The sequence below is a fragment of the Oryctolagus cuniculus genome, chromosome 4 (genome assembly GCF_051225735.1).
Source record: "Oryctolagus cuniculus isolate XC-2025 breed Fujian yellow rabbit chromosome 4, ASM5122573v1, whole genome shotgun sequence".
Lineage (NCBI taxonomy): Eukaryota > Metazoa > Chordata > Mammalia > Lagomorpha > Leporidae > Oryctolagus > Oryctolagus cuniculus.
The window spans coordinates 13,277,135-13,853,850 of NC_142870.1; the positions used below are offsets into that span (position 1 = coordinate 13,277,135).

A 576,716-nucleotide genomic window follows, 5' to 3' on the forward strand; every position below is an offset into this window, starting at 1 on the left:
CCTCATACAGTACACACTAGGCAGAGAAATAAGCCTGCCAAGAGGTTGAATGCAGCAGCTCTGTGTGTGGAGTTATGTGTGTCAGGTGTGGGGCACCAGCATTGTTCCCCGTGTGCTCTTGTTACTGCTATTCTTCATTTGTAGGCTGACCGGTGTGCAGAACATTAAACAAATCACCTCTAAGAAGCTTCCAGGAGGCTGCTGGGATGATCACTCTGTGACATGTAGGATCATTCACTTTGGCTTTCCAAGGACAGAAAGGACAGGTCAGTCCTGGGGAATTCTAGGGCCCAAGAAACTGCATGACTAAGACCCATTGCCGCTGCCCGTGGGCTGGTTTTGTTGCTCATAATGAACGGTAAGTAACTCTGTGGATTGTCTCCTTTTGCAGGCGTGCGTTTGTCGCCGGGGAATATCCTTCAGCTCTGAGCATTGTTCAACCGCGTGTTGCTATGAGACTGCAGCTACGCATTCCCCTGCTGTGTTTTCCTAACAAACTCTTGCATGGCTCCCATGGCAGAGTGTATTTTTATAGCTACGCAATCTCTCTCCCTATCTCGTGTTTAAAAAGGAAGAAAAGATCCTTGCCGTTTATGTAACATCTATGAATACATTAAGATATTAAGGAGGAGGGGCGGAGAGCAGAGGTCTTGGGAGAGGGGAGGCTCTTGCAACTGTTTGATTTCTATTTTCATTTGATGATGTCATAGAAAGTAGATTGGCCTTGAAGAACCAGTGATCCCCAAGATCTCATGGAAAACTCAGTAATGATCATAGTTACAAAGGGTATGCCTTGAGTAATAGATACATGCGTTTGACAGTCAATATGATCTCAACACCCTCACCAGTCAGTACCTTGGTGCAAGTCTCGCTCACAACAGAAGGTGTGTAGAGAACAGGGGTCGGTCTTACCGACCTACAACCCTTCTTTTTCAGCTGTAACTACTCAGGTTTCCTTGGGGGACCCACCCCTCTCTGGTGACAGTTAAAATATGTGACAACCAGAAGACATGACACCCCCATGCCCAACCATCAGAATGGAGCTGGAGCAGTTGCTGAATCTAGCCTTCCTCATCAGATACACTTCTACTCATCTGGAAGTCAAAATGTCCTGTCATTCCTTATCCAAAGGCGAGGAGTAAGCCAAGCTGGACAACATACTCTCTGTCCCCAGAATGTCAAGACTGAACCAACAGGTGTCCCAAAGCCCTTGGTCTGGAAACACCAACCCCTTGTACCTTTCAGGACCCCATGCTGGCTGAGACTTCATTGTTCAGCTTTTAACTTTATTCTATAAGCTACCATCATGACCCACCTAACACATTTCATTTGTTTATTTTTCACATCAAAGTCCCAGAACCCTTTTCTGTTGCAGCCAGAACTCTGGCACGCTCTAGAAAATGAGCAAGTTTTCTGTAACAGGAATCTTGTTTTCCTGTCATTTCATTATGACCTTGTGGAAATGTTCCTGTGGGAGGAAAAAGTCTTCTTCGCCAGAACAAGTAGGAAGTGGGAGACAGAGGAAGCAGGAGGACTGTGGGGGAGGGGCAGCCTCAGTTTACACATCTGTGCAAAAGGGCTCGAAGCAGAACCAGAAGGGCTCACCTGCTGAGTTGTTAGCCCTTCCTGCCATTGACACTGGCTCCAAGGCAGGTAAGAACCATGTGAAGGAACTGACTGAAATGCAGGGCACTGGGGCTGGCGCAGTGGCATTGTAGCTAAGCCAATGCTGGCAGTGCCGGCATCCCATAGGGGCGCTGGTTCGTGTCCCGGCTGCACCTCTTCCAATTCAGCTCTCTGCTATGGCCTGGGAAAACAGTGGGAGATGGCCAAAGGCATTGGGCCCTTGCATCCACATGGGAGACCCAAAAGAAACTCCTGGCTCCTGGCTTCAGATTGGCCCAGCTCTGGCCATTCTGCCCATGTAGGGAGTGAACCAGCAGATGGAAGACCTTTCTGTCTGTCTCTCCCTCTCTCCGCCTGAACTTCTGCCTCTTAAATAACTAAAAATATCTTTTAAAAGTGCAGAATGCTTCCTGATTTTCAACAAGTTCCCATGAGACCAGTGCTGCTGGCCTGAAGACCACGCACCAGCAGTGCAGCAGTTTCCCCATTCTCTGGGCCCAAACCACTGCTCTTTGTCTAGAGCATGCTTGTCATACCACGCCTAGCCAACAGAGGCCAGCAGCGCACTCTGAGAGCCCAGCAGGACTGGGTCTCACCACCGCCTGGTCCACAAGCATTCCTGTAAAGGGAACTCAAGACTCTCCAAAGTTAGCTTTGAATTTCCAACCAAGATCATCAAGAGGGAGACTTCTAAGTATATGGAGAATCTTTTTTTCTCCATAAAAGTAGAAAGACGGAGCAGGGAGGTGCAGTTGCAAGTGTCCCATCCTGGAGTGTGTGGTTTGAGTCCCAGCTCTGCTTTCAATCCCAACTTCCTGCTCATGGGTACCCTGGGAGGCAGCAGAAGATGGCCCAAGTAATTTGGTCTCTGCCATCCATGTGGGAGACCTGAATGGAGTTCTGCGCTCCTGGCTTCAGCTTGGCCTAGCCCCAGTTCCATCCACTGGATGGAAGATCTCTCTCTCTCTCTCTCTCTCCCACTTTAAAATAAAATGAAAATAAAAATATAAGTAAACATTTTAAATCAACTGCATTTGGCACAACAGCTAAGCTATCACTTATGATGCCAGCATCTCCCATATCAGGCTGTCTGGGTTCTGATCCAGCTTCCTGCTAATGCGCATCCTGAGAGGCCACAGATGATGGTTCAAGTACTTGGGTTCCTGCCACCCACGTTTGGAGACCTGGATGGAATTCTGGCTTCTGGCTTTGGCCTGATCCAGACCTGGCTGTTGCAGGCATCTGGGGAGTGAATCAGCAGGTAGAAGAGTTCGCTTTGTCTGTCTCTCTGCCTTTCAAATAAAAATAAACAAATGAATGAAAATTTTTAAAAGAAAAACTATCTCATTACTACTTAAAAATAAACATCTGTTCGTGCCTCACTGTGGAAATTTGACATTTGTACTTGATAAGAAGCACTTTGGCGGGTCTGGTGCTGAGGTGCAGCAAGTTAAAGCCCTGGTCTGCAGTGCCAGCATCCCATATGGGCACTGGTTCAAGTCGCAGCTACTCCACTTCCTATCCAGCTCCCTGCTAATTTGCCTGGGAAAGTAGTAGAAGATGGCCCAAATTCTTGGGCCGCTGAATGTTGCTCCCCCTCTTCGCGGAGGAACGACACAGGACCCTGCACTGTTCTTTTGTCTGCTCGGCCTTCCCTGGGTTTGCTGCTGGTTCTTCCCGGGTTGGCTGCTGTCCCTCCACCTCCGTGGAGGGGCGGGCCCCCCTGCCACTTTCCCCACTTCCGTGGGGGAGCGGCATACCGCCGGCCGGCTCTCTCGGGGGCTGCTCAGATGTTCCTCAGGTGTTCCCTTTAGATGTTCCTGGTGCATGTTGTCTCTCTCCTCCTTTATAGTCCTCTTCCACCAATCCCAACTCGGCTGCCCACACGCCGAGTACGCTGCTCTCCTCCAATCAGGAGCAGGATCAGCTCCTGCAGGTTACTGGTCAAACTGGAGGCAGCTGTGTAAAAGTTGTTTACTCCTCTCCCAGCGCCATATTGTGGGAGAGCAGATGCATAGAATAAGTCTTAATTCCAGTAACTTAGTCTAGTCCGAGTTGCTCCCCACAGCTGAACCCATGTGGGAGACCTGGAGGAGCCTCCTGGCTCCTGGTTTCGGATCAGCTCAGCTCCAGCCATTGTGGCCATTTGGGGAGTGAACCAGTGGATGGAAGACTTCTCTCTCTGTGTCTCTACCTCTCTCTGTAACTCTGTCTTTCAAATAAATGAAATAAATGTTTTATTTTTAAAGAAGCACTTTAGCAATGTTTCCTAAAACTCCATTTTAGACCTTTTTTTTCTTGCTTTATCTTATTGTTAGAGGAACTGTTATTCTTCCCACTTTACAGATGACAAAACAAAGGCACAGAGAAGATGTAGCCTTGTGTCCAGTGCCACAAAGTCAGTGAGGGGTCAAGATGAGGTTCGTCCTGGATGCCCCTCTCTTAGTCTATGGAGAAGGAGGGAAATTTCACCTGTGTTTTGTTTTGCATTAAACTTTGTTCTTCTGAATAAGATTGAAAGGGAATTAGTCCTTACCCAGGACAATGGTTTCCACTTGAAGGGACTCCTGGTTCCAGATCAAAGCGGCTGGAGCGCTCATGGTGCTGGGTGTTAAGTCCTCCTCCTGTGGAGTTACACACTGTGGATACAGTTATCCCAGATGCAAGACTTCTACCAACATTGTATTTATTCACCACTCTCAGGGAGTCCCTGTCCTACCTGTGGTATCAAAGCTCCCCTTGAAGATGTACAATTTAATGAAGAAGTAACCTGTTGAGATTAAAACAAAGGGCTTTGTACATGTGTGGGCAGAGCTGATGTGTCCTGTTTGAGAACCTCCTATGGGTTTTGCAACTACAGGAACCTCCTGCCCTCCACCCCCCAGCTCCCACTCCCGTCAAATATGGCACAAAGAGCTTGCTGTCACCATCAGGACGAGGCACATCGGATTCTTGACTGCCTCCCTTGACTGCAGCGGGGAGAGCTGCTTGGGATCAAGTACAAAGGTGCCTTCCAGCTCCAGGATCCTCCACTCACACATTTTGCAAAATGGGTTCCGTGGGGACGCTGATGTGAGAATTAGGGGGACGATGTCGCTGTGGCCAAGCACATTTGAGAAACGCTGCCTTCAGGGAAGTGAAGTACCTTTCTTTCTTTCCTGCCGGGCTTCTTGGAGCTGTTCACATGCACTGTTGATCTGCAGGGCAGGCAGCGGGGACGCGGGTCCCAGCTGTGAGATTAAGGATTCTTTCATGCTAGGAAGCTTCACAGCTTACCGAATAGCCCTGGAAAATCCTGAGCCAGTTCATCTTCCCTCCAGACAGGCCCAGCTTCCCAGACATGCAATCGTGATAGGTGGGGCTGCCAACCTGGGTTGAAGGCTACACTGTTGCCATCTCAAAATTCTGAACAGGGGGTCCACATTATGAGTTTATCCTGGGCCCTGAGAACAGTGTAGCTGGCCCTGTCTGTGGATACCCCAGAAGAGGAAATGAGGGGGCTCTCCCTGGTCTCCTTTTTCTCTGGGCTCTGAGTCTTCTCTCTTACTGCTCACTTTCTTCTCCATCGCCTCCTGCTGCTCCTCTTCTCCTGGCCACTTCCTGTTCTTCTCCCTTCCCTTGCCCACTTTCTCTTCCACTTCCCGGCACAGGAGCTCTTTTCCAGCTGGGTTTTATAAACTCAAGGGGCAATAGTCTCCCTGCTTCCTTATTCCCTTTGGGGGCTTTTAATTATGGGAAGAGTCCACGTACAGGGATCTTCAAAAAGGTTGTGGAAAGTGGGTATTATAAAAAAAAAGTGTGACTCCATCTTTTTTTTTTTTTTAACTTGACAGAGTTAGACAGGGAGAGAGAAGACAGAGAGAAAGGTTTTCCTTCCGTTGGTTCACCCCCTAAATGGCAGCTATAGGCCGCTACAGCCGGAGCTAAGTTGATCCGAAGCCAGGAGTCAGGCGCTTCCTCCTGGTCTCTCATGCAGGTGCAGGGGCCCAAGCACTTGGGCCATCCTCCACTGCCTTCCCAGGCCACAGCAGAGAGCTGGATTGGAAAAGGAGCAACCGGGCCTAGAACCCGGCACCCATATGGGATGCCGGCTCTGCAGGCAGAGGATTAACCAAGTGAGCCACGGCGCCGGCCCGTGACTCCATCTTTAAAAATTTATTTTCGAGGCTAGAGCTGTGGAGCAGCAAGTTAAAGCCTCTGCCTGCAGTGCTGGCATCCCATATGGGCAGTGGTTCAAGTCCTGGCAGCTCCACTTCTGATCCAGCTCTCTACTATGGCCTGAGAAAGCATTAGAAGATAGCCCAAGTCCTTGGGCCCCTGCACCCACGTGGAGACCTGGAAGAAGCTCCTGGCTCCTGGCTTTGGATCAGCACAGCTCCGGCCATTGCAGCCATGTGGGGAGTGAACCAGTGGTTGGAAGACCTCTCTCTCTCTCTTCTCTCTCTCTCTTTTTCTGCCTCTGCCTCTCTGTAACTCTGCCTTTCAACTAAATAAACAAATCTTAAAAAATAATAAATAAAATAAAAATTCATTTTCATGGGGCTGGCACTGTGGCATAGTGGGCTAAGCCTCTATCTGTGTTGCCAGAATCCCATATGGGCGCCGGTTCTAGTCCCAGCTGCTCCTCTTTCAATCCAGCTCTCTGCTATGGCCTGGAAGATGGCCCAAGTCCTTGGGCCCCTGCACCCATGTAGGAGACCTGGAAGAAGTTCCTAGCTCCTGGCTCCTAGCTCCTGGCTTCTGATCTGCCGAGCTCTTGAACCAGCAGATAGAAGACATTTATCTCTATCTGTATCTCTATTTCTCCCTCTCTGTCTGTAACTCTACCTCTCAAATAAATAAGTAAAAAGAAAGTACACTTTCATTTTATTTAGAGGCAGAGAGAGAGAGAGAGAGAGAGAGAGAGAGAGAGGTTTTCTACCTGTTGGTTCAGTCCTCAAATACCTGCAATGGCTAAGATTGAGAAAGGCTGAAGCCTGGAGCCAGGAACTCACCCTGGTCTCCCATGTGGATGGCAGGAATCCAACTGCTTGAGCCATCACTACTACCTCCCTGGGTGGGCATTAACAGGAAGCTAAAATCAGAAGCAAAGCCAGGACTCAAACCCCCACCCTTTGATGTGTCCCAAACAGCTATGCCAAATGCCCATCCTTCCCCCACCCCCAACATTTTTTTGCCTCAGAATAAACTTATTTTTAAAATTTTTTTAAAATTTTATAGAAAGCTTTGGGGTTGGCACCGTGGCACAGTAGGTTAATCCTCCGCCTGTGGCGCCTGCATCCCATATGGGTGCCAGTTCTAGTCCTGGCTGCCCCTCTTCCAATCCAGCTCTCTGCTAGGGCCTGGGAAGGCAGTGGAAGGTGGCCTGAGTGCTTGGGCCCCTGCACTTGCATGGGAGACCAGGAAGAATTTCCAGGCTCCTGGCTTCAGATTGGCGCAGCTCCAGCCGTTGTGGCCATCTGGGGAGTGAACCAACGGAAGGAAGACCTTTCTCTATTTCCCTCTTGCTGGCTGTAACTCTACCTCTCAAATAAATAAAATCTTTAAAAAAAGAAAGCCTTTATCCAATAAATATAAATTTCATAGGTACAACTTTTAGATTATAGCGGTTCTCGCTCCCATACCTGCCCTCCCACCCCAAACCATCCCACCTCCTACTCCCTCTCCCATCCCATTCTTCATTAAGATTTGTTTTTAGTTATCTTTATATACAGAAGATCAACTCTAAGTAAAGATTTTGACAGTTTGCACCCACATGACACACAACATAAAAGGTACTGTGTGAAGACTGTAAACGTACTTTTAATTCCTCTTTCCCACGAACTTTTTCCTGGTGCTTTATCAAAGGTTCACAGTTTGGAGGGACGGTCATGGACGCTGAGTCATGCTGTGGAAACAGTGCTGGATGTGAGCACTCTGCTCCGAGCGCGGCTGCCTTCTCTCGTGTCCGGGTGTTAGGGAGGGAAGCCTGGGACATAGTGGAAAGCAGTCAGACTGTGCATTTCCCTGGTGACTCAAGCAGCACTTTCTGGGACTAACAATCTGCTGTCTAGACAGGGTAAAACAACATGCTGCTGTACCCTCTTCTGACAGCTAAAAGAAGGCATCGGCTTAGTGACCTCCAGGAACCGCAAGGAAAGAACCAGAACTGGAGGGGGCCCCAGGCTCCCTGAGGTCACAAGGAGGCAAACTTCAGGGCCCCAGAGCCCTCACAGACCGCCCCCATCCCCATCTCATTCACCTTTCTCCTTTACCTTCTGTCTTTGTCAAGGCCTCTTTCATTGCAAGTGACATAAACTCAGCTCAACCCACTGGAAGGAAAAAAGGAAATACCTTAGTTCCTCCTAACCGCGCAATGTAAGTAAGGTAGAGTTGAATTCAGGGGCCCACGCGAGGCCATGTGGGCCTGTTTCCTGGCGCTCCTTCTCTGTGACCCCTGCTTGCCTCTGGGTCATGCTCTCACTCACAGGCAACATCATCCCTGACATCTCTCAGCTGTCACTTGCTTCACGCTTATGCTCTTTCACCTGTCAATCCACCAAGACCCCCCACAGCAAACCTGGAGGGCAGCAGGGAATGGCCCTGCCAGAGGATGACTCACACCTTACAAAGTCACCGCCCCTCCTCGCCACCCCCACCCCAGCAACCACAGGCACCTGGAGAAGGCAGTGGCCTCTGATGGGCCTGGGGTGGGTCCTGAGCCCACCACATGTAGCGCTGGAAGGGACTCCGGCACCCTCATGCAGCATGGGTACTTTGAGAGAGGGGTTCCTAATACTCAAAGAGGGGGGCCCTCTGTGACTGTACCTTCTCAGTCTTGTTCATCGACCCCGTCATCCCCTGCTCTGCTGACATCTGCCTCTGGGCCTTTGTCCTTCTCTCCCTTTCCCCAGTATACTCTGGCCTCGTGGGTGCTCAGATAGTGCTTTAGGGGCTCTGTGGGAGGGGCGATGGGACCCAGGTGACCTTCCATGGGGCAGGCAGATGGAGTGTGGAATTGTGACGAGTTGGCGCTATGCTAGCCACTTGCAGTCAGCACTTTTAGGGGGCACTGCGCTGAGTGGCAGGTGAGTTAGCACAAACCTGGGGCTAGAGGGCAAGGACTGGAGGACATCTCAGAGAGCCAAAAGCAGCTAAGCCTGTCTGCTCACTCCTCCAGCTCCACAGCAGGCTGCTGTCCTCTGATGGCGCTCCCCGCTCTGAGGAAAGATGACCATCCAGCCTGTGTGGACGCTGGGTAGCTTCCATGCCCTCCATTATGCTACACCCTTGGTGTCTCCTTGCCCAGTTTTTCAGAAAGAGAGAATGCCTCTGGTCCCTGGCCAGGAAGTGCGTTGGTTCTCCCATTGGACCAGTGATGAGTCCATCAGGGTCTGGCCACTCAGGCCATGGGTGGGGAGCAGGTCTGAGAGGAGGGGTTGTAGGCAGCTGTCTTACAGGTTAATGAATTAAAGCTCAGAGAAGTTTAATGACTCATGAAGGCCTCCCAGCCAGCGAGAGGTGAAGGTTGGCTTCCAAGTCAGTGGCTTGGCCACTGCTTCCTCCTATTTGTGATGAAAGAGCCATGTCCTCAGCCCTAAGTGTGACCAGGAAAGAGGCTGGGTTCTGGTGGACCTGTATGCTTTGGTTTCAATAGAATTTGTCTCCTCTGCACTCATGTTGGAGCTTAATCCCCATGGTGATGTATCTAGTGGGTGCAAACAATGCAACTGTGGGGTTTGGGGGCCATGATTAGGATTAGAGGAGGTCCTCAGGGTAGAACCCCCAAGACTGAAACCTGGTGGTTTTGTAAGAAGAAGGAGAGAGACCAAAAGAGACACACACATGCGTGCTCCCCATCTGTCTCCATGGGATGCCCCACTCTGCCAGCAAGGACGCCGAGGCAACCCCTTGCTCTTCAATGAGAACTGTGAGCCTAGAAAAAGCTCTTTATTTGCAACTTATCCAGTCTGTGCTTATGTTCTTAGCAACCAGAAAATGGACCAAGATACCGTGGTAAGCATTGAATGTCTACACTCAAGTGGAGAGAACCTAAAGCCTTTGGGTTATACTGGCCTGGCCTCACTGACCATCAGGGACACAGGGGTGGAAACTGATGGCAGGGTAAGGGGGCGGGTCCAGAAAGGATGGAAAGAAATGGAATAAAATGGAGAAAAGGGGCCGGCACCTTTGCTCAATAGGCTAATCCTCCGCCTGCAGCACTGGCACACCGGGTTCTAGTCCCAGTCAGGGTGCCGGATTCTATCCCGGCTGCTCCTCTTCCAGGCCAGCTCTCTGCTGTGGCCCAGGAGTGTAGTGGAGGATGGCCCAGGTCCTTGGGCCCTGCACCTGCATGGGAGACCAGGAGAAGCACCTGGCTCCTGGCATCGGATCAGCGCGGTGTGCCAGCCGTGGCGGCCATTGGGGGTGAACCAACGGCAAAGGAAGACCTTTCCCTCTCTCTCTCTCTCTCTCTCTCTCACTGTCCATTCTGCCTGTCAAAAAAAAAAAAAAAATGGAGAAAAGGATGCTCAGAAATAGCCAGTCAGGGAAGACTTGGTCCACATGTTGACATTATGGACTGTGCTTCCTGCTCTACTATGTTGTAAGAAATTCCGGAACAGTGCACTGTCTAGGCATTACATTGAAAATGAATGGAAGGAAGTCCTCCACTTGCTGCCTAAGTAAACATTAAGTCCAAAGACTCTGTTATACTCAGAGACATTAGGAAATATGCTACATACGACTTGGATTGAACAGCCACACTTAATTGACAAGTTCAAAACCAGCTGATGGCTCTGTTGAAAATTATTACATAAGAAAGTTCTTTTCCAAATTGTAGATAAGCATCTTATTTTTTGTTGTATGAAATTGATTCTGCTTCCCAAAACTCTTTATCAATTAGGACTTTTGGACTGTTCTTAGCTATTCACGGTAGAATATCTCATCAAGGGGCTGGTGCTGTGGTGTAGAACATTAGGCCACCACCTGCAATGCCAGCATCCCATTTGGGCACTAGTTCAAGTCTCAGGGGCTCCATTTCTAATCCAGCTCCTTGATAATGCACCTGGGAAAGTAGAGGAAGATGGTTCAAGTGCTTGAGCCCCTGCCACCCACATGGGAGACCTGGAAGAAGCTCTTGGTCCTGGCTTCGGCCTGGCCCAGCCCTGGCCACGGGCCATTTGGGGAGTTAACCAGCAGATGGAAAATTCTTTCTCTTTCTCTCTCCCTCTCTCTCTCTCTCTCTCAACCTTTCACACAAATAAATAAATCTTTTTTAAAAAAGACTGCCTCATCAAAATCAGTTCAGAGGGGCTGGCTTTGTTAAGGTTAAACCACTATCTGTGACACTATCATCAGTTATTGGAGCACTGGGAGCCCTGGTTGCTGAAATTCCCATCCAGCTCCCTGCTAATGCACCTGGGAAACTAGTGGAAGACGGCCTGGGTGCTTGGGCCCCTGCCATCCATGTAGGAGAGCCAGATGGAGCTCTTGGCTACTGGCTTCGGCATGGACCATTCCAGGCATGGCAGCCATGTGGGGAGTGAACCACCAGATGGAAGATTCTCTGTATCTAGTGCTTCCTCTGTCTCTCTTCCACAATCTCTCAGTAAAAGGCTGGAGGATGGGGCCAGCGCTGTGGTATAGCAGTAAAGCTGCCACCTGCAAGTGCCAGCATACCATATGGGCGCTGGTTTGAGTCCCCGCTGCTCCACTTCTGATCCAGCTCTCTGCATGGCCTGGGAAAGCAGTAGAAGATGGCCCACGTCCTTGGGCCCCTGCACCTGTGCATGGGAGAGCTGGAAGAAGCTCCTGGCTCCTGGTTAAGGATCGCGCAGCTCTGGCCGTTGCGGCCAACTGGGGAGTGAACCAGCGGAGGGAAGACCCCCCCCCCCCTCCGGCCTCCTCTCCTCTCTCTGTGTAACTCTGACTTTCAAATAAATAAAGATTTTTTTTTTTTTTTAAAAAAAAGGCTGGAGGTGTGCCGTTCCAGGGATGGTCCTGATGATCCATTGTGTCATCCAGCATCCAGGTTCTATTTTTCAGTTCACTCTTAGAGGTTTGTTTTTTCCTTTTGGAAATGTTACCTCCAGCTCCAAGATGGCTGCCCAGCTCCAGAAGAGAGGGGAAGAGTGGGGCCAGCATCCTAGTGTGCTCTGGGTTGCTGTGACAGAACACTTGTGCCTGCATAATGTATAAAGGAAACATTTTAATTTGGCTTACGATTGTGGTGGCTGGTGGGTCCTAACAGCACAGGCTGGCATTTGGTGGCAGCTTCTGGCTGCAGAGAGTGAGAGGGAAGTTTCAGACTCACCTGATAATGATCCATTCTGACTGTTGCCTATCCAGTCCTAGGAGAGCAAGAACTTGCTCCCATGAGCAAAGCATCCATCCATTTAAAGGCCCCAGTACCTATCATAGTCCCCACCAGCCAACACTTCCCCCTGGGACCCAGCCTCAGTAGGAGTTATGCTGGGGACAAATCACATTCACACCACAACCACTAAGCTCTGTTTTTGCAGCTATTCGTTTTTATCAGTTTTTTAAAAGCCATTTCCTAGAAGCATCTGGCAGATTGGCCCCATCTTGATAATGAGGCTGGGGTACTTGATGAGTAGCTTCAAGGGAAGCCAGGCTGGATCTGTCTAGCTGTCCATCAAACTGGAAGAGGGAGCTCTTTAGCCCAGCCGTGCATTGTCCCTTGGGGAGAGGCCTGGATTTTGAGCATGCTACCACTTGAGCACCATTCCTCTGCCATTACCGTGGTGAGAAGAGAGCAGCCACTTGGAATGTATTTCACCCTCACTCACCTGTATTAAGGATACTGTTTTAATAGTGCACCTCTTCCTAGTGGGGACAGACAATGCTGCAGGCTTTGCTCCAGTGATTGGCTCATGTGCCTGAACAGTCCTAACTGACTTGGTTAAGATTTAGAGTAATGGGCACATGTTGTGGCCCAATGGGTTAAGCTGCCTCCTGTGATGCTAACATCCCATATTGGAGTGTCAGCTCAAGTCCTGGCTGTTCTGTTTCTGATCCAACTCCCTGCAAATGCACCTGGGAAAGTAGTTGGAGAATGGCTCAAGTACTTGGACCCCTGCCACCCATGTGGAACCCCTGGATGGGATTCTAGGCTCCCGATTTCAGCCTGGCCAGCCCTAGCTATTGCAGCCATTTGGGGACTAAACCAGCGGGTGGAAGATCTCCTTATCTCTCCTTCTCTCTGTCACTCTGCCTTTCAAATAAATAAAAATATATCTTTTAAAAAAGAGATTTGGAATAAGTCACATTTCAACAGGAATCACCAGGGAATACATGAAAGCTACTATTCGAACCAGCCACTTAACTTGAATAGCTTGGGTCTGTGGAAATAATCTTTAGCATAAAGAGCAATTATTTTTAAATGACATTTCTCATGGTGGGTTCACATTAAAGACCCTGATCCCTAACAAACATGTAATTACTCTGTAACGTGTCACCAATGTCACTGAGGTTGGTTTCTTTATGAATGAAGGTGCTGCTCACATCCACCAGCACCAATTACATGGTGGCTGGGCTGGCAGGGGCATACTGCATTGAGTTTGATTTTTTTCTATTCACTTTCAAATTCACATTTGCTACATGTCAAAGTGTGTATAATTGAGATATTAGTTTATTTTGGGTCAAATAGCAGGTTCTCTGATTTGTTGATATTGAAACCAAAGGGGAATAACTTTGAAATCAAGCTCACGGTGCTGTTATTCAGAGCCTAGTGGCTGAAAGCTGAGTGAGGATCTTGCACCTTGTCTGGGGACTGATCCCTTGAAGGGATCTAGGCTTAGTATGTCCAAATGTCTGATGACTGATCCCTTGAAGGGATCTAGGCTTAGTATGTCCAAATGTTCTGATCATTCCAGAGAAACCAGAAATCTGGAGTTTTATGGGGAGATTTTTATGATTATTACTAACAATAAAGTATCAACATTCTTAGCACTGAGAGTCAAATCAGGACAGAATTATGGGCCTGGCTCAGAGAAAGCCTGAACTGATGTACCTTGTTTGAGAGGTGAGGTCAGGGAGGATCAGAAATGAAGGCACAAGTCCAAAAGGACAAACATTTGCTGGGCCGCCCAGGGTCCATATGGGCACTCGTTGAAGGAGGGTGGCCTAAGAACAGCTGGTCACCTGGATCCTGACTCCCTCCTGAGTACTGGAGAATTGACTTCTCTCAGTCATCAGCCTGCCTTGGGAACAGGTGCCACTCAAGAAACTGCCCCATCCAGCTTTGAGCTCCCTGTGGTGGTGTCCAAAGAGGCCTCTGCGAGAACAAATTGCAGTCCGACTTCTCCCTTGGCCCTCTTCCCTCGCTTCTCTTCCCCGGCTGCTGTGGCTTGGATATGACTTGGATATGACTTGGGTGTGTCCTTTGAAGATTCCTGTGCTGGAAGCTTGGACCCCAGTGTGGTGGCCCTGGGAGGTGGTGAGGCCATTGGTGACACCTCCCTCAAGAGGGATTGTTGATCCTGGGGGGGGGACTCTGGTCATTTCTCCCAAGAGAGGGCTCGTAGAAAGTCAGGCCACCCCTGGAACATTGGCCCCTTTTGCATTTGGCTGTTGCTCCTTTTGTCTCTCTGCTATGTTGTTACATAGCCAGAGGGCCCACACCAGCAGCCAGACAGAGAGGGGGGCTGCCCAATTTTGGACTTTCAGCCTCTAACTCTGTGAGCTAACTGCATCTCCTTTCTTCCCACATCATCCTGCTGTGGGTACCTTGTCCCAGCAGCAGCAGCAGATGACTGCTATACCTCCCTTATCCTTCCCTGCATGCTAACATTCTGTTCAGTTTCTGCCTCTCTTGGAACAGGAACTGGGACACTTGCCTCCTTTCTTGGCCTTTTTCCATGTCCTAATGTAAATATATTTTAATGAGCAAGCCCAACCTACTAGCAATATTTGACAGGGACATTTTCCCAACTACGCTGAAGAATTTTTTTTTTTTTGACAGGCAGAGTTAGACAGTGAGAGAGAGAGACAGAAAGGTCTTTCTTCCGTTGGTTCACCCCCCAAATGGCCGCTATGACTGGTGCACTGCACTGATCCAAAGCCAGGAACCAGGTGCTTCCTCCTGGTCTCCCATGTGGGTGCAGGGCCCAAGCACTTGGGCCATTCTCCACTGCCTTCCCAGGCCACAGCAGAGAGCTGGACTGGAAGAGGAGCAACCGGGACAGAACTGGCGCCCCAACTGGGACTAGAGCCCGGAGTATAGGCGCCGCAGGTGGAAGATTAACCAAGTGAGCCACAGCACTAGCCTAAAGAAGATTTTCTTTAAAAGATACAATTAGAGGGCTGGTGTTGTAGCTTAGCAGGTTAAGGTGCTACCTGCGATGCTGGCTTCCCACAGGCACAGCAGTTGGAGTCCTGGCTGCTCCGCTTCCAATCCAGCTCCCTGCTAATGTACCTGGGAAAGCAGCAGAAGATGGCCCAAATACCTGGACTCCTGCACCCATGTGGGAGACCTGGATGAAACTCCTGACTTCAGCCTGGCCCAGCCTTGGCCATTGTGGCCACTGGGGGAGTGACCCAGGAGATGGAAGAGTCTCTCTCTTTCTCTCCTTCTCTCTCTGTGACTCTGCCTTTTAAATAAATAAATAAATCTTTAAAAAAAAGTGTTTCACTGCCTACTAGGAGTTATCCTGGAATGATAAATGAAAGGAGAAAAAAATAACAGCTAACCTTTTATATTTCCATTAGTTGGCCAACGAAATTCCACAGGCGTGACAGGTAAACGCAGGGGAAATGCCTGGGTGGCTATGGTTTATCATTTCTTAGCTACCGGTTTGTATGTTAGAAAACCGAGGTTTAACCAATCACAGGAAGTCGTTTGCAGTACTGGAGCCTGGAATGCTGCTGCTCGCATTCTGTGAGTTTTGAGAGGATAAAAGCAACACTTGTGGGGGGCGGGGAGGAAAAAGAAACAAACTAGTGCTGAAAGGAGTGAATAATACAGCTCTTGAAGGGCACCTATGGGTGGGAGCAGAGTCACAGATGAGGAATAGTGGGGGGATATGTGGATGCAGTGAGAAAGAGGTCTATTCCCAAACCCAGGAAGCCTCCCCCCCGGCCCCGTTTCCTGCCCTGCTCTTTCTTGACATTAAAGCTCTAGAATCATCATCCCTCTTCTTGCTCAGGCTTTAAAAATTTCTTTTTTGGAAAGATTCATTTATTTCTTTGAAAGGCAGACTGAGAGAGACAGATCTTCCATCTGCTGGTTCACTTCCCAAATAATCATATTGACCAGGGATAGGCCAGGCCAAAGCCAGGAAGCAGGAGCCACATCCAGGTCTCCTACATGGGCCATCCTCTCATTAGCAGGGAGGGAGCCGAATCAGAAGCAGAGCAGCATGTAGGATGCGGGCATCTCTGTATTGAGATTTCTAAGTGTTGCTTTTAAAAGCCTGAGAGTGGGGCTGGCGCAGTGGGTTAAGCCACCGCCTGCAATGCCAGCTCAAGTCCTGGCTGCTCCACTTCTGATCAAGTCCCAGCTGCTCTACTGCTAATGCACCTGGGAAAGCAGCAGAAGATGACCCAAGACCTTGGGTCCCTGCCACTCATGTTGGAGACACAGAGAAGGTTCCAGGCTCCTGGCTTTGGCATGTCCTGGCCTAGTTCTGGTGTTGTGACCATCTGAGGAGTGAACCAGCAGAGGGAAGATCTATTTCTATCTCCCCTTTTCTCTAACTCTGCCTTTCAAATAAATAAAGACATCTTGAAAGAAGGAAGGAAAGGAAAGGAAAGGAAAGGAAAGGAAAGGAAAGGAAAGGAAAGGAAAGGAAAGGAAAGGAAAGGAAAGGAAAGGAAAGGAAAGACAAAAACTTTGGGAATGAGGTTCCAAATATTCAGCTGCGATGTGTGTACCACTGATGCCATGTGGGAGATGTCATGAGATCTGGTGGACTCTCAGGGGAGGGATTGTGTCCCCCCACCCACATCCATGTGTTGAAGGTCTTGGGGGCATAGTAGGTTAAGCCTCTGCCTGAGGCACTGGCATCCCGTTTGGACACCTGTTTGAGTCCCAGCTGCTCCCAGTGAATGACCTGGAAAATCAGTGGAAGATGGCCCAAGGGCTCGGGTTCCTGCTTCCATGATGGAGACCAGGAAGAAGCTCCTGGCTCCTGGCTTTGGATCAGTCAAGCTCCTGCCATTGCAGCCATTTGTAGAGTAAACCAGTGGATGAAAGACTATTTTAGGCTGGTTGGTGCCGCAGCTCACTAGGCTAATCCTCCACCTTGCGGCGCCGGCACCCAGGGTTCTAGTCCCAGTCGGGGTGCCGGATTCTGTCCTGGTTGCTCCTCTTCCAGTCCAGCTCTTTGCTGTGGCCCGGGAGTACAGTGGAGGATGGCCCAAGTGCTTGGGCCCTGCACCTGCATGGAAGACCAGGAGAAGCACCTGGCTCCTGGTTTTGGATCAGCTCCGCAGCGCTCCCGCTGCAGCGGCCACTGGAGGGTGAACCAAAGGAAGGAAGACCTTTCCCTCTTTCTCTCTCTCTCACTGTCCACTCTGCCTGTCAAAAAATTTTTTTAAAATATTAATAAAAAAAAGGACTCTTTCTGTCTCTGCCTCTCTCCGTCTATAACTCTGGCTCTCAGATAAATACATAAATCTTTAAGAAAAAAAAAAGAACAAGGCCTAACATCAGCCCCTTAGAGTAAGAGTAAGGTGTATTTTTTTTTGACAGGCAGTGAGAGAGAGACAGAGAGAAAGGTCTTCCTTTGCCGTTGGTTCACCCTCTAATGGCCGCTGCGGCCGGTGCACCGTGCTGATCCGATGGCAGGAGCCAGGTACTTCTCCTGGTCTCCCATGGGGTGCAGGGCCCAAGCACTTGGGCCATCCTCCACTGCACTTCCTGGCCACAGCAGAGAGCTGGCCTGGAAGAGGGGCAACCGGGACTAGAACCTGGTGTGCTGGCACCGCAAGGCGGAGGATTAGCCTAGTGAGCCGTGGCGCCAGCAAGAGTAAGGTGTATTTGGAGACAGGACCTTTCAAGAGGTGTATGAATGAAAATAAGACTGTTAGCATGGGTCATCATTCAACCTGACGGTGTCCCTAACAAGAAGAGGAAGTTTGGACACACACAGAGATGCCAGACCATGTGAGAACACAGTGAGAAGCTAGCTGTTTCCTTGAAGGAGCGAGGACTTTGGAGTGGGGACCCTTTTTTCTGGCAAGGGCCATTGGATAGTTATAACATCATTCAGGGACCGTACAAAACCATCAAGTTAAAAATTAGCCTGCTACGGATTTACTGAATTTTGAGTCCCACCTGCAGTATTTCATGAGCCTTATGTGGCGCACGTACCCAGTGTTCGCCATCTTGGCCTTAGGAGCAGCCAAACATGCTGACAGCTTGATCTTGGACTGCCAGCCTCCAGAACTATGGGGAAATGAATTTCTGCTATTTAAAGCACCCAGTCTAAGGTGTTTTTGTTATGGCTTTCCTAGGAAAGAAATAGAGTGCTTAAAAATTCAAACCCAAGGGGTCTGGCGCCCTGGAACACTAGGTTAATCCTCCGCCTGTGGCACTGGCATTCCATGTGGGCGCCAGTTCTAGTCCCGGTTGCTCCTCTTCCAGTCCAGCTCTCTGCTGTGGCCTATGAAAGCAGTGGAGGATGGCCCAAGTGCTTGGGCCCCTGCACCCGCATGGGAGACCAGGAGGAAGCACCTGGCTCCTGCCTTTGGATTGGCACAGCTCTGGCCATTGCAGCCACTTGGGGAGTGAAGCAGTGGAAGACCTTTCTTTCTGTCTCTCCCTCCTCACTGTCTGTAACTCTGCCTGTCAAATAAATAAATAAAATCTTAAAAAAAATTTAAACTCAAGGTCTGCATCTTGGCTAGGGGTTAAAATGTTGCTTAAACTGCCCGCATCCCATGTGGGAGTGCCTGTGTTTGGTTCTCAGTTCTGATTCCTGACTCCAGCTTTCAGCTAATGTGCACTCTGAGAGGCAGCAAGTGATGGCTCAAGTAGTTAGGTGCCTCCCAACCATTTGGGAGACCTGGACTGAGTTCTGGCTTTAGCCCCAGTTGGGGGCTGTTGCAAGCATTTGAGGAGTGAAGGAACTAGCGGATTAGAGTTCAGGGGCTGGTGTTTTGTGCAACAGTCAAGTTGCCACTTGAGATGCTTACATCCCATGTAGCAGTGCTTTGTTTGAGTCCTGGCTCCTTCTCTTCCAGTCCAGCTTCTTGCTAACGTACCCTGGGAGGCAGCGGGTGGCAGCTCAATTATTTGGGTCCCTGCTATCTATGTGGAAGACCCAGAATGAATTCCAGGATCCTGGCTGGCTTGTCTGGCCCAGCCCTGGTGGCTGTGGGCACCTGTGAGTGAATCAATGGATAGAAGATCTCCGTTTGTATTTCAATCTCTCTCTCTGCCTTGCTAATAAGATGAAAATAAGTGAAAAATGTATTTTAAAAACATAACAGAAGAAATTCATACTCAAATGTCCTCTGGAAAATTGCTCTTGCAATTTTAGCATGCTATTGTTAAGGGATGGATGTTATGATACCATGGGTTAAGTTGCCACTTGAGACACCTGCATTCCATATTGGAGTGCCTGGGATTGAGCCCTGCCTCTGCCTCTGCCTCTGATCCAGCTTCCTGCTAACATGTATCTAGGGAAGCAGCAGATGATGTCTCAAGTACTTGGATCCCCTGCCATGCACATGGGAGACCTGGATGGAGTTTCTGGATCCTCTTGGCTTTGGCCCTGGCCTGGTCCCAGCTGTGAATCAGTGGATAGACCTCTCTCTCTCTCTCTCTCTCTCTCTCCTTCTTTTTCTCTGTTGTTCTGCCTTTAAAGTAAATAAAAATAAATAAAATTTACAAAATACAGTGCCATCTGACTTGGAAACCTGAGCTGCCTCCTGACGAGTGGGCCGAGCTCAGCCCTGCACCTGCTGGCCTGGCTCCGGTGTCTCGGCTCCTGCTCTTCCCATTGCCCTTTCTCTACAACTCTATGTATTTCTGGAGCCTGGAGAAGTAGGGACTTCTCTGTCTTTGCACTCCTCCCTTTCTTCCAGTCCCAGCTGGGTTGAGTTGCAGGGAGCAGGCTGCTCGAAGTGTTTGTAAAATCAGCACGACTCATCAGTGTGCATCCCTGCTTTCTAAAAAGAGAGCTGAGGACAACTGTGTGGCCCTGTGGGAGAGGGCAGACACGCCCTCGGGGAAGCCAGGAAGGTGGGGTCAGGACAAGCAATGAGGCAGTTCTTGTGTCTGTGCCTCCTAAATTCTCCCAATCCTGCATTTTATTCCTCCAAAGTTGAGTCATTTTCTGCCTACGGGCAGGTCTAGGCCATAAAAACTCAAAGACACAGTCAAGGGCAGATCCTAAAGAGCTTTCTCAAGGGCAGAGCTGTCCCCAGCTCCCTCCAGCACAGTGTAGTAGGTGTCATAGACAAGTTGTGAGTGCCGGCTCTGAACACAGATTCTGATTGGGAAACTGAGGAAGAAAGGGCTAGGAGAAAACACCAGAGACCCATTCTTGGAGAATTTCTCATTACTCTTTTTGACCTTGGACAAGTCACTCGGTTTCTCTCTCGCGCTCTCTCTTTTTTAAAGATTTATTTATTTACTTATTTATTTGAGAGAGAGAGAGAATCTTCCATCTGCTGGTTCACTCCCCAGATGGCTGCAACAGGGCTGGGAAAAGCTTAAGCCAGGAGCCAGGAGCTTCTTCCAGGTCACCTATGTGAGTGTCAGGCCCCAAACACTTGAGTCATGTTCTGCTGCTTTCCCCAGACCATCAGCAGGGAGCTAGATCTGAAGTGGAAGAGTCAGGACACAAACCCGCACCCATCTGGGTTGCTTGCATTGCAGACAGCAGCTTCACTGGCTATAGAATCTATATTGGAAAGCTGATGAGACTATGGAATGGAACATGGGAGCAGAAAGTGCATACTGTAATACCACACATGTTGCTGGTGACCAGTGAAGGAAGCAGAGGCTCCTCTGAGGAGGTGGCAACCTGAACTGGCCTTGAAGGGTAAGCAGAGTCACCCACACTGGGCAAAGAAGAACCCAGGTGGAAGGAGGTACTGTGGGCAGGGGCTTGGGGAGGAGGCCTGGGTCATTCTCTGCAGATGAGCAAGTGGTGAGTTTGGGAGCCTTTTGGGAAATCAGGTACATGGATTGGGTCAATGACAGGAACAATAAATTGGCCTCACGCCCTATCTTGTGGAGACTTTTCAGAGAGTGAGGGGGGTAGAAAGAGGAAGTGGAAGGACTAGTTAGAAAGCTGTTGAAATTCCCCGAAGATGGGTGGAGCTTGGGCAGGAGCCAGCGCAGGGGGGGCTCCACAGTCCTCCTGAAGGTAGTTCTAGTCACAGCTGGGGCATTCACTAGATGAGGGGTAAGGGGAGTTAGGGAAACACTTGCCTCCTGTTTTTGCAGCCTGGGTAATTCCTGTAGATGGTGAGGCCAGGAACTACCTGGGAAACAGGAGACCAGTGAGACTTGTTTAGGGAATGTGGTGGAGCAGATACAAAGAGCTTACAGATATGCTGAGTTCAGGAGACTTTTTTTTTTTTCTTTAACATTTATCTATGGGGTCAAGCAGCTCTTCCTGTAGTTCCACTTCAAGATAGGGAAACCTCCCGCCCCACCCAGCCTCCCTGCTGGGCCTCCCTAGGTGAAGCAGTCCCGACAGCTGATGATTGGTTTGCCCCCTCTACCATCACTGCCAGAGTCTCTGTCCCCACCCCTGCCAGGAGGCCTGCCCCTGCCCCCCATGCCCCCATGAGACCTGCGTCCTCAGGGCCTCCCCAGTTGCCCCGTTGGGCTCCAGGGGTCCACCCCCCTGCACCAGTGGTCCATCCCCCCCTCCCCCCAATCTGGGGTCCATTCTCCAGCACCTGCCGTTCACCCCCAGACCCCAGGGGTCCACCTCCAGCTCCCTGGAATTCATCCTGCAGCTGCTGGGATCCACTCCCAACCCCCTGGTGTACACCCCTCAAATTCCTGGTGCTGAGGCCCCCACTCCCCTCCTAAGGCCCTAGGAACACTCCTCCTCCTCCCCTAGCTAACTGAAAAGTGGTCCAACCACCAAGCATGGTCTTCTGTCCTCTCTTCCTCCCTGCCCCACTCCATGTTTGCACTGCTCTAGAGCTCATTAAATGTCTCCTGGTGCTTGAAAAGAACATTTTTATTTATGGGGCCAGCGCTGTGGCATAATGGATTAAGCTGCCACCTGCAAAGCTGGCATCCCATTTGGGTGGTGGTTTGTGTCCTAGCTGATCCACTTCCCATCTAGCTCTCTGCTAATGTGCCTGGGAAAGCAGCAGCAGATGGCCCAAGTCCTTTGGCTCCTACACCCATGTGGGAGACCCAGAAGAAGTTCTTGCCTCCTGGCTTTGGCCTGGCCCAGCCCCAAGCTGTTGCAGCCATTTGGGGAGTAAACCAAGGGATGGAAGTTTTCTCTCTCACTCTTCCTCTGTCTCTGGAACTCTGCCTTTCAAATAAATAAATAAATATTCCTTAAAAAAACCCATGTATTTGATTTATTTATTGGAAAAGCAGAGTTACAGAAATATCTTCCATCTGCTGGTTTACTCTCCAAATGGCCACAACAGCCTGGGGGTTGGGTCAGGCTGAAGCCAGGAGCCAGTAACTCCCTCGGAGTCTCCCATGTTGGTGTGGGGGTCCAAGCACTGGGACCACATTTTGATGCTTTCCCAGGCACATTAGTAGGGAGCTGGATAGGAACTGGAGCAGCCAAGACTCAAACTGACACCCATATGGGATGCTGGCATTGCAGGTGATGGCTTAACCTGCTGCACTAATACATCGGCCCCCACAAGACTGTTGAGGTCTTAAGGAGAGATGCCTGGTAAATCTTTTGGAAATGATTCTGGCCTTGTGAGGAGAACCAGTGTCTCAGGGATGCACAGTATCTGTAGCATGGGCCAGGGGTTGTTTTCAAAGTTCTTTATTGCATGAACACTACCAGTGTTTTAACATCCCCAGAAGAACACTCTTTTTTTTTTTTTTCCAATAGTTATTTATTTATTTGAAAGGCAGATTTACAGAGAGGCAGAGACAGAGGCAAAGACAGAGAGAGGTCTTCCATTTGCTGGTTCACTCCCTAAATGGCCGCAATGGCCGGAGTTGCGCTGATCCCAAGCCAGGAGCCAGGAGCTGCTTCTGTGTCTCCCATGCGGGTGCAGGGGCCCAAGCACTTGGGCCACCTTTTACTGCTTTCCCAGGCCATAGCAGGGAGCTGCATTGGAAGTGGAGCAGCTGGGACTCGAACTGGTGCCCACACAGGTTGCCGGCACTGCAGGCAGTGGCTTTACCCACTATGTCACAGTGTGGGCCTCCAGAAAGGCACTCTTAATGAGCCTCCCTTCACAGATGAAGGCAATGAAGTACAGAGACATTAAGTAGCGTGCCCAAGGTCACACAGCTGGTAAGGGGCAGAGGAAAAGTTGACTCAGGGAAGTCTTTGCCTTTAGCAACTGCCTCTCTTGGTCTGTGTGCACACGTTTGTGTGTGTGTGTAGGGGCAGGAACTCCCTATGGGTGTCACTGATTTTGGTGGCCGCATAGTACCATTTGCTTCTCCGGGAAGCAGCTTCCCAAAGCCTTTGCATGTGCTCTGGAACAGTCTCTGTATCAGCCTTCCCTGGGTGCTGGATGAGGTGGAAAAGGAGGAAGCTTGCACTTGCTGTCACCTCACTGTGCTGGCAAGGATACTGAACATTGTGCACAGGGGAAGAGAAAGTCCCTGAAGCTGAGACCAGCTCAATCATCCCAGAAGCTCCCCACAGGCAGTAGTTATGGTTAGCCTTAAGAGGAGCCTATGCTTGTTCCCATGTAGAAGCATTGATAAACGGAGTGCACTGAACAGAAGCAGAAGAACTGAATTCAGATTGGTTTTCACTTGGAGACCTGTTGATATGTTCCCAGGCATTGCTTCTGATTCCCAACTCTTTCATCATAAATACATTTCCTTTTGGTTGGTTGTTTGTCCCTTTGCCTTGAAGTTTCTGAAATATTCCATAGCGCTGGCCCTGCCAACTCTGCAGAAGTGTTGCTGCTGCTCAGGGCCTGTTCACAGCCAAGTGGCAGAGTTTCTCCACAAACTGCCATTTCAGTGAAAACAGAAAATAGAATGCAATAAAGCAAATTATGAAGAGGAGGCACTGCTAAGGTCCGTGAATGTGACATGGCTGGATTTGTCTGCACTCTGCCTGGAGTGTTTTTGGTAGTCATCAGATAGATTGCATTGAGGCTTCTCTGGTCTTTGCTCCCTAATCGAAGGCTCACCATGGCTGGATAATTTCTTGGCCTCTTAACTCCTTTCCTGGGCCTTCTTTTAGGGCGTTCCCAATGTCTTTCCTCAGGCAAGAAGTACTAGGTTAAACTAATGCCTTGACTTAGTACTTTTTTTTTTTTTTCCTTTAAAGATTTTATCTATTTATTTGAGAGGTAGAGTTACAGAGAGAGGGAGAGACAGAGAGGTCTTCCATTCGCTGGTTCATTCCCCAGATGGCTGCAACAGCTGGAGCTGAGCCAATCCAAAGCCAGGAGTCAGAAGCCAGGAGCTTCTTCTGGGTCTCCAACACAGGTGCTGGGGCCCAAGCACTTGAGCCATCTTCTGCTGCTTTCCCAGGCCACAGGAAAGAGCTGGATCAGAAGAGGAGCAGCTGGGACATGAATCAGTGCCCATATAGGATTCTGGCACCACAGGTAGAGGCCTAGCCCATCACACCACAGTGCCGGCCCCAGCACTTGTTTTGAATATTGTTATTCTTCCCAGGTGGTTTTGCAAAGAGGTGGCAGTGTGTCTCAGAGGGTCTTGTTAAGGTGTAGATTCACATTCGGCATGTCTGGGCTGGGGGACTGAGATTGTGCAGTTCTGATACTTGCCATTGCTGTTGGTCTGCAGACCATGTGGAGTTGCAAGACTACAGAGGAGAACTACTGGGACATGTGTTCGCCAGCGTTCCCCAGAATTGACAAGGTGTACATACATCTAGGAAGAGATTTACCTACCCTATGGTATTGGCTTGCACGGTTGTGGAGGCTAAGAAGTCCCAGGATCTACATTTGGCAAGCTGTGGAGTCAGGTGATCTGATGGTATAGGCTCTGGTTTGAAGGCCTGGGGACCAGAAGAACCAGGGTATAAATTCCGGTCTGAGAGCTGGCAGGCTCAAGACCCAACAGCCTAGATTTCGTTTCAAGTCCAAAACAAGAAGAGAAAGAAAACCAACATCCCAGCCTAGTAACTGCTAGGCAGGAGGCGTTTCCTATTCCTTGCAGGGGAACATGTGTTTGTTCTATGGAGACCCTCAAGAGTGTGAGCTCACCCACACTGGGTAGGGCCATCAGCTCCACTCAGTCACCAGTTCCATGTGGAATCTCAACCACAGGTACACCAGGAATAATGTTTGACCAAATGTCAGGTATACCCAGAATAATGTTTGACCAAATGTCTGGGCACTCTGTGAACCAATCAAGTTGACATATAAAACAAACCACCACAGGACAAGCACAGGTGTGCTTGTCTTCTCCTGGGGCCTTCATGGCTCCTGGGTTGTCCCTGCTTGTCTATCTGTAGTCCACTCTGGGGCTGAATGTTTGTTGCTGCCCTGGACCTCTAACCTCTCAAGGGCATCTCTTCATATAAATGTTTGAGTGTGCATCAGTTCTGGCATATAAACGATGTATTTATGTTAAACCTCTAATGTACACACATCACATGCCATGGAGGGCAGGGTACAAACTGGATGTCAACGAGGATCAAGGATGAAATAAGTACCTTGGACCAGAAGCCATATAGGCAGGACAAGGGATATAATCTACAGAACCCAGAACAAAATGAAACCCCTAGTTCAAAAGTTAAGGTTTTTTCTTTTTTTTTTTTTGAAGGTTTATTGATTTATTTGAAAATCAGAGTTACACAGACAAAGGGAGAGACAGAGATTTTTCATCTACTGGTTCATACCCCAGATGGCCTCAATGGCCAGGGCTGAGCTAGGCCAAAGCCAGGAACCAAGAGCTTCATCTGAGTCTCCCATGTGGGTGCAGGGGCCCAAGCACTTGTGCCATCTTTTGCTTTTTCCCAGGTCATTAGCAGGGAGCTGCATAGGAAGTGGACACAAACTGGTGCCCATATGGGATGCAGGTATCACAGATGGTAGCTTTAACTGTTATGTCACAATGCAAGCCCCCAGACATGAGGTTTTTCAGGACAGGGAAAACAGGGCCTTTGATCAAGTATGGAGTCCATCTGACTTGCAGCTGTGTGGATTTGCAAAAGCCACATCCATGCAGCTGGTCCTGGGTGTGGGGGAGGGGAGAGAGAAAAAGTGCACAGTTGGAAACAATATGGCGGAAGGAAAGGGCAGACTCAAGGGGACTGAGAAAATACTGCAGTATTGACTCACAGCTCTTTTCATTTTACTCTTTCTTTTCTCTTTCCCAGAGGGTAGTTTTAAAACACCATTTAAAAAAGCATACCATGTTCAGTGAAACAATATCTGGGTAAGAGAATCAGAGCAAACTCATCAACAGTTGCTTTGGGAAACCAAAGTTCCACCTGTGTCCTGATGGAATTCTAAGTCAATGAAAACTCAAGTAGGAAGAGCTTTTGCAACAGACAGTCACTGAACACACACAGTATGCAGGTGAGGGATGCACACCCCTAACATCCACTGGACACATACAATATGGCTTCAGGAGAGAAAGCCATGCTCTCAAGAAGCATCAAGTCAGCTGGAGACCCTCTTGGTCGCTTTCTATTGCTGTAACAGAATGCTCAAGACTGGGTGGTTTATAAAACATAGAGGTTTTTTTTTTTTTTCTCTCGTGTGAGAGACTGGAAGTCCAAGATCTGGAAGCCACATTTGATGAGGGTTTTGTGGTTGCATCACAACATGGTAGAAAGCAGAAGGGCAAGTACGCATCTGCAGAAGACACAGAACAGTAGGGGCAGCCTTGCTGTACTTAACTCACTCTTGAATAATGAATCCAGTCCCTGGAGAGTGAGAACTCCCTCAAGAATAACAGTCCTAGAGAGCAGCATTTTCCAGCCTGAGAATGTGCCCCCCCCCCATCACTTCTTCAAGGTGCAATACTGTTACATGGAGAATTAAATTTCAACATGCTTAGAATGGGACAAACCACAGCAGAGACAAAACTACACTATAGTGCTGCTCTATCACTTATGAAGTTCTGCTAAAGAGAGATTTAAAAAAAAATACTTATTACTTGAGATATGAGAGAGAGAGAGAGAGAATGAGAGAAATAGAGAAGGCACTCCTATTTGCTGGTTCACTCCCCAAATGCCCACATACCCATAATGGCAAAGCTGCAACCAAGAGTGCAATCCAGGTTTCCATGTGGGAGGCAGGAACCTTATCATCTGAGTTATCACCCTGCCTCTCAGGGTCTGCATAAGGTGGAAGCTGCAGTCAGGAACTGGCACCAGCAATCAAACTCAGGTATATCTAAGTGAGATATAGGCATCAACTGCTAAACTAAAATTCTGCTTCCTGAGTGTTTTTTTTTTTTAATAAATAAGCTGCCTCATATATTTTCTTCAAAGAGGGTATCCAAAGATAAATGATGTAAAAGAAAATAATTAAGTCCCAAAATTCTTGTAGGGAGTACATGAAGTTAAACTTCATCCATGCCATAGATATTTATTGAGCACTATTTGCCAGGCACTGTCCTAGACACTTGGATATAGCAGTGACCCAGAGACCAGATACCCAGAAGGGCATGTGCTAGCATGGAAGTCCTGCTCAGGAGCAGAGGAAAAGCAGGGTTAACTTCTGGGGCTCATATTTGTGGTGCCACAGAACTAGGGATGACCATTTGTTGTGACTTAGCTATAGTAGGAGAGGAAAATGTTGACTTTTAAGTTGGGGTCATGAACTAGAAACATAATTTCTGTTCATTTTCCTGCCCTAAACCCTTAATTCTACCTTCGACCACTCCATGTTTTCTTTAATGCCAATTCTATGTTCTCTTTAGATGTCAACAGTACCCTCAGGAGACAAGATGCCAGAATACTCTGCCAGATGGCATTTGTCTGTGTTTTAATCAAAATGCCCCATTCTCTGTGCCAGTGTGAAGCAGCAACATACTTTCTGGAGCAGAGACAAGAGCACAGAAGCCTGCTGTAGCTGTTGAGGTTTGTGAGGTCAAGAAATGTACCCAGGGGGCTGCAACGGCTTAATTCTGTCAAGCTCCATGGCAGTGCCACGGTTACGGGAACAAAGCCATCCACAGTCAGCTGTGAGCAGATTTGGAGAGGCAAAGTCCTGATATGGGGCTCAGGGAGACAGTGAACGAGGGCAAGAACCCAAATGGTGGTTTCCTATGTATCCATCTCCCCTTGACGGGCAGGGGGCCAGGCACTTCTCTTACATCACCTCATTTAACTATTGAATGAAATATTATCATCCCCTCTCAAAGAGTTTAACTGAATCGGCTAGACCCAATATCAATCTGTATGCCTTTTGTGCTATTTGCTGGGAATGATCTTTTTTTCTTTTAATTCTCTCAACATCTTTTTAGATCAGGTGCACTACCCCTATTTCAGAGAATGAGAAGTGGAGGCTGAGGCTGCATATCTGGTTGATGGTAGAACCTAGCCAGCCCTATTCCAGGGTTCTGTATCTCAGCTGCTTTTGGGATTTTTTAGGAGCAAGGCAATCAGATGAGGGCTCTGAGGATTCACCCGAAGCTCACCCTGCAGCACTGTTACCATCAACAGGATGGCCCTGAGGCTGCAGCCCTCAAAGGCAGGGAAGAGATCACTTCCAGGAGAGCCTCTAGTAGTGACCAGCCAGAGGATTTATTTACTTAGCAAACGTGATGTGATGCTATGATATGCCAGGCACTTGCCTATCCACAGTGCTAATATTAACTCATCCATCCTCATACCAACCCCATGTGGTAGGAGCTCATCTTCTCCATTACAAGGATGGGGAGTCTGAAGGAACTTGCCCTAAATCACAGCCAGGCTGCCTGGCTCCAGAGTCTCCACTTTAAGCAGAGCCAGATGGACTTTTTTTAATTTTTTTATTTTTGACAGGCAGAGTGGACAGTGAAAGAGAGAGACAGAGAGAAAGGTCTTTCTTTTGCCGTTGGTTCACCCTCCAGTGGCCACTGCGGCCGGTGCGCTGCGGCCGGCGCACCGCGCTGATCCGATGGCAGGAGCCAGGAGCCAGGTGCTTTTCCTGGTCTCCCATGGGGTGCAGGGCCCGAGCACCTGGGCCATCCTCCACTGCACTCCCTGGCCACAGCAGAGGGCTGGCCTAGAAGAGGGGCAACCGGGACAGAATCTGGCACCCCAACCGGGACTAGAACCCGGTGTGCCGGCGCCGCTAGGCGGAGGATTAGCCTAGTGAGCAGCGGCGCCGGCCCAGATGGACTTCTGAACACCCTTAGGGAAAAGTCCTCCACTCATTTCCAAATATGCATGTTCTTTAATATGCACATACATATGTGTTTGTGGGTATACACACACACACACACACACACACACACACACACATTTCCTCCTGTGATGAAAATCTTCACGGGGCTGGTGTTGCAGCACAGTGGGTTAAGCTGCTGCCTGTGATACCAGCATCCCCTATGGATACTGGCTTGTAGCTGCTCTGCTTCTGATCCAGCTAATCTGCCTGGGAAAGCAGCGGAAGATGGCCCAAGTGTTTGGATCCCTGCCCAAACACGTGGGAGGCCAGGATGGAGTTCTAGGCTTCTGGATTCAGCCTGGCCCAGTCCCAGCTTCTGTTGCAGTCATTTAGGGAGTGAACCAGAGGATGAGAGATCTCTTTTTTTTTTTTCTGTCTCTCCCTCTTTCTCTAACTCTGCCTTTCAAATAAACAAATCTTTAAAAAAATATCTTCACAAGGAAGCGATTCTCTAAAGAAGGTTGAATAAGGTATTGGCTGAGACTAAGCTGGTTTTGGAAAGAGTATATTTTGGAAAAGCTCCTAAGCTTGGTTCCTTTTGTTTATTTGTTAAAAAAAGATTTATTTATTTAAAAGAGCAATAGAGAGGGAAAGACAGAGAGAGATCTTCCATTTGTTTTTTCACTCTAAAAATGACTGCGCTAGGCCAGGCTGAAGCAAGGAGCCAGGAACTCCATCCCAGTTTCCCATATGGATGGCAGGGTCCAGAGTACCTGGACTGTCATCTGCTGCCGTTCTAGGAGCATTAGCAGGAAGCTAGATTGGAAGTGAAGCAGCCAGGACTCGAATTTGCCCTCTGATATAAGATGCCTGTGTGGAGCAGTGGCTTAATTCTGCTGCACCACAATGCTAGCTCCTTGGCTCCTTTTAATGTCTATCACACAACTTGGTAGACACATCACTTTGAGATGTACTATCCTATCTCAGATTGATGTTCCAGAAGCAATTTTTTTTCAAATTAATTTATTTGAAAGGTAGAGTTAAAGAGAAGGAGAGAGAGAGAGGGAGAGGGAGAGACAGAGAGATGGAGGGTGGTTGAGAGAGAGAGAATCTTCCATTTGCTGGTTCATGCCTCAAATGGCTTCAATGGCTGGGGCTGGGCCAGGCCAAAACTAGGAGCCTGAAGCTTCTTCCCATGTGGGTGCAGGGACCTGAGCACTTGGACCATCTTCTGCTGCTTTCCTAGGCACATTAACAGGGAGCTGGATTGGAAGTGGAGCAGCCTGGACTAGAATTGGACCCATGTGGGATGCAGGCGTTGCAGGTGACAGTTTTATCTGCTATGCCAGCCAAGCATTTCATTTTTAAATATCTTATTTATTATTCATTTTCATTTTATCAAAGAAGGAGAGAGGGAGAGAGATCTTCTATCCATTTGTTCACTCTCCAAACAACTGCAACCATTGGGGCTGAGCCAGGATGAAGCCAGGAGCCAGGAACTTTATCTGGGTCTCCCAAATAGGTGGCAGTGAACCAAGGACTTGGGCCACCACCTGCTGCCTCCCAAGGTGTGCATTAACAGGAAGCTGAGCCAGGACTCAAACCCAGGTATTCTGATAAGGAATGCAGCAGCCATCTTGACTGTTGTCTCAAATGCTTCCTGTGGAAGCATTTCACATCTTTAGAGCTCCGACCTATCGTTATAGCTCTTCTATCATTCATTGGTTAAATATTTCTGAGCACCCTAAACATACCAAGTACTGTGCTAGGTATTGGGATACAGCAGTGAAGACAGCTAAGATTCTGGCTCACATGGAGGGCTGTGGCTGGTGGTGGGGAACACGATTAACCTGCACATTCAGCACCAAGTAAGGCAGAACAGGAGGGAGGCGCAGGCTACAGGTACCTAACCCTGACGGGGAGCCAAAGGCTTCCCAGTGTCTCTAAGACACTCAGCAGGGATTCAGCAAACGCCCACTGGACGTCTGGACGCCAACCTGGCACCTGCAGAATGGGTGAGGATTAGTCAAGGGAAGGAGGGCTTGGTGGATGAGCGTGCATCTAGGGAAGAGAAAAGGCCTAGAGAGTGCCAAAGTGATTTTCTGACTTGTTTACAGGGATCGTTGTGCAGCGTGGAGAATCCATGTCAGAGGCAGGGCCTGGCGCAGAACGACGAGGATGGTAGAAGGGGATGGATTTGGGAGGTTAACAGCAATAGAAAGGAGCGGGATGAGGCTGCGTATGGAATCAGGGGGCGATTAGCAATTTCCCGGTTTAGGCTAACCTTCTTACTTTTTTCTAATTTAATTTTCTTAAGGTGAACACATTTCCTATCTAGATTTAGGAGCACGCTATAGGCTAACCTTAGGCAAGGGCATTCCGTTTTGTTTTCAGTAGGGGTACAGAGCCACCTTCCCCACGCCTGGGCGCTTACGTGGCCCGGGCCGGGGGCGGTTTCGCTCGAGGCTCTGCCGCCGGCGTCTGGGGTTCGAAGCCCCTCACAACCTCCGGAGAGGTGGCCTGCGACCGAGGAGGCCAGGAGGTCACGTTCTCCGCCTGAGGTGCGGCCCAGGCCCCACGCTGCGACCCCACGCTCCGCGGCGGGGCCAGGTGAGCGTCCCGGAGAGAACCGGGCTCTCCCGGGCTCCGCGGGGGCCACCGTGCTCGACCTGGAGCCCGGTTAGCGTCCCCATCCTCCCGCACCCACGGGAAGGGGCTGAAGGATTTTTTTTTTTCTTTTTTTCCTCTCGTAAAAAAGTTCCTGTCTCCCCCTAGAGCCCGGAACACGCCTCCCAGGCCAGACCACGTGTCGCAGGTACAGCGGTTTTTGGCTCTTCGCCTCCCCCTTCCCCTTCGCTCGAGGTGGCAGGAAAATCCTTTACCTCAGACCAATCCCACGGACGCCGAGCCGCGCGCGCGCGCGCCAACTGGAGCCCCTTCTGCGCACGTCATTGGTCACCTCTACCTAGGCAGGCTGACAGGCAGCTGAGCGGGCCTATTGCAGGAGGAGGCGGAGGCCACTCGGCCCTCCCAAAGCTGCTTTGTTTAGGGGCTCCCTCGCCGGTCCCCGGGCCGCCGCGCCTCCGACGCCTTCCCGCGGTCTCTGCAGGCCGCGCAGCCGGAGCCTCGAGGGGCGGCATCGCCAGAGTGCGCGATGCCGCAGCCCTGCCGGCCGCGCGCCGGGGCCGGGACGCAGCGCAGGTAGCCAGCGTGCGCCTGTTGTCACTCTGCTGCCCAACTCCGAACGCCCCGCTCCTGTATCCGCCGCCTCTGATTGGCTGGTCCGAGGAGGAGCGATTGTCAGGAAGCCCAATCGGAGCTCGGTTTCCCACGGGCTCCCGCGGCCCCGCCCCCGAGGCCGCCGGCTGAGGCGCCCTGACAGCTCCCATTGGCAGACGGCGAGTGGGGCCCGAGCGCGGCCGGCAGAGCAGCGCCGCCGCCGTCGGGCGCGCAGCTCTGCAGCGCCGCGACCACCTCGGCGTCCGCAGCCCCAGGGGCCCGGCGGCCCCGCATTGTGCCCGGCGCCGTCGCGGAGGTCCCGGACGCACGTCACGGGTGAGTACCTCAGGCTCCGGGAGGGCTCGGGCCGGCAGATCAGAGCCGCCCCGAGGGACAGCGGCGAGGAGGATGCCCGCAGCCCCTGCGCCCGCGGCGGGCGAGTCCTGACTCGGTCTCCCGCACACGGGGGGCTCCCGGCGGGTCCTAGCTCCCCCCGGTCGGGCTTTCCTCGTATTGTTTCCGCGTGCACCGCTCGGGCGGCGCGGCCGGTCTGGGGAGGCGGAGGCCGGAGGAGGCGTCCGTACGCGAGCGCGGCCGGGAGCCCGCAGAGAGCGCGGAGCCCGGGCGGCGGCGCCGGCTCTCGGGCTTCCCCGCCGCGGGGTGGGCGCGGATCGCTGCGCGCCGCCGAGCTCCGTAGCTGCCCGCGGATTATGTCAACTTCGTGTGCGTGGCGTGTCCCCTGCGTGCGTCTTCGGCCCCGGACTTGGGCATCTCCGGGCCTGGCTTCTCGGCCACGCTGCCTAGGCGCTCACCTTGGCGATCGGTGCGGCGCTTGGGGCCGGACACGCGGGGCGCAGGGCCCTGGAGCTGGCGCGCAGGGCGCGGGGACCGCTGTGGGGGGGGGGCATGGGAGGGGGCGTTCGAGGCGAGATCCTGCGGGTGCGCAGACAATGCCTCAGTCCCGGCGGAGGGGGTCCCGCGGGCTGTGCGTTGGGTCTCCGCCTCGCGGTCAGCTCTGCCGCCGTGGTGCGGCTGCACGGTGCAGCTCGCCACCCGGCTGCAGACCCGCGTGGGGCCCGCTTTTGTTTACAGACCTCGCCATTGGGCGAGAGCTGAGCCGCGCTCCCCCGGCCCTGGCCGCTGCCGCGTGTCCCCTGCGCGCAGAGAGAAGTTGGTGCACGCTGTCAGGTGACGCCCCCTCCCCCGGCTCCTGGAGCGATGCTGTGGGGAGAAGGCGCCGACTCAGCCTGCGCGGCGCTCGGCGTCCCCGGGCCGGGTCTCTCCGCACCTGGAGCCCTCGGGTTGACAGCCGTCGGGGCGCTGACCTGGCCACCCTCGCCACTTTCCATTCGCCTTCTTCGGGCTTGCCCCGGGCTCAGGCCAGGGAGACGCACAGCCTGCTTTTTTCCTGCGTGTGGGCAGGATCTCCGTGGAAGGGCGCGCACGAGCCCTTGGGGACGCGGTGCCCCCGCGGAGCAGTGGTGGGGCGACCCGGAGCCAGGGCAGTCGGATGGCTTGGCGCGCGCTCGGAGCCACCGCAGAGGCTGGAGAGCCTGGGCGCCGAGGCCACAACCAAACCCAGGCTCCAGTGCCCGCTCCGTGTCCCTCGCGAACGGGGTGACCCTGGCCGAACTGCGCGGCCCGGCGCGTCTCAGTTTGCGCGTGTGTGAAGTGGGCGTGCTGAGGATCTCTGCCTGTGCTAGGGGGCTGCTCAAGGACAGAGTACATCCATTGCAGGGCGCACGCGAATCTCTGCGGCGATTTTGTCGGAGGAACTCTGAGACCGGCTGGCCCGAGTGGCTTCCCTTCTCTGCCCTCTCCGCTCCTCCAGCCCCGTTCTCAGCTTCTGACACGGCTTGTTTTTACGTGGCCCTGTGCAGAATCGTACTCATCCCTTGCAGCGCCGCCTCATGCGTTTGAATTTCCACGAGGTTTTCCGTTGTTTCTTCTTCCTCAAGACTATGCTGAGGCCCAGGACCTGGCTTTGGGGAAGGTGGGAAGTGGTTGCCGGTGGACCAATGGCTGCTGCGCAAAGTGCTGTACGCCGGGATGGAGGGCGGTTTGAACGCAGAGCTGGCTGGGGATACCTGGCAGGCGGGAGGGCACACTTCCTGCGAGAGCTGTAATCGAAGCTCTCTGTCTTGCCCCAGAAGCTGTGGAAATTGCTCTGTTGTGCCTCATAACCAGTCACTCCACCAGGAAGCGTGCCTTCGAGTGGCAAACAGCAAAGTTGCTAAGTAATTATGTTGCAATGGAGGGGAAGTAAACTTGGGGGGGCGGGCGAAGGCTGTTGGCTGAGCCAGGAAGGTAGAGGAAGAGAATTGATTTCATTGAATGTCTTCAGAATGCTGTCAGGGTGTTTGCCTCCTATTTCCCGTGCTCTCCTAGCTCTGCACTGCTAATTTCCTTCAGGCAAACAGAGAAGCCGGTATTCCATAGAAAAGAACAAAACAAAACAAAACACCAAAAAAAAAAAAAAAAAAAGCTACCCACAATCAGATAAATAGGCCAGAAAGATGATCTTAGGCTCCTCGGCAAAGATTTTATTGAAAAAATACCTCCTGTTTTAACACGCTGTTGCCCGTTGGGACAAATTATTGAGCTGAGTCTAACAGCACATCCTTTGAATGTAGACCTCAGGGGCCTTTGCCAGCCAACACAAGCAAATAAACAAACAGGAGGGAGCGTCCAGCAGTCCGTGCAGTGGTTGCATAGGCCCACGGGGACTGCTCCCTGTCCCCTCCGTCCCCTTGGGCCTCCCTCTGTCACCCCCAGTGGAGGCTGACTCCTCCAAGCCCCTCACAGGATGCTTCCGTGGAAGGGGCCTGTGGCATTCTGCTGGATAAATAGAAGAAGCTTTTAAAGTGGCCCTCGCAGCAATGACTCCAGTCCTCCCTGGGCTGGTTCTGGGAATCCCCTGGTCCTCAGGGATGCTGAGGGCCTCTTTGCCCCCTGCTGCTGTCTGAGGAGCAAATCAGTTGGGGGCCTAGACTTAAAAGGGAGCACGTGGTTAGGAAATCTCATTAGCTGACAATTTAACTCCACTCTAATGCTCATCCAAAGAGCTGGGACAAAGACTTCCTCCCTGGTCCCTCTCCATTTCTTTCTCCCTGGTCTCCTCCCCTCTCCTCCTCTCCCCTCCCCCTTGGAGCCAGAAAGGAAACATAGTCCTGGTCCACCCCCCTCCCCCCCAGATTCCAGCTGTTCTGGTGAGTCAGGTGAACCCCAGGACCGCAGGCATTCTGAGGCCTCCCTGGGAATTCTCTGGAAGCTTTGCTGTGGGCCTCCTGGGGGTGCGTGTTCACACTTGGCACGTTCCTTTCTCCAAGGCACTGTCTGAAGGATCAACAGCTTCTGTGCGACATTTTAATAGTTGTGCAGTAGGATCTTATGATTTCCTAAATGAGGGATTTGCGTGAGAGCATAGGAATCACTCCAAGCCTTGCAGAGGGGGCTTTGCCTGTGTGCAAAGGGCAGAGGGGCAGGGGTGAGGAGCCCTAAGCTGAATGTGGTTTCCATGGGCTGTGCTTAGATTCCTTGCGGGTTCCTCAACACCGCAGATTCACCCTTGCGGCGGAGAAAGATTCTTATTTGCATGGTCTCCAGGGCTTTGGTCTCCTGAGTCAAAAGCAGTTTCGGGGACCAGCGCTGTGGTATAGCGGGCCAAGCTGCCACCTGCAGTGCCAGCATCCCATACCAGTTAGAGTCCCAGCTGCTCCACTTCCGATCCAGCTCTCTGCTATGGCCTGGGAAACCAGTAGAAGATGACGCAAGTCTTGGGTCCCTGCACCTGTATGGAGATCCGGAAGAAGCTCCTGGCTCCTGACTTTGGATCTGCTCAGCTCCGGCTGTTGTGGCCATCTGGGGAGTGAACCAGAGGATGGAAGACGTCTCTCTCTCTCTCCCTGCGACTGCCTCTCTGTAATTCTGCCTTTCAAATAAATAAATAAATCTTAAAAAAAAAGAAAAAGTGCAGTGTCTTCACTGGAGGGGTGTGTGTGAATGCGTGTCTGCACACATACACATGTTTACATGTGTGTGTATATCCATAAAACTGCATACATACACATACATTTCCCTTTCTAAATTAAGCAAATGGGTAGAGGGTGTGTTTATGAGTGAATTTCTCTGTCCCCCCCCTTTTTTTTTTCTTAAAAAATTTTATTGGAAAGGCAGAGTGACAGGGAGGGAGAGAGAGACAGACAGAAAGAGATCTTCTTTCTGCTGGTTCATTCCCCAAATTCTTGCTAGTGCCAGGGCTAGGGCAAGCTGACGCCAAGGAGCCAGGTACTCTATCTGTGTCTCCCATGTGAGTGGCTAAGTACTTGGGCCATCACTGCCTCTCAAGTGCATTAGCAAGAAGCTGGGTCAGAAGTATGCGGTTGAGGCATAGCCATTTAAGCAGTTAAGCCAGCATCTGCAATGCTGGCATCCCACGTGGGCACTGATTGACATTCTGGCTGCTCTACTTCCTATCCACCTCCCTGCTAATGCACCTGGGAAAACAGCAGAAGATACCCAAATATTTGGGCCCCCTGCACTCATGAGGGACACCAGGAAGAAACTCCTGGCTCCTGATTTTGTCCTGGTTCAGCCCTGGCCATTGTAGTCATCTGAAGAGTGAACCAGCAGGTGGAAGATATCTCTCCCCTCCCTATCTTTTCCCCTCTCTCTCTAACTCTGCCTTTCAAATACATACATAAATCTTAAAAAAAAAAAAAAAAAAGAAGTGTGCGGCAGTTGTTACTGGAACTAGCACTTCATTATGGATTTAACCTGCTGCACAACAGTGCCTGCCCTCTTTGCCCTTTTGTTTTTATTTTTTTCCTCAATACAGGATCAGAAAAATCAGATTTAGGAGGGCTTGGCAAGCTTTCTCTGTTTCTCACAGTCCCCCACTTCATATCTTTCTACCCCCCCCCCCCCTTGAAGTGCAGGGTTAGAGAGAGAGAGAGAGAGAGAGAGAGAGAGGCAGGCAGACAGACAGGAAGATCTTCCTATCCGCTTGTTCACTCCCCAGATGGATGCAATGGCCAGGGCTGGGCCAGGCTGAAGCCAGAAGCTTCATCCGGGCCTCCTACATCTTCCACTGTTTTTCCAGGTGTGTTAGCAGTCAGCTGGATTGGAGGAGGAGCAGCTGGTACTCGAACCGGCGCCCACATGGGATGCCGGGGATGTAGGCAGCAACTTTACCTGCTATGGCACCATGCTGGCCCCTAAATATTCTATTCTATATGTATATATAACTTACGTTTGAAAAAGGAAAACATTGGGGCTGGTATTTTGGTGCAGCTGGTTAAGCTGCTGCCGGTGATACAGGCATGTTGTATGAGTACCAGTTCAAGTCCTGGATGTTCCACTTAGATCCTGCTCCCTGCTAATGTGCCTGGGAAAGCAGTGGAAGATGGCTCAAGAGCTTGGGCTCCTGCTACCCATAGGGGAGACCTGAATGAAGTTCCAGGCTCCTAGGCTTTGCCTGGGCTAGGCCATGTGGCCATCTGGGGAGTGAACCAGCAGATGGAAGATCTCTTTCTCTATAACTCTGCCTTTCAAATAAATAAATACATCTTAAAAAAACATTATCATCATTGTAGGCCATGTCACTTATTTAAAAAGAATTACACCAAAAAATAAAGGAGGCACTCAGAAGAAAATAGGGAGGGGAGTGTTTTAAGAACACAGTGTTCCAGTGTAAAAGGGTATGAGACGTTAGCAGTGAGGTGGAGTTTTGCCTCCATCCCCTGCCCCACACCTCTCCAACAACAAGCCTTTTCCTTTTCCTGTGGTCTCTGGGGCCTCATTAAGACATTCATGAGGGCCTGGGCTTGGGGGCGGGGAAGCCGGAGAGATTCCTCCAGTGTTGGTGTGAGATTCTTCTTAAAGATCTTGTAGCTCTTTTGCTTGATGCGGAGATTTTTCGTGCAGCTGGGCTGAGAGGCCTTGCATTGCATTGTGCTGGTGGGGTGGGGCTTGGGGTCACTGAAACAGTAGCAGAAAGGCAGGGAGTGTGGGCACAGCCCTGGCATGATCTGTGAGCCCATCAATTGTCTGCATTCAAAGGATGTGAAACAAAGAGAGATGATTCACTGAAAAACTGTGGGAGGAAGTTCCTTTCAGAGGAGCCCAACCTCACTTTCAGAATGGGCCAAGGTCCTCCTTGGCTTGGGCTTGTCAGAAACTCTGCCCTCAGGGGCCACTGGGTTGTAGTTGTTGTTGGTGGTGGGGTACCCTAGCATTGAGGATGCCTGACAAAACCTTGGTTTCTTCTGAAAAGCACCTTGTGTTTTCTCTCTGGGACCACTTGGATTTCATGAAGGTGAAAGAAAAGGGAGGAGGAGTGAGTTTGGTTTTATAAATATAACACGAGTTATTTATTCCAGTTTCTGCCCTCATGGAATATGATTTTATTAAAGACTGAAGAATTAGTAGGGTAGCTCCCCCTCATCCGTAGTTTGGCTTTCCGCGGTTTCTGTTACCTGAGGTAAAACATCTGAAAGTATTAGGTGTCAGCACTGTTGCGTAGCAGGTTAAGCTGCCACCTACCCGCCAGCTTCCCCTACGGGTGCCGATTTGAACCCCCACTGCTCCACTTCTGATCCAGCTCCCTACGAATGTGCCTGAGAAAGCAGTGGAAGATGGCCCAAGTCCTTGGGCCCCTACACCCACATGGGAGACCCGGAAGAAACTCCAGGCTCCTGACTTCAGCTTTGTACAGGCCTGGCAGTTGTGGCCATTTGGGGAGTGAACCAACAGATGGAAGATCTCTCTGTCTCTTCCTTCTCTCTTTGTAACTCTGCGTTTCAAATAAATAAAAAATAAATATTAATAAAGCCCTGAAAACATTAAATGGAAAATTATGGAAATAAGCAGTTCATAGATTTTAGAGACCTTTTATTCCACTCTATTGTTATACGTGTTCTATTTGGTTACTTGTTTTTCTTAATCTCTTACTGTGCTCAATTTATAAATTTAGCGCCTATGATAGGTAGGTATATACAGGAAAAAACCGTGTAGAGGGGTTGGTACTATGCATGGTTTTGTGCACGCACTGGGGGTCGTGGCTAAGGCAGGAGGTGCAGAATACAGGTGTGTATGTAAGATAGTGTGGAATTTCTGGGGCGGGGCTGGTAGATTAGGCTATGGCAATTCAGTTGTTTTTCCTTAAAAATTAAAGCACAGTTCTCTGGCTTGGGAAGAACAGGGAATTATGCAGAAAAACCCGCCTTTGCCAAGCTTGCCTCCAGTGAGACCTCTCCAATGATATCTCCTGCCTACCTTCCACCTTCACGCCCTCCTTCCTCTCCAAGACCTGCTGACCTTGTAAACATAGATCAGCTGGACTTCCTGCTCCTGGTTTCCTGCTCTTTCCGAAGAGGTGATAATGAGCCCCAGAGAGTCAGTAGAGCAGCCCAGGGCAGGAGAGGTCAGGATGCCGAAGGGGTTTGGGGATTCTCCCTGTGGAGGTGTCAGGAGCATGCATGGAAGCAGACTTCAGAGGGGCTGGGAGGTGGGCTGATGGCAGTGGTGGGGTGTGCCTGAGGTCTGCAGGGTGTCTGAGGGGCCCTTTCCCCAGCCCTGTCAGGGGTCCTCAGGCTATTCACAGTGGGGAGGCATTGAAGCCCAAGGCTTGACCTTCCCAGGGCTTCTTCAGCTCTGGGGGCAGAATCTCTTTTGACCCAGCCCCACCACCTGGGCAGAGTGGAGAGTCCCGAGTTGTGCCCCTGGCAAATGGCGCTTTGCAATCTGGATGAGTTGGAGACTCCTGACCAAGTTCTGTGTATTCTTTTGGCAATGTTCCCAGAGGTTCACAACCATGGGGTTTATTCTTGACGTGACCTTATGAGGGTTTTGCTTTGTTTGGGAATTAATTAGGAGCCTGGCCCAATGAATTCAAGAAAATTTTTTTTCTCCTTTGCAGGAGCTACATGTCCATCCCTTCCTAGGACACAAGGATGTCCTCGGAAAGTGATAACTAGGAGGGCAAGTTTTTTTGCATTGTGTGAACTCCCTGAGTTCTGATAACTACAAGGACCCATTCTTACCTGTAAGGCCCTGAGCTCTCTGGGGTACCTCAGGGCACTCCTGGTTTTGTTGTTTCCTGGTGTGTTTATGAATTCTGCTATCAGACATTCTCAGAAGTGCTTCTCTTTTGTTATCCTGAGTCCTAAGTGCTCCAGTTGTAATCCTGTTCTATGTAATTGTTATAGTCATTCCCTGTTGGCAAATTCTGCTGTGTTTCGGGGGTGAGCAGTCTTTCCCTTCACCTTTTGGGTTTCTGAGTGTGTCCAAGTGTCTGCTACGTGGGGAGTGCCACATGCACTTTCTTTTACCTAAGATGTTCTTTGAATCTCAACGATTTTATACAGATTTTTTTTTTAAGAATACGTGTATGAAGTTACTTCAAAAAATTCATGGACTAAAGATATTAAAACATAAGTTTACTTTGCTTCAAAAATATTTAAAATACAGGCATACGTTTAAGTTAGTTTTTATTTATTTGAAGGCAGAGAGACAGAGAGTGTTTATTTGTCACAGAAAGCAAGATCCATATCTCTGGTCTGCTGGTTCATTCCCCAAATGTTCATCGCAACCAGGGCTGTGCCAGACCAAAGCTGCAAGCTAGGAACTCAATCTGTGTGTCCCATGTAGATGGCAGAAACCCAACTGCTTGAGCCATCATCTGCCTCCCAAGGTACATGGTTAGCAGAGTGCTAGAATTTGGAGTTCAGGTAGGACTCAAACTTGGGTACTCTGAGGTGGGTCTCGAGCATCACTTTTTCATAATCCACATTTTCACAAACTTTTTGAGGGCCCTCATCCGTTTTCAAGCTGCCTTCTTAGAAGGGATGCCGTCTTTGGCTGTTAACCTGGAATCACTTTTGCTCGAATTTTGACATTTAAATCATGATTTCACTCAGCAAAGATGGTCCAGTTTAATGTTTTTCAGACATAAAGTATATTCTTATTTCATGCAAGTTTTTCAACTCAGGTAATGCCAAGCTTGATTTGATTCCTAAAGCAATGTGCAGAGTAATCATTCTGGGAAGTGGAACAGATGTGCTTACCAGAAAATTAAGTCTCCTGGCCCCACTCTGCTTCATTCCCACCCTGTCCCGTGCGCTGCAGAATTAATTGCTTTTGTTCAGTTTTGCTTTGAGTTCTTCTAGTTGTCATCTTTATATCTCTAAATACTATGAATTTTCCACTTTGATTTCTCAACTTCTTGTTATGATGAACAGTTTAACTTACTTATTGCAATCTTTGTTTTCCACATTTGTGATCATTGTATGTATCACTCTTGGTCTGATTTCTGTTGCTTTTGCAAAATACCTGAGCCTGGTTAAATTTTAAAGGAAAGATATTGATTGAGCTCACGAGTTCTTAAGGCTGAGAAGTCTAAGAGTGAGGAGCCAGAAGCTGCTGGGGACGCTCTTTTCTTTTCTTTCTTCTTAAGATTTATTTATAGGCCAGCGCCACGGCTCAACAGGCTAATCCTCCGCCTAGCGGCGCCGGCACACTGGGTTCTAGTCCCGGTCGGGGCGCCGGATTCTTTCCCGGTTGCCCCTCTTCCAGGCCAGCTCTCTGCTGTGGCCAGGGAGTGCAGTGGAGGATGGCCCAAGTGCTTGGGCCCTGCACCCCATGGGAGACCAGGAGAAGCACCTGCCTCCTGCCATCGGATCAGCGCAGTGCGCCGGCCGCAGCACACTGGCCGTGGCGGCCATTGGAGGGTGAACCAATGGCGAAGGAAGACCTTTCTCTCTGTCTCTCTCTCTCTCTTTCTCTCTCACTGTCCACTCTGTCTGTAAAAAAAAAAAAAGAAAAAAAAGATTTATTTATTTATTTGAAAACAAAGTTACACACAACACACAGAGAAAAACACACACACAGAGGAAAAGATGACTTTGGTGGCTGGGACTTGGCCCTACAAAGCCAAGAGCCAGGAACTCCACCTGGTTCTCCTACATGGGTGGCAGGTACTTGGGCCATCTTCTGCTGCTTTCCCAGGCATGTTAGCAAGGGGCTGAGCAGCCAGGACTTGACTTTATGTTCCTCATTAGGATGCTGGCATTATAGGTTGGGGGCTTAACCCACTGCACCACAATGTTGACCCCTACTGGGGGCCTTCTTGCTACAACAAGACATGGCCAGGACTTCCGGTGGAGAGACAGAGCAGTTATGCCAACTCAGGTCTCCCTCTGGCTTCATAAAGCCACTAACGCTATCCTGGGGGCCCCATCTGCATGATCTCACCATAACTTCACCTAACCTTATTGATCTCCCACAAGCATCACTTTCTTTTTTCTTTTTTTGACAGGCAGAGTGGATAGTGAGAGAGAGAGAGACAGAGAGAAAGGTCTTCCTTTTGCCATTGGTTCACCCTCCAATGGCCGCCACGGCTGGCGCGCTGTGGCCGGCGCACTGCGCTGATCCGAAGGCAGGAGCCAGGTGCTTCTTCTGGTCTCCCATGAGGTGCAGGGCCCAAGCACTTGGGCCATCCTCCACTAGGCAGAGAGCTGGCCTGGAAGAAGGGCAACCGGGAAAGAATCCGGCACCCTGACCGGGACTAGAACCCGGTGTGCCGGCGCCGCTTAGTGGAGGATTAGCCTATTGAGCCGCTGCGCCGGCCAAGCATCACTTTCAAATACCATTAACATATAAATTTGAAGGTTAAGTTTCCAATACATGAACTTTTGGAGGATACAACCCATGGCAGGTGCTTATATTGATAATACTTCGATCTTTATGTTACTTGCATGGACCTTTAATTTAGTTCTATCAATCACTGTTGAGACTTTTTTTTTTTTTTTAAAGATTTGTTTTATTTATTTGAAAGGCAGAGTTATAGAAGAGGGAGAGAAAGAGAGAGAGAGAGAGAGAGAGAGAAAGAGGTCTTCCATCCACTGTCTCACTCCCCAAATGGCCACAGTGGTTGGGGTTGGGTCAAGCTGAAGCCAGGAGCCAGGAGCTTCTTCTGAATCTCACCCATGGGTGCAGGGGCCCAAGGACTTGGACCATTTTCTGCTGTGTTCCTAGGTGCATTAGCAGGAAGCTGGATTAGAAGTAGAGCAACCGGGACTTGAACCAACACCCATATGGGATGCTGGCACCACAGACCATGGCTTTAACCTGCTGTGCCACAGTGCTAGCCCAGGACAGAGACTTTTTTTTTTTGGAGAGGCAGAGTGGACAGTGAGAGAGAGAGATAGAGAGAAAGGTCTTCCTTTGCCATTGGTTCACCCCGCAGTGGCTTCTGTGGCCGGTATGCTGTGGCCGGCCCACCGCGCTGATCCGAAGGCAGGAGCCAGGTGCTTCTCCTGGTCTCCCATGCAGGTGCAGGGCCCAAGGACCTGGGCCATCCTCCACTACACTCCTGGGCCATAGCAGAGAGCTGGACTGGAAGAGGAGCAACCGGGATAGAATCCGGCACCCTGACTGGGACTAGAACCCGGTGTGCCAGTGCTGCAGGCGGAGGATTAGCCTATTGAGCCACGGTGCTGGCCCCAGGACAGAGACTTTTAACTACTCCCTTTTTAAACATGAAAATGTTGTCCTGATCTTCCTTTCTCAGCAACTTTCCTCTCTCTTAGATCCCAGGCTTTGTCAGTTGTCAGGATTGGTTACAATGGTTAGATGGTGTTGTTACATTTTTTTTCTGTAATTGTGGTTGAATTTTCTATGCACGTCTACAGGAAGCTTTGGTTTTTGTTACAGCTTTAAGATAGTCACATACAGGACATTTTGTCTCTTTTTAGTATGCAATTCAGTGATTTTTTTGGTATGTACCACAGTCACAGTCAGTTTGAGGACATTTCTGTCATTCCCAAAAGGAAGACTTGTACCCATTAGCGGTCATTTCCCTTCCCTGCTCCTTCCACCAGCATCTGATGACCACTAGTCCACTTTCTGCCTCCACAGATTTGCCTATTTGGGACATTGCCTAGAAATGGAATCATATATTATATAGCCTTTGGTGAATGGCTTCTTTCATTTAGTGTACTGTTTTCAGGAATCATGCATGTTGTAGCATATATCAGCATTCTGTACTTTTTTGGGGCTGAATAATATTCCACTGCATGGATAGACCACATTTTGTTTATCTATATATCAGTTAATGGATGTTGAGTTTTTCCCCCACGTTTTGGTCTAAATATGTGTTTGAATATCTGTTTTTCAATAAAAAGGTTGATTTTCTTATATGAGAGGCAGAATAACAGAGAGAGAGAGAGAGAGATTCTATTCATTGGTTCACTTCCCAAATGGCCACGATGGCCAGGGTTGAGCCTGGCTGGTTGGGCCAGGCTGAAGCCAGGAGCTGGGAACTCCACTGGAGTCTTCCACGTGGGTGGCAGTATCCAAGCACTTGTGCCATCTTCTGGTTTCCCAGGCATATTAGCAGGGAGTTGAGTTGGAGCAGCTGGGACTTGAACCAGTGCTCTGATATGGGATACTGCTGTTGCAGGCAGTGGCTTAACCTGTTGTGCCACAACACTGCTGGCCCTGTTTTGTGTCTTTTTGATTATTACCATTCTAGTGGGTGAGAGGTGGTGTCTCCTGTGCCTTTGATTTGAATTCTCTGATTGTACGTTTTCTTTGGGAAAGTCTATTCAGATCCTTTGCCTGTTTTTCAGTGGGGTTTTGTCTCTTTGTAAGTTAGAATTCTTTGTATATTCTAGATGCAAGTCTCCAAACGGATACGAAAGGGCTTCAGAAAGTTAATGGAAATTAAAATTAAATTTAAAATTTAATTAAAAATTAAAAATTAAAAATTAAAAATTAAAATTAAAAAGTTAATGGAATTAAAAGGTAACTTTAGTTTGGTGCAAAAATTTGAAATGCATACATATTTTTTATGATATATATTTTCCGTGAGCTTTTTGAAGACCCGTTGTATGATTTGTGGGCATTTTCTCTGTGTTGTGGGTTGTCATTTTTCCCTTCTCGATGATGTCCTTTGCATGCCATTTGCTTTTGAAAGCAGATCAGTAGAGAGCGTTTCCTTCGTTAGGATTCTGTCAATCTTTTCTGCTCCATGGCTAGGTGATGGATTAGCTTTACCTTCTCTTTTGAACAGTGCACCAGTTATCCCAGCACAACTAAGTTACAGATTGAGGAAAGGAGCACAGGAAATGCTGTGTTTTCAAACCCCGATTTCACACTTTTCAAAGGGGGGAATACTTCATTTACTTAAAGAACTCTGTGAATGACTTCATTGTTTTATTTATTTTCCAAAGCGTAGTTGAAGGAAATATTTGCAGTGTGGTGTTCATGTGAACTCTCTTTGGACATCAGCTTTTGGATGTAAATGCTTAATGGGTGATAGGTTTTTTTTGTTGTGTTGTATGAGGACGGAGGTTCTCAGTTAGGGGCAGTTTTGCCTTCCTAGGGACAGTGTGTTTTTTGGTTGTCAGGATCAGGAGTTTCTAGTGAAATCTGTAGCATAAAGGCCAAGGATGTTCCCAGGCAGTGCACAGAGAAGTCCCCTGGGACAAAGAATTCTCTGGTCCTGCATCCACACAACATAGTGCTGAGAAACCTGCATTTGAAGGGCACAAATATTATTAAATATTGCAAATTGAAATTTTCTTGCCCCAGAAAGCAGCTCATGTTTTCTAGCTGTTTGAATTGGAGCTATTTTGAGGCATCACCTTTTGGTTATTTTTCTTTAGTTGGAATTAAATTAATAAATAATTTTATTTAGAATAGAAAATTCTTTTATTAAAATTTTTTATTTTAATTATTTTATTTATTTGAAAGGCAGAGTTACAGAGCGAATGAGAGAGAGACACAGAGAGTCTTTCATCTTTGGTTCACTTCCCAAATGGCTGCAATGGCCAGGGCTGGGCCAGACCGAAGCCAGGGAGCCAGGAGCTTTTTCCCAGCCTCCTATATGGGTGCAGGGGCCCAAGCACTTGGGCCATCCTCTGCTACTTTCCCAGGTGATTAGCAGGGAGCTGGATTGAAAGTGGAGCAGCTGGACTCGAACTGGTGCTCATATAGGATGCTGGCGTCGCAGGTGGTGGCTTTACCTGTTATGCCACAATGCCGGCCCCTGGATAGAAATTCTTAGGGGCTGGTGCTGTGGCATAGCCGGTATCCCATATGGATGCTGATTCAAGACCTGGCTGCTTCACTTCCCATCCAGCTCTCTGCTATGGCCTGGGAAAGCAGTGGAAGATGGCCCTGGTCCTTGGGCCCCTGCACACGTGTGGGAGACCTGGAAGAAGCTCTTGTTTCCTGGCTTCAGATAGATGCAGTTCTAGCTGTTACAGCCATCTGGGGAGTAAAACATCGGATAGAAAACTTCTCTCTCTCTCTCTCTGCCTCTCCTCTCTCTCTGTGTAACTCTTTCAAATAAATAAATAAATAAATAAATAAATCTTAAAAAAAAAAAGAAAATTCTTAAATTTAAGGCATTTAGGGCTTCTCCATGCATACTTGCAGGATATTGCCAATGAGTGTATCACTTAAAATTTTTATCTATTTGAAAAGCAGAGATCTTCTACCTGTTGGCTTACCAACAGTGCACATAGCAGCTGACTTTGGGCCAGGCTGAAACCAGGAGCTTGGTGATCCATCCAGGTCTCCCACCTGAGTATCAGGGACCCAAGTGCTGAGCCTTCATTTGCTGCCTCCCAGGGTAGCATTAGCAGGAAGCTGGAATCAGAAGCGGAGGCAGTACTTGAACCCAGCCACTCTAGCTGGGGATGTGGGCGCCTCAAGCATTTTAACAACTACACCAAATGCCCGCCCCCTAACAACTATATCATGAAAGGCCTCTCCTCATCCTCAGATCTGCTGTGGTCATCGTTATGGAGAAGTGCCGCTGGACGACCTCCTGTGTTTTCTCCTCCTCAGTCCGTTATGGAACATTGAAAACATTTCCAGTGCAAGGTCTCCTCTGACATTTTGGGAAAGGTTTATCCATGTTAGAATAATTAATGATCTCTTCTTGAAATCTGTGATTAGAAAGTATAATTTCAGTTCTGCAATTATACCAATTGAATTTTAGCATTTTGTTGTAATGTAAGAAATTAAAACCTCATAACTATAGTTTTTACTTACTAAACAATTTTACAAACTAATTATTTAAAAATAGATTTTGTAAATTCCCCTGCCCCCAACAATTAATTGGTTTAATTTGGGGGTTGACTCTGCCTGCAACCTTGGCCTTCCTCACCACTTATATCAAACCAAATGACCTTGAAGGTGTGGGAACTGTTGCCACAATTGTGACTTCCTTAGTTCATGTTGCTGGGTTATATTAGCAACCTGGAGGCTTCATGCTACCACCCTTAAAGATCCCAGTTAGCTGCCCATTCTTTATACCAGGACTAGTGAGTGTAGCTTACTGGAGTGGGGAGAGCTGGAGTCATTCCTCGTGGACAGCCTCTGAATTTTAATTGCCATAATTCTTGCCTTCTCAGCCTGTGATGCAGCAATTTCTAATCCCATCTGTGTCAAGAAAAGCAAATTTATGGGCCTCACAGTAACCAGCATCTTGCCTTCTGGAGCGCTGGACCTAATCTTTATAACAGCCCCTGGAGACATCCCCAACTCCCCCCTCCTCTGCCCCACTCCCATTCTGGGACGTAGCCCCAAAGTTGAGACAGCTCAGCGTTCCAGTGCTTTGGGGAGACTGGCTCCCAGGGCCTGGTTGCTATGTTATGGTTGCTAGGAAACTTTAATTTGGGCAAAAAAAAAAAAAAAAAAAAAAAAGAAGTCTCTCAAGGAAATAAGAAGGTATGGCTTTTCCAGCTTGGAAAAGTGACTTTGTGGCATTCCATCAGAGAGCTTCATCAGGACTGTGTTCAGTTCCGCAGCTTAACGAAGTGACCTAGGATTACTTCGAGATGCATGCCTTTGAATTTCCTCCTTTGACATGGATACAGTTTTTGACTTGTAGCAGTGTTAAAAAGAAGGTTAATGGGGGCGGGCATTGTGTGTGGCACAGTGGGTTAAGCTGCTGCCTGCGATGGCAGCATCCTGTGTCAGAGTGCTGATTTGAGTCCCAGATGATCCACCTCGGATCCAGCTCCCTTCTAAAGTGTCTGGTAAGGCAGTGGAAGACATCCCAAGTGGTTGGGCCCTTGCCACCCATGTGGGAGACCTGGATGCAGTTCCTGGCTGCTGACTTTGACCTGCTTGACTATTGCAGCCATCTGGGGAATGAAGTAATGGATGGAAGGTCTCTCTCTGTGTTTCCCTGGACTCTGTAACTCTGCCTTTAAACTAAATCAATAAATTTTAAAAAAGGTTAATCAGGGGGGGCCGGTACAGTGGGTTAACGCCCTGGCCTGAAGTGCCAGCATCCCATATGGGTGCCAGTTCGAGACCCGGCTGCTCCACTTCACATCCAGCTCTCTGCTATAGCCTGGGAAAGCAGAAGAAGATGGGCCCAAGTCCTTGGGCCCCTGCGCCCTTGTGGGAGAAGCTTTTTGTGTCCAAAAGAAGCTCCTGGCTCCTGGCTTCTGATCAATGCAGCTCCGGCTGTTGCAGCCAACTGGGGAGTGAACCATCGGATGGAAGACCCCTCTCTCTCTCTCTCTCTCTCGCTCTCGCTCTCGCTCTCCCTCTCCTCACTCTGTGTAACTCTGACTTTCAAATAAATGAATAAATCTTTAAACAAACAAACAAACAAACAAAAAGGTTAATCAGGGTCCTTGTTGTATCATAGTGGATGGAGCCACTGCCTGTAATGCTGGCATCACATGTTGGTGCAGCTTGGAGGTCCAGCTGCTCAACTTCCAATTCATTTCCTTGCTAATGCACCTGGGAAGAGCAGTGGAGGATGGCCCAAATGCTTGGGCCTCTATCACCCATGAGGGAGATCTGAAGGACGCTCCTGGCTCCTGGTTTTGGCCTGGCCCAGCCCGGGTCATTGCGGACATTTGGGATATGAACCAGTGGATGGAAGATCTCTCCTTCTCTGTAATTCCAACTTTCAAATAAATAAACACATCTTAAAAATAAAAAAGGTTAATGACCTTTAATTTCCTGGGGCCACCCTTCTCCATTTTCCCCAGGTATGTTTTGGAGTTGTTTCTGCCTCCCACCCCTTCCTCATTTTCTTACTCTGTCTGGGTGATTCTTCAGGAAAATTCTGGCAAAGTTTTTTTTCTTTTCTTTTTTTTTTTTTTACACATGATTCTTTTTGTTGCATTAGATACTCAAAATACCCAGGGTAAGTATTTTCTGAGTTGAGATTAGGGGTCATCCTTTTTACTTTAGGATAATTTTCTCTGTGAAATGTTTTACAATAAGTAGGGGTTACTTTTACAACCAGAAAACTCGCATTCCTGTATGTGTGCATTCGTTTTTGGGTAGGTAGTGCCTGGTGGAACGACGTGGCTCCCATGTCACATTTTCTTGTTTTGTAATCCACTTACACACGGGAATTGATCGCAAAGTGCTTCTCTCAACTGGGGCTTTGGGAAGAATAAAGACTGTGTGGACCCCGGCAGGAATGAACAAAGCCCCTGTGGCAGCCCAGGCGCCCAGTGATTAGATCTCAATGGGGGATTAAGCCGATGGATGGACCCATTCAGACTCGGATTGAACCCAGGCCCTGGGTCATGTTGTTGGCACTGGAGGCTTGGCTGCCTTCTGCCTTTTTCTCCCTTTCTGCTTCCATGCTGCTCTATCCATAGCTGCAGTCCTGCCTGTGTTTTCTCTAGTCGCCTCCCATGTCCGCGGACTGTTCTGTCTTCCCTGAAGAACATTTTCCAGTAAAACCCAATTCATGTCTACTTTAGTTTCCTGGAGCTCCTGCAATGTGGTACCGTAAACTGGATGCTTCACAATGGCAGGGATTTATTCCTTCACAATTCTAGAGTCTAGAAGTCACTCATCAAGGTGCTGGCAGGGGCAGCTCCCTCCAAAAGCTCTAGGGAAAATGCTTCCTTACCCCTTGCAGTGTCTGGTGGCCCCTGGAGTCCCCTGGCTTGTGATACTGTCACCCTCATCTCTGCTGCCTTCACCCATTTGTGTGTCTATTTCCAGTCTCCTGCTTTGTCTTATGAGATTTCCGGTCATTGGAAGGAGGGGGCCTACCTTCTTTCAGTGTGACCTCCTCTTACGTTGGTCACATCTACAAAGACCCAGTTTCCCAAGAAGCTCGTGTTTGCAGGCCCCAGGGGTTGGGATTTGGCAGGGAACACAGTTCAACACACAGCCATGCTTGGCCCCTGTGTTAGAGTGCCTGTTGACATCAGTTATGGACATGTCCTTAATGCCAGGAAACCTGGTTTTTCCTGGAGCTGGGATCTGCTCTGTCATCTTGTATTATCACCTGTCAGTGACTGTCCCTCTGGTCCCAGCTATACTTCTCAGTCTTATGTGCCAGGACTCCTTCTTCAGATGTTTTGAGCTCATGAAGAGGAGTCATTTTGCTCTGGGGTATAAACTGTTCTCTTTCTTATTCTCCTGCTCACATTGTCTCTAGATCTGGAACCTTCCATTTCTGCTTGTCAAAATCAACCTCTTCTCCCAGGGCTGGTGAAATCAGCCGTCTACTCCAGTTTTCTTGGATGTTCTGTATTCCCCATGACTGAAGTCATTGCCCCCTTGTTGTGGCCTGTATGTGTCCCTGAAATTCATGTGTTGGAAACTTAATCCCCAGTGTAGCACTGTTGAGGGGTGGGGCTTAATGGGAAGTGTTGGTGATGTAACTCTGACACTTACAGGTTGATGCCAATATGAAGGGCATGGCTCAGGAGTTTGTGCTCTTGCTCTCTTGTCCTGCCTTCTACATGTGAAGGCTTAGCAAGAAAGCCCTTGCCACCTGCTGGTGCTTGGATATTGGACCTGTCAGTCTTTGGAATTGTGGGAAAACATTTTTATTCCTTATAAATTAAGAAAAAATTGTTTAGGGAATGATGTTGTGGCATAGCAGGTAAAGCTGCTGCCTGTGACACTGGCATCCCATATGGGTGCCGGTTCATGTCTTGGCTGCTCTGCTTCTGATCCAGCTTCCTGCTAATGGCCTGGGAAAGCAGTGGAAGATGGCCCAAGTATGTGGGCCCCTGCTACCCACGTGAGAGAGCCTGAGGAAGTTCCTGGCTCTTGGCTTCAGCCTGGCTTAGCCCTGGGCATTGCGGCTACTTGGGGAGTGAAACAGCAGATGGAAGATCTCTGTCTTTCTGTATCTCCCTCTCTCTGTCTCTTTCAAATAAATAAAAAAACTTTGAAAAATTATTTATTTGAGATGGAGAGAGAGAGAGAGAAACAAATAGAAAGAAAAAGCATTCACATCCTCTGGTTTACTCCCCAGTTGTTTGCAATGGCCTGGGCTAGGACAGGCTTAAACCGGGAGTAAGGAATGCAATCCAGGACTCCCATATCAGTGACAGAAACGTGGTTACTTGAGCCATTATCTCCTGCTGCCTGATAGAGTCTGCATTGGCAGGAAGCTGGAGTCAGGAGTCAGAGCCAGGGGTTGAACCCAGCTACTCCCCTGTGGTATGTAGGTGTTTTAACTTCTAGGTTAAATGCTGATTCCCTATTCTTTTTTTTTTGGACAGGCAGAATTAGCCAGTGAGAGAGGGAGACAGAGAGAAAGGTCTTCCTTCCATTGGTTCACCCCCAAAGTGGCCGCTGTGGCCAGTGTGTTGCGGCCGGTGTGCTGCACTGATCCGAAGCCAGGAGCCAGGTACTTCCTCCTGGTCTCCCATGCAGGTATAGGGCCCAAGCACTTGGGCCATCCTCCACTGCGCTCCTGGGCCACAGCAGAGAGCTGGACTGGAAGAGAAGCAACTGGGACAGAATCCGGCGCCCCGACCGGGACTAGAATCTGGGGTTCTGGCGCCGGCCATTCCCTATTCTTTAATTAGACAAAGACACCTCTTTTCTTAATTGTTACCATGTTCAGTGGCTCTTTTAGGTGGGTCATCAAAATCTCAATGTGTCTCACTGAATTCTTTTGGCAAAGTGCAAACTCTTAGATTGGTAGGGTCTCAGCCAAATTTATCTTGGTCTTGCCCATTGTACTACTGTGGAGGAGCCTGACGTATATCTGGATGAACTTTCCCCCAGTTTGAAACATCAGCAGGTCTTATGCCTCCATGGTGCACAGGTCATTGGTAATAGCATGAACTGTGAATGGTGGTGGCTATGGGATAAGCAGTCCGAAGTAGAAAAGGGCTTGACCCTGGAGAGGCTAGAGACCAGCACAGTGGCCAGAGGACAGTTTCTCTTAGTTGCTGGTGAGCAGTCGCCAGCAATGCTGAATCCAGTGTTCTAGCAGAAGCCATAGTTGGGCACAGTGCAGCTCTGAGGGGGAAGACAGGTGGGTGGGCCAGCAGCTTGGAGCCAGGAGATAAACAGAAGCCAGAAAAACAAGTCAGTATGAGGGGTGTGTGGGTATGTGAGTGGGAAATCCAGGGGCATTGCCCCAATATGTTTTTGATTTCAAGGTGAGCCCTTCTGGACCTAAGCTTTCTTAAGGGCTGCAGGGCCCTGCAGCTGAGCAGCCTGGGACATCACCTGCAGATGTTGGCGGAAAATTCTGTACCTGGAAACTGAATGCCTATGGATGGGTTGAAAAGAGCATTGAAAAAGATCCTGAGGGTGGTAGTAAGGTTTGCAGGACAGGTCGAAACAGGGAAGGGCTGAGATCCCTAAGCTCAAGGAGACTTCACCTTGGCTATGAGCTCAACCATCCTGCAGTGCCAGTTTCCAACCGCAGGGAAGGAGGTTGAGGGAGAGCTCCAGGGATGGAGGCCGGCCTGAAAGCACCTGGCTGGTTAGAGGTTTACCTGAGTAGCATCTGTGGAGTGAGGCAGTGGAGGCAGGACAAAGGGAAAGTGAGCAAAGTGCTAATTGAGATCTGATAAGAGTTCAGGCCTCTGATCCACATCCCAACCTTTTTTTTTTTTTTTCCCCTTCTGGGAAGGGAACAAAATTACTCTTTAAAAATGTTTTATTGACTGCATGGTTTTGTAAGAATGAAAATGTACGTTGAAAAGGACACATTCTTCTGCATTCCTACTGTAGGGACACACTGATTGCTTTTGGTCTTCTCTGTTCTTTCTTATCTATATTTTTCTGGGTCTTTTTACATATTTGTAACTCTTATGTAGATACCGCTTTGGACTTTGTTTCTTTTCACAAAGCATTGCAGGACTCACATGTATAATGTAGCAACTTTGTTTTCATACTCATCATTTATAATGGTCATAATTCTAGGGAGTTTACTTAACCAACCATTCTTTTGTAATTGAATATTTATGGTGTATTCTTTGTATCACTATCTTATACTTCTTGTCATTTTCTTTACGTATATACTGCTTTCTTTTTAAAACATATTTCTCTCAGCATACATTCCTACCATGTGTTACCTGTAATAAATCTGACTTAAATTAAAAAAACAATTGTAGAATTGAGAGACAGAGAGACAGAGATGGGGTTGGGCTAGGCTGAAGCTGGGAGCCTGGAATTCATTCTGAGTCTCCTGTGCGGGGACAGAGACCGAATTATTTGAGCTATTGCATGCTGTCTCCCAGGGTGTGCATTAGCAGGAAGCTGGAATCAGGAGTTGAGCTGGGACTTGTACCCAGGTGTTCCCAGATAGAACTTGGGTATCCCAGCCAGAGTCTTAATTGCTACACTGAACACCTGCCTTTTTTTAAAAATGACTCTTCACTTGAATTGCCAAAGTGCCTTCCCAAAATTTTCATCACTTCCTATAAACGAGTAAATCAGTACGTGAGTTTCTCAATATGAGTATGTTGGATTTATCACAGCTTAACCAGCAACTGGGTTTTAGTCATTTTATTTTGTTGATGTTACTTTGCTCTCTGAATCTCTCCCCATTTCTTTACTTTTTTAGGTAGACTAAACTCTTTGTGTTTATCAGTTTGAGCTTTGTTTTAAGCTTTTACAAATCACTGTTATTATCTTATCTCTTGAATCCTTACTTAACATAGCCCAAATGAAAACAAACAACAGAAAACTGGAAGCTACTGCCTTTGGGTCCTCATCTGAAGGTGAAGTGTCCCAGAATTCCTTGTCTGTGGTTTATGAGCCACATGTTTCAGTGGTGAACAGGACACAGCAGTCAGAGCTCACTGGGTGCTCCTCTGATGCTTGGAGGGTGGGCAAAGTGGTCCCAGGTGGCTGGTTTTGGAGCGGGGGACATCACCTTCAGAGTTTTCCCTCACCTTTCCCTGTCTATCTGCAGTGATTGGCTTTAGAGTGGGTTTTAGGAGCAGCATGATAATGCTCCCCTGCACCCCAGGAATCTTCCCTGTGACCTCTGAGAAATTTGAGGCTTCATGGTGGTTTCCATTGTGGTACAGAGGAGGGAACAGAGACTTGAGAGGCAGAGGGTCTGGCTTGCAGTGCCCACATGCCCTCCCATGAGCTGACTGAGTTTGGTGTGACCTCCTGCCCTTTCTGGGGCTCATGCTCTGTAGCCCCTCTGGAGTGACGTGGGAAGGAGCCATCCCTGTGTCAGGTTGTGGGGGTGCCTTGCAGTCCCCGTGGGCTTTGCCTTTGCAGATCTAAAAGGAGGATAGGAAAGTCCCTCTTAAGGGTCTGGAGGGCCTTGATCTTTGATGAACCATTGAATTATTAGAAAGTTGTTCAAGGGCCAGTGTTGTGGTGCAGTGGATTAGGCCTCTGCTTGATGCTGGCATCCCCTATGGGTGCTGGTTCTAGTCCTGGCTGCTTTGCTTCCAATCTGCCTCCCTGCTAATGTGTCTGGGAAAGCAGCGGAAGATGGCCCAAGTGCTTGGGCCCCTGTCGCCCACATGGGCGACCTGGATGAAATTCCAGGCTCCTGGCTTCAGCCTGGACTAGCTATTTGGGGAGTGAACCAGTGAAGGGAAGATTTCTCTCTTTCTCTGTCACTGTACCTTTCCAATAAATAATACAAATCTTAAAAAAAAAAAAAAAAAAGAAAAAGAAAAAAAAAGGAAAGTTGCTCCACGGTGAGACTAGAGGGCTGCTTTCCTGAGTCCTGTTCCTGCCTAGGGCTGAGTGTCTATGGAGTGACCTAGAAGTCAGTTTGTTGCCTCATTGCCCTGTGCTGCAGACTGTCATGGCTCTCTCCTGCCTCCCCTAGGAGCACTTTGTAAGTAACACTCCACTTCTTGGGAGGTTTTCTTCATTTCCCAGCTCACCATTTCTAGTTTTGGTGTAGGAAGGTGGTTGTTAGAGGGTGAATGTGCCCCTCCAAATGGAAGCCCTAAACCCCAGTCGTTCAGAAAGAGGTAATGGAGGTGTCATGAAGGCATTAGGTCAGGGGCTCAGTTCAGTGTGACTGCTGTCATTCTAACAAGAGGAAGGTCACGGCCAGAGAGAGACCTTGTGAGGACTCAGGAGGAGGTGGCCGTCTGGCAGCCAGGCAGAGAGGCCTCAGAAGAAAGCAGTGCTGTGCACAGTTTGGTCTTCGACTTCTGCCTGCAGACCTGCCAGGAAGTCAACCTCTGTCATTTACACCCTCTGGTCTGCGGTATCTCAAGCTGATGTGGGAAGATTCCATTTTGTCTCCATCTTTCCCATCTGTGCTCAGTTTCCTTATCTTATTGGAGCCCCCTTTTTTTTTTTTTTTACAGGCAGAGTGGACAGTAAGAGAGACAGAGAGAAAGGTCTTCCTTTGCCATTGGTTCACCCTCCAATGGTTGCCGCGGCCAGCGTGCTGCAGCCAGCGCATCACGCTGATTTGAAGCCAGGAGCCAGGTGCTTCTCCTGGTCTCCCATGTGGGTGCAGGGTCCAAGGACTTGGGCCATCCTCCACTGCACTCCTGGGCCATACAGAGAGCTGGCCTGGAAGAGGGCAATCGAGACTAGAACCCAGTGTGCCGGTGCCGCAGGCGGAGGATTAGCCTATTGAGCCATGGCGCCGGCCGTCCTCTTTTCTTATTGAACTTTTTTGAGGACTTTCATTCAAATGCTGTCATTCATTTTGTATTTTGTTGTGGTGAAAGCATGGCAATGGTTTTCCCGAGACTTTTATGAGTGGTGTTTGTGGCTGTGACCCTTACACTGGCCACCTTCTAGTGATCCCGTTCATTGTACTTACATACGTGATCATTGAAAAAATCCTTGCACAGTAGGCGTTGTTATCCCATTTTGCAGACGAGAGTGGGGAAGCAGAGAGATTCGGTGGCATGACCCTTGCATGTGATAGTCCATGCCTATCAGCCCCTAAGGCCCTCTGTCCAGGACGCTGCCTCCCTCCCCCTCTTCTCACTTCCTGTCCCCTGGCTTATGTCTGCATGGTCCAGTGTGCCCATGTGACAGCTAAGTGCAGCAGCCTGTTGATCCTGGAATAACTAACCCCTTTCTTTCTGCCCCTCATTTAGCACAGTCCTGTAGCACAGAGTATGCTGTCCAGGAATTTTATGTAGGCGAGACCATTTAAGAATGAAGCTATTTCCTGTTGAGAGGTTTTATATATGTGGTGTGTGTGTGCTCATGGGGGCAAATGGATGTTGAAGTGTGTGTGAGGTGAAGTATGGCAGACTCCGGAAGTCTGAGGACCACTCAGCTCTGTAACCCTGCCTCTCACACCAGCTGTCTGGCTCCGCCGGGGCCCCTTAACTGTTACGACACCTGTTGAACTTTGCTGTTTCTGTCGCAGGTGGCTGGACCCAGCAGCCGCGCAGGGATAGTGTGTGCAGGCTGCCGCTCTAAGACAGGCTGCTCCTTCTTGTGGGAAATTCATTCTTGGTGTTTTGTGTCAGTAATAAATGTGTAAAAATGTTTTAAAGTAAACCCTCCTCTCACCCTTGTTTTCAGCTAAAATTTCCACCCTTGCCAACAGGGCCAGGTGTCTTTGAAACCAAACAGGTGATTATGAAAACATTGTTCTATCCACCTTTCTCTGGGAAAAAAAAAAAAATCCTTGAAAGTGTGTCATGTGGACTTTGTAACCTTGAAACCGAATGACATTGAACTTGCCTGGTGACAGTCTTCTGTGTCATTTGCCTTAGAATCATCAGGGATTTGGTCGCAGGATACCTTTGCTGTGAACAGTGTGATATTATCTCCATTGTATAGATAGAAAGCTAAGTGGATTTTCAGAGTCCTGATCTGTGAGGAGTCATTTTTTTTGCTTTTACTCCACTTGTGTGGTGGGCATTTATTATGGTGACCCCAGGAACTAACACCTGCTTCCGGCACTGTCTCCTGAAATCAGCTTCCTGCTCCCTGCCTTCTGGCCCCTACTCTTTGTGCGTCTTCCTTTGGGAGGCAGCTCAGCTGTCCCTCTAGGACCTGTCTGGTTGTGTCAGGCCTTGGTGAAAATTTGTCGGTTGTTGGGTGGCTGTTGTGGCATGGTGGGTTAAGCTGCCTGCTTGGAATCCTATATCACAGTACCTGGTTCCAGTCCTGGCGACTCTGCTTCCAATTCAGCTTCCTGCTAATGTACCCTGGAGGCAGCAGATCATGGCCTAAGTACTTGGATTCCTGCCACCCATGTGGAGACTTGGATGGAGTTCAGGGCTCCTGGTTTTGGTGTGGCCCAGCCCTGGTTGGTGTAGGCATTTGGGGAGTGAACCAGCAGGTAGAAGATCTCTCTGTCTCTTTTATTTATTTATTTATTTATTTATTTATTTATTTATTTATTTATTTATTTTTGACAGGCAGAGTGGACAGTGAGAGAGAGAGACAGAGAAAGGTCTTCCTTTTGCCGTTGGTTCACCCTCCAATGGCCGCCGCTGCCGGCGCACCGCGCTGATCCGATGGCAGGAGCCAGGTACTTATCCTGGTCTCCCATGGGGTGCAGGGCCCAAGTACTTGGGCCATCCTCCACTGCACTCCCTGGCCACAGCAGAGAGCTGGCCTGGAAGAGGGGCAACCGGGACAGAATCTGGCTCCCCGACCGGGACTAGAACCTGGTGTGCCGGTGCCGTAAGGCGGAGGATTAGCCTAGTGAGCCGCGGCGCCGGCTCTCTCTGTCTCTTTCCCTCTCTCTGTCACTCTGCCTTTCAAAAACAGTGAGCAGAAAACCTTGTCAGTTGCCTCATTGTTTATGGGGCAGAACTGAAGCTCATTGGCTTGGCATACACTCCTCTCTGCCCCATCCACCTCAGCTTTGCTCATCCCAGCCTTGAATACTCACCCCTGAGGTGGACACACCCTGGCAGCTGCCTCCAGGGCGGCTGTGTGCAGACAGACGAGCATTGGGTAAGAGTTTGATCGTGGGCTCCCTTAATTCAAGCTTCTTGGATTTAGGTTAGTTTCCTCCCTCCAGGGTGGTCCTGGTGGCACTGCTTGGTTGCAGTTCCCAACCACAACCCGCTCAGGCAGTACAGGCGCAGCGGTGTGCAGGCGTCTGCCAGACTAAAGGACACACTTGAGCTTTCAGTCAGACTGCCTGGGTTTGTACCGCTGGGCAGCTCAAAGTCGTGTTCCTGTAGCCACAGTTTTCCTTCCCTGGTTTCAGTTGCCTGCTGTCAACCTCATATTTTTCTTGGCTATCCTAAGGAGAAAGACTACATTTACAGGATGTTTCTTAAAGTGTGTTGTTATAATTGTTCTATTTTATTATTAGTTATTGTGGTTAATATTTTACTATGCCTGATTTATAAATGCAACTTTATCATAGCTGTGTATGTATGGGAAAATATAGTGTATCTAGGGCTGGGCACTGATGGAGGTCTCTGGACTCTGCTGCAGATCTTGGGGTGTGCTCCTCAGTGGATGAGGAAGGTGACTGTGAGCAGAATGGACTTGAACAATTTATCACCTGGCTCCGTGCCTCTGTTTCTTCATCTGTCAAATGGGGATACTGGTGGTGCCTATTGGGAGGAGGAAATGAGTGAATTCCCACAGATGCTTCCCACAGGCCTGGCACGCAGGGCTCAGGAATCCTTATCCCTCAGTTTCTCTGCCTGTGCTGTGTTTTCTCTCCTTCTGGGCCATTCTTGCTTATTTTTTCAGGCCTAGCATAGACCTGACCATCTTTAGCAGGCCTGCCAGGCCCTTCTCCTCCGGCATTGTATTCCACTCATCTGTTTGAGCGCCTCTCCCTGGCTAGGCTCTTCTTGAGGAAAGCCTCATTTTATGTCTGGATTGTCCCTGTTCTTGGCATGGGGTGGGCAGCCTGTAGGCACTCTGTTTGGTTCTTTCTTGGAAAAGAATGATTAATGAGTCAGTTCAGTGTGGTCCTGGGTGTTGCATGGTGTGTAATGGGGCTGGAGTTAAAAACTCCTATGTTAGCTAACAACATGGGTTGGTGGGGTTCTCTGTTTCCCAGGGGAGGTGTAGAGAGGTCTGAGCTCCAAGGGAGATGTGGGCAATGGGAAGGAGAAAATGACCAGAACAGAGAACCCATTGGAGGGGCCTGGTCCCAAAGCTCCTTGCAGGTGGGCCAAGCTCATTTGCACACCTCACGTACTTCACAGAGTCAGTCCATGAAGCTCCTTACAGCGCGGCAAACATCTTTCATGAATTTTATTTTTTCAAAGATTTATCTAAAGGCAGAGAGAGAGGGAAAAAGAGAGAGATATCTTTCATGTTCTGGTTCACTCCCCAGGTGGTTGCAATGATATCACCCATGTGGGTGGCAGGAGCCCAAGTACTTGTAACTGCCTTCCCAGGTACATGAGCAAGAAGCTGGATTGGAAGCAGAGCAGCCAGGACTCCAGCTGGACTCCCATACAGGATGCTGGCATTGCAAGAAGTGGCTTAATCTGCTGTGCTGCAATAACAGCCCCTTTTTGTAAATTTTAAAGAAGCAGAACACATGTATGTGGGATTTTTTTTTTTTTTTTTTAGTTTTTAGTTTTTAAGGTGATAAGAGGAAAAATTGGGAGGAACAAGAACTTTCTGGATCAGTTGATAACCACAAGGACACGGAGAAAAGCACATCAAATGTGGCAAATGCCCTATCAGGATTCTCAGTGACTTGGTGATGGGCAGCAGTCTTGACTGGGCAGGCAAAGGTACAGATTCATAAGTGCTGATACTGGAGACTTCTTTGATTTGTCCAGAACTTGGACACCTGGGGAGCTCAGTGTCTTGTTGCTAAGTGTTGTTGCTCTCCTTGTGTGAGCACTGGGTTTAATGACTTTTTAGTAAGGCATAGAGGCCACTGTGTTAGTTTAGATGTTCATAGTAAGTTTGAACATGTTTGGTGTCTACCCCTAGCACTCTCTGTATACAAGGGTACTTCAGAAAGTTCATGGAAAAGTGGAAATAAATGATAATGTAAGGGGCCGGCGCCGCGGCTCACTAGGCTAATCCTCCGCCTAGCGGCGCCGGCACACCGGGTTCTAGTCCCGGTCGGGGCGCCGGATTCTGTCCCGGTTGCCCCTCTTCCAGGCCAGCCCTCTGCTGTGGCCAGGGAGTGCAGTGGAGGATGGCCCAGGTGCTTGGGCCCTGCACCCCATGGGAGACCAGGAAAAGCACCTGGCTCCTGGCTCCTGCCATCGGATCAGCGCGGTGCGCCGGCCGCAGCGCGCCGGCCGCGGCGGCCATTGGAGGGTGAACCAACGGCAAAAGGAAGACCTTTCTCTCTGTCTCTCTCTCTCACTGTCCACTCTGCCTGTCAAAAAAAAAAAAAAAAAAAAAAAAAGATAATGTAAGGGACTGGCGCTGTGACGTAATAGGGTAAGACTTTGGCTGCGGCACTGGCATCAAGTATGGGCACCAGTTCATGTCCTGGCTGCTCCTCTTCCAATCCAGCTCTCTGTTATGGCCTGGGAAAGCAGTAGAAGATGGCCCAAGTGCTTGGGCTCCTGCACCCACATGGGAGACCTGGAAGAAGCTCCTGGCTCCTGGCTTCAGATCAGTCCAGCTCTAGCTGTTGGCAGCCATTTGGAGAGTGAGCCAGTGGATGGAAGACCTTTCTCTCTGTCTCCTTCTCTCTGTCTGTAACTCTACCTCTAAAATAAATAAATAAATAAAATCTAAAAAGCAGATAATCTAGGGGTGGGGATTTGGCACCGTGGTAAGAATGCCTGCATCCCCTCTTGGAGTACCTAGGTTCATTGTCCTGATTCCACTTTGTGCTAATGTGCACCCTGGAGGCAACAGGTGATGGCTCAAGTAGTTGGGTTCGAGCCAGCTACATGGGTCCCTGGATTGAGTTCCTGACTCTGAGGCATTTGGGAAGTGAACCAGTAGATGGGAGTTCTCTTTTCTTAACCCCTCTCCCTCTTCCTCTCCACCCAGTTTCTCAGTCTCTTTCAGCCTCTCAAATAAAATAAATTAAGAAAAAGAAAAAGAAAACTCGAGTGGGTGTTTAGCCTACTGGTTAAGACACTTGCATCGGATATCCAAGTGCCCTCATTTTGTGTATTGCCTCTCTTGTATATTGTTTTCCATTACACTGAGTGCTATGCATTTGCATCTGAAACTCAGTGTCCTGGAGAGGATCTCCTGCTTCCCAAGGGGCTCTGTGAGAGGAGGCTCCCCACATCCTGGGAGGGGACACTCAGGAGACCTGCAGCCCCTTGTCCTGCGGAGAGTCCTTTTCTGCTTTCCTTTCCTCCTGGCCACACATGAGGGCCAGAGGGTCTGTGGCTGTACTGTCTACTCTGGGGCCACCTGGGGCTAATCTAAACTGACACGTGCTGTCAGCGTATGTTACAGACTTGATCCCAGAGACTTAGAGAAGAAAAGGAGACAGCTCACCAGCACCTCTTTATATGGATTTTATGTTGAAATGATAATATTTGTGATTTACTGGGTTGAATAAAGTAGGTTATTATGTTCCATTTGACCTTTTAACTTTTTTTTTTTAATGTGGGCTACTGCAATACTTTATATTTTTATTGGACAACTCTGGCCTACAGAAAAGCTGTCCTGGGATAGCCTGTGAAGGTGGGTGAATTTCTCTTATTTCAGGAATCTTTTGGTTCTCCTGGCCTCCCCCGAAAGTGTGTTTGAAGCCAGGGTGTGGGGAGATAAATACATGGAGGGTAAGCGATTTCCAGCAATGAGTTTTCGTAATGAGCCTGTTGGAAAGAGAGGCATTTTCTCTGCAGAGAAGATGAGAATCTTCTGTGCTGCGAAATGACTATGGGCAAATTTAGAGGCCAGGTAGACAGGATATTGCCTATTGTGAGCAATAACAGCACCACAGATTTAGTCGCTTGGCTTCCCTTCAAAGCTTACGAATAAAGAAAGAGTCACTATAAAGCCCTGAAACAGTTTAGGAAGAGTTACTCAAGGGCGTCAAAGCGAGAGCAGAGCCAAGCAGAGAGGTCCATCACCTCAAGAACAGATCTCGTGTGTTGGTTTGTCTTCTCCATCACCGTGCGTCCACCTCACACGCCGTGTGTGCAGCTGCTTCAGCTGGGCCAGGCCATGCTGCCCTGTCACCTGCATTCCCGCTCCGTTGCCAGGATCAGCCGCCAGCCCTGGCAGCGTGGACCGGCCCTGGGCAAGAGTGACCTCCGCCCCTGCTTGCCTCGCTGGCTGTGGGCTTCCCCTTTGTTTTTTGTGCTGTTGGTTGCTGAGTTGCTTCCTCTGATGGGTGCCAGAAGTCTGGTGGTGAGAGATCTCATCTTTCGTCAGCTCCTGCCTTGTTGAACATAAAATGGATGTTCATTCAATGTTTTTTAGCTGAATAGTGAGTGGTTGATTAAAAAAAATAAAAAAGCAGAGTATTCTCAGTCATCCTGTCCCTCCTCTATTGTATTCTACTCTTTCTACAGTATTCTACTGTTTCTTCCTCTTTGTCTTCCAAGGTGTGGGTCACAGGGAGAAGCCCTGAAAAATGTGTCCACTGCCTCTCCCAGTGCCTTCTCTTTAACCAGTGCAGCCTGGCCCTACCCATGTGTTGTCGCCCATGTGGCGCCCAGTGCCTGGCTCTTGGTGCAGCCCTGCCTTGGCTCAGGGCCAGCCTCTGGCTGGGAGCTGGGGCAAGCGCTGTTTTGCCCTGGGGAGCTGACTGCACAGAGGCCTGGGGTGGGGGACCTGGCGGCTGCGTGGAGGCCTGGTTTTATTTAAGGCCTCCTGCAGGGAAGGGGGGAAGCAGCCTGCTCATGACATCTGTAGAGGGCATTGCCAAGCCCTCTGTGCACAGAGGACGCTGGGCAAACACAAGGCACCGTGGGAAGGTGGGGCAAGGCGTGGGGGGACAAGAGTCGGCCTGGAAAAGTACAAGTCGCCATCTGGAGAGAAATTAGCCGTGGCCGCTGCCCTGTGGGGTGTGAGTCAGTGTCGCTGTGATGGACGTGGAGCCAGAACTGCGGAGTCCTGCTTCTTGTTCTGGAGACTCGGTGGGAAGCATTTATTTTTTTAACCCCTAAATTGATTACTTGGGAATAAAGCCAGGCAGCTCTCTTGCACTGGAGGTTTGTAAGGCTTGGCTTTGCAGGTGAGCAGGGAGGAAGGTGACCTCCTCCTGGAACATTTGCTGGTCAGCCAGGGGTCCAGCATCTTGGAGATGGTTCCAGGGATGGAAAGAGCAGCTGACCAGCTGGTGGGGACAGCTGACTGCTCAGTGTGGATCCAAAGACTGCTTCCAGTGAGTGTCCAACAGGGGGCTCCTGCAGTCCACTGGCCTCAGGGGCTTTATTTATTTATTAGATTTACTTATTTATTAGAAAGGCAGAGGTAAGGAGAGAGAGAGAGAGAGGGAGGGAGAGAGAGAGAGAGAATCTTCTATCTTCCATGCACGGCTTCATTTCTCAAATGGCTACAATGACTAGGGCAGGACCAGGCCAATGTCAGAAGCCTGAAACTCCATTCGGGTCTCCTATGTAGGTGACTGGGCTCAAGCACTATGTCACCTTCCACTGCTTTACATTAGCAGGTACATTAGCAGGGAGCTAGATCAGAAGTGGAGCAATGGGGATTCTTAACCGGCTGATATAGGATGCTGGTGTCTGTCTCAGCCAAGGCTTAATTAACCCACTGTGCCACAGTGCTGGCCCCAATCTGTGACCTTATAGATCTCCACTGGCCTTTGTGGTCCTCATTCTTCCTGGGATGTACAGTTAGGCAGGTGTGCCTTGGTCAGTATAGTCCCTTGAGAAGGCTTCCATTTGTCAGATTGAAAACTACTCTCTTCAGCATTGGTATTGTGGCATAGCCAGTTAAGCCACTGCCCGTGATGCTGGCATCCCATATGGGTGCCTGTTGGAGTCTCGACTGCTCCACTTCCAATTCAGCTCCCTGTAAGGCGCCTGGAAGAGCAGTGGAAGATGGCCCAAGTGTTTGGGCCCCTGTACCATGTGGGAGACCCAGATGAAGCTCCTGGCTCCTGGTTTTAGCCTGGCCTAGTCCTGCCTTTTACAGCCATTTGGGAAGTGAACCAGTGGATGAAAGCTCTCTTTCCCTCTCTCTGTGTCTCTCCTTTATTTTTATTTATTTATTTTTAAAAAAAGATTTCTTTATTTCTTTGAATAGCAGAGTTTACCGAGAAAGGAGAGATAGAGAGAGAGAGAGAGAGAGGGAGAGAGATCTTCCATCTGCTAGTTCACTCTCCAATGGCTGCAACAGCCAGGGCTGGATCAAACGAAGCCAGGAACAGGGAGCTTCATCTGGGTGTCCACATAGGTGCAGGGTTTCAAGGACTTGAACCGTCTTCCATTGCTTTCCTAGGCACATTAGTGGGGAGCTGGATTAGAAATAGAGCATCTGGGATGCCAGCTGGAGCTCATATGGGATGCTTGGCATTGCAGTGGTGGCTTAAGTTTGTTATGCCACAACGCTGGCTCCTAAATAAATCTTAAAAAAAAAAAAAAAAGAAAGAAAGAAAAACTACAGGAACTACACTGTCATGACCAGAGATGGAATAGCACTGAGGGTGAAGAGCAGGTGCTTTGGAGTTGGGTTTCTGTTCAGGCCTGTGTGCAGTCTTGGATCATTTCTCAACCTCAGTTTGTTTAACTGTAAAATGGCAGCAAAGGGTTAAGGAGATAGTGTATACAGAGGACTTTGCTCAGTACAGAACTTTAGCCCAATGATTATGAGATTTCCTTGAAACGTGCACAGGTCCTATTCAGATCCTTTTAAATGAGAGTTCAGAGGCGATCTTACCAGTTGAGGTTGCCCTGGGAGATGGCATTGACCGTGGGTGGGAATTGCAAGAGTAATGGTGACACAGGCTCTCCATGAGAAGTCAGGGTCACAATGGAGGTTTGTTTTCTTTTTAACTTGAAAGGCAGAATTAGAGAGAGAGGAGGAGGGAGAGACAGAGAGAAAGAGATCTTCCATCCACCGGTTTACCCTCAAATGGCCATGATGGTAGGGGCTGGGTCAGGCCAAAGCCAGGAAGCTGAAACTCCATCTGGGTCTTCCACATGGGTGCCAGGGAACCAAACACTTGGGCCGTCTTTTTGGCTTTCCCAGGCTTTTAGCAGGGAGCTGGATCAGAAGTAGAGAAGCCGGACTCGAACCAGCACTCATGGCATGCCAGCGTTGCAGGTGGCTTAACCTGCTGTGCTACAATGGTAGTCCCACTGTGGAGGTTTTTGATACAGTTGTTTGAATGGGAGCTTAACTTCTCCCCTTCTGACATAGCTGCAGAAACCAGCATTTGCAAACTGATGATGGGTCCCTGTTTAAGCTCAGGAGGTGACAGGTAAGTGATGTCATGCCCCTGATAATTCCCTGGAGGACAGGGACGCTGACAGGGGCCAGAGAAGGGGTGGGATCTTCCTGGTGAGAGCTCTTCCAAGCTCCCCTGTGCCCATTCCCCCAGGAGGGAGGGGGCAGGCGAGAACTTCTCCCTGGAGTGGAAGGAGGCTGTGGACTTGCAGTTTCTAAACAGTGTCTGCTCAGTTGGCCTTGTGGTGTCAGTCGTGCTGTGCACTTGAGGAGGAACTGTTTGTGCTGGGCGAGTGACCTAATTTCTTCCTTTTGTTTCCTTTTGGTCTGAGCTGGGCAGGTAGCTCTGATCCACAAGGTCTTACACTCCCTGAAAGGAAACCCACTTCCTGATAAAGAAGATACACAAGGAAGATAGAGAAGACAATGGCTTTTTTTTTCTTTCCTTCTTTGACCAAGAGTTAGTTTAGGTATTAATGGGCTGGCGGCTGGACCCTACACCCCAAGTCTGGAATCTTATCCTAGGAACTCAAAGCAGGTGGTAGTTGCACCCCTTATCCTTTCCCAGCAGTTTTATCTGCATTCCTTGCCTCTCCCCACCCAACAGGACCAAGGACTTTTTTGAGGATGAGTTTTGTGACTCTGCACTTTCCACCATGATTACAGTCAAGGGTCTATTGGAAAGATTCAAGAGGGGTTTACTTTCCATTCTTCTTGATTCCTAAAAGGACAGGATGAATATCCCTGAATTTTTGTCTTGAGAAATTTTAAGTGGAGGTCACATGCTTTGTGCGTTGATGTTGCTGGTTCCCCAATGGAAGAAATAATTTACCTGGATCAATAGTCTCTGCCCCCTGCAGTCCTTACTCTCTTTGGTTACTCATTTCTCTCTGAATGAGTGTTGATTTTTTTTTCTTTCTTTGAGAGGCAGAGACATAGAGAGAAACAGACACAGATATACAGGCAGAGCTCCAGCCTTCTAGTTCATTCCCCAAATGCCCACGTGAATCAGGGATTCAATCTCTGTATCCCATGTTGGTGGTGGGGACCCAACTACTTGTGCTTTCTTTCCTTCTTTTTAAATTTATTTTTACTTATTTGAAAGAGTTATAGAGAGAGGTAGAGACACAGAGAGGTCTTCCATCCGCTGGTTCACTCCTAAAATGGCTGCAATGGCCAGAGCTGAGCCGATTCAAAGTCGGGAGCCGGGAGCTTCTTCCGGGTCTCCCACGTGGGTGCAGGGGCCCAAAGACTTGGGCCATCTTCTACTGCTTTCCAAGGTCATAGCAGAGAACTGAATTGGAAGTAGAGCAGCTGGGACCAGAACCGGTGCCCATGTGGGATGTCAGGCTGGGGCTTTAACCTGCTGCGCTTGTGCTTTCAGCCTGCTGTCTCCCAGGGGCTATGTTAGCAGGAAGCTGGAATCTGGAGTGGAGCCAGGGCTCAAAAACCAAAGCACTCAGATATTTGATGTGCTTGTTCCAGCCAGAGGCCTAATGGCCAGGCCAGATGCCTGTCCTGCATGTTGGTGTTTAAATATTGAGGTTTCATCCACCCCACTGTGTACTGGGAAGTCATCAGTTTGGGGCTTCCCATCCCAGATGTAGTATCGGGAACACGGACAGCAGCAGAACAGGTGCTCCCACTCTTGTTCCTGTTTGTGTAGGGCTCAGGACACATTTCCTTGGGAGAAAATTGATGTGTGTAGGGGGGTGATGGGCTTGGTCAAGGGACTTGATATTGACTGTTGACCAAAGTGCTCAGGAGGGTGGAGACTGGGAGATGGGAGATGTTGAGGAGATTCCAGGGTTGGATTAAATCTGGTGATCTTTAGGGCTCTCTCTCTAGCTTAGGATTCCATGATAAGGGCAGTCCTGGATGGGATGGAGGCAGGTGCTGGTTAATGAGTGGTCAGTGGTGGTTAATGGGTGGTTTTAGCCTGGTCTTCCCTCTGGAAGTGTCTCAGCACTTGTCCAGAGGTAGACAGTTATCTGGAGAGTCGCCCCATCAGAGCATGTGAAGAGGTGGCAATGCCAACAATGCCTCGGTGCTGGGTTGCCTTTTGCCTGTCTTCCTTATCTTTGTCTTGGTCCTAGTAGGTAATCAATGATGTTTGCTATTTGAATAATAGACTGTAGCCTCCATCTCTTCTGCCTGAAGTCTAGATCGTTTTGTTTTGAACTTTCTAGTCACTGTCCGACCTTTTGGCAGCTCAGGCTCTGCACATTCAAGAGGCTCGTAAATGTTCTTCCAGTGTCTCTGGGCTTCCTCCCCCCTCCCTCTCCTGAAACTTGCTTTCTAGAAAATGCCTGAGCACGGTGTGAATCAGCCCCAGCGAGTGTGATAAGCAGTCTCACTGTGAGGTGAGGGCACGGAGCCCGGCTGCTGGACAAACAGAGGCGCGAGGGGTGGCATGGGGGTGTTGAGCTTCTGGACTCCAGCTGCTGCCCGGCTGCCTGCACTCCAGTGGGAGTGTGTAAAATTGATTCTCTGCGTTGGAGTTCTGCTTCTCAGGTGTCTGCCCCTGAGTGGGTGGCCCGGACATCTCTGGAGGGTCTTGGAAGCTTGACAGATGATCACGAAGCGGTCTACAAGCCACTCCCGCACACTTGCTGTGGTGATCTCTGTGACTCCACACTCATGGGAAGGGCTCTCCCATGGCCCCGGGGGCCCTATGAGAATTGGGAAGGCTTTATCATTTTGTCTTAGCACCAGCAGAGCTTCCCTGCGGAGCTTCCTCTTCAGGTGACTTGCTCAAACGCTGACTCTGTAGGTTCAGAAGATACTGAATTTCCCAGAGGAACTTGGCTCAGGGAGCCCTTGACCACAGACAGGATAGTCATGGAAGTTTCCAGAAGTTTCTGCCATGCATGTATTCATAGGAATCAGCAGAAATGGGCGATTGGGACTTGCCCACTGTTGGTCATACTGTCTATTCTCCCCTGCCTTCATCCTCCCTGGGCTCTTGCCTCTCCTCACCCCTCCTCAGTCCACTGCTGAGGACCTGGATCTGGGGGCAGGTGTTGTGGGTAAGCTGCTGCTTGTGATGCTGGCATTCCATATCAGAGTGCTGGTTTGAGTCCTGACTGCTTAGTTTCTGATCCAGCTCCCTGCTAATGCACCTGGGAAAGCAGTGGATGATGGCCCAAGTGCTTGGGCCCCTTGCCACCCATGTGGGAGAACAGGATGGAGTTCCAGGTTGCTGGCTCCTGGCTTTTGCAAGTATTTGAGGAGTGAGCCAGCAGTTAGAAGATCTGTCTCTTTCTCTGTCACTCTGCCTTTCAAATCAATCAATCATTAAAAAAAAAAAAAGAGGGCCTGGATCTGATCCTGATTCTGATCCTGGGGCCCAGTGCTGTTATGTAGGCAACACCTCTGCTAGCCAGGCCTAAAGAATAGCATGCTGGGGAGTGGCCAGGTGATGAGACCAACAGACCAGGGTTAAAGCAAGTATGTTATTTATATGATATTTCTTCATCCGGAAAGCGGGGATGATCAGCATCCCTGGCATAGCGATAAATAAGTAGCATGGACTCCATACCAAGCCTCCGGGGTTTGCATTCCATCTCCTGCAGGTCACATGACTATATGCCTTAGTTGTCCCATCTGTACAATGAATCTGTGGGTACAGGTTGAGTATCCCTTTTCCAAAATGTTCTGAATCAGAAGTGCTTCACATTTCAGCATTTCTGAAATGGTCCAGAATCTGCGCTCCAAGTGCTTCAGATTTTAAAGCATTTTTGATTTCATGTTAGGGATGCTTGGTCTGTGGTCCCTACCTCACTGAGATTTGGGAAGAGGAGAGAATTGGCTATGAATGGAAGCTGAGAATAGTGCAGGGCCCACACTGAACACTACATGAGTTTTTGCTCTAATTATCTAGCTAAACAAGTTCTCTGATAAAATGGGATGTGAAACAATTGGCATAGTGTAGGCTGAATACACCCAAGCTCTTTGGCTTATAACCTCGGCAGAGAGTAAACTCTGATTATTCTGCCTAATTTCCCATTAGATTTTAATTTTCATATTTGAAGGCTCCCAGGATTCAAACCATCACCAGCAAATGCTTGCTGCTTCTAGCAAGGCAATGGACGGTGGAGTCGTGGTTCTAGGATTTGCTGGCTACAGGGCTGGATCCTGAATCAGCTGTTTCTTCATAGTGATGTCCAGAGGGTAGGCAGAGTATGTACTATCTCATTTCACTGGTGAGCAACCTGAGATGCAGAGGTAAAGAGATTTGCCCGTGGTCACATAATGAAGAAAAGGCTACAGGGAACCTGGAAGCATGTTGGGCTGTGTCCAGGGGTCTTTTTGTTAGTCAGTGCTGCTGCTCTGAAGTCAGTGTCCTTCTCACCCTCGACATCCAGGCATCTTATTGTATTTATTTGAAAGGCAGAATTACTGAGATAGATAAGGAGAGGCACTGAGAGGTCTTCTATCTGCTGGTTCACTCCTCCAGTGGCCTCAATGGCTGGGGCTGGGCCAGGTGGAAATCAGGAGCCAGGAACCTCCTCCAGGTCTCCCATGTGAGTGCAAAGGTCCAAGGACTTGTGCCATCCTCTGTTGCTTTCCCAGGAGCATTAGCAGGGACCTGGATCAAAAGTGGAGCAACCGGAACTTGAAGTGGTACCCATACGGGATGCTGGCCCTGCAGGTGGCGGCTTAACCTGCTACGCCACGGGGCTGTCCCCTCCACCTTCCTTTTTTGGGAGATTTACTTATTGATTAGAAAGGCAGGGCAACAGGCAGAGGAGGAGGGAGACACACACACACACACACACACACACACACACACAATCTTCCATCTCCTGAATCACTTCTCAATGGCTGCAACCTGTCCAAGTCCATGAGCCTGGAACTCCATCCTGGTCTTCCCATGTGGGTGAAAGGAACCCAGATACTTGGGCTGTCTTCTGCTGCCTTCCCAGGTGCATTAGCAGGAAGCTGGATTGGAAGCAGAGCAACTGGGACTCAAACAGGTGCTCTGATATGGGAGGCTGGTATTGCAAGCTGTGGCTTAACCTGCTGAGCCATAACACTACCCCCTTTTATTCAAAGAGTTGTTAGTGTTGTTGTCAGTGCTTTTGTCTTTATTTATATGAGAAGCAGAAAGAGAAAAAGAGAGAAAGACACAGAGAGCTCTCATCTGCTGGTTCACTCCCCAGATGCCAGATATATTCCTGGGCTTGGAAAATCTAGGTTGCCTATGTGGGTGGGAGGAACCCACTCACATGGGCCATCATTGCTGCCTTCCAGGGTCTGTATTAGTAGGAAACTGGAGTCAGGAGCCAGTAAAACCAGAGATGGAGGAGCTGAGTCTTAAACTCAGGCACTCAGATAAGGGAATGTCTGTGTGTAAACTGGTGTCTTAAGGGCTGGGCCAACTGCCTGCCTCTAGGCCTCTTTCTTGAGCCTTTATTGGGTGACTCATATGATTTGCCCACAGTTGGGAAGATTTACTCTGCTTATGTAAAGGCATGCTGTTCTTTCAGATTTCTCTTAATTATGCTACTTGGGAGTTTTTCTGCCAAAGCGTTGAACTATTTGTTCAGTTCATTACCCTATATTTAGTGGGAGCTGTGCCTAGTAAAGTTTCAAGGAGTCCTTTTTATGTCTTGGGGCTGTGGCTGTGTCCTTTGATTCCTCTTGCAAAGGGAAAATAAAGAAACCATTCGTGTTTTGTTTGATTTACCTCTCTTTGCAGGTACGTTTGGTAGGGTGTGAAAAGTTGCAAAGAGAAATTTTGTTTTGCAAAGGAGTTACTGCTGCTTAAAAACCCAGTGTTAGGTGCCATGACAAAGCTATTTAAAGCCATGAATGATGATAGTTCATTCAGAATGACTGAGAATGTGCTAAAATTCATTTAACAGCTGGACGGTGAATTATGGCTATCACTCCTCAATTTAAATGACAGAATTTGTGGCTATGGCTTAAAAACTCCTTATGTTGAGGCACTGGCTAGTGTCTGTTAACAGAATGGGAAAGCAACATTTCAATTTGTTATTTAAGTTGGTTAAATCAAAAGAAACTTGTTCATTATCACAATGTTCAACTCCTGTGATTGCAGTGATCCTATTTGCAAAAGACTGAGTTTGAAAAGATGGGTCTTTCAAATGCTGTGAAACACTTGCTCAAAACATCTTTTTAGAGAACTGGGGCCCAGTCTGCTCACTAGTGATGTCTTGGAACCACACACTGGGGCTCTGTGTGTTTCACCATTTTGTGGTAGGGAGTGGGGCTGGCATTTAGCCTGTGGTTAAGACAGTGTATCACAGTGTAGTTTCCAGTTTCCCGCTAATGGAGGTCCTGTGAAGCAGCACGTGATGGCTCAAATAGTTGGGTCTCTGCTAAATTCCCATCTCTTGACTTTGCCTGGGCCAGTCCTGGCTGTTGTGTGCATTTTGGCAGTGAACCAGTGGATGGGGGAGTGTATGCTTGCCCTTCAGATAAATAATAAAGCAAAATTGCAGGAACATGATTAATTGCTAAATAACAATTAGAGTCCTTGCTTGCCTTTACTTCTTTTTCTTAAAGATTTATTTATTTGACAAGCAGAGTGATAGAGAGGGAGAGGTTGAGGGGGAGGGAGAGATAGAGACAGAGAGAAAGAGATCTTCCCTAAATACCCACAACAAAGCCAGAAGCCTGGAACAGGGTCTTCCACATGGTTGGCAGGAGCCCAAACACTTGGGCAATCATCTACTGTCTTCCCAGGCACGTTAGCAGGGAGCTGGATTGGAAGTGGAGCAGAGATTCCAACTTGCACTCCTGATATGGGATGCTGGTGTTGCAAGCAGTGGCTTACCCCAGTGTGCTACAACAATGGCCTGTGTCTTTCTTAAAGAGGCTCAACTGTATATCACTGTTCCACATCATCATTTGTGATATTAAAACCAAAATCCAGAGAGGGTAAGTAACTTGCCCAGTGTCACACAGCTGGTGTGTGCTGGAGCCTTATTCTAGAATATGATCTTTGAGAGAAACTCGAGAAGCTTTTCTTTTTCTTTGTTTCTTTCTTTCTTTTTTTTTTTTTTTTGATGTATTTTATTTATTTGAAAGAGTTAGAGAGAGAGAGAGAGAGAGAGAGAGGTCTTCCATCCACTGGTTCACTTTCCATATGGCTGCAACAGCCAGGGCTAGGTCAGACCAAGGCCAGGAGCTTCTTCCGGATCTCCCACGTGGGTGCAGGGACCCATTCTCTGTTGCTTTCCCAGGCACATTAGCAGGGAGCTGAATTGGAAGAGGAGTAACCGGGACTTGAACCAGCGCCCATATGGGATGCTGGCATATGCCATAGCACCAGCCCCTGGAAGCCTTTTTCTAATTTATTTTATTTTTTTAAAGATTTATTTTATTTATTTGAAAGAGTTATAGGGAGAAGTATATATAGAGAAAGATCTTCCATCTGCTGGTTTATGCCCCAAATAGCCGCGCTTGGATCATCCTGTGCTGCTTTCCCAGGCACGTTAGCAGAGAGCTGGATCAGAAGTGGAGCAGCTGGGACTCGAAACGGCGCCCATATGGTATGCCAGCACTGCAGGTCGGAGCCTTAACCCACTGTACCATTGTGCCGGCCCCAACCTTTTTCTAATTTAAACAGATTCTTCACTTTGCCAACTCTTCCGTCATTTTCAGTTATCTGACCACAAAGTGAAAACCAGCCTCATTAGGAATTTTTGAATAGGATTTGTGTTTTGGTACAGTGGGTTGAGCTGCTGCTTAGGCTGTCCATATCCCATACTGGAGTGTCTGGTTTGAGTTCCAGCTCCTCTCCTTCTCCCATCCAAGTATTGACCAGGCCCGACCTTGCTTAGCTTCCAAAATCAGATGAGATTGGGTGTGTTCATGGTGGCACGGCCGTAGACACAGCTCCTCTACTTCTGATCCAGCCTTTAGCTAAAGTGTCCTAGGAGGCAGTGGATGATGGGCCAAGTACTTGAGTCCTTGATACCCATGTGGGAGGCCTGGATGGATATCCTGGCTCCTAGCATCAGCTTGGTGCAGCCCTGGCTGTTCTGGGTATTTGGGGAATGAACCAACAGATGAAAGATCTCTCTCTCCTTGTCTTAGTCATTCTGTCTTTCGAATAATTAAAAATAAATAAGGGAACTTAAAAATTTTTAAAAATTTTAGGGTAAAAAGTTCTTTTTCGGGAAGGTGGCAGGGTTGAGGTAATTCAGAGTCCGTCCAGCAGCCTTTCCCTTCTTGAGCCGTGAAGTTATGTGGGTGTGTGTGTGTGAACAGAATGTAGGGAAGTGAACACCGATCACTTATTAGGCACGTGTTCCATGGCAGGCTGTGTTCCCTCACATGCGCTGTGTCGAACTCCTTGACACTTGGAAGGCATAGGTCCTTTTCAGGATTTATTGTTAACTTATGAAGCAGGTGTTCCTTCTCCTTACAGAAAAAAATGACAGAAACCCAGGGACTTCTTAATTGGTTCAGTGCCGGGAATGGGAAGCTGAGGCAAGTCTGGAATTCAGCTTCTGATCGCCAGTCTCCTGGCCCTCCGCTCTGTGACATAATGCGTCTTTATGTTTATGTGCAGTGTAAATCTCCAGTCACACGGCTGGGAAGTACTTTGGGCTGGCCTTGTTGCTTCAGCTGTCTGGAAGGAATGGCTTCCATAAACACGGAGAGGGGATTGGATTTTCACTTTGTGATAATTCATATTACAGAAGTGGCAGAGGTCATTACCATGGCAGTCCTATTAAGCCCGCAAGCAACGGGTCCTAAATGAGTTGGCCTGCCCCAGGATAGCCGTGTTTTTTCCTTTTGGTAATACTACAAATGCCCTTTTTTTCAAAGGGAAATTTTATAAGTAAAAATTTTTTAGAAAAGATTTATTTATTTGAAAGGAAGAGTTACAGAGAGAGGGAGAGACACAGTGAAAGATCTTCCATCCACTGGTTCACTTCCCAAATGCCTGGAGTGGCCAGAGCTGGGCTGATCTGAACCAGGAGCTTCTCCCAGGTCTCTCATACAGGAGCAGGGGTCCAAGCACTTGGGCCATTCTCCTCTGCCTTCCCAGGCACATTAGCAGGGAGCTGGATGGGAAGTAGAGCATATGAGACTTACACTGGTGCCCATATGGGATGCTGGCACTGCAGGTAGAGGCTTAACCTTCTACACCAAAGCACTCGCCCCATAAGTAAATATATAAGACTTCAAAGAAATGAAAAAGAAAAACTTTGGTGTATGCATGCTATTCTTAAATAGCTGTTGCTAGTAGTTCTGCTATCCTATTGCGGTAAAGTATTTATAACTTAAGATTTTTTTAAAAATGATTTATTTATTTTGAAAGTCAAAAGAGAGAGAGAGGGAGAGAGAGAGAATCTTCCATCTGCTGGCTTGCTCCCCAGATGGCTGCAATGGCCAACGCTGGGCAACGTTGAAGCCAGGAGCTGAGAGCTTTATCTGGATCTCCCACATGGGTGGCAGGGGCCCATGTACTTGAGCTGTCTTCTGCTGATTTCCCAGCCCATTAACAGGGAGCTGGATCAGAAGTGGAGCAGTTGGGACATGAACCATCACCCAGATGGGATGCAGACATCGCAAGCCGCGGCTTAACCTGCTACACCACAATGCCTGCCTCAACTTAATATTTTTTAAGTGTTTTTAGATGTCTGGTTCAATGGCATTCAGTATATTCTCTCTCTTTTTAAAAAGGATTTACTTACTCATTTGAAAGTCAGAGTTACAGGGAGAGGGGGAGAGACGGAGACATCTTCTACCCTCTGTGTCACTCCCTAGATGGCAGAAATGGCTGATGGTGGGCCAGACTGAAGCCAGGAGCCTGAACTCTATCCAGGTCTCCTATGTGTGTGGTAGGGACCCAAGCACTTGGGCCATCATCCAGTGACTTCCCAGGCCCATTAGGAGGGAGCAGAATTGGATGTGGAGCAGCCGAGGCTTGAACTGGCACTCTTATGGGATACTGGCTTTGCAGGTGGCAGCTTAAACTGCTGTGCCACAGTGCCAGCTTCTTCAGGACATTCTCCGTGCAACCACTGCTACCACCCATCTCTAGAACTTCCCATCTTTCCTAACTGGAACTCTGCACCCATCCAGCAATCACTTTCTGTCTCCTCCTCCACCCAGTTCTAGGCAACTGCCATTCTGCTTTTTGTCTCTAGGAATCTGATTATCTTGGGGGGCCTCACCTAAGACACTAGCACAGTATTTGTTCTTTTGCTCTTTCCACTTAGCGTAACATCCTCCATGTTCTAGCCTGTGTCAGAATTTCCTTAACTTTCCAAGGCTCACGAACCTTCCTCTGCAAGTGTATACCACATTTTGCTCACTTATTCATCCATCAGTAGATACTTGGAGCCCTTGCAACTTTTCGTGAAGAGCGCTGCTGTGTAAAATCGGGTGTGCAAATATTTGAGTTCTTTCTTTTACTTCTTTGGGGTATATACCCAGAAGTGGGATTTCAGGCTCCTACAGTGAATCTGTGTTTAATTTCTTGAGGAGCCACTGTGCTGTTTTCCACAGCGGGTGATGTGGGATTGATGATCTCAGTCAGCAGCAGTGGCACCAGAGTTCCAGTGTCTCCACATCCTTACCACATTTGTCACTTTCTGCGTTCTGCTAATAGCCATCCTAATGGGTGGGAAGTGATATCTAAGTGTGGTTTTGCTTTACATTTCTCTAATGCTTGGTGATGTTGACTATCTCTTCCTTTGCTTATTGTTAGTATTTTTAAAAAAGATTATTTATTTGAAAGGCAGAGAGAGAGAGGGAGAGAGATCTTTCATCTACTGGTTCACTCTGCAAATGGCTGCAACAGCCAGGGCTGGGCCTGGCTGAAGCTACGAATCAGGAACTCCTTCCTGGTCTACCACATGAGTGGCAGGGGCCCAAGTACTTGGACCATCGTCTGCTGCCTTCCCAGGTGTGTTGAGCAGGAAGCTGGATCAGAAGCAGTGTAGCTGGTACTCTCAATGATGTTCTAATATGGAGTGGTGGCATTGCATGTGGTGGCTTAACCCACTGTGCCACCACTCTGGTGGCCTTACTGTTAGTATTTTACAGGCTAGTGCTTCCTGAGTGTCATGCTACTGATGATGAGCTGTGCACAGATAGGGCCAGGCTTAGTCTTCTGCTGCGTTTTGCACCAGCCATCATCAGCAACAGGGTAGTGATACAGCAGAGAGGGAGGACACGTTGCAGACTCCCCTGCCTGGGGGTGCATTCCCTGATAATTCCCCACACTATGAATTCTCCATAGGAGCCCAGGGTGGTTGGGATGTTAGCAGCCCCTCTGCTGGGAACAGCATGGGGCTATCTGCAGAGTGAATGTTCTGGGTTACATAGGAGGCTCTGGGGTACAGAATGATAGGACCCTTTGTCCAGGGCACTTCTACATTTTCTCCAGTTGTTGACACCATCTGGTAGGGACAGCCTGGGTATGACATGGATGACTGTGTGACTTTGCCTGTACAGTGGGTGCCTTAATTGCATTGTTTCCATTTCCAAGTGGAAAAATGGTATTTGTGGGGTGGTCCCACAATCCTTCTCCTGAATGGTGTGCTCTTTACTTTCTTTTGTCTTTTATTTGGAATCCTGAAACCATGTTACCAGGGAAGAGTGTTTCCTGGGTTATCCTCTTGTGGAGTCCTGGGGGCCAGAAAGGGATGCTGGGAAATAACACTGTGATTTGCGCCCAGTTCTGCCCCATCCCTGTGATGGGAAGTGCTGCCCTGCCCACTGGAGTCTGTTTCATCATCTGTGCAATGGGGATAATCCTGCTAGTGTGCATTGTTGTGGAGAAAAGTAAGTGATATGATTAATGCAGGTATTAGTTTCCTAAATCATAAGTTTGTCAGCTAGAAATAACACTTATTTATTCTTGCCCAGTTTTGAGGCCAGAAGTCCAAAGTCAGTACCCGTGGCCCCAAGCTAAGGTGTGTCAGCACCATATCCTTCCCAAGGCTTTCAGGGAAAATCTCACCCTTGCCTCTGCCACTTTCACTGTAAGAGAAGCAGAGACCTTATTCCTCTGCCCATGTTAGGTTTTAGACCAACCCAAGACACATTAGCAAGGTAAAAGCATGCACATATTATTTAGAAAATTTTCCATGTACTTGGGAGCTCTCGTGAGCAAAATGGAGATTGAGAGAAGCAGTGAGGGCAGAAACCTTGTCCAGTGATTTGTCACTGAATGATGGAAACATGTCCTGAGACATGTTGTGCCCACATCGTTGAGTGTACCCACGAAGGCCCTGACGGTGTAGCCCAGCACACACCTAGGCTTGATGGCCATTCTATCGCTGCTGCAAACAGCTTGTCCCTGTGCCAATACCACAGCACCTGTAACACAGTGGTTAGTGTCTGTGTATCTAAACAAGACATAGGGAAAGTACAGTAGAAATATTAGGCAATGGGAGTTTTCCAGCTCTCTTACAGCCTTATGGGTCTGCCATCATATATGTGGTCCGTCATTGACTGACATTTTGTCTGTACCGGTTTGGATCAAGTATAGGCAGCTATGAGCAGATGACAAGACCGAGGTGTTTGGGCTGGGATAGTTAACTGCGGCGAGGTGACCTTTGATACCAGGGTTAGGGTAGCGAGGTTTGTTTCTGCAGATTTCTCTTGCCCTTGACTCCCCCTCCATGGTGGTAAGGATATGTCCTCTCTCCTGGTAGAGGAGGACCCCTTTTGCACGGGAGTTTTATTTCCTGCCTTCTGGAAGGAAAGGCAGATCAGAGAGCCTTTCCTACACCTGCTGTCTCCATCCCTAAATAACCGGCAGGCCGGTTTAGGCGTGGCATAGTCGGCCGCCCCACACCAGCGTTCCTGGGTGTGTGTCTGCTTTGCTGCAGCTTCTCCTCTCTTGATCCTGTCTTCTCTTGGACTCATAAGTAGTCTCCCTCTGCCGATCTCAGTAGGCGCTGGGGATGTCTTTGGAGGACAGTTTGTTTCCACAGTGAGGAAATGTTAGCGTGGTCTGCTGGTATTTGCATGCAGTAGGACTGTTTGGAAGTTCTTTACACAGGTTCCCCTGGCTTCATGGGTGAGGCAGCGGGCAGCAAGGGTCTGGTGTGGGAGTTCGGGCCTCCTGCTGTTCTGTGAGTAGTCAAGTCCCTGGAGGAGTGCTGGGCCAAGAGAGAAGCCTGGTCCTACTAACTTAACCAGATTTCTAAGAGTCAGGTGCTGTGCTGCCCTGACTTTCATCCAGTTTGGCTCTGATATACTTTCGTCTGTCTTTTTTGTTCTTCTATGGGCTTAGTTGCGTGGGCACCCGTGGTGTGCAGTGTTTTGCAGGGCTGGGAGTTTGGATGTGGCTGTGATGAGGTGGGAGGACTGCATGGCAGTTGTGGGTTAATTGCACATAGAGGATTCCCTTCTTTTGCACACATGTGTGGTTCTTCTTTACCATCCCACATGACTAGTGAAGGCCCTATCCGGAGATACAAGCTACTGCCATCCCCAGCATTTTTTTCAGGGGAGAGACTTTTACTTCTGGCAGTAGCTATGAATGAGAGCCATGCATTTGTTTTTCCTGAATCACTGGCTCTGTGGGTATTCTGACCACCCCCAGGACTCCTGGGTGTTGCTGCCATGCGTGCACCTGGTGCTGGAGCTTTGGTACCCTGCATTGTTGTGGATTTTGCACTGCTATGTCTGGTTCTGGAAGGGATTCCTCAGGTTAATCGAACAAGCATGTGTTTCTAGGGTGCCTTGCTTGTGCCTCGTTCTGAGGGGCTTGCAGTAACAGTGCTCCTAAGCCGAGTGGGCAGGGTCAAGGATTGCGCATGGCTGTTGCAGGGGACATCAAGCTTGAGCAAGCATTTGAATCACGTAGAGGGCTGGCTTCTTAAAGCCCAGATTGGTGCCCCCCCCCCACCTGCATTAGGTCTGGGATGGGGTGCAGAACTTTCTTATTCATGCTGCTGGTCCAGGGACCACACTTTGAGAACTGCTGTGCAGTGGGATCCCGGAGGACATAGTACCTGACTTCACTAGGTTGGAAAGGTGGGGCTCCCAGTGGGGCTTAAGAGGATGTGTGGGACTAAGGGGCCTCCCAGGCAAATGGGCTGTGGTGGAGTTGGTGGGTTCTGGTTGGGAGAGGTGGCCTGTGGCTAGATAGTGCAGGATAGGAAAAGGTGAGGAGGAGTCTATGGTCAAGGACATAGAGGGCTTGGGTTTCTGTGAAGGTGTAGTCACATCTGTGGAAAACTGTGGGTGTCCTTGGGCAAAGAGTCTCCAACCCAGGCAAGACCCCTGTTTTTGCTTCTGTCAGACCTTGATATGGGCCTGAACGCTGCCATGCACAGGTGTGGTGGAAATGAGGAAAGGTGGAGCCCAGGGAGAAAGGGGCTGCACCTGGGTTTCTGTCTCTCCCACCTTCCTCCAAAGTGGGCCTTGTGCTGTGGTTGCCCCCAGACGTGGGCTCCCACTGCTCTGTTTCTTGCAGAGAGGGCAGGGATGAGACTCCTGACTCTGGGTGGGAGCTCTGTGCTCAGAAGCTTGGAGGGTTTGAGGACCGAAGTTGTAGGCAAACTCAAGTCCAAACAAGTTTTCACTTTCCTCCTGCCTGTGACCTTTTAGGCAGCTGCATTCTTGGCGCTGAGGATTTGGTGGCTCACAACCCCAGAAGCAAGAACCAAGAATTTGCAAATTCTCTTGTTAAACCAGTTTGGTTGGATCATTGCCTTTTCGGTTGAAAAGAGTTTTTACTTTCTTTAGTCCCAGACTTGCAAACATCTTTGTACTGTCCGTGTCTGGGCTGGATTTCACCTTTTACATAATGAAGGGAACATTTCCCCCCAGGAATCTCCCTGTCCTGTACTCCTCTGGGTGACCTGTTGGAATCTTGTTTGTTTATTTATTGGAAAAGCAGAGTTACAGAGAGAGGGACACACACACACACACACACACACGAGCGCGCGAGAGAAATATCTTCCATCTGTCGTTTGCTCCCCATATGCCTGCAACAGCTAGGGGTTAAGCCTGGAGACAGGAACCTCATCAAAGTCTCCCACATGGATGGCAGGGGCCCAACTTGTGCCATCATCCATGGCCTCCCAGGCACATTAATAGGAAGCTAGATAAGAAGTGGAGTAGCCAATAAGGCACTCCATGTAGGATGTGGGTGTCCCAAGCAGCAGCCTAACCAAACTGCCTGTCATAGTAGGACTGGTTTGATTATAAACAACCAACAGGTGTTGGTTCTTTCGCTCTTTTTAATAAGTATTTATTTATTTATTTTTTGACAGGCAGAGTGGACAGTGAGAGAGAGAGACAGAGAGAAAGGTCTTCCTTTTGCCGTTGGTTCACCCTCCAATGGCCGCCGCGACCGGCGCGCTGCGGCCGGCGCACCGCGCTGATCCGATGGCAGGAGCCAGGAGCCAGGTACTTCTCCTGGTCTCCCATGGGGTGCAGGGCCCAAGCACTTGGGCCATCCTCCACTGCACTCCCTGGCCACAGCAGAGGACTGGCCTGGAAGAGGGGCAACCGGGACTAGAAAGAACCCGGTGTGCCGGCGCCGCTAGGCGGAGGATTAGCCTAGTGAGCCGCGGCGCCGGCCCTATTTATTTATTTTAAAGGTAGAGTTACAAAGAGAGGGGGAGAGACACAGAGAGGTCTTCCATCTGCTGGCTCACTCTTCAAATGCAAAAATGGCCAGTGCTGGGCCAGGCTGAAGCCAGGAGCCAGAAGCTTCACCTGGGTCTCCCACATGGGTAGCAGGGGCCCAAACTCCTGGGCCATTTTCTGCTGTTTTTCCCAGGCTGTTAGTAGGAAGCTAGATTGCAAGTGGAGCAGCTGAGACCTGAACTGGCACCCATATGGGATACTGGTGTTGCACGAGGTAGCTTTAGCTGCTATGACACAACACTGGCCTTGGTTCATTTTTTTAAGCTAAATTTTCTTTCTTTTTTATTTATTTGAAAAGCAGATAGAGGAGAGAAAGAGATATCTTCCATTTGCTGGTTCATTCCCCTGCGGTGTCCACCACAATCAGGGCTGGGGTCAGTTGGAAACCAGGAGTGAGGAGATCAATCCAGGTCCTCATGTGGCTGGCAGGGACCCAAGTACTTGAGCCACCATCTGCTGCTTCCACGGATATGCATTAGCATGAAGCTGGGTTGGAAATGGAGTCAGGTCACAAACCCAGGGACTCCGATGTGGGATGTGGTCATCCCACACATTGTCTTCACTGCTATATCAATGCCCACCCAGTGTTGAGTCTCTTTTTTAAACTTACTTTTCATTTTTATTTATTTATTTATTTATTTGATAGGCAGAGTTAGAGAGAGAGAGAGAGGGAGAGAGAGAGAGACAGACAGACAGAGACAGCGAGCTTCCATCCACTGGTTCAATCCCCTAATAGCCACAAAGGCCAGAGCTGGGTCAGGTCTTCTTCCGGGTCTCCCATGTGGGTGCAGGGGCCCAAGCACTTGGGCCATCTTCTGCTGCTTTCCCAGGTCACAAGCAGAGAGCCGGATAGGAAGTGGAGCAGCCGGGTCTCAAACCTGTGCCATGTGGGATGCCAGCATCGCATGTGGAGGCTTAATCAGTATACCACAACACCTGCCACTAGTGTTGATTCTGGTACATGAGATTCCTTTAAAACAAAATCATAAAGTTGGTATTTTGTTTTTGTGTTTTCTTTCTATTATTCAAGAGGCAAAGAGAGACAGAGTGGGGCTGGTGCTGTGGCATAAGGGGTAAAGCGGCCGCCTGTAGTGCCGGCATCCTATATGGGCACTGGTTTGAGTCCTGGCTGCTCCACTTTGGATCCAGCTATCTGCTATGGCCTGGGAAAGCAGTAGAAGATGGCCCAGACAATTGGGCCCCTGCACCCGTGTGGAAGACCCGGAAGAAGCTCCTAGCTCCTGGCTTCAGATTGATGTAGCTCCTGCCATTGTGGCCATCTGGGGAGTGACCCAGCAGATGGAAGACTCCTCTCTCCCTGTCTCTCTGCCTTTGCCTCTCTGTAGCTCTGCCTTTCAAACAAACAAATAAATAAATAGATTAAAAAAAAAGAGAGAGATCTATCTGCAGATTTACTCCTCAAGTACTTGCAAGGGCCAGGACTTGGCTAGTCCGAAACTGGGAGGTGGGAACTCAATCCACATCTCCCATGTTGGTGACAGGACTTAACTACTGCGGCATCACTTGCTACCTCCCAGTGCCTTCACTGACAAGAAGCTGGAATTGGGAATCCAGAACTGGGCATTTGTATCTAGGCACTTCAGTATGAGATGTGGGCATCATAGCTGGCTAAATGCCTGTCCCAGAAGTTCATTCTTCTAATAAAATTGTATTCTGGTTTCTGTGGAGCTATTTTTTTAAAGTTGCTTATTTGAAAGACAGAATGACAGAGAGAAAGAGGGAAGGAGAAGAGAGAGAGATTGTCCATCCTTTGGTTCACTCCCCTGATGCCCCCAACAGCTGGGGCTGGACCAGGCTAAAGCCAGGAACCACGAACTTCATCCCAGGCTCCTGTGTTGGTGGCAGGGACCTAAGCACCTGAGCCATCTTCTGCTACCTCCCAGGAATATTAGCAGGAAGATGTATTGGAAGCAGAGGAGGCCCTACATCCTAGGCACTCTGATAGAGGATGCTGGCACCAAGCAGGGGCTTAACCTGCTGTGCCGCAGTGGCTGCCTGCTAAGGAGCTAATTTTGCCCGTTGGATTCTACTGCTAAAGAACATGGAAGGAGGATGACTCCTGAGAGGAGGATGTGGGTCACCCTCCTGGGTGGCTGGGATTAAGAATTTTCATTTTGCAATATGGTAGAATTGAAAGGAAGTCTGTTTAAGAAATTGACCACGAGGCCAATTAAAGCAGCATAGACTTGAATCCCAGCTCTTACCTTTGGGCAAATGGTTTCTGTGGGCCTGTTTCCTCACCTGAGAGTGGACTCCATGTAGTTCATCTGTCTCATAAGGTCCTTGTGAGGATCAAGTGAGTCAATATTTGTGAAGTGTTTCAAGTAGTGCCTTGTGCAGGGTGTGTGTGTGTGTGTATAATAGATAGAACATATATGGTACATGTATAAATGTGTATTAAACTAAATAAATGGCTTTCTGGATGCTAAGAAATGTTGAAAAAGAGTAAACTTTTACTGCTTTTTTAGCACAAGCTGGCTTACAGTTGTCTGTTGCCTCATACACTTTGATGTTCAGGTTTATGGTATTCTAGAACATTCTAACTTTCCTGTTTAGAAAAGACTGCCTTAGACTTTGGACATGAAACTAAGGTCCCTGGGAGTTTTCCTCAGAATTTTGTCTCCGAAGGTAAATTTTTTGGAAAACAAAGCAGGAAAGCTCTTGCAGAGGTATGTGTCCCTGGTTTTCAGACTGTGAGTGATACCATTTGTTGGTCTATTTGGTGTTGTTGTGACAATATTAAAAAAAAAATCACAGTGGAATAAATCTATTTGGCGTCCCAATAATAGAGGTCAGCTCTCCTGCGTCACACCCTCGGTGCCTGTGCAGCAGCTGCTGTGAGCTGTTAGACCAGTCACCCTGAACCCCTGTCCCCCGTGTGTCCCCTAAGCTGGCAGAGGAACTTCCTTCTCAATATGTCAGTCTCAGATGAGTTTTCAAACAGATTCTCAAACTAGATTTTCTTAAAAAATGTTTTTCCCTTGCTCTGGCAACCAGGTGTAAGCTTGGGATTTGAAGTTTAAGACTGTTTCCTTGGTGTTGTTAACATTTCCCTTCCTGCTCTTCGCTCTCTGGGATTTTGGTGAATCGAGGGGGTGCATGTGATTCGTCCTGGCTCAGGGAGGCGTGGCCCCGGAGTGCCAGAGATGCTGTTTGCACCCGAGAGGAGCAGGCCCTGTCGCCAAACTCTTAGTTGGGTCCTGTGCCAGGCGTCAAGTGCCTTCTCACTACAGGGATTGCCCCGTGTGATTTTCACAGAGGTGTGGATTAGATGTTTAGTATAACCATGCCCTTTTCACAGATGAACAGAACTGAGATCCCAAGGGTGTGACTGGGTGGCTGTTGAGGGGCAGGGCAAGCATCTGGGCCCAGCCAGTTTGGCCACAGGACTGGGGCTGCTGCTGTCTGCTAGGTCACAAATCGTTTCTGAGTTTTATTAGAGGGTGACGTTGATTGAAGCTCTTTCTGTATTAGCAAGTGGCTTCAGGGTTATGAACCTTCAGTGCCCATCTATCCATTACATGGCTTCATTGCCTAAGGCTGCCCTGACAAGGGGCCACACACAGGTGGCTCAAAATGACAAGACTCTGGAGGATACAAGTCCAAAATCAGGGAGTTGTTAGGCCAGGTTCCTTCTGAGATTCCATGTAGAGTCCTCCTTTGCCTCTTCCTGTCTCCAGTGATACCAGGAGGCTTTGGGGCCCTGGGGCCTGTTGCTGCATCTTATCCTGGTATCCCTGTCCTCACATGGTCCTGCCCTTATCTTGTCCTGTCTCTATCTTCACGTGGCCACTCTCCCCCTTCCCCGTCTCTGTACTCAGGTGATCACCCTCCCTGTTCCCCATCTCTGTCCTTACATGGTCACCTTCCCTCTGCCTGTCTCTGTGGCTCCAGTCCTAGCATTAAGGTGCTATCCAGTCTGGTGCCTCGGCTCACTAGGCTAATCCTCCGCCTGCGGTGCTGGCACTCTGGGTTCTAGTCCCGGTTGGGGCGCCGGTTCTGTCCCAGTTGTTCCTCTTCCAGTCCAGCTCTCTGCTGTGGCCCGGGAGTGCAGTGGAAGATGGCCCAAGTGCTTGGGCCCTGCACCTGCATGGGAGACCAGAAGGAAGCACCTGGCCCTTGGCTTTGGATCAGCGCAGCGCGCCGGCCGTAGTGGCCATTTTGGGGGGTGAACCAATGGAAGGAAGACTTTTCTGTCTCTCTCTCTCACTGTCTAACTCTGCCTGTCCAAAAAAAAAAAAAAAACTACTGTCCTGCTCCACTGTGTCCTTAATTTTTTTAAATTTTATTTATGTATTCATTTGAAGAGAGAGAGATCTTCCATCCATTAGTTTACTCCATCTGGTTCTTTGCTTTAGGTGGCAAGGTCCCAATTACTTGAGCCATAACCTGCTTTCTCCCACAGTCTGCATCAGCTAGAATGGAGAGCAAGACCAGGACTCGAACCCTGGACTCTGATGTGGGATGCCAGCTCTTGAGTGTTTAGTTAACTCAGCTTGTCCTCTTTTCAGCTTAACCAATGACGTCTTCAGGGCCCAACAGAAAAAGGTGAAAACTTTCCAGGTGAGGTCACTGTTAGGGACCGAAAGGGGTCCCTCCCCAAGTTCACATGTTGAATCCCTAACCACCACCAGCACTTCAGAATGGGACTGGACCTGGGGACAGGGCCTTTATTCATTAAGGTAGAACGAGGCCGTGAGGTGCACCCTGAAACCCATTCTGCTGTGTCCTTCAGAGAGGAGGACCTTTGGACTCAGAGGCACCAGGGGTGCACAGCCATAGAGAAAGGACCAGGGGAGGACGTCGCAGGTAGGCTGCCTCCTGCTGGCCGGGGAGGGAGGCCTCAGCCCGGCCAATGCCTTGACCTCGGTCTCCCTACCTCCAGCCCTGTGAGAGAAGAATGTCTGTGGTTCAAGCCCTGGGTCTGTGGCACTTTCTTGTGACAGCCCTAGCAGACAGACACTGAGGCAGCCGGGTAGCAGGGGTTAGGATTCGGGGGCACACGTTCGTCCATAGCACCAGGGCTCAGTTTTACCCTCCACACCAGGAGCGCCTTGGATAGCCCTTCTCATACGGCTGCTGGGGCTGGTGGTGGTGGTGGTGGTGGTGGATCGCAGGGGTTGTGTTTCCCATCTTCCCTGCCTGGTGCTAAATATCTAAACAGTCCTGTAGGCTGGGTAGGGGCCTGGAGGTAGCTGTCAAGATGATTTGTTACTGACTCACCCTGGAAGTTCCTTTGGGCTCTACAGCCCCTGCAAGGGCAGGGCCTCTGACTCCTGCCCTTGGAAAGGTGACCTCTGTCTGACAGTGCAGACAGTGCACAGGGGATCCACCCAACCCGTCTCACTCCTGGGCCCTGTCTACCCCTGCTCCCCTTGACTCCCTGGCGTCTCTAGGGGGGTGGGAGGGGCTCGCCTGGGGAAGGGCGTGTGGCGTGTGGCGTGAGGCATGCTGTGAAACGCCTGGTTATTTTTACTTTCTGCCTGCCTGTGGGTGTTTGTGTTGACAGTGGCGGGGGAGGTGCAGTGATGGGTGCGAGAACACTCCAGTGCCTGTGGAACGGGTGGGAGGTGGCACCTGTGCCAAACAGGTGACTTGGCACTCACATGGCCCTTGGATGGGCCCGAGGGGCTTTGCAAGACTCTGGGAAAACTGAGTTCCTTTGGCCAGGGGCCGTCTGCTTTGGCCCTTCTTCTAGGAGGTGGGGGGCTTCCCCAGTGCACCCTTGGGGGTGAGGCACGGCTAGCTGCTTCGTAAGTACATGATTCTGTGCAGGGTGTCTGCTGCCCATGTCAGCCTGTAGGTTGCAGAGGCAGTGCTGACCGGGGGTGCTGTCCATCCCCCGAGTCCCCAGCACAGAGTGCATATCTTGCTCTGAATGTATCCAGACAGACATCTCAAGGAAATCAACATGCTTGCTCGGTGACTCCTCCTCTTCTGGGATCTTGGCTCATTGGCTCCGCTGGGGATGTGTGTGAAGCAGGCTTTGGTGTTCATGACCATGTTGGGGCGGAGGCTGGGTAGGTTTCCTAGAGTTTTCACACTTTGCTAAGCATCCTGAAATATGCTACATCTCAAATGCCCAAATGCCAGTGGTGTCCCCATTACCTTCCTGTAGGGTCGGTTGAGGACTGTGCCTGGTGTGTTGGTTTTGAGAAAGACTCCCTGGGACTGCCGAGACTGACCCCCCCCGCCCCCTTAGCCCTGGGACTGCATGGTCAGAAGGACCTGCTTGTACCATGCCTTATACCATGCCAGGATCATGAGTGATCTGTTGGTTAGAAATTACAGGATGAAAACCTAGTTCTTCATTTCTGTCTCTCCCCTCACCACTGCAAGAAAAAAAAAAAAAACCAAAAAAACCAAAACTCCATCTAGGCCTTTTTCCACCGTGCACCCTGGATCGTGTCCTATGGCTATGGTCACCATGTGTCAGGGATAGGGCGGCCGCAAGCAGCAGAAGTTTGTTCTCTCTCAGTCCAGGAGGCTAGGTGTCCATGATCCCACTGTTGGTGGAGGCAGGTCTCTCAGGAGACCTTAGAGGTTATGCTCTCCCAGCCGGCAGGGTAGAGGTGCCCTGATGGTGGAGGACCCTCTGAAGGCTCAGGGGCAGAATCCCTCCTCGCGTTTGCCTGCGGCTTAACGCTGCCTCTGCTTGTACCTGCATCCTGTGTCTCTGCTTCCCCCTTCACATGGCCCTCGTCCCTGTGCTCCAACTCCCCTCTTTTTATCAGGACATCAGTCTTTGCTTGTTTGTTTTTTTAAAGATTTATTTATTTGCTTGAAAGTCACAGTTACACAGAGAGAGAAGGAGAGGCAGAGAGAGAGAGAGAGAGAGAGAGAGCGAGGTCTTCCATCTGTTGGTTCACTTCCCAGATGGCTGCAACGGCCGGAGCTGAGCCAATCTGAAGCCAGGAGCCAGAAGCTTCTTCCGGGTCTCTCATGTGGGTACAGGGGCCCAAGGACTTGGGCCATCCTCCATTGCTTTCCCAGGCCATGGCAGAGAGCAGGATTGGAAGTGGAGCAGCCAGCCTCAAACCAGCTCCCATATGGGATGCCAGCACTGCAGGCGTCGGCTTTACCACAGCGCCGGCCCCCAAGGACATCAGTCTTTGGAATAGTACAGTATGCCTGCATCTTCAATATATCTGCAAAGACTTTTTCCAAATACAGTCACATTTATATGTTCTGGGAAAACTCTGGGAGCTAGGACTTCAGTATGCCTGTTGGGGACCCACAAATCAACCTGCAGCACAGTCCTAGCTCTGGACTGCCTTTCTTTCTTTCTTTCTTTCTTTCTTTCTTTCTTTCTTTCTTTCTTTCTTTCTTTCTTTCTTTCTTTCTTTCTTTCTTTCTTTCTTTCTTTCTATTAAAAAAAGATTTTCTTGCTTATTTGAAAAGAAGGGTTAGAGAGAGAGGGAGAGACACACTCACAGAAAGATCTTCATCCTCTGGTTTGCTCCCCAAATGGCTGCAGTGCCAAAGCCAGGAGCCCAGCATTCCCTCCGGGTCTCTGATATGGTGCAGAGGCTGAAGTACTTGAGCAGTCTCCCACTGCTTTCCTAGGAACATTAGCAGAAGTGGAGCAGCCTGGACTTCAATGGGTACCCATTTGGGATGCCGGCGTCCCAGGCAGAGGCCTAACCTGTTGTGCCACAATGCTGGCCCCCATGTCACCACAGTGAGTTACTGTGGCCTGCAAAAGTTTTGCTATTGTTGGTTTCAGATATTTGCCTGGAATCTGTTCCCGTCTGTCTGTCTCACTAGTCTGTCATCCCCAAGAAGATGGGGACTATGACTTTAGCTCATGATTGATATGCTCCTGGCCTGGCCCGAGGCCTAGCAAATAGTTGATGTTTAATAACCATTACATGGATAAGATAGAAAACTTACTTTTCTGTTAATTATGGTTTGTAGAAGTGTGATATAGTTTAAAAAGATACTTGTACCTCAAAAAAATCAGCAATAGAATTACCAGATCATCCAGCAGTTCCACTTCTAGATGTATATCCCAAAATATTGAAAGCAGGGACTATAGGAGATATTTGCGCAGCTGAAATGTGGAAGCAACCCAAGTGTCTATCATTGGATAAATGGATCATCAAAACATGGTCAGTGCTTAACAGTGGAAAAGTCTTCAGTCTTCAGAGGGAAGGAAATTCTGACAATGCTGCAGCATGGTTGAACTTCGAGGACATTATGTGAGATAAAGTAAACCAATCATAGAAGGAGAACTCTTAATTTCAATTGCATATGGTACCTTGAGTAGTCAAAGTCAAGGGAATTAATGGGAGTGGCAACAGTTTTGCAAGGAGAAAGGTGATGAGGATGGTTTGCACCACATAGTGGGTATACTCAGTGGCATTGAACTACCTCAAAAGATTGTATATTTTATGCTGTGTATATTTTGGCATAATTTTAAAAAAAGATATGGAAGGATGCTGTGGTAGTCAGCAACTCAGCACCATAATAAAATACCTGAGGAGGCCTACGTTTATGCATAAAAGAAAGAGGTTTTTTAAAGTGCGTGGTTTTGGAGGTGTCAGGTGGTGGTGGTGGAGCTCACACAAAGGAAGGGTCCTGGTGGAGCAGGAAGCAGTGATAAAGAGCTGGGCCCCATGCAGGCTGTCGTAACCAACCCTCTTAGGAAAACTGCCTTCTGAGGGCACACCCCAGGGACCCAAGTGTCTTCCACCAGGTCCACCTCTCAACACTGTACTTGGATTAACTTTCCATCCTCTTAACAGCATTGACTTATGACTTTGGGGTTTAAACATCTGCATGAACCCAAGGGTCAAATCATATCCAAGCTATAGCAGGTGTGCAAAGAAGAAGTGATGTACATGCAAGAGAGGAGGAATGAGGGAGATAGACATAAATGGATAGATGGAAGAAGAAAGGAAGGGCACTCTGAATGGGGAGGCAGCCAAGCAGCTGTCCACTGCCCACTGTGGAAAGGAGTGTCTGGAAGGGCAGGCAACCATGAGGACAGCCGTCAGTGCCTGGGTAGTCAGAGCTCTGTCTCCCACAGACTGTGGGATCTGGAACAAGTCAGTCATTTCCTGTTGTGGGCATCAGCTTTTAACTGGAGCCAGAATAGTAACCTTGAAGATCTCTCCAGTTCAAACAACTCCAGAGGGCGTAAACATCTAACAAGGTAATGCTGATTCACTGGTTTTTGCACAGTTCCCTACAGAGTCTACACTCAGCAGGTGCTGTCCTGATTCTGTGGGCCCTGGAGTCTGCCTGTTTGAAGCCATCATCTTTTTGGCCAGGAATTCCCAGTGAATGTGAATGGCACTACATAGTTTGACTTAAAAAGAGTAAATTTAATTTTTTTCTTGATCTCTCTTGACTCCTTAAGTCATCCAGCTGCCAGATCTTCTATTTTCAACATTTCCTTGGCCCTTCCAGTTTTTCTTTGAACATTCATGCTGCTTGGTCTTGTATTCTGATTATTCCTGCTGATAACCAGATCTCCTGTGTATAGCTAATTTTTTTCATTTTTTTAAAAGATTTATTTATTTATTTATTTATTTGAAAGAGTTACAGAGAGGCAGAGAGAGAGGTCTTCCATCCACTGGTTCACTCCCCAAATGGCCGCAATGGCTGGAGCTGTGATGATCTGAAGCCAGGAGCCAAGAGCCAGGAGCCTCTTCCAGGTTTCCCATGTGCATACAGGGGCCCAAGCACTTGGGCCATCTTGCACTGCTTTCCCAGGCTATAGTAGAGAGCTGTATCCTAGTGGAGCAGCCAGGACTGGAACCGGCACTCAAATGGGATACTGGCACTGCAGGCGGTGGCTTTACTTGCTATGCCACAGCACAAGCCCCTTATTTTTATTTTAACATGAGTTGTTTTGTACAGTTGGATCCTGAAGTCAACACTGTGAGGGAGATTCATGGTCTCTATTTTATGGACAAGGAAATCGAGTGGCTTACTTGACCATGAAGTCAACCAGCTAGGCAGTGGCTGGGCTGTGATCGAGCCTGGTGTGCTCTGTGCTAACCGCTGTGGGATGCTGCTCTGGGCCCGTGCATTACTTGTTCCTTCTGTATCCTACATCCCTTTGTGACAGGGATCATATCTTTTATTTTGGTACTTCTGAAGTCTCCTGGCCAAGGCTGTCAGAGATTAATAACAATTTTGTCTAAGGGGCCTGCTAATACCTTTAAAAGTGATCATTTACAGCTGACTGTCAGGAGAGAGAAATATCTATTGAGCTGAGGAGACCACAAGAGGCTAAGTTCTTAAATTCTGGGGAGAAAGGTTAGGTGCCTTGAAAATTTCCCTTTCAGGGGCCGGCGCTTTGGTATAATGGGTTGAGCTGCCACCTGTGACACCGGCATTCCATATGGGTGCCAATTCGAGCCCTGGCTGCTCTGCTTCGCTCCAACTCCCTGTCAGTGCCTGGGAAAGCAGCAGAGAATAGCCCAAGTGCTTGGGCTCCTGTACCCATGTGGGAGACCCTGGTGGAGCTCTTGGCTTTGGCTTGGTCTGGCCCAGCTCCAGCCATTTCCAGAGTGAACCAGCAGATAGAATCTCTCTCTCTCTCTAACTACCTCTCAAATAAATAATAAAATAAATCTTTTAAAAAATAAAAAAGTTCCCTTTCTGAACTGAAGTGGGAGTTGTTTATGAGTATCGGATCCTGAAAAAATGCAGGGTACCGAGCACCACAGGAGCATCTGAAGAAAGGGCTGACTCAGGGTCTGAGCATAGAGAAGCCAGTTGGGTCCCTGTGTCCTCCCCTCTGCTGCATGACTCATCAGCCCCCATGCATGAAGAGCTGATCCCATGGAGAGTAAGCCTTCGTCCCAATGCTGTCAGCAACCTGGGAAATAGGGGTCTCCAGTGTTGGATGTTTCATGTGCATTGTTCTCAAAATGAACAGAGGAGTGCCCTTGATCTCAGACACCAGCCAGTTTTGGGCCAGGGCCCAGGTTGATAGACCATAACTCAATCTGGGTCTCTCATGTAAGGGCAGGAGCCCAATTACTTGAGCTGTCTCCACTGCCTTCCTGGGTCTGCATTAACAGGCAACTGGGATTAGTAACTGGAGCCAGGAATCAAACTCAGACACTGTAAGGTGGAACATGGGTTGTCTTAACAAATGCCTGCTCTTAAACTGGTATTGAGGGTGGCTTTTGAAGTGGCCGGGTGGAGAATTTGTACCCCTCGGAGCCATCTTCTTTTTGACAAAGTGGTGACTCTAACTTGGAAAGTGTGAGGATGAGGTGCCCTGAGGGACCAGGTTCCTTGCTCTTCAGTGGACAGTGCCTACTCTTCTGAACGCATCCTTGGGCCACAGTGAGGATGAAATCAGACCTCCCTTTTGCCGGCAAGTATAGCTCATTGCAGGCTGTTTTTCACCATGGTCCTGAGTTGCCCTGTAGTGCATTTGTGGGGAAGCAGGAACATGTACTCCCCTAGAAAGTCAAGACAGACGACCCTCAGCTTGCTCATACCTAACTAAAAGGGGTAATGCTTCCTTTGGGAGATCCAGGTTCTTCACCCTAGCACTGGGCAGAGATTGAGAGAGTTAACCTTTTACCTACACGCAAGTGATTCCTTCCTCCCACCCTCCCTCTCTCCCCTCCTCCCTCCCTTTCTTCCTTCCTTCCTCCCTCCCTCCTTCCCTCCCTCCCTCCCTCCTTCCCTCCCTCCCTCCTTCCCTTCCTTCCTCCTCTCCCTTTCTTCCTCCCTTCCTCCCTCCTCTCCCTTTCTTCCTCCCTTCCTCCCTCCCTCTTTCCCTCCCTCCCTCCCTCCCTTCCCTCCTCCCTCCCTTCCTTCCTCCCTCCCTCCCTTCCTTCCTCCCTCCCTCCCTTCCTTCCTCCCTTCCTTCCTTCCTCCCTCCCTCCCTTCCTTCCTCCCTCCCTCCCTCCCTTCCTCCCTCCTCTCCCTTTCTTCCTCCCTTCCTCCCTCCCTCCTTCCCTCCCTCCCTCCCTCCCTTCCCTCCTTCCTCCCTTCCTTCCTCCCTCCCTCCCTCCCTTCCTCCCTTCCTTCCTCCTCTCCCTTTCTTCCTCCCTTCCTCCCTCCCTCTTTCCCTCCCTCCCTCCCTCCCTTCCCTCCTTCCTCCCTTCCTTCCTCCCTCCCTTCCTTCCTCCCTCCCTCCCTCCCTTCCTCCCTCCTCTCCCTTTCTTCCTCCCTTCCTCCCTCCCTCCTTCCCTCCCTCCCTCCCTCCCTTCCCTCCTTCCTCCCTTCCTTCCTCCCTCCCTCCCTCCCTTCCTCCCTTCCTTCCTCCTCTCCCTTCCTTCCTCCCTCCCTCCCTTCCTTCCTCCCTTCCTTCCTCCTCTCCCTTTCTTCCTCCCTTCCTCCCTCCCTTCCTTCCTCCCTTCCTCCTTTCCTTGCTCCTGCATCCCTCCCTCCCTCCCTCCCTCCCTCCCTTTATTTGATAGGTAGAGTTAGAGAGAGTGAGAGGGAGAGAGAGATCTTTCCCATCTGCTGGTTCACCCCCCAAATGGCCACAATGGCTAGGGCTGGGCAAAGCAGAAACCAGGAGCCTGGACCTCCATCTGGGTATCCATGTGGGTGGCAGGAGCCTAGGCACTTGGGCCATCTTCTGCTACTTTCTCAGGCACATTAGCAGTGAGCTGGATTGGAAGTCAAGCAGCTGGAACTCGAACCATTGCTTATATGGGATGCCACTGTTGCAAGCAGTAGCTTAACCTCCTGCACCACTGTGCTGGTCATCCCCCCCCCCACCCCCCCCCGTTGTGGAGTAGTAGGTTAAGCATCTGCCTGTGGCGCCGGCATCCCACATGGGTACCAGTTTGAGTCCTGGCTGCTCCATTTCCTATCCAGCTCCCTGCTAATAGCCTGGGAAAGCAATGGAATATGGCCCACATGCTTGGGCTCTTGCACCCACATGGGAGACCTGGAAGAAACTCCTGGCTCCTAGCTTTGGAATGGCCCAGCTCTGGCCACTGTGGCCATTTGGGAAGTGAACCAGTGAATGGAAGACCTCCCTCTCTGTGTCTGTAACTCTGCCTCTCAAATAAATAAATACATCTTTGAAAAAAAAATTTGTATTTGAGCAGTAGACACACACAGATACACACACGGGGAGTGGGGGGGAGGGAGAGAGAGAGTGAGAGAATGTGCTCTCATCTGTTGGTTCACTGCCTAAAAGTCTGCAGTGGACCCCACTGGGGTTGCAGCCAGGTGTGGGAACTCAGTTATTCAGGTCTCACACATAGATAGCAGGAACCCAATCACTTGGGCCATCACCTCTGCCTCCCAAGGTCTGCATTAGCAGGAGTCAGGAGCTGGAGCTAGGCACTGAACCTAGGTACTCTGATGTGGGATGCAGGTGTTTTAACCACTAGCTGCATGCCTGCTGGTTCTGCAAGTGATTGCTGATTGAAAATCTACATGGGAAGGTAGGTGGACTGGTCCCAACTCTCCATTGCAATGCTTGGAATAGTGTTGTTGTTTTGTTTTTGGAGGGACCACTTGGATTTGAACCTTAACTAACTCGTCTCTGTCCCGTCATTCTTGGAATTTTGCAGTTGGAAGGCCATGGTTCAGGCCTCACATTTGAGAACTGAGAGCACATCAGCTCTTTGGTATCTTGTTCTGGGTAAGGTCAGGCCAAGCTCGGCCTCTGGTACCCCAGAGCTACATGTCTTCTGTGCAGGGTTTCTACCTGTACTGTTGTGCAGCATCCTCAGAGGAGACAGAGAAGGAGAAGCAGCCCTCAAGACACTTGGTCGGAGTGGGTCAGGAATGAGCCACACACTTAGGATCCGAGTAGCAGGAACAGTGCCAAGTGGAAGTCCTCCCACTCAGAGACCCTCTTCATGCTGGCACATCTTGATTTCTCTTGTGCAGGGCTTGGAATCCATCCTTTTAGGGCAACACTTGGAGTTGCTCTTTCTGTGTGTGTTCCCATTAACCAGCCTCAGCCAAACAGACATGGGGCAGTCAGACAGGGCAGGGACACTTGCCTTCTGGTGCGAACACCAGGGACAGGAACCATCCTTCCGGGGGAAGGTGGGAAGTGCGTATGTTCCTCCTTGAAAGTTAATACTTAGCTGAGTTAGGTTTTTTGGTGCAATTGGCTTAATTGCCTCCTCCACCACTACAAAGATATGTAATAAAGACCTTACTATTATACTCAAAGTGAATCACTGCTAGCAAGGCTTCTTTCCATTTCATTTTTTTAAAAAAGATGTATTTCCTTGTTTGAAAGGCAGAGAGAGTGAGAGCAGGAAGGAGAAAGAGTGAGAGAGGGATAGTTTCCATCTGCTGGTTCACTCTCCTAAATGGCCACAATGGCCAGTGCAGGGCCAGACCAAAGCCACGAGCCTGGAACTTCATCTGGGTCTGCCCTGTGGGCCACTTTCTGCCACCTTCTCAGGTGCATTAGCAGGGAGCTGGATCGGAAGCCAAGAAGCTGGGAATCGAAACGATGCTCATATGGAATGCTGGTGTCGTCACAGGTGCCAGCTTAACCTGCAACACCACAATGCCTGCCGCTCGCCCTGTCGTTTTGTCTTTTGAAGACTCAGCATGCGTGGATTTGCTTCTGTCTTGTGAGCCAGCTACCAGCCATGCTTGTGTTTTCATGGAGGCCCGTGGGGTACTGCAGGGAGTGCCCAGCTGGGGACAGAAAGCCTGACCAGTCCACTAATGGTAACCCATTTCTGATTTTGGACCATACTTAGTGCCCATTTTCTTCCTTCCTTCCTTCCTTCCTTCCTTCCTTCCTTCCTTCCTTCCTTCCTTCCTTCCTTCCTTCCTTCCTTCCTTCCTTTCTCCAGCTGGGGACAGAAAGCCTGACCAGTCCACTAATGGTAACCCATTTCTGATTTTGGACCATACTTAGTGCCCATTTTCTTCTTTCCTTCCTTCCTTCCTTCCTTCCTTCCTTCCTTCCTTCCTTCCTTCCTTCCTTCCTTCCTTCCTTCCTTCCTTCCTTCCTTTTTTTTTTTTTGACAGGCAGAGTGAACAGTGAGAGAGAGAGACAGGAGAGAAAGGTCTTCCTTTTCCATTGGTTCACCCCCCAATGGCCGCTGCGGTTGGTGCGCTGCAGCCGGCACACTGCGCTGATCTGAAGCCAGGAGCCAGGTGCTTCTGGTCTCCCATGGAGTGCAGGGCCCAAGGACTTGGGCCATCCTCCACTACACTCCCGGGCCATAGCAGAGAGCTGGCCTGGAAGAGGAGCAACTGGGACAGAATTCGGTGCCCCGACCGGGACTAGAACCCAGTGTGCCGGCGCCGCAGGTAGAGGTTTAGCCTGTGGAGCCGCTGCACTGGCCAGTGCCCATTTTCTTATCTGTAACAAAAAATAGGGAGCTCAGGTGACCCCCAGCAATGAAATATTCTGAGATCCCTGCACTTCCTCCTCTCAATTCTACCCCCTCCCCCACTTTTATTTTGGAGTTGGCCTGGATTCCAGTCCCGTTCCCAGGTGACAGGTTTGAAGGAGATGGGTCCGTCCTTGACTGATTGCCTTTCTGAAACTCCCTTTGTGCTCCCTCCATGAAGAAGCTCTTGAGCAGGAACGGCAGGCAGCCAAGTGCTGCCACCCACACTAACAATCCTTGAGTAATTAGGTCCTGAGTGTACAAACTGTGAAACGCGCTAAAAAGGTGCAGTTCTGGAGCCGGCGCCGTGGCTCAATAGGCTAATCCTCCACCTTGCGGCGCCGGCACACCGGGTTCTAGTCCCGGTTGGGGCGCCGGATTCTGTCCCGGTTGCCCCTCTTCCAGGCCAGCTCTCTGCTATGGCCAGGGAGTGCAGTGGAGGATGGCCCAGGTGCTTGGGCCCTGCACCCCATGGGAGACCAGGAAAAGCACCTGGCTCCTGGCTCCTGCCAGGATCAGCGCGGTGCGCCGGCTGCAGCGGCGGCCATTGGAGGGTGAACCAACGGCAAAAGGAAGACCTTTCTCTCTCTGTCTCTCTCTCTCACTGTCCACTCTGCCTGTCAAAAAAAAAAAAAAAAAAAAAAAAAAAAAAAAAAAGGTGCAGTTCTGGATGAACCAGGCACCTGGAGACAGGTGATCCAGGCTAAACCGTCTTAGGCAGCTTTCTGAATGAAGCAGAGACTCCTCTCACCTTACCCACTGTCTGGGCATCATAGTGTCCTTTTTAGTGGCCACGCTATCCCCAGTTCTCTTTTCCTCATGGGTGGTACCGCCCCAGATCTGCGGGCAGGTGGATGGATAGTGGGGGTGGTGGTGGTGGTGCCCAAGGACATAGAAATTGGTGCCTTCTTAAAGTTGTTTTTTTTCTGAGGGTATTGTGGGCCCTACAAGCGTCCTCTCTGGCATGTCTCCCTTTCCTGTTTTCTAAGATCCGGCGCCTGGCAGACGGGTTGCTAACCCTCTTAGAACTGGGGCAATTGAGTCATTAATTCTGCAGTTGAATTCTTCGATACTGGAGCTTTCCCTTGAGCTCTCCACACTGCAAGGTGAAACCAGAACAGGTGCTGGAATGGGGCACGGGCCAGGGCAGTGCCCACTCAAAAGCTCTTTTACTTTGGTTGAATTCTCTAGTGGCTGGTGACTAGGCTTGTTGAACCCTCATAACCAAAAATGGCATTTTTTACTGGTAAAAACCATGATGTGGATTTGGTGGTTTCCAACAAGAATGCTAATTTTATGTGGATGGCATAGGTCAAAGAGATCGTTGGGTGTGGGTGAGTCAGGGTCCCAAGCATTACTTCTTTTTCTTCAAGCTATGTAGACATCTAGAAATGTGCTTTTCTGCTTTGGTTCGACTCTTTGCCCTTTTTCTTTCCATCTTGGTTGGCCTGCTGTTTGTTGATAGCAGCTCCTACTACCTACCGGGATTGCCACAAGTGTTCCTGAGAGACACGGGATGTGTGCAGGCTGAATCAGCCTCTGCGGTGGTGGGATGTGTGGTCCTGACCCTCTGGTCTATATTCAAGGTCATTCCATCACTGTCTTTATCCCTTTGGGGACCGTGAGTGATTCAAAATGGCAGCCATCCCCAAGAAAACACCCAGTTTTCCACATTTCTCTCTTCTGCAAAGGCTGATTACTGAGGGTCGCCTTTCCTGGGGTATCATGTATTATTTATGTTTGCACAAGTGTTTGGTTTCCTCAGGCAAGTTGGGGGGGTTCTTTAAAAGGGGAGGGGTTGGCCCACGCTGTGGCTCATCAGGCTAATCCTCCGCCTGGGGCACCGGTACCCCGGGTTCTAGTTCCGGTTGGGGTGCCCGGTTCTGTCCTGGTTGCTCCTCTTCCAGTCCAGCTCTCTGCTGTGGCCCGGGAAGGCAGTGGAGGATGGCCCAAGTGCTTGGGCCCTGCACCCACATGGGAGACCAGGAGGAAGCACCTGGCTCCTGGCTTCAGATTGGCACAGCACACCAGCCATAGAGGCCATTTGTGGGGTGAACCAACGGAAGGAAGACCTTTCTCTCTGTTTCTCTCTCTCAATAACTCTGCCTGTCAAAAAAAAAAAAAAAAAAAAAAAAAAAGGTGGGGTCTGGGGAGGGAAGCTGTGCTGTTTCTCCAGGCTGCTGTTAAACTGGATGATGAACTAGGAACTTAAAACAACAGGAATTTATTCTCTCCCAGTTCTGGGGGCTGGGAAGTCCAAAATCAAGGTGTTAGCCAGGTTGGTTCTTTCTGTGATTCTTCAGGACTTGCTTTTTCCAGCTTGATGTGGCTTTCCGGCAACCCTTGACGCTGCCTGGCCGGTAGCTCCGTCACTGCAGCTCTGTCTGCGTCATCATATGGCTGTCTTCTCCCTGTGCGTCTCGCTGTCTCTCCCACTTCCTCTTCCAAGGACATGAATCATATGGCCTAAGGGCCTGTTGAGCTCCAATATGACCTCATCTTAACCCGATCACATCTTCAAAGTCCTATTTCCAAATAAAATCTCTTCAAAGATTGAGGCTCAGACCTCAGTGTATCTTTTTGAGGGACACAATTCAACCCATCACAAAGGATTTGTGTACTGAACTTGATGGAAGTTGAGAAGGGACAGCTGTTGGCCAAGGCTCTGTTAGTATGGGGCTGTGTTGGCCACTTTCACCTTCACCCTTCTGAAGATAGGTGTGGTGATTTCCATTGTACAGGTGGAGGCTGAGTCTTAGAAGCTAAGTCAGCCCCAGTTGCCCACACTGGTCAGTGGAGAGCTAGGCTGGAACCCAGGACTCTGGCAGCTGGGTGTACTTTCCCTTCTTTTTCTGGGATGCCCATCTGTGCTGCCCCCTAATCCATATGTGTGTGTGTGTGTGTGTGTGTGCGCGCGCACGCCTTCTTTGAACCCCGGAGGAGCGCACTCGGGAGATGGGGTGAGTGTGTCCCTTCTTATGCTGGTTGATGTTGATGTTTGTCTCCCTCTGCTGGGCCAGGAGCTTCTCAGCTGTGTCTTTCCCAGCCACCCAGCAGGGCTCAATGTGTCTTTGCTGAATAAACAGACCCCGTTATCTTACAGTTCTGAGGGAGAAGGAGCCTCTGTCCTTAGCTCAAGTCCTGCCTTTCTCACCTCCCTTACCCTTTCTCAAATACAATCCATCAGTAGTATTTCTGATAACAACTCACGGGCCAGTTCTTGGGCAACCAAGATAACCACATAGTCCATCAAAGAGGAGTAGTAAGTGGGTGGTAAGTAAAGAGGCTGAGTAAGGGAGTGAGACTTGGGCCGAGAGCAGCCGTGGGTGTCCTTGAGCAAAAGAGAGAGTGGGACTGCAGGGTGCCTGCCTGTGAGAACTGGAAAGCCAATGGCTTCTGCAGACAGAGGTGTTTTCTCTTCCCATTGCTGTCTGAGCTTGCTTGGCTCCTGTGAAAGTTCACCGATTGGGGCCAGCGCTGTGGCGTAGTGGGTACATCTACCGCCTGCAGTGCTGACACCCCATATGGGCGCTGGTTCTTGTCCTGGCTGCTCCACTTGTGGTCCAGCTCTCTGCTATGGCCTGGGAAAGCAGAAGATGGCCCAAGTGCTTGGGCCCCTACAATCGCGTGGGAGACATGGAAAGATTTATCTCTCTCTGCCTCTTTGTCTCTGGAATTCTCCCTTTCAAATAAGTAAACAAATCTTTTAAAGAATAAAAAAGTTCATGGATGGTGGGTTAGGCCAGCAGGAAGATTCATTTCCCATTCATTCTGAATTGCCCATCTCTGACCATCCTGAGAAACCTTACAAATGTGACATAGATCCAAGAGTCTCTCACATTGGTAACACACAGTGGAGTGACTTCTTGCCATTCTTTTATTTTTTGAAGATTTTATTTATTTATTTGAAAGGCAGACTTAGAAAGAGAAAGAGATAGAGATTGCTGGTTTACTCCCCAAGTAGCCGTAATGACCAGGGCTGAGCCAGGCCAAAGCCAGGAGCCTGGAGTTTTATCTAAGTCTCCCATGTGGGTGGCAGGGCCAAAGCACTTGGGCTGTCTTCTGCTGTTTTTCTCAGGACATTAGCAGAGAGATGGATACAAAATGGAGCAGCTGAGACAGGAACTGGTGCCCATACGGGACGCTGGCATTGCAGGTGGTGGCTTTACTTGCTATGCTACAGTTGGGCCCCATGGTTATTTTCAAGGGAGGGTAGTGGCTGCCACTGTGGGTGGTCAGATGCGGTATATACATGGGCATGATGGACCAAGGTTCAGCCAGCTGGACAGATGTCTCAGTGTGTCGATTCCTGGAGTCTCAGAACCGGCAGTGGCAGCTTGAGGAATGGAACAATGGAGAATTTTCTTGCTGTAATTTTTTTTTTTTTAATGAGAAAATTCTCTTGAATTTAGGCTGAAACTTGATAGAACATGCTTTTCCGAATTTCCAGCTCTGCTTGTCTGGCATGAACCCCCTCCAAATAGGCATCCCTCCAAGCACAGTGGCCTGAGGGGTCGCATCTGGGCAGTGTCCTGCCAGGTGGCTTCTGTCCCATTTCTTGTTTCTCTGGTTTAAGCTACCCCAAACTGCCTGCTTGCACAATTTATTTTCCTTTAACATTTTTTCAGAGTGATTTTACTTTGTCTATATATGTCAAATGGGCAGTGCTTTCACATGATTTAAAATATATAAAAGAGGTTTTAATGAAAAATCTTCCTTCTCTCCTGTCATCTAACTACCCAATTCCTCTTTGCACAGAAAGTTAGCTAGCATTACCAGTTTCTTACGTGTTTTTGCAGATGCATTATATGCAAATAACTGCTTATCTATATCTATATATATCTTCCCCCTTCCCCTCTCCACTAGTTTTGCCAATTGTTAGATTCCATGCATCTCATTATTCATCTTTTTTCCCCCACAAAACAGCATAGTTTTAAAAATCTTATCTGTATATAAATTGCTATATAAATATATGGCATAATAAGAATTATATATAATAATGAATATAAATGGCTTCCTGATTCTTATAACTATTGTGATATTATTTCAAGTTTACAGAAAAGTTACAAGAATAGTATCAAAAAAACCTTCATATACTGCTGTCGTCTGAATGGCCAAATCGATGGTATTGAGAAGTGGGGTCTTGGGTCTAGCATTGTAGCACAGTGGGTTGTTAACCATTTGTGTTGCTGGTGTCCTATATGGGCACTGGTTTGAGTCCTCGCTGCTCCACTTCCAATCCAACTGCCTGCTAATGTACCAGGGAAAGCAGTGGAAGATGGCTCCAGTGATTGTGCCCCTCTGCCTGTATGGGAGACCTGAATGAAGCTTCTGGATAAATAAAATTAGAAAGATTTGGGGTCCTTGTATTCATTTTTTTTTAATTAATTTGAAAGGCAGAGTTACAAGGAGAGAGAGGGAGAGATAGAGAGATCTTCCATATGCTGGTTCACTTCCCAAATGGCTGTAACACTCAGGGCTGGGCTGGGCTGAAGCTAGAATGCAGGAGCTTCTTCTGTGTCTCTCACATGGGTGCAGAGGCCCAAATACTTGGGCCATCTTTTGCTGCTTTCCCAGGCACATTAGCCGGGAGATGGATCTGAAGTGGAGCAGCTGGAACATGAACTGGTGCCCATATGGGATGCTGGCATCTCAGGTGGAGGATTAATCTATTATGCCACAGTGCTTTCCCCAGAGGTGGGGTCTTTAAGAGATATTGGAGCAGTGAGTATTCCTCCCTCAAAATGGGATTAAGGGCCTTATAAAAGAGGCTTGTATAACCTGTGACTCTTGCTTGTGTGCCTTCTGCCATGTGAAGTCTCAGCACTGCCCCCTGCTGGAGAACATAGCACCAGGGCGCCATCTTGGAAACAGAGCTGCCTTTGATGGAAGGCAACACCTGCTAGCTTCAAAGCCCCCAGAATGATGGGTAAACAACTTTCTGTGACGATGAATTTTCTAGCTGCAGATATTTTGTTGTAGCAGCACAAGTGGACTAAGACATGACCCCTTTACCCAAACTTGCCAGTTGTTTGCATTTTATCCCACTTGCTTTGTAATCCCCTTGCCATGCATACAGATGTAAATGCACACATACATGCATGTAACATGCTGATCCTCACACAGACACTCTTACTCTGGCATATGTTGGAGTGCATTGGAAGCATCATGTCCCTCTCTGGGGCCCTAAGAACAAGGGCATTTTTGCACAACTCAGAGAACCTTTCATTGTGTTACACTTTACCTGCATCCTTCTCTGTCTTACTTTAGGTAGGGTATGCGGATACGTACTTTTGTTCACTTTTTTTGAGTGATCTGCAGTGGATCTTTTAGGACTGCAGAGCTGGAGAGCATCTTAGCTTTTTTGCATTAAGTCTATGACAAGGTGTCCTTTCCCGGACCCATAGCCCTTCTGCCACTCCGGCCTCCTCTGTAGTGTTTGCCGAGCCTCTGTACTTTCCTCGTATTGGCTTTGGGAGAAAGCATCAGAAGAGGGAGATTTTTAATTCACATTCTGTTTCTAATAACAGAATAACTTTTAGGAAAGAGGCTTATTTTGGCCCACAGTTCTTGAGGTGCGAGGTCCAGGGGGCTTTTTATGTTAGCTGGCACAGTCCTGGGGTGGCACAGCATATTGTCACATGGTAGGAGACAGGGAGTGCATGTGTGTCTGTGTCTCTGCCAGTCTTGCTCCCTGTTCTTATGAACTCACAGGATTTAGTCCTGGGGGTTCCACCTTGGTAACTGTACCCAGTCACCTTCCAAAGGCCCTACCTGTAACCTCCAAAGTCAGGCTATGTCTTCACCTTCTTTGTACTTTACAGTGGGGATTGCATTTCAGTAGGTGAAGGCTTGGGGGAGACCTTCAGGCCATGCCCAGACCTTGGCAGAGAATGTTGTCTTGATCCTTGGGCCTTCTGTATCTTGGACTGGATCCCTTGGGGGAGGAGAAAGGGAGATGGGGAAGGGGAGCCAGCATCTTCAGTGCCTGATGTACATTTAGAGCCTGTAGAGGTGACAGAAAAGAATCAGATCCAATTCCTGCCCACCAGAGACGCACTTCAGTTTAACAAGCATGTGTGGCTCTGCCTACGCTGTGCTGGCTGCTGCCAGCCCTGGGATACACATTCTGTACTTCTGCCCTGAGTGAGCACATGGGCCTCTGGCTGGTCTGTTTGCTGGCTGGCTCCTGATCCTGTCACCTGCTGCTGTGGAAAGCATTTTCTATTTTGGAAAAAAAGTTCTTTTTCATTAAAATTTGAGAGAGAGAGAGAGAGACAGAGAGAGACAGAGAGAGAGAGAGAAAAATGATGCTCCCATCTTATGGCTTACTTTCTAAATGCCTATAACACCTGGGGCTAGGCTGGGCTGGGCTGAAGCCAAGAGCACATTAGCAGAAATTGGGAGTTGGGATTGGAAGCAGAGCTGGAACCCAGACCCAGGTATTCCAGTGTGGATGGAATGCAGTGTCTGAACCATCATTTTAACTGCTAGGCCAAATATCTGCTCCTTAAAAAAATATTTAACTGATATATAGAAATTGTACACATTTATGAGATACCCTATGATATTTCAGAACATGTATTGTGTAATATTCAAATCAGGGTAAATACATCTATCTTTTCAAATATTCAAAGTCCTTTCTTCTACGTTTGTATTTATTTTATTTATACACCTTACGTTATTAGCTCCAGTCACTCTACGGTGCAGTACAACACCGGAGCATCTTACTCCTGTCCATCTATAACTTAGTTCCTATTAATCAGCTTTTTGGTATTAATTTTCCTAAAGCTCCACTCCTGACCAGGTAGGAACTTCAGCCTTGTGTTCAGTCCTGCCAGGTCTTTCCCTCTGTTTTATTTTGTTTTTAAACGCATGGTTTGTTTCTGTATCCCCTGTGTTCCACCCAACTGGATACTATGCAGTTTCAGAATTTGCCCTCAAGTTTTCTGTTTTTTTTTTTTTTCTTTTAAATTTGACAGAGTTAGACAGTGAGAGAGAGAGAGACAGAGAGAAAGGTCTTCTTTCCGTTGGTTCACCCCCCAAAATGGCTGCTACAGCAGGCGCTGCGCCGATCTGAAGCCAAGAGCCAGGTGCTTCTTCCTGGTCTCCCATGTGGGTGCAGGGCCCAAGGAATTGAGCCATCCTCCACTGCCTTCCCAGGCCACAGTAGAGAGCTGTACTGGAAGAGGAGCAACCGGGACTAGAACCCAACGCCCATATGGGATGCCAGCGCCTCAGGAGGAGGATTAACCAAGTAAGTCATGGTGCTGGCCCCCTTTTTTTTTTTTTAAAGATTTATTTATTTATTTGAAAGGCAGAGTTACAAAGAGGAAGAGACAGAGAGAGATATAGAGATCTTCCATTCACTGGTTCACTCACCAAATGGCTACAAGAGCCAGAGCTGGGCTGATCTGAAGCCAGGAGTCACTTCCGGGTCTCCCAGGAGGATGCAGGGGCCCAAGGACTTGGGCCATCTTCTAATGCTTTCCCAGACCATAGCGGAGAGCTGGATCAGAAGTGGAGCTGCCGGGACTTGAACTGGAACCCACATGCTGATACTGCTGGTGGTGGCTTTACCTGCTACACCACAGCTCTGGCAAGTTTTCTGTTCTTTGCCTTTGAAAATGCCAATCCACTTCATTTTTCTATCATTAAGGATCTGTTTCATTTGCCTCCTCTCTCATGAAGGCTTTCCCTGGGATTTTCAGCTTTGTAAGATTTCTTCCTAATTGAAAGCCCTGTGGCGTCTTGTATTGCCTTTCCACTGTTGATGGCCTATGTGCCTTATGTTGTGTATATGGGCAGTTAACTTTCACAGCCACTTTTCTCCTAACCAGGTGACACATGCGTGAAAGGCAAATTCATACTCCTCCTTGCTTTCTCTCCTAAGTTCTAGAAAGAATACAAGTCCCCTGGATGGTTTTTGAACTGGAATTACATTCTCTTTGAAGTCCATACTGTACCTGGCATATCGTTGGCCCTTAGGTATCGTCAGGACTGAAGTTAATAAAGGTGAGTAGATCACTGAATGGTTTTGGTGAATTTCGAATACTGCAGATATCTGGGTATGTTCTTATATTTATCAAATGAAACAACTTCATTAAAAATATACATTAAAGCATTATTTTTAAAATTTGAGAGGCAGGCCGGCGCCGCGGCTCACTAGGCTAATCCTCCGCCTAGCGGCGCCGGCACACCGGGTTCTAGTCCCGGTCAGGGCGCCGGATTCTGTCCCGGTTGCCCCTCTTCCAGGCCAGCTCTCTGCTGTGGCCAGGGAGTGCAGTGGAGGATGGCCCAGGTGCTTGGGCCCTGCACCCCATGGGAGACCAGGAAAAGCACCTGGCTCCTGGCTCCTGCCATCAGATCAGCGCGGTGCGCTGGCCGCAGTGCGCCGGCCGCGGCGGCCATTGGAGGGTGAACCAACGGCAAAAGGAAGACCTTTCTCTCTGTCTCTCTCTCTCACTGTCCACTCTGCCTGTCCAAAAAAAAAAAAAAAAAAAAAAAAAAAAAATTTGAGAGGCAGACAGAGACAGAATGACAGAGTTCCCATCTGCTAGCTAGTTCCTCAAATGTCCACCATGGCTATGGGGCATGGACGAAACTGGGAGCCAGGAAATTAATCCAAGTCTCCTACATGGGTGGCAGGAACCCGGCTGTTTGAACTGTCATTGCTGTCTCCTAGGTCTGCAATAGCAGGAGCCTAAGATCAAGAGCCAGAGCTGGGAATTGAACCCAAGTACTCTGATGTGGGACTTGGGCCTCCAAACCAGCATGTTAACCACTGGGCTGGACGCTTGCCCCCAGCTTTATTAAATGCAGCTGTTGAGCACGCGTGTGCTTTTTAAGAGAATGAGGATATATATAATGTGATAGGTAGATTTTTCAAAATTTAGCATTTTCCTGTGTGTATATGTATAAAAGTAGTCATTTTTTTGGTTTGTTTGTTTGACAGGCAGAGTGGACAGTGAGAGAGAGAGACAGAGAGAAAGGTCTTTCTTTGCCGTTGGTTCACCCTCCAATGGCCACCGCGGCCCACGCGCTGCGGCCGGTGCACCGTGCTGATCCGATGGCAGGAGCCAGGTGCTTCTCCTGGTCTCCCATGGGGTGCAGGGCCCAAGCACCTGGGCCATCCTCCACTGCACTCCCTGGCCACAGCAGAGAGCTGGCCTGGAAGAGGGGCAACCGGGACAGAATCTGGTGCCCCGACCGGGACTAGAACCCGGTGTGCCGGCGCCGCTAAGTGGAGGATTAGCCTAGTGAGCCGCGGCGCTGGCCAAAAGTAGTCATTTTTAAAGCTTACGTAGCCTCAAGAAATTAGTGTTTGAAGAAGAAACTTGCAGGCACAGAGCTGAGAGGCTTTTCTCTGCAGTCAGCTGGTGTTATCGTTTGCTTGTGTCTGTTTTTTGAGCATGGAGAGGCCTACATGAAATCCGTGCCCGTAACAAGATGGTTATGTACTGACAGTTGTCTGCCACTTGTGCTCCCCAGCAGCCTTCGCTTCTTGCAAAAATTGCTTGGGAGTTTTCCTTCTCCAAAGTCTGATAGATTTCACCCATTAGTTCTCAGAGTCTCAATTTGGCGATGACTTTCAGCAGCTGGCCATGTATGAGTTGCTGAAGTGAGGAGATCTCAGGAATTCTGGCTTTCCTTACTCCTAGGGTGGCCTCGAGAGATCCATTTTTTTCAGCTGCTTGAAGTCTGTTAGTCGCTTCACCTGCTAGAATGACTTGTAGTCGTGTGTGTGTGTGTGTGTGTGTGTGTGTGTACGCATGCGTGTATGGGGAGGGGAGCATTGGGAAGCAGGTTCGTGATTGACAGGAAGTCACCATGAAGGGTCTAGTTACCTGGCCCCTACCTGCTTTCCTGGGGTTCTGATCCAAATAGTCTGATAAATTCTCTTTTAGCCATCAGGTATCTGTACAATCTTAGTAATGAGCCTTGTTATAGGGGTCTACCAGTTCAAATGGTTTGGTCTACTGGAAACAAAAGATTCAAATACATAAATAAGGAATTCATGGAAAATAGAAGATATGTTTATTTTGGTGAAATTTATTTTGAGATTCATGCATCATTTTCCTCAATACACATTTTCCATGATTTTCTGTTTGTGTGTGTGAGAGAAAGCGAGTGAACAAGTATGCAGTAAGTTCTCTGATGTGTTGGTTCATTCTCCCAAATACTCATAACAGCTGGGGATGGACCAGGGCTGGAGCCAGCAGCTGGGAATGTAGTACAGGTCTTCCATGTACATGGCAGGAATCTGATCACTGGTGCTATCACTGGTGCACTGGTCCTGCCAGTGCAGCCTCCCAGGGTCTGCACTGGCAGGAAGCTGGAGGCAAGAGCCAGAGGTGGAGGCAGGAATTGAACCCAAGCACTCTGATGTGTGATGTAGGTGTCTTAATCCCTGGGCTACCTGGTCCACTTCAAAGTTTTAAAAGACCCCCTTAAATATTATGGAGTTTAGTATCTCACTTGATAGCTCCAGGGTTAATTGTACAAGTAAGTGATGGCCTCAGAGTCGTGAGTTCTGTCTGTTGTCCTGGTTCACTATCCTCGGGTGTTTACTTGACCTTTGGGTTTATTTCTGCCCAGTGGTGGCAAACATGGCAGTTTGACCTGCAGCACTAACAGTAATGACAACAACACTTGGCCAAAAAAGAGGCATTTCCACTAGATTGCCTCTTTTCATCTGGAAGGAAAATCTTTCTCAGGGCCAGCTGACTTTATGCCTTACTCCATTGGCTGCGGTGGAGTCACATGGCCAGCCCCATTCCAATCACAGGCACAGGGGACTGGACTGTTCCCATTGGTTTATCAGATCCATATTCAGGCAGATGTTAGGAGGAAGCTGTTCTCCGAGGCCATCACTGTCCAAGAATGTGAATTTGAAAATATGTGTTCTGTTAACAAAGAGTGAGGCACACAAGGATGGCTCTTGGAAAGGCAACTAGAGGTTTATTATTATTTTTTAAAGGATAAGTGCTAGTCTTTTGCCTACTGGTTGAGACACTTGTGTCCCATATAGGAATCCTAAGTTCTATACTTGGCTCAGCTTCTGATTTTAGTTTTCTGCCAATGGAGGCCCTGGGAGCGGAGGTGATAGCTCAAATACAAAGGTTGCTCAATGCCACCCACATGGAAGACTCATTGAATTCCCAGCTCGTGGATTCAGCCTGGCTCAGTTCCATACATTGCAGGCATTTGAGGAGAGAACCAGTGGATGGGATCTCTCTCTCCTTCTGTCTCTCTGCCTCTCAAATAAATAAACAAATAATAAATAATAAAAAACCTTTAAAGGATAGGTTTAGGCTTGTTTCAGCCAAAATTCATTTTATTCTTTGTCTTACTCAATGGTATTGTTTGGGTATCTTGAATTTCCACATTTTTGGGATTTGATACCTGAAACTTTAGAGATTCTTCCTGACACTTTAGGATACCTGCAAGAATTTGTTATGACTGTGAAGCCATGGAGTCATTTTATACAAAGTGGAGTTAGAGAGGGTCTCACCATGACCCCAAACATAGCCAGAAGGTAAAAACGACCTGCTTTCTATCAGTTAACAAAAATAACAACAGAAAAGACTCCCTCAATAATGAGTATCTCTGCAGAGTGTAAGGTTTTATGGTGGAAGGGACTGCAAATGGAGAGTGAAAAATAATGTGCATGTAGTTTTTTAAGGAAAAAAATTGGAAAACTCAACTTTTTTGTGAACTCTAGAATACTTCTCCTTGCTTTCTTAAAATAAACTTTCACATTAAGCCCTGGATCAGAAATTCTTTTTCCTCTCATTCCTAACCAGTAAATAAAACTGTTGGAAGAAAATTTTAATGATCTGGAAACTGTATTTTTCTGGAAATCATCTTTGAACATTCTCGGTGTGGAACAAGCAGCCAGGCAAGGCAGGGCTTTGACCTCGCATCTCCCTGGCTCTCTCTCTCTCTCTGGATCTTTCTGCCAGGAGATGGACGTGGGGCAGGTGAGCTGTCCCAGAGTCAGGACAGTGTCTTTACCGCAGGTGTGCAGTGAGCATGGCCCCCAGGGACTGGCTGCACTGTCATCGAGGCTGTCGTGACCCGTGCATCTCCTCCTGTCCACCTCTTTCCTCAGTACAGTGTTTATTATTACCTGATCGTTGCCTGGTGCTCAGGGCAGTCTGGGAGTGTAGGGTCAGCAGGTGTCCTGTTTGGTTCATTACTCCTTTTCTGATTATAAATGGCATTTTCAGTGGAGAGAAGGTAGAAACTACAGGAAGGCAGGGAGGAAAACCAGAGCTAACCAGCATCTCACCACTTGTAAGCAGCTGTTGTTTACACGAGAGTACTCTTTGCTATCTTTTTTCTCATACCTTAAAAAGTTGGAGGGAAAATGGGATAAAAGCTAAACTTATTTTGGTGCAAAACCTTTTGAAACTCACAGATAGTTTTTTTTTTTTTTTTTAGATTTTATTTATTTTTTATTTAAGAGTTAGAGTTACAGACAGTGAGAGGGAGAGACAGAGAAAAGTTTTCCTTCCGTTGGTTCACTCCCCAAAAGGCTGCAATGGTTGGAGCTGCACCAATCCAAAGCCAGGAGCCAGGAGCCAGGAGCTTCTTCCTGGTCTCCCACATGGGTGCAGGGGCCCAAGGACTTGGGCCATCTTCTACTGCTTTCCCAGGCCATAGCAGAGAGCTGGACTGGAAGAGGAGCAGCCAGGACTAAAGCAGGTGCCCATATGGGATGCTGGTGCCGCAGGTGGAGGATTAACTTACTGCGCCATGGTGCCGGCCTCGTAGTTTTTTAATAATACACATTTCCTTGAGCTTTTTAAGAGACCCTTGCATGCATGAATTTCAGTTTTTTTCCCCATCAAAATGAACTTTTAGTTCCATTTCTGTGAAATTTCTCAAGTCCCCTCTTGTACCTATGCCCTTCCCTCCCCCTCTCCCTTTTCTGCCCCTCCCCTGCCCTCCTCTTGTCCTTCCTTTTCCTGTTTCCTGTCCATCCATGATGCAGAACATGCATGTAATTTTGTATGAACATGTGGCAGTCAGGCTGCTGTATTCAATTCCAGCTCCTCTTCTAGGTAGCATGAGATCTTTCTGTGCCTCAGTTTCCCAGCCTGTGAAATGGGCATGGGTAGTTGTGAGGACCGACTGCAAAAATCTCTGGGGTGCAGTTCTCAGCCCGTGCCCAGCATTTAAACACATCTCAGCAACTGAACTCTGCTCCACACTCTCCCTATGCTGGGGACATGGGACTGAAAACCCTTGTTTTGGGCAAAGGAAAATCAGAGCTTACACATAGCTTAGCCCAGACTTGGCAGCCATGGTGCCACTGACCGAGTGCCTGGGTGACTCTTGGTTGCAGGGCACCATAGGGCTCTCCCACTGGACTCTGGCAGGCCCACAAGTGGTTTCAGACATCTCCAGGTGTCTTCCTGGGGCCAACATCTCCCTGGGTTTCTAACACCTGCCTGGGCTGGACCAATCAGGACTTACCACCTGGTTTGCCCATTGTCATCCTGATGAAAACCGATGGGCGGCCACTTAGCATGCATGAAGGTCAGGCATGTGTTCCAACAGCCCCCTTTCCAGACTCTGAGTGTCTGTCATGAGTCTGGTTTGAAGGCTCGAAGCTGCTGGACCCAGCTGTCCTTGCCTCCGAGGAAAGCCCTACCCATGGCTGTGGCGCCTGGTAGGCTATGGTTCGAGTGACCCCCAAACCTCATGTTGAATTTTAATTTTCAACGTGATGGTGAAAGATTAGGTTGGGGGATCCATCCTTGTGAATGGCTTAATTGTGGCCATCAGGGGAGTGGGTTGTTACCAAGGTGAGCTCCTCTGCTGTTTCCTGCCTTCTCACTGTGTGATGCCTTTTGCCGTGGGATGAAGTAGCCCCCAGGCTGTTACCAAACGCCTCACTTTGTACTGGACATCCAGTCTCTAGAACTGTGAGATGCATTCCCTTGCTTTATAAATTTCCCAGTCTGTGGTGTCCTGTTTCAGCAGGAGCCAAAAATGGACTAAGATGGTATCTCCACCAGGGCGACTGCCTGTCCTTTCCTGACTCAGGCTGGGGCTGCCATGGCCCTGGGGAGGAGTTGGGCCAAGGGGCCCCTTCAGCAGAGGGGTCTTAGTGCTGCCCCCTGGGACACCTGCTGAGCTGTGATGTGCGTCCTGTTAGGTCTCTGGCTGTGGACAAGGCAACCTGGCACAAAGTACTTCTGCCCTATGACTTCCCCAAATAAGAGACCACTGGGCTTTCTGGGCTTTCATGTCCTTGGGTGCCCCATCAGGAAAGGCAGCCCTTACTGCTCTCCTCTGAGCCAGAGTCGTGGGAGCAGGAAGTCCTGGGCCTGGCTGCTGAGCCCATTGCAATGGCTGATTGGGCAGTGGCTACCAAAGAGCAGTCAAGTGCAACGCTGGATGCTTAAGAAATGCAGCTGAGCCCAGAGCAGGGCCTCAGGACACAGAATATATGTCCAAGGTCAATGAAGCACTTAATTGATCTTGCTGCTCAAGGAGGCCCCAGCTGCCTGAGCTGCCACGCTCTGCTGGTGTCCTGTGATCTGACCCTGAAGGACAACCCAGAACAGTAGGGTGCTTACTTCTGCTGGTGGCTCTGAATGTCAGCCTTATTGGTGGCTAGGTGATGGGGCACAGCTGGTTTCAGAGGGACCTTGGGGAGTTTCTCAGGAGCCACTGGCCTGCTGTCAGAGGGTGAGGGTTTTTTTTTCCCAGAAATGATCCAGAGTGGAAGATGCTTTGGGTTCCTGCTGGATGGTGGAGGCTCCTGGTCTTCCAGAAGCCATGGCAGGTTAACAGGTGCCTAGAGCATCTCTCTCTGCAGTTCATGGTTGATTGTGGGTGAGCAAAGTATGGAATCGTGAACCAGCAGGTGGTGGTGGTGGGGTGGAGTGTGCTATGGATTCCCACTCATTGGTGTGCACCTTATTCCTGGACCTGTGTTGGGACCAGGTCATGTTCCCAAAGATGGTCCCTTGGAATCAGAGAACCTGGTGTTGTGAACCCATGCCTGGTTAGGCTGCAGTGCAGAGCTAAACTGAAGGGCTCAAGCCAGGTCACCTTGCCCTCCTTGTGCCTTGGTTTCCTCGTTTGCCAAGTGGGGATAACAGTAGCATCCACTTTTCAGGTACCTGTGTTCTGATCCACAAGGGTGCTTAGGTCAGCATTTGCCCCAGGGTTTGCACTCCATTAGCTGCTGGTGCTTTTGGAGTTGTTGGCACAGTGCCGTGTCCCTGGGACACAAACCGTGCAAATGCCTGTCACTTCAGAAGTATGCTGTCTGCATAGGCTAGGCTGTCTCTGGGGAAACAAGTGCTGCTTGTAGGTTCCTGATGCAATGGCTGCTACTGGAGTCCAGCTCAGCAGAGATAATCTGGTCTTGGGAAGTTTGAGATTCCAGGTCTCAATCTTAATTTTTCATCCCAGAGCTTGCCTTTGGGTTCTGTCTGTCTCCCATGAGTATCTTCACGCTCTCAGGCCAAAATGACATTAAATATTTCCAGTTCTTCTCTCCCTCCCTCCCTTCCTTCCTTTCTTAAGATTTATTTGGAAAGCAGAATGACTGGGGTGGGGGGAAGGGGGTAAGCAGAGAGGAAGAACCTTCTATCTGCTGGTTCATTCCCCAAATTGCCACAGCAGCCAGGGTTGGGCCAGGATGAAACCAGGAGCCAGAAACTCCATCTGAGTCTCCCACGTGGGTGGCAGAGGCCTAGGCACTTGGACTATCATCTGCTGCTTCCCAGAAGCATTAGCAGGAAGTTGGATTGGAACTGGAGGAGCGACTGAAACCGGTGCTCTGCTATGGGATGCCCATATCACAAATGGCAGCTTAGTCCACTGCACCAAACATTGGCCCCTGTTTGCATTTCTTTGTCTCAGGATTACCATCTGAATCTTACTGGCTCCTAGAAATGCTTGTGCTAGCTCATTTTCTGTTGCTAAAATGTAATACCACAGATGGGGTAATTTATAAGGAAGAGAGGCTTCTTTGGTTTATGGTTCTGGAGGCTGCAAGTCTAGAGCATGGCACCAGCATCTGCTCGGCCTCTGATGAGGGCCTCCTTGCTGTATCCTAACGTGGAGGTGGGCATCTCATGGAGAGACAGAGCAGGTGCACTATCTCAGGTCCCTCCTGCTCTTAGAAAGCCACTAAGGCCATGCTGATGGCTGCAGCCTCGTGGCCTCCTCTAATCCCCTAGTGCATTGAGGATTAAGTTTCCAGCATATCAACTTTTGGGGGACACTTTTGAACCCTAGCAGTGTAACAGTGACTTACAAGCACTCACCCACCCGTGTACTCTCTTGGCAACTGAGTGATTGCATATTCTGTGTCTTAATAGAACCGAGGATGGGCCGGCGCCATGGTCCACATGGCTAATCCTCCACCTGTGGTGCCGGCACCCTGGGTTCTAGTCCCGGTTGGGGCGCAGAGTACTAGACCTGGTTGCTCCTCTTCCAGTCCAGCTCTCTGCTGTGGCTTGGGAGGGCAGTGGAGGATGGCCCAAGTGCTTGGGTCCCTGCACCCACATGGGAGACCAGGAGGAAGTACCTTGTTCCTGGCTTCGAATCCGTGCAGTGCCGGCGGTAGCGGCCATTAGGGGTGTGAACCAATGGAAGGAAGACCTTTCTCTCTGTCTCTTTCTCACTGTCTGTAACTCTCTCTCTGTCTCTCTATCTCACTGTCTAACTCTGCCTGGCAAAAAAAAAAAAAAAAAAAAAAAGAACTGAGGATGAAAATGGCCAGTAACTGGGAAATGCCTGGGGGCTCCTTCCCTGGGACCACTTAGAATGTGCATGAGGAGTGGCTTGGCTTCTGGGACGGCCACCTGCCACTCTGGACTTGCTGTTAATTCTCTGTGGATTTATTGTCCCATGGTTGGTGCTATTCGCAAGATCAACCTTTGAAGTGCACACAATCTACTGACTCCTTGAGGTCTCTTTTCTGTCTACAGAAGCACTATCACCTGGTGGCTTTTGCCTTATGAGGGCACTGAACCCCTTTGTGAGTGCTGCACCCTTGTGACCTAATCACTCCCCAAGGCACACTTCCTAATACCATCACTTTGGAGGTGAGGATTTCAACATAGGTATTTTGTGTGTGTGTGGGTTAAGGGGGAGCAAAGGACACAAACATTCAGACCATAGCATCAGTCACATGTGAGGAGTCTTGGGATGAGAAAATGACAATGGCTGGGGTCGAGGTCCTGAACACTCTGTAGGGTCTCCTTCAGGGGTGAGCAGGAATCTGGGATGAGAGCCTGCACTTTGCTCTGGATGGGGGCGTTGATAGCTGAGCTCAATTGAGTACTTTACCCAGCAGGAAAGTGGTGGGTGAAGAGTTTGAAGCCCACATACTCTGCTTCTTTGCACTTCCTCAAATCCTGTCTTTTTATTCCTTTCTATGGTTTTCACTTTCCTTAAGAGCTGCTATTTTAGTGAGGTCCCTGGCCAGAGAGTGGGCTGGGTTTGGAGGCCACCCACAGAGCCGGCTCCCTGGCCTGAGTTCAGCCTGTAGGTGTGGATGTGTTGATGTGCTGAGCTCACACCTGTGGGTGTGTGCACTGTCTGCGTGCTGGCAGCCTCTTTATGTTGTGCAGTAGGGGACACAGAAAGTGACAAGTGGTTGGGACACGGTGTTCTTAGTAGATGTCTTAGTCTGTTTGGACTGCCGTAGCAGAACAGGGCTTAGCAACAGCACAGTTCTGGAGGCGGGGAAGCCCAAGATCAGGATGCCGGCAGGTTTGTGTCTGTCGAGGGCCTGCTTCCTGCTCATCAGTAACTAACTCTTGCTGTGCCCTGATGTGGTGGAAGGGCAGGGGAGTCCTGAAACCTTCATAAGGGAACTAATCCCATACCCAAGGATCCCAACCCTCATGGTCTAATAACCTCCCCAAGGTCCTACCTTTTCAAACCATCACATCGGGCATGGGGATTCAATATTCGAATTTTGGGGAGGGGAACACAAACATTCAGTCCCTGGCAGTGGGTTTCTGACTCCTTCTTCAGGACCGCCAGGGATCTGTAATGCCCTGGTTCACTCCCTTTCTCCAAGGCTGCGTTGATTTGCTTGGGAGTTCTCATGCTGAACTCTGCTTTCCCACCAGAAGGGGACAAGGGACATTGTCTCTGGTCCTACGTCCAGGTTTGCCAGGCTGCTGCTTTGCGGTATCCACTGGCTATACAACCATCTCTCCTCGTTTTTGATTTTGCAAACCTCCCTAGTGCATCTGTTAACCAGCTAATGCCCCAAACAGCTAAAAAGTCTTTGTTGTGACTCATTTCTGCTTCAATACTTGAAAGCCTCCCAAACACCTGATGTTCACCCAAGTTGTTCTTCAGGTTTTCAGTTGCATTCCAGGGAGAGATGCAATCCCCCGCCACCCTGAACTGGTCCAGACTTCATTGCCAGGGCAACACCTGCACAGATGATTCAAAAAGCATTTAGAGGTCATTCTTCACTTCATTTTAACACTAAGCTCTCTGACCCTGGAGGAGCTTAATCCTTATTACACTAGCCTGCCACCAATGTTGGCGCATGTGTCTGAACTGCACCAGTGGGAACTTGCACCTGCCTCTATAAGCGATGACAAGAACTTCCTCCTTGGGAAGCCACAGCTTTGGAAACGATTCTTAGTGTTCTACTTGTTTGCTGCAATTCAGTGACTTTGCATGGGGGCTGGTGTAGTGGCGCAGCAGGTTAAGCCGATGCTGGCATCCTACCTGGGTGCCAGTTCGAGTCTGGGGCAGCTCCACTTCCAATCCAGCTCCCTGCTAATACTCCTGGGAAAACAGCAGAAGATATCCCAAGTGCCTGATCCCCTACACCTATATGGAGACCAGGATGAAGCTTCTGGCACTTGACTTCAGCCTGGCCCAGCCCTGGCTATTGTGGCCATCTGGGGAGTGAATCAGCAGATGGAAGGTCTCTCTCTTTCTCTCCCTCTCTCCCTATAACTCTGCCTTTCAAGTAAGTAGAATAAATAAAAAGAAAAATGCTTTGCATGACAGCTACTTCTAGTGCCTTTCTTAGAATTCTTCAGGAAGCAGGCCCACAATTCTGGCCTCCTATTCTCCTGCTCTGGGTGTTACACTGGATCTCTGTTTCTTGGGAGCCTCTGGGTATCCCAAAATGAATGCAAGAGACCGTCAGCAGGAGCAGCTGCTTCTCCTCTTAGAAATCCTTATAGCGAGAAATGAGTCTCACCATGTTGAAACTGTGACATGTGTTTGAAAATAAAGTTTTAATTAGAAGGAGCATTTCTCAGTCTCAACCTGGTGCTGGCTGTCTTAACATTGAGACTAAAATAAACCGGCTCCAACTTCTTGGCATCAGACCCACTCTGCTTTTTACACACGGAATCTTCCGTGTTGAAGGGTGGGGTGCTACTGCCTTCGAGACCTCAGACTTCATCAGACAAAGGACAGGGAGGCTGTTTGGTCCCAGGGTTACTGGGACGATGGCACCCTTTGCTTCGGAGCCTGCTGGTTTTGGTCTGCTTATGTTCACTTATGTTTATAAAAAGCCTCCTGCTTTCTAAACATGAATCGGGAGACATCTTGGGAGGAGCGGGGGGGGGGGGGGAGGCATCGTGGTGTGGTGTGAGGTTGGGAGCCAGATGGACCTGGGTTCGTGTCTTCTTTTACCTGGGGCAGCGTACTTCGTGTCTGAGCATCTGTAAGACAGGTATAACTTCTTCATTACCAGTTAGACAGTGATGGTTACAGACGGTAGATGTGTAGTGTCTGGCACAGTACCCGCTCAAGAAGTGGTATCCATTATTGTTGTCATTCAGTAGTTAGTATGGTCTGGGAGTATTCTGACTCACTGCCAAAGCCTCTCAGTATGTTTTCAGCCTTAGGTTGGGGATGCTTCAGGTTTAGTTGAGGACTGGCAAGCCTGAGTTCACAGCACCAGATGCACATGGGTGGCAGGTGGGTGTGTCCCTGAATGTCAGCTTGCGGATTGCATCACCCTTCTGTTGTGCTTCTGCGCCCACGAGAAGCCATCAACACACAGAAACAAAACAAGGTGGCCTAGCCTGGTAACTGAAAAATAAGCACTTCCTGGTCATGCATGTAGCCTAGTGATAAAAATACCTGTCGCTTATCCATGTGCCTGGCTCCAGCTCCTGACCCCAGCTTTCTGTTAATGCATACCCTGGAAGGCGATGTGACAGTTTAAGCCATTTGGTCTCTGCCACTTAAATGAGAGACCTAGATTGTGTTGCTAGCTCCTGGGGTGGCTGGAACTCAGCCCCAGCCTTTTGTGGCACTTGGGGAGTGAACAATGTGTCTGTCTCTCCTCCTCCAGAGAGAGAGAGAGAGAGAGAGAGAGAGAGAGAGGTAGAGAAGGCCCTTTCTTGATTTCCTTGTGCCAGGCTGACTAGCTCAGGTGATGAGAAGTTGGATATTAGATTAGTGCAAGACAGAATTTTTTCATCCCATCTCCTGGGACAGGGTTCCTAACACTATTGGAATCTTAGGAGGGATTTATTTATTTATTTATTTATTTATTTTTTGGAACCAGAGCTGTTATAACCTTTTGCAGAAGGTAAATAATTAAATTCCTAGAATTGCCTAAAAGCAACTACTAGTAGGTTGTCCAACTGTCTTTCTTTTCTATGCTAATGGCTGGGAGCCCCTGGGTGGCTTTGGAGTGGGGGCTGGTCTCTAGAGGAACCAAACCAGGTCTTGGAAGGGTTGAACTTACTGCTCCAGCCGGCTGGCGCTGTGGTGCAGCGGGTTAAAGCCCTGGCCTGAAGCGCTGGCATCCCATATGGGCACCGGTTCTGGTTCTAGCCCTGGCTGCTCCTCTTCCGATCCAGCTCTTTGCTATGGCCTGGAAAACAGTAGAGGATGGCCCAAGGCCCTGCACCGACGTGGGAGATCTGGAAGAAGCTCCTGGCTCCTGGCTTCGGATTGACGCAGCTCTGGCCATTGTGGCCATCTGGGGAGTGAACCAGCGGATGGAGGACTCTCTCTGTCTCTACCTCTCTCTGTAACTCTGTCTTTAAAATAAATAAAATAAATCTTTTTTAAAAATAAAATAAAAGAAAGTTTCAGCTCTAGTCTTTCCTCCAGGGAGGGGGAGGGGCTGGGGCTGGAGATTGAGTTAATCACTCTTGGCCAGAGGTTTATCCAGCCTTGACTGTGTAATGGAACTTGACACAGGGCTTTGAAGAGCTCTCAGTTGATAGTAGGTGCTGAGGCTGGAAGAGCACATGCATGGATGCTTGGGACCCTCCCCTGTCCCTTGCCCTCTTCATCTCTGACATTTGGCTTTTCCTGAGTTGTATCCTTTATGATGCACCTGCAATAGGAAGTACATGTTTCCTGAGTTCTGTGAGCCATTCCAGCAAATGTTGACCCTGAAGAGAGTCATGGAGCCCTTGGATTTATAGTCAGCCAAGCAGAAGTGTGAGTGTCCTGGTTGTGGAACTGAGTCCCATAATCTGTGGGATCCGTGCTAATTCTTGGTAGTTAGTGTCAGCAGAGAGTTGGAGAATTGGTTGGTGTGAGGAGAAACCCCATCCATTTGGTGTCAGGAGTGGCATGAGTCAAGACATTAATCAAGGGATTAATGACATGTCCCCTTCAAGGAGCCATGGCTCCAGGAGGTACTGACTGCACCCTTGTGTCTGGGATAGATTTCATTGTTGAGCTGAGAAGGCCATGATGGTCCTGGCTGCATACTTTCTTCTTAAAGCAGGAACTGACTGATGGGTCTTTGTCTGGGCCTCCCCCCTTCATCTGGTGATGGAACTCTGTCCATTATTGAAAGCATCTCTGATTTTAGCTTAGATTGAGTTGAAATCCCTTTTCTAGTGAACTTCACCAGTTATCTTATGATCCTGCAAGTATCTGAGGATTACTGCCATGTCTTCCTGTGATGTGGGCATGGGGTAAATTAATTTCTACTCCAGACCCTTGCCTTGCACAGAGAGAAGCAGTCTAAGTGCAGACAAGGTGCAAAAAGTGGCAACAAATTTTATTCAAAAGGTGACAGAGTGAACACATATGCCCATGTGAGCAAGGGTTGCCCCGTACTGAGAAATACCCATCATGAGAGGGGAGAGCGCCTTGGGCCAGAAGATTGCCTGAAAGGAGGAGGGGAGAGAGGAAGTGCACCTGGCAGCACCTCCAGCCTTGATCTGTGGTAGAAGAGAGCCCCTCCTAGGTGTTGGCCTCTTTTATGAGGTAGGGGTGGTGATGCTACAGGCGTGAAGCCTCCTGGCAATTATATGGTATCTCCACAGGTTCCACGTGGAGCTCAGTATCTATGTTTTCATGGTATCCCTCTTAGGTCCTGGATGAAGCAGAGTATCTCTGGAAAGGTGGTGTTTTGATTGACAAGTAGGAGGGTACAATTACATATGGGGGCCTGCAACTTCCAGGTCAGCAGACCTGAACTCCCTCCCTCCCTCCCTCCCTCATCACCTGTGTCTCTATTTCCAGGTTAAACTTTGACATTTCCTCTGACTCATATTGTTGTTGTCCCCACCCCACCTCGACTTGTGACTTGTTCCAGGTTTTTGCCTCCACATGTGTAAGAATTCAAGGAGGAAATGTAGTTAAAGGCGTGCAGGAAATCAAGATTTATTTAAAGGGACAGTGCACACTCAGGCAAGAGTGCCAACAACCGCAAGAGAAAATGAGTATTGCAGTTTACAAGATTCAGGGTTGTCCTTTTTTTATTTTATTATTTTTTTTTGACAGGCAGAGTGGACAGTGAGAGAGAGACAGAGAGAAAGGTCTTCCTTCCATTGGTTCACCCCACAATGGCCACTGCGGCTGGCGCACCGCGCTGATCCAAAGCCAGGAGCCAGGTGCTTCTCCTGGTCTCCCATGCAGGTGCAGGGCAAAAGTACTCCTCCACTGCACTCCTGGCCCACAGCAGAGAGCTGGACAGGAAGAAGAGAGACCGGGACAGAATCCAGCGCCCCGACTGGGACTAGAACCCGGTGTGCCGGCGCCGCAGTTGGAGGATTAGCCTATTGAGCCGCGGCGCCTGCCAGGGTTGTCCTTTCATAGTATAGTGATGGTACCCAGGACAGGGCCTAATCGAATATTCAGTGGAGGAGGAGTTTGGGACAGGGCTGCCTTGCACATTGTGGTAATCTCTAGGAGAGTGTCTGAGTACATGTAACTGCAAAGCACATATTGGGATCTAAGAAGTATCATGGTGTCTGGTGCATGATGGGAAGTGAGACTCAGGTGCATGATGGGGAGTGGGTGTGCTGAGCCTGTAGCCATGTTGGATTGGCATGGAAGTAGGTGGTGTTTGGGCAGTTGAGTCCTCAGCCACTCCTTGTTACCACCTGTCCTATATCAATATTCCTTGGACTTTGTTTTTATATGCTACCAAAGATCCTTGTGGCTTGTTTTCTGGGTTGTACTTCAGATTGTCAAAGACCCCCATGAAGTGGGGTTGTTTTGCATAACTTATCTCAGTAGTCCTATTATGCTTTGACTACTACCCTTCGTTGTTCTAGATCCTTTCTGAGCTTTTAAAGCATGCATTTTCCCCTTTTCTTATTTTGTAGCTACGTGACACTGTTGTCCATTAGCTTTCAGTCCAATCACTTTTGTACCAGCCCCCCGCTCAACTGTTCTTGTGTTGTTGATTCTATTTAATTTATGTATAGAAGTTGGAATCAATCTCAATTAAATTTTACTACCAGTTTGTCTGGATCTTCCCATTACCCCTGTCAGGTAAGTTATTGACTCAAAAACAAATGGTGGTGTTCTCCATAGTTCAGACCTAGAAGAGTTTCTTTCTTTCTTTTTTTTTTTTAAAAAAATGATTTATTTATTTATTTGAAAGGTAGAGTTACAGAGAGGCAGAGGCAGAGAGAGAGGTCTTCCATCTGCTGGTTCACTTCCCAGATGGCAACAATAGCCAGAGATGAGCCGATCTGAAGCCAGGAGCCAGGAGCTTTTTCCAAGTCTCCCATGTGGGTTCAGGGGCCCAAGGACTTGGGCCATCTTCTACTGCTTTCCCAGGCCACAGCAGAGAGCTGGATCTGAAGTGGAGCAGCTGGCACTGCAGGAGGTGGCTTTACCTGCTTTTCCTGCGGTGGGGGGGGGGGGGGAGGCTAGGAGAGTTTCTTAAGAGGCCAGTGCATTTCAGAATCCTCCCACCTCTTTAACTGTGAAGTTACCAGAGCTGGGCTGCCATCAGCAAGAATAGACTATTGTCAGCTACAAAGAAGACAAGGGAGGGAGAGGAAAATGGGATGGGTCTATCGTGGGCAGTAGTTAATTGCCATGATATTATTCTAGTGATAGCTCATTGTAGTTTACAAGGCAATGAACATTGTCCAAGTCAAAATAGCTTCTAGCCTGATAGGATTGTACTTGAAACAGCCTCTTTAATAAGCCAAAAATATGCAGGACTTCTTCCAATATGGAAAAACTGCTTCTTGATTAGTATAATAGGTAGCTGAGCACTGTTTAGCTTGGAAGAGCCTAGGCCTACTTAGTTTGATTAGCTGTCTCTAGTAACTAACTGGATTTTCTCTTCTATTCCACTGCTATGGTTTGAATTTGGTTTGTCTTCCCCTATGCCCTCGACTCATATAGGAGTTTAAATCGCCAAAGTCCTATGTTAATGTTGTTGAGAGCTTGGAAATTTACTCCGACTATGGTGTTTGGAGATGAGGTCTGCCGCTCCCCCTCTTCGTGGAGGAGCAACACAGGACCCTGCGCTGTTCTTTCGTCTGCTCGGCCCTCCCCGGGTTTGCTGCTGGTTCTTCCCGGGTTGGCTATTATCCCTTCCACCTCCGTGGAAGGGCAGTTCCCCCTGGCCGCATTCCCCACTTCCGCAGGGGAGCGGCACACCGCCGGCCGGCTTTCTCGGGGGCTGCACGGGTGTTCCTTCAGCTAGATGTTCCCCATAGATGTTCCCCGTGCATGCCGTCTCTCTCCTCCTTTATAGTCCTCCTCCGCCAATCCCAACTCGGCTGCCCACACGCCGAGTACGCTGCTCTCCTCCAGTCAGGAGCAAGTCCTACAGTTTATTAGTTGAACTGGAGGCAGCTGTGCGGAAGCTGTTTACTTCTCTCCCATCGCCATATTGTGGGAGAGCAGATGCATAGAATAAGTCTTAATTCCAGTAACTCAGTCTAGTCCGGTTTGCTCCCCACAAGGTCTTTGGGAAATGATTAATGTTAGGTAAGGTCATTAAGGTGGAGCCTCCATGATTGAATCTTAGTGGCTTTATAAGGAGAGAACCAAACCAGACAGGTGCATAGAGACACACGCACTTCCTGTCTGTTGCCACGTCATGCTCCATATCACTTTGGTGGTCTGCCAGCAAGAATGCCATTACCAGATGAGTCCTCTAGCCCTGTACCTCCAGAACTGGGAGCCAGAGTGGAATTCTTTTCTTTAACAAGGTACTTTGCCTCTAGGATTTTGTTAGAGTAATGAAAAATGGATTTACGTATTTACTTAGGACTTTTATCAAAAAGCTGTCTCTCTCCTCTCCTTCTTGAATATTTGCCCTCCTGTAATAAATCAGAGCAGTGATTTTATTGGAAGAATGTAGGATCTGCTGTTAGGGGACCTGGGTTGGACTCTTGGCTTCCCCTATGATTAGGGCCAAATATTTCAGTTTATTTTCTGTTGCTATAAGAAAATGCCCAGGACTGGGTAATTTATAAAGGAAAGAAGTTCACTTAGCTCACTGTTCTGGAGGATGGGAAGGCCCAAAGCATAGTGCCAGCATCTGGTGAGGCTGTTCGTGCTGCATGATACCATGACGGAGGACATCCATAGTGCGTCAGGTCCCTTTTCCTCTTCTTACACAGTCACCTGTCCCATCCTGGGCCCTGCTCTACCAACCTTCTCTCATCCTAATGACCTCCGAAGGCATTGCCTCCAAATATCAGCATGTGAATTTGGGGATTAAGTTTCCAAGACCTGAAATTTAGGGACACATTCAGACCATGAGGCAAAAACCCTCAGGAGCCTCAGCTACTGTCTTTTGCACTGGACCGCAGTGGGGACATTGTAAGACTGTGGTGATGGGATTATATGAATAAAGGTCACTGTGGGGTTCTGCGGGGTGTTAATTAATCACCTCCTTCTCCTCCCAGAGTTTAGAGCCAACTGATGAATTTAACACAGAATTCAGACAGATGGGCATGAAAATATCAGTGTTATTACAGACACCTCGTGTTGGAGAACAGGCGTGGAAGTGGGGCCAGATGGATGTGCTCACCACCCCTCCCCACTGGTAAGCCCGGCTAGCCCAGAAATAGGCAGAGAAGGACTGGGTGAGTCCTGAGCGTGGTCAGCTTCCAAAAGAGAGAGTCCGGAAGGTTCTGGGCAGCATGTGTCCTCTCCCAACCTCAACAACTAGAAGGCATCTGCTTCCTCTCTGGGAGAAGCCAGTGAGGAGGCGTTGAGAGCGAGGTTGTATTGTTTGCTAGGACTAATTCTTTGTAACAAAGTATTATAGGCTCGGTGGCTTAAACAACAGCAATTTATGGTTCAGGAGGCTAGAACTGCAAGATCTGGGTGTCTGTGGGTCAGTGCTGGTTCCTGCTAAGGTCTCTTCCCCTGGCTTCAGGTGCTTTGCTGGAGATTCTTGGAGTTCCTTGGCTTGTGGACATGTCACCCCAATCTCTGCCTTCCATCTTCACCCTCCCTGTGTGTGTGCCTGTGTCTAACCATCTCCTTTTAAAGGACTGCAGTCATAATGGATTCAGGGCCTGTCTCACTCCAGTGTGACCCTAACGATGTCAGCCACAATCCTATTTCCAAATAAGGTCACATTCTGAAGTACTGGGGGTTATGACTTCAACATGAATTCTTTTTTTTTTTTTTAAGATTTATTTATTTATTTGAAAGTCAGAGTTACACACACACACAGAGAGAGAGAGAGAGAGAGAGAGAGAGACAGGTCTTCCATCCGATGGTTCACTCCCCAGTTGGCCACAACCGCTGAAGCTATGCTGATCTGAAGACAGGAGCCAGGAGCTTCCTCCAGGTCTCCCACATGGGTGCAGGGGCCCACGGACTTGAGCCATCCTCCACTGCTTTCCCAGGTCACAGCAGAGAGCTGGATCAGAAGTGGAGCAGCTGGGGCTTGAATTGGCACCCACATGGGACACTGGCTCTTCAGGCCAGGGCATTAACCTGCTGTGCCACAGCATAGGCCCTTCAATATGAATTCTTAGGGGACACAATTAAACCCATGACAGAGGCCTAACTTTTTTCCTTCTATACTTTTCCTTCCAGGATTGTAGAGAGCTTTCCTTCCTTAGTGGGAATGGGATTAGTAACCATGAGGTGCTCAGTGGTTTCCTTCTGTGATGGACTGAATTGTCTCCTCGGCTCAAACTAGTGTGTTGAAGTCCTAACCTCCAATGTGACTGTACTGAGATAGGGCATTTACAAAGATAGTTAAGGTTAAATAAGGTCATAGAAATAGGGCCCCAACCCAATAGGACTGGTGACATAAGAAGGGGAGGAGACACTAGATCCTGTCTCTGTCTCTCTATTTGGCTGTACACAAAGGAAAGGCCATGGAGGATAGAGAGAAAATATAGTTGTCTGTAAGTGAAGAAGAAAGGCAGCCCCAGACACCAGTGCTGGCTGCACCTTGGTCATGGGCTTCAGCCTCCAGGGTAATGAGAAAATAAATGTCTGTTGTTTAAGCTACCTTGTTATGGCAGCTTGAGGAGACTAAGCCCCCTCCTCCCCTTCTTGCCAAGGCTGGTAACTCTTGGTGTGGTGACATTGCCCTGCTGAGGTCTCGGCTGGTGTTCCTGCCTTGACTGGCACAGGGCAGGGTGGTGGCTTCCCAGGTGTGCTCTTCCTAGTCCTCTGTTGCATTTAATTGATTGGGTAACTGAGGAAAAGATCACTTAAGCAATTTGCTCACAGCCACTGGAGTGGATGAGGCGATGAAACCTGCGGGCGAATCCTGATGCTCTCAGAGCTCGCTTGGATAAATCCCAGACAAATATATTTAATTCCTTAGTTAAAAATGCAATTCATGGTGACATGTGGATGTCATTGACTAGCAAAGAAATGACACAAAGTGGGTCAGTGACACACTGCACTGTTTTGTGACAAATGTAGGTTACCTAATTTAATGGGAAACCACAGGCTAGAGGAAAGTGGACCTAAAAAGCTTAAGTCTTGGAAAGAAGAAAAAAGGTGCTACTGCCCAGTGATGACTGGGGTAGAATAAGTGCAACTCTTTGAGACTGAAGCTTTTAACAGCAAATGCTTTTGCTGTGCCCTGTAGGTAAAAGCTGCTGCTTTAATTCAAAATATATTGATTGCATGCTGACTGTGTGCCTGTCTTTGTGCTGGGTATTAAGCACTAAGAGCTAAAATGCACAGCTGCCTTCCTGGAAATAGCTGCAATTCAGTGGATCTGACCAAGTGGACAGTGGCCATGCTGTATTGTATGTGTGGCCAAAGAGGGTGCAGAGAGGTGAGAGCACTGGTAGGAGCATCTCAGAGATGGAAGACAGACATCAGGGGTGGTTTAGTTGGAAGAGGTGGAGTCCCTGTGGAGAATGGTGTTTCAGGGAGAGACTTTGGGGGATCTTGTCTTTAGAGGTACTGTCCTCTTGTCTCCTTTCTCTTCTTCTTTTCCTTCCTCTTTGTTAGTAAATCATTAGTAAATCGGCTTCCTAGGTTGAATACAGAAGTCTTGATTTGTACTGTTTGCTGATTTCTATAGTGTAAAATTTCTCATCGTGGCCAATCCCAGGCTATCATTATGATGTCAGTTGGTCTACAATCATCAGTTCTAACAATTAGCACAAGCCGTTGCAGTCCCACAACAGCAGACCATACTTCCCTTCCATCTGTCCATCTATCCACTTCCATATGTGTGTATCATCTACCCATCCATTCTTCTGACCATCCACCCATCCTTCCATCCATCCATCTATCATCCAATTGTCACTCATCCATTTATTACATTTATCAATCCATGAGTCTGTGTATCCATCCATCTGTCCACCCATCCATCCTTCCATCTGTCCGTCCATCATCCATCTGCTTCCATTCATCACATTTACTCATCATTTGTATCCATCCATCCATTCATCCATCCATCCACTCGTCTGTCCTGTCCATCCTTTTGTCCACCAGTCTCATCCAGTCTCATTAATCAAATTTATCCATCAGTATGTATATCCACCATCCACCCACCCATCCACTCACCCATTTATCCATCCAGGACATTTATCCATCATGCATATCTACCCATCCACCCATCCATCCATCCATCCATCTATCCATGTGTCCGTCCTTCTGTCCATCCTTTTGTCTGTCATCCATCCACTCAGTTTCATTCATCACATTTTCCATTTATGTGTATGTACACCATCCAATCATCTACCTACCCACCCATTTATCCATCTAAGACATTTATCCATCATGTGTATCCATCCATCCATCCATCCATCTTCTATCCATCTAATCCCTGTTCATCCACATAGTTCTAAACAAACATAATCACAGGGATAAATCATGTTATAGCTTAGTCAAGTTAAGTCTTCTCATTTTACGGACAAAAAACTGATGTCTGGAGAGGGAATGTGAATTTTAAAAGTCTATTTGTTGACTTTTAAACCATGATCTCCAGAATTCAGCTCTGCAGCTGCCCCCTTACGTGAAACACACACTCACCCCTCTAATATGGCCCAGTAGTTCCCAAGCTGGAGAAATGGGAATCCAACTTGTGCACTCCACACTTCTGGTCCTAATGCTGTGCTATGTCTCAACAGTTGCAGGCTCTTAGCAGACCCACAGTTTTCCTTGATAGGTGGCGAGGAATGTCCTCGTTGAAATAACATTCCTTTCCTAGTGCATAGCAGTGAATTTCAGACCTAATTTAGTAGTTGACTCTTGATTTTTATTTAGTCTTTGGTGTTTCTGGATATCATTTATCTTTTTTGTATGTGTGTGATATAGTCATTACTCTTTTGGACTCCAACTTAAGTCCTGTATTTGAGGTGCTAATGAGCTGCCTCTTGGGCACCCCATTTGTGTTGTACTGAATTTTTTGGCTAGACTTATGGGGTTGAAACATTTCCATACTCTTTCTTGGCTTTCTAGCTGTATACCTTGGAGTTTTTGGTGACATGAGTAAAATTGATCATGCTTATGGTAACCTTGACTCTTACTGTCTAAAAACTTTGTTTTGAAGCTGTGGACAAAATGACAGGTGGATATTGATTACTCCAGAGGACTCAATTCAAAGCTAGCTTCTGGGGGCCAGCACTGTGGCTCAGCAAGTGAAGCTGCTGCCTGCTATGCTGGCATCCCATATGAGCAACAGTTTGAGTCCTGGCTGCTCCTCCTCTTCTCCCTCTTTTTTTTTTTTTTTTTAATAAAGATTTATTTATTTATTTGAAAGGCAGAGTTACAGAGAGGCAGAGACAGAGGCAGGGGGAGAGAGAGAGAGAGAGAGAGAGAGAGAGAGAGAGATATCTTCCATCCACTGGGGTTTACTCCCCAAATGGTTGTAATGGCCGGAGCTGGGCCAATCAGAAGCCAGGAGCCAAGAGCTTCTTCTGGGTCTCCAATGTGGGTGCAGGGGCCCAGGGACTTGGGCTTTCCCTGGCCAATACAGAGAGCTGGATCAAGGGTGGAGCAACTGGGACTTGAACTGGCACCCAAATGGGATGCTGGCACTGCAGGTGCTTGCTTTACCCCCTATGCCACAGTGTTGGTCTCTGCTCTGCTTCTGATCCAGCTCTCTGCCAATGCACCTGTGAAAGCAGCAGAAGATGGCCCAAGTGCTTGGACCCTTGCCATTCACATGAGATACCAGGGTGGAGTTACTGACTTCTGGCTTTGGCCTGGTCCAGACTTGACTGTTGTAGCCATTTGCGGAGTACAGTAGTTGATGAAAGATCTCTTTGTCTTTCCATGTTTCTCTCTGTAATTCTGCCTTTCAAATAAACAAAACTAAACAAAGCAAAACAAGACAAAACACTAGCTTCTATTTGGTAACATTGAGTGAGAAAAACAAGGTGCTAAGATATGAATGTGACATATCCATATTTTATAAAAAGTAAGCAAATGAATTGATGGTTTTATCTGGGGAATACAATGAGTGGACTGAAGAGAGAACTTTCATTTTTAACTTTTTGTGTTTATGTATTGTTTGCTTTTAAAAAATGTCTTAATTACAAGCATGTAATAAAGTAAATCTAGACTAAACAGGAAGTCTGGTTATTTTTGAATAGAACATCTGAGAATAGGTGATAAATGATATTGTCTTCTTCCTTTTTTTTTTCCCTTAAAGGTGTATTTATTTATTTGGAAGTCAGTCAGAGAGAGAGAGAGAGAGAGAGAGAGAGAGAGACAGAGAGAGATCTTCTATTGACTGGTTCGCTCCCCAGATGTCTTCAACAACCAGGGGTGGGCCAGGAAGAAGCAGGAGCTTCATCGGGGTCTCCCATGATGGCACTTGGGCCATCCTCCACTGCTTTCCCAGGCCATTAGCAGAGAGCTGGTTCAGAAGTGGAACAGCCAGGGCACCAACTGGCACCCATATGAGATGCTGGAAGCAGCTTTACCTGCCATGCCACAATGCTGGCCCCCCAATATTATCTTCTTAAGACAATTTTCCACTTGTCCAATGTGAGGTGTTTATGTGTCTCATTTATAAATTGTGACTTAATAATCCCAATTACAGTGAATTTTGATCACTAGAAATTATAATTGCTTAAGTATTCATACCTGTTCCATAGAGCATAAATCTAACTTTTAATCTCGCAGTGAGTTCTCCTTTCACCTAATAATTTTTTTTAACTAATTCTTTCCCAGCGAAGTTAATCTATCTGAATGCACCGCCTGAGCTGGTCATCCCTGAGGGCTCCAAGCAGAGGTTCCGAAGCCCCTGTGGAGCTGTTCTGGGAGTGGACCCAGGGCTGCTCTGTGTCTCTTGCTCGTTTTGCCTGTGGACACGGAGGAGAATTAGATTTCCCTCGCTGCCCAGGAACAGCAGCACATTCCACAATTCCAGCCGCCCCGCCGGCCCTGCTCCTTTCTCCTAATGCACTTCTTTCATGCACTGGGCAGTTCCATCATCTGCTTAAAGATGTCCTCTGTTGTTCCTGATCTCAAATTAGCAGCGATACATTTCGCCCCGTTCCCTGTGGCTTGGAGCATTTGCAAAGCCAAGGAACATGTGGGTATTGTACAAACCATAGTCAAATCAGTTTGTAATACTCTAAAGTGGTAAAATAAATGTGACTTCTTATTCATTTGCAAAGAAATATGTGGACTCAGTAAATGAGATCTTATTGATGCAAAGCACAATTGTGATTATCCTAGTGGAAGAAAATAGTTTTTCTATTTTGTAGTCTGTGGAAACCTTTCTCTTTTAAGTTATTAGGTCAAATTATATGAATTGCCAAATTGAGCTCCCAAAAGGGCAATTTCCTGCAGTTCAAGCTAAGATAGCTTATTTGCTCAGTTGTAAGGCACGGGAAATGAGTGTCTACGTTAAGAAAGGACATGAGATGGACGTGCCGTAAGGATGCCGGGCATCCCTTATTTGTTTGAACCTGTCTCTCATGGTTAGTGTTTACTTACTTGACACTTGCTTGTTGCCTCCCTAGCTTTCAGAAAGTATCTAGAGCAAAATTGGTTGCTTAGCAACATGTTCCAGCCCAGGAGGGTTGGAGAATGGGTCAGTGATTAACAATTATGTACAATCAAGTTTAGAAATGCATAACAGTCCGCAGCATTCATGCTCTGACCACCGGAAAGCATCCGCATTCTGCTGCCCTGGGTTTATGGCTATCATCAGTGTCTTTATTGCAGTTGTGATCTTGACCTCCTGGTGGCAATTAAGAAGAACTTTGTACTGTACCAACGGAGGCTCATGATGCCCCCTCAGTGTATTGGTCCATTTTGCAAAAGCCTCTGACACCCGTCATCTGGTTCACTGCCTGTCTGGACGCTCATCCCCTTGGAAAATGAAAAGAGAAAATGAAGAATCGGGATATTTACCATTGTTGTCATCTCAACAAATTGTCCCCTGTTAGGGAATCTGTAATTTACTAAGGAACAAGCACACACAGAGTAAGTGACAGCAGCTCCCTCCTTCTACCCAGATCATTGTTGCAAGAATTACACGTGCAGTGTGGATACTCTTTCTGAAATGGCCCAAGCCCTTAGTCCTTTCTCTTCCTTCCATTCGAGCAAACAGAAGGCAAATTTTGCATAATCCAGTCCTTATTTAACCTTTCTGTCTGCACAACTATCCATGGAGTAAATCCTGAAAACGGCAGTAAAGCTGGGAGGCATTTTTATAACTCTGGCAAAGCTAATAATGCACATTTCCTTGTTGAGAATCATCGAGTTTAATTGACTAATCAATTTCTAGGCCCTTTCCATTTGTACTTTGTTTAATCAACAAAAATAAATTGCCCTGCCAACCTTGAAAGATCCAAGCCGGGGAACAGTGGCAAATACTTGGTTTGTCCTGCCAAAAGTGCTCTCCCGCAGAAATGTCTTAATTGAGAATGATTTATATTCAGAAGTGCTGATGTTTTATCATTTGTCTGGAGAAGGAAAAAGCTGGGTAAGCAAGCAGCGTGCAGCCGTTGGAGGCATTGTTTTTGACATGGACCTGCTCTTCATCCTTGAGATGTTTATAGAAAGATGACCTGCCCTGGCCCGGCTTGCTACTGGTGCTCATGCTCCCCGTGAAGTGGCTGTCAAATATTCCCCCCAACTTTTGGCTAGAGTCAGTCTTTGTTGAGAACTCTAAAATCGAGGGCTTGGCCCCCTTCTTTCTGCTGGGTTTGACTTACTGCGACTCCTGTTCTCAGGGCCTGTGGTGGAAAATCGGCTGACATCTAAGCAGTGAGAGGCCTGGGAGTGCTGTCCCAGTGAAGCAGGTGGGTGACCTGCCTGGTGGTAGGGAAGTCTCACTAGTCGTAGGTGGCCGTGGGCTCTCAGGGTGTCCTAGGGGCTGGGAGCTGGGTGGGTGACGTTCTTTCCCGAAAGTACATTTTTTGCACCCCCGTGAAGGGGAAAGGATGATGACATAGAATATTTATTTAGTGCTACCTGGTGTGTTCTCATTTCTCACAATCATCTTGTGAAGGAGCTAAACTTCAAGGAGCTGGCGAGGAAGATGAGATTCAGAGAACACTGCCACACCCCTTGTATGAGGGTACCTTAGGCAGTTTATGAAAGGTGCCAGTGTTGTTGTGCAGTAGGTCAAATCAGCACTTATGACACTTGCATCCCACATCAGAGTGGCAGGTCCAGTCTCGGCTCCTCTGCTTGTGAATCCAGCTTTCTGCTAATGTGTCCTGGGAGGCCATGGATGATGGCCCAAATGCTTGGGCCTATGTCATCCATGTGGGAGACCCGAATAGAGTTTCTGGCTCCTGGCTTCTGCCTGGCCCAGCCCTGGTCATTTGGGGAGTGAACCAAAGGATGGAAGATCTCTCTCTTTCTCTCTCTCTCTCACTCTGCCTTGCAAGTAGATGACAATAAATAAACAAACATAAAAAATTGTATGGAAAATAGAATTAGAAGGTAAGCTAATTCTGAAACAAAACTGTTTTGAAATCCATTCACATGAGGGTTCTTCAAAAAGGTCATGAAGTATGCATATTATGAAAAAAAAGGCTTCATGGATTTCCAAAATTTTGCACCAAATAAAATTGTTAATTATATTCTGCTAACTTTGGAGTGCCCGCGAATGTGGAGTGGCTGTGATGTGAATCTTGTTATTCTGCTGGTCGACAGTTGTCTTTCCATTTCCCTGGCTTGTGGTCGGCTAGTTCTCCTTGTTGCCATTGAGTTTCACAGAAGCAGGTTTCCCCTGCAGGGCTCCTGGGTTGCAGGTACTATATGGCTGAGGTTTGTGGGTGCTTGTTGGAGGTCTGCCACTTTCCTAAGACCTTGGGATGTATTCATTCATGTAATCCTCACTCACCTGTTAGCTACTGCTGTCCTATCTTACAGATGAGAAATCTGAGGCACAGAGTAGCTAATAGTTGAGGGAATCAAGATTTGAACGTGGTACTCTGACCCTGGAGCCCAGGTTCTTAAGATTACCTTCCAGGGGCCAGTGCTGTGGCATAGCTGGTAAAGCCACCTCCTACAGTGCCACCAACCTATATGGGCACCGGTTGGAGTCCCAACTCCTTCACTTCTGATCCAGCTCTCTGCTATGGCCTGGGAAAGCCAAGGATGATGGTCTATGTCCTTGGGCCCCTGCACTCACATGGGAGACCTGGAGGAAGCTCCTGGCTCCTAGCTTTGGACAGGCCCAGCTCCTGCCGTTGCTGCCATTTGGGGAGTGAACCAGCAGATGGAAGACTTTCTCTCTCTCTCTCTCTGCCTCTGCCTCTCTGTAACTCTGTCTTTCAAATAAGTAAAAAAATCTCTTTTTTAAAAAGAAGATTACTTTCCATTGAGTGCACTTTTGTTTTTTTTTTTTTTTTAATATTTTCCAAGTCACCAATGATGTGAGGAAGCAGCCAGGATGACTGAAGAAAGGAAAGTGGAGACTTTATAGACCTTCATTCACACCTTGTGTAGACATTGCCGGCCACTGATTTAGTTGTCGCTTCAGTTCTTGGCTCATTCATAGTTCTCAGGCTGTCCTGGGTTGTCTTTCCTGCTACTTTCTCTCCACTTCCAATTGCTTCCTCGTGTGTCCTTGCTAAAGGTTTACCATAGATTGATGGGAGCCAACCATTTTCCAGCACCTGCCAAGAAGTCATTGACCTACACATGATTCTATGGACAAAAAAATTAACGTTAAATAAACCTGAGACCCAATAGGGGGCTACTCAGTAAACAGTATTCTGTACGTAACCACTTCTTGGAAGCTGACAGAGTGGTAAAACTCCAGCAAATGCCTGAAACTCTCCAGCATTTTTCTTGCTTCCTAAGACCTTAGCCAGACCACAGCATCATTGATTCCAGGGTCCAGTGATGCAATGAAGGCTGCAGAAGAATCCTTGCATTTCTTTGGGGAGGGAATCGGATCAATTACCATCATGATGATGCAAACATGCTCAGAAAATGATGTCTGTTGAGTCCCCTAGGACAAGCCTTGCTTCTAGCACTTTGCATGTATTAATCCTTTGTCTCATTAGCTGGACACCATTATTATCCTTGTTAAACAGAGGAGAAAATCTCTGTTAAATGTGCATGTCTATTGGGATTTTAGGAGTTTAGAATTCTGTAACTTACCCCAGCTAGCCAGTCAGTCCAGGGCAAGACCAAGTGTCAGCTGAGCCTTCTGAGTCAGGCTTTCAACCACAGTGATCATCTGAGCTCTGAGGACCCTGGGACAGCTGGGAGAGGGACAGCAGCATGGGAGACAGACATGGTCATGGAACTCCATGTGGATTACAGACTCTGGCCACTTTCTGTACCATGACCCTGTTACTTGTCACTCTCTTTTGGCATCAGCTGTGGTATGGATTGGAGGTTGGTTCCATCTGTCTCTTGTCATCTTCTGTTTGTACTCCAGTGCCAAAGAAACAAGAGCTCTGGTGGATATCACATGCTTTACCTAGGCAGGCATTTACTGGGTCTTAGGGCTGGGCAAGGTACATTTTCTCAGTGACCGCACAACAGCCCTAGTAGGGTCAGCTTGAATTATCATCTCCGCGTTGCCAGAGGAGAAACCAGAGGCCTGTGAGTGAGGGTGAGCCACTTAGCCAGGGTCACACTGCAGGTGCAGGCAGATGTGGGCTCTGGAGCCATGTGCTTGTAAGGGCTGAATGTACCTGGGGTGAGATTATTGTGTGCCCACCTGGACACTTCCTGTATCATCAGCTCTGCCACACTGCTGTATCTGAAATATGTTTCCTCTCCCCATGTGCTGTCTTGATGTTCTCCTGTCTCAGCAGCCTGAAGGTTTTTAGAACAACAGGATGAGATTTTCCCCAGCCCCGGAACTGTTTTTTTGTGACTGCTTGTGCATCTGAACACCTGCTGAGCTGATGAGCTTTTCAAATATCATTTGGCTGTAGGGAGAGAGCTGTGAGTGATTCTCAGGAACACACCATCCTGCTGCCTCCTTGGGGTGGGTGGTGGTAGGTGGTGGGCGGGCTACGCATCCTCCTCCCTCCCAGCTTCCCCTGTGAGCATCTCTTTCCTGCTGGGGGGACAGTGGTCGTTTCTGTGCCGTGTTTCTCGGACAACATCGCCTCTGGTGAGCCTTTGAGAGTGCAAGAGAAATTCTCATCTTTTTCTTTCTGGATTTTGTTTTTCATAAAAATGCACATGTTTACAGAATCCTGTATGGAAATTCTGGGTTTCCATTGACATCAGAACTTTGCCCTGCCTCCATCCTGCCCCATACACCTGCCATGAAATCTGACCCACTAATTCTGGTTTCTGGTGTGTTCCCCACCCCAAGTATGGAAACTCAGAATTTGAAATAAATAGAATTTTGGATCCTCTGCTCCACTCCTCTTCCCAAGGTTGTTAGCCAGAGGCTTGGCAGGAAAATACAAGGCACACTCAGAGGCCAGGGAAGAGAATTGGGTGGAGAATTGTTATGTCATGAGCAGAAAGGGGTGGTGGGGTCTCTTGGGACTTGGGAGGGGGACAAATTGGAGGAGCAGGTAGTTGATTCCATCCAGGTGAACATGTGACCTGTGATGGAGACCCTAGGTGACCTAGCAGGGAGGAAGCTGGCGAGGAATGCTGCTACCTCCTTTACCCTCCACCTACTCCCATCACTTCTGTCACCTCCCAAGGAAGGGATCAGAGGGCCAGGAGGTCAGCCCAGGCACAGCACAGAATGCTGAGCACATCACCCTTCTAGATTTTTAAATAACTTCTCTCCAGTAAGTGGATGGTGCTTCTGAGAACACAGGAAGGCAGCCTGGTCATCCTGAAATGCTCTACCTGGGATTTCGACAGAGTGGGAAATTGCAGAGCCTGTGTGCGCGACGTTGAGTCCTGCCGGTGACTGAAGGCCTCCTGCTTTGTGTCAGATGCTTTCATATCCAGTCTTGTAGTTTTTTTCTTCTCCCCTCTCTTATTTGTGCTCTCTCATTTCAAGACCAGTGGGAAAGGCTCCTTTGTGCCTCTTGGAGATGAACCCGTTCTGCTGCAGTATCACAAGGAGTGGTTTGTAAATAGCTCTCGGGGCATGCATGTGTTCAAAGGTACTTTTGCCTTATCACGTGCAGCTTGATGTATAGAACTAGGTATTTCTTGATTCTGCAAAACAGGGAAATTGAATATGGAGAGGCAGTTGAGAAATGAGCAAGTGCTATGCTGCGTAAGACTCTGGGTTTAATTGACCCCGTTGAGCCTGGGGCTGGGAGGTCTCCTTTTGCTCCTGGCCCCAGCTTGCCCTTCTCTGTGACCTTGGACGACACCTCTACATACCAAGACCTCTGTTGACACTGGAGTTATTGTTACTGAGAAAGACTCTCTCTTGAGTCCTTCCCAAGCCTTTTTTACAAGTAGGCCTCATCCTCCCCAGCTCAGTTTTAGCAAGAATCCTGCTAAACCAGTTTAGAGGGAAACCCCCACCCACACTATCTGATCCAGTTACTCAACCCCTACCTTTCTCTTAAGTCCTTGATCTGCCTTCAGCAAGAATCCTGTTAAGTGGTTTAGCAAGAGTCCCTTGATGCCTCTTAGTAGTTTCCTCCACTCTTTGTCTTTAAATCAGATTCGCTCCTCCCCACCACTGCATTCAGAGGTTGAGCTTGATCTATCTATCTTTCTTTCTTTCTTTCTTTCTTTCTTTCTTTCTTTCTTTCTTTCTTTCTTTCTTTCTTTCTTTCTTGGCAGGTGTGTGTGGGGGGTGATACAAGAACTTTATTGAAAGAAAAGTGCAGTGAAATTTGTTGAAAACTTGAAAAAGAGAGGGAACTTAGACACCTCCCCTCAGGCAGGGAACAAGTGCAGAGTGGATTCTTTCTGGATGTTGTAGTCAGACAGGGTGTGTCCATCTTCCAAGCTGCTTCCTGGCAAAGATCAACCTCTGCTGGTCAGGGGGGATGCCTTCCTTGTCTTGGATCTCCTTGAATCTGTTTGTTGCAGTAATCCTGAATAAATTCTGTTTTACTGTTTTTAAAAAATATCCCAGGGCTGGGAATCTAGCCTAGTGGTTAAGACTCTGGCTAAGACACCTGCTTCTTGTACTGGAGTACCTGGGTTCAATTCCTGGCTCTGGTTCCTGACTTCAGCTTCCTGTTAACACTGACCCTGGGAGGCAGCAGTGATGGCTCAAGTAGTTGGGTTCCTGCTACCTCCTTCAGAGACTTGGATTGAGTTCCCAGCTCCTGGCTTTGCCTTCTGCATTTGGGGACTGAACCAGCAGGTGGGAACTCACTCTGACTGTAAATCAATAAATAAAAGTACTTGAATTTTGTCTTTAATATTATCCATCATAAAGCTGTAGAATTAATTGGGATCTTCTTGGACTTTTGATTCAACCTCATCCAATATTGAGAGCTCACTGGCCCCATGATACCCTGCCATGGGCTGGTTCTCATTGTTAAGAAGTCCTACCTTGATCTCAAGCCTGAAATCTGCCTTAACTTCTGCTCATTCCTCTTCATTCTGCCTTTCTTTGATGCTTGTTCCCTCCATGATGAAGGAGCTATGTTAGCTCTTGAGCCATCTTAATAAAAAAATGCATCCATGTTGCTTTTTCTTGCTTTCTTTCATAGGATTCTGAGCCCAGTTGGAAGTGAGTTGCCGACTTGGGGGAACTTTCTGTAGAAGGCTGTATTAGGGTGATGCTGCCAGGGCGGGCTGTGGTGGACTCCGTCTTTACTGTCTGGAGCACATTGCTCCTGCGTTGCATTCTCATTCCTGTGTTTCTTTACTCTTAGCTCTCACTGAGACCTCCTCTGTTATCCTTTAATAAATGATGTACCTTTATGGGGGGGGGGCTAGGGAGGTGGTCTATAGAGCACAACACATGGATTTGTCACTTAGGAGTCTTTTTTCTTTTTGGCTTCCAGGTTGATGGCTGTGTTCCAGATGGTACTGCAGTTGGAAGCCTGGCCTCCACATGGTGAGCCGTTTACTCCTCCATATCCCTGTCTTCCTGTGCTCTGATGCACTTTTTAGAGGCACTGCACATAGATCATAAAGGTTGCTTTTTAGCCCCAAATCTGTGCCTAATGTTTGTTGATTTTTACCCCTTATCCTTTTTGCATCACCACATTCATGTGTACTTTAAAAGTAGCTATTTCTGAAAGATCAAAACAACTGAAATCGTTTTTATATTTCTTCGAAGAAAAATTGTAGCATGAGAATTTAAGAAGAAAATCAGACTTGTTTGTAAATATTTCATGATAACTAGGTGAAAAAGATAAGGGTTTATAAAATTTGTTAAACATCAACGCAGTTTTTTTTTGTTTTAATAAAAGATTTATTTATTTATTTATTTGAAAATCAGAGTTACAGAGAGAGAGAGAGAGAGAGGAGAGACAGAGGGAGATTTTCCATCTGCTGGTTTACTCCCCAGATGGGTAGCATAATGACCTGGTGAAACCAATAGCCAGAAGCTTCTTCCAGGTCTCCCATGTGGGTGCAAGGGCCCAAGCACTTGGGCCATTTTTCTTTGCTTTTCCCAGGCCATTAGCAGGGAGCTGGATTACAAGTAGAGCAGTTGGGACATGAACAAGCACCTATATGGGATGCTGGTACACAATGCTGGCCCCAATACAATATTTTTATCACATATAAAAATAACTCACTTCTTAATATCACTGCACATTCATGTTCAGATTTCATTGATTATCACACAGATCGTATTTTACAATTGGTTAAAAATACTTAAGGGCGATCAAAGGATCTAAATAAAGTCCACAAACTGCATTTGATCAAGATGTCCCATGAGTTTCTTTTAATATGCAGGTGCCCTGTCCCCTCTTGCATTATATAGGTGTACTTCAAAATGCTTGTAAGAAATAGAAGTAAGGCTGGTGCCACAGCTCACTTGGCTAATCCTCCGCCTGTGGCACTGCCGGCACTCCTGGTTCTAGTCCCGGTTGGGGTGCCAGATTCTGTCCCAGTTGCCCCTCTTCCAGTCCAGCTCTCTGCTGTGGCCTGGGAAGGCAGTGGAGGATGGCCCAGGTGCTTGGGCCCCGCACCTGCATGGGAGACCAGGAGGAGGCGCCTGGCTCCTGGCTTCGGATTGGCGCGGCGCAGCGTGCCAGCCATAGCAACCATTTTGGGGGTGAACCAACGGAAAAAGGAAGACGTTTCTCTCTGTCTCTCTCTCACTGTCTAACTCTGCCTGTCAAAAAAAAAAAAAAAAAAAAAAGAAAGAAAGAAAGAAAGAAAGAAATAGAAGTAAAATATAAGTTTGTTTTGGTGCAAAAAGTTCTTAAATACATGCATAGTTTTTTCATAATATATATTTTCCATGATCATTTTGAAAGCCCCTCATATGCATGAATTTCAACACTTTTTATTTTGTTTATCACACAATAAACTTATGATTTAACTCCATTATCCATGAACTTTTTGAAGGCCCCTTATGTTTGGTCAAGAAGCTGGATCTTTTGTCCTGGGGAAAAGAGTTTGTATTTATGAAGATTTTGCTGCGAAGAATTCTGGGTTGTCATAATGTGTTTCATTGGCTCCCAGATTTCCCTCAATTTCATAGATGATGGGTAACTTCCATCTGCTGACACATCCTGTTTCCTTTAGAAGTGTTAAGATTGACAGCTGTTGTCAGTCTGACGCATCCAATCTGAAAGTCCCTTGACCTTCTTGGTGTTACAGCCATTGGTGATCCATAATGGCAGTCTGGGTCCTTCTTTCTTTACAAAAAGTTGATATTTTACTTTACTATTTTTTTTTGTGTTTATTAGCTGGAAGATTTCAGCAAAGAAGAAATTTAAAATTTACTGAGGGTGTGTTGGGATCTAGCAGGTTAAACTACCACTTGGGAACCCATATCCCATATCAGAGTGCTTTTTAAATTCTTGGCTGCTCTGCTTCCCATCCAGCTTCCTAGAGGCTGCTTCTATGAGAGAGAACCATGGTTGTTGAGAAATGATGCCTACCTGGTATGTCTAGACTTAGGGTGGGTCCTGAAAGACTACTCCTTGTATGATGGGTTGTGCTCAGTATCCTGGTGGGTGGGTTCAGATCAGCTGGACCCCTCTACTTCTTTCTTCTCCCCCTCCTCTCCCCACCTCCTCTCTTATCTATCTATCTATCTATCTATGAAACAGAGAGAGCTCGCTTCCTGTAGTTCACTTCTCAAATGACTGCAATGACCAGGTTCAGGCCAGGCCAAAGCTGTGAACCAGGAACTTAGCCCAGGTCTCCCATGAGGGTGGCAGGTACCCATCACTTGAGCCATCATCACTGCCTTCCAGGGTGTGCATTAACAGGAATCTTGAGTCAGGAGCTGGAGGAGTCACAGGCATCTTAACCACTAGGCCAACTGCCTGCCCCTCTTTATGTATTCCTACAAGAGGGTCCCAGCATGGTGGAGCTTTTTCTTTCTTTGAAGATTAATTAGTTAATTAATTAAGTTGAAAGGCAGAGTGACACACACAGAGGGAGGGGGAGAGAGAGAGAAAGAGTTGTCTTTCATCTACTGGTTCTCTCTTCCAAATGGTTACAACAGCCAGGGCTGGGCCAGGCCGAAGCCAGGAGCCAGGAGCCAGGGACTCGAGAGTAATTGGGACTTGAACAAATACTTGAATCTGGTAGGCTGGCATCACAAGCAGAGGTTAACCCACTGTGCTATATGGTGGCCTTTCAGTGTGCTTCTGCTTCACCCCTGTTTCCTAGTTTTCTGAGGACCAGAGCAGGGAATGGCACATTACAGGTCATGGGCATGGTTTGTCAATAAAGTTTTATTGGAACATGGCCACACTCATTTGTTTAGTACTATCTGTGGTTGCTTTCTTGGGACAAATCTGAAGTAGTTGCAACAGAACAGTTCTGTAAAGCCCACAGTATTTGCTGTTAGGCCCTGTACTAAAGAAAGGTTTGCTGACTTTTGGGCTAGAAGATAAGCAGAGGATGAAGAAAACTTTAAATACCCAGATCACCCAGAAGTACCCACATCGCTGGTACAACTTGGCCTCAGTGTGCAAAAGGGTAAAATTTGTTGCTCATCAACTGGGTTCTGAAGCTATTAAGGAGCTTAGTGTTGTGCAGCGCGTTAAGTCACTGCCTGCGATGCCAGCAGGCACTGGTTTGAGTCTTGGCTGCTCTGCTTCCAATCCAGCTCCCTGCTAATGCACCTGGGAAAGCAGTGGAAGATGGCCCAAGTGCTTGGGCCCCTGCGTCCCATGTGGGAGACCTGGATAAAGTTTCTGGCTCCTGGCTTTGGCTTTGTCCAGCCCTAGCCGTTGCAGCCATTTGGTGAGTGAACCAGCAGATGGAAGATTTGTTTCTACCTGTCTGCCATTCAAAGAAATCAATAACTAAAAACTATTAAAATAATTTAATTTCCCTTGTTCATTCTTTTACATGTTAGATGATGTCAGTTCTTAGGGGATTGTTGCTGGGACCTCCCAACAGATGCAGACTCCTCACATATCCAAGTCCTTGATATAAAATGGTGCGTTATTTGCAAACAATCTGTGCAATCCTCCTTTATATTTAAGTCATCTCTAGATTACTTATAATGCCTTATACATGCAAATAGTTGTTATATTGCATTTAGGAAATGATGAGGAGGTTAAAAAAAAGGTCTGTACATTTTCAGTACAGACTGAGCCATCATAGGATTAACTACATTTTTGATTGCTATTGGTTAAATCCACAGATACGGAAGGCCGACTGCACTTGAAGGAAAATGTAATTTGGCAAGGGTGGGTTTGCATTAAATCATGGTGTCATTTTACTTTGTGCATGGTTGAATGCTAGCAATCCTGAAATTCAGCATTTTGAGACACAATTTGCCATACCTTTTTCCTTAGTATAAAGCTTTTGCTTCCATATGAATGTGCCAGTAGATGGTTTATTTTGTCTTTGTTTGATCAGGAATTCTCCATCTTTTTAATGTCTCATGCTAAGGGTTTTCAAAATAAGTAGACTTGTGTTTTTTTTTTTCTCCCCAAATGGAACTCAGTTTTATTTAAGTTTTTTCTTCTTCTTTTTTTTTTTGGGCCGTAATGTGCATTACATTATTATGGATGACTGTGGAATCCCTTAAGTTAAAAAAAAAATTGAAATAGACTTAAAATGTAAAGGACTTTTCTTCCTTAATTGCATCTTAATGCAATAAAACCAGAGTGTAATTATTAAAAATGGTAGGAGAAAAGAATTAAAACAGTAAAATTGCTTAGCAAAGACTCCATTTCATAATGCATTCAAATATAATTGGTATCATAATGTATAATTAGCAATCTTTCTTTGAAGTGTGAAGCTTAAGTTTGGGTAGAGAGAGGACCTCCCAGGACAGGGTTGTCTGAGTTAGTTCTTAGAGTAGCACAGATTGTAGGCCTTGTAACTGCTTTGTGCTTTTGCAGTAGAGAGAGACAGTAGAAGAATGGCTAGGACCAAATGCCCTCCGGTACTTGGCTAGCCACCCACAGCTGGCCAAGGGTGTATTGGGTGGGAGGAGAGGACAAACTCCTTAAGGCAACCATGGCTCTGACTCCAGAGTCACTGGGGGGTTCCTTGGGAACTTAGATTAGACTGGATGGAGGCCCCTTTTTGCCCAGGTGTCAGGTTGACCTAAGGCTTGTTGCTTAAAACTGACTGAGGAGTCTTGTCTCATTTTCTGGATCTGTATCCTAATTGGGCCACGTGAATCCTGTGGCAGCCAGGAATCCTGAGGCCAAAGACAAGAACCACAAAGGGAAAGGGGAGCCTTAATGTTCCCATTTCCCACACTGGCTCCAGTTGGCTTCTTGAAGATTGGGAGATCCAAAAACACAAATAGAACTCCTGGGAGAACACTTGCCAGGCAGATCTCAGCACCTGTTCATTGTTGCTATGGTGGTGGTGGTGTGGGGTGCTCTTCATTGCTCTCTGATGATCAGATACCTCAGCCTTACCCTGTTGCAGGAATTGGCCCTGTGTGTTATGGAGGCTAATGACATCGTCACCATACCAGAGCTGTGTAGGGTGGGGTGGGGAGGCAGTACTGCCCAGTACCCTTATTAGCAATAACCTGCTACTATTTAAACATTTGGAGCCTCTTCTTTGAAAATAGCTTTGAGTATCTATAAATTGTTTGATATATCTGCATCAAGACAAATCTTTGACATTGTGGTCAAGTTATACTTTTAAGTGTGTGTATTGATTTATTTGATTTATTTTAGAGATAGAAGTTTATATAGAGTTGGAAAGAGAGAGACAAAGAGGTCTTCCATCTGCTGGCTTACTCCCCAAATTCCTGCATTAACTGGGCAGAGACCAGAGTCAGGAGCCAGGAACTCAATGCAGGTCTCCCATGTGGGTGACAGGAGCTAAACTACTTGTGCCATCACCACTGCTGTCCATGGTGCATATTATTAGGAAACTGGAATCAGGAATGGAGCTGGCATGCAAACCCTGGTGTCCTGGTATTTGATGTGGGCATTCCAAAAAGCATCTTAACCACTGTACCAAATGCCCACTTTGATTTTTAGTGAAACTCCAAATGCAGTTGCCTCTCAATTGGTTTTCTCCTTAATTTCTTTAAAAAAAAATTACCTATTTATTTATTTGAAAAGCAGAGCGACAGAGAGAGAGAGAGAGGGAGAGAGAGATCTTCCGTCTTTCAATTTATTCCTCAAATGGCTGCAAAAGCCAGATCTGGCCAGGCTGAAGCCAGGAGCCAGGGACTCCATCCTGGTCTCCCAAATCAGTGGCAGAGGCTCAAGTACTTGGGCCATCTTCCACTGCTTCCCCAGGCACATTAGCTGGAAGCTGAACTGACAGCAGAATAGCAGGCACTCCTGCTGCTGTTCCACACACTGCCTCCTCTGCTTCATTCTTGTTTGCCTGTCCATTCTTCACAGTGTAGCTAGAGGGATTTCTCTTTTCTTTTCTTTTCTTTTCTTTTCTCTTTTCTTTTCTTTTCTCCTTCTCTCTCTCTCTCTCTCTCTCTCTCTCTCTCTCTCTCTCTCTCTCTTTACTATATTTCTAAAGTTTCTTTTTATTTATTTGAAAGAAAGAGAGAGGAGAGGGGCTGGCACTGTGCGGTTAAGGCCCCAACCTGCAGTGCCAGCATCCCATATGGGCACTAGTTAGAGTCCCAGCTGTTCCACTTCTGATCCAGCTCCCTGCTAATGTGCCTGGGAAAGCAGCCATCCTTGCATCCCTGCATCCACGTGGGAGACCTGGAAGAAGCTCCAGGCTCCTGGCTTCATTCGGATCAGCTCAGCTCCAGCTGTTGTGGCCATTTGGGGAGTGAACCAGCAGATGGAAGTCCTCTCTCTGTGTCTACTTCTCCCTGCAACTCTGTCTTTCAAATAAATAAAATAAATATTAAAAAAAAAGAAAGAGAGAGGAAAATATCTCTTCTTCTGCTGGCTAACTCCTCAAATGCCAGGCTAAAGCCAGGAGCCAGGAACACCATCTGGGTCTCCTATGCTGGTAGCAGGGGGCTCAAAGTAGTTGGGCCATCATCTGCTGCCTCCCAGGCACCTTAGTAAGAAGCTGGATTAGAAGTGGAAACAGGACTTGATCCTAGACACTCTGACATGGGATGCAGATGGGCATACCGAGCAGTGGCTTAACCTGCTCTGCCCCGACACTGGCCCCTAGCTAGAGAGATTTTAAACAGCAATCACATCTCATAACTTCTCTGCTTGGAGCTTCCAGTAGCTTCCTATGACTGTTGGAAAATCAAACTTCCTGGGGCCAGAGCTGTGGCATAGTAGGTTAAGCCTCTGCCTGCAGCACTGGCATCCCACGTGGGCACCAGTTTGAGTCCTGAATGTTCCACTTAGGATCCAGCTCTCTGCTGATGGTCTGGGAAAGCGGTGGAAGATGGCCAAGTGTTTGGGCCCCTGCACCCATGTGGGAGACCTTGAAGAAGCTCCTGGCCCTTGGCTTTGGATTGGCCCACTTCTGACTGTTGCTGCCATTTGGGGAGTGAACCAGTGGATGGAAGAACTTTCTCTCTAGCTCTCTTTCTGTGTTTCTGTAACTCTGGCTCTTAAATTAATAAAATAAATCTTAAAAAAAAAAAATAAAGAAGGGGCGGTCGCTGTGGCTTAGTGGGTAAAGCTGCCGCCTGCAGTGCCAGCATCCCATATGGCCACTGGTTTGATTCCTGGCTGCTCCACTTATGATCCAGCTCTCTGGTATGGCCTGGGAAAGCAGTGGAAGATGGCCCAAGTCCTTGGGCTCCTGCATCTGCATGGGAGACCTATAAGAAGCTCCTGGCTCCTGGCTTTGGATTGGCTCAGTTCCGGTCATTGTGGCCATCTCAGGAGTGAACCAGTGAATGAAATACCTTTCTCTCTGCATTTGTCTCTCGTAACTCTGCTTCTCAAATAAACAAATAAATCTAAAAAAAAAAAAAAAAAGAAAAGAAAAGAAAAGAAAAGAAAATCAGACTTCCTGTTCAAGTAATTTTTTCCCATCTCTCTTTCACCTCAATTCCTAATTTAAGGCACTTCTGACTCCTTTTTTGTGTGTTCCTTAGGCCTTGCTACTGCAGGCCGTGAATACCTTCTCCAAGCTCTGCTTGGTCTGTCACCTTGTTCAGATCTCAACTTGAGTGTGGGCTCCCCAAACAAGCCTCCCTGAGAGTCTGGAGTAGTGGCCCCTCCACACACTCTGCCAGCTTGCTGTCATTCCCCTGTTAAACTGCTCTGGTCTTAGCATAGCACTCATAGCTGTGGATGTCTCTTTCTCCAGGGGTGTTCTTTGTGTGTCACTCCCATTAGAATCAAGGGCATCGCAGACTCCTCTCCTGAATCAGCACTCTTTCAGACACAGGTGTGCTCAGCCAAGTATATCCTTCAGCTGGAGTGTCTCCCAAGATGACGACACAGAAGGGCTAGTTCACATTCGGAAATATGTTTTGATCTTATCTTGGTAACCATGAACAGACCAGACCAAACGAAACCATGGCAAGACACGACAAGACAGTTTCCTTATCAGAGATTTACAGCACAAAAAAAAAAAAAAAAAAAAAAAAAAAGGTATCTGTCTTCCTGTGGTTTCAGGTCTCAGGAGCCTCCTGACACAGTACAGTTTAACTTGAGTGATGTGGATCTTGTCTTTGGCAGGGTCTTGCTGTCTCACAGCTGCTGGCATTTGGGGCTGGGTGATTCTTTCTGCTTCATGCTGTTCCGAATATTGCAGGCTGTGCAGCAACTTCCTTGGTCTCTCCTAACAGTCATGGACATGCCTCTGCTAACATTGCCAGATGACCTCTTCATTATTATTTTTTAAAATTTGTTTATTTGAAAAGCAGAGCGACAGAGTGAGTGGGTGAAGGAGAGGGAAATTGAGTTATCTTCCATCCTCTGATTCATTCCCCAAATGCCTGTAACAGCCAGGGTTGGGCCAGGCCAAAGCCAGGGGAGCTTGGAGCTTCATTTGGGTGTCCTGTATGGTTGCAGGGGTCCAAGTTCTTGGGCCATCTTCTGCTGCTTTCGAAGGCACATTATCAGGGAGCTGGATGAGAAGCAGAGAAGTCGACACTCTGATATGGGAGGCTGGCATTACAAGTGGTGACTCAACCTGCTCTGCCACAACAAGGGGATCCCACCAGATGTCCTCTTTGGAAGAGGGCAGGACTTGAACTTGTGCTGGTATAGAGAAATACTCACATACTCAACATTCTTCCAAGAATCTGTTGTGTCCTTCTTCATCATTTCTGTGTTAGTGTGGACAGCATTTGCTGATATGTAAGAAAGTACTTTGAAACCAGCCTGCTATTCATGTTTAGATATGTTGGTGACTGAAGTTTTGTTTTTTAATCTCTGTTTGTAGTCTCAGTTTCTAGATGGTTGTCCTCTAATTCTTCCTTTGTCATTTATAAAACATTGTCCCCCATGACCAGCAAGGATAGCGTTTGGTACTTAGAAATCACAGAGACAGTCTTAGCTGGCAGGATCTTTGGCAAATAGTAATGTCCTGTTCATTTGTCATCATTGTTGTCATCATCATGATCTTGTTGAAACCTCTTATTTAAAGATAAGGAAACAAAGGCCCAAAGAGGGACAGTTCAGGGTGAATGGGAGAGCGCTGACTATTTCTGGGATAGTTTTCTTGCACTTTTGTTTTCTGTGAAAATTGATACTGTGATTAGCAGTTCTCCATCTTGCCCATCAAGCTCCCTGCTGGAGCCTGAACATAATGCACCACTCTTCTGGGTTTATCCAGGATTTTCTAACAACAGAACTTTTAAAAGACTGGGGGAGTTGATGAAAAGGAGGGAGGGCAGAGTCCCTCAAACTACATAGACATCTAACTGGAAAAGGGAAAGTGTATCAAAAACATTACAAAAGGGGGAGGGGGGAAGGAAGGAGGAATCCATGGATGAAGGAACAGAAGAAGTGAACAACCAAGTATGACACTGGGTCTTGTTTGGCTCCTGACTTGAACAGATCGGAATGATTAATTGGTGGCATTGAGGATGTTTGAGGGAGACAAGGCTGTACAAATATAGTGTTGGGATTATATTTAATAAAGTAATCCTTCTCTTTTGGAAATAAATATGGATGTACTTCTGGTGATATAATATGATGCTTGAGTTACTTGTCAGAATAAATAGTCCAGTGTGGAGAGACCACCCTGAAACGGGGTTAAATACTTGAAGCTGGATTCTGAGTTTGTGTCCCCAGCATATACGATTTATGCAATTAAAAATTTTAAAAAGCTGAAAGCTGATCAACTGCAATAGATTTCAGACTTCTGCAATTTTAAATCAGTAAATAAACTCTGTGAGAAATAGACCAACTTTCGAATCTTAAAGAGAATATTCCAAGTCCAGCAGCCACATTACAGTCAGGGGAGAACCCACTGTGTCCCTGGAGAGTTGAAACATGAGGGTCTTCCTCCCTGGAAATTCTCTTTCCCTTCTACCCTCTCCAAGGAATGATCTGTGGATCCCCCTACCAATATGTTATTATTTAAATATCCAGGAAATACATGTACGTTGTAAAAGCCACGTGGAATAGAAGTGAAAGTCCTTCTCCTTCCATCCCCCTCCTCAATCAATTTCTTTTCTTTTTTTTATTTTACGATTTATTTTATTTACTTGGAAGACAGAGTGACAGAGAAGGAGATATAGGCATCTTCTATCCGGTGGCTCACTCCCTGAATGGCTGCGACTGACTGGGGCTGGACCGGTCTGGGAGCCAGGAACTCCATCTGTGTCTCCCATGTGGGTGCAGGGGGCCGGGCACTTCCCAAGCATCTGCTGCTGCTTTCCTGGGCCGCATTAAGAGGGAGCTGGATTGGAAGCGGAATGGCTGGGACTTGAAGCAGTGTTTCCGTATATGATGTATGTGATACCGGCATTTCAGGGGCTTACCTTGCTATGTCATAGTGCCCGCCCACTCATAGTGCCTGCCCACTCCTGTCAATTTTGTGACTCTCTCCAGAAGTAATGTTTTATTATAAATAGAGTGACAGGTTTTCTTTCAGATCTTATGCTGTTACTACCAACAAATAAAAACTCTTGTTTTTTAATTTTTATAATAAAAAAATTTTAAACAGTCACAGAGCGAGAATAGAATAAAGAAATTTCTTTTCCCAACCCTTTCTGGAACTGCTTGAAGGTAATTTTCCTACTGCTGCCCTGCTGCCCTGTAATTCTTAGTATATGTTTCCTGCAACCAGGATCATTCTCCTACATCATCATGAGATAACCATTGATATCAGGATATTAACCTTGATATGTTGCTACTGTCAAATCCTCAGACTGCAGTTAACTTTGTCCTGTAGTTCTTGTGATTTTTTTAAGCAGAGGTATCCAATGTAAAATCATGAATTAGGGGCAGGTATTTGTCCACATGGTTAAGACCCGTATTAAGACATCTGTGTCCTACATCACAGTCCTGGGTTCTACTCCTGACTCTCGATTCTAGCTTCCTACCAATGAACACTTTGGGAGGCAGTAGTAATGTTTTAAGTGATGGGATTCCTGCCACTCATTTAGGAAGCCTGCGCCATAGTGCAGCCCCAGGCCTTGCAGGTATTTATGGAGTGAATCAGTGCATAGGAATGCTATCTCTGTCTATCTCTCTTTCTATGTCTTTATCTATATCTCTATCTCTGTCTCTACCTCTGCCTCTACCCTGCAAATAAACAAATATATAATTTAATTTAAAAAGTTGTATTTTATTTAAAAAAAAAAAAGAAAGGAAAGGTATCACATGTAGATGTCAGGCTTCTTTAGTTTCCTTCACTTGGAAATAGTTCCTCAGTTTTTCTTGGCATGTCATGATCTGCCTTATCACTCTTAGAAGTTATAGGTCATTTTCTAGAAGGCTCCTGCACTTGAGTTTGCCTGACATTTCCTCACTTAGATTCAGGTTCTACAGCTCTAACCATGATGTCATAGGACTGTTGCTGTCCTCCCACCCTTCCTGTCTGGTGATCTAGATTTTGAACTCTCCTGTTGATCCACAGTTGACTATGTTTTCATGGAGCTGTATTCCATTACTGTCATACAATTGTGATGCTCATTTTCACTAATTTGGCGAGGGGAGCTTCTTCAAGGTGGTTTTTTTGTGCCATCATTGTTGAGTACTTGTTTAGTTTCTGCTGTAACAAAATGTTCAAGACTCGTCTTGGGGCCAGCACTGTGGCGTAGTGGGTAAAGCTGCCACCTGAAGTGCTGGCATCCCATATGGGTGCCGGTTTGAGTCCTGGCTGCTCCACTTGCCATCCAGCTCTCTGCTATGGCATGGGAAAGCAGTAGAAGATGGGCCCCTGCACCCACGTGGGAGACCCAGAGGAAGTTCCTGGCTCCTGGCTTCGGATGGGCGCAGCTCCAGCCATTGCAGCTAACTGGGGAGTGAACCAGCGGATGGAAGACCTCTCTCTCTCTGCCTCTCCTTCTCTCTCTGTGTAACTCTCAGTTTCAAATAAATAAATTAATAAATCTTTAAAAAAAAAAGACTCATCTTAAACTTGGCCTGCCCTAGCAAGGGAACTAGTCATTTCTTCAAGAAGTCCTGTTTCCTTTGAATAGAGATAGGGATGTAGAAGTCAAAATTTGGGCATCCGGTGTTTTCCTGGCTTATTGGGGAGCTGCTGTCCTGAGACTCTGACTTTGGACTCTCTGTGTATTTATATACATGATTTCACATCAGTGCTTTCAGTTCTGTTTTTTTTTTTTTTTTTTTGAAATAAGATTTATTTATTTATTTGAAAAGTAGAGTGGCAAAAAGCAAGAGATCTTTCATCTGTTGGTTGACTCCTGAAATGCCTACAACAGTCAGGTCTGGGTCAGGCCAAAGCCAGGAGCTAGGAACTCTGTCCTGGTCTTCCACTTGGGCCATCATCTGCTGCCTTCCCCTGGCATATTTGTAGGAAGCTGAGTTGGAAGTGGAGTAGCCAGGGTTTGAGCAGGCACATGTATGTGGGATGCTGGTGTTGAAAGCAGTGGCTGAACCCTCTGTGCCACAATCTGAATCTTCTGATTCAGCACCACAGGGTCCATTATAGTTTACTCTCTATATTTAAAGGTCTTCTCCAACAAGGAGAAATCTACTGTTTCTACAGATGGACCCTGGCTGCCAGTGGTTCGCCTTAATGTTTCCACTTTACGATGGTGCACAAGTGATAGGCATTCTGGAGAAACTGTGCTTCAGGTTTTGAATTTTGATCTTCTCGTAGGCTAGTGATATGTGTGGTACAGTATTTTTTCTGATGCCAGGCAGCAGCAGTGAGTCACAGTTCCCAGTCGGCTGCACCATCGTAAGGGTAAACAACCCATCCGCTATGATGTACTGTGTTGCTAAGCTACAATGTTTGGTAGATTAGGTGTGTTAAATGTGTTTTTGGCTTCTTAAATGTTCACCTGATGATGAACATTTGGGTAGGGAACCACACTGTCAGTCAGGGAGTGCCTGTTCTTATTTGACAGTATGTAGCCAGTCTCTTTCCTGGCTCTGCCTCCTTTCACGTGAATGCCCTTCTTGTCCTGCTGGGGCCGTGATGTCCCCTGCTGGGCTGCTATTCCAGGTGGTCCTATCCTTCCTCTGATGGGCAGGATCTGACTCTGGCCTCACCCTCCAGCATGAATGCCTGCTTTGTTCTGTTCCACCTAAGGATTTATAACTAGGTTGCTTTGGGGAGGAGGAGGATTTTTGTTTTCTATGTACATAAAAAGGATCATGCTACATGTGTTGTTTTCTGACATACTTTTTAAAAAAAAACTTGTGAGCATCTTACACTGGCAGTACTTGAAAACCTACTTGTCTCATTCCTAAATGATTGCCTTGAGCCAATCAATAAACAGGTTACTGAGCACCTGTTGTGTGCTATGTATTGCTCTAAACCCATGGAATTTGTCAGCCAATAAATGCAAACCAAAGCCTATTTTTTTTGTGGACGTTACATTACACCAGGGATAGACAGAAAAAACAATGGACATAATAACTAGTAAATTGTGTAGCTTGGTAGGAGGTGATAAATGCTGTAGATTAAAGTACAGCAGGGGTAGGCATTTGGTCTAGCGGTTAAGATACGTGGGACACTCGAATCCCATATCTGAATGCCTGGATTTGAGTTCTGACTCTACTCTGGATTCCAACTTCTTGGTAATGCACCCTGGGAGGCAGCAGGTGATGGCTGAAGAACTTGAGTGCCTGCCCCCCATATGTGAGACTCAGACTGAGTTCACAGCTCCTGGCTTTGACCTGGTCCAGCCCTGGCTGTAGGGGTCATCTGGGAAGTGAACTGCAGATGAGAACTCCATTTCTTTCTCTGTCTCTGTGCCGAATGAATGAATGAATGAATAAGAGGAATGGACACAATATATTAAAAGAAAGGTACAGCAGGATGCAAGATAACAGGAGTATAATTTAAAATATACCAGTGAGGGTAGATCTCTCATATAGCTTTCATTAATATAATGAAAGACTTGAGGGAGGCTACTTTATTAAGAATAGAGGTTTATTTAGCTCACAGCTATGGAGCTGGAAGTTATAACAACATAGCCAGGCTCTGCTCAGGGTCCCCTCTTAGTCCTCCCCACCCCCACCCCCACCCCCACCCCCACCCCTCACCCCCTGGCCCCGCCCCCAGCCCCTGCTGCTGCTCTTTATGGCAGGAGACAAGGAGCACTAGTACCTGTCTGTGTCCATCTGTCTCCATCTCTCCTCTTATAAAGTCACCAGAATTCAACCTTGAGGGCTCCCACTAATGATCTCATAGAAAGCTAACTACTTTCCAGAGGTTCTACCTCTGAACCCCATCATGCATTGAACTTCCACCCTCTTCATGCATATAACATGGACTCTGGGTTGGGGGGTAAGCTCCTTAGTGAGTTGAGTGGGAGGGGACAGACTCTCTTAAACCCCAGCAGGCTGCTTGAGAAGGGGCTGTGGCCAAACACTGGGAGAGAGTATGGGCAGCCAGGACCCTGGAGTGGGAGCCGCAGAGAAGAGGCCAGTGTGTCGGTACCCGGGTGAGCACTGGTTCGGTGAGGGAAAGCAGATGGGGCCATAGCGGTGTTTGTGGCACATTTACTTGTTTCCTCTTTTTTTGCACTGTTTCCTTTGTAACCCACGGAAATGTCTTCGTTCTGCTCTTTCCTCTGATGACTCTTCAGACTCCCCCTTTTCCTGATCGCTCCATTCCTCCACTGAAATTTTTTCTTGCCTTGGTGAGCGTGACCCTGGACTGATTGCCATCTCCTGGGCACCTGCTCTCGGCCTTCCCAATCTTTCATCATCAGCTGTTGGCTTTGTTCTTTGTCCTTTTCTCTCTCACTTTTCTTTGCTGCGCATTCTGACTTTGAGCACCTGACCCCTCTCAATCCCTCCGTGTTCGCTGCTTACTCTGGATCAGCTGTTGTTCAAGGTGCTAAACAGTCACTGATTTAATCACTGGTAAGCTGTGAGGTGGTAAGGTGTATTGTTTCTCCCACTGTATGAATGAAGAAATTGTGGTGCCACAGTCACACAGCTGGGGAGTGCTGGGGTTCAGTCCCAGGCGGGCAGGCTTCAGTGACTGCCCTATTAGTGACTCCCCCGTGAAGCTTCTATGTTTGTTCCTTTCTTGAACTCTAAGCTGTGGTCCACTTTGACTGTTGCTTTTCTTCAGCTTGGGATCACCAGGGTCACCTGAATTGGATTACTCAGCCATGTGTAGACTCTGCCAACTTCCCTATACATGGAATACACACACACACACACACACACACACACACAAAGTAGTGTTGGGTGAATTATCTGTATTTAAAAATTAATAGGGGTGCCGGATTCTGTCCCAGTTGCCCCTCTTCCAGGCCAGCTCTCTGCTGTGGCCAGGGAGTACAGTGGAGGATGGCCTAAGTGCTTGGGCCCTGCACCCCACGGGAGACCAGGATAAGCACCTGGCTCCTGCCTTCGGATCAGCATGGTGCGCTGGCCACAGCGCGCCGGCCGCGGCGGCCATTGGAGAGTGAACCAATGGCAAAGGAAGACCTTTCTCTCTGTCTCTCTCTCTCACTGTCCACTCTGCCTGTCAAAAAAAAAAAAAAAAATTAATGAGAAAAATATGCTGTCCTAAATTCGACATGCTGCTCTTCGGCCATCTGAGTCATTGGGTTCTTCTGTTCCTTGGGCCAGCCCCATGTGGGTCTGAGCATCCCAGATATCAGCTGGTGTGCGTGATGGGCAATGTCCAAGTGCCTGTGGCCCCCTTGACTGGCCGTACCTGCTGTGCTCAACTGATTTATGCTCACCTCAGAGCCACAGATCACCCTGTAGTAGGATGCAGATGAAGAACCTGTCCTAGCCTGTTGGACCTCCCACTGGATCCACCCTGAGTGAACTTTTACCTCTGACATTCTCAGTGTCACTTCTGAGCTTCACTGAATCAGGTGCTGTTTAAGGGTGTCTGGGGCCTGCCAGCCTTCCTGGTCCTCTGGATCAGCACTGCTCTTCCTCGGAGTCTTCTGTATCCCTCCGTGTCCCCTACAGATTCTCAGCCCCTGGAAAGTGCTACACAGCGAGAAAGTGGCGCAGATCTGTGGGGGAGGCGAGCACACAGGAGAGAGAGCAGTGTTTCTAACAGCTGAGCTCCAGGAGCAGAGGACCTGCTTGCTGCTCAGAGTCCAGGAGACATTTCCAAGGAGCATCCTGGACACGCTTCTCCCTGGAACAGTAAAGAGGCACCATTGTTTATGATAGAGCAGTGGGGAGGGGGGATGCATGGAAAGAGTTGATGTGTAGGGATTCCGGTTGTGATAGGCTGTGGAGCTGGCTTGTATATTTAGGGAAGGAGGGAAACTGAGTCCTGCCTTTGACTGATGACAGCAGGTGGGGATAAAGGGGAGCAGTGAACACTAGGGCTGGGAGGCCTGTTCTCTGCAGCTGCATTTTTCACCAGCAGCTCCATCCACACCATCCCCTGGGTTCCATGGGGAGGGAGAGACAAGGCCATGATGTGGTCGCTGCCAGATCCCAGCCCCCACCGGCCTTCCTTCCTCTCAGCCTACCACTCATTGGCTTTTCTGCCTGATTCAGCTCTGCCTGGGTGAGAGCCATCTTTTAGTATAGTGTTGTTCAGTCTTCAGGGAGTTATCCTGTACCTTACGTAGCAGATTGTCTGACTCCAAGACAAGTGCTACTTAAGAGAGAAAAGGGAGTTGTGATAATTGTCAGGCAGACTTTTCTGTGGAAGTAGCTGGTACTTTTTCTTTTCTTTCTTTTCTTTTTTTTTTTTTTTTTAATGGAAACTGTATGGTGGTAACTGGCAGCAGACTGAAAAATAGGACAAAACCAACAACTACTATGTTTTTGAGGACTTACTATGTGCCTTGGACATAGTATACTTGGACCATTCCTTTGTACATTCCTTCATTTTGTTCTCCCAGAATAATTCTAGTAGGTGTGTGCTGATACCATCTTTGCTTTTGCAAATGGGGAAACTGAGGCTGGAAGACTAAGTACCTCAATCATAGGGACCCTCAGGAGCAGAGGTCAGGAGGCTCAACATTGTAGAGCTGGACTTTAATCTCAAACCCATGCACAGAGTTTGGGGATTTTCTGGCCTGTCTTGTGGAGGTTGTGGGTGTCTGCTGAGAGCTCCCCTGATTCTGACTGGGGAGTGCAGAGTGACAGGGGTGTTGGAGCTGGAGGTCTGTGGTGGTCGGGAATGCAAGCTTGCAAGAGACTTCCATGTTTGGCTCCTTCTTTGGATTCTCCAAGTTATGCTTTTAACTTAGACCTTGTTTTTTTTTTTTTTTTTTTTTTTTTTTTTTTTTTTTAAGGTTTATTTATTTATTTAAAAGTCAGAGTCACAGAGAGAGAGGGAGAGACAGAGATTGAAAGGGAGAGGTCTTCCATTTGCTGGTTCATTCCTCAGATGGCCACAATGGCCATGGGAGGGCTGGACCAGGCTGAAGCCAGGCAGGGACCCAAGGACTTAGGCCATTTTCTGCTGTTTTTCCCAAGCCATTAGCAGGTAGCTGAATTGGAAGTGGAGCAGCTGAGACTTGAACCACTGCCCACATCAGATGCTGGGGTTGCAGGCAGTGGCTTTACCCACTGTACCACAATACCATCCCCCAGACTGTGTTTTATAGGCTTGGCTGGTGTAGATGCTTTAGAAGAACTAGATGTCTCATGTGTTTATGTTGGGATCTTGCTATGATTTGGATATGTCTATGTCTTGGTGTGTTGGAAGCTTGATCCTCAGTGTAGTATAGTGATGTAGGGGCTGATGGAATCTTAAAGAAACAGGGCTTAGTGGAAGGTTCAAGAGTCATTGGGGGGCTGGCGCCGCGGCTCAGTAAGCTAATCCTCCGCCTTGCGGCGCCAGCACACTGGGTTCTAGTCCCGGTCGGGGCGCCGGATTCTGTCCCGGTTGCCCCTCTTCCAGGCCAGCTCTCTGCTGTGGCCAGGGAGTGCAGTGGAGGATGGCCCAAGTGCTTGGGCCCTGCAGCCTCATGGGAGACCAGGAAAAGCACCTGGCTCCTGCCTTCGGATCAGCGCGCCGGCTGCGGCGTCCATTGGAGGGTGAACCAATGGCAAAGGAAGACCTTTCTCTCTGTCTCTCTCTCTCACTGTCCACTCTGCCTGTCAAAAAAAAAAAAAAGTCATTGGGGGCGCTACCTTCAGAGGGCTTGAGATAATTCATGTGGAACCCCTTGGTAGTTCTGAGAGGATTCCATGAAAACCTGGGCCTGAGCACCCCCCCCCCCCCAGCTTCTTCCTGGTTTCCCATATTGAGAGGTAGCTGGTTTGTTGCTCTGCATGCATTTCTGTCATTGCTGTCCATCGTGATGTGGCGGACACAAGATTTGTACTGTTTCTGTGTTTGGCCTTAGTTTCTGCTGAAGATGAGCACACAGCCATAATGTTCTATGTCCCCAAGGCTTTGGTGGGGCCGAGTGGTCTGGCTGCTGCTGCTGCTGGGGCTGTCACTGTGTCAGATCTCCCTTGGGCCATATCCCGTTGTAGTGAGTGAGTCTCCCCTGTTGATGTGTTGGGGATGTTGTGTACTTCTTTCTGTTTCCTTGCAGTCTCCGCTTCTTTCTCATTCCCATGCCAGTACCTCCTGTGCATCTTTCTTGTTTCCGTGTCATCACACCCTTACCCAGCCATGCCGTTAGTGCTGATTGTGCAGTGCTAGTCCACCGTGAGCACAAGTGTAGTGTTGCACTGGAAGTCACTGCGCTGAGAGTGGTCACCAGTGAATGTTTGTCTGTGACAGATGGAGTCATAGGATGCCTGTGCCTCTGGAATGGGTGTGTGGATCATGTGGTCCCTCCCAATCCATGATTTCAATAACCTGTGGTCTACCATGGTCCAAAAACATTAAATGGAAAGTTCTAGAAATTAACAATCCACGTTTTAAATTGCACGACATTCTGAGTAGTGTGATGCCATCTTGTGCCATCCCATTTTGTTCCACCTTGGACATTAATTATCCCTTTGTTCAGCATGTCCATGCTGTATATGCTACCTGCCTATCAGTCACTTGGAGCTATCTGTTTATCACAGAATCGCAATACTTGTGTTCAAGTAACCCTTATTTTACTTAATTATGGCCCCAAAGCACCAAGTATGTTGATGCTGAAAATTTTATTACAGTATATTGTTTTCATATTCTGTTCAATTGTTAGTTATTGTTGGTAAATCTCTTCCTATGCCTAATTTATAAGTCAAACTTTATTAAAAGTATATATGGATAGGAAAAAAGTGTACATAGGGTTCAACATTAGGCATAGTTTCAGTCATCCACAGGAGGACTTGTTCTTGGAAGGGATCCTCTGTGGGTAGGGAGACTGTGTGGCCAGAACTTACCTGTCTGTCTTTCATAGAAGGCAGCCAAAGTTTGCTTATATTTAGTTTATTTCTTTACTTTTTAAAGATTTTTAAAATTTATTTTTGAAACTCAGATTTACAGAGAGAGACAGACAGAGACAGAGAGAGACAGAAAGAGAAAGAAATCTTCTATCCACTGGTTCACTCCCCAGGTGGTCACAACAGCCAGTGCTGGGCCAGGCTGAAGCCAGGGGTCAGGAGCTTCATCCAGGTCTCCAATGTGGGTGGCAGGGGCCCAAACACTTGGGCCATCTTCCACTGCTTTTCCCAGGCCATTAACAGGGAGCTGGATTGGGAGTGGAGCAGCAAGGACACAAAGCAGGTGGCTCTGCCTGCTCCATTACAATATTGGCCTTGGTGGAATTATTTTAAAACACAACAAAAACAAAAAACAAAGCCGTGAAACCATTCCTCCAAAATCCAAACTAAAATACAACAAAAACCCTCAGTGTCCCCTTTGTCTCCCTCCTGTTTCTCTTGATTGCATTCAGAGAGAGAGAGAGAGAGAGAATCTCCTACTCACTGGTTTGCCTGCCACGTACCTTCAGAGCCAAGGCTGGAATAGGTTGCATCCAGGATCTGGATTTCCCAGATGAGTGGCAAGGACCCACGTAGTTGACCATTAGCTGCAACCTGCTAGAGTGTGCATTGGTGGGAAGCTGGATCAGACACAGAACAGCTGGGACTTGAACCGAGTATTCTGATATGGTATGTAGGTATGTCAAATGGTGACATATCTGTTCTACCAAATGCCCGCCCTAAACCATTAAAATATAATGGGTATATTTCCACTTAGGAATCAACAGATGTTAGTCTTAAACGAACTCTTGCAATTTTTAAGGATTTGGGGTATTCTAGGTCTCCCTATGTAGAGAACAGGCCTTTGGGTGTCACCAGGACCATGAGCACCTGATATTTCTATTGGGCAGGTTGTGGTTGGACAGTGTTTGTGATGCTAGAGTTCTGTGCAGTTGCTAAATGTGTCTCCTTTCATTGGGATATAGAAACACCCAGAATGGCAAGGGGAAGTGCAGAGTATTCTGACTTCGCAGTATTATCTCCTACAAAGTTTGCATCTGTATAAAGGAAACTTTTGGAGTGAGCATTGCCTTTCCTTTGGCAAAACCAGGGGAAATATGGTGTGAAAGAACTGTGGTTAAAAACCATGCTGAACAACACTTGTATTTGGGCAGGTCTCGTGGCACAGCTACCTGTGATGCTGGCATCCCATATCAGAGTGCTGGTTTGAGACCCGACGGCTCTGCTTCTGAACCAGCTCCCTGCTAAAGTGCCTGGGAAAGCAGTTGAAGAAGGCCCAAGTATTTGGGTCCCTGCCATCCACATGAGAGACCAGGATGGAGTTCGTATCTTAGGCCTGACCCAGTATTAGCTGTTTGGGCATTTTGGGGAATGAACTAGTGAATAGGAGAGCTCAAGTCTCTCTCTCTGTCTCTCCTTCTCTCTCTCACCCTACTTTTCATATAAATAAATAATAAATCTTTTTAAAAAAAATCTATGAAAAGTCTTTGTATTAAATACCGTAAGGGTGTTCTAACATTATAGAATATTCAAGTCAGCAAGGGCATAGTATTAACAGGAGATCAGATTCTGCGTTTTACAGATAAGAACTCTAAGATTTTCAGGTTTAAGTGTCTTGTTCAGAGTCAAGATTTTCTCATCACCATGCACTGTTTCTCACATTAGCTTGTGATAGGTGATGTTGCTTCTTGCGTGCTAGGCAACATTTCCACAAAAACATGGCTGCTTTGTAACTGATCATACAATTGCAATGGCAAAAGCAGTCATTGTCTTTGCATTCTCTTGTCTCTTAGAAAAGGTTGCAGATTTTTTTTTTAATTGCTAAGTAGTTAGTGGAGTTGGTTTGGATATTGGATCATTATTTTCTGAGGTCCTGATGAAAAATCCAGTCTAATTTTCTTTAAGCTGACAAATTTCACTTCAGTACTTTATGGGGAATATAAGTATGAAATTAATATTGTGGCAATTAGTCATCCATTCCCCACTTTTTTTTCCCCCTGTAAATTCCCAGAGCACCAGCATGAAATTCATCAGAACAGGCCCCTTGTGCTTTAAAACCATTGTGACATTCTAGGTATTTCACTGACTTTTTTTTTTTTTTTTTTTGAAATACAATGCAATAAGGGATGTATAGAAATTTTCAGTGGAAATTTATTGATTTTATTTTTAAATCAGGAAGCTGTATTCTTCAGTTGCTGTTTCCTCATGGATGCAGGCTGACTTAGTGCTACACTTAGCATACTCTGGTTTCTTTTCAGATCATATAAATCTTAGTGCTACACTTGAAGCAATAAGAAAGCCACTGCAAAATCTAAATTTCAGTGCTTCCATCCAGGGAAGAGTTTAGTAAGAAAAGTTGTTTGCTGCCTGCCTTTGTAATTTCTGCAGGATAGCTGGTCTTAGCAGTGCTCATGTCAGTGGAAAGCTTGCTGCTGGTAGCTACAGAGGTTAGCATTGATTTTCATGAAATTTTCTACTTAATGGAATTCATCAATTTCTATCTTCTGAGCTGTTTTAATTTGGGACTGAGGAGGGTCCAAGGGGGAACTGTTCAGCAAGCCGATGGTTTCTCTGACTTGTGGGCAGCCATCTCCCGTGAGGTCTGGCTTTTATGAACTACATCCGAAATGACTTGAGTGCAAGCCAGCTCTGGCTGATGTCTCATGTTATGTAACCAGTCAGATTTATGTTGCATACAATGAGTTTCAAGTCCCAGTTTTTAGGGATTTGGAGGAGGAACAGGGATGCTATTAGCCTACTTGAGAATGAAAACTTACAAAACCGCAATAGTGCAAGGCTCATTATAGAAATCATGGCTATAAAATATTATTCTTTTTGTCCCTAATAAACATCAGGGATGATATTTCAGAAGCTGAAAGGGATTCACAACTTATGAGCCAAAGGAGACTTGTGTCTGGGAATTTTATTCCAGTGGTGGGTGGTGGCGGCTCAGGTGAGGTTTCTTTTTTTTATTTATTTAATTTTATTTTTTGACAGGCAGAGTGGACAGTGAGAGAGAGAGAGACAGAGAGAAAGGTCTTCCTTTTCCATTGATTCACCCCACAATGGCCGCTTCGGCTGGCGCGCTGTGGCCGGCACACCGCACCAATCTGAAGCCAGGAGCCAGATGCTTTTCCTGGTCTCATGAGTGCAGGACCCAAGCACTTGGGCCATCCTCCACTGCACTCCCTGGCCACAGCAGAGAGCTGGCCTGGAAGAGCGGCAACTGGGACAGAATCCAGCGCCCCGATCGGGGCTAGAACCCGGGATGCTGGCACTGCAGGCAGAGGATTAGCCTAGTGAGCCGCGGCACCAGCCCTTTTATATGCTTTAAATCATCTTCTTGTGGCTTATAATACCTAATACAATGCTATATAAATAGCAAAACAAAACAAAACAAAAAAACCCCACCCCAGTCTATACATATTCAGTACATTTATTATTATTTATTATTGTTTTCAGGATATTTTTGATTTGTGGTTGGTTGAATCCGTGAGTATGAAAGGCCCATTGTACTTTTTAAAACACATGAGAAACTGGGCCGGCGCCGTGGCTCACTTGGTTAATCCTCCGCCTGTGGTGCCGGAATCTCATATGGGCGCCAGGTTCTAGTTCCGGTTGCTCCTCTTCTAGTCCAGCTCTCTGCTGTGGCCCGGGAAGGCAGTGGAGGATGGCCCAAGTGCTTGGGCCCTGCACCCTCATGGGAGACCAGGAAGAAGCACCTGGCTCCTGGCTTCAGATTGGCATTGTTCTGGCTGTGACGGCCATTTGGGGGGTGAACCAACGGAAGGAAAACCTTTCTCTTTGTCTCTCCCTCTCACTGTAACTCTGTCAAATAAATAAATAAAAAATCTAAAAAAGAACAATCAGATCTGTGGGAAAAGCATTACAGCAGTGAGGATATCTAGTAGAGTGGTCCATTGACCCTGAACCTGACTCAAAAGAGCATTTTGGGCTGGGGAAGTGCCTGACACTCTATAAAGTAAATGTCTGGTGCAAAGAGGTCCCCCCGCCCCCCGCAGGAGCTGGTGTTGTGGCACTGTGGGTTAAGCCACCACTTGTGATGGTGGCATCCCATATGAATGCTAGTTCAAGTCCCAGCTGCTCCATGTCTGATCCAGTTTGTTGCTAATGTGCCTGGGAAAATAGAAGATGACTGGAGTACTTGGTCCCCTACCATCCATAGTGTTCATCCATTGTGAACATTTTGGGTGTGAATCAGTAGAAGGAAGTTCTCTATCTCTAACTCACCCTCTTTCTCTCTCTAACTCTGCCTTTCAAATAAGTAAATAAATCCTTAAAAAAAACAAAAGGACAGAGATTGCCTCCCTCACTTCTCATGGCTTTCAGTATCTGGGGGCTGGCCTTGAACTGTCTCTTCATTGTTCCTTGTCTGTTGCTAGGGGATTTAATTAATCCCAATAACCAAAAGCAATTGGGGAATTTGACAGGCCTGGCCATGTCCCACTTTGGGCATTTTTGTAACCCATTCCTTCCCATTCTTTCTTCCTTCTGTTTTTCAGAGTTAAAGATGTGAAATAAAAGGTTCCCTTTCTGTTTACACAGGTCTGCTTTCTGCTGAAATTGCACCAAGGTAGTTCAGAGTTGCTTTTAACCCTCAGAAGTATTTATGTGTACAATACATTTGAATTTGATATTTGGTAGATTAGGGCATTGACACATTGGATCAAACCTGACTAATCACTGTTGACTTCTTCCAGTCTTGGCTCTGTCAGTGTTTGCTTATTTGATGTAGGGTCCTTCTCCTCCTTGGCTTATTTTCCTTCCTACTCTTTCTTCCCTTCCCTGCCCTGCCCTGCCCTGCCCGTTACAGACAGAGGGAGAGTCAGAGAGAGAGAGAGAGGTCTTCCTTTTGCTGGTTCACTCCCTAAATAGTGCAATGCCTGGAGCTGGGCCAATCCAAAGCCAGGAGCCAGGAGCTTCTTCCGGGTCTCCCACATGGGTGTAGGGGCCCAGTCACTTGGGCCATCTTCCACTGCTTTCCCAGGCCATAGCAGAGAGCTGGATTGGAAGTGGAGCAGCTGAGACATGGGATGCCGGTGCCACAGGCTCAGCCTACTGCACCAGAGCGCCGGTCCCTCCTTCCTAATCTTAATGAACTTGTTAGCATATTGAATTCTAGGACCTGCATTGACAGAGGCTCTACCCTTGACCAACTACAGTCAGACATATCTGAGCCATTATTTATTTATTTGAAAGGCAGAGTTAGAAATGCAGAGGCAGAGACAACACACACACACAGAGGTCTTCCATCCACTGTTCATTCCCCAAATGGCCTCAACGGCCAGAGCTGGGCCAGTGCAAAGCCAGGAGCCAGGAGCTTCTTCTGGGTCTCCCACATGGGTGCAGGGGCCTGAGGACTTGGGTCATCTTCTACTGCTTTCCCAGGTGCATTAGCAGGGAGCTGAATTGGAAGTGGAGCAGTCGAGACTAGAACCAGTGCCCATATGGGATGCTGGCATGCAGGCGGCTTTACCCATTATGCCACAGTGCCAGCCTCTCTCTCTCTCTCTCTCTTTCTCTCTCTCTTTTAATTTAAAATAAGTGAGTAGGAAAATTATTTGAGAGATAGAGAGAAGAGGGAGACAGAGGAAGAAAGAGTGCTTTATATATATATATATATATATATATATATATAAATGGAACTCTGAATATTAATAAGGGAAGTCTAATTCCTGAAATAAAGTTCAAAATTATAGTGGCTTAGACACTTCCTATCCACATCATGCTCTCTCCTACCTTGTGATTCCAGGGCCCAGACTCCTTCCATATTGTGGCTCTGCCATCTGTAATTTACACCTTCCAAGGTCTCCATAGGCATCTCGTCCACACAGGTCCCCGTGACATGTCACAGGATTACACTTCTCTTCACAGGAGCCTGGGGAGTGTAGGTCAAAGGAAGAGGTGATCAGTTTGTTGACCACCTACCATGCATCTGCATTTTGAGCAAGTGTCTTTTGTGATTCTGATGTAGGGGACTCTTGGGCCACACTTTTGTAAATGTTGTATGTAATGTTTGCTAAGTACCCTCCAAGCCTGATGTTATATGATTCTGTCTTGCTTGGACTTTATATGTCAGAAAAAAAAGCAAGGAATTATATTATATGTAACTATAATTACATTATAATATGCATATAATATGCAAGAGATTACTTCCAGAGTGAAAGGAGACATTGAACAAACAGAAGCGTGCTTGATTTCCTGCCTATATCCTGAGTTAGGAAAAGCATGTCAACTTAGGAATAACAGCTGATTGTGGTTAGGGTTGCCACAGTTATCCTACCATGCACTGGGGATATTCCCTTATGGTGACACATTTTTTTTTCTAAAAAAAATTATTTATTTATTTGACAAAGCAATGGCAGAGGAGAGATTGATTCATTGATTGAGAGATCTTCCATCCACTGGTTCACTCCCCAAAGAGCTGCAACAGCTGGGTCTGGGCCAGGCCAAAACCAGGATCTCGCTTCAGGTCTCACATGTGTGGAAGGGGCTCAAGTACTTGGACCATCTTCTGCTGCTTTTCTGTACACATTAGCAGGAAGCTGGATCAGAGGCCCATTAGCCGGGACTGGAACCAGCACCCTGATATGGATGCAGGTATTGGCAAGTGACAGCTTAACCCACGGCACCCCAGCAGTGGCCCTGGGACTACATTCTATTATGGGGTGCGTGGAAATAGAATGGGAAGCACAGAAAATGTGCATGCTTGCTTTCCTTAGCAGCCAGCTACAGCAGATGGTTTACTGTGGCATTTGTCTCTTTCAACCCATTGAAAACATAAGGAATTTTTTTTTTTAACTTCTGCCTAGAATCACTGTTCTGACAGTAGGACAACTCTGATAGTATGGCTATTAAATACTTGGTCATTTGTGTTGTGATTTTTGGCTTTAAAGGCTGGGGATTTGGTTTTATTTTGTGTCATGTAATTGGCTATAGACAGACACATGGGATAGGAGTAGGGGAGAATGGCAGTGTGGTGATCCACTTCTTTAATTTCACTAAGGATTGAGTAAGAAGAAATACCTGGACCTATATGATACATGGTTTGAGCAAATTGCAACTTTTAGGGAAAACTAGATTGTGAATACAGAGTCTTTGAATGAGACTCAGAAAGTTTCTGGTGTCTTAGTAATTAATTGCTAGACTACTAGCAAATAGGACCCAGGCCACTGGATACTGTCTATATTGAATGTTGGTCTGACATCACACAATCTCAGCCAACATTTGTAGAATACTTTTATGGCCTTTGTTATTATTTTTTTTCTTTACCCTAACAAGACTTAGAGGTTTGCGTATTATTTTATCCCTGTTTTACCTGATGAAGGAAATGAGGCAAGGAGAGGTTAAGTCAATGCAAGATTACATTGTGGGTGATAAAGACCCTGTTGATAATCAGGAACATAAGTGACCCATGGTTTTGTTCCATTCTGTCTGATTTGTTCTGTGTTAGCTGTTACAATCTTAAACAACAAGTGGTTCTTAGAGGCCCCTTCTCTTATAAATGGTTCCATTTCCTTTCATGATAATTATGGTTTCAAGGCTCCCAGCTCTTTGAGCATGTGGGTGAAGTCAGCTCTATTTCTCCTGCCTTTGGTGGTGCTCATAGAAGGCAGGAAGTGTATCCCTATTAATGAATGGTCAACTACAGTTTCTTCTGGGGGTCGTTGCATAGGATGCTACCAGTCAATTGCATTGCAAAGAAGTGAATGCTTCTAAGCTTTCTGTTGTTCTTCTCATAGGGTCAAGGGAAGATGGTCTTGGGTCTCTTTGGGGCCAAGCCCAGGTCTAGTCATGCTGCCAACCTCCTGCTATCCAGCTGCTTCTGGTGAGTTAATAGAGATGGCAAATTCCTCAACCTGTGGCAAATATCACTAAAAATTGTAGCACTTTTCTCTTGACATCTGGTGAATGCTACCAATTGATTGTAGTTAGCATAGTAGTTGAAACTTAATTCTCACCTCTGGTGTGTCACATCCTTGCTTTTGTTGTCAGATCAGTAAGTGATTAATGTAGGTGAGTGTTTCTTAGCCGAGGATGAAATTGCCCTTGGAAGATGATATTTGGCAATGTTTGGAGTTATTTTTGATGCTGTAGCAGAGTTAGGTTGGGTTACTACTGACATCCAGTGAGGAGTGGCCAAGGATGCCACTGAATGCCCTACATGCATACGACATCCTCCCTTCTCCCAGGATAGTGAATTATTCAGCTCAAAATATTGGTAGTGTTGAGATTGAAAAACCTCATTTTGACCCTTGTAGAGATTGTTAACAGTTTTGAGTAAGAAGCAGGATGCATAAGAAAACCTGGGGAAGAGAGAGAAAGCAGGCAACCTGGAAGAAGAATATAGAAATAGGTCATAGCTTCACAGGTTAGCTTCAGGTAGGTCTGTACAAAATCCACAAGTTTTCTCCAGTGCCCTGCTTGATAGACAAAGTGTAGAGTGGGGAAGATGACTGGCAGTTCCATATACTTTTTTTTTAAAGGTTTATTTATTTATTTGAAAGTCAGAGTTACACAGAGAGAGGAGAGGCAGAGAGAGAGAGAGGTCTTCCATCTGCTGGCCACTCCCCGATTGGCTGCAATGGCTGGAGCTGTGCCAATCCAAAGCTAGGAGCCAGGAGCTTCTTCCAGGTCTCCCATGTGCGTGTAGGGGCCCAGGGACTTAGACCATCCTCCATTGCTTTCCCAGGCCATAGCAGAGAGCTGGGTCAGAAGAGGAGCAGCTGGGACTTGAACCAGTGCCCATGTGGGATGCCGGCACTGCAAGCACTGGCTTTACCCACTGTGCCACAGCCCCAGCACCTCTATGCATGGTTTCTTAACGTGGTCCTTCATGGACCCTTTTGTCGACTGATGCTTATGGGTTAATAAAGAGTAGCTGTAAGGGCAATTACTCCATTCATAATCCCTGTACCTTCCTATGAAAGGTTACCATCTATTAAGAAAGCACCTGAGGTTTTGACAACGCTCTATCCACATAAGCTCTGTCCCAAAGTACTGGAAGCAACCCAACTGTCTGAAGCCAAAGTAATGGCAAAGTAAAGTATGCCATATACATGTAATATAAATAAACTTTTTAGTGACACGAGAGTATGTTTCAGATAAAAGATGTAGGGTTAGGCATTGTGGCACAGTCGATTAAGCTGCTGCTTGGGACATGTACAGCTCATATCAGAGCACCTGTTGGAGTCCTGGCTACTCTTCTTCCAATGTAGTTCCCTGCTAGTGTGTGTAGGAAACAGCAGATGATGGCTCAAGTACTGGAGCTCCCTGCCACCCATATGGGAGGCCTTGATGGAATTCCAGGATCCTGGTTTTAGCCTGGCTCAGCTCTGGCTATTGTGGCCATTTGGGGAGGAAACTAGCAGATGGAAGATCACACTCTCTCTCTCTCTCTTTCTTGTCTCTCCCTCTTTCTCTTTTCCTGTCAACCTGCTTTTCAAATAAAAATAATAGTAGGAAGAATAATAATAAAATTTATATGTTGCAAATTGTTAGAACAGTAATTGTGCATGCATGTATTTATGATCTTAACTTTATTTACATAAAAATAGATTGGAGGCCTTGTAGTTTCAACAAAGCAGGAATTTTCTCTCTCTATTTGATATATTTGCCCAGGTTTTAACAAAGACAGATTGCTTTTCAGATGAGAAAAATGTAAATATTTTAGAGTTTGCTGCAGTGGTAAAGTTTCCACATTTGTAGCAAATGATTTTAGCTTTTGGGCACAGGAGTCACTTATTTATAGAGTGGCTACTGTGCGCTAGGGACCACAGAAGATACTGGTGATCCACTGTGATCTGTTGACATGGGCGTGTCATATAATCCCTGTCTTTCAGGAGCCCCACTCAATAGGGAAGCTATAAAACAATGGCTTGCACCATAGTGCAATGTGTTATAGGGATGAGTATAAAGTTCTGTGGGACAACAGAGGCTGAGGCATTACGTTTCTTCACAGATGTCATGGAAGGCTTCACTGAGGAGGTGGTATGTGAGAGGGCTATTGATTGTAGAGTAGGAGTTTATGATGCAAAAAAAGGATAGAGAAATAGCAGGCCAGTTTTTCAGTTGCCTCCTCAACTGTGAATGGGAGCTGGCAGCTGAGTTCTATCACAAAGCCTATAAAATACTATGTGAATGAAAGGTGTGATCATTAACTGCTCCGTGCAGCAAAAGTGTATGAGACTCAGGGCTCATACTCCACTGACCTTGTATGTGACTGTTACATTGATCCGTCTCCCTGAATTAATTACAGTCTTGATTGCATCAGTGGACAGGGCATCTTTGACATTAGAGGCACGTATTTTAGAACAGTTATACATTCTTGGGTGTATAAAGGAAGCCCTTGTATTTGGTTGCTTTACCTTGCTGCTTTGAACTGCTGGACAGAGAACCTTTCAAAGACTCTCTTGAATATAGTTGGATGTCAGTTTCAAGCACATAAAGTGTGTTTGAAGTCTAAAATTCTGTTGTGGAATGTGAATTCATTGTTTCCTTACCAATAGGTTCATTTGACCTGAAGGTCTTGGTGAGAATCTTGACAATTGCTTTTAGTGAAGAAAGTGAAGAATTTGCTTAGTATGAGGGGTATTCCCTGGTCTGCGTTAAGTTGATCTTCAAGTAAATAGCTTATGAGCTTAAAAAAGAAGACATGTGTTGTCTGAGACTTTTCACCATAACTCTTTGGTCATTTACTAATTAACTAGTTACTAATGGTCTGAGATAGACTCAGAATTTCTTGACTTTTCCATGGTGTGAATGCTATATGTGTTCAGTCGGAACTGAACTTTGCGTTTTGAGTTTGGATCTTTTTTCTGTTGGCGATACCTGGTCCCATCTTCTCTCTTAATGATGTGCAGCAGCAGGAGCCACAGCTTCCAGTCAGCCCTGCATTTACGAAGAGAAACAGCTGATCCTCCACAGTGTGCTGTGTTGCTAAGCCAGGGTGTTCGGTAGGTTAGGGGTAGGCATTCAGTGCGTTTTCCAAATTAGGACATTTTTAGGTTATAATGGTTTTATCAGGACATCACCCCAACATAAGTCAAGGAACACAGCCATACTTACTTCAGTGGTTATTAATTTTGTGCCTACTCCTCTGCGTGAGACCAGGCAGAGGTCGCTGGTCTGGCAGCTCTACTTCCTGAGACATCACAGAGAATTAGGAAGGCCAAGCTGTTAGCACAGATGTCTCAACAACCCCTGTACCATTGCACTTGGCTCCACCCTGGAGAGTCAGTGTGGGTCCTGTCTAGAGCCTCTTCTCACACACAGCTGCTGTGTTTGATAGTCGGAGGAACAGAGGTCACTGTGACCATAACTGTGATGCAACTACTGCTATAGTTAGGCCGTGACAGGCTGTGAGGGAGTGAGACAGTCATTGTAAGTGCACGCCTGGATTTCAGGAGCTCAGTGTCGAGAGGACACCTTCCCAGCTTGTTGCCATGGTTTTCATGATGCTGGAGCACCACATAGTAGCCAGTGACTGTTTGCCAGCATGAAACGAGCCTTTGCTCTGTAAATCCTCTCCTCTCCCCTTTTCTCCCCTCTCTCCCCACCCCTCCCCTCTCCTCCTCTAGATATATTTATTTATTTGAAAGGCAGGGTTCCAAAGAGAGAGGGAGAAACAGAGAGAAGGAGATCTTCCATCCACTGGTTCACTCCCTGGATGATCTCAATGGCTGGGGCTGGACCATGCTGAAGCCAGGAGCCTGGAACTCCTTTTGGGCCTCCCACATGGGAGCAGAAGCCCAGGGACTTGGACTTTCCTGTGCTGTTTTCCCAGGTGCATTAGCAGGGAACTGGATCGGAAGTGGAGCAGCCGGGACTAGATCTTGAACCCATGAGGAACGCCGGTGTTGCAGGTGACAAGTTAACCTGCTGCACTGCAACACTGGCCCTGAGTGTGTTCATTTCACAGGACAAGAGAGACTGCCACTTGTTTTAGCTTCAGCCACTCTCTGCTGGTCCTGGAACTTAGAATGCTGGGGCAAACATCACCTTGTTGATTTCCAGGTCTTAGGGATTGCTGCCCTGTGCTACTGGTTGCCCAATGTCTGAACATTTTGTATGATTTTAAAGTTGTTTTTGGTGGGAGTATAAATCTGGCTCCTCTTATGTAATCTTGGCTAGATGTGGAGTTTCTGTAATACATTTTTCTTTTTTAAAACAGATTTATTTATTTATTTGAGAGGTAGAGTTACAGACAGTGAGAGGAAGAGACAAAGGTCATCCATCCACTGGCTCACTCCCCAAATGGCCACATGGATGGAGCTGGGCCAATTTGAAGTCAGGAGCCAGGAGCTACTTCCAGGTCTTCCACACGGACGCAGGGGCCCAAGCACTTGGACCACCTTCTACTGCTTTCCCAAGCCATAGCAGAGAGCGGGATTGGAAGAGGAGCAGCTGGGACTAGAACCAGCACCCGTTATGGGGTGCCAGCAGCACAGGCAGAGGATTAACCTACTGCACCACATTGCCAGCCTCAATATATTTTTCATTGCTATCTTCCCCCTAAGGTGAAGCATTTAGCCTCATGGTTAAGATGTTGATTGAGAGATCTGGGTTCCACGTGGGAGTCCCTGGTAACTGGTCCCAACTCCTGAGCCCAGCTTCTTGCTAGAGGCAGCAGTAAAGGCTCAAGTAGTTGTGTTCCTGCCAACCACATAGCTGACATGGATTGAGTTCCTGCCTCTTCACTCAGCCCTGGCCATTATGGGCTGTCCACCAGTGGATGGGAGTTCAATCTCTGTCTCTCTGCCTCTCAAATAAATACATAAAAATAGAAAGAACAGATTTTAACAACTAAAATGTTTGGACATTTAGAAATAACAAACCAGGCCGGCGCCGCGGCTCACTAGGCTAATCCTCCGCCTAGCGGCGCCGGCACACCGGGTTCTAGTCCCGGTTGGGGCCAGCTCTCCGCTGTGGCCAGGGAGTGCAGTGGAGGATGGCCCAGGTGCTTGGGCCCTGCACCCCATGGGAGACCAGGAAAAGCACCTGGCTCCTGGCTCCTGCCATCGGATCAGCGCGGTGCGCCGGCCGCAGCGCATCAACCGCGGCGGCCATTGGAGGGTGAACCAACGGCAAAGGAAGACCTTTCTCTCTGTCTCTCTCTCTCTCACTGTCCACTCTGCCTGTCAAAAAAAAAAAAAAAAAAAAAAGAAATAACAAACCAGTAAATTCACGTATGTGGAGTAGTGTATCCCTGATGATTATTAAGTCATATCTGTCTATGAGCTCTGAGTTAAGATGTTTCAGAGCGTAAGTCAATTATCACCTTCATCTTAAAACATAATTGAAATCTCTCTTCTCAGCCATTAGGGATAATTCCTTTTTTGATTTATTGCCTCTTCTTCATGTTCTGAGAATTACCCAAAAAGAAGGGCTTGAGTTTCCAGAGTTTGGTCTGTAGCACCACGTCTTCTAACTAACAGGGTATATACAAAAGGAGTGGGTGTTATGGTACAGTAGGTTAAGCTGCCATTTGGGATGCCTGCAAGTGGGAGTGCACGGGTTGAGTTCTGCCTCAGTTTCTGATTCAGCTTCCTACTGCTTTGTACCACAGCAAGCAACAGATGGCTCAAGTGGTTGGGTTCCTGCCACTCCTGTGGGAGATCAGGATGGAGTTTTGGGTTCCTGGCTTTAGTCTGGCCCAGCCAAGAATGTTGCAACCATTTGGGGGAGTGAATCAGCAGATGGAAGATCTCTCTGTTGCTCTCAAGTAAATAAATAAATATTAAAAAAAATTTAAAGCATAATTACAATTGAAGTATAAATCAAATTAAAATCTATTTTCACAGGTTAGTGAAACTGATATATTTATTTTCATTCTCCTTACACCTACTTTGTTTGGTCTAATCACCTGAATGTTGTTAATTTTGTATTGACTCTCAAATCAAAAGATTTTGGTTCTTTAAAAAATATTTATTTGAGGCTGGAGCTTTGATGTAGTGGGTAAGAAAAGCTGCTGCCTGTGGTGCTGGCATCCCCTATGGGCACCGGTTCAAGTCCTTGCCGATTCACTTCCAGTCCAGCTCTCTACTGTGGCCTGGGAAAGCAGTGGAAGATGGCCCAAGTGCTTGGGCTCCTGCACCCATATGGGAGACCTATAAGAAACTCCTGGCTCCTGGCTTCAGATTGGCTCAGCTCTGGCTGTTGCAGCCATTTGAGGAGTGAACCAGAGGATGGAAGACCTTTGTCTTTCTCTTTGCCTCTGTTTCTTTGTAACTTTGCCTTTCAAATAAATAAATATTAAAAAAATTATTCATTTATTTTGAAAGTCAGAAAGAGAGAGAGGGAGAGCACAGACAGAGAGGGAGAGAGAGATCTTCCAAGTGCTGGTTCACTCCCCAGATGGCTGCAACAGCCAGTGCTGGGCCAGGGGCTTCATATGGATCTCCCACTTGGGTGGCAAGGGCCCAAACACTTTGACCATCCTCTGGGGCTTGAATGGTCTCTCATGTGGGACGCCAGTGTTGCCAACAGCAGCTTTACCCACTATGCCACAACGTTGTCCCCCAGATTTTGGCTCTACAGAAGAAGATGAATTTAGTTTTTCTGCTGAATGCCTGGTGAGTCCAATAACATAAATGGCATTGTCGACCGGCGCCGTGGCTCAATAGGCTAATCCCCCACCTTGCGGCGCCGGCACGCTGGGTTCTAGTCCCGGTCAGGGTGCTGGATTCTGTCCCGGTTGCCCCTCTTCCAGGCCAGCTCTCTGCTGTGGCCCGGGAAGGCAGTGGAGGATGGCCCAAGTGCTTGGGTCCTGCACCCGCATGGGAGACCAGGATAAGCACCTGGCTCCTGCCTTCGGATACTGGCCGCAGTGCGCTGGCCGCAGCGGCCATTGGAGGGTGAACCAACGGCAAAGGAAGACCTTTCTCTCTGTCTCTCTCTCTCTCACTGTCCACTCTGCCTGTCAATAAATAAATAAATAAATAAATGGCATTGTCCATCCTGGCAGAGACTTTCTTATGTTTTGAAAATCAAACCTGGGGAGACTTGCTTGACTCCCTGGCTCTGAATTGTCTTTCCCTTCCATTGAGAGCAGCCAAGACTAAACTGGAGCTCATATGCGATGCTGGTGTCCCAAGCAGTGACTTAACCTGCTCTCAATTGCTTATTTATTTACTTTCTGTTTTTCTGGAAAGATTGTAAGAGAAACTAGAAAGAGAAGACATAAAATCTTTGTTCTGGTATTGGATAAAGACATGCACATCCACAGGTTAAGTTGCCATTTGGGACAACTTAATATCCACAATCCACAAGGGGATCCACAATCTTCTTGCAGTTTCTTTTTCTTTTACAATTTTTTAAAGAAATATTTATTTATTTGAAAGGCAGAGTTATAGAGAAAGAGGGAAAGAGAGAAAAAGAGATCATCCTCTGGTTCACTCCCCAGATGGCTGAGCGGCCTGGACGCAGAAGTCAGGATCCTGGCACTCCATCTGGGTCTCCCATGTGGGTGACAGGGACCCCAGTACTTGGGCCGTCCTCTACTGCTTTCCCAGGCACATTGGCAGGCAGCTGGATCAGAAGTGGAATAGCTGAGACTTGAACTGGATCGCATATGCTATGCTGCTGTCCTAAGGGGCAACTTAACCTGCTGCAGCACGATGCCAGGCCCTGTTCTTTTTTTCTTTTTTAATTTATTTATTTAGTTGAAAGTCAGAGTTACACAGGGAGAAGAGAGGCAGAAAGAGAGAGAGAGAGAGAGAGAGAGAGAGAGGTCTTCCATCTGATGGTTCACTCCCCAATTGGCTGCAACAGCTGGAGCTGTGCTGATCCAAAGCCAGGAGCCAGGAGCTTCTTCCAGGTCTTCCACATGGGTGCAGGGGCCCAAGGACTTGGGCCATCTTGCTCTGCTTTCCTAGGCCATAGCAGAGAGCTGGATCTGAAGTGGAGCAGCTGGGTCTTGAACTGGCACCCATATGGGATGCCAGTGCTTCAGGCCAAGGTGTTAACCCGCTGTGCCACAGTGCCGGCCCCTTTCATGCAGTTTTAGTTGGGATTTCTTTATCAGGAAAGCAGAGACTGTCCCCTCCAAGGCTTCTTCCTCATTTGATCGGCCATCAGAACTGTTTTTCTGACTTGTAGGCCTGATCGTTGTCACTTCCCTTTGGCGGCAGTTATTGCATCAGATTAAAGTCTGGTCTTTGTGATAGAGCATTTCTGACTTTCCCTAGTCTGACCTCAAGTTCCTTCCCAGTCCTATCCCCCATCACGTGCTACGTTCTAGTTAACGTCCAGTGTCCTGATGTTGCAAGGATAGGCCACTTGTTTTACCTCCACTGTGCTCACTTTCACTGTGCTCTCCCCTACTGTGTCATGTGTGTTGGGACATCTTCCCAGTCTTCACAGGTGGAATAGCTTCCTTTCTTGTCTGTATTCCTCTGGCTTTCTCAAAAACTAGCTGCGGGGCATGTCCAGGTTATGGCAAAGTCATGCATGGTCACTTCTACCAGAAAGGTAATTTACAAATCTGAAGGTCAGATTACCTGGGTGTGGCTCCTGGATTCAGTGCCTCTCTCCACTGTAACTGTGGAGTTAGGAAAGGAGGAATGGAATGAAGAGTATAGAAGGGCATTTGGGAAAAAGGTCCAGGCTTTTACCATTGAGAAGTGGGGACAAAAGAACAGTCATATTTTCTCTGTCCGTCTCCTCCTATTTTTGGCCTCATTTTGCTTTTCTGAAAGCAACAGAGAAAACACAATGGTTATATAAAATGTGAAGAGCTTTTCACAAAGGCTGCAGATGAAGAAATGCAATCTTAGATTTTTGACATTTTCACTCTGTATTTATTAAGGTTTCCAGATTTCATGAAGGCATGCAAGGTCTTTGTGAAGTTCATGGAACATGAATATTACGAAAAAAATTATGCATGCATTTCAAAATTGTTTGCACCCAAATAAACTCAAATAAAATCTTTTAATTTAACTTTTCCACAGATTTATTTATTTGTTTGAAAGTCAGAGTTACACAGAGAGAGGAGTGGCAGAGAGAGAGAGAAAGAGAGAGAGAGGTCTTCCATCCAGTGGTTCACTCTCCAACTGGCCGCAACGGCTGGAGCGGCACCGATCTAAAGCCAGGAGCCAGGAGCTTCATCCGAGTCTCTCACACAGGTGCAGGGGCCCAAGGACTTGGGCCTTCTTCTACTGCTTTCCCAGGCCACAGCAGAGAGCTGGATTGGAAGTAGAGTAGCCGGGTCTTGAACTGGCGCCCATATGGGATGCCAGCGCTTCAGGCCAGAGTGTTAGCCTGCTGCGGCACTGTGCCCCCCCCCCCCTTTTTTTTTGAAGTACCTTGTATGCCCAAGGGAATAGCTTTATGACTGCTTTTAAGACTGCACATCCCACAGTATTTCATTCTAGTGATGTTAGACCTGTGTGGGAAATGAGTCTGTTTCTTTAAATAAGGAAAACCTGCTGAGTGCCAGGTACTGTTCTTGGGCCTTGAGGGTACAAGGATGAATAAAGCACAGGTCCTACCTATGAGGGACTTGTGGTGTAGATCAGGGATTCTCCCGTTGTGGTCCCTAGTCCAGCAACTTTGGCGTCATCTGGGAACTTGTTAGAAATGCACATTCTTGGGCCTGACTCCAGACCTGCTGAATTAGTAACTGCAGGGTGGGGCCAGCATCTGAATTTTAACAAGCTGTCTGACTGGAGAGATAGACACCTTGAACACTGTCTGGTAAAAGCTGCTGGATGTGTGTCAAGAACATCTCGGGGTAATTGGGAAGATGAAGTGGGAGGCAGTGGAGCGCCAGGTAGGTCTCCAAGTCAAGTTCACGTTAGGTCGTGAATGGTGAGTGGTTGTACTTCAGATGGATTCCTCGGGGTGAGGAAGGGATTATTTGGGACAAGAGAACCCAAGTACAGGGCTCTCTAAGGGCTTGGTCACCACTGGGCTCACAGGGATTCCTGCTGTCGTATCCTTGTTGTTGCTGTTACTCCATGTCAGGGTCGTAAATGAACTAAGCTGGTGAGATCAGAAGCCAGATCATCATGCTGAGAAGTTTGGCTTTTCTCCTGGAAAACAACCAAGAGTTTTTTTTTCCTTTTTTTTTTTTTGGTAGTGCTAAAGTGAAGTGATATCAGATTTGTAATTCGGTTGAAAATACACACAAAAAAGGACCCGTTTTTAAATTAGAAGAAATGATTTGAAATAATAATGTATCATTTTTTTCTAAAATTTGTAATTTAAAGAATTTTAATTCTGAAAAAATTTGATACAGAAAATCTACAGAAACTTCTAAAATAGAAAAAAATGGAAGGAACCAAAGTTCACTCAGTTTAACCTAGATGGAGTTGTTGGTTTTTGTTTATTATACATAGCATATATAATACCTAAATTAAAATTTTTTTGGCAGGCAGAGTTAGACAGTGAGAGAGAGAGACAGAGAGAAAGGTCTTCCTTCCATTGGTTCACCCCCCAAATGGACGCTAAGGCCGGCGCACTGCGCCTATCTGAAGCCAGGAGCCAGGTGCTTCTCTTGGTCTCCCATGCGGGTGCAGGGCCCAAGGACTTGGGCCATCCTCCACTGCACTCCTGGGCCATAGCAGAGAGCTGGCCTGGAAGAGGGGCAACCGGGACAGAACCGGCGCCCCGATCGGGACCAGAACCCCAGGCAGAGGATTAGCCTAGTGAGCCACGGTGCCGGCCTAAATTTAAATTCTAAGTTGATAATATTCCCCCATTTAGTGAGAAAAATGATTGTGTTGCGAATGTCCTTAAATAGTTTGTAGACATCCCTTATTTTTTTTTTTTAGGGTTTATTTGTTTATTTGAAAGGCAGAGTTACGGGAGGTGGGGAGTGGGGAGAGAGAGAGATTGATCTTTCATCTGTTGGTTCCCTCACCAACAGGCTGCCACAGCTGTGGCTGGGTCATGCCAAAGCAAGGAGCCAGGAGATTCATTTGGGTCTTGCAGGGGCCCAAGTCCTTGGGTCATCTTCTGCTGCTTTTCCAGGCCATTAGCAGGGAGCTGGTTTGGAAGTGGAGCAACCAGAACTCCGTGCCACAGTGGCCGCCTGTGGGCATCCATTTTGCATGTATTCCTTCTTTCCTGTAGTCCTGTACTGGGGTTTACCTAAGGCTCCTGTGCATGCACAGTTTTGCATCAGTGAGGGTTTGGTGAGAGAAGTGGAAGAGGGGATTTGCCCCTGTGCAGTTGGGAGAACTGGGAAGTCTGTGGGAGGCCGGGCCAGGAGTCAGGAGGAAAAGCTGCAGGTGGAGCAGGGAGACCAGGACAGTCTCCTGCCTCCCACCTGGATGACTTGGGGTCTTGGCTCTGGGGCAGCACCTGTGCCTGGCCCAGAGTCACAGGGACTTCAGCCCCAAGTGGCACCCTCTTTCCTTCACTCCACCAGATCTGCCTCTCCTCTCTGCTGTCAATCCCCCAGGCCATTGCTAGCCCCCTACCCTCAAAGAAAGGGAGTTTTGGGAAACAGCAGTCCTGCTCAGCTACAGTGCCATTGGCACAAGACCCCAGGGTATATCTCGTTTTTGTTCTCTTATTGGAAATACTGCAGTGGATGTCTTTATTTCCATGTGGAGTTTTGTTCTAAAATTTGAATCATTCCCTTAGGAAAGATCCTCAGAAGAAAAATTACATGATGCTTCTCAGCTTACAGTGGGTTTGGAGGAGTTAGAAGATGTTCCTCCATTTACAAGGGGGTTAAAGGAATCATAAGATGCTCCTTAACTGCAATGGGGTTGCCTTCCTGTTTAACCCACAGTAAGGCCAAAATTTCACAAGTTGAAAATGCATTTAATACCCCAGTAAACCCATGATGAAGTTGAAAATGGTAGGCCCACATGCTCCTTGACTTGGAGTTATGTCTGGATAAATCTATCGTACAATTGAGCGATTCTGAGTGTGGAACTATATGTACTCGGTCACAGAGCCTGAACACTTAAATCTTCACGAGTTGCCACCTTACTTACTACAAAAATAGATGGCATCGGTGAAGTCACCAAAGGAGAACACGACAAGTACTGTCTTCCTGCACCAGGGCCGATGCTGAACACTGCACTCTTGCAACTTTTTGAAGGCTTCCGCTTGAAGGGTTTATGTCCAGCTTTTGAGGTGAAGGGCTGTGTATGTGTGTATGTACATGCACGTGTGTGTGCATGTTTGTGTGTGGATGCTTGTATATATATATGTGTGTGTCTGTGTCTGTGCATATTTGTGTGTGTTTGATTAAATTGACTTTGCAAGAAGTAAAGAGTGATGGTGAAAGGTGTGTGCTTTGAACCATGAGAGAGTCACAAATGAGATTTTGTGAGTAACAAGAGCAACCACCCTCTCCTGGTGTGGGAAGTTAGTAATCATAACAATGAAACGAGAGGGCTAGTTAGTTGGCACACACACCCACACACACAGGAAGGGGTGTTCACAACTGTGGAGAGAGTTAGAAGCTCATTTGGTGCAGTCTTCTGTCTCCACTTTCCGTTTCTATAGCAGATTTTGGAATGGTTTTGGATGGCAAGGAGTCAATTATTTACTTTTTCTCTTTCCCCCTCCCTATAAGAAGCATACTTTTAATTTGCCTTTTTAAGGATTTATTTTATTTATTTGAAAGAGTTACAGAGAAAGAGAGAGAAAGGGGGTGGGGAGTCAAGAGGTTACCCAATTGTCTGCAATGGCCAGAGCTGAGCTGATCTGAAGCCAGGAACCTGGAGCTTCATCCAGGTCTCCCACACAGATGCAGGGGCCAAGGACTTGGGCCATCTTCTACTGCTTTCCCAGGCCATAGCAGAGAGCTGGATCCGAAAGTGGAGCAGCCAGGATTCAGACTGGTGCCCATATAGGATGCTGGCGCTGCAGGCCAGGGCTTTAACCTGCTGTGCCGCAGCGCGGGCCTCGACCTCTAATCTTAAAAACATGTGCAGTTTTAATTTCTCTCGGGTTCCTGTCTTTTCCCCTGTACCATCTTTCCTGTTGATTGTGGGCTCTGGAACTTCCAAAACTCTTTTTCTGATTGTCCTGTTGACTTTTCTTCCTTGCTGATTTTCATTAGGAACTGACACAAAAGCCAAAGCAGCATGAAAACAAAGATTTAAACATGCATTGTCTCTGACTTCCTGCAAAGCTCTCTGTTGTGTCTGACAGCGTGGCTTACCAAGGGATTTGCATGAGGTCGTGACTCAGTTATTGGACCAGATTCCACTGACTCCTGAGTTTGAAGTCATATTTAATGTTCCCTTTTAGACACAGACCACTGTTGCTTTCCTTCCGCTACAGTCAAGCCACCAATCCTATTACCTGGTTTTAACATAAATCAAGCTTACATTTTCATAAACCATCAAATTTGAGTGTGTATGTTTTTCAGCTCACCCTAAGTAAGCTGAAGTGCATTGACTTGTGACTTTGTGTGTGCTTAGGTCTGCTGAGAATAGAATGACACCGTGGACTCCTGTCTAGGCAGAGGGAAAGGAATGTGGTGTGGAGTTCCATCTCCTTCCTGGCTGCTGTGGTGTCAAAGGGTAGTCCTGGACCAGCATCACCTGGGGAGCTTGTCAGGCCTCCCCCAGACTAACCAAACCAGGATCTGCATTTCACAAGGTTGCAGGTTGATTCTTGTTTTTTTTTTTTAAACACATTTTTTGTTTATTTTCATTTCATTTGAAAGGGAGAAAAGAGAGAGAGAGAATCTCCCATCTGCTGGTTCACTCCCCAAATGCCTACAAGGGCTGAGGCTGAGCCAGGTGATGCCAGGAGCCCAGAACTCAGTCCAGGTCTCCCAGCGTACTTGAGTCATTAGCTGCTGCCTCCCATGGTACACATCACAGGAAGCCAACTTTCAAAAAACAAACTAGGGCAGGAAGGTGGCGGGCTGGCATTGTGGCACAGTGGTTTAAGCTACCACTTCTGACATCTGCATCCAATGTTAGAGCATCAGTTCAAGTCCAGGCTGCTTCCCTTCTGCTCCAGGTCCCTGCTAATCTGCCTGGGGAAGCAGCAGAAGATGGCCCAGGCACCAGGGCCCCTGCCACCCACATGGGTGATTTGGGTGGAGGTCCAAGCTCCTGGCTTCAGCCTGGCCCAGCTGCAGCCATTGCGGCCGTTTGGAGAGTGAACTAGCGGATAGAATCTCTGTCACTCTGCCTTTCAAATAAATAAAATAACTCTAAAAAAAAAAAAAAAAAACCACTCTAGCATGTGTCCCCCCAACCCCCACTGCTTCTTTCCCTGTTTCACCTCTGAGTCACTGTCTGACCTGCTCTGTACTGTACTCAAGAGCAGATACCTTTTGCTGTTTACCACTTAGCTCAGGCACGGCTTTGTCTGGGGGCGACTCAGGCCTGTGGAGTGGTCTCCACTTTCTTGATCTGTGCACTGATCAGAAGTGCTGAGATTCGTTAAAATTCTCGAAATTCCATGGAAGCACTGACTGGGGTCCTTCTGGTTGCTCCCTTGTGAGGTCTGAGCCTGCAGCCTGGTCTCCTTGTTGTCTTTGCATTGCCCGGGGTCAGGGAAGGGCTGCCTAGGAGAGTGCTCAGGATGGGGGTTGGGAGGTATAAGTTTGGATTTTAAAATAAAAATTTAATTGTGGTAAAATACACATAACATAAAATTCATGATCCCAGCTGAGGGATTCATTTATCAACCTGGACCTTAAGATGCAACCCTAAGTGTCAGACCTGCCCCTGGCTGCAGAGAACTGAGTGCTGCCCCTAAATGAATATTTACACCACACACAGAGGTGCTGAGGTGTGTAATTGAGAAACATGGGATACTCTGAAAGTGTAGGACAGGGGGAAAAGACAGGAGACTGCTCTGACTTTTTATTTTAAAAATTTATTTTAAGGGCAGAGAGAAAGACAGATGGACAGACATACAGAGGTCCCTTCTGCTAGTTCATGTTCCAAAATCCTGCAACCAGGCTGAAGCTGGGAGCTGGGAATTCAACTCAGGTCTTCCATGTGGGTGGCAGGGGCCCACACACTTGAGCCATCACTGCTGCTTCCCAGAATCTGCAATAGCAGGAAGCTGGCATCAGAAGCAGAGCCAGAACTTGAACCCAGGCACTCTGATATGTGGTGTAGGCGTTCCATGTGGCGTCTTAATGGCTACGTCAAATTCTCACCCCTGCTCTCACTTTTTATTTCACATCTTGAAGACAGCCCAGTCCACAGATCTTTTACCAGTGTCCCTTCCATCAGCATTTGTGAAGGGACGCTGTCAGGTGGTAATGACATAGTGAAGAGAGTGAGGCCAAGTCTGTGAGGAGCTTATACCAGACAGCCAATGGTGGGGAGTGCAGGCCCAGAGGCAGGAGCATGGCTGATACACAGGACCCTTTAGGGAGCAGTGATGCTTCCTCGAAATCTTGAAAGATGAGTGAAGTTCCTTGAGGAAGCCAACCTGTGCACAGGCTCGGGGAGGGAACTGCTGCACAGGGACCGGGAGCAAGGGTAGGAAGGTACCCACTGGGCTCGTGGGAAGCGGGGCATTGCTAGGGCTTGAGTCTTCCTGAAGCTCCTGTGCACATTCATTGCGAGGTAGCAGTGTAAGAGGTGGTGCCTAGTGGGAGGTCATTAGGGCTCCACCTTCATGAATAGATCAGTCAATGCCATTATCACCATTACGCTGCAGTTAGTTGGGGGTGGAGTAGTTGCATATGGTGGCGGTGGTGGGGAGTTTGATCCCCTTCAGCTTCTCTTACCTGTGCTCCCTACCCCATGTACTGCCCTCCACCTTGTTGGTTGCTTCTGGTTTGTCAAGTGTCTTAAAGCACATGTTACAAACTTTACCTGTAGCCCTCAGATATTCAACCTTTAGTTCTGAGTATCCTCCATTCCCACCTGAGGAAGTCAGTGGGACTTCCCTCCTGAAGTGACTCACTGGGTATGGGAGTGGAGATGACATAACTTCTGGGGACCATCCTAGAGGGCACCAGACTCTTCTGTAGAATCAGAGCTTTTTAAAGCAGAAACATGATGAACTCACTACACATTAGGCAGTTCTTTTACAGTCACTGGAACACAAGAAGATGGGAGATGAACAGGAAAGAGTTGAGCATGGAACTAGCAGTTCCCAGGTATAAGGTTTTCCAGCTCACGAGTAGGAGAGTGGGTGCTGTGATTGTCATTTGTGGGTATTTTCATTTAAACAGATGTGAAACAGACAGGAGATTTCATGGGTTCCTCTGAGTTTTAAAGGGTATTTCATCACATATCAATCACTTTGATTATAGAATTTTATAAGTTGGCCAAAAATGTTGTGATATGAAGGGTCTGGCCATGCCTTTCCAGGTAATCTGATCTTTGTGTTAATGTTGTTATTTATTTTTATTGTGTATATTTAAATGTACAACCCATTGTTTTCATATATAAGGGTTTGTCAAAGATATCATGGAAATGGAATTAAAAGATAAGTTTTTTGGGGGCAAATTTTTGGAAGTGCATGTATATAAGGAGTCCAATTATTCATGGAAAATACCTGTTGTGAAAAAATGAGGCATGGATTTCAAATTTTTTTCCCACCCAAATAAACTTATCTTTTAATTCCATTTCCTATGAAATTTTTGAAGTGACTACATTTGTATATATAGTGAAATTATTATTACAGTCAAGAAAATTAACATATCTTTTTTTCACAGTGCTTTGTTTTGTTTTTGATTGTTGTTTTGGTGGTAAGAACATCCTGTTGTGTTTTGAAACATTATTGTTATTCATTGCCATCTGTAGATTCATTTCCTTTATTCATCTGAAATACTCTCACTTGTTGTATGCCAGTCATTCTAGTCCCTATGTGTTCAAAGATAGAGTAGCTCACAGTGCCATCAGCAATGACACAGAGTTGTGGACTTATAGGCTAAGTGTCAGGAGGCTTCACTAACATGTGGATCTAGAAAGTCAAATTGGCACCGATAATTAAAGTTCCCATCCTTGCTCCTGTCTGGGTCTATGGCACTCTTGTTCTCAATTGGTGGCTCCTTCAAAGTTTCTGTAGATTCCTAAAGATTGTCATGGTTGGTCACAGCCACCAGTACCATCTGTCTTGTCCTTTCTCTCTGGCCATGTCTCCTCTTTGTTGACCTCCTCCTCTAAGAGCTGTTTGGAGGGCTGTGTTTCCTGAACCTTTATGATGAAAGCATCCATGTCCAAGCCAAGGTCAGGTCAGAAATGCTGGAGAGTGCCTCTGTAAGACCTGAAATTTCATCATCTGGGAGCTGAAGTGGCTATGTTGGGTCCCCTGGACTGACCAAGCCTTGTGGCTCTGCCATCAAGGTCTGTCCTAAATAACCTTCCCTCTCCGAGTTACTCAATATCATGGTACCTACACTGAACTAGATAGGATCTGAACTTACTCTCTTTATTAGTAATAGTGAGCTCAATGCATTCTTACGTGTTTAAACTCATAGAGTCCTGGCATTTGCCCTGTGAGAGGGTTGAATAATCTGTTCCAGGATTTCAGGCCAGGTAGTCTGGCTTGCTAGGTCCTAACTAGTGTGTGTGTGTGTGTGTGTTTGTGTGTGTGTGTGTTTCAAGACTGATTGATTTGAAAGAGTGACAAGAGAAGGAGAGACAGAGAGATCAGATATCTTCCATCTGCTAATTCATTTCCCAGATGGCTGCAACATCAGGTCTGGGCCAGGCCAAAGCCAGGAACCAGGAACTCCTTCCTGGTCTCCCACATGGGTAGCAGAGGCTCAAGTACTTGGATCATCATCTGCTGCCTCCCAGGTGCATTAACAGGAAGTTGGATCAGAAGTGGAGCAACCATGACTTGAACTGGCACTTGGATATGGAATGCTGGCATTGCAAGTGGCAGGTTAACCTGCTGCACCATAATACTGGTCCCTGTTGTGTGTTTATTGTTTTTAAACTTAGGAATTTGTCTCTTGTTTACTATACATCTCTAATACTGAGATGTTTGCTCCCAAGAGATGGTGATGAATGAGTGAGTGATAAATGAATGGTCCAGATTTCCTTGAGATGATATGACCTGGGCTGTTGAGTGCAGGAGTAACCAGGCAAGGATGGCTTGCAGATGGGGTGCAGGATGTTCCTGGCACAGTCTTGGATGATGTGAGCTCAGGCGCAAGAGGTTCGTGTTGTCTGGGGTTGCTGCAAAGTGGGTTCAGCTCTCAGTAGTTCCTGTAGGTGTGATTGGGGGTCAGCACTGCCAGATGACTAAGAATAGCATTGGTTGCATCTGTACTGGAGTAGGGGCTTGGAAATCTGCACGCTAATGATCTTTTCAGGTAATGCTTGTGCCCACTAGTGCTTAGGATCTACCATTTTGAGAAGCAAGAAAACTGCTAACAGAAATTTAAAATTATTTCATCTTTCGGCTTTTCATCATAGGAACCCTTTGAACCCGACACACAGCCTGTGATGGAGCTGTTAAACAATGTGTGTCTTTAATATGCTGTCTTTTCTGTAATCTCTTTTTGTGTGTTTATCCTGTCTTTACTTTGGGACTCTTGTTTGTAGATTGTATTAGTTTCTAGGGCTACGCTACCGAATTACCATCAATGTGGTGCCTTCAGCAGCAGCAGAAGTTTATTCTCTCACAGCTCCCTGGAATCCAGAGCCTGAAGTCAAGGAGTCGGCAGGGCATGCTCCTTCTGAAGGCTTTGGGGAAGCGGCCTTCTGAGCCTCTCACTGGCTTCCAGCAGTGCCTGGCAATCCATCGTGACCACTCCTCTTGCAGCTGCAGTATCCAGTCTCTGCCTCTTCATTCTCTCCATGTTGTCTCTTCTTGTAAGGCCATCAGCTCCTAGTTTAGGGCTGTATCTGCAAGATTTATTTCTTTAGGGCCCACTCTAATCTTGAGTAACCTCAGCTTAATTGTATCTGCAAGATTTATTTCCAGACAAGGTCATGTTCTGAGATTCAAGGTGGACGTGAATCTTTGGAGGGAGACGATTTGGCCCACTACATAGATGTGTGACTTCTGGATGGCAGTTTTCTGCATTATTGAATGAAGACTTAAGAACTACACACTGGGGTTAAGCCTCCACTTGGGATGCCTGCATCCCATATCAGAGTGCCTGGAATCAAGTCTTGCCTCCAGGGCTGATTCAGCTTCCTGCTAATGCTCACCCTAGGCGGCAGCAGATGATGGCTGAAGTCCTTGGGTAGCTGCCACCCACATGGGAGACCCAGATAGAGTTCCTGGCTTTAACCTTGGCTGCTGTGGTCATTTGGGGAGTGAACTAGCAGATGTAAAAATCTTTCTTTCTGGGGTTGGTGCCGTGGTATAGTGGGTGCTGCCATCCCATATATTTGGTCACTTGTTCCAGTCCTGAGTCATGGCTGCTCCACTTCCCATCCAGCTCCCTGCTAATGGGCCTGGGAAAGCAGTGGAGGACGGCACAATTCCATGGGCACCTGTACCCACATGGGAGACCCAGAAGAAGCTCCTGGCTTTGGACTGACCCAGCTCTGGCTGTTGAGGCCATTTGGGGAGTGAACCAGGAGATGGAAGACCTCTATGTCTCTCCCCCCTCTCTCTGTAACTTTGTTTTTCAAATAAAAAAACAGATCTGGGCCGGCGCTGCAGCTCGATAGGCTAATCCTCCACCTAGCGGCGCCGGCACACCGGGTTCTAGTTCCGGTCGGGGCGCCCGGTTCTGTCCCGGTTGCCCCTCTTCCAGGCCAGCTCTCTGCTGTGGCCCAGGAAGGCAGTGGAGGATGGCCCACGTGCTTGGGCCCTGCACCCCGTGGGAGACCAGGAGAAGCACCTGGTTCCTGCCTTCAGATCAGCGCGGTGCGCCGGCCGCAGTGCACCAGCCGTGGTGGCCATTGGAGGGTGAACCAATGGCAAAGGAAGACCTTTGTCTCTGTCTCTCTCTCTCTCACTATCCACTCTGCCTGTCCAAAAAAAAAAAAAAAGATCTTTAAAAAAAGTATTTCTGTCACTCTTCCTTTCAAATAACTAAAAATAAATAAACTTAAAAACACACACACTGGATTAGAGTTTGCTCCAACAAACAATGACAAAATAAGTCAATTGGTCATTTCAGTGAGTGGTGAATTGTTGCATCATTGGAACAATTGTGCATGCGTTATGGAGAGGTTCTATTGAATTTAGTTACCTTGAGTTGCTGTAGGGTAGGTAGCTGACATGTATCTGGGATTCCAGAACATTCTTTCATGAATTTCCCCTAAGGAAGCCCCCCTGGGGTGGTCAGCGGGTTCTTTGTGTGAGTTCCTAGTTTGTGGAGCCCTTGTTCACTCATGTCTGCAGGACAATTCAGGAAGTGGGGAGCACCTGTCCCTTGGCTGCTTTCTGTAGGTACAGTGGCTGATGTGGCTGCCTGGGCCGTAGGTGTTTTCTTCCTTTCAAAGCTCACTTTCTATACCCTGACCTATTATCACGTGGCGGAGTCAGGTTTGTTTCTAATCCAGCATTGCTTTTTTGCCAGATTAGTTCAGGTTCTCCTGACAGGTGTGTGTGTGTGTGTGTGTGTGTGTGTTTTTTCCCCAAGTCACTCTTATGTTAATCGCACAGTAGCTTTTTACAAGAATAGAAAAGAGTTCATTTTATTGATTGTGCTGGCTCAGCATCTCTTTTTCTGTTCTTGTTTTTCCACTTGTGGGGCCTATGAACTTCCTTGCATGTAAAGTCTTGCATCTTTTACTGTATCCTTAGATTTCAGATGTTTAGGTGCAGATTAGCTGAGCAAGGGGTATATATTTTTAAATGTTTCTAATGCATATTGTGGCTGCATTAGTTTTAGAAAGAGCATTGTGAGTGCCATCATGTCAGTGTTTACATGTGCTGGTCTCAACAGTTTATGTGCACGTACTGCCCTGGATTTTCTGAAGTTCTGCTGAGGATTTTGTTTTCTTGAAGGATCCAGATCTTGAGGAGGGTGGCATTTGACTTGGGGTGGGTCTGCTATTCCTTGAATACATGCTTAAAATGGCACAGCAATGAACACGATGTGTCACCATCCTGTTTTGCCACTCCATTGTTTAATGATGATGCATCCATTGCTTTTGGTGCTGGTGACTGTTTTCATTATTTTACTTGAAGTGAATTTCTTATGCATTCACGAGCGGGTTTAGAGAGTTAACAGTAATGATCCCAAGAGTAACTCATTGAGTGCTGTCTTTGCACTGAGAGCTCTTCATGTGTGATCTCTCAGAATCTTCATTTTACAGAGAGAGCATGAGGAGGCTGAAGGTGCCAGGTGCCAAGGTCGCAGACACAGGTGAGGCTGAGCTGATGCCAGAGCTGATGCTCCTCCAGGAGCTGAGCGGAGCTGGCCAGCCCTATTGAGCCCAGCTAGATCTGGGGGAGATGTGGGTTGAAGGCTGGGACTAGCGATTTGCAAGCACCTTGACCGCTGTCAGCCTGGGATTACTGACATGCACACTTGGTGGGGGCCTGGACTTTAAAGCTGCCCCAGTGTGTGCCTTTGACTCCCCTTTCTGTTCTTGGTTCTAAGAGGCCTCGCCACCTGCTGGCTCTGAAGGGCTGCTCTCTGAGATGAGGTCTGTGCAGTGTCAGAGGGGTCATTGCTGTTGGTTGGATGTCTTTCTTCCCCGTGGACTGCGTGGTGGCAGGGGAGCTCCTGAATGAAGTTTGTCCCTGAGTTTCCTTTTATTTGGGGTTAGCCCTCTCATTCCTCAGGTTGAAGGAAATGTTCTGATGCTGGCTTCCATGGAGCTGGCCTTTCATCTTGAGTTGTGTGCTGCCCCTCGCCAGGGACTGCCCTGTGTTTTGTCTGCAGCCGCTGGGCTGGGCAATGGAGGGTGGACATCTCTGGCTGTTTTCTCAAATCCAAATTGGTATCTGGTGCATAAACCCTAACTAAGGGACAGTGCTTGGATGCTGCAGCACCTCCTCACCTGGTTTATTGTACTGGGCTCTGACTTGGTCTCTCTGCTTTTTCTTGCCTCCTTCCATTGTGTCTTAACACAGCAGCCAGAAGACGCCTTTTAAGTCCACAGTGCCACTCTGTGCCTGCCTGTGCTTTAAACCTAATGATCTCATGGTGTTTTCCGGGGCCACAGGACCTGAGTGTCCTCTGCTGTTGTCACGCCAGTGTTACTGATGAACCAGACCAAGCCTGCCTCAAAGCTCTGGCCCTTGCAGTTCTCTCAGACTGAGGCACTTTCCCCAGGGAACCATGTGCTGTGCCTCCTTCAAGCGCGGGCTCTGTTGTCTGTTTTCTAGCATGGCTGGCACTTGGGGCCCTGTTGAAATCCTCTACCTCCTCAGCTGTGTGGGTCCAGTGTGACTCCAAGGGACTGTCGGTGTGAATACCCTGCAGATGTTCAGGGATATACATTACTCTTGACTGCTGTCTGCTTCTTGCACATTAGGGCAGAATCCCAATTAGAGACCATGTGTTTCATTCCTCTGACTTGCACTGATTCATTTCCAGACCGGGACCTTTGCTTGGATCGAATTAGATGTTAATTTGATTCACTTGAGAGGCTACCACAAAGGTGTCCAGAAATAGATTAAAGACTGTCCCCAGCAGTGTTGGAAGGTCTCTGCAGGTCAAGCCAGGAGGCCCTTCCTGGCTCTTAAGCCTGCTTATAGAATTTCAGTTTCTAGTTAGTGAAGGGTTATGGTGAAATATATGCATTAAATAAATCCCTAAGTTTATCTGGGCTTTGTGGAAAATATTTAGGCCTCACAAAGCAACAGAAGGTTAACAGTCCTTGATTCAGGCCCCAGGTTTCACGTAGAATGGGAATATCTGCTGACCTGCAGGCCAGGTTGGTCGCTATGGAACCAGTCTTGATGTGCCCCAAGCAGTTGTTTCAAGGTGCGCCTGATCAGCCCTCGAGGTGGAGTTGAGAGTACAACATCTTCTTCTTGGAGTTTGAATTAAATGTCTTCATTTCTGATTTCTGCATGTATGAGGGGACTTCAGAAGTCCATGGAAAAATGAAATTAAAATATATGCTTGTTTTGTAAACCAAACTTGAAATCCATGAATAGTATTCCTTAGTACTTTTTTCCATGTCTTATAAAAACACACTGTTTTGCACCCAAATAAATGTGTGCTTTGAATGCCATTTTTCCATGGACTTTTAAAAGTCTCTTTATAGTCACCAATTGCTTTCCGTGTGTGCTGCAGTGGGGGTGGTGCTGGGAAAAATCACTGTCTTTGGGGAGCTTATGGTTGGCTGGAGAAGGTGAATGTGGTCACCAGTCACTGTGACACAGCCTTCATATGTGTCCAGGTGTGAGCCAGCCGATGCCTCTTGTTCCTGTGGAGCACAGGCACTTGCTGCAGATCCTACAGGGTGAGTAAAAGTTTGGCAGGAATTGGGAGTGGGGAATCCCCAGCTGGAGAAAGCATGACAGGAAATTGTGGTGTGAGCAGGTGCAGGGCCTGGTGGAAGAGGGGGAGTTGTCCTGTGGGGCTGGTTTGTAGGATTTGTAAGGACTCTGTGGGAAGGGAAAAGAGAAAATCCAGCTGGGGTGAGGTTATAGAGGCCTATTTATTTATTTATTCATTTTAACATTATTTATTTGAGAGACACAGAGAGGGAGAGAGCTCTCGTCTACTGCTTCACTCTCCAAATATCCACAATGGTTGTGGCTGGGCCAAGTATCTTGGCTTTCCATGTCTGAAATGCTGTCTTGTGCTTTTCAGCCAGATCCGAATGCCTTAAGGGCTGATTCTGAGGTCAGAGTGCTGTTTAGGGTGTTTGTCATTCTGAGTCTGCTGTTAAACCTGTCTTTTAGAGAAATCCTAGGGAAGAGTGTTGGGAAGGACAGATGGCTGGAGAGGGCCTAAAAGTCAAAGAAGATTGTTTGGACCTGTGGACATCAGCTGTGTTACAGACAAACTTGACCTGAGCAGCAGCTGAGACATGTTCTCAGGAGAGAAAGGGGGAGAAGACCACAGGAAGAAGTTGTTCCATTGGTCATGGCCAAAAACAAACAAGAGGCCATTGTTCTCCCCAAATCACTCAGGAGTTCAACAGATGAATTCCCTTCTCTAGCCAATAAAACAAAGTCATAGGGCCATGGAAAAGAAAGTAAGATGATAAAAAGGGAACAGAAACTGAGAGTGTTACAACCAGGAGAGGCAGCAGAAGTCCTGTCATGTCATCAGTCACAGAGGAGCAAAGGAAGAGAGAACATGTTGTTGACAGGGCAAACTGGGAGCTAGCAAAGTTTCCAATTTCTGTTGTGTTCCTGGCATCAGAAACTGATTACCCCAGTCCCTCTCCCTTGGTGAGCAATGGAAGGTGAGGGAGGGCCACACTGCACATTTTCACACATGGGTGTTCTGGACTTTGAAAGACCATTTGGAATAGCTATGGTTTCCAGAAAGTGGCTCCTTAAGTAACTCAAGAGTTTGCTTAGGTGGTAACTTAGTTTTCATTATTAGAGGGAATGTATGCCGCATTGGCAGCCAAGAATGTTTATTGTTGCTGTCAGTAGCATAAGAAATAATGTTACAAATTCTGGCAAACTTTACTAAGAATTCTTGGTCTTGTGCCAAGTAGGCTGTGAGTACATCTTATATGGGATGCGATTTTCTCTTCTTCTTTGGGGCTGGAAGGAGACGATCCTATCAAACTGAGGCTCTCCCATTTGTTTTATGTGGGATGCTATTTTTTGTTTTAATATTTATTTATTTACTTGAGAGGTAGAGTTAAGAGAGAGAGAGAGAGAGAGAGAGAGTGAGTCAGGGAGAGAGGTCTTCCACTCCCCAAGTGGCCGCAATGGCCAGAGCTTTGCTGATCTGAAGCCAGGAGCCAGGAGCTTCTTCCAGGTCTCCCATGTGGGTGCAGGGGCCCAAGCACTTGGGCCTTCTTCTGCTTTCCCAGGCTATGGCAGAGAGCTGGATTGGAAGAAGAGCAGCTGGGACTTGAATGGAGCCCATATGGAATGCCAGCACCACAGGTGGAGGCTTAGCCTAACTATGCCACAGTGCCAGCCCCGGAATGCCATTTTTAGAAGAAGAACAACTCACTGAGTACACTATTATTTTTAATTTTTCTCTTTATTCACTCGAGGGACAGGTGCATGTGCATGCGCGCACACACACACACACATACACACACAGACACAGACACACAGCGACACACATACACACACACACATACACACACACTGCTCCCTTCCACTGGTTTACTTCCCAAAAGCCCGCTGTGCCTGGGGCTGAGCCTGGCTGAAGCTGGAAGACAGGAACTCAATTGGAGTCTCCTATGAGGGTGGCAGGGACCCAACTACTTGAGCCATCATCACCTGCTGCCTCCTCGGGTGCTATTAGCAGGAATCATGAGCACAGTTGAAATAAACCAGGTACTCTGGTGTTGGACGTGGGCATTCCCACCTGTGTCCTAACTGCTGGGCCAAATGCCTATCCCTGTATGCATGCTGATTTGAAACTAGCTATAGTTTTGTAGGTGGAAGGACATGTTCAATACTTAACGAGTCACAGAGAACATTCCCTACCCCTCGGGGGGAGCATCTCTCCTAGTGGCTTCCTGCCTTCAAAGCGCTGTCTGCCTACGTGGGGCCTCTTTAGGGGCTGTTTGTAGGGAGGATCTTTGCAACAATGGCTTTCTCCTCTGGTGCGTGGTGTGTGTCTGCCCATGCCTTCTGGGACTCTCTTCGTCAGGCTGATATATTTGTTTGGACATGACCTTTTCCCAGTTCCTCTTCCCTGGGCTTTTGCCTGCTGAGGAAATGATCCCAGATCCCGTCCATCTGCGCCGGTGGCAACAGAAGAGAGAATTTCCTTTTCCTATGGTCCAGGTCCAACTGCCTAGACACCTGTCCTTCAGAGGCCCAGCTTGTTCTGGTTGGGGTCCCTTCCTCACACAGAGGCTTTTCATATCCCGGCTCTGGAAGTCATCAAGTTGGACATGAGACAGGGAGGAGGCAGTGGGGGGTCCTCGGCTGACCCAGGATGCTTTCCTTGCCCGTTCACTGGATACATAGGAAGGGTTGCTTCTCCCACCTCTCTCCGCAACTGGCCCCAAGAGCTGGCCCCGGGAGTAAGCTTTTCCCGTTTGTGGTTGATTCATTCTGAGAGCTTTTCATATCCTTTGGGATGCTTCACCGTTGGGCTTGAGAAGAAAAAGGACAGCTTCTCTTTGAAGTCTGATGAGAACCATGTGCAGAGGCGTGCATGCGTCTGTTGTGTGTTTATGGGCTCCCTGTGGACACTCGGCGACTGCCTTAGCTGTGACTGGAGAGGAAGAGAGGCTTTCTGTTGGAACCCTTAGGTTTGTGTCCTAAAGTTACAAAGAGAATGCACTCCGGCCATTTTTGAGGCTTGTTTGTTTTTCTCTGAAGCTCTGGAATTTTCTTTCTTGTGTCTTCCGAGTGGCAAAATCTGGGGGTCCCTGAGCTTTGCTGATGGGGTTGGCGTGTGGAGTGCAGGGGCTAAACTGTGACTCTCCCTGCAGGCCACAGACATCTGCCTGGCGTCATGTTTGCCGTCACCGTGAGCCGGAACAATGCTCCCCAGGCTCTGCTCCTACTCACCAGAGCAGCCCCGCTGATTTCTAGCTGTTGAGCTTGTGCAGGTGACGTAACCCCAGCTGGTGTCGCAGAGGGGCCTACTGAGTCAGGTGCATAACTTCAGGCTGGAATCTCTGTCCCATTTCCAAGCAGGGATTCCGTGGAAGGAGTTGCCTGGTCTCTGTGTGTTCTTGCCTGCAACTTGCCCAAAGCTGTCATCTGAGCTGTTGTCAAGTAGAAGTATTTGAGAGGACTTCAGACAGTTCATGGGTATGGGCCACTGTTGTGGCACAGAGGGCTACACCACTGCCTGCAGTGCCGGCATTCCATGTGAATACCAGTTTGAGTCAGAGATGCTCCACTTGTGATCCAGCTTCCTGCTAGTGTGCCTAGGAAAGCAGTGGAATATGGCCCAAGTGCGTGGGCCCCTGTACCCATGTGAGAGACCTGGATGAAGCTCAAGGCCCCTGGCTTTGGCCTGCTCCATCTCTGGCCTTTGTAGCCATTTGGGGGTGTAACCCAGTGGATGGAAGATCTCTCTTTGTAGCTCTGCCTTTCAAATAAATAATAAATAAATCTTTAAAAAAAGTTTATCAATCATGGAATTAAAAATTGTTTCAGTGCAATAAATTAAATCTTTGAATAATTTTCTTTCTTAATATATATTTTCTGTAAACTTTTTAATGAAAAATTATGCATGTAATTCATATTTTTTTTCACAAATATAAACTTTGTGTTTTTTCATGAACTTACTTTTTTCCCACAGAGAGGGAGACACACACACACATGCACACACACACACACAAAGGGAGAGAGGGAGACAGAGAGAGAGAGAAAGAGAGAGAGAGAGAGAGAGAGAGAGAGAGAGATCTTCTGTTTGTTGGTTTACTCTCCAAATGGCCATAACAGCTGGATCTGGGCCAGGCTGAATCCATGATCCAAGAACTTCATCTGGATCTCCCACATGGGTGGCAGGGGTACAAATTCTTGCGCCACCTTCTGCTGCTTTCCCGGGTGCATTAGCAGGAAGCTGGATCAGAAGCAGTGCAGCTGGGACTCAATCCTGTACTCTGCTGTGGAATGCTGACATTGCAAAGATATGGCTTAACCTGCTACGCCACAATGTTAGCCAGATATATAGAAATCTTTAAAAAAATGTGTCTGTATCAAACATGTACAGACTTTTTTCTTTTGTTTTTATTCCCTAAACTATGTGGTATAACCACTATCTACATAACATCTACTTTATGTTAGATATTACAGATAATCTAGAGATAATTAAACAGAGGAAATGTGTAGGTTCAATGCAGATACCATCCATTTGTATAAGGGACTTGACCCTCCATGGGTTTTGGTGCTCCTGGGAGTCCAGTAATCAGTATTCCCCAGGTGTGGAAGGATGACCGTCCTGTTACTTGTACCTAGCAGTTGATGACCTACATCCCACAGGCTGGGTCTGACTTGTCACTTGTGTTTGTAAGTAATGTTTCTGGACATGGCCACACCGCTCATCTAGTTTCCACTGCTGCCTTTCCCTGACTGGCAGAGCCGAGCCAGCCTTAGCAGCCCCCAGAGCCTGGACCACCTCTGCTCGGGCCTCTATCTGGACGTTTGCTGACCTCTGCTCTACGGACACCTTCATCTGAAACATCCCCTTCATTTACACCTCTTGTTTGAACCCTGGCTGCTTTTCATTATGATTTTAAGTCCAACTCTGATCCCTCCTTGCTGTTCTCCTCCAGCCCTTGGGTGACTTTGGATGTTTGGTGTGCCATGGGTGCTGCTTCCCTCATGAGGGTATCTGGAATTAAGATGTAGGGGTGCTTTGATTGACAGCCACTGGGACTGTGGAGGGAGGCAGAGAGAGGTTCTGTGCAGTCCTCGGTCTGCCCAGCAGCCTCATCCTAAATGTCAGGAGCATGCTCACTTTGGGAACTACTGACTGTTCTTTTTGTCCATAAAAGTTCTCAGGGGATTTTTGTAACATGTCCCCAGTGTGTGGTGGTCCTTAGTATGTCACACCCCAGCTACTCTCATGTCCTGGGGACCTTGTTTTTAGTTGTTATCAGACACAGGAGCCTGGCAAGTAATTTATGTGAATTCTGGTAATCTGGAAAACTCACTTGGCTGCTCTGTTTCCTTCTTTCTCTGTTGCTGTGTATCTTTATGTCCTCTGTCTCTATTTTTTTGTCTTTCTGTAACACACAAATACATGCATAAGTGCACACTCACAAGCACAAACACATACCTATAAGTGCACACATATGCACATACATACACAATGTACACATACACCCACATGCACCCACAGTATGCACGTATACACTTGGGCACACACATGCATTGTGTGCACACACACATGAGCATACACGCGCTCATACTGCACACACATTGTACACACACATACACCTACAAGCACAGTTGTCATGCACCTACCCCCTCAAGCACACACACACTCCTGCACTCTCCCTGCTGCTCCCCCCTCCCCGGGTGACTCTGCTCCAGTCAATTCCTAGGACAGGATGTTCTTTCATTTCCCAGACTGTCTCGTGTTGTACTCAAGGAAACTCGGATCCCCTTTTCTCTCTCACAGGAATCACCAGCCTTTGTAAATCCTGCTTTAAAACAAAAAGCAAAATCCCAAGTTAAAGAAGTGTCTCTTTAACTCTTTGCCTCCTCACCTGGCACTCTCTGCTCTGGGCCCAGGCTGAGAGCTTTCAGCCACAGGAAGCCAGCTGGGCCTGCACCATTAGAGAGGCAGGCCCCAGGGAGGGGAAGGGTGTTTTCCACAGCCCAGACAAAGCACAGTCCCCTGGGGACAGGGACAGAGAGGGGCAGTGGTATATTGGTAGTGGTCACTGGGGAAGTTGGTGTACCCATGGGGCTCTGAGAAGGGTGACAGTGGCCTGTGGGTGAGCTGAGAGTGGAAGTGAAGGTGCCCCAGAATGTGGACGATGGGACACTACTAGAAAGATGTGGTAAGCAGTAGTTAGGGGGCAACAGTGGCCTGTGGGTGAGCTGAGAGTTAATGCCCCAGGATGTGGATGAAAGGACACTACTAGAAAGATGTGGAGAGTAGTAGTTAGGTGGCAGTCTGTGAAACACTGCTGTTGTTGAGACGTCCAGCGAGAGCCAATAAAGGAGAAAGTTGGAGTTTCTGCCATTTGATGGGAGGCTGCTGGGCCTGGGCAGGGAGCACTGAGTCACCCCGGTGACTCCTAGGAGGTGTTTGAGTGGCCAGAGGATGATGTTTTGCTGGCCAGGAGCAGTGGTGTTGAAAGTGTAGGGTGAGTTGAAATTACCCGGAAACTTTTGTAAACCACAGATCACTGTGTCTCTAGGGTGTCTGATATATTAATTAGATCTCAGGTTGGCTGGAATATTTGTGTTTCTAACATGTTCCCAGGTGACACTGACTGTATGTTTAGATGTCTTAGAGAACTTTCTGTTGCTGTAACTTAGTACCACAGACTAGGTAATTTATGGAGAATAGAGGTTTAGTTAGCTCATGGTTCTGGAGACTAGGAAGTTCATCTGGTCTGGCATCTGGTGAGGACCTTCTTGCTGTGTCATTGTAACACGGCATAGGTATCCTGCAGAGAGACAGAGAAATGTGGGAGTGCCAAGTCTCTCTTCCTTTTCTTAACTAATCTGGGGCTAGCATTGTTGTCTAACGGGTTAAGCCATGGCCTGCAATGCCATCATCCCACATGGGTGCTAGTTCGAGTCCCAGCATGAGAACTATTGGGGAGCATATTTAAACCTTAGCACTCTGCTTGGAGAACCACTGGCCAATGTAGAATAGGAGAATAATGAAGCCCTTCGTGTCTGCAAGATAAAAAGTAAACTGAGGCATGGCAAGAGGATGAAAAATAAAGCTAATTGTTAAGAACGGAAGTAGGCTTGATCTCCATGAAGCTGATTACAGTGGTGTCAGAGTTCTCTGAGTTGTAGAAAGAGTTAAGCTAGTTTGGCCAAAATGCTATTGAGCAATACTATGATAGGAGAAACTTTCATTAAAATCTAATTCCTCTGCGTTTGGGACTTTATTCACTATAAACAGGAAGAGTGTTTCAAAACTAAGTTTTGGCTCTTTATAATTTTGAATACTTTTAGTTGACTCAGTAGAGAGAGTCCCTCATTTGAACTTTTATTTGTGAAAGAGGATAATTCAAGGGCCTACGTGGCTCCTTTATTTCACCATCCAGGTTTGACTTCCCCATATCAAGAAAACCAATGGACGTCAGTGGCCTGCATCTTCAGTTGGCAAGCTCTCATTTCTTCTCTTTTTCTTCCTACTTGTAGCTGATACTTAACGTAAGATTTTGGCCACAGGATAATTTAAAAATGACAGAGAATGTTAGATAGTTAGACACATAATTAGCTGTCCATATGCTTCAAGAATATCCTGGATGCTCTGGAAACAAAACCCATGTTTTGACGAGAACTGCTCTCTTTGTCTTCATTTCTGATTTACCTTCTGAGTGGAGGAGATGTACCAGAACTTCAGAGAGCTCTTACAAATACAAACATACAACTCTGAGAAGAGCTCTTTGTTTTATTAGAGGTACTATTCTTTTTTTTAAAATCTTTGTTTTTCTCCTTTCCGCTACCATTTGTGCTGAGTGTAGCTGACTCTTCCTCACAATCAAGAAATTTCTGGCAAAAAAAAAAAAAAAACAAACAAACAAAAAAAAAAACCTCTGTATTACCCAATGTATTTGAATGAAAACTAGTGATGAAATCAGGTGTAATTCCAGGAAGAGACATTGGAGAAAAACCAGGTAGGGTCTATGAGGAATTGCACTTGAATGGGTGGCATACATATGTATGCTGTATCAAGGTCATGTCTTCTTAACCATGTCAAGCTGAAGATTTCACTGTGATCTGGACAGCTAGACATGTTTGCCTGGGACTGTGACTAGTGGGATTGTTCAATAATAAATATGTGAGGTCTTTTGAACAAGAATTTTTGGTATTTTTAAATGCATTTTAAAGGCAGACATGCATATACACATGGATAGAAAGGTCTTGCATGTGCTGGTTCACTGCCCAAATAATAACCAGTAATAGCCAGGATGGGGCCAGGCCAATGTTGGGAGACTGAGAACGCAATCTGAGTCCCATATAGGTGGCAGGGACCCAAACATTTGAGCTATTACCTGCTGCCTTTTCCAGTGCACACCAGCAGGAAGCCAGAATAGGGAGTGGAGATAGCACTTGAACCCAGCGATCCTGATAGGGGTTGAAGATATCCCAAGCAGCATCTTAGCCATTTGTCAACCACCTGTTCCCAAAGAGCTCTTTCCCTATGACTCTTCTGTTCACACTAGAGTGGGTGGGTGGGGGTCAGTGTCCCATTTGAAAAGGAGAATATTGAAAACTTTGATCTTAGAAATTGGAGTCTGCTCCCAATGGCTGAGCATTGACTCTCAGCATCAGGAACAGCGGTAGTGCCTGGGACAGAAGGTTACAACTTTTAAACTTTTATGACTTTTTTGGATTTTGGCTAAGATTTTAGTCTTCTTTATGTTTGGATCTCACCATCTGTGAACTCTGTTGATGGTGTGTAAAAATGCTCTATAAGCCCAGGATGAGAGACTTTTGGGGATTCCAAGAAAAATCATAATAAAAATATTAAACAATTTGAGATTTTAGCAGTAGGCATAGTTTTGACTTCACACACTTAGGGGTTTGGAACTGTTTTGTAAAACTGGCTTGAAGATCGCGCAACAGCCTTTCCTTGCGTGATGGGCAGCATTTCAGAAACCACAAGGAGCCCCTCTTCTCAGAGATGTTTCCTGCAGTCCCTGTCTGGATGGGATGGGCCTCTGCCTCCCTGGAATATCTAGGACCTTCCTGGGAACCACTCTCACTGGCTGGATGTTCGTGGTGGGGTACCATGAACATGTCCCAAGGACGAGGGACAAGAAGGGAAAGAATGGTTGTGGCTAGTACTTCTGGTATTAGTAGCAGGGCTTATGTGTTTCAATAGAACTGTTGGCTGGCGCCATGGCTCACTAGGCTAATCCTCCGCCTGCGGCGCTACAACACCTGGTTCTAGTCCCGGTTGGGGTGCCGGTTCTGTCCCAGTTGCTCCTCTTCCAGTCCAGCTCTCTGCTGTGGCCCGGGAAGGCAGTGGAGGATGGCCCAAGTGCTTGGGCCCTGCACCCGCATGGGAGACCCGGAGGAAGTACCTGGCTCCTGGCTTCAGATCGGCGCAGTGCACCGGCCATAGTGGCCATTTGGGGAGTGAACCAATGGAAGGAAGACCTTTCTCTCTGTCTCTCTCACTGTCTAACTCTGCCTGTCAAAAAAAGAAAAAAAAAAAATAGAGCTGTCTGTAGATCTGGAAAAACACATCTGAGAGACACTCACCATGTCCTCATTAGATGCCGCACTGTGTGTGACAGTGAGAGGTATATGGGAATTTGTTGTTTTTTAAGGTGGAAAGGGGAGTGTCAATGGCTTTGGAGTGTTTGTCTAAGCCATTAGATAATCTTTGTTCATCCTTGGGCTTCACTAGTTGTGCTACAAATTCTTCTGACAACACTCAGGCTATAAAAGTTCCTTTGCTGGGGACACCATCATGGACAGATCCTTCTGTGTCTCTCTGTTTGGTAACACGTAGATTCTTCCAGAATAAAAGATTCATAGAGTGTGGGAGCTAGGTGCTCAATAAAACTTTATTACATTAGAAGCAATAGCAGGTAGCAGTTTACTGCATTAATAATAGCAGATAGCAAGTTTATTGTGTTGATAACAGGTGACACTTCAGGGTTGTTTGTTTGTATGGCTGTCACTCTGCTGAACCTTTTTTTTTTTTTTTTTTTTGACAGGCAGCGTGGACAGTGAGAGAGAGAGAGAGAGAGAGAGAGAGAAAGGTCTTGCTTTTTTTGCCGTTGGTTCACCCTCCAATGGCTGCCGCGGCCGGCACACCGCGCTGATCTGATGGCAGGAGCCAGGTGCTTCTCCTGGTCTCCCATGGGGTGCAGGGCCCAGGCAGTTGGGTCATCCATCCTCCACTGCACTCCCGGGCCACAGCAGAGAGCTGGCCTGGAAGAGGGGCAACCGGGACAGAATCCGGCGCCCTGACCGGGACTAGAACCTGGTGTGTCGGCGCCGCAAGGCGGAGGATTAGCCTAGTGAGCCGTGGCGCCAGCAGCTCTGCTGAACCTTTACACAGATTAATTCATTTAATCCTCATGAGAATCCCATGAGGCAGGACCCTAAACCTGTTGTCATCTACACTTTACAGATGGAAAGTGCCACAGAAACTTGAAGTGATTTGCCTGAAGTTATCCAGGCAGTAATGGTGGGATATGCATCCAGGTAGCTGCTAGAGGGACTCTAGCATCAAGTTCTTTGTTCTTAGCTATTATCCTGTAGACCAAGTACTCAAGTTACCACAAGTTTAATAAATTACAGCAATGCCTGGATTTTGTCTTGGAAACCTGCTAAAGAGTGACAGTATTAGGGGTGAAAAGATGTTAACTTAAGCTGTGGAACTCAGTTTGGGTTACCTGACATTTGTAATTGGAGCTTTATGAATAAGGCTGAGATCCAGAGGGGGCTTGCATGTATTTCATCTTGGAGAAGAATTCAGGATGGAGGCAATCTCTCTGAGTATATTTTGCTTTTTGAATTCCGTGGGAACCCGGTTCTTCATATTTTTAAAGCAGAAAAAATTGAAATTTTTTTACAGTTACGTCTTAGGGGTGAGTTTTTTCGGAGAGAGATTTTTCTGTTTTTTGAAAAAATATTTTATTTGATTTATTTGAAGGGCTGAGTGACAGAGAAAGAAGGAGAGACACATAGAGAGAGATCTTCTATCCATTGGTTCACTCCTCAAATGGCTGCAATGGCTGGGGCTGGGCTGGGTAGAAACCAGGAGTCAGGAAGTACTTGTGCCATTTTCTGCTGCTTTCCAGGTGCATTAGCAGGGAGCTGGATCAGAAGTGGAGAAGCTGGGACTTGAACTGGTGCTCTGAAATGGGTTGCTGGCATCTCAGATGGCCGCTTAACCTGCTGCACCACAACACCAGCCTGGTTTTGCTTTTCTTAATCCCTGTTAAATGTGTGTGTGTGTGTGTGTGTGTGTGTGTGTGTGTGTGTTGGGGAGAATGGGCTAGGGATGGGGTATCAGTAGCAGAGCTGAGTGAGGAGTGCTGCTGGGAGTTGCCCATGGTGGGGGCAGGGGAAGGATGTTGACATTCCTGGGCTCTCTGAAGCGCCTCTGGTGGAAATACTTCTTTCCTGGCTGCCCTTGGAAGCTCTGGGGAATGCGTGTTGCTGCATTGCATGTTTTGAGGCATAGCATCCTCGGAGCAGGAGGGAACTGCTGCATGCTGGTAAAACTCTGTGAAGTGATAAATGTCTTATTTGCTTTTCTAAAACATTTTAACTTGAAAAAATCATAGATTCATAGGACGTTACAAAATCATAGAGAAAGGTCCCATGGAACCCGCACCCAGCTTTTCCCAGTGTGACAGCTTAACATAACTAATCTGTTACCCAAACCAGGACATGGCACAATACAGCTAGTGAAGCTACAAACCATACTGGCATCTCCCCAGTTCTGGCATGGAGCCCCCTTCCCCATTTATTTGATCAGAGTTTTATGATGGACATGAGGGCTTCTGATTAAGACTACAAAAAAATATTTTACAGACAGATGGCTTTTAATGTAGCACTGTTCGCTTAAGTGTTTTCTTTTTCTTTCCTTTTTTTTTTTTTTTTTTTTAAGTCAGAGTTACAGAGAGAGAGAGAATGCTTCCATCTGCTGGTTTATTCCCCAGATGACCACACAGCCAGGGCTGGGCCAGGCTGAACCCAGGAGCCAGGAGCTTCGTCTGCATTTTCCACGTGGATAGTAGGGGCCCAAGCACTTGGGCCAACTTCTGCTGCTTTCCCAGGCACATTAGCAGGGAGCTGGATCGGAAGTGGAGCAGCAGGGACACGAACCACCACCCATGTGAGATGCCAGCGTTGCATGCGGTGGCTTTATCTGCTATACCAAAACATCAGCCCTTGCCTAATTTTTTTTTAAAGATTGATTTATTTGAAAGTTAGAATTACACAGAGAGAGGAAGAGACAGAGAGAGAGAAAAGAGAGAGAGAGAGAGAGAGAGAGAGAGAGAGATCTTCTATATGTTGGTTCACTCCCCAAATGGCTGCAGTGGCCTTCTTCCAGGTCTCCCATGTGGGTGCAGGGGCATAAGCACTTGGGCCATCTTTCACTGCTTTCCCAGACCATTAGCAGGGAGCTGGATCAGAACTGGAACAGCCAGGACTCAAATTAGTGCCCATATGGGATGCTGGCATCGCAGGCGTGGCAGCTTTACCCTCTTTGCCACAATGTCAGCCCTTACCTAGTTGTTTTTATTTTATTTTATTTTTTTTAATTTTTTGACAGGCAGAGTGGACAGTGAGAGAGAGAGACAGAGAGAAAGGTCTTCCTTTGGCCGTTGGTTCACCCTCCAATGGCCGGCGCGGCTGGCGCGCTGCGGCCGGCGCGCTGCGCTGATCCGATGGCAGGAGCCAGGTACTTCTGGTCTCCCATGGGGTGCAGGGCCCAAGGACTTGGGCCATCCTCCACTGCACTCCCTGGCCACAGCAGAGAGCTGGCCTGGAAGAGGGGCAACCGGGACAGAATCCGGTGCCCCGACCGGGACTAGAACCTGGTGTGCCGGTGCCGCAAGGCGGAGGATTAGCCTAGTGAGCTGCGGCACCGGCCGCCTAGTTGTTTTTAACACAGCAAACAGTTGGGTGGAATGTGAAGTCCAGCAGCTGAGTGATGGAGCAGATACCAAGCAGTTTGGGTTTTTTTGTTAAGGTCTTTTGAACTCTCTGTGGATTTTATCTTCATTTTTTCTTGCCTCTAAAGAGGGAGAATGTTTTGTAGAGATAAAGAATAACTGAAGTTCATGATGCCAGATGAAAAGCTCCTGGAGGGAGTGGTCAACAGATAGTGTTTTCCCTGGAAAAAGGAGGGATTTTTGATTACTCAGATGAGAGGTATGGACGATGGTACTCAAAGACCATGAATGCAACTTCATGGTAGTGGTGAGAGTGAATTTGCTTTTCAAATGACAGTCCAGTATGAGTTGGGGCTATGTGTCGCCTGCCTGGCTCCCTTGTGATTAATTGCTCCTGCCTCAGCGACCCCAGCACGCTTTTGTGGAGGCTTCCAATTAGCCTCTGTCACTGTCTGCCCAGCATTTGAGCTGTGTGTGGGAGTGCTTGTCTTCTTGGCTAGACTAGGGATTCTTTGAGGGCAGGAACTGTCTAATTCATTTTTTGACTTTCTTCTTCCTTCTTTCTCCCCATGTCAAGCAAGAATCTTTGAGCAAAAGGGGTCAGTTCCTCTGCCTTCAGCAATTTCCCAACTATTCCATATTCTGGCTTCACTTCTTCATGTAATTAACCAGGCAGCTGTTGGTATGTTATGTATATTTGAAACCGATAAGGCTTAATTCATGATAGATTATTTTGTAATTTCAAACTGTCATGAGTCAGGCAGGCCTTCCTTGTTTGCCACTTCTCTCTGAACAGTATTAAGACAGTCTTGAGAGCTTTGCTGGTTTTCTTTAAAAGAAAAAGGCAGTGGGAAATTGTTGTTTCTCCCTGTAGTATAAGACTATATTTTTAAACTCCATATATCATCTTCTATACTTAACTGTTAACACCTGGGATTACAGTTTAAAGCTCTTCTTACTCATAGATGCCTTTTGGAATTTGACTTTTCAGGAATGTTGGCAATGGTCTGTGAATGGGACTTCTTAAGATTGTCAGTGGCGCTGGGCCTGTGTTCCTTGAGACCTAGAAGGAAATACAGTGCCCTTGGTATCCAAAGGAGGTTGGTTCTAGGACCCCCCACAGATATACAATCCAAGGATGCTCAAGTCCCTTATATAAAAAAAGGCATCAATTTGCATATAACCTGCACACATTTCCTGTTTGCTTTATTATTATTTATTTATTTGAAAGGCAGAGTGAGAGAGAAAGAGAGAGAGATATCCTCCATCTGCTGATTCATTCCCAAATGGCTCCAGTGTCTGGTTTGGCCATGCTGAAGGCAGAACTCCATTCTGGTCTCCTGCATGGATGGCAGGGGCTCAAGTACTTGGACCATCATCTGCTGCCTCCCAGGTACATTATCAGGGAGCTGGATCAAAAGTGGGACAGGGGGAATTTGAACTGGTGCTCTGATATGGGATGCTGATGTTGCAAAGTCCACTGTGCCACAACACTGCCCTGTTTGCTTTCAATCATCTCTAGATTGCTTATAAGACCTAATACAATGTAAACGCTATGCAAATAGTTGTATTCAAGGGGAAAAGTCTGTACATTTTCAGTTTAGATGTAATTTTTCTCCTCAAATATTTTCCATCTGAGGTTGGTTGAGTCCCCTGAAATGGAGCCTGGGGTGTGGAGGCCAACTGTACATTTTTTAGTCACCTTCTCTAGTGGAGGAGAAACAGGGAGGGGAAGTACTATGTTTGGAGGTCATTTGGTAATGATGAAAGGGAAAGAAGGTTTCTCAAATGAACTTACATAAAAGTGCAGTTGCTAAGGGAGTGTGGAGAAATGCCATGGGTAGGGGCCTTGGTTGTGGCTCAGCAGGTTGAGCCACCACCTGTGATGCAGGCATCCCATGTCAGAGCACTGGTTTCAGTCCTAGCTAATCTGCTTCTGATCCAGCTGCCTGCTAATGCTCCTGGGAAAGCAATGGAACACAACCCAAGGACTTACATCTCTGCCACCTCCATGGGAGACCTGGATAGAGTTGCAGGTTCCTGGCTTAGAGCTGGCCCAGCCCTGGCTGTTGTTGCTATTTGGTGAATGAACAAGTGAATGAACCAGTGAATGGAAGATCTCTCTCTTTCTTTTTAAAAATTTTTTAAAAGATTTTATTTATTTATTTGAAAGAGTTACAGAGAAGCAGAGGCAGAGAGAGAGAAAGAGGGAGAGAGATCTTCCATCTACTGGTTCATTCCCCTAAATGGCTGCAATGGTTGGAGCTGGGCCATCCTGAAGCCAGGAGCTGGGAGCTTCTTCTGGATCTCCCATGCACGTGCAGGGGCCCAAGGACTTGGGCCATTCTCTGCTGCTTTCCCAGGCCATAGCAGAGAGCTGGATCAGAAGTGGAGCAGCTGGGACTTGAACTGGCGCCCATATGGGAATGCTGGTGCTGCAGGCGGAGGCTTTACCCACTATGCCACAGCACCAAGTCCTTCTCCTTCTCTTTCTGTCATTACTCCTTTCTAAATCTTAGAAAGGAAGGAAGGAAGGAAGGAAGGAAGGAAGGAAGGAAGGAAGGAAGGAAAGGCAGGCCATGGGTAGCCCAGGATTTGAAGGCACATGGTGATTGGAACAGGAAAATCACAAAAAGGAGCACAGCCCTTCCTTATCTAGTGGCCTACATAAGGTCTGTAATTTTTGCTCTCCTTGGCAAAGATGTGCCATTTTCTTGCTCTTTCTCGCTTGAACCCTGGCTTCTCAGATTCTCAGATTTGTTGCCAACCAAATGGCTTTGACTCAGCATAATATCTTTTCCACTATAATACTGTATGACCTTTTCTTTAGATAACTATCATGGCCTCCAGCTTTTCAATTCCGTTTTTAAGCAGGAGTCTATTTGGCCCATACAAAGTCAGGTATCCGCCCAGTCTTTGCTGGGATGAAGGGGTGCATGGATGATGGGTGGTCTCAGACTCGCCTGGACAGGCTGTCAGTGAGATGGGGTAAGTGGAGCAATGCTTGGCGTGTCTACTGTATTCCAGCAAAGGAACAATTCATCATTGTTTACATTTGGCTTTAGGTTGTATTAGGAAAGTAGAGTCCATTCCTTTTTGGCCTTGTCTCAACCGTCAAAATTTTCTCAGTTGAAATTTCAGGTGTAGGCAGAAGAATGAGAGAAGTACAGAGTGGGATAATCTATTTGTGGCTGACTGACACTGACCGGGGACAGTGGTCATTGCATACATAATATCACCAATGAGTATTTAATTAAACAATACTTTAGGGGGCAAGTGTTTAGCACAGCAGTTAAGACACTGTTCAAGAGCCTGCATCCCATATCAGGGTTCCTGGGTTCAAGTCCTGGTTCTGCTTCCAGTTCCAGCGTTCTAATGTGTACTCTGGGAGGCAGCAGGTAATGGCTGAAGTACTTGGGTCCCTGCTATCCACATGGGAGATGTCTATTGAGTTCTGGACTCTTGGTTTCTGCCTGGCCCAGCCCCAGGTATTTGGGCATTTGATGAGTAAACGAACAGGTGGAAGATTTGACTCAGTGGTTCTCTGTCTCTGGCTCTCTGCCTTTTAAGTGATTTTTAAATAAGTTTTCAATAATACTTTAATTCATGCTTTTAAGTTACATTAATGCATTTAAATTTATCATTTCATATGCACCTGGTTGACTTTTTGAGTTCGTAGCTTTGACTTAAAAAACACATCTTTGGCATACAGAGATTCTTGTTTTATAGTCAAGACCTTCTGTTATATGTTGGCGTCATTAGATGATAGGAACACAATAACAAACCAGTGAAGAAGAGGAGTGGGCAAGACCAAAAGACCTCATTCTCCACTCACCAGCTGTGTCTCCTTGGTAACTAAATTCTTTGAATCCCACTGTCACATCTGTAAGAACAGCACCTGCCTCACTCAGGCAGATTGAGAGGATTCAAACAGCTCATATGTTCCAAGGCCCTTTCCCAGGTAGTTGGTGTGTAGGAATCTAAGATGCCCAAGGAACTTACTCTCCCAGGCTGCATATTCCAGAATATGCTGCCACACTTCTAGTTTATAAATCAGAAGGAGTGAGGTCCTTCCAATTTTATAATTAAAAAAAAAAAAAAAAAAAAGATTAGATTTGAGTCCTGCCTCTGCTTCGTGTCCCAGCTTCCTGCTAAGGTGCATCTCGGAAGGCAGCAGGTGATGGTCCACATACTTGGATTCCTGCCATTCATGGGGGAGACCCAGATTGAGTTTGTGACTACTGGGTTCAGCCTGTCCCAACTGTGGCTGTTGCATGCCATGGTAGAGGAGTGAACCAGCAAATTGAAGCTCTCTGTCTCTCAAATAAAATTTATATTTTTTTAAAGAAGAAGAAAAGAAAAAACTAAAGGATTGTGTAGCAGACAGATGGGCTTATTTGTGTTAGAAAAATGAGTGTGTGTGAGTGCCCGTGTGTGCATGCACACTATCAGGAACCATTAAGAATCAACACAAATGTTAGCATTGTCTAAAGAAGGTCTGTTTTCAAGGCAAATGTTAAAGTTAGTTTTATTTGTGTTCAGGGAGTAAATAAAAACTCGAGGCAGGCTTTTATGAGCTGATATCTTGCCTTTGATGACTCAGGGGAAGACATTCCTCCTTGTGCAGGGGATCACTCATTTTGCTTTTATGAACTCAAAGTCAAAATTCTTCCTGTGTTTTAATAACCCTAAATGTTATGTTGAATTTAAACGTGGACAATTTCAGGTAACACCTCTTTGTAATTGGTAATGTTCACTTATCTCTTGGGCTATAACACAGACCTCAAGATTGAAAATCCTCCATTTTAAAAGCTTTCACATTTGCAGCCTTTGCTATAAGAACTAGAAACATTTGTGGCAGACTCTATTACATGAAGCAAATATTTTTTCCCCCAATGGAACCAAACAATTCATTCCATCAGCCAAAGGAAGCCATTTCCTTTCTTTGCCTTGGGATTTGGAACAGTAATATGTGGTATACAATTACTTAACTTAGTTGACCTAAACTTTATTTATTTTTTGGCATTAATAGATTTTTGTTTATCCTAAATCAAAGGCATTACAGTTTAAAATGGTACAAAGAATTTAAGGTTACTCTGATTGAAATTATAAAGAGAGAAGTTATCTAAGCCAGTATAAAAAATCATTTCCTGGGGGCTGGTGTTGTGGCACAGTGGGTTAAGTCACCATCTGTGATGCCACCATCCCATATCAGAGCACTGGTTTGAGTCCTGATTGCTCCAGTTCTGATCCAGCTCCTTGCTAATGTCCTGGGAAAGCAGCACAGGATGACCCGAGTCATCTGTGTGGGAGACCAAGAAGGAGTTCCAGGCTCCTGGCTTCAGCTTGGACCACCACTGGCCATTGTGGCCATTTGGGAAGTGAGCTAGTAGGTGGAGGATCTTGCTTTTTTTTCCCTATCTCACTGTCACTGCCTTTCAAATGACTAAAATAAATTTTTTTTTATTAAAGTAATTGCCTTGCTTTAGACAAATTACGTATATAAAATGTTGAAGGATGATTTATAATAATCAAAATTTATTACCCTTTAGTATACATAGAATTAATGAATAAAGCAATCAGTTCCATCTTGTAGAATTTGGCTTTGCTATTTATTTTTAGTTTCTGGCAAGGACTGTCTTCAATTGTTTGAGAAGAGACAGAACTTGGGTGATGAGACATACTAATATTTATAATTCTCTCTCTTTTATTTTTAAAGATTTATTTATTTGAAAAGCAGAGTGCTAAAGAGAGAGAGAGAGGGAGAAAACAGAGAGATCTCCCATCCGCTGGCTCACTCCCCAAATACCCACAATAGTCAGGGACGGAACAGGCTGAAGCCAGGAGCCAGGAACTCCATCTGGGTCTTCCACGTGGGTGTCAGGGACCCAAACACATGAGTGATTATCTGCTGCCTTCCCAGGAGCGTTAACAGGTAGCCGGATCAGAAACAGAGGAGTTGAGATTCCAGACTGGTACTCTGATATGGTGGCTGGTGTCACAAGGTTGGCTTAACCTGCTTCACAGCCCCACATTTTTTTCTTTCTTTTTATTTTAAAGAAAACATTTATTTAATAAATATAAATTTTGACAGTACAACTTTTGGATTATAGCGATTTTTTTCCCCTGTAACCACCCTCCCACCCGCAAACCATCCCATCTCCACTCCTTCTCCCATCCCATTCTTCACTACGATTCATTTTAAATTATCTTTATATACAGAAGACCAACTTAGTATACACTAAGTAAAGATTTCAGAAGGTTGCATCCACACAGACACACAAAGTATAAAGTACTGTTTGAAGACAAGTTTTACCGTTAATTCTCATAATACAACTCATTAAGGACAGAAATCCTACATGGGGAGTAGGTGCACAGTGACTCCTGTTGTTGATTTAACAGTTGACACTCTTATGTATGACGTCAGTGATCACCTGGGGCTCTTGTCATGAGCACAGCCCCACATTTCTTTCTTCCTCAGTTACACAGGATGAGCGATCAGTTCCGTAGTCTCATATCACACTAGACAGTCCCCCTAGGTAGTCGCTGCCCATGTTATTTTAATTGGTCCTAATTTTTCTTTTGTATGGAGGGACACAGGATGCGCAGACCTGGGAACTCTGAGCTCTGTTGTGAGGATGGTGCAGCTTTGACTGCAGCAGGAATTTTGAGGCTGACAGTGCCCCTGCTGTTTGTAAGCGTGCTTGGTCACCTGCTTAGATGTTTCAAGTGTCAGAGACAACAGAGGTGATGTGGACTACATCCCAGAGTTATATTAGTTTTAATGGTTTGTGGATTAAAATTATATGGAAGTTTACTTAAAAACATCTTCACATTCCCATGGGTAGCACCACTTAGTACCATTGTGTGGGAAAACTGACCAGGTCTCCCTCAGGCCTAGCTTAACCCTCATTATTTATTCAGAAGGACAGTTACGCAGGATGAGTTTTAAAATTTTCCACACCATTCTGAAAACAGGTGCTTCCTTTGTGGCTTCAAGCTGGTGAATTTCTGTGGTCAGTTCAGCCCATTTCAACCCTGATTCTACAGAACAAAGGCATTTTCTCTGCCCTGAAGATTGACGTTTGCTTGCAGAGATTAGGCACTTCCTGTGACCCTGGGTCCCTCTTCTGCTGGTGCTGTGGGGGAGGTCAGAGGGAAGCCAGCACTTCGGTGCATGCTCTTCCATGGCAGTGGGAGGTGCAGAGCTGCCCAGAGGCAGGCTGGAGCTTGCTTAGATATGATCGGGCATCTGTCCCATCAGGCAGCAGGCGAGTGCTGCACTTGCTTTGTTCTCCCTCAATGGTCAGTGTTGAGACCTGTTGCTGCTGCCCCTTCTCATCGCCTCCTGTCCTTTTTCCTTCTGCCCTTCCACTCTCCCTGGCAGCCAGCAGCTCAGCATCCTCACACTCTGACTTCTGGAATGGAATGAAAGGGCTTCTTTCTGTATAGAAAGGTTTGTTTTACACAGAGCTGCCTTTGACGGGGAGCCTCCCCCCAAGCAGAGTCAGCACATAATGTGTTGGCGCTACGCCAGGGAGGATGGCCATAAATTTCAGTTTGGATGAGGTTTCATCAAGTCTTTGTCTTGTCATCTCATTTCTGCCAGGCAGTATTGGGCAAGTTAAACCAAGAGCTACTTTGGTCAATGTGAGTATAATATTTTAAATTAGTGACATCACAGTGACACCCCCAGCATGGAGGTAGTCAGGCAGTTAACACAGTGTTCTTAGGAATAGGAAGAATAATTCCAAATCTATGCCAAGGAATGCTTTTAAGTTATATTAACTATACTTTGTACAAGTGGCGAAGCATCTGGCCAACAATTTCTTTGTCTAAACTTCGAGAAAGAGAATAATAGATGATGTGATTTCTAGTCCATTGTAGAGAAAATGGGATTGTGCTTTCATGGCAGTTTGAAAAGTTTTGGTTAAAAAAAGATGGATCTGAAGCAAATCTAACAAAATGTGATGTGTTCATTTTGGATGACAGGTATAAAGATGCTTCTATATTGGTCTGTCCTTTCAAGAATTTTTTTGTTATAAAAGAAAGGAGGAAACGGGGAAGAGAGAAAGGAAATGATTTGAAGTATAGACTCTCAACAGTACTTTAAAAAGTTATTTGTGAGGCAGAGCAAGAGTAAGTGCTGAGAGAGAGAGCACACGAGAGGGAGTACATGGTACTGTCCGCTGGTTCACTTCCTAAATGCCTGTAACATCTGGGGCTTGGCTGGCTTTGGGTGGGAGCTGGGCTGGGGTTGAAGCCAGCAGCTGGGAATTCAATCTATGTTTCTCACGTGGGGGGCTGGATCCCAACTCCTAGAGTCATCACCAGTGCCTCCTGGGGCCTGCATTAGCAGGAAGCTGGAGTCAGGAGCCAGAGCCCAGCATCAAATCTGGGCAATCCCACCTGGGACCTAGGAGTTTTAACTGTAGACTGAACACCTGCTCCCTCAGTGGTGCATTTTGGTACAAAATGACCTGCGTACGAATTTGGCACTTGCTGTACGTGTGACTTTGGCCAAGCTAATCGTCTGCCTCTGTGTATGCTATTTATAAAACGACTTTTGTAAGCAGGCATGACAGTCCTTTGTTAGGATATAATATCTCTTCTGAGCCAAACACAGTAGCTAGCACATAAGAGGCTGCTGAACTGAACTCCAGTGCTTGCTGTTTCTGGGCTGACCTTCACATAGGTCTCACTAGAACATTGTTCAAACTTCAGTGAAATAAATCACAGTGGTCAAAGGTCCCTTTGCCTTCTCTTCCCACTGCTAAAAGAACAGAATTGTTGTTCCTTTTTCCTTTAAATTCACCATAGTTGTTGAGGACTCACTCAGGGCCAGACAGTGTTTTGGGAGCTGGGGCTGCAATGAATTACTGCTCTCGTTGACATTCCAGGGGGAGGCAGACAGTCAGAAAACAAATGCCAGGTGACAATCAGGGTAGGGACAAGGGTGGGGTAGAGGATAGACATCTAGGGGCTGGCAGTGGTTCTATTTTACATAGCGTCCTCTGGAAAAGCTTTTTCTAGGAGGTAAGATCCTGAGGTCTGCATGGAGGGAGAGCAGGCCTGTTGGAAATCTGGGCAGGGAACATTCCAGAAGGAGCTCCCAGTGGGTGGAAGAAGGTCAGGCAGGAAGGGGCAGAAAATGAAGTCCCAGGCAATATCACCTACAGGAGGGAGGTCCTTGTTTGGATTTCGTGTGTTTGGGATCACAAGGGACAGAAGTTGAGTGAGCAAACAAGCCACTTGACTGTTCTGTTGAGGAGACTTTGTTAAGGGTGTTTTGCAGAGGAGATAGGAAATAATAGTATATCTGTTACTTTGATTACAATTCCCATCATATAATAATTAACTGCTAGCTGTAATTATAGGGCTTCCTCTAATTTAGTTTTACCACTCTAGGGACCTCTATTAACCTATATCCCAATCAATTTCACAACCATTAATGGGGGAAAAAAAAGTCATGTTCCAGCTGTATTATAAGTCTTATGGGAGAGTGATCCACCAGTTTGCTAGACGGCCTTATTTTCTGTTAGTGCTAAGGGCGCCTCCCTCCGCGCAGGCATTCCCTGCTGGGCGTGCTGATTCAGGCATGTGCATGTTGTTTCCTAATTAGGATAGATTTTCACTGATAGTTGTTAATGAATTCCATGCATCGCACATTCTTTTAGTAACCTCTCCAATCTGTATAAAAAATTTTTCCACCTGACCGCCAAGGGAACACAGCTATCCCCTCCCCAAGATAGATGTTTTAGTCAATATTTATTCTCTTGTCTAGCACCTTCTGCCACCCTCATGCCCTCTGTGTAAGTTCATTTATGTAGAGAACTGAAACTCAATATGTTTTCTCAGTTGGATGGAACAATAAGTTCTCCTGTCGGAGAAAAGCCTGGGCTGGTCCTCCTCTTTGCCTCTTTGACATGGCTGGTGATTGGCGGTGTTTAGATAACCTCAGCCTCCCAGGGCTCCTCTTGTCCAATTTTCTCTACTGCTATTGTAGTGGAAGCCACCCCTCCTGCTCCATTACCGTTGGGGCGTGTGCTTCTGTTGTCCACAGCAGACGGCAGCTGTCTGGAAGCAAGTGGTCATCTTGTCGTGGAGCTGAAGAGTTAACTAGAAATAGCCCCTTGAGACACAGGGCCATCTCCAGTGAACTCCGTCTTACCAGTTCTGGAATAAATCCTGTAGCATGTGGATAGCAACTATAATCCCTCTATATCAAAGAGGAGGAAGCAGAGGCTTATGGCCGATAAGTGGAGGGAACGGTTGCCTGGTGCTAGTGGCCAAGTCATCATCAATACAAACTCTGAATCTGCTCCTTTCTTGTCCGGGGTGTGTGTGTGTGTGTGTGTGTGTGTGTGTAAACTTCAGTCCACAGCAAAGTTGTGTAGAAAGCACAGAGTTCTCATATCCGCATCATCCCTCCCCACTGCCTCCACCATCATCAACACAGAACACCCCAGTGGACCCACAATCACCCGTCATTATCCTTCAGTGTTTGCATTGAGGTTTATTCTCAGTGTTGTGCACTCTGTGCACTTGGACAATAACCTGTGTCGTTGTACAGACAGCTCCTTTTTTTCAGTGGTGAGACGTGATACTGATGGATTTAGTGGAAACTGCTCTTCAGATTGTGAATTTTGATCTTTCTAGGGCTAGCATTATTTGGTATAGCAATTCCCAGGTAGCCTTGTGATCACAAAAATGAACAACTGATGTTCTCCTCAGCATATGCACTGTATACAATAAATGTATGAGATATTCAATGCTTGATTAAAAAATTGGCTTATGACATATGATTTGCCCAACTGTAGGCTTATATAAGTGGTCTGAGCACGTTTTAAGGTAGGCCAGGGTAAACCGTTATGTTTGATAGTTTAAGTGTAGTAAGTACATTCTCGACTTAAGATGTTTCCGACTACAGTGGTTTATTGGGATGTAAGTTCACTGTAAGATGAGAAGCATTTGCAGTATCACCCAGATTGAGCTTCACCACCCTAAGAATGCTGTGTGCTCTGCCTCTTCCTTGCTTTCCCCCCACTATTCCCAGCAATCACTAGTCTTTTATGGAAACTTACTGTTTCCATAGTTTTGCCTTTTCCAGCATATTTGTAGTTGGATTCGTATAGTAACCTTTTCAGATTGACTTTTTCACTTAGTGATACATATTTACAGGCGTCAGCATTGTGACACAGCTGCTGTCTATAATTGTGGCATCCCACCTCAGGGCGCTGGTGGTTCAAGTCCTGGCTGCTCTGCTTTTGAGCCATTCCCCTATTAATGTGCCTGGGAAAGCAGTGGAAGATGGCTCTAGTGCTTGGGTTTGGGCCCTTTTCACCCATGTGGAAGACATAGATGGAGTTCCAGGCGCCTGTCTTCAATTTGGACCAGCCCTGGCCATCCCCCTGCCCTGTCCCCCCCGCCCCCCCCCCCCGCCTTTCAAATAAATAAATAAATAAATAAATCTTAAAAAATACATATTTGTGGCTCTGCCATGGTTTTGGTAGCTTGTATCATTTTAAATCTCTAAATAATATTCTAATGTATGATGTACCTCAGTTTGTCCATTTACCTGCTGAGGGATATCTTAGTTGCTTCTGTATTTCGATACATTTTTAAAACTTACTGGATATTTTAAAAATTTACTTGAGAGACAAAGAGGTTGATGGCCAGAGTAAAAGAGGAAAAGAGAGAGAGAAAGGGACGCTCCAATCTGCTAGTTCACTCCCCAAATGCCCACAATAGCTGAGGCTGAAGCCTGGAGACAGTACTTCAATCTAAGTGTCCCAGGTAGGTGGCAGGAACCTAATCGCCTGAGTTATCACTGCTGCCTTCCTGGATCTGCACTAACAAGAAGCTGGAATTGGGAACAGGGCCCAGGGATTGAACCCAAGTAGTACAATGTGGGATGTGGTTATTTTAACTGGTAGGTTAAATGCCCACTCCTGCTACTATGTTTTGATGATTATGGATAAAGCTGCTGTAAACATTCACATGCTGATTTTGGTGTAGATATTATATGTGTGTGTATTTACTTATATAGAAATATGTCTGCCTATACATAGAGTATATTTAATGAAGTTGTATTTCTGATTATGAAAAGACGTGCTCTGTTGGATAACATTTGGAAAACATAAAAAGGAAGAAAACTTTTAAAACCCTTTAAAAATCAGCACAAGCCTATTTATTAGTTTGATGTAAGAAAATACATGAAATTGGAACTCTCGGAAATGCAGGACATCTGGTTATTATGTGCCATAACAGTCAGTGGTAAAGACAGGAAAGATTTAGGACATTCCCAATGTTGGTTCTGTTTCTATTAAAACTGCTTAAGTGACTTTTTATGATACTCAACATTCAAATGAATACCATCAGCTTTACAAAATGGCTAACTTAGAAATCCTCTGGAACAACCGAATGTCAGGGAGGTCCTAAAATTCTTACCGCGATAGATGCAAATATAGATTAGCAGTGGTTCTCAGTGCTGGTGGAGGAATCCTGCATGTGCATGAATTGCAGAGATTCAGATGCCCAAGGAGTTTACAATGCCCAATGTGAATGCTTTGATTTCTGGAGCCTTCATCCCTCTTGAGCATCTTCTGGGCAGGGAGGTAGGGGATGCCGATGGAGAGGTTGGAGTGTGTGGGACCCATGGAGTGGTGCAGCATGACATGCAACCCTCAAAATGATCATCGTTTGAACCAGGCTTGCTGTTGCCTTTCGTTTGTCATTTTCTAAAGGCAAACACAACCTAATTCAACTTGAAAATATGACAAAGTACCTCAAAAAGTTTTGGGAAAGATCTAAGTAAATGATGAATTTATTTTGGTGTAATAAAATTTTGGTAACAATGTGTAGTGTTTTCATAGCACATATTTTCCATGAAGTCTTTGAAGATCCCTCCATGTTGTCTCCATGACTCCTATGAGTAGGCATATATACCTAGTGCTTTAAGAAAACATTAAGAAAATTTTAATGAAAGAAAGCAGGTATGGTTGCAACAATACAAAGGAAATCTCTTGGAATCTTTGTCTCTAAATTTTAAAAGTCATAAATCAAGCTAACACATTGTAAAAGAACACAAGTTTTATTCTTCTGACTTGATGAATAAGCTTTTGTAATGACCTGGAAAGTTGGACTCAAATGTACAATTATGAGAGCCCTTGGAATACCATAGGGGGATACAGAGGTGAGGGCAAGCCAACCCCCAGCCTGTTGCCCTTTCCAGTTCCCTCAACCCTGGCTCTGTCTTGGACCATGAAAGACCCATGTATATACCACAGGCTACACAAATAGCCTCCCTCCCCAAACTCCAGCATGGCTGCCATAGGGTATAGTATGGACATCCATGAGGCTCTGCGCCCTCACCTTGGTAGGACAGAACTAAGAAGGTATTATGGAGGGCTCAGATGTGGGTGCTACATGCAGGGTACCAGGAAGCAGTCTGGAAGAGTCTCTGGTAGGTAGGTCCATCTCTGTGTCTTCTGTGGACTCCATTACAGGTAGGAATGGCTGGAGAAAGGCAAGAGAAGCCCCTCTGAAGTTGAGTGCCCAAGTCAGAGATCCTTATTTCCAGGGATTGGGGATGATACTGGAAGATTTTTGGGATCCAAGGTTCTTTGCTATAAGGGACCTTTGAACTTTGGTCTGATTTTGATCTTGGAAAAGTGAGGCCTGATTTTTAAAAAAAGTAGAGTGAGAGGCATTCACTGTGAATGCCTTGGAATTTAGCTCATGGAGCTGAAAAGTTGTTTTTAATGAGTGACTATCAGCCTATCCTTGCATAGGTTCATTTTTTAAAAAAAGTTTTTATTTGAGAGGGAGGGAGCCAGAGAGAGAGAGAGAGAGAAAGAGCTCTTACGTACAGGTGCACTCTCCAAATACCTGCAACAGCTCAGAGCTGGGAACTCAATTCAAGTCTCCTATGTAAGTGGCAGGAACCCAATTACTTAAGCCATCAATGCTGCCTCCCAGGGTGCACGTTGACAGGAAGCTGAAATGAAGCAGAGACTTGGACAGTCTCTCTGATATGGTATATGAGAGTCCCAATCAGTGTCTTAATTGTTGCACTCAACACCTGCCCCTCTGATGGTAGTCTTAGTGATCATGTCTGTGATTGTATAGATGCTCCTGGGTTTTTAATTCTCACTTTGAAGGGGATGCTTACAGGAAGAATTGATATCAATATGTATAAAAGTAGAAAGCAAGAAAGCAAGGTCAAGTTTCAGTTGTAAGGAATTTTCTTAAACCGTGGGATATTGAAGTTAACGCATACACTTACTGTTGAATCACTGTGATGAATCATTTACTGTCTGGTAATGATATTATGAAAGTTTTTTTTTAAGGTTTAATCTTTTATTTATTTGAAAGGCAGAGTTACAGAGAGGGAAAGAGAAGGAGAAGGAGAAGGAGGAAGAGGAGGAAGAAGAGGAGAGGGATCGAGAGAGAGAGAGAGAGAGAGAGAGAGAGAGAGAGTTCCTCCATACACTGGTTCAATCCCCAAATGGCCACAACAGCCAGGACTGTGCCAGGCTGAAGCGAGGAGCCCAGAGTTTTTCCATGTCTCCCATGTGGGTGCAGGGGCCCAAGTACTTGGACCATCTTCTAGTGCTTTCCCAGATGTGTTAGCAGGGAGCTAGATTGGAAGCAGAGCAGTTGGGTCTCTAACTGGAGTCCATATGGGATGCTGGCATCACAGGCGGCAGCTTAACCCACTGTGCCACAATGCCAGCCCCGATAATATGAATGTTTTACAGATTGTTTTTTAGTTAGGATCTCAAAATGCTTTAAGGAAGTATTCAAAAACTAAGAAAGTTGGATTCCTGGGGTTCTGTTTGGAGGTAATTCAAGAAGACTAAAGTCATGTCTTATTCTTACATCATTAATTATTTTATCAAAATTGACAAGCATTTTGTCCAGAGAGGCAGTGAGGATGAATAAGTCTGACGTCTCCGAAAGTCACTTGCGTGTTTCTCGTTCTTGCTTCCAGAAGTCTTTGTGCTTTCAAAAAAAACTTCCTTTAATAAAATTTTTTAAAAAGAATCTGTTTAAAATGAGGAAGCAGCACAGAACATTGACGTGTTCTCAAGCTTTTTCCCACCTTTGGGAATCTTCCTGGTGGCTGAATGTAACGAGTTGAATGTGTCACGTTGGATGTGACATGCAGCGGAAATGCAGAATGAAGAGCCCCAGATTGGCAGTGGGGGCCTGGCAGTTATTCTTAGAAATTTGTGCATCAGGAATTGATTGATACAGAAGAATAGCAGCACTGAAGTAGATAAATTGAAGCTTGTTCTCACTAAGTAAGTTGGACAGTTCATCAAATATTGGTTAAAATCTCTCTGGAGATTGAAATAAGAGATTAAATGGTGGTGTCCAAAGTAGAGAACGCTAATTGTCCGGCTGAGTTATATTTCCTATGAATATAAAACTTAGCTGGGCAGCCTTTGTCTTCTCACTGCTTAGTGCATGGATTTGTCCCTTAAGGAAAGAGTGGCGTAACAATTTTATATGGTTGGGAAACAAATCGTGAGAATAATACTTTGTGATATACGAAAATTATATGAAATTCAGACTTCAGTGCAGTGACTTAAGTTCTATTGGCATGCAGCCACAAGCATTCGTGTGTATAGTGCCTGTGGCTAGTGTCACACCACAGGGATAGAGTAGGTACAACACCGACCAGATGGCCCAGAAAGTCTAAACTATTTACTGTTTTGTTCTTCACAGAAAATGTTTCCACAACCCTGGCTTAGCAGGATCAGAGCAGTGGCTGCTGCTGGCCATCTTTCCTCCCATTTCTTTATCTTCTTTTTTTCTAACCTTAAGTTTATTTTTTATTAAATGATAGTTCATGCTTCTCTAGTGTTTACTCTTTGTCATTTACTGGGTCTTCAAATTAGTTCTTCAATAGAGGTATAATTATTAGTCCCATTTTACAGGTGAAGAAATTGATGCATAAATAATACAAATGCAAATGACCACCCAATTCACCAGTGAGATGGGATTCAGTGGCAGACTGCCTGGATGCCTGTGCTTTCTCCTGACCTCTGCCCCTGCCTCTTAGGGATCAGCTTCAGTGGTTTGTCTCTCCATTGGCTTTGGCATATTCATGTAACACAGATGTGTATTGGAAGCTGCTTTATCTAGTCCTCATGCCATGGGCTTGATGTGCTACTAATTCATGTTTTAGCAGATGGTGGAGGTCGTTAGAACTGTAAAAACTGAACGTGGTTTTCTGTGTTCCTTTGAAAATGGGTTTACCATTCCTTTAGTGTTATGTGAAGCACATCTGTACTATCCTCTTGGGACCACTCACAGCTCTTGACCCATCTGTAGGACTTCTAAGGGTAAGATATCTGTTGACTCTGATTTTTTTTAAAGGGTTTACTTATTGATGTATTTGAAAGGCAGAGTTGGGGTGGGAGAGAGAGAGAGAGAGAGAGAGATCTTCCATCTGCTGGTTCACTCCCTGGATGGTGGCAATGGCTAAGTCTGGGACAGACTGAAGCCAGGAGCCAGGAGCTTCTTCTGGGTCTCCCACATGGGTGGCAGGGGTCCAAGTACTTGGGTCATCTTTTGCTGTTTTCCCAGGTGCATTAGCAGGGGACTGGATCAGAAGTGGAGCAGCCGGGCCGGCGCCGCGGCTCACTAGGCTAATCCTCCACCTAGCGGCGCCGGCACACCGGGTTCTAGTCCCGGTTGGGGCTCCGGATTCTGTCCCGGTTGCCCCTCTTCCAGGCCAGCTCTCTGCTGTGGCCAGGGAGTGCAGTGGAGGATGGCCCAGGTGCTTGGGCCCTGCACCCCATGGGAGACCAGGAAAAGCACCTGGCTCCTGGCTCCTGCCATCGGATCAGCGCGGTGCGCCGGCCGCAGCGCGCCGGCCGCGGCGGCCATTGGAGGGTGAACCAACGGCAAAAGGAAGACCTTTCTCTCTGTCTCTCTCTCTCACTGTCCACTCTGCCTGTCAAAAATAAAATAAAATAAAATAAAATAAAATAAAATAAAAATTAAAAAAAAAAAAAAAAGAAGTGGAGCAGCCGGGACTTGAATTGGCACCCATATGGGATGCTGGCATCACAATGGCAGCTTTACGTGCTACACCACAATGCTGGCCCTGGCTCTGATTTTTAAATATAAAATAAACCCAAGCTTTATGGTCCTGAACTACAAAAGACACTTGGGAATAATTTAAGGAAGTTGAAAAAATACTTTTAATTTAGGTGCCTTCCCTCTTGATTGTTGATTGACATGGGTTTCATTTGATGATGTCTTTTATTCAGTTACTTTTATTTCTAATGCCCCTTCTGACATTATGTGTTTTCTTGAGTATCTTAGTTGTTTTATTCATTCCTTCAACTTGAACTTGCCCTGTGTCCTGCTCTGTGCTAGTCTGAGAGGGCTCCATCGTGAGTGCCACATGATACATGGCTCAGAGTGAGTTACAAGAGTGTGGTCAACAGGCAGCAAATGTCTTCACTTGCTCTACTTAGCCTTTAGCAATTTGTGCCACTCCTTAGTATTCAGTTGCGTGTGATCGTTTTCAAATAGCAGGTCCCAACAGATAGAGGAGCAGCTGTCAGATCGGGAAACCTGTCCACTGTCCCAGATTGTTCTGGCGATTCTCAGTATAACCTTGGAAACGCTGTTCCATTTTCCATTCCAGGTTTTCACTCTGGAAAGTGGAAAATAACAGCCAACAAAGCTAGCCTTCAGAAATCCAAGGGCCCCAATCTTGTAATGAGCTCTGTGTGTCATTTCTCAGCCTTCCTTGCTGACAGGAACATGTGGGTAATCACTGATGTAAATGCACTTCATGAAGAGGTGTGTGTACAACAGAATACACATGCAGGGGCTGGTGCTGTGGCGTAGTGGATAAGGCTGCCGCCTGCAGTGCCGGCATCCCATGTGGGTGCTGGTTCAAGTCCCGGCTGTTCTGCTTCCGATCCAGCTCTCTGTTGTGGCCTGAGAAAGCAGTGCAAGATGGCCCAAATCTTTGGGCCCCTGCACCCATGTGGGAGACCTGAAAGAAGCTCCTAGCTCCTGGCTTCAGATCAGCACAGCTCCAGCCATTGTGGTCATCTGGGGAGTGAACCAATGGATGGAAGACACCCCCCCTCCCCACCTCTGCCTCTCTGTAACTCTACCTTCAAAGTAAATAAATAAATTAAAAAAAAAAAAAAAAGGATGTACATGCAAGCTGATGTAGATATAAGAGCTCTGGCCTTCCCAGGGCATATCCAGACTGTCCCTGGAAGTGGTGACTGTGCAGTGTGGGTGGATAGTACCAGTGTCAGTTTGGGCTGTGAAAGTCCATTTGGAGCTTGTTTTTCAGGTAGAGTGAAAAAAGTGTGGTGCATGAAGAGGTCTTTTGGAAACAATTCATCCATTAGCTTTGAGCTTCTACTGAGTAGCATACAGCCCGGTGTCAGGCACATAATATATGTCCACCAAACATTTCAGATAGTCCTTGCCCTGTATAGTGGCCCATGCACATAGAAAATCACTGTTGGCTTAGGCTGTGAGAGGGCTAAGATGGATACCTTTTGTTCTCCTAAGTATTCCAAATTTATGAAAATGGTCATTATGTTTTGTGCCTTTAAAGGGTGTCTATGAGAATTCATATAAGCACATAGTGATGGTTCACCAAGATGAAAATGATTCGTTTTCCACATGGAAGGTGCAAAAATATAATTCTTGAACCCATATGTTGCATGGTAGCTATTTTATTTATAATCACGTTTTAATTAATATTTGTAAGTGTTATGTGCTGAACTCTTTGACAGCAGGGGCATTGATTTTATTATTTAAAGTATCACTGTTTGACAATATTAAAACAATTCTTTTTGGTAAGCTATCAAAAGCAGAAGCACAGGCGCTACAACCCTATCTTGTTCAGCATGCTGCATTCTTCTCGTGAGTCACCCCTTCAAGGAACAGCATCCCTGAGGTCCTCAGTCTTTGGGAAAAAGCAGACCCAAGATTTGTCAGGAGGCCGTCTGGCTCTATAATGACGCCCTCCCTGCTTTCTCTCGAGATTTAGAGGAAGCTGGTAGTGGTCAGAAGGGTTGAGATTGGAGAGTTTATGAATTTGATTTTCTTTTGTCACTTGGCCAAGATAGAGAATTAATTTCTCTGCTCTTAATTACCCCTTGCCCTTTTCTTGGTCCTAAATAAGTGGTGAATCTCAGTGTCATGCCTTTGGTCAGCTGGGATTTTAGGCAGTGTTTCTGTGTTACTGTTCTTCATAAAGATGCACAGCGCACTGGAAGGCACTGCTGCTTCTTGCCCCGCTGGTCCTGGATGTAAGAGTTTGCAGAGCTATTGCATGGGGGATGGGCTTATCATTTTTTTTTTTCTTTCCTACAGATCTCTTTTCATGGTGTTTCATTGATCTTTGCTGTAGTCATTTCTGGCTGATAATGAAATACTGCGAATGGTGGCAAACATTTCTTACAGTTCTGAAGACTGGGAAGCCCAGGATCAAAGTGCTGGAGTAGTGAGTTCCTGGTGAGGGCCTTCGTCCTGGTGTGAAGTTGCTGTCTTCTGTTTGTATCCTCACCTGTGAAGAGAAAGCTCTCCTCCTTTGTGTCTCTTCTTATGCAAGCACTAATCCCCTCCTGAGGCTTCTACGCTCAAGACCCCTACCTCTAATACCATCACACGGGGAATGGGAACTTCAGCCTCTGAATCTGAGGGTGGGGACACAGGCATTCAGTCCAGAGCCAGCACTGGTACTGCAGCAGTAAACAGTCTGCTTGGCATCATAACTGAAAAAGGGAACCATATTATCTGTCTTCTCTCACGAAGCTTGATCCATCACAGAGTCCTTGTTGGCCCTGTTGTACATACTATTTGAGTACTGCCCTGTGCCAAGTACTTGTGTATCAGTGTGTGTGAGTTATCTCATTCATTTTTCACAAGAACCCAGTGGGAGAGGCACTATAATTTCCTTGTTCTCACTCACAGGGAACTGAGGCTTGGAGAAATTGAGCAGGATCCAAGGTCCTTCAACATATGAAAAAGGTTTAACAGGACCTGTTCCTGAACAAGTGACTCTCTCTCAATCACTCTCTGGCTCTTGATCTCTCTCTCTGTCTCTTGATTTCTCTCTCTTGATATTTCTGTAGTGAGCGCCAGTTACCATGCAGTTTGACAAGGCTACTAAGATGTGTCAGAGCACAGGGAAGAATCACAGAATTGTGATAATCTTTTCAATATAATTTATTGTTCAATACCATTCTCTCTCTCTCTTTATATATATATTCAATGCACACATCTAGAGGTCAATATCACTGAATATGTCATTAGTCCACAGGTCATAACACACGTCTAGGAGTAAGACAACTTCTAGAAATATCCAGCAATAGTAATAAGTATAACACATTCAAAGCATGAAAGCATAATCAATCTAAACACTCATGGCTACGGGTGTAGTATGAATGCTGCATTCTCAAGGTTCATATCATGGTCACTAAAAAGTCAAAGTCCAGAGTCCAAAGTCTCTGTTACCACGGATCTCAGAACAGTCACTTACGGACAGGAGTCATGGGATGGCTGGCACTCTGGGCAGTAGGCTCTGAGTTCCCAGATGGATGGTGAGGTGAAGGGTTGGAGAGGTCACCTGATGAGAGGTCTGGCCCGGCTCCGATGTCAGCTCTGATAGCAGCTGGGACGTTCAGGTGAGGTTGCTCTAGTGGAGTGGTGAGCGGAGCTTCTTCAGTCATCGAAGACTCTGGCAGAGTTTCATTTGCTCTGAGCCACGGTCCCCAAGAGGATGAAGAGCAGTTGTGAGGCTTGCCTTTTTATCCCCACTCTGGGGTAGGTGGGCGGTGAGTGTGTTCTAGGGTGTCACCAATCACATACTCATCTTTCTGGGTGTCACTAACCAGATGTTGGTGTTTGGGTGTGACCAACGGTGTGCTGAGGGTCTTCTGGGTGTGGCCAATCATGGTGCAGTAGTGTGGGTGAAGTAATGCAGTAGCCAGCTCGTTGACCTCTTCATATGATGTAATGTCGTCCAGTCCTTATCAGGCCTCACCACCTGTGTGTTCTGACAGATGGTCTGGGCAGTTCTTGGGGCTTAGTGGCCTTAGCTTAAGTAACTCCATTTTGGTTTTGCTTTTCTCTTTCTTTCTGGGTTAGCGGTGCTCGTAACTCTTTTGGGACTCCTGTGGGATTCCCCACACTCCCTCTCTTATGCTCTCCTTCTCCCTCTTTTCCTTCTTCGCCCCTTCCCTCTGGTCTGTCAGGTTTCCCCATCAATAAACCCTTTCCCTTACATATATAAATGGTGGGGTTTGGGACTGAAACCTGGATCTGTTTTTGTTAACAAATATGAATCATATAAGTTGTATTGGATCAACTGTTTTTGAAAGTTGTATATATAATAAGTTTAGGATATTGGCCTACATTTTAATGAGCGAGAAAAACTGGGATATTAAGTATATTCCTTTTCTTTATTCCTATGACTGGTAATAGATTAATTATCCTCTAATGAGTTTCCTAGAGCTATAATTCATATACCATACAATTCATTCATTTAAAATACACAATTCAGGTTTTAGTATATTCACAGAGTTTTGCCACCACCCTCACAATCATTTTTAAAACAAAGAAACTCTATATCCTTTACCAGTCATTCCACATTTCCTGCCAACTCTCCCCACCCAGCCTCCAGCCCCAGGCAACCATTAGGCTCATTCATCTCTATAGGTAAGCCTGTTCTGGGCATTTCATCTCAAAGGAATCATGAAATATGTGGTCTTTTGTGACTAGGTTCTGTCACTCAGCATGTTAATTTTGAAGATCATGTTGAGCATATATTAGTCCTTTGTTTCTTTTTTAAAAAAAAAATGTTATTTATTTGTTTGAAAACCCTCTCAGCTTGGTAGGAAGCAGAGGTGGGACCTGATACTAGGCCCTCTGATATGAGATGTGGGTGTGCCAAGCGGCAGCTTAAACAGCTGCACCTCAACACCTGCCCCAGTATTTTGTTTCTTTTTACTGCTGAGTAATACTCCATTGTGTTGGTATGCCGCATTTTATGTTTCTATCTATCAATTCATGGTCATTTGGATTATTCCTCTTTTTTTGGGCTCTTACAGTTCATGTTGTTGTGAAATGTTTCATACAGGTTTTTCTGTGGATGTATGTGTTTATTTCTATTAGAGATGTACTGAGGGGTGGGATTGCTGGGTTGTATGTTAACTCTAGGTTTAATCTTTTTTTTTTTTAAAGATTTATTTATTTATTTGAAAGAGTTACACAGGGGGCCCACGCTGTGGCGCAGCGGGTTAACGCCCTGGCCTGAAGCGCTGGCATCCAATATGGGTGCTGGTTCGAGACCCAGCTGCTCCACTTCCCATCCAGCTCTCCGCTTTGACCTGGGAAAACAGTAGAAGATGGTCCAGGTCCTTGGGCCCCTGCGCCCACGTGGGAGACCCAGAAGAAGCTCCTGGCTCCTGCCTTTGGATTGGCACGGCTCCAGCTGTTGCAGCCAATTGGGGAGTGACCAGTGGATGGAAGACCTCTCTCTCTCTCTCTGTCTCTTCTCTCTCTCTATAACTCTGACTTTCAAATAAATATATTTTTTTTTAAAAAGAGAAAGAGTTACACAGAGAGAGAAGGAGAGGCAGAGAGAAAGAGGTTTTCCATCTGCTGTTTCACTCTCCAGTTGGCCACAATGGCCAGAGCTGTGCTGATCTGAAGCCAGGAGCCAGGAGCTTCCTCTGGGTCTCCCACGTGGATGCAGGGACCCTAGGACTTGGACCATCTTCCACTGCTTTCCCAGGCCATAACAGAGAGCTGGATCAGAAGTACAGCAGTTGGGCCTTGAACTGGTACCCATATGGGATGCCAGCACTGTAGGCAGCAGCTTTACCCACTATACCACAGCGTCGGCCCCATAGGTTTTAAGGAACTGCCAGACTTTTCCAAAGTGGCTGCATTGAGGGTTCCAACTTCTCCACACCCTCATCAATGCTTGTTATTATCTGTCTTTCTGATTATGGCTATTCTAGATAGGGTAAAGGATATCTTACTGTGGGTTTGATTTTTATTTTCCTAATAACTGATGATATTGAGCATATTTCAAGTTTAGAGTTTCATATAACTTACCTAAAGTTCAACATTGGATGATTCTTTGGCTAAGAGCTCAGTGTTTTGAAAGCAGAAATTATTCCTTGCTATCAATTCATTAATGTTAGCCTGTGGGTCAAATTGTGTGGCACAAAGCACGAGGGGGAGAAAGGTAGGTATCAGGGAATTTGGGAAGTCAGGCAGAGATGAGAATAAACAGTTGAAAAGTCTAGAGCCTTCAGAAGCTAAAGTGTCCTGGGCCGAGCATGGGATCCATGTGGGCTGAAACTGAAGTGGTTGGAACATACTTGAAGGTTGTTTGTTAATGAATCAGCATCAACTGGCAGAACAGACTACTCAATACCTTGAGTAACTGGCATGGTAACTTAGTGGGCCTCTCACTTTTTATACCAGAATGCATTTTCTTTGGTAGATAGAGCTCCTATTAGTCAGGTCATATAAGTTTTTTTTTTTTTTTAAGGAAATTAGTGATTTTTTTTCTTTTTCTTTTTTTTTTTTTTTTTTTTGTAAAGGCAGACACTGTGGATAGGCTATGACTCTCTGCAGGGATTGTGCAAGATGGTGAGGCCATCAGGATTCTGGACTTCCTGGTCCCTTGGCTTGTCTTATTTCTGTTCATCTACCTCATTCTGTCTCCTGTAGCCTTTCGTGACTTTTTGCTTGTTCCTGATTTGACATGGACATAAATGTGGCTCAACCATTTCTGAGCTTGAATATCACATCTTGACCTATAGAATTTTCTGTGCAAACTTGAAATATAACTTTTGCAACCCAGGATGGTAGACAGAAACCTGTTAGATAACAACGAAAAAGCAGGAATGCAGTGTTCTACAGCTTAGAGGAAAACAAGGGAAAATGAAGAGACCGTTGTGCGCATACATGACTTTGACTGGCGGCTGTGAGTGTCAGAAGCATCATGGGCATTCTGCCCTGAGTGAGCCCCTGGTGGGCTAAGGCCCATGGCACATTCAGGACAGGACAGCCCAGCATGGGTGGACTGTATCCAACCTCACGGTCAGCAGTGTGAGGAGGACTGGAAAAAGTGGAGCAGAACCAAAATGGTCTGAAGAAATCGACTGTGGGTAGCGGCTTAACCTGGAACAGGGAACATTCAAGAGAAGACAAGGTCATTCCTTGCCCTGTTTGAAGGATTGACGGAGAACTGGTCTGTGTTTCTCTTACAGGTGGGAGTTCCTGTGAGGCATGTGTGCACTCCTTCTAAGAGGAAATTTTCTGACTCTTAGAAACTGAATTAGGAGCTGCCTAACATTCTGTGCTTTGATCTTGGCCCATATACTTAACTTAGAGCAGGCAGTCAATGTTTCTTCTCTATTTTTTTTTTTTTTAGTAAAGATATATCTATCTATCTATCCATCCATCCATCCTATTTATATGAGAAGGAGAATGAGAGAGAGGGAGAGAGAGGGAGAGAGAGGGAGAGGGAGAGAGAGGGAGAGAGAGAGAGAATCTTCCATCTACTGGTTCACTTTCCAAATGCTGCCTGAAGTCAGGGGCCAAGAATGCCACCCAGTTCTCCCATTCAGGTGGCAGGGGCCCAAGCACTTGGGCCATCATCCACTGCTTGCTTTCTCAAGCACATTAGCAGGGAGCTAGATGGGAAGCAGAGCAGCTAGAACTCCAATGGGCACTTTAGTAAGGTGCTTGTGCCTCAAGCAATGAATGGCTTCACCTACTGTGCCACAGCTCTGGCCCCTCCTCTCCACCTTTAATACCCACTGAACATGGCATTCATCAGCATTCTAATTAGACCACATCAATATATAAACCATGCATGTAGCTGCATAAATGTATGTGCAGGCACTTGAATATATATTGCTCTCAAGGTTTTGAGTATGGAAGCTATTATTTATTATTTGAGACTACTTTGACATTTTGGCCTGCTCTCCTTCTTCCAGAAATCCTCTCAGTTGGCATCTCCCTCTCCCTCTGCTGTATCTGTATTGGGAGGAGCACTGACTAATTTTGATGGTAGCCTAAGCAAATGCATTTAGGGAAACTGTGTGCCAAATATGCATCTACCACAGTGTTTGCCTTCGTCAGTGTGTGTAATCAGGAGTTTGCTTTAAACGCTGTGTGGCCTTTCCTGTGGAAATGTGAGGTGAAGGGGAGGGTGCTGAGAAAGTTGGGACACCCAGTATACATGGAGTGCAAGAAAGTAAGCCCAGAACCCTGGGCACCCATGGTTTGGCCACAGTCATTTCCTTGCTGATTGCCATGATGGTTGGAGACTTAGATGCATGTACCAGGGAGAGTGTGCGAGTGTGCATGTGTGTCTGCATGCACACTTCTGCTCATGCTGCGTGTCCAGCTCTGGGGGAAGCACAGTTAAGAATGTAGAGTACCAGAAAGCTACCAAACAAAGGAAAGGATGTAGCATACCATTTATGAGATGCTTGAAAGGTATAGGTAGCAATTTGATACAAAGGCTTTATTCATGTTTGTTTATTTTTATCTGTAGTAAATGGATTTGAAAGCAAAGCTTAGGGCCGGCGCCGCGGCTCACTAGGCTAATCCTCTGCCTAGTGGCGCCGGCACACCGGGTTCTAGTCCCGGTTGGGGCGCCGGATTCTGTCCCGGTTGTCCCTCTTCCAAGCCAGCCCTCTGCTGTGGCCAGGGAGTGCAGTGGAGGATGGCCCAGGTGCTTGGGCCCTGCACCCCATGGGAGACCAGGAAAAGCACCTGGCTCCTGGCTCCTGCCATCGGATCAGCGCGGTGCGCCGGCCGCAGCGCGCCGGCCGCGGCGGCCATTGGAGGGTGAACCAACGGCAAAAGGAAGACCTTTCTCTCTGTCTCTCTCTCTCACTGTCCACTCTGCCTGTCAAAAAAAAAAAAAAAAAAAAAAAAAAAAAAAAAAAAAAAGAAAGCAAAGCTTAGGCTTTTCTTTCTTCTTTTCCTTCTTCTCCCTCTTCCTCCTCCACTCCTTATTTTTCTGTTCTTTCTTTCTCTTCTTCCCTTTTACTATATGGATTATTTAGGAAGCATAGGGTGTGGGGGGATTTACTTAGTATCTGGACTTTTTGCTATGAAGAGATAAGTGGTACAGGCATTTGGCACAGCTGAGAAGATGTCCCTTGGGATGCTTGGATACCATTTCAGAGCATCCATTCTAGCTTCCTGTGCTCCTCACTCCAGCTTGCTGCTCATGCACACTTTGGGAGGTGATGGCTCACATAGTTGAGTCCCTGCTACCCACATTGGAGACCTGGGCTGGGTTCTAGTCTCTGACTTCAGCCTAGTCCTGCCTGGGGCTTCAGGCCATTGCAGACATTTGTGAAATGAACTAGTAGATGTGAGCTCTGTCTGTCAGAATTAAAAGATAAATTTATAAAAAAGAGATGTGTGTTTTATAAAAGTATATAGTCTTACAGATGTGATAAAAATGAAGTTGTTAATTTTTCCTTGTCTCTATGTGAGTAGCCATGGTGGGAAATGTGAAGGGAATAATGGAGAAATAATTGCTATTTGCTAACTGCTGAAAGTCATCTTGATATTTTGGTATTTTTTCCCATTCTTTCTTACTCTACCATACAGATGTATACTACTTGGAGGCATATATGTACCCATCCACAAATGCAGGCACAGTTTTGCACACAATTCCTGCAGTTACCTGAATGTGGAAGATTATGTTTAGAATGGTGGTTGTAATTTGTAATTCATATTTTCCTCTATTAATAAGCAGTGAGTTTCTGATACATTATTTATCTGAAACATTGGTTAAAATAAACCTCACCTGGAGGTTTCTTAGGATATTGTTCAGTGGTAAAGAGCATAAAGAATAAAAAGCTGGGACCAGCATTGTGGTGTAGAGGGCTAAGCCTCTGCTTGTGGCGCCAGGTTCACTTTCAGTCCAGCTCTTTGCTGTGGCCTGGGAAAGCAGTGGAAGATGGCCCAAGTCCTTGGGCTTCCAGGACCCTTGTGGGAGACCTGGAAGATGCTCCTGGCTCCTGGCTTCAGATCGGCCCAGCTCCGGCCATTGCAGCCGTTTGAGGAGTGAACCAGCAGATGGAAGACCTTTCTCTCTGTCTCTAACTCTACTTCTCAAATAAATAAAACCTTAAAAAAAATGCCAGGAATTTTTGGGGAAAAATAAACGAATAAGAAGCCATGATTGAAAGTTCAAAAGTAGGCAAATTTCTCTGCTTTATGCAGAAAACATAAAGAGAATTCTAATTCAGGATCAAAAACTGAAGGAACTAAGGCACCCATTATAAAGTGAAGACTGGAAGTTTCACCCTTTCTCTGGCGTTTCTTGATAAATTTCTCTCTGTTCTCCCTTGCCACTTAAACCTAGGATAGGCTTCATTTGCAACTAAAGCTTTAATGTGTTTTCTTTTTTTTTTTTTTTTGAGATGAGCAGACATTTAAAATGATTTAATGGTTAGAGAATAGTGAGTATTTATTTTTCTTTTATAAACATATTCCAAAATTATCAGTTGGCTCATTGAGGCTGTGGTCCCTAGAAGTTAAATAAATAAATTCTGGGAGCCAAATCTCACTCCATGTTAGCTTTGGGAAAATTTGTCTGCCTGCTGAGACTCTGATGTTTTCCTTCCAGGTCCTCAGCAGGGAGACAGATTGGAGCGGATGGGCTCTTAGCAGGGGCAGAGTGAGGAGCAGGGACAGGGAGTGCCCTAGCAGCAGGTCTTAGGGAATCTCAAGTTTCATGGTCCCTCCTATTCCTGCTCATCTCTTCCTTCCCACCGAGAGTCAGGTCTCTTTAGGACGCATCTCAAGCCTTGGGGCTAAGGTCTAGAATAGTGTGTGTGTGTGTCTACTTACTAAGGTAGCTCAGATGGTATAAGTGCTATAAAAGGGAAGAGTTCCAGTAGGCATTTGGCTGGATGCACACAGGATATTCCATATATGTAGGTGGGACAAAGAGAAACCAAAGGAAATTTGAGAAGTTGTCAGAGCTACTGGAGGAAAACCTGGATGCTATAGTGAACTTATTTTTCTTTTTAATTGTCAGATTATAATTGAGTATATTTTGGGGATACAGTGTGATAATTTTATACATATATAAAATGTGTAATGATCACATCATGGTAATCAGCATTTTCGTCTCCTTAAACATTTATGATTTCATTTTTTTTAAGATTTGTTTTATTTATTTGAAAGGCAGAGTTAGAGAAGGAGGGAGAGATACAGAGAGAGAGAGAGAGATCTTTCATCTGCTGGTTTACTCCCCAAATATCCATAATGGCCATGCCAAAGCCAGGGGCTTCTTCTTGGTCTCCCACGTGGGTTCAGGGGTCCAAGCACTTGGGCCATCTTCCACTGCTTTCCCAGGCAGGTTAGCACAGAGCTGGATTGGAAGTGGAGCATCTGGGACACAGTCACCCATATGGAATGCTAGCACTGCAGGCGGCAGATTAACCCACTACACCACAGTGCTGGCTCCAACATTTATCATTTCTTGTCTGGGGAACTTTTGAACCCTTCTCTTTTAGTTCTTTACAAAATTTATAATAAGTTGTTATAAATCGCATTTGTTTTGCTCTACTGTGGAGTACTAGAAGTTACTTATCCTGTTTAACTGTATTTTTATTCCTGTTATCCAATTTTTCTCTCTGCTTCCTACCTGCCTCTTCCCAGTCTTTGGTGACCACTGTTTCTACTGTCTTCTTCTGTGAAATCACCTTTTTTACCTTCCACATACAAGTGAGACCATGCAACATTTGTGTTTTTTGTGCCTGGCTTATTTCATTTAATGTTAGTGTAGTGGGAGTTTTTTGATCATCTACCCAGTGATGATTCCCCATTTTCTTCCGCTTACCAGTGTCCAAAATGTCATCTGTGGGAGCCACCTCTGCTCATTGTATATGAGCCATGTTGATTCCAAGCTAGTGTTGACAATTTTTGAAGGTAAATATTAATTAATTTATTAAAAAGGCAGAGTGACATAGAGAGGGCAAGAGACAGAGAAAGGAATCTTCCATCTACTGGTTCACTTCGCAAATGCCTGCAGTAGCCAGGGTTGGGCCAGGCCAAAGCCAGGAGGCAGGAACTCTGTTCAGGTATCCAACATGGGTGACAGGGACCTAGGTACTTGGGCCATCATCTGCTGCTTTCCCAGGTGCATTAACAGGGAGCTGGATCAATAGCAGTGCAACAGGGACTTAAACCAGCACTCGAACATTAGATGACAGTGTTGCAAGTGATGGGTAACTTGCTGTGTGCCATGGTGCCGGCCTCAGTGTTGGCATTCCTTACAGTGCCAAGCTTTTATGAAATGGGCCTGAAATTTTTTTATCAAATGGGCCTGCAATTTTTTCTATAATTGGTATGGAATTCGAGCAAAGAGGCTTTCTCCAAAGGGCCATGGCCATGACTAGTGTGTTTTAGGTGCTATTTAGATACTAAGGAGGATGAAACCTGTTCTGAGTGACAGCTAAGTGCAAATGGGAGGTCCTGGTTCCGGTTCAGCATGAAGGAGAAAAGAGAATGCCCTAGAGTTCTAGAGGGGGCTGTTTTTTGTAATGGTGGCTTGGAAGTGGGGAAATGGGGAGCAATAACTAGAGGGGCTTATAGGTCTGAAGGAGGGATTTTTATTACTCTTACTGCTACTGTTAGTATTTTTGAGGCAGAAGTAGAGAGAGTAGAGGGAGAATGAGAATGCCAGCCCATCTTTGGTTCACTTCCCAAATGCCTGCAGTGACAAATCAATCTATGTCCAACTACCTGAGGTATCATTGCTGCCTCCCAGGGAGTGTCTGTTAGCAGGAAGCTGGCATCAGGAGTGGAGCTGAATGTTGAACATAGGTAATCTAATATGGGATGTGAGTGTGCTAAGACCACTAGGCCAAATGCCCACCCCTAGAGGGGGGATTTTCTTTTTTAAGACTTATCTATTTATTTGAACGAGAGAGAGAGAGAGAGAGAGAGAGAGAGAGAAATAAAGGGAGGGAGGGAGGGAGAGAGAGAGAGAGAGAGTGAGAGAGTGCGTGCGCGCAAGAGCGCTAACTGGTGGGCTGGACCAGGTCAAAGCCAGGAGCCAGGAACTCTGTCTAGATCTTCCATGTGGGTGCAGGGGCCCAAGCACATGGACCATCTTCTGCTGCTTTCCCAGTCACATTAACAGGGAGCTGGATCTGAAGCAGAGCTGCCAGCACTTGAATTGGTGCTCATCTGGGATGCTGGTGTCACAGGTAGCTTTAACTCCTTGGGGCACAATGCTGGCCCATTACAAAAGGGACTTTTAAGATGAGGGAGAAGTAAGTACATTTATTTAGACAAATGACTTAATTTGATAATTTCTTAGATCAACTGTCTATAGTTTATTCTGCCCATTGGACTTCACCTCAAACTCAGCATCTCTCATCTGTGCTCCTGCATTACAAAAGAGAACTCCTGAGGCCATCCTGCTTCCTGTTCTGTACTCTCTTCTGCTTCCTTTTGTATCTGCACTGCTTGGCATAGTCCCTACCAGTTGTTAGCTGCTCATAAAATACTGTTCATGCAAGTGAAATAAAGGTAATTTCCTATCTTTCGTGTCATCTTGGTTGTAGCCAGCTCCAGCTCCCTGGATTCTCCATCCCCGCCTTCACTTCCCCTTTTTTCCATCTCTTCATTTCTGTGGTGCTGTCTTGATCTAGATTTCTGTGTACTCTCGCCAACCTGATTGTCACTGGCTGCTCTCCCACCGTTCTGAATGGTTGTCAAGTTCTGGCTGAGCAGGGCTTGGCCACAAATTCTCCCCTAAGGCCCCAACGCCTTCATATTCCACAGTGGGGATTCAGTTCTGAGCTTTGCAGTTCCTAGTGGTGTTAAGCAATTTGTGATTCATAACTCATGCATTCATCAGGCCAATGTGATAAAACCTCTGACCACTGGCCCTGAAAGGAGTTCCTCAAGTCCATTGTTTGATTCCGAGAAAGCCGGTGACAGCTGTGGTGCTGGTCGAGCTTGGACGTCCCAGTCAGAGTGCATCTCCCTGCATTTTTAGTGGAAGGCGAGAGTTGTTAATTTTCAGCATACTGGAAGTAATGGGAAGGTGAACAAGATGTGCCAGTCCATGGGGTGGAGCTAGGGGATAATGAGCTTAGAGTCCTAGCTCATTTTTTTTTAAAGACTTATTTATTTATTTGAGAGGAGGCAGAGTTACAGACAGAAAGAGGGAGACAGAGACAGAGGCCTTCCTCTGCCTGTTTACTCCCCAAATGGCTGCAATGGCTGGAGATGAGTCTATCCAAAACCAGGAGCCAGGAGCTTCTTCTGGGTCTCCCACACAGGTGCGGGGGCCCAAGCACTTGGGCCATCTTCCATGCTTTCCCAGGCTGTAACAGGGAGCTGGATTGGAAGAGGAGCAGCTAGGATACGAATTGGTGCCCATATGGGATGTTGACACCACAGGCAGAGGCTTAACCTACTATGCCACCTACAATCTCCCCCCACCCCCAGGTTGCTTTAATTTTCCTCTTTTTGGCTTGCCTGCAGTCAAATTAATTAAATTTCAAGAAAGAGGCTTTTATTAACTCTATATTCACTTTAGGAAGAACCTAAGTGCACAGCAAAGTGCACTCTGCAAATATGATGGCTCCCATATCCTGTGAACTTCCTTTGACTCAACCAGAGGAAGGAGTGAATGAGTTTGAGAGTAGTTATGGAGAACTTGGGGTGCAAAAGTCTTCAGAGAACCTGGGGAGTTAGAAGGACTTACGGGTTCTTACCCCAATCTGTTCTCTTGACTGATGAGAGTTTACCCTGTGAGTAAGGAACAATGGGTCAGGTTTTAAGATACTCCTTAAGAGGCACCATACGTAAAGTAGTCAGTGTGCAGGAATACCAGGACCCAAGTGGTTCTCTTCAAGGTTGAAATCCTTGTCTTTTTCCCAAGGAAAGTTTCATTTGTTCCATTGTCATGCTGGAAACGTATTTTGAAGGGGCTTCAAACATACAGGAACTCTTTGTTTCCCAGTCACTGGGATGTATATGGGAGCTGTCAGTTCTCCATCTCATGTTACATTTTCATCCCCATCCCTGCCTCCAGGGACCCCTTGGAAAATGGTTGGGGTGGATTACTCAACCTCCTTTGGCTAAACTTTCATAAAATGAGGAGGAAGGGACGAAATGAGCTCTTGGCCCCTTCCTGCCTTTGCCTGTTGGGGTTGGTATCTGTGGAACAAGACAGGAGCCAGTCGTGTTGCCTGCATGATAAGGAAAGTTGGCAGAACTGGCCGGATGTCCTCCAGCCAAGTAAATGACAGAAACTCTCGGGTTTTCTTCTGCAGTGTGCTGCCTGCCCATATGTTTCCAATCACCACTGGGTGTAATATAAACTGGAACCCTCGAAACACTTGTATTGAAGTTGTTGTTAGGAACTTTGGGTTGCTGGTCAGAAAACAAAGCTCTTGTAGTTGCGACTGATAAGGGAACATATTAATTCTTCAGAGTTTGGCCTTGATGTTGGCACTGAATTGTTGTTTGAGTGCCGTGCACGGAGGGCCAAACCCAGCTGACCACAGCCCAGGGAGGCCAAGTAAGTCAGGATGGGGCTGCTGCTTTAGGCCTTGCTGCTATGGGCCAGGATTGCCAGATCTTTTTCTCATTTTTTCAAGAGGAGTCGGAAATCTTAATTTTTATGTGAAGTCTTATTTTTAAATGTTGGATCAGAAAGGAAATAACATTTTTTTGAACAGTTGCAGTCCAAACAAAATATGTCTGCAGGCCACACACACCCTAGGGCCACCCGGAGGCATTTTTCTGTGCCTACAAATCACAGTACTTCTTGTACACGCTGTTTAAAAAAGTCTTTTTATTATGGACAATTTCAAACATTTGTAAGTAGAGAGAAGATTAGAAAATAGTATAGTAAACCCTGTACAGACTCTCATGAGCTCCTCCCTTAGTTGTAAAGATTGCAAACTCATGTCCCCCAGGTTGTTTTCACCCATGGTCACTATACACAGAAACACATGCACACAGGCACACTGGATACAGAGACTATATCATCTCCTCTGTGATTGTTATCTGTATTTGTCACTAAAGATAATAGCACACAAAAGTCACGCTGAGCATAATTTTTTAAAAATCACACATATTTATTGGTTTACTATGTGATGTTTAGGTACATGCATATATTGTGTAATATCCAGTCAGAGTACATATATTGACATACGTATTTATCTCTTCAACTATTAACAAATTGTTGTGATAGCATCCAAAAATCTATTGTCTGGTTTGTTTGTTTATAGAAAAATACACTGTACCTTAACATTATGACCATAATTTTTAAAAAAGATTGTTTATTAATCTATTTGAAAGGTATAGGGAGGGAGAGAGAGAGAGAGAGAGAGAGAGATTTTCCATCTATTGATTCACTCCCCAAATGGCAACAATGGCCAGGACTGGTCCTGATTGAAGCCAGGAGCCTGGAGCTTCATCTGCAGCTCCCACATGGGTGTCAGGGGCCCAAGCACTTGGGTCACCTTTCACTGCTTATCCAGGAAGCTGGATCAAAAGCAGACCAGGGGAGACTCAAACTGGCCCTCTGGTATGGGATACCAGTGTGCCAGCTGGTAGCTTAACCTGTTGTACCACAATGCCAGCCCACATGATCCCAACTTTTTTTTTTTTTGAAGATTTATTTTATTTATTTGAAAGACTGAGTTACAGAGAGAGACAGGGAGCAATAGAGAGATCTATCTGCTGGTTCACTCCCTAAATGGCTGCAATGGGCTGGGCTGGGCTGGGCCAGGCCAAAGCCAAGAGCCTGGAGCTTCATCCAGGTCTCCTATGTGGGTGCAGGGACCCAAGAACCTGGGTGATCTTCCACTGCTTTCCTAGGTGCATTAGCAGGAATCTGGGTCAGAAATGGAGCAGCGAAGATTTGAACTCTTGCAAGCAGTGGTGTAATCTGTTACATTATACCACTAGTCCTGACCCTAACTTTTTAGTACTATCAAATATCCAAGCAGTTTTCAAATTTTCCCTCTTACTTCTTGACTTTTTAGCAGCTTCTCTTTTAAAATCATGATGCTAAAAAACCCATACATTGTATCTTAGTCCATTCAGCTGCTCTAAGAAAATAATCGTCACTCAAGTGTCTTATAAGCGATGAAAGTTTTATAAGCGACGAAAGTTTATTTCTCACAGTTCCAGTGGCTGCTGAGTTCAGGCAGATAGACTGTTGAGGACCCAATTCCTAGTTGCTAGATGATGGTCTTTTCATTGTATCCTTAACATGGCAGGAAGGCAGGGGCTCTCTCTCTCGGTACATCTTTTGTAAGAGGTAGCAAAGCCCCATCTCTTAATACTGTCTCCTTGAGGGTAACATTTCACATATGAATTTGGTAGGGACACCATCAGACCATAGCGCATTGCATGATGCCTTCAGTCTCATCTGAGTTCCCTACTACAGTGATTTGAATGTAAACTGCCAAATTCTAGTGTTGGAAACTTAATTCCCAAAGCAACAGTGGTGAGAGGTGGGACCTGGAAGAACTGATTAGGTCATGGGTTGATGCTGTATTTTTTGTTGGCTTGCGTTCCTGTGGAAGAATAAGCTGGGCTGTCATTGTGGTATAGCAGATGAAGCTGCCATCTGTGGCACTGTCACCCCGTATGGGCATCCATTTGTGTCTAGGCTGCTCCACTTCCAATCCAGCTCCCCGCTAATGGCCTGGGTAAAGCAGTAGAGGCTGACCGAAGTGTGTGGGCCCCTAACACCCATGTGAGAGACCCAGATGAAGCTCCAGACTCTTGGCTTGAGCTTGGTCCTGAGCTGGCCATTGTAGCTACCTGGGGAGTGAGCCAGTAGATGGAAGATCCCTCTCTCTCTAACTCTGACTTTCACATAAATAGATAAATTTTTTATTAAGAAAATGTGCTGGGCCCCCTCCTGTCCCTCTGACCCTATACCCACCCCTGTGCACTCTCTGGCCTCTGACCTTCTGTTATGTTGTGAGACAGAAAGAAGTTTCCTTGCCCGATACAGGCAGTGCTGGACTTTCCAGTCTACAGAACTGTAAGAAATAAATTTCTTTACAAATTTACCACTCTCAGATAGTCTATTGTAACAGCACACGATGGACTCAGACACTCACCATCCTCTCTTTCTTTCTATTTAATTGGCTGAAGAGTGCAAGTGTTTAGCTTTGTGAAAATTTTTACATTCTGGAGTTTGCCAGTTGTTTCCCTGTGGATATCTTTAAAATTTGCATGCTGTATAATAGCCTCAGTTTTACAATATGAAGGAATTTAGTACTTGTATTTTGCCAATTTTGCTTTATTTTCCTTCTGCTGCTACTGTATGTATGTGGTTTATCATTACAACTCTCTTTTCTCTCAATGATTTGATCCTATTAAATATGTACCCGATATCCCTTTTTTCATTATAAATACAATGATGCTGAGGAATATCAAATCTGTCAGCTCATATTCAGCTTTATGGATGTGTTCATGAGTCTATTTGAAGCTTGCACGCTTTTCTGAAATGCTGTCCTCTGCCTTGTGATGTGAAAGTTTGGTTGCTATTTTTAGATTTTCAGACTCCTGGCAACAAATCTGAAGCCTACAGAATGATTTTGGATTGGGATATTTTGGATTTAAAATCAAGGCACATGGTGGCACTCTAATTAAATATACTATGTGTGTAGCTCAGCCAGTTCAAATGAATAATTTGTTGAACTAGAAACAGTAACAAATTGCAAAAATTATTCACCTGAGTTTTTAGAAAAGGTTATTTGCAAAGCTTAACATCAATTATTTTGAAATATTAAAACCCTTTTAAGAATGGGCTTTAAGAAATTAAACTGGAAGCTATTAAGATGTCTTAAATGTTTTCTCTTAAGACCTTTCATGAAGTTGAAATAATTGAACTAATTTTGTTAAGTTAACATCAAGTTGGTTAAAATCCTTTTAACATAATGTAAACAACTGAGTTTGAATCAAAAGAAGGCTTTTTAAAATTAATTCTTGTAACATAAAGCTTTGCAGGAAGTTTCCAATAATACTGAGAAGGCTCCCATGACAGTTTATAGAGCAGCTATTTTTGGTTTTAGCTCATGGATTCATTGAAGCTGAGCATCAGATTTTCTTCTTCATTTGGGACCCCTGAAGCAATTTAGAGAAGACAAATGACCAGAATAGTAGTATTGATAACAGGGCTTCAAATAAACTATCATTTGAAGTTAGAATTTTATAATGCTTCATGAAGATACAGAAAACAGCCACACACAAGGACAGATGTGCCAGTGGTGTCTTTGGCTGAGATGCGGTAAATGATAGAGTTACTACCACAGTGATCCCATGGGATGCAGGTACCCTTGTTGCTTTAGAGGGGTCTCTTGTTTGTCTGTGCCTGAGTCCCAGGAGAATGCATGAGGCCTTCAGATGTTCCGGGCACTCAGAACCATGGCCTTTATTGAAGAGGGGAAAAAACCCTACTTTTATTAGACATAATCTGTGTGTAAGCTTGGATTGAATAGCAAGGTGTATTAGTTTGTTTTCTGTTCCAGGAGCACAGTACCAGGAGCACAGTACCACAGACTGGATATGTTTTCATGAAAAGGGTTTTATTTTGACTTATAGTTCTGGTCCAAGGCCAAGAGGCCATACATAATGTTGCTTGCTGGCAGAGTCCCAGGGTGATGTGAGACTGGGAGTGTATGTGTCTTCTGGGTTTGTTCCCTCTTCTTTTTATGTCCTACTTCTTCCTGCCCCTCCTTCTTCTTTCTCCTACTCCTCCTTATTTAGAGATTTATTTTATTTTTTTGAAAGGCAGAGAGAGAGAGAAACAGACAGACAGACAGAATCAGAGAGAAACCTTCCATCTGCTGCTTCACTCCCCTAATGGTTGCAATGACTGGGGTTAGGCCAGGCTGAAGCCGGGAGCCCCAGGAGCAGGAACTCCATCTGGGTCTCTCACATGGGTGGCAGGTGTTCTAGCACTTGGGCCGTCTTCTGCTGCCTTCTCAGGCATGTGAGCAGGGAGCTGGATTGGAAGCAGAGTACCAGAAGTTGAACTTGTGCTCTGATACAGGATGCCAGTGTTGTAGGTGGAAACCCACCCACTATGCCACAACGTTGGCCCCTCACTCGTTATAAAGCCACAGGATTCCATCATAAGGGCTTCACTATGATGACCTAATCTAATCCTAATACCTCCCAATGTTGCCACCCCTAAGCACCACAGTCTCATTACATTTCTACCCTCTTACTACCTGCTAATGCAGATCTACATTCAACATAGGAACCCTTGTGAAGGGTGGGAGATACACTCAAACCACATCCACCCATTGGTATAAAGTATTCAGGTTTTGTTGCTATGGAGATTTCTTCACAATGAGAAAGAGTACAAGCACAATGTAAAACAGAGAGCCAATGAATTCAGACACGTGGTATGTTGTTTTGCTCTGTTTGCCCGGGTACTTCTCATTCCAACCTGTTGACTAGGTAACTGTTAGTGCAGCTCCATTTGAAATTAAATAAAGACTGACTATAACAGACCGAGGTATGGAAGGGCTGTGTTGGCATTCCACTAGCTGTCAGGTCATTTGCTGTTGATAGTGCCAATTACTGAAAAGTCCTTCTGGGTCTCTTTGTCAGGGCTGGGGATGGTGGGGGTCAGGGTGAGCCAGAATCAGTTATACTGTAGGTGTCCTGCCCACTCCCCTCCTCTCTTCTTTCTTACTGGCTTGTATGTACCTGCTTCTGGCCTTGGATTTCAGTTTAGGTTTCTGGAGCCTCATTCTAGGATCTGTCCAAATCTGATTAGTCATGAGTTGCTTCCATCCAGATTCTCCTGTGGTTCTTTGTGTATTCTTTGTGTGCAGATTTGATCCCTGGCACACTTCTAGCCTTCTTATCTCTGGGAATCATATAGATGTATACAGGGAAGGCTGTGGGATGTGGCTACAGAATCCTCACTGTACAGATGATGGTGAGCTTTCCCCGATGGCTGGTGTGCATAGGTGGAAGGGAAGGGAAGGGAGCAGATGATGATGTGTCCACTGCACAGCTGCTCCTGTTTTCAGGAGCTGAACTGACATGTTTTTCATCCCTTACTAATGGAGGACTATGCTTCCTTTCATTTGGGACAAGCATAAGTTAAATAATGAGGCCATGGCAAGACTAAGGTAATGAGTTTTCTACCTTTTGCTCTATGACAAACTAAGAGTTACTTTTGGCAGACAGGTGAAATGCACTTTGGGGTATTATGTATCATTCACTTTCTATAACTTTTGCCAAGCATCCATCCCAAGAGAATAATACTGACTATGATATCAGACCGGGGTTGCCTGGCAGTTGGTGTGGTCACTTCTGTATTGCCCCTCATGTTGTGCTTTGACAATAAAGTCTTGTGGCTGAGAGGGAGTATGATTTGGTGCAAGTAATGGGTATCAAGTGTACTGTTGTGCATGAAATCACTACCCTGAATATTTGGAGACTAGATCCTAGTCCTTAAAGTTTGATTTGCAGGGCAAATCTGTTGGCTGTGTTTGTAAGGTCCTTGAACTTTTTATATCTTTAAGGGGTTGAAGAAAAAAACAAAAGAAGAATAATAATTTATGATGTGAGAATTGCATGCACTTTGGATTTCGCTGTTTATAAATAAATTTTTAATGAAAGGCAGATTTATTTTCTTTTTTTTTTTTTTTTTTTTTTTTTTTTTTTTTTTGACAGGCAGAGTGGACAGTGAGAGAGAGAGACAGAGAGAGAAAGGTCTTCCTTTGCCGCTGGTTCACCCTCCAATGGCCGCCGCTGCAGCCGGCGCACCGCGCTGATCCTGGCAGGAGCCAGGAGCCAGGTGCTTTTCCTGGTCTCCCATGGGGTGCAGGGCCCAAGCACCTGGGCCATCCTCCACTGCACTCCCTGGCCATAGCAGAGAGCTGGCCTGGAAGAGGGGCAACCGGGACAGAATCCGGCGCCCCAACCGGGACTAGAACCCGGTGTGCCGGCGCCGCAAGGTGGAGGATTAGCCTATTGAGCCACGGCGCCGGCTTAAAGGCAGATTTATTTTCTTATTGTTTATGGTTGCTTTTTATATTACAGTGACAGAGCTGATAGATAAAATAGAGAATGTGTGGCTTGCAAAACCAAACATATTTATTATCTAGCACTTTATAGAAAAAACCCATTCAGGACTATGTACTTTACTGAGCAATTTTGATGCGTTTAGCCTATCTTCTATCCTTCCTCCTCCTCCAAGTGCAAACCTACCACTTTTCTTTTCTTTTCCATGCAACTACCCACCCACCCATCCATCTACCTATCCACCCATTCATCCACCCATCCATCTACCCATTCACCTACACACCCTTTCTTCTTTCACTCCACCCATCCATTCATCCATCCTTTACCTTGGGCCATCATGGCATCAGTTGTTCCAGGATTTGTTTATAGAAAATACAGAACATTTCCTTTTTGGTTCAGTTGCATTTTTCACTCATCCATAGTTTGTGTCTCAGTATTTACTCAGTTCCATCAGCCCTCACTCAGGTGCAGCCCTCCCCCATCCGCCTCCACCGTGCTCCCCAGTCCCTGCTTCAGTTGCTGGTTGTAAGGCCTGCAGGGAGGTCATTCACTGACTCTTCTGCAAAGGCTTGAGTGCATGTGGGCGTTCAGCAGAGGTCTCAGAAGGGCTTTTCATTAGGTCACAATTTGAGTTTGAGAAATGGAGCCTCATGCAATAAGCTGTAAGAGAGCTCTGTATAAGCACTTTTATTTTAAATACCTTTTTGCTTAATAAATTTACTCTACCGTGGCACTTTTTCTATTTTGTAGCCCATAGAAATGTAACACAATGCATTGCTTGGGCCTCTAATTTGTTTCTAGGTGCTGGGGATCCTGTGAGGCTCACCCTGGAATTAATGAAGAAATCTATTGGTTAGTGTAAAATGCTGAAATTACATACTTTATTATCAGGATAATGGAGACATGTATATAGTCAGTGCAAATGCTTCCAGCTGGCCTTTGTTATGGGGAGAATACTCACGGGGCCATTTTGCTCCACACTTTGCCTCATGGTGTTTCTTTTCTGAAATTGACCAGCACTGATGATCTTTCTTTTAATTATTATTATTATTATTATTTGACAGGCAGAGTGGACAGTGAGAGAGAGAGACAGAGAGAAAGGTCTTCCTTTGCCGTTGGTTCACCCTCCAATGGCCAATGCGGCTGGCGTACTGCGGTTGGCGCACTGCAGTGATCCAAAGCCAGGAGCCAGGTGCTTCTCCTGGTCTCCCATGTGGGTGCAAGGCCCAAGGACTTGGGCCATCCTCCACTGCCCTCCCGGGCCATAGCAGAGAGCTGGCCTGGAAGAGGGGCAACCAGGACAGAATCCGGCGCCCCGACCGGGACTAGAACCTGGTGTGCCGGCGCTGCTAGGCGGAGGATTAGCCTATTGAGCCGCGGCGCTGGCCTGATGATCTTTCTTTAAGCAAAATGCTTTATCAAATATACAGGAAGAGCCTCCCCCCATCTCCCGTGGTTCCACTGCATGTTATGTGGTTTCAGAGGCACTTCCTTTGGTTGCCCCAAGCAACCAGCGTTTCCTCAAAGCCTTAGAGCTTTCTTCGGGAGAACTCTAAGATTGTAATCTGGACACCAGCAGAGTATCTTCAGTTGGTGCTCTGTTTTCAGTTCTTAATTTGGGGGTGATCAGCATTTTTATAGAAGAGAGGAAAATCTAAGACTTTCATCACTGCGTGAACATTCAGCTCATGAAAAGGGAAAACAGTGATTAAATACATTTTAAGGATATTAATCAAGGAGAAGACATGGAGGGTACAGTTTGAAAGACATAATCAGAGAAAGCTTAGGAATTGACAATATTTTGCAAAGATGTGTGGTATGAGGAAGTGGTATCAATCACAAATCTTTGTTTCTTACCCCTGCAAAGCAATGGTATCAGCAGTAAAATCATTTTTTAAAAAGAAAAAAACCTGAACCCTATTAGATCTTTGGGTTGCAAGCGTCAGAAACTCAAGTCGATTTAAGGTCAAAGTAAGGTTGCTTTTGCCTGGGTAAGGCTCAGAGTAAAGTTGCAGTTAGGAGACAGCTAGCCCTGGGGACATTAGCACTACCAGGCTGTTTGTCTTCTTTCTGTCCTGTTTTTCCCTTTACCAGATGAGTTTTTCTCAGGCCTGCTTTATCCAAGCATTGATGCAACTGCCAGCAGTTCTTAGGTTGACATCTTCAGTTTTAAAATAAAAAAAAAAAATCCAAGGTCATTCTCTGATTGGGTGATAGGAGTTGGGTACCCACCTCTGGATCAATCCCTGTGTCCAGGGATGTGAGCATCAATGATGTTATGTGCCCAGATCATGTGCCCATCTTTGTGGTTAGGAATGGTGGAGATGAAGCATAGAGGTGCTGCACAGAGAACAGTAATAACCAATGAAGAGGGGAAGGAATGATGCCTGCCACCAATCCTGTGCTAAGAAACACATCAGAGAACTGGATGTCCTGTTCTATGGGCTGGATCCTAATTGACAATACAGCAGTGGACTGCACACAGTGTAGGTTAGAAAGCTAGAGAGTTCACTGCTCCAGGAGGTGACGGCCTGGCATTAAAAAAAAAAAAAAAAAAGTCTCCATTGTGAAGAGAAAGGTGAGTACCAGGTGTATGACCTAAAACTTTGGGCTCTAGGTGAGGTACAAGAACCGTAACCCTTTGTGCTCCCTTTCTGGTCTTTCTGGGCTAGAAGTATCAGGTCCATAGCTTTTCTAGTCCAGTGATACCAGAGAGAACCATGGGAAAAAAGAGCATGTGCTCTGAGCCCACTTTTCTTTCATTTTTAAGTAAAGTCACAGCAAGGAGTATACTTTCATGCTGGTCGTGTGTGTACACATATTTGCATGTCTGTCCATCCATCTAGCACCATTTCTTGAAGAAGAGTCACCTTTATCTATGACTACATGACTTACTGTTTAATAGTTGGAGGAGGAGAGTGTCTTAATGGACGATTTCCTGTAGAACAAGTAGATAGATTATCTGTGATTTTATTGTCTTACTCATTGGACTTTGGAGAGGTCTAGTGAAACAATGATATTTGTAAAGGATTTAGGCTAAAATTGAAAAGCTTTCTTAGGGATGGGCATCTGGCCTAGTGGCTAAGACATTGGTTAAGATACCAACATGTGGCCGGCGCCGCGGCTCACTAGGCTAATCCTCCACCTTGCAGCGCCGGCACACCAGTTCTAGTCCTGGTCGGGGCACTGGATTCTGTCCTGATTGCCCCTCTTCCAGGCCAGCTCTCTGCTGTGGCCAGGGAGTGCAGTGGAGGATGGCCCAAGTCCTTGGGCCCTGCACCCAATGGGAGACCAGGATAAGTACCTGGCTCCTGCCATCGGATCAGTGCGCCAGCCACAGCGCGCTGGCCACAGCACGCCGGTCGCGGTGGCCATTGGAGAGTGAACCAACGGCAAAGGAAGACCTTTCTCTCTGTCTCTCTCTCTCACTGTCCACTCTGCCTGTCAAAAAAAAAAAAAAAAAAAAAAAGATACCAACATGCCATATCGGAGTGCCAGTGTTTGAGTCCTGGCTCCAGTTTACCAATTCCAGCTTCCTGCAAATGCAGACCCTGAGAGGCAGCAGGTAATGGCTCAAGTAATTGGATCTCTTGCCAGCCATGTGGGAGACTTGGATTGAATTCCTTGCTTCTGGCTTTGGCCTGGCCCAGCCCCATCTGTTTTTGGCATTTAGAGAGTGAACTAGAAGACAGGAACTCCTTTTATCTCACTCTCTCTGCCTTTCAAACTAAGGAAAGGAAGAATTTCTTACTTGGCAAGGGGGTTAATATTCAATAAGAAATTATTTTTTCTTCTCCATAATAGTTTCATGTGAGTTTTATTAACTCTTCCTAAATTGTAAAACATAGCCACACATCCAGAATAGTACACAAACATACATGTTCAGCCCAAAGGGTGACATGTCATCACTAACCCAATAAATGAAACATTGCCAGCCTCCAAGGGAGTGCCCCCTTCCATTCTCTATGCCAGTCCCCACTCCCTCCTAAAGATAACAACTGGGTTTGACTTTTATGGAATTGTTTTTTTGTTTTTTGTTTTCCTTTACATATTTGTTACTTCAATGTGCATAATTAATCACTATAGTTAGCTTTTCAACGTAGGTGAGTATAATTATACTTCATTAAGTATTCTGAGTCTGGCTTCACTTTAAGGTATTTTTCATGGGAAGGATATGCCACTCATTTCTCTCGTGTATAGCTCTTGTTTGTACACTTTCCTTATTACACAATTTTATTGTATGAATAGACTCTAACTTCCTAATCTGGTCTACTACAGATGAAGATTTAGATTAGTTCCAGTGTTAAGCTATTGTGAGCAATGCTGCAATGAACTTTTTGAGACATGGTCTCTGCTGCCTTGCTGCCTGAGTATAAACATTCTTGGGATATATCCGGGAGTGGTATTGCAGACTCTTCATCTGTACTAGATAAAGTAGTTGACCCAATTATGTTTTCCTTTTTTTGTGTAAGAAAGTTCCTGTTGCTTCATGTCCTCAGGGAGGTCTTGGTACTATTAGTCATTTTAGGTCTAGTTGTGCTTCCTGGTGTGAATTTACATTTTCTTGATAACCGGGAAAGTTAAAAGTTAAGCCTCTAGTCACAAGTTTATTGGTTATTTTAATATCCCCTTTTGTGAATTGTTTGTTCATTTTTTCTGTTTGGTAGTTTCTTTTTTAAAAATTGATTTGTAGTATGTTTGTGCTTTTATTTTTAAAAAATAATATATTCTGGATAATATCCCTTTGTTGGTTGCATGAGTTACAAATATTGTCTCCCAGTGTGGGTTACATTACATTATTTTATTTATTTTTTAAATATAGCTTTTACCTTAAGTGCAGCCAGAATTATCAATTATTTTGCCTTTTATGTCTGTTCTATTTAAAAATTCTCTTCCTGACCCAAATTACTCATAGTTATCTTAGAATACAAAGTCTTATATAAATTAGTACTTTCATCCCTACACAGATTATACAAGGTTATGTGAGCATTTTAACTCCTTTTACCTTCTACCAGGTTTTATGATGGCATTATGGTGTTTCATATTTTATATTAACCTCTTAGGATGGTTACTAATACTTTATATCTCTGTCAGTCTCAAGTAATCAAGTATACTACTGGATATAAAATTCCAGGTTGGTAGTGATTTTTCTTGAACAGTTAGATAAAACCAATTCATCATCTTCTGTTATTCCTGCTGGGAAGTCAACCTTCAGCCCACATATTGCTTCTTTGTGATTTTCCTCTCTATCTTTGTCTTTTCCAGTTCCACTGTGACATGTCTAGGTCTATGCATATTTTTATGAGGCTTGTTATACTTCTTGATTGGTATCTTTTGTGCATTTGGGAAATTTCCAGTTGGAATCTCTTCTGCCAAATTCTCTTTTCTCCTACATATTAGACTTTATTCTCTATGTGTGTTACTTTATCTGTCTTTGTTTTTCATGTTTTCGCCCATGTATACTTCATTTGGCCAACCTAGTGTTGTGAAAACACTATTTATTTGCTCAACACTGTTTTTAACTTTAGGTTTTTCTATGTGTGAGGTTCTGTTCTAGGTACTTGGTTTCTTCAGTGATCAAAAGAGAAAAATATCTTTGTTTTTGTGAATCACCATTAATGACCATGGAACAATTGTTTACTAATTAGAATTGCTTTATTAGTGACTATTTCTTCATTTTAAACTAATTAAATTTAACAATGATTTTAGAAGTGGTGAGTACTATTGGAAAGAAAGAAACTGGCCAGGTGTTCAGTCTCACAGTTACAATGCATTCATCCTACATCAGAGTGCCTGAGTTTGATTCCTGGCCTGGCTCCTGACTCCAGCTCCTATGAAGTAGTAGTAATGGCTCAAGTGACTGGTGCCTGCCACCCTGTGGGAGACCTAGGTTGAGTTCCACTTCACCTTCTGACTTCAGTCCTTGGGCAATTCTGGGCATTTGGGGAGTGAACCAGTGGATGGGAGTGTTTGTGCTTTCTCTGTTTCTCTGCCTCTCAAATACATTTTAAAAGAAAAACAGGCAAAGTAGAGGTGCTGCAGGGTACATGAGTAGTTCTGGGGGAAAGTGAGCCAAGTTAGTCATGAGAGGATGCTGTTTGAATGGGGATTAACCGAGTATAGGAATGTTCCAGAAAAAGGAAGTATGTCTACAAAGCTTAGGGAACATTGGGGATGCCAAGTATGGCTTCAGTGGCATGGACAAGGCAAGAAGGAGCAGGAGATGAAGTCAGAGACCAGGGTCAGGCCAGGCTGTGTAGATCTAACTAAGGTATCTGGAGGAGTGGTGTGCTCTGCTTTATACTTCAGCAGCTGGAATAGAATGGGCTGTAGAAAGATCCCAATAGGAATAGGCTTTGCTATAATCCATTGCAGAGAGAATGGTGGCTCCATTTACAGTTGCAGCCGAGGACATGCTGAGAAGAGATTTAGACTCATACATATTTAAAAAGATGATTCAACAGAATTTTCTGGTTGAATGAGGGGTGGGTAAGACAAAGGAGTCAAGGTGGCTTCAGATATTTTGTCTTGGACAAGTGGCAGGTTGAGTAGGCCTCACTGAGCTGGGGAAGGTGTCTGGAAGACATCCAAGTGCAAGTGTCAGTGTGCAGCTGGGTACATTAGTATAGAACCTGCTGGGATGGGACTGGCCAGAGACACACCTTGGGCTCAATAGCAAGTGGACCACATTCAGAGTCGTGAGACTGGGTGGGTTCTGCAAGCAGGCTGGCTCATCTGTCCAGAGGCAGCCCAGGAGGGACACTTAGCTGTAGGACAGACATCATTAGTGATCAACCTCTCAAAAGGAATGGGAAGGAAGTAGGATTGGTCATACTGATGGGATGCTCCAGCACTAATGTTGCCCATCACAGTTGTCGTGTGGCTGCTGACATGGCCCACCTTGCCCCACCTTGTTCAGTCACCAGATGTGGGCTGCCCTGCAATGCTGTGCTGCTTTATCTATAGCTGAGACAGATCCTGCAGGTCCTGCAGACTGCCTACTGACCATGGTCCTGTTAGCTGGACGGCACTTCCTTGGAAGAAGGTCTGGTTAGCAGATCGCGATGTCTTAGGCACTGAATGTAACCAGCCCTGATGTTCACCATTAAGTGGTCTGACAGAAGAGTAGGAACCAGCAGAGGAGAAGGAAAGGCAGAAGAATCATGATGTCTTGGAAGCCAAGTGATGAAAGTACCGCTCATGCAGAGCTTATAATCAGTGTAGAATGCCACTGATGTGATATATAAATGATAATGAAGAGGAGAGGGAAGCATTGGGTTTACAAACTGAGAAGCCATTAGTACCCTTGAGAAGTGCATGTGAGTGGTTGGAATCCTTTGCAGTGGGTTTAAGAGAAAAAAAGGAAAAGAAGAATGGGGTGAATGCAGACACTTCTTTTTTGCTGCAAAGGAGAGGAAGAAAACAGCATGTTTTCAGACTTGGCAGTTTGATGACATAGAGGAAAGAGAGCAAAATTGCTAGAATGCTGTCTTTGAGTGAAGGCAAGGCCAGGATTGAGTTCCGGGTGGAAGGATTGGCTTTAGGCAGAAGCACAGGCTGTTGTCTGTGTGCATAAGGAGAAAGGTAGTCATGGGTGCAGGTAGATCCTTGGCAGTGAATATGTGCAGTCTGGGAGTTTGTGGTCGTCCCCTCTGATTGTCTCATTTTTCTCAGAGGAGTAGAACAAAAAGTCATCTGTAGAGAAAACAGACGGGAAGAAATTACTAGGAATTTGGGAAGAAGAAGATGTAAACTTCATGAATGGGTGAGTGGGTGGACGGAAATTTTAGTGTGATTGCCAGTGGCATTTAAGGACACCATTGCTCTCAGCGACCATGAAATTAAAGTGAGGCCAGTCAGCACACTTGCATATTTTTTGTTTTGTTTTGTTTCTTAGCTATAATCAACTGTTTGGTTGCAGGCATGCACCAGGCAGTGTGCTGGGTTTAAGCAGGTTGGTGTTTTTGCCAAAAGGATGTGATCAAGGAAGACATGGGCGAGTGAGTTGAGCGATGGATTTCATGATAGGCCGTGGAGCCTGTTTCTTTAGGGCGCAGCTTGAGGGTCAAAGGACACGAGGGCCGTGGAATGGTGTTGGGGTTGAGGTGTCTTAGTCCATAGTCCACTTGGGCTGTTATAATGAAGTGTGGCAAGCTGCATGGCTTATAAATAACAAAAACGCATTCCTCATAGTTCTAGGGCCTGGGAAGTCCAGGATGCAGGCACTGGTAGATTTAGTGACTTCAGACTGTGTCCTCAGGTGGTGGAAGGGGTGAAAGAGCTCTCAGGCCTCTTTTATATAGGGCACTAATCCCCATCACTAGGGCACTGCTCTCCTAACGGGATCACCTTGCAGGGACTCTAACCATCTTGAGGGTCAGGATTTCAGCATAGGAATCCTGGGGAGATGCAAATGTTAGCCCATAGCAAGGTAGAGGAGGGACTCATCTGGAGAGGTGGGAGGTAATGAGCTGAGGGCAGATCCCTGTATGGACCCCTTCCCTCCATTTTGTTATCTCTATGTGTCTTTAAAATGCTTATTAAGAGGCTGATGGGTAAAGCTACCATCTCTGATTCTGGCATCCCATGTGGGTGCTGGGCATGTCTCTGCTGTTTGACTTTAGATTCAGCTCCCTGGGGTCAGCGGGGGATGGCCCAGGTGCTTGGGCCCTTGTACTCACATGGGAGACCTGGAAGAAGCTCAGGCCTCCTGGGCTTGGCATAGCCCAACACTTGCTATGCAGACATCTGAGGGGTGAACCAATGGATGGAAGATCTCTCTCTCTCTCTCTCTCTCTGTCTCTCCCTCTCTCTGTAACTCTTTCAAATAAATAAATACGTCTTTTTTTTTCTCTTCTTCTTCTTCTTCTTTTTTTTTTTTTTTAATTTTTGACAGGCAGAGTGGACAGTGAGAGAGAGACAGAGAGAAAGGTCTTCCTTTGCCGTTGGTTCACCCTCCAATGGCCGCCACGGCCGGCGCGCTGCGGCCGGCGCACCGCGCTGATCCGATGGCAGGAGCCAGGAGCCAGGTGCTTTTCCTGGTCTCCCATGGGGTGCAGGGCCCAAGCACCTGGGCCATCCTCCACTGCACTCCCTGGCCACAGCAGAGGGCTGGCCTGGAAGAGGGGCAACCGGGACAGAATCCGGTGCCCTGACCGGGACTAGAACCCGGTGTGCCGGCGCCACAAGGAGGAGGATTATATAAGTCTTTAAAAAGAAATTCTTACTGTTACAGTTTTAAGTTCAGAAGCCCAGGTATTTTCTTTCTTGTTGTTTTTAAGATTTAATTTATTTGAAAGGCAGTCCCAGAGAGAGAGGAAGGGAGGGAGAGAGAGGCGAGAGAGAAAGGGAAGGAGGGAGAGATCTTCCATTTGCTTGTTCACTCTCCAGATGGCAACAACAGCCAGGGCTGGGCCAGGCTGAAGCCAGGAGCCTGGAATTCCATCTGGGCCTTCCATGTGAGTGGCAGAGACCCAAATACTAGGACCATCATAATGCACCTTTCCTAGGTGCATTAGCACTGAGTTGGGTCAGAAGCTGAGCACTCAGGACTAGAACTGTTGCTCCGATATGGGATGCCAGCGTCACAGGCAATGTCTTAACCTCATTCCCCACAGCACTGGCCCCAGTATTTTCATATTTTTGGGATAAGTGCATCTTCTCCTTTTGCTTACTCTCTGTTTTTTGCTGTTGGGGTTCAGAAGGAAGTAGCAGAGGACTTTGCTTCTGTGGCTAAAGAAGAGATTGCAGTCCTGGGTAGTTTTGGTCTTGCTTTTGGCCTTGCGTTGCCATCACAGAGTTGTAGGTCACTGCTATTCCACCGAAGTCACCAAATAGCTGTCAAGGGTTGGCTTTGTGCTAAGCACACCTGTGAGGATTTGAGATAGCATTGTGGGCAGAACAGGTAAGAGTACATGTCCTTGTGGAGCTTACATTTGGGAAACAAAGAACAAGAATAAGCAAAATCTTTAGTGTGTGTATAAAGGAAAGACTGATAAATCAGGGAAGTGAGACAGGGATTAGTAGGAGGGGGGGAACTGGTGGGAAGACCCTTCCCGAGAAGGTGACCTTGAACAAAGGCCTCAAGTCTAAGGTCACATGGATATAAGCAGTTCAGAAACAAGTCCACACGAGAGCAAATAGAACGAGTTGGCTGCGTAGGCTTATGAAAACAAAAACCCTTATTAATGCCAAAGGCCAGGAGTATTGCTTTTGGTTATTGAACTTGAATGAGTCAATGGATCTATGTGTGTGCCAGTATATCTCATGGACTGGAAGTGGGCAGTTCATTAGCAGCTTCTCAGTGGGGTGAGGGAAGCAGCGTCTGCATGAGGCCAGTGACCTCAGACCCAGCCAGTCTGACTAATTTTTGCCAATAGAAAGTTATGTGTGGAAGGGATTACAGCTGTTCTTTAATGGGCTGAGTTCACCTGGCCAGGAAAAAAGAAATAAAAACTCCCAGGGAGCCAGGCAAGGAGCCTGAGCAAGGTGTGTGATTTTGTTGAGGCTGAGAAAAGTAAAAGTCATTTATTTTGGTCCCAACCATTTCACAGTGAGAAGTCTCAGCTTGGCAGCATTGTGGTCCAATGCTGAAGACTTCTTTTCCCCTAAAACTGAGAAAATGGGGAGTGAATGGCTGAGCTCTGGTGATTCAGATGGAGTGGTGAAGTGTTTGTCAACCTGCTGGCGGAGCCCAGCCTACACCATAGGCATGCGTAACTTCTGGTAGTTGTGCCAGGAACTGGTGTCATCCTGTGAGTCATCTGCATGGTTTTACTGGGAAGTCTGGGAGAGTGGGGGCTGCGTTTGCTGTGAGCAGGTTCTGTTCTGCGTTTGTTTTGATGGAGAACCCTCAGGTCAGATTAAGGCATCCACCCACCACTTCACAGTTCCAGTCCAGTCCTTGAACTTGTAGGAGCCCTTGCTTCTGTAAAAGGGGCCCAGGAGATGCATGTGTGGATTTCCGGCACACACATTATGTGTTTTCTTTGCCTATTGCCCAGTTTAGTTTGTTCGCATTGGATATTTTGTCCGCTCACCTTCCTCAGATGGAGTCATGATGAATTTCCAGGAGCTTTCTGGCAAACCCTGAAAAACGTGGCTTGCCTGCTGTTGCTTGGGCTGGAGAGGGGGAGGGTTGGCCTGTGAGCAGGTGCAGGCACTGGGCATGGCACTCAGCTCTTGGGCTTTAATGGTACCAGAAGTGATGGTAATAATAGTACAAAGAGCTAAGGCACTGAAAGTGAAGATGCCCAAATCAGTGATGATGACAAGACTGGGGCCCAGTTGTAGCCAGGAGGTTGGCGAGGGCTGTGGTCCCAGCTTCAGGGAGTTTAAAGTATAGTTTCAGACTTGCTTCCTCCTTATCAAGTGAGTGTCTTTGGACAGTTTACCTAACATCTCCATACTTCAGTTATCTTTTCATCTGTAAAGTGGGTCTAGAATAATAAGAAGGAGAAACCAGTTGAGTTGTCATGAGGCCCAGGTACTAGAGTGGATGAGCAGCTCTCAGCTTAATGGTTTTCACAGAGAAAGTACCCAGCTAAAGTCACTGCCTCATTGTCATTGTGTTGTCATTGGGGGATCTCAGCCACATTAGTCATCTGCTTCTCCTTAAGCAGCCTCCTGAGGGAGGTGTTGCTATAGGCCCATTTCACAGATGAGAACTGAGAGGCCTGGACTAGAAAGGGAATTCCTGAATTGCAGTAACACATGTATGATGATCCAGAGTTTTCTCACTCAGACTGCCTGGCACCCCAGTCTACTCTTCACTCCTCTGAAATAATTGCTATTGGGGTGCACACCTGAATGTGCTCTGTTAAAAATGTGTGCCGTTCAGTATTTTCACTGGGCAGGTTGGGTCTGATTCGTTTCCCGTTCTTGGATGGTTGTAGATCAGAGCCGATTCTTTCTGGTATCTTGAACTGCTGTGGGAGGAGATCCATGGGGGAGACACTCCACACAGCTGTGGTACCTGGCGTACTGGTGAGAAGGTGTGCCTTGTTTTATCTTCCTAATTGTGAAAGATTTAATTTGATAGGTGAGACAATCCCATTTCATCTCTTACAATCAGAAGAAAATTTCTTTTCTGGGTGTGTGGTGAAGATCACAGTGATGTGACGGGGAGAGTAGGCACAGTTAAAGCTTGGTTAATGTGCGTAGATTAAAGTTTTGATTTGTTTTCCTTTCGACAGCAGTGTTTTTAAAAGCTACATGCACCTGAGCCAGAGGTTGAAAATGATAGTATTTTTTGAATCTTTTAAGAAGTTGTGATAAAGTGTAGATAGCATAAAATTTGCCATTTTATCCATATTTTAAGCATACAATTTATTGACACTAATCCTATCAGTAATTATTACACTAATTACATCAGTACAATGCATGTCTAAACCTTTTTCATGTATTTCACAATATTTTCCTTTTGTGTCTTTTTCCACTTAGCACAACATTTTCTTTTAAGAAAAGATTTATTTATGTATTTGAAAGGCAGAGTTAGAAAGAGAGAGAGAGAGAGAGAGAGAGAGAGAGAGAGAGAGAGAGAGACTGATCTTCTATTTGCTGGTTCACTCTCCCCAAATGCAGCTGGGTCATGTGGTAGTCAGGAGCCTGAAACTCATTCAGGATCTCATGCTTGGTGGCAGGGGCTCAAGTACTTGGTCCATCTTGCACTGCTTTCCTAGGTGTGTTGCCAGGGAGCTTGATCAGAAGTGGAGCAGCCAAGATTCGAAGCTGTGTTCATACGGGATGCTGGCATCATAGGCAGTGGCTTAACCCAACTGCGTCACAACAGCAGCCCCCCACATAACATTTATAAAGTTCATCCATGTGGTAGCAGGTATAACAGCTTCATCCCTTTAAAAAAAAAAAAGGTGATGTTTTGCTACATCAGTAGAAACACGTTTTAAATTCCTTGGCTTCCAGAGTAGGTGTTCCTAAGCGAGGGAGTCTGTGTTTTTGACTGGGTTGCTGGCATGGCCTTGTAGGCCTGACTGAATTTGTGAGCATCCCCAGGAGGCCTCCCCAGCATTCTTGCCACACCTGCCAATGTACTTTGTCTGGGAGGATGCTGGCTGTGGCTGAATATGGATGCCTTCAGCCATCCTGCTCCCACTGTGTCTGTCCAGCCCAGGTCTCCAAGCCTGGGGCAGGTCCAGAAATTTCTCAGGCATACAATTGTTATGATTTGCCAGTTCATTGTAGATAGGCTCAGTTTGTTCTGTTTTTGATTTTGCTTTGCCTTTGTACCATGGTGGGAGTACAAAACTCTACACACATCCACTGTATTTAATATTCATTTTTTTGGGAAAAACTTTAAAGAAGGTATATATAGCAGGCTGATTTGAATAGGCTTGTGTTGTAGGCTGAAGCTGCCGTTGTTTTTACCTGAGCCAGTTGAGCCATCTGACCTCAGATGATTGAGTAATTTACAAAACTCCCTTTCTCTCTTGCATGTGTGGGTCGATGGCCCTTCATATGTCTGTTACCTTACCTCAGGTCACTTAATATTTTGAGGTGCTGGCTTATTTTGTGGCTGAAAATTATCTTTTTTTTTTTTTTTAAAGATTGAATTTGAAAGTGAGAGTTATAGAAAGAGGAAGAGATCCACAGACAGAAAGATCTTCCATCTGACTGCTGGTTCATTCCCCAAGTGGCCACAATGGTCGGTGCTTTGCCAGGCTGGAGCCAGGAGCCAGGAGCCACGTCCGGGTCTCCCATATGGGTTGTAGGATCCCAGACGCTTGGACCATCTTTTTCTTCTTTTCCCAGGGCACTAGCATGGAGCTGTATTGAAAGTGTAGCAGCTGGGACAAAAACTGGCACCCACATGGGATGCCAGCATCACAGGCAGTGGTGTTACCTGCTATACCACAATGTGAGCCCCTGAAAATAATCTTTGTACCCTGGAGTTTTGTTTAGATTAAGGAAATTGTGCTAAGTGCTCATAGAGACCCTAACATTCACTGTCAATACTTTTTGAAAAAAAAAAAAAATTATTTATTTATTTATTTATTTATTTTTAAACTTCTATTTAATGAATATAAATTTCCAAAGTACAGCTGATGGATTACAATGGCTTCCCCCCCATAACGTCCCTCCCACCTGCAACCCTCCCCTTTCCCACTCCCTCTCCCCTTCCATTCATATCAAGATTCATTTTTGTTTCTCTTTATATACAGAAGATCAGTCTAGCATACATTAAGTAAAGATTTCAACAGTTTGCTCCCACACAGAAACATAAAGTGAAAAATACTGTTTGAGTACTAGTTATAGCATTAAATCTCAATGTACAGCACACTAAGGACAAAGATCCTACATGAGGAGTAAGTGCACAGTGACTCCTGTTGTTGACTTAACAAATTGACACTCTTGTTTATGGCATCAGTAATCAACCTAGGCTCTTGTCATGAGGATCATGTACCTCTGATGGCTACACATTTTTTGGAGAGAAGGCAAGACTGAAATTTGAACTTGACCTGTTGTCTTCTTCATTTTGTTATTCAGCATTATCTTAGCACCCATGAAAATTCATGCTTTTTATTGCTGCTGACCAGAGAGGTGTCTTAAAGGTTCCATACCAGGGAAAAGTCAGACACTTGACCCTTAGGATCACTAAGTTCACTGTGTATATGGGCAGGACCACATCTGGCCCCAAATGGATCATTGCCATTTTATGCAAGGGTTCATGGACTTTTCCTCTGCCTTCTTCCTTAGCTTGATCCTCTGGTTGTACTGTTTTATTCCCATCCCCATTCCAGTTATAAACCTGGCTTCAGTTACGGCTGTGAGGGTACTTTAAAAACTTCATGAAAAATTGAATCAAAAGATAACTTTATTTTGGTGCAAAAAAATTGAAATGCAAACATACAAGAGGTATTCAAAAAGTCCATGAAAAAATGCATGTTATGGAAAGATTGTAGATTTCAAAAATTTTTGCACCAAAATAAATTTAATTTTCCCCAATCTTTTTTTTTTTAAAGATTTATTTTTTAAAGATTTATTTGAAAGTCAGAGTTACAGAAAGACAGAGGAGAGACACAGAGAGATCTTCCATCCACTGTTTCACTTTTGAAATGGATGCAATAGCCAGAGCCAGGCTGATCCAAAGTCAGGAGCCAGGAGCGTCTTCTGGGTTTCCCACATGAGTGCAGGGGCCCAAGGACTTGGGCCATCTTCCACTACTTTTCCAGGCACTTTAGTAGGGAGCTGGATCAGCAGCAGAGAAGCCAGGACTGGAACTGGTGTCTATATGGGATACCAGCACTGCAGGCAGTGGCTTTACCCACCACCCCACAGTGTCGGCCCCTCCCCAACCTTTTTGAAGTACTCTCACGTGTAGGCTACCAGTCAGCCCTGAAACTGTTGACTTTGATGTGTTACATAAAAGTTGTTCTTTTGCAAGGAAATCTAATCTGGGACAATGACAGCAAAGGGAGTTTTCAAATCATGGAAACATACTTGGACAGTAGAGCTAGGAAGCCAGAGAAAATTAAATTGAACATTGTCATTGGATTGTTGAGGAAACTGAAGTCCTTGGATTTTAAGGAACTTGCCACACACTTGCTGCAGTGTGTGCTGTGGGCAGCACTTAAAGATTGCTAAGAGTTTCCTGACTCCTTTTTTTTTTTTTTTTTTTTTTTTGACAGGCAGAGTGGACAGTGAGAGAGAGAGACAGAGAGAAAGGTCTTCCTTTGCCGTTGGTTCACCCTCCAATGGCCGCCACGGCCGGCGCGCTGCGGCCGGCGCAGCGCGCTGATCCGATGGCAGGAGCCAGGAGCCAGGTGCTTTTCCTGGTCTCCCATGGGGTGCAGGGCCCAAGCACCTGGGCCATCCTCCACTGCACTCCCTGGCCACAGCAGAGAGCTGGCCTGGAAGAGGGGCAACCGGGACAGAATCCGGCGCCCCAACCGGGACTAGAACCCGGTGTGCCGGCGCCGCTAGGCGGAGGATTAGCCTAGTGAGCCGCGGCGCCGGCCTCCTGACTCCTTTTTGACAGAGCTTCTGTGTTGTGGGACTATCCCTATGTTTTTGTTAGGTTTTCGGTTTTCAGACAGAGAAAACTTAATGCAGCACATCTCTATGTTTGGTCGGCACCATGTATAATTTGCAGTTGGGAAACTCTCTTGATTGCATCAGATTGAACGAGACATCACTGAATCCAGGGCTGATGCCCAGGCACCAGGGTAGGAGGGGGTGAATCCGCGTTGAGTCCTTCAGTCCGTTTCAAACATGAAAAATTGATTTTGGCAATCAGTGGTTAGATAACCGCAAAATGTATTCATGGGAAACCCTGTGAATTTCTAAGGTGAGCCGCAGGACATATTGGGATCTGTATGTGGAATTGCAGTTATGCTGGGAAATTGTGTTTGTACTTGGATTTGGATAATTCACTTGTGTTGATTGACACTCCTGTTGGGTGTCACCTAACTGCCGGAGGAGGACACCCCTCTCCAGCCTTACTGCCCATATGCTGACATAGGGGATTGCAGGTTGGTGTAGAGCACTTCTGGCCTTGTTGCTGGGACTCTCCTTCTTTCCCAAGTGAGCTGGACAAGGTGGAGTTTATGTCCATTGCAGGGACTGGGGTCAAATTCACAGAACTTAGTTCTGCTGACTGTAATATTGTGATGAAGCTGCCTGAATTCCAGGCCAACTTGGCTCTGCAAACCCATGAACAGAAATTGCAAAACATGTCTGCTTAAGGAAGACATTTGTGTTATTGGGAACACAATTTAAAAGTTTTAAGAGTCCGCTATAGGGGCCTATTTTATGGTGCAGTGGATGGCACCGGCATCCCATCTGAGCATCAGTTTGAGCCCCAGCTGTTTCACTTCTGGTACAGCTCCCTTCTAATGTGCCTGAAGAATAGCATAAGATGACCCAAGTACTTGGACCCCTGAATTCCACGTGGGAGACCTGGATGGAGTTCTAGGCTCTTGGCTTTAGCCTGACCTAGCCACAGCCATTGTGGCCATTTGGAGAGTGAAACAGCAGATAGAAGATCGATGTCTCTCTCTGTGTCTCTTCCCTTCTCCTGTAATTCTGCCTTTCAAATGGTCAGCTGTGGCTGTAGTAGATATAATATATAAAATAGCAAGTGAAAGACTGAGTTAAAAATATTTGGGGAAAATAAGCCTAAATAAACTCTCTATTGTGTTTCATTTCTGAGCGTAAATTCATCTCACAAAGGGAAAGAGGGGACTTAACCCTTTGTGACCTTCTCTCAATGTACCAAATGTTGTTTTGCCACATGTGTGTGTTTGTTATTACAACTGTCTTCTGTCTGTTTAGTTAGCTCTTGTGTCAGCATCCACTAATGGTATAAATACTTGATAAGGGTTTCTAGGTTTTCAAAATATTTTTACATAAATCTTTACATTTTCTGTAATTGATTATTTTTGTGACTTGAATCATGTGGCATCATCCCCGGTTTTATTCTGATCTTGAGAAACTGTGAGGAACAAATCAGTTGTGCTCCCTCTACTGGTTGTACTTTTTTTGGAGTAGGAATAGTTCACAATCATGCCCAAGTTCGTTGCTTCGGGAGGGACTCAAGGGCCTTCACATTTTCTTTTCCTAAATTCATAACCTTCTTAAAAGCAAAACCAGTACCTTTCAGAACTGCAGATTGAGAGGTTGACAGGTTGAAGAGGGGCAGGGGTTCTTGCTTCCTGCCCATCTGTCTAGGGGCCTGTGGAGGGACCCCTGGCTTAGAATTCTTCTGCGGGCAGAAGGACTCAGCCCTTTTGTTGTAGAAACACATTTGATGGGAAGAGATGCTTGTGTGTGTGTGTGTGTGTGTGAGGCTCAAGGCCATTGATTGGGATGTGTTGCCTTCCGATGTTGGTGAGTTTTACCTCTGTCAGGTTGGCTTGTCTGTCCAGGTCTTCTGAATGAAAGCAACAGGAGTTGCCCTATGTTAATTGTCTACTCACAGGTTGCTCAGGCTCTTGAGCTCAAGGAACCCTTGGGAATTCTCTAGAAGCAGCTAGAGGCTGCTGTTTATTTTCAGGCTTAAGGAATGGGGAGGGAAGTGGAGTCTGATTCAGTTCAGTGCTATATACATTTTTTTAAAAGATTTATTTATTTCTTTGAAAGTCAGAGTTACACAGAGAAAGGAGGGGCAGAGGGAGAGAGAGAGAGGTCTTCCATCCGATGGTTCACTCCCCAATTGGCCGCTAATGGCCACAGCTGAGCTGATCTGAAGCCAGGAGCCAAGAGCTTCTTCTGGGTCTCCTGTGCTGGTGCAGGGGTCCAAGGACTTGGGCCATCCTCTACTGCTTTCCCAGGCCATAGCAGAGAGCAGGATCAGAAGTGGAGCAGCCAGGTCTCAAACTGGCACTCATATGGGATGCCGGCACTTCAGGCCAGGGCATTAACCCACTGTGCCACAGTGCCTGCCCCTGCTACATGCATTTTTTAAAAAAAAGATTTATTTATTTGAAAGGCAGAGTTGTAAGGAGTGAGGGAGGGGGACACAAAGAGATAGAGATCTTCCATCCACTGTTTCATTCCCCAAATGGTTGCAGTGGGCGGAGCTGGGCCGATCCAAAGCCAAGAGCCAGGAGTTTCTTCTGGGTCTCCCACATGGGTGCAGTGGCTCAAGCACTTGGGCCATCATCTTTTGCTGTTCTCCCAGGCACGTTGACAGGGAGCAGGATTGGAAGTGGAGCACTGGGATTTCGAACCCGTGTCCATATAGGATGTCAGTGTCTCAGGCAGCAGCTTTACCTGCTACACTACAGTGCTGGCCCTGCAACATAACATTTTTAAACATTGATCATATGTCTGGACTCAGGGGACTTACAGGGAGCAAACCCACTGTCCTCTGCCTTCTTTAGAGAAACACTGAGCACCAACAACAGAAAACCCTTCTCTCCCTCCAAGCAGACATTAATATCAGAAAGATGAGTATGCCTGGCATCCCAGAGCTCAGAGGACACTTCTTGGGTGACGATGGGACCAGACAACCTGGGGCAAAGACATCTCCCCTTTGTAAGGCCACAGCTCTCACAGGAGCCTTCAGGGCGCTTGCATTCATTTTCCTGTGAGGGATTTGTCACATTCTGTTCCATAAGCTGTAATGAGATTACACTTCCTTCCTGTTTGGAGGGGAGTATTTCCAGCCCTGACTCATTATCAGTAGACGCGTGACTGATGGGGTATGTGGTGCCTGCCGTTGTCTTGTCTCCTCACATCTCTGCACACCCCTCCAACTGTGCGATCTCTGATGCTGAAGCTGATCCTCTGGCCTTATAAGGTCCTCCTCCTCTCCCTCTTTTCTTGATTGTTTTCATCCACATTCAACATCAGCCATTCGCTTAGTGTATGCATGGATGTGAGATTGCTTCGTAAACCATTGAATACTTTACTGTTTCTGACCTCAGCATCAGGTTTGGAACCCACGTGGATGCTTCCCAGGCAGCTAGTGCTGCTTGGTAGAAAAGGAGGAGAAATGGGATTCCATATGTATATTTTTAAGTCCCCAGAAAGTGTCTTCATAAGGTTGATTACGCTGTGTGTAATAAATCCACGAAATGAGAGTTGATAGTGAAACTTGCATCTCAGAGTTCTCACCTGCAGCATTCTTGGTGTCTTGGGGTGGGTAGTGCTTGCTTGTGGGGCTGTGCTGTACATGGCAGGATTTTGAACAGCACCCATGACCTCCACCCACTGCATGCCAGTAGCACCTCCTGTGCTGTGATGAACAAAAACAGCTGCAGATTCTGCCACATGCCCTCTACGGGCACCGTCACTTCTGGTTAAGAGCCTCCTCTCTGTCCTAACACTCTTACCTCTATTTGTCCTGTTCTTTCAGAAGTGTGCATGAGATTCTTCTTTATTTCATTCATCTATTAGCTCCTACTTATACCTGCCTTGTGCATTACCAAGAACATAAAGGTGAACCACACATCTCTCTCTCTCTGCATTTGTCTCTATTTGAGCCCAATTTGAAGGCATCATGGTTTCCATCTCATTGATTCTTATCACGATTATCCTGAGAGTTCCCCTCCTCGAGTATTGCTCCCAGCCTATGACTCTGGCTGTTATTTGAGTCACTGTTATTTCTTTAATGAACATTGTCTTTGCATATTTGTAGGCTGTGTCTTCGAGGAAAGCCCCTTGCAGTGTGGGTCCGTATCCTTGACTTTTGGTACACTATTAACTTATGAAATGATCATGCTGTAAGTGTCAGTTTCACCCATGAGTGCTTCAGCCATTTCTGACATGGCCTTAAATTTGTCACTCCAGATTTCTTCTCTAGTGATACTTTTCATTCTTTGTCCAGCCACCTGAGGCTTCATTTAACCTGTGATCACTTTAAGTTTTATTAATGAAACCTGCTTAGAAACCCAAGTCAAGCCCAGCAGAGGCATGCTCATTAGATTGCTTTCTTGTGAACTTGAAGCGAGTATGTTTCCTTTACAATTTTTAGAAGCTAATATAAAAATTGCTCATATGAAATTAGATATATGGTAGGTTTTTCCCCCTAGCGAGAGCAAAAGGGGGAAGTATTGTAAGAAATTTAAAAGAGAGCTTCAGCTATGCTGGTATTCTTTTAGGAACCAATTAAGAATAATTTATTTATTTTTAATTGTTTTTGAAAGGCAGAGAGACAGAGGCTGAGATCAGTATTCCACCTGCTGGTTCACCTCCCAAATGACCATAAAAGCTGGGGTTGGGCCAGGTCCAAGCCAGGAATCCTCAACTCAGGAACCCAATCCAAATCTCCCGTGTGGGTGGCAGGTACCCAGCTGTTTGCGCCAGCACTGTTGCCTCCCATGGTGCACATTAGTGGAAAGCTAGAATTGGAAGCAAAGCCGACTTGGACCCAGGCACTGAGATACGGGATGTTGGCATTCCAAGTGGCGTCAAACTCTGGGCCAAACACTCCCCTTTATGTTGGTAATTTTAATTTCTTTGTGTAGTATGGTAGACACTTTGCGTCTGTTATATTCTTTTTGAATGTGTTTTTGGCTATATGAAATACGTCTTGATATGTTTCAAAGAGTTCAGATCTATCCTTCCTAATCGATTGACTGTATATACAGAGTCTTAGGAACTGAGTTCCCTTCTCCTGCCTGAGACGGGGACGCGGTAGGGGGATAGTTAAGATTTTTAGCCTTTGGAACCCTTTAAGAGGCACTGCTTTCTTTCCGACAGAGCTTATGCTTTGTGCATAGTGGCCAGGCTCACCTGTAGGATGGTTCAGACAGACCTGTTGGAAACAGATTTCCTAGGGATGCACTGAGCAGGGTGCCAGGCCGCTGAGTGACAGCGCATTGCGAAGGCCGAGGGGTGGGGGAGTTACCCTGGAGAAGGAGGCGTGGAGGAGGGAGGTGGGTGGGAGGAGAGGGAGGAGCAACCAGCCTTCTCCCGCACGCCCGGTTGACCAGATTCATCACTGCACGAAACTTCGCTAGTCACACCCACTGCCTCCGCCTGCAGCCGGGGAAGGGTGCCGCTTCCTCATTTCTGTTACTGGAAGTTTGAGATCCCTGAAGCCGGGGACATGTGCGCCTCGCCGAGCAGGGGTGAGCTTTGATTTTCAATCCCGTTCTTTTCTCCCCTTGAATCGTGGTGTTGGGTGGTCCGAGGAAGCAGCTGCGTGGGCTCAGAACTTGGCGCCGTTCGAGCCGCGGGCGCTGTGTCTGGGGCTGGAGAACCCGAGCGTCCCGGAGCCCCCAGCCCAGCAGGAGCCCCCAGCCCAGCGTCTCCACGCTGCGCCCTGTGCCCCGGGCACTTCGCTTTGCTGGCTGAGCCTGGCGAGGTGGGCACTGGCTCCAGGGTAAAGGGATTCGGGCTTGGAAAGCGCTTCTTCTTGGGTCACTGAAGGCTGGTGAATGGGATACTGGGTCCGGAAGGAGCCAGTGAGATGGTGTCCCTGCCCGGGGCTGTCCCCTGCTGCGCGTTGGGTAATCACAGGTCCATGTGGTTGGAAGCGAAGCCCAGTGAAAGGCTTGGGATTCTAGTGAGAAAAAGTTCCGAGGAGGATTCTGAAGCTGCGACGCCTGGCTGGCACCTGGATGGGAGTGCTGGAGGGAGGCAGGAGAAGTCCCCGGCTTCTCATTAATTTGCCTCTAATGGGGTTAGTTCTGCTGCAGGCTTCTCGGCTGTGGAGGTGTTTATCTGGAGCCTTTTTGAAAACGTCAATTATTCTGCGGCTGCTGCTCTGTCTTCCGACTGATTGCCCAAGTCAATTTCGGGTGCGGTGCTGAGAGGAAGTTTGCGAGGAGGGTGGCATGGGGTGGGTGTTGGAATTAATGAGAGAGACAGTTCATATGTCCCAGGAAAGGGTGAACTTGGCCCAAATAAGGACTTTCAGAAATATTCTTCAGCTTTTATTTTGAGCTTGTCAGTGGCCTTTTCATTGATATGAAGTGTTTTGCTCACTGCATGGGGGTCAGATGGCAGCTTTGGGTTCACTGTTAACCATTTCGCATTCATTTCTTGTCTGGTCAACAGCCTAGGAATGCAGCTACCCCAGGAACTGGTGTGTGTGTGTGTGTGTGTGTGCATTTAGGTAAGTCCTTCCTAAGAATTTCCAGATAATTGTCTTAATTTAGGGACAGAGACAAAGATGAAGAAATTTGTGGTTCTTAGTCTGTTACAGCAAACCAAATACTCATTTTGCAAGTATTTCTCCCACTTCTGAGGTGAGTGCAATGAGGAGGGTGGTAATAGCTGGTTTTATCACGTTCCTGATCTCAGAGTGGAGTAAGGTGTGCTTTCTCAGCATACCTCCATCTGAACTTTCGGGATCAGGGGACAGGTTACTGGGGGCCACCATTTGCTGAGCTTGCCCTGTCCTTGTGTGTGTGTGTGTGTGTGTGTGTGTGTGTTTGTGTTTTTTTGAAGTGACAGATATGGATGCAAAGGAAATTACTTTTAAACCAGACCAGACATATCCCAGGGGAAGAAAAGCAGGTTTCAGGACTCTGGGCTGTCCTACCTGCTGGAGTCATGCGTGCTGGCTCCTTTGGGACTCAAGAAAGGATTAGACAGGTATACATGAACTTGATGCTGACACAAGGCATATGGCTTTCCACTCCCTGCTCCTGTAACTCACTCAACAGGAAAGACAACCAAATTGTATCTCGTGGTAGAGCTGGTGAAACTGAGTAATAGATGGGGTTTTATTGGACTACAGCCCTTAGCCAGAGAAAGGGGATGTGTGATTCATGCAGTAAAGGTTTTTAGATAGTGTCACATGGACAGTTAGGAGACTTTGCGAAGACATCTGAAAGAGATCTGAGAGAACGTTATTTCTGGATTATTGCTTTCATATGATTCTCTGTGTTACCCAGTAAGTAACCTCGTTTGACTCTGGCTATTGTATCTTTTTTTTTTTAATTGCAGATTTAATTTGTTTAATAGGTATAGAACCTTGAAAATTATTTTGATCTAGTAACCAAGTTTTATAAGAATTTTTCCCTTTCATGTATATTTTAAAGTGAATTGATATAAAGCTGTACACGTGATCCTATTATGATATGTTTTGATATGTTTAAAAACTGCAGCATCTATAGCAATGTTTCCTTTTTCGTTCTTGGCATTGATCACTTGTGCCTTTTCTTGATCAGTGCTGTTAATGCATTCTGTTTTGTTGGCCTTTTGGAAGAACCAAATTTGTCTTTTGTTTGTATTTTAATTGAAGCACAAATGTCATACCACCTCCTTTCTGGGATTCATATATGGTTTTAAAATTCTGCCCCATGGAACTCTGTCAAAAAAGGTTTTACAACGGCCTTTGAAAATAAGCAGCCGAGTCCCTTGGAGGCAAAGAGGAAGGCATTATGTATTTATCTTTGTGTCTTTGACACAGACTATGTCTTTCAGTTTTATTAAAACATACCTTCTGTTTCCTGAGTACCATATACATTGGATCCAGTTGTTCCCAGGTGGGTTTTATGTATTGACTGGGGCACACCCTGTGAAATTGTTTTGGAAACATCTAACTAGAATTTGCATGAGACTTACTGGTAATTTGATGTGAATTGTAGGTGTTTTCAACCCACTTGACAATACAGATTTACCTTGTGCTTGAGCATAGCAAATTTGCTCTAATTACTGTAGAGTGTTTCATTTTGATTCATATTTAATGCATAAAACTGAGCAATCTAAGGTTTTCTCAGAACTTCTTTCTGAGTGTATGGCAATAGAAGATCAAGAATGCTGGAGTCAGAAAGGGCCTAGGTTTGAATCCCAGCTCTTACACTTTCAGCTGTAAGACCTTAACAAAGTCGTATAGCGGCAGATGTTGTGGTGTAGCAGGTTAAGCTGCCACCTGTGATGGTAGCAACCCAAGCAACCCATATCCACCCTGGTTCCTGTCCCGACTCTTCCATTTCCTATCAGCTTTCTGCTAATGGCCTGCAAAAAGCAGCAGAAGATGCCCCAAGTGTTTGGGCCCTGCCACCCATGTGGGAAACCCCAAAGAAGCTCCTGGCTTCCTCCTGTCTCAGCCCCAACCATTACCATCATTTGGAGAGTGAACCAGTGGATGGAAGATTTCTCTTTTTTTCTCTGTCTCTCCCTCCCTCTGTAACTCTACCTTTTAAATACAATAAATAAATCTGTTTTAAAAAAAGTTGTCTAACCTCTCTGAATTTTCCTTTCCCCAGCATATGTGAGTCCAGTATAAATGTTCATTTCAGGCATGTGTCACATAGTTTGGCACAAAGCAGGCACTTACGCATCATAGTACCTTGTGTATTTTTTCAGTTCCTGGCCTTTTTTCTGTTGTACCTCCATCCTCACCACCTCTCTCAGTGCCTTCTTTCCAGAAAAGTGAAAAGTTACTGTAGTGGAATAAACAAGAACCATGTTGCAGCTGGTGCTGTGACGTAGTAGGGTAAGCCTCCATCTGAGGTGCCAGCATTCCATATGGATGCTGGTTTGTGTCCCTGCTACTCCACTTCCAATCCAGCTCTCTTCTAATAGCCTGGAAAAGCAGTGGAGGACGCCCCAAGTGCTTAGGCCTCTGCAGTCACATGGGAGACCTGGAAGAAGCACCTGGCCCTTGGCCTAACTTCTCCTATTGCAACCATTTGGGAAATGAACCATTGGATGGAAGACCCCTATATCTGTCCCTCTCTGTCTGTAACTCTGCTCTCAAATAAATAAGTCTTAAAAAACAAAAAAACATATTCCTCATTCACTCTCTGCCTTCTGTGCAAGTGGGATATCTTGGTTGCTTTTTGTAGTTTTATCTACCTCAGGTTATTGATGTGAATTTCTCCCCTCCAGTTTTTTATCTTACCTTTCTAGGATCTGTTTCCCCCACTTATGTCATTTTCTGGAGGATCTCACTGCTCTGTTCTTATTTCTTTTTCCTTTTTGGTAGAAACAAAATGAGTACAAAGCCCAAAACTTGGCACACACTGCGGTGGTGTAATGTAGTGGGTTGCTTCTACGAAGGCAAAGTTTCTCAGATTTAGATACTTGGGAATTTAATTTGGAGATAGATGGTGTTGGTGATTACCATATCAGTTTTGTGTTACCACTGCATTTTCTGAGAAAATGTTTCCAGACCTTGGGGTCCCCAGTACTTTTGGGGAAGCCTGAAGTGAATTGTTTAGTACTATGGTTGATCTCGCAACTTAGAAGGGAAAATAAATCTTAGGGTGGAGGAGGTTGACTGGTTAAAATTCCTTCACAAAGAATATGGCATTTTTGAAGATGTCCAACCATACATCATTCATTCCTCCTACGATTGATCACATCTTGCGGAATGCATGGCATAGCTTACTCATATTTGTCTGTGCATCAGGTATTGCAAAGGGCTGCTGGGGGAATGCGAAGGGGTTGTGAGCTAGGAGGGGCTTCATTTGCTTTGTGATGTTGTGCTTCAGTCATTCCCAGCTGTACCCAAGGACTGAGCCTGGCTTTGCATTTCGTACAGTGAATAGGCCTGGAGTATGGAGTTGTTTTTACAGAAGACAGATTGCCTAGCTGCACTTGGGCTGGCCTGTCCGTGGTGACCCAGTAGTGCTGTTTTGTTCTAGCCGAAGCTTTTATGAGGATGAAGAAGAAGGAGGAGGTGTAGCTTTCGTAAGTGTTTTGCAATGCCGCCTCTCCAGTTTATTTTGATGCTGTTGTATGGAAACAAGTGTTAGTGTGGCTTTGAATTGGTAAAATGTCCAGGGAAGAGGACACCACTTTTGGGAAGTTTTATTTGCTTAATGGTTGGGTATAGATTTGTGGACCTAGTAGTGTTGAATCGCAGACCCTCATTCAGTATCTTGGAATCACGTGCTCCAGTGTTTGTTTTTGTTTATGAGGTTTCGGTGGGCAAGCCTGACCACTGCCTAGATGCTTTGCACAAAACTATAGTTAAGTCAGGGCCTGTTAAATGCTTCTTTGGTTACTAAATACTAATTGCTTATTAAAACACCAGTTCTGAGGCCAGCATTAAGGTACAAAGGTGAAGATGCCATATCCCGTATCAGTGTGCCTGGGTTCAGGTCCCTGTTACGTGTCTTTTTTTTTTTTTAAACATTTCTCAAAGATTTATTTGTTTACTTGAAAAATAGAGTTACAGAGAGAGATAGGTAGAACTTCTATGTGGTGGTTCACTTCCCAAATGTCCATAACATCAGGGGCTGGGCCAGGTTGAAACCAGAAGCCTGGAATTCCATCCTGGTCTCCTACCTTGGTGGCATGGGCCCAAACACTTGGACCATCTTCTGCTGCCTTCTCAAGTGCATTAGCAGGGACCAGGGACCTGTATTGAAAGTGGAGCAGCCAGGGCCAGAACCAGGGCTCATATGTGATGCTGGCATTGTAGATGGTGGTGCAATCTGCTTCGCCACAACACTGGTTCCACCCCCAGTTTCTGATCCAGCTTCCTGCTAATGCACACCCTGGGAGGAAGTAGATGATAGCTTTATTTATTTATTTTTTTAAATATTTATTTATTTGAAAGGCAGGTTTACAGAGAGGCAGAGGCAGAGAGAGAGAGAGAGAGAGAGAGAGGTCTTCCATCTGCCTGTTCACTCCCCAGATGGCTGCAATGGTCAGAGCTGTGCCAGTCCAAAGCCAGGAGCCAGGTGTTTACTCTGAGTCTTTCATGTGGGTGCAGGGGTCCAAAGACTCGGGCCATTCTCTGCTGCTTTCCCAAGCCATAGCAGAGAGCTGGATAGGAAGTGGAACAGCCAGGACTTGAACTGGTGCCCATATAGGATGCTGGCACTGCAGGCTGGAGCTTTACCTGCTCCACCATAGCACCGGCCCCTAGACAATGGCTTTAATACTTGGGTACCAGCAACTGATGTGGGAGACCCAGATGGGGTTTGTGGCTCCTGGTTTAAATGTGGCCCAGCCTCTGCTATTGTGGACAACTGGGGAGTGAATCAGCAGACAAAAGATCTCTCTCTCTATGTCTCCCTGTCACTCTTTCAAACAAACAAATAAATGAGTAAGAAAATTTTTGGAAATTCTAGTGCAGTACTAAGTACTATTGTATTGAGTGTCTGCCACACGTGATGTTCTTTCCCCATCTCTTTGATGTTTCTGAGGATGATCTTGCAAATTCTAGAATTATATAAAAATTGAGCTCCCAAACCACTATTTTCCCATCCGCTCTTATAGGTAGAGCCACTGTGGAGTGAAGCCCATCTTTCTAGACCCAAAAGCCAGGAGGAGAAGGAGGAGGAGGGTTGGTTCTGTGGGTGTGATGCTCTGCATCCTAGTCCCTCAGTTAGGACCTGAGCAGCCCGCATGGATGGCACCCTTGGAGATCTTGACCAAGCTGCTTCTCTTTTGCATGGGGTAAGTGCTGTGTTTGCCTGAGGCCGGGAAGTGCGGATTTAAGCTTTATAGATCTTCACTGTCAGATGATGCTACCTGCATCTTTGGGCACATTAGGAAGTTCATTAGCTGTGACCTGTTTTGATGGGAAGGGTGTTACTGATTGAGCCCACTTGTAGTCTGAGGCTTCGAAATTGGTATCCTGGGAACCTTCTGATGCTTCAGGGTCCAGTCTGGTTGGGTGGTTCCCATGGTTGTTTCAGAGACTCCAGTGGGTGTCTCCTGCCTTTGTCAACTCCTCTTCTCTTTGGCCTGCCTCTGTGACACTGGGACAAGTTAGGAAGGATTGATTTGGGCTGCAGCAGGGGAAGTTTGCTGTCAAAATACTCTTGCCTGGGAGCTATTGGAAGTGGGCTCATATTACTTTTATTGAGTGGGGATGAGCCGTCATGCTCTGTGGCAGAGTGGGTTCGGGGAAAGTGAAATATTTCATAAGGGACTTATTGCTGTGGTCTAGGTGGATGTCCTTGTTGCATGATAGATGTGGGTTTCTTTTCATGGAAAGGATCAAGTTGCAAACTGGCACGTTTATAGTCACTCCAGGAGAGAGACTGCTGCCTCCACCAGCGCCATCCCTCCCTCCTGGGTGTGGAGTCCATGTCCCTTGTGTCAACAGGGACAGTGACATCTGCCCATGCTGCCCTGTTCACTTCTCAGGGGTAGAATGATTTAGATCCAAGGGGCTTTTTTCTGGCTATAGGAAGTTGCTGCTGTTCTTCTCATCTCTGCTTTCTTCCTCTGAACAGACCCACCCGAACCTTGCTGGTAGGTGATGTAATGATGCATGCTCTAATATTTGCCAGGTAAAATGCTGGTTGGTCCAGAGTTTGAATAGAGTGAAGAGACTCCTCCTTGGTAGAGAGCCAAATTGCTGATGCTTCCTGAGGCCTGATGCCTGCAACTTCTCAGCTTTCCCACCCAACATTCTGGCCTGCTCTGCCGCTCTTGCTGGAACTTGTTCCTCCAGTCTTGCCTGTTGCCCAGATCCAGAGCCCCAGCCCTGGCCACTCCTTTCTCTGGATGTACACTAGCAGCTGCTGTATTTATTATCACAATGCATGGTCATCCTTCGATTGTGCTTTTTCCCATGGCGTGACCACGTATAAGTCATGACAAAAGCAGCAGCATTAACCCTTGGTTACACAGTGTGGCCCATCCCTATCCTTGGCTAAACCCCTGGACCTTTCTTGGGAGTTTGCTCCCTCATGTGGTTTGAGCCATGGCTTCTCTTTGTGGGAAATCCTTGTACTCCCCAGACAGTCCTTGGTGAGGGCTTATTGTGAGAAGGGTGCTCTATTTCAGGACAACCCTGAGCTTTCCCCACCTTGTCTCTGGAGAGCCCCTGTGACTTCCTTCCTCACAGTGTTAACTTGCGCCTGTGGCCCAACTGGTTTTCTCTGGAAAACTGAAAAATTCTCTGAAAAATTAGGTGGAAAAAATTCTCACCTAATACACAACATGGACACCATTTCTCTCTTGCTTACATAGCTTCTGCAAAGCCACAGATTTGCACACTAGGAGAGCTGGGATTGACATCCAGGTAGGCTGGCATCAGGATGTGTTCCCTGAATCCATGTGCTCCTCCAAGGCCAGGCTGTCTGTGTGTCTCTGCTTGAGCAATGATTCCAGTAACTGCTGTGCAGTGCTTAGAAAATGTTCGTCTCATGATTGGCCACACAAGCGGGAGGGATCAACCTTCCTAGTCCGTCTCACGTCTGCCCCTAGCCTAGCTCTCTGTCTGTTCAGGTTTTACCTCTCCCTCAGGGCCAACTCAAGCCTTCCTCTTCCTTGCTGCCTCCAGGTCTGTCCTGGTCCTTTGCCCATTTTGCTTTTCAGAACCAGGGTTGTGTGTCCGATGCTGCCTTGCACATCTTCTCCCCCTTCGGCCGGCAGCATTGTGCATGCTTGAGAACTGCTGTTGTGCCCTATACCAAATTGCCAGGGTTCAACAATTCTTTGGGGAGTAATTAAAGCCTGGTCGGAGCTGTCTAGAGAAATGTCAGGATTGTTTACAGATTCTCTGAGTGAAGGGAAATAATGAAGTTAAAGCACACAAGTTAAATAAAGGAAGCGAGGGGCATATCTAAAAATTGTTAGTCCATTTTCATGTGTGTCTGTGTGTGTATCTTCACGCTGCAGCTGTGAGGCTGAATCATAGAGTGCATGCATCATCTCTTGGCTTCAAGCACAGTGGCTAGCCCGTCTTCCCCCTGAGGGAATTTAAGCAAATTTATGTGATGAATAATGTGGATTCTCTTCCAATGCTTGGGAAGAGGTTTAACAAATTTCATGCAAATGGTAGGTGAACCATGGGCAAGTGTCTCTCCCCTCTCCCACTGGGAAGATAACAGAGGGAAGATAACCATCCCTCAGCAGAGCTGGTAAGGTCAGTTTCAAATGATGGCTGGGAAAACAGCCTGGAGTATCACTTTTTTTTTTTTTTTAAGATTTATTTATTCATTTGAAAGGCAGCATGACAGAGAAAAGGAGAGATAGAGAGATCTTCTGTCCACTGAGTCACTCTTCTAATGGCGGCAGCAGCCAGATCTGCAGAAGCTAGGAACTCCATTTTGGTCTCTTACATGGGTAACAGGGGCCCAAGTAATTACTTGGGGCATCTGTTGCATTCCAAGTGCATTATTAGCAGGGGAGCTGGATCAGAAGTGGAGCAGCTGAGAACTGAACTGCCTTTCTGATATGGGATGCCGATGTCGCAAGGGCCAGCTTAACCTGCTGTCCCATAATGCAGTCCCTTCCTGCAATCACTTCTCCACTTGGAGACACTTTACCTCCTGGGCGTGCTCACCTCCCCACCATTATAAATTAGGGAAAGAGCTAGGTTGGAAGTGAAGAAGCAAAGGAAAAGAGACTACATGGGTTGAGCACCTACTGTGTACCTGGCATTCTACTAAGAACTCTGTAAAAGAGTATAGCCATCTCTCAACATCTGCAGGGGATTGGTTCCAGGAGCCTCAGAGAGAGCAAAATCCAGTGATGCTTATTTAAAAGGGTATAGAAGTTGCATGAAACCTACACACATCCTCTGTACACTTGGCCTTATCTCAAGGTTACATATACTACCTAATACAGAGTAAATGTTATAGTTGTTAGGCTGTGTCATTTAGGGAATAACAACAAGGAAGAAAAGTCTGTACATGTTCAGTACAGATTTTTTTGTTTCGAGTATTTTCCACCCACAGTTCATTGAATCAGCTGTTCATTGAGGATGCGAGATCCATGGATGGGGAGGGCTGACTGCATCTGATCCAACTCTACAGCCCCTTTGTCTCATGCACATTCTCATTCCTAAGTCCAGTTGATAAAACCCATGGGGCTTGATTGAAACTGCAGCATTGTATGTTGGGGGAGGTGGTGAGGTGGATTCTGGATTTGAACTGTGTTCATCTGACTTTTAAACCTGGGAGTGTTCCCACTCATGTTGACTTTTGGTTTTGGGCTGTAGGGGTGTTTCAGTGATGGTATCTCATGATCATATGAACTTGGGAATTCAAAAGACTTTCGGATTAATTTCTGGTTTGTACCTTTTCTACTGTGGCCAATCCAATTTTTCTTAGACTTTAAAGTGAATTTAAGTCATTAATTGAGCAGTTTCCTCAAGTCTCCGTAATCACTCTGTTTATGTGTGAGTTTTTGGTGGGAAAATAATATTTGAAAAACTGCAGAATTAGGGATTAGATTGTTGGCTGCTCATCCACAGGTGAAAGGTATCCAGCTGGTCCTTGCGCACCTCCGGAGAAGTCGGATTTGTAGGTTTATCCTCCTCTGTAAGAGGCAGAAGTCTCTCCAGGGAGGTTGAGGGCTTTGATCATTTTGTCTTGGTGCACTGTTGGGGCCTGGGGGCTTCTGTAGCAGGGCACCTTGAAGCCTTCCCCGCTTGAAGCCTTCCCCCAGCCTACTCCTCTCCTGCTCATGTTGTGTAAACATTGGTGTGGCAGGGACAGATGGCCACTCTGGGGGCTCCTTTGATGCCACATTTGGTTGCCTGGGTAGGGGGTAGGGTAGTAGCAGCCAGCCTCCGTGGGAGGAGGACAGGTGGACTGGGAAATACCCACTTGACAGTGGGTAAACAATGCTTAACTCCGCAAAAGCTGGGTGCCCTGGCCCTGTCCAGGCTGGCGCAGAATGGAGACAGATTTACATAAGTGTGTTTAGCTTGGGAAGAAGCCAGGCTGTTCAAAGCACAGACTTTTCTCTCTGCTCCTAATGGATCTTCCGCAGAGGTTGGTTTCCTTATGGGAATGTGAATGAATTTGAGTTGGTGAAGGGAGAGAGGGTGCTACAGATAACTGTTTTCAGAGCAACACAAAAAAATGCATTCCAGAGGTCACCGTTAATGTGGCTGGAGGCTCAGGTGCAGGTACCTGGAATCTGCCAGAGTCAAAATGGAGCAGGAGCTCCCCTTATCAGTGCTACCTTTGCTGGTCAAACACCATCAATCTTTGTAATGTGGACTGAGGGCTTTGATGGAGAAGAGGAAGGAAGTTAATGAAGAACAACCCAGACTGGGCACCGGGCAGCAAAATCCCTTCTGAAGGAGAACCGGGAGTTGACAGCTCCAGTGGTTTCTCCTGGTCTTGGTTGAAGAGGAAACACAGAGATGGTTGCAATGGTCCACATGCAAACTAAGCATAGAGCTCAGGCAAGAGGAGTTCAGTCAGAATCAATTCTAGCCTCTGGGAAATAAGTAGTACTATCTGTTTTTGTAATGTATTTAGAGGTGTTCCAACAAGCCAACATCAGGTAATGTATTCAAGTGAACAGAGTGACCTTGAGTTGTTATGCTTCGTATTAACTTTTTTTTTTTTTTTTTTTTTGGAGGGGGAATGGCAAGGTTACTTAGTTCATATATTCATTCTTTTAGCAAATCAGTCATGGGGTAGATGTAGGTCTGCTGTTTGGAGATATTCTTGGAAGATGTAATGAAGTGTGACACACAGCTCATGCTCCCTCAGGGCCTCACAGTACAGAAGGGAAGAACAGACTGGCCTGGGAGAGGTGGTAGGGGCTATAGCAGGGTACAAGGGTTTTTTTGTCTGCTTGTTTTAAAGACTGCAAGAGCATTACAATAGCATGTGCAATGTCCTGTGATCTGTTTTTGAATTAAAAAATGTTTTAAAAATGTATTTGAGAGGCAGAGAGAGAAAGGGAGAGAGATTGATTTAGATAGATTTTCCAATTACTTGTTCATTCTCCAAATGCCTGTGACATTCTAGACTGGGCCAGGCTGAAGCAGGAGCCAAGAACTCAATCCAGCTCTCCTAATGAGTGGCAGAGAGCCAACTACTTGAGTCATCACCTGCTGCCTCCCAGAGTGTGCATTAACAGGAAGTTAGAATTGGGAGTGGAGCCAGGACCTAGGCACTCAGAAATGGGATGTGTGTGTCCCAGGTGGTGTCTTAACTGTTAGGCCAAACATGTACTCCTAGAAGTTCCATAAATTTCAAGAGTCAAGAGGATGGGTGTTGTGGTACATCGAGTTAAGCCACCACTTGGGATGCCCACATCCCATATTAGAGTGCCTGGGATACATTTCTGCTTACAATTCTGATCCAACTTCCTGCTACTGCACTTGGAAGGCAACAGATAAAGGCCTGTGGAAAGAGCCACATTCAGAATTCCAAGTGTAGTTTCTACAGAATGCAGATGGGTCTCACACAGCCTTGAATTTGAAAAGTCAGAAGTTGCATTATCATAAGTCAGAAGCTGCCTGTGTTTATTTCTTTTTAAGAATCAGAGCTAACAACTAGTTTGGACATGCTAGTTTCTGCTTTGCTTTTCTCAATATTTTGAGTAACCTAGTTTGTGCAGATTCTTGATAGGCCATTTAGACTTGAAAAGATCCAACCCACAGGCTTGTTGCAGGTCATTGGAGGGTGATTTTAATTATCTATAAATAGTGAGAATGTAAATGTGGGAGTTTTACTGCTCAGTTTCCTGGTGGTGGTTTGAATATTTTCTCTTGGTGATTCCAGTGTCAGAATTGACCCTGCTAGACCCTGTTCTTGGATTTTTCTCTTTTGCTGAAAAAAAAAAATACATATATATATATATATTTTTGTTAAGGAAATGGGTGAGGGTATTTATGGTAAGCTCAGCCATTTATGTATCAACAAAATGATTATCAGTATGGATGAGTTAGTTTTGATTCAATGAAATATGAAAGAGAGAGAGAGAGAGCTTGAACTAGAAAGAAGTCAAGACTCAAGTTCTTATCCTGGGCTCTTCCTAACTCTTGGACCTTAGGTGAGCCAGTGCTGCAGGGCTAAGAGTGGTGTCCTTGGGTCCTTGTGATGTGTGGAAGTTCTTCCCCAAGGCAGGCGAAGCCTGCAATGAGAATCTTGGGTACCAAGGCTCAACTTTTAGCTTGACATGACAGTCAGTCGTCATTACCCATGGGTTGTATGTTTGAGAAGTCAACTAACTGCAGATTGAAAATCTTTGGGAAAAAAATTGTTCTGTACTGGGCATGCAAGGACTTTTTTCTTGTCATTATTCCCTAAATGATACAGCATAATACAGCAGGTGCATTGTATGAGGTTTTCCAAGTAATCTAGAAATGACGTAAAGTAAAAATATACAGGAATTTATATGTAAATATTATATAATTTTATATAAGGTTCTTGTTATGTGCCAGGAGTCCTGGAACCAATCCCCTGTGGTTACTAAGGAGTGATTCCACTAATTATGTGTTTAGACATTATTATATTTTTATTTGTTTCAGACACAGTTGCTGGGGCTGGATTTTATATTTTTGGTGTTATATTTTAAAATTCTGTGTTACCTTTCAGCTGTGTTTTCTTTCTTTTAATCCAGTAGTAAATGGCTTCATGTAGGGTTGAAATGGTTGAAACTAAAGAGAAGATAGAATCTGGAAGTAATTTTCAGCAGTAGAGAAATGAAAGAAAAGGGGAAAATACAGTAAGATGAAGGGAACAGTGAAGTACAACTTGCTTTTTCTCAGTAATTGACATTTTGATTGAAATTACTTTTTCTTTGGGACCTTGTAGTTAAAAGAAAGTGAAAAGCATGCTGAATATTCAGTAGTTCCCGTTTCTCAAGTACATGGCAAGTTGGCATTTGAACTGTTTGCCTGCCTCTTATTTTTCATTGTCATTTGAAATCAGATGGCAGTGAGACAGTCCTCTGCGACCCCTGTCTATTCAGCCACTGGGCTTCCTCGCCTGTCTGCCTTTTGACTCACAAGGAGGGGTGAGTATGAAAACCTGGGAGTACTCAGACTGTGGTGGGTGCAGGATGTGGGAAATGCATCTGTAGAACGTCAGCCTGGAGTAGGAGAACGATATCCTAAAGGTGGAAGGCTTTCTAAAGTGCCTTTAGATTTGACTTTTTGAGCTGGTTGGCATGCTTGGGGATTCCCAGTCCTGAGTCCTTTGTAGGACGGGATGTTTCCTGTAAGGATAGCATTTTGATTTCAGAAATTGTAAAGCGCCTTGTTGTAGTGCATTGTTTGTGAGAACATGTTTGGACTCTTGGTCAACATCATCTTGTGTTTTCCCCGAGAACTGCTGGGTGGCCTTGAGAGTGGTTTGGGCCTGAGGCCTTCAGTCTTAAGTTTTCATTTCATGTGACAGACTTTCTTGTTCAAGAGGTGGATCGCTCAGACTTGATGTGTCTCCACTTGTGTGACTTTTGTTTCATGATAGATTTTGAGATGAAATTGGTGGAATGAATGCTTCCTAATTCATCTCTTTGTCCAGAGACTTGCAGGAGTCTTTGTTTTAACAATTGTCATGATTTTTTGTTTAGTGCTTTTTTGAGTGTTTGAAATGTACCTGCTGTGTGTGGCAGCTATGGTGGGTCCCTCACAGAACACATGGGCTGGTGCTACCAGTTAGGGAAAATGGGCCAAGTGTAATGCAATAGACAGGGATATTGCACAGACAAGTTTTATTCAGTAGGGATAAGTGGGAATGCTGAAATCATATTTTATATTTTCACATTTATAAATTTGAAGAGCTTGTTACAACAGATGTATTCATTTTTAAAATTATGTATTCATTTATATTTATTTAATACATTTGAGAGGCAGTGGGAGAGAGAGATTGCATTCATTGGTTCAATCACCAAATGCCTTCAACTGCCAGATCTGGCCTGGTTGAAGCTGGAAGCCAGAAATTAGTCTGGGTCTTCCTGTGTGTCAGGAACCCAACTACTTGAGCCATTACCATTGCGTCCTACGGTCTGCATTAACAGGAAAGTTGAGTGCTAGAGGCAGGACCAGAGCTAGGTGTCTAACCCAGGCACCCTAATGTGGAACACAGATGTCTTTTTTTGTTCTTAAAGATTTAATTTATTTGAAAGGCAGAGTGATGGAGAAGGGAAAGAGACAGAGGGAGAGAGAGATCTTCTATCTGCTGGTTCACTCCCTAAATGGCCAGGCCAAAGCCAGGAGTCTGGAACTCCCTCTGGGCCTCCCGCATGGGTGGCAAAGCACTTGGGCCATCTTCCACTGCTTTCCCAGGCACATTAGCAGGGAACTGGATTGGAAGTGGAGCAGCTAGGACTTGACCTGGCTATCATCTAGGATGCTAGCATTTTAGGTGGCAGCTTAATCCACTGTACCACAAGACTGATACGTAGGAATTTTATAAGATGGTGAAACTGTAGCTCAGTCTGGTGCTATGAGGGTGGATCCCTGTCACTATATGTTGCTCAACACACCATGAAATGCACAGCTCTCAGAATGTACCTTAGTGTGAACTCTATGGACTTTGGGTGATAATATTGTGCCAAAGTAGATTAATTGTTTTTTTTTAATTCTTTTATTGCACTCATTTCATCTATGAAATTTCTTTCTTTTTTTTTTTTTTTTAAGATTTATGTATTTATTTGAAAGGCAGAGTTAGAGAGAGGCAGAGGCAGAAAGAGAGAGAGCAGTCTTCCATCCTCTGGTTCACTCTAAATGACTGCAACGACCTGAATTCCGAAGCCAGGAGCGAGGAGCCAGGAGCCAGGAGCTTCTTCTGGGTCTCCCATGTGGGTGCAGAGGCCCAAGGACTTGGATCATCTTCCACTGCTTTCCTAGGCCATAACAGAGAGCTGGATCAAAAGTGGAGGAGCTGCTGGCCGTTGCAGCCGGTTGGGGAGTAAACTAGCCGATGAAGACTTCTCTCTGCCTCTCCCCTCTCTGTGTAGCTCTGACTTTCAAATAAATAAATAAATCTTTAAAAAAAGAAAAAGAAAGAAAGTGGAGCAGCTGGCACTCGAACTAATGCCCGTATCAGATGCCGGCACTGCAGGCAGTAGCTTTACCCCCTATGCCACAGTGTCCCCAATTCATTGGTTTAACAAAAGTAGTGCTTTGATGGGGGATGTTGATGGCCAGAAGGCTCTATAGTAGGATAAGAGGTATATGAGAAATCCCTGAAGTTTCTGCTGTGAACCTTAAACTGCTCCATAAGGTGGAGTATTTTATAAAACACCAACAACAATATATTGGTCCACTTTTCTTTACTTTAAAATACTCAAGAGGAGCTTCTTTGGGAAAGAAAGGGTTTATTTCATCTTACAGTCTGAGGTTATAGGATCAGGCGATCCCAGTCTGGTGTCAGTGGAGGTGAGTTATGGCAAGTGTGGCAGCAGTGATCACATCTCAAGCCAGGAGTAGAGAGAGAACCTAGATTGAAACTAGAGCTGAAATAATAAAACCTCACATGAGACTCCCCCATGACATGTCTCCGTGACCCCAAGATCTCGTGCCAGCCCCACCTGTCAGACACCATCATTACATCAGATCTGCACCTCAATCCATCAGCCATTAAGACACCCGAGTTTAAACCCCTGCTTGAGTGCTGGGGAGCCAGGTCCTAGTTAACACAATGAGCATACAAGCCAACGTTGAGGAGAGAGAGCACACTACATTCTCTTTATGATCCCCCAGAAGGTGTCTCTTAACCTCTGTTACTTCTCCAAATCCTTTCTGTTGTCGAACGGGATGCCCTGACGCTTGGAGAACTGGGATGTGATGAGACCTGGGATTTCCCCTGGTGAGTGCATAGTTATGAGAGCATCGATTTCAGTTCCTGTTTCCTTCCTTCTGATCACGCATCGTGGCTGCGCTGTTGATATTAGGGTTGCAGTTCTGGTGAACGGATTCTCTGGGTAAATTCCATGTTAGCCAGAATGCTCTAGGGAAAGTTAAGAACAGTAGAGCTTAGATGGTATTTGGAAGTGTTGTGTCCTGGGGACCAGAAGTGGTTAAACCCTGCCTTGTTCTTAATGCCTGTTTGTGAGGAGTTGCCAGGGGAACTGTGTTCACAGGGCATGTTGGCATGGAGCTGAGCAGTCGTGAAGGTTTTAATGGAAGCTTCTCTGTGTGTTTCTCCTTGAGGGCTGGTTTTACTATTTGAATTCATTACCCTCGTGTTCCACATGTGTTTTTGGGTGCTTCACCTGGTGCCACACTCAGTTCCAGGTGGCTGGGCTATTGTGATGAACACAACCAAGAAGCATCCCTGACTTTGCATAATTGACATTGTGGTTGAGAATCATGGTAGCAGATGGTCATTACAGTGGTGCAGGCAAGTGTTGGGGAGTTGGAACTTTTGATAGGAAAACCACACTGAATGGGTGACAGTGGGGCAAAGATGGTAAGGGGTAGATGGGGCAGAGGGCCAGGCCTGGCATTTTGGGGGGTTAGCATGGACACCACTGTAGCTTAGGTGGAAAGAGGAGTGTGGTGAGGGAGGCCATGGTGGACTCTTAGTGCAATAGAAGGCTGTGGGTAGAGGGAAGACCTGAACTGACCAGGTTTTAATTGGTTCTCTCTGAGCTACATTGAGTGTAGGCCAGGGGTGGGGGGAATATCCTGTTGCCCCAACCACATAAAACCTTTAAAATCACTTGGTGTGGCCCTGCTAATGCAGCTGTAGGTGGGGCTTAAAATTTAATAAATCTATAGCAGGCTAATTTTTTAAAAAACATTTATTTATTTGAAAGGCAGGAGTTAGAGAGGAGGAGTTACAGAGAGAGATTTTCCATCTGCTGGTTCAATCCCCAAATGGCTGCATTGGTAGGGGGCTGGGCCAGGTTGAAGCTCAGAGCCAGGAGCTTCATCCAGGTCTCCCACATATGTGGCAGGGGCCCAAGCACTTGGGCCATCTTCTACTGCTTTCCCGGGCACATTAGCAGGGAGCTGGATTGGAAGTGGAACAGCTGGGACTCTATAACCAGCATCCATATGGGATGCAGGCACTGCAGGCTTTGGCTTAACCTGCTAAGCCATAAATTGGCCCCAGGCTATTTTTTTTTTTTTTTTTTTTTTTTTTTTTTTGGACAGGCAGAGTGGACAGTGAAAGAGAGAGAGAGACAGAGAGAAAAGTCTTCCTTTCTGCCGTTGGTTCACCCTCCAATGGCCGCCGCGGCCGGCACGCTGCGGCCGGCGCACCGCGCTGATCCGATGGCAGGAGCCAGGTACTTATCCTGGTCTCCCATGGGGTGCAGGGCCCAAGTACTTGGGCCATCCTCCACTGCCCTCCCTGGCCACAGCAGAGAGCTGGCCTGGAAGAGGGGCAACTGGGACAGAATCCGGTGCCCTGACTGGGACTAGAACCCAGTGTGCCGGCGCCGCAAGGCGGAGGATTAGCCTAGTGAGCCGTGGCGCTGGCCAATTTTTAAATTGATAATTTTATATGGCCTGTGAATGATGTTATAAATATCCAAATGACCCTTGGCAGAAAAAAGGTAGGCCTAGCAGCTTCCTCATGCGGACCATTGGTACCCCGTGTCTGATCTGAGCATTGATTATACTTTGCTATTGCATATACAGCATGCTGTTGGGTCTTTGGCATAAGTTTATTCAACTTCTCTGGACACAGATCTCTTTTTTGATAGCTGGTGAGAAAAGGGACTTCCATTGTGCAGGGGTAGTGATATGTTCTGTAGTGATGCACGGGTGGCTAAAAATCCTGGAAGATAATATAAAGTTCTGGGCAGCCCCTTGTTCCGTTTATCCACCAAATGGAAAAATCCTCCCTATGCTTTGCTCTGTTTTCCTCTTAGATCCAGTCCCACACTCCTCTCCCCACTCCGCTGTGGTCAGGCTGCTCGCTGAGGATGTGCCTTCATTTATTTATTTATTTATTTAAGATTTATTTATTTATTTGAGAGGCAGAGTTACAGATAGAAAGAAGCAGGGACAAGGAGAGAAAGGTCTTCTGTCTGTTGGTTCACTCCCCAAATGGCTGCAATGGCCAGAGCAGGGCCAGTGCAAAGCCAGGAGCTTCTTCCTGGTCTTCCATGCAGGTGCAGGGCCCAAGACTTGTGCTATCTTTCACTGCTTTCCCAGGCCATAGCAGAGAGCTGGATCAGAAGAACAGCTGGGACTTGAACCTGTGCCCATATGGGATGCAGACACCACAGGTGGAGGCTTAGCCTACTGTGCCACAGCACCAGCCCCGAGGATGTGCCTTCTGAAAGAAGGAAACCGTTTGTGGTGTGCATTCCCCGCTCCCTAGAGCTACCTGTTAGACCATGGCCTGGACACATGTGGCAGATCTCTGCACTTTTCAAAGATGCAAACCTGAGCCATTTGGCGTTTGACCCTGTCCGTTCGTTTTAAGTGGCATGTGGTAGACTTGCCCACAGATGTCAGTCGACCAGCGTACTTTGAACAGAATAATAATAACTTTCACATCTGGTCCCCTTTTCATCTAGGGATCTTAAAACCCCAAGTGCATATTAATTAAACCTCACATCTCTGGAAGGTAGGGAGGCATGGAGGCAGTCACTTTAATCACCACTGCAAAGGACGTGGAGGGACAGCCCCTGGGCCCAACTCAGTAACAAGCATTTTGCTCCGAAATGCCTTTCATCTAGCATCTTAAAAATGCCACAAGTATTACCTGGTGGGAAGTGCATTATCATACACATCTGTAGGGAGTGGGAAATAACCCTGGGATACTAGGCCTGCTAGCTTTTCAGTATTGGCCTCTGGGGGACTTCATGCAGTTCTTGGGTTCTTTCTGCTTCATGCACATTATCTGGAGTCTAATGGTGTGGACTGGAGCCTGGTGCAGTTGCCAGTAAGGCTGTTTGGTTTTCTGTGCATCTTTGTTTGCTGTGCAGATGGGCAGGATGTTCCTTTTCAGACTTCTGCTGTTTTCCAATCTGCTAATAGATAATTCTCAATGGCCTGGGATGCTCTCCCTCCAGAAGGGCTCCCAAATGAATTGACATGACAAAAAAGCGGTAGAGAGCCTGTCTTTCTCCAGAGGAAAGAGTTCAGTCCTGGCTCCGGAGGCCTTTGAGCTCACCAGTAAGAAAACTGCAACACAGCCACAGCAAAAGTAGAAAATTGTGTGATCTTGTCTTTAATAGGCCGATAATCCAGCTTCTTGCCTGTGAGAGGGGAGTTAGGGATCTGGCTCTTAATAAGATCAGGTATTTATGTGCACAAGGTTTTGGCATTAGGGTGGTTGTGGTTTCCAAATGAGTGGGCTTCTTTGATTTTAAATAGGAAGTTTTTTGCTCTGTATTTAAAAAAATTCCTAAATGCCAGTGTAAAGTATGTTTCCGATTTTTCAACATAATATTGCCATTATGGAAATAAAGAATAAAGTAGAAAAATACTGAAAAGTGTGGGCTCTTTAAAGCTCCCTCCATGTGGCACCTCCAACCTCTGGATTCCTGGTTTCTTTCCCACTTTATGAAAGTTACAAACATATCTGTGCTTCTGCAGATACAAGGTGAATGTTTATATATTGTTTTATTTAATTTTTCTAAAATGACTTATTTAAAAGGGAGAGAGAGAGAAAGAGAAAATCTTCCATTTAAAGGTTCACTTCCCAAGGGGCTTTAATAGCCAGGGCTGGGCCAGGCCAAAGCCAGAAGCCAGAAGCCAGGAACTCCATTCAGTTCTCTCATCCTCTTATATCTCCCTGGTTCATTAACAGGAAGTCAGATTGGAAGCACAGCGGCTTGGACTGAAGCTGGTACTCCAGCAGGCTTGCGCCACAACTCCTGTCCCTGTTTATATTGTTTTAAGTGAAGGCCCTTCCAAATAAACTCTAAAAGCATACCCTATGATGCTGTATACTTCCATGATTCTTTCTTAATAGTAACAAACTGTTAACAAAAACTCTTCTTATTCTTTTTTTAGATTTATTTATTTACTTGAGAGTTACAGACAGAGAGAGGGAGAGACAGAGAGAAAGGTCTTCCATCTGCTGGTTCACTCCCCAAATGGCCACAGTAGCTGGAGCTGAGATGATCCAAAGTCAGGAGTCAGGAGCTTCTTCGAGGTCTCCCATGTGGGTGCAGGGGTCCAAGCACTTGGACCATCTTCTGCTGCTTTTCCAGGTGCATTAGCAGGGAGCTGGACTGGAAGAGGAGCAGCCAGGACTCCAACCCATATGGGATGCTGGCACTGCAGGTGGAGGGTTAGCCCACTATGCCATAGTGCCAGCCCCAAAATCTCTTCTTCCACTGCATTGTTGTAGTGTTGCTGTGCTTGTTTGCCTCGGTGGAACAGAAGGTGTGCTGTTATGGGATAGGTATTCACCATTTCCTTGTGCTGTGATGACCTTTGTTAGTGGTGACATTATCAGACTGTTACTTAAGTAGGTCAATAATTAGGGCAAAGAAATGACTTAGAAATCACTTTGTGGTTTAGAATTGAAATAAAGCAAAGTCTTTGTCTCCAGCAAGAACAGTGTGTTTTCTAGTTGGGCCTTTGAGCCCCTTTGCTGGTGGCCCTGTGGATGGAACCCTGGAATTCTGAGCTTTGTGACAGCTCTCCCAAAGTGCAGGCAGAGGAGGAAGCCTCAGAGCAGCTCCGCCACTCACCACTGTGTGGCCTTGGGCAAGTCACCGAAACTCCCTGTGCTTCAGATCCTGCCTGGGGATAAGTTCTTTCCTGCTAGCATTGCTGGGAAAATGAAAATATTTCTCCAGCACCTGACTCAGAGTAAGTCTCTGCTGTAAAAGGCCTCTGCTGCTGTTGTCAGCAGTGTCATGGCCACTGTCTCTCTCGCCTTGGGCTGGAGCCAAGAGGATAAAATTTTAGATTAAAAAAAAACAAACAAACAGACTTCTGCCACTTCTACTAAATCATTGTAGGAACCATGTTCAAGGCTGGTTTGATCTGTGTCCTGCTTTTGAGCTGAGGTTCTTGTCTCTATTATCCATAAAGTTGGACATCATGGAACTTAAAATTACTGAGCCTCTTTTTTTGTTCTTCCTCTCTTGATGTGTCCATAGTACTACTTTTTTTTTTTTTTAATGCTTTAGCTTTTTAGAATAGTTGTGGGCTTACAGCAAAATTGGAAAGCACTGAGAGTTCCCATGAAATACCCCCCCCCCACACACACACTCTGCCATTACCAGTTTCCCACCAGAGGGGTGTACTTGTTATAGTCAGGGAACCTATGTTGACCATTATTACCCAGACTGCAGAGTTTACAGCAGGGTACGTCCTTGGTGTGTTACATTCGCTGGGTTTGGCAGACATACAGTGATGCATATCCATCATTACCGCATCACAGAGAATAGTTTCACTGTCCTAAAAGTTCCCTGTGCTCATCCCTCCCTCTTCACCAACCCCTGGCCATCAGTGATCTTTTAGCTGTCTCCACACTTTTGCCTTTTGCAGCCTGTCATCTAGTGGAATCCTACAGTAGGTGGTCCTTGCAGACTGGCTTAGTGCGGCTTGCTGAGGTTTCTTCACTAATGCTCTTGTCTGTCTTCATTTTGGCTGTGATGTGCACCTCTACTTTAATCTTCCCCGGGGAACCTGAGTTCCCTGGAGAGAAATTTGGCTTCATAGCTGAGAGCAGCATGCCTGAATTGTGTTGGGGAACCATGAAGTGGGTCACACTTTGTTCAAGTTTCCAGTGACTGCTTGGCAGTCTTTCTGAAGTAGAACTAGAGCTATACATGCTGTACACACAGATACTTTTGAAGTTCTTCTGGTCTAAGGCAGGGATTGTGGCACAGTGGTTTAAGCTGATGCTTAGGACACCAATGTCCCATAGTAGAGTGCCTGCCTGTTTAAGTCCTGGCTACTTGCAATCCAGCTTTCTGCTAATGTTTACCATGCAAGGCTGTGGATGATGGCTCAAGTATTTGGGCCTCTGCCAGCCATGTGAGAGACCTAGATGGAGTTCCTGGCTTCTGGCTTTGTCCTGGTCCAGCCCTTGCTGTTGCAGGCATTTGGGGAGTGAACCAGTGGATGGGAGATTCTCCCAACCCCCAAAACGGTGTTGTTCTGCCTTAAAAAAATAAAATCTAGCTGGTTTGGTTCCTAATATTCCATGGTAACTCAATTCCGCGGACATAGGCATCCTAAATAACCAACTGCGGGATGGATGCCCCAGGTGGATTGTTAGACTACTGCCACTGCCTCACAGTGTGGTAGAGATGACAGAAAAATCCACCATGCATTGTGGCTAAGGGAAAGACAACGCAACAACAGAAATAGAAGGAAAGGAAGCAGAGTGTCACAGCCCAGAGTGTGGATTCACACACAGCCAGGGTGCTTGTCATTCTTGGGGCTTTAGTTCTTTCTCCTGTATCAGTATATATAGAATACCATAGACTGGGTCACTGACAAAGAACAGAAATCATTTGGCTCATGGTTCTAGAGACGAGGAGGTCCAAGAGTGTGGTGCTGAAATGTCTTCTGGTGAGAACCTTCTTGCTGCTTCATGATGTGATGAAGGAACAAGAGAGAGCCGGGGACCCCAGACCCCCTTTGATAACAACCCAGTTTTGCAAAAGTGAAGCCACTTCCACAAAACTAGCATGCATGAGAGCAGCATGAATCTCCTTGTGAAATTGGATTGCTTGTGACCTAAGCACCTTTAGGTGCCACCTCCCAGCACTTCTGCATTGGGAGTTAAGGCCCCAACTCGTGAACTTTATGGGACACATTCAAACCATAACACCCTGTAAGATGGGGGATGATGGTGGTAACCTTATAGAGCTCTTAGCACCTTATAGAGCGTGTGTAATGATGGAGCAGAGTATCCTGTCCCAGCACACCTTTGTTAGTGTGGGCTGGGATCAGTTTCCTCCTCCATCTCCCATCCTCCCCTGCAGATGGGAAGTGTTTGGCTAGAGGAGTGCTCTGATTGGGGGTGTGGTGGGGTGGAGTGGGGAGGAACAAGGGTTCAGGGATGAGAGGAGCGGCGCCCTGAGTGAACCACTTCTTTCTCTTCTGTCTGTGATGTTTTAAAATTATCATGCACATTCATGGTAGATGTGTTCACATATGAGAGGCTTCACAAAGTTTATGGAATGTACATCCCTGAAAAACACAATTCATGGATTTCAAAGTTTCTTCTACTAAAATAAATTTGTCTTTTGATTTCATTTTCCCTGAAAATATATCTAAGCAAAATGAGGATGAGCAAAACTAACTCTTCACCAGCTTTCAGAAGTACCCACCATCGATATTTACTTTCTTTCCAGTTAGACTTCCTGTCTTCCTCTGCTGAGCTGGTTTATGCAGGATGTTGGGGATGGTTAAAGTTTTCTTGTGCTTCATTCCATCAATTTGGTTTCTTATAGGACCAATTTTTACTACATCTTTTTACATACATCAGCTATGATGCTCTGGAGACACAAACCTCAGGGACCACTTTGTAATTGGACACTCAGATTAAATGCTCTTGAGTGAGAAACTAGGCTGAATCAGATTTTTATCTATTTAGTACCAAGACAGAGACAAAATAACAGTGAGATTTGTATAACCAAACACTTTTAATTTTTTTCTCCCAGCTCAGAGCCCAATTGATTTATTTCCCAAGTATTACACTGCTTTTGTTGTACTATGGCAAAATTAGCAGGTTTTACAAGTCAGATTTATAAATAGAAAATCTAAGTGGGAACCAGAACACTGGTTTTGGGTTCTTGAGAGTTACTCTCTCTGCAGAGTAGTCTCTTGACTGCCTCCTAAACCATTGAGAACGCATGCTGAAATTTATTAGCCCATGGGCAAGCATCACAATGCACCTGAATATCTGTTAGTCTGGAAGTTCATTTTGAGCAACACAATAAAATACTCCTATAAGAACAGGAGCTGTAACCGAATTCCCATTTAACTCCACCTTGCAACCCTGGCATTGGTCTGTGATTGGGCATTAGGCTAACAGAAAATAATGATTCTGAAATCCTCTGTTGAATGGGTAAGTGGTTCTGTGTTTTGGTTTCTAGGAACAGCTCTGCTCAGTGGTAGCTGCATGAGAATATGAATATGTAGTAGGGTGTCTGATCAAGTAGGCACATGTAGTCTGTCCTAAAATTGGAAAGTAACAGATGAGTTAAACACAGTATTTGAATTCTTGTCAACCCACTTGAAACTGAGAATTTGGTGAGGATAGAGCTTCTTGGGATTCTGGTTGTAGAGCTATTTTTCTAGTGCAAGTTCTGTATGAATTGACAGAGACGGAGGAGTCAGCAGATGGAGCTCAAAAGATTGACGTCACTGTTGGTAAATGGAGGCTTGAAGGTTTTGACATGGAAGTACAGCAGTGGGTCACTTAGATATTCCTGACTGGTAGAGTTTGGTGGACTTACCCACCTGTGTAGACCTAGCACTGGACAACAACAGGCTTCCTCCCATGGACCAGAATCTCTCAAATTACCTACTGTAGCCTACAGCAGGCTGGGCCTTGGATTCCCCAGAGGCCTGGAAGATCTCTAAGAGAGGGGGAAGAGAAAGGCATATGGGATCATTCTACCAGGTCCTCTGCACTGCTCAGCCAGTGCCTGGCCTCCCCAGACCATCCTGAGATACCAGAGAGGCCAGGAAGTTTTACTGTAGTTGAGGATCTTCCATGTCAGAGGCCAGGGGAACACAGCAGACATGAGCCCTCAAGGTTCATATGATGATAGTATGGAAACACAATTATTTTAGCAGTTTTGAACTGATAGAAGATCATACTGAATCTTGAGTTTTCCATGAGTGAGTAATTGTGCCCCAACCATAGGGTGAAGAGAAGAATGCCATATTTGTATTTTAATGGACTTCTGTGTTAATTTCCAGGAGATTCAAATACCTTTGAAGCTCCTCCATGGATCCTGTCCTAAGAATCTGTATCCTGGGTCAATTCCCAGGACCTGTGCCAAAGGGCTTAAATTAGTTGGTCTGTGTGACCCCTGCCCTTTAAAAACCTGAATGCTTTAAAAATACAAGCAGTTGCATTTGGAAAATGGTAATTTGCATCTGGCTAGTGCTTTTCAACTGAAAGTTGAGGCTCATTTTGGGTGTATAAAAATAATTTTAGTGGTTTGGGGCCAGCACTACCAAAAAATACAGTGGAATAAAATAGAGAATAAGCCAGGCTGTATGACTATATGTCTATATACTGAGTTGAAAAATATGGGTCCCAGTAGGGTTAGGGAGTTCAGGATCCCACTAACATTTTCCTATCTTACAATCTACCCCAAACATTTGTCCCTATACTGTGTTGTGGTTCCTGTTAAGCCAATAGGCTCAACTCCTTCTGTTGAGTCTCCTGATTTCCCTTCTTAGTCAAAGTGTTTGAAAACCCCTTTCAACTAAGGAGCAGTGTGATCTCCACGTTAGTTAACTACCTTAGACAGGAGACTACGTACGTCTTCTTAGCCTCAGTTTTCTCATCTGTATAGGGGTCCTACGAATAATAACACCCTCAGAAGATCACAGGGAAGACTGAATGAGCTTCTGTATGTAAAATGCATAGCACAAATTATCAATAAAGGTTGACCATTATCCTTAGTTGTTGTACTGTTTGTAAACTAGGCAGGAATCACATTTTAGATTCAGTTTCACAGAATCTGCTAAGTTGTCCATTCTGGCCGTATTAGCCAACTGGGTGAGCACTCTGGATCCTACAGTGGTGTCCATGTTTCAAAAGCATCTGCTTAATCTTTTTCTTTTTGTTACTATAGTCTATTTAACTTGAATTTTTATAGAAATTCTTTTGCCCCCACATGTCATGAATGTCATTAAAAGAGCAATCTTTGTTTCCTTTCTTTATATTTGAACCAACATTCTGTTCATCTACAGATTTGCAAGTGGAGTTTGTTTGGAGCCCATATGGGCATCTCCCAGAAGACTCAATACTGTTCAAGCTCAGTTGCAAGACCTTTTAATAAAGTGAATGTAGTAGAAACACACACATACACACTTAAGAGCTCAATGATCTGTAGATGTTGTATTTATCTTTAAGGAAACATGAATTTTCGAGTGGTATCGAATATGCTCAAAGCAAATGCCTGCCCCAAGTCAATGCATTCGCAGTCTTAGCAAGAATCAAGTATATATGAGAACTTTGCTTTCCCACCTTTCAGAGTGTGACAAGAAGAATTTAAATTTGAACCTGCTGTTTCGTATTAAATAATATACAGGGCACTCTGTGCCTATGGACATTGTCTGTACTGGGCCAGTGAGTAGCTGCTATAATTTAAGGCTTATGTGTGATGTGGGTTTGAGAAGATTTCTGAGCTCTCTGTCTTAGGTTGCCTGACCTTTCCTAAAATTGAGCCACCAGACATTAATTTCTGTAGCAGGCACTACCTCTGTTCCTATTTTTATGTCATATTTTCATATTAATTACTCTTTTCTTCTTTTCACTCTCCCTGGGTGTTCAAACCTTCCCCTTGGAAGGACTATGATTGCTAGCATCTGGCAGAATCCTCCAGGGAAAAAGGATGGACTTAGGGTCAAGTGTATGCATGCTGGACTTCCTGATTGACTACTTCCATGAACTGGGGCAATGTCATTGACCTCGCTGAGTTTCAGCTTGTTTGTTTGTAAAATAACTCTGTTATCTGGATTCTGTGAACACCTTCATACTGATGAAGCGCAAGTTTACTTCTCTTTAGAGTATATATTTCTTAAAGTCATAATTTTAAAAAAAATGTTTGGTTATTGTTTATAGCCCTTGTATATATTCCTGCTGAAAAGTGGTCTTTCCCATTTTTACTTGTTGAACTCTTCATTTAGTGGAGCGTTAAGCCTTTGACTATAAAGTAAATTAAAAATATGTTGTTGTAAAAACTAACAAAGAAGGAAAGAAAGAAAGAGATAGAAAGGGCGGGAGAGAGGGCGGGAGGGGAAGAGGGAACAAAGGGAGAGAAGGATCATTATATTAGAATTGTATCTGAATTACATGAAGTCTGTTCTTGTTATATTAATAAAAGAAAATAAATTTTAAAATTCTTGAAGAAAAAATGTAAGTGAAATTTTGGGTCAGGGAAAGTATTCTGTGCACAAGGAGGGTCTTTTTAGCATTCCTGAAGTCTCCTGATTTCTCAGTCTTCCTGTGATTTGCAGGAATCCTGGTGCTACATGCTATGCAACATACACTCATGATGATACTTCACCTTTATTCTCATTTACGTTTCAAGACTGGTATCATGTGCATAACTCTCATAGCTCATGTGGGAGGAGGCCTGGTATTATTAGGAAGCTCACTTGCCAGTGGGAAACTAAGTTACTTGAGTTTAAGTAACTCAGTCATCTTTGTGGCTCCAGGAGCTTCAGTTCTCTATCAAGGCTCTGTCCCCCATTTTTTAGATGAGGAGAGTACTACAGAAGAATGAACCCATGAGTTGGATATAAAGAATGTCCCCACATATATGTATGGACTCCTCACTGTGCACCCTGTTTGGAATTTTTGCTTAGACCCAGGTATGAGATGACTTGGCTAAGAACCTGAGGGTAAATCACCTCCTGCTGTGGTTAGGGTGCAGTCCCTGGAAACCTTGGTGGCATGTTTGAAATGCTTTGACTTACACGTTTAAAGCTTTTGTCTTTGACCAGGCAGCATCTTCAAGAGAAAAGAATTGCTTAGTAATGCGAATTGCTCCTGAAGTGGAGTCTGTTCCTTGTTCAGGAAACTGGCAGCCCAACCCAGGGCTTCCTCCCTCTCTTTGGAGGGTGTTTATTCTCCTGAGTTGGCGATTTTTGACAGTTTTCCTCTTACCGTGTTGACAAAGAGATCATTTCCTGATGGTGGAGACGTTGGGCAAGGGGCTGGAGACTGTCCTGGGTTCTGAAAGAGCTTGTTGGCAGCTCCTTCTTTGCATGGCCAGGGAGGCCTGCCAAACCCATGCAGGTGTTGCTGACTGGTTGGGGCAAGTTGGCCCTCTGTCTTCTCTCCAGAAGACTTGGAATGCAGCCCTTTGTCGAAGGATTGCATCCTACCAGTCACTGAGGAGCTAAATGTAAATATATAAACATGCAGACTCCACTTTGCTGTAGAATAAACATCCTCACATCCGGCATTGAGCTTTCCTTACTCTTGCTCCAGCCTTCCTCCTCCTCATATCCAGCATGGATGGCTTGTCCCATCCTGTTGTTGGCTACGCTCACGGGAACACTTTCCTAACTTGTCTGCCCTGTCATTTTGGTGTCATAAAATCAGTAGAAGAAAACACAGTAGCAGGAGGTTTCCGTTAGGGTGTGGTTAGCTTCTGATTCTGAAGGCAGCTGGTGATCTGGATTTTCAGGAACCAGGTGTGTCACAGTGCAAGACTGTGGAACTAAGTTAGCTTCTATGAGGATAAATTCCCAATACTTCTTTGGAGCCTTTTAAAAATTTGTTTTACTTTTAATTGACAAACAGTAGTTGTAGATTCTCATATTTATGGGGTACAATGTGATGCTTTGATACATGTTTACATTGTGAAATGACCAAATCAGGCTAATTAGCATATCTATCACCTCAAATATTTATCATTTCTATTTGAAACTATCATTTAAAATTATTTATTAATTTATTTGTTTATAAGCCGGTTTATTCTCCAGATATCTGCAACAGCCCCTGACTGGGGTCAAAACAAGAACCCAAACCAAGTATCGCAAGTAGGTGGGAGGAAACTGGTTACTGCAGTCTGGAGCAGGCTGGGATGCAAACCCAGGCACTCTGATCTGGGACTTGGGTGGCTTAACTGCTGGGCCAAATGGTCACACCTCTTTGGAGAGCCTCTCACCAAAGCTCATTAACCCAGGGCAGGATTTCGTCCCAATGGGCTGATTCTTGTAACACACAGCCCCACGTTTCTGTGGCTCTGTGTACTCAGGTTTCCTTATTGCTTGGGTCTCAGGCCAGAGCTGGCAGTGGAGGAGATGGGAGCATCCACATTGTCATTCAGGGAGCCAAGTGTCCTGCATCTGATTGGCCCTAAGCTCTCAGAGCCCTCCCTTAGCTTCTCTGGTGTACAGGGAGCGTTAAAGGGAGCATCCAGAGGTTCTCAGAGGAGGTGACACTTTCTGGAAGGGGCCAACGTTTTGGGACACAGAAGCCAATGGGGAGCACTTGGGCATGTGGCCCCTGTGCTGCTGCGACTGGGCTGGGAAATGTGTATTTTCTCACTTCCCAGGTGAAAAAGGAATTGATTTAGTGTCTCTGCCACTCTTGGTATTTAAACTGAGATTTAAAGGTTTCTGAGGGTGAAGTCACTCAGTCGAGAGGAACCCTGAAATGTCGTTTATCTCACTGGGTGGCCAGGGATTTGATCTGGATTTCCAAATTCACTTTTGCCTTAGCTGATTCCCACAGGTGGGAAAGAAGGGGACTTTGGGTTTTATGATTTTTCAAAGTGCCACACTGGGGCCTTTCCTTCCTTGCCTGATGATGATGTGTTTATAACCTGCTCAGAGCTTCAGGACGGGTGTGTGGCATGCACGGTGGAGTCCAGCTCTGATCAGATTTTTCAGATGATTCCTTGTAGAGATCTGTGTCCCTGCCTTGCCTTGGGTTTAGTACCAGCTGTCACTTTTCAGGGTAGGAGGCCCATGGCTTAGAGAACCACAATCAGACTTAGCTTCGAGCAGTGTGGGGTTCTAGCTTCCTGATGTTGCTTGTCCGGAGATTTTTTTTTTCCCCTTAATATTTGAAAGCTTTACATCTTTGAAATAATTTTGGAAGAATTTTAACTCTATAGTGAGGGTCCCAGCCATGTTCCACTGAACATCAGTTAGCTGCCAGGCAGGTGTTTGCCTTCTCCTGGAGTTGCTTGTGATGTGCTGTGCTGAGAGCTGGTGACCTGTCAGGCCCGGAATGGGGCCTGCATTTGCTTCCTCAGAGTTGCTGCGTTCCCTCCTGCCCCATCTGTTGCGGTTCTCATTCTGTTCTCCCCCCCACCAGCACTAGCCCCTCTGCCTCCCTGCCTTTGGTTTGTTGAGCTGTCAAACCAGACAACCAAGCTTGCTAAATTGAGAATCAATAGGCTGTAAATGAGGATGACTCCCGTATGGACAGAATCAAGTGCAAACTCCTCACTCCTCGTCCTGGCATCTGTCTGCCTTTGGCAGCTGGAGAATCTGGCCCTGGCTCATTGCACAACTTGCAACAGCCCCCACTCTGATCACACACACTGTACCCTCTTCCTGCATCATACAAATTATAACCATAGCATCATAATAAATAACAGCAAATGTTGACTAAGAACTTAGTACGTGCCAAGTTCTCTTATAAAATATTCTAAAGCATTGAATACTTCCAGAGGCTGATACATTTAGAATTTATTAAAAGATAGATGCAATTATTAAATATTTAAAAACAATAATTATATATGAGGATACTTCAAAAAATTTAGTGGAAAATGGAATTAAAAGTTAAGTTTGTTTTGGTGCAAAAAAATTTTAAATCCACGCATACAAAGTGTCATCAGAAAGCTCCTGAAGAGTGTGTCTCAGGAAAAAAAATTTGCTTGGATTTCAGGAGTTTTTACAGCAGAATAAACTTACTTCTATTTTCCACGAAGTCTTTAAAGTACCCTCATATAATTAACATGCGTGCCATTTATTAGCAATTTAATAAGTTATTGGTTAATATAATGAAATATCGGTTAATATAATGAAATATAAGAGGCATATAGAATATATCACAGCATCTGATCCTCCCAAGGTGAGCTGGGTGATGCCATTTTCTGCCTTCTACAAGCGTCAGAGGCAGAGGTTAAACTCGCTCAGGGTCAAACCACTAGAGGGCACCAGAGCCAATCATTGTGTAGTGTTGACTGATGGAAAAAAATTGGCTGTCCTCTGGTCAGTTTCCCCCTGCATCTGTCATTCCACTTGGAAGAGCCCCCTGATATTATCCTTCAGATTTAACTGGGACTCCATCTTGTGAGACCTTCTATCATCTCACACCGTTCTCTTTCTGGACAGCATCAAGCAGGGCTCCCAAGGGGGACCATTTCCCATTGCCCTGTGCTTGGGTTGTTCTAGACCCACCTGTTCACAAGCTCCTCTTCCTCTGCTAGACTTCAGCTCTTTGAAACCATAACCAGGGTCTGGCTAAAGGATAGGCCTATATTAAATGCTGATGGAATTGATCAGAATTAGATGATCATGTCTAGCTCCCCATTTTCTGAGACCCTCACGGAACTATTTGGAGTATATGTGGGCCAAGAACCCATGTCTTCAGAGTCAGTGACAATATGTACTTTGATTTCATCCCTTGGTCCCAACAGTGTTTGGCCCACTGCTGGCTTCCGGTGCAGGGTGAGTTCCTGAGAATTCTGTGTACTCTACTGTGCAGATAGCAGTCAGAGGAGGGGTTTGGCTAGAAAGACAGAGCAGAGCCCCAGGTGTGTGCTGGCCTGCTGACAGAGGGTTGGAGTATTCTAATGAGGATATGGAGAATACATCAACATGTGTGGCTCCCAAGCTTTTTTCTTTTCTTATTTGAAATTGGTAAATGTCATATGTTCTTTCATTAGTTCTCCAATCTTAACATAAATTATTCCTCATTATTTCATCATGTTGCAGGGGCTTGAAAGAGAGGCACCCCCGCTAGACTTGTTACTGTTTCTTGCTTCCATGCATGAAAGAATTCAAGGAGAAAGCCAGATAAAGGGGAGCAGGAATTTAAGATTTACTGAAAGGCAAAGGAGAAAGTACACACTGAGGCAACTTCAGGAGAAAATGAGTATTGTCATTTACAAGATTCACAGTCATCCTTTTATAGGATGGGGTGGTGCCCACGGCAATGCTTGGTTGAATATTCAAATGGGATGGAGTCTGGGACTGGGCTGTTCTCTAGAAATGTCACGGCATCTGGTACGTAATGGGAAGTGAGGCCCAAGTGCATGATAGGGAATGGGCATGCCCAGCCCACAGCCATATTAGATTGGCATGGAAGGGGGTGGGGTTTGGGTGACGCAGTCCTCAGCTCCTCCTTGCTACCTCCCTTGCCTATATCAATCATACAAATTGTCCATATCTATTTCTGTACCTGTAGATATAGCTTAGAACAAATGAGTTGTCAGGTTTAAAATTTTCTATTTATTGCCACAGAGTTCAAAAAAGTTGACACTACAAAATAAAGATTTTTGTTTCTTCTCTAAATCATTTGACAGTAAGTACAGCTGGGACATGAACCAGGCCCATATAGGATACAGGCTCCACAGGTGGGAGCTTAGCTTACTATGCCATAGCACCAGCCCCCCATTTTAAACTTCCTGACATCTACTACGCTGTAGATGCTTTGAAATTAGGTAGATCTCTTTTTTATTCCATTTTTTTGAAGATTTATTTATTTGAAAAATAGAGAGAGAGAGAAAGGAAGAGACAGAGAGAGAGAATTATCTTCATCTACTGATTCACTCTATACATGCCTGCAACATCCTGGTTGGGGCTAGGCTGAAGCCAAGAGCCTGAGACTCCATCCAGATCTCCCATACAGTTGTCAGGAAACCAAGTACTTGGACAATTTTCCTCTACTTTTCCAGGTGCATTAGCTGGGAGCAGGATCAGAAGCGGAGCATCTGGGACTCAAACCAGCAATCCAATATGGGATGCTGGCATTGCAAGCTGTGGTTTAACACACTGCACCACAATACTGGCCTCTCTCATTAGCTTTTAAATTTTTTTTTTTTTTTTGACAGGCAGAGTGGTTAGTGAGAGAGAGAGACAGAGAGAAAGGTCTTCCTTTGCCGTTGGTTCACCCTCCAATGGCCACCGCAGCCGGCGCACTGCGCTGATCTGATGGCAGGAGCCAGGTACTTCTCCTGGTCTCCCATGGGGTGCAGGGCCCAAGCACCTGGGCCATCCTCCGCTGTACTCCTTGGCCACAGCGGAGAGCTGGCCTGGAAGAGGGGCAACCGGGACAGAATCTGGCGCCCTGACTGGGACTAGAACCCAGTGTGCCAGCGCCGCAAGGCGGAGGATTAGCCTAGTGAGCTGCGGCGCTGGCCAGCTTTTAATTTTATATGTATATCTGTATGGACTCATGGTTTCCTATTGCTGTGCTTTGAATATATCCTCCAGAAGGCCCTGTGTTGGGAACTTAATCCCCAGAGTCATATGTTAATGGCATTTGGAGGAGTGGAACTTGGGGAGTTGATTAGGATTACATAAAGTCTTTTTTTTTTTTTCTTTTTAAAGATTTATTTATTTATCTGAAGGGCAAAGTAAGAGAGAGAGAGAGACAGAGAGAGAGAGACAGAGACACAGAGAAGGATCTTCCATCTGCTGGTTCACTCCCCAAATACCCTCAATGGCCAGAGCTAGGCTGATCCAAAGCCAGGAGCCAGGAGCTTCTTCCAGGTTTTCCACATGAGAGCAGGGGCCCAAGCACTTGGGCCATCCTCCACTGCTTTCCCAGGCCATTAGCAAGGAGCTGGATTGGAAGTGGAGCAGCCAGGACTTGAACTGGCGTCCACATGGGATGCCAGTGCCACAGGTGAAGGCTTTACCCGCTACACCCCAGTGCCAGCCCCCATGAGTATCTTTATAATGAGAAAGAGACAGGGGCATGGGCTCTGCCACCCAGCCCTATCACCTCGGTGGGTGGATACCCTCCCCACTGTAGCCACCAGATTTGTTTAAAAGTATATTTCACGGTCATGTTGGTGTAAATAAACCATAGACAACTTCTATGAAGGTTTGAAGGAGAATCGTTTCTGTTCCCAGATTGAAAAAACACAGAAGGCTGTTTAGAATTTGTCAGTTGGCAGGGTAGGGTAGCTTCTGTGCCTTCAGGCTCATTCTTACATGAATGATGAAAAGACTCAAAAGGGGTTCAGTCATGTCACAACCCAAGGCTGAAATGCTGTCCTCACTTTTTCCTCCACAACTGAGTGTTGATAAGATTTCCAAAAAAGATACCAGGGCAGCATTTTAAGGAGAGGTGTGTGTGGGGGGGAATAAAGAATTCTGAACTTCTTGAAGGGGTGGCTTTCAAAGGAATGCAAAGATTATTTTAAAATTTTATCCAAGGTCCTGTTAAGAAGGGAGAAAACCGCGAGCCAGGGTTTCTTTTCACCATCATTTCTGATCGCTCCTCCCTCTCTGTTTTCCTTCTTCCCTGTCCTTTAGTCCCTGTCCATCCTGCTACCCCACTGCTGTTGAGTCACTTGGACCTGCCTCGCAGACCAGCTGTAGAACCCAATGCTCATCCATTATCACTTAATTTTTTATATATGATTTGTTCTACTTTGTGATACTAAAAGTAATCCACTGAAATTCTTGGCTTCAAATTTAAATAACAAGTTGTTTACAGGTAGGGTTTTTTTTCTTAAAATCAACATTTAATGAAGTGAAAGTCTTGATGAACTTGTCTAGTTCTTTCAGTCATTAAGCAAAATATTTAAAATCTCAACCACTTATTTTATAAATATAAAACACACACACACATACATATGTATATGCGCATACACGAATATAGTTAGCACAGACCAGTGCTAGGAAAGATATTTGAGACAGGCGTTGTTGGTAAATTTAGCAATTTAAAAAATGTCAATGATACAATATTCCAATCTGTTGTCAGAATTTACTAGGATTAAAAAAGTTGTTTTTGTTCTCTTGAATTTTAAGAAACCACATCCACATTTAAAAAAAATTTAACTAGGTTCTCATTTTAGCATATACTCTTACCTTAAAATTAATGTAAATTTTATTAACATGCAATTGATTTGATCTTAAAACAGTGATCTAGAGGCTGGATTTGTCAGTTGATTTGTTAGAGATTTAAACCCAGAATTTACTTAAAGTTGACTAAGGATAGCACTGGAGGATATTTGACATCTCGGTTATATGTTTTTATTCTTGGAGCCCTTCCCTTCCCTTCCCTTCCCTTCCCTTCCCTTCCCTTCCCTTCCCTTCCCTTCCCTTCCCTTCCCTTCCCTTCCCTTCCCTTCCCTTCCCTTCCCTTCCCTTCCCTTCCCTTCCCTTCCCTTCCCTTCCCTTCCCTTCCCTTCCCTTCCCTTCCCTTCCCTTCCCTTCCCTTCCCTTCCCTTCCCTTCCCTTCCCTTCCCTTCCCTTCCCTTCCCTTCCCTTCCCTTCCCTTCCCTTCCCTTCCCTTCCCTTCCCTTCCCTTCCCTTCCCTTCCCTTCCCTTCCCTTCCCTTCCCTTCCCTTCCCTTCCCTTCCCTTCCCTTCCCTTCCCTTCCCTTCCCTTCCCTTCCCTTCCCTTCCCTTCCCTTCCCTTCCCTTCCCTTCCCTTCCCTTCCCTTCCCTTCCCTTCCCTTCCCTTCCCTTCCCTTCCCTTCCCTTCCCTTCCCTTCCCTTCCCTTCCCTTCCCTTCCCTTCCCTTCCCTTCCCTTCCCTTCCCTTCCCTTCCCTTCCCTTCCCTTCCCTTCCCTTCCCTTCCCTTCCCTTCCCTTCCCTTCCCTTCCCTTCCCTTCCCTTCCCTTCCCTTCCCTTCCCTTCCCTTCCCTTCCTTTTTTTTTTTTTTTTTTACAGGCAGAGTGGACAGTGAGAGAGAGAGACAGAGAGAAAGGTCTTCCTTTGCCGTTGGTTCACCCTCCAATGGCCACTGCGGCCGGCGCACCGTGCTGATCTGAAGGCAGGAGCCAGGTGCTTCTCCTGGTCTCCCATGGGGTGCAGGGCCCAAGCACTTGGGGTATCCTCCACTGCACTCCCAGGCCACAGCAGAGAGCTGGCCTGGAAGAGGGGCAACCGGGACAGAATCTGGCGCCCCGATCGGGACTAGAACCCAGTGTGCCAGCGCCGCAGGCCTATTGAGCTGCGGCGCCGGCCCTTGGAGCTCTTTTAATATCTCACTTAGATAGGAGGCATAGGCAGCTCCAAACTTATTCTATATTGTAATAAATCTACTTAGAATCTAGTTCCTCTCTGCATTCCATTTTATGCTGTACAATCCCTGTGGTTTCCTTAGATAATGCCCTCAACTGTATTCTGTGATTATGGGTTATATAATAAGAGTCTAGAAAAGAATAAGAAATTAAACCCAGGATTTTTATTGTTTAGTTTCAAATTCTACTGTATTAATCGGACTCTTACAAACTAGATCCTATAGAAATAGAGCATGGGCTTCCAGGCCTTCATTCATGGTCTGGGTCTCCTTGCACCCAAAGATATCATGAGGGGCTGGTGCTATGGCGTAGTGGGTAAAGCTGCTGCCTGCAGTGCCAGCATCCCATATGGGCACTTGTTTGAGCCCTGGCTGCTCTGCTTCCAATCCAGCTTTCTTCAATGGCCTGGGAAAGAAGTACAAGATGGCCGAAGTCCATGGGCCCCTGCATCCACGTGGGAGACCTGGTAGAAGCTCCTGGCTCCTGGCTTCTGATCGGTCCAGCTTTGACCATTGTGGCCAATTAAGGAGTGAACTAGCAGATGGAAGACACCTCTCTCTCTCTGCTCTCTCTTGTTCTCTCCCCCCCCCCCCGCCTTTCCTTCTCTATGTAACTCTGACTTTCAAATAAATAAATCTTCTAAAAAAAAAGATATCATGAGGATAATCTTGTCTGTGGGAAAGAATTCATACAACCCCACCTGTTCCCCAGTCATGAGCACCGGGTGCATATTATCTCCTGTGGGATAGCTGTTGTGTATAGTTGTTCACAAAAAAGTTCTCAAATCATGTAGTATCACTCAAATGGTAAACTCTTCTCCAAAATTCATAATTCAGATCTATCCTTACTGTCACTTCCCATACATACTTGGGGCTTTACCTACTCTGACCCATATTTTTGGTGCTGGCTTTTCTGAGTCAACTTAGCAGCAAATCCATTTTACTACTGGCCTCTCCACTAGGAGATATCTAGAATTTGGGTTTTAGCCCTCAAAAATGGGACCTTTTAAATCTGAATATTATACAGTTCATTTTAAAAAAATATGTATATATTTAGTATATCTGTTAAATTACAGATATGTTAATTATTTATTAACAGTTAAATTATATTTGGTAAATCTGATTTGCATTGTGCCTTTCTGACAAGTTCTAGGGCAGTACATGATGTATTGCTACTGGCAATATTCTTTCCAAGATACTTAAATTTTTATCTCTATTCATCTTTGTCCAACAATGGTTAGTTCTGTTTAGAAGATATACTTTCTGTGACTTTAATTTTATATAACAATAATCTTTTCAAAAAGCTGATAAAGATGCAAAAAGGCTAGAGTATTCCTTTACCAGGCATAGGTCTTTTGTGTTATCTCTACTCATTCTGGAAATTGACCATGAAGAGGAGTACTGGATGCCCTTATGACACTGCTATATGTTGAGTCTTCCTATTCCATCTGAGGCACTGTGTGTTTTCATTGTAATCGATAGGGAATAAGCAGATTTCATACTTTTTTATTTTTTGAAAACTCCTAATGAAGGCTCAGGAACTTGAAGATTATATGTGAATTAATGGTATAACTAGTACTCAAACAGTACTTTACACTTTGTGTTTCTGTGTGGGTGCAAACTATTGACATCTCTACTTAGTATATACTAATAAAATTGATCTTCTGTATATAAAGATAATTGAAAATGAATCTTGATGTGAATGGGATGGGAGAGGGAGTGGGAGAAGGGAGGGTTGTGGGTGAGAGGGAAGTTATGGGGGCAAAAAGCCACTGTAATCCAAAAGCTGTACTTTGGAAATTTGTATTTATTAAATAAAAGTTAAAAAAAAGGAGGGGGGACTAGATGTCAAGAAAGAGCTCATATTTCTACATTTTGTTTTTGGAGGTGAAGTTGCATCTGCTGTTTCACTCCCCATGTGCCTGTAACAGCTAGAGGTGGGGCTAGACTGAAGCCAGGAGCCAGGACCTCCATCTGATCTTCCATGTGGGTGGCAGCGGACCACGTACTTGAGTCATCGTGTGCTGCCTCCTAAGGTGCTTTAACAGGAAGCTGAAATTAGGAGTGGAACTGGGACTCAAACTCAGGCACTCCAGTGTGGGGTTTGAGCATCCAGAGTGTGGTCTTGATCCATGTGCCAAATGTCTCCCTAGCCCCGCCCCACGCTATCAGCTGTTGATCATTTGTGGTTTCTGTGGATTGTCCCATTAACTCTTATTACTCCCATCTTACCAATGAAGAAACAACCTTGGTGATGTGAGGAAACTTTTCACTGTCTTTTGGGTATTAAGTAGCAGAAGCAAACTCCCCACTCAGCTCTGCTTGGTTATAAAGGCCACTTACTGAGTACTGATTCCTTATGCTCTGCCACTTGATAGTTAATATAGTGCAGTTGATTTTGAGACTTGTCTTGTCTGGGAACAGACTTTTTTTTTTTAAACTAATGCTGGTGGGTGTCTCACAATTGCTCAAGACCTGTTCATTATCTGTTTCAGATTTCATTTTGAGATTAATAATTAACCCTTAAGGGCTTTTCCCGTTGTGTCAAGTTCAAACAAAAAGAAGCTGACAAACTCCCATTATAAATTGAACATACGTAACAAACAAACAGCACAAGCCTCAACAAGAAGTAACAGTTGACAGGTTTAGTGTTTGCTTCACTGAAGCCTGAGCCAATGTCAGCAGTTAATTGCCTGCTCAGAAATGTCATGCAAAGGGAGGGTGGTGGCGTGGATGCATGGCCAGGTTTGCCACTTAAAACCCAGGTCTGTGTTTTCGTTCCTACAGAAAGTCAGGAGAGAATATTTATTTTTAATTGATACCCAGAAGGAGATATTGACGTCTTTTCAAGAATTAAATTTGCTTATCATACTGCAGATTATTTTTTAACAATTTGTTGCTTTGTCTTAAAGAATTTTGGATGTACTGTGCTAAAAACAAAACAAAACACCCATAATTAGACATTTTGATTTGTTCTTGTTGATGTTTTTTGTTTTAATTACTTGGAAGAAACTGCTAATGAGGTCTATTAAAATCCAAACCTATGTGTTGTTGTATAAAATCACCTGTAAAACCTGTATTCCTGTTCTCTCTGCACCTCCCTCCTCCAATATTTATTTAATGCAGAGTGATAATATTTGCTTCTTCCTTTGACTCACTTAGAACAGGCTTTGTGGTAAAGGTGTTGAGGTAAGGGGATATGTGCCATTATATTCCTTTTAATTTCTTCCAAAACCATGTATCTCAGTTCCCTTTCTGTCTCCGTCTTTCCGTTCTCAACCCCCCTCCCCCGCCTTCTTTCTTCTTCCCTCCCTTCAATGGATCTGATGTGGTCCATGCCCAGTGAGTAAGAAGGACAAGGGCCCGGGATGATGTCTGTCAAGATCATCATTGTTGTCTTACTTGTGGTCTGTGTGGTGCTTTTTTGGTTGATGGAAAGATTCTGATGAGGGGAGCCTGAACTTTGGAGAGGGAAGGTCACCAGGTTAGAGAGTAGTGCTGGTGATGGTACTGATAGTTAGAACTGCCAGCTAAGTAAGCACCTTGATGACCTGATTACCACCAGCAGGTGGAATCTGTGGTAATCCACACGAGTGCATTTCATGAAGATGATTTCCTACATGGGTGACAGTAGTACCTCATGAAACACTAACATTTCCAAAAGTTGTCAGTAGAGAGTCCACAAAATAAGATTTCATGACTATTGAAATTGGAGTTCTCAACTTTGCCCAGAGAAGGTCTATTTCTCAGGGCACCTGTAAGCGTTTCCCGTATTTCTACTGAATATGTTCAGCTGTTGGAAGATACTGTGAAGTAGTGAAATCAGCACAACAGATTTTAAAACAGAAGTTGGCCTGAGCTCTAGCGATGACCAAGTTACTCTTTCATCTACCAGGCAATAGACAGACACATCACTTCCCGCAGGGGTGAGCATACAAGGATACATAGCCCCTTTCCCCAGGTTATTGTGATGACTAAATGATCTCATATATATAGAAACACTTAAATTATGAAGCACTCTGCAAGTATAGTTATTATTACACCCTCTAAATTGTGATATAACAAAATTTGCCATTTAACCATTTTTAAGTGTCTATTACAATGGCAGTAAGTACATTATCATTCTTATGCAACTATCACTACCATTTATCTCTAGAACTGTTTCGTTTTTCTCGAAGTGAAACTCTGTACCGGTTAAATAACAGCTCCCCCACAGCCCCTAGAAACCACAGTTCTTTATCAATGAATTTGACTATTCTAGGTTCCAAGTATAAATGCAATCATATAATATTTGTTGTTTTGTGTCTGATTTATAATACTTAGAACAATGTTTTCTGGTAGACTGTAGGATTTTATGTGATAGGAGATTTCAGCTGAATTTTCTTTTTAAAAAATATTTATTTAAGAGGAAGAGAGAGAGCTCCCATCTACTGGTTCATAACCCAAATCTGTGCAATGTCTAGGACTAGCCCAGGCTGAAGTCAGGAGCCAGGAACTCAATGCAGATCTTCCATGTGGGCAACAGGAACCCAGTCACTTGAATCATCACTGTTGCCTCCCAGGTCTGCATTAGTAGGATGCTGAAGTCAGGAGCCGGGCCCAGGAATCAAACCCAGACACTCCAGTATGGAACATGAGTGTCCTAACTAGCATCTCAACTGTTAGGCCAAATGCCCACCCTGAGCTTTATTTCTTTCTTTTTTCTTTTTTTTTTTTTTTAACAGGCTGAGTGGACAGTGAGAGAGAGAGACAGAGAGAAAAGTCTTCCTTTGCCATTGGTTCACCCTCCAATGGCCGCCGCGGCTGGCGTACCGCACTGATCCGATGGCAGGAGCCAGGTGCTTCTCCTGGTCTCCTATGGGGTGCAGGGCCCAAGCACTTGGGCCATGCTCCACTGTACTCCCTGGCCACAGCAGAGAGCTGGCCTGGAAGAGGGGCAACCGGGACTAGAACCCCATGTGCTGGCGCCACAAGGCGTAGGATTAGCCTATTGAGCCATGGCGCCGGCTATTTGTTTCTTAATGTTCTCAACACAGTGCGTTTCTTGTAATACATAGAATGATACTTGGAGGAGTGCATGTATCCATTGACTATTCCTCTAGAACAGTCTGGAAGAGTCAATATGAGGATTTCAGTTGAGGGGCTATCAGGACTGATCAAGCATCTAGTCCAGGGGCCGGTGCTGTGGCGTAACGGATAAAGCTGCCACCTACAGTGCTGGCATCCCATATGGGTGCCAGCTACTACACTTCTGATCCAGCTCTCTGCTATGGGCTGGGATAGGATGACTCAAGTCCTGGGCCCTTGCACCCATGTGGGAGACCTGGAAGAAGCTCCTGGCTCCTGGCTTTGGATTGGCACAGCTCCAGCTGTTGCGGCCATCTGGGAAGTGAACCAGTGGATGGAAGACCTCTCTCTCTCTTTCTCTCTCTCTCTCTCTCTCTCTCTCTCTCTGCCTCTCTGTAACTCTGCCTTTCAAATAAAATAAATAAATCTTTAAAAAAAATAAAAAAGAATCTGGACCAATCTCAGATTGGAACTAAAAGGACTTGGGTTCTCTCTAAAAAGAGAACATTTTTTTTAAATTCTTAAGCCAGGTATTTGAGATAGAAGAGGCATGTATTTCAACAGCTCAGTGTTATCTCTTTATTTTGCAGCTGATTTTGCAAAACAGGATTTTTAAAAATTCATATTTCATCATTTTTCCCTGTCTTAAAAATAGAGGCTTGATATGGGGCTCTTTTAGGGGAAATCCCCTTTTGAAAAATCGTGCATTTCAAATTTAAATAGCCCAAAGTTTGAAATTACCTTTTGTTGTTTATCTAATTAAGATTTAAATTAATCTTTTGAATGAGTTTTTCTGGAATGAGTATTCTCATGATTTCATGATAAAATTGGGGCCAAATGCCCAATATTAATCCCCAGAATTAGAACTGTTTTCTTTCCCAAGGATTTTAATAGTATTTTGACTATGGATTGCAAAGAATATTAAGAGGACCACCATCTTCTTTTTCCTAAGTAATCATAAAATCCAACTTAAGAAAATTCATAGTCAAATAAGACTGCTGTCTTACCCTGTTGCATGTGTTCTCAAAAGACACACGTCCTTTTTACCTTTGTCCTATTAAGGGCGTATATTTAGTTGTAAAAAGTTTCAGCTGCATCAGCATACTCTGGGCATCGGGCCAGGCATTTCTCCATTAGGGGTGGATATTGGCACAGCCCTGAAGATGCCATTTGAACACCCACATCTCATCAGAGTGCTTGGGTTTGAATCCTGGCTCCACTGCTGTCTCCTGCTTCCTGCAGATGCAGACCTTAGGAGGCAGCATGTGATATTTCAAGTATTTGGGTCTCTGCTACCCCTGTGGGACACTCAGATTTGAGTTCTGGGCTCCTGGCTTTAGCATTTGTGGACTGAGCTTGTGGATGGATGATCTCTATTTGTCTAGACACTCTGCCTTTCAAATAGTTTTTTTTTTTTTTTTTTAAGATTTTATTTATTTTAGAGGTAGAGTTACAGATAGTGAGAGGGAGGGACAGAATGAAATGTCTTCTATCCACTGGTTTGCTCCCCAAATGTCTGCAATGGCTGTAGCTGGGCCAATCTAAAGCCAGGAGCCAGGAGCTTCTCTCGGATCTCCCATGGGGGTGCAGGGACCCAAGTGCTTGGACCATCTTCCAGTGCTTTCCCAGGCCATAGCAGAGAGCTGGATCAGAAGAGGTGCAGCTGAGACTAGAACTGGTGCCTGTATGGAATGCCAGCACCGCAGGTAGAGGATTAACCTACTGTGCCATAGCGCTGGCTCCTCAAATAGATAATTTTTAAAATTCCATTAAGTTGACCCCATCCTTGTTCATTGCACCAAATTCATTGTGTGACACCTCAGTCTAGGGCCTTGTATTTTGCATTTTGAATCCTTATTGTATCTCTCCCTCCCTCCCTCCCTCCCTCCCCACGCATCCAAATGAAAGCTCTTTCAAGCCCTTGAAGGGGTCTTAAACCTTCAGGTCTCAGCCTCCTACATAGCCATGTCTTGCACTGAGTGAGTGCCCGGCATACCCTGAGACTAAACTGGATTGAGTTGAATTGAGATTGAGATCTGGAAGCAATCATTGAAGGAATTTATTTTTTCTTAGATGAAAAACGACGTCAAGATCTTATTTACCTTTATGGAAAACTGAGCCGAGCTGGGTGGTACACACAGATGGCTCGTTGTTCCTGGGAGTGTGAGGACAGAGTGAGAGAAACAGAATGAAACAGGAGGCTCAGGAGCTGGCACCCTGGTGCCAACATTAGTTCAGGCCGCACACAGTCCCCACCTCACTGTGCTTGTGCTTGTTCCAGCGAGGCATCAGCAGAAGCAGAAGGCTGGTGTTATTTTGATCACCAAGCTGTATTTAGTGAATGCCCTTGATTAATCCCCCTCCTCCTTCTTCTCATGGATTCTATTTTGAATGGAAAATCACTACTGGAAAAATAAATCCCTACGTTGATTATGTGCACAATACCTTCGCTTTTTGGGGAACCCAACAATTTTTAAAAGTACTTGCTAGAAGACTCTGAAGTCAGAAATTAAGTGATACATTCAAAGTTTACAAGTTATTCTGGTGCTCAAAAGGGAAAACCAGTTACCTGCCCCTGTGTATGTTCTCTCATTGGGCCCCTGGAAATTCATACCCCCTGCCCTTATGGAGAAGCAAAATCAGAAAGGACTCTTTAAGCTCCAGCTCTCAGTTTGTCTCCTCGCTAGGTGGAGATTTTTCAGAAAGGAGCATTCTTAGGGCTTGGAGGAGCCATCAGCGACTCTGGTGCCTTCTGAGGACTGGTTTGGTTTAAATGTGGATTTGTCAGTTCTAAGTAGCTGGGAGGAAATGCTTTCCCAGCGTGCCGCGTTAGTCATGAGCAGGGAGTAGGAGGGTGTTGAACAATCGTTCTGACCCTCTTCCCCATCGCTGTGCTTTCAAGCTGAAGTTGAAGCCCAGCTGCACTGGAATTGAGGACTTGCTGCGGACACCCCCCGCCCTGCTGCCCTACCCCGCTGTGTGCCTGAAGTCTTGGCTCAGAGGTGGAAGAGGGTGGTGATTTCAGATCCAAGGCTGGAGCAGAAATACCATTGGTAGGGCAGTTTGTGTACCCTGGGCCTCTGCAATTCATGTGTGTGTGGGAGGGGGTGTTAGAGATGGGCTGTTCACCAAGCAGGAGGTGAGGTGTAAACACCCTAGACTGTGTGTGTTCTCCAATCTGGTAGTGCATTTTTTATACTGTTTTTCATGGTAAAGAAAAAGAGATTCACAAATTGTTGATTGATGGCTGCCAAGAGATATCATGCAGTAGTCTAGACATATGCATATAAGACAAAAATGTTGTCCCGGAAGCCATGCCACTCTCCTCAGTGATCTCGACATGGGCTGTGGCCCCCTGAAGCACCCCCAGGAGTCTTCCCTACAGAACACAGATCAGGTGGACTTGTGGGCTGATAGAGTCCATCAAGAGTCCTGGCCGGATAGTCTATTGTAAATGTTCCGTGGGAGAAGAAATTGTGTTCTTTTTCTTCTTTTGGCTCATATGGATGGCATTAGTAGGTACCAGAGCAAAGGTCTGTTGGGAGAAGGGTGGTGGTTCGTTTTATCTGTTGGACAGGCTGTGGTCTGCAGCTGTCATGTCAAATACCATGGCAACTCCTTATCTGAGGAGAACATATCCCAGCCCTCTCAGCAGATGCCTGAAACAGTAGTTAGTATGAGCTCTATACAAATTATGTTTTCTCCTACATGAATATACCCATGATACAGTTTAATTTAGGCACAGAAGGAGATGGACAACAATAATTTACCATAGATCATAGCAACCTTAGTGTACGATGACTCATTTCTTTCCTTACGTTGAGTACTCTAACCTTTTCCCTTAAAGGACATACTCTGTGGCTTTTCTTTGGCATATACAAATTATCAGTATCACCACTTTTGCACTCTTGCACCATTGTTAAATAAAGTAAGGGTGACTTGAGCACAGCACTGGCTATATTTAGCCAGGATGGGCTGCTAACAGGCAGGTAGCAAACACAGCCTGGGATATGCTGGATGTGGAGTGATTCACGTCCTGTGCAGGCAGAGCAAGATTGTGTGGGATGTCATCACTCTACTTGGAATGGGTCACAGTTTAAAAACCTGTGGGTTCTATGTTTCTGGAAATTTCCACTTAATATTTCCAGATTGTGGTTGACCGTGAGTAGCTGAAGCCATGGAAAGAGGAACCCTGGGAAAAGGGGGCCCACTGTTCTAGCATAGAGGCTACTTTAGGGGTGACTGACATTCACATCAGTAGAGGCCGTGTAAAGCAGCTTGCCCTTTGGGCCTCAGCTGATCAGTCAAAGATCTGAGGGCATAGAACCAGTTGTGCCTTTAGATGCTTTTGGACTCAAAACTGCAGTGTCTTCTCTTCCCCAGGTCTGCAGCCTGCTTCCCTACCTTGCAGATTTCAAACTCACCTGCCCCCAGCATTGCATGGGTCAGTTCTTGAACACCCATCTTTCCATCCTTCCAAATCTGTAGATTGTCCTTCTCAGGAGAGCTCTAATTCAGGTGTGTCTGTGTCTGTGGGCATGTGTGCTGGCAAACATTATAATGCTGTGCTCCCTTCCCTCATGGAACTCATGATGCTACCAGAGGAGAAGAGCTAGGATAAGTAGTCACATAACTGGGAACTGGGGATTCACAGGAGAAAAATAATAAATAAAATCTTGGAAAATCAGAGCTTTGCAAAGGTTTCCCAATAAAGCACTTCAATATGAAAAGAGAATAGACTTAAAAACACTCCATCCATGTGCTGTTTTATTTTGTGGGACGTTGAGTGTTTCATCTTAAAAATTCATGCAAATAAACAGTTTTATTCCATTATCATTCTGTCCCTGTACCCTTCCCCCACCCCTCCTCCGCCCCCCCCCCCCCTTTGCCCTCCTTAACCTACGAGGGGAATTTCTGAGTAAAATGAGCTGTTCAGAGAGGTTTTCCGCTACTCCTATGACTGTTCTGTCTTCTGGGTGTGCTGAGGGTATTTGTGTCACAGTTAGCAGACAGGGGTTGGAGTCATAGCGTTCTCGAAGGACAATAAGTGCATCTTAAATAGGTAGTTTGCACACATTGAGTGGATTGTGCAGTAGAGGGAAATCATAGTGATGGGGATTTTTTAAAAAAGATTTTATTTATTTATTTGAGAGGTAGAGTTACAGACAGTGAGAGGGAGAGACAGAGAGAAAGGTCTTCCATCTGCTGGTTCACTCCCCAAATGGCTGCAATGGCCGGAGCTGCGCCGATCCAAAGCCAGGAACCAGGTGCTTCTTCTGGGTCTCCCATGCATGTGCAGGGGCTCAAGGACTTGGGCCATCTTCCACTGCTTTCCCAGGCCATAGCAGTCTAGGTGGGTTGGAAGAGGAGCAGCCGGGACTAAAACAGGTGCCCATATGGGATGCTGTGGAGCATTAACCTACTGCATCACAGCACCGGCCCCAGTGATGGGGATTAAAAGCAAGGAAGTCTGGATTGGAAGGATAGGGTTAGGGAAGGTAGATATTTCAAGGGCCTTGGGGGGAAGACAAAGCAGAAGAAGGAGAAAGGAGAAAGGAAGAAAGGACATGCGTGAAGCCCAGGAATAGCGTTTGCATGTGCAGTGCTGCACATGATGCCCTGTGCACCCTGTGGGGAGGTTTCCTGTTTTACAGATGGAAGAAGTGGTTCATATGGATGCCAACTGGCTAGTGCAAGGGCACAGATTCATTAAATGACAGATCTGTCCAGATCCATCATCTGTGTTCTGTGTGTACATCATGCTGCCTTCTGGGAGAAATTGTAAGCACGGGAAATTTTGACCCTGACTAATGTTACTGTCTGTGGGATAGGCCCAAGGAGCTCTCCAGCAGGAGGCTGGGAGAAGTGATTTGTGCTGAAGACAGATTTAGGTAGCTGAGGCTAGAGGACCTGGATGAGTTTGTGAAAGAGAGAAATACTCTATGGAGAGTCAGGCAGAAGTGTGTGGGCAGAAGCTGTAGCTGAGGCAAGAGGATTATCTGAGGAGTACAAAGGCATGAACCCAAGGGAAGGGAGTAATTTTTGGAGGAGCTGCTGATCTGTATGGTCACATGCCCATATGAACTCCCAATGTGAGCTACTTCCATGAGCACTGACTTCTGATTTGGGGGCTGGTGAGAAACAGTGGATTTCTTCTGGAAGATACAGTCAGTTTTCCCCATCTCTAAAGGACCAAAATTTTATTAAAATCGTTTAAAAATAACTTTTATACTTATTATTAGCCTGTGTTCTTCCATGCTAGATTAACTGAAATTTCTTGGCTGCGTATCCTGCCTGTGTCTGAAATAACCCATATTGAAAAAAACAGTTATGATTGAAAACCTATTTTTCACTTATTGCATCTTGGTCAATCATGATCCATTGTACTGTTTTGTGGTGGATTGGGATGAATCTTATCATTTTCTTTTTTGACATATGGCGTTGTTTTATTAACTACTGATAAAGGGATATTTACTAGTCTTTGTTGCAAAAACATAATTTAATGGTTTGTAATGAGAGCTGATGCTGTCGGTGCATAATTTCATGGCAACACAAGGTTTTCAGCAGATGTCCCCCAGGATAGCCTTGCTCAATTCTGCAGTTTGGACCCCTATATGGTGTTTCTTCCTAGTAAGACTGAAATGGAGATAAAGTATAGACTGTACAGATGGGGAGACTGAGGAATGTCTCAATAAACAGCCTCAAGAGCAGCAGAACTGGACAACACATTTAGGCAGATGTAGCATTTACGTAGCTGACTGGCTTTTGCTGCTAGAGACTTCGCTTGCCACCTGCCTACCCCACCTGAGTTTTCCATAGCTGCTTCTCCTTAGGTTTGAGAACCATCCTCTGTTTCCCAGAGCAGAGGTCTTCCATGTTGGATGGGTTTATCAGGGCTAGCAAATTTCAGAATATGTATTTCTTTTTCTCTTGCATTTAAATTTCTTTATGTTTCTAGTTCTTGAAATATATTATGCACTTATTATACACAAGAATTTGAAATGTGTATAACTTACTAGAACAGTTTATATGTATATGTTGTGCATTTATTAAATAAATAAATACTGAGTCACTAATGCTGTTTTGGGCAGGCATGTTTAGCAGCATTTGATTGAATGGGGCTACCCATAGAGCCACTTATGTGTTCCTGCACTGGCCAGGCACACTGACAGATTCTTAGAGGCCAGGCCCCGTGTCTATCCCCCTTGCTCTTTGTGGGATTCCATAGCTATTACTTGGCAGTGAATGTTAAGCTTTTAAGTTAGTTGCTGTCCTACAAGAAACAGATTTGCTTTGTGATTTTATGTATTGGTTTTCTGCGTGGAGACTTGGTTACCACTTTTACAGATATGTTCCCATGACTCCCAGGAGCTGTCTTTTTGTGGCAAGAGAGATTATCCTATATGACTTCAGGGAGCGGCATATGTGCTTTCTGATTTTTTTTCCCTCTTTTTTTAAAGATCTAACTCGCAACTACTTTCATGTAGTTGCTTTTTCTTCTCTCCCTATTCGTCAGTTGGCTGGAGTGAATGTCAGTCACTATTCAGCCAAAAGGTCTCGCACCAACTTTTCAAGTGAGACTTGGATGTCCTTATGTCTTGCCTTTCAGGGCTGCAGCCCAGTGGGTCTTTTGCCTTAACTAAATCACTTCTTTACTGAAAAACCAAAGCCCAGATAAGAAAATCTTGTGCTTTCTATTATGATGCTCCATGGTTTTTGAATTGAGCAGATTAACAAAACTTGGATTTATTTTTAGGTGTAGGGAGTATAAAAACTACCACAACATCCTCTTAGTTTTAAAGAGACTGGATGCTCAGAAAGCCTGGACTGTGTTGTTTGAACCCCATGGTTACTGAAAGTCTTTTCAGCCACTTTGCCACTGCCTTTCCACGTGGTCAGCTCTCAGCCTTCACCATCATTGACATAAACCAGGGAATGTTCGCTTGAGGTCTGCTTGGAGTTGTACAACTGACTTCTCATTTACTTTCTCATAGAAATGTTGAGTGATTGCCCTTAAATGCTATATTTTTGTGAAGCGGCACTTGGATGCATGTACTGATGCATTCTGGTTGCCTCTCACTATGATTTTGTTTAGCTTTGGAACGTTGCTTACCATTGATGATCTCATTTAAATAAGAAGACCAATCCCGATGTGTGGTGAGTAAAGACCTATAAACCTAGAGCTTTTTGGAGGCTGGATTCCAATGTGATTTGCTTTTTTACTTTATGACATCAAGTCACAGCTATTCTTTTTAAGTTTATGTATGTATGGGTATAGGTATGTATGTATTTATTATATATGTGTGTGAGAGAGAGAATCTTCTATTTGCTGGTTTGTTCCCTGAATGCTCACAATAACCAGCACTGGGCCAGGCTGAAACTAGGAGTCTGGAACTCAATCCAGGCCTCTTACATGGGTGGCAGGGATCCAAGTTGTTGAGCCTTCATCTGCTTCCTTCCAGGAGAAGGGAGGAAGCTGGATTGGGAGCAGAGCCAGGATTTGAACCCAGGCACTCTGATATTGGATGGGGCACCTCTACTGGCAGCATCTTAACTGCTCGACCAGGTACCCATCTCGAGGAGGCATCGTTTAAAATTTTTATGTTAAATTATTGATGCCATTTAATCCATTTGTTATTACACATATTGGCTTAAAAAGCAGTAGAAGATGCAGTTGGCTATTATTTGTGTCTGTTCTGGTGTCCTTCCTAATCTGAACTTTCTGGGAAATGCTGTGATCTGAACATTTGTGTCCCCTGTGGGCTTGTCTGTTGGAACCTAATACCCAATGTGAGCATGTTAAGAGGTGAGCCTTTGGGAGCTGATCAGGTCAGGAGAGCAGTGCCCTCATAAACGGTGTTCGTGCCCTCATGAAAGAGCTGGAGGGCTCCTGTTTGCCCCTCTCCATCTTGTGAGAATGTGGCAAGGAAGTGCTATCTGTGTGGAGCAGAACCTCACTGGACATTGAACTGTGGGTGCCTTGATCTTGAGCTTGGACTTCATGGTCTTCAAAGCTGTGAGCAATACATTTCTGTTGTTTCTAATCACTCAATCTAAGGTATTTTGTTATAGCAACCCCAATTGAGACAGGAAGGTGATTTAAAAAAAATATTGCTGCCCTAGAGGGCTTCAACCTTGTTCCTTTGTTTTGAGGTCTTTTATGGAATGGACACTGAACTTCCAGTAAGGTCACTGCAAGTCAGTCTCTCAAGAATAGGATTTGCGAATCGGTTGCTCAGGTAGAACTCAGCATGGTACTGCTGTTCCCTTCCATGTTCTCAGTTACCAGACTGAGAGCTTCAGAGGAGTCTCTGTCTGCTTCTCCCTCCTTCATTCCTCATAGGTGTGGATGTGGGCACACCTATGAGGTGTCCTGGTGACCCCACCTGTCATTCTGATTGCACCAAGACACTAGACACTCGGTATCCCATTTGGCCATTCCTTGTGATTGACTGGTTACAGTAAGTCTCCAGCTGTTGAAGGCTATCTGGGATTGGAAACCATGCTTGGTCATGTCCCTCCCAGAATGCTCACATCTTCTCACATCTCTTGTGTAGCATGCGTAGCCCTGACCCATTCTTTTAGCCTCATCACCTCCAGCTCATGCACTTATTTCTCTACAGCACTGAGCTGATGATACTTTCACTTCTTTTTTTTTTTTTTAAACATTTATTTATTTGAAAAACAAAGCTACAGGGAGAGAGGAGGAGACAGAGTGTGTGTGTGTGTGTGTGTGTGTGTGAGAGAGAGAGAGAGAGAGAGAGAGAGAGAGAGAGAGAGATCCTCCATCTGCTGGTTTACTCCCCAAATGGCTGCAACAACCAGAGTTGAGCCAATCCTAAGCTGGGAGCCAGGAGCTTCTTCCAGGTCTTCCACGTGAGTGCAGGATCCCAAGGACCTGGGCCATCTTCTACTGCTTTCCCAGGCACATTAGCAGGAAGCTGGACTGGAAGTGGAGCAGCCAGGACTCCAATCAGTGCCATAAGGGATGCTGGCACTGCAGGCGGTGGCTTTACCTGCTGTGCCACGGCGCTGACCCCGATACTTTTACTTCTTAGAGCCTTTGCTCAAAACTTCTCTTCTCCTGGAATTTTTTTTGTCTTTCATCTTTTGTGCAGATTCTCTCCCATCTCTGTTTATTTCCTCCTGTCCTCACAAGCTAACCAAATCCTGTTAACTGGGTTCAGCTGATAGCTTCTCCTGGCTGCATTGTCTCTTTCTTCCTGTCATTCACTGTTAACAGTGCCAGACTTGCAGCCCCGTCTCAGAGTGGGTAAATGTCAGTTGTTTTTCCTTGTTGCAGAGATGATAAGGAAATGTTCATTTCCTCATCCCACATATACAATAAGTGCTCAATGGATGTTGACTGAGTTGACTGAATGGTCAATAATCAGTCAGAGTCTTACATAAATACTTCACTCAAATGATTCACAAGCAGTTTTTAGGTAGTCATAAGTATTGCTACTTAGAAATCAAGTTTTATATACTCTCTTTCATAAGATGTGCTACTCTATTATTTTATGTTCCACTAAGAATAAAAGAAAATGGTTTCAGTTAAACCACAATACACCTTTGCGATTGTGAGATGCATTCAATTTCAGAGATGTTAAAGGAAAAAAAGTGTCTTAGAATCTGCTAAACAAAGAATTATGCTGTACCTGTTAGAGCTTGTAGTCTTTTTTATTTTATTTTATTTTTAATTTTTTTTGACAGGCAGAGTGGACAGTGAGAGAGAGACAGAGAGAAAGGTCTTCCTTTGCCGTTGGTTCACCCTCTAATGGCCGCTGCGGCTGGCGCACCGCGCTGATCTGATGGCAGGAGCCAGGTACTTATCCTGGTCTCCCATGGGGTGCCGGGCCCAAGTACTTGGGCCATCCTCCACTGCACTCCCTGGCCACAGCAGAGAGCTGGCCTGGAAGAGGGGCAACCGGGACAGAATCCGGTGCCCCGACCGGGACTAGAACCTGGTGTGCCGGCGCCGCAAGGTGGAGGATTAGCCTAGTGAGCCGCGGCGCCGGCTAGAGCTTGTAGTCTTAATTGTATAAATGCCAAACAATTTGAAGTGATTTGCAAATAAAAAATGAAGGTCATTTTGAAAGGTTTTATCATTTTGTGTTGTGTTGTTTCCCCCAATTTTAAAGGAGGAGAGAGAGGATAAGAGCATGTGGGGCTAAGTATGGAGGGAGTGACTCTGGCTTCTGTGGTTTTTGAACCCTGTTCCATCAGTCTGTCTTCTTCTGATGTCTGACAGAGTCTTCAAATTTGAGCCATAATTCTTTCTTTTTATTATGATTTTTTTTTAATTTGAAGATAGAGTTAGACGGTGAGAGAGAGACAGAGAGAAAGGTCTTTCTTCTGTTGGTTCACCCCCAAAATGGCCACTATAGCTGGAGCTACACCGATCCGAAGCCAGGAGCCAGGTGCTTTCTCCTGGTCTCCCACATGGGTGCAGGCGCCCAAACACTTGGGCCATCCTCCACTGCCTTCCCAGGCCACAGCAGAGAGCTGGACTAGAAGAGGAGCAGCCAGGACTAGAACCCAGTGCCCATATGGGATGCCGGCGCCACAGGCGGAGCATTAGCCAAGTGAGCCACGCTGCCGGCCCCAACCCCATAATTCTCTTTGAAAAGATAAAGACCTATGGGTGAACAATCACCTCCATTTTGAAAATGCTTGGTAGGAATTCCTTAAAAGGTTAAAATCATGTGCTTCAAGGTACAAGATTTATTTGAAAGGCAGAGTGACAGAGAGAGAGGGAGAGAGAAGGAGAGAGAGGGAGAGAGAGAGGGAGAGAGAGAATCTTCTATCCTCTGGTTGTCTCCTCAAATACCTGCAACACCTGGGACTGGACCAGGCTGAAGCCAGCAATCTCGAACTCCATTCAGATCTCCCACACGGGTATCGGGGCCCAATTACTTGGGCCACCAATTGCTTCCTTTCCAGGTGCATTAGCAGGAAGCTGTATTGGAAGCAGATTTACCTGGGACTTGAACCAGCACTCTGATATGAGACCTAGCATTGCAAATGGTGGCCTAAACTGCTGTGCTACAATGTAGGCCCCTAAAATACCATTTTTTCTTAAAAGAAGAATGTCACATTTTCTGGCCAATCCAAATGTGGTGGCATCAGTGACACAGCCAGGGAAGAAGTGGCAGTACCAGGAGGGGAGGGATTCTTCTGAATGGGCTGTATAGGCACCAAGTGTGAGGGACCAGCAAAGTGGATTTGTCATGCTTTCTCCCAGTAACCTCAGAGAGTGTGGTAATGTTTATTCTCCTGTCTACACTGCAGGTTTTCCTAGCCCTTGTAGCCGACCGGTGTAGTTGCCACAGAGTCCTCCTGCCAATCTGTGTGAGGAGGCAGCTCCAGGTTGGGCAATGGTGCCTTGTGGGTGGTTGGGGGAGTGCAGTTGTGGACAATGGCCATGTCCAGTTTTGCTTGGACGTGAACCCTTGTCTTTCTGGTCGTGTTTTGGGCTGCAAGACTTCCCTCCTGGCCACATGGTAAGAGAACAGGTTAATGGAGAGGCTCAATTGTAGAAGTCAGAGGCTATTCTAGAAATGACAGCTTACACTTTCATACTTTTAGAACAGTTTGAGGAGGTCTCTGGCTGGCAGCAGCTGCCAGGACCCAGAAATGTGGCTTCTTCCATGTGTGGTGCAGCATCAATGGCTTCCATGGGACCTGGAGGTAGGGCTGCCTAAAGGATAAGTCCTGGGTGCTTTGATTTTGGAAAATTGTTGACTAAAGTGATTTTATTTTGGTGTTGGTGTGTTCTCGGTAATATAACTCTGGTGTGCAATTTAAGGATTATACTTTATTATGTTTTGTAGAAGATATGAAAGCTCTTTCAACAGAATGCCATTCTCTCCCACATTGCTGTTACTGGCACTCAGCTGTCCTAGTTCTGTCTAACTGGGATCTCCCTGTGTCCTAAACCTCAAGGTGGTGAAACAGTAAAGGACAGATTTCAGCCTAAAAGGTGACATTCATCTCAGTTTCCATTTTGTTTTGGGATTAAATGCTCTGCTCTCTGTCCCAGTGACTTGGGTGTGCTTTTCTGACGTGATTCAAACCTCAGATCAGTAGTTGGGCAGGGAAGTGCCAGCCCAAAGCTATGCTCAGGTCTCTACTCTTGAAACCTTGGGTAGAGTCCTCAGGTTTTTAGTAGTTTTATGGCTTTAAGAAATGAGAATGGTGCTGCTTAGATTTTGGGGAAATCATGTGATTCTCCTGGCATGTCCTAAAAAGTTGTTAAACCCATTGCAGCCAGCTGGGGCCTCATGCAAGCCATTGCTAGGTCAGACTGTATGGGTGTTTGGTAGTCTGATGGCCCTTGGGGACTGGTCGTTTCCAAACATCCTCAGATGACAGTGGTAGGGAGCATCACAGTACATGATGTAATGTTGGAGTCTGGGGCATTGGCGGTTGCCAGTTGGAGGTGTCTGAGTGTAGTTGCAGGATGATAAACAGCAAGAACTTAGGGAAACTTCGAAGAGTATTTTGGCCTAAAGCCGTGAACACAGTGCCAGGCAGATAGTAAGTAGTAGGCTTTCCATAAATGGTAGATCTCCCTGAGTCGGAGGAAGCACACTACTTCATTTTGAAATGCACTGATTTTACTCCTAAGGAATATGTTAATGTCTTTGCAGTGGAACCTGTTGGTTAAGTATTGCCAAAGAGTCACTGCTCTAAAATTAAAGTTATTATTTTAGTAGATAGCTCCTGAGCTTAAAAATATTGAATGTACTAGGAAGTTACAGTGCTCCAAATCAGGGTGGTCTGTGGATAGGGTATCTTTTTAGGGTTTTACTTGACTGATTGGGGTGTTTGTTTATGTCTCTCTTAAAATAATGTTTGTTAGGCTAAAACCATTTCATTTATGGTTTATGGAGTAAGAATTTATAGCTCCTCTGATGATTCATTCGTCTGTGCAAAGGGGTTGGTTTGTCACTGAGAATCCTGGAGTTGTGCCAGAGCCCTCAGTGGTCTTAAGGCTCACCTGAGGGCCTCTCCTTTTGTAAGTCTTTGCTGGAATCTCAGCTTTCACAAAAGCCAGTCAACCAGACTCTTGGAGGAACTGTTTCTTTATACCAGATGGGGTGTGGTCACCAGCTACACTGAGGCTGAGCTGGAGAGCCCCACCTCCAGGAGCCAGCATGTTCCCATATACTGGGCAGCATCCTACCTCCTCAGAATGTCTGTTGCCGAATTGGCAGTTTGAAAAATCAGTTGTTGAGACGAGAAACATGTATGTGAAATTTGTCTCAAGCACGGGCAGAGGATGAGGTTCATTCCATAGCTTGTCATACCCACCCTGGCCTGCAAGGGCCACCAGTGGAAATAGCTGTTGGATCTTAGGACCAGGAACATTCGTCCTCATTCTGAGTTGATTTGAACTTTGTGAAATTTTTTTAAAAAAATTTATTTATTTATTTAAAAGTCAGAGTTACACAGAGAGAGGAGAGGCAGAGAGAGTGGTCTTCCATCTGATGGTTTGCTTCCCAATTGGCTGCAACGGCCGGAGCTGTGCCAATCTGAAGCCAGGAGCCAGGAGCTTCTTCTGACCTCCCACATGGGTGCAGGAGCCCAAGGACTTAGACCATCTTCTACTGCTTTCCCAGGCCATAGCAAAGAGCTGGATCGGAAGTGGAGCAACCAGGTCTCAAACCAATGGGATGCTGGCGCTTCAGGACAGGGCGTTAACCCATAGTGCCGACCCCCATGTGAAATTTTTTCAAAAACATTTTTATTTTTTTATTTGAGAGGCAGAGTTAAAGACAGAGAGAGGGAGAGACAGAGAGAAAGGTCTTCCATCTGCTGGTTCACGCCCCAAATGGCCTCAAAGGCCAGGGCTGGGTGGATCCTAAGCTAGGAGCCAGGAGCTTCTTCCAGGTCTCCCATGCAGGTACAGGGGCCCAAACATTTGGGTTATCTTCTACTGCTCTCCCAGACCGTAGCAGAGAGCTGGGTTGGAAGAGGAGCAGCTGGGACATGAACCAGTGCCCATATGGGATGCTGGCACTGCAGGCGGAGGCTTAGCCTACTACACCACAATGCTGGCCCAATTTTGTGAATTTTATAACCACCCTGTCTTCCCTATTTGAGTGGCTGTTATCAAGTTTCTTGTTCACTTGAGCTGGTGTGAGTTCAGTAGGGTGCACCATGTTCCTCTAGGGTGGGTGTATCCTCTCCATTTGTTGTAACCTTTGTGTTTCCTTTATTGTCCCAGTAGTAATTGCTTTTGCCCTATTTTACATTATACAGCCTTGAAAGACATTCTTGAGTTCTTTCTTAAAGTTAAGAAAATGGTGAATTTTCTTTAACCTTAATTTCTAAACTATTTAAATTTTCTAGTGCCCTGTATCAGCTGTCCATCTATCTACTCATCTGTCCATATATCCATCCAATACTGATTAAGGGTCTAAGTTTGAATATTGAAAACTAAGTCTTTTTGGTGTTCACCACATGTAACATAAATATTCAGGATTTTGATCCATGATCTTTGCCCCCTACTTACTCCTTTAGGTCCAGGGTAAGGGTAAATTTCCAGATTCTCATTAACTTATTAGTTAAGGAGCATTTGGGGAGCACTAAGCCATTATAAACAGAGTTAAGAACTATATACATAGTTTGTAGTGCTTGATATCATTCTCTAATTTCTTTATTATAACTACCTTTTGGGTAGGAGTCCATAAAGTAGATAATATTGCATCCTCATTTTTCTAGGTGGTTTTTGGCTAATTTACCAGTCTAAGGTCACATAATTTAGTACGTAATACAGTCTGGGTATTTTGAGGTCAAACACAATACTCTTTTCTCTATATACTCTGATTTCTTGGAACTCACAAGGATTTAAAAATGACAGAAAGCCCCTTATGAGTACTTTTGAAGGTGAAAAATAAAATTCTGGTCTAGCTGACTTTTTAAGAAAAGCCATGGATTAGATGCCATAGGCACAATATTTCTGACACTTCTACTTTCTTCCATTAAAACATACTACAGGATTGGAGCAGTAGGGCTTCTCAGTCCCATCTATTTTGTAGATTTTGAAGCCTGAGATTAGTTTTGGTAATACTGTCCCCACCTTCAGTACACACATTTTGCTGTGAAAAGTGGTTATTTGACCTCTGACACAGAAATTGACTGTGAGTTGAGGATGAATCAGAGCAAGACCTAAAAACTTGCGTAGTCAACACATCACTGGGGGGCAGCTGAAGGGAATGTGAGCAGGCAGACTGGTCCTGCGGGATTTCCTCAGCCTGGCGTGTGTTTGTGTGCAGGCTGAATGTACCTCTTCCAGTGCATTAGTGAATTCCCCATATTGTTCTGTGATAAATGTAAGGTCACTGATTTGATTCAACTTGTAACATAGATTCATTCGCAGTGAAATAGGTATCCTGTTAAGGAAGATCCCATGATAGTGGCCCTGACCACAGCACACTCCTTATGGTTTACCAAGTGTTAAATGATAGTGGAAATGATGGCTAACATCTATTGAGAACTGATTATGTGGCAGCTTTGAGGCAAAATGTCTAACATAGATTATCTCATTTAATGCTCTTAGGAAGTATTATTATCTCTACTTTTGAAGGGAATAGACTGATATTGAGAGTTTGCCCCAGATCACTCCATAAGTAAAGATTTGACTTTCAAAGCTAGAATTGACCTATGAGGTATGACTCCAGGCCCAGACTCCTAACACTGAGGTTGGTATATAGCTTTTTGAAGGCAAAATTAAATTCTTTACAGCTCTTGAAAAAAAAAAAAAACACAAAGTATTGGTAATTCTTGAATTGCTAGGCCATACGTTAACAAGGATGTGGGCATTAACTTGTAATAAGCCAAGTCAGTCCTTGTTGACACATTATGACCTTAGCATAGAAAAAGTTGGTTGAAAATGGAATTAAGGACTAGTGCTTAAAATCTGGATAAGATGCCTGCATCCCACTTCAGAGCTCTTGAGTTTTGTTCTGGCTCCAATTCCAGTTCCCAACTTCTCCTAGTACAGTGGTGTGGCTCAGGTAGTCGGGTCCCTGCCATCCAATGGAGATATGGATTGCATTCCCAGTTCCTGGCGTTGGCCCTGGCCCATCCCTGGCCATTGTGGGCTTTTGATAAATGAACCAGTGGAGCCCTGCCTGTCTGTCTGCCCTGTGCGTGTGTGTGTGTGTGTGTGTGTGTGTCTGTTTCGCTCAGAAAAAGAGACATGTTCTCTGTCTCTCCCTCTCTCTCCATAACGCTGACCTTCAAAATAAATAAGTAAATCTTTAAAAAGAGATGTTTATTTTGATGCAAGAAAAATTTAAAATCTCATGTATAGTTTTTTCATAATACACATTTTCCATGACTTTTTGAAGATACCTAGTCTATAGATTTCAAAATAATTTATACCAAAATGAACTTATCTTTTAATTTTACTTTCCATACACTTTTTGAAATACTACTGTAACTGCTAATTGCAAGAGAACAAAGGTAGAACTCTTTGTGAGTCCACATTTTGGATCCATTCCACATCCAGGTTCATGGCTAATTTTTTCCCCCACCAACATTAGAAAAACATTATAGAAAGCCCAATTGATTTAGTTTTCTTTTGTGTCTTATAAATAATGCTCCATAACTGTCACCTTCGTCTCCATATTGTTTTTCTGCTCAGAGACTAGAAGAATATAGATAGAGAAAAATCGTAGTTCTGGTAGATAGAATATGTAATTGTTTTTAAGTATAAAAAATGCATTATCAGCCTCCCTTGTGCAGGTGGAAGGACATGCAGCCTGCAGGCCTCCTTTGCCAGCAAGAAACCAGCCTTGCAAATTATTGGCAGCTGGCACAGTAATGAGTCCATTTCAATATAAATGGGCTGTTGCTTATTAATTTGTGCCAGTTCCTAAGCAATTCAGGAACTGCCTTGAAAATTTGGAAATTTGCAGAGAGCAGTTTAAGGTAGATGCTTAGGAAAAGGGAAGGAGCAGGGGATAGTCATGGGGGAATTATGAAAAGGGCACATATTATGGGGCTAATAATGAGGTGTTGCAGAGAACTTGTGTTCCCTTCCTGCAAGCATGAGTCACTAACTTCATGGTTAAATAACACATTTTCCTAGATAAAGAATTGTAACTCTGGCTATTGTTCTGTTCTATAATGATGTATATATTTGTTTACTTGCAGCCTCCTGTGTGTTTTTTTTTTCTCCCCATGAAATGGGCCATTTTTTCTATGTTTGTGCTCAAAGTATTTTGCATCTTAGTCTCCCACTTGGCTGAAACCACCAGCTATGAGTGGTGGGCAATCCAGGGAGGCAAGGTCAGCAGGCCAATGAGAGGATGCTGCTGTCCAAAGAAATTTTGCAGCCCTTTTGCAATCTTACCTCCTAAGGCAGGCTTCAGAAACAAAAAGAAGAGAAAATGGGCACTTTTGTTTCTGGAGCTGTCCTTATCAGATTATGTCCTACGTTAAACTACAGTTTGGATATTTTACCTAAATTCTTCCCTGGACATATTCTTTATGACTCTTCTGTGAATTTAAAGTCTGCCATTGGAAGAAAACATATATACAACCACATAGTCTGTTTATGAGAGGACTTCAAAAAGTTTGGGAAAAGTGAAAATTTTCAGATGGAAAATCAAAAGATCAGCTTATTTTGGTGTGGACTTTGTTTTTAGTCCCATGCATAGATTTTTCATAATATGCATTCCCATAGATTTCAAAAGATTTTACACCAAAATAAAATTATCTTTTATTTCCATTTCCTACAGACTTTTTAAAGTACTCTTATATTTAGTTCTATTGTCTTAGCATTTCTTCAACTCCCAGTATAAATATAGCTCTACTTTGAAAATAGCAGGCTCCTTTGATTCATTTTTCTGTTTGTTGAGACTCTTCTGATGATTAAGAAGGGACAATGGAAATCATTCCATAGTAACATGTTTTTGTTATCCATTGTCTTTATCTGCAGAGATAGATAAAAATGGTAACTTAGTTTGGAGGGCTGTTTATCACCATGAAAGTAAATTTTCTGATATGTATTTACCTAGCTGATTAAGCCTATCATTTGATATGTAGAGCTAAATGTAGATCCTGATTTGGTGTGTGTAACTTCATACACAGTTGGTATCGAAGAAGTGGTGAAAATGAAATTGATGGGAAATTCTCTTTCTTCTGGCTGATCATTTCCTTTCTGTTTTTGCGTCCTCTTCCACCCTCTCCTCTCCAGGTTTTCAGCGCATTATCCCAGATGAGACTGTGATGGCCATCCCGGGGAGCAGGTGCTGACACACTCCCCAGCCCTCGCCACAGACACCTGCCGCCTTCCCATCTTAATATCTAAATGCCACAGTGCTCCTGGGGCAAGTTGGGCTGGGGACCACTGTTGCCTTCTAAGGTAGGTTTCTCTGTATTTGAGCCTGTGAACGTTTGCATGAATTCATAGAAATGCTTCCAAGGTGGAAGGATAGGTACATTTCATACAGTTGAATTTCTTGTGATGTATGGAGCTCGTGGGAAAAAGAATTTGGGATCTCTTCCTTGGATTAGGGTTGTACCCAACTGACAATTCAAAAAGCATTAGTGTTTAAAAAAGAGAGAGAGACAGAAAGCAAGTGGTGGTGAAATCTTTTCTTCTCCTGTGAATTGCCCTCAGGATCTTTTAAATTTATCCCTGAGCCTCACCTTCTTTGTAATGGATTATGTTTGAAAAAGGACTTCAAAATCAAACTTCAAAACAATGATCTATTTTATTTCTGCTTTGGATCATCTTTAAAGAGCAAAAATAAACACAGTCAAAAATATGACAATCTTTTCTAAACCAAAGATCATCTTTTATTTGTTGTGAAATTTTCTTTGTTAGTGTCTTGTGTTAGGGCTGTTTGTGTGTGACTTGGCAAAACTGTTTGCAAGGGTTGTAAAGATGCAGCAAAAACTTTTAGAACTTTGTCTCAGTTTAATCTTAGCTCTTTTCCCCCCCTGTCTTCAAGCTCAGCCTCCAGTAGGGAAAAAAACAGGCTTGAAACCAAGACCTCCCACTAGAATCTAATTTTAAATTTGCAATCTGTTGTCTTGTGATTTTCACTTCAAATTTAACTTTGAAATAAATACATTTCATCCCTTTCTCTCACTGTTTCTGAGGTCTGTTTTCAAGTAGAGGAGGGAGATCGTTACATTCAAATTATGTTATTAATAATTATGACTTACATACATCATTAAATGTTTTATGGTTGGATTTCACAGTTTTCCTTAACAACAGCATAGAAACCTTGCTTTTACAGTTAACTTTCAACTTGAATACAATTTGAATTGGATTTTTTTGGGTTTACCACTGGGATCTAATGTTTTCATAGATTTGAAGTAGCCTCATTAAAAGATAAGCTCCATGATGTATGTTTCAATATAGAAGAGTTGGACTAAAAACTTCAGCATATTTAGGTTATAAATTCAAGGACAGGTAAGCTGTCATTCCTGCTATCAGGAGATTAGAATAAAATGGGTAGGGGGTATATAAAAATTAGACACAATGCCATGCCTTTGAAATGGACAGATGAGTAACTAAATCTAAGTTCAGTAGTATTTTATTTAAGTAATTTCCTCCAGTCATTTGTTTGAAATGTGGGTTTGCTGTCGTTGTAGCTGTCCGCAAGGGTGCCTACATTCTCACTCTTCAATTACTACACCCTCCCAACCCTGAAAAAAAAATTCAGTGAGTTAAAATGTTTTGTTTATTTCTTTCCTTAAAATGAATTACGTGCTTCACAGAGAAACTTTAGAAAGTACTCCCCCAAAGTATAACTGTGAAAAGGAAAATGACCCATAAGCCCTGTACCCAGAATAGTTTCTTTTAAAATTCTGACACAGAGTTAGCACATGTAGATATGGGGGAAGTATTTGCTTGTTAGTATTCTTAAAGACACCTTTAACCTGCTCAAAGTGTGCACCTCAAATGTGAGTACTTACCTAGTGAGAGTGAGGAGAGTTTTGCTGCAGAAATGATGTACCTCAGTGGTGGAATCATCTTTCTGATTATTGACACCTGAATGGGTAGGTCCTGGTCAGCTGCCCCTTGTGGGATTTTGTTCCTGAGCTGTGAGTAGGACAGCCTGCTGTCTGCCAGGATGAGTGTCAGCCAGGGTATTAGACACCCTGAACCATAAAAATATTACTACAGGTGCAGCATACCTCAGTCAAAAATCTTAAATCCAAAACTTTTTGTTTTCCATCATGATGCTGTAAGTGGAAATTTCAATACTGTGAAACATTGTTTTATGCACAAGTTTACTATTTTTTAAATACACTTACTCTGTACTTCCTTTTCTCATGAATTTATTTTTTTGAAAGATTTATTTATTTTTATTTGAAAGAGTTACGCAAAGAGCAAAGGAGGCAGAAAGAGAGGTCTTTCGTCTGCTGGTTCACTCTCCAGTTGGCCGCAACATCTGGAGCTGTGCCAGTCCGGAGCCAGGAGCCAGGAGCTTCTTCTGGACCTCCCACATGGGTGCAGGGGCCCAAGGACTTGGGCCATCTTCCACTGTTTTCACAGGCCACAGCAGAGAGCTGGCTTGAAAGTGGAGCATCCAGGACTCGAACTGGCACCCATATGGGATGCCGGCACTGGAGGCACCGGCTTTACCTGCTATGCCACAGTGCAGGGCCCCTATGCACAAAATTATTAAAAATATCATCTAAACTTACCTTCAGGCTCTGTGTAGATGGTGTATACGAAACATTGGTGAATTTTGTGTTTTAATTTTGGTCCCATCCCCAAGATATCTTTTTCATTATACATATACAAATATTCCAAAATCTGAAAAGTCCCAAAATCCTAATCACTTCTGGTCCCAGGCATTTTGGATATGCTCAACCTGTGTAACCTTCTTAGTCCTCCAGGTGTGGAGATCAATTCTAGATTTCCTTGAATCTTTTTATTCCCTCCCTCTTTATCCTCTCAACAATTTGTGGTTATGGAACTATGTTTCATTGATCTGTCTGCTGAGGACTTTGGCCATGTGTTGGCTTCCTATTAGTTGGAGTATTTTCTCACAAAGTACTAAGAAAATATAGCTTTGGGGTGATTGACAAATGCAGCAGACCTATTATACCTTGGATCACACAGTGTTTACCTTTATTTTGTGTGTATGTTGTGTTTCTCTACTTGTATATCACCATTGAGGGTCATAGTGATTGTGCATACACATTGCAAGCAATTAATTTTTTATTTAAGAGTGTTTATTATAATTTTATTTAATAGTGTTTACCCCTACTTAGAAAACACAGTTATAATAACTGCTTTAAAAGTCTTTGTGGAATAATTCTAGATTCTGGGCCACTTTGAGGTTGGCATCTATTGATTGTCTTTGCCCTGGGGAACTGGCTAGATTTTCCAGGTTCTTTGAATGCAGCTTGGATATTTTGAATATTATGTTGTGAGACTCAAGTTCTTACTGAAGTCATCTGGAGAATATTGATTTTTCTTTGTTACTGTTTTCTCAGGCAGCCAACCCAGCTGGGACCGGATTGCAAATTCTGTCTCACCTTGGTCGGGTGGAGACTTTCACATCAGTTTAGATTTCGGAGTCTTTGCTATGCTACTTTGGGTTTCTGCCACTCATGCGTCACCCAGGGGTTAGTCTGAGGGTTGGGCTGTGGTTTACATGGTGATTCAGTTTTCAAAGCCTGTGCTGTCTGCTCTGGTTTAGTCCAGGTATGGGCATCTGAGGGGTGAGCCCGAGACTCGTGTGGATTTACTTACTACATTAGGGGAGTTCCTTGTCCAGTTCTCTTTTCTCTGAGAGCCCCACTCACTCTCTGACTTACAAGGCCCTGAGCAGAACAAGGTCTGTCTCAGTTTTTTTCTCTTTCTACTTAACTTCACTCTGGGCCATTGGTCTGTTTGTCTTGTATTTCCTGATTATTTTTTGCTAGATCATGCCCAATAAATGCTTATATTTTATGTTAGTCATTGGAATTATAGAATATTCTAGGTGATTTTCATTTAAAGGGGAGGTGGTTTCAAATGCACTTCTTTTGAAAGAATCCTCACTTTTAAGCTAAAATTTTATTTAACAAGAACTGTCCTGGTAGTTAAGGCTTGGTTCGCTTTTTTATTTTGAAACAGTGATGTATTTGCAGCAAACTGTATACAAGAAATGTGACTGTCACCTAGTCTTCTCTAATGATTGCATCTTACAAAATTATAATAAATTACAAATCCAGGAATTTGACATTGTTTCAATTAAGCATTGTATAATGCTTAATAGGCTAAAAATATCCCATGAAAGCAACCCCTGAGAAGTGACCACCTGTCTGATGTTTGTATGAACCATCGTAATTAATAAATGTTTGTATATATTGATCAAATTCCTTAAGATGCCTTTTAACTCCTTCGTAACACATTTAATTTGATGGGATTTAAAGGCATTTAGAAGTTACTCGTGGTCAAGTGTAACTTATCAGTCTGAAAGAGACACGATGGTGTTGGCAAGAAAGGAAAAGTCACAGTTATTCTATTGGCCTTGATTCCCTGGCCCTGGGGTATCTTAATCTTCAGATACCATACTGCTTTCAAATGACATACTTGCCTACTGCAGCTGCTTTGTCTCCTTTGCCCCCATTTACCCCCCCCCCCCCAATCATCTTAGGCCTGAACATTTTTTTTCCTGGCTACCTTATGGGAAAAGGCAGCCTCTCAACTCTTAACCCTATCCCATCCTTCCTTCTGTAATACAGCTCCAAAAGTGGGAGGAGGAGGACAGGAACTGAAGTTGAGAATTAAGTGGAATGAGACAGGCAGGAACAAACGCTTAATTCTTTCCCCAGGTATTGGTGGGGGGAGGTGGTAGATGAGGAACACCAGGGAACATGAACTGAGCCCTGCAACCCACTTCACAGATCAGGGCCAACTCAGGCCCAGTAGTGCAGACTGAGAGCTGTGTACAGGGCTGCAGGTGGAAGGAATGCTGAGAGCAGCAAGCTCGTTGGAAACCCATGCTCCACATCCAGTTGACATTGTGACGTGTTCTTGTCTAAATGTTATTGCAATTGTGTGGGCTTTGATGTTTTAGATTAAGGTATATTTAGGCACTCATTCATCCCTTGGCATGTGGCAGGGATTGGTTCCCAGACCCTGTACAGATACCAAAATCCATGGATGCTCAAGTCCCTTCCATGAAATGGCATAGTATTTACTTAGAACCTGTGTATCTCTTCCCATGTACTTTAACTCATTTTTAGTTTACCTATAATATCTAGTGCTCTATAAATGCTGTGTAAATAATTATTATGCTGTAGTATTTAGGAAATAGAAGAAAATACATGTCTTTGCATATTCAGGGCAGACATGTTTTATTTTTCCTCAGATCTTTTCAATCTGTGGTTGGTTGAATCTATGAGTGTGGAACCTACAAATAGGGAGGGAATTTTTTTTTTTTTAAATTGAACACCCACTTCCTTTCAGGCTATGTTCTAAGCAATGAGGAGTCGGCATAAAAGAAAATGAGTAAAACTTTCATCCCTCTTAAAGCTTGGGTTCCAGTGTGGAAGGATAGAGAGTGAAAAAGAAAAGTAAGGGGCTGGCATGATGGAGTAGTGGGTTAAGCCATTGCCTGTGATGCTGACATCCTGGGAACTGGTTCAAGTCCCAACTGCTCAACTTCCAATCCCACTACCTGCTAATGTGCCTGGGAAAGCAACAGAAGAAAGCCTTTTGGATAAGGGAATCCTCAGATGTATCTAGATGTTGGGCCTGGAAACATGACCAGTTTTAAATTCCCTGAATTCTGAATTTTAGACAGTGGCTTACTTATGTAGAATGTTAGCAGTCCCACATTTTTCTCCCATTCTCGGTCCAAAGCTAGGAACCAGGAGCTTCTTCTGGGTCTCCCAAGCACTTGCCAGAAGGCTTGGGACCTGGAAGTGTTTCAGATTTTGAGATTTTTTTCCAGATTTTGGAATTCTGGTATCTATAATATTGAGATATCTTGGGGATGAGACCCAAGTCTAAACACAAAATTCATTTATGTTTAATATTATGTATGCACATGGCCTGAAGGTGATTTTGGACAGTATTTTTAGTGTACCTGTGTTTTGACTTTGACTTATACCATGAAGTCAGTTGTGGAATTTTCCACTTGTAATGTCATGTAGGCACTCAAAAGTTTCAGATTCTGCAACATTTTCAATTTCGGATTTTAGATTTGGGGAGGCTCAACCTGTACCATTTTTTTCCCCTGAACTTTCTCTTCATTTCTCTCTCTATTTTTGTATTTTGTTGAGGTACTGAGCACCTACCTTCTGGTCTTGTTACTGAAATGCACAGCTTTTTGTTGATGCCTTATCATGAGTGGAATATTTCTAGTCTTTATTGTTTGAAATAAAATTGAATAGGACTAAGTAGGGTAGGCAGGGGTCATTGTGCTGGAAGTCATACATGGGAGGATTAGAATTGCAGAATTAGAATCTGGAGGTTTTCTGAGGGTCAACTTCTGTAAGAAGAGATTGCATCTCTCATCTGCAATGAACAATTTAAATTTTTTATGCTCATGGCATTTAAGACACCACTTGGGCCTTCATGGTTCTCACTGTCCTTTCCAGAAAAGCTCTCAAACTAAGGGATATTTTAACAGCTTGAACAGTTTTTTTTTTTAATTTTATTTAATAAATATAAATTTACAAAGTACAACTTTTGCATTGTTGTGGCTTTTTCCCCCATAACCTCCCTCCCACCTGCAACCATCCCATCTCCCACTCTCACTTGAGTTGCCTCAAACTTCCTGCTGACTCTATTCAGTCACCCCCTGAGAATTGCTCCTTTTATAGGGTTTTGCAGATTTGGCCTTCATCTTCTCATTCTAATTCTCACTGTGACAGTGACTTCTCCCTACCTTGGCTGGCTGCAAAGAATCTTGCTACCAAGAATGCTATTAATCTAACAGAGCCGTCAGTGTGATGCATGGAACACTGTAATTCTTGAAGGTTGGGGCCGTCTCCTTTTGGAAACCTCTCCAGAGGCTTTTAACTTGATTAGTTTCTGTTGGCAGGAGGAAGCCGAAGCAGCCCGTTGTTGGTGAGAATCTATCTGTCAGCTTGTATTCACAAACTTTTGATGTATTTGATGGGAGAGGGTGTATCCAAGCACGTTTGAGGTGCCACTTATGCCTATTCATCCATTCAGCTTATTTCACTATACTGTTGTCCTCTTTTAACTTTACTCCTCTGTTCTTAAATGGGGCTGTGACTGACATTTGTTCTAAGTCTTGTTTTTTTTTTTTTTTTTTTTTTTTTTTTTTTATTGGCAAAACAGGCATCTTAATTTATATGTTTACAAAAATCGGGAACTCTGAAAGTGGTCATGGCCTTTAGTGTTATTGAAATGTATCATTTATTTAGCTTGCTTGTTAAAAAATGCAGTGTGTGCTATTCTTAGGAATTTAGATAACACAAGTGTGTGGACAGTTGGTCTTTTCATGTTCCCTAAGCTAAATTTTGATCTTTTTTCCTTGCTTCTTAAAGACACCAGGCAGCAAAGTGTGAACATACTGTTTTGAAATACGCTTGCTGCTAGTAAAAAGGAGATTCTCTTTCTTGGAAAATTCCCTTTGAGGATCATAGATATGTGACCCAGTAGGGAATATTCCATCATGGGAATAGGGTAACAGCTGGTGCCTGAGTGCCTTGCCCCTGAACTCACTGGACATGAAGTGCAGGCTTTCCCTTCCTGTTGCCACAAATTTTATTTCACTAAAGTTATCCTTGTGAGAGAGTGTGAGCGACGTTTTAGACTGAACAGTGGGATTGTAGAGTGATTCCTGAATCAGTGTGAACCAACCCAGGTGTTTTGATTGCTTTCCAGTGGTTACAAGTCACATCATTTCCTATTTCCTTGTGATGCATTATCTGCTTTTGTTGACTGCGTGCTTTTCCTGGCTAAAATTTCAGTGTCCCAAGAGAAGGAATGTATTATTTTGTTTGCTGCTCTATCTCTGGTTTCTTGAACATCGTAGATGCTCAGCATATCTTTTTCTTTCTTTTTATTTACTTATCTACTTGAGAGAGAGAGGGGGAGGGAGAGAGAGAGAGAGAGATGTTCGATCTGCAGGTTCACTCCAAAAATGCCCACAGCAGCTGGGACTGGGCCAGGCTGAAACCAGGAGCCGAGAACTCCATCTGGGTCTCCCATGTGGGTGGTAGGAACGCAAGGACTTCAGCCATCACCTGATGCCTCCCAGGACTGCACATCAGCAGGTAGCTGGATTGGAAACAGAGGAGCTAGAACTTAAACGGGCACTCCAATGCAGGTGCCAGGTGTTCGAAGATGCAGGTGTTCCAAGTGGCGACTTAACCTGCTAAAAAAGCATGTATTTCTGAGTAAATGGCTGTGTAAGTGCTAAAGTAATCAGGTCAGGGGCATGCTCAGTTATTCTGTACTTTTCCTTTCCTTTCTATCTGTTTTCACATGTGTTATCCTAAGTATAAAAAGTCAGCTGTCTATATCAACAGGTCCGGGTTCTACATCCATAGATTCAACCAACCACAGATCAAAAGCATTTGAAAAAAAAAAAAATACTGCATCTATACTGAACACATATAGACTTTTTGTCTTGTCATTTTCCGCTAAAGAGTACAATATAACAATGGCTTACATGGCATCTACACTGTATTAGGTATTTTACGTAATCTATAGATGATTTCAGCTGTATGGGAGGATGTGTGGTGGTTCAATGCAAATGCTGTTTCATCTTATTGGAACATCCTGTCAGAGCATCCTATCCTGTTGATCCTCTGGAACCAACCCCCTTTGAATGCTGAGGGATAGCTTTAAAATATGAAGTGTTATAGGGAGACCTGGTCAAGCAAGGAGAGTAGACTGAGTCATTGGCAAGCTTGGAAGATTTTTCCACTTGTGTACTCTGGTAACAGACCTGTGTCACTGGGTCAGTGAGAAAGCCTGGGAGAATATTCCAGAGGGACTTGAGTTAACCTGTGTAGCCCCACAAGGCTGACTCACATTCAGTGGTTTCCTAATGTGAATTCCTACGTGTGGGGTGCTCTGTACCAGATTAATGTCTGAAGTTGGGTTTGCTCCCATACAGAATCTGTCAGTCTGGTGCTGAGCTGTGTTTCTGTTTTGTTCTGCCCATCTCGGTGGCCACTCCATACCCCTCTGAAAATCCCTCAAAGTCAAGGTTTTCAGAACACTGTGAAATTAAAGGTTAAAGCCTTTTTTCTTTTTTTGACATTTATGTACTAGGAGGAATTGATCAGACTTAACGTCTTGAAGTTTTCCATTTTTGATTGATTTTGAATCATGGAAAGAATCCAAGGAAAGCCCCCCCCTCCCCCAACTCTTGGCCTGCCGGCGTGAGATCATGAAATGCACCTCTGGATTTGTTTTCTGAAATATATAAATAATTTCAAACAGAATTGCATCCCTGGTGTACACCTTGGTTTGTTCTTTTAGGTTTTTCAACTTATACGTCCAAGTAGAACTTTAAATGTAGAATTGGAGAGTTTAGGAAGATAGACAGGGAGAGCGGAGTTGCTGCATATACAAATACAACACTTGGTACTGCCCACAGGCACCGGCCCTCTGGGTAAAGATTAGTCAGGGTCTCTAATGGTGGTGTTTATGTGCTCAGTTTACATCTCAGGGGGCAATCCCAGCAGACGATGCTAATTATCACCTGCTACCAGGTGAGAGTCCTAGTACCTGCCAGGTGCATAGTGAAAGGTGCACTGTTACTTACCTGACTCCATAAGCCAAGGTGTTTCACCCCTCTCCTTGTACCCGTATTTACAGTGACTCACTTATACCCTTCTCCCCCACCCCCTCTTTGCTACAGACCATAAAACCATGGGAAACGCAGAAAGTCAAACTGTAGCGCATGAGTTTTATGGAGAAAAGCATGCCAGCCTGGGACGCAAGCACACGTCCCGCTCGCTGCGCCTCTCGCACAAGACACGGCGGACGAGGCACGCATCCTCGGGGAAGGTGATCCACAGGAACTCGGAAGTGAGCACACGATCCAGCAGCACCCCCAGCATCCCGCAGTCCCTGGCTGAAAATGGCCTGGAGCCCTTCTCCCAGGAGGGCACCCTGGAGGACTTCGGGAGTCCCATCTGGGTGGACCGAGTGGATATGGGCTTGAGACCTGTGTCGTACACTGATTCTTCTGTCACTCCCAGCGTAGACAGCAGCATCGTCCTCACCGCAGCCTCTGTGCAGAGCATGCCAGACTCGGAAGAGAGCAGGCTTTACGGGGATGACGCTACATACTTGGCTGAGGGAGGCAGGAGGCAGCATCTCTTTACCTCCAATGGACCTGCTTTCATGGAGACAGCGAGCTTTAAGAAGAAACGCTCCAAATCTGCAGACATCTGGCGGGAGGATAGCCTGGAATTCTCACTCTCTGATCTGAGCCAAGAACATTTAACAAGCAACGAAGAAATCTTGGGTTCTGCCGAAGAGAAGGAGTGCGAGGAGGCTCGGGGGATGGAAACACAGGCGAGTCCTCGGCAGCTCAGCACCTGTCAGCGTGCCAATTCTCTGGGTGACTTGTATGCTCAGAAAAACTCCGGGGTGACAGCAAACGGGGGACCCAGGAGCAAATTTGCAGGCTATTGTCGGAATTTGGTGTCTGATATTCCCGATCTTGCAAACCATAAGATGCCACCAGCTGCTGCCGATGAGACTCCTCCATACAGTAATTATAACACACTTCCCTGTAGGAAATCTCACTGTCTTTCCGAAGGTGCCACCAACCCACAGATTAGCCATAGCAACAGCATGCAAGGCAGAAGAGCAAAAACAACTCAGGTAAAGTGATTGAAACCTGTTTCAATATTTTGGAAACGGTGCATGACTCTGGAAATGCATGATTGTGCTCTTAGGTGATTCTCATCTTTTACTTGGGTTTTGCCCTGTTTGCCTGGTGGCTGCTGTAGCTGGTGCTGCTGGCTTATGGTTCTGTAGTTAAGGGGTGGGGATGAGAGAAAATATGGGGTGTGTGTGATGGGAGTGGGAGTGAAGCCCATAAGCTCATGTTGGGAAACTCCTTCCCCCTACAACACAGTTCTTCAACAGCATCTCACTCATTCAAGCTGCTGTTCTAACTTGGTCCCTTCTGTGGACAAACAGGCATAGCGGGTTGTGTGAACTCCTAGAGTTTACTTCTTCACGGCAGCAGGTGGGAAGAGGTTCATTGGCAGCTCCTTTGGGGAGCCAATTTTAATTCAGGGCGGGCTTGGGTCACTTGTCGGCTCCTCTCAGGGGTTGGCAGGCTCGCTACCTTACCAGGAGCCATTTCAATTTCCTGTTCTTTGCGATGCTAGCCAAACCCATTTCTGGAGGGAGGTGTAGTGGAAGGAGTAATATGGGTGGGTTCCAGTTCCTACTTTGTAGCCAGTTCTTTGCTTGACCTTGGGCAAACCCTGACTTCTAGTGGTTCCTCTCTACAATGGGGCTGAGGATGCTCAGTGTACCTGTGTTGGTGTCTAGTGCTTGAGCAAGTCTTTAAAAGATTTAAGTATCTTACGAATGAAAGGAGGGCTCACTAACTCAGTTGACACTGGTAAGTAATATTAGCATAATTAAATGTCAGTTAACTCCACAAGTTCTGGTTCTTTTCAGATTTCCTGTTTCTTGTGGCAGAGCTTAGGGAGTCCTAGCTAATGCTTCGGATGAGGATAGGTTGTTTCTAGATGATGCTTCAGATTCAAAATCCAGACTGGGCCCATTCCTATTGAAAGATGTTATCAGCCATTAGGGTGACCAGTGGAGACCAATGAAGTCTATACTGTGACCTGTCCAGTAGGAGGTAGCACTGCACCCTGTGGCCTTGTTCCCGTGCAAGTCAAATGAGCGTGTTGAGGTCCAGTTTTGTCAATGGGCAGATGGCAGAGGACTGGGGACGCTGGGGGGAAAAAGGAAACTGGCATTAGATGGCTGTCTTTCTGCCTTGTGGGCAGGTTTTGCTGATGTATGTAAGCAAGCCAGGCATCCTGGCTCTGCCTGTTCTTAACTGGATGACTTTGGGCAGATTATTCATTCTCCTAAAGCCTTAATTTGTTCATCTATCAAGTGGGGGATAATAAACGTTCTTGTCTTTTGCAACAAAGTGGATGCAACTGGAAACCGCTATACTTAGTGAAATAAGTCAGTCCCCAAAAGACAAATACCATATGTTTTCGCTGGTCTGTGGTAACTAATAGAGTACCAACAATGTAATGTATAGGAGTGAAATTGGCATTTTGAGATTCAATGATTGTTTACAGCCCTTGTCTCTACTGTGGAGGGACAGTGTTTTTTTTCTTCTTACTGCTTGTTGAACTCTTTACATAGCGTAGGGTTAATCTTAGGAGTATAAAGTAAACTGAAACTAGCTCATTGTAAAAGTTAAGAGAAGGAATAAGAGAGGAAGGGTGGGAGCATGGTGAGAGGGAGGGTAGTGTGGAAAATATCACTGTGTTCCTAAATCTGTATATATGAAATATATGGAATTTGTATACCTTAAAAAATTTAAAAAAACAGAATGCCCCCAAATCAAAAAAAAAGTTTTTTGAGAAAATGGGTGAATGGACATGCATGGTGCTTAGGAAGCAGGCAGTCGGGGGATTTATTAGCTGTTGTAATTTTCATCATTGTTGGCAATTCATGTATGTTGAGGATCCCTTTTATTTGGCATTTGTTTCAAAACCTTATGTCCTAGGAAAGAAGTAGTTAAATGGCTGATCCTGTGGCCTGAGAAGGTGAACCTGTAGCTTGCTTCTGGATGTACAACCTGAATTTTTAATGCATCTCTTTTCTGAATTGAGATTATAATGGCAGACATGACAGGCTAACTCCCCGGGTAACCCTCTGCCTACCCTGTGAGGGCTGCTCCTCTGCTGTCCGTTTGGCAGGTCATGGAGGCAGGTGACGGGCTGACGTGAAGGCATTGTGAGGTTGGTGTTGCAGGAATGATGCAGAGATGGTCTGCTGTCCTTCCGAGTATGGGGAAGGATGCACTGACACACACTGTTGAAAGTGGAGCGTCACCTGTAGCAGTGCGAAGTTGCACATACTCTGTGAAACTTGAGAGGGGTGCCCAGCTGGGTTCTAACCCTGCAGACAGCTAGACCTCTGCTTCCTTGATCTCCCACCCCGAAACCTGGCTGGCTGATGGAGAGGCTGAGGCTTCGAGTCATGGTACCTCCCTAAGCGGGGCAAAGCATCCCCTCCAGATGCAGTCCCACTGAACGTTCTTCAGTGTAATTGTTCTATGAAATGTCCATTTCCTAGCCTGCCACCTTCCAAAACGGTTAATATATGGAAGTGAGATCATGTCAGTGTAGTGTCTGGGAAAGTCACTGCTTAGGCAGCTGAATGTAATGCCAAATGCAATGGACCAGGAATCCTAAGAAGCACATTTGCATCCTGGCCCGGCTGCTTTCCAACCAGCTGGGTGACCTTGTGCAAGTCACTCTGTCTATGGCTCCTTCTCTGTCCACCACCGAGTGACACCAGCCTCCAACAGGGCCATTGGAAGAGTGTAAGGGGACTACTATGCATGGATGTCTTTGGCAGAGCCTACAGAATGAACGGAAGTATTCTGCTCATATTGACTTTATATGTTGAATGAGGATCTTTAATGACTTGAAACAAACCCCAGAATTATGCACAACACTATCCATCCACCCACACTTCCTAGGCTAAGTTTGGCATCTTCATCCAATGCAATTTCTTGAGAGCCCACTATGTTCCAAACAGGGTATTTTAGGAGACAGTGGGTGTGGAGGCTTCCTTGAAAAGAATTTTTTCTTTCTTTATTTTGGTAAAAGTTTTTGACCCAAGGGACCTCTCTAGCAAGCTTGAATCATAGACATTGAAGTCTTTTAGTTGGCCCTAGTGAGGCAGTTGAATCTGTAATAGCTCTGTCATCAGTTTGATTCCCTGCTAAGAGTTCCTGGCCGACATTTGACCCAAGAGTGTGGCCTAACAGCCTGGAAGAAAACAAATTTTTTTTCTGAAATAATGGGAACAACTTCATTTGATTTGAAAATAATCACAGAAAGGAGTTTTGGGCCATTATTCCTGATTTTGGCATTTGTGAAGTAGTTGGATGTATTACTAAAATGTGAACACCCTGGGGTTCACGTTTAGAGTTTGAAATGTGACACGTGGTCTGTGCCACAGGCTCTGGTAAACAGTGTTTGTCTAATTTATGTATTTGAGCATGTGGGTTGTGCGTGTGCATATAGTAAATAATAGTATCAGGAGTCAGAAAGCTGTGTACTCTTGAAGCAGAATTTACTTCGGTTGGTTTCTTTAAAAGCTTATTGGGTTAAATTGAGGGCTAGGTAGGTCTTTGCATTTCTTTGATTACAGACAGAAGGAGTAGCTTGGAGCCATGCAAAGAAGAGGATTTCAGCATATCTTGGCTTAATCTTATTTTATCTAACTACTTGTCTATGTATTTATCTGTATTTATCAGTGTGTCTCAGTTTGAGCCTGCTACCTGTTGACTATTTTTATTTATTTATTTATTTTTAAAGATTTATCTATTTATTCGAAAGGCAGAACTGCAGAGAGAGAGAGGATCTTCTATCTGCTGGTTCATTCCCCACGTTGTTGGAGCTGGGCAGGTCCAAAGCCAGGAGGCAAGAGCTTCCTTTAGTTCTCCCACTTGGGTGCCAGGACCCAGGAACTTGGGCCATCCTCCACTGCTTTCCTAGTTACACTAGCAGGGAGTGGAGCAGCAGATCGGAAGTGGAGCAGCTGGAACTCGAACGAGCATATGGGATGCTGGTGCCTTACCTGCTATGCCACAGCACTGGCCCCGACTATCTTTTTTCAAGTTTTCAAAACTGGTATATAACAGTTGTCCATATGTATGGGTTACAATGTGATACATTGAAAAAAAAAAAAGCATGGAATGCTTCACATATATATGTGTCCTCCTTCTACAGGAGCCATGCATTGCTTCGCTGTTTGGCTCAGGTGTAGCACATACACTGTGAAAGCAGTTTCCTAACTTAACCTCCCTGGGTGAGAGCCTCTTCAGTGAGACTAATGGGAGGATTCCACAAGGGAATGGAAGGAAAATTTGTATCCTACTGTTTTGGGCGTAAAATAGTGGCTGCTATATGTGATGGTCAAGTTTGACTTGGTGTTCTAGAATTCAGCTCTCCTATGTGACTGAGACTTTCAAAGTATAAGCTGGAGAGAGAATTTGACCAGCTGATGGAGCCCCTGTCTTGTGGCCAGGTTCTGTGCTTTTAAGGCAAGGTTTGGCTTGGAGCCCTTGTGCATACTTGTGAAGAGAGCTTCATTCATCCCCTTGGGAGCTGAGTGAGGGTGTTGTGGCTGTACTGAGCATGTCTCAGCAGCCGCAGCCTTGGGAGAGCTGCAGGCGACCCACTCTCAGAGGCCTGAGCCAAGGTGTGGTGCTGGTGATTCGGTTTGATCAGTTTCTGACATCTCAGTGTTCCCAGAAATTCTGCACCTGATTGTATGGAGTGGGAACCGATGAGGCAGAGTCCACAGCTGAACCTGTGGGATTCATTTCTGCCTGATTCCAAATCCCAGCAGGATTCTGAACCCCAGCTTGTTGGAGGAAGCCTCCCAGATGACTTCTTCACCAACTCCACTGGCTTTCAGAGAAGGAACTGCATCTAACGAGGTTAGGTGACAAGGTCTCACCCCTGACTTACCCCTTTCTTCCCAAGGCTCCATGATTCCTCCCCTGGTTTGAAAATATGTATCCTCAGCCGGCGCCGCAGCTGGATTAGCCTAGTGAGCTGCGGCGCCGGCACACGGGGTTCTAGTCCCGGTCGGGGTGCCGGATACTCTCCCGGTCGCTCCTCTTCCAGGCCAGCTCTCTGCTGTGGCCAGGGAGTGCAGTGGAGGATGGCCCAGGTGCTTGGGCCCTGCACCCCATGGGAGACCAGGAAAAGCACCTGGCTCCTGGCTCCTGCCATCGGATCAGCGCGGTGCGCCGGCCGCAGCGCGCCGGCCGCGGCGGCCATTGGAGGGTGAACCAACGGCAAAGGAAGACCTTTCTCTCTGTCTCTCTCACTGTCCACTCTGCCTGTCAAAAAAAAAAAAATATATATATATATATATATGTATCCTCATATTGTAAGATCAATACCCTCAATTTTGGTAGAGAAGCAAAAGAGGGTTTGGCTGAAAGGGAAATTAATACTGCAGACTTCCATCGCTGGAAGCATGGGGGGGAGGGGATGGCCATGATAACTCTAGGAGGGGCCACCCTGATGCTTGCTTTCTTTGATAGGCAAGTGATCGAGTCAGTGCCTTTTTTTTTTTTTTTTAACAAGATCAAGGGTGAGGCGTTATCAGGAGAGGACCTCAAGTTCCTAGAAAAATTGTGAGCGTTTTTCAAATTTGGTTTTAATTTAGAACCTCTCTTAAATGGCTCAGAAATAAGTATGTTTTCTTAGTGCAAGATTAAAATCAACAGCCAAGTGAGTGTTCGTCTTTGAGAACCAGTTGAAAACTTTGGACCTTTTTCTTAGTTAATGCAGGGACTACCCTCTGTCCAGCATGTTAGGGAGTCCATGAGGCCCCTGAGTTTCCCAAGAGGCTTCTGGTTCAGAACACCAGGTAAATTTTTCTTGAAACAAAAATTATTTTCATACAAAATCTATTTTTAAAGCACCCTCTGTTCCTTCCCTGTCTTCTGTTGGATGCTATTTTTCTTTCGTTCTCTTGTGTGTCTGTGTGCAAGTGCGTCCTTCCCTCTTTATCTGTTCCTGGCATATAAATTAAGCAATGAGATATTTACTTTGAAAATGAGCCCATCCATTTTCAACAAGAATATTTATTTCCTTTGCCAAGATATTTCTGGGGGAGTGGGAGGCTGGGTAGGTAGTGGAGAGCTCTTAGACCTCATTTTTTTCCCCCAGTATTTTTCTAAGGGGTTTTGTCCATGTGAATTATGCCTATGAATATTTGTCACCTTAGTAATTGAAACAAATATTAAAAGTACTTATTAGTTTATTTTAAATTAACAATGTTTATGTAAAGTATTTTTTATTTTAAATATATTTCTCTAAAATGAAAGAAATTGTGGGATGAGAGGCGTGGTTATATATTTTTGTAAATATGTCTTCTGTTTGACTTGCAAATCAATAAATCTTTTTTTAAAAAAATACAAAGTTAGAACAAGAGAGTGAGAGACAAAGAGAAATCTTGCATCTGCTGGTTCACTCCCCAGATGGCTGCAATAGCCAGCTCTAGGCCTGGCCAAAGCCAGGAGTCAGGGGCTTCATCTTGGTCTCCCAGGAGACCAAACATTTGACCATCTTCTGCTGCTTTTCTCAGGTCATTAGCAGGAAGCTGGATCAGAAGTGGAGCAGGTGGGACATGAACTATGCCCTTATAGGCTGCCCAGTACACTACAATGTTGGTTCCATTTCTTTTCTTGTCTTTCTTTCTTTCTTTCTTTCTTTCTTTCTTTTTTTTTTTTTTTAAAGAGTCACAGAGAGAAAAAAGAGAGAGAGAACCCCTATCAATTTGTTCACTTCCCAAATTCCTACAACAATCAGGGCTAGGCCAGGGCTAAAACCAGGAATCAGCAACTTAATCCAGGTGTCCCACATGGGTGGCAAGGACCCAACTACTTGAGTTATCACCTGCTGCCTCCCGGGGTGCACATTGTCAGGAAGCTGGAATACAGAGCTGGCTGGATTTCAAACCCAGGCACTGTTTTACAGGACCTGGGCATCTTAACTGACATCTTGAACACCAAGACAAAGAGACTAGAGTCTTCACGTGTGCTCCTGCATCCACTGTCTTACAATATGCTTTTTGCTGGGACTATATGAGCAAAATCTGGCCTTGCACTGGTAGTTGGAAAGGGAAGGCCATTAGGGACCTTAGAGAGCTGCCCATTTCTGCTAATGTAGGTCAGGAGAGTTCAGGCTTTTGCTACACTTGATCTTAGCCAAAAGGCCGAGAAGCAATGAGTTCAGGCTTTTGAAAAACACATTCTTAATTTAGTACATGAGTGGAGGAAAGCTTATGTCCCTTAACTAGCATTGTGTCCCAACCATGTGTAAGTGTGAGCTTCGCAGGAGAACTATAGGAGAGGAAGGGTTAGAGCCCTTGGAACAGGAAGGGGAGACCCTGCTGGATGTGGTGGTTGAATCCAACCTGCCATGGAGGGCTGACAGGGTCTCACAGAAGCCTGTGGAGAACTAAGAAAATGTGTGGCAAGTGTACCTGGTCATCCCAGCCCAGCTGGAGTTGGACCACCCACTGACAGAGTGTGTATCTTGGGCCATAGTATAGTCTGATATGTTTCTCTTACTTCCTTACTTAAAAAAATTAACTCTAGTTGCATTCATTCAAGACATAATAAAACTGGACTGCTTGTAGGTTTCAAATTTAAGTTTTACAGCTAGGAATAATTTGTCATCTCAACTTCAGCTGAGCAGGAGCTGAGCTTGGCAATGACTAACTCTTTAAATCAAACTAAAATGTATTCCATGAGAAACTGTTTTCCTTGTTTTGAGATTGTGGGGGGAAATGAGCAGCAGTTGGTTCATTCAACAATTATTTTTGAAATGCCTACCCCATGCCAGATGCTATTCTTGGCACTTGGGATCGTCAGTGAGGAAAGATCCCTGAGCTCATGGAGTTTCTTAGGTTAAAATTGGAGTGTCCAAGCCCAGTATAATGAGCCACTGATCTGCTACAGAAGAGTAAGGAAGATCAGGTGGTGGGGATTATGGGTGCATTTCCTTCCTTTTCTCTTCTTTTCTTTAATTTTCTTTTCTTTCTTTCCTTTCTCCTTCCTTCTTTCCTTCCTTCCTTTTCATTTCTTTCTTTTCTTTCTCCTTCCTTCCTTCCTTCCTTCCTTCCTTCCTTCCTTCCTTCCTTCCTTCCTTCCTTCCTTCCTTCCTTCCTAGATTTGAAAGGCAGAGTTAGAGAGAGAGAGAGAGATCTTCCATCCACTGGTTCACTTCCTAAATGGCTGCAACAGCTGGGGCTGGGCCAGTCTAAAGACAGGAGCCAGGAACTCCATCCATCAAGGTCTCCCACGTGGGCAGAGGCCCAAGGACTTGGGCCATCTTCAGCTGTTTTCCCAAGCACATTAGCAGGGAGCTGGACTGGAAGTGGAGCAGCCAGGACTTTGAACCAGCACTCATGGAATGCTGGTATTGCAGGCACCAGCTCAACCTACTGTACCACTATGCTGGCCCCAAGGATGACAATTTCATAGACTGGTCAAGGTGAATCTTCTTGGGAGGGCACACTTGAGTGGAACTTGAAGGAGAGGAGGGACTTGGCTATTGAGTTGTAAGATGGGAGATTTCCCAGAATATTCAAGGAAAAGTAAGGGGTCCAGTGTGGCTTGTGGAGTTAAGGCAAGGGAGAAAAGATGCTGTAGAGAAGTTGGTATGGCAGTAGGAAAGGAGAAACATGAGTATTCCAGGAAGTAAGGAAGGTTGGGAACATGCCGTGGGAGTTCATTCCTTAGTTTTGCTGGTGGGAAGGTGCATGCAAAGTTCAAGTACAAACACTGGGCATTTGTGGAGCATCTTGAATGACAGTTAGAGGAGTCTCTCATGATGCTTCTGGAAGATATACCTGGCAATGCTGGGAGGGATGGGTTGATGGAAGGAAGATAGATAGGAGAGAGAAGTGCTTGCTGAAGAAACAGCAATGTGGCACTAGGACAGGAAGAAAAGGGCCTGGGTATTTGATATATTGGGTCCTGAGGCATGGAAGGGTGACTGCAAGGTAGAAGCACATACATAGAAAACCTGGAAAGTGGAGGGAAGAAGACTCCTCCAACATGGATATGAAGCCCTCACTGATCAGGAGTTACCTGCAGCACCGTTTCAAGTGTTGCCAACGTCCCTGGATTCCTTTTTAGTAATGGTAAGAATTTCTACTCCAGTTGCTGTAATGGAGAGACCTTGTGATTTACTTCCCTTGGGAGTCACTTGAAGGGAAGGAATGGGTGTTGGAAACATAAAAAGACGTGGAAATTTTGCCTTGGGAAAGGAAGAAGAGGGGAAATAGAGCTGGTTTCCTACTTCTAGCAATTCAGGAATAGCAATTATGAGTAATAGTGCCCAATAGTGATCTATATTGTAGACAACATCATCATTTCATTGTCTTAGTATATTGTGCTGTCTTTTTTTTTTTTTTTTTTTTTTTTGACAGGCAGAGTTAGACAGTGAGAGAGAGACAGAGAGAAAGGTCTTCCTTTTCCGTTGGTTCACCCCCCAAACGGCTGCTACGGCTGGTGCACTGTGGCCGGTGCATTGCGCTGATCTGAAGCCAGGAGCCAGGTGCTTCCTTCTGGTCTCCCATGTGGGTGCAGGGTCCGAGCCCTTGGGCCATCCTCCACTGCACTCCCGGGCCACAGCAGAGACCTGGAACGGAAGGGGGGCAACTGGGACAGAATCTGTTGCCCCTACTGGGACTAGAACCTGGGGTGCCGGCGCCACAGGCAGAAGATTAGCCTAGTGAGCCATGGCCTATTGTGCCGTCTTGTGAATGTGAAAGTAATTTACAAACCTAATGAGTTTAGGGCTTGGCCAGCTTGTCTGTTTTTCTTGTGAGATCTTGTTTCTCCCAGGCCCCTCAGGGACAGCCGTCCTTCCCTGTTGGTGCTGGAAGCTGGTACCTGAAGTCTGCAGTGCCATCTCTCGCTGGGCTGAGGTGCAATAGCCTGGTGATGGTGATGATTAATGTGGCTAACACTTATGAGCAGGAACTATATGCTGGGCATGGTCCTGGACACTTTGCTTGGTTTAACTCAATCTCACAGGATCTTATTAGTGTTTTACAAGGTAGACACTGTTACAGTCCCCATATGCAGATGAGGAAACTGAGGTACATATGGGTTCAAAGCTACTTACCTAGAAGTGTACTATTTGCTCTTCTGAGATCACCAAAGGAGAGAAATACAGTGTGTACCAAGGAGAGAATATTAGGCACCAAAATTAGTAAAAACACAGCTTCCTTGCCTAAAATGTGAGGTTGTAATGAGGTCTGGAGTAATAGCATCGCTGAAGAGATAGTATGAACACCAACCTTGATAGGATTTAGGTGGCATAACCTACAGTGTGTTGGGTGGGGGGAGGAGGAGAAAGAGAAAAAGAGAGAGGAGAGAAGGAGGAGAGAGAATAAGAGAGAAGAGAAAGAAAAGAGAAGGGGAGAAGGAGAGAGATCAAGAGAGAGAAGAGAGGAAGAGGAGAGAGAATAAGTGTGTGTATGTGTGTGTGTGTGTGTGTGACGGGGAGAGGGAGATAAGAGAAGGAGAAAGAGAATAAGAGAGAGGAGAAAGGAAAAAGAATAACTGAATATGTGTGTGTGCAGGGGAGATGCTTACATTTTGTGCAAAAGAAGAATATGAGAAACCAAAGAATGAACATTTTAGAATGTAACCAGACAGAAATCATTTTAATTCTAGGACTCTAGAAGTCAGAATTTGCTTTTTCTACTGCAATTCAGTGCATTCTTCTGTACTGCATTTGGCTTCTCCGCTATATTCAAGCTTAGCTAAATCCATCTGGGAAATAAAATTGACACCCCCCCCCCCCAAAAAAAAAACAGTTTATCATTTCATTCAACTTAAAACTACATGTGACCAATTAATTCTGCTGGTCCCTGAATTTTCCCAGTCCTTGCACTTTGTGGTTACTTTTCCAAAATTGTGCCTGCACATCATTCACCCAGAAAACCTATGCCTTCGAGTATTTTTAAGTCTCCTGTCAAAACAACTTGAGCCTTTCCACAATGTGTCATTAGTCCACATTCATGCTGGGTAACCCTCCAGTTTTCAAGGCAGTGAAAAATAGGCTTTGAATTTGCCTCTTGTGTTTCCCAGCTAAAATGGCTAAGAAACATCTTGTCTAGCAGCTGTTGCATGTTTGGGGCTACAGCTGGCCACTTGTGCATCCAGTAGGGAAGTGCATACATTCATTTTGGAAAACTGCCAGTGGGGTGAAAACTGGTGATGCTCTGAAAACCTGGCCTGGGAGGATTTGTCCTACAAGAGCAAAATTTAGCACCCTGGAGGGAACATTTACCTGGTGGTTAAGACTCCCCACATCGGACTTTCTGTGGTCATTTCCCCATTATGGCTTCTGGTTCCTGCTCCCTGCTAATGCAGACCTTGGGAGGCAGTGGCGGTAGCGCAGCTAGTTGGGTTCCTGCCACCTATGTGCAGACCTAGATTGAAGTCCCAGCTCTTGATTTCTGCCTTGGCCCAGCCCTGGCATTTGGAGAATGAAGTAGCAGAGGGAAGCTATCTGTTCTGCTTTCTCTCAAATAGATAAATAAAAATTTTAAAGTAAACAGAATAACAAAAATGATTTGAACGCCTCCTCATCCCATGAATGTTGTTAATAACTGTAGGTCTCTGGAGAGTTGACTTTGAGCTGTTTTCTGGAACTCTGTGTAGGATCATGAACCATGTTGGGAATTATTTCTCTTGCCTACCTATGGTCTTACCATTTCTCTTAAATTCATTTGACTTTTTTTTTTTTATCACAATTTCAGTTTGGCTCAACATCCTATGACAACTTAGATGCTAACTTGTTTAATTGATAAGGAGGAACATGCATTGCATTTCCTCCAAAGGCTGCTTGAGGCTCCTGTGGGAGCATTTCCTGTGTCAGTCCTGTTTCCTTTTTTTGTTTGCTTTTTCACTTAGAGAGAACTGATTTCCTGTATCTCTCATATAGTTTCAAGCACATAATAATGCTTCCCTCCTTCCTTTTTTCTTTTAATTTTTGTGATAACATACTTTTACTTTATAATCATAAACTTAATCCTCCACTAAATAACTAATTCAGAAGTAGAAAATAGAAAGACCACTATCCTGCAGGAATATAGACAAATGCTATAAACAATAATCAAATCTTAAGATGTCAATTTCACTCATATACATTATCCTGATTCCTGGATTCTGGGAAGAGCAGGGTTCACAGGTGCTTCTGGTTTGGGGGAGAATCAGGTTTCTCAGGTGTGGAGTGTTCTTGAGACTGAAGTAGGCAGGAGGAGGAGCCCTTCCCAGAGCTGACCATGAAAAAGTGCATCACAAAGAGGGAAAGGGAGAAGAGTTCCTCCCACTGGGCCATCCCCATTGCCCATGGTGCTGTAGGGTGGGCTTCTGGGTATTTGGGACATCTCAAGCTTCATGAGTGATTAGGAGTTGGAGCTGGGCAGCCAGCATGATTCCCAGTGGGTTGGGTCTGTGCCTCTCAGCCTGATTAACCGCTTTTGGAGACAAGGTGGAGTCATCTTGGATCACAATCAAGGAGCATTCCCCAGTCATTACACTGAGCAGTGTGTGCACACACTGAGTATGCAAGCTCAGCTGGCCCCGGCAGGCCTCCTTCCTGGAGTCATCACTTCTTTGTGCTGTTACGTGACCATCCCAGGGTTGAACACACACAGCCCAGGCTGTCACAGGGTGACAGCATCAGCTGGCATGAGCAGATGTTCAGGTCTGACCCGGAGGTGAGTGTCCACAGAGGCCTTAATTCTTAGTTTAAATAGAAAAAGAAGGCATTCTGTGAGAGGGGAAGTAAATTACGAAGAGAGGTACTCCTGAGGGTAGGTGTGTTGGGTCTCTGCCTTTTTCTTGCATCCTCTTTGCATATCTCTTCCTTGTCATTCCCTCCACATTCAGGTGTTAGCTGTTTACTGGGCAAGCCGAGGCAAATAAATGAGCAATCATTCAATTTTTGCTGTGCAAACCACAAGGCACTGTGGGTGAACTAAGGGGCAAGCTGTAGAGTTAAAAACTTAGGTGGAGTCTCATCAGGTGGTGTCTGTAGCTGAGCCTCAAGACCACCGTAAAAGAGTGGAAAAGGTCTCCAATTCATTGTCTGCCACCAGCCAGCTTGTGTATTCCTGAGCTCTAGCATCTTCATGTGTTGACCACAGAGAGGACTTTATGGGAGCTCTTGTTCTGGAACTCTGGGAGTTTCAAGATGCCTGGCATGGAGTCTCTCTCATGGACCAGGGATATTAACGCTGTAGCTTACCTTTCCCGACCTTAGAGAGATGCATCGTACCTCTGATAGGGGAGGGTCCTTAAAGCTGATTGCTTCACACCTACCTCACCTCCTCCAGAGGAGGACTCAGACAAGTTAAAATTGATCTGACTTCTCATCTCCCATGACTCATGGTTATCCTGAATAACCAGTGATTTTCAAATTTTCTCTTAAGTGCACTGGGAAGCATAGGAGAAATGTCAGTTGAGAACAGTGTTTTCCTGGTTCTGGAGAGGATTTTTAATGACTGAATCTAGGTCCTTCATGGCTGGAAGTTGGCAGAAGAGTAATAGCAAAGCGACATACGGGGGCTGTACTGAACCTGCATCCTTGGTTTCTTTGTCTCCCATAAGTCACCCTAACTCTCTGGAGTCTAAACTCCATTTGAGATGGATTTGACCCTTAGATGCTTGCTCAGTTGCCTCCTGCTACCATCCTGTCACTTCTCCCTGCCTTGCTTCATGTCTGGCTTTGTGCCCCTTTTTAGTTGCTCACTTAGTGTTTACGTATGATGGAGGTGAACTTTGAGCAGTTCTAAGTTGGTTTGAACTAAGTGAGACTCTTGGAGGCACGGGCACAGAGCCTGTCTGGGCTGTGCGACAGCACAGTATGTTTGTGGCTTGGTTCCTCTTGCACCATTGCTTCTCAGCAAAGATTGGAGCCCAAAGCTTTCATGTTTATGGCAAATCCAGTTAGTTTCTAGATGTTTGAACCACAATTAGCTATTTATGAGAATAAGGGCTCAAAAAGTCACCCCCCAGCTGTATATTTCTTTGTCGTCTTTTAATGTCAGACTCATGTTCCTGCTCTCATCCTCTGATAAAAACCAGTCTCCTTTCTTATCCATAAGGCTGTTGAGCTGTCCTGTCCAATACTGCCGTCATTATCCTCCCTTGATTACTACCATTATTTAATGATTGTTTGTGGAAATGCCTGTAGCACTTTAGAGCAATTAAGATTCTGATTTAAGAACAGACCTGTCTGTTCCGGAAATGTTCAACTCCAGAGCAGGGGCAGCTTTGGAGGCTCCAAATGTTTTGAACCTGGGAATTGATACCCCCAGCATCTTGGCAGTTGCCCTAAGCTGTCACTCAGCCCAGGGGCAGTGAGTCGCTTGCTTCGGGCTCCTAGCATCCTGGCTTTGAAAGGGCAAGGTAATTGGAGAGCCCACGTCGGAGCCATGGGCCCCACAGACTTCTTTAGCACAATGCGGAGTGAGAGGCTGCTTGTTTTCAAGAAACGAAGCTGATCAGGGTTTGAGGACTCTTGCCTGCTCCGGGAATATGGGGCCATGCTGGGTGAGTGGGTGAGGCAGTGCAATAGCGATCTCTTTAGTCATGCCATCGTAAAATAGACTCCTGAGCAGGCTATTTATTTATTTATTTATAAAAGGGCATCCTCTGTACAGAGCTTGTTACTCATTTTAACCCCAGCCCTGCAGAGCAGTTGAGTACTATGCATGCAGAATTTCTCACAGTGCAAGGCAAGCTGATGAGGGTGCTGCCGTGGAGCTGTCAGCATGGCTGTGGTTGCATCTCCATAAATGATTTGCCAGTTAGTTAATTATCTAAGTCAGGTAAATGGTAAGGTCTCTGAAGTGGTCCTTGTTTCTTTTATACTTCTTGGACATTCCAAATCGTTTTTCCTCATGGGCAGTGAAGGCTCCTGGGATGGGGGTGGTCTGCCTGCCAGCTGGGGTGGAGGAGTTGGTCTAGGAGCCCCAGGGGGCTGTCATGCCTTGGGGGTCTCCTGCTGGACAGCAGGTAGCTCTGGCTTACTTCTCTGTGTGATGGTGTCTTCTCTCTCCCTTTTGCTCCCAAGGATGTTAACACAGGTGAGGGCAGTGAGTTTGCAGACAGTGGGATTGAAGGGGCCACCACCGACACGGACCTCCTGTCCAGGCGCTCCAATGCCACCAACTCCAGCTACTCGCCTCCCACTGGCCGGGCCTTTGTGGGCAGTGACAGCGGCAGCAGCTCCACCGGGGATGCAGCTCGCCAGGGGGTATACGAGAACTTTCGGCGGGAGCTGGAGATGAGCACGGCCAACAGTGAGAGCCTGGAGGAGGCGGGCTCAGCACACAGCGACGAGCAGAGCAGTGGTACCCTGAGCTCTCCGGGCCAATCGGACATCCTGCTGACTGCCGCGCAGGGCACGGTGCGCAAGGCTGGGGCACTGGCCGTCAAGAACTTCCTGGTGCACAAGAAGAATAAGAAGGTGGAGTCGGCCACCCGCCGGAAGTGGAAGCACTACTGGGTGTCACTTAAAGGTGAGGGGGCCCAGCCCGCCTGTGCGTGCACCCCACTCTGAGGATGCACATGCCGGGTTTGCTTTTTGTTGTCATCTGCAGTTATTAATTGCTGTTTTTTTAAAGGTTTAATCTGATGTCTAAACCATCATGTTTATGAAAGTCAGTTACTATTTTATAATCAAACTGTTAGAGAATATGGGTATGTGTGATACCTACGATAATGTATATATCCCTGTACTTTTATTTGAATAACATTTTTGCATGTTGGTATTTGTTGTTATTTTGGGTGCATTTGTGAATTATGTGTATGTAGCATAGACATTGTAATAATTATAACATTTTTGTGAGCTCTGTGTTTAAAAAAAAGCTTCTCAGACATACTTAAGAGTTTTTAATCACCAGCTAGATTTGAAACAGGGTTAGCCTGTGGCAAGGGAGGTTAATAAGATGTAGAAGGGCTCAGGAGGAAACAGCCTGGGCTTGCCAGCTTAGTGCATACACTGCACCATTTTATCCTGATTTTGTCTACTGTGGTTGGCGTGGGAACATTCACTGCATACACGGAGCAAGGTGGGGAACATGTTCCCTGAGCAAGGATGTGCCTGCTGACCCACAGACAAAGTTGGAGGCAGCGGGCAGGGTGTGTGTGTGTATTCCTACAGGTGCCAGCTGTTGCTACCATGGTTAGGACATAGGTTTTGCTGCATGTCACAGAGACCTGCAATGACAGTGCCAGAACACACACAGATTCTTACTTCCCTGCCACCTGTCAGGAGTGGACCATCTGAGGCTTGTCTGGTAGCTCTTTCCTATGAAGTTACCCAGGGACCTCAGCTCCATCCTTCTGTTCGCTGTACTCTTCCTGGAACATTGTCTTTTGATGGCTTGGTGTGGTGGTCCTGCCTGTGACACACAGATATCCATCTCATGGGAGCACCTTAGGGAACTGATGCTGTACTTTCTTATGTGTGGCCTGCCGTGGCTTCCTCTGGGGGAGGCACTCCAGGGCCATGTCTGAGGGACCAGGATCATGCCAGCTGCTCTGCCGTGGTATGGGTGGGTGAGATGAGGGAAAGGGCTCTTCCTTTTCTACCTGCCAGTCCCCCTCCTTGATGTGCACAGCATAGGGCACTGTCCCTCTGTTCCTTCAGCAGCCTGTTTTATCATTCATTTTATTAGTGCTCAGTTCTTTTCAACAGCCTGATCCAAAGACTACTTGCATCACAGACACCTGAGGTACTATTGGGTTGTACCCCATACCTGTTGAATCAGAAGTTTGGAATTTGCATCTGTTTGCCAGGGCTGCCATAGCCAAACACCACAGACTGGTGTAAACAACAGAAACATTTACGTCCCAGTCCTGGAGGCTGCAGATTGAAGATCACGGTGTCAGTGGGGTTGGTTTCCTCTGGGTCCTCTCTCCTTGACCTGGAGATGATGTATTCCCCTGGTATCTTCACATGATCTACCACCTGATCTACCCAAGTCCAGATCCCTCGTCACTTAAGGGCACCATCATCATACTGGGTTAGAGCCTGTGTCATTCTTAGGAATGGAACCACATTCTTAGGTCATAGAGGTTAGGATTTCAATATAGGAGTTTGGGAGCACACGGTCCCACTGTCACAGGCTCTGAATTCATGGTTTAAACAAGCCGTCCAGGTGATTCTTGCTCAGAATTTGAGAAGAGCAGTGTTAATGGCATAGAATAAAAATAAGTAGCCAACTTTCTGACTTGGGACATAGCGGAAGGGGTTGTTTTATTTCTGCCTTTCCCTTAGAGAATAATGACACAGGAAGCCAGGGTGCAGGTGTGTGGGAGCACACAGCCTACGAACCCATTAGGGGAGGGAGCCTTCACTTTCTTGGTGACCCAGATCTGGGTGACACAATCTGTCAAGATCTAGGCCCAGAACACAGAGCCACTGAACCCTTTGCTTCTGAGTCCTGATGGGTATCCCATTATTCACTGACATCTTGAGCTTTGTCAGTGCCACTCAAAAAGCAAAGCTTGCTGCTGGCTTTTTCTTAGCAGCCCTTGTATATTGAGAAATAAAAAGCAAAGCACCTGGAAACTGTGGCATAGAAATTTACCCTCAGAGACTATTTCATATTAAGCAAAATGATTAATTAAAAAAAAAGATTTTGTCTAGAATTAGTCTCTGGAGCTTCTCCACGGACAGCTAGAGAACATACAGACCATGTTCCAATGGAAATTAAAGTCAACAGTTTTTACCAGGGAGTGTGTGGTCTCTGGACTTCTCATGAATCTTAAAATTGGAACAGATTGGTAATTCAGTAAAAGCTGATCTCAATTGCCTACTGTTGAGAATGATTCTAAACCAAAATTTAAAAATTATGAAAACCTATTTGAGAAGACTTGACGCTTTTCAGTATGTACATATACCAAGACTTGGGGATGTCTCCTAATCCATTATCCAGACTTGTTTCTGTGTTCTCACTCATAGTAATAATGGTAAAAATCTACTGATCATTGTTGAATTAGGGTTTTTTTTTTTTTTTTTTGAGCAATATTTCTCACCAGTGGCAGTATTGACATTTTGCAGATAATTCTTTACTATCCTGGGCATTGGTTCCCTGGCCTTTGCCCATTCAATTCCAGTAGCACACTTCTCCCTTACAAGTTGTAGTGCCCAGTAGTGTCTCCAATCAGCATCAGTTTGCCTTCCCATGAGAACGTCTGATGTGGAGGAAAATAATCTCCCTTGGGCATTTTTGTTTGTGTCTCTCATCTTTAGCTATTGGAACGCATGAGACTAGGAAGTACAGATGATTGTGCGGCTTGGTTACTGAAAACCCTTGCCACAAACCTACTGAAAGTATTACTGAAAACCCTGGAGATCTTGAAAATCATAAAGGTTATGGGAAAAAGCATTGGGGAAGACTACTTAATATGTATATAAATTATTTGTATGCAAGTCTTAAACCCAAACTTAAAGTCAGTAACACTAAATTCTATTAACATTTTTAAGCCAGAAGCAATGTGAAACTATTTTTAAAGATTTATCTATTTGAAAGGCGAAGTTACAGGGAGAAAAGGAGAGATAGAGAAAGAGATCTTCCATGCTCTGGTTCACTCCCCAGATGGCTGCAATGGCTGAAGCCAAAAGCCAGGAGCCTGGCCTGGAACTCCATCTGGGTCTTTCACTTGGATGACAGGCATCTAAGCCTTGGGCTATCTTCTGCTGCTTTCCCGATTGGGTTAACAGGGAGGTAGATTTGAAGTGAAGCAGCCAGGACTAGAACCAGCACTCATATGGATGCTGGTGTTGCAGGCGGTGGTTTAACCACTGCACCACAATGTGAACCCCAAGAAATGATCTTTAAAAATACACGAGCAGGCCGGTGCCACGGCTCACTAGGCTAATCCTCCGCCTAGTGGCACTGGCACACCGGGTTCTAGTCCCGGTCGGGGCACCGGATTCTGTCCCAGTTGCCCCTCTTCCAGGCCAGCTCTCTGCTGTGGCCAGGGAAGGCAGTGGAGGATGGCCCAAGTGCTTGGGCCCTGTACCCCATGGGAGACCAGGATAAGTACCTGGCTCCTGCCATCGGATCAGCGTGGTGCACTGGCTGCAGCGCGCCGGCCGCGGTGGCCATTGGAGGGTGAACCAACGGCAAAGGAAGACCTTTCTCTCTGTCTCTCTCTCTCACTGTCCACTCTGCCTGTCAAAACAAAAAACAAACAAAAAAAAAAAAACAAAAAAATACATGAGCATAAGATTTTTAGAAAAGAAGCTAATGTAATTGAGAATAGAAAGGATAACTGAGAGACCTGAATTATGGAGAAAAGGACGAGTATGCAGTCAGAAAGCATAAGGACACTATGCAGTAAGGACTTTGAAGTGGAGCCCTTGGTCAAACTGTGCCAAGGGAGAAATGTGAAATGCATGGGTAATGCGTACCATTCAACTGTGCTTAGGAATGTTGCATGCAACAGCTGTTACATGGTAATGTGAAATATTATGGGCTAGGAAAAATTGCCTCTGAACCAATGTGACTTTTCCATCGATCTACATCGTTGTACATTACTAATTACAGATGAGCAAATTTGCTTTACAGGCTCACATTGTAGCTGAATAGATTGTACTTTCAAGGGCATTGCAGTTTTCCTAAAACTTGGCACTTGCTTGTGGTAAGGAAGATGCTGAAAACTGACTAAGTAGCTTATGTTGAAGTTGAGCAAGAGTCATAAAGTTGTACGCAGGCTTCTCCAGAAATTGGTTTTAATTAGTTGAGAAGAAACCTTCAGCTGGTAATTGCTATTAAAGGGAGCCCCAAGTTTAGGCAATGATGGATGGTATCTATTCAAGCTACCTTGCCACAAACCTGTGAAATATCTCTGTTACTACTCTCTCACTGATTTCATAGTGTAATTCATTATGGACCAGAACTGCAGCTTCCAAGGACATGATTTACTTTAAAGAAGATTTTATAGATAAGATCTGAAATCAAAAGGTTATCATTGATTCCTTATCTTGAAAGCTCCTAAAGCTAGTAGTATCTATTGTTTTCTCCATGAGTGTGACCCTCACATTCATACATTCTCTGCAGTTTTCTGGTTACACATCATGTGAGACATTTGGGAGTTGACTCCAATGGGAATAGTGATGACTGCAGTCCTCTCGTTGTGCTGGATATACATCTGGCTTGTAGAACCATGTTTGCAGTCACCACTGGACAGAAGATCCACAGATCCCTCTATGCCTGTGAGGAAAATTAAAACATTCTCATGCAGAAACTAGAGGCTTAAAGCACTTGAAAGCAAATGTAAAGCAGTCCCATGCTGATTTAGAATCTGCTTTTCTCTAGGCCCATCTAAAACTGGACTACAGGCAAAGAATCCGTGACTTTACTTCCTGGATTCCACAGCTTTAATTTCCAGGCCCTTCCTGCTGACATGGCGTAGGTATTGGTTTCCATGCTAAAGCACCCAGCACTCACGCAGACCCGTTGTTTCCTCAGGGTGCACGCTCTTTTTCTACGAGAGTGACGGCAGATCTGGAATAGACCACAACAGCATCCCCAAGCATGCCGTGTGGGTGGAGAACAGCATTGTGCAGGCTGTGCCTGAGCACCCCAAGAAGGACTTTGTCTTCTGCCTCAGCAACTCCTTGGGTGATGCCTTCCTGTTCCAGGTTGGTTGGCCACTTCCTTTGCAGGGCGTCTCAAACCTCTCCTGTTGCCTGTGTACCCTTCTTTCTTTTTCTGTCCGTGATGGATTATCTGTTGTTGCTCATTATAGAAACTAATATGGTAATGAATGGCAAAATAAGCATCTGTACTGAATTTCAGTGATGAGAGACCTCACCCAGTCTCAGAGTAAAGTTTGAATTGGTTATATTTAAGAAACTAGCTCTGATTGCCATGGTTAATGCATAAAGGATTCTTCTTCTTCTTCTTCTTTTTTTTTTTTTTTTTGGCATAACTTCAGTATTATTTGTGTAGCACTTTAGAAAGATCATGAATTCCTTAATTTAGACATGATTTGAGCTGTCAAAAATTTTAAAATAATACCTTTTCTTCTAATATTAATCATAAAGTAAAATGATGACATTCCAGAAATGACTGACTGTGCCTGAACAGTTTCTCTTCCTCATCTTATCAAACCTTCTATCTGATGTTTTTTGATGTTTGGCTGTTAATTACAAAAGAAAAGAAAAGAAACAATCCAAACACACTGCCCTGCTAATTGTTTCAGGATTAACATTTCCTTGCAGAAATTTGAGCTTGGTCATTTGTAATACACTGTGCAAGCATTTTCTGTGGTATTTAGGAAGGCTTTCTTCATTTATACCTTTAAAGGAATTAATTCCCTCAGCCTGTATTCCCTGCTTCCTCAGTGCTCTGAGAATACCAGGAAGGTGCCAGCATTAAGATTCTATGGGTTAAGCTGCTCCTTCTGATGCCAGTGTCCCATATTGGAGTGCTAGTTCCAGCCCTGCACCTGGCTTCAGCCTGACACAGCTTGGGCTGTTGCTGCCATTTGGGGAGTGACACAGTGGATGAAAGATATCTCTCTATCACTCTGCCTTCCCAATAAATAAATATATTTATTTCTTTTTTTTTAAAGATTTATTTTATTTATTTGAAAGACAGAGTTATAGAGAGAGGTAGAGACAGAGAGAGAGAGGTCTTCTATCCGCTGGTTCACTCCCCAGATGGCCGCAATGGCTGGAGCTGCACCAATCCGAAGTCAGGAGCCAGGAGCCTCTTCCGGGTCTTCCACGTGGGCACAGGGGCCCAAGCACTTGGACCATTTTCTACTGCTATCCTAGGCCATAACAGAGAGCTGGATGGGAAGAGAGCAGCCAGGACTAGAACCATTGCCCATATGGGATGCCTGCGCTTCAGGCCAGGGCTTTAACACACTGTGCCACAGCACCAGCCCCATCTTTTTCTTTTTTAAAAAAAAGAATATCAAGAAGATTTTGACATGGTTCCTGCCTTTCAAGTGTTCACATGTAATAGGAAAGACAGAAGAACATATCTTTATAATGTGGCAAGGCCAAATGGTGAATATTAAAGCAAGAACAGGGATAAATGAAATGACAGTGGGGTTAGACCATGCAAGAGAGCTAGAACAAAGATATGATGAAAAAAAAAATACTCTATTTCACTGTTTTTGGTTGTAGCTCCTAAAGTTATTTTTATTTGGGCAATTAAAGTAAGGAATATAAAGAGGTCATTTTATTTGTATAAAGGTGGTAAGTCTGTGTTTTTTTTTTTCCCCCAAATCTATGATGTGAAACACATGGAAAACAGAGTTCAGAAAACACAGATGTGCTGCTCAGTGAAATATCAAAGTAAATGGGTAGTTACTACTCATTGCAAGGAATAAACATTGTAGATAGCCTGCATGCTGTCTCCCACCAACAAATTCATATAACTTGAACAGAGTGTATGTCTTACACTCAAGTCAGTATACCACTGTTTATCTAGGAATAATTTAATTTCTCCTTCCTTAAATTAAAAAAAAAATTTCTGTGAGAGTGAAAGAATTCCCACTGGTTCACCCCAGAGGCATGTAATAACAAGGGCCAAGACTGGGAGTCAGGAACTCAATCTACGTCTTCAATAACAGGAACCCAGTTATGTGAGCCAAGGAAGCTGAAATCAGGAACTGAAGCCAAGAATGGAACCCAGGTACTCTGATATGGGACATAGGCATCTTACCTTGTGTCTTGACCACTAGGCTAAGTCATTGCTACTCTACTTCATTTTTGAAGTAGTTTTGCTGGATATAAAATTTTTATCAACAACTTTATTTCAGTGCTTTGAAAATGTTACCTCACTGTCTTCTGCTCTCCATAGTTTTAATGAAAAACCAGCTGTTAAATCTGTTAAAGTTTCCTTGTATATGAGAAGTTGCTTCTTCCCTGCTGCTTTGAAGAATTCTTCTTTGTCTTTAAATAGTTTGTTATATGTCTAGTACCAGTCCCATTGAGTTTACTCTCCTTGTGAATGGGTATGTGTGTGTGTGTGTGTGAGAGAGAGAGAGAGAGAGAGAGAGAGAGTGTGTGAGTTTAAATTATAGTTGGAAAATTTTCAGATATTTCTTCAGTCTTCCTATACGTTTCTATCTTTGTTCTGTGACTCCTATTAGGATTACAGTAGTGTGTTGGACGGTGTCCCACGGATTTCTGAGACTCTGTTTATTCCCTGCTCCCTTTGTTGTTGTGTTTCTTAGACTGGGTAATCTTTTTTTTTTTAAACTAAATATTGTATTGTATACAACTGTGAAATATGTATTTTTATCTTCTTGGCATGGCAGACTGTCAGATTTTCTGGAAATGGTATTATTGGTTTGACTGGTGTGACAAAAAACAGTACACAGTTATACTGGGGATCAGATCTATGATGGAGGGAGCATAGCCACCCCAGGCTCAGACTGGATAATCTTAATGGTTCTACTTCAGGTTCATTGATTCTTTTTTCAGACAGCTCAGTTCTGCTGTTGAGCCCTTCTGGTTATCCTACATTTCAACTCGAGTTCTTTCTTTTTTAAACAAAAATTCTTTTTCTTTATTGATACTCTCTATTTGGTGATATATCATTCTTACACTTTTTTAAGATATGGTTTCCTTAGGTTCTTTGAATATATTGAAGATAGTTAATTTAAATCCTTGTCTAGCATACTTAGCATCTGGGCTTCCTCAGAGTTTTATTGATAGCTTCCTCTCCTCTGTATGGACCAGATGCTATTGTTTCTTTGTATGGCTCATATTTTTGGTTGAACACTGAATGACATGTGCCAACTCTAGAAAGGGGATCATCCAGGGTTTATTATTGTTGTTGAATATTCTTCCTGGTAGTGCTTCTTTGTTTGGTGTATTTCCTGAACTTTGTAAAATATTTATGGTTTGTCATGTGTGGCCACTGATGTCTCTGTTTCTAGTTTCTTAGATCAACTAATGATTTGACAGAGAATTCTTTAAACATCTAGAAGCAGTTAAGTCTCCCAGTCTTTCTCAAGAACAGAAGTGTTTATGGTAAAGCACATTCTCAAAGCTCAGGCATTTCAACTCTACTTTAAGTTTCCCCTCAGCTTTCACAGAGCCTTATGGTCAATCAGAGGGTGAGCTTAGTGCCTTCTTGGGGCCTTTTGGCCATGTCTTGATGTGTATGAATTTCCAGATTCCCAGGAATATGTCAAAGAGTTTTTTACAGCTCCCAGTGGAAATGGTATCCCCCAGATTTTCTTCAAGTTTCTTGGTCATTCTTATTTGGTCTACTTGCATCACTGGCCTAGGTAGCTGTGATATTTAACAGTTGTTTCTGATTGTTTCTCATACATAGCACAGGAAGAGTAAAGACCATTTTCATGAGTGAGGTCTGGGTCAGGTTAAATAGCTATGACCAGCCTGTGAAATGGGCTTCTAAGGGTCTGGTAGACAGACTGAGTAGATAATGACAGTTCTCGGAGAATGGTGTTTTAGAGGTGCTCCAAACCTATTCTGCCCCCTCCAGTAGTTGGTAGGTGGCTGGTTTTTATATGGGTATGGAAATGGAGAGAAGGAGAGGTGAATAAGGGAAGTTAAAATGTTATGAAACTTTCTGTTCTTAACTGATTCAGCCATTTGATTTTACTAAATAATCCCCAAATTGCTGCAAGATTTAATTTTCATAATGCTAAAAAGTTGATTTTGACCATTTTGGCATGTTCTTACTGCTTTTACAGAGGAATGTGTTTTGAAGGTTTTTACTTCTCAATGGACACTGATGCTTTCACAAGGATACTGTAGACTTTTAGAACAGTTATGTCAGGATGACAAGTATGATTGTAACAGCCCCAAGCCAGCTGGGACACATGGCGACCTTTCTGTAGGTACGTTTGGTTGCTCCCAGGTTTGGGGGACCATGGGCAGTGTTGCTACGAGAACACTTGTACCTATTCTCAGGATACTTTTTTCTGCGTTTCTGTTGGACATATACTTAGGAATGGCATTGCTGCGTTGTGGGATAGGTTCAAGTTCAACTTTACTAGATACTTCCAAGCAGTTTCCAAAATGATTAAAATAATTTACACTTCCATTAGCAGTCTCAGAGAATTTCACTTGTTCCTTGTCCTTGATAATGCTTGTTCCTGTTGGTTTTTTTCCCCCTCTTAACTTATTAGTGTGAAGTTGAGCACATTTTCACGTGTTTAATGGCTGTTCTAATGTCATCCACTTCAGTGAAGTGTTCATTTCTTTCTCCTGCTCATTTTCTGTTGGGCTTTCTCCCTTAATGACTTCTAGTAGTTTTTATGTATTTTGTAGATTATCTCTCATTTTATTATATTCATTGAAGATTTTTTTTACAGTCTATGTCTTGCTTTTTCGCTCTCTTAAAGGTGACCTTTGTTGCAGTCGAACTTTTAATGTAGTCTAATTTCTCAAGTCCTCCTTAGGAGGCAGTGCTCTGTATATCCTGTTTTTAAGATATGAGGGTACTATAGAAAGTTCATAGGAAAATAGAATTAAAATATAAATGTATTGTGATGCAAAATTTTTTGAAATATTCAATATGAAGTATCTTCAAGCAGTTCATGGAAAATGCATATTTTGAAAACACTGCATGCATTTCAAACATTTTTTATACCAAAATAGAAGTACCTTTTAATTCCACTTTTCCATTAACTTTTCAAAGTCCTTTTGTATACATATTCCAAGGTCATGCAAATATCCTTCTATATGGCATTCCAACTCTTTTTTTCCATCTATCATAACTTTTTATTTAATACTTGGGTATGTTACACTTTCGGGAATGCCTAATTACTCTGAGAGCAACAACAGTAATATCTTACCAATAGCTGATATCTTTTACTGAGCCCTTACTGTGCTGTCATCTTAAGTGTGTTTTAAATTGTGGGTGCTGTTTAATCTTAGGACAGTACTGTGTTGGGTTGTATGTCCATATTTTGGCCTGTTGGGGTAGATTATATACCTCACTTGTGATGCTGAAGTTTTTAGGCTAATAATTAGACTCCAAGTCTTTGAGTGTGAGAGTCAGATATAAATCAAGTCTTTCTTTTACTAAAACCTCTTATTGTGTTAATACCCTATCCAATTACTATTTTATACTTATTATTGGTGATAAAGACTATCTGATTACTATTACAATTATTATTGTTATTAAAGATTTATTTATTTCTTTGAAAGGCAGTAATGGAGAGAGAGAGGAGAGACAGAGAGAAGCCTTCCATCTGCTGGTTCACTCTCCAAATAGCTGCAGTGGCCAGGCCTGAGCTAGGCTGAAGCTAGGTGCATTAGCAGAAAGCTGGATAGAAAGTGGAGCAACTGGGGGCTGGTACTGTGGTGTAAAGGGTGAAGCCGCTGCCTGAGTGCTAGTCTTCCGATTGAGTCCCAGCTGCTCCACTTATGATCCAACTCTCTGCTATGGCCTGGGAAAGCAGTGGAAGATGGCCCAAGTCCTTGGGCCCCTGTACCCACATGGGAGACCTGGAGGAGGCTCCTGGTTCCTGGCTTCAGATCAATCCAGCTTTGGACGTTGCAGCCATTTGGGGATTGAACCAGTAGATGAAAGACCTCTGTCTCTCTGTAACTGTGTCTTTCAAATAATTTCAAAGAAAGATATTTAATTTCAAAGAAATTAAATTTTTTCTTTCTTAAGAAAAAGAAAGAAAGTGGAATACCTGGGTCTCAAAGTGGCTCCCATAATGCAATGCTGGCATCTTAAAACTGTGGCTTAACCTGCTGTCTTACGTTGCTGACCCCTACAATTATTGTTGATGATAAGAAAGACACAGAGCCTCGGGTGATCACTGATATCATACATAAGAGTGTTAATTGTTAAAGTAACAACAGGAGTAACTGTGCACTTACCTCCCATGCAGGACCTCTGTCCTTAATGAGTTGTATTATGAGAATTAACTGTAGAACTTTCTTAGACAGTTGTGTGTGTGCAAATTGTTGAAATCTTTACTTAGTATAGAGTTGGTCTTCTGTGTATAAAGTTAATTGAAAATAAACCTTAATGGAGAATGGGACTGGGAACGGGAGAGGGAGGAGGAGGTGGGGTGAGAGTGAGGGTGGGAGGGTGGGTATGGTGGGAAGAATCACTGTATTCCTAAAGTTGTACTTATGAAATTTGTACCACTTAAATAAAAGGTTTCTTTGGTGGAGGGGAGGGAAGAAGGACACAGAAAAGAATTGGTGGTTATGGTAAGAAATGGCCAACTTTTTCTCAGCTTTAGAATTAAGTCACTTACTGGGAGTATCTCCAAATTGTAACCCGATTTTGACCTTTCTTGCCTAACTACCCAGGTTCAGTGATTAGCTGATCAATTTCAGAAAGGCCCCGTTTTTTTCACTTGCATTTCTCGTGCAGATTTCTTTTGGAAGGCCTTTCTTAGCCGTAAAATTGCTAGTAGGATCTAAATACCCCATAGGTCACATTAAATCAAATTCTTTTGTGGCAACATAAGACCTTATTCATGAAAACCTCTGTGTCTTCTTGTTAGGGTGAAATTTTTATGCTACTTATGTGGGATAGAACACAAAATGAACCTTTTCAGAGGAAATTACTGCTGTTGAGGATCCATGAAGGCATTTTGTGCCTTCTACTTATTGTAATCCACATAACTCCAGAGGAGTTGGATTTGAAAGAAACCTGTGTGTGTAGGGGGTGAGGTTAAACCAAGGGGGATCAGGCATGATTATGGAAATAATTTGTAGGTTATTCCGGCCCCAGGGCTCCATTCAGTGCACACAGTTTCCAGAGCCTGCCTGCTGCTGATTTGATACAGTTCCTTGGATACCCAGAGACTCACCCAAGAAAAAGAGATTTCAGCAGAAGTAGAAAAGGGGTTTTGTGTGGGAAGGGCAGGGGTACACATGAGCATCAAGGTTGGAGCAACAAAGTGCAGCTCTTGGTCCTGCACGTGCTGTATTTCAATTAGAGATCTCTCTTACTCGAAGCCCAACCACCTACTGAGTACAATTTCCTGTCCAGCTTTCATTCATCCATGACTTGAGGATGTCACAATTCCAGAAGACTTGGTGGCTTTTAGGATAACCTATCGTAATATTAGTTTTTCACTCCTATATTAACTGCCTTGGAAACATAGCTACCAAGCAAAGAAAGAAAAATGCCCGATTGGATGGAAAAGCCCAAAGTTATATATCCAAAGGAATGTAGACAGTATTATATTATCTCCAAAGGAAGATAGAAAGTTTTCCTGTGGCTTAGAAAGTCACTTGTGCACTTGTGTGAGGGTATATGTACATAATAAAAGTGTCTCATTAAAGGAAAAGTATCTATAGCATTGTGTGGAGTTGCAGAGTAGATGTAATAATGTCATTAGTGTCTGATAGATAGTGAATGCTCGACAGATGTTAGTCATAGTTACTATTTTTGTGGGAAAGAGCTCATTTTCTGTGTTCCTCTTAAGTAATGTCTTTATGGAAGTGGAGTGTAGCTTCAACATGAGGAATCTAAAGGTTCAATCTCTCAGGCTCTGGAGATCTTTAGGGTTATGTTTGTGTGGCCTTAGGCATCAGACTTGAAGGCCATTAGCACGTGCCCTGGACATGGTCAGCCAGGTTGGGGAACAATCCGGAGGTTACCTTTTCAAGGAGACATCAGGTTGATTTGGTAGAACAAACTTCAGGGGTTATTTAGTATCTTGAACTTGAGTGGAGCAAACTCAGTCTCAGGAGAAGGTTGTCTCTGCATGGTTCCCACCAGTGGGTTAGAACTGTGCCACCTGTTGGGCCATCTTTCTTGCTCCCTGGTTTTCAACCATTTTGTTAGGTAGTCCTAAGGCTTAGAAGGTTGTTTATCATATTGAGATAAAAAAAAAGCATGCTTTAAAAAGTTCATGGAAATAAAAGGTATGTTTACTTTGGTGCAAAAAAGGTTGTAGTTTATAGGTTTTTGTAATATACATTTTCCATGAAATGTTTGAAGACTTCCTTCTCTGGGTAAATTTCAAGTTTTTTGTACCAACATAGACTAATTTTTCTGTTTTAATTTTAAGATTTTTTTATTTGAAAGGCAGGGGTAGAGAGAAAGAGAGAGACAGAGATGTTCTGTCTGCTGGTTCACTCCTCAAATGTCCGCAACAGCAGATCTGGGCCAGGCCAAAGCTAGGACTCAGGAACTCAATCCAGGACACCCACACAGGTGGCAGGAACCCCAGTACTTGAGCCTCCTAGGGTATACATTTACAGGAAGCTGGAATTGAGAGCAGAGCTGACTTGAACTCTGATACTCTGATATAGTTTGTGGGATCCCCAGGTGGCATCTCAGTTGCTAAGCCCAATGCCTGCCTTTCTTCCTGTTGTTTCTTTTTTTTTTTTTTTCCTGTTGTTTCTAAGTATGCTTGGGGACTGGCGTCCCATCCTTTCGGTGGTCTGCCCCATTCAGCCTGAAGTGAGCTTCTGCTGCTCGCATTTCCTCTGCAAAGCTAGTGCCAATCCGTTTAATTTATTAGAAGCCACATCACACTTGACTCACTGAGCTTGTGGCCTCACACCCCAGCATTTTTCTTACCCAGAAAGGTATTCCCTGTTTCATTTCAGTGATTTTTTTCCAATCACAGAACTGAAATTTGTCTACTTTAAGTGCTATCTGTTTGTTATGTGTAGTATTTGTCCTGATGAATTTGTTGAAGTTAACTTGGATCCTTGTCTCTCTGTTAGTTTCACATTATCACAGATATGACAAGCTGAGCTTGAGGTCATCCTCCCATTTGTTGGTTTATGTGTTGACTTAGCCCAGCCCCTAGCCAGCCTCTTAGAAATATCTACCTTTGACTTTGGCAGGGATTAGTTGTGGAGAAGGGCCAAGAATGGCGGGAGTGAAATATTTGCCCCAGGCTGGTGTGCAAATGTTCGGGTCATGTGATTGACAGCACAGAAGACAAGCAAGATTAGAGATCCTGGGGGAGAGACACAGTATGGGAGTCCCTCCTGGGCTCTGCCTTTTCAGGCACCAGAAGGGGGCAAGGAAAGTTTGAAGGAAAGCGCTGCAAACTGGGAGCCCTTCTGGGGTGCATAGCCAAGGCAGGGACCCCAGTTGCCTAGGTCTTTGGGGGGTATTGAGGGAGAGTGTGGATGTTCATGAATATGCTGAAAATCAGCAACGTGATGGGCCTTTCTGGCATGTAGAAGCCCCCCCCCCCAACTTATTAAAAGCTCAGTGGGGGTGGAATTGTGGCCGAGCTGGAGCTTAGTGCACAACTTGTATACTATTACATATCATGCAAGCAACATACTGCTGTGTTCCTCTTCCTTTTTTTTTTTTAACCATAAATCTGTATTATATAATCATGAGCACATAGTTTAAATTAAATTCATCTTAAAAGGCAACCTTCCATAGAAATTCTCTCCTCCCTCCACCACCAGCCTCATTCTTGAGAGTCAACTGTACCCTGCTGTTTTCACGGGGATCTTTGGTTTCATTGTTGGGGTTCTTGGATTTGCCTTCATTTCCCATGACCACGCTTATGTACTATTTCTTTGTGGAGTGTAGGCCTTGACGATTGATTGTTATGCCAGATGAAGATTTCGCTATATTTTAGATAAATTCTCCTATCCTCATCTTCCTATGCAGCCACATGAAAATTGAGGCTGAAATCAGTAGCCCATTCCAGAATGCTGTTAGAACCTTGTCTGGGTTCATTTTCTGTGGCCATAACTGGATAGCAGGGATGGGGTGATTTGTAAAGAATGGGGTTTGTTGAACTCATGGTTGTAGAGACAGAGTCCAAGAGCCAGGCCCTGGCATCCAGTGCAGAACTCCTACTGCCTCATAATGCAGTGGAGAGTGCCCTGTGGGGAGGTAGTGACACCATCCTGAGGGTCTCGTCCTTGTGACCACATCTAATCCTAAACGCCTCACCTCAGATACCACTGACATCTGACTTTGGGGGTTCAGTTTCTAACACATGAACTTTTGGGGCCACATTCGAACCATAGCACCATATAAACATTATTAGCTGCTGAATGTAACAGTGTACTATGATTTTATTTTCTTGAACAATTTTTTGTTTGTGTTTTTGTTTTCCTTCAGTAGTTAATGATTGCCTTCCTCCCTCCCTTCATGGTAATGGTATTTTGTAAGCCTGCAGTATATTGAATAACTACTGTGTTCTTCCTGGAAGCCTGTCTTGCCCAAGACCCCTGTCTTCTCACGCTCTTATGTTGCTTCCTTGGCCTTGTGTACAGCAATTCCACCACCTTCAGTAGATTGCTGGGTCACGTCTCATTTTTTTCCTAATAAATTCTTTCATATTCATCAAAACAACATGGAGCAACTTCCTACCAAAAAAGTACATACTTGAAATGTTTCCCTTCTACCTTTTTCTTGAATAATATTTGAGTAATTTGAAATTTTGGTTTGGAAATCATATCCTCTTTGTTCATTTATTTTCTGATAACATTGTCATTTCTGGTGATTTATTTTCCTTTCTTCTCCTGTGAAACATTTAAAACAATTTCCTTATCACTGATGTTCCCATCCTTCATGGTGGTTTGCCTTGTATTGAGATTTCAATGTTGGTTATATTTTTATTTCAAAAAGTTCTTTTCTTTCCATTTTTCTCTATTATTTTCTCTATTTATTTCTCTTGCTTCTGTTGGGAAACTGTAGGTCTGGGGGACACTTCTCTGCATCAGGCATTGCTTCTCTTCTCTCCTGGTGCATTGTTCCCCAACCCTGAAACCTTTTATTTAAGGTATACACACTTCATGCATTTTGTAAATACAACTTTAGCACATAGCGATTCTTCCCATACCACCTTCCTTCCTACCCTTACTCCCACCCTTCTTCCTCCTCCCTCTCCTATTCTCATTCTTATTTTTTACCAAGATCTATTTTCAATTAACTTTATTTATTTTTAAATGGAGGCAGTCGAGGCCTTTGATTTTTTTTTTTTTTGAAGATTTTATTTATTTATTTGAGAGTTAGAGTTACAGACAGTGAGAGGGAGAGACAGAGAGAGAGGTCTTCCTTCCGTTGGTTCACTCCCCAGATGGCCGCAATGGCCGGAGCTGCACTGATCTGAAGCCAGGAGCCAGCTGCTTCTTCCCAGTCTCCCACGCAGATGCGGGGGCCCAAGGACCTGGGCCATTCTCTACTGCTCTCTCAGGCCATAGCAGAAAGCTGGATCGGAAGAGGAGCAGCCAGGACTAGATGCCGGCGCTGCAGGCGGAGGATTAACTCACTGTGCCACGGCGCCAGCGACGGCCCCTCAATTACCTTTATACACATAATATTAACCCTACACTCAGTACTTAGTTCAACAAATAGTATAGAAAAAACTGCTCCTCAACAGGTGGGTCAAGGGCTGTTCGAAGTGGGCTTTGGTTTCTGCCTTTCATGCTTTCATCAAATGTTTGGTGATTCTTGTCTGACCATACTTAAGTATGTGCCACCAGAAAACTGCGTGGCTGTCATCTGTGCACAGAAGTAATGACTGGGGGTGTCCTAGCACGAGCACATGGTAAGTGGCCTTTTTGAGCTGGGATCCCAGGTGGCAATGTGTGTTGGGTACTGCTGGCTTGCCTGAAGGTGCATATTGCCATTGCTTCTCTTGTACCTGGCTTCTTGAGGTCTGTGGCTCCCCTTCTCCAATAAATGGGCCCAGAGTGGTTGGCTGTGGTGAGGGCAGAGGGTGGGAAGGAGTGCACAGTTGCATGATTTTCTCCTGTAGAGCAAGAGAACTTTATAAGTTCTCTATACAAATATTAAAACTGACAGCTTAATTAAGAGCATAAATAAAACTTTTAATTAAAAAATTATTTTCATTTTATTTGAAAGGCAGAGACAGAAACAGATATCTTCTGTCCACTGGTTCACTCTCTGAATGCCTGCAACAGCCAAGGCTGGACCATACGGAAGCCAGGATCCCAGAACTCCATCCTGGTCTCCTTAAGTGGGTGGCAGGGGCCTAGTTACTTGAGCCATAATCTGCTGCTTCCCAGGGTATACATTAGCAGGAAGCTGGATCAGAAGCAGAGTAGCTGGGACATGAACCAGGCTCTCTGATAAGGATGAGGTGTCTCAAGCAATGACTTAATGCCACTGTGCCAGGCAGGTGCCCTCATATTTTTTTTTCACAGTTTATTTGTTTTTATTTGATAGGGGCGTGGAGAGGGAGAGAAAAAAAGGGAGGGACAAGAGAGAGAAAGAGAGAGAGAGAAAGAGAGAGAGAGAGAAAGAATCTTCCATACACTGGTTCTTTCCCCAAATGCCCATAACACCTGGAAGAACTCCATCCTGGTCTTCTACATGGATGGCAAGCACCAGAGTACTGGAGCTGTCACCTGCTGCCTCCCAGGGTGTGCTTTAGCCTGAAGCTACATTGTAAACAGAGAAGCCAGGACATGGACCCCACATTCTGATACGGGATGAAAGCCTCCCAAGCTACAACTTTCACCACTGCGCCAAATGTCCCCTCCCCATGAAAATAAAACTATAAAATGTGATAAACAAAGAATTGACCAAAAAAAAAGTCTTTCAAGAATTCACCCAGAAAGCTTGTTCCCATCTAACCCCTTAAAAGCAGCTAACTTCATTCTCTCTTTTGTTCTTTTGAAACAAAAACATTTGGCCTACTTTATAATTATTCTTGTGCTTCTATAAACTCAAATTATCCAAAATGTTAGTGTGCTAGACTTGGCACATATTCTGTAGTACTTCTCTTAGTTAAAACGAATCTCCCTTTTCTTGCCACTCAGTAAACAATTGATTATCTGAGATCACCAAGTGTCATGCTATGGTTGGGTAATTGAAGCCAGCTCTGTTTAAATATGTAATGAAGCCATATACTTCATCTTAACTGGGCACTCAGAGGGGCTCTTAAGCAGAATGCATTTTTTGCTGATTATATTCCTCTGTTGGCAAGAACTTTGCCCGTGCCTCTCATGAACTTCATACAGTATTTATAGCATCCCCAGAAGGCAAAGGCGGAATCACAAAATTCACTCTCTCACCTGTCGGCTGCTGTTTGTGTAATGGAAGGTGACGAGTGGAGTGGTGGCTGTCACAAGGCACCCCTGGGTGGTCTCTGCCTCCTGCCTTGTGACCGCTGGGTCCTGGGGAAGGGGTATGACTTGGATCTGATGTTGCTGCCTAAGCTCCTGGTTTAAGAAGGGGATGCAAGGTGAGCAATTTTGAACAGCTTTCGTAGCATGCTGGATTACGTCCTGGAGAGTCCGCACTGGAAAATGTTACATCGAGTTAGTCATCTGCCGTGAGAGTTCTGCACTGCTTAGCCTGTAAACGTCCGGAAGTGTTTCTGGACTTTTCCCCACTTAACTAGCTGTTGAAAGTAGTCAGCGGAGTTTTCCTCCCTCGCATCAACTTGTACTCCCCACGTGCCACTGCAAAGGGACCAGCCTTGCTCAGAAGCTCATTTAGTGGATTGTATTTCTGAGAAATTGATTAGGCTTAATCATCAAGGTGGCAGGGACTGCTGTTTTATTTAGAAAGGACAGCAGGAGCAAAAACTCTCTAATGGAACTGCCGCCAGCCACTGACAGGTTTTAAAAGAGTTTGCAGGATTGAAGCGTACTTCATGGTTAAAAGGGCTGATGGCTAAATTTTTCATAAAGCTGTCATCATACATTTCTGTGTACTGTTTGCTTTTCTAGGTTTAGGGGATTGGTATGTTATTTTTCTTCTGTTTCTTTTTAAATTCTTTTTTTTCTACTTAATTGTGGAACAATACATATGACATCATATGGATCATCTGAACCATTTTTAAGCGTGTTATTCAGTGGTGTGGAGTGCAGCTCATGGCGTTGCACAGCTCCCGCTGACATCGATCTCTAGAACTCTTTCCATCTTGTAAAGGTGGAACTCTGAGGCCTTCTGTCACTCCGTTCTCCCCATCCCCACCACTGTAAACCATCTTCTTCCTTTCTGTTAGAAATAAATAAGTTCCAGGACAGCTATTTGGCCAAAATTAAATATACACTTTTCAAAGGTTGTTTAACACCCGCCGGAATCAGCTTCCTTCATTGCCTTCATTGCCACTTCTTCAATGAGAGGCGAACATGAACTCTGACATGAAAATGGACTGTGTTGCCTTTGTCTTGAGTTTGGGTGACATCCTCAGAGGAGAGGGGAAGCAGGGATCCCCCTTCGTGAAGTGAAGGGAGCAAGAGGCTGTTCTACAGGACATAGCAGATTCGTGGCCCTTCCTTATCTATTTTGATAATGGGTTTTCTACTTGGCTAGATGATCAGTTGGGATGGTTTTGACCATGTTATAGTAAAGAGCAGCCCCCATTGCTGCCACGTGACTGTGGCAGTTGGCTCTGAAGCTGTACCCATCCTGAGCACTTTTGAGACCCAGGCAGACAGAAACTCCATCTTGACACACGGTTCTGAGACTGCAGACAAAGGTCCAGAGTTGAGGGAATCAGGCTTTTATTGAGCGGTAACACATGAGACATGACCATGCCCAACTTCAAGGGGGACAGGAAAGGTCCATTGGCCCATTTTCTTGGAGAGGAGGGAGCTCAGAGTAATGAATGGGCCCTGCATCTGAGTGGGTAGAGCAATTGGCAGGTGCTACTGAGGGCTCAGGATCAGTGTGTCTTAATTTAAAAAAGAAAGAGAAAAAAGCCAGACATACAGAATTGGTGGAGATGAAAGTTTATAATGAATGGCTGTGTCTTCCCTAATTTTTCCTAGTCTTTTGTTCTCCCATCTGTAAAATGATCACCTAGGTCCCTTCTAGGTGCATATTTGTATTTAAACTTTTAAATTCCTAGTGTGTAGTTAGCAGAGCTTGCTGCCAGGAGTTTAGACTCTTTCTGTCCATTTCTTAGATATTATAGCTGAGTATTTCCTTATCCTTGAGTCCAGGAGCGACAGGTAGGCCTGGAGGGCTTCAACTGAGACAGAGATGAGAGCGGTTTATCTTGGGGAAACAGATGTGGAAGACCACTGAGTGTTGAAGAGCTAGGGTTTGAGGAAGAGACATAGCCCCTCCTTAGTGCCACCTGCCACCAGCTATGCAAGGATAGCATCTGGATACCCCGTCTTGTCCTTTTAGAATGGTTGAAAACACCAGCTCTCCCCCACAGTCTACCCCCTTGTTTCCACTTAGCTGTGCAGAGAAAGCAGAGCACATGTTTTGTGTCAAATAGAGTCATCTGGGACATACTCTTTCCTGCTGGCTTCTTTGGCTGTATGTATGTGTGCTGCCAGGCACTTGGAAGGAAAAAGAAACAATGCTGAAAGGGTGATGTCTTTGGAACTCTCTCTGTAATCTGATAGGGACAAACTTTAATGAAGAATGGAATATGTAGTGTAATGTTTTTAGGACAAGAATAGAACATGTATACTTAAACTCGAGGGTAATACATTATGGGAGGATTTTTGGGAGAAACTTTCTATGAAAGTATTACATACACTGAAAAGTATGTGTTTTTATGCTGTCTCATGAACTGAACACACCTGTGTAACCAGTGCCCCGGTCAAGAAGCAGAAAAGCTTCTTTGTGTGTCTCTGCGATTGCTACCCCTGCCCTCCCTCCCACCCAAGAGCTGCTCTCTGGAATTCCAATGGCGAGCATTAGCTTTGCCTGCACTTTGTATAAATAGAGTCCTCTGGTACATATGCTTTTCTGCCTAGCTCTGCACTGTGTGTGCGACATGTATCCGTGTTGTAGTGTTTGGGTATAGACCCTTCTTGTTGCTGGCTAGACTTTCCGTGTGTGATTATCCCACAGACTCATCCGTTCTTCTGTTGAGGGACATCTGGAGGGTTTCCAGAATTAGAGTACCACGCACATTCTGGTGCATCTGTTGTGGTGGGCAGGTGAGTGTGCTCCCGTGGGGTACACACCCAGAGTGCATGTTCTGGGTCACAGGGTGTGCTTATCTCAGCTCCAGGAGGTTGCTCTCTCAAGCAGTCCTGCCCGTTAACTCTCCTTCCAGCAGCTTCTGAGCATTCTTGATGCTCCATATCTTCACCAACACTGGGTATTTTCATCTTAGGAGTTTTTAGTTATTTTTTTGTAAAAAAAAAAAAAAAGCCTTATTCAATTGTTTTTTTCTTTTTTCTCATTTGAGCTGATACCTCCTCTAATAGCAATAGGGAACATAACCCCACTTAACAAAATACTTATGCTAAAAACCCAAAAAAGCCAAAGGTCAGTGCCTTGGGTAGGAATAAGCTTGTTGTTTCCTTGTGAAGAATTTTGAACTCTGTGCAAGGACAAAGTGGAATATATTGACCCTCATAGAGGAGATGGAAGTAAATAATTTGAAGCAGATTTTAGGAGTTAAAGATGAATCTCATATACACAGGTGCTTCCCTCCCCACACTTAAGTTTCTCAACCTACAACTGTTTGCATGTGACTTCCAATGTCTTTATCTCCTCTCCTTCTCCCACTTTTCATATTCCACTCACTTTCTCAGGAGTTACTTCTGCTGTGTGTTTATGGTAAGCCTCGCTTATTGGAATATAATACATCCAGAGGAAAACACTTAAAAAATAAGGTAACAACCTCCATCATTTTGGATTGCAGAATGTGAGGTGGCTTTGTTGACAGACACCATTTTATTTCTTTTTTTCTTTGTAAAGATTTATTTTTTTATTTGAAAGGCATAGTTACAGCACACACACAAGAGAGAGCTATCTTCCATCTGTTGGTTCACTCCCCAAATGGCCACAGCAGCCCGAGCTGGGCCAGTCCAGTGTCAGGAGCCAGGAGCTTCCTCCAGGTCTCCCATGTGGAGTGCAGGAGCCAAAGCACTGGAGCTGTCTTCTGCTTTCCCAGCCACATTTGCAGGGAGCTGGATTGGAAGTGGAACAGCCAGACCTCAAATGTGCACCCATATGGGATGCTGGCACTGCAGGGGTAGCTTTACCCACTATGCCACAGTGCCAGCCCCGGCAGAAACCATTTTCAATATTTGATGCTGTTTCTTTTGTGGAGTACAAAGTTGTTGACATTCAGAAATAATAATAGATGTAACTCTGTAGTCCTTTGCCTTCAATTTCACTTGCCAGCCAACATAGAGTTTTGTACTGGTAGGGTTCTGTTAATAGAATTTTGTTTTTGTGCTATCACTCCACCAAGCCAAAAAAACTCAGAGGGGAAAAAAAAAATCAGCATTGTTTTTGCACAAAAAATTATGCTAACAGCTAGGTTAGTACCATAGTGCCAAGCAGACTTATTTGTTGAGATGGGCTGACTTCTGAGCATTTATTAAACTTCTCTGGACTTAAGAAAATACATGGAAAAGTCCAGAATCCCCGACATACAAATGCTCACAGGTTTAGTTCCTACGGAATCATCAATAGCAAGTTAGTACACATTCTGACTTTTGCCTTTGAAGTCCACTGTGAGATTGTCGGTTGGTGGGTGTCCCCCAACATTGTGTCCGATGCCCACCTTGAACAGGCCATTCTCAGCGCATGGGATGCTGTTGGGGGACTGCTCTGCAGCCTTCTAAGACAATGTTGCTTCTAGCTGCCTGGAACCACTTTCCTGACCCTAGTTTTGTTATTGCTAATTAACACTGGACTTGGGCTTCTGGAGTAGAGTTGCAGCACTTCATTGGAGGCAGGGCTGTTGGTGACTTCCTTGACCAGTAAAGTTCCTTGGTCTCCCTGACACCTTGAAACTAATGATGCTGGCTGAAAACTGACCTTTGCCTCACCGTCACCCTCTTACGTGGAGACCAAGCTGTGTAGGAGTCTCATGTACAGAGGGACTTTGTAAGTCACTGGGTGAGCAGATGCGATAGCTTCGCTCAGGAATGTCTTTGAAGGATGGCTGGAGTTGGGGGAGGGAAGATCTGGCCCGAGATTAACTTTCCTTTTTTGACTCTCTGGAGGTTAGAGTGGCCTTAGCCATGGGGTGTCTAGACCTGTTTCTCCCCGGCATTGCTTCCCTGGAATCACCCTATCTTGTTTCTGTTACTTTCCTAAGAGGTGACTTACTGTCCCATCCTTCTGCAGACCACCAGCCAAACAGAGCTTGAAAACTGGATCACCGCCATCCACTCGGCCTGTGCAGCTGCCGTGGCCCGACACCACCACAAAGAAGACACGCTTCGGCTGCTCAAGTCAGAAATCAAAAAACTGGAACAGAAGATCGACATGGATGAGAAGATGAAGAAAATGGGCGAAATGCAGCTGTCTTCTGTCACTGACTCGAAGAAGAAGAAAACTATATTAGATCAGGTAATGGTGCTTCTGCGTGTGGACCCTGGGTAGAATCGTTAGGCCTTGACAAATGTTGCTGCTGCCTTGGAATCCGGAAGCATCTCTGGCCATCTCCTTGTCAGCTTGTCACCCGGGCTGCTGAATTCTTTATTGGGACTGTCAGTTTTCTCCACCCTCTGTTCACAGTTGATTATTATGAGCTAAAGGGAACAATATTACATTGAATGAAAGACAGAAGTCTAATAGAGGTGCCTTCCAGCTCCTGCCAGTGGTGTGCAATTCTAGGGGATGTATGTTATTAGAAAGTCTACAGTTTCATTCCCTGCGTTACCAGGTTGACTGGAAGCTAAGTGATGGTGGGCATTTGGTTCTTACTCTTCTGGAAATTTAGAGTTCTTTATTTAGAAGAGGTGAAGTGCATCTCAAAGAATGTGTACAGTCATTTGCTGTCCATGGGTTATGGCTTCCGAGACCCTCAGTGGATACAAAACCCTGTTTGAGTCCCTGATACAAAATGTCATTGGATTTGCGTGGAATGTATGCACATCATCCTATTTAAGTCTTCTCTAGATTATTTATGGTACCTAACACAATATAAATACTGTGCCAATAATTGTTATACTCTATTGTTTAGAGGATAATGACAAGGGAAAAAATCTGCACATGTTCAGTACAGATGAATTTTCCCCCAGATATCTTCAGTGCTGGGTTTCTTGCCTGCACATAGAATTGCTCTGTAAGAGGGTAGGTGTATTTCGTGATAAAAAAGAAGGATCTAGTGAAATGACCAGGGTGCATTTTTGACTTGTTTTAAAGTTGGTGATAGACACCTGCTCATGCTTGGAAACTTTGTCCTAATACTTAGGAAAATAATAATGTGACTAAAAGAATCGTGAGTAATTGAACAGTTGATGACATGGGTCAGGACTAGGCCTTTCACGTTTCTTTTTTTTTCTTTTTTTTTTTTTTTTTAAGGGAAAGGGTTTATTGGGGAACACCCAACAGACCAGAGTGAAGGGGCGGCGAAGGAAAAGAGGAGACTGTAAGAGAGAGAGACAGAGAGGAGGGAGAAGAGAGACGAGAGGAGGAGAGGAGCCAAGAGAGCGCAGGAGAGAAGGACCAAGAGCCAAGACAGCACGTGTTCAGGAACAGGCCCTTTTAAAACTTCGCCTGAGGGTGGGCAGTGAAGCAGGAGCAGCGAATCCCATTAGGATGGGGGCGGGGAGGGGGGGAGCCTGGCTCAGGTAGCTGGGCCATGCAGCCACCTGGCTAAAACTGCGCCAGTTTCCTAACATTCCCCCCTTTTGTTTTTTATAAAGCAGGGTTTGTATGGGATTACATTAGTCCCAAAAGTCCAGGAGGGGTAGAGGGACAATGATCTGTCTTTAGAGCTACTTCCTGCTGACATGGGACGACGATGTACTCTTCGCTGGCATGGGGCGATGTCTCAGGCCGCTGTCTCCTGGGTGGGGAGCCGAGTACATCCCTGTAGCAGCATTTGGTTGACCTTCTACTCTTTCCCTGCATGGCCTGGAATATTATATATATAAAAATTTGTTTATGTATTTATTTGAATGGCAGAGTAACAAAGGGAGACAGAGACAGAGAGTTAGTTTGTTCTTCTGTTTGCTAGTCTGCACTCCCCAGTTAGCTGCAATGGTCAGTTCTGGGCCAAGCTGAAGCCAGGAATTTGGAATTGCATCCAGGTCCCCACATAGGTAGCAGGGGTCCAAGTCCTGTCTTCCCAGATGCCTTAACAGGGAGCTGGATGAGAAGCAGAGCATCCGGGAATTGACATTCCAAGCAGTGGTTTAACCTGCTGAGCGCATTGCTGGCCCCATATTTCTTTAAAATTGAGACAAAATACACCTAAATTAAAGTGAGCTGTGCATTGGCTTTTTGTACGTTCACTTTTTTTGTGTGTGTGTGCAGCTTTCCTCTTTCTAGTCCTGAAACGGTTTCATCCACCCACAAAGGAAACCCCACACCTGATAAACATTTAGTCCACTCTGTCCCTGACGTTCTGTCTTTATAGCTTGGCCTGTTTTAGAGGTTTCATGGGAATGGAATTGCGTCACATGTGACCTCTTGTGTCTGTCTTCTTTCACACAGCACAGTGTTTGGGAGATTGATCCACACTGTAGTATACTTCAGTTCTTCCTTCTTTCTTTGGCGAATATTATTATGTGGTATACATCTACCTCAATTTGTGTATCCGCTCACCTATGCATAGACATTGGAGCTGCTTGCACCATTGGGATGTACTGCTCTGAGCATGTGTGTACACTGATACTATATTTTAAGCTGCAATAAAAGAGTTGATATAAACTTTAACCGGTATCATCATCAACATCCCTGAGAGTTCACTGTATTCTAGATCATGAACTTATTTTGCATTTTCTTGTTTAACAACCCACCAGGTTAGGAAGTAGGTGTTACTTTGTAGCTTTATAAAAAGGAGAGATTGTCTTAAATATAACCTGTGGTTGGAACTATGCACTCAAACACCTGGGTCTCCACCATTTGGAGTTGTCCATTTCTACCCTGAACCACCCAGCTCGTCCCAAAAATTTGCTTTTGACTTTGAATTCATGTTATCTTTCTTCTTTGCTGGTCTTAGTCTGAAAAGCCATGTCTTAGAAAGCCATGTAGGTTGAGCCACACTGTAGCTTAAAGGACCTATATTTTTACTTCTTGCATTTGTGGCCCAAATCTTGAAGTACATGGACCCAGGCACACACAATATACAGTGAGAGAGCAAAGAGCAATGGATACTACACTTTGTGTTTATCATACTGAATTTATGGCTCTAGATCTTTGCAGGAAAAACTTATATACCTAGGAAACAAAGGGTACCCCCTAGGATTATAATTGGTACTTTTGTAAAACAAAGTTGTGTAAGACAAAGTTGTTAACATTTGTTTTCCTTTTTCCTCTCCTTGTTTTCTTCCATGTTTTTACTCTGGCAGATTTTTGTTTGGGAGCAAAATCTCGAACAGTTCCAAATGGACCTATTTCGTTTCCGCTGTTATTTAGCGAGCCTGCAGGGTGGGGAGCTACCAAACCCCAAAAGGCTGCTCGCATTTGCAAGCCGACCGACGAAAGTGGCCATGGGCCGCCTTGGAATATTTTCCGTATCTTCTTTTCATGCCCTGGTGAGTAGAAACTAATAAATTTTTAAAAAATAGTCATCTTGACTGTAAATCCAGCACAAGACTTGACAGGATTCTCTAACTGGTTTTCTGATTGCTGCGTGTGGATTTCTAGAATATCCTCCCTTTCTGTGGGCACAGATTTTCATTTGAATCTAAGCCTGTCTTGATGGGGTCTAAACTATTGTGCAAAGAAATCCAGCTTCAGAGATGTTTACAGGTGATTTGTATTGATAGCCCTTGTTTGGGCAGTGCTGTGTTTTGGACCTAAATACATATTTTTTATTTTAACTTTGTACTGATGATGAGTGGGGATCTCTGTCTCATACGTAAATGTTTTCTCATTCTCTCTCTCACATGTGAAGTACTGATCTGAGATCTCATTGAGGATCTTCCCTTTTTTTTTTTTTATCATTATTTGAGGACCGTAAATATGTTAGGAAGGCAGAGAAATCCCCCAACTGGTCCGTTGAACATAGGAGTATGTATTGATGGGGGAAGAGAATTTTCCTCTGACCTCCAGAGCGGCAGACTGTATGTTGTGTTGTATGTTTGTAATCTGTAATTTCTTGTGCTTGCTAAATTGCAAACAGCTTCATGTACTTTTGGCTCCTTTTTTCTCAAAAATTGCAGCATGAATAACATGGTTTTAGCCTATCCAAGTCACCACCCACTTAAAATGTCCTGCACCTTAGCACATTTGCAGTGGCATTAAAAAGTCTCAGGTTCCAGAAATGGCTTTGGAAAACCTTAGCTGTGCCACTGTTGTCTTGCCCTGTCAGCTGTACCCTTCAATTGAATTCAGAGCTGTAATTCAGGCCGAGGCGTTTGTATTCTTTATAAATAGATTAGCGTCATCATTCAGATAATTAGGGGTAGATTTACATTTTTAAAGAAGTCTTAAACCAATTTCTGGAGTTATTAAAACTGGCATCCCAATTTGTTCTGCTAATTACAGCTCCACTCTTGGTCTCTCTGCCTACCACCTCTCTGTGTAAGCTATTAAGTACGGTTTTTTTTTTTTTTTTCCACAGTACTAGGGCAAAGTGCTGTGATGTATAAAGTCTTGCAAATGGTTTTCAGCTTGTGGCTCTATCTAGGTCTATTTCTTTGAGACCCAGACACCAATTTCTAACTTAGCTAAATCATAGTTTGCCTGTTCTATACAAAATAATTGAGATAAAATTTCTGGGCCCTCCTGACATCCATGAGGTGCCCGTCACTGTCAGTGACAACTCCTGTGCATCTTAATAACTCCCTTCTTTCTCTGTGGCTTGATAGATTTTGGAGAAAGTAATTTCACTTTCTACTCAAAACATGTATGCACATTGTTTTTCAAAGTCATTTGTTGGGGGGTGGGCAGCGCTGTAGCGTAGTAGGTTAACCTTCCTCCCACAGCACAGGCATTCCATATGGGCGATGGTTCTAGTCCTGGCTGCTCCTCTTCCCATCCAGCTCTCTGCTATGGCCTTGGAAAGCAGCGGAAGATGGCCAAAGTGCTTGAGCCCCTGCACTCTTGGAGACCCAGAGGAAGGCCCCGCTCCAGCCTTGTAGCCATTTTGGGAGTAAACCAACGGGTGGAAGACCTTTCTCTCTGTCTCTCCCTCTCACTGTCTGTAACTCTACCTCTCAAATAAATAAATAATAAAATCTTAAGGAAAAAAAAAAGCCATTGGCCCTGACGTCTGCTGGAGGACAAGAGTGAGCTCTGTGTTTCTCTCCCATCAGGCCTTGTGATCATTTCTCTCCATATCTGCAGTCTGGTGTGCACCCACCTTGTGGTGGGCAGGCCATTACACTCTGGCCAGCTGATGATGGCAATGGGGCAGCTCCTAGCTCTTTTGGGCTTTTTGGGTCAGTGATGTTAGAGAAGATTTCATTCTTTATGTTCAGCTCTCTATGCCTTTATGCATTTTTGGCTGGCTGCTTTTGTGATGCACATCTGGGTGTTTGCATGGCCTTGCACTCTCACCATTTCCAAGGGGACCATTATTTGGAATGAATGAGTTAAGCTGGTCCCATTGGGTAGCTGTCTGTTGCTCTGTACTGCTGTGCATCCCATGGAAGGAGTTTTACAGGCTGATTTATTGGACATTTATTTTTCTTCTCCTCTCCTTGTCATTTGACCCCAGGGTTTCCTCCTCTCTCCCCTCTCCCCCTCTGTTCCGCCAACCCCACCACCTTGGGGTTGAAACATCCTTCAATTCTGTCTTTGTTTAGGCATTTTTCCCCCTTCTTTTCAGTTGGGGAGAGGAGAAGGAGGTGTGAGGGGAACAGGGCCGAGGGGAGCCACAGGAGCCACTCTGAAGCCCCATTCACTAGGAGAGCCTTCTTCGTGCTGAGTGATTTGCTGTAATTAAGGAAGGGCCGGGCGCCCTCTGGGAAGAGAGGGTTATCCTTGTCCTTGTCTGCACAGATGAGTGCAGCGATAGAGGAGTCAGGTTCCGGCCACAAAGGGAGCCATTGTCTGAGCAAAGATCATTGAGAAACTTGGAGTTCTTCTGCTGGCTTCTCCCCCCCACCACACCCCGCCCCTCTTCTATGTCTCTTTGCTCTTTGAGTCAGTATCAATGTGGGCATAGTAGGTACTTGTACAATTTACAACGCACCAAACTGTTGAGAATAGTTATGTAGGAACCTTAAAGTGTTTGTTAAATACTGATTACTCGTTGGTAACTGTGATTGTATTAATTTCCACCCCCCTTTTTTTCCTCCTAAAATTTTAAACTAAAACATTACTTTTTAATTACTGTTACTGTGTTATATAGGATCACTGCTGTGTTTTTGGTGTTTACTTATTTGTTCAGTCAATGAATATGTGTGAGTTCTGGGCACTCAGCTTTGCGTATGTTGTTTACTGTCTTTGTGATTAGGGTTAGAGCAGTGAGTGACACATACTCTGCCCTATTCAACCTTTCATTCTGTGGGAAAGGTGGATAAGAAAAAGAAAGCAAGGACAGGCGTTTGGCACAGCAGTGAAGACGCCACTAGGACGCTTGTGTCCCCCAGCAGAGCACCTGAGTCCAAGCCCAGCTGCACTCCTGAGTCCAGCTTCCTGCTGTTGTACACCCTGGGAGGCAGCAGGTGGTGGCTCAAGTGCTCCAGTCCCTGCCACACATGTGAGAGACCTAGATTGAATTCAAGCTCCTGCCTTTGGTCTGGCCAAGTCTTAAGTGCTGTGGGCATCTGGGAAGTGAACCAATGAGTGGGAGCTCTCTCTGTCTGTCTCTGCCTTTCTAATAAAATGAAAACAAATTCTTAAAAAAAAAAAAAAAAAAAGAAGCAGTTAAATCAGCTTAGTACAGATAGTGATGTGTGCTGTCTAGGAAGTAAATGGGTAATGGTCATCTGTACACACACCACGGTTCCTCCCTGTGCTTGCAGGATTGGCTCCAGGGCCCCCTGCAGGGACCAACATCTTTCCAAGTAACAATGCATATTTTCCCATATACTTCAAATCCTCTCTACATTACTTGTAATAGCAATTGCAGTGTAAATGGTAGGTAGCTCACTGTGTTGCTGTATTGTTTAAGGAATAAAGACAAGGAAAACAAAACGTCTGAACATGCTCAGTATGTACCTTTATTCTGCAGTTGTTTGAGGTTGTAGAACCTGTGGATTCAGAAGGCTGCTGTACCTGGCTGCCTGTACTGTACCTGTATATGTATCTATTTGTGACTGGATTTACTTATTTGGAAATAGATATGTAAACATGAAACAAAGCAGACTTTTTCCCCCCTCTGGAGTTTTAAAATTTAATAACATTTATTTAGAGTTGAGATAGTCATTTGGGCACACATGTGTCAGCCCATGATAATGTATTCCTTTTACAACATTTATTTAACTTAGAAAGTTATGAAAATAAAGAAGAGTAAAATGTTATATGTTTAATGCTGCCTTTTGTTTTATGTTTGTTCCCCTTAACACCTCAAGTATAACCCGTAGATTAAGATCTTTCTTGTAAAAATTCCCACTAGTGGCTTGGCTACCAAAATGTTCTGTATCCTGAGCCGGGTTTTTTATGTGCTAAGCCAAGAAAATGCCAGACCTCTCAGCTCTCTCTTCTTCCTATTTTCTTCTGGGACCAAAAAACTTCCCCCTAATACCTTTTCTGAGAAAGTGTTTTGATTCCTGTTTTCAATGTACATGGGGGTCCCTGCCAGTCTACTCAGGGGGCTTCCATGGTGTTTACACTGTCAACACTGAAAACCCAGAGAGGCCAGCGTGTGCACTCCAGGAGAGGCCTCTTGTGTTGGCCAATAGGGTTTCACCCCTTACACTGCTGCCAGTTGGCATCTGTCCTGTTGGGAGTTGCCTGTGTGGGAATCTATGACAAGTAGGTTCCGAGACATTCACCTCCAGCAACAAAGAGCGAGTGGGGGAGTTTCATTTCAGGTCTGACGGGGTGGGGAGGTCCTGCCTGCTTCTCCCTGCTGTGAAAGGAGAGCCCGTGGGTGGCCTGTTGAGACCTCCTGGTGCAGGCTCCTGGGACTTTGTTCACCACCTGTGGGGTAAAGTTCAAGCCTGAATATTTTGCCTAGGAAGGCTCCAGGGAGTGCTCCCTGAGACTCTCTGTGCGCAATTGTCACAGATTGAAATTGGGATTTCCTCCTGAAATATTTCTCTAAATACCCAGTACTTTAAAAGTATCTCAACAATGTTGAATTTAAAAAAAAACAAGAAACAAAAAACCTTGTTTTATTTCACGTTGACCTAAACATAGGACATGCAAGCTATTGAAACCTGGTAAGGTGGTTTCACATCTTCAGGGACCCAGGTGCCTTCTGTTTTCTTGTTCTGGTGTCCCTCAAAGGGCTTTTGTCTGGACTTCTGGACCACGATGTGTGCCTACTGACATCAGGACAGAGAACTGAGGATACGGAAAGCCCCTCTTCTGAGGAAGTCCACTATTCCTGGGTGTTGCATATGCTCATGATTTTCCTCCTGACATCCCATTGCCCAGTGCTTAGTCACTAGCCTATGCCCTGCTACAAGGAACACAAGTCAGCTTTGATGACTGGGCTGTGTGCACAACTGCACGTGGGGTTTTCTGACTGAGATAGAAGAGACAATGGATATTGAGTAGTCATTAGGTAGACAACTGTCACTTCCTAATATGGAAAATGATTTTATGTATCGACATAACTAGAAGCAATTGATAGTTTTAGATTTGATTTGGAATCACAGAAACCAAACTACTGTTTTCTCCTATTTTTGCTAATGCTTGGCCCCATTTTTCATTAGCATACGTTTGTGGAGAATCCCAAGAAAACTTGGCTTTTTTGTAGCTCAAGCCTGTGACCAGAAGGGACACTGAATTCTTGGAAACATAACCTATATATTTTATTACTGCTCTGTGTGTTTTTGCTGGTGATTTCATGGAACGATTGAACCTGTCAACCTGTCACTTGCATTTTGAATCCATGAAGGACCCTCGATGTCCCAACATGTATGAGTCATGGATCAAATGCTTTGGGCAGTAGGATCAGTGTTCCTGGTGTGATGGAGGAGGAGCTTTTGAAGGCGGGACTCACTGAAGACCCTGAGGAACAGGTGATGGTCTTGACACATCTCTCATGTTGCTGCTCCTTGTTTGCCGTCATCAGGTGGCAGCACGCACTGGTGAAACTGGAGTGAGACGACGTACTCAGGCCATGTCCAGATCTGCAAGCAAGCGAAGGAGCAGGTTTTCTTCTCTTTGGGGTCTGGACACTACCTCCAAAAAGAAGCAGGGACGCCCAAGCATCAATCAGGTAGATTCCATAGTAGATGCAAAGGAAACCTGCATGTGTGGCTTCCATGACCACGTTGATTTGGGGTGTGTATGTATGTGTGTGTGTGTGTATGTGTGTGTTCTTTTATTGGCACTTATTCAGAGGCAACTAGTTGACACAAAGAAGTTAGTTGCTCTAGACACTTAACAGATAATGTATATCCCTAACACTGAACTCTGCTATTAGTCTATCTCCAAGCTCTCATTTCTCACCTGCACCCTTTCCAGCCCTGGTTAATTATAAACCCACTGAAAGTGCACAATTCATCCTGAGTCTTCAGCAAAAGGCAGTGCTCGGTGATGAAGCCAAGTGGGCACCTGAGCCCAGAGTTGCTTTAAGCAGCTTCTGGCGCCGGATCGAAGGCCACCTCCAGGGAAATCTGATCATGTCTCTGTCCTTGACTTTTGGGGGTTGACATCAAATAGGCAGATCCTTGTAGGGCTGTGGAGCCAGGAATCTGAAAGCGCCCACTCACGGCCATGGCTCCCTCGGCTCAAGCGCAAGGGCTGGAAGGAGTTCTCAGTACACCATGAAGCCCCATAGTAGAGTGTGGACATGTTCCTGCCCATTGGTTTGAGTCCTGTACTAGCGAAGGCTACTCTCTGCTGGTGTTACCTCCAAGATTTCACCCTCCATTGTCAGTGTCATCCTTCTGCTTTGGCTGGGAGAAATGAGAACTGCTTGTTTAGATTTTAGAGGCTAATGGAACTTGAGGGTTTATAGCCCTTTTAGAAGAAGGAAAATGTCCTATTCATAGGGCATGGTGGCTGGAAGTCAGGTACTGAGCATTTGCAGGTCATGACTAGAATTGCCTGTGTGAACCCATTCACGCTGTATCCTGTGCAAAGTGAGAAGATATCAATCGACCCCCTTGATGGAGGGATCCCTTCTTATTTTCTCTGACAAGTCAACCATTAGTTTACTTAAGAGATGGAGTTTAAAAGAGAGATTGCTATTGAAAGTTGATGTACTGGGCTGGCGCCACGGCTCAATAGGCTAATCCTCTGCCTTGCGGCGGCGGCACACCGGGTTCTAGTCCCGGTCGGGGCGCCAGATTCTGTCCCGGTTGCCCCTCTTCCAGGCCAGCTCTCTGCTGTGGCCCGGGAGTGCAGTGGAGGATGGCTCAAGTGCTTGGGCCCTGCACCCCATGGGAGACCAGGAGAAGTACCTGGCTCCTGCCTTTGGATCGGTGCAGTGCGTCGGCCGCGGTGGCCATTGGTGGCAACGGCAAAGGAAGACCTTTCTCTCTGTCTCTCTCTCTCACTGTCCACTCTGCCTGTCAAAAAAAAAAAAAAAAAAAAAAAACTTGATGTACTAAGCCCCTTTGCCGCCCAACACGATCCTTGATGGAACCTGCAGGGGACCAGATGAACCAATGATACGAGTGTGAGACTGAGCAATGATATGATTTGTTCTGTGATCTCCGGGGAGAGCAGAACATGGAGGTGGCAGCATGGGTCTTGCTGTTACGTAAATGTGAAGAAGAAACTGTTGGGGGGAAGTCACATAAGAGACACTGTGGTTCTGTGTTAAACCTGCAAGAGGAGGACATTTACCAACCAGCACTTCTCTCCTTTTGGGAGGCAGTGTGGTGTTTTTTGTGCACCCTCTGTCATTAGGGGTGACTCAGCCCCCTGTTCTAATTACAGATCAGGACTTCACAGTTTGGTTTTGTGTTAAAATCCTTTGTCGATGTCCTTCTGTTTTATTTGTACCAGGTTATGTTACAGCCCATTGCTACTGAATTATATGACTGAATTTAAATCAACTCAAGATAATGTTTTAACTTTGTTTTCAAAGTTAAAAGACAATGCATTGTCTTATAAACTATTCTGGTGGTTCTTTCATAAAGCATGAATTTTAAAAATACCTTGTTTAGCCATAAATATTCCAATAGCAGTTTGCTCATGAAATTTATTTGGCACTTTGAAATGGGCAAAAAGTATATGTTTCTATTTCATTTGCTTCGCAAGAAAAGTTTTTTCTTTATAATATACATTATCTTGACATCACATGACATAAAGTTTCTCATGTCCATGTGTTTGGTTATTGATTACTTAGTGGCATTGGTACCCTAATACAATTTTCATCAATCTTTTTAGTTAGCAGAATTCATTACATTTCAAAAAAGAGAAATAGTCCATTTTTAAATTAAAAAAAATCAAAACCTTCTGCCATGTTGTGATTAAAAATTCTATTAATATCTTTTCAAATTCTACTCCAGAAAGTAATGCAAAGTGATTATTATTTATAAATATCTCATCAGGTCTATGAGACTGTAGCTGAAATTCTTCATTGTGAATGAATCTAGTTCATTTCTTGTACAAGTTTATTATGTTTAAGTTTAGATGAATTATCCAGAACAAAAAGCAAACTTTTAATTTTATTTATTTATTTTTTTGGATTGTCAAATACATGGGAAGTCACCTAGATGGAGGGATGTTTTTAATGGTCTGCTTCCATGAATTACTTGATCTGCTTTGGAATTTGATGTAGCAATGTCTGAAAATGTCTGTGATGTTTCCTAATGGCCATGCCTACTTTCCATTCCCCATCCCATGTTTCATTTGCTCTGTTGCCCAGATTTCTTTTTAAGATGATACTTTTGTGTATGCAGGTGTTTGGAGAGGGAACTGACGCTGTAAAGAAATCTTTAGAGGGAATATTTGATGACACTGTTCCAGATGGCAAGGTAAAAATAAACACGTGTTCCCATTCTAAAAGTGCCACAATGCATTGACATATGCACAGCGCATTGGTTTCTTGGGATACAAAAGTTAAGTAGATTCAGTATGAAAAACTGAATCTATCAGTGTTTAAAAATTATGTAATAGACCAAGAAGAGATGGACAATCATTTTATATTTCAAACTTTGTGATAATAATAACATTTTCCTGCTGTTGTAACATTTCACATACATATCGCTTGATATTTAAGTTTCAACTAGAATAGAAAATTTGTATTCTGAATAGCTACATGTTTTCTGCCATTGCCAGTTCTTTTCTAATGTACAGTTTCTGTTTCTGAGAGGTGACTTCTTGCCCTCCCTCTCTGCCCACACATGCTATTTTGCTCCTATTAATTTCAGAGAACTGTTCTATGGTATGCTTAGTTTTTTAAAATTTTTCTTTAAATGCATTTAGCTTGACTCTCAAGTGAAATATTCAATTAAGGAGTCTCAGACTTTGTTCAATCTCATGCTTGGATTTAATAGAACTTTCAAATTTCTCTGCTCAAAAGTCCATAAAGATACTGATTTTTTTTTTCTTGGCCACTCTTTTTAGCATGTAAATGAATGAGCATTCTTAATTTTTAAGACCCTACTAGTGATACCAGCAACTTTTAGTTGTGAGTGTTCTGGTGCTGATGATATGATCGTGGTGTGATCCTGTGGTCCTTAGACTCAGAGTCAATATGATGGAGTTCATTACCTTGCAGCCCAGCAGTGTCTGTCAACAGTGGTTCAGCCCCATGTTTTAGGCTGAGCTGAGCCTCAGAAACCAGCGTGCAGTGGGAAGTTCCATCTGCTGTAGGGGAAGAGAGATGTGTGGCTGTGGGAAGGCCTTTTCTCTCTTTCATACCCAGACTACTCATGAATTACGTCATCTTGGATACAAAGGCAGCTGATGTTGGCAATGCCAACCGCAACATTGTCTTTGCGCGTCTATCTCTGATGAAAGTATATTGGTGTACCTATATGCAGTCCGAGTATTATTTTTGATGTCGACTTGGTTATTTCTGGCCTTGACTAATTCATCTTACATACCCTATTACCACATTTTTAATGTTGATATATCCTCTCTAGCATACAGAATATACAAATGTTTTTCCATTGGATTTCTATATAACTTTTTTGGTTTTCCATTTTTCCAAGATACCTCCTTATCTCACCTCCTGGCTACAATTCTGTGTTCTCAAAGAGCAGTTTAGATGCAAAACTTGGGTGTATTCCGTGCAAAGTGGCACTTACTTAATGTGGTGCCTGGGAACTCCATAGGAAGATTCCAGTTATAGTTAATGAGATGCAGGCGCGTTGACTACTTTCTGACAATTCTTTCCCCAGGGTCCAGCTCGGCGGGCAACGCTGTTCAAAGCAGTACTGAAAGTATCTTCTGCACTTGGGTTAACTTGGTATTCTTTACTAAAACGTTTCCCCAGTTGTGGATTCCCCCTCCCATTTTTTCGAAGAATTTGTTTATTTGAAAGGCGGATTCACACACACACACACACACACACACACACACACACACAGATCTTCCATCCGCTGGTTCACTCTCCAAATGGCTGTAATGGCTGGGGCTGATCCAGGCTGAAGCCAAGAACTGTATCGGGGTCTTTAAAGCAGGCCCACCATACTTGGGTCATCTTCAGCTACTTACCCAGGAACATCAGCAGGGAGCTGGATTGGAAGCAGAGCAGCTGGTACTCTAATTGGCTCTCTGATATGTGGGGCAGCTGGCCCAGATCTTGTTTTCTTAATGTATGGAAGTTGTTATGGTGCCACCTCCCAGTCTTCACTTGGAAATTTGATTCTTATTATAATTTGCTAGAGTTTGTTCTTGGAAATCTATAGATATGTATTTCCAAGCAGTGGCCTGTATACAGCAATAATCCAGGCATATTACCAAGCACACCCCGAGCATTGTAACTGAATTGCTGAGGTCCACATCAATCTTTTCTCATGTCTTTCACTGGACTCCTAACCTTTCATCAGTCTGTGAGTGTTTTCTACTTCAGCTGTTTAGCCTGCATAGATTTAACCTTTGGTGTTCTCCCCCATTTACAGACTGCATACTGCTTCCCCATCTCCAGGCATAGTAGGTAGAGGACAGGATGATGGTGGTTATCAAGGAGGCTGGTTTCTGCCCCCTCCTGCTCTGTGGCGCATCCTTGAAACTCTTGGAACTTCATCTGGAAAGTCGAGTTGTCTATCTCCCAGACATGAGGTTCAAGGAGAGCCCAGAAATGATACTACCCATAAATAGATGGTGCTGGCACATTGTCTTGAAAAAAAAAAATTCTCCTTGGAACCTCATTGTTGCTTTGAAGCCTAAATTTCACAGGCCTGTACTCTTGCTGTTAGAATTCTCTGCTTGAAAGTTGAAGTGGGAGGCTGGCGTTGTGGTGCAGCAGGTCAAGCTGCAGCTCACGATACTGCCGTCCTGTATTGGAGTGCTGGTTCCAGTTCTGGCTACTTCACTGCTAATCCAGCTTCCTACTAATGAGTTTGGGAAGACAACAGAAGATGGCCCAAATACTGGGGCCTCTGCCACCCGTGTGGGAGACCTGGAAGGAATTTTTGCCTCTTGGTTTTGGTCTGTCTCAGACCTGTTGCATCCATTTGGACATTTGGAGGATGAATCAGCATATGGAAGAGTCTCTTTGTCTCTCTCTCTCTCTCTCTCTCTCTCAGTCTCTTTCCTGTGTTTCTGTGTGCATATCCCCCTCTTTGTCACTCTGCCTTTCAAATAATTAAATAAATCTTAAAAAAAAAGAGTTTTTATGGGTCTGTGGAAGAAATAGTAGCAGTAGAGTTGAATGGATGACCTGATTTCTTGCTTTCTTTCAAACTTCAATACCCACTTAATTCATGTCATGCTAACCTATGAATGCTGTGTGGGCCAGGTGTGAAGTTCTTTTCTGAGATCAGAAATATTTGTGGCCACAAAAATCCTTTCTGAACAGCTGCCTTTTCTCTCCAAGGGTCTCTTGTACCTCCCACTGTAGCCATTGGTTCTGCCCTGAGAACAGATAATCCCTATGCCCAATCTAAGGGTCTGAAGTCTTCAGAGGTCCGCTGCTCCACTAACTTTGTTTCTTCTTTTAGAGGGAGAAAGAAGTGGTCTTACCTAGTGTCCACCAGCACAATCCTGACTGCGACATCTGGGTCCACGAGTATTTCTCTCCATCCTGGTTCTGTCTGCCCAATAACCAGCCAGCTCTGACAGTGGTCCGGCCAGGAGACACCGCACGGGACACTCTGGAACTGATTTGCAAGGTATGGAGATTAGTTTGTCTCCTGAGAAGAGCAGCATGGGGTGGAGAAATCTTCCCAGGCACTCGTGGAGACCAGAGTCAGATGGCAGAGGGAGGTGCTAAGAAAGCACTTCGTTTCTTTTCAGATCAGCTTTAGAATCCTTTGTGATAATAAACATAATGTAAGGAAATGTTCCGCATGAAGGAGGAGAGGGGCTTTTCTAAGTAGCACCTTTTCAGTGTGTGCATGCAATAAATTTACAATGAACATGTTATATGCTCACTGCACACACTTCAGAAAATCGAGATAAAACACATTAAGGCCACCCCTACTCACCAAACCCAAAATTAACCACTGTAAGCATTTTGCTATTTGTCCTTGCATTCTTCTTGCTATACACATACACAGACCTGCATTTAATGATGCCACAGGTATTCTCCTGTGACCTGCTCTATGATCAGTAACTGTTGTACTGCACTGTCTTTAAAGCAGGACAAACTGAAATGAGTTTCACTTTGATTTCCATGATGGGATAGTTCCTCATCCTGTGAACACAAAATCAATCTTGTCGTAGCCCTAAACTAACCAAATGTCTTGATCCTTTTCAAAGTGAACCTGGTTTCCTTTTGTCCCCCTGAAGGGGCCGGCCAAGGGAGTGGCCTTAGGTGGGAGGAAGGGGGAAGGAAGAAAGAGAGCTTTTCTTGTATGCATGTTTTTATTTTTACACAATTAATAGCATAATAGTGCAAGGATACTTTACATGATTAATAGCATAATAATTAGTTACTAATGACTTTTTAATAGGACTGCTTGTTTTTTAGTCACATCATGTATGAGGGACAGTGGCTTCCCCATCTCACAGATGGGGAAAAAAAAAAAGCTCAAAAAGCCTTAGTGAATTGCAGCAGCTCACATCACCATATACAGAGACCTACTCCAAATCTGGCTGCTCCAAACCTGGGTGTTTCCCACTGTGGCAGGTGGATAGTCACAAGAACTCTCAGAACCTGGGACAGTCTTTATGAAGGATGGTCCATATATTCAGAAGACTCTAGAATATATTCTTAGGGGAGTGAACTGATTTTCCTTGGGGCTACAGAAGGGAAAGTAGAAACCTTTACTGCCATAATTTTGTCCTAGAAGAAGTTGGGTGGGACTGGCATTGTGGTGTAGCAGGTAAAGCCACTGCCTGTGCCACTGGCATCCTTTATGGGCACTAGTCTGTGTCCTGGTAGCTCCACTTCTGATCCAGCTTCCTGCTAATTGCCTAGGGAAAGCGGCAGAGGATGGCTCAAGAACTTGGGACCCTGCTACCCATGTGGGAGACCTGGAAGAAGCTCCTGGCTCCTGGCCTAGCCCTGGCTGCTGAGGCCATTTTCAGAGTAAACCAATGGATGGAAGATTTTGTCTCTCCCTCTCTCTCTGTAACTTTGACTTTCATATAAATAAAAACCGTGCAAAAAAAAAGTTGGATGAATAAAATTACATTTTTAAGACTCCTTCATTTTTTAAGAAAGTGCTTATTTTTATTTGAGAGACAGAGAGAGAGAGAAAGAGAAATCTAACATTCATTGGTTTATTCCTCAAATGCCCTCAATATGCCAGGCTGAAGCTTGGAGCCTGGAACTCCATCTGAATCTCCCACATGTATTTTAAGGACTCAAATACCTGAGTACTTGAGCCGTCACCTACTGTCTGTTAGGATTGCATTAGCTGGAAGCTAGATGGGAAGCGGAATAGCTACAACTCAAACCAGGCACTCTGATTGGGATGTCTGTATTCTAAGTGTTGGCTTGACCTGTTCTGCCATGACTCCCGCCCTGAGACTTCTTTAACACAATGCTTCATACATACAAAGTTACTTCAAGAAACTTGTGAAAAATGGCATTAAAAGATAAGTTTATTTGGGTGTAAAAAAATTTTGAACTCCATGTGTATTGAGGGGTCATCAAAAATTTCATGGGAAATGCATATTATGAAAACACTGTGCATGGATGCCAAAAAATTTTTTGTACTTAGATAAGCTTATTCCATTTTCCATGAACTTTTTTAGGTTCCCTCTTCCGAATAACTGTTACTATCGTAGAAAATACCTTCATCCTGTATTTCATCAAACAGCAGTTTTATGTTTTTCCTTGTTTGAATCATTAGAGCCTTTTTAAAGAAAAAAAATATGTGGCTCTTCCTGTGAGTGGTTGAAGTGGAACAATTCAGCTGAAATAAGCTTTCAGATAATCTCATGTGGAGGAAAAGCAGTTGTTTTGGTACAATGCTTAAATCAGCCCCCCACATAGGATGTTAAATGTGAATGATGTCACCTTGTGTGCTTTGGGTCCTTGGTGTACCTGACTCCCAGCTTTTGAAGATAATAGCATGGCTGTTCACTACCATGTTTCATTTTCATTTCTTAACAAAATGGGTCTACTGAGGATTCCTGTGTTCCTTTATTTATAGATTAGCAGGGTTCTTTAGAGACCCATTAACATTCCGCAGAGCTGTGGGAGGCGCCCTGGGATCTGCACCACAAGGTGTTCAGAAGTAGGACTCTGGCCTTTTTGTGTCTGCCAGATTCTAGAAAGCATTTCCAGAGAATTGCCTGGCTTTGGAACACCTTGTACTCCTCAGCTTTAGGAGCAGCCAGGAATCAATAATTAAGCCAAAGCTTTCTGTACCTGGTGATTGACAGAAAATTGATCACTGGTGGGGCAATGAGTGGGTGGCCCAATTTTAGGTACTTTTCAAGGTTTTGCTTTGGTAGAAATGAAAGGAATAGAGTAATATTGTCACTGCCACCTAGAGACCATTTTTAAATAATGGTGGAGATCTGTTCCTGTACAAAATGTTTATTTCAGTCACTTGAGAGGTTGCTGATGGCATCATTAGAACACACATCCCTTTCTGTAACAATAAAAGGTCGTCCTGCCCACTAAGTCCTGGGTCTTCAGTTCTGTTTTCCTGGGAAATAGAAAGAAGAAAACGTGGTGTGGAACAAGCTTACGTCTCAGGAGTTTAAAAACAGAAAACTTTTGCAGTGCACATTAAGGAATTGATGGCCTCTGGAAAAGCTCCATGCAGGATAAATTATAGTGTGCTCAGAGCCAGGTGCCATCTGAAGCCTGCCTCTTTGAAAAACAGTTATTGTAATTAGTGGAGCCAATTTTATTCTTAAAAGGGAAAAGGATAATGGAGGAAACAGTGCCACATGTTATTAGCGATGTGATCGAATGGTGAGGTTTTTGTTTTTGTTTTTCATTTTTGAAGGAGGGATTGACAACCAAGACGATTGTTAACAATGCCTGTATTTTATTTTATTTCATTATTATCATGCTCTGTGTCGGTGATAGATGCCTTCTCTAATATTTAATAATCAATCTCTTTCTTGTGTCTCTTGCATTCAGCTCATTCTCTTTCCTATTCTATCTGATCCACATCATTTCACATCAGTTTGCCATCTGCCATCTGATCACCAGTCAAGTTCTGGTACAGCAAATGTTTCAAGATCTACATTTCATGTGCAATTCATGTTATAGATGTTTCTGCAAAGATTGTTGCTAAATATAGCAGGTAACAATGTTAGGCTATAAGTTTTAGATGTGTTCTGATCATTGCAATTATAAAAATAATTGCAAAAAATCTATTTAGTCATACTCACTGATACTATTCACATGTGACCATGGTGTCAGTTTTGTTTCATGCGTTCAGTATGTTGGCCTATGACTTTAGTTATATATTCTAATAACCATTGGCATCCACAAACTATAAGGTAACTTTGAAAGGGAGGAATAACGTCTTTGAAAATTCTGTAACAGCACTTTATGTGTTTGTGTATGTATATGGGTTTCTGTTTTCTGTAAGTACATGTTTGGGTTTCCCAGAGAAGTTTGATTGAAATGGAGGAATACGGAAGAGCAAAACATGATGAATGAGAAGATCCAAGACAAATAATTCTGAAACCTGTTATCTATTTTAATTGGCTGAAGCTATTTACTGAAAAGATCTGCATTATGTTTTACTATTTCTTCCTTTCAAATGTGAATTTAAAAAAGTATGCCAAGTGAAGTAAAAATTATTCTGCAATATTTATTTTATGGTATAGTTTGTAGCTGCATTGCCTTAAAATTAATCAAATGCTCTGCTTAGCTTAAGTGAATTGAGTATGTTGGAAAACAGATTTATACTGTTTTTCCTAAGTGAATTTCTCTTGTGTTAGGAAATTTTGTCTTGAATGTTTTACAAATCTAAAGCAAGCCCCGCTCAAAGAAATAATAACTTAAAATATTTGTTAGCATTTGGGATTCTGTTATACAAAAATGTACTGTGAACACAGTTGGTTGTTCACCCTGCTTTGATATTGAAGAGCATAAAATTCTTCTCAAGAGTTCTGATGATCAGATATAATTAGCTCATTAGGATTTGTCCTTTATGTTGGACCAGCCATGACTAACGAGGGTCATGATTCAGAAACTTTTACCGAAACAAAAAGACATACTGTCATTTTGATCCACTGTCTTGTTTTTAGGGCAATGATTTACTGTCCAAACTAGGCTCTTAGGTGATAAAATAAGGCCATCATATTTTTAAAGTTTGTGGCTGGTGCTTATTTTTATTCTTGAAAATTATCAAGACATTGTTGTAATTTAAAGAGTTTTGGAAAACATGATGGCAAGGCATGCAGTGCAAGTGGTGGCAAGAATCATTCTTGTCACTGCAGGCCCATATCATTCTGTTGTCCTCGGCACGGCTATAACCATTGTCAGTGAGGTGCCTTGGCCACAGTGTGGTCTATTGTCAGCCATCTCTGAACAAATCTGTGTTTCCAGCACAGCAAGAGTTTCAGGCGTAGCGGGGATCCCTGTGCTCTTTGCTCTGACCCCCGTAAGCTCTTGGGTGCCTGGCAGTGGCTCTCTCACACTGAGGTTTCCAGAGCCGGAAGCTCCCGAGGTGAGGTCAGTGTTTTGGCCTGATTTCCGGAAGACAGAGTGTATCAGTGGCCATCTCCGAGGGGGTGCCCATAGGGTGCTTATTAATGATGCCCATACGGTTTCCAGGTGGATTTGTTTCCTTTTACTAAGACCCCATGAAATTTCATTTCTCTTTTCCTTCCGCCTCAGTCAGAAACAGATGGTGAACCAAAATGTTTGCTTCTAATTAAAGACTTCAGTGAGGACCTGGATAGGTGGGAAGTGTTCGTAGCCTCTATCTCTGAAGAAATCATTCTTGCTGATTCATCAGCCTAAATATTATTGTGTTGTTCATTTGTCCTGGTGGCTCTCTGACAAGCAGTGGGTAGCACACATAAGGTGCCCATTTTGTGCTGCCCTGAGTTTACCCATCCATTCTTGGTAGCTTTGACATCAGCAATCCTGGGTCTGTTAGATGATAGCATCCAGTCTCAAATACAGGTAGGGAAAGGATGAAAGCCAGGTACAGGTATGCAGGATGGGTCTACTCAGCGGCATCTGTGTCCACAGCGAGTGCCACACTCTCCCATTACTTAAGCTGGGCTACGTGTTGAAAGTCCCAAGAATGTGATAGAAAACTTCTTTACTGTTCTGCTAGCTGTTCAGGGCAAACTCGTTTCTACTTTCTGGAAATGTGTTTTTGCATCAATGTGGGATGCTCATCCTGTACTTATTCAAAAACTAAATCATCACTGCCTGACTTCTCTTTTTTTTACATATTCTTTCCCACAGCTATACACACACTCCTGAGGATTGCATTTGTTTTGTTAATTTCTATATTTTCAGTGTTTCATATGATGTCTAGGACACTTATGGGTCTGTTAGTTGTGACTGAATATTATTGAAATGAGTCTTGGAACGCTGTGGGTATAATATATTTTTAAAAAACAAATATATGTGTGGAGGACAGGCTAAATGGAAAGTACTAAGTCAGTTACAAGTTAGCTTCATTTATTTTGGCATACCTCTAATCAGTAAAGCTTTGGGTATGAAGAGATTGTACATTTTACTCTATAAAAATTTCAAATTTATATAGAAGTAGAGAACAGTATAATAAGTCATTATATTTTCATCTGGGATCTATAATTATCACATTAACTTTTGTGCATTCATTCACTCACTCCATACCTCAATCTAGATTATTACAAGAACAAATTTCAGACATCATGTCATTTACCTTACAATATATATCCAGGATATATTTCAGGATTTTCAGGATATATTTCTAAAAGATTAAAACACTTGAAAACTATATGGCTTAAACATTTTTTCTCCAGCAATATATTTTTGTGTTGCCATATAATTTGTATTTTGAGAGGCAGAGAGACATAAAGTGAGAGGAGAAAGAGAGAAATAGAAACTCCTATTCATGGTTTACTTCCCCAGTGCCTACTGTGGCCATGGCTGTGCCAAAGCTGAAGCCAGGGCCAGAGATCACAATCCACGTGGCAGAAACCCAATTACTTGAGCCATCCCTGCTGCCTCACATGGTCTGTATTAGCCAAAAGTTTGAGCTGGCTATCAAACACAGGTACTCTGATGTGGGATATGGGCCTTTAACCACTAGACTAAATGCCTCATCCCCTGAATCACTTTAAAAAAAAGATGAATTTGCATCTTATTTGAAGGGCAGAGAGATAGAGACATCTGCTGGTTCACTCCCTGAAATGCTTTTAATAGCCAGGACTAGGCCAGGTCAAGAGCTAGGAATTCAATCCAGGTCTCCTACATGGGTGGCAAGGACCTGAGTACATGAGACAGCACCTGCTGCTTCTCTGGATGCACATTAACAGGAAGCTGGATTGGATGCAGGGTAGCTGGGATATGAACCAGACACTCCGATATGGGATGCAGGTGACCCTCACTGTGACTTAACCTCTTGAACCAAATGCGTGTCCCTGTGTAACTGTTGAAGAACATTTTATTTTCTTTTCCTCTGAATTTTTAGATTGTCTATTGAGAATTATGTATAAAACTATGTTGTCACGGTTGCTTTTCCCTCAAATTTAATTCAAAGTTGGCTTTTCCTGATTGAAAAAAAAAAAAATCTGTTGGATCATCCTGAATTAAAGTAGCGGCTCTGGAAATTTCAATCCCTAACTATTTTGGAATTGTTTTCTTTCAACAAGTTATTCAGTGTGTTTCCAAATTTGGACACATGCCTACTTGCGCTGCCCCAGAGGGAGTCTCACTCGGGAGTATATAAATAAGACTGATACTCAAATGCCTTATCTGCACACTGACCCGCTTTGCAAATGAACAGTTAACAACTGTTCCAATGTCCCCATGTGGTTGGTTACAAAAACAACTTTGCTTGGGCACAGCTTTTCTCTGTCACTGTTAATACTTCCCTGCCTTTTTGTCATTTTTCTTCTTTAACCACCTGTATATGCTGAAAACAATGTTGTGGATCTCTTATCTGATGGTTTTTGTTGAAAAACTAATGCTGAAGAGTTCACTGATTCAAAGAAGGCAGAAGGAAGTGTGGCTCAGTTATTTCCATTGAATCAGACCCAAGGCATATTATTAATGTGTTCACTGAAAATTATTTTGAAATTTGAGTTTTGAACACAGGCCTTTTAAGAAGTACAGAAACCCCGCATTGCCTCCTCCATCAACAAATTCCCCTTGTTCTTGCAAATACTTAATGCTGTGTCTCTGGAGGCCTAATGATGCCTATTTACCCCTGAACAAACTTTATTCTTTCCATTTTGTCTCAGACACATCAGCTGGATCATTCTGCTCATTACCTGCGTCTGAAATTCCTAATAGAAAACAAGGTGCAGCTCTACGTTCCGCAGCCTGAGGAGGACATCTATGAGCTGGTAATGTTTACGACTCTTATCCAAGTGCATTTTACAGGAGATGACTTTCAAATTATGTGTGTATTTGTGTTAATGGTGGTTGGTGAAGTGGAACGAGTTCTAAACTAAATGAGCTTCGGGTTGGTGCATGGCCTCACTGATCAGACTCTTTCCACAGAGTGCAAATGCCACCTTTGTTGACCGAAGGAGCAGTGCTGTGCTGTTGGGAAATATTGAAATCCAGAGCTCACACTCAGATAGAATTTTCATCATTATTACTAGCTTTCCTTGCAGCCTCTACAGTCTTTTATTTTAAATTTGTGACTCAAAAGATCAGCTGACTGTTGTTAAAAAAAAAAAAAAAAAAGCACTGCTTCCAATTTTGTGTGACTTCCACATGTATATTGAAACTGATGGGCCAGATTTGTTGGGGGATGATCCGCACTGCCATCTGATTATGTGTTCCAGCCATTTGGAACTGCATTTATGTAGATTCTTGGCAACATTTGTGTATGTTTGAATTTCAACGTATTTATGGGACTTCGGTTCAGAATGAAATGCGGCTTTCTATTTTGCTCCTATGCTTAGTAATCATGTAGAATTGGGGGAAAATGAGATGATATTCCTTAGATTAGAGATAATGGTTCACATAGTCAATGCTAACGGTTGTTATTGTAATAAACCAGGGACAAGTTCCTTTTTTTGTTAGCTGGGTGGTGCATTTTTCAGTTCCAGTAAAGAGACATTTTGGGAGCAAGGCGCCTCTCTTTTGGAAATCATTTCTCTTTCTCTGTCCTTAGTCATTCCTCTGGGGGCTGCGGAGCTGCTTGCCATGGATACGTTGAGTGACAGCAACATGACTTCAGACAGAGTTTTACCGCAGAAAGCAGAACTAAAAATTCAAACCCCAATTTTTTTTTTTTTTTTGGAAAAAGGAAGCATGATATAAAATCCATTAGGAAACTTTGGTTTTAATCAAGTTTGTGCAGATATATTTTACATTTAATAAAATCTTAATCAATTAGAAGCACGCACTTAATGAGTTTTGACAAATGTATACGGTCATGTTGCCACCACTGTGATCATGATTTGGAACATCTGTCATCGTACAAGATTATTTTGTGCCCCTTTAAGTCATTTTAAGGAAATGGAAGAGAGGGTGTAATTTTGTAATACTCTTATTATCATGTTATACAATAGAAAAAGATCAAAATGATGAGTCCCCTTCCAACTGTCACTTCCATCACTGTGTTATAGGGGAAGGTAAGGTGAGCAGAGAGCTGTGGCTGTCTTCTTCCTCTGGCCTGGGAAAAGCTCCAGTCTTTGTGCTCGACGAGTAGAGGAGAAAATCCTCTTCCTTACTTAAGAACAAAGCTGATAATACCTGCATAGCAATTAGATCATATATTTTGCATTTTGGGTTTGATGGATCTTTCTCACCCTAAAGTACAATGATCAGACCTAACCAGTTTCCATGTCTCCCGTATCTTACACAGGAGCTGTTTGTGCTTGTGATAGATCTTTTGAAACTGCACTGACTCATTTACTATTTTTAAGCTTTAGTGATTGTGTGGTCTCTTCCCACATAAAAGACCAAAGTGTGCCAAGCTTAATTTGTTTGAATCTACAATTGTATTATTCTCATTATAATTAAAAAAAAAAAAAAGAATCTAAAGGTCAGAGAGACCAGGATATTCTTTTTGCCATGTTGCAGAGGTCTCCAGCCCAGAAATCCTTAAGGAAGCAAATGCCATTATTTTGCTCATTTTAGCACATGTATTTATAATAAAATTCTTAACTTTTTTATACTTGAAATACCTGTGCAATCTGGGGAAGCATCCAGACTCCATATCAAAATGATGTTTTCATTTGCATGAAATAGAATATATAGGGCTACAAAAATATTTTAAAGTTATAGATAATATATGTGCCATTTATTGGCTCATTAAATTATAGGACTTAGTGGTAGCTCCAGTAGCTACCACTGTTCTGAAGTAATGATGAGCACAAATAACATTTTTAGATACAGCTGGAATGTGATATGAAAATAACTGACTTCTACTCGTGATGAAGCTACAGGCACTGTTTATACTGGTGTGCTTGTTGCTTGTATTCATTAGTGATACAAAGCATTATTTTCAGTTAAAAATTTCTAAATATAAAGATACCTTATTTTTAACCATCGAAGCTCAAAGACACCCCCCCGCCTTAAGTTCTAGCCATGTCTCTAGATATTTTCAAATCCCTGTTTTAGGTCCTTTGTGTCATTCTTAGGGAGAGACTTTAACACAGAGCATTCCTGGATGCTTTTTGAGAGTATGCAGATACTGAATATATTGTCATTTACCGAACATTCAATTTATTTGACAGACAGAGACAAAGAGCTTCTGCTGGCCAGTTCACTTAACTACATGGCCATCGTGGCCCTCACTCTGGTGCTGATGTCCAGAGCTAGGAACTCAGTCCAGGTCTCCAGTGTGGGTAACAGGGACCCAGTCACTTGAGCCATCACTGTTGCCTCCCGGGGTTTACATTAGCAGAGCGGTGTATGGAATCCAGGCGCCCCACTGTGGGACGCTGGTGTCTTAACTGACATTTTAACATCTAAGCCAAATACCTGCAGCTTTATTTTGATTTTGATGTACAGGGAAAGCTTGCAGTTGTTTGAAGCCACTCTTCCCATAAATGACTCATTCATATTTTATTTTGTGCCATTGTTTTAACAACCAGCCTTCAGTAGTAAGGTAATAGTTACTCGCAAAAGTATGTACTTGATTTTTTTAAATATGTGTTTATTTATTTGAAAGTCAGAGTTACACAGAGAGAGGAGGCAGAGAGAGAGAGAGAGGGAGAGAGAGAGAGAGAAGTCTTCCATCTGCTGGTTCACTCCCCAGTTGGCACAACTGATGGAGCTGAGCCAATCTGAAGCCAGGAGCCAGGAGCTTCTTCCAGGTCTCCTCTGTGGGTGCAGAGGCCCAAAGACTTGGGCCATCTTCTACTGTTTTTCCAGGCCATAGCAAGGAGCTGGATCAGGAGTGGAGCAACTGGGACCTGAACCGGTACCCATATAGGATGCCAGTACTGCAGGCAGTGGCTTTACCCACTATGCCTCCTCACTGGCCCTTGTACTTGATTTTAAAGCTCCATTTGGAGGATCTCCTATGCTTATCTTGTGGGTCAGAGGATTCTCTTGCTTATGGATAACCAGTAGTAGTCATTGATTTATCATCTTCACTTGTGTTCATGCAAGTGATACCTGTTGGACTGGACTACTTTTTCACAGTGAAGTTTATTTTTGGATGCAGTCCATGGAATTGATTGCTAATATAGTTGTAGTCTATAAAGTCACTGGTTTTGCAAAATTCCACACTGAGTGTGTTTTTCTTAAAAATGACAGGTGGGAATAAAGAGTTTCCAGAATCTCAGATCAATTTATTTATTCATCCAACAGATATTTATTTAGCATTTGTCTGCTTGGCTCTATGGTAGCTGTTCTAGGCACCAGGGATATGCGCACACACATACACACACGCATATACACACATACAAAAATAAAAACAAAAACAAAACTTGGCTCCCATCAGGACATCTCTTCAAGTTTGCAGAGATAGAAAAACTTCACTGTGTCGCATGTCAGTGGACCTTCCCCGTTTGGAAAAACAAGACTTTAGGACAGGTGGATAGAGAGGAGCAGGACATTTGGGAGTGGATCTGATGCTCTTTCAGATATGACATTGGAATGGGAAGGTGAGTGAACAGAGCGTGAGTCATAGAGGTCTTTTAGAAAGAAGTGTTCTAGAGATGGAAATAAAGTTGGCTAAGGCTGGGGCAGGGTGGGTGTGGAGGTCCTTTCCCTGGTGTGTTTAAACTTAAAGGCCGAATGGAGAGGGTGGTAACAGGGGGATGCAGGAGGTGATGGGAGGAGGGACTCAGTATGGTCTGTAGAGAGCCTAAGTGAAATGAAAAACCCCAGGAGATAAAGGACAGGTTCTTCATCCTTGGATTCATCTAAAAATACTGAAAGTATCTAAAGGAAAATGGTAGGTTGCTGCTGATCTGTATTATGGAATTAGGCCTGCCAGTGGTCATGTCTGTTCTGCACACATTGAAACTTTTTTTAATTGTCATTATTCCCTAAACAATACAATGACTAATTGCATAAGATTTACAATGCATTAGATATTATGAGTAATCTAGAGATTATTTAAACTATAGAAGAGGATGTTGTGTAGGATGTTCATATCTTTGCTGGATCCCGGGACAAGTTGCCCCCAGTTACTGAAGCATGGCTGTATTTGACCCCTGTTGCCAGGTTTACTCTGGCAGATAAGTGGTGAGTGAACCACAAGGCATAAGAAAATGAGCAGGCAGAGCCAGTAGGAGGTGAGGAGCCATAGTGGAGGTGACATGGGAGAGTAGTTTGGACCAGGCACTCAAAAGAGACATAGGACAGAAGTATTCATGATTTTGTGAGCAGTCAAGTGCTTAAGTTAGCAAAATGTTCCTTAAATGCTGTTGATCTTCTCTCGTGGTTTTTGAGAAGAGGAAAAATATATGATGCCATTAATTTAATAAAAGAAAGGGAATACAACGGGAGTTTTTTTCAAAGATTGTAGAAAATAGAATTAAAAGATAAGTATATTTGGGGCAACCATTTTGACATCTATGTGTATGAGGGGGGTCTTTAAAACTTTCATGGAAAATTCATATTATGTAAAAGCCGAAAGATTTATATGATCTGAAGAGAAACCAGAGTATGAAAACACTCTGCATGGATTTGAAAAAAATTTTGCCTCTAAATAAATTTAACTTTTAATTCTAGAAATATCTTCAGTATGTGTCTCTGCACTGTGAATGGTATTGCTATATGAAGATATTTGAGTGTATTGTTCTAGATACTGTAGTGACTCTAAAAATAGATCTGAGAGCACAGAACCTTCCTGAAATATTATGGATTTTATTATAGCTTTTAACTAAATCTAGCTTGAGGCTAACTAGCATAAGAAAGAATGGTGTGGCCCAGGGACCTTTGTGTATGATGCCAAATTATCCTCTGAGACTAGCACTGATATGAAAAGTTTCACAGCCATTCCAAAGAACGGCAGAAGGTGGTCTTGATGAAGGAGCATCATAAAGCTGCCTTCTCCGTTGTTCTTTGTGGAAAGCATTGAACAGTTGTATACTGCCACCTGGGGGAAGGGCTTGGCCTCGGGGAAGTTTAAAAAATAAAGAAGACTCCAATTAAGGTGAAGCAAACACAGTGGATAATGTTTTATCCAGCATTCTTGAGTGATAGAGTATATATTATAAACTTTATTGAATTTGGCGTTTATCATTTTGGTGAACTAATCACCAGTGTGACTGATTTTTTCTCATTTGGCAATTTATTTGCGTGAACAATTCATGATGTGTCAGAATGAATGCACATTCGATGCTGCCCTTATCCGCTTGCATTCATTGCAAGGTTGCAATGGAAGTTGCAGAGAATTAGGCTGCGGAAGGTGATCCAGGCTGTGCTGTTGATGCTTGCAGTACCCCCAACCCCAATCCCTTTGCCGTCTCTTACTGCTGAATTTTCTGGACTCCTGCATTAAGCGTTATATTCACCTCTCAAATGCCTGAAGCAAATAAAGAGAAAGAAGCTGGCATTCTTTGCTACTTGCCTGAATACAATTATTTCCGAGTGGATGACTATGTAGTCAGACATGGGAACATGTTGAGATAAGCACCAAGACCTCTCAGATTTTTTGCTAACGGATACATTTTCTGTTTTTGACCTTGGCTCAAACTCTATCTTCATTTCAAGATCAAATAATTTCTAAATTCTGTATTAGTCTTCAACACATTTATTTGTTTTGGATTTTTATCTAAAATTTTGGATTTAAACCTTTGGCTCACTTAGATAAGAAGAAGAAGGTTGATTCCCTTTACTTTGAAATTTGTAAGTTGGTTTTTTTTTTTGTTGTTGTTGTTGTTGTTATCCTTGCTCTACCCTGTGAGCAGGAAAATTTTTTTTTTTAATTTATCTGACAGGTAGAGTTATAGACAGTGAGAGAGAGGGACAGAGAGAAAGGTCTTCCTTCCATTGGTTCACTCCCCAAATGGCCTCTACGGCCGGTGCTGTATCAATCCGAAGCCAGGAGCCAGGTGCTTCTTCCTGGTTTCCCATGTGGGTGCAGGGGCCCAAGCACTTGGGCCATCCTCCACTGCCCTCCCAGGCCACAGCAGAGAGCTGGACTGGAAGAGGAGCAATCGGGACTAGAACCCGGCACCCATATGGGATGCTGGTGCTGCAGGCAGAGGATTAACCATGTGAGCCATGGTGCCGGCCCCAAATTTGTGAGTTCTACCAGGAGCTGGTGTGGGAGGCATAGGAGTTGGTTAGAGATAGCTTCACCCTGAAGCCAGTGAGTTCTGGGTTCAAACCCCAGCTCTGCCCCTTCTAGATTTATTAACTCAAGAAAGTACTTTCTCTCCAGCCTTACTCCCTTTATTTGTGAAATAGAGATGTTCATTTATCTCTGACTGAGTGGGAGAGGCAAGGCTATGTGGTGCAAACTGTGTGTGAAGTTGATGTCTCAGTGTCACAGGTCCAAGAATGCAAGTGAAACATCCATTAACTTCAATCACAACACCTTGCCTTTTTTTTTAAAACAAAAGCTTTTTCCAGGTTTTCTTGGATTTATAGACAGTTAATTAAACTGTGTACTTAAGTCATCCAGATAATTTTCTGACTCAGTTTTGTCATTTTTCTCTACCTGTTTGCATTGTGATGAACTTTCTAGGCAAAAGTGGTATGTGAAGAGAGAGGGAAGGAAACACAGAGATTTCTCGTGTTTCCCACGAATCCCATGCCTACATCTTTCTAGTCTCTTTCTGATTTTATAAACTTCTCCCTCCCCCAGAAATGGAGAGTTTTTAAAAATTTTATTTAATAAATATAAATTTCCAAAGTACAGCTTTTGGACTACAGTGGCTTTTTACCCCCTATAACTTCCCTCCCACCCGCAACCCTCCCATCTCCACTCCCTCTCCCATTCCATTCACCTCAAGATTCATTTTCAATTATCTTTATATACAGAAGATCAATTTAGCATATATAAAGTAAAGAAGAAATGGAGATTTTGATTACGTTAGTATGTTTTTCAAGGTTATGATAAATGCACGATAATATACAGAGTGATGTTGGGGAATTATTTTGACACCAAACTGACCTTAAGTTTGGAAATGTGAGTTGCAAGTTTCTACTTTGGCTGTGAATGGATTCAGGTAATTAAAAGAACGGAGATGCAGTGTGAATTTGCGTTCAGGTATCAGTCATGAAGGCAGAGAGGTTTACAGAATAACACAGTTGTTCATGGTGCAACCCTAAGTGACTCCTCTTTGTCATTTTCAGCTGTACAAGGAAATTGAAATTTGTCCAAAAGTCACTCAGAACATCCAGATTGAGAAGTCAGATACGACGGCTGACAATTACGGTGCGTTTATTTTCCTTTGATCTTTGGCGTGTGTGTTTCCAGTGGAAGCGTTCCCTGTGCGAACGTGCACTTATTTACAATTCCGTGCAATGCCTTGGAGGCCTGTTTAACACAGGGGCACATCTGGCATGTGTGCTGTGCAGAGCATCCAAAAGAGAGAGATTCCCTAGGTACCAGGATGACTTCAGCATTACATTTCTTAGATTAAATCATGGGGGCTCCCCTGTCATAAAAAGGAAGTGGGTATGTTGGAAGGAGACCAGTTTATATCATGTGTGCTTTAGTAATGGAGGAATTACCCCTTCACACCCCTTTTCTGAAAACCATACACATTATCCTCCCTTCCCTCACAAATAATGTTACAGGAATGTATTTTGGTGTTGTCTTTGGGTCCCACTTTGAAGTTTATAGATTCACTCACAGAACTTACAGAATTCAGCATTGCTTTATGCTTGTGACTCTGATTTATTACTGTGAACCATTGCAAAGCAAATCAGTACAGGGAGAAGGCATGGTCCGGGGGCCTGAGTCTTCCAGGGTCACATAGAATGGAATCAGTTCCCTCAGCAATCACAGTATGGGACCATACAAGGGAGATGCTGCTTACTGGGAAGCAGGGCCGGGGCTTTCTTGGGAGGCTGCTCCTGTCTAAAGTTGCAGACTTCCAGGAGGAGACAGATACGATTGTTTAGGTTCAGTGAGCCATGTTCAGGTGTTGGAAGCCCTCCCCACACATAAGTTTCCCAGCGCCAGCCAAGGGCCAAGCTTGCAAGCAAGTGCTCCAGAGAACATTCAGACCTGCTTAGTCGACACTCTTCCACATAGTCGTCAGCATTCTGGCAGGGTTAAATATGTAATTCTTTCCATATATGTCAGACTAGTCTCACTGTCTTAGCATCTCACTGTATGGGTAGAATTGTAACAGAATTTGCATTAAGTGGGGAAATCCATACTGTGAGGTTAGCCAAAGTCACTCACCGAGGTCCAGCGGCTCAAGACCAAGCTTTCTGTCTCCCATTCACCACGCATCCTTCGTGGCTTGGCTGGGATTCTTCATGTTGACTGCGCTCTAATCCCTAGACCTTGAGCAGCTGCCACCTGGACGTTGTCTGTCACAGGTGAGACAGGTGTTGTCTCCGCTGCAGCAAAGCAGGCTGCGTGGAACACCTACCTTCAAGTGAGCAGAGAAGTGTGGTTCTAGCAAGCAGTGGAAGGAGACCGAAGTTCCTAGATGATGAGATGTGAAGACACATGCTTACTTAAGATTTCTCTCTGGATCAAATTACTAAACAGTTTAGCATTTGGGAATATCCAAACCCTTTACCAGTCGTGGGATACCACCTTCCTTTTGCACCTTCCCTGCAGGTAGTGAGTCTCCATCTCAGAGTGCTTCTTAGAGCTTTTAGGCCTGATGCACGGAGACTAATTTTGAACCCCTGGTCACATGCATTACACTTTCATGTTACTATTCCTTGACCTTAAAACAGAAAATGTTGTACAGCCTGGAGGACGCTTGTGATGGCAGGGGATGAGTGTTTATGAAAGGCTTGTTATTATGGCAGAAGCATGACCTCAGTCATTAAAAGTATAATTAGAGGCAGTGTTTTAAATAACTCTCTCCAAAATCAGATGCTCTGTAGTAAGGATTCTTTTTCCCTTTAGTTCACTTAACTTCTATTTTGTCAGGCTAACCTAGCAAGGGAAGGCTATGTTTCAAAGCACTTGGACTGTAATTCTTTTTTTATATTAATTAATGTATTTCCTTGAAAGGCAGAGTTACAAAGAGGCAGAGGCAGAGAGAGAGACAGAAGTTTTCCATTCTCTGGTTTACTCCCCAGATGGTCGTAATGGCCAGAGCTTGGCTGATCAAAAGCCATGAGCTAGGAGTTTCTTCACTTCTGGGTCTCCCAAACAGGTACAGGGGCCCAAGGACTTGGGCCATCTTCTACTGTTTTCCCAGGCCATAGCAGAAAGCTGGATGGGAAGTGAAGCAGCTGGGACTCAAACCCGCGCCCATATGGGAAGCCAGCACTGCAGGCAGTGGCTTTACCCACTACACCACAGTGCTGGCCCCTTTAGACTGTAATTCTAAGACTAAGTGACTTGGAGACTCAGAAATAAAGAACTGGGCATAAAACCACTTCAAGGCATTTCCTCCTTATCTGTGGGAGATACATTATCCCAACACCTTCTGTGCATGCCTGAAACCGCAGATAAGACCAAACCCTGTATCTACTGTGTTTTCCTTCTGTACAATTTAGCAATAACAGCTAATGATAAAATAGATCAATTAACAACGTATCAAAACAAAACTTCGTCTCTGGTAAGAAACCTAAGAAAGGAAAACCTCAGATAAGGGGGAACTGCTATACATTGTCTCCTTTTTTTTTTTTTTTTTTTTATTAGCGTTAGGCACAAAGTCTGTTTGCCTTTCCACACAGAGGGTGTTATAGGAATCGAAGGTGTTGTAAACAGTGCTACTCAAACTAGCTGATGTAAGGAGGCAGGTGTTTTTCTGTTTAATTTCCAGTCTTTGTGACTACCAGTGCTTTTATAAAATATAAAATCCCAGGCTTGGAGGTTGTGACAATGTCAGATAGCTATAAGTCTCATTGCTTAGTCTTAACTGCTGCCCTTACATTGCTCTCAGTAGCAAAGTGCTTCGTGTCTTGCTAGCAGCCTTGGTCAAACCATTTCTTCTTAGTGCTCAGGTTCAAGTTGGCATAGAGTGTTTCAGCAACATATTGATAGAGAAGGTTAAAGAGCTCCCCAAGTCCCAGGGTCTGATTGCCTCTGACTCCCAAAGTTACGAACGAGTTCGCAAATCAATCAATGTGATGCACCACATTAACAGACTGCAGAAGAAAAACCATATGATTATTTCAGTATATGCAGAGAAAGCATTTGATAAAATACAGCACCATTTTATGATGAAAACTCTAAGCAAACTGGGTATAGAAGGAACATTCTTCAATACAATCAAAGCAATTTATGAAAAACCCGTGGCCAGCATCCTATTGAATGGGGAAAAGTTGGAAGCATTTCCACTGAGATCTGGTACCAAACAGGGATGCCCACTCTCACCACTGCTATTCAATATAGTTCTGGAAGTTTTAGCCAGAGCCATTAGGCAAGAAAAAGAAATTAAAGGGATACAAATTGGGAAGGAAGAAGTCAAACTATCCCTCTTTGCACATGATATTATTCTTTACTTAGGGGATCCAAAGAACTCTACTAAGAGACTATTGGAACTCATAGAAGAGATTGGCAAAAAGTAGCATGATATAAAATCAGTGCACAAAAATCAACAGCCTTTGTATACACAGGCAATGCCACGGCTGAGAAAGAACTTCTAAGATCAATCCCATTCACAATAGCTACAAAAACAATCAAATACCTTGGAATAAACTTAACCAGCCCATCCATTTGTAACATGAACACTGATCTAAGTGGGCTTCTGGGATATATTGAATTCAGTGTATGTAAAAGCTACCAACACACAATACCAACACAGAGAAAAATCTAGTGATACAAACCAAGTGCTGCTTTCCAGTTTAGAGCGTTTTAAGGAAGAAAATATGGTTTTTCATAATCCCAGATGGAGCAGATTTGCAGAGTTAATCAGGAGTTTCACTTCTCTTGCCCCTCTCTTCACACTCATCCTCAGATTGTTCTTAGAGATTCTGTTGAACAGCGTTCACATAGTTATGTGATCCTTAGACTAAGTAGGTCTCTCTAGGCTGCCTTGAAGCCGTGGAAGTAAGCATCCCTTCAGCCACTTAGCATTGCTTTTTCTCTAGGGATTTCTTGTACTCTACTGTTCTCGGTCATGTGTCCTGCTGCTGTAGGGTCTTGCATTTACCCTAGTATCTGATTGTTCACTTTATCCTGGAGTCTGGTTTTGAGTACTTCTCTATTGTCTAGCCTGTTGGACTTTTTCTTTGGCCATAAGTGTCATCAGCCTGAGAGATCTTTGTGGTGTTCATTGTATAAGTTTAATCTGCTTTGAGATAATTTTCCAAGTGCCATTCATGATGCCTTCTTTTTATTTTTTTAAAGATTTATTTTATTTGTTTGAAAGACAGAGTTACAGAGAGAGGTAGAGACAGAGAGAGAGAGGTCTTCCATCTGTTGGTTCACTCCCCAGATGGTCGCAAGGCCGGAGATGCGCCAATCCGAAGCCAGGAGGCAGCAGCTTCTTCCGGGTCTCCCACGTGCGTGCTTCTACTGCTATCCCAGGCCACAGCAGAGAGCTGGATTGGAAGAGGAGCAGCCGGGACAAGAACCAGTGCCCGTATGGGATGCCGGTGCTTCAGGCCAGGGCATTAACCCACTGTGCCACAGCACCCCCATGATGCCTTCTGATTGGTGAATACTCCAGGTTTATATAGAATAGTCTCCCTCTGCCTCCTATTAGCAAACATGTTGGACTATAGTAGAGTTGTTTGCTTAGAAATGGAACATTGATATCTTATTTAGAAGGGAAAAAGTCTGATTTTACTGATGAACTATTAAAATCTTCTTCACTGACCTCAATATAATCAGCTGTGGGCTGTTTAATATTTTCCTTATCTTTGTTGATGTGTGGATGTGAATTTAGACCCCACGGTAGTGCATGCCATATTCCATGGAGTTTGAGGGAAAGCCATGTTCCTAGGTCACCACAAGAAATGAACTCGAGTCCAGAGCTTGGTTGCTGCTTCCATCTGAGTGGTCCTCTGAATGGAACCTGTCCCCATTGCCCTTTCTTCTGCCCTCTTTCCTGTCACCGTTTTCTCCTTCAGCCTGAGCAGTCCAATCTGTTACCAGATCCATGCTTTGAACCCCATGGCCTGGTACAAATTGCATGGTCAGTGTGGTCCTCAGACTGGATGGGTTCTCTGTTCTCACTCCTGTTTTCAACCTTCTGGTTATTGAAAAAAGAGGGCTTAAGAGAAGACAGAGCAAATGACTAGTGAGCCATCTCAGCTGGCTTTGGCCTGGGGTGACTGGCAGCAGGTCCTCAGCATATTGTCTCTCCTGCCACCTTCCAGTTTAACAAGCTGGTCCCTGGCATACTATCAAGGTGCCATTTTTTTTTTTTTTTTTAGTATAGAACATGTTTTAGTTTCAGAATTTTATAGAATGATGGTATTTCCAGAAAGAAGTGCCAGTATTTTGCTAAATCCTATCCATTCATTTCCATGTGATAGCCCTTGATTCCATCTTAACAGATAGAAGGAAAAAATTATCTAATGAAGTACAGATAAATACACCCACATAAAGGTTAATGTCACTGAAGTAGTTCGGTGTGAAAATAAGATTTCATTGAGGCTTCTTGAAACTTAATTGGAAAGCTTCAAGTTGCTGTAAGAATGGAATTCAAAATAAGAGACTGAAATGAAGACTTTGGAAAGTCCTTGGGGTGGTCTTGTGTGCTTCCCTATCTGCAGGAGTTGCTGTGTCTGAGACAGGGGGTGATGGCAGTTGGTAGTTTTGCCTACGCGTGGTTATCCATTTCCTGGTCCTCTGAACTGAACAAAATACCACGTGTTTGTTCTAACATGGCCTGAGAAGACTCAGTGAATCCCTGGGACTGGGTCTTTTAACTTATTAACTCCGTTTTGTTGTTTGGTTGTGTTTTTAAGCCACTGTCTCCTCTGCTTGTTATTAATGTCCTATGTTACTGTAGCATAGGACTATTTTTCTCCCAGAGCTAACAGTTATTGCAGATCCTTAGCAATTGTATTCATTCCTGTGAACTTTTTATAGTATCTACCAAGATCCTGTTTTCCATCAGAAAAGTAGGCATTGGTTGTAGACATTAAATCAATAAAGAAAGAGTTTCATATGAGGCAGTCCTGAAACAGGTGACCAGGGCTTGTAACCGTAGGATGGGGAGCACCCAGGGCCCCCAAACCACTTAGAAAATCTGGGCCTTGCTCAGCCTTCTTTTCTGAAGGCTGTAAAGAAGCCCAGGATGACTGAGCTAATGGGCTTTGAGCTGTGGAAACCCAGGTAAGTAAAAGATAATCTTGTGATCAAAGAAGACTGTGAAATCAGTTAGTTTCCATGTGAAATGAGATGTGTACAGTGAGTTACTACTTCTTCCTGTTTGCTGTGTCCAAGTCACCATACTTACCATGTATTGGGACATACTGGGGCAGTTGTCTCTTTAAGATATAAATTCAGTGAAAAAAAGCATAGGAGACTTTGATGAGGTCAGCCCATCCTTGCGTTTTTTGTGCTGTGGAGAGAGTAGAGAAACATAAAATGATGACATTTGCAAGGAACCAAGATATAAAGCAAAGTAATTTCCTTCTGTTTAAGTTGAGTGGTAGGTAGAATAAAGACAGACATACGTAGCAGTATTTACTTTTACAAGTAGCTGATGTTGTTTACTTGGAGTGATCTAAAAATACATTTTTCTGCTTTGTAAAGCAATATGATTGAGGAAAAAACAGTGTCTCCAAATCAGAAGCCAAAACATTAAACGAACCTAGTTCACAGCAGGTACTTCCTGTTGTTTGCTAAATATTCAGAAGATGTGAGCCCTGCCATCCTGTCTTTGTGTTTCACAGGGTTTTCACTTTCTTCTGTGGAGGAAGATGGTGTTCGAAGGCTGTATGTGAACAGTGTGAAGGAAACTGGTTTAGCTTCCAAGAAAGGTAAGTCAGTGGATGTCTTGTCTGTCTCCTGTTCTCTTAGGGTTTCTCTGTTTGGTGGATGACTAAGAGTTCATGTCAAAAACCATTTCAGGGAATATGGATTTTATTCCATTAACTCCCTTGTGTGAGAAGTATCATCTTCTTGGATTTTGAGTCAGATTCTGAGTCCACTTGCCTGGGGCTGGTGGGAAATTCCATCCTAATTGTTAGTGAATGTCCTTCTCATCTTCCAGGATGCTGTGGAGGTCCTGGGGGGTCTTCCTGAGCAGCACACAAGACCCCTCCTGCCGGTTGGCCCACACAGGGCTGAGCTGACACTGGTCATTCCTGGAGCCTGCAAAGCTCCTTCACAGAGGACAGTGTGTTCCTTGCATTCCTACAGGAGTCTATGGAAGTTGAAAACCCAGTGGTTTCCTATCTAGCCTTCTGGCCCCCACTCTTAGAAAGGCAGTTCTTTCCTGCTATCCCCTGCCTGTTCCCTTTCAGCCCTTAAAGGGTTCCTAATGCATTTGGGCTGATTGTGGATCGCTACCTCTCCATCCTCTTTCTGCTCTTGAGGATCTCTTCAACCTGGATTGGTTGCTCACTGTGTTTCCTAAGTCTGTCCTCACAATTTACTACAAACTGGATAGCCCGAAGCAATAGAAACTCACCTTCTGGAAAAAAGATACTGATAATTGTCCTAGTCCATTCTCTGTTACTATAACAAAATGCCTGGGATGAATGATTTATAAAGGAAAGGAATTTGTTGGGCTGCTAGTTCTAGAACCTGGGAAGTCCAAAGAAGGGCACTGGTGAGGGCCTCATGCTGCTTCACCTGATGACAGAAAGCAGAAGACAAGCAAGCACAAATGTGTCTCTATGTGGTCTTTTTATAAGAAAGTTTCATTGAATTTGTGACTCACCCTAAATCTTTATGAGTTTACTTTTGCTGGATTATATCTGTAATATATATTTGTCCTCATTCCTGATGAAGGTCAGATCAGGATGTACTAGATGGAGGTGAATTTGGGAGGGGGGGATACTATTCAACCAACTATGTTCACCATAAACAAATAGGGTAGGTAGATAGGGCTTTAAAGCCACTTTGATTTCTTTCTTCTTGCTATGGAGTTTGTTTTATTTGAAGGGCAAAGAGATAGGAGGAGAGGCAGAGACAGACACAGAGATTTCCTGTCCACCAGTTTATTACCCAAATACCCACAATAGCTGCAGCTGAGCCAGGCTGAACCAGGAGCCGGGAACTCAATCAAAGCCTTCTAGGTTCTCTGAGCCATCACCTGCTGTCTCCCACAATGCACATTAACCAGAAGTTAGAATTGGGAGCAGAGACGAGACTCAAACTTCCAGTACTGAATTCAGGCTTCCCATGTGGTACTCTTACCACTTGCTTCTTTACATGAGATTTTTGGTTTTATCCAGGTGAGAAAATCATGCATGTTGGATGTTGAAGAGCAACACATTGGGGTCAAGTGTGCTGAGATGGGGTTGAGTGGAGCAGCTGCTGGATTTGCAGAGTACATCTTCTCACCTCCTTCCATGCCTGCTTTAGCTGAGTTCTCGGTGGCTCAGGCTGGCCAGAGCTTTCCCAGTGCAGGCTACTTTCCCCTGTGCCATGAACACTGAAGAAACACAACCTGCAGACCTGGCCACATAGAGAAATGGCCACGGTGTGACAAATGGGAAGGAAAGTCAAAAATAATTTATCTGCTGCTGACGATCATGAAGAAGGATTTTCCTTCTTTTTTCTTCTATGCTTTGCAGGTCAAAGGCAGCCCACAGACCAGTTTGACACATTCACTGAGCTGTATGTCAGCTCAGAACAGAGATGATGGGGTTTATTTTCCTGCAAGCCCAAAGACTGATTTTTATCTCCTTTCAGCATGATGGCGGTGCTGGTTGGCATGGCTTGGGGGTGGGGACTCTGCCGCCCTGGTTTTAGTCACATCCTGTTTCAATTCTTTGAATCTGAAAACCCCGATGTTAGATGAAAACAAACGGTTGTCTGCTCACCGCCCCGCCTCGTCCCACATGGCACTGTTCTCCACAGATGCAAGAGTGATGTCAGTTTTGACCCCAATCCCGAGCACTGTCCAAGTACCTAGGATATAGAAAGCAGTGTCAAGAGAGACATGTGGGGTATTTCAGGTTAACGCTAGCCTTTAATGGAAGACCACCCCCTTACACTCCAGTAGAGGAGTGTTTGCTGTGCACTGTACATCCTCTGTGTGCATTTTATGTGTGTCTGACACTAGGAAAGCCTCCTTCTTCAGTTCCCATCTACTGTTCTAGGTTTTGCTTCCATCACATTATAACTGCCAAGTCTTTTCCCATCCAGATTCAGCACTTCAAATCCTTTAACCACTCGTTACACTATAGAAAATAGCACTAGTCATTGTCCTTTGGTCATGGTCCAGGCATCAATGCCCCTGTAAAAATGACCAGAATGTGGTGCGACCCTGTAGGATTTAGTGCAGTGTGGCCTCATGGTGCCTGAGTATTCTGTTTGCATTGATTCAGCCTTCCTGTGTTTGCTTTTGTTGGCCACACTCCGCTTTTTACTTCTAACAAAGGATCCTTTAGGCCCCAGATTCCTACTCCCACTCCCCTGCACGCCTCCAGTGTTCCTAGTTGGGTCTCATGGTTGGCTGAATGTCATGGACTTGGTTTTTTTGAGCCTTTGTGTGTTGTTTCATATGTGCCTCTGTTCAACTGTGTGACATTGTCGGCCCAGCTTTCAAATGTGTGGAGTTATCTGAAGTTGGGATCAGGTGTCTTCTTTGCTGTTATCTAAGTGTTTCCTGGTGGCGACACCAGACAGAGCCTGGTCAACATGGCCAGGTGTGAGGTTATTCTAGATGGTATGGGTACATCACAGCTGTCTCCATGGTTAGTTGGTAATTATTTCTGAGCAGGCTGCCATTTCCAGTTACAGAAAGAAGCCTTATGCTTTCTTCTACCAAATATTAATAATGAGAACTGGGGCTCGCATTATGGTGCAGTGGGTTAAGCTGATGCCTGCAACATCAGCATCCTTTATGAGAACTGGTTTGAGTTCTGGCTGCTCAACTTCCTAACCAGTTCCCTGCTAATGTGCCTGGGAAAGCATCAGACGATGGCCCAGGTGCTTGGGCCCCTGAACCCACGTGGGAGACCCAGATGGGATTCCTGGCTCCTGCCTTTAGCCTGACTGAGACCCATCTGTTGCAGCTATTTAGGAAGTGAGCCAGCAGATAGAAAACCTCTTTCTCTCCCTCTCCCCCCTCTCCTCCTCTCTCCCTCTCTTCTTCTTCCCCTTTCTCATCCCCACTATCTCTAACTCTCTTTCTGTTACTCTTCCTTCAAATAAATAAATAAATAAATCTTTTAAAAAATAATGGGAGCTAATGTCCATTGAATAACTAAATTTTATGTAGATTATTTCATTTAATCTCCTTTAACCCTTTTATCTATCTTAACCCATGCAGAGGACTGAGGCTGGGAGAAATTCAGTGATGCCACCGTCACAATTACATTGTGATGCTGAGACAGAAAGCCCCTGGCAGACCACTTTCTTATCTTTCTTATTCATAGCACTTGTTAATGCAGAGAATAACTCATACAGATGCCCCCTGTATTAGTTTGCCAAGGGTTACCGTAACAAAGCACCACAGAGTAATTTAAAACAACAGAGATTTGTTTTCTCACCATTCCAGAGAAGGCAGAAGCCTTAACTCAGGGTGCTCCCAGGCTATGCCCCTGGATTTCTCTGGGGGATGATCCTCTTGCCTCTTCCGGTTTCTGGAGGATTCACGCCTTGCTTGGCATGTGGCCTCATCGCTCCAGTCTTTGCCTCCATCTTCACAGGGCCTTCTTCTTTCCTTGTCTTTCTTCTGTGTGTCTCTTACAAGGTTTCTTGCCAATGGGGTTAGGGAATACAGCATGGTCTTTTCTCAGGATCCTTAACAATTACTATGGCAATGCTTCTCTTCCTAAATATGGTCACATTCACAGATTCTGGAGGGTGAGCATAGCTTTTTGAGGACCACCTGCTGCATATTCCTATTCTGCTGGGCATTATCAATCAGAAACTTCTTTTTAAAAAACATCTTATAGGGGTCGGCCCAGTGGGTTAAGTCACTACCTGCTGTGCCAGCATTCCATATGGGTGCTGGTTTGAGTCCTGGCTGCTCCACTTCTGATCCAGCTCCCTGCTATTGCACCTGGGGAAGCAGCAGAGGATGGCCCCTGCATCCATGTGCCAAGACCTGGAAGAAGCTCCTGGTTCTGGCCTGGCCCTGTCTTGTCCCTTGTGGCCATTTGGGGAGTAAACCAGTGGATGGAAGATTTCTCCCTCTCTTTCTCTCTCCCTCCCTCCCTCCTTCTCTTTCTCTCTCTCTGAATCTCTGCCTTTCAAATAAATAAAGTTCTTTATTTAAAAAAGAAAAGAAAAAAAATCTCATAGGTTTTTTTAGTGGGGAGGGGGACTTATGTCTGTTTCACCTTATAAGACCGCCTCTGCTATGCAACCAAAAACTTTGTCTCGGGGCACGTGCTTGGCCTAATAGTTAAGACACCTGTTAAGGACACCTGCATCTCATGACGGAGCACAAGGGTTTGATACCCAGCCCTGGCTTGACTGTAGCTTCCTGCTGATGCAGACTCGGGGAGGCAGTGGGGATGTCTCAATCATTGGGTTCCTGCCACCTTCAGTGGAGATGCTGATTGGATTCCTGGCTCCCAACTTTGACCCTCTGGACTTTGCAGGCATTTTGGGAGTGAACCAGCAGATGGGAGCAACTCTATTTCTCTTTCAAAGTAACAAAATTTAAGAAAAGTTTGCCTCCCAGAGTAGATTTTAAAAAACAAAGACAACTGCTTTCATATGTCGCAGTTTTATATTCTCACTTCAAATACCGTGAAGCTAAAGGATTTTACCTAAAAATGAAATGGTTAGTTTCACAGAATTTCATCTCTGATGTGGAGGAAACATTCTCATTTCTCTCCCAGTTCCTTCCACCCCTTAATGTTTCTTGGCATATTTTATGAGAGAAAATTGATTTCAAACATTTTGAAAACCTGAATGAGGATGGCCAGGGCGTGTGTCTCCGTGAAGTTGGAAAGTGCGAGTCATTTCTCTGCAGAACCAGAGGTGGGACCTGTGAACGCCTGAGGGGTTGGGCGGTTTCTCCTTTCTGCCATTCCTCATTGTCTTTGCCTTCCACTCACTTCCTTTCGCATTTGTTTTTGCGCATTAGTGTATAAAATAAGAAACTGGGCTCCTTTTCCCTTCTTTGCTGAGAGGGTGCTTCCTTTCCTTTCATGTTCTTCCATAACCTCTTCCTTTCTCAAGAGTGTTCTTTTAATACCAGTTCGAACAGCCCTGGGGTCAGTGACATTATGGCTGTTCCTTTGAGTGTCAAACTTTGGCAGCTTTCCTAGAGTGCTTTGCAAAAAGAGCACACCCTTTGGAGAGGAGCAGAAATGATGGCGTTTGATTTTGTAAGGCAACCTTATGTCTGAAGACATGTGACAAAGGGATCTCATAGCATTTTGGTTCCATAGAAGTCATCAATAAACGTTACACTGCAGCCTGCATACATCTCGGACATAATCCAAGAGCACTGCCATTTTCTCCCCTTCAAAATCACCACAAGATAACCGAAATTGCTATTTCTGAATAGAATCAGCATTTGCGAAGGCAGATGCTTACCCACACATACATTAAAGGAGCGAATGTCTTAGTTGATGTACTGAGGTCAGTGATAGGCCTGCTGAATATAGGTTATACCTCTGAGCATAGGACCATCCAAGGTACCGGCATCAGCTCCCTGCTAATGTGCCTGGGAAAGCAGCAGAGGATGTTCTATGTACTTGGGCTCCTGCACCCACATAGGAGGCCTGGAAGAAGCTTCTGGCTCCTGGCTTCAGACAGGCCCAGCTCCATCCATTACAGCCATTTGGAGGATTGAACTAGTGGATGGAGGATAGATCTCCACCCCCACTCACCCCCTCACTCCCTGTCACTCTGCCTTTCAAATACATAAATAATACATAAATAGAGAACCTTCCGTAACTGACTCGTATGATCACCTGGTGCTCACTTTGCAGCCTGTTTGTAGCAGCACCTGGGGGCTGGGAGGCCCACGGCAGGGGGGCTTGCTGTGCCCTTTTCAACAGAGCTTCTCCACATGGTTGTGTTCTGATTGTGCATGTGAAATGAAAAAAAAAAATTTCCATCTTGCGTTGGCAGGCCTGAAAGCCGGAGATGAGATTCTCGAGATCAATAATCGTGCTGCTGGGACCTTGAACTCATCTATGCTCAAAGGTTTCCTCTCACAGCCCTCCCTGGGCCTCCTGGTGAGGACCTACCCGGAGCTGGAGGGAGGAGCAGAGCTGCTGGAGAGCCCCCCGCACCGGGTGGACGGCCTTGCAGACCTCAGCGAGAGCCCCCTCGCCTTCCTCACCAGCAACCCAGGTATGGCTGCACCTGTGCAGGGCAGAGCCTGTTCAGCCAGGGCCAGGGAAGCTGGCCACATGGCTTGGGTACTTGGTTGGGCTGGTTGGTGGTATAAGGTGTGTGAGTGAGATGGGCTGAGTGAGGAACCAGTGCTTCCTGTTGAGGTTTCAAAGGGGCAGGGGATACTTTCTTCTAGTGGGATGTTGGCTACAAGTCTGCCTGTCGCCCATGGGAGGCTTTATAATGCTTGTGTGATGTTTGTCACTTGGGGGCAAGGTGAGTGCTGACAACCACAACTCTGGATATAGATGAGATGTGGAGACACGGAAGTGCCGGGGACTATGTGAGGAGCTGAGACCATCTCTGCCTTCCCCATCACCACCCAGCCCAGCTTTTTTCCTTCCCTCCTGTGTGAGAGAAGGACGTGCTTTGGGAGGCATGGAGTGGAAATGTGTGCAAGCTTTTTGTGCGCTTTCTCTGTCTCTTGGGCTCTTCAAAGCTAAAGTCTGAATGTGAGCCCATCGGCGGAACCCCCTGCCCTACCCCATCTGCTGCTCTTCCTTCCCGTCCCTCCCTCTCTGGCAACCTCGCGCTCCTTCTATTAGAAGCCACCTGCCCTTGGAAGTCCTCCTGGGACCCTGCAGGGTTCGCTCCCTCCCCTGGGCTCCTTTGACCCTGCCAATGGGTCATTTCTGTGGGCCCTGATTGTATAGCACTCTCCTTCCTCGCTTCTGCCTCTCTCTGCTGAGTTTGTCTCTCGAGTGAAGTCCTTCATCTTTGTCTCCCTGGCTCTTTGTGCGACTCATTCTTGTTGAGCAAGAGGGTAAGTGAATGAGCAGACCAATGGACAGCTTAGGTTGGTATTGCTCATTTCTCCAGGGTTCGGGGATTCGGGTTGATTTACTAAGTTGGAGTTTGGGAATTATTTTCTCTTTTCAAAGTTTAGGTTTAAAGAAAGGAAAGCATTCATTTTCAAAATCTGAGTTTTAGATAGCAAAGCATCTTGCTATTGTTTTTCCAAATTACCTTCTTTAAAGAAAAAATTTTCAATTGATATATAATAATTGTGCATATTTATGATGTGCCATGTGGTGCTTCGATCCATGTATATAGTTTGTAATAGGATGTGCATATCTGTCCCCTCAGACACTTGCCATTTCTTGTGGCGAGATCATTCAGAATCCTTTCGTCTACAGTCGTTTATCATGGTTGAGGGTCCCCCTACTGTGCAATAGCACATTGGGGCTTCTTTCTCCTGGCTGACTGTAGCTCAGTACCCATTGCCTGGCCTTTCCCACCTTCTGAAGCTCGTCTGGCTAAGAAAGCAGAAGCCCTGTGACAGTTCATGCTTCTGTTCAGTCACTCCCTGGAAGAATTAGACAAGCTGATTCTTGATAAAACTGATCACACTTAGTTACTATTGATTTCTTTGACTCATTATGTCATTGTGGTACCCACATGCCAATCAAAGTTTTAGAAAATAGTTTCCAGGAATTTCGAATACTTAGTAAAACCAAGTTGAGACTATGAACGCTGTTCTTTTATGTGACCACTAGGTGGCAGGCTCGATCCCTTAAGATTTAATTCACAACATAGAAGGGGTCTTAAATTGTATGAAAAAACTAGGCATGGATTTCAAAATTTTTTTGCATCAAATAAGTTTATATTTTAATTTTATTTTATATGGACTTTTTTGTAGTGTGAATTTTAGTGAGACATACTGTGTTAGATTATTTAAGATTCTGTGAAGTTAGACATACTACAAGTAAGAAGGTGCACTAAACTTTTTTCAACATTTATTTTCTGTCTGAGCCCTTCCTATGGGTTATAGGTAAAAGAGTTGGAAAACTATAACCCATAGACCAAAATAGCCCACCACCTCATTTTGTAAATAAAATTTTATTGGGACATGTGCTTGTTCATTTATGTTTGTCTCCTGCTTTCCCATTGCAGAAACAGGCTTGAGTAGTTATGACAGGGACTTAGAATCTGCAAAACCAGAAATATTTACTCTCTAGTTCTTTGCCATACTTTGATATAAAATATAGCTGAAATCGCTAGTGATTTATCCCTTTAGAGATAGTCACTGTTAATGTTTTGGTCTACATTTTTCCGTCTTTTAAGAGAATTTCTGTATATATACACACAGCAAAAAAGCCTTTATATTTTATCACTAGTTATACACATTCACATATTTACATGAACATGTCTATTTACTTAAAATTTTGTTATATTTTGAAATTAAAAATAAACTTGGATATTTGTACCTGTTTTAGAAATATCTGATGATTTTTCTGTGTATGCAATGCTTATCCTGTCACATAAAACATAAAGTTTTTAACTGAGCAACAGTTCTGTCATATTCCTGCTCATTCACTCACACACACCAGTCCCCTTTGGAGAATGTGAGCTAAATCCACTGAGCCCTCCTTTTTTAAAAAAAGTTTTTTCTTTTTTTAAAGATTGTATTAACTTATACAGATTTCTTGATTTTCATATATACAGAATTAGGAACATAGACCCTCCGCCCATCCAGCCTCCCTCCCACCTATGCTCCAACCCTTCCTCCTCCTTCCTCTTACATTCTCACTGTTAACTTTTACAAAGATCTGTTTTTAATTTACTTAATGATCATATAGTTAACCGTACACTAACTAAAATATTTCAACAAATAGTATGAGGAGAAAAAAAAAACAGAATAAATCACTGTTCTTCAATGGAAGAGACAAGGACTATAAACAATCACTGAATCTCAAAATATCTATTTCATTCCAATACTTTATATTTCAGGTACTCTATTAGTTACCTCAGATCAGGGAAAACATATGATATCTGTCTTTTTTTTGTACTGGCTTATTTCACTAAATATAATGATTTCCAGTTGTGTCTATTTTATTGCCAAGAGTCAGGGTTGGTTTTTTTTTTTTTTTTTTAAACAGCTGAGTGTTTCCTTTGCAGTGCAGAAGCTTCTGAGCGTAATGGAATCCTATTTGTCAATTTTAGCTTTGATTGCCTGTGTTTCTGGTGCCTTTTCCAAAAAGTCTTTGCCTATGCCATTGTCTTGCAGAGTTTCCCAATGTTCTCTAGTGATTTGATGGTATTGGGTCATAGATTAAGGTCTTTGATCCATTTTGAGTGGATTTTTCTGTGAGGTATAAGGTAGGGGTATAGTTTCATACTTCTGCACGTGGAGATGCAGTTTTCCCAGCACCATTTGTTGAAGAGACTGTCCTTGCTCCAGGGATTGCTTTTAGTTCCTTTGTCAAAGATAAGTTGGTTGTAGATGCATGGATTGATTTCTGGAATTTCTATTCTGTTCCATTGGTCTACAAGTCTGTTTTTGTGCCAGTACCATGCTGTTTTGATTGTAACTGCTCTGTAGTATGTCTTGAAATCAGGTATTGTGATGCTTCTTGCTTTGTTCTTGTTGTATAAGATTGATTTAGTCATACATAAGAGTGTTAATTACTAAATTAACAACAGGATAATTATGCACTAATTCCCCATGCAGGAACTCTGTCTTCAATGAGTTGTATTGAGAGTTAACTGTGAAACCAGTTCTCAAACAGTTTGTGTGTGTGTGTACATCCAAATTGTTGAAATCTTTACTTAGTATAGAGTTGGTCTTCTGTGTTCAAAGTTAATTGAAAAAGAATCTTAATGGAGAATGGGACTGGCAAGGAGAGAGAGAGGAGGCGAAGGAGGCCTGGGAGTGTAGGTGGGAGGGTTGATATGGTGGGAAGAATCACTATTCCTAAAGTTGTACTTACGAAATTTGTATTCCTTAAAAAATAAATAATAAAAATAAAAGACCAAAAAAAAAAAAAAACTAAATTGTAAGTAAAACATTTGCTTTCTTTCACACACACAAAAAAAAGAGATTATTTTAGCTATTCAGGGTTTCTTATGTTTCCCTATGAATTTTTTTAAGCTTTTATTTATTTGAGAGGTAGAGCTATAGACAGTGAGAGGAGAGATAGAGAGAAAGATCTTCTACCCGCTGGTTCACTCCCCAAATGGCTGCAGCAGCAGGAGCTGAGGTGATCCGAAGCCAGGAGTCAGGAGCTTCTTCTGGGTCTCTCACATGGGTGCAAAGACTCAAGCACTTGGGCCATCTTCTACTGCTTTCTCAGGCCATAGCAGAGAGCTGGATTGGAAGAGGAGCAGCCGGGACTCGAACTGGTGCCCATATGGGATGCCAATGCAGTATGCAGAGGCTTAACCTACTTTGCCACAGCGCCAGCTCCTGCACATGAAATTGAGCATCATTTTCGCTAGATCTGTGAAGAATGTCATTGGTAGTTTGATTTGTACCACATTGAATCTGTAAATTGCTTTTGGTAGTATAGACATTTTGATGATGTTGATTCTTCAAATCCATGAACATGGAAGATTTTTCCATTTTTAATGTGTTTTTTATTTCTTCCTTTAGTGTTTTGTAATTTTCATCATAGAGATTCTGCAGGGTACAGTATTCTGGGTTGACAGTTTTTTTCTTTTAAGATTTGGACTATATCTTGTCATTCCCTTGTAGCCCGTAGGTTTCTGATTAGAAATCAGCTGTGTGTCTAATTGGAGATGCTCTGAAGGTAATCTGGCATTTCTGTCACGCACATTTTAGAATCTTTTCTGTTTTACTGTGGAAAATTTGACTACAATGCGTCATGGTGAAGATATTTTCTGATAATATTTATTAGGTGTTCTGTGTGCTTCCTGTGCTTAGATGTCCTTTCTTCCTCCAAACTGGGGAAGTTTTCTGTAATTATTTCACTAAATAGGCCTTCTAGTCCATTCTCTCTTACTGCAGCTTTAGGAATCCTAAAAGCCGTGTGTTGGGTCATTTCATAAGTATCCCATAAATCATCAACACTGTTGGAGATTTTCTTTTTCTATTTTCTTCTTTTTTTTTTTTGAGGGGTAAGGGTCTATAAGATTTCAAAGATTTGTCTTTTAGTTCTGATATTCTTTCTTCTGCCTCACCAAGTCTGCTGTTAAGACTTTCCACTGCATTTTTTTTAAGATTTATTATTTTTCAATTTGAGAGAAAGAGGCACAGAGAGAGAGAGAAAGGTCTTCTATCCGCTGGTTCATTCCCCAAATGGCTGCAACAGCCAGAGCTGAGGCTATCCAAAGCCAGGAGCCAAGACCTTCTTCTGGGTCTCCCACGCAGGTAGAGGGGCCTAAGCAGTTGGGCTATCTTCTACTGCTTTCCCAGGCCATAGTAGAGAGCTGGATTGGAAATGGAGCAGCTGAGACTTGAACTGGCACCCATATGGGATGCCAGCACTGCAGGCAGCAGCTTTACCCACAATGCCACAGTGCCAGCCTCTAATTTCCCTTTAAAATCTCAGTTTCATGGGAAAAGTTTCATTCATGTCATGTATGGTTTTCTTTAGTTTGTGGATTTGCTTCGGATTCCTTTTGAGTAATCCTGTGTTTAATTTTTTGAATTCCATTTCTGGCATTTCCTAAATCTCTTCATCTTCATGTTCTAATATTGAAGTGTTGTGTTCCTTTGGGGGGATCATGGTGTGTATTATTCTTGTTTGTTGAATTTCTGCATTTTTAGGCATTTGTGGAGTTGATTTTTGGATGGCATTTATCTTTGAGCTTTGCCTCTGTGGCTTAGTATAATGTCTGCATTTCAGTGAATACCAAGAGGTGTGTGGTGGGTGTGGGCAGGGAGCTCTGGTCAGTGCTTTTGGGTGAGGTGAGTATATAGGATAGCATCCAAGTTGAGCGTGGTAGAGCTCAATGCCCATGTGTTAGCCCCCAGCGTGTTCTGAACCACTACATGAGCTGCACAAATGATCTGCGCAGTCCTCACTATGAGGACAGTTCCCACTGCAATGACCTGCTGGATGCAACCAAGAAGCTCCAAGCATGTAGAGCTGCACCCAGTGATTGCCCAGAGACCCAGCCACACCCTGCACCTTCTCAAGTAACCACTGAAGTACCATGGTCTCAGCATACAAGGCTCCCATAGTCACTGGTTGCAGAGGTTACTCTCTGCCCTGCCAGCCTGTCCAGTCAACAGAGAGGCAGATGTTCCCAGAGACAGCTCCACCTAGGCGTATTGATTCTAGGAGGTTGAGGGCACCTTACCATCCTGCATGGCTGTGCAACCACCTCCCAGCCAGGATCAAAGTCAGTGGGGACTGCAGGTTATTCCCTCTGCTAGAATCTCTGGATCACATGTATACGTGAGAGCCACTGCCTGAATGGTGCTCTTTCCCTGCTATTCCTGCCACTGCTGCCAAGAAGACGGCATCCTGTCTCAGCCAGTTGCCATGCACATGCACAAAGGCTTCTGCAGCTGTCTCCCAAACTCAAAATGGCACCTGCCCTTTTTCACCCAGGCAATGGGCACTGTTGTGGGGAAGCTGGAGTGAGATAAACGTGCACCCTGTACTTCCTCTGGGTCTGTGGGCAACCACTAGCAACCACTATCCCCCAGGGCTCCAGCCTGGACTCATGCCACGCTCTCCCTCTGGCTGTATCACCAAAGGCTGCTGCAGTCTGGTCTCACCTCCATCTCCAAGCTGCCGTCTGTTCTAGTTCTCAGTTGCTGCATTGGCGCATGTGTTTGTGTTCGTGCTGTGCTTCAGCACCCTCCACACAGGTCCATGGCATTCCTCTTCCTCTTGTAGGCTTTCCAGTGCAGTTTTCTCTCCAATTCTCCACTCCCCCCCCCCTTTTTTTTTACTATTTATCCCTAGCCTGGTGTAGTATGTCATTCCATAATCCACCATATTGGAACCTCCCCAATCCTTGTTTAAAACACTTAAAACTGCAGCTTTAGAACCATCTTTAGAAGAGTCACTCATCCCTTTGAGTTTTCCCAGTTACAGGATTGTTATGTGGAAGGGACATTTGTTAAGTATTTACTTTTTGATGCTGAAAGTATAATGATGACTGTGATATAGCCCTGTCCTCAAGTTTACATTCTAGTTCTTCATTTTAAATGGCTTCATTGTCTAATATTTTGCCATGTGTTCTGAAGTCCTCCAGAAGAAAGTCTGCTTGGTCAAGTGAAGGAGTCAAAGTGATGCAAGAATAAAACTAGAAAGTAAAGTCATGGCATTGGTTAAAAATTGGCTCAAATTAGAAAATTCCAGAAGGGATTTTAAATCCTATTAGCATTTAGCTGGAAGGGCAAAGGCACCGGGATGCCTGTCCCTCTTCTCTTCCTCCCTGCTTTCTGGTTTCTTCCATCTCCTGGCCCATTTAACAGTGAAAGATAAAGGGGGAAGTGAGGAAACAGGAAGAAGGAACCTCAAAGATTGTTACATAGTGAGGCAGAGCTAAAGTCGTAGCCACAGTTAAAACAGAAGAGAAAACGAGAGAAAATGTGTGCAATGGGCAGGCTGGTCTACATCCTATCTAAATTTAGAAGTAACTAAAATAAGAAGTATCCTGAGTGGCAGGTTTGAGGTTGGGTGCAGGGATCAGCTTAAGGTGGTACTTCCAGATGTTTGGGACTTTGACAAAGGTCCTTGCAGTGAGTGTTTCAGGGACCCTGTAGTCCATGTGAGTTGGCTGGTGCCTTTCTGTTTGGAGCTTGACCCGCTGAGCTTCTGTTACCTCACAAGCTGTAGTGTACAGCCTTGGGCAGGTCCTCCCCTGAAAACCTTGAGTTAGATGTGTGATTAGCTTTCAAGATTGCATTGTTTCTAAACCTACTCATATAGAGGTTTGTTTCCTGTTTAGGAGCATAACAGCCTAGTGGCTAAGACTAGGCTCTGGAACCGAGTTCCTTGGACTGAATCTATTTCAATGTTGATTAACTTCATGGCCATGAAAAAGTCATGCTCAGTCTCTCTGTACCCCCATGTCCTCATCTATGAAATGGGAATAGTAGCATAATCCCATCTTACTAGGTTGTTAGCAGTATTGCATGAGTTATAAATGTCAAGTATTTAGAATAGACTGAGGATGTCTATTCTAAACTCAGTGTTTTGTATTCAAACCAGTCTCTTAGGGAAGATATGGAAATCTGGCCTTGTTGCTCTCTCTTTTGTATGGTCTTCTCACTCACTGCCCACTCTCTAACCTCCATCTACAACAGGTAAATTCTCTGGTAACTCAGTTTGTGAGTTATACCTTGCCTATATTTTCTTTTCCCAAGTAGGAAGAAATGAATTTTGTAATCTGGATTGCTTAGATTCCTGGGCTCCTTTTCAGAGCTCAAGATTTACTTCTTCTGGGGCTTTCTTTATTCTTTTTAAAAGATTCATTTTATTTATTTGAAAGGCAGAGTTACAGAGAGGCAGAGAGACAGAGGCAGGGGGGAAGGGGAGGATCTTCCATCTGCTGTGCACTCTCTAGATGTCCGCAATGGCCAGAGCTGTGTTGATCCGAAACCAAGAGCCAGGAGTTTCTTCCAGGTCTTCCACACGGGTACAGGGGCCCAAGGACTTGGATCATCTTCTACTGCTTTCCCAGGCCATGGCAGAGAGCTGGATCAGAAATGGAGCAGCAGGACTTGAACCGGTGTCCATATGGGATGCTGCCACTACAGTCGGTGGCTTTACCTGCTATGCTACAGTGTGAGCCCCTGGTGCCCTTTTCTTGGGGTTGAATCAAATTCTTCTTGGGGGTGAATCAATTTTCTTCTTTTCTACCTTTGCGGAATAAAATAGTCGGAATGTTGTGGTGATGTGCATTGCTTTTCCAGTTGGTTGATAACGTCCTAATCTGCTTCGAGGTGGCTTTTGTTGAGAAAGTGTGGTGGTGGTGTGGGGTACATTCCCTGCCCTGCCTTTCTGAGCATTAGAAGGAGGCATGATGTGCGGGTTGCAGTGGAGGTTTAGGAGAGTCTGTCTTGTGTGTTCTCTGAGACTCAGTTTCCTGTCCTTGGCCATTGGCATCCATGAGTTGTTGTTGAAATTATACTGCTTTCATCTTTTTTCTTTTCAATCATTTGTTTATATATATACTAGGAGGATGTGCAGGACAGAAAGATGGCTCCTTATGTGGCTGCTATTCTAGCGAACTTCTTAGGGTGAAGGGAAGCTGGAGCAGGAAGTTTTGCAAAAGTGTGTTTGTATGAATCTTCCCAAAACCTCTCTTATGTTCTTGTGTGATTTGTGTTGAGTACTAATGTTATCCAACACTGTAAAAATTTTGGGCCCGAGAGTTCTCTGTTATCAGGGCCTGTCCTGTGTGTTGATGTTCAACACTGTTCTTCCAAGCCACTACCAGAAAGCAGTACCCTGCCCCCACGTTGTGCCAATCAAACATGGCTTCAGACGTTATCAGCTGTCCCCTGGGTAACAGAGTCTCCCCCAGTTGCAAACCAGTGGCCTACCTTATTAGAAGGTATTTGTATATCACTAAGTTAGGGAAATACTGCACTGAAATATCAGTACAGCAAAGCAAACTAGATTTGAAATAATTTTAATTAAAAAAAGTTCTTCAGGATTTATTGAAAGAATTCCAACACAGAAACCCTTTTCTGTCATTCTCTACTCACTCCCCTTTTTATACAAGGGAAGAGTAAAGAAAAGTAAATATGTATTCTGTGTGTTGAATTTTTCCCCAACTATGTTCTGGCACAAGGTATAAGTTGCTAAAATTCACCATGGAGAGAAAGATATCTTAATCAGTAATTATGCAAAGCTCCAACTTTTATGGAAATTGTGGTAATCATAGTTCAAGTGGCATCAAGAATGTCTAAAGTTACAAACATCTGATTCTCTCTCTCTTTTTAAGTTGTGCTAAAAGGGCTCACATTCATTTTACTTTTGTGATGATCCCAGGGCTCCTCTCTCTTCACTAGAAGTTTGCTTGACCACCTGGGCAGAGTGGGGGCCTTGGTTGGTTTCAGTGAGGAGCTCAAAGTATTACAGGGAAAGCACCAGAGCTCCAAGCACTGAAGTTGCTTGTAATTGGAAAAGGTTATTTCTGCATTTGAGCTGGAGAAAGCCCATTGCATGTTAATGACAGTTAGGGCCACCCTTGGACTTGGAGAGTAAGACTCCTAGATACACCTGAGGCCCATCTCTTTGGTGCTGAGTGGAAACTTATGGGCTGCAGTGAGTACAGATGGCCCCTCCTGCAGGAAGGAGATTAAATGACATCTGCTTAACAGAACGAGCTTCTGTGATAGCCATGGAAATCGAAGGCACCTCAGTTCTGGGTCAGGAATCATGGGCATGCATGGAGAGCTGCTGGGATTAAGTAGACAAGGTGGTTCTGTGCAGTAACAGGTAGACGAAAGGTGCTAGCTTGGTCTCATGCAGTGTGGAGGTGGTCTAGAGCTCTATTCTGCAAACTGAGGCAGTCAGGCAGCAGGGAGGGGCAGCAGGAAAGAACAAGTGTGCAGATTTATCTCCCTACAAATATGTTCTCGTGTCCCAAAGTCCCTGGAGGCCTGCAGCTGCCAAGCAGCTCACGGTCTCCTGTTTGTTTGTTGATAAAATTCAGAGCCCTGTGTGCCTGGGAAGCTGTCTGCATACTGTGTCTGCTGTCGTCCACCACAGGCCTGTCTGCATTTCAGTGAGATTTGGTTGGTGGCACCTGTCACATTCCTGTGCAAGGAAGAAAATGTCGTTTCAGAGTTTTCAGAGCCCCCATTTTTGTATTTTTCAAGAGCATTAATGCACCTTATATTTCAGTTTTATGGCAAGCAGATGGGATCACTAAAGCCTAAATGTAGTTTTTCTGCATTTAAAAGTTCCTCTGTATAGGATACAGAGACACCGAGATTTGGGGAAGTTTGGGAAGACATTATTTGTCCAGATGAACCTGTGATGAGTTTCCTTCCTGCAGAGTATATGTAGCTCTCCCCAGTTATTTTTACAGAGTGTGTGTGTGTGTGTGTATGCTCAACTGCATTCAAAGTTTATTTTGATGCAAAAAAGTAGAAGTCCTATATAAGAAGAGTATTCAAAAAGTTCATGGAAAGATGTATTATGAAAAAACTATAGGTGGATTAAAAAGTTTTTGAACCAAAATAATTTTATCTTTTAATTCCATTTTTCTAGGAACATTTTGAAGTGTCTTCATGTAGAATTCTAATAACCATATAATAGGAAAATGACTGAAAGGCAAAGTAAAAGCATAGGCTAACGATTGAATTCCAGTTAAATATTTTCATTGGCATTGTCAAACATTTCCTTGTCCCTGCCCCGAATCATTTTTCTCCCTTAGGTATAAACTCAGGTATTAAGAAGAGCCCAATAAAAAATCAACATTGTAATTGATTCATCTTTGCAAATGTTTGAATTGAAGAATATGCTTCATACACTTAGTTAACATATCTCATAAGGCAAAGATTGTTTTCTTGCTCCTTTAAATCTAGGTCCGTGTACCTGAAAGAAATTAAGATGAATGTGTGTCTTATCTAAAGCAGTCAAAGGCAAATCTAAATGCAAACTCACATTGATGTGAAATGTTTGTACTGCCCCAATCTCATCAGGGTCCTTTCTGCTAATGGTACATGGGATGTGCTAGCTGCAGAGCTTTTGTTCAGTCATTAAAAGACATTATTAGGATGTGGAAGGAACTTAAAAGGCAGAGAAATGGTTTTACCTGTTCACAACAATGAGTCTTATTTATGGAGCCTTTGAGGTGGCTCATGGGTCCTGTCTCCAGGGGCCCCAGCACTTATGTGTGCCCACTCACTCTTGGGGCTGCCCAGCTGGACTTGTTTGTCTTGGTCTGCTGTGGATGTAGCCCTGCTCTCAGTTTTGGAAGCTTTCTCTCTGCCAGGCCACGTGCTTAGTGCTGGGAGACAGGCAGTTCCCTTGCTCTGGCTACATCTTCTTAATCTGTCTTGAGTCTTAACATTGGCTTTCTTCCCCTCTGATTGTCAGCAGAGCTATTGGGGTGTTGTTTCCTGGGAAGTCCGTGAGGGTAAGAATATCTGGAATGAAGATCATTCCTTCAGTGTTTGTTGCATGTGGGAAGGTGGAGTAGAAGGTTTGTGTAACTGGGTTTCCCAAAAACTTGATGTTGGTTAAGCCTTGTAAGCTGGGGATGTTTAGAAAAGACGTAAAGCATGGATCAAGAACCTGTCCCTCTTACTGGAATTCCCTGCTCCCACTGTGCCGCTGTCTCTCCTCAGCTGTCTTCAGCCATCCTGCTGTCAATTCCTGCCTCTCTGTCTTTTGCTGTCTATTTAATTCCCCCTAATCGTTTATTGGTTACCTGCTACTATTTAACAAACCACTCCAAAATAACAATTTTATTTGCTTGCTGTTCTATGGCTTGACAGTTTGGTCTGAGCTCAGCCAGTTGGTTGTTCTGCTGTTTTCTCTAGAGTCACTCACGAGCTTTGCCATGAAGTCACTTGACTGGGGCTGATGGCTTAGGTTGGCTTCACTGGTGCGCTTGCTTGGTGGTTGGTCTGCAGACCTCTTCTCCTTGAGGCTTCTCATTCTCAAAAGTTCAGCTTGGGGGCTCTATCTCTGGTGGGCCCAGAGTCAAGATCAGAAATTGCAAAGCCACATGAGGCCTTGGCTTGAAATTTATCTTCAGTTAAGGGCAGTAACCATTGACATAGTGCTGTAAAATAAGAGATGGTGTAGCATCAAGCATACATGTAGTTGTTCTTTTATATTTAAGATATTAATGTTTTGTTAGATGTATATATGGAAGATAACTTTTCTTAGCATTTGGTATGTCTTTTTGCATTTATGATGCCTTTTGACAAATAAAAGTTTTTGATTTTTAAAAATGCGATTTTTCAGTCTTTTGTACATTAGTTGATAAATATTTTTAAATTATTTATTTATTTAAGAGGCAGAGTTACAGAGAGAGAAAGAGGAATTGATCTTTTATCTGCTGGTTCACTCCCCAAATAGCTGCAACAGCCAGGGCCAGACCAAAGCCAGGAGCCCAGAACTCCATCTGGATTTCACTTACAGGTGGCAAGAGCCCAAGCACTTCCACTGCTTTCCCAGTTGCATTATCAGGGACCTGGATTGGAAGTGGAGCAGCTGGGACTTGAACCAGTGTTTGGATATGGAATCCCAGTATCGTAGGCAGTGGCTTAATCGGCTACACCAGAATTTTTGCTCTAAGAAAATATTTTCTCATCCCCAAAAACCAAATCATCATCTTCTGTATTTTCTTCTTGTTTTTTTTTTTTTTTTAAAGATTTATTTGTTTATTTATTTGAAAGTCAGAGTTACACAGAGAGAGGAGAGGCAGTGAAAGAGATCTTCCATCTGCTGGTTCACTCCCCGGTTGGCCACAATATCCTGAGCTGCACTGATCTGAAGCCAGGAGTCAGGAGCCAGGAGCCAGGAGCTTCTTCAGGGTCTTCCATGCAGGTGCAGGTGCCCAAGCACTTGGGCCATCTTCTACTTATTTCCCAGGCCACAGCAGAGAGCTGGATCGGAAGTGGAGCAGCTGGGTCTTGCACTGCAGGAGGCAGCTTTACCTGCTATGCCACAGCGTCAGCCTGTTCTCTTCTAACACATTTACAGTTTGAGCTATTTACATTGTGGTTGATGCCTACCCTGTTCTGATTTTGTGAGTGTTGATAGTTAGGATCCAATGTTATGTTTTTCCATGTGGCTAATCTAGAACCCCAGCAACATTAATCAAACATTCCATTCCCTCCCCATTGATCAGTGATGGTACATCTGCTGTGTATCACACTTCTGTGTGAGGGTATGGTTTCTGTTTTGTGTTAACCTGTCTCTTTGACAGGCCTGTACCGCTTTATGTTACCACAACTTTCTCATATGTCTTGATATCTGGTAGGGAAAGTACCTCAGTCTTGTTTTCTTCTCTAAAGCCATCTGTGGTGTTAGTGGTTTTTTGCTCTTCCCTAAAAAATTTAGTTCTAAGAAAATTACTGTCAGTGTAATCTGCTCAGATATAGATTGTTTTATATTGGTGAAGACTTGTGTGCTTTAAGGTTAAAACGAAGAGCTGAGGGAAGATGCTTAGGGTAGTGGTTAAGCTGCTGCTTGGAAAGCCCTCATCCCATATCAGATTACCTGGGTTCCTGTCCCAGTTGCACTTCAAGTCCAGCTTCCTGCCAATGTATGTGCACCCTGCCTGGGTGGCAGCAGGTGGTGGCTCACATGGTTGGATTCCTTCCACCCATCTGGGGGACTCAGATTGAGTTCCAGGCTCCTGGTTTCAGCCAGGCCTGACCTGTCCCAGCTCTTATGGGAATTCGGAGGATGAACCAGAGATGGAAGTTCTTAATATTTCTCTCCCCTCCCCCCATCCCTTTCCTTCTCCCTTACCCTTTTTCTTACTTTGTATGTGTCTCTGCCTTTCAAATAAATTTTAGAAAAAGACTGCTGGATAGTACATCCCAAACTAGGGGTTCCTGCTTCTAGGAAGGAAATGTGGGGGTGCAGTTTTGATTGCCATAGAAACTGGGGGCTCCTAGGAGTATTTAGTGCCCAGAAGCCAGGAATCTTGATGCCAAGAATACCCACCACATGCACATTTCTGTCCCAGAGAACTGACCCCTGATGACCCTGTAGGTTCCCAGTCCCTCTGGGCACCACTGCCCCGGGACTGGGGTGTGATAGGTGATCTCCATGAACACTGGCATGGGCTCTTGAGCCTCTTTGTCTTCTTTTTAGTTTTTGGGGATTTCTTGGAGCTCAGCTCTGTGTTACAATGAAATTTCATTTAGCGTTTCTATAGTTTTTGTAGAAGTAGAGAGATGCAGTCCACAGGATTGTTAGAAGTGAAATCCTTTTGTTCGTTTCCCTTGATTTTGTGTGCTGTATCCCAGGCAGGTGATAAGCAGTGGGATTATGCAGGGTCACAAAGATTGACTTCTCTGCCTGTGAATTAATCATCTCAGCAAGGTTGCCTTTCTGCAGGTGTGAAGGTAAACGGTGTGCCATCAGGAGAGCAGTGGCTGCCCTGTATCCAGTACTGAGTGTGCCGTGGTTCCTGTGATCAGAAAGCTTAGCTCTGTAAGCTGCTGCCTTAGGGTCCCTAAGTGAGCTTGTCAGCTGCTGCATGTCAGGGCTCCACTCTTGCCCTTCCTTCTGGCCTCCATACAAGTATTCAGCCATTTTGTGTCTGATGAAGGTGATTCTGTGCCATAGCTCATGGCTGCCAAGTTCATTGAGCTTCTTTCTTTGATAAGAAGAAACTTTGAGTAATAAAAAGAAATTCAAGAAAATACAAGAGCCAGAACAAGAAAGGGAAAGCAGACAGAAACAAGTCACATGGGGTGCTTCATTCTGCAGGAGGAAAGACCTGGGGCAAGGTTTGCCCAGAGGTTCCCTCCTCCCATAAACTTCTCAGCAAGTTTGGCATTTGAATATAAAGTGATGACTAGCAGCTAATGGCTATCACACGGGTGTCATTGGAGTAAGCCAGCCTCTTGGCAGACTGAAGCCTTCATCCAGGCTCCTTCTGCTTCAGATTCTTCTCTCTTACCTGATTACAGTGCTGCTAGTGCCATGGTCCCTGATTCAGAGCCAGACATACTCTAAGACAAGGACACTCAAGCCACTGTCTCATTAGATTCAGCTACAGTACTTTTTTCCTCCCTATAAATTTATCTATATATCTATCTAACTTTTTGAAAGGCAGAGACACAAAGAGAGACAGATACACAGAGATCTTTCATCTGCTGTTTCACTCCTCAAATGCCCTCCAAAGCCAGGCCTGGGCCATGCCAAAGGCAGGAGTCAGGAACTCCATCTGGTTCTCTTACATGATGGTAGAGATTCAAGTCCTTGAACCATTACCTGCTTCCTCTTGGGATACACATACACAGGACACTGGATTGGAATACAGAGTAGGAACTGGAAACCACACACTGCAGGCAACCCCTGTGACATCTTAAGCCCTATGACAAATGCTTGCTCCTAGAGAAGGTTTTTCAAGTGTTCAAGAGTCTTTCTATTCCAAGTATGGTAGACCTGCAGTATTGACAAGTATCATTCAGAGCTTGTAAAAAACGCAGAATCTTGGGCATGCCTACTATATCAGAATTTGCATTTAACATGGCTGCCCCTGGGATCCAGATGTTCTGTGTGTTAGTCAGCTTTTCTTTACTATAACGAAATAGCCGTGGCAGGCTGCTTTGTAAAGCAAAGAGGTTTATTTTGACTCATGGTTCTGGGATTGCAAGGTCCAGGGGTCTCATCTGGTGATGGCTTCTTGCTGCTAGTCTCAAGGTGGTGCTGAGCATGGCGTGGCAAGAGACAGAGAGTGTACGTGTGTGTGTGTCTATGTCTGTGTCTCTGGTCTCTGTCCCTGTACTTAGGAAGTCACCCTGATGACTGATCTCATCCTAATCACTTCCTAAAGGCCCCATCTCTCCACACCATTGTGATTAAGTTTCTGTGCTCTTAATACCATTAACATATGACTTTGGGAATTAAATTCCTGCGTGAGTTTAAGCCTTATAATCCTAGCCCTGAAAATTTGAGAAGCCTTCCAGGGGAAGGTGATTCTAATGTTCTGTTCCCCAGTGTTATAAAACACTGTGGCAAACCACTATGTTAGGCCCTTAATAAGTAGAAAAGGAAGACAGCTGAACTTTTGCATACAACGTGGTTGGAAGAGTGGGTATGATAAGATGCTCATAGTTTGTCCAGGGCTGGCAAAAACAGATGTTGCGGGGTTTTTGGAGGTGATTAGTGTGAGACAATAAGGTTTTTGTTTTTTGGTGATCAGTGTGAGACAGTAAGCTCTGTGTGGTATGTGGTGTATTCAGTTACTTCAACAACTAATGAACGAATTCATCAATTAATTTGGTAAAAAATGAGTTGTTTGTAATATATGAAATTATTATATATACATTTTATTTATTATATAGATGATATAAATTATTGTCTTAGCTTGGGCTACTATAACAAAGTACATAATAAACAGTAGTGATTTATTACTCACTGTTTTGGAGGCTGGGAGGTGCCCCCATCTAGATGCTGGCCCATTCAGTTTCCAGGTGAGGGTTCTTGTCCTGGCTTACAGACAGCTGCCTTCTCACTGTGTCTTCATATGGTGGAGAGAGAGAGAGGGAGCTCTGGTCTCACCATCTTATGAAGGTTCTGGTTCCACCATGAGACTCTCCCCTTCATGATCTTATCTAAAGTTAATTATTTCCCCAAATCCCCACCTTCAAATTTAGTTACATGGGGTTAGAGCTTTTTTTATTTTTTATTTTTTGACAGGCAGAGTGGACAGTGAGAGAGAGAGAGACAGAGACAGAGAGAAAGGTCTTCCTTTGCCGTTGGTTCACCCTCCAATGGCTGCTGCGGCTGGCGTGCTGCGGCTGGCACACCGCTCTGATCCGATGGCAGGAGCCAGGTACTTCTCCTGGTCTCCCATGGGGTGCAAGGCCCAAGTACTTGGGCCATCCTCCACTGCACTCCCGGGCCACAGCAGAGAGCTGGCCTGGAAGAGGGGCAACCGGGACAGAATCCGGCGCCCCGACCGGGACTAGAACCCGGTGTGGGGGCGCCGCAGGGCGGAGGATTAGCCTAGTGAGCCGTGGCGCCGGCCTAGAGCTTTAAAAAAAAAAAGATTTATTTATTTTTATTTGAAAAGAAGAGTTACAAAGAGAAAGAAGGGGAGGGAGGGAGGGAGGGAGCGAGAGAGAGAGAGAGGTCTTCCATCTGCTGGTTCACTCCCCAGTTGGCCACAATGGCCAGAGCTGTGCCAATTCAAAGCTAGGGGCCTGGAGCTTCTTCTAGGTCTCCTGCATGAGTGCAGAGGCCCAAGGACTTGGGCCATCTTCTACTGCTTTCCCAGGCCATAGCAGAGAGCTGGATTGGAAGTGGAGCAGCCGGGACCTGAACCGGCGCCCATATGGGATGCCGGCACTATAGGCGGCGGCTTTACCCGCTATGCCTCAGCGCCGGCCCCATGGTTAGAGCTTTAACATAAAATTTTTGAGCAGAAAGACCCAAACGTTTAGTCCATAACAATTATGATATAAATTGATTTATGAACAAATTTTATGTATTTATATATCATGTATTATGAAGGTTCTTCAAGAAGTTCATGGAAAAGTGGAATTTTTGGTGCAAAACCTTTTGAAAACCAGGCATAGGAGGGGTCTCAAATATTTATGGAAAAAGCATATTATGGCAAATCTATGCATGGGTTTCAATTTTTTTGGCACCAAGGTGTGCTTATGTTTTAATCCCATTTTCCACAAACATTTTGAAGTGCCCTTATACATGAAAAGGCTGTAATATGAAATAATAATGGTAGTAATGATGAAAACCACCACCAATTAAACCAAGATTGTGGAGCTTACATGTAGGGTACCTAACAGTATAGGAACACACAAAAACCAAGCTCGACCCGGGCCCCCGCACTCAGGGATGGCTTTTAGCCATTGCTGTACTGGCCGCCCATGGTTTCTTGTGCTTTCGTCTGACAGGACACAGGTTCTGCAGCGAGCAAGGCAGCAGTGGAGAGACTGCTCCGGAGGAGACGGAAGGGCCGGACGCGGAATCCTCCGATGAGATTGATCACAGTGGCAAGGTGAGAGCTTTTCATTTTCACATCTCCTGTCTGAAGCCACTCAGCAGTCACAACTGCCGTGTCACCTCGCAGCTGTGTGTGGTTAGGCAGCCCCTCCACGGGACTGAGCGTTTTTACGTCTGAGATGTTGCTGCAAAGCAGGATATGAAATCCCAATTACAGCCTTGATAACAAACTGTATGGGAGAATATGGGGCAGAAATCAATCATCATGAAACCGAGTCCTGTTTCTTTAATTTCTGCCACTGCTGGAGCTCCCCGTTAATGTCCTAATTTCATCCTATCTGCTTCTTCCATCTTCATTTGTGTGGGAGAAACAGCATCCACAGTGCGTGTGACGGAGTCAGCTGTGTTGTGTGCTACTTAGGGTTCCTGTAATGAACTCCTCCTGATTCATGTATGTTCAGCTCTTGTTAGAGGTGAGCATCTTCTACATTAAAGGGAAAGAAACATTTCTTTATTATTGTTAATCCAAATAGATCGAGCCTTGGCTGAGTACTGTGAGAAAGTTCTCCTGCCTCTTTGATGCCAGACCCTGAAGTTTAAATATTCTGTGTCTCTTATATCCAGGACACTCCCACCCGCACACAGTCACGCGTGATTTTGTTTCTATGCGTGATCTGTTCTACTCTGTTGTTGACATAGTTATGCCAATCCCTCCTCCCTTCTCTCAGTCTTTCGTTTGATATTTACCAGGCATTTAACCTGAGCAAACCACATAACTGGGGCAGTTGGGCCTCGAATCTTGGCTCTATATGTGATACTGGTATAACAAGCCGTGTCTTAGCCCACTGTGCCTGGAACTGTCCTTTTAGAAACCTACATTTCTATATCTTTCCTGTTTTGTCTTCCTTTGTGTTAAACTATTCTTGTAGGGCTTTCTTGGATACATATGTCTGACTATACTTAGCATTTATTTTACTGTTTGTTTCTCTTTCCACCACAGAATTGTCATTCTTGGTCTTTATTAAGCTGAGCACAGTTTAAAAAAAAGCATTTGAAAGTATGTTAATAGTTGTGGAGTAAAAGCCATTATATTATTGATTATTAATTAAAAAACAGATAGATGGAAATGCGTGTTTCATTCAAAGCCAAAAACAAAACAAAGCAAAAATTGCCCAAAGTTATTTTTTATTCATGTGGTCCTTACATTAGTTTTACCCATTTTGGCCAGTTGCTCTTAAGAGAAACATATTTCTAAAGTAAGATAAGATATTTTGAAAGGTATTAAGTTATTAGAGTAAAATTTTTAATTTTCAATTTCTAATGCGATTAAGGAAAATAGCTATTTTCCATGGATTGAAAGCTTTTATTTCTGAATAGTTTCTGACTTGGATCATTTTTACCTCATTGTAATGGCTCAATGTTCTCATCCTCTTGTGGATTTTAAGAGAAATTGTTTCCGTTTTAAATACAGTGAGTCATTAGGTCCTAAACAGAATCCACTATAATATGAGCTTCTAGCTGTGCAGAGGAAGGAAGAGGCCCCAGGGCTGTGTCGACTGATCCCAAATGTCTCTGACTTCATCTCGGGAGCCTGGCCCCGATCTGCCCCAGAACAGAGAGCGGCAGAGGTAGAGCAGGCGGCGCTGCCCCTGGGTTTCCCTGAAGAAACTCACTGTGGACTTTCTAAAGAGACAGGATTTCCTCAGCATGCCTGACAAGTTGGGGCGGATATTTTTAAAGATCAGGCAGTAGACTGCATTCACACCAGAGAGTCCCGTTCTGTTTTTGCTGGATTGGCTGTAGGGAGCACCTTACCAATTCTGTACCAAGAAATACTTCCTGGTTTTGGCTTGATTCAGATGTTTCCTTTGAAATATTTTGCTTTGTCACCCAGAATAGTCTTTGATGAGTTAAATTTCTCATTTGCAATTTTTGAAAGCAAAAACTTAAATTGAATGAGCAGATCTTGGAGACTGGGTCCTCTTTTGAAAGATTAATAATGAATGAGAGGTAATTCTTAATATTGCATATTTATCAGGCGCTGTTCTATAAGAGCTCATCTTGTCTTCATAGCACTCTTGAGAGCGATACTAGTATTTTTCCTACTTTATTGATGTCATTATAAAATTATCTTCCCTGTTTTATACTTGAGGCTAATGAAACAAAGGTTAAACAAAGGACACACAGCTCTACAGAGGCAAAATAAGAATGAAGCTCTAGTTGGCTCCATGCCTTCTGGTGGTAATGGCTGTACCAGAACCACTTTCTGGTCATACTGTTAAAGTCTAGTGTTAAATATCTGACTGTTGAAAGAAGAAATTGATTTATTAGTACTGTTATAGGCCCATTAGATACACAGTGATTAACCACTTAAATAATTTTTCTAATCTGGATGTCTTTTTATGATTTAAAGTAAGAACAAACAAATATCTTTGCTTTTAAAGATTTATATATTTACTTGAGAGGCATGGTTACAGACAGAGAGAGATCTTCCATCTGCTGGTTCACTCTCCAGATGGCCACAACAACCAGATCTGAGCCCATCCGAAGTCAGGAGCCAGGAGCTTGCTCTGAGTATCCCATGTGGATATAGGGACCCAAGCACCTGGGCCATCCTCCACTGCTTTCCCATGCCACCAACAGGGAGCTGGTGAGACTCAAACCAGCACCCATATGGGATGCTGGCACCACAGGCGGATGCCTGACCCACTACATCACAGCACCAGCCCCAAGAAAAAGTAAATGTCTTAAGTTTTTTTAGTAAGGTTAAAAATTTTTCGGTGCATTTCCTATATTGGTATGTAGCTTTTCTGGAATAAATTCAGAATTAATTTTTAAATTGTAAAATACCTAAATGTGGAAGGATCGTCTTAGCCTTGCCTGAATTCAACAGCCTAGGTGTAAGAATGTAGATGGATAGGTGAATAGATAGATAGATACAAGTAATCATTTTTTTTCCAGCTGAGTATGAGAGGGCTGTTGATTTTGAGGCTATTGTTTAATATTATTTTTCTATTCTTCCTTAATGAGCCATTCTACATAGTCTTGGACAAGATAAACAGAAGCTCTGTGTCTTCCCGAGTTTTTATAATAGCAGATTTTGCTCTGCATGGCCTTTTGGAGTGGAGCAAGTGGATAATTGTGTGCTTGTTGTTGTGCGGTGGTGGTACTGGAATGTCACAGTTGGGGGTGGGGCTGTCACAGGGCAGGGGCAGCCTGGCAGCCTTTCGCTTGGTGGCTGCCTCCTTCCTCCGGTGACTGTGGGTGACAGCCACTGGCTCCTTGTCTCCCTTCCCCTGCTCTCACTTGAAAACTCTTGTTTTGGGAAGTGAATGCTAATTAATAGCACAGGTCAGTGGAGTCGTGTGCCTTGCATTCCAGGCCCCTCAGCAGCTATGATTTTGTTTGCCATTTAGCTTATCTATTAGAGGCATTTTCTGGACAATTCCATTTTCAGAAGATTTTTCTTTTTAAATTCCTAGTGTTATCTTCTCAGAAGTGTCTGCTTGTGTAACCAAGCGGTAGTGCAGAATGTGAAGCTATGCACTGCTCTTTTGTTTTCTGTTTAAAGAAGCATCTTGTGTTTGAGAGCCGGCTTCTGACACTGGGAGGAGGGCGTTCAGAGTTGTGGGAGCCAGGCAGGTTGAATATTCCCTTGCAGGGCAGGGTGCCGGCCAATCAGCGGATCCCCGCTGCAGGCTAGAGGCCGGGGAAGCATTTGGGGCTTTGCTTTCCTGCCTGTTTGGCTCTCCCTTTCAGGAAGTTTTGTTGTTTAGTCAGGTGAAATCAACGCATGAGTTCTTGTCCACGCTTCAGCCTTTGACAGCCTCCCAGAGGGGACTGACGGGAAGCAGGTGCTGCCTGCAGGGTGGCGTTGGCGCTGCCCTGGCTGCAGGGAGATGTGGCTGTAGGTTTTCAGGCGAAAGTCAGCATGGGATGTCCACACGAGAGGATGCTCTCTTCCGAGCTGGAAGGCATTCGGGGCTCTCGGGGTATTTTAAGAAACTTGCATTTCCGGGTGGAACACATCAGGTGGTAGAGCTGATGGCCTTGAGCATAGATTCCTCATGATGTCTGCACTGTGGAAAATAAAGCGCAAGCCGAGGATTGAAAACAATGCCAAGTACAGTGACTCCGTGTATCGGACACTTCATCTGGTGAGCACGTTTGCTGTTTGAATTTGTCTCGCTGGCCTAGCCTGTGTCACCACTGTCCAGCTGGGTTGTTTTTCAGCCCAGATGATGGTGATTATCTCTGTCGCATTGCCCCAGATTTTATCCCTTTGCTCTGTAGACCCCTTTTTGGTGAAATGTGTGTGTGTGTGTGAGTGTGTGCATGTGTATATGCAGTAACCTTTTTTGCAGAATGGGGGTCAGTAGTTGGTGTGGAGTTGGATTTGCCTTGAATCTTTATATTTGTCTATTCTTTCATACTTAAATAGCAGAAATTTCTGCTTTGCATCTTTTTTTTTTCCTATCCCTGAAATATTTTGTTTCTTTTGACTATGGACATTGTAAGTGTGTTTTGCGTTACCTGCCTGGCCAGTGCCTCCCTGTCTCACCTCCACCTGGGTAGTTTGAGTGTTCAGCAGGCGTTTCTGAAGGAGGATGCTCCCTTGCCTCCCTCCATAAAGCTTCTGGTGTTTTTTATGCTATTTCTGCTTTCTGGATAAGTAGATGGGTATACTTGTGGAAGTGTGTTGGCCCAGGGATGTGTTAACCATTTAATGGCAATGGACTTACTTGAGCAGGGCAGTTCCTAAAACAAATATTAACTCCCTACGGAGCAGATGTAGTGGGTTAATAGCAAGAAATGACTTTAAAATCAAATTTAATCATCCAATAGTTTTTTGATTAATATGAGTTGACCATTAGAGTTTGTGTCCTGTCATAAAACTTAAACTTTGACACTGAAGGTGTCTGTTTTAACCAAATAAGTCTTCATTGTTCTTGGATATTTCTTCTTCACCGTTTGTTCTAGAAGAAACTAAAAATGATGGTGGAAAGTCCTTGGGATTCCTGGGCTCTGACATTACAGAGTACATTGCTTTGCTGTTTGGTCCCCCAAAAAAACCTCGTATAAAGACTGTAAGATTTTAGGCCACTGTTTCACCTTTGAAATCTGTAGGATGTGTTAAATCAGGCAGATGCAAAGAGCAGTTCTAGAATTCTGGACTCTTCTAAAGGTAGACATTGCCTTTTGTGGTTGCATAACAGGAAGAGCTTAAACAGCTGGGTGGCTCCAGTTGATAGTGTCAACTTCAAAGTACACCCCTCTCTTTGTCCTTCCTTTTCATCTTCCACAGGAGGAAAGCGATATTCTAAACATCACACTCCAGGCCGGCCCAAGTATAGTGGCCCACTTCCTCTTGCCTCATCCTCTGTTCTCTGTGTGTTGGGTGGGTAATTCTTAGTCCTGACAGTGACACAGCCCCACCACCCCATAACAATTTTAAACTCTCCAATGCCTGTGAGTGCCTCTCGGTTTCCAGGGTGACTGATTACAGTTCTCAAGGGGAGAGCCGTCTATGTCTTTCCTGTGGAGAAGTCCAAGCTATCTTCCCTATGCAGAAATCCCTACTCATTGGCCCTAGGTCCAGGAGGCCTGGCTAATGGGAGCTTGATGGGATCATCCCCTTGAGACTGTCTTCCCGGGCCCCTGTGCTCGGTGTGTGTGAATGGCCAGATTGCTGCTGGACACTCAGTGATCGAGCTGGGCACAGTACAGCCCTGACGTCATCCATGTTTTACATCAAACTCAAGCCACCTAGAGAAGGTCTTGGTGGATTTCCACGTGCAGACCTTCACCCACAGTGAAGAGGGGAGGGAAGTTAACAGCTGATCCATTACAGGAGGCTGCTTCAAAAAGTTGGTGGGAGAATGAGGTTAAAAGATAAGTGTATTTTAGTGCAAAAAATTCTGAAATCCCTAGGTTTTTCTTTTTTTTTTTTTTTTTTATCTTTTATTTAATGAATATAAATTTCCAAAGTACGACTCATGGGTTACAATGGCTTCCCCCCCCATACCGTCCCTCCCACCAACAACCCTCCCCTTTCCCACTCCCTCTCCCCTTCCATTCACATCATAGGTTTTTCTTAATACATATTTTCCCTAAATTTTTGGAAGACCCCCTCTCACATGCAAAATCTCTAACTTTGAGGTATTTTAAGGAAGACCTGCATCTCATTGTTCATTCAACAGATATTTTGGGGGTGATTGTATGATAAAACAATATTCTCAAACCCGAGGACATCCTTTTAAGCTTATTGTTTCCAAGAAAATAATTGAAGAGACTCATCAATAACATTCCTGGATTTTTGTATGCTTTAGGACATGTACTTATGTAACACATTTTTATTCAAATAATATGTACTTAGCAACTGAGAGTAAGTCCACTTAGACCCAGTTTCTTAGGGTACACCTAAGAGTTTGTACCTTGAATCCAGGCACAGGGTTACCAGTGGACAAATGGCTTTGTCCCCTGCTCAACTCTAGGGACTGCCCTGCGAAGTTTGTTCTAGGCTTAGGAGTGTCCGACAACGAAAGAAGCCTAAAGCTCTGAATTCTCTGAAGAGGATAAAAGGGAACTTCTAAATACATCCTAGGATGCTTAGGGTACAGTTGCTCCCCTTTATCTTTGAGGGATTTCCCAAGCCGCTCCTCCCCGCAATGGATACCTGAAACCATAGGTGGTACCAAACACCATGTGTCCAGTCTTGTGTTGCATAATAATGGGGATGTATTCTGAAAGCTGTGCCATCAGCCAATTTCCTGTTGTGTATCCTTTATGGGAGTGAGATGGCTATGATGACACCAAGTCTTGTGGGACCACTGTGATGGGTACAGCCTGTCATTGACCTACATGTTGTCATTTGGCACATGGCCATACTGTGTTTGGAAAAACAAAGTTTAATTTATAAATTAGATGCAGTAAGAGAGTAACAACAGTTAAGACAATAGAGCAGTTATACCAATATACCCTAGTGAAAGTTATGTGAATGTAGTCGGCCTCTCCCCCACCTCCACTTCTGTTTTTCTCTCAAGAGTAAAGAGAAATGTTAATATTTGGGGGACCATAGGTAAAGGGGGAACTACTATAGGAGAGTGACTCAAAACAGTCATGGAACATGGAATTGTAAGTTTATTTTGGTGCAAAAAATGTGAAATCCTTGTATACAGGAAGTCTTCAGAAAGCTCCTAGAAAATGTATACTGTGAAAAAAACTATCCAAGAATTGACTCAGGGGCATATGTGGCAGAGGAATGGTGAATGAGTAACCCAGATGATTGGAAATGAGGTTGGTGTGGGAGAAAACTGGGTTTAAGCCCTAAAGCCTCTGCCACATCCCACTCCCCTAAAGGAAGGAGACCACACCTGAGAGGTGGTGTCAACTTCACATAGGAAAAATCAGGATCCCTATTCATACTCTTAAATGTAGGATTTCAAAGTATGTGTGGTGGCACAGAGGGAGTGCAAAGCTGGAAAAGTCCATCTCATACCTTTTATTATTTTACCAAGATGTCAGTGTGGCCTGAATTAGAGGCACAAAGGGAAGCGTCCTTTTGAATTTCTTGCTTTTCTTATGAGTCAGAAGCCCATATTTGGGATGTGCGTGGTATAATACATAAGGATGCTGATTCCACATGGGCAGTTTGTGTACATGATGAAAATTTTAGGAAGCTGTACTGTGCCTCTAGTGGGACTGCTATGGAGTCTAGGTCTAGCTTAATGAGCAGTTTTGCTATTTGTGCAGACAGCTGTTGGTGCAGTTGGGGCACCGTGGAAGCAAAGCCGCCCATTATCGATGTGTTGTGTTAGATTCCTTTGCTGGGTACCAATTGGGATGGAGGGAAGAGGAGTGACAGTTCACTGTTAGCTATTACAGCCTCTGTCCATGGGATTTTCGTTTTTGTAAAGGTTTTTTCTTTCTCATCATTGGATCATCCTAAAGTTACATGAACATTTTTGTTAAAATGGTTTTAATTTTAATTTTTAAGATGAAGACCTATTTATATATTTAATGATGATGCTGAATTATAAAATCATAACATAACTAAAGTAGATAAGTAAACTATTTCTACTGAAACAAACTTTGATTAAAAACACAGTCATTCTATTTTAACAGCCTTATTGAGATGTCATTCAGCCAATTTGGTGATTTCTTTTTCTAAGTCAGTTACTTAGGGGGAAATTCTTTGTGGGAATATTCACTATCTGAAACACACAGTTCCATAGAGGACTTTGAATAGTGCCATTGACAGGGGACCAATACTTCTGGCAAGTGAGAGTAGGCTTAGTGCCAGCAGCAAATAAACTGTCATAATTGTAAGACAATGAGAGTAGTAATTACACATGGGTTTGGATGCTGGTTCACTCTGCTTTCCTGACACTGCTGCCCATGCACCCTTGTTAGGTTCTGCTTTCCCTTGTCCTTGTACTGTCTTTGTTCCAGGCCTCCTTCCCTCTTGGGTAGCCTCATGAGGAAAAGGCTTATTAATGTTAGCTGCCTGAGACCCAGAGGAAGCTCCTGGCTCCTGGCTTCAGATCAGCCCAGCTCCGTTGTGACCATCTGGGGAGTGGGCCAGCAGACGGAAGATATCCCCCCCACCCCCACCTCTGCCTCTCTGTAGCTCTGCATTTCAAATAAATCTTAAAAAAATTTGCCCTACAGACTTGGTTTTAGCTTTCCTGCCCTGCACAAATACCAGCCTTGATTTTTAGCTTGGGCACTGACTGTTGTTTTGGGACAATGTTATCATATTCTTCCTGGGTAGGTGGGAGATAGAGAAAGTAATTCTGTTTTTTCTTTTTTCTTTTATTTTTTTAAGATTTATTTATTTGAAAGTCAGGGTTACAGAGACAGAGAGGGAGCAACAGAGAGGGACAGAGAGATCTTCCATCCACTGAGTCACTCTCTAAATGGCTGCAATTGTTAGGGCTGGGCTACACCATAGCCAGGAGCCAGGAACTCCAGCTAGGTCTCCCACATGGGTGTCAGGAACCCAAATACTTGAGCCATCTTCTGCTTTCCCAGGCACATTAGCAGGGAGCTGGATCAGAAATGGAGCAGCCAGGACTCAGACACTTATGTGGGGTGCCGCCATCATAAGTGGCAGCTTAACCCACTGTGCAACAACACCAACCCCATAATTCTTCCTGTTTATTGCATCAGTATTTATTAAAAACACGTACTTTGTGCCTAGGGTTGAATTAGACTGTAGAAACGGAGAAGTACAAGAAGGTAGCTTTTGCCTTCAAAGCTTTATCCATCAGACATTTTTAGAGCAGGACATTTGAGCAAATGTTTAAGAAACTAGATATGGGGCTGCAAAGTAGCTTCTGAGGCAACTTTGTAGGAGCTTTTAGAAACCACTGACACCTGCTTACCCCACCCCAGAAGTTCTGATTACGTGGATCTGGGGCGTGCACTGGGCATTGGGAGCTTTGAAACCCTCCTGGGTGATTGCAGTGCAGAGCCAAAGTGGGGAACTGCTGATCTCATAGGGTTTACAATGGCCTGTGCTTTGGAGAACTGTTTTTGCGCAACTTAGAAAACTGGAACTTTGTATTCCTAGAATCTGAAACTTTTGATGAGTACCAAATCTTGGGCAGCCTTTAGAGTCTTCACCTGAATCCTCTTTGACAGCGAGCAGGTGAGGCTGGGTCTCCCAGGGAGGCCTCTTTTAGGGCTAGTGTTTGCAAGGAGTGGTATCTTTCTGCCTTCTGAGAAGCTGCAGAGATGGAAACTTTTTTAAAGACCAGGCATGGGCATCTGTCTATTTTGAGAAAGTTGTCCTGGTGTCAGTTGTTCACAGCTAGAGGAAGACTGTTACCTTGTAAAATTGTCTTCCCACATTGCCAAGTAAGTAGATAATGTACTAACCGGAAGTCTCATCATTAATTAGCCTTGCACTTTGGGTACAATGCAATTAACTTCTGATTTATTAGCTTCTAGCAGATTAATTTGGAGCACAGGCATTGGAAGCAGACTGCTCCATCACTTAGAAGCTGCGTTGTATTGGATGAGTCATTTACTTCATGGAGCCTCGGCTGTGCCGGCTGTTAAATGGGTGTGATTATAGATCTCCCTTACCTATGGGAGGATTATGCATCAAACCAGTGCCTGGCCAGCAGCAGGTGCTCAGCCTTTGCCAGTGCTTGTTCTCACTGTTTTTGAGCACTCAGCGAGCTCTCATGATTTTGCAGCAGTTTGGGGGAACATGAGGTGGAATCCAACACCTTTAGGAGGGACAGGTGCCAGGTGGGTCTCCCTAACGCGGGGCTGACGGCATCTACCTTGCCTTCCCATCTGTGCTCTGAAGAGTACAGAACAGGTGGCCGCCTTCTGCCGCAGTTTGCACGAGATGAACCCCTCTGACTCCAGCCCGTCTCCTCAGGACTGCTCAGGGCCGCAGATGGCAACCATGAGACAGCTGTCGGACGCGGATAAGCTGCGCAAGGTGATCTGCGAGCTCCTGGAGACGGAGCGCACCTACGTGAAGGTACATCCTGCCCTCCCCTTCCCCCATATGCCCTGGGTCTGCGCACCCTCCTCTTCTTGAGACTGAAGTTGGTGTGTCTGTGTGGAGAGCTTTCCCTCAGTATCCATGCATGGAGACAAATTGGCTACAGGGACCCTGCAGCTACCAAAATCTATGGATGTGCAAGTGCCTTGGATAAAATGGCATAATGTTTGTGTGTAGTCCACACACTTCCTCTTGTATGCTTTAAATCATTTTTAGGTTCCTTACAATTCCTAATGCAGTGTACATGCCATGCAGATAGTTGTTAATACTGTGGTATTCACGAAAGAATGACTAAAGTCTGGATGAGTTCAGTACAAGCACACATTTTTTCCCAAATACCTTTGATTCATGGTTGGTTGAATCCAAGGCTGTGGGATCCACAAGCACAGAGGCAATGCTGTGCTGTTTTTTTTTTTTTTTTAATTTATTTTTTTCCTCAAGAACAAAACAAATCATGGGAATGGGAAGTACCTTGCGTTCTTCTCTGGAACTTGGCTTTCATTCGGAAGGTGAAGATCTTTTGAGTTTGAAGGAAGTGTATCAACTCAAGACAATTTTAATTCACTCATAGGGGCTCCAACATTGGGTGCCTCCATAATTACAAAAATTTTATTTATGTAGCAATTCACTGATTGGGAAGAGTGATTATGGTGAATTGAGTGATTCTACTGATGTTCTAAATTTGTTGCTGAGCTAATATTAAAACTGGAATTAGTTTTGAACAATGTGAAGATATTCGGTTTGTAATCTAATCTAACTGTAGGCAGAAGGATGCCAGGTCTGGTTTCTTTGTATCACTACTTGTTCTGATTCGAGAGTTACATTCCTGTGCGGAAGCAGTGTGCTGTTTTTAATTATCTCCTTCAGACTTTAAATCAGGGGTCAGTAAATTATGGCCTTCAGGCCAGTTTCAGCCCATGGCCTGTTTTTTTTAGATAAAGTTTTATTGGAACACAGCAACTCTTCCCTTTCATGTTATCAGTGCCTGCTTCCAGAATGCAGCCTGCAGTGGTCCTGACAGGGATCAAAGCCTGAGGTGGACCTTAGTGACCTACAGCCACTAATGCTAGCATGTGGTCTGTAATCTGTGTTTTCTCATTTAGATTCTTGATAGACTTTTAGATGTGCTAATGAGGTGTCCTTTCAACCCCTAGGACTTAAACTGTCTCATGGAGAGATACCTGAAACCTCTTCAAAAGGAAACTTTCCTCACCCAAGATGAGGTATTAACTTTCTCTTAACTTTGTCAGGTTTGACTTGGTGCAGAGGAAGGAATGGGGAGAACACATAAGGCTGAAGCTGTGTAGTTGTAATCGGAGGGTCGAATCCCTGTCTGCCAAGATTTGCTGTGTACTACGTTAGCGAGGAGTTGGCCCACCCTCTGGTAGAAGGATCATTACCCTACTGATTGATCAGTATCGATAGAAAAACTGTGCAATAGACACAAGTAAAGTTTCTGAACATTTATGAAGTATGGAGTGGATTCACTTCTTTCTCATGTTGCAGCTGGATGTACTCTTTGGAAATTTAACTGAAATGGTAGAGTTTCAAGTAGAATTCCTTAAAACGCTAGAAGATGGCGTGAGACTGGTCCCTGATTTGGAAAAGCTTGAGAAAGTCGACCAGTTTAAGGTGAGTGTCATGCGCAGATGGTGCACAGCTGTCCCCAGTGTCACGGGGAAGGGAACTATGGGTCAAGTTCAGTCCTCTGAGAGAATTCTGCAGGGTGTTCTTTGGGCAGCTCTTGTGCTCGTGGTGTTTGGACTACCCAGGGGGTGGGGGCTGGGGTAGTTCCTGAAGGGAATCTGAGGGCAGAGGCATGTGTGTCTTACTGTCATGCTAAGGGAAAACCAGTGCCATTGGCTTGAATTAAACTGCTGCATCTGCTGCTTCTGCTTTGGAAGACCTATCAACCTTGTCCTTTTGTTTATGAGGTGCCTCTAATACACTAGCCATTAGCAAATTAGAATAGCACCCTCGGTCTCCTGGTAAGCAAATTAATTCATCTGTTCCGGGAACCTTTCTTGGATGGAAATGCTTGTCTCCGTTATCCAGGAGGAAGACAGTCTTCCAGCACACAATGTCCTTGCAGCCTTAATGAGGATTGATGACTAGTGCCTTAGTAAGGATGCTTAGAGCTCGTTTCCTCTTCCCTGGCTGGCGTGCGTGATTGCACAGATTTCCTGTGCTGCACCTCCAGTCCACAGAACTCATTAATGCAGCTGTTGGCTTGTGTGCCACCCTCGGCTACTTTTAAATTTTTTTAAATAAAGATTTATTTATTTATGTATGTATTGGAAAGGCAGAGTTACATAGAGAGGGAGAGGCAGAGAGAGAAAGCAATCTTCCATCTACTGGTTCACTCCCCAGATGGGCTTGCAGTGGCTGGGGCTGGGCCAGGCTGAAGCCAGAACCAGGAACTCTATCTGGCTCTCCCGTGTGGGTGGCAGGGCCCAAGTACTCCAGCCATTTTCTTTCTCTGGTGCTTTAGCTGGGAACTGGATTTGGAAGCAGAGCAGCCAGGTCTTGAACTGGTGCTTGGATATGGGATGCTGGCATCATAGGCAATGGCTTAACTTGCTGTGCCTCAACATCAGCCCCGTACTTTTTAATTTCTTAAGAGATTATTTTTATTTATTTATTTATTAGGGACATACAGACAGAGTTCCCATCTGCCAATTCACTCCCCAAATGCTAGGAACTCAATCCAGGTCACTCTTGTGGGCGGCAGAGACTCCACTGCTTGAGTCAACTACCTGCCGCCTTCCAGGATGTGCAGTAGCAGGAAGCTGGAATTGGGACCAGAGCTGTCACTGGAATCCAGATACTCAGATATGGGATGCTGGAGTCTTAACCTGCATATTAATGAATTTTTGTTTCTTGGGTACTTTTTAAAACAGATTAATTTAGGTATACTTGCCATACAGTACACCACACATACTTGAAGTATGCAAATGAGTCCCCCCCCCCAAACACATACATTACGCACACACACACACACACTCACTCTTCTGAAACCATCATCACAATCAGGAAAATGAACATAATCATCACCTTGAAAGTCTTTTTCTTGGCGTTGGCACTGTGGCACAGCTGGTTAAACCACTGCCTGTGATGCCGGCATCCAATATGGGCACAGATTTGTATCCTGGCTGCTTTGCTTCCAGTCCAGCTCCCTGTTAATGTGCCTGGGAAAATCAGCAGAGGATGACCCAAAGTGCTTGGGCCCCTGCACCCATGTGGAAACCCAGAGGAAGCTCCTGGCTCCTGGCTTTGGCCTGGCCCAGCCCCTTCCATTGCAGCCATTTAGGGAGTGAACCAACAGATGGAAGATTCTCTCTCTCTCTCTCTTTCTCTCTTTCTCTCTCTCTTTGCCCCTCTCTCTCCCTCTCCTTCTGTAATTCTGCCTTTCAAATAAATAAAATAAATCCTTAAAAAGGTCTTTTTCTCCTCTTTGTGATTTCTCCCTCCAGCCTCTTACTGCTTTCCACCCACAGGCAGCCGTGCTCCGCTCTCTGTTACTATAAATATGTTCAAATAAGTTTTGATAGAATCTGCACTTGGCAGTGAGGGGTGTCTGAAGTCCCACAGAGAAGAAGCAATGGGACCATGCAGTCTTAGTGAATAAACCTGTCCCATTTGTGCACACTATGTACCCTGAGATCAACTTTTAAGGCCAAAAAGATAAACGAATCCCATAACATTTTATCTGTGGTTACTGTGTGGCAAGTGCTTAGTAAATATATGTTTTCTAAACATTTTATTTATTTGAGAGGCAGAGATCAGGAGTCAGACAGAGCTCCCGTCATATGCTTGTTCACTTCCCAAACAACTGCAGTGGTTGGGGACTGGACCAAGGCCAAACCCAGGAACACAATCCAGACCACCCATGTTGGTGGCAGGGACCCAATTACTTGAGCCATCACCACTGCGTCCCAGGGTCTACATTAGCAGGAAGCTAGAGTCAGGAGGAGCTGGAGTCGGAGCTGCGACTTGAATCCAGGAACTCTGAGATGGGGACACAGTTGTCTTGACCAGCATCTTAACTGGTAGGCCAAAAGCCTGCCCCTAGTGTTCAGTACACATTAAGTCAAACAAATGAATTGCTTTAGTATGCTTTGAGGGAGGGGCTACATTTCCGAGCATTTTCTCCCACAACTTTTTTTGGTTTAATTCTTTCATGCAGCTCAAAGGATAATGCTACCTCACGGTAATTCTTGCTAACATTTGCTATTCCAGATGCGTGGTGGGGGCAGAGGGTGGTCCTTGAGAAGTAGAGAAGGAAAAGTAGAATGCATAGAAAGAGAACTAGGCCTCTAATGACCGATCATGAGAGGTTTAAGATAAACCTGTTTTTGGTCAGTGGACAGACTGTCGGAATTTTCTGCCTTGTGCATTAGGTAAATGCACTTTGGGGAATCCCGTTTTTCACCCAAATCCAAAACCTAATTTCTTTGTTTGGAGTCTAAGTTGTAAGTCTAAGCCTAAATGAGCCAAGCCTCTGTCCAAACAGGATTAGGTCAATGTGGAATTTACAGAAGGTATTTTTCTGAGGCCTGTATCATGTACATATTTATATAAGATGTTTGGGATTAGAATGAATCCTGCTTCAGGCTTATTAAAATCCTATTAGGGATGGTCTCCCCACATTTTGGTCCCCTTGGGACAGGTGGTTCAGGCTGAGATAAAGGAGATTTCTATGGTTGGACATGTTTTTTTTTTTTTTTTGACAGGCAGAGTGGACAGTGAGAGAGAGACAGAGAGAGAAAGGTCTTCCTTTGCCGTTGGTTCACCCTCCAATGGCCGCCGCTGCAGCCGGCGCACCGCGCTGATCCGATGGCAGGAGCCAGGATCCAGGTGCTTTTCCTGGTCTCCCATGGGGTGCAGGGCCCAAGCACCTGGGCCATCCTCCACTGCACTCCCTGGCCATAGCAGAGAGCTGGCCTGGAAGAGGGGCAACCGGGACAGAATCCGGCGCCCCAACCGGGACTAGAACCCGGTGTGCCGGCGCCGCAAGGTGGAGGATTAGCCTATTGAGCCACGGCGCCGGCTCTGGACATGTTTTTTTCTTGAATGTGGCTTGTGTTCTTATGTGCCCCTGCTAGAAGAGAGTGATTTTGGAGAGAGTGGTAGTAGTGGTCAGGAAATGTGGTTTCTATTTTCAGGTGGTAAGCATTTCCTATGTGGTTTAACACTTATATCTCCCAACAAGAGCTAAGGAGATCATTTAGGAGATTTGGCTTCCCCCCTGCCCCAAATATGAGGCTATTTCAAAAAGTTCATGAAAATAGAATTAAAAGATAATTAAAAAAAAAAAAACAGAAACCTTGAAATCATGCATACAATGGATTTTCAAGAGGCTCATGGAAAATGTGTATTATGAAAAAATTTGACATAGATCTCAAAAATTTTTATTCACCAAAAATAAACATTTTTATTTCTCTTTCCATGAGCTTTTTGAAGTGCCTTCATATTTTCACATTAACATTCAGACATCCCAGACAGGCCATTAAAAGACATAGACAAGGAAAACCAGAAGCACCTGGGCTACAAGCATGGCGGCACCAAGACACATTGATTACGCCCATTTGTCTGCCCATATACTTGCTAATAGTCAATGTCAGGGTGCTGGCAAGCGGAAACAGACTCTGACAGGCGTGGATGATGCAGATTTGCGGGGGAAGGTCAGGTGGATGTGAACTCCCCTGTTATATCCGTGGCTGTTTCTAGATGAGGAAGCAAATGAACCAACTGAGCTTTTTCTCGTTCAATCCAGAAAGTGCTGTTCTCCCTGGGGGGATCCTTTCTGTATTATGCTGACCGCTTCAAGCTCTACAGTGCCTTCTGCGCCAGCCACACAAAAGTCCCCAAAGTCTTGGTGAAAGGTAAGGCCTCTGAGGGTTGGGGGCAAGTGGATTGTCTGTTGTCAGTTCACATTGTGTGGCTGCTGTTGGGGGCTCTTAGAAATCCAAGAGTTGTAGACCTTCCAGATAGATGTTCTCACAAGCCGCAAATGTGCTACTGAGAAATGAAATGCATTGCCATCCTGGGAATTAATAACTCATCAGCTTCTTTAGAATGAAAGCTTGGACCCAGCTACTGCGGGCTAGAATCGATGGATCATTTTGTGGTTACATGGGTTTATAAATCCTCTGCTTCTTCTCTAGTTTGTTAATATAATATCCTAACAAATATAATATTTGTTAATATAATATATAATACATCACAACCATTTTTTCAGATTTCACCTTTCCATCACATTTCTTAAAAAATCTATTTGAAAGGTGGGGCGGGGCGGGGGCAGCATTGTGGCACAGCAGGTTAAGTCACTACCTGTGATGCTGGCATCCCCTACAAATGCCAGGTCAATTTCCAGCTGTTCTGCTTCTGATCCAGCTCCCTGCAGATGTGCCTGGGAAAGCAGCAGAAGATGTGCCAAGTACTTGGGCCCCTGCCACCCATGTGGGAGACCTAGATTGAATTCCAGGTTCCTGACTTCCATTGTGGCTGTTTGGGGAATTAACCATTGGTTAATTCCTTTATTTATTATTAAATAAATAAATCTTAGAAAGGGATGGGGGTGGGGGAAAGAAAGACACAAACAAACAGAAAGAGAGCTTCCTTTTGCTGATTCACTTCCTAAATGACTGCAACAGCCAGGACTGGGCCAGGCCAAATCCAGGAACATGGAACTCCATCTGGGTCCCCCATGTGGGTGACAGGGAATCAAGTTCTTGAACCATCATCACCTGCTACCTCCCAGGGTTCTCATTAGCAGGGAATGAATTGGAAGCTGAGCCAAGACTTGAACCCAAGCACTCTGATGTGGGCTGTAGGTACCCCAATGTGCCAAATGCCTGCTCTGTTCCTCCATCTTGTTGTTTTTCTCCTGGGTGTGTAATGACAACTGCCAACATTGCAACTGAATTTGTTTTAGTTATTAATGAAAACTGCTCCAGTGGCAAATGTTTGTACAGGACAAAGTAGCACTTTTGTATGCACAAGGGACTTCTCCTAAGCATTCTGAGAAGATGATGGGGCATTCCAAGAGGCTCCAGAAGGTAGCTGTATTTGCACAGTGCAGTGTGTGGGTTTGGTTTTAGGTGAAAAGTTAATCTCCCAGAAGGAGAGTAGAGTCGTGATTAACAGGACGGTTAACAGGGACAAAATTACACCTAGACAGGGGGAAGGCTTCCAAGGTCTATAGCACAGTAGGGTGACTGTAGTTCCTAATATTGTATGTTTCACAGTAGCTAAAAGGGAGGATTTGGAATGTTCCCAACTCAAAGAAATTATACATGTTTGAGGTGATAGATGTACAGGCGACCATGATTTGATCACACACTGTGTACCTTTACCGAAACATCACACAAAACTCTAGGAACGTGTAGTTATTATGTGTCCGTTTTTAAAAATCTCACTTCTGTTATGTCAACAGGTTTACACAAGTCAATATAATTCATTCTATGTATGGACTCTTGATTAATATGACAAATGATATTTCCTCAGCCTGTCTCCCTGAGAGAGAAAGAGGGAGATTAATGGAACATCTCCTTGGTAAATAGTTGAGCCAATAGGAATTTCAATTTCAAAGAATCTCTGGAAGTCAGCCCACTGTTCCTCAACACTGCACTGTGGCTGCTAAGGAAACAGCTGCTGAGCACGTCCCTGGATATACCATTGACATGTGTTGTGTGTGCTGCAAACTAGAACTACTTGGCTTAATTTAAAACATACTTCAGGAATCATTAGTGCCACACAGGACACTGGAGAACAGCAGAGCCTGCCCCAGACCACATCAGCCTTCATGGTGGTGATCACCTTTGTCCTAGCATTCCAGTGTAGCCCCCTCATTAAAAGGGGCTTAGTGAATCCGTGTCTTGCTGTCTGACCTGCACTGTGTTTTCACTCATGCTCCATTGGTCCTGTAGTTTTGTGTGTGTGTGTCTCAAGACTGGATTGAATGCTAATTGTTATCGGATTGTTAAAGTAACTATTTTAAAAGCACTTTGCTCTGCAGTGCAATAACATATCCATTATGGCCTGTATAGCAATTAGTGTTATTTTTAATCACTCAATTAGATTAAATTCTGCCTCCATGGATTTTTCCTAATTCAATAACATTATTTTTTGCACCTGAAAAATATTATAATATCTTTCAGAAATAACCCTTAAAACACTAGGTATGACCCACATTCTCCTAATTACCAATGTCCCAAGAGGATATACGGAACAGTTTCAAAACAATGCAGCATATTCTATAATTCTTTTGAATTTTTAAAAATTTATTTGAAAGAGGCAGACACAGTCAGAGATCTTACATCATCTGATTTACTCTCCAAATGCCCACAGCAGCTAGGACTTTGTCAGGCTGAAGCCAGGAGCCAGGGATTCCATCCAGGTCTCCAAGTGGGTAGCAGGAACCCAGGCACTCGGACCATCATACCCTGCCTCCCAGATGCATTAGTGGAAAGCTGTATTGGAAGTAGAGACAAGGTTGGGTCCCAGGCACTCTGATATGAGATAAAGATGTTACAAGTGGTGGCTCACTTCTCCCATATGTGCACACTTGGAAATATTGCCCCCGCCTCTTCCAGTCTTTTTCCCTCCCCCACTATTCCTTTGCACCTGGGAGGCATTCGTCTTCCCAAGTATGCCCAGGCACACTCTCTGCTTGTCTGGGCCCCCAAAACTCCCCAGGGCTCTGTCAGTCCAACTGGGACAGAGGTGAAAGTGAGGCTGCTGAGCAAGGAGCTGCCTGAACTGATGGCAGCAGAACTGTGTTAACCTGGAGCAGATACCGTGGGGGATCTAGCCTCGCTCCCTTCAGCCAGAGCTGCACTGCTTTCCTGCCATTTTATCAGCACTGAAATGCTTGCAGTATAGGGAACCAGGCTGTGGGGTGTTTAAAACATGGGTCTTAGGCCTTCCGCTCAGAGGGGGTTGCTTGCCTTGTCCCTGCAGTTGTCCAGAGAAGGAGCACTGTATGGTGCACAGTGCCCAGTGGGTAAGCACTAGCACTGGGCAGGAGGCGGAGGAGCTGGGGGAAAGGGGGCTCCCTTGTGGCTTCTGAGGGCAGGAAGGTGTGAGACTGGGCAAACCTTGAATGCACTGAACAATTTCAGCAGGCTCTGAGCTGTAGCAGGTGCCTTGTGTGATACCTGGCCCTAGGGTGGTGAGGAAAGAGGATGGTTGCCTGGACAAGAAGATCCTCTTGGAGAAGGGGGCCAAAGGTGGGGACTCTGAATTGACCCTTGCCAGGCAAGTCTTTTTCTCTGTCTAGGAGGGCCATCCCTCTCAGATGTGAAAACATCACAATTAAAAAACTATGCTTATTACAAGGAGCAGAAAAAGCAGCCCCTGAAAACGCAGCTGTGTAGGAGTTACAAACTCAGTTATCCTTTAACTCATCACCCCAACCCCTAAACAAATAATCTGACTGCCAGTCCCTTTCTGTTGTCTCTCTGGGCATCCCTACCCTCATTGTCTCTGCCCAGTCCCCTAAAAAGGCACGTTGGGTGAGATGGTGAGGTGGGAGTCGCTGGGCGTTCCACCCTGACAGCCTGTATTTAAACTTCCAGCCAAGACTGACACGGCTTTCAAGGCATTCCTGGATGCCCAGAACCCCAGGCAGCAGCACTCATCCACACTGGAGTCTTACCTCATCAAACCCATCCAGAGGATCCTCAAGTACCCACTTCTGCTCAAGGAGCTGTTCGCGCTGACCGACGCTGAGAGTGAGGAGCACTACCACCTGGACGGTGAGCCTGGCCCCTGACCCCCCAGCCTCACTCGTGCCCCGTCTCCCCGAGCATCTCTCAATAGCCCTTGCATTTCTCCTGTGCTCCTCCAGTGGCCATCAAGACCATGAACAAGGTTGCCAGCCACATCAATGAAATGCAGAAAATCCACGAAGAGTTTGGGGCTGTGTTTGACCAGCTGATCGCTGAACAGACTGGGGAGAAGAAAGAGGTATGGATACCTGCCAGGAAAGCTGGGGTTGGCCTTGATTTTTTTTTATTATTATTATTTTTAAGGTGTTGTTTGTGAGTGGAATAGTTATAATGATAATGTTTCCATTGTGGAAAGTTTTGCCCTTAATCAAAGCAACCATGTGAATTTTCTTCTTTAATTTTTAATGCAAAAAATGTGTATCTGATGCCAGCCTCTGTCTTGGGATCTTTGGTGACACTCCCATTCTACTTATAACGTTATTTCTTTATAGGCCAAGGCTACATTCCCAGAAATTAGAATGATGTCTGGCACAATATAGGTGCTCAGTATTTGTGGAATGAATGCAAATTTCAGTGGACTTGGATTTTTGTTTGTTTGTTTAAGTCTACCTAAAAGAAGCTTACCAAGAAGAAACAGTGATAGGAACTGGTAGACTGAGAAGGGCTTAGAGTGAGCTAAAAATTGTACCCATGTTGCGGAAAAGAGCTTATGTAAATGAGATTGCTAACGAGACAAATCAGAGGACTGTGGCATACAGCAATGAGCATTAGTGTTTCTATACCCACATCCTCTTAGAATGTTGTACTCTGCATTGTTTTCCACCTTAAAGGCAGGCAGTGCAAAGCTGGGAGGGAGCCTGAAGAATAGCACATGGGCTGTGATTAGGAGGAGGCCTGAAGGCAGAAGGGGCAAGGCCAACCTGGCTGTTTAGTCTAGACTAGAGAAGAAAGCATATCTTCAGAGATAGAAGGGTCATTTTCTGGGTTCATGTTCATGTCCTCGGTGAAACAAATTTCAGACTGTTAAAAAGACAGTTTCAGAAAAAGGTGAAGTCATGCTACAGAGATACAAAATGAACACATGATAATGAGTTTATTTTACTCACAGGACAAGAAGGAACGCAGGCAGTTGTTATAAGTAGTGTGCGGAAAAGTTAAAATTGCATATTTATCGGTGGAGTAAAGAAGTATTGAGCTGGATTGTAAATGGTGACAAACCGGCTTTTACATAGCTGGACAAAATTCATCAGACCTGATAGGTAATTTAACCTATCAACTTGTAGGAAAGATGGACAAATAGAGTTGCTTAGAATATAGTTCTCACTTCTTGTAAAACATTTATAATATGAAACAATTATGCTTTTTAAGACCAGAAGAAAACCCTCCAATATCAAGATATTCTTAAATTTTTGATGTTTATTTTGAGTTAAAATTATTATATATATGTTTAAATAGTTATTTTGAAAGTAAATTTGTACTTTTAAAAATATTGAACACAGATTTTTTTCATTTTAAATGATTATGTAATCTCATTGTATGTCTAAACAATGATTTACCTAATTTCTATCATTAGATAATTCTTGGCTTCATTTAGTGATGGCTAATCAATAATACAAAAAACATTTATGATCTCAAGATACCCTCCACATACTCCCAACTTTAGTTTATTTAATTTTGACAGAAGTAGAAGCACTTTCATTATATTTTGTTATAATTCATTAAGTGTCAAATCAATTTCTGTATTTTGATAGCCTTAGGAGCAAATGGCCATGATGCTAAAGTCAGAAAGGTGATATGGATCATGGTTTGCAAAGAATTTAGGAAAACTTGTGTATGATAAAAAATCAGAGGCTATAAAAGGGAATGCGACTTAGGAGACAGGAGGTTCTTTAAGATGAAATTCTAAGAACCAAGTAATAAATCATCCCAGTGAGGGACCAAGAGATAAAGTGCTATATTTCCTTGTGAGCTATGATTGTGAAAAGAAATGTACAAAAGATGGCAAGAGGGGCACTTGACTGGGTACACTATTGAAGAGTAGGAACATTTTATATTGCCATCAGGAGATTGAAAGCCCAGAAAATTAAAGCTTGGAAAAAAAATACCAAAGAGAGCCACAAAAGATTATCTTTGAGCAGAATAAGATGAGCAAGCAGGAAATTGGCTCCGGTGGGAACTGATTACTTACTCAAAGGAAATTGATTACTCAGAGGAGAATGACTCAAGTCCCATTTGATCATTTTTCTCCATTGAGGAGAATGGTCTTCAAACTGGAAAAGATGTAGTGGCCTTGCTTGCAGAAGAGTGAAACCCTAGGGGAATGACTCTTGGGGAAATAGTTGGGTCTATGCCACCTCCTGCAGCAGTGTATTAGAACTGCCACGAGGATGGAGGCAGACAACTGGGTACATGCACAAGTTATACCCCACCCCTGGCCATTTTTTAAAGATCATGTGTTCTTCCATACAAGAGTGATACACTACACATGCCCATGGAGGGATCATCCGTTCTTCATTCAGCTTCCCTTGTCCTCAACTAAAGTGAAATCAAATCATCTTTGATGTGAATTGAAAGAAAAAAATAATAATTTGATTCCCTTGCTTTCCAGAAAATCAAACTCATCCATGGAAATGTCCATAGTTTTCTGGGGTGATCTTTGTTGCTGATGCCCCATAGTATTCCTTGGAACATTGTCTGTATGTGGGCATGAGAAGTCTCCACATGTGTAGATTGATTTTGACAGATTTACTGCCTGTGGATTTCAGAGCCCTGTTTTTTACCTTCTTGTCATCTTCTTGAAATTATAGTAGAGTTTATATCCTGAGTTTTTCCTACTTCAGAAGATTGATTTTTCAATTCGGAAATTTCATATGAATGAAAGGATTTTTTTTTTTTTTTGACAGGCAGAGTTAGACAGTGAGAGAGAGATAGAGAGAAAGGTTTCCCTTTCCGTTGGTTCACCCTCCCAAATGGCTGCTACGGCCGGCGTGCTGTGCCAATCCGAAGCCACGAGCCAGGCGCTTCCTCCTGGTCTCCCATGCAGGTGCAGGGCCCAAGCACTTGGGCCATCCTCCACTGCACTCCCGGGCCACAGCAGAGAGCTGGACTGGAAGAGGAGCAACCGGGACAGAATCCGGCGCCTCGACCGGGACTAGAACCCAGGGTCCTGGTGCTGCAGGTGGAGGATTAGCCTGTGAGCCGCTGCACCGGCGAATGAAAGGATTTTTTTCGTTAAAAATGCATCACATTGTTTCTAGCTCAAACATTTCTGAGACATAATGAGGCTCTCATTTGCCATTGGAGAAGTTAACTAGATGTTATAATGTCTTAAGACTGTTGTTTCAAATGGAAGTGATTTTTTTTTATTGAGACACTGACAAATATTAGTCTTTTAAAATTGGGATCTGTTGTTTTCTGTCCTTTTTTTTTTCTTTTTAATTATGTCATTTAAATTGAAAAGTAACAAGTATACTAGACATTCTTCAACTTAAAATGAGATTACACCCTGATAGCTCCATCATCATAAGTCAAAAATATCATAAATTTAGAAGTCATTTAATACCCTGCTAAATTCATGATAAATTTGAAAAAAGTCAGAGGTATAACCATTGTTAAGTTGAAGACTTCTGTATTTATGGTATACAACATGATGTTGTAATGTGTATATACACTAAATCAGGCTACTTACTGTAAGCCTTACCTCACATACTGGAGCGAATATTTTTAGAACAGTAGTTCCATGAAGTAAAGTCACAAGATCCTGAGGATGGATCACATGGCCCAGTAAGTTGTGCCACATCTCTCTTTTCAGGTTGCAGATCTGAGCATGGGGGACCTGCTTTTACACACCACTGTGATCTGGCTGAACCCACCGGCCTCCCTGGGGAAGTGGAAAAAGGAGCCAGAATTGGCAGCCTTTGGTATGTAGCAGAGAGTGCTTTGAAGAGGAGGAAAAAATGACTCATTTTTCAAAAGAACATTTCTCAGATCTGATTTATTTTAATAAAGCTAGTTACAGTTACCTGAATTGATCTTGCTGCTGTAGCCACCAATATGTCACAAATAGTGCATTAAACCTTAACAGTTGCATTAGTGAGTGGATGTGGCATCTCTCAAGTCTATTAGAGGAATAAACATAATTTGTAAAGTAATAGAAAAGAACTTTTCTTCTCTCTCTCTCTCTCTCTCTCTCTCTGGATGCTGTTCTGAGTATCTTTCTAAAATAGCGGGGTTGATAGTGAATCAAGCAAAATTTAGATGAAAAATCAAGACAAAACCATCTCTGTTTCTGAGACCCCCAAACTCTCCTGTCCCGGACTTGCTGCTGTGTGTGCTGCCAGGACATAGGATGCCAGTTCTCACTCAACTCTTCCTTTTTAAATATTTTATTTATTTGAGAGGCAGAGTTAGAGACAGAGAGAGGGAGAAGCAGAGAAAGGTCTTCCATGCACTGATTCACTCCCCAAATGGCTGCAACAGCCGGAGTTAGCTGATCCAAAGCCAGGAGCTTCTTCCGTCTGGGTCTCCAATGTGGATGCAGAGGCCCGAGGACTTGAGCCATCTTCTGCTTCTTTCCCAGGCCATAGCAGAGAGCTGGATCTAAAGGGGAGCAGTGGGATACAAACCGGCACCCTTATGGGATGCCAGTGCTGCACATAGAGGCTTAGCCCACCACGCCGTAGTGCTGGCCCCCTTAGCTCAGCTCTTACCGTGGCTCTGGGTGCAGTACCAGTGAGTGGTGAGCTACCAGAGTCAGTCACTCTGGGATTGATCCTGATGAAAGCAGAGAAGTTTGTGGATGGTGTGTGTTTTGGTAAACTGGTTCTGATGGTACAGTGGTTGGAGTTAGAGATCTCGTGTGATTATTTTGTAAGATGCATTTTGTGAGAGAGCAAAACCACGCATTCGTGCCCTGGGAATGGTGCACAGTTCAGGAAGTATGCCTGTGATTGCAGTGCCAGTGCTCGTGTGGTATACTGCAGCTTTGATCATTTGTTTTTTGTTGCTTTTTTTTCTTACCATTCCCCTAGGAGATTCATGGGTAGGGCAACCACATAAAGGGATTTTGCTGTTTACCATTCTCTTACTTCACATCATGTTTCTGGACGTGGGGGAGGGAGATTGCTTACGGCACCTTTAACTGAATTCTTAATTTTCTCCCTCCATGATCTGAACAAAGTTTTCCCAAATGGAACATGCTGACGATATTAAAGCCAATGTTCAATACACAGATTTATTGGACTTCCTACTTAGATCACTTCGGTTTCGATCAAAACTCAGTGATATTCCTAAAATTCCAAAAAGCTCCAGGGGCTTTTGATGCCATTTCATCGAAAATTACCAAGGAGGGACCGGTGTCTGGTGCGGTGGTTGACACTGCGTGGCACACCTACATCCCATATCCGAGTGCCTGGTTACTTAGTGTTCTGGCTCTGCTTCTGATCCCGGCTTCCTGCTAATGTGCACCCTTGGAAGGCAGCAGATGATGATTCAAATGCTTGTGTCCTTGCCACCCAGGTGGGAGACCCAGACTGAATTCCAGGCTTCTGGCTTTGACTTTGCTTAGCCCTCACTGTTGCAGCCATTTGAGGAGTGAATCAGGAAATGAAAGATCTCTCGCTGCCTTCCAAGTAAATAAAAATAAATAATAAAATAACTTTTTTAAAAATGCCAAAGGAGCATGTCCATGTACAGGGAAGACAAAGGAGTACTGTGCCTTTTAACAAATTGGGGATGTTGGATGAGGTGGGTGCTTTGCAGGCAGCATTTGCTTGCTTCTCAACATCACCACTGGTGCTTCTCACATTGTGATTTCTTCTTGAGAAGTCTGGGATTTCGCTGATCCTTCCTGGTGGGTCATTTACGGAATGCACCATGCCATAGTACAAGGCCCACTCCACCTACCTGTTTCCCATGTTGGGCTGCATCCCAGCAATATCAGAGTGCAACGTTTGGATTTTTTCATGAACTGTCCCCTGAAGTTTACAGATTGCCTGCAGTTAGAAATAAACAGAGTTTAGAGTAAGAAAATAACTCATATGGGGAAAAGGGATGGTTGACAAAACTTTTTTCCAAGGGCTACAGACCAGGAGGCCACTATAGCCAAAGCAGATGTAAATAAGTAGACAAATGAGGTGGCTGTGTTAATAGGTGGCAGGCAGGCCTCGATTTGGCCCTTGATGCTGAATTTGCCAACCTGTGGTAGAAATATTTCAGAACAACAGTCCTGAGGTTTTTGGTTGTGTGGACTCCGTGTCCCTCTTTCCCTGCCTTGTGGGTAGTTCGCAAGGGTAGGTGAGTTTGGCTGACTCCCCGGAAAGTGGGCCTGACACCGTCCAGACTATGAATGGGTACTGTGTCCCCCAGACCCGCACACCCAGGTGACAGCAAACTCTGTAGGGGCCACAGTTACCGAGCTAGAAACTGCAGGTCTTGGTGATCAGAGGCAGGCTTGGATCCTCTCCAGTTACAGTAAAGAGAGAGGGGAAGGTTGAACTTGAGATTATGAACAACAATTGACTGTAGGCCTCATAATGAGCTTATTCATAGGAGATCTTAAATAAGGCCATTAAAGGTGATAGGTTCGACAGTTTGGGTGTGATTTCGAATAGCAAAGCAGAGCTGGCAGAGCCTTGAGACGTGTTTTGAAATAAGAGTGTTGCTGTGAGGAGGGTAGGTTAATTGCCATCGATCAAGCAGGTGTCAGGATAAAACACTGTTGTCTCTCTGTTTTGATTTAAACCTCTAATCTTGGGAAACTGCAGTTTTCTTCTGAAACTGAAGTTGACTTGCTGCCAACCCAGCACCTTGAGGTTTTACTCACAGAGCGGCCAGTGTGCATTGAATGTTGATGGTCATAACTTTAAAAGAAAAAAAAAAGGATAAGTTACATGGCTTGTCCAGGTTTCTGCTGAGATGGGTGTTGTGGGAATCCCCTTAGGGCCATAGAGAGGATACTTTAGGCTGGCGAGGAGGCTGGCAGGAGTGTTAGGGAATCAAGGCTATGTGTACAGATTTGGTAGCCATTTAAGGGGAGATGGAGATGTTTATAGCTCAGGTCTTTGTACCATGCCGAGTCACTCCCTGGTCCTCCCCTGTGATTCAAGGTGAAGGCAGACTGTGGTGGAGGAGGTCCCCAGTGTTGGGGCCTCTGACACTGGGGTCACTGGGTCCCCTCTCCTGGCAAGACCTCTCACTGTGTGGCTTCTGGTTTCTGAATACTTTGTGGTAGATGGAGGAGCTCCTTAGGTTGCCGTTGCTCGGCCCCTGTCCAGACCTGGTGTGGCCTCCTCAGGCCTGTGTGAGCCTCTGGAAGGAGAGCTCCTGTCTGTCCTCCAGGATGCCGAGGGGTCAGATGCTGTGAGGGATGAAGGGCTCAGGGCAGTCCAGCCCCAGCTGGCTGCACCTCAAAGCTTATTTCCCTGCAGTGAAGATCAGAATGACCCTATAAAACTTCCTAAATGGGATGAAGAATGAACCAGGATCTTGGGGCTGGTCTCCAATTCTCGGCCCACCCCAAGAATTCTCTAAATGTTTGTTCCCTGTGTGATTCTGTGAAGGGCCCCAGATGTGCTAGCTCGTGTCTCTTGCAGCTGCTACATGACGTGGCCATTCCTCGGGCTCAAAATACGAAGGGACATGGAGACTGCCGTAGGGGGTTTGGCCAGCTATAAACTGAGCGTCTCACAAATAATGGAAGTTGGTTGCAACCATTGTGAAGGCTGGGAAGCCCACAATTCTGCTTTGTCATAGATGGAGCCTTGTAGCTTCATCTCAAGTGTGAAGGGAGCAGGATCTCTTTCCTGGGCCTCTTCTATGAGGGTGCTAAGCCCACTCATGAGGGGAGAACCCTCAAACCTGATCACCTCCTGAGAACCCCACCCTTGGAACTATCACACCAGAGATGAATTTCCACCTGGGAATTCGGGAAAATGAAAACATCCAGAAATGGGGCACCTTTTTCTGAATGGGGCCATTCAGATATTTATAACATCATTCACAGGCCATACAAAATTATCAACTTAAAAATTAACCTGCTGTAGAGTTGCTGAATTTTTAATCCTGCCTGCGGTTTCCTTGGCAGGGCCAGACCAAATGGTTTCCCAGGCCTTCTGGCCAGTGGGCCGGATGTTCCCCACCCCTGACAAGGCAGAGACCCTGACACAGAGAAGCAAGGATGGGCTGGAGTCCCCCTTCCCTTTCTTCTGGATGCCAACTCCTCTTCCCTCTCTAGGAGCAATCAAAATTGCTCTGTGTTAAACATGCTTGGCATTGCTTACAGAATTCTCTGGGCGATTATGCATAACTCCACTGTATCTCTCCACCCCCGAAAGAATGTAAGAATAACATTACATATATTTTACTCCTAAAGAGCTTACTATGATTCAGTCTGTTTGGAAGGGATGCATTGTACTCTGTTTCATAAAATAGTTTTTATTTCTTTAGGTCAAAAAGAGAAATTATATTTCCTGAATTGTGAATTCTCTCTCTGTGTGTCTATATCTGTAGGAGCTTGTTTTTTATAAATATAAGTCACTCAGCACTTGTGCTGTTATTCTTAAAGACATTTTTATTATTCCTCCAGTTATGGGATTAGTACATTATATAGAAGATACATCAGTTCAAGTTTTGTCTTGAAATGAAGTCATACCTTAAATGCTGTGTTTTACTCAGAAGTTTCAGAGGAGAAAGGTTCTTTCCATCTATGTAGTCTTTCTGTCTTTATTTTAAACCTGCAAGGTTTCCTCTGAGTGGCTTCCTGAATTGCAACATTGCAATGGATGAACGGAAGGGTCGGGAAGGGATCACTTCCTGAGCTGTCGTGGTCCTCTTCATTGCTTTAGGTTTTGTTACCACACATTAACACAATGAAGGGGAGAACCCATGCATTTCATGCCATGACTGTCTTTATTCTGTTGTTCCCAGTCTTCAAAACAGCTGTGGTCCTTGTGTATAAAGATGGTTCCAAACAGAAGAAGAAGCTGGTAAGAAGTCTTCTGTTATCTCGTAGCTCTAAAGTATCGCTCTTTTATCTGCTTCTCAGTTGTAGCTGTGCAATTCCAGCCCATTGTTGGAATGAGCCTTTGTGTGGTGTCCTTTGTAATTCCCTAAGGACTTTTGAAGAGATACATGTCCTGCCTTCTCTCAGGCACTCTCATATTTAGGGCATGAACGTGAACAAGTATTGTCTTACCATGGCCCGAAAGAACTTTCCTAAGGGTATTCTTTCTTTGGTCTATTGCCCTGTTCTTGTTTTCCTCCTCCTTCTCATGTCTCCCTCTTACCTGTATTTGCTTAGCAGCCTTATTTGCCTACTCTCAGTCTAGGCAAGATGGACAAAAAGGCGCATTGAAGGTGAAGAGCCTTTGGGTATGCACTGGGCTTACTGCGGTATAGAAAATGTAGGAAGTGCTGCTGAGTGATTGGATTGTTCTCAAACAGCTGGTTCCTTCTCTTCTATAGGTAGGATCTCACAGGCTTTCCATTTATGAGGAGTGGGACCCCTTCCGATTTCGACACATGATTCCCACCGAAGCTCTGCAGGTTCGAGCTTTGGCAAGCGCAGGTAAACTCTGCCATGTGCTGGGTGCGTGTTTCTGGTGTGTGCGTGTGTGAATTGTTTGTCTGAATCCAAACCTTCCATCTAACTACCCTACCATCCACTTTTTCTACTAAGCTTAACTCTCTTTCCCCTCTTTCTCTCCATTGCCTCTTATTTGCCTAAACATTTGTTAAATATTGAGTGAATGAACTGAAAGAATGGCTATGTAATGTCTTCAAAATTGTCCCAAGAATTACTCATTCTGTTGTATATATTAGTGATATTACTGTGACCAACCTCTGAGTAGGAGCAGGCAGACAGAAGCCATGTAAATTACTCTCTTGTCTTTTGATCCAGAGACCCAAAAAGCCCAGTGCACAAAAAGCCCTTGAATACATGGGTTTGCCCCAAGCCTTACAAATTTTCATATTCGGTATCAGTGGGAAGGCTTTTGAAATATTTTCTTGTGATTCAAACAGTAGTGGAGCAAGTTTTGGGACTGTGAGGTAGAGATAGCTAGATGATGCTTTAAGTGTGTGAGGAGTGAACTTCAGCAGGGTATTAACTGGGGAATACAGTATTTTTTTTTGGGGGGGGGGCATGGTTCTTTTCAGTTTGTTGCAAGAAGGAGTTACACTAGTCCAAGTTAAAAGCAGACCTCAAATGATTGCATTATACAAGGTGTGAGGTTTCTAAACTTGTGCCAAGGGATGGGAGGGTGGTTCTACTCAGGTCATTGCAAGGAATCCTCACTTAAGCTTCTGAGAGTCACAGGCACTTAAGACCCATGAGCCTTCAGCTGGTTGTCCATAGCCAGTTCTGGGCTCTATCAGGAACTGGCATCTGTTCTTGCTGTGGTTTCGGGTCACCCTGTAGCTGAATGACTTCTCCATATTCTGAAGGAGCAATCACAGGCCCACTGCAGGCAGATTTCCTCTTAAACACCCTCACCAGTTTCTTAGTCATCAGCAATCCCTTGGACAGTAGTAAGGGTCCTCTTGCCGTTTCTCTTTGGAATTCTTTTTATGAATATAATCCTCAGTGCCAGCAGGAAGCAGGTCATCGCCCTTACTTGCATCAGCAGAGAAATTGAAAGAGGTTCTGGCTGGAAGACATACGATATAATTCCTTTCCCTCTGTGGCAATGGCCTGCAGAGGGATGGGGCGTTGGGAAGCGAGGGGGCTCCAGGGGAGGCTGCTGAGTCCTCGACAGCCCCTCAGTGACTGGGCAAAGAGCAGTATTCTTGTGACTATAGAAACTAAGCCCTCATCATGGGGCTTAATTTGAGGCCAAATTCTAGAGAAGAGTCACCATGCCTCTGGCCATACCCTGGAAGGAGCCCCTTTGGGAATCAAGAGGAAATTCTTTGGCCACATCTGTTCCTTGTCCCACTCAGCTTTCAGGGAGTGAAAGAGAGGGCCTGGAAGTGGATAGCTGCTGGTGCATCATGGATGGGTATTTCTGTCTAATGCTCTGCCACCCAAGGTGAGCACTAAGGTGTTTCTGTCCCGTTTGTGAGGCTTAGCCTGTCCTTGTTTCCACCTATCACCTCCATGAGCAGTAAAACTAGATCTGACCTTCCTGAAACTAACCCGCCTTAGTCCAATGTCATGAGAAGAAACCTCTTGCAATATTTGGTTTACTTTCAATTATTCCTCCAAAATTCAACTAGATGTATCTTCCTTCACAGATACTATGCTTTGCACTAGGAAAACTTAAATGCAAAACCATGCAGGACAAATATATTTGGCATGACTATTTGCTTTAAGAAGCTTCTTTCTAAGATTCCAGCATAGTGATTTACCCTTTTACTTATGATTTCATTTGCATAGTTGAGTTATAGGTAAATTTATAAAAACATATAAATTGTACAATGATACAATAGCTTTCAAGGTTTGGACACTAATATACTGATTTTATTATCCTTTAAGATCTTAGCTTATAGATTATCTAGTCCTTATACCATGTTTATAAATGGAAAAGCTTATTTCTCTAACAAATGACACGTTTCTTAACTAGGAATTTCGCCTTCATTGAAGACTTTAAGTTTTGAAAACAAAGCCATCTTTGTGATATGGCATTCCATTCTCTCTATTTTTCATTCAAATCCAGTTTGAAACCATCAAGATGAAAGTATGCTAGAACTGACTTAGTCAATTAAAGACCAGGCAAGATGTCCTTTGTGTCGAAACACATTCCAGTGGATTTGAGAATCAGAATGTGGAATTTCTAGATTTTTATCTTCGTTTGGGAAAGTCTGTAAGATGCTCTGCAGATGATCATGGTTGGGTTTAAATAATGCAGCCACAGTGAGTTGTTTGTGATCAGGGTTCTGAATCACGGGTGAGAATGACATTTCACAATATGCACTTTTAGTGTCTGCAGTGAATTGTTCCTTTAACAAATACTTTCTTCATATCTTAAATAATAGTGTTGTAGGCATTGCAAAGTTTAGAAATTATAGCTGTCCCTTGGTATCCATGGAGGATTGGTCCCAGGACTCCCCTTGGATACCAAAATCTAAAGCGATTCAAGTATCTTATATTATAAAATGGGGTAGTATTTCCATAGTACCTACACACATCCTCCTGTATATGTTAAACCATCTTTAGATTACTTATAATATCAAATATGATGCAAGTGCTATGTAAATAGTTGTTACATTGTTTAGGGAACAATGAGAAGGAAAAAGCCTGTACTTCATCAATACAATTTTTTTTTGTCTGTTTTTGATTTGCCATGGACTGAATCCCTGTGGATGTGGACCATCTCAATCCTGAGGGCCAGCTGTATGCAAAGTGCAGCCCTTGCCCTCCCAGTGGGCACTGTGGGAAGTCGGAGGAAGTGGAGCCCCCTTAGGTCTCCAGGGCAGCTTATTCAGAGTATTAGGCCTGGTCTGTTAGGGCTTCTGTCACTAGCCTGATGAAATCTGCATTGGAATCTTGGGCTCTGTTCAATCCAAATGTTGCCAAAACGATTCTTGGCTTAATGAAATAGCTCAGTCAATTGGGCCAGGGCTGAAAGGGTGAGTTTCCCAGGTAACATGATTGACTGATTGGCCTTTCTGACCATCTAGAAGATTTTCAAAGTGTTCTTTTCATAGCATCAGCTAATCTTTGAGTCATGTCAACTCTTTAGATCATGGACAGGAATGAAATATCTTTGGCCTTGTGCCACTCTACCCTATTTGTTCTTAAACCAAAGCATGAAAAATGCTTTTGTGAAAATGTAAATAACTCCATTTAAGACATAACCTAATTCATCCTTGTTTTAATTTATCTAGATGCAGAAGCAAATGCCGTGTGTGAAATTGTCCATGTGAAATCGGAGTCTGAAGGGAGACCAGAGAGGGTCTTCCACCTGTGCTGCAGGTGAGCCTGGCCTGTGAGGTTGGGGCTGCGTAGCCCAAGGACTTTGCCTCTGGGCCTTCTGCATTCTACACACCAGCCTGGGAATCCCTGTCTCTGTGTGATGCTCTTGTACATTTGAGGAATTATCACTTATTAGATAACAGTGATGGGAGAAATTAAACTAGTCATATTAACATATAGTCAGTAACCTGATTAATAACCTTGTTTTTTTATTTGAGAGAGAGCGAGCGAGCGGCAGACCAACAGACATGTACATACACATACCATCTACTGGTTACTCCCCAAAGATCTGCAACCAGGAGCTCAGTCTAGGTCTCCCACATGGGTGGTAGGAATCCAATTACTTGAGCCAAAACTAGCCACCTCCCAGGGTCTGCATTAGCAGGAAGTTGGGGTCAGGAGTGAGAGACAGGGTTCAAACCCAGGCACTCAGATGTGTAGGACACTGGTATCACAAATGGATATGGGTTTTTTTTTTATGTTTTTATTTATTTATTTTTTATTTTTTTGACAGTGAGAGAGAGAGAGAGAAAGGTCTTCCTTTTGCCATTGGTTCACCCTCCAATGGCTGCCATGGCCGGCGCGCTGCAGCCAGCGCACCGCGCTGATCTGATGGCAGGAGCCAGGTACTTATCCTGGTCTCCCATGGGGTGCAGGGCCCAAGGACTTGGGTCATCCTCCACTGCACTCCCTGGCCACAGCAGTGAGCTGGCCTGGAAGAGGGGCAACCGGGACAGAATCCGGTGCCCCGACTGGGACTAGAACCCGGTGTGCAGGCGCTGCAAGGTGGAGGATTAGCCTAGTGAGCCGTGGCACCGGCCACAAATGGATATGTTAACCACTAAGCCAAAATGCCAACCCCTGGTTAATATCTGTTTAAAAGGAAACAGGAATTTTCAAAAATATTAAGTGTTTAAAAGAGGTCTTTCTTTCCATAGTTACCTTTTGTACATTAGAAGGGCATGGTTGTCTTAGACTGCCATGCTCTGGTGTTTGGTATATTGTTTGTTCTGTAACACTGTGAGGGTGTAGCAGGTCAGTAGGAGAAGGTGATGGCTGGGTGATGGCTTTGCCAGATTCCTTTCAGTTTGAGAAACTTCAAAATGAAGAGGTTGGCTTGTATTGATCACCTACAGGTCTGAAGAGGAAGCTGAACTTACAATGTGGGCTTCTACTTCTTTCTTTTTGGATCCCTCTTCTCCCTCCCTCTCCCCATTGCTTTCTTCCTCTCCTCCTCCTCCATGCAAATTTGCGATGATCTCCCCTAGGCAGCCCAGGATGGATGGTTCTGACAGACAGCATTCTGATAGAATTGGCTTTAAATATGACTCATATTGAATCATACTGCAATTATAGGCTCTCTAACTTATTGAATAATTATGCAGTACTCTATGAACTGAATGAATGGTGGTATACTGTGGATCACCCTCAAAAATAATAGAATCAATCTATTATGATAAGCAGTGATATCTTATGTTATTGCTAGCATAGTTAGAGGGCACATTTACCCAGAAAGAACTGTGCTAAGAAGCCTACGTTTATTCATTCATTTGATCTGACCAAAGACCTGTTGCTATTCCATTTCACTACCAAGGCTCATAGAGGGCCCTTTGCCCTCTAAAGCCCAGTGCTCTAGAAAATGAACGCTAGATTCAAACTCAGGTGGGTTCAACTTCAAAAACCTGTGTTTTGTGTTGCTACATTACATTTCTGTTGAGTGGCAGGGTCCACAAAGGGAAGTTCCCCCAGGAAACTGTCAGGAGCAGAATTGCAAAGTTCTTGATCATCATCCTCATTAGGCCAATTGCTTTGTGTTTTATTTGTGGGTTCAGTAGGCAACTCCTAAAGATGTGATATTTGCTGTTAATAAGGCATACCAAGTGGAAGGTACCTGAGTAAAAAAAAAAAATTGAGAACTTAATAAGAAAATTAACTCTTACCTAAGAAACACTTTTTTATCCTGGGAATTAAGGATGTAGGAAGATTAATATTTACATGCCATGGGAAGAGTTGATATTTCAACTGGAAGGAGGCCAATGTTAAAGGAAGGTAAAGATTTTAGGACATAGTTTTTGGGTACTCTATTGAGCCACAAGAATCCTCAAAACATTTTAGTGACCAAAAGCCTCTGCATTAAGTGCCAGGAGCAGAACCTGGCAACAGCTTGATTCAAAACCCCTGTGTCCATTGATTTATTCTTTAAAGGATTGCTCTGCCCCAGATCAGCTGCAGGGGATGAACTGCAAAGCATTCAGGAGTGGTAGTTCTTGATATGAGCTACAAAAACATGACTCGGAATTGGAGTCAGGGCCTTAGTCTTTAGCCCCTGGCCCTGGGCTGTACCTGACGACCCCAGAAGCTCACCATTTCCCTAATTCGTGTGAATCTTCTTTTCACAGCTCCCCAGAGAGCCGGAAGGATTTCCTGAAGGCTGTGCATTCGATTCTGCGTGATAAGCACAGACGACAGCTGCTCAAAACCGAAAGCCTCCCCTCCTCCCAGCAATATGTCCCCTTTGGAGGAAAGAGATTGTGTGCGCTGAAGGGGGCCAGGCCAGCCATGAGCAGGGCAGGTACTGTGGGGATTAAGACATTCAAGATCCCTGTCACCCCCACTCCACTGTAGAACTCAAGTGAGCTTGATCTTCTTGTTGAGCAAGAGTTAGGTGTGGCCTTGTGGGGGCAAACACAGGAGCACTGTTCTTCCCCGGCGTAAGGCTCCTTGCCCTTGCCCCCTTCCCAGGGACTCCCTGGGCACCCATCCTTTGTTTATTTCTCTTGCCCTCCCTTAAGCCTTCCCTTTGCTGCCTTCTTCCTTTTGGCTGGTGAGCTCCTCTGTCATTTGCCGAGCCAGGAAGCCAAAGCATCCTCTTTCTAGAGGGTCTGTCTTAGCCTGCTTGCGGAATGAGAGTCGCTGCTTTGCATGACAGCCAGCTTGTTTAGCAAAAAGCAGTGTGTCGTGTCTCGGCAAGGTCTCTGACAGCACAGCCATGCCTGTTTTCAGGAAGGAGTCCAGGTTGGGTCGGCCAGATGACACACCCAATTGTTACCTTAGCCTGTACTTGCAATTTTATTTTTAGTCTCAGTGTTAATCTGGGGAAGCTTTGAGCTGCTATTGAAAAGAAGAATCCAGAATTAAAATGGCCCCAGAGTAGATATTCTTATAGGACCTATTCCATCACTTTGGAGCAGTGAGGAAGGAAGATCAATACATCCATCCATAAATTGCAGCAAAATAAGTGGAAGAAGAAAGATATTTTCATACTACTTAGGTACTTAAAGACACCAGTATATCAACATTTTTATCACTCTGTTCTTAAGTGATAGAAGCCCAAAATTTTTCAGGGAGAATTCCAATAAATGAGGCTTTCTTTGCATTTGGCAAAAAGTTTCTACCTTTGTCCTAATTCCCCTTGCACCTATCCTCAACTGTGTTGAAGAGGTATGCGTAGAACTGTGAAAGGATGAAGGTTTTCATAGGCCTAACCTCTCTAGCCCGACATGGGATATCACATTCTTTAAGCACCTTAAGTTTAATTAATGTTAGGGGGTTGGTTATATCTGTTCTCCAGTCAGTTGATACATGTTCACTGAAAAACCTAGTGCAATGATACTCACCCTTTGTGCTGGGTTCTGCAGGGTATCTAGTCATGTGTCCCTCTATACCACAATTTTTTATGGGGTTCTCATGGAAGAACAATTCTTTGATCTTTTGTAACTCATTATAGAGAATTATATCTTGGAATTATCTTACCTGCCCCTCCTATTGTTGGCCAGGTTTCACTTGTCAATCAAAGAACCCAAATTCAGGGCTGTATTTACTTTGAAAGTAAACATATTTAGTCTCTAGGACACTCAGGAGTTTTCTTGCTGAGATCCTTTGGGAAAAAAAAAAAAAAAAACCAACCCACCACCCACCCCATGAATACCAAGAAAAAGCCTTTATGTCATAGCCTGTTGGAGTTGACCAACTAAAAGATTTTTCTGCCTTGATGGTTCATTTTTGGCTGAAGAAAGTCTGTGTCACTCTTCCTTTTGAGATACTCCACTGTAGACAGAATATTCAGTTGTGTTTGATGATTTGAAAATGGTGCTTGTGTTAGCTCAGTGCCAGCTTAACAATAAAGACTCAAATACTCAAATTACACTTGTCCCACTAAGAGACGAAGAACCAAAAATGTTAGCTGGCAGTAATTAACCTTTTGATAGAGAGTAGATACTCAGGTTTCATTCTGCATTGTCATGAATACCCAGGCACTTTATTTTTTTTTTTTTCCTCTGTCTTGCTTGGATAGGACAATAAAGACAAGTATCCTGCCTCCGTGCTTGGTCTGAATGTACTACACCTCTGTAGTAACCCAATGAAAATGAATTTCAGACTTCTAGAAATACCTACCATCTGTGTGCTATAATTAGTATTTTTCTCTATTTTCATTATCACATAGCTATCCATCTAACATCCATCAATCCATTTTATTTTAGATATATTCCAAGATGCAGACATTAGTACACTTTACTCCTAAATATTTCAGCATGCAGATCCTTCACAAATATTTCCACCAGCCCAATTTTGAAGTGGGGTAGTTCTGATGCTGAGTGCAGAGAGCCAGGCTCCACTTCGGTGGTGTTGATATAAAATTGGACAGGATTTTGTTGTATCCTCCCCAAAGAGTAGGAATATATTTTTTCCCTATTTTACTTATAAATGTTTTTTCTCTCCCTCTTTGAGCAAGAGTGGTATGTATCCTTTTGTTCCCTGTTTTGAGATGGTGCACACACACTCAGGAATGGTGAAGGCTGCATTGGGGTCTGAGAACGAAGATGACTGGAATGGGAGCCATTTTATGTCACGGAACACTTTGGCCTGTGCCTGCTGTGTTTGAAGACCAGGCTACATGTGGCACTCTTTGAAAACAGGCATCTGTCCTGTGGCAGCAGTGAAGTCTTCTAATGGGTTTTAGGTCGTGTGTTTCTGGAAAGCAGCTCCCAGTTGGTGATCAGGCTCTTTCTCTGCATTGGAAAGCCCAAGGTTACGTTTCACCTTTTCATGTCCAATGCAACAGTCATTTCACTATCAAGGACAAGGCAGCAATATTTCCAAGCAAGCCGTCTTTTGTGTATGTGTATGCGGTTAGTGTGTGTGTGTGTGTGTGTTTGATTGGGTGGTGTCTTTATTTGCTTGTTTCTAATAATTCTGGCTTCCTAGAAGGCAGTAGGGTGGAAGACTGAATATAAGGATTTGTTTTTCTTAACTTTTAGTCACCTGGTTGATCAACTGCGTGGGTATGGTCTATTATTTCTCACTCGACTCAGGCGCTGATGTTTTAATTGCTTTGTGGAAGAATGGGTGAAATGCAGAATGCAGTTAGGAGGGACCATGGCCCACGTTTGCTTAGCCTCACAGTTCATATGGGACTTAGCCACAGAGAACGAAGAACCAGCAGCTGCCTCTCTGAGAGCCAGTGTGCTCTGCAGGCTAAGATCGATGGGGTTGGTGCCCTTCATCTTACTGCAGATCCTCAGGAAAAGGGACATTCAAGTTCCTAGAAAGGAATGTCACTTGGACCAGTGCTGCATGGTGGATTCTGCAAAGACAGCAAACCCTAGAAGCAACCCCCATCCTTGCTAAAGACCTGTCTTAGCCGAGGGACCTTGGGACAGCCCTGGGGAATCTCATAGCACTGGGCCGTGGGTCGTTTTCAGGATTGAAGACAGTCGCTCACCAGCCAATGCTGAGACGAGTAGCGTACCTAAGCACATCTGTGTCACCTGTCTCTTAGGAGCACAGCTTGGCGTCCTAGATTATTTGAGAGGGAACTCTTCCCCATAACCTACATCCTTTCCACATCCCCCACTCCCTCCTGCCCTTGAGTCAGTTGCTATAACATCTGCTCAGTCCAAACCTCTGGGCAAGGCAAACACTCTGAGACAGACATGAAATCTCAACTGTGAAGTCCTAAATGACACCAAGGCTCTAAATGCATAGCACTTCATTTTGACTTTCCTTGTCTTTGCTTTCTGGAGTTTGCTGTCAGGTAAAGCATGGGGGGTTTTATTTTTTTATTTTTGTGTGTGTGTGCAGTGTCTGCCCCAAGCAAGTCTCTTGGGAGGAGGCGGCGGCGACTGGCTCGAAACAGGTTTACCATTGATTCCGATGCTGTCTCGGCAAGCAGCCCGGAGAAAGAGTCCCAGCAGCCCCCCGGCGGCAGCGGGGACACTGACCGATGGGTAGAGGAGCAGTTTGACCTTGCTCAGTATGAGGAGCAGGATGACATCAAGGAGACAGACATCCTGAGTGACGATGATGAGTTCTGTGAGTCGGTGAAGGGCGCCTCAGTGGACGGAGACCTGCAGGAGCGGCTTCAGGCTGCCTCCATCAGTCAGCGGGAGAGAGGCCGGAGAACACTGGACAGCCACGCGTCCCGCATGGCGCAGCTCAAGAAGCAAGCTGCGCTCTCGGGTGGCAGTGGCGGGCTGGAGAGCGCCAGCGACGAGGTCATTTGGGTTAGGCGTGAAGATTTTGCCCCCTCCAGGAAACTGAACACTGAGATCTGACGGCCGCCTGCCCCTAGAGAACCTGTGTAGATACTTCTCCCGCCCGCCCTCTGCCTGTCCTCCTGTTCCGTCGGCCAGGATGTCCCCTTAGGTCGCACTCTTGCACACACGGTTTTGGCAGCTGACTTGGTTCTGAAGCCATGTAGCCACCCAACTTCGTCATTTCAAAAAACGACATCAGAAAGAATTGTCCAGAATCTCACATAAGCTTGAGTCCTGCCGTCTGAATATCGCTAAGGGCTTTTATTTATTCTCAATGAATCAGGGCCTGAAGAACAAAAAGATAACAGATTCTATAGCACCAGAAAGCATCTCACCCCCAGGAGTTGAAGTACGTACAACAGGAATCCTTTAAGGGATAGTCTCACACACACACACACACACACACACACACGATAATAGTAATGATCGCCCTATGGGAAATCAGCCTCTTAGTCCAGAAGCCACTTCCAAACAGAAAATGAAACACAACAGAACGTCTGTACAGCTTGCAGGGTTCAGATTCCCTTCCCTCTTCGATGTCTGAGAATATCCGTGTATTTTAAGAATGTGTGCTGAGAGGGTGGCCATTTCTGTTTTGATGAGCCTTGTTTTTTGTTTTTTGTGTTTTTTTTTTTTTTCCTGTTTTGGTCTATGGCTGGTCTTAATCTATGTCAGTGTTTGGAAGCTCTAATTTTGCATAGAATTATACAGATGCCAAACTCTTTGAAAAGAGATCCAAATTTATCATTTGAGAGAGAGAGAAAGAGAGAGAGAGAAAGAAACACTATTTTTTGTATTTTTACCTGAGATGCAGGGGCACAAATAGATGAGAATTTTACAGTGTTAGTGTAATTCTGAGTCTAAAAAAATGAGGATATAATCTTTTACAGAAAGAGTGAGGTGTGGTGATATTATATTTATATATGAAAGGCCAATAAGAAACTCATGGTAAGGATATACTTCTTTTTTACGAAGCAGTTTTTTTTTTAATGTTTAAACCTGCATTTGAGATGGGAGTTTGGTTGGATTGAGCATAACACTCGAGTGGGCAGTGCGTGAGCCTGTTGCACATGACGGGAGGGAGCCTTGTTTTCATGGGGTTGCCATGGTGACCATTGGTTTTCCCAGCAGACCTGCATCTCCATCCATAGATGACCTACTCCTTTCCTGACCTCCGCCACCAAACCTCCTAACACAGCAACCTCCTCAGACACATCTCTTGTGTTTAACGCTTTCTTCATGCCAACGAAACAGGGTAAACATGCGAATAAATTACCTTCTAAACAGATATCCAAATAGGGAGAACAAAAACAAGTTCTAGCACTTTCAAATTTTTTTTAAAAGGTTTATAGCTTTCCTCCCCACCCATTTCACAATGCCCACTTCCTAAGAAGGGTTTAAATACTATGAAAATTTTCTTTTTTGGGGAAATTATCTATTTGGTGTTTGACACATCAGTAGGTACTTTAAAGACCTGAATTTTATAGTAGCTTTAGGAGTTATATTTTATAAAAATCAGTTATGACTTTATATTTCCAGACAATAGAGAGTTCAGAACATCACGCTCTGTGCCCCTGCTTGCTTTTCCCGCTCTCCCACCCTATATCCCTTCCCTTTTGGGTTTCCAGGGCTTTGAGCTTGATCTTTTGAAAGTTTTATTCTATTAAATTTTTGCTATATATCTTCTGGTTTTCTTAAAGAGCTTTAGAATGGTTTCTATACCCTTTGTATCACTGCATTGTTCCATATTTCATCTCCGGTTCGATTGTGTCCAGATGGAAAACTGAAGCAGAGGCTTCCAGTTGTCGCATTTACTGGTCCCTGTGCAACGCGTCCATATGAAAATACTGGAAAGTCTGGTGCTTGGAAGAGGGTGCCATTGTCTCTTGTACATAAGGTCATGACGTGTCTATGTCAAAAGTTCTTATATATTTCTTTTATAAGCTGAAAGAAGGTCTATTTTTATGTTTTTAGGTCTATGAATGGAACGTTGTAAATGCCTGTCAAACAATAAAACTATTGAAAAGTATCTAGATCGTCCCATGCGTTTTTAGATGGGAAAATGAGTGCGAATTGTTGGTGGCAGAGTGCCCATGGGAGAACATTTTGGGGAATATCTTTAAAAAAAAAAAAACTATAATGATCATCAAAGGAAACTTATCCTTGTAGACCTTGACATGTTAAACAAAACATAAAGCGTACTATAGTTTTCCAGCATTTTGTTCTTGATTTTTAAGGATAGTATATATTAAAGCTTTCACTTATTTGAATTTGATAGGCAGAGAAAGAGAGAGATCTTCTCTTCACTGGTTCACTCTCCAAATGCCTGCAGAAGCCTAGCCTAGGGGCAGGCCAAAGCTGAGAGCCCAGAGCTCAATCCAGGTCTTCTACATTGGTGGCAAAGATCTAAGTACTTGAGCCACCATCTCCCACGTTGGTAGGAAAACTAGATCAGAAGTGGAGGAACTGAGACTCAAACCAGACACTTTGATATGGAAACATGGAACAAAAGGTAAGTTTACTTTGGCACACACACACACAAATTCTGAAACCTGTGCAGTTTTTTTCTGATATGCATGTTCCATGTGCTTTTTCAAAATATAAAATGTGTGAGATAAAAATGACAGTGTCACATTCTCCATAGACTAGTCTCAAAGTAAGTCAACGTTTGAAGAAAGAAAAAGGATCATACTCATAGAAGCTCCTTGATTTACAATAGGGTTAGTTCCAGTAAACCCACTGCAAGTTGAAAATGCATTCAATATCCTAATCTACCGCACATCAGAGCTTAGCAGCACAGCACACTAGAGCATCAGTTATGACTGTGAGGTTGGTTGGGAGCTGTGGCTGCTGCCAGTGCCCAGAATCCTGAGGGAAGATTGGACTGCACATCCCCATCCCAAGGAAGAAATCCACATGTAATCTTTTGCACCATTGTAAAGTTGAAAAACCATACTTTAACCATCTGTATTTAAACATTCACAGTTGTGAATGTGTAATTCTTCTGTGAACACTGAATACAGATGCCGTTGGTAGGTGTCTCTTCTCTGTTGACCAGAGAGTGGTTAAAAACCCTCCCTCAACATGACCCTGGGCACCCTTTGTTTTCCTTGTTCTCCCCGTCCTACACCTGCCCCATCCCACCCACAATAAAACATTGCATTCTAAACCTTATTCATCCACAAAGAGTTTATTCTGGTCTCTTCCATCCTTTCTACAGTATGAAGCCAGCTGTAGCTGAAATCTACACTGTTTTGGTAAGGCGTTATCTACCATTACCCAATTCGACCACCTCGGCTGTGTTCCTCGGTGGAATGTTGGGATGGGGGGATCTCTTAATGTGCAAACAGTCGATCCTCAGCTATTGTCTGGTGACTTAGGACTAGTCAAAAACACAGGAGAGTCATAATATATGTGCACACCTAGCATTTTCTGTACTGTCAACTATTCAGGTGCAGGAAACCTAACACTTCTTGAAAATCCTATATCCAGGGTTCTGTCCTTAATATTTTAAAATCGGGAATACCACGGCATGTAGTCCTTTAGAAAAGCTTGTTTTCAACATGCTTTGTGGCCAGTTCAAGCCAGAGTTGGGTTTTTCCGCCAGTGAGAGTGCAGTGGGGTGCTGTCATCATTCTGGGTCCCGGCTCCATCTTCTTTAACTTCAGGACTTCACCCGATTTCTAGAAAATCACCTGGAGCTCCCTGGGCTGCTCTGAAGAACTGTCTGGCTTCCGAGTGTGCTGTTCCTGATTCTGTTGCACTCACCACCATGCTTGTTTTCTGCCTGGTATCAGGACCTTGCAGTGTGGACATTAATGCTGGGTTAAATGACAGCCCATCTTTTTTAATCAAGACGTTCACATTATGTTAACATGCCCTTCTTTATTTTTTAATTCTTTTTCTTTTCAACTTTTATTTAATAAATATAAATTTCCAAAGTACAACTTTTGGATTATAGCAGCTTTTCCCCTTATAACCTCCCTCCCATCCACAACCATCCCATCTCCCACTCCCTCTCCCATCCCATTCTTCATCATGATTCCTTTTCAATTATCTTTATATACAGAAGATCAACTTAGTATATACTAAGTAAAGATTTCAACAGACTGCACCCACAAAGACACACAAAGTATAGAGTACTGTTTGAGTAGTAGTTTGACCGTTAATTCACATAGTACAACACATTAAGGACAGAGATGCTACGTGGGGAGTAAGTGCACAGTGACTCCTGTTGTTGATTTAACAGTTGACACTTTTATTTATGACATCAATGATCACCCAAGACTCTTGTCATGAGCTGCCAAGGCTATGGAAGCCTCTTGAGTTCACCAACTCCGATCTTTAATTTTTTAATTTAGACAAGGCCACTTTCAAAGTGGAAGTTCTCGCCTCCCTTCAGGGAAAAGTACTGCCTTCTTTGATGGCCCGTTATTTCCGCTGGGATCTCTCACAGAGATCTTTCATTTAGGGTTTTTTTTTTTTTTTTTTTTTTCCACAATGTCTTGGCTTTTCACAATATGCCCTTCTTAACTGGTTTCTTGAGTACATGCATTGGTTTGTAAGTGGATTCATACTGTTTTATTAGCACACTTACTATTTTTGTTTACTTTTGTCCCTAATTCTACAACTTAGATTTTCCTGTGATATTATAAAAAGATCTCTGTCTCTCTTAATCATGGCCACAACCATCATAATGGTTGGCATACTGATTATCACAGTTTACATGACCAGTTATCAGCTGGTGAACATTAGTTTTTTCTTGTTTATTTTAAAAGCAGAGAAAGAGAGAGAGAGAAAGCTTCCATCCACTGGTTCACTCTCCAGATGACTGGAACAGCTCGAGCAGGACCGCACGGAGGCCAAGAACTCAATCTATGTCTCCCACATGGTGGCAGGGACCAAATGACTAGAATCATCAGCTGCTACTTCCCAGGGTCCACGTTAGCAGGAAGTTGGCATGAGGAGCAGAACCAAATGCTGCCCCTGTCCCTTTTCTTTCTTGTTTTTTTTTTTTTTTTTTTTTTTTGAGAAGCAGAGTTGGGGGAAGTGGTAGGGGGAGAGAAAAGTAGTAATAATTTTTTTTTCATTAAAAAAATACTGAGGGGCTGGGGGCAGTATTGAGCACAGAGGGTTAAGCTACTGCCTGCAATGCCAGCATACTGTATGAGCACTGATTGAAGTCCCTACTGCTTCACTTCCTATCTAGCTCCCTGCGATGTGCTTGGGAAAGCAGTGCAAGGTGGCCCAAGGCGCAGGCACTGTGGTGTAGCGGGTAAAGCTGCCACCTGTAGCACCGGCATCCCATATGGGCACCAGTTCGAGTACCAGCTGCTCCACTTCAATCCAGCTTTCTGCTGTGTCCTGGGAAAGCAGAAGATGGCCCAAGTTTTTGGGCCCCTGCACCCACATGGGAGACCCGGAAGATGCTCCTGCCTCCTGGTTTTGGGTCAGCACAGCTCCAGCCATTGCATTCATCTGAGTGAATCAGAAGATGGAAGATTTTCTCACTCTCTCTCTCTGCTTCTGATTACTCTGTAATGCTTTCAAATAAATAAAAATTTTAAAAAAGTCCTAAGTACTGGGAGACCCAGCTGAAGCCTATCTTCTCTCTCCCTCTCTCTCTCCCCCCATAGCTCTATCTTTCAAAAAATAAATATTTTAAATATACAATGAGCATCCATATTGCATATATCTGTGAAATGGTCCATGGTCCACCTGCTTCCATATAATCAAAGAAGTAAAACCTGAATATAACTCTACCATACAACCCAGCCATCCCACTCCTTGGAATTTACCCAAAGGAAATTAAATTGGCAAACAAAAAAGCTGTCTGCACATGAATGTTTATTGCAGCTCAATTCACAATAGCTAAGACCTGGAACCAACCCAAATGCCCATCAACAGTAGACTGGATAAAGAAATTATGGGACATGTACTCTATAGAATACTATACAGCAGTCAAAAACAACAAAATTGGTCATTTGCAACTAGATGGAGGAATCTGGAAAACATTATGCTGAGTGAATTAAGCCAGTCCCAAAGGGACAAATATATGTTCTCCCTGATCAGCAACAACTAACTGAGCACCAAAGGGGAAACCTATTGAAGTGAAATGGACACTATGAGAAACAGTGAATTGATCAGCTCTTGTCCTGACTATTGATGTACAATGTAACACTTTATCCATTTTAGTATTTTTTCTTTGTTTTGTTTAGTACTATTGGTTGAACTCTGTAATTAACACACAATTATTCTTAGGTGTTTAAATTTTAACTGAAAAGTGATCCCTGTTAAATATAAGAGTGGGAATAAGAGAGGGAGGAGATGTACAATTTGGGACATGCTCAATCGGACTTGCCCCAAATGATGGAGTTAGAATCATGCCAGGGGATCCCAATACAATCCCATCAAGGTTGCATGTACCAGTGCCATCTCACTAGTCCAAGTGATCAATTTCAGTTCACAATTGATCACACTGATAGGTCCAAGAGTCAAAGGGATCACACAAACAAGACTAGTGTCTGCTAATACTAACTAGTAGAATCAAAAAGGGAGAGAACGATCCATCATGGGAAGCGGGATACACAGCAGACTCATAGAATGGCAGATGTCCTAAATAGCACTCTGGCCTCAGAATCAGCCCTTAAGGCATTCAGATCTGGCTGAAGAGCCCATGAGAGTATTTTAGGCATGGAAAGCCAAGACACCCTGGAAAAAAAAAAAAAAAAAAAGAAGACCTAAATGAAAGATCTCTGTGAGTGAGATCCTAGTGGAAAGAACAGGGCCATCAAAGAAGGAGGTACCTTTCTCTGAAGGGAGGAGAGAACTTTCACTTTGACTATAACCCTATCGGAATAAGATCGAAGTCGGCAAACTCAAAAGGCGTCCATAGCCTTGGCAACTCATGACTAGAGCCTAGGGAGATTACTGACGCCATAAACAAGAGTGTCAAATTGTTAAGTCAACAACAGGAGTCACTGTGTACTTACTTCTCATGTGGGATCTGTCCTTAGTGTGTTGTCCAATGTGAAGTAATGCTATAACTAGTACTGAAACAGTATTTTACACTTTGTTTCTGTATGGGTGCAAACTGATGAAATCTTTACTTATAATATACTAAATCAATCTTCGGTATATAAAGATAATTGAAAATGAATCTTGATGTGAATGGAATGGGAGAGGGAGCAGGAGATGGGAGGGGTGTGAGTGGGAGAGAAATTATGGGGGGGGGGAAGCCATTGTAATCCATTAACTGTACTTTGGAAATTTATATTTACTAAATAAAAAATAAATAAATAAAAAGAAAGAAATTCCCATAGATGATAAAGCCATTTTAAGTGACTAAGCTACTGGCAATTAAATACTAACACATTCCCATTGTATAAATTATGTTTACAAATTTGTGCAATCATCATGTCTAGGGAGGCCCAAAGGGTTCCATCACCTATCATTAAACTCCTTCATTAAGCAGTCCCTTGCAAGTCCTTAAGACTGCAGTTCATGAAAATATCCATCTCCTTCAATCTCTATGTAAATACTTTTTCTGTATATTTCTTAGAACTGGAATCAGATGCCTTTTGGAGTCTAACTTCTTTTATGTGGTACTTAGCTTTTTGTTCATTCAGATTATAGCTGTTATTCCTCCTGCTTTTTGTAACTGTATATTACATCTTATGGATTTGCTATATTCAATTTATGCAGCAATACAGTGATGGACATCTGTTGCAAAAAAAAAAAAAGAAGTAGCATTTTATATATGCTTTTTAAAAGATTGTTGTGCTCATTTCTAAGTTGTAGGATGCCGGACTCCTGTTTGGCTTCAAGTGAGTGGTCAGGATGCTACCTCCTGTCTGGTGTCTTCACTGTGGCTTTGCCATGGGAAACTGGCTATTTGACCTGATTTGTGTTGAGATTCCTTGGGCCAGATGTGTTAGGTGAGCTGGACCTGCTCCATCCACACTCCATTTTATTGTGTTGTTTGATGCCTAGTCCACTGGGGGTGGGGATCTTTTCAGTGACAAGAATTGAACATCAGTGCATTCTGTCCTTCCAATATTCTGAGATTTTAGATGTCCCTCACTGCATACAAGCTGTTTCTTCTTGTGCCTCCAGATTCAAATGAAGGTCGAATATTCTATGATAGTGATAGAATCAGCTTTGTATCACAGACATGCTTGTCCAATCCATTCCTATTAACATCTTCATATACCTAATGAGGAAAATGACATTAAAAAAATAAGGGTCAGGTCAGGTGCTGTGACATAGTAGGCTAAGCATCTGCCTGCAATGGTGGCATCCCATGTGGGCACTGGTTCACGTCCTGGCTGCTCCACTTCCAATCCAGCTTCCTACTGCTGGCCTGGGAAAGCAGTAAAAGATGGCCTGGCCGGTGCCGCGGCTCACTAGGCTAATCCTCCACCTAGCGGCGCCAGCACACCGGGTTCTAGTCCTGGTCGGGGTGCCAGATTCTGTCCCGGTTGCCCCTCTTCCAGTCCAGCTCTCTGCTATGGCCCAGGAAGGCAGTGGAGGATGGCCCAAGAGCTTGGGCCCCTGCACCCACATGGGACATTGTCTTTCTCTGTCTGTAACTCTGCCTTTCAAGTTAATAAGTGGATCTTTTTTTTTTTTTTTTTTTTTTAAAAGGGTCATAGACTTAAAAATAAATGTAAGGGTTAGAGGCTGGTGTGGCACAATCTGCAATGCAAACATCCCATTCACAGTGCTAGTTGGAATCTCAGCTGCTCTACTTCTGACCCAGCTCCATGCTAATGCACCTGGGAAAAGCCAGGGAAGATGGGCAAAGTGCGCGGGACCTTGCCATTCCTGTGACAGACCAGGATGGAATTCCTGTTTCCTGGCTTTGGCCTGGCCCATCTCCAGCTGTTGCAGCCATTTGGGGAGCAGAAGATAGAAGATTCTCTCTCTCTCTCTCTCTATCTCTCTCTCTGTGTGTGTCTGTTTCTGTCTCTCTTTCACTTTCTGCCTTGAAAATAAATAAATATTAAAAAAAAAAGGCTTAAATAAGTCAGTAGTTAGTTGGACCCAGTATGCCACTGGACTAGGTTCTGCCTGAAGCAAACCATAATCTAATTCAAGCAGATGGAAAGGTGGCAGTGGCCCCACAAACAAGGCTATTTTGTTTTAGGAGTGGATGGAAAGTCAAGGTGGGGATGGGTGGATGGGAAGAAGTTTCGTTCACTTGAAACAGATCTTCATGCTTAAGAGCCATTGCACAAAAAGACATTTTTGTGTAAGACCAAGGAAAGAGGTAATGACTGGTAGATTTTTGCAAACTTTTTAAATCAGTGGCAAGAAAAGGTGAATCAGGCGCAGTAGAGCCGTGACCCTCGAACCCGTTTGTCTTTCCAGGGCCTCCGGGATGCAGGCGGTTGAAGGGGGATCCACACGCAGGTGTTCAGTGCCAAGTGCTCGCTCCTGAAATTCACCTGCCTCGTAACGTTCTTGTGTGGAAGGTTCAGGGTATCTCTTCCTTTCAAAGTCATCTTTCTCCCACTTTAGAGAAGAACGAGACGCGTCTCAGCTGCCCTGGGTCACATCCGGGGGCAAGAATCTCTGGAACAGCAAACAGATGGGCAGAGAGAAAGAGTGTGTCGAGGCAGTAAATGCCGGCACCCACCATGGAGAAAATCCTCCCGTGGACCAGGGTTTCTTTTTTTTTTAAAAGATTTATTTATTTATTTGCAAGTCAGAGTTACACAGAGAGAGGAGAGGCAGAGAGACAGAGATAAAGGTCTTCCATCTGCTGATTCACTCCCCAATTGCCGCAATGGCTGGAGCTGCGCCGATCCGAAGCCCGGAGCCAGGAGCTTCTTCCGGGTCTCCCACGTGGGTGCAGGAGCCCAAGGACTTGGGCCATCCTCCACTGCCCTCCAGGGCCACAGCAGAGAACTGGATTGGAAGAGGAGCAGCTGGGACTAGAACCAGCGTCCATATGGGATGCCGGTGCTTCAGGCCAGGGCGTTAACCTGCTGTGCCACAGCGCAGGCCCCCGGACCAGGGGGTTGTGATTGTTAGCTTTCAATCAGTTTAAAGAGGATCTGATCAGGTTGTCAGGTGATGAGTTAGTAAGGATAACTGCAGATGATATCTCTGACTTTTGGCATATAATTCAAGAAGTCAGAGAACTGAGTGGGGCATAATAAAACTACTGTCATTTGCTGCAATCTATACACCAGGCTTGCATCTAGACAACTAGAAATGGAGTTGATGAGCTCTGGCTGGCTCATGGATACCAGAGCTAAGTAGAAAAGGGACAGCCCTATTCATTTCATTCAGAGATTCTTTCCAGTGAAATTTTACTTCTTATATTTTTATCTCTATATAATTTTTTCATATTGATTGATTGATTGTGCAATGACTGTGGTGTTGGGGCCTGCATTGAGAGTCACCAGGATAAGCCACAGTTTATGATACTGGCTGGCATCCAATATCGGAGTTCCAGTTCGAGTACAATAAATCTTTCCTTTTTTAAAACAAATTATTTATTTATTTGAAAGGCAGAGTTACAAAGAGAGAGAGACAGAGACACAGAGAGATTGTCCATCTGCTGGTTCAGTCCCAGATGGCCATGCTGGCTAGTGCTGGGCCAATCTGAAGCCAGGAGCCAGGAGCTTCTTCTGGGTCTCTCACGTGGGTACAGGGGCCCAAACACATAGGCCATTTTCTGCTGCTTTCCCAGGTGCATTAGCAGGGAGCTGGATGGGAAGTGGAGAAGCAGAGACTAACCAGCGCCCGTATGGGATGCTGGCACTGCAGGTGGCGGCTTAACTCACTATGTCACAGCACTGGCCCCTCAATAAATCTTTTAAAAAAAATAACTGTGATGGTGACTGATACAGGGATTTCTATCATAGTTGAAGCTTATGGTCATAGGAAATGCCAACATTTTTAACATAAAAGATTATACAATGATATTTTGTTGTAAAGCAACTCCTAAAAATAATAAAATGTCTGAGTTTTTAAATGTATTTTAAAAATGGATGATGGCCATCAAATTGCTATGGTATGTAAATTACGTTGGGTACATTTAAAGCGACCTAAGAGTTTTTAAATATCTCACTGTACAGTTGGTGGCTGTGTCAGTTGTTCATTAATCAAACCACCCTAAAGCTCCATGGCTTCCTACAGCAGGCACTGATGATGCCACCGATTCTGCGGGTCAGCCGGGCCGTCCAGGGGTTGGCTGAGTGGTCCCTTCTCTGTGGTCCACCGGCAGCTCGGCTCAGCGGGAACCAGAGGTCTCATGTTCTGTCGGCTCGTTCACCTGTGCATCATTTGGGAGGCTGTTTGGTCTGGGGACCTCAGCTCAGACAGCTTGTCCTTGCTCCAAGTGATCTCTCTTCTGCCGGCCACCACACACGTCTTTCCACAGTGGCCTCAGGGCTCCAAAGAACATGAGGGCAAGCCCCCAGGGCGAAAGCTGGTTTCAGTCCTCTAGTCCTGACTCACATTTGCTGGTATCCCACTGGCTAGAGTGAGTCGTGGGACCAAACCCACGGTAAGGTCGGAAGCTTCGATCCGAGGAGGTGGAGTTCAGTAGCGTTCATGGCGGCAGTCTGCCATGCCCAGATACCACGTGTTTTCAGACTATTTAAATTTATGATGAGAAAATATTTGATGACGTTTAGAGGTTGATGAAAGGGAGTGCATCTTCAAAATGATGTCAGGGAGTTTCTGGGCAGATACATTGGAAATTGTTTCCTGAGAAGGTTGGGTGGTTTCTAAAGGCAGTCCACGCTTCTCCACTCTGCTCTCCATTGAGAATCAAGGAGGCCGAAGACAGAAAGGAACGGGGGGGGGGGGGCTGGATAGGATCCCTGGGTGTTTGAAGGCTGAGCGTGTGAACCAGGAATTCTCCAGTGATCCAGCTGCTTGACCCGTCACCTGCTGCTCCCAGGATGTCCAATAGCAGGCAGCTGGAGGCAGGTGTCCCAGCCAGGGTTAAACTCGGGTACTTCCTTACGGAACGCGGGTGTCATCCCAAGTGCCAACTTAGCCAGTAGGCCAAACACCTGCGCCAAATACGGATTTCCATTCCAGATTCCCCTGGTTAGTGAACCTCTGGCTTCTGCTCGTTAGGGTTTTCCTCCTACTGCACATGAGCAGGTCGCGAGAGGAGCAAGTCTGGTTTCCCTCTGTGCGTGCGCAAACCATGTCCTAAACTGCTCTCTAAGGAAGCAGGGGCTTAAATTATGATCAGACCCTTTGGTAAAGCACAAGACAGGGAACTTTGAGGACTGTGACCTGCTTAGGGTGCAGTTAGGGGTAGCGCCCCAGGACAAAACCGAGGAAGAATTTCCCAGCATCCTTGTGGGTGGAGCCACAAATGGGCGAAGAGAAAGGCCAAGGTCTATGAAAACGTCGACGAAGGACACAGACTGGGGTTCAACCTTGAGGCTTCGTGATACTATTTTTACTTCCTGTTTTTGTTTTTGTAAATTTCCTGTTTCTTCATGGACATCCCCCCCCCCCCCCCCCGCCCCGTGCTTGTTTTCCAGGGCAGCTGGGAAGTGAGGGGTGGTTTGATAGACGCTGGCCATTTCACAGGAGTTCCTGCAGCTCTGCCGGAGGTGTGACGTTAACTCCAGAGGAAGAGACGAGGTTGCTTACTGTGGCGCACACATGCTCAGAGGATGAGGTGGGCTTAGCTTGGATTCCCGGCAGCTGGTGGTTTTTTTTTTTTTCCTGGTGGCAACAGGGGAACGTGTAATTAGGAAATCTTCCTCACAAGTGGGTAGCTTGGATGCCAAGACCCACGTTAGACTAAGGGAATCCCAGTCCCCCTGGGCGGGGTCCGACAGCAGTACCGGCGGAAGCTTCCAGGTGATTTTTACCTGAGGTCAGAACTGTGAGCTCGCGACAAGAAACTTCACCCTTTTCCTCTTCTCTGTCTTGTCACTGATTGAAAAATCTTGGGTGTAACTCACCACGTGAATTGAAAATGCATACATGTAACCAACATGGATTGAGAACGGTAAACATGTTTCCTGCTGCTAGAGGCCCGTAATCTGGCAGAAATAAATGCAAGCAATGCCCCCTGACAGTCCTGTGCCCTGTTTACTGAGAGCCCCTCCATCTTGCGTCTCCAAGCACTTCTGAGCAGGTGGTGATGGGGTCAGAACATGCTATTCCCCAAACCGTGACTCCTTGAAGCGGAAGGAATTTGAGAAAGAGCAGGTGCAAGAGGGCCCCTCACTTCCCCTTCTCCCCAGAAGCAGAACATAAGACCCCCATGTGTGAGGCTCCCTCTTTATACCCCGAGAAAACGAGCATTTTATCACCTAAGACCGAGGGAAGCCAAGAGGGAGAGGGAAGGGACAGGTTTCCCATTTGTTACCCTTGGCTTCTAACCGTCTGTCCTATCACCTTTCCCACGAGTCTTCACTCATCTTGGTTTCATTGTGGAGCCTCCTGTGTCATGTAGAACTCAGATTCAAAAATACGTGTATGCTTCCTCGTGTGCATTATTTATTAGGGTAATTTACAGGGTCTCAGCTGGACACCTGAGCTGTGTAGGGGGAAATGATCTGTAGCCTATCCCAGTAAGATCCGTGTTGGAGATAGGAATGGGAATGCCAAATGCAACGGGAGAATTTTCAAAGGTGTGGCATCTTACAATTCCTTCATTTACTGATGCACAGTCACTTGAATTCTTTTGTGTTTTTTTTTTCTTTTAAAATTCCTAAATTAATAGAAATTTGAATTCATGCAACTTGCTTGTATAACTTACTAGCAAATGAAAATGGACAGAAATTCACTTAATTATCCCATTAGCTATGAAACCGACCCCATACACAGTCTCCCAGTCCCCTACTTTAGCTGAAAACTCTTTGCATTGCTTTTAGGATCACAAAGCCACCTCTTAGTAAGATTAACTCATTGAATTGAGGGAGTGGTGCAGCCAGCCCTACGGAATCCACCTATTTTCCATACAAACAACATCTTCATCTTTTGTCTCCAGTGGTTTCCTTTCCTAGGAACCCTAGGCCCTGAGCAAAAGTAACCATCACCGGCATGTAGCCCCCAGACTGGCTGGAGCCCACTCTGCCGTCATCCAGTTCCCTAAAGGATACAGTATCGCCTGCCAATCAAGGGAGGCACAGGAACACGGCAGACCAACCAGGAACGCGGTCGTGCCCTGGTCGCATCTCCTGGCCCCAGCTTCAATCTACGAGAACCTTCACCCCAACCCCTCGGGAGCCCAGGAATTCAGTGCTACCTGCCCGACTCCTTGCTCCTCGCTGTACAACAATCACCTCTCTCTTCCGTAGCCCAGGGTCAGTGACTGGCCTGCCGCACGTAGGGGGAGCAGACCCAGTTTAGGGGGCTCTATAGCTACGCTTCCAACCAGCACTGGGGGTGTTGTGTCAGCCACTCTTTGGTCTGCATGTGACACAAGAAGGGTCCAGGTTACCCAGACATTACTACTGCTAACATTTGGGGTACTGGCCCTGCTTTGTATATGAATGAATGTCTAAGTTATACACAGATATAAATATTTTTCTGCTTTAATGGAATACCTTGCCCCTTATGATACTGTAGTCTGCCTATTTCTTTTATCACACCCCATGACTAGTTCTCTGTGTCATTAAGTATCTTCTTGGGAAAATACTGTTCATGATTACAAAGACATTCTCCAAGTGGACACCTGACAGGCCCAGAATTCCTTGCTGGAATCAGCGAGGATCCCAGCTTATATTTAAAAAATCTCAGACATTCGGATCACTTCCAAATTTGCGTTTTTTTTTTATAAATAATTATTTCATTTATTTGAAAGAGTTACAGAGAGAGATAGAGTCAGAGAGAGAGGTCTTCCATCCGCTGGTTCACTCCCCAAATGACTGCAATGGCCAGAGCTGAGCTGACCCGAAGCCAGGAGCTTCTTCCAGGTCTCCCATGTGGGCGCAGGGGCCCAAGCAGTTGGGCCATCTTCCACTGCCTTCCCAGGCCACAGAAGAGAGCTGGATCAGAAGAGGAGCAGCTGGGACTCGAACTGGCGCCCACATGGGATGCCAGTGCTGCAGGCTGGGTCTTTAACCCACTGCGCCACAGCGCCGGCCCCAACACATTTGCCTCTTGGAGATAAAACATTGTGATTTCGACAACCCTCACCTCTAATTCTAGGAGGCGTTGGCATGCGTGTTATGGATTGCAAAAACACTTTGTGTTATTCCTTTGTCACCAGTGCTGTGAGATGGATTGGGCCAATATCCTTATCTCCACTTGGGAAGTGAGAAAAGCAGGCTCAGGAAGCGTGGTGACTCGAGGCACGAATGCGGCAGCTTTTCTAAGTGTGGTGAACGGCGGAGAGAGCCCACGCAGAGGGTCAGACCCCTGCAGGTATGCATTTCCAAGCCAGAAAATGCACGGCTCAGCTACAGTAGCAGCCCGGGTGCTAGAATGACAGGAAGCCAGACGCCGCCCCGTGACTTTTCAGAACAAGGGGAATTTCCAGCCTCCCCAAGTCCCCGACGGCATTTCCTCCGTGGGTCTGTCCCTGCCTTCGCCACCACGTCCCACGCGTTTTGCCAAACGTGTGAAGGCGCCACGTATGCTCTACTGCCCTCTGCTGGACACTTGTCGGATAGCCTCAAGCTTCCCCTTTGCAGGCTGCACCTGCGGACGCAGCTCCTGGGCTGCCGCGGGTCTGCAGGGGTGACCGGCGGGGAGCGAGCAGGAACCCGTCCCAAGTTCAAGATTTAAAGGGAGCGCTCTGCCCTGAGTTGGGGTCTAAGCTCCAGAACAGTTAAAAGCATGCGGGTGATGGCAGCGTGCAAGTTCTCAAAAATTCATTTAACTAAGGCAAATTCAGGCAGTGAAGAGTGAGACCGTGGTGTTTTTTTTTTTTCCCTGAATAAGATAATAAAGGGAATAAAACACGACTGGTGCTGTTTGTTGAAGGTTTTTTCCGGCTCCATCGGCTTGCCGGAGTCTGGAGGGCGTGGAGAGTCCGTGTTCCCGCTCCCTCTCGGTCTCAGGGTAGCCGTGGTCCGGGGCGGGCTCCGGGCGCTCGGCTCTCTGGCGCCCTCTCGCGTCAGACAGACCAAGTGCAGCGTCTTACCAGAGCCAGAGTGGACCAGGTACGCCTCGCACCCTGGACGGTCACGTATTCTAAGGCTCTCGCTTTCCAGGTGGCGAGCTGAGGCCCCAGCAGTGAGCTGGACTGCTCAGGCTCTCATACGTAGCGGGTGGGGTTTGCAGAGAGGGGGCGGTGTTCAGGGGTTGGGAGCGGGTGACAGGTGTCCGGAGGTCGACAGCTTGAGCAAAGGGCTGGGAAATGGCAATCGGCCGCTGACACACAGAGTGAGGACCAGCGCTGCAAGCCGTGCACAGACCTGCAGCTGCTTGTCTCTAAGGGTGCTGAGAATCTGGAAACTTCTTTGACCTACAGATCTTTAAAATGATTTTATTTATTCATTTGAAAGGTAGTTACAATGAGAGGGAGAGACAGAGAGAAGATCTTCCAACCACTGGTTCACTCCCCAAATGGCTGCAATGGCCGGAGCTGGGCCAATCTGAAACCAGGAGCCAGGAGCCTCTTCTGGGTCTCCCAGGGGCCCAAAGACTTGGGGCATCTTCTGCTGCTCTCCCAGGCCACAGCCGAGAGCTGGATCGGAAGAGGAGCAGCTGGGACTAAAACGCCCGTAGGGGAGGGAGCTGGATGGGCATTCCCAGGTGAGACCTACAGACTTCTAAGTCCTTCGAGGTCAGTATTTCCAAAACCGAATTCATCAGTCCCACCTGCACCTTACCTTCCTTTCATCTCAGTAGGTGCCATCACCTGCTGTTGGTTGCTCGCAATGGACAGTTAGGTCTCTCTCTCTCCCTCTCCCTCCCTCACTTTCCCTCTCCCTCTCTCTCCCCCTCTCCAATCCATTGCTGAAGCCTTCTCATTCTGTAAAATTTATCTTGAATCTGTCTCCACTGCCAGAAGTCGCTCTTGTTTTATTACTGAAAAAAAAAAAACCCTAGATGACGACCTTCCGCCAGCTGCGCCTGTCCAGTTTTTGAACCTCCTTGCTTTGCACGATGTCTCACGTCAGATGCTTTGTCCCACCTGCCAGTGCACTTCCTCTCCCAGCTGATAAGGGAGTGCCCCTTTAAGGTCCTGCTTCCTCAAGAAGGTACTAAACATGCTTACTCCATGCTCCTATGATTGATTGCAAGCCTCTGCAATCAGCACTCTCCTCCAGCCTTTCTGGAAAACAGCTCCTCCCACCTAATGCATAAAGCTCTCACCCAAGGCCCTAGTCACAGTCAGGGAAGCAGTTTGAATAACTGCTCTTGCCCCTTGATGGCCAGCATTATCGCCTTTCTCCTCTCTGGAGACTGGCATTGCAGACTGTGACAGAGACAAGCGATCTACCATGGTCTGAGCAGCCCCCCTCGCTCCCTGCAGAATGCAATGCCAACATGTGTCCTGGGTTTTACCAGTTAGGTGCCAACCCAGGAGACTTTAACATGGAAGTGAGCAACAGGTTGAAGGCTGAAGTCAGAGCAGGTGCCTACTGGGGCTAGGGCATCTTGGAGGTGTGACAGCATCTTGGGAAAAAGGTCAAAGGGTGAGGAGCAGAAGGAGTGTGAGAGAGGTGTTAGATGCTGGTGTGGGGTTACATTTTGGGAGATAGTAGTGCTGCCTTCCTTGGGTTTTCTTTTTTTGTCTTTAATTTAATTTCATCTACTTAAATTCAGAGAAAGAGAGAGAGAGAGAGAGAGAGAGAGAGAGAGAGAGAGAGAGATCCATCTTCTATCTGCTGGTTCACTCTCCAAAAGCCCCCAATAGCCAATACTGTGCCCAGCCGAAGCCAGGAGCCAGGAACTCCATCCTGGTCTCCCTATGGGAAGCAGCAGCCCAAGCACTTGAGCCATCATCCCCTGCCTCTCAGGATGCACTAGGAGGAATGCTGAGTCAGAAGTGGAGGAGCTGGGACTCAAACCAGCACTCCACGTGGGATGCAGGTGTGAGAAGCAGTGGTTTAACCTGCTGCACCACAGTGCCAGCCCTTCATCAGGTTTTCAAACTGAGTTATAAAAGCAATTGCTTTGGTACAGGATAAGCCAGGGTCCCAGTGGAAATGATGAGGTTAGCATAGGAGTTCGGGCTGTGAGTGTTTGACCTGGGCAGGAAGAGGATCTGGTTGGAAGCAGAGCCTCATATATAGGCCAAAAAAGCTGATGTAGGAAGTGGTCACAAGTAGATCAGGTATGTTTTCTTTCACACTATAACAAAGGGTGGCCAAATTGGAATTAGAATTTGTGGTGTGTGTGTGTGTGTGTGTGTGTGTGTGTGTGAAGCCTATTTGCAGAGTAGTTGCAATGGAGGATGTTTGAATAAACTTGCCCTCTTTGGAAATGATTCCTGCCCTGGGGAACTCCTTTGAGAGCCAGCACTATTAAGCTGTGTCAGGCAATTGAGTGATTATATATGAACAGGATTTTTATTTCTAGAGCAGGGATGATCTCATTGCTAAAACATTCTCACTTGGGTGGTATCAAATTCTGATTAACTTGGATATTTTCCTAACTTTCCTGCTCTGTAATACGTGGTTACTAGGGTTTCCAGAAAACTTACCAGAATCTGAAAAAATGTTGCATCAAGAGTCTTTAGAATGTCTTTTAGGATCTCTCCAGTTTAGCTGTTGAAATTTAGCTTCTCTAACAACCCTATTTGTTTTTTTCTCAAAGAAACCTTTTATTTAAGGAATACAAATTTCATAAGTACAACTTGAGAAATAGTGATTCTTCCCACCATACCTGCCCTCCCACCCACACTCCCACCCCTCTTCCCCCTCCCTCTCCAATTATCAGTCCCATTCTCCATTAAGATTCATTTTCAATTAACTTTATACACAGAAGACCAACTCTATACTAAGTAAAGATTTCAACAATTTGCATACACATATACGTACACAACTGTTTGAGAACAAGTTTTATAGTTAACTCTCATAATACAACTCATTGAGGACAGAGGTCCTGCATGGAGAGTTAGTGTACTGTGACTCCTGTTGTTAATTTAACAATTACACTTATGTATGAAGTCAGTGATAACTTGAGGCTCTTGACATGAGCTGTCTAGGCTTTGAAAGACTTGAATCCATAAACCCCATCAGTATTTAGACAAGATCATAAGCAAAGTGGAAGTTCTCTCCTCCACTTTGATGGCCACTCTATGAGTGGTCTCACTCATAGAGATCCTTCATGTAGAACAGAACATTGTTTTGCCACAGTGTCTTGGCTTTCCATGCCTGAAATGCTCTCATGGGCTTATCAGCCAGACCAGGAAGACTTAAAAGCTGATTCTGAGGTCAGAGTGCTACTTAAAGCAGTTGTCATTCTATAAGTCTGCTGTGTGGACTGCTTCCCATGTTGGAGAATTCACTCCTTTTAATTCTTTTATTATTGCCAGACAGTTGGTCCAGACAGTTGGTCCAGACAGTTGGTCAACACTTAATCCTATCTATATGTTCACTTTAACACTTAAGATAGCATTTTTACCATCCAACTTAATGTAACAACACTATTTGTAAAAATGGCAATGTTAATTCTCAACTTCATATATATTTTCAGTTGTTCTCAAATTGCCAAAACAATCTTGAAAAAAGAAGTAAGTTGCAGAACTCACACTTCCTAACCACAAAATTTAATGCAAAGCTACAGTAATCAAAATAGTGTGGCATAGAAGCTGGTGCTGTAGGTTAAGCATCTGCCTGTAGTGCTGGCATCCTTTATGGGTGCCAGTTCATGTTCCGTTGTTCCACTCCCAACACAGCTCCCTGCTAATGGCCTGGGAAAGCAGTGGAATGTGGCCCAAGGGATTGGACCCCTGCACCCATGTGGGAGACCTGGAAGAAGCTCCAAGCTCCTGGCTTCAGATCAGCTCAGCTCTGGCCATTGCAGCCATCAGGGGAGTGAACCAGCAGATGGAAGATCTCTCTCTCTCTCTCTCTGTAACTCTGCCTATCAAATAAATAAATTAATAAATTAATAAATAAATAAATCTTAAAAATAGTGTGGCACTAGCACAAGGATAGACATAAAAACCAATGGGATAGAATTGAGAATCAGAAATGAGGGGGGCTGATGCTATGGCATAGTGGGTGAAGCCACCTCCTGCAGTGCTGGCATCCCATATGGGTACCATTTGGTGTCCTGGCTGCTCCACTTCCAGTCCAGCTCTCTGCTGTGGCCTGGGAAAGCAGTGGAAGATGATCCAAGTGCTTGGGCCCCTGCACCCACATGGGAGACCTGGAAGAAGCTCCAAGCTCTTGGCTTCAGATCAGCTCAGCTCTGGCCATTGCAGCCATTTGGGGAGTGAACCAGCAAATGGAAGATCTCTCTCTCTCTCTCTCTCTCTGACTCTACCTCTCTCTGTAACTTTGTCTTTCAAATAAATAAAATAAATCTTTAGGAAAAAAATAAGCTCATACCTATTATCAATTGCTTTTTGTCAAGGTACCAAGTCCATTCATTGGGGAAACATTTGATGCTAGGACAACTGGATTTCTACATGCAAATGAATGAGGTTGGGCCCCTTCCTCACACCATATACAAAAATTAACTAAAAAATTGAATGAATGACCTGAATATAGGAGGTAAAGTCTCAAAATTCTTAGCAGAAAACAAGGGAATAAATCTTTATCACTTTGGATTTGGCAATGGATTCTTATATATGACACTAAAAGCATAGGAAATAAAAGCAAAAATAAACAAATTGGACCATATCAATTTTTTAAAAAAAATTTATATGACAGGTAGAGTTGTAGACAGTGAGAGAGAGAGACAGAGAGTAAGGTCTTCACTCCATTGATTCACCCCCTAGATGGCCGCTACGGCCAGAACTGCGCCCATCTGAAGTCAGGAGCCAGGTGTCCCCTCCTGGTCTCCCATGCAGGTGCAGGGGCCCAATCACTTGGGCTATCTTCCACTGCCTTCCCGGGCCACAGCAGAGAGCTGGACTGGAAGAGGAGCAACTGGGACAGAATCCGGTGCCCATATGGGATACCGGTGCCGCAGGCAGATTAGTCAAGTGAGCCATGATGCCGGCCCCTGGACCATATCAAATTTAAAAACTTCTGCACACCAAAGGAAATTATCAAAGTAGTGAAAAAGACAAAATACTAAAAAACCAGATTTGATAAAGAAAATTCAAAGTAGTAAAAGGCTATTGAATATATATAACATTGAATATAATATATAATGTTGATTATATAATTCAACAATAAAATAAATATTTCTCCAGAGAAGATGTTCAAATGGCACCATGCATATGAAAACATATCAGCATCACTAATTGTCGCTCCCCCTCTTCGTGGAGGAACGACACTAAACCCTGCCTAGGTTTCCTATCCGAGTCACGGCACCATTATGTCACTCCCCCTCTTCGTGGAGGAACGACACAAGACCCTGCCTAGGTTTCCTATCTGAGTCACGGCACCATTATGTCGCTCCCCCTCTTCGCGGAGGAACGACACAGGACCCTGCGCTGTTCTTTTGTCTGCTCGGCCCTTCCCGGGTTTGCTGCTGGTTCTTCCTGGGTTGGCTACCATCCCTTCCACCTCCGTGGAAGGGCGGTTCCCCCTGCCACTTTCCCCACTTCCGCGGGGGAGCGGCACACCGCTGGCCGGCTCTCTCGGGGGCTGCTCAGATGTTATCCGGATGTTCCTGTTGCATGTTGTCTTTCTCCTCCTTTATAGTCCTCTTCCACCAATCCCAACTCTGCTACCCACACGCCGAGTACGCTGCTCTCCTCCAATCAGGAGCAGGATCAGCTCCTGCAGGTCATCACTCAAGTTGGCGAGAGGCAGCTGCGTAGAAGCTGTTTACTCCTCTCCCAGCGCCATACTGTGGGAGAGCAGATGCATAGAATAAGTCTTAATTCCAGTAACAGTCTAGTCCGAGTTGCTCCCCACAACTAATCATTAATAATTTGGAAATCAAAACCATAATGAAATAGTGCCTCATACCTATTGGAATGGCCACTTTTATTTTTTCTTAAAGATCCATTCATTTATTTGAAAGTCACAGAGAGGGAGAGCCAGACACTGAATGACAAGTATTGTGTAATTGTATCTGAAATTCCTGGCACAGGCAGATTCTTAGAGATGGCAAGTAGATTAGAAGTTATCAGGAGCTGGAGTAGGAGGAAGAGGAGTTATTTCTCCTTTGGTCCAGAGCTTCGGCTGAGGGTGAGGGAGAAGCTCTGGAACTGGGTGATGATGATGGATGCACAGCGTCCTGGATGTGATGCTGCACTGGGACATATTCACCAATGGATAAAAGGACAAGGTTTACGGTACCTGTATTTTACCACAATAGAAGATAAATTGCTGCTTGAAAAATTATCCCACTCCTGGGAATATGTCCGAAGGAAGTGAAGTCAGCATATGGAAGAGTTACGTGCATTCCCATGTTTATAGTGGCTCAATTCACAATAGCTAAGATTTGGAATCAACCTAGATGTCCATCAACAGACGATTGGATAAAAGAAATGTGGTGTGTGTGTATATATATGTGTGTGTATATATATATATATATATATGATGGAATATTACTCAGCCATAAAAAGCAACTTCCTGACATTTTCAAAAAAAATGAGTGGGACTGAAGGTCATTATGCTAAGTGAAATAAACCAGACAAATGTCATGTTTTCTCTTATTTGTGGAACTTTTTTTGTATATATATATATATTTATATGGAGAGAGAGAATAAAAATTTAAAAATTGTGTGTATGTCTTATTTGGTATATAGTTATCACCATTACTTCACAGAATTACACCATGTACATGACAATATACCCTTCTTTCCCCCACATTGTGATCTTTGTCATGAATCTCTCACTTTGTGCTATAATATATCTGTTTTCAAGCAGAAGTAGTATACATGTGTACCTATATAATGTTTGCATTTGAAGTGAATGAGTCATGCTAAAAATTATGACATTTAAAGCTAAAAATAAACTTATTTAAAAAACTGAAAAATTATTTTAACAGGCAGTAAACACAAAGATGGAAGAACCAATGCACAGAGATCGGACACTGAATTGACAGCTGTCCTCAGAAAGGGGCTGGCGGGGTGGGTTTTCCTACACGCCTAGCGAGCACGGGTGCTCCTTGAATCCAATGGTACACCCTGACTGTCGTGGCCCTGGGCCCGTCTTACAGGTGGGGAACAGACCCTGAAGTCCAGGCCCAATGCTGCCTGGAGATAGGAACCTGAAATTCCCGTCTCGGTCTGTAGCTCTGCTGAAGCCCACCCAGACCTCAGTGCTCTCCTGGGTTGTGCTTGGGCAAGGCCGTTGCACAGTAAGAGGGGCACTTGGAGCTGACTGCACTTAGCTGAGCTGGGGAAGAAGGTCCCTGTGAGGGAGCACAGGCTGAGTGGGGGCCAGGTCCCTGCTCACTCTGCTTCTCAATGGACGTCGCTGGAACTCTTCACTCTCAGAGTTCTCCCGTTGAGTCGAATTTGCGGGTATATGGGACTAATTTTAGTGCACAGTGGCATGTTTGTTAAGTATCGAATGCTGTTCTTTTCCAAAGTAGTAATGCATCCATTTTTGAACTTTAATAAATTTGACTTTCAGCTGGCACCGCGGCTCATTAGGCTAATCCTCCACCTTGTGGCTCCGGCACCCCAGGTTCTAGTCCCGATTGGGGCGCCGGATTCTGTCCCAGTTGCTCCTCTTCCAGTCTAGCTCTCTGCTGTGGCCCCGGAGTACAGTGGAGGATGGCCCAAGTGCTTGGGCCCTGCACCCCATGGGAGACCAGGAGGAGCACCTGGCTCCTGGCTTCGGATCAGCGCGGTGCGCCAGCCACAGCGGCCATTGGAGGGTGAACCAACGGAAAAGGAAGATCTTTCTCTCTGTCTCTCTTTCACTGTCCACTCTGCCTGTCCAAAAAAAAAAAAAAAAAAAAAAAAAATTGGCAAGCAAGAGGTTTTTAAATATCCTCCTTGTGACCAGAGGAGGTCACTGTTTCACTATGAATGTTTTTAGGGTCTGCAGCAAACGCAAGCTTACTGCTCAGTCTCAAAGCCACTGTTCTTATTTTCATTGTCTTTCCGTCTCTCTCCCCCAACCCTGTACCCGCCCCCTGCCCTGTCTCCGCTTCCATTTCTCTCTTTTTAATTTCTCTCTCCTGCCATGATTTCAGTTGGCACAGATGAGTGAGTGGACCAGTGTCTTCCACAGTCTTGGAACATTTACTCGCTTCTTCCCAAACACTATGTCCCCAATGACAAAGGCCCCAAGGAAATAGCCAGAATAGCAGTGGGGCTTAACCTTCTCCTTTGCTATTTTTTTAGGATGTAAATGGGCTTTCACTGCTGTGTGTCTTAAACAGTGGGGCAGTCACCCAGCCAGGCATCAGTTCCCTTCCTCAATTATTATTTGTTTTCAGTGTTTCACCATTCCTGACCCCAGAGAGGGCACTGTGGGAGCTGTTTAGAAAAATCTCCAGAAAGTATTTAGATTTTGACATTTGATGGTTAAAACTCATTTTCTGCACTACAGTGTCCTAGAACTTCCAGTTTTTGAACAATTGAAAGGAAACTTATGCTTTGTCACGTCTTTATTTTTTTAACTGATCACTAGTGAATCTTTTTAGAAAAATATTTCTTTTAAGTCTTATGTTGCAGCAGGCTACAGTTCTTACGATTCTTTTTTCTTTGCCAGGTTCCTCTCTTGTGTTCGGGAAAGATGAGGAACATGGACAGGGAAGAGTGTGTAAAGCGGAAGTGGTTTATTGAAGAAAACAAACGTGAAGGGAGGGAAGAACTCAGTAACACGAAGCGGGAGCCCTAAAGAAAGCAAGAAGTGAGCGAGAAGCTCAGAGCAGCACTGACTGGGGTCCCCACATAGGAGGGAGCCGTTTGGAAAACTGACTCTCCAGAGTCTTACAGGTTGTAAAAGGGGGAGGGTTTTTAAAAAAATGTTATTTGTATAAAGGAAATAAATTCCATGTATTTTATATGCAGGTTTTTTTTTTTTTTTTTTCAGATTTGAGAGTCAGAGTTAAAGCGAGAGAGAGTCAGAGAGAATGTTCCATCCGCCGATCCATGCCCCAGATGGTTGCAATGGCCAGAGCTGGGCTGATCTGAAGCCAGCAGCCTCCGGGTCTCCCGCATGGGTGCAGGGACCCAAACACCTGGGTCAATTTTCACTGCTTTCTCAGGCTGTCAGCAGAGTTGGATCAGAAAAGGAGCAGCTGGGACGAACTGGCGCCCATATGGGATGTCGGCGCTGCAGGCAGAAGCTTAACCTACTATACCGCCATCTCAGCCCTTATATACAGTTTTAGGAGCATAATGATACTTCCCACCCTCCTCTCTTCCTCCCTCTCTCTCCCACCCCTCCCCTTCATTCTTTATTCTTTCAATTTTTACAATGACATACTTTTTTTTTTTTTTTGACAAGCAGAGTGGACAGTGAGAGAGAGAGACAGAGAGAAAGGTCTTCCTTTTCTGTTGGTTTACCCTCCAATGGCCACCGCGGCCGGCACACTGCAGCTGGCGCACTGCGCTGATCCGAAGGCAGGAGCCAGGTGCTTCTTCTGGTCTCCCATGGGGTGCAGGGCCCAAGCACCTGGGCCATCCTCCACTGCACTCCCTGGCCACAGCAGAGAGCTGGCTTGGAAGGGGGGCAACTGGGACAGAAGCCGGTGTCCCGACTGGGACTAGAACCTGGGGTGCCGGCGCCGCTAGGTGGAGGATTAGCCTATTGAGCCGCGGCGCCGGCTACAATGACATACTTTCAATTTACTTTATAATCACAAGCTTAACTGTCCACTAAGTAAAGAATTCCACAAGTAGTAAGTAGAAAAACCACGGTTCTTTAGGAATATGGACAATAACCAAATCTCAAAATGTCAATTTCTCTGGTCCAGGAAAGGAGCAGTTTTTATTGGCCACTTGGATGATAGTTCCAGTCGAGACTCAACAAGACGCACATGAAACTTTTCCCCCAAGACACATAGAATTCTCAGTACTGACTCAGTTGCAGCAGCACGGAAAAACCTTGACGCCAAGGACTGGCACATGACAGCCACATCTCCTGCAGAAGCTGCTGGCTTTGAAGTAGGCAGGCATACAGGTTAAAATTGATCAGATTTGTGAACTGGAAGACCACGCCCCGTGTGACCTCATGCTCCTACCCGATGCCTTTGCCACGCCCCTGTGTGGCCTCACTCCCCTACCTGGCCACACCAGGGTGCCCACCAGCCAATCAGGTTAATTAACCACTCCCCTTTGGAGTGGGTTAAAAGCCTAAGGCACAATGTGCTGGAGGCTCTCTGGCCAGCTCTTCTTCCCTGGCCTCTTGCCAGGACAGGGCTTGCTGTAGCCCTGCGCCTCCAGGGCGCGTGGCCTTCGGGCCATGTGCTCTAGCTTCCTGGCCTAGATGCTCATCCACGTGGCTGGTTCCTGGTGCTTGGTATGAACCCCTATTCACCTCTCTCCCCTAAATAAAGCTCTCACTCTCTTATGCATCTTTCTTACTAAATAAAAGCTTAAAATGTACCATGCTGCCTCGTTTATCTGTGCCGGAATTAGAATTCTTCTCTAAATATTAGGCAAGAACCCTCTCAGGCTTATTAATATTGGGGATTTAGTAATAAGCCCGTGGTGAAATCATAAGGCACCCCAAGTTCCGGTAGCGCATGTGGCACCCCGGATAACATTTCTGTGGAACTTTAAGGGGCCACATTTCAGGGTAAATTTTAGGGTGTCTTTTCCGATTTCAGCTTGACTTTTCCTATGTCCAGATAGTGGGGAGGGGTCCCTTGTCCCACTCTACCTGGCCAGTGGTCTCTCACTTTCACCAAACTTCTTCACCTCCCCGTATCCTTGCCTGTGTTACTCAAAGTTTTCAGCCAGGACTTTTAACTGGGAGAATTAGCAATCAAATTTATCCATTAGAAAAAAAATGATCGGGGCTGGTGCTGTGGCACAGTAGGTTAATCCTCCGCCTGCAATGCCGACATCCCATATGGGCAGCCGGTTCTAGTCCCGGCTGCTCCTCTTCCAATCCAGCTCTCTGCTGTGACCTGGGAAAGCAGTAGAAGATGGCTCAAGTCCTCGGGCCCCTGCACCCACATGGGAGACCTGGAAGAAGCTCCTGGCTCCTGGCTTCGATCGGCACAGCTCCAGCTGTTACGGCCATTTGGGGAGTGAACCAACGGAAGGAAGACCTTTCTTTGTCTCTCTCTCTCTCTCTCTCTCTCTCTCTCTCTTTCACTGTCTATAACTCACCTGTCAAATACATAAATAAATAAAATCTTTAAAAAAAAAGAAAATGTGAAGCAAAAAAACTTTATAAAGAAAAAAGATCAAATATTGTTATGTATGTATTTTACTTTTTTAAAAAGAATTATTTATTTTTATTTGAGAGAGATGAGAGATAGTTAGATAGATATCTTCCATTTGCTGCTTCACTCCTCAAATAACCTGTAATAGCAGAGGCTGGGTCAGGCTGAAGCGTGGAACCAGGAACTCAATCCATGTCTTCTATGTGGGTTACAGGGACTTAACTACTTGAGTTATCAGCTGTCACCTTCCAGAGTGTGCATTATAGGAACCTGGAAAGGGAGCAGAGCTAGGAGCTGAACCCAGGAACTCTGGTATGGGGTGTAGGCCTCCCAAGTGGTACCAAATGCCTGTCCCATATTTTAGTGATTTTACTTGCAGATGCTTATGGAGTAAAGTGTAGTAATTTGATATATGCGTTCATTAAGTAATGATCAAATTAGGTTAGTTAGCATTTCTATCTCCTTACACATCAAATGCTTTTTGATTGAGACTGGTATTGTGGTGTAACAGGTTAAGCTGCGCCTGTGATGCCAGTATTCCATATGGATGCCTAGGGAAGCACTTGAAAATGGCCCAAGTACTTGGGCCCCTGTACACGTGTGGGAGACCTACATGAAGCTCCTGGCTCCTGGCTTCAGCCTGGCCCAGCCCTGGCTATTTTGGCCTTTGGGAAGTGAACCAGTAGATGGAATATTTCTCTCTCTGTCTTTCCTTCTTTCTTTGTAACTCTGTCTTTCAAATCAATTAATCAATAAATAAGTAAATAATATTTTTGATTAACGTTTAACAACTGTGAATATTTATAGGGTACAGTGTGACATTTCCATAAATATGTACAATGCGTAGCAATGTAATCGAGGTGATTAACATTTCTTTGTCATTACTTCATGACAAAATCTTCGAGATCCTCTCTTCTTTCTAATTTTTTTAAAATATTTACTTACTTATTTGAAAGACAGAATTGCAGAGAGAGAGGGAGATACAGAGAAAGAGATCTTCCACCTGCTGATTTACTCCCTAATGGCTGAAATGATTGTGGTTGGGCCAGGCCAAAGCCAGGAGCCAGGAGCTTCATCCAGGTCTCCCACGTGGGTGGCAGGGGCCCAGGGGCTTGGGTGATCTTCTGCTCCTTTCTCAAGTGCATTATCAGAGAGCTGGATCAGAAGTGGAGCAACCGGGACTCGAATGAGTGCCCATATGAGATGCTGGCATCACAGACAGCTTTACCCATTATGGTATAATGCCAGCCACCCAAATATGTTTAAAAATGAATTGTGTAGCCCTAAAGACAATGGGGCCTGTGTGTGTGTCGGGGGGGGGGGTGTTGGGAGTGGGAAAGATTTGCTGCAAGTATAGCATCGTCTTTGCTCTGTTTCCTTGGAGAAGAGAGAACCGAGTGCTTGCTGTGAGTGGGATGGGCTAGAGCACCAGGGAAAGCTCTGTGTGCAATGACACCTCCTCCCAGTGACTCCCTGAGCCCGACCTTGGACTTGGGGTCTGTGTCTCAGACACCTCAGTGTTCAGGAACCTGGAATGTCCTGAGGGAGCAGGGGACAGATGAGCTTTTCCTCCTCCTGCAGGCCACCAAGCCAGTGCTAGGAGGCTGGCTGAGCCCCTCTCACCAGACTGATTTCAGCCACGTTTTCCATTGCCTTGTGACCTGGAGCCAGTCTCTGACTCTGTCCGTGTTTCAGCTGTCCCGGTTATGAAAGGACACGTGGGCTGATGCTGTCTGTGGGGTTTCTAAGATGCCAGCTCTTTATGATCTCTCACGTCTGCAGGGTCCTGGAGGCCCATTGCAGACTCGGGCTCACTTCTGTAAGCGACTGTCTCACGCTGCAGTGAAGGTGGAGATAACAGCAGGAATGACAGCATTGGTGTCTGCTTTTCTCCTTAATTCTGGAAAGCCCTCCAACACGAATCACAGCCTTTATTTGGACTGCAGTGAGAACAAAAAGAAAATCAATGACATTAAAGAAGAATAAGACTTTCTGGGCTCAAGTCCTGGCATTGTCCCTTACAACCTTCAGTGGAAAAGCTTTAAAATTCTTTGTGCTTCCATTTTCTTACCTTGAACAAAGGCTAAAAATGTCATTCACTCCATGGGGTTGACGTAAAGAGTAAAGTAGTTAAATTTATTTTTATGTTTAGTAAAAGGCAACTCAGCATCATAATTATTATTTCTGCTCACTTCCAGTTTTACATTTTCCTTTTTTCTTTTTTGACAGGTAGAGTGGACAGTGAGAGAGAGAGACAGAGAGAAAGGTCTTCCTTTTCTGTTGGTTCACCCCACAATGGCCGCTGCGGCCGGTGTACCGCTCTGATCCAAAGCCAGTAGCCAGGTGCTTCTCCTGGTCTCCCATGCAGGTGCAGGGCCCAAGGACTTGGGCCATCCTCCACTGCACTCCTGGGCCACAGCAGAGAGCTGGACAGGAAGAAGAGCAACTGGGATAGAATCCGGCACCCCGACTGGGACTAGAACCGGGTGTGCTGGCACCGCAGGCGGAGGATTAGCCTATTGAGCCGCGGCGCCAGCCCAATTTTACATTTTAGGACATTTGCCTCTTCCCTTTCCTAATGGGGCCCATCTGGAAATGTGAGAGGCACCACTATCCTGTCCTTATACTATTTACCATCATGATAGAAAGGAAACCCAGCTTAAGTGGACTATAAGCTGGTAGTTGGGGGGAGGTGACTGGGGGACAGCACTGAAGAGGCTGTGGGTCTCCCATGGAGTCTGTATTGTTGCTACCTTGTCCAGAACAGGGATAGTTACAGCCAATGTGGAAAATAGCTGGGTACATTATGCACCTGCTATAGCATGAAAACCATCGACAGGTTGAGCTCCATACCCTCAGATGGGCTCTATTCAGAGGTGGTTCTTGGAGCAGCAGTATGGGCACATGGCATCACCTGGGGGCTTGCTGGAAGTGCCCAATCTCTGGTCCCACCCCAGCCTGCTGAGCAGAGTCCACACTGGAATGGGACCTCCAGATGTTTGATGAGACCCCCAGCTAATTGTACATGTGAAATGAGATGCAGACTCTAGACCCATGTTGCATTGGTCCACTGCTCTTTAAGTCTTTATTTATTTATTTTTTTTTTGACAGGCAGAGTGGACAGTGAGAGAGAGAGAGACAGAGAGAAAGGTCTTCCTTTGCCGTTGGTTCACCCTCCAATGGCCGCCGCGGCCGGTGCGCCGCGCTGATCTGATGGCAGGAACCAGGTACTTATCATGGTCTCCCATGGGGTGCAGGGCCCAAGGACTTGGGCCATCCTCCACTGCACTCGCTGGCCACAGCAGAGAGCTGGCCTGGAAGAGGGGCAACCGGGACAGAATCCGGCGCCCCGACTGGGACTAGAACCCGGTGTGCTGGGCGCTGCAAGGCGGAGGATTAGCCTAGTGAGCAGCGGCGACGGCCTCTTTAAGTCTTGATTTTACCCAATTGAAGTTGGTTATTGTTATTATTACTTTAAACATTTATTTATTTATTTGAAAGTCAGAGTTACACAGAGGGAGGGAGTGAGGAAGGGGAAAGATAGAGAGAGAGAGAGAGAGAGAGAGAGAGAGAGGCTGAGAGATTTTCCATTTGTTGGTTCATTCTCCAGGTGGCCACAATGGCTGGGGCAGGATCAGGCTGAAGTCAGGAGCCCTTAGCTTCATCCAGATCTCACACATGGGTGCAGGGGCTCAAGTACTTGGGCCATCCTCTGCTGCTTTTCCCAGCCACGTAAGCAGGGAGCTACTGGCGCCCACTTGGGGTGCAGGTGTTGCAGGCAGCAGCTTTGCTTGCTACCTACAATGCCAACCCCGAAGTTATTATTCATGATTAACGAATGGGGCTGGCACTGTGGTGTAGTGAGTGAAGCCTCCACCTGTGATGTCCGCATCCCATACAGGTGTCTTTCCGAGTCCTGGCTGCTCAACTTCTGATCCAGCTCCTTGCTAATGTACCTGGGAAAGTAGTGGAAGATGGCCCAAGTGCTTGGGCCACTGCACCCTCGTAGGATACCTGGAAGAAGCTCCGGGCTCCTGGCTTCAAACCAGCCCAACTCCAGGCATTGAGGCCATTTGGGGAATGAAACAGTAGGTAGATGACCTCTCTCTGTCTGTCTGTCTGTCTCTCTCTCTGTAACTCTGCCTTTCAAATAAATAAATCTTTTAAAAAATGATTAATGATATTATCATTAGTGATACACCTGATGTGGAGCAGATATTAACAAGAATTACCTTGGGGGTCTTCATTGATGACATAGTGACCAGAATCACAAAAGTTGTTAGCTTGATCCTCCAGGTTGAAATCTGAATTTCTCTCAAGAAATTTGCATTTCCATGAAACCAAAGAAAGGAATCTCTCTTTAGTCCCTGCGTCCAGTCTCATCACAGGATTAAGGAGAAGGATTCTGCCTTTTCTATGTGAAATAAAAAATAAAATTCTGCTTGAATATCTTAAAAATGCAATATTCAAAATAGTAAGTTTTGTGATATATACTTAAATCAATTGCCTTTCACTGTCATGGTTCTATTTCTCTTTTAACTTGTTTTGATTTCCAAAGTAATGCATACCCATTTTAGAAACACTGGAAACACAGAAAATGATGAAGAGAAAATGAAAACTATCATCCAGAAAGAACCATTTTTCATGTTTTGCTTACAGGTTTCTAGGAGCTTTTCCAAATAAAGCAGAAGGAAACGAAACACATCTCTTTACAAACTGCCTTTCCTCTCGTATTCCTGTATGTTGTGTGCATTTTCTGCATCATTAATATTCCACACCGCAGAGACTCAAACGTGAGTGAGCCTGACAATGTCCGATTTGGGAGGCCTGGGGGTTGCATTTCCAGCAGCTTCCCGGTGTCCACATTTGGAGAACTGCTGTCGTATACCATCCTCAGTGACCCTGGAGTTCCAGTTTTTTCCTCAGAGGTCATTGGGTGATTCTGATGGCTCATCAGGTTTGAGAACTGTGATCAGGCAATGGCTGTTATTGGAGGCAAATCCAGGTCTGAGGATGGGGCTGCAGAAGAGGAGAAGCGCTGTAAGCTAAGCACAGGCTGCTCTTCCAAAGAGGATTCGTCTTTGGGAAGTACAGGTGGGGGCGACCTTGGCTACTCTGGCTTAGCCTTGTAAATGTTTTTTTTTTTCTTTTAAGATTTATTTTATTTACTTGAAAGACAGAGTTACAGAGAAAGAGAGAGAGAAAGAGAGAGAGAGAAAGAGAGAGAGAGAGAAAGAGAGAGAGAGAGAAAGAGAGAGAGAGAGAGAGAGAAAGAGAGAGAGAGAGAGATCTTCTATACACTGGTTCACTCTCCAAATAACTGCAATGTCTGGGCCATGCCAAGCTGAAGCCAGGAGGCAGCAGCTTCTTCTAGGACTCCCACATGGATGCAGGGGCTTCGGTACTTAGATCATCTTCCACTGCTTTCCCAGGTGCATTAGCAAGGAACTGGATTGGAAGTGGAGCAGCCAGGACTCAAACCAATGTCCATATGGGATGTTGGCATAGCAGGCGACGGCTTAACCCATTTCATCACAATGCCAGCCGGTAAAGGTTTTTTTTTTTTTTTTTGAAGAATTATAAGCATTTTACACTTTTCAATTTCAAGACGTTGTTTTGTAACAATTGTGTTGGCTAGGAAAGAAGGGAAATTAATCATTTTAAGTGGTTACTGTCGTTATTGTAAGAGAAGGAACAAGACTTTATAAAAGCAAACAGCTGGAAGGCCAAAGGAATACTGTAGAATTCAGTAGTCCCTGGTGAAAATGGACCTCCTACACTGAGCTCCCTCCATTGTCTGACATATGTCTTTCTAACATCTGCAATTGTGCCAAGCAAGCAAACAAAGGAACAGAATGGGGAGACTTAATTGAAGTGTATTTATTCAAAATAGTAGCTGCCTCTTTTCATCCGTGTAAAAAAAGCAAGTCATATGGAAAATGACTTTAATTTGCACTGAATATTTAAAAGTCATTCTTCATTCTTTCAACTGTTGCTGAATGGGTTCAGGATGTCTGAAGTATTAGCAATGGGCATTGATGAAGTCACCTGGGAGGAAAGGTTAGACGAAACATTGCTTGAATTGGGTCCTGGCTGTTCTTAGCCAGTCCTGATCTGACACTCCCCAGTAGCTGGTACTGTTCTCAGTGCTGTGGCATGACATAGCCCCGGGAAGATGAAGTGTGATATCACTGTGTGGGAGGGCAGTCACTGTTTAATGGACTCATTAGTCCTGTGATTGTAAATACCAGGGTATTTCAAAAAGGTGTGGAAAACTAGAATGAAAATACAAATTTAGTTTGGTGCAAAAAGATTTTGAACATTACACATAGTTTTTCGTATTATACTGTTTTTCATGAACTTTGTGAAGACCCCTTGTGTGCATGGATTTCAAAACTTTTTGCACCAACTCAATCCCATTTTTTATGAACTTTTAGATGTACCTTCATACAACTTGGAGTAAAGAAGTTTGAATCCAATTTCTGAGGCTCCATCTTTGCAGCTACCAGCAGTCCCAAACTTTTTTTTCTAACTCACTTAGAGAGTGCAATCCATATAGGAAAGCCCAAGAAAACATTTCATATGTGTTCCTTATGCAGTGAAGTTTTGTGATACAAGAGGTGTCCAATCTCCTGACACTCCTAGTGATCAGAAATAAATCATGACACCAGACAGCCACTTACCATTGAAGTGTCTGAGAGGAAGATCCCATTGACAATAGTGATGAAATCCACAAAATACAGGAATAAATCCAACAAGAGCTGGATAAGAACTTTATGCAAATTGCAAATCTATATTTTTAACACTTTTAAAAGTATTGGATTGTCAACTTTTTATCTATATATTTTTATTTATTTGAAAGGCAGAGATACCAAGAGAGAGATCTTCCACCCACTGATTCATTCTGCAAATGCTGGCAAGTCAGGGTTGGGCCAGACTGAAGCCAGGAGCCTGAAACTCAGTTGAAGACTCCTACTGGCTGGTGGGGACACAATTGCTTGAGCAGCACCTGCTGCTCCCAGGGTGTTCATTAGCAGGAAGCTGGCATTGGAAGCAGAGTTGGGAATTGAATGCAAGCACTCTGATGTGTAGTGTGGATGTTAACCCCAGTACCAAAGTGTGCCCCTTCATATCTTTACTGAAATATATCAAAGAAAATCTGAATAAATGTGTATGAATCATGTTTATGAACACTCACTATCATGATGATGGCAGATCTTCCCATCTTGATCCTTTAATTCAATGCAACTCCAATCAACTTCCAAGGGATTTTCATAGAATTTCATAGACTTTATAGCAATGGCAAAATGCCAAAAGGGTTTACTATATTTGATTATAAGACATGTTTTATGTACTAAGGGTTTAATGTTTGTGCCCCTCAAATGTGTCCCCCAGTGAGACTATATGGAGAGATGGGGCCTCTAGGGAAGTAACTCAGGTTGCGTGAGGTCGTATGGGTGGGCCTGAGCTGATAGATTAGAGCCCTTATAAGAAGAGAGCCTGCTGCTTCCATGACTTGCTTTGAGCGAAGACCATGTGAGGCCATAGCAAGAAGGTGGTCATTTATAAACCAAAGAAAGAGCTCTCCCCAGAAAACTCAACCTTGAACTTCCAGCCTCCAAGACTGTGAGAAAATAAATGTCTGCTCTTTAAGCTCTCCAGTCTCTGGTTGCTTGCTATGGCAGCCCAGGCTAATATGCAGGTACTTCAAAATGTTTGTGGAAAATGGAATTCAAAGATGTTTATTTTGGTGCAAAAATATTTCGTAATCCATGTATAATTTCTTAACATACACATTTTCCACATACACATTTGTAGCAGAGGTAGCATTGCACACTAGCATGATAAGGCTCAACTAGATCCTGTATCAGTTATCTTTTGTTGTGTGATGATATTATTAAAATTATAGGGGTTTGAGGCCACACACATTTATCATCCCACCATTTGGATGGATCAGGAGTATGGGTACGCCCTTGCAGGACTATGATTAAGGTGTTGGCCAGGCTAAGGTCTCATCTGAGGTTCATTAGGTAAGGACTTGCTTCCACGGATGCACGGTGTTGGCAGAATGCAGCTCCTTATAGGTGTTGGACCGTGGACTTCCGTTTCTTGCTGTCAGTAAAAGCTACCACCAGAGCCACCTGCAGTTCCAGCACCCCATATGGGTGCCGATTCGAGTCCCAGCTGCTCCAGTTCCAATCCAGCTCTCTGCTATGGCCTGGGAAAGCAGTGAAAGGCGGCCCCTGTCCTTGGGCTTCTGCGCTGGTGTGGGAGACATGGGAGAAGCTCCAGACTCCTGGCTTTGGATTGGTACAATGCTGGCTGCTGCGGCCATTTGGGGAGCGAACCAGCAAATGGAAGAGCTCTCTCTTTATGCCTCTGCCTCTCTAACTCTGCCTTTCAGATAAATAAATAAATCTTTTTTTTTTTTTTTTTAAGGCTACCATCAGTTTCCTGCCATGTGGCCCACTCCACAGGCAGCTCACAAGAAGGCAGCTTGTTCTTCCAAGCCAGCAAAGGAGAGTCTCCTCATAAGACAGACATTCCAATCCTGTGCCATGCAGCCACATGCAAGCAATATTGCATTTGTCATTTTCTATCAGACTGAAGCAAGCTGCAGGTCATACCCATGGTCAAGGGCAAGGGATTATGCAAAGATGGATGAGAGGCATCATGGGTGGCCCTTGGTCGGCATCTGCTTCAGATCCTTTTTTTTTTTTTTTTTACAGGCAGAGTGGACAGTGAGAGAGAGAGAGACAGAGAGAAAGGTCTTCCTTTTCTGTTGGTTTACCACCCCCACCCACCCCCACCCAATGGCTGCAGCGGCCAGCGCACTGCGGCCGGCACACCGCGCTGATCCAAAGCCAGGAGCCAGGTGCTTCTGGGCCATCCTCCACTGCACTCTTGGGCCACAGCCGAGAGCTGGACTGGAAGAGGAGCAACTGGGGCAGAATCCAGTGCCCCGACCGGGACTAGAACCCGGTGTGCCGGCACCGCAGGTGGAGGATTAGCCTATTGAGCCACGGTGCCGGCCATGAGTGATAGTATTTTACACTGTCAGTATGGCAAACACTGGTAATTCCTTATGTGGGCAGGATATATTAAGATTGTATCAATAGAGTGACTTCAGAGAGAAATTTGTCACTAATAATGATATTGCAGATCCTCTTATTCTTTATGCCAGAAGCACCACTTCTAGGAAGGGATTATGCTCAACATACTTAACAACCTCTTGGGCAAGGCACCCACCAACCAGATTCACACCTGCTCCTATTGGTATGGAAGCTTCTGCAAAGCAACAGGTGCATCTGTATTGCCAAACGCATGCTTAGTAGCACTTCTGCTTCTTGGAATATCCCCTAGAAGTGGTTCATATTTGTTACACAATGGGAGAAGTGTAGAAGAATGTTTATTGCAACTTAGCATTAACTTGAAGCAGTAGAACTGTACAGAAACAAGACGATGAGTAAGTACATTTTGGTCAGTTTTCCAACCAAATAATAAAGAGCAATGAAAAGGACTGAACTGCAACCACAGGTATCAAGTGGCTAAGTCTCAGAAACCTAAAGTTTAGGGAAACAACCAAGGCAAATGGATATTGAGTTAGTCTGATAGGATAACTCTAATAACATATCAGAAACTGAGTGGCTTAGATAAAAGACATTCTGTAAAAAATTATTTATTTATTTACAGAGAAAGAGTGTGTGTGGGGAGAGAGGAGAGAAGTGGAGAGAGAAAGAGAGAGTGAGAGAGAACGAGAGAGAGAGCAAGAGAGAGAGATGGATTTTCTATTCATTGGTTTGATTCACTTCCAAAATACCTACAACAGCTAGATTTGGGCCAGACTGAAGCAGGGGGCCTGGAACTCAATCCATGTCTCCTATGGGAGTAGCAGGATCCTAAGCATTGGAGCCGTTACCTGCTGCCTCCTGATGTGCACATTAACAGAAAGTTAAAATTGGAGCAACGTAGGATGTGAGCATCCCAAGTGGCATTTTAACCACTGTGCCAAATGTCCACCCCAGATAAAGGAAATTTATTTCTCCTAGTCTGGAGGCTGGTAAGTCCAGGATCAAGGCACCCACAGATTTGATGTCTGGTGAGAGCCTGCTTCCTTGTAGATGGCACCTTCCCACTGTGTTCTCACATGGAGCAACCGGCAAACAAACTCCCTGGAGACTCTTTCCTAAGGACACAAACCCCATTCATATGATCTACCAACCTCCTAAAACCCTCATCTTTTTATTTATTTATTTATTTTTATTATTTTTTTGACAGGCAGAGTGGACAGTGAGAGAGAGAGACAGAGAGAAAGGTCTTCCTTTGCCGTTGGTTCACCCTCCAACGGCCGCCACGGCTGGCGCGCTGTGGCCGGCGCACTGCGCTGATCCGATGGCAGGAGTCAGGTGCTTCTCCTGGTCTCCCATGGGGTGCAGGGCCCAAGCACTTGGTCCATCCTCCACTGCACTCCCTGGCCACAGCAGAGAGCTGGCCTGGAAGAGGGGCAACCGGGACAGAATCCGGCGCCCCGACCGGGACTAGAACTTGGTGTGCCAGCGCCGCTAGGCGGAGGATTAGCCTAGTGAGCCGCGGCGCCGGCCAAACCCTCATCTTAATATTATCCCTTTTCAGTTTTAAGATTTCCATACGTGTATCTGAGGGAACAGGAACATACAGACCATAGCATATACATACAGTACGATGACAATTAAAGTCTGAACATGTACAAAAGAACACTATCTTTACATTGGAAAACATGCATAGGTGTGACCGTCACCTTCAGAGCATTGGGTATGTCCAGGGAAGGAAACAAGCCTGGAAAGTGAGGGTTTGGTGGACTCTGCAATGGGTCCCTGAGTTCAGTGTGCTGGCGTTTCCATGCTTGTGTGGTGGGAATGTTTCACAACACAAAGTAAAAATCAGTGCAAGGAAGATTATGAGGTGCAGCTCAGTGTTCACGGGTCTGCAGGCGGCTGTGGTGCTGAGTTTTTTCCTGCTTTTGACCATTTTCTGCCCTTCCACGCTCACTTCCACCTGCGCCCCATATCAAAACCCTTCTGCTTTTGCTGGGTTCCCCAGGAAGATGAGGCTGGAGCACCAATTTGCATCTCTTCACTCTCTAAATTGCCTCCCTGCCTCTCCTCTCCCACACAGAGACACCAATTATCACATGGCCTCGTGCTTGAACTTGGGAACATCATGACAGATGGCTCATGAACTTTGGTTATTACAACATTCCTCATTAACTTGAAGCATCAACCTGCTCTCTTCCCCAGCCAGCCCTTGCAAACCTGCCTTGGAAGTAAATGGTGTCTTTCCTTGGTACCCTGGACTCTGCTGTGACCACAGATTGACTCCGTCCAATGGATGTGACCTGGATAAGATTTATGACTGCACTGAGTACACTGAGGCCATAGAGGAATGAACAGAACATGGAGGTTTCAGTTAAAAAGGTGATTGCATCTGACAAGCTCCAATGATGCTGCTGAAACACACACGAATCTCTTCCATAGATAATTCTTCACCCTGAGTCCTAGTGTATCATTTAGACAATTCTGCCCCTGCCTTGAATAGAGTTAGTCTTGGTAATGTTTCCAACCAAAGAGAAATAACCAACTGGAGTTCACTTCTCTAATGATAATTTAGGGGTCCTATCTTTTGGATGATTAGAATAGATGCAAATCAATTTCAGAATATTCTGGCTGCAAGTGGCAAATCTAAATTACTGGCTTTTATGTTCGGGATTTCTCTCAACCCTTTCTCCCAGCTCCTGGGGTGAGGTGAGAGTGTCACGTGTGTGTGTGTGTGTTTATGTGAGGGGATATGGTCTGACCAACCAAACTCAGGGAATATCCACTTAGAGTGTGGTGGGGAGGTGGCTGGATCCTTTTACAGTAACAGTGAATGACTGCAGGATATTCTCTTCTTTAAAATTTTCTCCTTAAAGTCTATCTCTAACAGAGAAATCCAAGGTTCCTTTGCCCCAGTTTCAGGTGTGGTGGGAGCAGATGTGGGGAGGAAGAAGTTGGGAATGGAGTCCTTTCCTATTTCTAGAATTCCACAGGGGAGTTAGCTGTTAGCCTACCCCTATAGCCAACAAGTCAAGAAGGAAAAGTCTGAGGCATTGTTGCATAGTAGGTAATGCTGCCTCCTCTGAGAGTCCTGGCTGCTCAATTTCTGATCCAGCTCCCAGTTAATGCTCCTAGGAAGGCAGCAGAGGATAGCCCAAGTTCCCGGGTTCCTGATACCCACGTGGACACCCAGATGGAGTTCTAGGCTCCTGGCTTTGGCCTGGCCCAGTCCTGGTCATTGCAGCCATTTGGGGAGTGAACCAATGGATGGAATATATTTCCCCCACCCCCTAAGCCTCTCACTAGCTGTTTAATCCAGAACAAGTCATTCAACTTTAGCAAGCTTCAGTTTCCTCATTGGTGCCAGGCAGAGTGTCTTCCTGTCCTGGTACACTATAAGCAGATGTAGGGAGTGGCCTCTTGATGACAAAGTAAGTGGGAAAGTGCTTTGGAAACTGTCAAGCCCTCTACAGATCTCAACCGTTATTAATATCTTTGCTGATAGCTTGGACAGAATCTGCCACAAGGGAACAGGAATGTGCGCAGACCATTGTTAGGACATGAAGCAGTGGCCCCACCTGGTAATCTGCATGTTCAGCACATTCTGCTCCTGTTTCACGTCTACAGGACTATTGTTTTGTACAACGTTTCCGTGAAGCCCAGAAGATTGGCTAGAGAGGCTGATTGGAAGCAAGATTTAATCACTGATGTTGAGCTGAAATGATGGGATCAGTCAACAACACAGTGGCCAGAACTAGGGTGAAGTCATAGAAAACTGCACACAAGGTAAAAGGAATGTTTTAATTTGTTCCTTCACTTTTTCTCAGTCTAATTTTAAATGCAAAATAAAAAATGTGAAAAATGATGGGAATCGTCATGCAAATGAATCTTGGTTTTCAGGTTGTTCTCCCAGAAAAGCTTAGTCATTGTTATCTTCTTTGGGTCTGGTTTGCTTTGGGCTCTGAATCTACATCAGCTATGAAAGAAAATCAACCTACTCCAATTAATTAAAGGGGGAAGTGTTTGTCTCACTTCACTGAAAACAGCAAGGATTTCAAGGATGACCCACGCATGGCCTCCATCTCTCTCATAATTTTTATTTATTTATTTTTACAAATTTAACTGAGAGACAGAAAAATGTGAGAGCTTGTATCTGCTGGTTCACTCCTCAAATGCTGAGGAATAAATCTAGGAATAACTGGGCAAGAGCTTTTTGGAGAAAACTGCATATCCTTAGATATACACTTTTTGATAAGCATTGAATTTTCAACTTTATTTCAACTTTACTTACCTACTTATTTTTATTTATTTGAAAGGCATAGAGTCAGAGACAGACAGAGAGCATCCATTTCTTTGGTAGACTCTCCAAATGCCCGCAACAGCAGGGAATGGGCCAGGGCTGAAGCCAGGAATTGGAAACTCAATCTGGGTTTCCCGTATTAGTGGCAGGGATCCAATAGCTTAAGCCCTCACCACTGCCTCCAAGGTGTGCCTTAGCAGGAAGCTGGAGTTGGAAGTGGAGCCAGGTGCCAAAGCCAGGTACGTATATGTGACTCCAGGATCTTCACCATGAAGCCAAATGCCTGCTCATCCTTCTCTCTTGCCTCAGCTCTGCTCTTTCCTGTGCTGCTTCCAATCTCAACCTTATGTTCCCCTGTGACTTTAAGATGGCTTCAAACAGCTCCAGTGAGCTCCTTAACCTCCCTTTCCAGCCATTACAACAAGACCCCCGTACCTAAACCTTCTATGACATAGAAACAAAACTTTTCAGATGGATGAATCTGGGGTCAGGGGTCATGTGGTGAACATGCACAGGCATATGTGTGTGGCATAGCAGGTGGCAGTGGGAGGGTGGTGTTGCTGTGTCCTTTCAGGGTAGTGGGTAGAAGAAGGTAGCAATAGGGATTTTAAAAAGTGTCCTCTGAAAACCAGGTCTAGCTGATGCAATTTTGTTTTCCTGGTACTTGGGAATGCCAGAAAATCATAATACTGAAATGAGATGGAATGAGCATAACATTGCAGTTTTACCAAGACTTATGAATGCATGAGACTCTGGGCTAGAAGTTTGAGCTACAAATATAAGTCCATGATGGAATTTGCCCTCAAGATTGGTGATGGAAGACAGAAACACATAACCAGTACACAAAATATTTATCAACCGTACAGCTTTTAAAAAAATAGGATTTCAAGATGACAGATGAGGGAATGACATACTACACTAGGCTAGCACAAAAAAAAAAAAAAAAAAAAAGGAAAACAAGTATAGGAAATGCACTCTCAGAGGAGAACTGGAACAAAAACCACACTGGAAATCCTACAAGAGGAAGAGGAATGCCACGGACCTGTGTGGAGGGTGTGGACACACAGCACAAATATGAAGGACTGCAGCAGCTGAGAGCCAGAGAGGAGGCAACTTGGTGGCAACTTGGAGATGGAGGTGAAACAGGACTGCAGCAACATGTGGTGAAATAGCTGGAAGGAAGGCCGGCGCCGCGGCTCACTAGGCTAATCCTCTGCCTTGCGGCGCCGGCACACGGGGTTCTAGTCCCGGTCGGGGCGCCAGATTCTGTCCTGGTTGCCCCTCTTCCAGGCCAGCTCTCTGCTGTAGCCAGGGAGTGCAGTGGAGGATGGCCCAAGTACTTGGGCCCTGCACCCCATGGGAGACCAGGAGAAGCACCTGGCTCCTGCCATTGGATCAGCGCGGTGCGGCGGCCATTGGAGGGTGAACCAACGGCAAAGGAAGACCTTTCTCTCTGTCTCTCTCTCTCACTGTCCACTCTGCCTGTCACAAAAGAAAAAAAAAAAAGAAATAGCTGGAAGGAGAGCGTGGTGTGAGTCCTGACTGGAGCCCTGGGGGCTAACGGTTGCCCACGGACCCAATGAAAGTAGAGGGGGCACGTTTATATCACCCCAACTTCTCCACAACAGTGCAAGCTGAGAAAGGGCAAGCCTCATTTTAGGTTTGGGTGGCACCTTCGGAAGCCTTTGTGTGCGCGCACAGCAACCGGCTGAGGCAGGATGCCTTCTTGGCAGTGTTGACGGCAGTGCAGTGGCAGGGAGAGAGCATTTGGCCAATGGCTCTTCCATATGTGTGTAATCCCGAGATTGTAGCACAGGGAAAAATTTGCAGTCCCCACTGATTCTGAGCCTGGCTGGGAGGCGGTTGAGCACCCATGTAGAACTGTAAGGTGCCCCACGCCTGCCGGGATCAATATGCCTAGGTGGAGCTGGCTCAGGGAACATCTGCCTCTCTGTTGACTGGACAGACTGGCAGGGCAGACTCAAATCTCTGCACACAGCAACTGTGGGATCCGTGTGTCCTGAGTCCGCAGGGACTCAGTGGTGACTTGAGAAGGTGCAGGGTGTAGCTGGCTCCCTGTGCAATCACACTTGGAGCTCTCCTTGGTTGCTTGGGGAAGGTGAGTTTGGTGGAGACTGTGCTCACAGTGAGGACTGCCAGTGCATTTGTGTGGTTGATACAGTGGCATGCATGACTGTTGAACACACGGGGGGCTAACACCCAGGCATTTTGCTCAGCTTGGAAGAGAGGGAGAGGGTGATCACATCAACAGAGGTGACCATTCCCCCACTTCTGTAAACAAGAGGAGACCTACCACACTCAGCTTGGGAGTAACCCTGGATAATTGCTCTACTCTGGCGCCTTGACCAGAGCTCCCTGGCCACACCCACCATCTACCTCTTGGAATTCATTGAAAGTGCGGACACATCACTAAGCCACAGAGGCAGAACTCAGATAAAAGCAATTAGAGGGAAAAAACCAACTCAAGATATCCCTAAAAAATGCATAAATTAAATAAACATGAGAAAGGAAGACATCAGGATCCCCCCCAAAGGAACACAACCTTTCAATATTAGAATGTGAATGAAGAGACTGAGGAAATGCCAGAAATGGGACCCAATAGTTAATCAGAGGATTACTCAAAAGCAATCACAAGCAAATCCATGAACTAAAGAAAACCATAAATGACGTGAATGAAGAATTTTCCAGTGAATTTGAGATTTTAAGGAGAAATCAAAATGAAATATTAGAAATGAAGAATTCAATAGATAAAATAAAAACAGACTTTGTGAGGCAGAAGAGAGAATATCAGACTAGAAGACAAATCTTTCAGTCAGACCAAAAAATAAAAAAAACAAAAAAACAAGAAATAAGAAGAAATTAGGAAACTTTAAAACAGTGTTTTAGATTTAAGGAATACTATCAAAAGATCCAAAACATGGAATTTCAAAATTCAGGAATTCCTGAAACTGTGAAAAGAGAGAATGAATTAGAAGGCCTTTTTAGTAAAATAATAACAGAAAATTCCCCCAATTTGAGAAAAAAGAAGAGAAATCCAGGAAAAAACGAAATAAAAAAAATCTGAGTAGAGGAAGCACACAGAACTCCAAACAGACATGTTCAGAAAAGATCCTCACCATGATACATTCAAATTTTCCACAGTAAAACCTAAAGATTCTAAAATGTACAGGAGAGAAATGCCAGATTACTTTCAGAGGATCTCCAATTAGACTTACAGCCAACATCTCATCAGAACCTTACAGGCTAGAAGAGAATAGGGAGATATAGTCCAGGTCCTAAGAGGCACAAGCAATCAAAGCCAAAATTGACAATTGGATTACATCAAGCTGAGAAACTTCTGCACTGCAAAAGAAGCACTCAGCAAAGTGAAGAGGCAACCAAAAGAATGGGAGAAAATATTTGCAAAATTTTACAACTGATAAAGGGTTAACATCCAGAATCGACTAAGAGCTCCAGAAACTAAACAACAACAAAACAAACAATCCAGTTAAGAAATGGGCAAAGGACATGGACTTGCCTTTTTCAAGAGAGGAAATTCAAATGGCCAACAGATACTTGAAAAAATGCTCAGTACCACTAGCTATCAGAGAAGTGCAAATTGAAATCACAATGTGGTGTCACTTCACTGCAGTTAGAATGGCTCATACACAGAAATCAACAAATAACAAGTGCTGGTGAGAATGTGGGGACAAAGCTACCCTAATCCACTATTGGTGGGAATGTAAACTGGTACAGCCACTGTGCAAGACAGTATGGACGATCCTCAGTAACTGAAAATAGATGTATCATCTGTTCCAGCCATCCCACTCTTGGGAATTTACCCAGAACATAAGAAATCAGCATCTGAAAATTATCTGCACCCCTGTGTTCATTGAAGCACAGTTCACAATAGCTAGCATATGGAATCAACCCAGAAGTCCATCACCTGTTGACTGGATAAAGTAATTATGATATATATATATATATATGTATACACACACACACACACACACACACACACACACTATGGAATAAGACTCAGCTGTAAAGAAAAAATGAAATCCTGTCTTTTGCAACAAGATGGATGAAACTAGAAACCATTATACTTAGTGAAATAAGCCAGTCTCCAAAACACAAATATCATGTATTTTCCCTGATCCAAGGTAACAAAGTACCTGAAATGTAATGTTTAGGAGTGAAAAGGACATTTAAGATTTGATGTTTACAGTCCTTGTTTCTTCTGTTGAAAAGCAGTGTTTTTTTTTTTTTAATTCATACTATTTGTTGAGATATTTTACTCTACTTAGTGTAGGGTTACCTATACTAGCGTTAAGTAAAGTGAAAATAGATCTTTGTAAAAATTAAGAGTGGGAATGCGAGAGGGAGGAGGAAGAAGGGCTGGGGTGGGAAGTATCACTATGTTCCTAAATCAATATGTATGAAATACATGAAGCTTTTATCATTTAAATAAAATTTAAAAAAATGAAAAAAAAAGAAAACCAGGTTTAGCAGCTTGCTGTGGCTTCTGTGACTAACAGGAACTGGGTGGCTAAAAACAACAGAAATGTTTTATCTCATAGCTCTGGGAGCCACGACTGTGAAATCGAGGCGTCGTCAGGCTCTGCCCCTTCCAGAGGCTCTAGCGGTTGCTCCCTTCCTTGCATCTGTCTGCTTCCAGTTGCCAAAGCTGTGGCTTCCTGTTGATGTGGGTGTTCTTGAACATGCAGCTGTCTCACTCCAATCTCCCCGACCCATGGTCACATTGTCCCCTCCTCTTCTGTCTCAAGTCTCCATCTACCTTAAAAGTTTTAAAAACTTTTATTTAATAAATATAAATTTCCAACGTACAGCTTTGGATTACAGTGGCTTTTTCCCCCCCCATAACTTCCCTCCCACCCGCAACCCTCCTATCTTCCTCTCCCATCCCATTCACATCAAGATTCATTTTCAATTATCTTTATATATGAAAGATCAATTTAATATATATTAAGTAAAGATTTCAACAGTTTATACCCACACAGAAACACAAAGTGTAAAGTACTGTTTGAGTACTAGTTATGGCATTCATTCACATGTACAACACATTAAGGACAGAGATCCTACATGAGGAGTAAGTGCACAATGACTCCTGTTGTTGATTTAACAATTGACACTCTTGTTTATGGCGTCAGTAATCACCCAAGGCTCTTATCATGAGTTGCCAAGGCTATGGAAACCTTTTGAGTTCGCCAACTCCAATCTTATTTAGACAAGGTCATAGTCAAAGTGGAAGCTCATTCCTCCCTTCAGAGAAAGGTACCTCCTTTTTGATAGCCCGTTCTTTCCACTGGGATCTCACTCACTGAGATCTTTCATTTAGGTTTTTTTTTTTTTTTCTTGCCAGAGTGTCTTGGCTTTCCATGCCTAAAATACTCTCATGGGCTTTTTAGTTGGATCTGAATGCTTTAAGGGCTGATTCTGAGGTCAGAGTGCTGTTTAGGACATCTGCCATTCTATGAGTCTGCTGTGTATCCGGCTTCCCATGATGGATCGTTCTCTCCTTTTTAATTCTATCAGTTAGTATTAGCAGTCACTAGTCTTGTTTATGTGATCCCTTTGACTCTTAATCCTATCATTATGATCAATTGTGAACTGAAACTGATCACTTTGACTAGTGAGATGACATTGGTACATGCCACCTTGATGGGGATTGAATTGGAATCCATCTACCTTATATTTATTAGGACACTTGCATTGGTATAGGGTCCCTTGGATAATCCACGGAGATCCCATCTGAAGGTCCTTGATCAAAGTGCAAAAATGCTTCCCTTGATTGAGGTAACATTCACAGATTCTGAGAATTAGGATATAAAGACACCTCTTTTTGGTGTCTTTCTACCTACTATACCAGGAGCTGTATAAATGTTCTCCTGACATTCCTTCTAGACCTTAAATTTTTTTCTCTGATTATTTAAGCCCTAACTTAAAGCCATGCTTTGGCAACAAATTCCACAACATACCCGTAAAAAATCTAAACTTGACTTTGAACCTTCAAAGGGAGGGAGAGGGTGGACTTGAAGGCAGCGAGAGGAACTGATTTGTAACTCGGATGCCTCAAGATGGGAAGGAGGGGTTCCCAAGCAAGTGGGACATGGACTCTAGAGAGTGAAAAGTCACTGGTTCTGAAGACAGCAAATTGCCTTAGACCATTTTTCTTAGACCCTACCTTAGCAACAGGCTGACAGACAATAAGAAACCATGTGTGGGGCCAGTGTTGTGGTGCAGCAGGTTTAACTGCCATATGTGATGCCAGCATTCCCTATCATGGCACCAGTTTGAATTCTGGCTCAAATCCAGCTCCCTGATAATGCACATGAGAAAACAATGGAACATTAACCATGTATTTGGGTCCTGGTCATCCAGTTGGAAGACCTGGATGATGTTCCAGGTTCCTGGCTTTGGCCTGGCCCAATCCCTGGGGTCGTTACAGCCATCTGGGGAGTGAACCACCAGATGAAAGATCTCATTTTCTTTCTCTCTCTCCCTCTCTGTCACTTTGCCCTTCAAATAAATAAAATAAATTTTAAAAATAGAAGCTATATGATAACCTTTTCAAGGTCTCCAGGTCCTTGGGAAAACACATAGCTCATATAGACCTGCATCCTATAAGTGTTTGCATGCCTGATTTCATATTTCCTTCATACTAAATGTTATTTTTTTTCCATCCCAGCTTGGACATCATTTGTGAGAACTGTTAATTTCACTGTGTTGAAAGTAATTCACCAGTTCCCTTGTTTGCACATATGGGTCTAATGCCATATGGCAGAGGACCAGGTCCCCTGCATTTTATTTTAACTCAGCCACCAGAACTGGGCCCAAGTGCACTGACTATGGCTATTGTCTGTGTTGCTGCTTCTTTCGGTGCCTGGTCCTCTGTGGTAATTAGCAAGAAATCTCTGAGAGTCCCTTGAAAATTGAAGTGCCAAGTGACATTATTCTGTGACTAGGAAGGGGATGTGGAAAATAAGGCTGGGCTGGTTGTGCTCTCTCATGCACCCTCCATCTCTGAGAGTCAGCCTGAAGTCACAGCGAATTGTTAAGTGCCACACTTGTCTAGAGCATTTGAGGTGAGCACAATCCCACAGTGAGAGCTTGACACAGCTTTGTGTAGTCAATGCAGGAAGGGAAGGAGGGAATGAGGCCCCTTGGTGGCTGTCTGTAATGTTCTCCCCGAGACCAGCAGGGTCATCTCTCATTCTTCCTGCTCCCGTTATCAAACCCACTCTGCTCCATCTTCTTTCCATCATCTTTAGAATCTGGATTGCCTCTCCTTCCACACTCTGTCTCCCTCTTCACATCACTGATAGGATGACTACCATCTAAAAACCTGAATGTGTGACATTCCTTAGTAGATAACCCTTCCCTGCCCACCTCCAAGCCACTGATTGATGTCCCAGCTCTCCAGCCTTGCTCTGAAGATACTCCCCGGCCTTACTGACCTCTTAAAAACACGTCTCTTTTATTCCTCTTGCACTGACTGTTATCCATCTCTAGGTCCTTCCTGCTACTTTGAATGACCACTGCATTTCTAGCTTCCCAATGAATCCAGTACTTACCTCTCCCAGGCTGGGTGGTAGATTCATTGGAACCTTGCCTGGAATTATCTCCTGCATTGATTAATCACAACAGGATCATGTGGCCACCATCTTGCATGGCTGAGCTTGAGAGTTATTGCTTTTGTAATTTTATTTTATTTGTATTTCTTTATTTGAAAGGCAGAGTTACAGCCTGAGAGGGGGATAGAGAGAGAGAGAGAGAGAGAGAGAGAGAGATAACTGAGAGAGATCTCTCATCTGCAGGTTCACTCCCTAAATGGCCACAGACACCAGGACTGGACCAGGTCCCAAACACCAAACACTTGATTAGCAGGGAGCTGGACTGGAAGTGGAGCAGCTAGGACTTGAACTGGCATCCTTATGGGATACCAATGTTGCAGGTGGCTATACCACAATGCCAGCCCTGAGAACTGCTGCTTTGCTGACCCATTCTGTGACCCAGGGGAGGTTTCCTTCCCAAGAAGTCCCCAAAACTCTCTGTGTTTATATCATAATTTGTTATGTACTTGGGTTTGGAATAAGGGCCAATTTTATGTGCCTCTTTGATTTGCTAAGCCTAAGATTTCCTGTTACATTGTTTTATTTTTATTTTTTCAACAAGTCTTAGACTAGAATTCCTTTGTGGCAAGGAGTCACTGGGCAGATGCTCAGCTGGCTTTGTAGTCCCTGGCTCATTTCCTCCACATCACAGGGCACGGTTGTCACTATGCATTGTGACTGCCATGACCACTATTGTGAACCACAGCAGGGCCAGTGCTCAAGTGATACAGAGTCTTGTGCCTTGGCCACGATGCAAGCACAGCCTAGTTTCTAGAGAGTAAGTTGTTAAAACGGTTGCTGAGGCCCTAAGTCTTTTGCAGTAGCCAAAGACTTCAACTGGGAAGGTTTGAGGCCCCAGTCTGTCCTGCAAAGCAGCTCAGGAAACAACAGGGCAGTTGAGTATGGGCTGGGAGCTGACCAAGTCCAGGTTTGCAAGGCTCTGACCCTCCTGTTACTTCAGAAGTGATGCAGAGGCAAGGGCCAGGGTATGCTCTCTGGCTTCCTTGTAGCTGCCCAGATAGTGCAACATGGATCACTGGGAACCAATGAGAGGCAGGAGACAGGGAATGAGTCTAAGACCAACTGCTCCCCTTCCCTCTCTCATGAGGATCTAGTGTTCTTGCAGCAACTGGAGCCTGACCATGTGAGTAGGCAAAGTGTGCTTCAGGCGGAAGCTGGGTCAGGACCTCTCTTCTATTTGCTGTTTTACTTCCCTATCCAATGCATTGCACTCCCCAAGAATCAGGGTACAAACTTTGCCCAAGTGTTTGCATCCTTGGGAACTACGCCAAGAAAATTTTCATCCCATCCTTTCTCCTGTTTTCTCTTTTCCTCCTCCCTCTCTCTGTTCTTCTCTCCTCTCCTATATCCCTTCTTTTGTTCAAAACCTGGTCATATAGGGTAGGTTGGCTTGGGAGGATTCCCAATATTTTGTCTCTGGAGCTAATACCCAAAGCAGTCATGGAGCAGCAGCTTTCTAAGTGGGATTCAGAATGCAGAGCTAGATAAAACAAATATAGGCGACCCCAGTTTTCAGTAATCATTTGGCATGAAAATTCATGTTTCTTTCGAAGATTAATTGGGACAGTGATGGTTTTCTTTACGAAAAGATTTTTCATAAGCTTCTGACAAATACGCAATTGTTTGATGAATGCATTCAGTTGACAATGAACTTTGCAGGTGTAGCCCAGGGTGAGAGGTGGTGGAGAGGCAGGCTTTTCCTGTTGTGGTGTTTCCACTCTCTCCCAGAAGGTGGGAATTGAGGGACTCGCCTTTGCTGTCTCAATATCTCTGTTGGGGGAGTAATGGCACAAACTATAAACCCTCCGTTTCAGCACTGGGACCCTACACAAGTGTCTAACCTGACTACATAGCCATTTGTATGTGTGTTTCTGTCCAAGGGAGTGGTAGATAGAATAACAGCTACCAAATGTCTGTGTTTAAGTTCGTGAAACCTTCGATGGTGCCACTTTACATGGCAAAAGGGACCTCAAAGATGTGATTAGGTTAAGGTTCTTGAAATGGGAAGATTATCTTGATCATTAGGGTTAAATGGAATATAACCATAATTATCCTTACGAGAGAGAGAGGATTGTCTGAGACAGAGAGAATCCAAGATGCCATCCTGGGGGGGCTTTGAAGACAGAGGTTGGAGCCATGAGCCAACTTTTAGGAGTTGGGAAAGGCAAAGAAATGAATTCTTTCCTTGAGGATGGGGGATGAACATCCTCCTCCTAATGCTGAGAGTTTAAGCCTAGAGACTTCCAACCTGTAGAACTGTAAGGTAACACACTGGCATCTCCTAAGCCACCAAAGTTGTGATAATTTGTTACAATACCAACAGTAAACTAATATAGGAGGGATCAAGTGCTAACTTGTGAGTTATTGACAGCTGAACTTGTCTGGAGCTTCTCATCTATATCTGTACAAAGGTGAGAACCAGAGGCCATGTCTCTTTCCTCTTGGGGCTTGTGCTTCTAGTCTGGGGAAACAGCTTGGCTGTGAGTTCTGCTGTGTGCATGGTTTTATCAAACTGTTTGTGATATTTGTTGGTTAGAATCTTTGCGCTAGGCTGTTTCTTTCTCTATCTGTGATTTTTAAAAACTAGTGATTCTTTCTAATGTAAACAATCACACATTTCACATTTATCATGTAGACGGCATGGTAATTGGAAGCTAGGGAGGTAAAGATTCTTTTCAAGATGCTTCTGAACTATTAGCATAATTTAAATTTCCAATCTCTTAGTAAAATTGGAGAGAGTCCAAAATAGAGTTTTAGTAGAAGAAGATTTGACCAGAAGTAGAGCTGAGGGCTCCCTGAGTGTTCCTACAGGGCTACACCTGGCCCCAGACAACACCAAGGGACACTCACAGGACCCTGCAAGTGAGAAACTCAGTTCCTCTGGGGCCTGCAGCCCTTCGTGCTAGTTTTGCCCAGCTTCCAGGGCTCTGGAAGAGACTAGACTAGAGTCAGGTCAAGGTGTTCTAAATGCTAATTTTTTTTTCATTTTAAAAAACCCCATTTTTTTAAAAAAAAGATATAGTTGACATATAATAAGCTGTATTTATTTGAAATGTATAATTAGGTAAATTATGATATATTATTATACCCATGGAACCATCTTTTGCCATATTTTAACTGAGTTTTTTATTGTTGAGTTTTGAAAGCACTTTATATATCTTGGATGTTGTCACATAATAATTATACTTATTACTAGGTACAGTGTGACATTTAAATACATATACACAATGTGTAATGACAATATCAGGTATTGTATTTCCACCATCTCAAACATTTATTATTTCTTTGTCCAATCACTAATCTTTTTTTTTTTTTTAAGATTTATTTATTTATTTGAAAGGCAGAATTGCTGAGAGGCAGAGGCAGAGAGAAAGAGAGAAAGGTCTTCCATCCGATGGTTCACTCCCCAAATGGCCGAAACAGCCAGAGCTGGGCCATTCTGAAGTCAGGAGCCAGGAGCTCCTTCCGGGTCTCTCATGCAGGTGCAGGAGCCCAAGGATTTGGGCCACCTTCCACTGCTTTCCTAGGCAATAGTAGAGAGCTGGATCAGAAGAGGAGCAACCAGGACTTGAATTGGCAGCCATATCGGATGACAGCACTGCAGGCTGCAGCTTCACCTGCTACGCACAGTGTTGGTCCCCAAACACTAATTTAACTTTTAGCCTGTGCCACACACAAGAGAAGGAAATTCGTTTAAGCAGACCACCCACCTCTTTTTTTATTCTTCCAGTTAATCATCTGTCTCTGCTCCCCATAATCTTAGAGCCTCGATTGTGCTTTCGTAACATCAGACCTTGCCAGGAAGACGTTTCTCTTTTTATCTTTTTTCAAAAAGCTGTCTATATGGAGGAGAGTATCATTGAGCTCCCCCTAGAGGTCAGAGTGTGTGTGGCCAGCTGTGAATGCCTCAAGAGACTGCTGAGATTTTTGGGATGGATTCTAGGGGAGAGATGCATCGCCCAGGTTTGTGGGTCATAGAACCTTTCATGGAAGAAAAGAACGACCTGTGAATCCAAGGACAGGAAGTATTTAATTGAATAGAATTTTCCAGGTAGAGTTTTGGGGAGAACAAATTGGAAAATTGAGAATCTGCAGTGTTTGGGGTCCAGATCCTAAAGTATTTTGAACTGACTTTGCAAAATCAGTTCCAGTTGTCTGATTTGAGTCTTTCACAAGCAATGAATGGTGTTTAAAGGATAGTGTTGTAGCTGGAGATTTTAGATGGAGGAAATGTGATTATATAAAGCCTGGGAAACTCAGGACAACCTCAACCCTTTTCAATTGGAAGCCCTTGAGGAAACACAGCTGTCTCCAGCCCTTTATTCACCTGCAGACTAAACAAGATACTAAATGACAATTTCTCTTGTCTTTGGTTAAAAAGCATGCTCTGTAGAGAGACATAATGAGACATCTGTGAGAAGGCATGGATTGCAGTTTGCCACGATTGCCTCGTTAGCCTGCAAAGACAAAACAAGCCATGAGAGACAATGCAGTGACGCTTCAACCCCAGGAATTTAAAATCTGAGTAGTCTGCAGGATAACTTGTAAGTGATATCTTTTTAAAAAACTTTGCAATTTTTCTTTTAAAGTTAAACTCAACATCTCTATCTCTATGCATGGAAGAGCAGGGACTGATAGAACATTAGTTTTCATGGTCAGTGCTGGTTAATTAAAAATCGGTACAGAGATTCCTTGCATGTGAGATTCCATAAATCATGGAGCTATTCTGGGGTAGAGGCACCTGGATGACCCTGTTCACATGAGACAGAATGGCTTCCTGTAGATATTTTACTTAGCACATCTGAAATCCCATAATAAAGTCTCATTCTTCTGTGTCTGCAACATTTTCCTGTGTTTTCTACTGAACTTAAATGTTTCAGCAGATGATAGTTTTAGCTCTTGTCAGTCATTATCATCTTAGATGGGATTAGCTGACAGTGGCAACTTGATCATGGCTGTGCACCTGCCGTAAGCACAGGAGGAAGGAGTCGCAGGTTTCAGGAACCCAATCTTGCCAAAGGCAGTGATGTGAAAATGTGTTACTGGGGCTTCAGAACTTTGGTTGCTGGCAACGGAAACTGACTGTAGCTAACAAAGTGAAATAAAAATAACAACATGTATTGGAAGGATATGAGAGGAAAAGTTTATTGACTAAGCTGTAAGTGGGACAAGAACCCAGGCAGAGCTTGAGAGAAAAACCGGGCAGCGTCTGTGGGCATCACCTCTGGGATGATTCTCTCCAGCTGTTTTCTCTCCTGGAAGCTTGGTGCACAAATGTTGAATTCAGGTGGGTGTAGGGGGAATCTGGCCTGGTTTATCTCCCCTGCATGAGGGGAGGGGATGACATCCTGACTGACAACTTCATCAAAACCACCAGCCAGGCGAGAGTGTTCTCCAAGGAGAGGTAAGGATAGTTCCACAAATCAAGCAGGATGGGCTCTGGGGTTCCAGCAATGATAGATATCACCTCCAGACAGCTAGCAGCACAGTTGTTTTTTCTGTTCACTTTTGCAATGCCTTTCAAGTTTTCCCAGGAAATTTTATTGAAGCTGGGACATGGGGATGCTTTTGAACTGAGTAACAAACGCTGGAGAGAGACAACTGATACAGGCTGAACATCACCCTAAAAACCCTTTCTGAGATTCACGACTTCATTTTCATTTTGTTACATTAAAAAGGTACATGATATCTCCTGCAACAGTTTCAGAGTTTCCAAGAGGGTTTGCGTTCTGTTGCATGCAGAATCAATATAATATGGTGGGAAAGCCTGGACTTTTGAATTGGAGGGGTTTATAAATTTGGATTTTTCTTTGGGCGATTCACTCCTCTGTAATCTGGATGTATGTAGCAACATGTGTCTCTTAGAGTTGTTGTGAGAGGTAAGTGAAGCTCTTAGTGCATATTAAACCCTGGAATAGATGTTACTTTCTTCCTCCCACTGTGAGTTTATGTGAATGTTTCTCCTTATGTATGAATCATAGGTACTAAGGTGGTTTTCCTTTCCCCTGGAAACCAATTTTCTTCCTTTCAATTTTATTTTTCAGTTTTGGAGCTGATGTTGTTAACAGGAGCAAATAGCAGACGAGCCTATGTCTTTTCAGAGGTCCACATAGAAATGCTTCCATCATTTTCTCCTTGATTGTAGATGAGGCAATTTATATACCTGGTTGTCTTAAACATCTCATACTGCCACCGTTAGCAGTTTATGGGCAAACACAGTCCTCTACAGATTTGAATCATAGCTAGCAGCAAAGTCAGCTAGTTATGCGTGTTTGATTGAGCAAAGTAAAAGAAATGTCTTAGATCACCTAAATTGCAATGAATGATAGTAGTAAGTCATTCTCTGTACGTTAAGTATTCTAAAACATGTCTTTTTATTTGCTCAGCCAATCTCTCATGTGGAAATGCCCTATGGCTGAGTTTTCCTAATTTTTAAATGGTGCTGAAAGTACAAACTGTCATGGAAATAAGCAAGCTACAGTTTTAGGGAAAGAAGGAGCAGCAAATAACCTCGGATCATACAGGTGAAGGAACAAGTACCTTGGAAAACACAGTAAGCAAGTTACCTCCCCTGCTTCAGGCCAAAGGAGGGAATGGTGGGGTACCAAGCACACGGAGAGTGGGTTTCAGTGTCAGCCAAAGCAGGGTCTGGATTCCAGCCTGGCCGCTTCTTACTAGCTGAGCAACACATTGGAAACACTTCTTAGCCTCTCTGATTTTCTTTGTTCTCTTCAGTAAAACAAAACTAAATAACACTTTCTTTCTCAGGGTTCCCATGAGGGTTAAATGAGACTCTAAAGCACTTAGGTTGATGGGAACATACAAAACATTCAATAAATGATGCATCATTACTATTTTAATGTCTTCAATAAATATATATTCTATGGTATACATTAAAGTATGCATTTAAGATTTCATCTTAAAATTATTATTATTTATTATTTAAAATGAATATTATAATAGTTATACTTATGAATAATAATCTTATAATAATAGTTATTGTTATTTTCACATATTGATGCTGGAACTTGAGATGATCTAATATAGAAGAAAAAACATATGTGTGTTTTGGGATGCAGTGGTTTGATGTGGCCCCTGAATTCATACAGGGCTTTGATTTTACTTTCATGTTACTGAGAGGTTGGAAATTGAATCTAGTTACGGTGTTTAGAAGTGGGGCCTTTGCCTAGCGGGCTGAGCTGCTGCCCGCAGTGTTGGCATCCCATATGGGCACTAGTTCAAGTCCTGGCTGCTCCACTTCCAATCCAGCTCCCTACCAATGTACCTGGGAAAGCAGTAGAAGATGGCCCAAGTCCTTGGGCCCCTGCACCCACGTGGTAGGCTGGAAGAAGCTTCTGGCTCCTAGCTTTCGCCTGGCCCAGCCCCAACTATTGAGGCCATCTGGGGAGTGAACCAACAGATGGAAGATCTTTTTCTCTCTCTTTGTCTCTCCCTCTCTCTGTGTCCTCTGCCCTTCAAATAAATTAAAAATTTTTTTAAAGAAATGAGGCTTTTTGGAAGTAGTTAATCAGGTCATTAGATTCAATTCTGGTATCTTTATAAGACACCACATAGACAGAAACAGACACAGATGACAGACGTGAGTGTTCCTTGTCTCTCATCATGTGATGCACTGTGTCACTTATGGATTCTGCCAGTAAGACTCTCATCACCAAAGACTGAACCAGCGGGGCCTATCCAATCATTAGACTGGGCACCTCCAAAACCATGAACCCAAGCAAACTTCTTTTTTTTATAAAGTTAGCCTGCCTCTGGCATTTTGCTGTAGTAATGAAAAGCCGTTTAATACACAGGGTCAGAAAGATCTTACTTTCTTTTACTTGGCAGTTGAGAAATTTGGATAAGTCACTCTGACTTGCTTAATTTCATTGTCTTTATCTGCATAGTGGGGACAAAGAAAACTTATTATTTGGAGCTTTGGGAGGATTATAAATTAGTGAATATTTCCTGGCATATGGTAAGCAATAAACATCGTTTGTCTTTCCTATGGTGTGATTTTGAGATGATTATAGTGCTATTATACTTCAGAATTGGAGAGAATATGGAATCTCCGAGGCTCATTGATAGTATACAATGTGTTACAATGAATCAGAGCCCTAACTCACGCACCAGTGTCTGTGACGCATCTGTAGTAGAGGAGCGCTAAGTAATTTCTGTAGTTCTAGACCCTGACTGCTTTAGACGGGAGATAATTCTTTTCCATAGTGGGCTGTGATTGTGCAAATTTCTTTTTTTTTTTTTTTGAAAAGATGTATTTATTTATTTGAAAAGCAGAGTTACAAAGAGGCAGAGAGAGAGAGAGAGAGAGAGAGAGAGAGAGTTTCTCCATCCACTGGTTCACTCCCCAAATGGCTGCAACGAGAGCCTCATCCAGGGTCCCAAGCACCCCATCCTCTGCTGCCTTCCAAGGTGCACTTTCAGGGAGCTGGATTGGAAGTGGAACAACTGGGACTTGAACTGGCACTCATATGAGATGCTGGTTATGCAGGTGGCAGCTTTACCTGCTGCTCCATAGCACTAACCCCCGCGGAAGTTCTTTATAGTGAATTGAAAGCATCCCTTGCAATTTCCCTTCAGGGCTCACACAGTGATGATCTTCTCATCATAGCCCCTGTGCTCCTCAGTCTTCTCTGTGAGAGTAACACTTGACCCAAGGTAGGCACCCAGTGACTATGTCCCTAATGAATGAATGAGACAGGACAGGAGGACCATGTATCAGTGTTTGTGCTGTACTTTCTATGCTGAGAATATTAGCACATTTTCTTCAGTGTTAAAAGCATGGTGATATTAGCCATACAATAAACGAAGCAGAACCATTATGCATTTTATAGAATAAGATTTGTTATGGGAATGAGGCCCTACATAATTATGGAAGGAGCAGTTATGGAAGGAGATGTAAGGGATTGGAAGGCAGAGTTGGAGTGTCAGAGAAACGGCATTATCCAGGCTTTCTAAAATGCTGGTGCAAATGGACCAGTGCAGAGCTCATGGTAGATGTGAGACGGCAGGGGTGAAGGAGACCTGATGGAGCTGACCACGATGGCTGTTACCTCCACATCTGCCTGTAGGCTTGCAAGAGCAATAGCGTTCTCCAGGGAAGCAGGGCCAACTGGATTAATTTAATTTATTATAAGAATTTGGCACACAAGAGTATGGAGGCTGAGAGGTCCAAAATCTGCAGTGTGGGGCCAACGGGCTTGAGACCCAGGAAGTCAGTGATTTCAAAGGCGTCCCCTGGAGAACTGCCTCTTGCCCAAGGAGGCTGACCATTGTGCTTTCCTCAGACCATCAGCTAATTGGTTGAGGCCCAATTGTGGAGGGCAATCTGCTTTCTCCAAAGCTCACTGACTTAAATGCTGACTTCATCCATACAGATTCCTGGTTGACACACAGCGAACACTCACAGGCAGCAAGGCTGTGTAAGATACAGAGGAGGGGGACGGCGCCGTGGCTCACTAGGCTAATCCTCCGCCTGCGGCGCCGGCACACTGGGTTCTAGTCCTGGTTGGGGTGCCGGATTCTGTCCCGGTTGCCCCTCTTCCAGGCCAGCTCTTTGCTGTGGCCTGGGAGTACAGTGGAGGATGGCCCAAGTGCTTGGGCCCTGCACCCCATGGGAGACCAGGAGAAGTACCTGGCTCCTGCCTTTGGATCAGTGCGGTGCGCCGGTTGCAGCGCACCAGCCGTGGTAGCCATTGGAGGGTGAACCAACGGCAAAGGAAGACCTTTCTCTCTGTCTCTCTCTCTCTCACTGTCCACTCTGCCTGTCAAAAAAAAAAAAAAAGATACAGAGGAGGAAGAATGAGGATGAGAGCTGGGATCTGCCAGCACCGCTGCCTCTGTCCCCATGGCATCTAACAATGGCGACCTTCACGGGATGGTAGCTGCTGCTCACATCTGCCTTCCACATCTGGCTTACACTTCCATGAAGGGAACTCTGGAAGCCAAGGTGCCACGGGACAGGTTGACATAAAACTACACAGTCCACCCCTAGTCAAGTTGGCATCCATTCGTGCCTTTTTGAAACCCATCTTAACTTTCTAGTATTATGCAACTATCCCTCAAATAACCGAAAACCTGCCAACTCTCTCTTTCCAAAAGGATACAAAGTCTATTTTGTCACTTAATCCATCTCTAGGTGATGTTGTTCCCTTCTTTAGGGTGCATCATGCTCTTCCTTTGATATCTTACAATTAAATATCAAGAAATAGGACAAACTGGTCAGGTGAGCTTAACTGTTTACAGTTTCCTCCTTTTTCTGTTTATTCCAACTAGTCATGGTTCTTGTCTGGCAGCATGGTCCAAACTTTTATTCTTTGTTATGTTACCAGCTATAACTTGCCTACCAGCTGGAGCCATAACTGAGTTGTAAACAGGAGATTCAACTGTCCTTTCAGACAAGTGGCTGATTGGGATCCTGGAAAGATGACAGACCACCATGTCCATGAGCTTATTGTTATACTTTGATATAAAATGATTTTACAGGTTGGAAACAAAGCTCTGTGGAATATAAAAATTATTCATCAGGCATTCTTTGAGCCTGTAAAGCTTGATGTTGGCAGAAGCAATATAAGCAGGGAAGGCAAACTCTTTTGCAGAATAAATGTCTTTTCCAGTGACAACAAACCACCTGCCTCTTCCACGGTTCCTCCAAATGCCTGGATGGTTCTCCCAGGGAATGAGGCTCTATCAGGGATCCAGTGGTGGGCTCTGCAGCAGGCAACTGATTGCTTAGCAGTGGCTGGATCAGATCCATTTTTCAGAGCTCATGTATAACCTTCATCCCTGCCAACGTAGTCACTTGACTAATGAGGTTGTTGGGAAAGGACGGGGGTTTGGAAAAGGGTCAAATGGATATTCATATGATAGCCCACCTTGTGCACTTGATTGTTAAGTCCTTCTTCTGATTGTTCTTTAATAAATGTTGACATAGAATACAGGCATCATCACACTGCATCACTTTGGAGAGCTCTAATTATATTCTTCTTCCCAGTAACTATTTTGCTACCATGTTTTCTAATCATGTTATCACCAAGTCTCTGCCCATCTAGTATAGCCATCAATGGCTGCCCATAAATCAGTATAGATCTCCGAATCTGACCATCACTTTATAATGTCCTGCAGGGCCACTCCTGAGTGTGGTTATGGCACTATTGTTGTCTATTTTTGGGTAATGCTGGCTTTTCTTCCTTAACCCACTGATTATAACTCCCCATGAGACCACATTTGTGTTACAAAAAAAAAAAAAAAAAAAAAAAAAAAAAAAAAAACAAAAAACAAACCAAAAAACAAAACAAAACAAAAACCCTCCTATACATGTTAGCTGAAAATATCAACAAGTTGATTTGGTCACTAATCTGTGGGCTAGGAACTCAGAAAGTACACAGTGGGGACAGCTCACCTCTGCCCAATAGGGTGGGTGCTGGGGCTACAGGTGACATCACTGAAGTTGTGTATTTGGGATCTCATTTCTCACTGTAATTGGACTTCTTGGTTCTTTGTGGCCTCTCCATTTCTTTGTGTCACTCCATGCGTCTTTCTTTTTTTCCTAAAGAAACCATTTGTTTAATGAGTATAAATTCATAAGTACAACCTCCTCCTCCCTCTCCCATTCCCAGTCCCTTCTACATTAAGAAAAAAAAAATCTGTTACTCGACAGTCAAGACAAGGGCTATTCAAGTCATTGCTGCTCAAACTGTCAATTTCACTTCTACAGATTGCCTTTTACGTGCTCCATTAGTTATCACAGATCAGAGAGAACATATGGTATTTGTCCCTTTGGTACTGGCTTATTTCACTAAATATGATGTTTTCCAGATTCATCCATTTTGTGGCAAATGAAAAGATTTCATTTTAAATTTACTGTTGTGTATTGTTCCATAGAGTATATATCCCATAATTTCTTTATCCAGTCTTCTGTTGATGGGCATTTAGATTGATTCCAGGTTTTAGCTATTGTGAATTGAGCTGCAATAAACATTGAGGTGCAGATAACTCTTTTATTTGCTGATTTCATTTCCCTTGGGTAAATTCTGAGGAGTGGGATGGCTGGGAAATATGGTAGGTCTATATTCAGATTTCTGAGGTATCTCCAAACTGATTTCCATAGTGGTCTTACCAGTTTACATCCCCACCGACAGTGGATAAATATACCTTTTCCCCCACATCCTTGCCAGCAGTTGTTCCTTGATTTCTGTTTGGAAGCCATTCTAACTGTGGTGAGGTGGAACCTCATTGTGGTTTCGATTTGCATTTCCCAGAGGCTAGTGAACCTGAACATTTTTTCATGTGTCTGTTGGCTATTTAAATTTCCTCTTTTGAAAAATGTCTGTTTAAGTCCTTTCCCCATTTCTTCACTGGGTTGTTTGTTTTGTTGTTGTGGAGTTTCTTGATTTCTTTATGTATTCTGGTTATTAATCCTTTTTCAGTTGCATTGCTTGCAAATAATTTCTCCCATTCTGCCAGTTGCCTCCTCACTTTCCTGAGTATTTCTTCTGCAGTAAAGAAGCTTCTCAATTTGATATAATCCCATTTGTTAATTTTGGCTTTGATTGCCTGTGCCTCTGGGGTCTCTTCCAAGAACTCTTTGCCTGTGCCAATATCTTGCAGGTTTTCCATAATGTTCTCTAATAATTTGGTGGTATCAGGTCATAGGTTAAGTCTTTAATCCATTTTGAATGGATTTTTTTGTGTAAGATGTAAGGTAGGGGTCCTGATTCATACTTCTGCATGTGGAAATCCAGTTTTCTCAGCAGCATTTGTTGAAGAGACTGTCCTTGCTCCAGGAATTGGTTTTAGCTTCTTGATCAAATATAAGTTGGTTGTAGATGTTTGGATTGATTTCTGGTGCCTTTATTCTGTTCCATTGTTCTATCCATCTGTTTTTGTACCAGTACCATGCTGTTTTGATTATAACTGCCCTGCAGTATGTCTTGAAATATGGCATTTTGATGCCTCTGGCTTTTTTTTTTGTTGTGTAAGATTGCTTTAGCTATTTGAGTTCTACTGTGTCTCCATATGCATTTCAGCATTATTTTTTCTATATCTGAGAAGAATGTCTTTGGTATTTTGATTGGTATAGCATTGAATCTGTAAATTGCTTTTGGAAGAATGGCCATTTGATGATATTGATTCTTCCAATTCATAAACATGGAATATTCTTCCATTTTAAATATCTTCTTCTTTTTATTTCTTTAATGTTTTGTAGTTCTCATTGTAGAGATCTTTGACATTCTTGGTTAAATTTATTCCAAAGTGTTTGTATTTGTTTGTGACTATTGTGAATGGGATTGATCTTCGAAGTTCTATCTCAGCCATGGCATTGTCTGTGTATACAATTTTTGTGTATTGATTTTATATCCTGTTACATTAGCAAACTCATCTATGAGTTCTAATAGTCTCTTGGTGAAGTCTTTCAGATTCCCTATATATAGAATCATGACATCTGCAAATAGGGACAGTTTGACTACCTCTTTCCCAATTTGGATCCCTTTGATTTCTTTTTCTTGCCTAATGGCTCTGGTTACAACTTCTGGGACTATATTGAATAGCAATGGAGAGAGTGGGCATCCTGTCTAGTTCTGGATCTCAGTGGGAATGCTTCCAACTTTCCTGCATTCAATAGGACTTTAGCCATTGGTTTGTTATAAATTGCCTTGATTGTGTTGAGGAATGTTCCTTCTATACCCAATTTGCTTACAGTTTTCATCCTGAAAAGGTGTTGTATTTTATCAAATGCTTTCTCTTCATCTATTGAGCTAATCATATGTTTTTTGTTCTTCAGTTTGTTAATGTGATATATCACTTGGGTGGATTTGTGCGTGTAGAACAATCATTGCATTTTAGGGATAAATCCCACTTGGTCCAGCTGAATTATCTTTCTGATGTGTTGTTAGATTCGATTGGTTAGAATTTTGTTGAGGATTTTTGTCTATGTTCATCAGGGAAATTGGTCTGTAGTTCTCTTTCTCTGTTGCATCTTTTTAAGTTTAGGAATTAAGGTGATACTGGCATCACAGAAAGAATTTAAGAGGATTCCTTCCCTTTCAGTTGTTTTGAATAACTTGAGAAGAATTAGAGTTAGTTATTTAAATGTCTGGTAAAATTAAACAGTGAAGTCATTTGGTTCTGGGATTTTCTTTGTTGGGAGGGTCTTTATTACTGATTCAATTTCTTTCTTTCTTTTTTTTTTTTTTTTTTTTGACAGATAGAATTAGACAGTGAGAGAGAGACAGAGAGAAAGGTCTTCCTTCCATTGGTTCACCCCACAAATGGCCGCTATGGCTGGAGATGCACAGATCTGAAGCTAGGAGCTAGGTGTTTCTTCCTGGTCTCCCATGCGGGTTCAGGGGCCCAAGCACTTGGGCCATCCTCCACTGCCTTCCCGGGCCACAGCAGAGAGCTAGATTGGAAGAGGAGCAACCGGGACTAGAACCCAGCACCCATATGGCTGCCGGTGCTGCAGGCAGAGGATTAACCAAGTGAGCCACGGTGCTGGCCCTACTGATTTAATTTCTATCTTGCTAATGTGTCTGTTTAGGCTTTCTATGTCTCCATGGCTCAATTTAGATAGGTTATATGTGTCCAGAAATCTATCCATTTCTTCTAGGTTTCCCAGTTTGTAGGCATAGTGCTCTTTGTAGTAATTTTTGATGATTCTTTTTATTTCTGTGGTGTCTGTTGTTATAGTTCCTTTTTTATCTCTAATTTTATTGATTTGGATCTTCTCTCTCCTTTTTTTGGTTAGTTGGGCCAGTGGTGTGTGAATTTTATTTTTTCAAAAAATCAGATCTTTGTTTTGCTGAACTTTTTATTGTTTTTATTTTTATTTCAATTTTGTCAAATTCTTCTCTAATTTTAATTATTTCTTTTCTCCTACTAGTTTTGGCTTGCTGTTCTTTCTCTAGATCCTTGAGATGCATTGATAGCTCATTTATTTGGTGCCTTTCTAATTTCTTGATATAGGCACCAATTGCTGTAAACTTTCCTTTCAACACTGCTTTTGCTGTATCCCATAATTTTTTAAAATATTTATTTATTTATTTAAAAGTCAGAGTTACACAGAGAGAAGAGAGGCAGAGAGAAAGAAGTCTTCCATCCGATAGTTCACTCCCCAAAGGGCCACAACTGCCAGAGCTGCGCCGATCCAAAACCAGGAGCCAGGAGCTTCCTCTGGGTCTCCCACACAGGTGCAGGGAACCAAGGACTTGGGCCATCCTCTGCTGCTCACCCAGACCATAGCAGAGAGCTGGATTGAAAGAGGAGCAGCCAAGACTAGAACCGGCACCTCAGGCCAGGGCGTTGACCCACCGTGCCACAGCGCCAGCCCCAGTATCCCATATTTTTGGTAAGTTGCATTGTCATCTTCATTTGTTTCCAGAAATTTTTTGATTTCTGTTTTGATTTTTTCTATGACCCACTGTTCATTCAATAGGATGTTTTTTGGTCTCTAAGTGTTTGCATATGTTCTAGAGATTCCTGAGTTGCTGATTTCCAGCTTCATTGCATTGTGGTCTGAGAAGATGCATGGTATGATTTTTTTTTCTAATTTCCTAAGGCTTGCTTTATGGCCTAGCATGTGGTTAATCCTAGCAAAGGTTCCATGCAATGGTGGGAAAAATGTGTACTTTGCAACTGTAGGATGGAAAGTTCTGTAGACATCTGATGGTCCGTTTGGTCTGTAGTTTCAATTAACTCTGCTGTGTCTTTGCTGATTTTCTGTCCTTTGCTAAAAGTAGGGTATTGAAATCCCCAATTACTATTGTATTTGGTCTATGCCTCCCTTGAGCTTCCTTAACGTTTCTTTTAAAATGCCAGGTACCCTGTAATTAGGTGCATATGTGATTATAATAGTTATATCTTCTTGTTGAATTGATCTCTCAGTCGTTACATAGTGCTCTTCTTTGTCTCTTTTACCAGTTTTTGTGTTGAAGTCTATTTTATCTGATATTAGGATAGCTACACTAACTCCTTTTTGGTTTCTGTTGGCATGGAATATCTTTTTCCATCTTTTCACTTCCAGTCTGCATGCATATTTGTTGGTGAGATGTGTTTCTTGTAGGCAGAAAATAGTTGGGTTTTAGTTTTAAATCCATTCAGCTAGTCTGTTTTAACTGGAGAGTTAAGGCCATTTACATTCAAAGGTCTGTGATAAGTAATGACTTTGCCCTGCCATTTTCCCATAAATATTCCTATTTTTGGGGGGATTTCCTTTGTAGCTTTACTGAGAGATTTCCTTCCTTTACCTTCTTCTGTAGTGATGACCATGTTTTTGTGTTTCTGTGTTCAGCTCATCCTTAAGCATCTTCTGCTGGGCTGGAAAGGTGGTGACAAATTCTTTAGTTTCTATTTGGTATGGAAGGTCCTTATTTCACCTTTGTTCATGAATGAGAGCTTTGCAGGGTGTAGTATTCTGGGTTGACAGTTTTTTTCTCTTAATACTTGGAATATATATCGTTGTTCTCTCCTAGTCTGTAGAGTTTCTGATGAGAAGTCAGAGTCTAATTGGAGATCCTCTGAAAGTAATCTGGCATTTCTGTCATGCACATTAGAATATTTTATTTATGTTTTACTGTGGAGAGTTTAATTACAATGTGTCCTGGTGAAGATCTTTCTGGTCATGTCTATTAGGAGATCTATGTGCTTCCTATATTTGGATGTCCCTTTCTTTCTCCAAATTGGGGAAATTTTCTGTTATTTTATTTTTTTCACTAGAAGATCTTCTAATCCTTTCTCTCCTTCCATGCCTTCAGGAACTCCAAGACCCCATATGTTGGGTAGTTTAATAGTATCCTGTAGATTCCTAGCAGTGTTTTTAGTTTTCTAATTTCTTCTTCTTGTGTTTGGTCTGACTGTATAATTTCCTGTGCTTTGTCTTCTAAGTCAGATATTCTTTCTTCTGCTTCACCAATTCTGTTGCTAAGGTTTTCTGCTGTTTTATTTGTTATGCCGAAATCTTCATTTCCAAGATTTCATATTGATTTCTCTTTAAGATCTCAATTTCATTGGAGAAATTTTCTTCCATGTCACGTATGGATTTCATTAGCTCGTGCATTTGCTTCTGATTACTTCTAAGTAATCCTATGATCAATATTTTGAATTCCATTTCTGGCATTTCTTCAATTTCATCATCTTCACAATCTAGTATTGAAGTGTTGTGTTCTTTTGGAGGTGCCATGTTGTCTTCTTTCTTCTTGTTTCTTGAATTGGTGCATTTATTATGCGGCATTTGTGGAGATACTCTTTGATTTCTTCTTCGTTTTTTCTCTGAGGTGACTTTTATCTCTGGACTATGTCTGAGTGGGTTAGTGGAGTGTCTATTTCAGGGAATAACTAGAGACGAGTTGTAGTTGTGGCCAGGGAGCTCTGTTTAGTGCTCCAGTTTGGAGGACGTGTCTGAGGCGACACACCCAGGTTTGGTGTGGTAAATCAGCTTTTTTTTTTAATTAGTCAGAGGGGGAGTTTTCTTGTTTGTTGGTGTAGACGCAGCTGAACTCCTCTCCTTAAAGAAGATCAGTGCCTGGGCACTAGCCCAGTGTGTATAGTATTCATCCACTCTGCCAGAAGGACTATACAAAGGTTCTGTGCAGTCCTCAGTATAAGCTCAGATTCCCCAGCGATGTTCCTCACCAGGTAACCTGGGAGCCCTGATGCTGTGGAGCCTCCCACATTGACTGCCCAATGTCCCAGCCACACTCTGGTTCCTCCCACACAGCCTCAGTGTTTTCACAGTCCTGAGCACCCAACCCCCCATCTGTTCTGCTCACCAGACTCAGAAGTCTCTGCTTGGCTTGTTGCTGGGTGCGGACACGAGCTGGCACAGCTGTTATCTATGTCCAAAATGGCACCTGCTCTCTGTCAGTTTGTTGCAGGATGCCTTTGGAGGATGACTGGGGAGAGCGAAAATGTGCCCCCCCCCCCGCTTTTTTTTTGACAGGCAGAGTGGACAGTGAGAGAGAGAGACAGAGAGAAAGGTCTTCCTTTGCCGTTGGTTCACCCTTCAGTGGCCGCCGCGGCCAGCGTGCTGCGGCCGGTGCACCGCGCTGATCCGATGGCAGGAGCCAGGTGCTTATCCTGGTCTCCCATGGGGTGCAGGGCCCAAGCACTTGGGCCATCCTCCACTGCACTCCCTGGCCACAGCAGAGAGCTGGCCTGGAAGAGGGGCAACTGGGACAGAATCCGGTGCCCCGACCAGGACTAGAACCTGGTGTGCTGGCGCCGCAAGGCGGAGGATTAGCCTGTTGAGCCGCGGCACCGGCCTCCCTCCTTTGTTTTTTCCTCCTCTAGTTTGGCAGGTACACTGTTCCTCATGGGGCTCCAAGCTGGATTCCCTCCAGGCTCTTCCTGTAGCTGTTTCACCAGTGGCTTGGGCTGCTGCAGTCTAGTCTCACCTCACTCTCCAATGCTGGTGCAGATGCTCTCAGCTGCTGGGATCCTCAGTTGTGCACATCCTCTCTCCATGTAGGTCCCTTGTGTTCCCCCAATTTATGTAGAGTTTCCTCTGCTGTTTTCTACCTAACTCTTCCCTGAGACTGCAATCTTTCCACTTTTTAAAAACTGTGTTCTTGACTTAGCAGCAAGCTCCCTCCCTACTCTGCCATCTTAATACAATCCCTCCACTCTTCTTTCCAACAGGATAACTGGAATTCTTCTACAGCTGCTCAGGGCTCCTAATAACAAATAGAGTTTCCAGGTCTTCTGAAGTCTCGGTTCCCAAGCTGCGTAGCCCACCTCTACTGTGTTCCAGCATTTATTAAACATCTCAGACTCTGCACAGATGGAAGGGCAAGGACTCCACAAAGGCATGAATAGCTGGAGTCACAGTTCTTTGAGAGTCCTTCCAGCTGACTTTATTTATATCTACTTATAGAATTAAAAAAAAAAACAATACAAATTTACTGCCTTGCAGTCTCAGGGGTTAGAAATCCAAAATGGATCTCCCTGGGCTACAATCAAGGTGTGTACATGGCTATATTCCTTCCGGATGGAATTTGTTTCAAGCAAAATTTTATGGCTCATATAAAAATCATAGCCTCACAGCTTTATAGCCTGTATTTTACAGTCAGAAGCATAATATGTATAGCAATGTTCAAGGCCTCGCTTACCACTGGGCTGGAGAAATGCACTCAGAGTGGTAGCTTTTGAGTAAAAGATGAATTAATTTCTGTGTCTCTGTTGGGAAAAGTGGTAAATGAAATGTCCTCAGCCACACAGCCAGCTGATTGTCCTGCATTGGCCATTATCAAATCTTTAAAATATACTTGTTTGGCAAATAAATTGGGCATTATTGGATGCATGAAATTGCTGGACCATATTTTCAAATATGATCTTATGTATTTTTCCTTCTCATCACCTCTTTTGATCCATTAGCTCTTTCACTATTTAAACTAAGCCACAAATCTTGGGCTTTCAGTGAAGGGAGGACCAAAAATACCCATGGTGTGAACAAAGAGTGAAATTCTTGGCTTTCAGTTCTAAAGTAAGCTTTATGGATTCTCAGTAGAGCTGATAGTCTGAAAGCCACAGTGTTTTGGATCTGTAAAGTCTAAGCTTTTCAGAGAGCGAGGCTGAAAAGCATCTACTTCTTGGAGGATTAGATCATACTTGTAAGGTATATATCACCAACAACAGAATAAGAAGAGATGTGAGATGACCAACAGAAGAATTCCTTTTAAAAATGGTAAGTATGACCACTATGAAAATATGTTTGGCAGTTTCTAATAAAGTGAAATATATATCCACAGCAGTTTTACAAATAGATATTTATGCAAGCGAAATGCACATGCAGATGTCCTACTCCCAAAATATTCAAGTATACAAATTCATAGCAGTTTTATTCATTATAGCAAAAAAGTTAGAAATAACCCAAATGTCCATTGAGTGGCTGGATAAACTGTGAAATATTCATGCAAGGCAATCCAATGCAGCAAACCAGTGACACACGCAACATAAATGAATCTCAGACATGGTGCTGAGTGGAGTTAGACCCTAAAGAGAAGAACACACCAAAATGAAATTCTAGAGCCCACAGATCTAATCTTTGCTGACACAAATCAGAATAGTATTTTCCTGAGGGTAGGCAATAATTGGGAAGGGGCATAAAAATTTTCTGGGGTGATGGGATGTTCTATGAGGGGACTTCAAAACACTGTGGAAAAGTGGAATTAAAAGATTATTTCGGGACAAAAATTTTTGAAATCCATGCATTGTTTTATCATAATAACCACTTTCTATGAATATTTTGATGACTTCACATACGTCTCGGTAAGAGGATAGCTTGCACAGTCTTCTACATTTGTTAAAATGAATTGAACTTGGCTGGTGCCACGGCTCAATAGGCTAATCCTCTGCCTTGCGGCGCCGGCACACCGGGTTCTAGTCCCGGTTGGGGTGCCGGATTCTGTCCCGGTTGCTCCTCTTCCAGGCCAGCTCTCTGCTGTGGCCCGGGAGTGCAGTGGAGGATGGCCCAAGTACTTGGGCCCTGCACCCCATGGGAGACCAGGAGAAGCACCTGGCTCCTGCCTTCGGATAGGCGGGGTGCGCTGGCTGCAGCGCGCTGGCCGCAGCGGCCATTGGAAGGTGAACCAACGGCAAAGGAAGACCTTTCTCTCTCTCTCTCTCTCTCTCTCTCTCTCTGTCGACTCTGCCTGTAAAAAAAAAAATGAATTGAACTTTATATTACTCTATATGTAAATTACATATCATACAGAAAATTTCTCAATACAAGGAAGGGGAGATAAATCTACCTGTCTGGTATGAGGAGAAAATTTGGAGAGAAAGTCATACGCTGGAGATGTCTTTCTCCCACACTTGCTGACCTCATTTTTGTGCTCTTATCCCAAGAATGTCCAACAGAGCACTGGAGACTAGACTGCAAGGTGCTGGGTGGTAAACTGGGAGTGCCCCACTGAGTCTGGAGGTTCCTGTGTGCAGGCTGGAGAGGGAAACATCACTGAAACATGACTGAAAGTTAATCAGCACCTTCAGTTTATGCCCTCTACCCTCATCTAAAACAGGTTTGGATACGCTGGGACAGAACTGACATATCCAATGCAGTCCTGAATTGGATTTGAAGGAAGTTAGCCAGGAATAACGTCTCTGATTGTTCCTTGCATCTGATGCCATGTACAATTTGATTCAGATCCACCAACATAAATCAGTCCCAGGGAGAAAGGGGTTGGGGAGTGATTGAGTTTAAATCATGAATGATCAAATTGATCAAATTGAAAAAAGGCAGTGATCCAGTGTACCTTGAATGAAAAGAATAGGTGCTTCACTTGCCAAGGAGACATGGACTGTCTAGAGGCAAGTTGATTTTAGTTGGAGAGAACTGAGTGAAGATCTGTTTCTGCCCCTCTTAGTGTTTTCCTCCTCACACCTAGATGAAGGCTGCTCTCACTCAGCAATTTCAGAGCCATTTAAAAGCATTCTCCTCTCTTTTTTCTGTCTCCCAAACAAACATTAATAACCTTGGATCATAATTGTGAAATGAAATCCTACAGCATCTACAAGCTCAACTGAAGTTACAAGGAACAAGTCCCAATCACAAGAGGACAGGATGGCAAAAATTAAAATTCAGTGACATTTAGAAATAGGAGATTACCTGTGGAAAATAGTTCCTGCAATTGTAAACTGAAAAAATGATTTTCCCAAGACTTAATGTCATCTGAAAAAGACACTGATAATTTTAAAAATAAAAATTATATTTTAGCAAATTTTTATAGGCTTTTTTAAAAAAACAAGCTTCAACATATTTCATCTGCTATTCTGACAATTTCAGTTATTTACTTCATTGGGTAATTCATTAGGTAATTTTAAATAAATTTTCAATGCCAAAGCCTATGGAGAAAGCAAACCCTTCATGTAGGGCATGGTAAAACCCCAGTAGATGATCTACGTAAGCATTTAAAATTACTCATAGTCTGCTAGCTATGTTTCTTAGAAATTTGAGGCACTGATCTAGCATAGGCTTTTGTATTTTGATTGCATTTTCTCAGCCCAATTCATTCATTCTTGAGTTTTTCTTATTGAATCCATTATTGTTTTTCTAAGTTAAACACATTCTCCTCTGTCAACTTCTTATGAATGTTTGAACCATCTTTTGTCGAATATACCATGAATTGCAGCATTTTAAACACTACAAGGATGCAAGTTTTCTGGAATGTGGCAAGCTGTGTTGTTCAGGGACACTGAGCCACTTTGGAGGTTGAGAATGCTTTGGAGATCACGAAAGAGCTGATGTAAATATTATCGCTGTGAACTCAGAAACTCAATGAGTTGAACTATCATTGCTGGTTCTAAGATCTGCATTAGTGGGAAGCTGGGGTCCGGAGCCAGCAGTTGATCCCAGGAACTCTGATATGGGACCAATAAGTTAAATACCTACTCCATGGAGATCACAGGGTTAGTCTCTTTAAAAGAAGAGACATACATACATACAGACAGACAGACACACACACACACACAGAGAGAGAGAGAGAGAGAGAGAGAGAGAAAGAGGAAGAGAGAGAGAAAGAGAAAGAGAGAGAGAGAGAGAGAGAGAGAGAGAGAGAAGAGCTCTCTCTTTCTGCCTGATATGTGAGAAGACAAGGAGAAGGCACTTGTCCAGAAGAAATAATCCATGGGGTTCACTCCACAAATGCCTGTGACATCTGGGGCTGGACGAGATCAAAGCCAGAAGTCAGGAACTCAATCCAGGCCTCCCCTCATGGATGGCAAGGACGAAGCACTTGAGCAATCACCTTATGTCTCCCAGGAGAGTGTTGAAAAGCCTCTTGCAAGAAGTGTGAATGTTGGCACTACTTTCTCCTTCCTTCTCCCTCTGCTGCATCTCTGGGATGGTTACTTATTGGTCATTCATCCATGCATTTACTGCTACATCATTTATCACATTCCCTGCGTGGTGATGAGGCATGGTGCTACTAGCAGAGAATATTTGAGCAGTTGCCTTGCTTGCATTGAGCTCACCTTCCATGGTCACGAGCCCAACAAAAATAGCCTTGGAGGAAGTGCTGTCACTGATGGGAGTAGGATGTGGGTAAGGCTTTCAAGGTGGTGATGTTTAGACAGAGACCTACATAATAAGATGGATTGGCCTCTGGAAAAGCTGATGGAAGAGTTTCTAGATGGAAGGGATAGCATGTGCAAATCATTCACTCAGAAAGAAATATTCCAGGAACTGAGAAGTGACCATGTGGCTGGTGCAAAAGAGAGAAATAGGATAGAGGAAGAATGGTCCAAGGTGAGGCTAGAGGAAAAGGAGGGGAGAACACATGGGGACCGTGGGCTATGGCAAGAGGACCACAAATTGGGAGCCTTAATCTTTTTATAAATAGTTTTCAAGAAGTAAACTACAGGATAGGCATTTAGCTCACCAGTTAAGACACTAGTTAAGATGCTCACAGCCGGGGACCGGCAACGTGGCTCACTTGGCTAATCCTTTGCCTGCAGCGCCGGCATCCCATATGGGCACCAGGTTCTAGTCCCAGCTGCTCCTCTTCCAGTCCAGCTCTCTGCTGTGGCCCAGGAAGGCAGTGGAGGATGGCCCAAGTACTTGGGTGCCTGCACCCGTGTGGGAGACCAGGAGGAAGCACCTGGCTCCTGACTTCGGATTGGAGCGTAGCTCCAGCTGTAGAGGCCATTTGGGCTATAGTGGCCATTTGGGGGGTGAACCAATGGAAGGAAGACCTTTCTCTCTGTCTCTCTCTCACTGTGTAACTCTATCTGTCAAATAAAATAAAAAAAGATGCCAACATCATAGTATCTGGGTTCTGTTTCTGGCTCCAGCTCTGGACTCTGCCTTCCTGCAAATGAAAATCCTGGGAGGCAGTAGGGATGGCTCACAGTTGGGTCCCTCATACCTATGTGAGATACTTGAACTAAGTACCTAGCTCCTAACTTCAACTTTACCTAGTCCAGGCTGTTGCAGAATTTGGGAAGTGAACCATTGGAAGGGAACACTTTCTCTGTCTCTCTGCCTCTCAAATAAGTGAATTAAAAAAAGAGCCGTGCTTCAGACAAAACTGATGCTTTCTAAACAGATTAAACCTTGCTTGTGTAATAAGATTTGAAGGAAGTACTGAGCAGTGGCCTCACCCAGACAACCTAGCACTTATAACCACAACCCTTAGCAGCTGTTTGTAGTTCCTGTCATTCTATCACTACAGACTTCTTTATCTTTTAAGTACCTTTTCTTGGTCTAGGAAGAGGCTCCTGTTTAAATACAGATAACCCTGGCAGTATATCTCATTAAACCTATCAACAGTTACAACTATAGCATGAATTAGTTTATCAGATCATAGCACCTTGACAGATAGAGGGGAGCAGCTTGTTAGAAAATGAGATTTGCTTTAGGCTCTGCTTGCACTGTTTCCCACTCTGAAGTTTGTCTTCTTAACAACATCATCTATTCCTTTCCCTCAGTATAGCTGATACTCTTTCCCTGGTCTCTCCACCCTCACGGGGCCACTTTTCCTTAGCCTGTAGATCTTTCCTCATTGCACCAATGTATTTCCCCTGCCTCTTGGTCTTATCTATCTCTCCGTGCACACAGCCAGGATGCAACCGTGCCTTCCTTTCTACCTTGGCACTTCTGCCATACCTGTCATTCAGAGTTTTGAGGACTTGGATCATCTGCATTCTCTATGTTGGCTCTCTGGTTTCTGAAACTCAATGAAGAAAATCTCATAACTTTGCTGATTGGTCATGAGATGCCTCTCCCACTGCTGACCCATACTCACCCACTATATCACTCTCCTTTCCCAAACTCTACTCTTGGCTCTCTTCTCTTGGCTTCTTAACCACACACAGAAGAAATAACCCAATTTCTGGAGTCACAGTCCTGGGTTCAAAACTCTACTTTGTTTGTTTCCTTCTGTGTGGTCTTGGAAAAATTATTTAGCCTCCCAGAACTTTGGTTAAACAAGTTTAGTAAAACTTACTCTCCTGTTATAAGTTTGAATGAGATCAGTTGTGTAGCATTTAGTGGGTAATTAGTCTGGTAATAGTTCATCAACTAATGTAGCTTAATTCCTCTTTTCTCCCTCCAATGCTTAAAGAGCAGATTTCACATTAGTGTCAAATGCAGGTCCCAAGGAACATTATCACGGCCTCTTTGCATGAAGCCCTGGCTGTGAATCTCTTGTGCTTGTCAATGTTAGAGGAAAAGATCATTCAGGCTTCCTTCTTGATGTGTTAGCCTCACTTTCCAAAGTGGTGTCTTACCTCCAATCTCAACAAATCATGTTGCAGCCTCATACATTCAAGGCACGTCATCTTATTTGCCTCTTCTTTTGTCCAAGGCCAAAGTTCATATTGAATTTAATCAGGACAGAAGTGCGAACAGGAGTAAGAAAGCTGCAAGATGTAGATGTGGTAACTAATAAACATATTTCAGTACAAGCCTTGCTGCTGGGGGAGGAAAAACAGCAACAGAATCATGCCAGTCACCCAAAGAGGAAAAGTAATTAATGGCATTGACTAGAAAATGATTCCAATGTAATCACATCGTGCATGACACTCAGGCCAGAAACATTAATTTAAAGGACATTTCTCTACTTCTTATGAGTAGGAGTCAAAGATAAACTACAGTCAAAACAATGTAGGCAGCCCTTTATGATAGCTACATAGTCAACTCTAAATTACTCTCTTTAATGGAGGTTGGAGAAGACATGAAAATGACTTGCACTAAGCAAGTAACGATTTAGTATCTCTGCTGTGCCTCTGGTGAGCTCTAGGTTAAACATCGAAAGAGGCTGAAGACAAAACCCCACAGAAGTAGCAAATGGACACTGTTCAGCCTGTTGCTGTAGGCAGGAGCCGTTTGCAACTGGGAAAAGCAGTCATTGAGGGCTGGTGAAGTGTACTAAGTCAGGTTTGAGACTAGTTGGGGTTCATTATATCTTTTATTAAGGAAGACACTCAAATCTCCCTCATTTCTGTGACACAAAACATTTTAAGAAACAATTTTCAGGTGGCTTTGAATTGAAAGGTCTTGTACAGGCTGATTCCTTCAGCATTTTTTTTAAATTTTTATTTATTTATTTGACAGATAGAGTTAGACAGTGAGGGAGAGAGACAGAGAGTAAAGGTCTTCCTTCCATTGGTTTTCCCCCCAAATGGCCGCTACAGCTGGAGATGCACTGATCCGAAGCTAGGAGCCAGGTACTTCTTCCTGGTCTCCCATGAGGGTAGAGGGGCCCAAGTACTTGGGCCATCCTCCACTGCCTTCCCGGGCCACAGCAGAGAGCTGGACTGGAAGAGGAGCAAGCGGGACTAGAACCTGGTGCCCATATGGGGTGCCGGTGCCGCAGGCGGAGGATTAACCAAGTGAGCCACGGCACCGGCCCCTCATTAGAGCCAGAGAAATGTGACTGATAAAGTATTTATATTGGAGCAGGAATTTAGCAGCAATGATGCTAAGGTGGCGACAGCATGAAATGGGAATTTCCACTAATAGATCTCTCACTACCTGTCAGACACTTGGCTGTACACGTTCTCCAGAATGATTTATTCCATCTTTATCACACATTCTTAGAATCTCAAACCTCCCATCTCTTCACCTGTAACTTCTTGTAGATAAAGGGAGTTCATCTATAGGTGGTAGTTAATTTCAAATCAACTTGATTGGGGTAAGGCATGCCCAAATTGCTAAGAAAGCATTATTTCTGGGTTGTCTGTGAGGGGTCTCTGGAAGACACTGGCATTTGAATCAGTGGACTGAGTGAAAAAGATCACGCTCACCTCTGCAGGAAGGTATTATCCAATCGTTTGAGGGCTTGGATAGAACAAAAATGCAGACGGATGGGTAACTCTGTTACAGCTTTTTTTTTTTTTTTTTAAGATTTATTTATTTGAAAGGCAGAGTTGAGAGAGAGTGAGAGAGAGTGAGAGCGAGAGCGAGAGCGAGAGAGAGAGAGATCTTCCACACACTGGTTCACTCCCCAGATGGTCACAATGGCCAGGACTGGGCCAGGATCCTGGCACTCCATCTGGGTTCCCCATGTGGGTGGCAGAGGCCCAAGCACTGGGGCCATCTTTCAGTGCTTCCACAGGTGCCTTAGCCAGGAGCTTGATCGAGAGTGGAGCAGCCGGGACTCAAACCAGTGTTCATATGGGATGACGTCATAGCCGAGGGCAGCATAACCTGCTGTGCCACGATGCTGGCCCCTGTTGGAGCTTTTGGACTTGATCTGGTGCTTACATGGTGGTGCTCCTGGTTTTTAGGACCTTTGGACTTGGACTGAATTGCACCACTGGTTTTCCTGGGTCTCCAGCTTGGAGACAGCAGGCTATGGGACTTCTTGGCTCCACAATTGTATAAGCCAATTCTAATAATAAACCCTAACCTCTTTTCTCAGTATCTATCTCTGTCTCTATCATTTCTTTATTTTTTTAAAACATTTACTTATTTATTCAAAAGCCAGAGTTACGCAGAGAGAGGAGAGGCAGAGAGAAAGAGGTCTTCCATTCGATGGTTCACGCCCCAATTGGCTGCAATGGTCGGAGCTGTGCCGACCCGAAGCCAGGAGCCATGGGCTTCTTTTGGGTTTCTCGTGTGGGTTCCAGGGCCCAAGGACTCGGGCCATCTTCTACTGCTTTCCCAAGCCATAGGAAAGAGCAGGATCGGAAGTGGAGCAGCCGGGTCTCAAACTGGCGCCCACGTGGGATGCCCGGCGCTTCAGGCCAGGGCGTTAACTCACTGCACCACAGCGCTGGCCACTGTCTCTAACGTTTCTATCTCTATCTGTATCTGTATCTATCTTTTTTTTTTTTTTTGACAGGCAGAGTGGACAGTGAGAGAGAGAGAGACAGAGAGAAAGGTCTTCCTTCTGCCGTTGGTTCACCCTCCAATGGCCGCCGCGGCCAGCATGCTGCGGCCGGCGCACCGCACTGATCCGATGGCAGGAGCCAGGTACTTCTCCTGGTCTCCCATGGGGTGCAGGGCCCAAGTACTTGGGCCATCCTCCACTGCACTCCCTGGCCACAACAGAGAGCTGGCCTGGAAGAGGGGCAACCGGGACAGAATCCGGCGCCCCGACCGGGACTAGAACCCGGTGTGCCGGCGCTGCAAGGCGGAGGATTAGCCTAGTGAGCCGCGGCGCTGACCTCTATCTTATCTTAATCTTCTCTGTCTTCCTATTAGTTATGTTCTCTGGAGCACCTTAAGAATACAACTCATGAGGCCTTTGTTTTCTCATCTGAAAAGTGACAGCAGGTCGTTAGTATTTTTAAAGTTGTGATAAAAACTCTATAAGGCAATGGACCCAAGCTGTTAACACAGTGTCTGTTACTGAGTTAGCATTGATGGAAATTATTTTGTGACTATTATAGGAAATTTCCTTTAGGCCTCTGTGACCTGCCTTCCCTGGATTCAGCTGTGTCTCTCACTCCTCCCTGAGCCTCTGCTGAAGGCAGGTGGTTTCCCAGCTGCAGTCCATTGTCACTGGTACAGAGAGTTTGCTGCCGACGTTGCAGTCCCTAGAAGAACCTTATGGAATTTATTGATGCCCTGGCATTTATCACACTGTGGAAACAGGGGATGCCTTCCTTTGTGCCTGAGAGAAGCCCTACGAACTTTAATGCATTCTAGTATTACAGTATCTTTTCCAACCTTCTCCTGCTGACTCTATTCTCAGTCTCTCTGCACCCATTACAGAAAGAGGAGGAGGAAAAGTTTCTGATGTGTTTGTATATTAGCCAGAGTTCTCTAGATGGACAGAAGCATCTGGGTATATATAGGTAGGTAGACAGATTTGTTATGAGAAATTGCCCCATGCAAGTAGGAAGGCTGACAGGTCCTAAGATCTTCAGGGTGTGGTGGGAGGCTCGAGATCCAGGGAACACCAATGTTTAGTTCCTATCCAAGGGAAGGAAAATAAACCCATGTTCCAGTAGGAATGGCATCAGGTAGGGCAGTTCCCTCTTCCTCGTGGGAGGTCAGCCATCCTGTTCTCTTCAGGCCTTCAGCTGATTGGATGAGGTCCACTCACCCTAGGGAGGTCCATCTGCTCTACTCAGTCCATCTGATTGAATGCTAGTCTCAGCCAAAAATATTCCCCCCGAAACACCCAGAATCATGTCTGACAAAATATCTGCATACCCCATGGCCTAGCCAAGTTGACACATAAAATGAACAATCACAATTTCAGTTCTTCAGTTCTGTTTTGAAGTCCTTAACCCCTCCTCCCCCACATAAATTGGCATTTTGCACTGAAGTTTTGTGTTTAAATTGTACTCAGCAATGGGGATGCATTGTTATCTAAGCAGTAGGAAGGAAGGGGCAGAGTAAGGAGGGAATGGCAGAAGTAATTATAGGTAATTGTCATAATTGCTTCTTGTTAAACTCAACTGGTAAAAAGTAACAAGGAGAAAACCATCAAACAAATTTGTGGGCATTCAATTGAGCCAGAGATAAAGATAGGAGAGCAGAGGATGGGACATTTTTGCCATCAGTTGCACCAGGTTCTTCACTGCACATCCTCATTGTTAACCCTTGACTTCTGAAGCGTCAGACCTCTGCAATCTTTAATTTAAAAAAAAAAAAGATTGTATTTACTTATTTGAGAGGCAAAGTTACAGACACAGAGAGGGAGAGACAGAGAGAAAGGTCTTCCATCTGCTGGTTTACTCCCCAAATGGCCACAATGGCCAGAGCTGGGCTGATCCAAAGCCAGGAGCTTCTTTCGGGTCTCCCATATGGGTGCAGGGGCCCAAGCACCTGAGCCATCTTCTACTACTTTCCCAGACCATAAGCAGTGAGCTGCGTTGGAAGAGAAGCGGTCAAAACATGAAAGGGGGGGTCTCTATGGGGTGCTAGCGCTGCAGACAGAGGCTAAGCCCATTATGCTACTGTGCTGGCCCCATGTTTTTGGAACTCACTCCAAATTGGATCTATTCAGGGTCTTGCCTGATCTTTAACCTATGCTCTTTTCCTCTCTGGCATCCAACCATGGCCATCCTTCAACACAACTCTGTGGGGAGCAACTGAGACTAGACTAAGTTACTGGAATTAAGACTTATTCTATGCATCTGCTCTCCCACAATATGGCGCTGGGGAGGAGTAAAACTTCTACGCAGCTGCCTCTCGCCAATTTGACTGATAAGCTGCAGGAGCTGATCCTGCTCCTGATTGGAGGAGAGCAGCGTGCTCAGCGTGTGGGCAGCAGAGTTGGGATTGGTGGAAGAGGACTATAAAGGAGGAGAGAGACATCACGCACTGGGAACATCTGAAAGAACACCTGAAGGAACACCTGAGCAGCCCCGGAGAGAGCTGGCCGGCTGGCGGTGTGCCGCTCCTCCGCGGAAGCGGGGAAAGTGGCAGGGGGTGCCGCCCCTCCACGGAGGTGGAGGGGCCGGCAGCTAACCCGGGACGGCGTCATTCCTCTGCGAGTGAGGGACCGGCAGCTAACCTGGGAAGGGCCGGGCAGAAAGAACAGTGCAGGGTTTAGTGTCGTTCCTCCGCGAATGGGGGAACGACAAACTCCAATTCCGTCTTCGCTGCCTTCTCTGACTCTTCCAGTCCTCAGTGTCCTTCCTCTCCTCTGCACCTTCTTCTCCCAGCCTTTTCAGTACATTGCCCACCAGCAGGCTGATGAACCTGAATGACTGCATTATTCCTGAATGAAGATTTTGTTTCTTGTGTATCTCCTTAAGCACCTGGAGCAGTCCTGAGAATAGAGTCCTTATCCAAAGATACATATGAATCATGAGTGACTCTAAAACATAAGTCAACTCACACTGCTCCTCTGATCAAAACCCTCTGATGACTTCTCATCTTACTCACAGGGGAAGCCAAAGTTCTATAATAGATTATGAGTGATGAATGGCTTGATTCACTCCCTGGTTCCTTCTGATCTTGCCCCCTGTAATTCTCCCCCTTTTTGCTGGAGCATCACCATCTTTTTAGAGTATTTATTTTAGAAAACTTGTAATTGTAGATACTTCTTTTGCTTCTCTTTTTGTTATTTCATTTTAAAAATACTCTGATTAACATGTAATTCTTGTGCCTCCTTTCAGCTTTTTTAAAAAATATTTATTTATTTATTTGAAAGGCAGAGTTACAGAGAGAGAGAGAGAGAGAGAGAGAGAGAGAGAGAATCATTCTGTGGTACACTCCCAAAATAGCCACGATGGCCATGGGCTGGGCCAGGCAGAAGCTAGGAGCCAGGAACTTCTTCCAGTTCCACCACATGGGTGTAGGTACCAAGAACTTGAGACATCTTGTGCTGCTTTCCTAGACACATTAGTGGGGAGCTGGATGGGAAGTGGAGTAGCTGGGACACAAACTGGCACCCATGTGGGATAAGGGTGTCACAGGCATGAATATAACCCACTGAGCCACAACATCAGGCCCCTCTATTTTCATCTTTATGATCCAGGACTGTCTATATCAAGTTATTCTCTCTCCACATTTATGTAGTAAGGTAGGAGCCTAATTTTGCTGACACTGCCAAATGAAACTATCACCTCTCATTAAAATGTGACCAGTTTATTTTTCCTTCCAATAAAAGTCAATTAGGTAACACAGATGGCCACTCTAGTTACCTGGCAATTCCAGGATGTACTACTTGTGACATATGGTGCCATCAAGTCCTTTCCTTGGGAATGAACCATTGTTTATCTACAGAACATGTATGGAATGCCTTGCTTCTGTCTGGCTTACATAAAAGATGAGATTCCTCCCGCCCCCAGTCTTTGCAGTTTCTTTCGGATGGTCTGTGAAATGGAACACATTATTGTTTAATGTTCATTCAATAATGAAACTATTGGGCTAGCATGGTGCACTTACACTGCCAGCACCCCACATCAGTGCTTGTTGGAGACCTGACTACTTTGCTTCCAACCCAGCTCCCTACTAATGTGTCTGGGAAAGCAGTGGAGGACGACCCAGGTACTTGGGTCCTTACCACCTACACTGAGACCTCAATGGTGTTCCTGGCTCCTGGCTCCAGACCTGGCCATCTGGGGAATGAACCTGCATATAGTAGATGTCTTTTGTTTTATCTCTTCCTCTTTCTCTCTGTCACTCTGCCTTTCAAATATATAAAATATTTTTTCTTTTCAACTTTTATTTAATAAATATAAATTTCCGAAGTACAACTTTTGAATTATAGCAGCTTTTCCCCCATAACCTCCCTCCCACCCTAAAATATTTTTTAATAATGAAATAATTTTCTTTCACTTCTACTTTGGTGGAGAGGTTTCCTGGGTTGGAATTGATTCTGTTTTTAATCGTAGTTCTCCGATAGTGCCTGACTGGAAGTTTCTACCTTGTCACTTGCACTGTAGGCTTCTACCTTGAAAAGGAGAAGGTGAGGACTTATGCTCCAGCTTCTACCTCTTACACTTCCCTTTTATACTCCAGTGTACCAAACAGAGCAGTGCTATGATCTGAATATTTCTGTCCCCTCGCTGCCAATTATTTGTGGAAATCCTCATCTCCACAGTGATGGTGCTAGGAGGTAGGGTGACTGGGAGGTGATCAGGTCATGAGGGCAGAACTCTCTTGATCAGGATTAATGTCCTTGTAAAAGAGACCACAGAGCTTCCTTACTCTTCCCACTATATGATGGCGCAGCGAGAAGACGCCCTCTGTGAACCAGAAAGCCCGCCTTCCAGAAGAGTGAGTCTGCAGGTATCTTAGTCTTGAAATCTGCAGTATCCAGACTGTGAAAAACGCATTTCTGCAGTTATAAAGTCACCTGCTTTATGGCATTTTGGTGTAGCACCCTGAGTGGAATAAAAGAGTAGACTTTCCATTTCTGTTCCTTGGAAAGAATTTTGATGTCCTGCATCCTCCTTGTTCCAGGTGGCATTAAGCACTACACTTTAGATTTGATACAAGGAACTCTACAATCTGAGCCTTACAGACATATTTTCTTCATCTTCTTTTTAAAAGGAGTTATTTATCTGAAACGCAGAGAGAGAGAGAGAGAGAGAGAGAGAGAGAGAGATCTTCCATCCTCTAGTTCACTCCCAACTACCTCAGCAACCGGGGCTGGACCAGGCCAAAGCCAGGAGTCTGGAACTCCATCCGGGGCTCCCAAGAAGGTGGCAGCGGCCCAGGTACTAGGGCCATCTTCTGCTGCTTTCTCAGGGAAAGGAAGATGGCCACTGAAGGTTGAATGTCACATGGAAACCCAAGGAACCATGTAAAGCATACACAGCAGAACTATTGCATGAGGGGCAGAGAAGCTGGGGTGTATCAGCTCCCCAGAATCCCGGACTGAGGGCTGTGTGTCATGTGAGCACTGAAGGTCCCTCCAGCTGAAGAGGGATGAGGGATCCGCCCAGGCTTTCTCCTCCAGAGACGGTCCTGGGGTTTCTGCTGCATTGCAAACACCTTTCCCACATCTGTTTCCCAGTGAATCCTACCTGCTTCCTTGTGGAAGAAGAGGTTCCCAGGAAAGGAAGCTCCTCGAATTGAAATGCTAAGTGGTAGTGGGTATTTATAAGGGCAACAATCATTTCAATAATGATTACCTTTACTTTCCTCAGGAAAAATCCTTCTCCCGTCACGGTGCACTTCTTCATGCTGGCTCTTGCGCTAGGATTTCTGTTTCTCAGGTTCCCAAGGCTCCATGTGCCTGTCATTAAAGCCACTTCAGGTAATCCCAAGTGGCACCTTAACCTCTGTATCAGATGTCTGCCCCTCTTATCATTTGATCTCTTTTTAGGTTTATTTAATTACTTATTTGAAAGGCAGAGTGATGAGAGAAGGAGAGAGAGAGAGAGAGAGAGAGAGAGAGAGAGAGAGAACTCTTCCATTTGCTTGTTCATGCCCCAGAAGGCTGCAATAGCTGTGGCTGGGCCTGGCCGAAGCCAGGTGCTAGGAACTCCAACTCTGTCTCCCACCTGGGTGCCAAGAACCCACGTACTTGGGCCATCATTCACTGCTTTCCAAGGTGCACCAGAAGAACTCTAGTAGCAGAGTAGGTGAGACACGATATGAGATGCCAGTGTCCCAAGCCACAGCTCAACCCACTGAGCCACAATGCCTGTCCCTAGCCAGTGATTTCTAAGGCAATACTTGCTTCTCTGCACAATCTGCCAAAAGTTGGTTGCCTCCTTAAGGAAGCACTGGCCTGAGATGCAGCTCTGGGCCACCCTAGCCTGCACACCCTGAGTCTGTGCTCTCACAGCACCTCGATTTCTGCCCCGACTTCTCCTTGGGGTTCTCTTTGCCATAACAATAGGAGAGGGTTTGAGTTGAGCCGGGAGGAGCCCTTCCTCCATGGCTTCCAGGATGGCCATCCCCTCCTCACTGTGGACTGTCAGGACCCTTCCACTTAACAGGTGAAACGGCCTCAGGCAGGAGCCGTTTGGAGTGGGACCATAGGGTCCAGGTTATGCTTTTTTTTAAAAAAACTTTTATTTAGTAAATATAAATTTCCAAAGTACAGTTTATGGATTACAATGGCTTCCCCCCCATAATTTCCCTCCCACCCACAACCCTCCCATCTCCCACTCCCTCTCCCATTCCATTCACATCAAGATTCATTCTCAACCATCTTTATATACAGAAGATCGGTTCAGTATATATTAAGTAAAGATTTCATCAGTTTGCACCCACACAGAACACAAAGTGTAAAATACTTTTTGAGTACTAGTTATAGCATTAATTCACACTGAACAACACATTAAGGACAGAGATCCTACATGAGGAGTAAGTGCACAGTGACTCCTTAACAAGTTGACTTAACAAGTTGACACTCTTGTTTATGGCATCAGTAATCTCCCTAGGCTCTAGTCATGAGTTGTCAAGGCTGTGGAAGCCTTTTGAGTTCGCTGACTTCGATCTTATTTAGACAAGGTCATAGTCAAAGTGGAAGTTCTCTCCTCCCTTCACAGAAAGGTACCTCCTTCTTTGATGGCCCGTTCTTTCTACTGGGATCTCACTTGCAGAGATCTTTCATTTAGGTCCTCTTTTTTTACACTTTAAAACTTTGATGTGGTCTATAAAGTGAGAGAAAAACAAAAGTGTATATGAGTTTTTGTCCAAGCACAGAATTTTTGTTAATACACATTTACAGATAGCCTCCTTTCATAACTGACCACACACACATACACACAACACACACACACACACACACACAGAGAGAGAGAGAGAAAGAGAGAGAGTGAGAGAGAGAGGGAGAGGAAATACTTCAGAAAGTTTGTGGAAAATGGAATTAAAAGATAAGTGTATTTTGGCACAAAAATTTTGAAATCCATGTCATATGTAATTTTGTCACAATACTTTTAGCTGTGTTGGTCAGCCCAGTTTAGGGTATGATTTAACCACAAATACGAGGTCAGTAATGTCTTTCTCAGGTATAAGTTGCATAGATGACTGAAATATTATTGTGCTGCTACACACATTTCTTTTTTAAAAAGATTTATTTATTTATTTATTTATTTATTTGAAAGTCAGAGTCACACAGAGAGAGGAGAGGCAGAGAAAGAGAGAGGGAGAGAGAGAGAGAGAGGTCTTCCATCCAATCAATGGTTCACTCTCTAATTGGCCACAATGGCTGGAGATGTGCAGATCTGAAGCTGGGAGCCAGGAGCTTCTTCTGGGTCTCCCATGCAGGTTCAGGGGTCCAAGGACTTGGGCTATCTTCTATTGTTTTCCCAGGCCATAGCAGAGAGCTGGAATGGAAGTGGAGCAGTCGGGTCTCGAACCAGCGCCTATATGGGATGCCAGCACTTCAGGTCAGGCATTAACCGGCTGCACCACAGCGCCAGCCCCTGCTATATACATTTCATAATATATAATTGTTGGAATACATAAGCACTATATGTAAAAACTCAAAGGATGGCAATTGCAAGACAACTTTATGTTTTTCCCCCTACAATTTCCATTAACTTATTTTGGGGTGATTGTCATTCAACTTCGTGGTTGAGATGCCTGGATTCCATTGCCAGCTCCAGCTCCTGCTTCTAGCTTCCTGCTAGTGCAGAGCTGGGGAGTGGTGGGCAATAGCTCAAGTCGTGGAGTGCCAGTGTTCTACCTCTGTCCCTGGGCCCAGCATTTGGGGAATAACACAGTGTGGAGCTGTATTAGTCAGCTTTTTGTTGCTTTTACTTCAATATCTGAGACAAGAAATTTAGGAGAGAAGATTTATTTTAGCTTGCAGTTTGGAGTTTCCCAGTCCCAGATGGGGCTGCCTCATTAGTGTTGCATCTGGTGGGGTCTGACTCTAGTGAGCCTCTGCAGAGGGAGGATCACATGGATAGACAATCACACGTAAGGATGACCACATGGAGGGGTGACCACATGTAAGGATGACCACATGGAGGGGTGACTACATGGAGGGATGACCACATGGAGGGATGACTACATGGTGAGCCAGGAAGCTGAGACAAGAGGCACATTCTTCCTACACATCCATGTGACTCTTTATAGAACCACAGTGATCTAATCATGGTCTCCACCCTACAATCTAATGCAATCTAATCATGTTCCAAGCTCCCCCTACCCTTGATGCCAAAATTCCATTAAATTCCATCCTTAATCTATTAACAGAAAACTCTGGGGACCATGGGCCTTTAGGGGACATCCAAATAATTTTTCAAACCATAATAGGAGTCCTCTCAGTTGTTCTGTTTGCCCCTCTGCCTCTTGAGTAAATAAGAAGTATATATAAAATATTAAAAATAAAGTATATAAATATAAAATATTTTGGAATGAGTGTTTATCTTAGTGGTTAAAATGCCTGTCAAAGTACTTGGGTTTGATTCCGGGCTCTAGCTCCTGATTCAAGTTTTCTGCTAATGCAGACGCTGCAGGTAGTGGTGATGCCTCAGGTAATTGGGATCCTGCCACTCACATGGGTTACCTCCATTGCCATCCCAGCTCCTGGCTTCAGCCCTGGTCCAGCCCTAGCCCCGGTTTAGCAATTGTAAGAACTTAGGGAATGAACCAGTGGGTGGGAACTCTCTTCGTCTCTCAAATATATAAATACACAATATAATTTTGAAGGCTACGTTTGCTTCATCTTTTGAATAAAGTCTCTTGTGACATACTATTTTTTTTTTGTCTTTCAGATTAAAGAAAGAAATCAAACCCTATGATCCTTTTAGTCTCAGGAAAATCTTTAGTTCAAGATTGAAACTGTCCAGCTCTGTAATAATCAAGCTTCAAAGATTTCCAAAGGTAAAGCTTGGAGCCTCGCCACCACCCACACCTGTTTCAGACCCCGAAGCTAGCAGTGCTGACAGAGGCAGCGCCTGTCTCTCCTCCCCCCTCACTTGGCTGCTCTGGCTTCCCTGGAGTTGCAGCAGGGAGCAGGAGAGACTCAGACCTTGATAACCTACCTGGCAAAGCGTAGATCGTGGCTGTTGTAGAGTAGATCCCTGCTCTCATGGACCTCTCCTCAGTCTCTTTGGGACCTCTGGATTGCAACCCATTCTATTTTTTTTTTTTAAATTTTATTTAGTTATTTGAAAGTGAGAGACAGAGAACAGAGATTTTTCTTTTTCATCTGCTGGTTCACTCTTCAAATCCTACAATGGCTAGGAATGTGCAAAGCCACATCTAGGAGGTGAAAACTCGATCTGAGTCTTCCATGTGGGTGGCAGGGACCTGAGAACTTGAACCATAGCTTGCTCTCTGACAGGATGGGCATTAGCAAGAAGCTGGAATTGGGAGTGAAGCCAGGATGCAAACCTGGGCACAGTGGGTGTCACAAGTAGCATCCTCTTTTTCTTTTTCAATATTTATTTATTTGAAAGAGAGAGAGAGAGAGAGAGAAGAGAGAGAAAGTGCCTCCATTTGCTGGTACACTCCCCAGATGGCAGCAATGGCTAAGATTCAGGCAGGCTGAAACCAGCACCCTGGAGCTTCACCTGAGTCTCCCCGGTGGGTGGAAGGAACCAAGCACTTGGGCCATCTTCTGCTGTTTTTCCCGGACCATTAGCAGGTAGCTGGGTCAGAATGGAGCAAAGGGAACACGGACCAGCACCCAGATAGGATGCTGGCATTGCAGGCAGTGGCTTCACCCACTACACCAGTACGCTGGCCTCCAAGTAGCATCTTAACTGCAGCACTCAGCGCCCTTCCCAACAATCCCTTTAGTTGATTGTCCACATCCTTCCTCCTCTTAGGAACTTCATGGCGCCATCTAAACTGCTGCTGCTGAGTCCTCTTCACCCCCTCAACCAGGATCCCTTCTAAAACAACTCAGATGCGAGATTCTCATCAGGTAGCTAAGAACCATGCATCGCTGAACAGCGTGGACTCAGTCCTTGACTCTTGCCTTGAGCCATTCAACCCACCCTCTGCCCTGCAGAATTTTTTCAGACCTGAGTGAGATACTGGCCTGCTATGTCTCCCAAACCAGACCCTCATCCTATCCTGAGGGAAGGGAAAACCTGAGACTACACCATCCATGGAAGTCTGATAGAAAAGGCCTGTGGGCTTAACAAAGTTTTTTCAATTAATCCCTTCTTCCCAAGTCTTGGACTCTCCAGTGGATTTGATGCCTGGAGATAGGAGCTTGGCCATGGGCTGCTGTTCTGGGCCCTTAAAGCCTCTTCTGCTAGTGCTTCTTAGGGGGTCTAGCAGCTACCTTTGGACTGTGAGAGCTGTCACCATTGATGATTTCTGGTCCTCAGCTGAAACCCAGTAGGCATTGCCTTACTCATCCTGCAATACTTCAACATTCATCTCTTAGGAAAAAAACTGACTTTTCATCCTTGGATAAGGAAGGACTGGGCTTCAACTTTCAAACATTTAGACTTACTTTTGTTCTCCCATATTGTGAACTATTAGCTAGTGCCATAAGCATCTCGATGGTGACCTCAGTGAGACAAAGAGGCTGTGACTGCTAGTTTCTGTTTGCTAATTTTAGCCTTTTCAGTTCCAGCAAGAAGCAAGACCCAGGCTGCCGGCGTACAGATCCAAAGTCAGCATGGGGAAGCTTCCCAGCAGGGAAAGCAAAAGAGAAATATGTGAAATATGGTTTGCTTCGGCCTTTGCTGTGCACCACATGTAGAAATGTGATGAAGGGAGTGTGGCGCAGTGGAAAATGATAGAGATGGAGGTGAAAGATTTAGGTTCTAGTCTGGGCTGTGCCACTCACTGGGCAATCTGGGCTTGTCTTCTTTAAATCTTTAAAAATCGTAGTGTTAAACCAATTCTTTTTTTTTTTTTTTTTGACAGGCAGAGTGGACAGTGTGAGAGAGAGACAGAGAGAAAGGTCTTCCTTTGCCGTTGGTTAACCCTCCAATGGCCGCCACGGCCGGCGCGCTGCAGCCGGCGCACCACGCTGATCCGATGGCAGGAGCCAGGTGCTTCTCCTGGTCTCCCATGGGGTGCAGGGCCCAAGTACTTGGGCCATCCTCCACTGTACTCCCTGGCCACAGCAGAGAGCTGGCCTGGAAGAGGGGCAACCGGGACAGAATCCAGCGCCCCGACCGGGACTAGAACCGGGTGTGCCGGCGTCGCAAGGCAGAGGATTAGCCTAGTGAGCCGCGGCGCCGGCTAAACCAATTCTAATGTTATCTGATCCTATCTGAAGTTAGAAATATTATGTAGAATAATTCTATAGCTCGTGTGTTTGAACTTGGTTTTTATGCAAATTGTTAAGTAGCAGTGATACCAAAGTCATGAACACTTTTTCCAAAAGAAAATGTCACAATTTAATTATTTTTTTTAAATTTGAGAACTTTGTATTTCAAGAAATAGTTTATTACGATTACTTTAAAGAACAGAAAGGTGGACACAGAATTTAGAAAACAACTTAAAAAAATCTCTGTTTTAGATGAAGAGAGCTGCTAGTGTTTACATGTGGCTGTGGGATCAGATAGGTGGAGATAATACCCAAATATTAACTTTAGAAGAGTCTTTATTTTTAAAATTTGGTACTATGATGCTGTCAACCACATGTTGGTAGTAAGTGTTAGCTCTTTGATTACTTCATTACCTTGAATAATGAGGTAAAGGGATTAAACTCAGGGGAATGGGAAGGTGAGTTCTCATTACAATTGGGCTTCTAGCTCTGAGCATTTGCGTGGGATATGGTAAATATTTGTGAAATGAATAAATTAGTGAGGAATCAGAGATACTGGCAAAGGGTCGTAATGACAGAAAACTTCTGGCTGATGAAATTGGAGGTGATTGATGCTGTGGTGTCTGATTATAGAGCTTTAAACACAAGGGCCAACGTGAGAGGGCTTTGAAGATGGTGTAATCATCCTGTGGAATCCCAACTTCATAGAAATCAATTGGAAACATCGCTAATTAGTGTCCAGAAATTATCCTAAATTTTTGCATAATCAGATGGATAAAATTTTTTTCATGCAGTTTGCTCTACGCAATGAGAATTGTGCAAGTCTGTGTGGTTTGCCCCACCCATGGTTGAGGGTATATAAGTCCTGGAGAAGTTGGTCACAGTCATACTCAAGAAACTCGTCCTTGACGTCTGACCAAACCTACAGTTCCTCACACCATGTGCCACCTTGGAAACTACTACGGAGGCCGGAGCTTCGGCTACAGAAGCTTGGGTGGCCTGGGCTTTGGCCATGGAGGCTTCTGTGGCCTGGGCTTTGGCCATGGAGGTTTCGGTGGCCTGGGCCTGGGTCATGGCTATGGTTATGGATGTGGCAACTTCCACACATTTGGCTGTGGCTCTGGGTTTGGAGGCTTTGGACATAGCTACTACCGCCCAGTGTCCTATGGAGGATATAGATTCTCTAGGTTCTACTGAAGAGTAAACTTGTTCTTTGGACCATTGGAATCTTCATGTCATCGTCATTTAGTTCTGATTCCAGATCCCCGAACTCCCTCTTTCAATTGCACAGCTGCCTTCTTGATAAACCAGCGAAGGCTGCCTCATGAACTCTTCAAAAGCAAGACTCCATTCTGAAAACGAACACCAGAAGGAGCACCTGCAGCAGCAGCAAGAGGAACCCCTCCTGCAGACTGATCTGGAATCTCATCTTTCAAGCTATCTATCCCTCTCTTCCCCTTTAATATCCCAATATGGCACTGACCCCCATGTTTCAATAAATTAATTTCAATAGCACAGCAAATTTTGTTTCATTTATTTATTTTATTTAAATTTTTTTTATTTAAATAAATTATAAAATTTAATTTATTTTAAACTTTATTTTATTGTGCTAGGATATCAACCCTTAATTTTTGTGTACAGTACAGTATTGTTGACTTTAGGAGCAACGCTGTACAGCAGGTCTCTAGAGCTTATTCGTCTTGCTTGACTGAAACTTTGTGCTGTTTTGTCGGTAACTCTCCATTTCCCTTTCCACTCAGCCCCAAGTAATCACCATTTCACTCTTTGTCCCCTTGATTTTGACTATTTTCAATACCTCATATAAACACCATCCTGTGTTATATTTGTCTTTCTGTGTTTGACATCTTTCACTTGGTATCATTACTATTGATTCATTTCCTAGAACCAATCCCAACCTCCCTGATCTGGGGTTGCTCATTCATCATCACATGATAGATACCTGGCACACAGAAGGCAGCAGTCAGAGAATATTTGTGGATTAGGAAATTTGGCTCAAGTCTTTTATCAGAAAGAATAATACATCATCCCAATTTTGGAATCTTGGCATCCTTTCCTACCTCTTTACCCTCTTCTGGTGTCAATCCTACCCCCAGCCCCTAACCACACACACACTATCGTTAGACATATCTCGCCTGATATAATTTCTCTTCATCTTGGGAATTAACAGAATGCCTCAACAGTAACACTCTTTGTGAAACTCCTTACAGGATCAGGAAGAATGCCTTGCAATTTGGCAAAAAAACAGAAGTTGAAAATTATTGGCTGTTGAGGCAAGTTATGGGATGGGGAAAGAAATTTGCAACATATTAAGCCGGCGCCGTGGCTCACTAGGCTAATCCTCCACCTTGCGGCGCCGGCACACCGGGTTCTAGTCCCGGTTGGGGCGCCGGATTCTGTCCCGCTTGCCCCTCTTCCAGGCCAGCTCTCTGCTGTGGCCAGGGAGTGCAGTGGAGGATGGCCCAGGTGCTTGGGCCCTGCACCCCATGGGAGACCAGGAAAAGCACCTGGATCCTGGCTCCTGCCATCGGATCAGCGCGGTGCGCCGGCTGCAGCGGCGGCCATTGGAGGGTGAACCAACGGCAAAGGAAGACCTTTCTCTCTCTGTCTCTCTCTCTCACTGTCCACTCTGCCTGTCAAAAATTAAAAACAAACAAACAAACAAACAAAAAAAGAAATTTGCAACATATGTAAGTAAAACTGGCAAATGTGCACCCTTGGACAACCCTGTAAGTAATCCAATGCCTTTCGGCAACAGAATAGAAGCATGAATGTAGTTTGTTCTTGCAGTGGGGGACGACACAGCAATGACAATGACCAAAGTAGGGTTGCATGGAACATTCTGGAAAAAAAACCACACAATAAAGTTGGTAAGTAAAAGCACCCAGTTGTGATAGAACAAATACAATATGGGTCCATATATTTAAGTTCCCAGGTAAGAAAAATCAGATTCCAGGGTTAGAAGTCAGGTGAGTGGTTATCTCTGGGCAGATGGTACCCAGTAGGCCTGCTGGAGTTCCTGCAGTGCCAGCAGTTTCCCATGTTTCAACTTGGGAATGATCACACAGGTGTGCTTGCCATCATAAGTCATTGAGCAGTTAACTTTTGTGTATTTTTTGCAAGTTTGCAATATTCCAATTTAAAGCACGTAAAAATTGATAACACTCCATATTTGAAGGGACTCAGCCAAGAGCATAGGATCCAGATGATTTACCAAACTTTGACTCTGCATTTCTTACTGACTAGAACATACAGGAGTTTCAAACAAATAACACACAGCTTTTGGCCTCAAGAACCTCAAGATTTAGCTGTCCATTATGGGGTACATGTAGGAGAAGGAGACATTAGAAGGAGGTAATGAGTTCCTGTTACAAACTCTAGGTAAGGAGTTCTGTGTTCCAGTTTTAGGAATCTACAAGTTATTAGTATGCTTATTTTAGTTGCAAAGCTAGTACATGAATGAATGGGAATTTTAGCTAGCAGCTACTTGGTAATCAAAAAGAAAATTAAGTGAGGAACATGAATTAATGAATTTGCTTACTTCTATTTTTTCTCTTCAGCTTCTTTTTTTTTTTTTTTTGACAGGCAGAGTGGACAGTGAGAGAGAGAGAGAGACAGAGAGAAAGGTCTTCCTTTGCCATTGGTTCACCCTCCAATGGCCGCCGCGGCCAGCGCGCTGCAGCCAGCGCACCGCGCTGATCCGATGGCAGGAGCCAGGTACTTCTCCTGGTCTCCCATGGGGTGCAGGGCCCAAGCACTTGGGCCATCCTCCACTGCACTCCCTGGTCACAGCAGAGAGCTGGCCTGGAAGAGGGGCAACTGGGACAGAATCTGGCGCCCCAACCGGGACTAGAACCCGGTGTACCCGCGCCGCTAGGCAGAGGATTAGCCTAGTGAGCCGCGGTGCCGACCCACTCTTCAGCTTCTATAGGAGTTCATTCTGCTCAATTGATACTGAGTATATTTGTTGGATAAAGACGAGTATTAGTTTTCTGCTAGTGACATCAGTGGAAGAGGCAGGCAGTCAACAGAGGAAAATGACCTAACTAAATATTGGTAGAACTTCAATAGAAATTTTATAAGAAAATTGTTCTAGAATCATTTTTGAAAATTATATAGTATGCAAAATATTACTTAGGTATCATATGAGATATGTTATGCTGATGTGAAAGAAATAAATATATTAATAAGCAATATTTCCATTCCTTTAATTAGTTTAGCCACTCTAGTAAAAAGTTTTTGGTGAATGTAGATATACAGTTAATATCCCCTTTGTGTTTCTAAAAGATATTTTAGTTAGGCAAGAGTATTAATTATTTTCACATAAAACCTCTCATTAAATTAAACTTACCCCACATGCTTGCTAAGATTTCTCTAGAAAAGGATGGATTACACTTTCATGGCTTAGGGAAAATAATTAACATTCATTCCCAACTCACCAGCTAAGTAGAAGGTCAAGCTCATGCAATACTTGCAAGGAATCCTCTAAGAATCATCCTGAAGGCCTAGGAAGAGATGTCATTCCATGCCACCACCTGATTCCAAGACCACTTGTTTGTGCTAGAACTAAAATGAACAATTTATTTGTTTATGAAAACTTTCTCTGCCTGACCTTTACCATCTGCCCCCAAAAGTTCATGTACATGATAGCATTTTGACAGAGTTGGGTGTGCACTGAAGTTCTTAGGGTAGAGAGAAGAAATGAGCAGGCAAAGCCAATACCTGCAGCATCTTGCCTGGAGCCCATTCATACCATCCAGCCCTGCCCGAGCTCTCATGTTGACAAACAGTGTTCTTGTGTGCATCTCTTGAGCAGATAGTCCTGTTCCTCACTCCAGTGGGTGTCATAGGGATCAGCCCCTTCCTGCTCTTTGCTGCCAAACAAAAATGTGCTTCTGGGCTCCCCCCCCTGAAATTTTAGAAAAGCTTTCTCCATATTCTTACATGTTGTTATACCCTACCTACTTCCTATTAAGCTTTTACAGTAAAAAAAAGTGACTGACAGTAAATGATATCACAATAAAACCATCACACATTAGAAACAAAAATCAAGAGGTGAGGAATGGGCTGACACCGGGGCTCAATAGGCTAATCATCTGCCTGCGGCGCCCGCACACCGGGTTCTAGTCCCGGTCGGGGCGCCGGATTCTGTCCCGGTTACCCTCTTCCAGGCCAGCTCTCTGCTGTGGCCCAGGAGTGCAGTGGAGGATGTCCCATGTGCTTGGGCCCTGCACCCCATGGGAGCCCAGGAGAAGCACTTGGCTCCTGCCATCGGATCAGCGTGGTGCGCCAGCTGCGGTGCGCTGGCCATTGGAGGGTGAACCAACGGCAAAGGAAGACCTTTCTCTCTGTCTCTCTCTCTCTCACTGTCTGTCCACTTTGCCTGTCCAAAAAAAAAAAAAAAAAAAAAAAGGTGAAGAATGATGAGGGATAGCTATAGAAGACAGTCCGAGCTTAGGAAAAACTATTAGGATGAAGTAAAAAATACATAGCTCATTACAGAATTTTATCAGTCTTCATTTTATTTGATTTGATGAGTTTTTCCACGCAGTTTGCCAAGACTCTTCTTCCAAGATCAGACGAGATCGGGCACATTCAGGATGGTATGGCCATAGACCTGACTCTTCTTGATTTTGGCATTGTGATATAGTGCTCAGACCAGATTTTCTTCATTAAAATATTTATTTATTTATATTGAATTCTAGAGAGAGAAAGAGAGAGAGGTCTGGAAGAGAGAGAGAGAGAGAAAGAGAGAGAATGTCTTCCATCCACTGGTTTATGCTGCATGTGCCACAACAGCCAGGGCTGTATCAAGTTAAAGCCAGGAGTCCTGATCTCCATTCAGATTTCCAACATGGGTGTTAGGGACTCAAGCACTTGAGCCATTGCTGCCTCCAGGATATACATTAGCAGGAAGCTGTATCAGAATTGGAGTATCTGGGACATAAATCAAGCACTCTGATAAGAGGTGATAGCATACTAATTGGCAGCTTAACTACTGTGCCAAATACCTGCTTCTTTATTTATTTTTTAATGAACATTTTTCTATATTATTGGTCATTGAGCCAAGGTAAATTGAGTCAATTCATTGGCCCAAATCTATGAGAAATATATTTGCAAACCAAGCCCAAATACAACTTTATGGTAGATTTTGGTGATAATTTTCAAGGTTAAGTATAATTCATTTATCTCATGTACCCTTTTAAGTACTATAGAATGCTGACATTTTCCAGTCACTGTACAACAGGTATAGGCAAGTTAAGCTGTTACTTCCCACTCATAAGTAAACTACAGTCTACAGGAATTGAAACTTGAGGGATTTAACCACTTAGTAGGTTTAAACTGAGATCCTGATAATTGCAGACATGGATTTTGATACCAAGTCAGCCTTCACCAAGACATCATGACTTTAACTTTAATCCTCTATTTCATTTGTATTAGGCAGAATCTCCATAAAAACACCCTCTTATCCATGGAAGCTGTGAATGTGATGAACTATCATTGTCACGATTATGTTACAGTTGGCCTTAGTTATTTGAATGGGCTTGACCCAATCACCTGAGTTCTTAAAACCAGTGTACTCGCTCCATTGGTAACAGGATAGAAGTCAGAGATTTGAAGCATGACAGAAATTCAACACATTTTTGTTGGCTTTGAAGATGAAGGTGTTGTGCCTATGGGAATCTCCAGCTGTATTTATTTCAAGGTTCTTGCCTCTGCATATGAGATGAATTCAAAGCAGAGACATAGATAAAGTACAAGAATAGGAGCAGGACTTATTTAAAGAGGTAAAAGAGATAGCACATAATTAAGTGAAGCCTCGTGTGGTGAATTGCCCCCACCTGCTTGGCTGCCTCCTTTTTTGGGTAGAGGATGTTGCTCTAATTGAAAATACAAATGGAGTGGAGTTTGGGTGGTGTTCACTGTATATGAGGATCTCCGGGAAGGATTCAATGCTCACCACAATTAGCTCAGTATATATATCTTCACCATGGCATCTTTTTCATGGTGGGGAGGCTTAGGTACATCATGGGAAAGTGGGTGTGATGAATTGGCATGGAAGGGGGTGTGGGGTTTTATTTTAGTGGTATAGGCTAGGATGCAAAGACTGCTGGAAACCTCTTATCTCTTTTGTTCAGTAACTAACTCCCTGCCTTCCCCATATCATTTTCCCCTTCAGAGATTTTTGTCTCTTAATCTTCATGGGAGGTTGAGTGACAAAACTTTGTCTTTCATACCTTCTTCATGCTGAGCCATGGTATTGTCCCTTGCCTATCCAGGGAATGAAAATTCCTTAATAAGTGACCTGGAGATTCATCTCTGGAGCTAGAGGATTGCCACCAGTTGTTGTTGGTGATTTGAGACTCTGCACAATGATTGTTTCTATGAGACACTGTTGATTTCTGAAAGAGACAGCTTTGACAGTTAAGATGAGCAAAGAAAGAAAGAAAAAGGGTATAATCCATGTCAAAAAAGGGAAAGTGCTTCCTACTGTTTCCCATATGGTAGGCTTCCCTTATCAAAATTATATAACCAGTTAGCTTCAATATAAATCCTTATGATATCTCTTTCCCTGAGCACATTGAATTAAAGTAAATGTAAACAGAGTCCATTTGTCACTGCACGTACTCCACTTTGATCCATCAGTAGATACAGTAGGACTAGTTGGTTGTCCATGATCACTTCAGGTATGGAATTCATAGACTTGTGTAGTTGCTGCAGAATCTGGCCAGTAGTCTGGGCTAAGCTACTCAAGGCAATATGTTTTTCTAAGCAATTTCATGAGATGTAGCAAGATTTCCTCCCATTATGGTGGAAGACTTTACCAGTGAGTTTTCCTGCCAGTACCAGCTTTGCTAGAGGATCAGAAGAAGAAATAAGTAAAACATATCAATAGAAAGTGAATCAGCCTTTATGTCTTTCGTTGAGGCAAAGTATAAACAAAATAATAACATTTTACTTATCTTTTTGCTTTTTGAAAAGTTATTTGAGGCCCTCAATTGGCTCACAAGGGTTGGCAGAATCATCCTCTGTGTATACTTGTGAAGGAGACAGAGATTTAAAAACATTTCCAAAACTTCTTGAGTAGCAGCCTCTTCACTGACCTATCTGCCAGTGCATTTGCTTTGATATGTGGCTGTATCTCTTTTGGTGTTGCATGCAGTGGACATAGCCAGTTTTAGAGGATCCAATACTACCTTGATAAGAACTAAAAATCTCTTTCCTGGTTTAATGGGAGAGTTCTTTGTAGTCAGTAGGCCTCTTTCTCTCCAAATTGTGGCATGTGCATTCTACACAAGGAAAGTGTATTAGCAGTCTGGGCAAACATTGATCACTGGGCCTTTCCCAGTTAAGGCTCTAGCAAAGGCAAGCATTCTACTTTTTGGAATGAAGGGTTGAGTGGCAATACCTGGGCTTCCACGGCTTGAGTAAGATCCACTATTGTGGATCCTGCTTTCTAACTCCTTCCTTCATGAAATTACTGCCAAAGGCAAACTATTTAACATTCTGGTTTTCCAGGGGCTCATTACATAGATCCAGACTATTGGAGTAGATCTCCTGTATGGTGTCTACACAAGAGTGAGCTAGTTTTTCCTTACTTTCAGGTGGCAGGAGAGGAGCTGGATTGAGGACTTGGCATACTTTGGGGGTTACCTCAGGTGAGTCTAAAAGAAGCGCCTCATACTTAGGCATCCTCCTGTTAACCACTGATATCCTTTAATCTCTAGGACTGCTTGTACCTGATGTGGAGTTTGTTCCTCAAGGAGCTGGCCTAAAGTCAACTTGGTGGTTTCTTCTACCAAAAATGCATTAGCAGCCATTGCTCACAAGCACGCAGATCATCCAGTGGCCACTGAATGCAGTTGTTTGGAAAAGTAGGCAACTGGTCACGTACATGGATCCAATTTTTAAGTGAGTACAACCAGGGATATTCCTTGCTTCTCTGCTACACAGTGAAAGATTTTCTATGTTAGGGATTCCTTGTGTGTGAGCCTTTGTCAACAGGTTCTTATATTTTTGAAAGGTCTGATGCTCTCCTGTCCACTCAAATGGGTCATCATCAAGATTCCTTAAGTCCTTATGTAAGGGCTTGGCTATCAATCCAAATCTTGGAATGTAAATCCTGCAGAATCTTGCCATTCCTAGGGATGTCCTTAGTGGCTTCTTTGTCTCTGGAAGTCCTATACAAAGTACAACTTCCTTTCTTTTAGCTGAGATAGCATGCTTTCCTGAAGTCAGAACATAGCCCATGAAGGTTACCTCCTATTCAGAAATCAGCTTTGGTTGGGGAAGTTTATATCCATGGCCCCCTAAAAAATGTAAGGATGAGGATAGGAGTTATGCCTGGGACTTCAGTACAGAGTAAGTGACTTCCATATCAATTGGAAAATCAATATTTCTACCTGAGACATCAAAAGTCACCCTGAGCTCCTGGCATGAGATGTTTAGATGGCTTGTGGGAGCCTCCTGAGTTCTTGAGGCCCCTCAGTTTACAGACAAAGAAAGGCATGAGGAAACTGGGACTCCTCCCTTCCATTTGGAGCCAAGGGCAATCCCATTACCAGCGACCTTGTTTTTTTTTTTTTTTTTTTTTTTTTTTTCATTCAGAGCAAAGAACAGGTGGGCATTTCAGGTTCAGGTAGAAACTTTTTTTGCAGCAGTGTCCCAGACTCCCACACCTGAAACATTTTCCCTTGAGCCTTTCAGCCATAGTGAAATGCCCCCTAGGTTGACCCTAAGGTTACCAGGTACTGTTTGTGGTGACTGCTATCCCATCAGCCTACTGTCTGGGTTCATTTCCCAGAAATGTTAGAGCATCCTTTCTCCTTCAACCTTGTCACTATTATTAAACACCCCAAATGATATATTTAGAATATGTGATATGGGGGTCTGGGATTCCAAGGCCAGTTTTTAAGATTTCCAGTTACTGAGTATGCACACTAGTGGTGAGTCAGTGGGAGTAGAGTAGAGTTATCACATTTCACGGCTGAAAGTCTCTTAATCTTCTAAGGAGATAAAAAAAGGCATGGATCGCCATTGCCCTGTCGTGTAAACCTCAGACTCTATCTTTAGGCATCCTAAGATCTCCTCTGTGCCTCAGACTGGAGGCTCCCTGACTACCTGCACAGCAGCCCTTTCTGGGGTCTCCCTGTGCGTTGATCCAGACCTGAAGCCTTTTCCCAGATCTCCAGTGCAAATGTCCTGCACACTGGCCATTTCCAGACACTTTACCACCATACCTCACCCTACCTAGGTTTCCTGGCCCATAGGGGGCATTCTATCACTCGGGCATCGGGGGTGGGGCTAGATTGTGCCCAGGATCTGGTTCATACTCAGGGCTAAAGCAGCATTCGGACATACTCAGATCATAAATCTTCACTGTGCCCAGAGACCCCACGGCTAACCCTGCAAAGAGTGGGGAGCTTGTTTATGAGAGACACCAAGCCCCAGCTAGCTAGTAGCAGCCTGAGTCATAAGCCAGAACCAGGAGCCCGGTGTCTGCACTTGTCCTCAGAAGTCTGAATAGAGCAGAATGGCCCCTATTGATAGCCTGTGCAGCTGGTGCTTCATAGCCCCTGGGCATGCCTCCTGCATCAGGGCCATGGGGTGGGCACTGGGCCTGCTGCTCCATGAGGATGGCAAGCAGACCTCAGGGCTCATCCAGCTGACAGGTTCAGAAAGGGGTGATAGCTATGCACTCCAGACAAACTAATGGACTCAATGGACAAGCCCATGCTGTAGCTGGGGGCATGGTGGTGGTGGTGGGGTAGGCAGAGTGACTTTGCATGTCCCACCAGAACTGAAGTCAGGCACCTGATCCTGATCCTGGATCCAAAATCCAAAAACTGCATGCTTGGAACTGCCACCAGAAGACATATCTTGGAGTTCAGTATGGAGCTTTTGGCTGCCTGCAGCCCTGGAAGCCAGAACAGTAAGCTCGATCTACAAGTTCCAGGTGCCTGTGCCCAATGCTGCTGCCTTTCCCCACCCTGCACAGATCCTCTGCCCTCCAGCCTCCTGTTCCATTTCTGGGAAATGAGCAGTTGCAGGGGCAGATAGGGTGTTAGGGGGCTGGCGCCAGCACGCTTTAGAACAGACTGTGGACCTCCCGGATGCATTAACACGTTCAGGTAAAGGAGATGGCTGGATGCTGGCCCCTCCCCAACCATGGGGATTCGAGGCTGGCCACTGTGCAAATTCATTTGTGATGGTGAGGAGGCTGGGTACTGGTGCTTTGTACCACACCAGTGCACTTAGGGGTGTGAGATGACGGCCAGCCAAGAAAAGAGAAAGGAGAGGGCTGGCTGCATGGTCACCATATACACTGAGTCAGACATTGCTACAGAGGCAAGCTGGGCCACTTCTGGGGAGTCCAGGGAAGGCTGGCACTCTTCACAGCACCTGCCAGCTAGGGGATGCAGTGTAGCCAGGCGGTGATGCTCCTATGTGCTTTGGGCAGGTGGCTGCCCATTGCCTTCACGCACCAGGTAATAAAATGTTTCTTCCCACCAGCTCTAGTGTGTCTGGGAACTGGAAAGTGGCCAGAGACCCACACTTCCTGCCACACCATTGTGCATCTAGGGACATTCCTTCTCTGCCTTCCCAGGTCTTACAGGCATTAGCTGGCGGCTGCAGTGTGGCTTCAAGTGTATAGTGAAGCCACCTTCCAATTACTGACAGAACAAAGAAATACTCATGTTTAGCATTTCAAATGCCCACCCAGAGGCTGTAAGAGATGAGAAATAAAAAAGGTAGCAGCTTTTACATGCTGAAGAGAGACAGAGACCATAGGTGAAATGCACTCACCGACTGTAACACATTGTGTATATTTCTTGCACCCCCAACTTCTGGCTGGTTTGCCACTTTATGCTGTGGTTCACAGCTGTATTTATTCAAAGATTCTTATCTTGTTGTAAGAGATGAATTCAAAGCAGGGACATAGATAAAGTATAAGAATGGGAGCAGGATTTATTTAAAGAGATTAAAGAGATAGTACGTACTCAGAGTGAATGTTAATGAGATTAAAGGGACAGTACATACTAAGAAGCTCATATGAGCAGACTCTATAGGAGAATTGCCCCCACTCCAGTTTGGCTGCCCTTTTATTGAGTAGGGGGTGGTGTCCTAATTGAATTTACAGATGGAGTAAAGTTAGGGTGGGGTTCAAGAGTGTGTGATGATCTTTGGGAAGGTTTATGGCATTGCCATGAGAAGCTCAGTGTACGTTATAGCATCTTCTTCATGGCAGAGAAGGCTTAGATGTTTCCTGGGAGTGTGGGTGTACTGAATTGGGTGGAGTTTTTTGGTGGTGCAGGGCTAAGGCACAGAGACTGCTGGAAATCTCTCAGTTGCTTTGTTCATTAATTTCCCACCTAGCACATAACAGGGATGGTCACATGTAAAGGAATTTAGGTGCCCATCAGGAGCAGAAAGATATGTGTACTAAAAGCCAGCAAGGAAACGGGGACCTGAGACCTACAGCCACAAGACATTTGATTCTGTCAACAGCCTGAATGAGCTTGGAATTAGATTCTTCTCTAAAACTTACAGGTATAAATTATCCAGCCTGGCTGACACCTTAATTTCTGTCTTGTGAAGTCCTTGGTAGAGAATCCAGCCAAACTCTGTGGTATTGTGGCCTACAGAACTTGGAGATAATGAAATGTGGATGTTTTAAGCTGCAAAGTTTTGACTAATTCGCTCTGTAGGAAAAAAAAGCTAATACAACTCAGATTTTTTAAAAAAGTAGTCCAGTCCACCTTCTCTGAGTAATCTGATCAGTCAATCATAAAACAAAATGGCTTTCTCATCTTCTCAGCATTTCTGCATATATTTGTATTCCTAAGCTTATCAGGAAATTTCATGGATTGAGAAAATTCCATAGAACTCAATTCCAACTGTAGTTTGTATTTACGTTTTGAAAGCCTCTTTATGCTCAGCCAGTGATTATGTTTTCATAATCAGTTCTCTTTTGGGAACCAGGAATGGCAGGTGTCTGTGCACTCATTTAAGCAGTGAGGAAGCAAGCTTACCAGTTAGGAGACTTGGGTAATGTCACATAGCAAATTAGCAGTAAGTCTGGGTTGTTTAAACATGTTTTACTTATTTTTAAATTCTTTCCTTTAAAATGCAGAGGAAAATTCTCTAGGGCATTATTGCTTGTAAAGGTAGATTTCATGTTGATGTAGTTGTGACATTTACATAGGGAAGTACTTTTTAGTTTGTTTTTCTACTCTCATTTTCAGGCATACTTCATTATAATACTCTCTTGAGTTTTGTCCCCAAAACATCTTTTAGGAAGCTCCACTGTGTGGTGTTGATCTTTTTAAGCCATTGAAGGAATTCAGTCAATACTACCCTAACATGCACAGCTGTGGTGTGCTAATCACCCAAACTGAGGGCTCTTGGGGAGCAGCAAATACAGGGAGGGACTTTACTTAGTTTATTTCCTTTGTCTAACAAAAGATAGCTCCTCCCAAGGGAACACAACTATCAGGAACCCCTTCCCTGGGAATGTAATCAATGAGGGAAGGTTAAACTCCCCTCACAGGAGAGGAGACCATAGGTCAACACCATGTCTACATAGACTTTGTCACTCACTGGTGTCATCTATCTTTCTAACCCAAAAAGTCATTTACTGCCCCTTCAATTGCCTACAAGTCTGCTTCCTGCTTCCCTATGAATGTAACTGTACTGAATACATCTTCTTTTCCCTTTTACATTCTAATCTTGTGACCAACCACACAACTTTAAGAAAGTACGTCTTCCTTCCCTTTTCCCGTTCTAAGGAACAAAACTAATTGCTAATCAGTATGTTTGTTCAGCAAATGCTGGCCTAAGAATTTCAGAGGCTAACCTCAGAGAAGGAAGGCATTTATTAACACTGGCCAGAAAAACCAAGCTTTGTATCAAAGAAACTCCAGCTAAGTGGCGTCACGATGATTACCAGAGTTGACCCTGCAAACCTGTCTGACCACCTCCCCCAACTCTCCTTCCTCCTTTAAAAGCCTTCCTGATAACTTGCAGAGGGAGAAAAGTATATTTGAGATTTGAAGAAGTCTGCTGGCCTCTTGAACAAATCTGTTCCCTTGCATTGACTCTTGGCTCTGATGAATTGGCTGTCTGGTGTTGAACAGCCTGGGCCTAATTTTCATTGGTACTATGAAGAGAGTATATAAGGTTTTTGGATCTTATTGGATTTGCTTTTATGAATTCCCCCATACAGATAATAGATTTGTATGCTGTTTCTCCTGTTAATATTGTCAGTTTACTTCACAGACTCAATTATCAGACTTTCAGAGGGTAGAGGAAGAAATTCCACAATGTTTCCATTTCTGTGGCATTCCACTGGTTAACATTTGATAGGCCATCCTTCCATTGTTAAATGAAAAGACACTGAGAACCATTTTGATGCAGAAATTGAAAGGAAGTAAGTTTGGGTTACTAAAGAAAACCCACACTGAACTCTTCAACCTTGATCCCCGAAGAGCACAGTGTAAATGCTGGGTGAACTATTTTTACCTTCTGCTTTATACATGAGTTCTTTTCTTTTTCCATTGACTAGTGTCTGGCTCAGCTGTTGTTTTCAGGACATAAAAAAGATGGGAGCCATGAAACAAGGAAACAAAACCTTGCCTGTAATTCTTCAGGCTGTGAATCACGGCCTGCCTCCTTAACTTGTGTGTACCTGCTAAGTAATTTATGAATGAAAGAGAAGATTAGGGATGCCATCAACAAAAGAAATTCAGACAGATGGATTCTATTTCTAATTCTGCAGTGGTGCTAAAACAACTTCATACAAGTCACCTTAACTTCTTGTGAGGCCTCTCTCTGTTGTCTTGATGATGATAGAAAGACATGCACAATGTGTTGTGATCGATCATTTGTGATGGCTAGATTAGTTTTATGTTTTCTGCTTCCTTATTTTTTGTAGTCTTCCTTTTCTCTCATTGGATAATACTTTTTAAAGATTTATTTATTTATTTATTTGAGATTGTAGAGTTACAGACACAGAGAGGGAGAGACAGAGAGAAAGGTCTCCCATCTGCTGGTTCACTCCCCAAATGGCTTCAATGGCCAGAGCTGGGCTGATCCAAAGCCAAGAGCCAGGAGCTTCTTCTGGGTCTCCCACGCAAATGCAGGGGTCCATGCACTTGGGCCATCCTCTACCACTTTCCCAAGACATAGCAGAGAGCTGGATTGAGAGAGGAGCAGCCAGGACATGAATCAGTGCTTGTATGGGATACCGGTGCAGGAGGTAGAGGTTTAGCCCACTACCACAGCCACAGTGCTGACTCTGTTACTTAAATTTTTAACAATTTAACTTTCCATTAAAATCATACTACACAGTTGATTTTACTACAAATACTACTTTACCATATAC

At 45.0% G+C, this 576,716-nt stretch overlaps 1 protein-coding gene and 1 non-coding gene across 20 annotated transcripts; one reads left to right on the forward strand and one right to left on the reverse strand.

The window, feature by feature from the left end:
• The first annotated feature begins 32,402 nt into the window (after nt 1-32,402).
• TIAM1 (TIAM Rac1 associated GEF 1) lies at nt 32,403-475,486 on the forward strand. 19 transcript variants are annotated; one of them, XM_070071881.2, is made up of 30 exons: nt 32,403-32,562; nt 137,591-137,643; nt 164,794-164,879; nt 220,600-220,740; nt 322,431-322,598; nt 332,044-333,017; nt 348,047-348,494; nt 353,460-353,632; nt 371,928-372,152; nt 375,104-375,289; nt 380,893-381,039; nt 383,678-383,752; nt 386,888-387,058; nt 394,719-394,823; nt 402,199-402,280; nt 408,841-408,927; nt 415,160-415,384; nt 433,701-433,804; nt 444,071-444,250; nt 445,429-445,497; nt 445,781-445,906; nt 450,051-450,159; nt 453,856-454,035; nt 454,128-454,246; nt 457,820-457,928; nt 462,934-462,992; nt 463,471-463,573; nt 466,834-466,921; nt 469,321-469,493; nt 473,003-475,486. In XM_070071881.2, exons 6-30 carry the CDS (start codon nt 332,055-332,057, stop codon nt 473,473-473,475), a joined length of 4,779 nt encoding a protein of 1,592 aa, XP_069927982.1. In that variant the 5' UTR covers nt 32,403-32,562; nt 137,591-137,643; nt 164,794-164,879; nt 220,600-220,740; nt 322,431-322,598; nt 332,044-332,054; the 3' UTR covers nt 473,476-475,486. The 19 variants fall into 19 exon arrangements, with proteins under 19 accessions (XP_069927982.1, XP_051675184.1, XP_017202697.1 ...); XM_002716805.6 differs by lacking the exon at nt 220,600-220,740 and adding an exon at nt 105,508-105,629 and having other exon boundaries at nt 32,406-32,562; XM_089331496.1 differs by lacking the exon at nt 220,600-220,740 and adding an exon at nt 131,450-131,518 and having other exon boundaries at nt 32,422-32,562.
• Nucleotides 337,103-337,207, reverse strand: LOC149126913 (U6 spliceosomal RNA). Its single transcript, XR_016233365.1, has one exon. It is a non-coding gene; the product is annotated as a U6 spliceosomal RNA (small nuclear RNA).
• Nucleotides 475,487-576,716: the final 101,230 nt, after the last annotated feature.

Excerpts from the sequence above, each read along its gene's own strand:
- TIAM1 (XM_070071881.2), top strand. The coding sequence starts at position 332,055 with ATGGGAAACGCAGAAAGTCAAACTGTAGCGCATGAGTTTTATGGAGAA. Across the intron at positions 466,922-469,320 it reads GTCTTCCACCTGTGCTGCAG|CTCCCCAGAGAGCCGGAAGG; the intron begins GTGAGCCTGGCC and ends TTCTTTTCACAG. Across the intron at positions 469,494-473,002 it reads GCCAGCCATGAGCAGGGCAG|TGTCTGCCCCAAGCAAGTCT; the intron begins GTACTGTGGGGA and ends GTGTGTGTGCAG.